This window comes from Rattus norvegicus, chromosome 5 (genome assembly GCF_021556685.1).
Source record: "Rattus norvegicus strain SHRSP/BbbUtx chromosome 5, alternate assembly SHRSP_T2T, whole genome shotgun sequence".
In the NCBI taxonomy this organism is placed as follows: Eukaryota; Metazoa; Chordata; class Mammalia; order Rodentia; family Muridae; genus Rattus; species Rattus norvegicus.
This window is the reverse complement of record NC_141538.1, coordinates 36450328-37027043: the sequence shown is the minus strand read 5'-3', so window position 1 is coordinate 37027043 and position 576716 is coordinate 36450328. Positions and strand designations below refer to the sequence as shown.

General features: G+C 36.8%; 2 protein-coding genes across 2 annotated transcripts; one reads left to right on the top strand and one right to left on the bottom strand.

The window, feature by feature from the left end:
- Nucleotides 1–208522: 208522 nt before the first annotated feature.
- Nucleotides 208523–209284, top strand: LOC148005694 (igE-binding protein-like). Its single transcript, XM_087551786.1, has one exon. The coding sequence runs from the start codon at nt 208523–208525 to the stop codon at nt 209282–209284; it is 762 nt and encodes a 253-aa protein (XP_087407912.1).
- Nucleotides 209285–247433: 38149 nt separating this feature from the next.
- Mmp16 (matrix metallopeptidase 16) lies at nt 247434–492383 on the bottom strand. Its single transcript, NM_080776.4, is given in 10 exon segments — nt 247434–256930; nt 260998–261113; nt 263013–263163; nt 285421–285559; nt 324777–324988; nt 327504–327665; nt 363585–363889; nt 375401–375523; nt 384576–384724; nt 491823–492383. Coding segments are annotated over 10 exon segments (1824 nt in total). The 5' UTR covers nt 491955–492383; the 3' UTR covers nt 247434–256595.
- Between the last annotated feature and the right edge of the window lie 84333 nt (nt 492384–576716).

Below are 576716 nucleotides of genomic sequence, written 5' to 3'. Positions count from 1 at the left end.
ACCACAGATGAAGGAGGGTAAGATAAGCTCACTTTGCAACCTCATGCTTTGGACTGTATCAAACTCTCAGAATTGCTTTAGGAACTGAAGGACAAATATAAAATGGGATTGATTGCAATTTTACAGTTAAATGTAATATTTCATATTTACCTTTAATATCATTTAGGAACCCATGAACTTAGTATCAATTTATATTCTCATCATTTGACATAACATACGGAATGACAACTCTACATGAACAATGTAAACCTGGCTCAGAAATACAGTCTCCAAAATTGTGATTTTGTATCTATATTTTCATTTCTTTGGATTGATTTGTAATTTGGGTGCTATCCCACCAGTAATAAACTTTTACAGTGTCACAATGGTATTCAGAACAAAATAGTATTTTAAGATTATAAAACAAAGCAAAAATACAATTACCTAGTATATAAATTAAAAAAAATCATCCACATCTTTAAAGCTATAAACAGAGAATGAAGTGAGCTCAGTGAGCTACTACTAATGTTTTAACAACTGTTTTAATATCTTTAGCAAAGATGTTTTAATGTCTCTGAAATGCTGAATCAGTAAGAGGAGAGACTTGAAAGTCATCCATGTGACCACCTTACTGAATGAAAGTTTGAATTGTTCGAAAGACTGTTTTGGGTGATAAGGATTGATAATATTTTATCGTGCAAAAAAATCTCAATACCTAAAGATATATCGTGTGTTTTAGTGTATTTAGGAACCTCTTTGTAATGGACTTGTTTTCACTTTTGTCATTGTTGTCAGGTAAGACACTCTGAATCTAGAGATTTATATATAGACCAAATGTTAAATAACAGTAAAAATGAAATATTTCTTTGTATGTTTCACTGCTTTTAAACATCTACCTACTATCTATCTATCTATCTATCTATCTATCTATCTATCTATCATCTATCTATCTATCTATCTGTCTGTCTGTCTATCTATCTATCTATCTATCAGTCTACCTTTATTCCACATGTATGTGAGTGCCCATAAAAGCCAGAAGAGGCCATTGGATCCTATGAAGCTGGAGGCTATGAGCTCATGGATGTGGGTGCTGAGAACCAAATTCAGTTCTACTGGAAAACCAGTAAGGGTATTAAATTACTGAGCGTTCTCTAGACCTGTATGCAGGATTTTAAAGAGAATTTTCTAGAAAATTAGCATATCATTATGGTATCCAAATTGTTGGTAGATTAACCAGCCCTTTCTCCATTTTAGTATTTATAAGTACATAAAAAGGCAATTAAAAGGTATACTATCAATTAGAAAGTCAATTGAAAAATATTTACTATATACAAGAAATTAATATAGGTAAAGCAAATGCTATACACATGTGCATGTACATAAAAAGAAAACATATCTAATACAACTATTATGTAAAGACAATGCAACATTTCTGTCAAAAATACCAGTGTCAAAAGAATAGACACAGGAGTAACTGACATTTGGAACAGAAGTGTTTTGCTAATGAAGAAATGCAATTTTGTGATCTTCAAGGAGATGGTACATAATTCAACCTGAGGGAGATATAGAAAGTTCATGGGAAGGAATTTTGAGGTTTTCACAGACTGGGGTTTTCACAGGCATAGATGATAAAAAGGAACATCGCATGTGGAGGATAAAAGATGAACCAGGAACAAAAATAGGAAAGCTCTGGGCATTTTCATAGAATATGAATTATCCAGTGTGCAGCTGAATCTCAAAGCTTAGCAGATAGAAAGTTAAAAGAATTAAAATTCATTTATGGAGATGTCTACTAGATGTTTGCCATATATGCACATATCAGGCAGTACATTGAAAACTCTGAGGAGGCCTACACTAGAGGAACACTAGTTAAAGAATATAATTGTTACAACGGCCGTCACATTGAATATCTTTGTGTGCATTACTTAACGCTTTTGAGTTTATCAAAGATAATACTGAATTTTTAATCATAACAAATCTAGTAGTTGAGACTAAGATCCTTTAGCCTACATCAAATCATACATTGATGAACGACACAATTACTGAGATTTCCTTCCAATAGAAGTGCATAAAATTACTAAGGGAAACATGAAGTGAAACCTCAAGTCAATTATAAATAATAATTGTTGAGCCTCATTAAAAGATTAACAGTGATCTCCGTGTTCAATATTGTTAATGAGAAATTAGTGACACCTACTGTAAAATATGCCTTTTTCTGAAAAGCATATTTTCTCAACAACACTTTCATAAATTGAAACTTTATATACTCTAACATACATAACATGAAAGTCCAATGTGCTCACATGAAAGGACTGTCTGTCAAGATAAATGTCTCCAACTTTAGAAAAAGAACCAGTCTACTAGCTACAAATATCTAAACTTAAGTTTTGTCAAGCTTGCTGATGATAAAATGTGAATAGAAAATGTGTTTGGGGATTTCCAGGAAATGGTAATAATATACAAATCAGGGCTGCTAGGGTAATAAACTTTGCTCATTCAGTGGATGCTTTCTTCTCACCAGAAATCATCTTATTTTACATTCTAAAACTTACAAGTGTGGCTTTTTAAAATCTGAAATTGAAATCCACCCCAAGATAGCTAAAATTGTCTGCATAGATGCTCTGCCTTTCAAAATGCCACCAGCTGGAAAAGTCAAGGCTACTTCTTTCCTTTTGCATGGGCTCACAGTACAGGATTTGATGCAATATTGATTTCATGTATAGCCTAATTGTCTATGTGTATATAAACTTGAAAGTTAAAAAACATCTACTAACAAACCTAGGGTGAGTACGCAATCCTTATTAAAAAAAAGGAGGGGCAGATGAAAGGATAGAAGAAAGAAGGTGAGGAGAAAATGATTCATTTATATTTTAATTTTTCAAAAGGACTTGTCCATATTAATACCTAAAGTATATTTGTAAACATGCACTCATATTGTTAATTTCACCTAATATTTCAATTGTATCTGTTGTCCTAAGTTGCCTGTTTTTTCTCAATGTCATTCATTAAAATAGAAGGCAAGGTTACTGAATGCCAATTAATTTTTCAAAATATAGAATACCATTTAAAAGGAAAACAAACAACTTCTTTAAGTTACATTAGAATAAATAAAATTTTAAAACACATTTCAAACAAATGAAAATAATTGTCAATTTCCACAATTCACAGTTTTTATATTTTACATTTATAATATGGAATTAAGAAAATTCACAATTATATAAAATTTATGTAATTCTCCAGAATCAAAAAAACATGAGAATGTATTTATTCATAAGATTCCTGATGTTTCTGTTTGTTTCTAGAGTTAGAAATGCACAGGGGAGTTCAGGTACTGGTTTTCACAGCTTATATATATATTATATACGTATATATATTATATACGTATATTATATATATTATGTATAATATATACATAATTATCCCAGGTTATAATGTGTACTGCTCCTTTAATACATAAATTTGGTTCCCAGATACCATGTTACTGGTAGCAACTGTCTTAACTTTGGATCCAACAGATTTAATGCCTTCACCTTGATGCTTCAAGTACCTGACCTCACATATATACATAAACATAAAATAAATCCTTATTTTTAAAAAGTGAAGAACTAGCAAGACATCTCTACGTTTAAGAGTCCTTGGTGTTCTTCCAGAAGTTTTAAGTTTGAATCCAAGCACCCATGTCACAGGCTCACAAACACCTGCATCTTGAGCTCCAGAGGGAGATATGATGTCCTTTTCTGTTCTCGGTGTAAACCAACACTAGTGTGTATCTACCCAGAAACACACATGAATGCACAAATGTAAAATAATAATTTTTTAAAAATTATTAAAGTACATTTGGGTCATTAAATATTGCCAAATGTTAACAACCAAATTTTAATTGTTAAACAATAGAAACAGTTATATGAGCCTCTTTACTCCAAAGGTCAGTGGCAGACCTCCTGGGGTAAATTTGACCAAATGACTGAGTCTAGGTTTCTTATAAATATCAATCCTTGTTTACATTACTTTTTAAAAAAATCTAATATTCAAACTATAGAAGTTTGTTTAAACCAGTCTCTGAACTAAATTATACAATTATCTCCTCTAAAAAGATTTCCTTTTTGTTTAGAAATTTTCTTTCCTATATGTATATCAAAATTGGAGATATATAGATAAGGGAAGTTAGTGACTGTGTTATTTGAATAAAGATAATTTATGTTAAAACAGTCCTGCTGATTTTCATTAGGCTATCCTGAAAGGGTGTGACTATAATTTTCTGACCTCTTTTGGGCCACAGTCATGTTCTGATAGACAGTTGACACTACCAAGCACTACTAGCATGTTGTTTATGTGTTAAGATGCTACCTTAGCATCTGAAAATGGTGTCTTCCCACACCATCTCATGCATCAAGGGGTACCTTCTCAGTTTGTAACCAGTGCTACTCTATCGACATTTTCACTATAGAATCACAATCTCTTCCTACATCTTTCTTTCATTTTTGCAAATGCTATCTTTTAAAGTTTTACTGTCTACGATTTATGTCTATTTGCTTCATATCATTTTTTGTGTACAAGTGGATTTCTTCTTACTTTAAATTCCGTTTTATTTTCTTACAATAATAATTTAGATGAAAAATATTAAGATATTTTACTTTATTTAGAGGAAGTTTTGGAATTATTTGTTATGTTTGTGTATGTGTGTATGTGAGAGAGAGAGAGAGAGAGAGAGAGAGAGAGAGAGAGAGAGAGAGAGAGAGAGGGAGGGAGAGAAATTGAGAGATTAAGAGATTAAGGCTAAAATCATGTGTTTACTTTAGACTTCCTAGTGGCATCCTAGGAGATATCTTAATTGAAGTTTACTGTAATTATTTCCATTTATTATAAAAGAAAGTATCACTGAAGGAAAATTGTGTTCTAGAAACCTCAGTTTAAAAGAACAAGATAGAAGAGGAGGTTACTAGCATATAGTTTTACCGTGAACCTGCTGCACCAACTATAATAATGAAGGCTTAATGTAAACTTGAATTATTAGAATTCTAAGGAATTCTAATAAAAGTTTTATAAATAATTCAGAACCTGTTTATAATGTGAAATTTTCTAGTAGGAAGTCTAATGCATTTTTCTGGTATCTCATAGTATCAGGCTCACACTAATTTCTATTTACTTGGATTTGATATCTGAGTCCAAATTGTGATATATATATATATATATATATATATATATGTATATATATATTTACTTTATAAATATAAAATAAAATATATATATTTTAAAGATGACACCAGGTTAGTCCACATGAGAAATTTAGTTTCTATTCTGTGCTTTTATCCACTCAGCTGAAAATCAGGTTATCTATCTGAAAGGAAGCAAACAACAAAGAAACAAACAAATAAACAAACCAAAACAAGAATAGCTCTCCCAGCCAGCCTACAGATTCCTGGTACACAGAGAACAACAAAACATGAGGTTCATCAGCATTATGAATAAAGCAATTCTTTCAAATATTCTAAGATGCTCATGTTAATAAGACAGTTTAATAGTATTTCTACAGAGCAATGTTTTATCACAAAAGCCTTGCACATGGTTCAACTCATATGTTATTGAAAATATAATATGTCTTTGGTGATAGAAGGAAGTAATGGATTTTTTCAGTCATCTTTGCTGCACAGAATATGGCCCCACTGAACAACTTGAGATAACAGCTTTTATTGTTTCTGATACTAGGAAAATTTTGTGCTTACCTGGCAAGTTCTGCTATATGAAGTGGTGGCTGAATTTGTCTCATCTGGGCACTCAACTGTGGTGATGAGACAAGGTGGCTCATTTAAATATATGGAAATTAATACAAGCTTCCAGCAAGTAACTCAGTAAGGATGGTCAACAAGAGACCTGTAGTGCACCCCAGAAGCTTCTCTGAGCATTTGGGCTTCTGACAGACTAGTGGGTAGAAAACTCCAAGTCTAGTCTCCTTAAGGCCTTCATGTAGAACTCATCTCTACCACATTCTTTTGGTGCCAGGAAGTCTCTAGATCATCTCAGATTTATAATAAGATGGACAATAAGAAAAGTTGGAGAGACAATTTGTGCTCTTGTAAAGTAAGCACAGCTATGTTCATTTAAGGAAGAGAAAGTTTATTAGAAGATATTTAGAGACAAGCTGCTGCTAATGTTCAATATGTTAAATAATACAAATACCACATTAAAATAAACCATTTGCTAATAAAACTAAACAGATTTCACAAAAAATGTATCCAATTTATATCATCTACACAATGAGGAACTAGCTCTCTATCAAAGGTGTTAGTTTTAAATCAAAAATAAAATTATGGACTGGTGCATTTTGTCTGTATTAATTATGCATTTATTTGGTGTTTTTCTTGGTCCAAATTTACAACACACATTCAACTTATATAATCATGACTGTGTTTCATTTCAAGGGTGGCCTTCATCTACATATGTGAAATAGACTTCACAACCATGTTAAAGCAAAACATAGCACACATCTTTAAAACCATTTTATGTGTATACATGTACACATATGCATGTTTGTATGTATTTGAAGATGCCAAATTAACCTTGGGTGTCCTCCACAACTGCTTTCTAATTTATTCATTTATGCCAGGTCTCTTATATGTCAATTCAGAGTATGACAATTTGGCTAGCAAATCCTCTAGGATTTGCCCATATATGTTGGCTTGGGTGATTAGAACTCTGAGCCTCATGCTTGCACAACAAGCACTCTGTCCAGAGAGCCATCTCCTTAGCACTGCCTAAGTTTGTGAACAAAGATAGCTCTTTATGAAACTGTGCAAAGAAGGAGGACTCATCCATTTCTAGTGTCATCTAGGATTCAGAAGTAAAGTATATGAGTTTGGCTCTCTTGAATTTAACTTGTAGAACTAAAAAAGCAATGATGAATGTGAAAAGAAAGGTAGTTCAGACTAAGTCTTGTATACACGAGTGAAAATCTATCATACAAGTTTCTGAGTAATTATAAGATCCTAATTAGCTATACTATTTGAGCTAATTTTAAGATCCTAATTAGCTATACTAATTATTAGCAAAAGATGTAATAAATAGATAGGTGGTAATTTTTTTACTTAAAATATCTTATAAATACAAATTCATAAAAGTAACCTCAAATTAAAATGCTATACCATCCTAGGAAATATGAACAAATAGTTTCCCATTTGTTTTTTTCCAGAGACAATTTATTTTAAAGAAACAAATCTATTTCTGCAGATGTAAAAATCTTTGAGTCTACACATCTGTTTTTAATCTTAAAGTGTTTTTAAATGTATAGATAATTATAGGAATGAAAATAATACATTAATCAAAATATTCAGCCACCTGCACTGAGTGCTATGGAAGAAATTATTATTCAATCTGAGGGAAAATTTTTCAAAAAATGACAAATATACTATTTTATAAAAAAATAAAACTTATTCTTATGTAGTACTTTTATAGCTCACATGAGGATTTTAAATCTTGATAAAGATTCCAGCCAATGTGAAATGACATGACAATGGGGGAAATCAGACACTTAGTTGCAAGTCCAGGGAAATGTCAATTGCCAATTTCAACAAAATGTATCTATGTTTCATATGGGTGGGAAGGGAATAATATTAATTAATTTGTTTGTTAAGGCATTGCTCTTTTATTTACAGCTCTGTTCTCAGGCCTCACTATTAGAAATAACAAGACAAATACGCAGCACTTCCATTAAAAGCAGTTTTCCAGACCGGATGCTTTTTCAAGTTTCATTTTACTGTAATAGATTTTCTCTTTCAGTGTAGGAGATGAGTCCAAGTTATCCTTTTGAGTTGTTACATGTGAATAACACATTTCTATTTATGTTACTAAGCTTTTCCATTTTCCAGTTTTCCAGGGATCAAGTTCCTGTGACCATGTGAGGCTGATTCACACGAAAGTAGGAACTGGATCACCTAGCTCATTTCTATTCCCATATCCTATGCAAAGGCCCCACGCCTCATCACCACTTCACTTCTTCACTTTTTTGATTTTTCTCTCAAGACAGATACAGTTGATCCTTTCTTTAGCAATACAGTTCTGTCTTTTTTATACCAAACTGTAATATTCCTATATATTTTAAATCGAAACATCGTACCCTGTATGTGGGAAAGAAATTCATTAGATTCACGAAGCTAAAGATATTGAGAAGGCTTACAAATCTTACAAAATGAACACGATTCTTGAAACTCACAAAACTATAAGGTTCTTAAGGCTTCTCTCCAAGGTTCTGAAGCAATAAACAATTACCAGGGAAAGGGAGAGCTTCTAGCTATACTGTAAAGATGTTACACATGGAGTTCCATGGAGGTAGCTTTTCTGAGTAGTTGAGTAATTGCCTAGGCTCTGACAAACTTTCTGGGAACAATACTGCTTTTGAGGTAGCTGCACTTCTCTAAGTGACACCAAATAAACATTCACCAATCTAGGTTTTGGTGTAACAGTTTGGTCAGCAGCCCATGTCCAATTTGGGGTAAACAGGTGTTAGTTTATACCTTCTTCTGAAAAGTCACACAACCTAGAATTTACTCAGGCACATCAATTTTTACAAATTATATCACGTCTCAAGCAAATTAACTATCAATTGTTCATCATCAGATCTAATGTAAAACACTGTGACTTCCACTTTTTAGATACCAGATTTTCCATGAAAACTCACAAAGGATAAATCCACTAAGAGATATGGGCTTTTGGAGTTGTACTGTTCACATCTCATTTTTCTTCTAAAAGCAAATTCATTGAATGCCTATGCCTCGATTATTTTCTGTGAAAATTCTGAATATCTAGTCCCTACTGTTGCTGTGAAGGTTAAATGAGAACTCAGATTTTAGAACTGAGGCTATCCTACCACACCTAAATAGCAGCAACTAATTGTTTTTCATGAAAAAACAAAACCTACTATTATATATTCAATTTCATCTCCATTTACCTAATACATGTCTTCATTTTAAAGTAGTTCTAGTAAAATGGACATTGCCAACACGGTCTGTCTTATAATCACTTATTATTGTTAATGACTTGCTTGATTTCTGACTCCACCTTTAATGCTCATACTACTCCCTTATCACTAACCTAGAAGATAAAACAATAAAAATTTACTAGTTTATAATAGTAAATATCATGGCAGAAGATGCTTCTGATTCCTTGAAAACTGACATGTAAATGGTATTGCCTTCTAGGAATTCGTAAGGAGACTCATTTTCTGTTTTATTCATATTTTATAAGCTTCCTACATTCCTTGGCTCAAGGTTCCCTTCCATTACAAAAGCGAGCCTGTCTACTCAAGTCTTATGTACAATGATATATCTTTCAATTAAATATTAGGCTACTCTATTCAATAATTTTTAAAATGTGGACAGATAAACCAAGGCATTCTCTCTCTGTCTTGACTTCACTTTATAAACAACACTAAATTTTCCTTGATGTATAATACGGCATCTATAACATCTATGCATTTGAAAGTGGATGCGCTTGCTACTCAATATTAGTTTAATTTTATTCTTTCTCATCGTTCATGTTGTTTTAACACATTAATATATCTATGACTATTTAACTCAGAAGGATGAGCTCTTTGAAAATTAAATTGTACAATTATATTGCCAACTGAAATATATAGATTTCATAGCTTTCTTCTTTCTTTAATGTTTTTCCTTTTCTGTTTCAACTATTTAAATTGTATAAGCAATGGTGATAATGGTAGTTGGTAAATGATAAATACATAAAGCATAAGTCTCACTTTATTTGAAGGTTAATATTGCTCATTAACTTGACAGTTTCTAGAATCACCTAAAAGAGAAGCTTCTCAGTACACATATAATGAATGTTTGAGATGAAGCTTCTCAGGACACATATGATGAATGTTTGAGATGAAGTTACATCCAAGGAAGAAATTTGGGAATGTTGGGAGGTTTTATAGGTTATTTTGGGAATTCACATGGAGAGATTGACACTAATAATAGATAATACCATTCTGAAGACTTAGGTTCTATATTGAATATAAGAGAAAGGTAAACTGAGCACTGGTATTCACAGCTGAGTCTGCTTTTACTAAAATCACAACATGACTAAGGCTACCTAAGACTCCTGTTAGCATGGCTGTCATCTCAAACATGCCCTATCTTTACATAACTTTTTTCCTTTTGGACATGCTGTCACAACAACAGGACAAATCATTGATATAGTGTGTATGTTTAGAATTCTCCCTCCTTATTACATATATTCCTTAAGATTTAACACATTCAACTTTCAAATGCAGGTATTTGCCATTGATGGGTGTCGACATAAACCTCTGAGACTACAACATATACTGAAAAGACTTTCTCAATTGTATCATAAGAACTCTTGAGAAAGCAGTAAAGATGTGTTTTGTGGCTGAAAGCAGCTGATAAATACAGCAGGAAGTATGGTTGGGGGGCTATCCAAGAGCAAAATTTAGACTAACTTTTTTAATATTGTAACTGTTTCAGTGGCATCCTCAAATTGTCAATGAGAAAAAGTCATTTGTTATGAAAACTCAGTGTTTATATGGTAAAGAGTAACATTATTTGTTATTAACCAATATGTATAATTGAATATGTGCACTAAAGCAACAGACAACTCCTAAGAAGTCTTCTTCATTCTTTCCTAACTTCTTCATTCTTCTTCATTCTTTGCTAACTGGAAATAGATGTAATAGAAACATAAGAAGTAAATTAGTTCTTCCAAAAGTAAAGACCTTCTTGCCCTGGAAAACAAGCAAACAAGGAAGCAAATGAAGAAAAACAGAAAAGAACAGAATAGTATTTTGATGGGATTGTCCTCTGACCTTGACTTGAGTCCTATGACATATGTCTGCACTCAAATACACATAAATATGCACACAAAATAGTTTTTTTCAAAATATTCTTACTATAAGAAGAATGTACTTAAAAGTAAAGATACCAAAACATAACTAAAATAAGTATTTATAATTATAAACTAAGCTGTCCTTTTTATGCCTTTTACCTGTCTTTGTGCAAGATGGCAGTCATTGCTGATAAACAGAATTACCTCTAGCATTTTAAAAATATGTTTCTTTGTGTGTATTTATATGCATATTTCTGCAGATGTCAAGTATTTTGTAATATATTTACACAAACTTAGGCATTGAAATACAACCTCAAGATTCATCTTTGTATATGTTGCATTACAGCTAACCCACTTACCTCCTTTGAGATGTGGTCTTGTTGTTCTGAAGCTCACAAATTAGGCTGTATTGGTTGGCCAATTAGCCCTAGGGAGCCTTTTGTTTTCATTCCCCCATAATTGGCGTTTTAAGTGTGCATCATGCATATCATTTTTAGATGGGTTTTGGAATCAAATGTCTAAAGCAAGCCATTTCTTTCTGAAATATCCCTCAATCCCAGGGCCAGCAGGCCTTGTAGTATATTTTATGATAGTTTCTTTCATATATTATCACAATGCTTTAATCCATACAACAATCCTATGAACTACAAGATTCAACTTATAAATGAAAAATTCATGATTCCTAGACAATCTATTTGGGTCATTTTATTGGAGTTAGTTATCAGAAAAATGTCAGCAACATTAAGGTTATTATGCATGTTTCTGTTTAAATTGAGAGATGGTATTTATACTGGAAAATTTCCCATAAATATGAAATAGTGAATATTCTATGTTTATAGCTGTCAAGAAAAATATTGGCATATTTACAGGACTCAGTCAAGTTGAAAGGCTAGTCTACTAACTTTTTACTTACTGACTTACTTATTTTAATTTATGTTAAGGCATAGGTAACTGTCATCTGGCTAGCCTGCCAGTAGAGAGAAGCTTTCTCATATGTTTCTGGAGTTACTAGGAAGCTTTCTAATGCCAAGTTGATTATATATTCTGTTATGTTTTGTGTCCGTGGAAACCAATTCAACTACTGAACAGTACCTTCTTTAGCTGTGTATAAGCTTTTATGATATTTGCCTTTATAAGCTGCTTCTGGGATGTACCCCAATATAAGAGAGATATCTGCATCTATTTAAAGAAAACTTCAGGGTTTTTTTTTTCAGATTTTTCTTTGGGATTTTTTAAATTTACATTTTAAATGTTATCTCCTTTCTTGGTTTCTCCTCCAGAAACTCACTATCCCATCTCTCCTTTTACGAGGGTGCTCCCTCAGTCACCCACCCACTCCTTCCCACCTCCGCAGTCTGACATTCCCCTAAACTAGGGCATTAAGCCTTGACAGGACCAAGGGCCCTCCTCCCATTGTTGCCTGACAAGGCCATCCTCTGCTACATACACAGGGAGGTTATCCCTGTGTTCTCATACACAGGAATGGTCATTTCCCTGGGAAATCTGGGGGTCTGGGACGGGGAGTCTTGTTGGTGGATATTGTTGTTCTTCTTATGGGTTTGAAAACTCTTTGAGTAGTGGTCCAGTACAGTTTAAGTTCCCAAAGCCTCCCAGGGAACTGATATCCTACATGGCAGAAAGAGACATGTACATAGGTAACTGACATCCTGGTTGGCAAGTTAATATATGAATGTTAGACAAGACAAGTCCCATCCTGGTACAGAAGTTAAGACATGAATATTAAACAATCAAGTGCCCTGTCAGAGTTGAATGCCCCCAAAGAGTGGAATCAGGATAAATAAAAAATAAAGACATGTTCCTAAGGAAATCCCCCATCCCTAAATCCTGATTACTGGAATAACTTGGCACAGATGTTTATAAATCTGAGACTTAAACAGCCCTGTAGAACCTTCAATCAGGGTCATAGTTCAGCTCCCGAGCCTGAATCATGTCCCGAATTAATCAGTATTGGGTTGTGGCATTCAATAAACCATCCCTGTTTGACTGAGATCGACATCTGAGTGGTTTGTGATTCAATTTCCTGATTTCCTACACTTTATGCCTGGTTGACAGGAAGATTTGCAAACTGCAGCTAGTCATTAGTTTCTTAAAATTATTGGAAGGAACAAAAATTGGGGCTTGTTGAGATTTGTATTGACCTGTGACTATGAGGCTAGTTTACTAGTTAATTCTTACTGTTCTGTCAACCCCCACAGCAGCTCCCAATTGTACATAAGTCCAATTATAGGTGCTCTGACACCATTTTCCAGCTTTTGTGAGCACAAGACACAGAAGTGATGCAGTGACAGACATGCAAGCAAACATCCATTCACATATAGAAATAAAATGGAAAAATACTGTAGACTGAATGGTGTGTGAGCAAAAGAATTTTATTTCTCGTGTTTTGAGAGACCAAAACTCTGCTCAATCAGCCAATTAGTTCAGTATCTGGAGAGGTTGAATTCTAGTTTCTAAACAAAAGTATCCTTGAGAGGTCTTCATTACTGCTCTTCCTGATGATCTAATCGCCTGCTTCTTACTAATCTTTATGGGTTGGAAAGTAGATATTCCTCTCTTATACAATATATCCAAACCACAGTTCTCTCCAGAACACCCCACCTCCCCTCTATACCAGATCTATTCCCTGTACATTTCCCTTAAGAAAAGAGCACACCTTTTAGTGACAGCAACCAAACATGACAAAGCAAAATCAAATATGAAAGGAAAAAGCCCTAATATCAAGACTGGACAAGGCAACTCACCAGGAGAAAAAGAAAGTTCCAAGAACAAGTAAAAGAGACAGAGACATACCTGCTCCCACTTTTAGGATTCTCAGGGAAACATCAAGCTAACAGGAATCACCCCTATAGAGAGGACTTGGTATAAATCCATGATGCACATCCCATACTTGCTGATTCAGTCTCTGTGAATCCATATGGTCCCTGCTTAGTTGAATCAATAGGCTTTGATTTCCTGGTTACTTCCATCTCCTTTGTCTCTTACAATTATTCTTTCTCATCTTCTTCAAGATTCCCCAAGCTCAGAGGAGAAAGACTAGAATGAAGCTCCAACTTAGACTGACCATATTCTGTTTGGCTATAGATCTCTTCCTCCTTCCATCTGTATCTAGAGTAAACCTCTCTGACAATGACTGGACAAGGCCTCACTCTACAAGTATAAAAGAATATCCTTCAGAAGCATTTAAATCATTTATTTGCCAGTACTGTTTAGTTCTACCTTAGGTCTGTAGGCTATCTAGTCTTTGACTTCTGGCCATCCAGGCAGAATTGGAGATGGTCTCCTTCTACCTCCTTTTTCTATTGTGGGCCTCAAATTAATTCAGGCATAGGTTGATCACTTTTACAAGGGCTGTGCTACTATTGTACCAGCACATCTTGCGGGCAGGACAGACTATAAGTCAGAGGCTTTGTTGTTTGACTGATGTCCAGGTAGTATTTTGAAACTTCGATTTTTTAAGGAACATAAATATTCAGATCATACAATTCTCATTTCAATTTCATAAAAAATATGATTAATTCTGAAGAAAAATTAATTTTAGCTGTGAACTTGTTAAAGCAAATATATTATATGCTTCTAAATGATAGCTGTATTGTGAGCATAGGTTGGTTATGCCCATTAAAACAGGGATATCTATGAAACAAGAAAGGAATCACAAATTAGAAGCAGATACCAAGTCTATGAGAAAATGCAATGAAACAAACAAACTAACAAAAAAAACTATTATAAACTTACCAATAAATCTTCTTTGGTTTGATTTTCCATGTTGTATACTTACTGAGAAAGAGATCTTATCTTCCAGGTCCATCAAGGAAACTGTTCTGCTTTGAGGCTTTACTTTGTAAGTATTGAACTTCCATGATCTTTGTGGGCTGGAGTATGCATCTAGGCTAGAGTCACGTGCCAGTGGCCCTACTGGTTTGGGAAGGCCAGAGTGACCTCAGATTCATGATGACTATATCACTTGTGGCAACTTCAAGAAATGGAAATGCTCAATTTTAAAATCTAGGTGGAAGCAACTGTGGTCTGGGGCTCCTGCACTCTGAATTCTGGTTGGTATGATGCTATATGATCTTTGCCAAATTGTTTTATCTATGCCTTTCAGAGGGATATTCACCTCAGCTTGAGTCATAACAAGACTTCTTGTAATAGAATGATCATAAAACATAGCTGTGTTACAATTAATGAACATAACTTAAAATTTGTCCAGGAACACCAACATGTTTCTAGCATTGGGTCCCCTTAATTACATTTAAACCTCTATCTATTAAGTCCTTTCAGTTTACAATGAGTGTACAGAGTCAGTAGCTCAAGTAATACATGAATTTTCTGTAGATTCTCCATTTTGGGGGGGATTTGTTGAACCAATATGTGTTTAAATTGTTGATTCCTTCAATACAGCATAATCCTTTGAACATACCCAACGTTTTATGCTATAAGCATGATTGCCTATTGTTTCCATTATGGATAGAGTAAGAACTTTATGGAATTGAGTTCCTTTTTCTTGAAATATTTTGTCACTATGTACTTAATCAAAGTATAACTATACAGAGAGACATGAGGAAATAGAAATTTGATATTTGTTGCCTTAATCATTAAGACTTCCCATTAGCTGCTAGTTGGGAAAGTAAGTAATACTAAAGACCTAAGTAGTATAGAAGTTGATGGAACATACTTGGTCAGAGTTGCGGGGTTTACAAGAAGAATCAATAACATTTCAGGGCAGAAGATGTAGCATGTAATTATTAAAAAAATAATCCGTGCTAATGTCACCTCAGCAATAGTGGGTCTCAACCTGTTCCCAGCCTTGTACATTTCCTGAGACTTAGCCAAGTGTTTCTCCTTGCCAATGTCTCTCCCATAAACAGCGGTTCTGTTTCTCCAGAACTCCAAAATGGCTCTCTCAGTCCCAGTGGCCAGCTGCTTCCAAACCACTCCCTTCCTGTTCCAAAGCCTGGACAAATTCGACCTAGCTAAATTCTTTCCATTATGCTCACCTGAGTCCTCACAAATATAAAAGAACAGTGTTAGTTAAGAATCAACAGCAAATGATGCTGGTTCAACTGGAGGTCAGCATACAGAAGAATGCAGATCGATCCATGCTTATCACCCTGTACAAAGCATAAGTTCAAGTGGATCAAGGACCTCCACATCAAACCAGATACACTCAAACTAATATAAGAAAAAGTGGGGAAGCATCTGGAACACATGGGCACTGGAGAAAATTTCCTGAACAAAACACCAATGTCTTATTTATGCTCTAAGATCAAGAATCGACAAATGGGATCTCATAAAATGGCAAAGATCCTGTAAGGCAAAGGACACTGTTGTTAGGCAACCAACAGATTGGGAAAAGATCTTTACAAATCCTACAACTGATAGAGGGCTTATATCCAAAACATATAAAGAACTCAAGAAGTTAGATTGCAGGGAGACAAATAACCCTATTAAAAATGGGATTCAGAACTAAACAAAGAATTTACAGCTGAGGAATGCCGAATGGCTGAGAAACACCTAAAGAAATGTACAACATCTTTAGTCATAAGGGAAATGCAAATCAAAACAACCCTGAGATTTCACCTCACACCAGTGAGAATGGCTGAGATCAAAAACTCAGGTGACAGCAGATGCTGGCGAGGATGCGGAGAAAGAGGAACACTCCTCCATTGTTGGTGGGATTGCAGACTGGTACAACCATTCTGGAAATCAGTCTGGAGGTTCCTCAGAAAATTGGACATTGAACTGCCTGAGGATCCAGCTATACCTCTCTTGGGCATATACCCACAAGATGCCCCAACATATAACAAAGACACGTGCTCCACTATGTTCATAGCAACCTTATTTATAATAGCCAGAAGCTGGAAAGAACCTAGATGTCATTCAACAGAGGAATGGATACAGAAAATGTGGAATATTACTCAGCTATCCAAAACAATGACTTTATGAAATTCATAGGCAAATGGTTGGAACTGGAAAATATCATCCTAAGTAAGGTAACCCAATCACAAAAAAAAAAAACACACATGGTATACACTCATTGATAAGTGGCTATTAACCCAAATGCTTAAATTACCCAAGATGCATAGAACACATGAAACTCAAGACGGATGATCAAAATGTGAATTCTTCACTCCTTCTTTAAAAGGGGAACAAGAATACACTTGGGAGGGAATAGGGAGGCAAAGTTTAGAACATCCAGAGCCTGCCCCACATGTGGCCCATACATATACAGCCACCAAACTAGATAAGATGGATGAAGCAAAGAAGTGCAGGACGACAGGAACCGGATGTAGATCTCTCCTGAGAGACACAGCCAGAATATAGCAAATACATAGGCAAATCACATCATTAAACCACTGAACTGAGAACAGGACCCCCATTGAAGAAGGAATCTTAGAGTGGACTAAAAGACCTTGAAGGGGCTTGAGACCCCATATGAACAACAATGCCATCCAACCAGAGCTTCCAGGGACTAAGCCACTACCCAAAGACTATACATGGAATGACCCTGGATTCTAACCTCATAGATAGCAATGAATAGCCTAGTAAGAGCACCAGTGGAAGGGGAAGCCCTTGGTCCTGCCAAGACTGAATCCCCAGTGAACATGATTGTTGAGGGGGAGGGCGGTAATGGGGGGAGGATGGGGAGGGGAACACCCATAGAGAAGGGGAGGAGGGGAGATGATGTTCTGGAAACCGGGAAGTGGAATAACAATTAAATGTAAATAAGAAAAACTCAAGTTAATAAAGATGGAAAAAAATCTTCCTACAAACAAACAAACAAAGAATCAACAGATGACAGGACCTCTGGACATGGCATCTATCATCCTAAACCAACAAGTATTCTGTTAGAAATCTTCCAGTGGCAAAATGTGCCAACACATCCCCATACTTTGCCTGCTTTTGCTTCTGCCTCACAGTACAAAAAGGCTGTTCCTTCCTCCTGCATTCCCTTTTCCTCTTTTGGAAGAGAAGGCCTGCCTCCTCCTCACCCAGGGATTAGCTTCTTGTCATCGTTTACTCCAATCAATTAATTAGGGAAAATGCTGCTATTTCTCACTTTTTATTTTTTAATAATTACATGCTACAGAAGATGTGAATCTCTACTCATAATGATGAGAATAAGTTTTGACTTACTCAATCATGTTTTACTCTTCAAGATGCCACTGTATTAAATGGCACCCATGAACATGAAAGAAAATGAATTTTCTTAGCTTTTTGATTCAAATGTTAATATCTTCAATAAGCATCCTCACCAACACATTTCAAATATATTCCTCCTGTGATCTTTGACATAATTTTGCATAGTAATACGGACATGTACAATTATTTATTAAATATCTCTAAGTGATACTAGAAGAGATTTAATTTTATTAGATAAACCCTGTAATTAGAGTGTTCACCCAACCTTTTTTAAAATGTAATGTATCACATTATGGCCACATGTCGCAAGATTCTAGAAGTACCAACCAGTTAGGAAACACAAAGACATCACAGTCTTCCAAGAACCACTTAAGACCAAAGAAATCAAGGAACAAAGCATCTATCCAACAAAGACAAGTCCAAACAGCAACATTTAGAATTGCAGTCATCCCAAAGTCAGGTGCTATGCACCATCATAAAAACACAAGAGTTCAATTACCATAGAACAGAAGGCAGGGATAATTGCAACATTGCTGAAACACAAGATACTTCAAAATATGATAAAGGTTCTTAAAAATTGATTGGATTAATATTTTTAAGTTCTCTATGAACGTACACACACACACACACACACACACACACACACACACAAAGAAGCAAGCCTCAACAGCAGAATATAACAGATGAAAGAGAGAGGCATTGAGGACATGAAAGAAGGAATGGATTCCTCAGTCAAAGAAAATGTATCTTTTTTTTAAAAAGAAAAATATAGCTCAAGTCTAAACATCCAAGAAATCTGGGACATTCTGAAAAGACCAAATCTAAGTATAATAAGAATAGAGGAAAGGTAGAAACAGAGGTCAAAGTTACAGAAAATATTTTCAACAAAATCATAGAAGAAAATTGCCTTAACCTAAAGACAGAGATGCCTATCAAGGTAAAAGGGTCACACAGAACACCAAATAGTGTGGTTCAGAAATATTATTCCCCTCAAAACCTAATAATCAAACTACTAAATGTAAACAACAAGGGAAGAATGTTAAAAGCTACAAGAAAAAAGGACCCAGGAACACATAAAAACAGGCCTATCAGAATAAAACCTAACAAAATCTTAGCTAGAGCAATAAAACAACTTAAGGATATGAAGATGATCCAAATTGAAAAGGAAGAAGCCAAGGTATTATTACTTTCAGAGGAAATATCAATATACACAAGGGACCCCAAATATTCTACTGAGAAACTCATACATATGATAAACACTTTCATCAAAGTAGCTAGCAAAAAATTAATACATAGCATCAATAGCTTTTCTATATTCAAATGACGGGTGGGCTAAGTAAGAAATTGGAAAACAACACTTTTCACAATCACCTGAAAAATATAAAATATTTTTGTGGAGACTCTAAAAAATCAATGAAAGACTTTTATAATAAAAACTTTAAGACATTAAACAAATAAGTTGAGGGGCTGGAGAGATGGTTCAGCAGTTAAGAGCCCTGACTACTCTTCCCTAAGTTTTGATTTCAATTCTGAGCAACCACATGGTAGCTCACAACCACCTGTAATGTGCACTCAATGCCCTCTTCTAGTGTATATGAAGTTAGAGACAGTGTACCCACATATATGAAATAAATAAATAAACCTTTAAAAAAGAAAAAGAATAGGTTTTAAACAAATAATTTGAAGAAGATATCAGAAGATAAAAGAAAAATGTTCATTGATCATTAGAATTAATGTAATAAAAATGGCCAACCTATTCAAAGCAATTGGCAGATTCAATGAATCTCTATCAAAGCAAAATAAAACAAGACAAAACTAGCAAACAAAAAACCCTCACAGATCTTGAAAAGACAATTTCTAGGTTCATGTGACAGACAGACAGACAGACAGACAGACACACACACACACACACACACGCAGAGGATATACTCAGGAGAGCTAAATCAAGCTTAATTATTGAAGAAAATGCTGATAAAGTTATACTACAGAGCTACAAGATTTAATAGTTTGTGGTGGTATAAAAATTAAACAAGAAAAATAGATATATTGGTCATTGCAATTACATTGAAGACCAAGATATACATTCATACACTTATGAACACCTGATTTGTATAAAGAAGGCAGAAATACACAATGGAAAGAAAGACAGCATCAAAAGGAGCTGGTCAAACTTAATGAATGCATGTACAACAAACCAAACTGATCAATACTTATCATTCCACACGAAACTCTGATCCAAATAATGAAAAAACTTAGCATAAGACCAGAAACATTGAGTATGAATTGAGTAGAAGAAAAAGTTAGAAATAAACGAGTTCACTGGCATAGGAGAAGGCTTTCTGAACAGAACACCATTAGCACAGGATCTAAGAACAATAATTAAGAAATGGGATCTCATGAAAATGAAAACTTCGTGCATGGCAAAAGACACTGTCATTCAGACAAAGTGATAGTTTACAGAATGGGAAAATATTTTTAGTAACTACATATCTAATAGATATTTAATATTCAAAAATGCAAGAACCCAAAAAACTAGATATCAAAGATATGAGTAAACAAAATAAATACGGAGTACAGATCTAAATAAAGAATTCTCAGTAAAGAAAACTCCAATGTTTGAGAAACATCCAAGGAAATGTTCAACATCATTAGTCACCACTGAAACTCAATAAAACTACACTGATATTTCATCTCTCATCCATCAGAATTATTTAAAGTCAATACAACAAGTAACTGCTTATACTGGTAAGGATTTGAAATAAGGAGAACACCCATCCATTGCTGGCAGCTATGTAAACTTGCACAGTATATCAATTCCTCAGAAAAATGAGAATTAATCTACTTTAAGAGCCAGCTTATGACTCCCAGGGATATACTCAAAGCATATGTCAACCTTACATAGAGATGATTGATCAACTATGTTCATTGCCCTCCAAAATATGAATCCATAAAGGAAACATGTTACAGTTACATAATAGAATAGTACTTAGCCAGTAACATACATGAAATAAAAAATTAACAGGCAAATGGATGGAACTAGAAAAAAATATGATGGAGGTAATCCGGGATCTGGAAGACAAAGATTATATCTATTCACTTATATGTGGATACTAGTGATTAGCCGATGGCAAACAAGCTAAAATCCACAGAAAAATAGAGGGTAGATACTGAGTGACTAGGGGAACAAATATATCTCCATAAGACATGTAGAGTAGATAGTTACAGATGCTTACCAAAGGCTAGATTGGGAGGATTGATTGGGAAATGAAGGAATGATGGGTACAAGACAGGTAATAAAGGGAGACACAGCTGTAACAAAGGGTCAATTGAGGAGCAGTATGGGAATATAATATAATGGTAGACTCCTAAAATATATACTGAATAAAGGTGAGTAAGTGAAACTGGCAAGCGATTGTAGTGACAGAGTTCTGACTGAACATATCTTGTCACCAAATGAAACTTACAGTTGCAGATATGAGTTACATCTAATTGATTTATTGACTAAAGGGGTCCCATGGGACTCTGCAAACACCACAGGCTACTTCCAGGGCTATAGGTTACTCTCCACCAACTGAAGGCAAGATTACATTGCTGAAGACAACAGCCACATAAATTACAGAACATAGAGAAGTTGAAGTGGTGTTCACGTACAGCCTTCACCTGTATGTTCCAGCATCTTTAGTACAGAAAGGTTCTCAGCATGCTACCACTAAAAAAACATATATCACCAATGCAGTTACCAACGCATTGATCTAGAGTGATGTTCTGCCTCTAACAAATGCTAATGCAATGTAATGGTTGTCCAATGCTTGTGGGAGTAAATATCCAATATCTGATTTGAGCTAATGCCCACTCCACCTGATAGAATTCATATCTGACATTCATTGGGTGATCCAAAACCAGAGTCTAGATAGCTCAGCAACATGGGATAAAACCAAATACTACCATTGTACTAAAAGTTGGTAGCAATAAAATGACAGTCTGCTATGCTTAGAAATCAGTGCACTCCTTGGTCATCATTAAAAAAGCTTCCTTCTTTGGCAGGCAAATACCCACAACTGGACATTAAACAGTAGACAACTTGGGAAACTGGTCCCTAAACCACATATGTCCCTCAAATCCTTCTTCCTCACCCTCAGGGCTAAGCTCAGCCTGTGGCAGAAGAAGTGGGAAGAGTGTAAGAGCCAGATGTCATGAAAAATACCAAGCGAACAAGTCCTTCTACATAAATAGGATAGAACCACATAGGAACTCAATCAGACTGAGGCTGTAATACAGGACCTGCATGGGTCTTTTGTGTACATATATTATGGCTTCCATTTTAGTTTTTTGATGAGATTCCTGCATATACAAATGATTAATTATCTAAATCTTTATCATTTTCTTGTACATATTCTTGAGCTCTTTTCCCTCTGTTTGTTTTGTCCTATTCTGATGTGTTAATTTTTACTTTATTGGATTTTACTTAATTTAATTTAATTTGTTATTATCACTTAAAACCCTATTTTTTAATGAGTGACAAAGAAGGGTAGATATGAATTAGAAGGAATATAGGAAGGACCTCTGATGAGTAAAGGGATAAAACCTAATTAGGATCTATTATGTGAGGGAAAATATCTATTTTCAATAAAAGGAAAAAAAATGAAAGAAACAGAAACTTAATGCACAGAATTAATTCTTACATTAAGACAAGAGATATAAACTAAGACTTCTGTAGAAGCCATTTTTTTTCACTGTTGTAGCAAAAATACTTTATAAAGGCAACTACTGAAAAAATGGTTTTATTTCAGCTCTTAGTTCCAAGGAAGCAGTCCATTGTCAGGACAAGGGGCGGCTGGTTACATTGCTCTCACAATAAGTATGAATAGAGTTTGGAGAGCTAACTTTCTCATTATTAATCAGCACAGGACTCCAGTCCATGGATGGCGCTGTCCATATTTCAGGGTTGTTTCCCAACATCAATTAGTACATTCTAGCTAATCTCTCATAGACATGAACAAAGATTTGTATAAATGGTGATTTTAAATCCCCTCAAGTTGGCTCTCAAATTTAACCACCACTACTTCCCAGAGCATATCTGAGCATACAGTTATTCATGAGCAAATGGTGTGGTCTCTGTGGATGAAAAGTAGCTTGTAGTTTATATCCATAGTCATCATAGAATCAAAGAGTCACTGACTAAATGTCCAGTCCCTATAAAGAAATAAGTTAGTAAGAGGACAAATTTCTATTCATTATTATAGGAAAACAATCGTGACCATGATTTGATTGACTCTTTTCAGTTACTGATAGAAATAATATGACTTAAAATAAATCCATACTGCTCCTAAAATGTTGAGACAGAACAGAAACAATTTATTCCATAAATGGACAAGATTGGACTTAAATTGAATACTTGTATGATAAAAAGTGATTATGAAGCATTAATTGATTTCAAAAGTCAATATGGGGAATCTTCCAGAAATAAAAGCAAAATAAAACCCATGACACAGGAAAATAGAATAGTAAAGACAACGCTTGGTATTCCTGGGAGGACAATTCAAGGTAGTCAGTTGTGTACTACAGTGTATGTCTGAGGGCTCCAACATAGGTCAATAGCTCTACCATCTCACAAACCCAGCATATTTTTAAAGAGAAAGAAGTTTTAAATTCATGGCATAACATAAGGTTTTGCCTTTCTTTCATATGTCCATATTTCAGGAACTGCATTAATTAGTGATAAAAAATAGGCACAGTTTTTATGTGACTGAATGAATGAATACCAGAAAGCAGTGATTAATGACTCTTCGTCATATTATGAAGCTTTGAGTGTGGAAGAGTGCTTAGTCACTGATCCAGTCATAATCCATACTGGTGTGCATGACTTGGATGAATAAAAATGTGCATTGGATGAACAAAAAAGTGAATTGCTGAGGTCATTAGGGAATCAAACTTCAAAAAGATATTGACATGTTGAAAAGTTATTCAAATCTAAGCATATAGTAAAATTAAATGAGAATATGTGCAAAATTCTACCTTTTACTACAAAATAATTTAGTATATATCACATGGCAGCATAAAGGTTTCTACTAGACAAGAAAAGTAATATGTGACATATATGTGTTGTTCAAAAGTTGTAAAAAATAAAATGCTGTCTTTTATCCTCCACTAGGTCTGGGACCACAGTGCCCCAAGATATCTGGTAGATATCTTGCCAGAAGCACATTTCCCAACTCCTCAGTGGCCCAGTTTCTCTAGCCACCACACACTTTCTTATAATTAAATCTCTACATGAAAGAACACACAACGCAATAACCTTTGATCCAATTGATTTGTCAGGCCTTGGTGTTTCCCCATGAGGTAAATCACCAGTTAGGCTGGTCACTGGATTGCCTTTCCCTCAGTCTCTTCTACATTTTTGTCCCTGCAGTTCTTTTAGACAGGAACACTGCTTTGTCAGAAATTTTGACTAGAGTTTGGTAACACCATCTCTCCTTTTGAGGACCTGTCTATCTACTGGATATATCTTGAATATCTTATATATTTACATTTAAGTGGAATCCCCTTTTGCCCCTGTCCCATATCCCCTGCACCTTCTACCTCCTTCTATGAAGATGCTCCCATTCCCACCCAACCACTCCAACCTCAACTACCTGGCATTACCCTACATAGGGGAAAGGAGCCTTCTCAGGACCAAAGGCTTTTTCTCCTATTGATGCTGGACAGTGCCATCCTTTGTTACATATGTGGCTTGAGTCATGGGTCTGTCCATGTATACACATTGGTTAGTAGTTTAGTCCCTGAGAGTTCTGGTAGCATCTGGTTGGTTGATATTATGATTCTTCCTTTGATATTGCAAACCCCTTCAGTTCCTTCAGTCTTTTCTTTAACTCCTCCATTGGGCTCCCCTTGTTCAGTTCAATGATTAGCTGCATGCATCCACATCTGTATCTGTATCTGCTCTGGCAGAGCCTCTCAGGAGACAACCATATCTAGCTTCTGTCAGCAAGTACTTCTTGCCATCAGCAATAGTGACTGGGTTTGGTGGCAGCATATTGGATGGATCCCCCAGTGGGTCAGTCTCTGGATGACCTTTTCTTAAGTACTTGTTCCAGTCCTTATCCTTGTATTTCCTTCCATCAGTATTTTGTTCTACCTTCTAAGAAGAAATTAAGCATCCACATTTTGGACTTCCTTCTTCTTGTGTGTCACATGATCTGTGAATTTTTTCTTAGGTATTCAAAGCTTTTGGATTAATACCATTTTTCAGTGAGTGCATGCCATGTGTGTTCTTTTGTTATTGGGTTACCTCACTCAGGATGATATTTTCTAGTGTCATCCATGTCCCTAAGAATTTCATGAAGTCTTTGTTTTTGATAGCTGAGTAGTACTCTATTGTGTAAATGTACCATGTTTTCTGTATCCATTCCTCTGTTGAAGGACATCTGGGTTATGTCTAGCTGCTGCCTATTATAAATAAGGGTTCAATGAACATAATGGAACATGTGCCCTTGTTATATCTTGGATCATCTTTGGGTGGATGCCCAGGAGTGGTATAGCTGGGTCCTCATGTAGTACATGTACAGATTTCTGAGGAACTGCCAGACTGACTTCTTGACTAGTTGTACCAGCTTCCAATCCCATCAACAATGGAATACTGTTCCTCTTTTCCCACATCCTCGCCAGCATCAGCTGTCATCTGAGTTTTTGATCTTAGCCATTCTGACTGGTGTTAGGTGGCATCTCAGAGATGTTTTGATTTGCATTTTTCTGATGACTAAGAATAGTGAACATTTCTTTAGGTGCTTCTCAGTCATTCAGTATTCCTCACTTGCGAATTCTTTGTTTAGCTCTGTAGCACATTTTTAATAGGATTATTTGATTCTTTGTAGTATAACTTCTTGAGTTCTTTGTATATATTAGATATTAGCCCTCTATCGGATGAAGGACTGGTAAAGACTTTTCCCAATATGTTGGTTGCCATTTTGTCCTTTTGACAATGTCTTTTGCCTTACAGAAGCTTTGCAATTTTGTGAGGTCCCATTTGTCAATTCTTGATCTTAGAACATAAGCTTTTGGTGTTCTGTTCAGAAAAGTTTCCCGTATGCCTATGTGTTCAAGGCTCATCCCCAATTTCTCTTCTATTAGCTTCAACTTATCAGGATTTCTTTCGAGGTTTTAGATCCACTTGGACTTGAGCTTTCTACAAGGATATAAGAATGGGTTAGTTAGCATTCATCTACATGCTAACCTCCTGTTGAACCAGCACCATTTGTTGAAAATGCTATCTTTTTTCCATTGAATAGTTTTAACTTCTTTGTCAAAGATCAAAGGTCCATAGGTATGTGAGTTCATTTTTGGGTCTTCAATTATATTCCATTAATCTACCTGCCCATCTCTGTACCAATACCATGCAGTTTTAATGATTGTTCTGTAATACAACTTGAGGTGGTAGAGGATTCTTCCCCCTGAAGTTCTTTTATTGTTGAGAATAGTTTCACTATGCTGGGTTTTTTTTTTTGTTTGTTTTGTTTTTGTTTTTGTTTTTGTTTTTTGCACTTCAAAATGAGTTTGCAAATTGCTCTTTCTAATTCTATGAAGAACTGAGTTGGTATTTTGAATAGGATTGCAATGAATCTGTAGATTGGTTTCAGCAAGATGGCCATCTTTGCTATGTTAATCCTGTCAATAAATGAGAATGGGTGACTATTCTGTCTTCTGAGATCTTTTTTGATTTCTTCCATCAAAGGCTTGAAGTTCTTTTCATACAGATCTTTCACTTGCTCAGTTAGAGTCAACCCAAGGTATTTTATATTATTTTTGGCTACTTAGAAGGGTGTCATTTCCCTAATTTCTTTCTCAGAATGTTTATCCTTTGAGTAGAGGATGGTACTGATTTGTATGAGTTAATTTTATATCCTGCCTCTTTGATGAAGTTGTTTATCAGTTGTAGGAGTTCTCTGGTAGAATTTTTGGGTTGTTTAAGCATACTATCTTATTGTCTGCAAAAAAAATGATATTTTAACTTATTCTTTTCCAATTTGTATCCCTTTGGCCTCTTTTTGGTTGTCTAATTGCTCTATCTAGGACTCCAAATACTATATTGAATAGATAGTGACAGAGTAGGCAGACTTGTCTAGTACCTGATTAAGTGGGATTGCTTCAAGTTTAGTTTAGTTTAGTTTAGTTTAATATTGGCTACTGGTTTGCTGTATATTTAGTTATGCTGTATATTTGCTGTATGTTTAGATATGGGCAGTGAATTCATGATTTTTCCAAGACTTTTATCATGAAGGTGTGTTGAATTTTGTCAAATGATTTCTGTGCATCTAATGAAATGATCATATGGCTTTTATTTCCTTGAGTTTATTTATATAATGAATTACATTGATGGATTTCCATGTATTGAACCATTCTTTCACTCCTTGGATGAAGTCTACTTGATCATTTTGAGAGTTTATGGATTCAATTTACCAGAATTGTATTGAGCATTTTTGCATCAATATTCCTTAGAGAAACTGGTTGGAAGTTCTCTTTCTTTGTAGGGTCTTTATGTGGTTTAAGAACAAGGGCAACTGTGGCAAATTGGGTAGTGTTCCTCCTCTTCTATATTGTGAAATTGTTTGAAGAGTATTGGTATTAGGTTTTCTATGAAGTTCTGATAAAATTTTGCACTAAACCCATCTGGTCCTGGGCTTTACTAGTTGGGAAACTTTTAATAAATGCTTCTATTTCTTCAGGAGTTATGGGACTGTTTAGATGGTTTATATGATCCTGATGTAACATTTTTACCTGATATCTGTCTAGAAAATTGTCCATTTCCTCCTGATTTTCCAGTTTTGTTGTATATAGACTTTCATAATAGGATCTGATAATTTTTTTAATTTCCCCAGATTCTGTTGTTTTCTGATTTTTTTAATTTGGACTTCCTCTATGCCCCCTGGATAGTTTGGAAAGGGGTTTATCTCTCTTGTTGATTTTCTCAAAGACCCAGCTCCTAGTTGTACTGATTCTTTTTATAATTCTTTTCCTTTCTAATTGGTTGATTTCAGCCCTTAGTTTAATTCCTCTTGGGTGCATTTACTTCTTTTTGTTCTAGAACTTTTAGGTGTGCTGTCAGGTTGCTAGTGTATGTTCTCTCCAGTTTCTTTCAGGAGGCACTCAGAGCTCTCAATTTTCTTCTTAACACAGCTATCATTGTGTACCTTAATTTGGGTATGTTTTGCCTTTATTTTCATTAAATTCTAAAAAGTCTTTAATTTTTTCTTGATATATTTCTTGACCAAGTTATCATTGAGGAGAGTGTTGTTCAGCTTCCATGTGTGTGTGGGCTTTCTATTGTTCTGGTTGTTATTGAAGATCAGCCTTAGTCCATGGTGATCTGACAGGATGCATGGGATTATTTCCATCTTCTTGTATCTGTTGAGGCTTGTTTTGTGACTGATTATATGGTCAGTTTTTGAGAAGGTATCATGAGGTCCTGAGAAGAAAGTATATTTCTTTTTAGGATGGGATGTTTTATAGATCTCTGTTGGATCCATTGGTTCTTTTTTTTTTTTTTTGGTTCTTTTTTTCGGAGCTGGGGACCGAACCCAGGGCCTTGCGCTTCCTAGGCAAGCACTCTACCACTGAGCTAAATCCCCAACCCCGGATCCATTGGTTCTTAACTTCTGTTAGTTTCACTGTGACTCTGTTTAGTTTCAGTTTTCATGATCTGTCCACTGATAAGAGTGGTGTGTTGAAGTTTTCTACTATTATTTTGTGGAGTTCAATGTATGTTTTGAATTTTAGTAAGGTTTCTTTTACAAATGTATGTGCCCTTGCATTTGGAGCACAGATGTTCAGAATTGAGAGATTATCTTGGTAGATTTTTTCTATTGATGAGTATGAAGTGTCCTTCCTTACCTTTTTGATAATATTTTATCAAAGTCAATTTTCTTTGATACTAGAATGGCTACTCAAGCTTGTTTCTTGCGAGCACTTGCTTGGAAAAATTTTCCAAACCTTTTATTCTTAGATAATATCTGTCTTTGTCACTCAGGTATGTTTTCTATATGCAGCAAAATGCTATGTCTTCTTTACATATCCAGTCTGTTATTCTATGTCTTTTTGTTTGGGAATTGAGTCCATTGATGTTAAGCAATTTTAAAGAATAGTGATTGTTTCCTTTTTTTTTTTTATTAACTTGAGTATTTCTTATTTACATTTCCCTTTCCCGGTTTCCGGGCAAACATCTCCCTAATCCCTCCCCCTCCCCTTCTTTATGGGTGTTCCCCACCCCATCCTCCCCCCATTGCTGCCCTCCCCCCAACAATCTAGTTCACTGGGGGTTCAGTCTTAGCAGGACCCAGGGCTTCCCCTTCCACCCTGTTATTTTTGTTGTTGGATGTGAAATTATATCTGTGTGGCTATCTTCTTTTGGGGTTGATGCAAGGAGATTACTTTCTTTCTTTTTCTAGGGTGTAGTTTCCTTCCTTGTGTTGGACTTTTCCATCTATTACCCTTTGTAGGGCTGGATTTGTAGAAAGATATTGTGTACATTTGGTTTTGTTATGGAATATCCTGGTTTTTCCATCCATGGTAGTTGAGAGTTTTGGTAGATATAGTATCGTGGGCTGGCATTTGTGTCTCTTGGGGTCTCTATGACATCTGTCCAGGATCTTTCAGCTGTCATAGTCTCTGTTGAGAAGTCTGGTATAATTCTGAAAGGTCTCTTTCATATTTTACTTGACTTTTTTACTGCTTTTAATATTCTTTCTTTGGTTTCTGTATTGGGTGTTTTGACTATTATGTGATAGGAATTTCTTTTCGGGTCCAAACTCTTTGAAGTTCTGTAGGTTTCTTGTATGTTCGTGAGCATCTCTTTCTTTAGGTTAGGGATAATTCCTTCTATAATTTTGTTGAAGATATTTACTGGTTCTTTAAGTTGGGAATCTTCTCTCTCTTCTATACCTGTTATTCTTAAGTTTGGTCTCCTCATTGTGTTCTGGATTTCCTGGAAGTTTAGGGTTAGAGCTTCTTGCTTTTTGCATTTTCTTTGACTGTTGTGTCAATGCTTTCTATGGTATCTTCTGCCCCTTAGATTCTCTTTAATCTCTTGAATTCTGTTGGTGATTCTTGTGTCTATGACTCCTGATCTCTTTCCCAAGTTTTCTATTTCTAGGGTTGTCTTCCTTTTTTTATTTCTTTATTGTTTCTATTTCCATTTTTAGATCATGGATGGTTTTGTTCAACTCCTTCACCTGTTTGGTTGTTTTTTCCTGTAATTCTTTGAGGGATTTTTGTGTTTCCTCTTTAAGAGCTTCTACTTGTTATCCTGTATTTCTTTAATGAGTTACTTATTTCTTAGAGTCCTCTATCTTCATCATGAGATAGGATTTTAAATCTAAATCTTGCCTTTCTGTTTTGTTTGGATATCCAATATTTGCTTTGGTGGGAGAACTGGGCTCTGAAGATGTCAAGTAGTCTTGTTTTCTGTTGCTTAGTTACCTGTGCTTGCCTTTTTCCATCAAGTTGTCTCTGGTGTTAGCTTGTCTTGCTGTCTTTGACAATGGATTGACCCTCATGTAAGCTTGTGGAACAGAACTTCTATAGACTTGTATTCTTTTAGCCAGATCTGGATACAGAGATCTGTGGGACCAGGTCAGCTCAAGGCACAGGCACAAACTGGAAGTGTCCTCTCCCAAACTGCTCCTAGGTTTTTGTGTCCTGAGGCCACCTTGCAGGTAGCTTGAAGCAGAAGAGTTGGTCTTACCTCTGCTTCTCAGGTTTGTCAACATTCCTGGTGACTGGCTTTCAACTCTTGGTGAGAGCAGAAACCAGAAGGGTCCTACCTCTGACTGCTCCTAGGTTCCAGTGCCCAAAGGGCACAGAGGGCACTAGGCATATTCCTCTTGGGTCTGGAATGTGAGCAGAAATAGTTGTCTCCTTTCAGCTTTCAGAATTGTCTGCACATCTGAAAGTCCATCTCTCTCCCCCAGGGATTTGGGTACAGAGAACTGTGGGACTGGTTCAGCTATCAGTCCTAGCAGAAACTAGAAGACAATCTTTCTTTCTTTCTTTCTTTCTTTCTTTCTTTCTTTCTTTCGCTGGCATTGATAACATGCATCCTAAATTTTATTTTTATTCCATATTTTATTTATTTACATGTTAAATGTTATCCCATTTCCATGTTTTTCCTCTGGAAACCCCCTATCCTATCCCCACTCCCCATGTTTCTATGAGGGTGCTTCCTCACCCACCAAACCACTACTGCATTACTGCCCTGGCATTCCCTTACATTGGGCCATTGAGCCTTCAATGGACCAAAGTCTTCTCATATTGATGCCCAACAATAACATCCTCTGCTTCACATGCAGCTGCATCGATGGGTCATTCCCTGTGTACTCCGAGGATGGAGGTTTAGTTCCTGGGAGTTCTGGGGGTTCTGGAAGGTTAATATTGCTGCTCTTTCTATGGGGTTGCAAGTGTGTTCAGCTACTGCTGTCCTTCTTCTATCTCCTCCTTTGAGGAACAGTTGCTCAGTCTAATGGTTAGCTGCAAACATCAGTCTTTGTAATTGTCAGGGTTTGGCAAAGTCTCTCAGTAGACAGCTATACAACAGTCCTGTCAGCAAGCACTTCTTAGCATCCACAGTAGTGTCTAGATTTGGTATATTGAATGGATCCCCAGGTGCAGCAGTCTCTCGAAGGCCTTTCCTCCAGTCTCTTCTCCATACTTTGTCTCCAAATTTCTTTAACTAGGAGCAATTCTTGGTTAAAAATTTGGAAATGAGTGGATGGCCCAATTCCTCCAACCAGGGACCTAGCTTAACCTCTGGATATAGTTTGTACAGTTTCTCCCTCCCCTTTGTTGGGCATTTCAGCTAATATCATGGATTGGCAAGATTAATATAGTAAAAATGACAGTCTTTTTGAAAGCAATTTACAGGCCATCTTCTCAAAAGCAATTTACAGATTCAATGAAATCCCCATCAAATTTCCAACTTAATTCTTCATAGAGCTAGAAAGAGCAATTTTCAAATTCATTTGGAATAACAAAAGAACCCAGGATACCATAAACTATTCTCAATAATAAAAAAACTTCTGGTGGAATCATAATGCCTGACTTCAAGCTATATTACAGAGCAACAGTAATAAAAAAACTGCATGATATCAGTTAAGAGACTGGGAGGCACATCAATGGAATGGAATTGAAGATACAGAAATGAAACCACACTCCTATGGTCACTTGATCTTTGACAATGGAGCTAAAACAATCCAATGGAAAAACCATAGTCTTTTCAACAAATGATGCTGGTTCAACTGGCAGTTACCATGAAGAAGAATGCAAATAGATCCATTCTTATTGTCCTATGCAAACCTCAAGTGCAAATGGATCAAGGACCTCCACATAAAACCAGATACACTGAAACTAACAGAAGAGAAAGTGCAGAAGTATTGAACACGTGGGCAGAAAGGGAAATTTCCTGATCAAAACACCAATGGCTTATGCTCTAAGATCAAGAATTGAAAAATGGGACCTCATAAACCTACAAAGATTTGGTAAGGCAAAGACACAATAGTACAAAATGGCAATTTAGAGATTGGGAAAAATCTTTACCAACCCTAAATCAGATAGAGTGCTAATATCTAATATATACAAAGAATTTAAAAAGTTAGGCTTCAGAAAATCAAATAATCTTATTAAAAATGGGGTACAGAGGTAAACAAAGAATTTTCAACTGAGGAATATCAAGTGGCCAAGAAGCACCTAAATAAGTGTTCAACATCCTTAGTCATCTGGGAAATAAAAATCAAACCAACCCTGAGATTCCACTGCAAACCAGTCAGAATGGCTAAGATAAAAACTCCCCTATTTCTATCAGGGTAATATTCTCCACCTACCTACACACTTCTGCCTCATAGCCCTAACAACTTGATCAAGTTGGCTTATAATGGCTTGCCTCCTCCTGTATTTTAAATTGGACAAGAATCTGGAGAGCTTATGTTTAATTATTATTGTTGTTGTTTTATTATTCAATACTATAACACAGGTGTACAGGTGATAATTTTTGTGCATTAATGTCATAATTACAAGTTAAAATTATTGTAACACTCTAAAATACTAGATATTGCTCCCTTAGATAATATCTGATAACATAATCTTTTTCCTTAAAAAGTAATCTTGTCCAGATTGCAACTGTTACTACCTTTTGGGATCATTTTTATTTTAATTTCTAGTTTAGTAATATAATTAATTTTTACTCATAGCACTCCAAGGAATGTTTTAATATAAACATATTGTGTTTAGACATTTTAAATTCTTATGAAATATACTTAAGAGACCTCAGAATACCATTTTTATAGATCCAAGAAGTTTATAGTGCCTAGCTTTATAAGAGAGTGAGTACTTATTGGATCTTTTAACACATAATTAAGTCTAAGTTTTATTTATAAAAAAATTGACATTATGCTTTTGCTTCAATCTTTGTTGTAAACTCTTTTCCATTTTAAATGCCACAATAAAAATTTCATTTTAGTCACAGTTTCTAGAACTAACATTTGAAAGCATCACATGCAAACCATCCATAAAAAAATTAAGATGAAACTTGATCTTTTGGTTAACTTTTTATTTAAACCTTAGATAAAGTCAGTCCTTAACCTGTTCTAAATTTAGAGCCAAGTTACATTTCTGCGTGACATTTTTTTCAGAGGAGTGGAAAAATAAAAAGGAGGCAAAATCTTCTACAAATTAATAAAACACTAAAACTGCCTCTCAGACATGCGCACACACACACACACACACACACACACACACACACACACACATTTATGTGAAGGCACACACATTAAATTGGGTATGCTAAAAAATAATAATTTTCACATGAAATAAAAAATGTAACAATGAAATGGCCACATAGTTGACAAAATTTTCCATGTAAAATGAGTTTTATAGCATGAATTGTATATACAGGATGAGAGGTAAACAAGTGAACAGTTATGAGCACAAGTGATACACTTATATTAAATCAGAGTGTATTTGGTAAAAACTGAGTTGTTTTGTTTTGTTTTGTTTTGTTTTTTAGCTCTAGTTAACTTTAGAAGGAACAAGGTTAATTCTCAGGTGGTTGGAAAAGCCACCATTTTGCGTTTCTGTTTGTCAGCCTACTGCTCTCAGTTTCTTGATCTCTACAAAGTAGGCTCATATGCAGGGCAAGACTTTAGTTTCAACTTTTTTCTTGTAGTCAACATCACTGTTAATCCACCTTAATTGAGGCTGGAGAGTATTAGAGTAAAACATTAGCTCCATATTTTTGGTATCCCAGGAAATAACTACTTCAACCCTGATAATGTGTTATGTAGAGATCTGTATCTACTAAGGATGAAAGAAGTATTGATAAATAGAAAATATGTCCTTCACTCACCCACAGCAAATCCCAAGGCTGACATCTGCTGAGTTAGAGAATACTCTTCTCTCTTATGGTACCAGGCATCTCAGCTGGTTCAGAGCATGGTCACATGAGTGTTAGAACCATGTCTTTGAGATCCCAGCCCGGATTTAATCCACCACCAGACATTGCCATCTTTGATAGCATCATCATCAGAATTCCATCCACACGGACATCACCATCTTTGTTTCTCCTTTAATCACTGTCAGCTTTGACCAACATTCTATCTGCAGCTGTCATAAAAACACCAAATGTGAGTAGGTATGTTAGTGCAAGTTAGATGCAGCTGAGCTCTCATCAATCTGATTTTATAAAATTAGTGGGATACAGTCATAGACTCCATTCCTTCCTATCTATGTGGAACTTGATTGATAGCCATGGGAATTATATATGTATTTCTCTTGCATTGTATCATTAAATTATATATTAGGAATGACTGTTATTGCACTTTGTACATCAATTCAGTCTATTCCAGATTATCTACTGAGCTTCTGCATATATTTTAATTATCAACATACAAATTTACAGATGATGAAGCCAAAACTGAGGCAATTTTTGTAAATCATCTCTAATTGAGCTTCTAGATAATTAATGGCCAAACAAGTTAAAACCTATTCACATAATGCCTCTTCAGTACTGTTCTATATTAAAAGAGATTTGAATAAATTTGTCCACTGAGATAATGATCTTGCCATTGCATACCTATAATCCAAGAAATAAAAAGGAAAATTCCAGGAGCTTACTGGCCATTTAGCATAGTCAAAATTGTTGGCTTAAGATGCAGTGAGGAATTTTTTAAAACAATAAGGCAGAGTGACAACAAAATAGAACCAATGTCTTTCTCTGACCTATACATTTGTCAGCATTTTGACACGCACACCAACACACCAAAATGTACACATAACACACATTCCCAAGGAGTGATAGAGGTAAATAAAATGGGGAGAAGCAAGTTGAAAAGGAGAAAGAAGGAACAGAAAGAAAAAAAATTGAAAACAGGGAAGAAAATTGAAGCATTTGAATATTTTTCTAGTAAAGTGAATTTTTGAAGAGTAAAAGATCAATGAAATAGTATTTACAGGCTTGATATGTGGAGAAGAGAAATTACCTTCCTAAGACACAAACTATATGCCTGCATCCATGCAAAGCTGAATATAATCTGTTGTAATTCCATTTGCCCCACAGCTTTTTGCTTTTAGAAACTATCTGTATTTAAGGTATCTGAAATAATATTAGCAAAATAAATTTACACTCTAAGATTAAAAAGTACAATAAACTCTCATCTGAAAAGCCTTGTTAAATCAATACTTCAAGATAATGCTTGACTGCTGCAATTAGGTTGCCATCGAGCATAACTGTCTTCTAGTTGAGTCTCACACCTAATAAGTACTTTAATATTCTTGTCCTTAGATGAGGATTGTGCTGAAGATCCTAGTAAAAGTCTATAGGCTGTATACCCTGATCAACCTTTTCTCCTCCTCAACTACTTCCCGATTTCTAGACATGAACAACAGATGCTATTGTAGTTGTGTTCATCACGTTAAGCAATTCCAATGTTAGTTGTTAACACTTGCAAATAATTTTCTCTTCTACAATGATAAACATTATTTTTTGCTTTTTAGCATTTGGGATTTGGCAAGATTGCAGGATGTACACACACATTATTACCAATGTTGCAATGACCAATTTAATTACCTTTTAGTAGTACAGATCACACATAAAACTATGTTAAAATATTTTAGTTAGGAAAGTTGTTTTCTCCATCAACAAGTAGAACTTTTAATGTAGATACTTTGACTGATGTTTGGTCTTTACATTTTTTTCCTTTCAACTTACATTTGTACTTATTGATTCTTACTACTTTAGATCTGACAAGTAGCAAAAAGAATGAATGTAACCAAGTCTTATTTTCCCCAAAGAAGGAAGAAACTACAAAGGAGGCATGACTCAGGCCTATATCTTGATGATAGCAGTAAAATCTTGTGTGGTGAGTTCCTTCGAATTTCATAATTCCATTCTCCACATTCTAAATTTTATTTTGCCTGGTGTTTAGTTAAAGAATAACCTTCTACAGCATTCAGTACTACCTTCAAAATCAACATTTTTTATGCAAAAAAGAAACATTGTACTGATTCATATCTCTGAGGGGTCCTTAACTCTAAATGTATATGTCTGAAGTTGGCTGTACTTTAGGAGTCTAGTATCAGAGTAAACTCCAGGGACCATATGACATGCAAAGTAACCAATGCGTTAAATTGAAGTCAGTTCTAGATAGATTTGAAACAGATAGGATACACATATGTGATCTCAGTTATAGATCTACAACTGAGCATTATCTGTAGGTAATGTTGGCAGCTTTTCTTGGGGAATACATTGCAGTAGTAATATAAAGCAACATATGTAGCCCACAAGGTCACATTCTCACATAACCCAACAATTTTGTGTCTCTGTGGTAGCAAGCTGTACATGCCCTGTTTTCAATTTAATTGCCACACGTTGTGCCATTTTATGAGACATAAGTTCATTAGGCCTTCTGTTCAAGTACCTTAAGGCCACAATTTATTCCAACTCTGCAATTATCATTGACAACTTTTATATGAAGCCAAATTTTTCAATCTCTCTGGGAGCATTTGCATAATTTGTGGCTTTTTTCTCCCCAATGATAATCTCATGTCTGACAAAAAGAAATACAATGGTGGATTTTGCAAAACATCAAGGCTGAGTATGCCATTTGACTTCTTCAAGAGCAAGTAGGAATATGGAGAAACTGAAAATATTTGCACATCTGTATTTTTATAAGCAGTTTGCATTGGCTTGTGATAAATTAAAAACTTGGGAGAAGGGGCTCATTTTCTTATTGATTGTATAGTGCAAAACACTTTTTCACAGTTCTGAAAACTGTTTGGTGGAAGTTATAATTAAAGTTTATAGTCCCTTTGAGGTAAATATTGAGAACAACTAAGCTAGATTTCAGCTCATGAGTTACCATAATAGAATTTGCTTGATAGAAATTTAATTTATTTTTGTCAAAAATCTTATAGTGACTGTATACCAAGCCTAACAGTGAACAGAACTTCTGATTTAAAGACAAATAAGACAAATTCATTCTGAGGGATTCCAATAGTTTGATGTGTGATCATGGTACACACTGGGTTAAATAATGCTTTAAAAGATATTTTATGCATGTAAGCAAATATGAAATCATGGCAACTCTCCATCATTTTTGAAAATTAAAATCTTAAAGTAACTGTTTTTAATGCCAATGCTCAAGAGATAATATTTTTGCCAAGAAATTTTCTTGCTACTTGTTTAGTGTAGATCAGCTTGATATTAGAAAACAAAAGCTTGAAAATATATGACTATAAGTTGCAATATCAAAGCAATTCTGGGAAAAAATCAGAAGGAGGAGAGAGAGAAAGACACAGAGAGAGAGAGAGAGAGAGAGAGAGAGAGAGAGAGAGAGAGAGAGAGAGATGTAGATTGCTGTTGTAAGATTGCTGAGGATAGGTGAAAGACAAGACACTAGAGCCTGTGATTGACCAGTAGAAAAGGAGGGCGGGCTGATAGTTTTTTGAGAGGTGGGAGAGCTAGGAGAGGAGAGACAAAGAAGGAAAATGGAGGAAGAGAAGGATGGCTCAGATTCGTGTTGTTTTAAATAGCCATGGGTAACTATGAATATCTTATAAGAAATGGAGAATTATAGCATAATTTGTCTTATCTTGGTGGACAGTTTATATCAATATTAATCATCTGAGTTTATTGTGTGGATGTTCTATCAAGTGAGAATATACTGATATATATCTAGTTGATAAATTATAAGTCTTTAGAGTTTGATTTTACCAGGTTATGGGGAATTGTGACGATAACCCCAGGCATCAGATGGCTGGGAATGTGAGCAGAGTCCCCAGCAAGAGAGCCTCAAGATTGACCATCTCTGCATGGGGCAAGCCATGGAGGTAGCAAGATCACTGGGGCCAGAGAATAGCCAGTGTTAGTGTGGGATAGTGTATTCATTTTTTTCCCACAAGAAGGAAGGAGGAGGAGAAAAGCACAAGAGGGGAGGAGGAAAAAGAGATGGAGGAAGGGAGGGAGAGCACGAAAAGGAGAAAAAGACAAGACAGGCAGTATATCTTTCATCCTGGAGGATAAATCATATATGAATAGTCTACAATTTTTTGTTCTACATTACTGTTAACTCAGATATAAGTGGAATGCATTAATACTGCGAAAATTTTATATTTTCATCTTTACTGTCTAATAACAGCAGTCCAACAGGAAGCTATTGCTATTATGCATACTAGTGACCCAGCTTCCAATCTCTTCAAATCTAGTAATGAGATAAGAAATTTAAAATGTATAGCTTTGTCTTTGTGACTTCAGTACTACGCAATAATATCAATTTTCAAACATTGTGACAATGTTTAAACAATGTAAGCATTTGACTGTTCAAACTATGTAGTAAACATCGTATGTATACACACATATTTCTTACCTATTATGATCTAAAGATTATTCAGTGGAGAAATAACTCTGGTACACACTTCCATAACATTATGCTCACTAAGAAAAATAAAAAGGAAAATGTCCTCATACATATTCCTAGCACATAACCACTATTACTTTTCTCAGAACTAGTCAATTTCTTATTTAAATACTGGTTATTATTGTGAATTTCTGGAAATGACTTCATGAGAAAGTGATCACTTCCATAGCAGGACAACTTAAGATCTATTTAACACTTTGTTTCCCTTTTCTGTGAATACTGTAGGAGAGGTAAGTCCTTTCTTAAGTTGGAAAACAATATCCCCCCACAACTTTCCACATACTAGTTTGTATGTTTTAGTTTCATAAATCTATTCTTGCTAAACTTAGCAAGATAGTTCTGCAAACCATTAATGAATACTTTAGCCCTCCATTCCTTGGCATTCTGATCTCCAGGCATGCTCCAAACATTTCATTTTGTATTTTAAACAGTTCCTCAAGAACAGACAACTTATGGAAAGAGTGCAAAGTGAGAAAAATATGTTCATATATGTATGTTCCAAATATTATAATAGTACTTAATAAAGGAGTTACAAAATATCCAGTTATTTTATATTTAAATTGTATAATTCTCTCTAAACTGAATGAAACCATTCATTTAACACTCTAAACACTATTTCGTTTTCTTAAAAAAAGAATGGCAGTGATCATGTCACTTGGCTGTTGAGAGAGTGAGTTGCTTAGCAACAAGAATCAAGGTACAGGATTATGGCAATAATGATCAGATGAATCAAATATATCAGAAGAGCATTCTTATATGCCAGATCCTAACTCATGTCAAAACATACCTTTCTTCTATTTAATCATGCAATACTTTCTTTAATACTATTTTCAATTTAAAGACAAATATCAGTTGAATTTATAAAACCTAAGTTATGATAAATTCAATTGCACAGAACTTCAATTCTATGGATTCTTTACAATGTTTCTATTCACTCTGACATAGATCTGCTTCTTCTGCACTTATATTACAAGAAAGCATTGACAAAAGGTGACTCTAAGTCTTTCTGTTGCTTTTATGTAAGTTTATTTTTATCTTCATCTAGGAAGATCAACTCTAAGTTTAGATAAACAGGCACTTCTCCAAGTGTGAGGTAAATGAATTCGAACATTTCTAGGAAAGAGTGATTTGAGGATGTCCAGGATTTAAGAAAGTTTGAATTAACAGACTTCTTTGGGGCTAGATGGAAGAGATGGTTTAGGTAATTCAGTTTTGTACATGGAACAGATTTTAATTTCCCAAATTATGCCAAATTATACATTATTGTCCACTAGCAGTTCTGTTTCATCATTTCTTTAAATAAAACAAATTAAATGCCTTTTTCTGAATATTTCTTGCCTTTTGTCTCTTGCCCACTGATTTACTCATATAGTTGATGCCAAGGCAAGCAGCATTGTAGACATCTTGCAACTTATCTCACTTTGGGAGGAAAGCAAACATTGAACAAAGTCATACTGGCTTAAAAACAGGAACAGGAGACGCATTTAAGTTTTTGCTGATGTTTTACCTGAAGCTGAGTTTGCTGTGGAGGTACATATGAGTTTGGAAGAGTAGTTTCTTTCCAAGGCAGAAAAGAAAGACTCCTCCACTCCTAAAGAAGATCAAGTTACTGTAGGTTAGCCTCACTCGGGTTTTTCCAAAATGAAATCTGAATAGAGATTTGAGAGCAAAAATGCATCCTATTTAGTATATTCAGGAGATGGATTCTACGACCAAGAGTGGCACTTTCACAAACTGGCTGAAGAAAATATCTGTCTGTCTTTAAATCACCTCTTGTTCCCCAGCTCCACATATTTACTTCAAACAAGAGATAAAGAAGAGGAGGAGGAAGAGGAGGAGGAAGAGGAGAAGGAGAAGGAGGAGTGAGGAGGAGGAGGAGGAGGAGGAGGAGGAGAAGGAATCAAGGTCAATCAGACCTTGAACTGGATTAAATTCATTAGGTTTCATTATTTTGTTGAGGGGTCTAGAGTAAATGTTAGAGCATTTTGTTTTGATTTGGTTTGTTTTGCTTTATTTTTTTGTTAATACTCAAACCTGACTTAGTATGGGGTTTCTCAAATAAAAAAGTTGCATTAATCCTAATAGAGAGGGTACTGGGAAATGTCATGTTGATGTGGCTTGTTTCTTTTCTTCCAATGTGGATTAGACTTCCAAAGATGTGTAACTTTTTAATTTTCTTTAAGGAAAATGAAACACAGTGAACTATTTCTTTTTTTTTTATCTTTATTAAATTGGGTAATTCTCATTTACATTTCGATTGTTATTCCCTTTCCCGGTTTCCGGGTCAAAATCCCCCTAAACCCTCCTCCTCCCCTTCTTCATGGGTGTTCCCCTCCCCATCCTCCCATTACCGCCCTCCTCCCAACAATCACATTCACTGGGGGTTCAGTCTTGGCAGGACCAAGGGCTTCCCCTTCCACTGGTGCTCTTACTAGCTTATTCATTGCTATCTATGAGGTTGGAGCCCAGGGTCAGTCCATGTATAGTCTTTGGGTAGTGGCTTAGTCCCTTGGCATTGTTCTTCATATGGGGTCTCAAGCCCCTTCAAGCTCTTCCAGTCCTTTCTCTGATTCCTTCAACGGGGGTCCCGTTCGCAGTTCAGTGGTTTAATGATGGCATTCGCCTATGTATTTGCTATATTCTGGCTGTGTCTCTATTTCATATGACCCTGGGAAGTAAACAAGATCAGACCATAATTGGTCACATACTTACCCAGTTCTGCCTTAGTCAGTCAGCTGTTGTGCTGGAAACAGTCATCACATACATAGCCTATTCTTGTGTCAGAGAACTTTTGTGTGTTCTTTTCATGTCTTGTAAATACTTATAACGGAAAGATAGTTTGCATCTCTTCTTTCCTAATATCATGACTCATCTTAAACTATTCCTGTAAGCTAAAACTTGGGTCAAATTTAAGGACAGGTTATTTCTTTGCCTGCCGTGTTTCCAACAAATTTACTATATAAAGGAGAGTGCTAGAATTAACAGTCCCCAAATCTCCAAAAACCCTTTAAATAAAGCTACCTGAAAATAATTGATTTTCCTATGATTTAACAATACTATTTTGAAGGTGGAAAACATACCAAAAGATAACTGACTTTATACTGTTTGGTTTTAAAATTAGAATCTCAAAGTAAATCTTAAAAAAGTTATGTTGTCCTTAATGATATGTATCTCCAGATGTTGAGTGTCTTTCTAATTTAGCTAACAGTATTCTAGATGAGAACATATGTTTTAGATGTTGTACATTGAAGTTACCTTCTGTGATAATTTAAAACATCAAAAGATATATTTAATTAGTTAATGATCATGGCTCTTGAAGGTCATAAAACTTGAAAGAAACACATATACACAAAAAAACACACATCTATCTATCTATCTATCTATCTATCTATCTTCTATGTATCAATATATATATATATATATATATATATATATATATATATATATATATATATACTATCTCTGTGAGTGATGGTCCGGCACAAACACTAAAAATAAAGGGTGTGAACATTTTGGATACAGCTTTGAGTCAAAAGAAACACGCAAACAACCAATAGATAAAAACGGCAAGCTGTGTTTTCTATACATGCCTGTAGCTATGTGTACTAAGACGAGTTAAGCGTAAACTATCCAACTGATTAATTCCTAATGCACTGTCCAAAATGTGATTTTATCTGATAATTCATTTTCTCTTTCAAAAAAGTACTTGTTTAAGAAACTGACCCAGTCAGCTAACTCTAATATGCTCTAGATGCAGACTCATTTTTGAAAGACTTGAGTTATAATGATTAAGCTATTAAGATAATCAAAAACCTTTCACAAATCTTTACAAAATCAAATACTATAAGAGAAGCTAATTACTCTTCACTTCAAATACACTTCAAATCTGCAATTGTTTTATCTCAATTCTGTACAAAGTTTGAAATAAGTAAAATGCCTTAAATTGTCATAGGTTTGAGCACAGGCCTCCTGTTGAATTTCCAACAATAAAGACTCCTGTGAAAAATGTGCTCTCTTTTCAAATATATCAATGTTCAAGTTTGTGTGCTATAGCAATATAAGTTATTTTGTTCATCTACAGGAACTTAAGATGAAATGTTCTTTGGGAAAAAAAAGCCAGCAGGACTTAAAATTGGATGTCAAGGTCTAAGTTTTATGTGAATGAAACAAAGTTGTTTGAAAGAATGCCTTGAGGAACACAGGCAGCAGTGAAAAGTCTCTGTAGAAAAAGTGGCCCATTCGTTATCTGAATTTCAAGGTCATTGTGCACTTCTATATGGCAAATGAAAAACTAATTATCTGAATTTCAGATTTAACAACACATAGATACAAAGTGAGATCTTCCAGGACTACATAGAAAGACTCTGCCAAAGAAAAGAAAGTTATTTGGAACTTTAATCTCTCATGCTGATTTTCTCACTAAATTGGTGTTTTTCATACCTTTTTTATGTCTTGTACTGCAAATAGTTTTTAAAGCAATAAAATGGGAGCTATACTGTCTAGTATCTTGAACAAAAGATACTAGATCGAAATTTTTGATCTAAAGAGATTAAAAACATCCAAATGAGCCCAAAGAGTATATAATCCTCAAACAAATAACCAAAATTAACCTAAGAATATAATATCAAAACAACATATTTGGAATTAATAAACATTCAGTAATACTTCTCATGATTTCAGTCTTTATTCTCTACTAAAAAGAGACAGACTAAAAGATTCAACTAAAAACCAGGATTAATCTTCTTGTTACCCCAAAAACACACTTCCCCATCACCAATAGGCACCACTTACGAACATAAAATTGAATCCTAAGCAAGTGGAACAATGAACAAGTAGGCACAGCTATTGCAATTTATGACAAAATAGACTTTGAACTAAAACTAAGAAAACAGGTAAAGAAAGTCTCAGCAAGTTTAGGGAAATTGAAATGATATCCCAAGTACGTCCTGAACACAAAGAAGTACAGATAGATATCAACAATGATAGAAGTGAAAGAAAGCACACAAAAGAAAACTGGATAAAAATTGAGTTCAGTAAGATGTCAAGAAGAAAAAGTTTTTAGTTCTAACAATTAAATTTAAGTAAAAATGCAACTTGTCAAAACTCCATGGGATCTGCTTCAGGAAGTTCTGAGAGGAGGGCTAACAGTACTAAGTGCTTAAAGGACCTACATTAAAAGCAAACAAACAATAAGGAAACTCGCATTAATATTAATAACTTTGCGCTTCATTTGAAGGCCATGGTAAATCAAAAGCAAAAGAGTTTATAGGAATAGATAAATAAAGGTCAGAGGTTAAAGTAAAGACATGGAAATAAAAAATATACAAAGAAACAATGGAATGAGAAGTTGAATCTTTGATGATATCAACAGGATTGAAAAGCACTTTGAGCAACTATCCTAATGAGGGGGATCACTCAACCTAGTAAAAACAGATATAAATACGAAAACATTACAAGTACTGAGGAAGTTCTAAGTATCATAAGCATATACTTTAAAATCTATAAATCACTAACCTAGAAAATATAAAAATAGAAGCTTCAATTTCTAGATCTATATGAACTCCAAAACTAAGTCAAGGCAAAGTGAAAAACTTAAAAATACCTACAGAAACTAGCAAGAGAGAAGCAGTAATAAAAAATAACTCAACAGCAACCTTCCCAGGAACAATTAGGTACAATTCATGGGACTACCAGACCTTAAAATCTAACAGAATTTCTCCAATTACTCAATAAATAAAAAAATAAACTTTTAACTTCTTTGATGCCAGGATGTTACCACAGCCAAAAATGCAACAAGAATTATTTATCAGCCAATCTCCCTAAGGAGCATAATAGCAAATTTTCTCAGTAAAATGAATTTAAGAACATATCAGAAATATGATCCTTCATGATCAAGTTGGTTTTATTTCAGAGATGTAGATGTAGTGTACCACATATCAATTAATAAATGTGATCCACCACACAAAACATTTTAGGACAACATCACATAATCATGTCATTAGATATAGAAAAAGTCATCAACAAATAAAATACAGCATCCATTCATAATGAATCTCAAGAATCTAGAAACACAGGCAATATATCTAGAATAATATAGGAAATATAACACAAAACAGCAATCAACATCATGTCAACTGATAAAAAAAATTCAAAGAATTTCAAATAAATAAGAAACAAGACAGTGGGTATAGCTGCCCATTTCTCTTTAATATAGTGCTTGAAAGATTAACAAGATAAAGTAAGATATGATGAAGTAAAAATACATTTAGGGAAAGTAGTCAAATTGTTCTTATTTGCAGATGATTTGGGACTACTCATGGAGTACTCTAAATATTATGCCAAAAAAACTCTTACCACAGCAATGTAGCAGGATGCAAAAACAAACAAACAAACAAACAAACAAAAAAAACAAATAAAAAAGCAACAAACAACAATAACCAAAAAAGTCACTAGAATGAGAGAACAATAACAAAATAACAATTTCAATCTTAATAGCCTAATGAATATTTTGGAATTAATGCAGCGGAGAAAATGAAAGGCTTGTATAAAATATCTTTTATTAAAAAATATTAAAACATAAACTGAAGAAAATTTAAGATCCTCTGGACTCACAGATTTGTAGAATTAATATTGTGAATATAACTCTTTTACACAAAGCAATTCATAAATATGAATGCTCACCAAAACTTCAACACAATACTACAAAGAAATTGAAAAATATAATTCTAAATTTCATTTGGAAACATACACATGAGCATACTTACAATACAGAGTTATCACTACTCTTGACTTTTTTCAAATATTATCCTTTTAAAAAATTCAATAGATAATTGTTTCTACTTACTTTACATTCCAATCCCTGCCTCCCTCCTCCCCCCCCCCACATAGTTACTCACCTATGGCCCCCTTCCCTTCACACCTGAGAAGATTCAGGAGTTCCTTGTGTATCCCCTTACTCTGGCACATCAATTCTCTGCAGGGCTAAGGCAGCCTGTTTAAGGTAACATTCCATGGACAAGCAACAGCTTTATTGGGGGACCAAATGAAGACAAAGCTGTATATCTGCTATGTATGTGCTAGTAACATAGGTCCAGTCCATGTACACTCTTTAGTTGGTGGTTCAGTCTTGAGATCCTCAAAGGGTCCAGGATTGTTGATTCTATTGGCCTTTCTATGCAGTTTCCATCCCTTTGGAGTCCTTAATACTTCCCCAAACTCTCCATAAGACTCCCTGACCTCCATCCAATGTTTGGCTGTGGATCTCTTCATCTGTTACAGTCAGCTGTTGGGGGGAGTGTCTCAGAGAATAGTCATGCTAGGCTCCTGTCTATAAGCATAACAGAGTATTATTATTAGTGTCTAGGATTGGTATATTTCCGTGGGATGAATTTTTACTTTGGCCAGTCATTTGCTGGACCATTCCCTCAGTCTTTGATCCATCTCTTTCCATGAATTTTTGTTCAGGATGTTGTCTCCTGTATCTGCCAAGGTCTATCTAGCTTCAGCGTTCTCAGGGTCCTGAGGACTTGGTGTTTGGGATCTGTGAAAGAAATTAGTCAAAGCTAAATGATGGGGTATAAGTTGATAGCAGTTCTTTTCTAGATCTTCTTCTAGAAAGAACTGAACTACCTGGAGATCTATGTAGAGGAGACAACTCTTTTATAAAATTTAAACAGATACCCAGAGAAAATTGTTTGGAGAATGGACACAGATCTTTTAGGCCATTTTTTCTAGAACATTCAAAAAAATTATAGCAGCATTTCTGACTTTGATTAGAAAACTTCATAAACTATCCAGTGAGCCTTCAGAGTTGTTTATCTGATAAGAGAGAGCTTTCTCTAATAGAGAGTTGTCTCAAGCAGAGAGTTGATTCAAGCAGACTACAGACCAAAGGACTATATAGAGCTCTGTCCCAGGTTGACATTGATCTTGGGAATCTGTCTGCCTTTATAGGCACAAACAATAAAATTAACTGGGTAGAATCTTACCCACTGTTTACTACTTTCAAAATCTCTTTATCTCCTTCTTTAATATCTTTCTCAAAACTGGTCACATAATGCAAATTTCTCTTTTCTTCTAGTTCCATGAAGCTCCTATATAATTTTTGTTATATCCTTTTATTTTGGTACAGGAACAGACAAGTTGATTAACAGAATAGAATTGAATACCCTAAAAGAAACCCACACAACTATGGACACTTGATTTTTGACAAAGAAACCAGAACCATGTCACTTCTGCTTCTGATCTGCAGAAAAGAGTGACAACACAGCATTCTTTTCAAAGCAGTTTATTCAGGAACCTTACAGCATGCAAGCAGGAATATTTCTTTTCTTTTTTTCTCCTCCCTACTCAGCCCCTGAACACACTCCCTTATCCTCCCTCAACTCCGCCTCATCAGTCCAGTCTGCATAATCTCAGTTCATAGGTCCATGTCACATGGCCTGATCTTCCGTCATGGTGCACCTGTGCAGCTCTCACAATGGATGTGGCTAGTTTCGTGTGTGTGAGGAAGTCAGGTGCTAGTCATAAGACTTAGCTGGAGTCCCAGGCGCCATCTTGGGACTGCCACCACACCTGCTCCCCATATCTCCTCCTTCTTTATGTTTTTGTCAGACAGAATGCCTGTCTTAGGTTGCCCCCATAGCAATGCCCCTTACCCGTCATCGGGAGACAAACAGCTTATGTTTGATCCCTGTCTTAGGTTGCTGACACTCCCAGGGAGTCTTACCCATCATTGACTACTTCTCTAGCATGCCAAGCCATACTTGAGGAGACTGTCCCATCTCCACCGCTACAAAACCCTGTATCATTAAGGCTTGAGTTCTGCGCTGACGAAACTGTATACGGCACATGCACCAAAAGGCCAGGATGCTAATAAGAAGCAGGCATAGGGCAAATCCAGCAAGTCCAGCCCATTCTTTCAGCCTTGAGGCAGCAGCGGCGATCAAATCGGCCAGTCCTCCAGCTAAGGACACATCCAGTCGGGTGGAGTTGATATGGACAATGGATTGTCTCAATTCCCAAACTAGTCCAATAAATGTTGAGACCAATTTCCTGTAAATATACTGAGATATATTACGGGATAACTGAGCAGCACGAATGACATTCACAAATCGTATGGAGGTGACACACAGTCCTGAATATTTCCACTCACAACCCAATTGCATTAACTTCATCATAATATCTGCTTGTTCCTGGAGCAAATCGACCCTTTGATACAGCAGCAAAATTCCCGCTTTCAACTGACTATTAATATTACCCTGAACATCCAAAGCTTCTGCAACACCTGCAGATAAATTATTTACAGCTACCGCAGTCTGAACTACGGAGGTAAGGGAAAAGCCGCATCAAATCATTTATAGGCGCTATATCCCCAACCCAGGGTAGGAAGGTTAGCTTTAGCAAAGCATTAGAGGAAAAAAAATGGGGGAACACTTGTGCCACTATAAATCTCCCTTTTCCTAACAACATATCTTGATCCCAAGCAGGCTGCCCATTACAAGCGTTGAGCACTGCCTGCTCTGCAGCAAACTCAATATAATATACCTTCCCGTCCAAGTACTGGCCTGATGTCAGACAGGCACGAGCCAGATTTTGCCAGTCCCTAGGAGTCATGCAAAAGCGGTGTAAGGATTCTAGCTGCGCCACTACATAAGCGGTGCTAACCCCATATGCACGAACTCCCTCAGACAGCCTTTGGAAGATCTTCCAGTCCAGCAGCTCATGTGCATGATTGCCCTGAGCATCCTGAAATACAGGGAAGCATTGGGCTTGCAGTTCTCTCCAGGTTTCCGGGTATAAACTAAGTCCCTCTGCCCTGCCCGGAGCATACAGAGGTGGATGAAGTGGCCCCTGAGCCAATGGTTCTACCTTTAGTTTCACTTTCTCTAAGCTGTCAGAGATGCTTTCCAGATCGTCTTCCGATATTTCCCCCTCGCTAGAATTTCCTTCGGTCTCTGATTTTTGAGAACGTTCCTCCCTAACCTGATTTAGTGCCTCATTTCCTTTTTAGAGCTCCACGCCACACCTTTCCTCATCCCCTCTGCAATTTTTCACTAATTTCCACACTGACAGCACTCCTTTTGGTAAAACCCCCTGCTCCTCGGCAAACCTCAAATCTTTACCTAATTTCTCCCAACTGGGCATTGTAAGATGTCCTGTCACCAGGAAACCATAGAGCAACCTGGTCCACTGCTTTTAAAAAATTCTCTACTGTTTCTTTCTTTACCCAGATTCCTTTCACTTTTAACAAATGCTTGAGGGCTTGGCGAACTGTCTGAGCTGATGTTGAGTTCCCCATTGTGCTTGGTGCGACTTGTCCCAAAACCAGGAACCTTATAGTCTCAATCTGAGAGCTTTTCTCATCCCACTTACCTGAGAACTTACCAGCTAGCTGCCCTGACTGCTATGAGTTCTGAACAAAGGAGGAGGGTCCCCGTATGGGTAACCACTTGTCACTTCTGTTTCTGACCCGCAGAAAAGAGCGATGATACAGCGTTCTTCTCAAAGCAGTTTATTCAGGAACCTTACAGCATGCGAGCAAGAATCTTTCTCTTCTTTTCTTCTCCTCCCTACTCAGCCCCTGAACACACTCCCTTATCCTCCCTCAACTCCTCCTCATCAGTCCAGTCTGCATAATCTCAGTTCATAGGTCCACGTCACATGGCCTGATCTTGCATCATGGTACGCCTGCACAGCTCTCACAATGGACGTGGCTAGTTTCGTGTGTGTGAGGAAGTCAGGTGCTAGTCATAAGACTTAGCTGGAGTCCCGGGCACCATTTTGGGACTGCCGCCACACCCACTCCCCACAGAACCATACTACAGGGAAAAAACTATTTTAAGAAATGTGTGCATATAGAAGAATACAAATGGCTATAATTTTTTTTACCCTGCACAAAACTCAAATCTATGTGGAACGTGCACAGATATTATGTTGATAATTATGCTTTCTTAAACTCATATTTTCAGACTTCTTTCCCATAGCCTTGGAGCTGTCAAAAGGTTACAGTGTTTGGCATTTTTGGCAAAGACATAGACATACCCTGGACTTCTAGACTGGTGATACTTATTACCATGAAATCATTAATGTTGGTAAGAAAGAATATTCCTAGTTTCCTTTGAATATTTTCTAGTAACTTTGACAGGGAGAATATTTCCCAAAGGAGGAACATGTTATATATATATATATATATATATATATATATATATATATATATATACACACACACACACATCCCAGGAATATTCAGGAAGCTCATGCCCAGCTGGCTCTATTCCTGGGCCAGCAGTTATGTTACACTGTCTCTTCCATGATCATGCAAGGACTCAGCATGTAGAAATGCATGTAGGGCTATTTTTTACTTTCTCTTCTATTATATTTAGTGCATCCAGTTTTTTTTTAAGAGATTGATACACTTGAACTTGAGTTTTGTGCATGGCAAAAATATAGATCTATTTGTATTCTTTTATATACAGACATATAGTTAGATCAGGACCATTTTTCAAGATGCTTTCTTTTTTCCATTACATGATATGGGGCTTCTTTGTCAAATTCAAGTGTCCATAGGTGTGTAGGTTAATTTCATGGTCTTCAATTCTATTCCATTGATCACCCTGTCTGTTCCTGTACCAATACCATGTAGTTTTATTGCTATTGCTCTGTAGTACAGCTTGAGATCAAGGATGGTAATACCTCATGTAGTTCTTTAATTTTTCAGGATTCTTTTAGTTATATTGGGTTTTTAGTGTTCTATATGAAGTTGAAAAGTACTCTTTCAAGGTCTGTGAAGAATTGTTTTGGAATTTTGGTGGGGATTGCATTGAATTTGTAGATTGCTTTGGTAACATAGCCATTTTTACTATATTAATGTTACAAATCCTTGACCATGAGATATCTTTCCATCTTCTGATATGTTCTTCAATTTCTTTCTTCAGTAACTTGAAGTTCTTGTAATAGAGGTCTTTCACTTCCCTGGTAAGAGTTATACCAAGGTATTTTCTATTATTTGTGGTTATTATGAATTGTTTTGTTTTCTTAGTTTGTGCATATTACTTGTATGGAGGAGGTCTACCTATTTTTTGAGTTAATTTTGTATCCACCCATGTTGCTAAATTTGTTTATCAGCTATATGAATTCTCTGGTTGAATTATTGGGGTCACTTATGTACACTGTCATGCCATCCATGCATAGTGATACTTTGATGTCTTTCTTTCCAATATGTATCCCCTTGATCTCCTTAAGTTAACTTATTGCTCCAGCTAGAACTTCAAATTCTAAGGTAAATAGATATTAAGAGGGGACAGCTTGTCATATACCTGATTTTAGTGGAATTGCTCCACATTTCTCTCCATTTAATTTAATTGTGGCTATTGGCTTCCTGTTTATTACTTTTTTGTGTTTATATATGCTCCTTGTAGTCCTCATCTCTTCAAGCCTTTTTACATGAAGAGGTTTTGGGTTTTGTCAAAGCTTTTTTCAGAGTCTAATGAGATAACAATGTGATTCTTTTTTGGTTTGTTTATATGGTGTATTACAATGAAGGATTTTCATATATTAGAATATCCATGTATTTTTTGGACGAAGCCTACTTGTTCAAAGTGGATATTGTTTTTGACGTTTTTATAAATCATTTTGCAAGTATTTTATTAAGTATTTTTACATCAGTGTTCATGACAAAATTTGGTTTGATATTTTCTTTCTTTGTTTTCTCTTTCTGTGGTTTAGCTCTCAAGGTGACAATAGTCTCATAAAATGAGTTTGGCAGTGTTCATTCTGTTCCTACTTTGTAGAATAGTCTGAGGAGTATTGACATTAACTTTTTGAAAGCACGGTAGAATTCTCCACTATATTTATCTGACCCTGTGCTTTTTTTGATTGGGAGATTTTAATGACTACTTCTACTTCTTTAGAGGCTACAGGGATGTTTAAATACTTTTTCTGATCTTAATTTAACTTTGGTCACTGGCACCTGTCTAGAAAATCATCCATTTCATTAAAATTTTCTAACTTTGTGGAGTATGTGCTATTGAAACAAGACGACTTTGAATTTCCTTGTTCTCTGTTGTTATGTCTCTCTTTTCATTTTTTATTTAAACACTGGTGTCTCTCTGTATTTTAGTTAGTTTTATCTATCATGTTTATTCCCTATCGAACCATCTCCAGTTTTATTTATTCTTTATATTATTTTCTTTGTTTCTGGTTGACTGATTACATCCTTGATTTTGATATTTTCTTCCCTACTTATCCTCTATGGTGTGTTTGCTACTTCTGGATATTTTCCCCTAGGGCTTTTAGACATTTTCAATTGATGGTATGAAAAATTTCTAATTGCTGTATGGAGACACTTAGTGCTATGACGTTTCCTAATGCATATTTTCATTGTGCCCCATGTATTTGGGTATGTTGTGCATTCATTTTCATTGAATTCAAGAAGGTCTTTAATTTCTTACCCAAGCAAATCTTTCCTGACTCTTGAGTAGAGATTTGTTCAGTTTTCATGAGTGTGTAGGGTTTCTGATATATTTGTTGTGGAGGTTCAGATTTAATCCATGGTGGTGTATTAGGATGTTATCTCAAGGTTTTCTTGTTTTGATGAGTTTTTGATTTATAGTTGAAGTAGTCAGTTTTAGAGAAGGATCCACAGGTGCTGTTTTGTGTTTGGGTGAAATTTTCTCTCTATGCTTCTTCCACCTCTTTGGTTCATAACATCAGTTAGTTTCATTATTATTTTCTGTCTGGGTGATCTGTCGATTGGTAAGAGTGAAGTAGCAATGTCTCCCATTATTAGTATGTGAGATTTGATGTGTAATTACAGCTTCAGCATTGTGTCTTTCACAAATGTGAGAATGCTGTTAGAGGGACCTAGATGTTCAAGATCGAAATATTTTCTTGATAGATTTTCCTTTGATCAGTATAAAGTATCTTTCCCTATCCCAGAAAGATGGATTCTGTTTTTTAATCCATTCTCTCGGTCTGTGTCTTTTTATCTGATGTTGTGGGACATTAATGAACAGTGATTACTAATTCTTATTATTTGGATTTTGGTGGTTTTAGTGTGTGTGTGTGTATGTGTGTGTGTGTGTGTGTGTGTGTGTGTGTGTGCATGTGTGTGTGTTTCCCTTGATTTTTATGGTATGAAATTAATTATTTCCTGTGGGTTTTTTTGTATGTAGTTATCTCCCTTGGGTTGGAGTTTTCATTCTAGTATTTTCTTTAGGGCAGGATTTGTGTATAGGTATTGTTTAAAGTTTAATTTGTCTTGAAATACCTTGTTTTGTCGACGTATGGTGATTGAGATTTTTTTCTAAATATAGCAGTTCCAGTTGGCAGGTGTGGTTTTTAAGAGGTTACAATATTTCTATCCAAGCCCTTCTAGCTTCTAGAGTCTCTGTTGAGAAGTTGGGTGTAATTCTGATAGGTAAGTCTTTATATGTTACCTGGCCTTTTCCCCTTGCACCTTTTATTATCTTTTCTTTATTCTGTAGATTTGGTGTTTTAATTATTATAAAGCAGGAACATTTTCTTTTCCGATCCATTCTAATGTTTGTTCTGTAAGCTTCTTGTATGTTTATAGGCATTTCTTTCTTTAGTTTGAGAAATTTTTCTTCTATGATTTTGTTGAAAACATTTTCTGGGCCTTGGAGCTAGGACTCTTCATCTCCCTCTATTCATATTATTCTTACGTTATGTCTTTTCAGGGTGTCCCAGATATCCTGGACGTTTTGTACTAGAAAAAAATTGAGATTTAAAAGATTGGTTTTTTGATTGACATACCAATTCTTCTAGAGCACCATCTATACCTGAGATAGAAATTCCATCTTTTATATTCTGCTGTTCCTGTTCTCTTCCATGGGTTTTTCATCTCCAGGATTCCCTCAGTTTGTGTTTTCTTCATTAGTTCTATTTCCATTTTCAGGGCTTGAACAGTTTTATTTATTTCCTTTACTTGTTTAATTGTACCTTCCTGTATTTCTTTAAGGAATTTATTTGTTTTCTTTTTAAAGACATCTACATGATGATTGTATTTTCTTGTATTTTTCAGAGATGTATTAATTTCCACTATCATCTTTATAAGGCCACTATTATCTTTATAAGATTGGATTTATGGTCATTTATTTGTGCTTCAGTTGTGCTTGCATATCCGGACATTGCTCAAGTAGGATAGCTGTGTTCTGAAGGTGTTTTTTTCTGGCTTTTTTATTGTGTTCTTTAGAGGGTCTTTATCCCCTGGATGGCTTTAGTCTCTGAATGTTCGGTTGTAGCAGGTGTTAGAAGGGAACCTAACCTCAATGGTACAGGTGTCCAGGGGTTCTTCAGTTCTATAGTTCTGAATCAGCAGGTCTGATGTAGGTGGGCTGAGAGGTGGCCTGACAGTGGAGGTCCCAAAGGGACAGTAAGAAAAAATGGATTTAGGAAGGTAATCTAACCTATATGGTTCTGGATCAGCAAGTCTGACAATGTTGGGCAGAGAGATAGTGGGACAATCCACTCTTGATTTTAGGCATACTTATGGCCTGTATTAATAACATCTTTCTGGCCGTGTCATTAAAATGGAATAGAATGAAGAATCAAGTATTAGTCCCTATACCAGAAGTTATCTGAATTTAAAAAAGAAGAAAAAAATTATACACTTGAAAAAAATATCTTCACAAATGATGCTGATAAAACTACACATCTACCTGTAGAGTAATGAAATTAAGTCATTACCTTTTACCTAGCAAAATGCACAACTTCAAATTTCAAGAATTTCAACATAACATCTGATACCATGAAGCTAATGCAAGAGAAATGAGACAATATTACTGAACATATAGATAAGGAAAGACTTTCTTAATAGGATCCTGGTAGCAACATCATTAGAATCAACAATTGACACACCAGAACACGTGACACACACAAAAAAACTTCTATACAGCAAAGAAAATCTTGATGAGTTAAGAGGCAATCAACTGAATGGGGAAAAAACATTTACTAGCTATACTATATTTTTAATTTTAATCACTTTTTTATATTTCAGATTTTGTCTCCCTTCCAGTTCACCCCTGACTGTTCTACATTCCATACTTCCTTCTCCCCACCCCACCCCTGTCTCCACAAAGATGTCCTCACGACTCCCTACCCAACCAGACCTAAGTATCCAAAATTTAGAAAGCAATCAAAATACTAAACTTTAAGAAAATAACAACCCTTATGACTAAAGATGTTGAACATTTCTTTAGGTGTTTCTCAGCCATTCGGCATTCCTCAGCTGTAAATCCTTTGTTTAGCTCTGAACCCCAACTTTTCATAGGGTTATTTGTCTCCCTGTGGTCTAACTTCTTGAGATCTTTGTATATTTTGGATATAAGCCCTCTATCTGTTGTAGGATTGGTAAAGAACTTGTCTCAGTCTGTGGGTTGCTGTTTTGTCCTAACAACAGTGTCCTTTGCCTTACAGAAGCTTTGTAGTTTTATGAGATCCCATTTGTCGATTCTTGATCTTAGAGCATAAGCCATTGGTGTTTTGTTCAGGAAATTTTCTCCAGTGCCCATGTGTTCGAGATGCTTCCCCACTTTTTCTTCTATTAGTTTGAGTGTATCTGGTTTGATGTGGAGGTCCTTGATCCACTTGGGCATAAGCTTTGTTCAGGGTGATAAGCATGGATCGATCTGCATTCTTCTACATGTTGACTTCCAGTTGAACCAGCAAGATTTGCTGAAAATGCTCTTTTTTCCATTGGATGGTTTTGGCTCCTTTGTCAAAAATCAAGTGGCCATAGGTGTGTGGGTTCATTTCTGGGTCTTCAATTCTATTCCATTGGTCTATCTGTCTGTCTCTGTACCAATACCATGCAGTTTTTATCACTATTGCTCTGTAATACTTCTTGAGTTCAGGGATAGTGATTCCCCCAGAAGTCCTTTTATTGTTGAGGATAGTTTGAGAAATGTTCAACATCTTTAGTCATAAGGGAAATGCAAATCAAAATAACCCTGAGATTTCACCTCACACCACTGAGAATGGCTAAGATCAAAAACTCAGGTGACAGCAAATGCTGGCGAGGATGTGGAGAAAGAGGAGCACTCCTCCATTGTTGGTGGGAAATCAGTCTGGAGTTTCCTCAGAAAATTGAACACTGAACTACCTGAGGACCCAGCTATTCCTCTCTTGGGCATATACCCAAAGGATGCCCCAACATATAACAAAGACACATGCTCTATTATGTTTACAGCAGCCTTATTTATAATAGCCAGAAGCTGGAAAGAACCCAGATGCCCTTCAACAGAGGAATGGATACAGAAAATGTGGTATATTTACACAATAGAATATTACTCAGCTATAAAAACAATGACTTTATGAAATTCATAGGCAAATGGATAGAACTGGAAATTATCATCCTGAGTGAGGCAACCCAATCACAGAAAAACACACATGGTATGCGCTCATTGATAAGTGGCTATTAGCCCAAATGCTTGAATTACCCTAGATGCACAGAACACTTGAAACTCAAGAAAGATGACCAAAATGTGAATTCTTCACTCCTTCTTTAAAAGAGGAACAAGAATACCCTTGGGTGGGTATAGGGAGGCAAAGTTTAGAACAGAGGCAGAAAGAACACCCATTCAGAGCCTGCCCCAGATGTGGCCCATACATATACAGCCACCCAATTAGACAAGATGGATGAAGCAAAGTAGTATAGGCTGACAGGAACCGGATGTAGATCTCTCCTGAGAGACGCAGCCAGAATACAGCAAATACATAGGTGAATGCCGGCACCAAACCACTGAACTGAGAATGGGACCCCCGTTGAAGGAATCAGAGAAAGGACTGGAAGAGCTTGAAGGGGCTTGAGACCCCATATGACCAACAATGCCAAGCTACCAGAGCTTCCAGGGACTAAGCCACTACCCAAAGACTATACATGGACTGACCCTGGGCTCCAACCTCATAGGTAGCAATGAATAGCCTAGTAAGAGCACCAGTGGAAGGGGAAGCCCTTGGTCCTGCCAAGACTGAACACCTAGTGAACCTGATTGTTGGGGGGAGGGTGGTAATGGGGGGAGGATGGGGAGGGGAACACTCATATACAAGGGGAGGGGGAGGGGGAGGGGGATGTTGGCCAGGAAACCAGGAAGGGGAATAACAATTGAAATGTAAATAAGAAATACTCAAGTTAATAAAGATTAAAAAGAAAAAGAAAATAACAACCCATTTAAAATTGAAACATGTAAATAATCAAAGAGCTCTTAGAGGGTCAATTGTTTGGCAGAGAATGTAGGAAAAGAAACAGAGTCGAGTTTACATGAGGGGAGGGGAAAGACTGTGAAGGAGAGAATAGAAATCAATGCGGACAGCTTTTGGGTATGGAAAACTCCTGAGAATGTGTCAGATAGAGGGTGACTAGCTGAAATTCCTAAAAACAGTGAATATGGAGACTAATGAGGTCACCTCCTATAGTCAGGCAGGACTTCCAGTGGAGGGAGGGGGACAGCAACTAACTCATAAAACCTTCAGTGATCTTCCTCTCAGCTACCTTCAAGAGTGAACAAGAAAGGACAGCCTGAGCTGACCCTTACCAGGTCCAAAATTTGTTCTGCCTGTAAGAAGTAGAGGGGGAAAGATAGAACAGAAACTGAAGGAATACCCAAGAAATGACTGACAGAACTTGAGAACCATCGCATGGGAAAGAGCCAACCCCTGACACTATGCTTCTATATCCTAACAGTATTCTGAGAGTATTCACCCAGCAGCTGGCAAAAAACAAATGAGATATCCAGAGCCAAAGAATCTGCAAACCTCAGGAAGTCTTACAGAAGAATGGAGGGAAGGAAAGATGAAGCTGGAGTAATCAAGGGCATCATAAGAAGACCTACAACATAAAATAACCTGAGGGAATGGAGTTTCACACAGTCTAAATACCAACCAAACATATGCATGGGCTGAATCTAGGCTCCTTACTCATATGTAGCAGATATGCAGCTTGTTCTTCATGTGGGTCCTCTAGCAATTTGAGTAGAGGATGTATCATCCTCTTGTACATCCTTTTTCCCATTGCTGGGCTGCATTCTCTGGCCTTGGTGGAAGAAAATATGCTTAGTCTTTATGACCTGAGGTACCAGCACAGATGAGAGAGAAAGCCAAGATGTCTGCAAGCAGTTGAATGCAATGTGAAAATGTGTTCTAGACAAAAGAGGATATTGTACACCTCCTATGAAAAATGAAATTGAGAAATTACAACTAATTGGATAAAACTAGGATTTATTATTCACAGTGAGATAATCTGGAAACAGACATGTATGGTGTGTTTTGTTTCATTTGTGTATATTAACTTTAAACATGCAGATATGTATTTTCTAATCAGAAAACCCAGAGAAGACAGAAAATTACTAAGCAGATTTTGTGGCTCCATTTGTTACAACTATTCATTTCTTTCATTGGGGTGTGAGATCTAAGGTTATATGTGATATAAGGCTACATGTTTAGATTGCAGTTAAAAAAGTATATGGTTTAAGAGAGGGATAGTTATAGATTCTCTCAGAAGATAAATGGCTTCTGCAGTGCTGAGTAATTAGATAAGTTTCCAGGATCAGGCATGATTTCACTCCTGTTGAGGAGAACTTGAATTCAGAGAGTTTGTTAGTAATTGTGAATTATGCATGAAACTATAGCACCTTTATGGATATAATGCCATGCTTGTCATTGTAGTTCATATGTGTCATAGCTACATAGGAATGTTTGTTTCTGCCTTCTGTTAGAAGCTTGTATGAGGAACCTCCTTTGGAGATATTGGTCATAATTGTCCTTTCAGTACTTTGTTTTGCTAGTTTCTACAAAGTGTTGTCTTCAGCTTTTTGCACGTTCTGATATGAAGTAGGTTAAGGTTATTCACTTTCATCTAGACATATGTTCTCCTTTTATGTAATACTATATGTATTATTGTCTCGTCCCAGTTTTGTTTTTCAAATTTGCTTTTGAAAAGTTTGGTTATGTGTCCTAGGGTTTGTTCAGTATTTTCTAAATGTGAATTTATGTCTTTCTATGTAATTATATTTCCAAACATGACTTATTTTGATATATATCTCTGCCATTTTCTATTTCATTTTTGTCTTTGACTTTATTGTACATATGACAGACACATACATTCATGAAGATGTATTAACTTTCCCCAAAGTTTTCATTCTCCGGATTGGATATTCTTCTTTGTAACTGTCTTCTAATTGAATGGCCGCCTTTTACAGCCTCCATACTGTATTCAAAACTACACAGTAATAGATTTCCTTCAAAGTTTTGCAAGATTTTTCAGTTCTAGAAAATTGAGAAGATCTTATCTTATACTTTATATATAACTCATAATATTTAATATAATTTATAGAGAAGTTGCATTAAAATTACTAGCTACTAACCACAGTTATGTATTCTCTTGGTCCTCTCTTATGTTTTCTTGATAAAAGTTAGTGTTTTCTCATTTTTTAGAATACCAGTTCATTTAGAGTACCAATTCATTTAGAATTGTACCTTGAATAATGTAGATAAATTTTCTGCAAACTATTTGAAGTTAAGCATGCATTTATGATGATTTTACTTACAAGCAGAATCCATATTAACTTATACATACTTTTGTAAGTTAACAAATTAAAAGAAAAATGATTGACATTTCTCATATTACTCTGCTCTAAATTGGATTATAAAAATATCTTTCTCCTTTTCAATGTAATCATATTAGGAATCATCTGAGAGTGTCTTAGCTCTCCGTCATGTGATATGTGATAAGCATGTGGAACTCATAAGTAAAACCAATAGTCTTGTAGAATCCTGATGGGAGGTGAATGTGCCAGTGGTAAGATGATTGCTCTGGTATGAATAACTAAAAACTTCCATTACGTTCTTCAGTCATTGAATATTGAAATGTATATTAGTATCAAAATATTATGGCTAACTCTGATTTATCTGATCCTATTGGTAACTATTTGGATGATTCAAGGATTATAATGCATGTAGTAGTTAAACTAGAATTCAGTAGATGAATTTCCACTAAGGTCATAACATTTCCAAGGCAATATTTAAATAAATTTTGATCAGAATTTTGTTACTAGAAAACATAGAGAATTTACAATTTTAGAATTTGCATATTCCCCTAATATGATACTGTACTCAGAAAATGAACTATAGAGTAATGAATACAGAGGGATATATTTTGCTGATTATATATTTTACCAATAAAATATATTGTAATATTTGAATAGAAATGCTTAATCTTATATTTATTACCAACCATCTTATTTTGCAAATGAAGTACATATTGGTTGCAACAAGATTCAGTAACATTTTCTAATGATAACTAAATAAAAAACTTATTTGTTAGTATACAGTAAAGTGAGTTCTTTATAAGATATAGAATAAATGTGAGATACATGATTTCATTATCATAAAATACTTAAGAGCCTCTTTTATTTCAGAAAAGTTTGAGTGAAAAAAGACATTTTTTTTTACAATTTTGATTAGGCTATAATAGCAATTATTCTCATCCTTCCAAATATGTTTCCGACAGAGGATTACACTAAAATAAAGGATTCAATGATGTGGTTGTATTTGACAGCATGATGCATGAACAAAAAACTATTCTGTCTTTTGTTCAACTGAAAACTTTAATAAACACTTTTGAGTAAAGAAGAAATACCCTTAAGAGAGACAATAAAATGCTGTATTTATTGGAACCAGCTATAATTCTATATGCTGATAAAGAGACAAATTCAAGGCACTTTTTGCCAAACCACCAGGTAAGTGGGACACAGTAAGAATCTATTGTTCTCACTGTTGTAATTCTGCACTGAAGCCACAAACTGCCCACAGACAGCGCCTGAGCCTGACTCGATGCAGTATTTAAGTAGGCCAAGGAAGTAAGGGAAATGACTTCTCCAGTTGGGTAAAAGGGGTAGAACTAAATTTTGGAAGATGTCTATGCAATTTTGTTGGCAAGGAAATGTATCTGAAATGTCTGCAAAAAGCATTTAGAAAAAACCTTCTAGCTTTAAATAATGGAGCTATCCAATAACTGGAATGATTCTGAGGCAAGTATAATTTAAAGCTTAAACGTATTTGAGGAAGTAAGTTCCTAATCTTCCAGTCTCCCATTTCTGTTTTTATTATTGGGGGTGATGGAAACCATAACACAGTAAATTTTCAAAAAAAAAGTCCTGATTTCTTACTCCTTTTTGGCTAACAGATACAATTGGGAAGCATAAATACAAAGTCATACACTACAATTATTATGCTGGGAAAGTGGCTTAACACTGGAATTTAGAGTTTACTTAAATACAAATGACTAATAAGTGAAGAAAACTAAGATTATGTAAACATCAACCATTGTAAAGTGAAGAATGCATACACCTTTTAGTAGGCTCTCACTCAGAACAAAAAGTATGGTATTCATTCATTAATAAGTGTATATTAGCCCAAAAGCTCGAATTACCCAAGGTGCAATCCATAGACCATAGGAAGCTCAAGAAGAAGGATGACCAAAATGCAGATGCTCCCACCCCTTCTTAAAAGGGGGAACAAAAGTATCTCATAGGAGGAGATATAGAGGCAAAGTTTCAAGCAGAGACTGAAGGAATGGCCATTCAGACCCTGCCCTACATGTGGCCCATATATATCCAGCCACCAAAACTAGATAAGATTGATGAAGCTAAAAAGTGGATGCTGAAAGGGACCAGATATAGATCTCTCCTGAGAGAAACATCCAGAGCATGTCCAATACAGAGATCAGTGCTAGCAGCAAACCACCGAACTGAGAACAGGACCCCCTTTCGGACAATTAGAGGAAGAATTGAAAGAGCTGAAGGGGCTTGCAACCCCATAAGAGAAGCAACCAACCAGAGCTTCCAGGGACCAAACCACCAGCCAAAGACTATACGTGGACTGACCCAGAGCTTCAACTGCATATGTAGCAGAGAATAGACTTGTTTGGGTGCCAGTGGAACAGGAAGTCCTTGGTCCTGCTGAGGTTAGACCCCCAATGCAGGCAAATGTCCAGGGAGAGGGTAAGGGTGGTGGATGTGGGGGAACACCCATATGGGGGAGGGGAGCAGTTGGGGGCTTATGGACAGGAAACCGGGAAAGGAAATAACATTTGAAATGTAAATAAAGAAATATATCCAATAAAGCAAATAAAATTTCAAAAAAAATTGCAAATGGTCATAAAATCCTACTCTTACCAAAAAAGAAATTTAAAGTTTATAGCTGCTAAAAGAGACCTAGGACGAGTCACATACTTAGGAATAGTTAGTTGGACAGCACCAAATAGGCTACAGGCATTCTTGGTTTTTTTTTGTTTGTTTGTTTGTTTTGTGTTTTCTTTAGCTTGGTTTTGTTTTGATTAGTTTTAAGAAAAAAGAGTAAGACATAACGGAAAACCATCAACGTGATCCATTATATAAACAAACTGAAAGAACAAAACCACATGATCATTTCATTAGATGCTGAGAAAGCATTTGACAAAATTCAACACCCCTTCAAGATAAAAGTCATGGAAAGAATAGGAATTCAAGGCCCATACCTAAACATAGTAAAAGACATATACAGCAAACCAGTTGCTAACATTAAACTAAATGGAGAGAAACTTGAAGCAATCCCACTAAAATCAGGGACTAGACAAGGCTGCCCACTCTCTCCCTACTTATTCAATATAGTTCTTGAAGTTTTAGCCAGAGCAATCAGACAACAAAAGGAGGTCTAGGGGATACAGATCGGAAAAGAAGAAGTCAAAATATCACTATTTGCAGATGATATGATAGTATATTTAAATGATCCCAAAAGTTCCACCAGAGAAATACTAAAGCTGATAAACAACTTCAGCAAAGTGGCTGGGTATAAAATTAACTCAAATAAATCAGTAGCCTTCCTCTACACAAAAGAGAAACAAGCCGAGAAAGAAATTAGGGAAACGACACCCTTCATAATAGACCCAAATAATATAAAGTACCTCGGTGTGACTTTAACGAAGCAAGTAAAATTGGGTTGAAATGAAAGTAGAATCTTTGAGAAATTAGGCAAAGGAAAAGAATATAACCAAAATGTGTTCTATATTTTTCTTAAACGCATGGGAGTAGTCATATTGGTTATTACAAAATAAATTTAATTCTCTGATTTGCTTAGTTTCATAGTTGTACAGCATATAAAAAGTTACTACTAACGTGCATGACTATTAACTCTCAGGTGATTGGAATACCTATCGACTAGATAATTCTGAAAACTTATGCCACTGATATTTGAAAGTTTATATATGGATTGAAATAACATTGAACCAAATATGTACTTAGAAAACACACATAAGCTTATCACCACCAAGAGAACTATACATCTACTCAAATCACTATGTTATTAACTTAGTAGAAGGACCTTTAAGGAAATGAATAAATTATGTTCTAATCCAATGACTTTCCCCAAAGTCCCTGAAAGTTAAATTGTAGCAATTTTATTAACAACATTCTGAACAGTTTTATGTTTAAGTATTGAATCATGAAATCTCTAAGGTATCCAGTAACTCTGAGAGTCATTGCTTATAAGAAAACATTAATATTAATTATCCTTTTACTGAAAACATATTTTACTGCTTAATTTGTGCTACTTTTCTTCATCCTGTGAAAGTTGACTTTTACCCAATAAAGACAATGAGTCTGTTCTCTTCACAGTTTCCAAAGATTTTGTTTAATAGTTAGATGTAATTTCTCTACTCTTTCTTCCTTGGTCTGCCTGCTGTGTTTGCTACTGTGAATAGCTCACTCTTTAAACCCATATCTTTTGACAGTCGCATTAATATGCCCCAGCATTTGCCTTCTATCCCCAACAGTTTCCTCCAACTTCCTTTCATCTCTTTTTCTCCTTACATAGCACTCATCAGTGGGCTACACTTTTATTACATTCATTCTCTCAATTATACAGCTTCTCTTATGTAGTTGAATTCCAAACCTTAGCACCTGAAACTGCTCATTGTGTGATATTGACCATTCAACTCCAGCTTCTTACTATAAAGAAATTATATCATGTTCAGATTTCCAGTTTTCCTTCTTCCAATGAAGCATATCTCTCTTGTTAATTCCCTTAATTAACTGTAGGAATATTTAGCCTTTTAAATATGTCCCCTCCTCATTGCTTACCTTCTTTATTTTATGATGTTTATAAAAGCAACTTAAGGAAGACAAACTTTATTTTGGATCAGTCTTTAAAATTTAATCCATTATGGTGGAGGAAATCAAGGCTGAGGGAGGTTAAGGTTACTGGCCATGTTTTATTCACAATCAGAGAGCAGTGAATGAGCGTATGCATAACTCTTAGCTCCTTTTCTAAACTTATGTAATCTAGAGTCCCAGCCAGAGAATTTTGCTACCTGGATTCACTTCAACCAATAAAATCAAGATAGTTTTTCAAAGACACATGACCCATCTGCCAATTATTGTACATATTATCAGGATAATGTGTGAGACTAACCATCATATCCTTTCTCCTATCATAAGCACACTTAGCCACCTGCTGTTTAGTAAGTTCTCTTGCTCTATTCTCCTTACTCTTGAGGGGGCTCATTTCACTCTACATTTCATTTTAGTTTCTGGTTCTGCCTTACTGACTTACAATATTTACTTCATCTCCATTTTCTCTAAGCATCAATGTAACTTTGAATATTTGACTCTAACATAGAAAAATTCTAAAACAACTGATTTTAAGATTTCAATATGCAAAATAGGGTTATATTCCACTAGACAGAATTCATACATGTAAGTACATTTTATTTTTTGGTAAATTTGTAGAAATAAGATTTTTTTTCTTTTCATTAAAAATCAATTTCCCACCACATATAACATTCAGGGGAAACAAAAAGATATAATAAGGTAAGGCAAAATCAATATATTGGAATAGGAAAATAATAAGGAAAAGAGACCAAGAAAAGTCACAACAAACATATATAGATGTATAGACCAACACTATGAAATCTAATGAACACACTAAACTGTAAGCCATCTGTATTTAAAGCACCTCAGAATACACTGTTGAGTCTGTTTTCTCTTGGCCACCCACTGCTGAGCATGCATCCTGGACTGAAGAGTAGTTTGTATTCTCAGTGAGGCTCACTTGAAGAAAACTAAGTTTCCATTTGCAAGTAGCTATCCATTAAAGATAGATCACTTCTGGGTTAGGGATGGGACATGTCACTACTATCTCTCCCTTTAGCTCCAGGAACCTCTATGGTATAGACTCATGAAGTTACAGTGCATGCTGCATATGTTTCTCATAGTTCATATGAGCCTTACACATGTGCATTTAGAAGGCCTTGTTCTCCTGTTGTGCTCCATCTCCTCTGGCTCTTAAAAGTCTTCCCACATCCCCTTCCACAGAGTCTTCTGAGCCCTGAGCACAGGGATTTGATAGAGGACATCCCACCTAGGGCTAAGTATTTCAAGTTCTATTACTCTTCACATATTTTCTTAGTGTGGATCTATGTATCCATATCTGCTCCTATCTGCTGCAGGGGCAAGTTTCTCTGATGAAAGCTAAGCAAGTCATTGATCTAAGAGAATATTTTTGAATTACTATTATAATTTTTAGAACAGTAGTATTTAGTTTCCATAGGTCCCTGGGCTATCTAGTCTTAGGTTCTTGGTCACCCAAGTAGTATCAGGTATGGCTTCCATCTTGTGGAGTGGTCCTTAAATAAAATCAGAAGTTGACTAGTTACTCCCACAAGTTTTGTGCCATCCATTACACTAGAATTCTTACAAGCAAGATCCCACTGTAGATCAGGGGTTTTGTAGCTGGGTTGGTGCTAAGTACATGGCTACACTAAAGACAATAGAACAAAAGGATAAAGTCTCTCTAGGCACCAGATCAATTTCCCTATGTTCAAAGAGTTGAACGGGTCTTTTCAGCAATGGGTCCATAATGTTAGTTTGTGGAGGACAACACATTGTCATGAAAACAGCCTAGGTTGTTTGGGAGTTCCCAAGAGCTCTTTCTGACCAACAGTTCAACTATAGTTTATCCAATCCCAGAACCTCTAGCTTTATTTGGTGACAAGAAATGTCTTGTTTGGGCTTTATCTCCCCAATTAATTAGTAATTTCACCTGTGTTACCTTCAAATCCAAATAATTTTAGGAAGTTTCAATTGTTTTAGGTTGCCATGCTATCCATGAAATGGCCTTTAATTTTAGTTGTCTCTGCCTGTATTTCCTGCCTTATATACTTTTTCCTTTAATCTCTCCTTGGCTCTGCCATTCTATCACACATAGAATGTGCAAATGTATCACATTTTTCTTTACCCATTCATCTGTTGAGGGGAATCTAGGTTCTTTCCAATTTCTGGTTATTATGAATAGAGAGAATCAATAAACATGTCTGAGCATGTGTCTCTGTGGAAGATGAAGCATCCATTGGGTATATGCCTAAGAGTGGTGCAACTACAACTTGAGGTAGATTGATTTCAATCTTCCAAAGGAACTACCACACTGATTTCCATAACTTTGCAGTTCCTTCAAAATGGATGAGGATACGCCATATCATCTCCAAAATAAGCTATTTCTTCATTAATCACCTTCATTTTGATAGTCGTAAGAAAAATCTTAGTGTAATTTCCATATGCATTTCTCTTATTATTCAAGATGCTAGGATTTCTTTTCAGTGTTTCTCAAAGATTTGAAATTCCTTTTTGGAGAATTCACTATTTAGTTCTTTGCTTTTTTAATTAGGTTATTTGTTTGCTTGATATCTACTTTTTTGATTTATTTATATATTTTAGATATTAGCCATTTGTGAAATGTATAATTAGTAAAAAAAAAAATCTTTTTCCATTTTGTAATCTGCTTCTTTGTCCCAATGATAGTGACCTTGGCTGATCATAATATTCCCAGTTTCATGAGATGACATTTATTAATTGTTGATCTCAGCGTTTGTGCTAGCAGTTTTCTGTTTAGAAAATCATCTCCTTTACCAATGAATTCTAGACTATTTCTCACTCTCCCTTCCTTTGTTTTCAGTTTTTCTTGTTTGATATTGGTGGCTCTGATTAATTTGATATTAAGTTTGTACAGTGTGATAATTATTGATCAAATTGGATCCATCCAGATTGACAAGCATAATTTATTGGAAACTCTCTCTTTTTATTCAGTGTGAATTTTTGGCTTCTTTATCAAGAAAAAAAAACCAGGTGTCCATAGGAGTGTAGAAATATGTATGGTTCTTCAATTAGAATACTATATCTGTTTTGCACCGGTAATTGGTTGTTTTTACTACTATAGCCCTATAGTACAATTTGAAGTTAGAAATGGTAATACCTCTATCAATTTGTTGATCATTCAGATTTGTTTTAGCTATCTTGGTAGTTTTTGTGTTTCCATATGAAGCTGAAAATTTACCTTTTGAATTTTGTAAAGAATTGTGTTGAAATTTTGATGAGGATTTCATAGTATGTATGTGTTGTTATTTGTAAGACAGTAATTTTTTATAATATTAACTATAGAGATACAGTGCAGTGTCTTTCCATTTGTGATATGTTCTTATATTTCTTTAGTTAATGTTTTAATGTTTTATCATATAAATTTTAACCTGTTTTACTTGAGTTACCCCAAGATATTTTACATTATTCAAGGGTATTATAAAGAGTGTTATTTCTCTGGTTTCTTTTTTGTCCATTAATTATTTGTATATAGAAAGGGTATTAATTTCTTTGAGTTAATTTTTTAGCCAACTACCTGTCTGAAAGTGTTAGTCAGCTTCTGAGTTTTCTGGTGAAATTTTAGGCCTACTTATGCATACTAACATATCATCTACAAATAGCAATATTTTGATATGTTTCTTTACAATGTCTACATCTCGATCTCCTTCAGTCATCTTAATGCTCTAGCTAAATTTTAAAGTATAATATTTTATCGATATTCAGACAGTAGACAGCCTTGTCTTTTTCCTGATTTTAATAGAGTTGCTTTGAGTTTCTTTCCATTTAATTTTATGTTGGCTATAGGCTCACCATAAAATGCCTCTTTTCTATCTAGATATGTTCATTGTATATTTAATTTCTAAGAGTTTTTATTTAAAACGGTGAGTTGGATTTGATTAAAGATGCTTCTGCATATAATAATATTATAATGTGTTTTTTCTTTCAGTTTGTTTATATAATGAATTTAATTTACTGTTCTTTTTTTATGTTAAACTATCCCTGCATCTCTGGGAGAAAGCCAAACTTGATCATGTGTATGACCTTATTGGTGTATTTTCTTAGTCTCTGTAAGTATTTTATTGATTATTTTTCCATCTATATTCATTAAAGAAAATGGTCTGGAATTCTTTCTTTGATGGTTCAATGTGTGGTTTAGGTGTCAGGTAATGGTGTCCTCACAAAATGAATTTGGGCAATGTTCACTGTGTTTCTACTTTGTGGAATAGTTATGAGATTATTAAAATAACTTCTGCTTTGAACAGGTACTGAAGTCTCTTACTATCAGGGTGAGAGGGTCAATGCGGGCTTTATTACATATAATAAAAATCATAATACCTTTTGATGGGATTTTTATAATACCTTTGATGAATATATAGTGCTACTTCTATCTTCTGGGTTTTGTGATCTACTTATTTGTTGATTGACATCTAGCTCAGTTCAAGTTCCTTACTATTGTGAATAGGCATGGATGTACAAGTATCTTTGGTGAAAATAGGTCATTAGAAATTTGCTATGTAAAGAGCACATCCCCAAAGCCTACAGAAACTTTTGTTAATCTCTGTCAAAGGACCTCTAAGTACTAACTTAGGATTTGATAAATTCTTTAAACAGGGCTTTAAAGTCATAGTTTTATCGTCATCTGTGACCTGCATAGAGGGCACATTTTTCTGACAGAACTAGGCATTTTATCTTTCCCCTAAGACTTATTATACTTTTTCCAATCGAGAAGTTTTGCTTATGAATTTTATTTTCAAAATAAAAAGGTCTTAGAACTTTAAATATTTTATAATTTCTGTGAAAATTGAATATTTTATTTCTCAGTTTATCTTTATCTGTCTATAATGAATTATATACAACTAAAGTCAACTAGTTAATATTTTCTATATTCTGCCTTTCCTTATTTATCTTAATCAATTTATTAAATGTTTGTTTTCCACATTATGTCAGTAATAATATTACTAAGTTCTGCACCTCCATTACATGCCACAAAGTTTCCCAACCTCCAATTTCCAGTGATATTTCACTTGTACTTGAATCACCTAGTAGACTGTCCACATCCATTTTTTCATTTTCTTACCTCCCTCCAGAGCTCCTCATGCTTAGTTTGAAACCTAGTACTGTTTTCTTTAAAGTTTTGTTAAAGACATTGCCACTAAACTTGTTACGTGATTATGTTTCTATAGGAAAGTCCACATCTGCCTTTGTGTTGAGGTTTGTTTGTCAGATGGCTAAATTTCAGCTAAGCCACAACTTTTCAAAGAAAAGTATAGCCTAGTAAGAGCACCAGTGGAAGGGGAAACTCTTGGTCCTGCCAAGACTGAACCCCCAGTGAACGTGATAGTTGGGGGAAGGGCAGTAATGGGGGGAGGATGGGCAAGGGAACACCCATGTAGAAGGGGAGGGGGAGGGGCTAGGTGATTGTTGGCCTGGAAACCAGGAAAGGGAATAACAATCGAAATGTAAATAAGAAATACCCAAGTTAATAAAGATGAAAAAAAAAAAGAAAAATATAGACAAAATGGAGAGAGAAATGAGAAACCAAAAGAGAGAAGTGAGGAGAAACTAAAACTACTTTTAACCTTAGTGATACAGATAAACAGAAGCTGTTGCCATCTATGCTGAGATACAAGGTACACAGAACCTACACGCAGGAAAACCGAGGTATATCAAGCATGAGATGACTGAGCTACAACCACCCCCTCCCTACATGGCAAGCTGGCACATCAATGCTAATACATTAATACATCTTTGTCAGTAGGTTTGTCCTTATCTTATGATTAATTGGCCAAGTGTTTTGTTTCTGTGTTTTAAATCTCACTCACATTTTCTTTTTCTTAATGCTGTCTTAGGATGATGTGGGGAAAGGTATTGTCGAAATCATCCAGCCCACTTAACTAGATAGAATGCAAAATACACTAAAGACTTCATGGTAGCATGACACCTGAAACAGAACTTCAAAGACTCAGTATTTGGGAGCTTTTCATAGTAGAGTGCTTTTATAACATGCAAAGTACTTAGTTGAATTTCTGGCATAAGAAGAAACGGAAGGTGGCTGTGGTGAGGTGAGATAAAAGCAAGACAAAGGACAGAACATGGGACAGGAAAAGCAATGTGGATTTGGTAAAGCCAAAGAGACTATAATAACTAGTTACAGATTTAAGGAACAAAGGAATCATGAGAAACAAAGGATTAAACAGAACCATAGAAAGGCTCCATTAACCTCCAAAACCTAAGACTTAAGCAGTGTTTACTCATTTCCCCATAATTCTTAAGTATTTTTAGCATAATACATGACATAGAAAAAGAGAGAGAGACATCAAAGTGATCAATGTGACTTCATCATGTAATCTCCTATATAGCTTTATAAAAGAGAAGGCACAGAGTGACATAATAAAGGGGTGTGCTGAGATGTCCTGAGACAGCATGGTAAGAAAGACAAAGGAAAGCTTTGGAAAGCTTTGGAAGTAAGAACTAATGATTTTTTTTGAAGTTCCTCAGTTTCTGAGTTATATGTTCCTTTTCATTTCTGACTTCTTAGGTATTGTCTCTCTGTCTTTCAGTTAGTTTGGCTAAGAGATTTTGTTGATCTTCTCAAAGAACTAGCTCTTGGTTTTGTTGATTTCTTTGTTTTGTTCTCTTTGTTTATAATTGATTGATTTTATTCATGAGGCTATTTCCTCTTGTCTACTCTTCTTGGGTATGTTTACTCCTTTTGCTCTAGAGCTTTAAGTTGAGCTGTTTAGTTGTTAGTATGAGATCTCTCAATTGTTTATGAAGTCACTTAGTGCTCTGAACTTTTCTATTAGCACTGCTTGCATTGTGTCCCATAAATTTGGATATGTTGTGTCTTCATTTTCATTGAATTCTAGAAAGTATTTAATTTCTGTCTTCATTTCCTCTCTGACCAAGTGTTCATTGAGTAGAGTGTTGTTCAATTTCAATGAGTTTGTAGGCTTTCGCTCTGTTGTTATTGTTCTTTTCAAAGTCCAGCCTTAGTCCATGGTCATCTGATAAAATGCAAGGTGTTATTTCAATCTTCATATATCTGTTGAGGCTTGTTTTATACCCAATTATATGGTCAATTTTGGAGAAGGTTCTTTGAGATGATGAGAACAGGGTATATTCTTTTCTTTTAGCATGAACGTTTCTGTAAATATCTCTTATATCCGTTTGGTTTGTAACAGCTGTTAGTTTCATTGTTTCTCTGAGCTGTCCAATAGGCATGGGTTTGAAGTCCCCCACAAATAACACTTATGAATGGTGAAACAAGATCAGGTAAACTAAACAGTTCCATAACCCTTGAGGAAAACGAATCTATTCAATATAGTACTTGAAGTTCCAGTTCAAGCAATAAAACATCAAAAGAATATCAAGGGATATAAATTGGGAAGGAAAAAGTCAAAGTATCATTATTCATGAATGATATGATAAGCAATGCTCAAAATTTTATAATGAATCTCCTACAGCTGAAAAACAACTTCAGCAAAGTGGCTGGATACAAATTAACTCAAAGAACTCTGTATCATGATGAACGAGCTGAGAAAGAAACTAGGCAAACAAAATGATTTGCAATAACCTCAAACTGAAATAAAATTATCTTGGTGTATAACCAAGCAAGTAAGACAATTGTATGATAAGAACTTCAAGCATTGATGAACAAAATTGGATAAGATGATGTCAGAAGATGGAAAGATCTCTCATACTCAGGGATTGCGAGGATTCACATAATGAAAAATGGTCTTCTTACAAAAGACATTGAGAAGGCAACACTCAACTTCATTTGGAAAAATAAACAGGATAGCGAAAATAATCCCAGACAATAAAAGAACATTTGAAAGAATGCACATTCCTGATTTCAAGCTGTACCACAGAGCTATAGTGATTAAAAAACTTGCATTGGTAAAAAAACAGACAGGTTGTTCAATGGAATAGAATCAAACATGGAGAAATAAACCCACGTAGCTGTGGACACTTGGTTTTTGAAAAGAAAGTCAAAATCATACAGGGGAAAAGTAAACAAAACATCTTTAACAAATGATGTTGATCTAACTGGATGCATACATGTAGAAGAATGCAAATAGGTCCCTATTTATCAGACTGCATAAAACTCAAGTCTAAGTGGATCAAATACCTCAACATAAAACTGGAAATACTAAACCTAATAGAAGAGAAAGTGTGAAATACCCTTCAATACATTGGTAGAGGAAATAATTTCCTGAAAAAACACCAAGAGCTCAAGCACTAAGGTGAACAATAGATACATAAAACCCCAGGAAAACGAACAACTTCTGTGAGGCAAAGGACACTAACATTAAGACAAAATGGCAAATAACATAATAGAAGGGGATCTTCATCAACCCCACATCTGACAGTGGGCTAATATCCAAAATATATAAAGAACCCATAAGGTTAGGCTCCAACAAACGAACCAATCCAACTTTAAAATGGGAAACATAGCTAAGCAAAGATTTCTCAACAGAGGAATTTTGAATGGCCGAGAACCACTTAAAGAAATATGCAATGAACTTAGTCATCAGGTAAATGCAAATCAAAATGATCCTGAGATTTTTACACCAATCAGAATGGCTAAGACAAAAATTTCTTTTTATTTTCTTTTTTAGGATTTAATTGTTTTATTTTATTGGATATTTTATGTATTTATATTTCAAATGTTATCTCCTTTTCCCCCCTCTCCCATTCCCCTTCCCCCTTCCCCTGTTTCCATGATGATACTCCCACTCCTACCTACTTCTACCTCAATGCCCTGGAAATCCCCTACACTGGGGAAATGAGCCTTGGCATGACCAAAGGATGACAATGCCATCCTCTGCTCCATATGCAGCTAGAGCCACGGGTCCCCTGATGTGTACTCTTTGGTTGGTGGTTTAGTCCCTGGGAGCTTTGGGGGTGTCTGGTCGGTTGATATTGTTGTTCTTCCTATGGGGTTACAAACCTCTTCAGCAACTTTATTCCTTTCTCTAACTCCTCCATTGTGGTCCCTATGCTCAGTCAGATGGTTAGCTGCAAGCATCCTCATCTGTATCAGTAAGGCTCTGGCTAAGCCTCTCAGGAGACATCTATATCAGGCTCCTATCAACAAACACTTCTTGGCATCAGCAATAGTGGCTGGGTTAGATGGCTGCATATGGGATGTATCCCCAGGTGGGGTAGTCTAGGTTAGGCTCACAACCAAAAATATAAGATAAAAATTTCTATCCACAGCACATGCTCTCAAGGATGAGGAGAAAGGTGAACAGTTCTTCACTGCTGGGCTGGATTGCACACCTGTGTAACTACTCTGGCAATCAGTCTTTCAGTTTCTTAGAAAATTAGAAATTATTATAACTAAAAATGCAGCTATACTACTCCTGGGTGTATCCCCGAAATATGCTCTACCATACCACAAGGAAAAATGCTTCACTAAGTTCATAGCTGCTTTGTCTGTGATAGCCAGAAACTGAAACGGAGATGTCCCTTAACTGAAAAATGAATATAGAAAATGTGGTTCTTTAACATAGTAGAATGCTATTCTGCTACTAAAAACAAGGATTTCATTAATTTTGCAAGCAAATGGATGGAACTAGAAAATATCTTGTGTGAGGCAACCCAGACTGAAAAGGACATACATGGTATGTACCAACTGATAAGTGCAAATTAGCCAAAAAGCACAGAATACCTATGGTGTACTCCACAGACCCAAAGAAAGTAAATAAGACAGAATGCCTAAGCTAGGATGCTTGAATCTCACTTCATATAGTCATAGGATGCAGAGGGAAAGAGGGAACTTGCAGGGAGGGATGATGGGGCAGGAAATGGGGGGCAGGATCATTTGTGGGATGAGACAGTAGAGAGGATTAGAAGGCCTGGAGAATGAATGGAAATCTGTTGGTGCCGTGGTTGGGAGTATGGAAGAAATCTCTAGAAAATGTCAGAGATCTGGCATAAGGGAGGCAGGAGTCAATGTGGGTGACCTTAGCCAAAATGTATAACAGTGGGTGTATGGAATCTGAAGAGGCCACTTCCTGTAGCCAAGGAGGACACACAATGAAGAGATAAGGACATCACTCCACCCACAAATCTTCAACCCAAAATGTCCTGTTTAAAAGAAATGCAGGGATAAAGATTGTGCAGAGCATGAAGAAATGGCCCACTTACACCTGGTCCAACTTGAGACCTTTTCCATGGGCAAGTGCCCATCCCTGACACTATTAATGATTCTCAGTTATGCTTACAGACAATAGCCTAGCATAACTATCCTCTGAGAGGCTCCTCACTGCAGCCAAGTGAAACAAATGCAGATACAGAAAAACACTGAAGGGAGATCAGAGACTCTTATGAAAGACTTGCTGGAAGGACTGAAGGCCCTGAAGGGGATAGGAACTCCACAAGAAGACCCAAAATGCCAACTAACCTTTCCATTTGGAAGCAGATACTGAGCTACCAACCAAAAAACATACACAGGCTAGAGTGAAAACTCTAGCACATATGTCGCAAATGTAAACCCCAGTTTCCATGTGGGTTCCCCAAAAACTTAAGCAGGGGCTGCCCCTAAAGCTGCTGCCTGTCCTTGGAATCTGTTCCCCTTGCTGACTGTCTTGTCTGGCCTAAGTAGGAGAGGATGGACCTAACCCTACAGAGACTTGATGTGCCAGGATGGGAGGCTAGAGGGCTGCGCCACCATGTCAGAGAAGAAAGGGAGAGGGAGGGGAAAGTCTGTGAAGGGGAGACCGGAGGGCAGAAATCAGGATGTAAAAAAATAGATAATTGTTAAAATGTAAGAAATTAAGGAAGGAAGAAAGGCAGACTGACAGATAGGGCAGATCTAAGAGGGAAGTGAAACTATAAGACAATATTTTTTCATCAGGCCACACACATACATATACACAGAAAAGCATAGCGGAGGTACAGTATGATATGGATTATATGATATTGATAACATGTTCCTAAATAGTTTTAACAGAGAAAGTTTTCTAGTGAATTTCCAAATACATCTTATTACATGTAGTGGAAAAATTCACTTAACACTATTTAGTAGAGTATGTCAAAGTCTACCTTTATAAAACTTTTGTCAAGGAGTAAGTACAAAAAGAGATGCATTCCTATCCTCTGTATTGGGGAAGAGACTCTGGTAAATACTGGAAGGTAAGATTATTGCTAGTTATATTTTATATATCATTAGTGACTTTTTACAAAACCTGGGATCTCACTGAAGTTTTCCTGATATAAGAGCACTGAGAGATCTTTGCAGTACTGGTCTAAGTGGTATTATTTACAAGGAACAATATATTAACTTTTCTTAGAGCTTCTCTTTTTTTCTCCAAGTGGTCTATGTAAATTAACTTCCATTTTCTTTTCCTTGATTTCCTTCCTTCCTTCTTTCTTCCTTCCTTTTGTTTTCTTCATAATGAATACATTATTACTCAAAGAGATGATTGGCTTTATGGAATTTTCATGCATATAAATCATTATATGTTGCTTTCAGCCATTATCTCTCCTACATCCCTCTTCTTCTCCCTCTCCCTTACGCCCTTTGTCTCGATATTTTCTGTCTTCCAGAAAGCCATTCTTTTTGCCAGGAACACAATATTAATGTAATACTAGACTTCAAATCTTTAATGAATTAACATGCCTTTATCTGTAGATTTGTCCTTAGCTTGTAAATAAATCACATTTGCTTTTTCTGATTGTCTTCAAACTGTCAGCAAGAATTAACATCTCCATGAATCTTAAATTCATCAGTTACTTTCACTTTCCTAATAAAACCAACCGTTTGATTTTTTTTTCTGTGCAGCCTTCTAATATACGTTAAGATGTGTTAGTATTTCTTCTATCTCTACACATTGATACTACTATTCTGTGATCATAAAACTCATTTATTTATGGCTTGTAAGGAATAGAAAATGCTGTTTATACAATTATGCATATACTCACCATTACCTGAACTGCTTTTAAAAAATTAAACCTATTTAAAAACTGATATAACTACCAATTTTTATTATTCAAACATGTAGAGCATATAAAGTATTTCCCTCATTTTTGTATCCTGCTACAATATGAATATGGCTTGAGTGAATCTTCAGTGATCCATGAGTTGAATTCATTGTTTTGTGTAACATCACCAAGAGGTAGATCCTAGTGAGAAAGCATTAAATCCATGAAGAAATTAAGGTAGTTCTTGTGGAACCCTCAGGTCTCTCAGTCTAGAGTTCTTAAAAAAAGCATGATGCTGACCCTAAAATTTCCATGTGAATGGTGTCATCCCCTTACATGTCCTCCACCACAATGACACCATGATGCTCTTATCAGAAAAAACAAGACGTCATCATCGAGTTCCTTAAATTCTGGAACTATTATCTGAATAAATCTCTCAGTCTCTCTCCACCTCTCTCTCTTTCTCTCTCTCTCTCTCTCTCTCTCTCTCTCTCTCTCTCTCTCTCTCTCTCCCCTCTCTCCTCTCTCTCTCTCTGTCTCTCTCTCTCTCTCTGTCTCTCTCTCTCTCTCTCTGTCTCTCTCTCTCTTTCATGTTTACCATACATAAGGCATCTCATTATAGGAACAGCATGGGACTAATAGAAAACTTACAGATTTTTCTATCAATTCTGATGAATAATTTCACAAAATACAAATCTTGGAAACAAAAAAGATACCTCAGTAACCTTTCTGAATCACTTGTGTTTTGAGAATCCAAGTCTGAGAGGCAAAATTACTTAAAAACATTGTATCAGAGATATCTTTTTGAGCTTTGTTTGTATTTGCTTTGTTCCTAGAGACTTCCTTCCATACACACATAATGTGCTTTGATCACATCTGCCCCATAACTGCCACTTAATTTCCTACGCTATCAGCTTCATGGGCTCCTGTCAGAAATACTCATTGAGTCTCTTTAGTTCTGCCTGTGTCTTCATGGATGTAGGCCCATATAAATGAGTATAAGTAGTCTTTGAGGGGCAAGGGCAAATACATAAGTTAACTGGCTCTAACTTCCCTAGTAGCTTTTTATTACAATAGATCCTCAACTAGAGGTGGGACACTCATAATCACCATTTGCTTTCCCTAAGTGCCAGTGCTTAATTACTGGGCCAGTGTAACATGATATGTGGCTGATGAGGCATTAATCTTAACCAGACATAGGTTGAGAGGTCACAGAAAAAATGAGGCTGTGACAAGTTTATTGCAAGTGATAAGACTTTTTATCCCCTTATTAGAAACAGAGCACACTGGTGATTGCCAGGATCAATACAATTTTACTTGCCAGGTTACAATAGCTCTTTGCAAGCTATACAGGCTATATAAGTTTAATTTCGAAGATCAATTGTCCTGTCAAACTTCTGTATATTTTGGTGAAGTCTAGGAACACGGAAACACAAGATGGCTTAAATGCTTCATTGCCTGAGGCACACAGTTCCCTAGAGGACCCAGACTCTAACCTGAATAACCTAAAACACATGCTTCTCAAGTCAACTAGATCAGGCCGATTTCCCATACCTATCCATGCTGGAATTTTGTCTGATTTGATCTAATGAAGATCTTGCTCATAGAACTAGTCACTTGAGTCCATGTATATAACCAGATTGCCATGCTCCTACATTCTATTTTGTGGTGGATGCCTATTTCTAGCTCTGTAGTCTTTCTTTGCCTGTCCCACGTTGGTCCCTGAGACTTATATAGAAGGGATATGATACAGCACAGATGACCAATTTAGAGCTGAACACTCCACAGTCTCAATTTCTGCACATTGATCAGTTGGGTATCTCTCTATTAATCAGCATCTACTCTAAAAATAAACTCTAGTGAGAACTGAAAGAAGCAGTAATCTATGAGTATATAGGTAAGAACTTAGAAGACAATATGTTGCCATGCTAGTTTATCAGAAAATACGAATAGGTTCTGTCCTGGGCTCAACACCTGGCTTGTCATAGATGCTTGACCTAGCTAACACTAACATAGGCCTTAAACAAACCCAGAATGTTACTTGCTACTCCCACAGTATCCATGCCTCTCTTGCCCCAGAGCACATATCTTACCAGGTATAGATTTGTTGCTGTTGTGTTGTTGTTGTTGTTGTTGTTGTTGTTGTTGTTGTTGTTGTTGTTAGCTGGCTGGTTGGCTTTGGTTTGGCTGGCTGGTTTGTTTAGGTTTTTTTGATTTTTTTATTGGACATACTTTCATTTACACTTCAAATGTTATGCCCTTTTCTAGTTTCCTGTCCATAAACCTCCATTCCATCCCCATCTCCCTGCTTCTATGAGGGTGTTCCCCCACTCAATGACTGGCCCCTTCCCACCTCCCTGCCCTGACATTCCCATATACCTGGGCATCGAGCCTTGGCAGAACCAAGGGCTTCTCTTCTCATTTATGTCCATCAAGCCCATCCTCTGCTACATATGCACCTGGAGCCATGGGTGTGTCCATGTGTACTCTTTGAATAGTGGTTTAGTCCCTGGGAGCTCTGGTTGGTTGGTATTGTTGTTCTTTTGGAGATGCAAACCCCTTCAGCTTCTTCAATCGTTTCTTTAACTCCTCTACTGGGAACCCCATTCTCAGTTAACTGGTTGGCTTTGAGCATCGCCTCTTGTTTTGTCATGTTCTCACAGAGCCTCTCAGGAGACAGGCCCTGTCACTATGCACTTCTTGGCATCAGCAATATTGTCTGAGTTTGGTGGTTGTATAGGGGCTGGATCCCCAGGTAGGGGAGGCTTGGGATGGCCTTTCCTTCAGGCTCTGCTCCAAACATTGTCTGCATATATCCTATGATTATTTTTGTTCCCACTTCTAAGAAAGACTAAATTGTCTGTACTTTGGTCTTCCTTCTTCTTGAGCTTCATGTGGTTGGTTGATTGTATCTTGGGTAATCCGAGTTTCTGGGCTAATATCCACTTATCAGTGAATACATACCATGTATGGTTTTTATTTTTATTTTATTTTATTTTATTTTATTTTGTGATTAGGTTACCTCACTCGGGATGATGCTTTCTAGTTCCATCCGTTTGCCTATGAATTTCATGAAGTCATTGTTTTTAATAGCTGAGTAGTACTCCATTGTGTAAATGTACCACATTTTCTGTATATATTACTCTTTTGAAGGACATCTGGGTTCTTTCAGCTTACAGCTATTATAAAGAAGGCTGCTATGAACATAGTGGTGCATATATCATTGCTATATATTGGAACATCATTTAGTTATATGACCAGGAGTGGTATAGCTGGGTCCTAGGGTAGGTATCTTGGGATCTAGGTACTATGTCCAATTTTTTGAGGAAATTCAAGACTGATTTCCAGAATGGTTGTACCAGCTTGCAATCCCACCAGCAATGGAGGAGTGTTCCTCTTTCTCCACATTCTTGCCAGCATCTGTTGTCACCTGAGTTTTTATCTTCCCCTTCCTATTCTACCCTCTAACTGTTCCACATCCCTTTCTTCCTTACCAATCTCCATAAGGATATCCTTACCTTTCAAACCCACCCCACCAGACCTCCCCACTTCCTGGGGCCTGCAGTCTTTTAAGGGTTAGGTGCATCTTCTTTGAGTCTAAGCCCGGATTCTACTGCTGGAGGCCTCATATCAGTTGGTATATGAAATCTGTTTGGTGGCTCAGTGTCTGAGAGAACTTGAGGCTTCACGTTAGTTGAAACTGCTAGTCCTCATACAGGGTTGAGGGTTGAGGGCTGCTACTCATCTTCTTCCTGCATTTCTGCAATTCAATCACAGGGGTCTGCAGCCTCTGCCCGTTGATTGGGTGTAAATATCTGCATCTGACTCTTTTACCTGCCGTTGGGTCTTTATGGTAGACCACTTTCTGTGAGTACACTGTAGTGTACTCAGACATTGGGGCATCCACTTGAGCTGAATCCCAGTAATTGACAAATGGGGTCTCATGAAACTCAAAAGCTGCTGTGGGACAAAGGACATAGTCAATAAGACAAATAGGAAACCTACAGATTGGGAAAAAAAATCCTCACTAACCCCACATCCAATTAAGGCAAATATCCAAATACATATAAAGAACACAAGAAGCTAACCACCAAAAAAACCAAACAGCTCAATCAAAAAGTGGGGTATGGTATTAAACAGAGAATTCACAAGAGAGGAATCTTGAATGGATGAGAAGCACTTAAAGAAATGTTCGAAGTCCTTAGTGATCAGGAAATGCAAATCAAAACGACCCTGAGATTCTACCTTACAACAATTAGAATGGCTAAGATCAAAATTTCAGGTGACAGCAAATAATGATGAGAATGTGAAGAAAGAGGAACACTCTTCCATTGGTTGAGGGTTTGTAAGCTGGTACAATCACTCCAGAAATCAATCTGGAGATTTCTCAGAAAATTGGGAATAGATTTACCTGAAGATCTAGCTGTACTACTCTTGGGCATAAACCCACATGATTTCCCACCATGACAGAGGGGCCTGTGTTCCAGTATGTTCATAGCAGCCTTGTTTGTGGTAGCCAGAAGCTGGAGCAACCCAGATGCCCCACAACAGAAGAATGGGTACAGAAAATGTGGTTCATTTACACAATGGAATACTAATCAGCTATTAAGAATGAGTACATAATGAATTTTGCAGACAAATAGATAGAACTAGAAAATATCATTCTGAGTTAGGTAACTCAGACGCAAAAGTACATACATGGTATGTACTCACCAGTAACTGTATATTAGTCAAAAAAGGACAGAATGCCCATTATATAATTCAAAGAACTCAAAAAGGTTAACAATAAGAAGAGCCTAAGTAGGATGTCTCAATCCTACTTGGGAGAGAGAAGAAAGCAATGGTGGGGGGTAAGAAATGGCCCTGAGTGGGAAAGGGAAGGGAATAGGAGGAAATGATTGGGTATTTAGTAGAGGTAATAGGGCTGAAGTCCTGGGGGCCAACAGGAAGAATGGAAACAAGCAACTTCAGGAAGTAGGAGGTGGGGGACCCTCTAGAATGTACAAGAGACCTGGAAGGTCCAAACTTTCAGAACTCAAAGGAAGGGAGTGTTGCATGTAATAATTAAACAATCTAAACTATTGTTCTCTATGCTCTAGCAATACGGTTTCTCTGCACCCATGGTCCCCATCAGGCTCAACTTGCAGCAGTTGACTTGCTGTGGAACCGCTCTTATTCCTAGTCATCCGCCCCGTGTAGCTAGCTACCACAAATCCCTGTAACCCAGTAAGTCAAAACTCTAGAGGCTTGTGATTTAGCAGCTAGATTCATATCAGTAAATTCTCAACCTACAAAATGCCCACACAATGAACTCAGAGCCAATTGATATTGAAATAAGCTGCCCAACTAGACAGGACAAATTGTTCTGTATTATTCCAACCCTTCTATGATATCCATACCTGTGTGTGGCTATTTAAAGCTACATGGATTGGGTTTGTTCATTTCTTCCTCCATTTTCTCTCCTTCTGTCCTCTCTGTACTCTCTGTTCCATCTCTAAAACTCTTAACCTGCCTTCTGTTTTCACTGCCCAATCACAGACTCCAGTACTCTACTATACCTGCCTTCACTTGCATATCAACAGTAATCTACACTTCACCCTTTTATCTAATTAAAATGCTCTTTCCTCTCAAATGTATATTCAACCCAACTATTACCATAGTTTAAGTTATAAATTATAAGATACACCTAACACCCAGTTCACCATTTTTGTCAATTAAATAAAGCACTGATAGCTATCTTTCCTAACTTAAAAAGGCTTATTATTCCATATCTGTTATGATCTGGTTTAGCTTATATTTCTATCTGAAACCATCGTTTGAAATTTAGTTTCTTAATTCTAAGTAGCCTGAGTTGGCAATGAGACTATGGTAAGTCTTCAATCTTCCCATAATTCCTGAGAATGACATACAATTACCTGAAAACATAGGAAGCCAAACACAGTGTCCAGAACTGAGACAAATTGTAGAGACAACTGCCTTTCTATACAGTCCCCTGTATCTCAACAAGTTGGAGCATCAAATGTTGCTGTTTGGCCAAGGATCATCTGACAGATCTTTGTAATGCAGAATTATGAAGGATTGATTACCCTCTTTGGCAAGGAAAATCACTCAATTCTTCCACATAGTGTGTCCTTTTTCCAGACAGTAATTAGTCTGTAGATGAAAAGCAATTTTTATCCAGTGGCTACCTTGCCACAATGTTCAATATCACCTTGAGGTTAAGATGATCAGTTTCTTCTTTGAATCCAAGAATAGGGTGTCAGGAACAGATATTTTTCAACAATTGATTAAATAACATTAAAGTCACATTCTGTGGATTTCTGACACTTCGAACACTATATATTTAAAATAACCTGGACTTTTAACTACTTTCAGCTATTTCTAATTAAAATATCTTATAAACGCCATAACAATTAATTCAGAACCGTGAATTTGCTATCTTGCCCTTAATTCATATGCTTAATTATCTAACATCTGTTTGTGATGGCAGTTAAAAAAGGACTGGTTCTAAGTTTTATATTCTTAAAATTTTTGTGTCAGTAGAAGGAATTTTTACCAATGAAAACCTTAATTCTGTATCAAACTAAATTCTGAAGCAATGTAACAAATAATAACTTCAACTTGGTAACAAGTACTCCAATTTCTACCAAATGTGATTATGGCTATATGATCAATTCCAGCTATATTCTTTCTGTTAAATTCTGACCATTTCTAAATTCCTTCAGAAAGACATCCTTAGAAAACTACTTCCTGACCCCCAAGCCCAGGGAACCAGGATGACAACTCTTCATAACTTCTTCCTGCTGAATATGGGCATTAAGATATCTTGACTGGGGTGGAAGATAGGGAAATTTGGTACTTGGTTAGGCCTTAAAAAGACCACATCAACAACTGTTATCAGTCTCTGATGTCTGCACTCTAGCTGGATCCAGGACATCAGGAGTTCAAGCAGGTTAGCTCCTTATCTTTGACGATGAATCTCACCAAATCTTTGCATCTGCAATATACAAATCTCAAAACAAAATTTAAGTATCATCAAGATATCTATAAGGATTGTCTTGGTCTGTGTGGGGTGTACGGATTAGTTAGGTTGAAATTCTGCTTTTTGAGCATGTGGAAGACATTCTTTTTATGTGCCAATTTTAACAATAACCAATTATATGTCTTCATTCATGCCATGTGAGGGATGACACAAAGAACTTTTACCTTTTTTGTTTGATTCTTTTCAATCTAGCTCTTCAGGGCATCCGCCTCTATCAAATCTGATCCAAAAAACACTGGAAGGTATGCAAAGTCTCATCACCTTTTCAAAAACCAAAAAGACAAAGCCTTACTCCCAATTCAGCATGTCCCTTTACCAGCAACCAGGAGAACTTTTGGCTTGACCTCTCTCCCAGAGGAACAATAAAACAACCACAAAACTCAATATCACACCGATTTTGATAAATAAAACAATTCAAAGCAAATGAAGTAAACTAAACAAATACTGGATGTGCTGATTTTTAGACCTTTTCTAATTTGTCATGCCAGGATACTAACCCAAAATACCCATGGAGCCCATGTTTAGAAAGTATGAGTATCCTGCATTCTGTATTATACCATCTTTTTTTGTGATTTTATTTATTTATTTATTTATTTATTTATTTATTTATTTATTTATTAACTTGAGTATTTCTTATATACATTTCAAGTGTTATTCCCTTTCCCAGTTTCCGGGCAAACATCCCCCTCCCCCCTCCCCTTCCTTATGGGTGTTCCCCTCCCAACCCTCCCCCCATTGCCGCCCTCCCCCCAACAGTCTAGTTCACTGGGGACTCAGTCTTAGCAGGACCCAGGGCTTCCCCTTCCACTGGTGCTCTTACTAGGATATTCATTGCTACCTATGAGGTCAGAGTCCAGGGTCAGTCCATGTATAGTCTTTAGGTATTGGCTTAGTCCCTGGAAGCTCTGGTTGCTTGACATTGTTGTACATATGGGGTCTCGAGCCCCTTCAAGCTCTTCGAGTTCTTTCTCTGATTCCGTCAACGGGGGTCCTATTCTCAGTTCAGTGGTTGCTGCTGGCATTCGCCTCTGTATTTGCTGTATTCTGGCTGTGTCTCTCAGGAGCAATCTACATCCAGCTCCTGTCGTTCTGCACTTCTTTGCTTCATCCATCTTGTCTAATTGGGTGGCTGTATATGTATGAGCCACATGTGGGGCAGGCTCTGAATGGCTGTTCCTTCAGTCTCTGTTTTAATCATTGCCTCTCTCTTCCCTGCCAAGGGTATTCTTGTTCCCCTTTTAAAGAAGGCGTGAAGCATTCACATTTTGCTCATCCGTCTTGAGTTTCATTTGTTCTAGGCATCTAGGGTAATTCAAGCATTTGGGCTAATAGCCACTTATCAATGAGTGCATACCATGTATGTCTTTCTGTGATTGGGTTAGCTCACTCAGGATGATATTTTCCAGTCCCAACCATTTGCCTACGAATTTCATAAAGTTGTTGTTTTTGATAGCTGAGTAATATTCCATTGTGTAGATGTACCACATTTTCTGTATCCATTCCTCTGTTGAAGGGCATCTGGGTTCTTTCCAGCTTCTGGCTATTATAAATAAGGCTGCGATGAACATAGTGGAGCACGTGTCTTTTTTATATGTTGGGGCATCTTGTGGGTATATGCCCAAGAGAGGTATAGCTGGATCCTCAGGCAGTTCAATGTCCAATTTTCTGAGGAACCTCCAGACTGATTTCCAGAATGGTTGTACCAATCTGCAATCCCACCAACAATGGAGGAGTGTTTCTCTTTCTCCGCATCCTTGCCAGCATCTGCTGTCACCTGAGTTTTTGATCTTAGCCATTCTCACTGGTGTGAGGTGAAATCTCAGGGTTGTTTTGATTTGCATTTCCCTTCTGACTAAAGATGTTGAACATTTCTTTAGGTGTTTCTCAGCCATTCGGCATTCCTCAGCTGTGAATTCTTTGTTTAGCTCTGAACCCCATTTTTTAATAGGGTTATTTGTCTCCCTGCAGTCTAACTTCTTGAGTTCTTCGTACATTTTGGATATAAGGCCTCTATCTGTTGTAGGATTGGTAAAGATCTTTTCCCAATCTGTTGGTTGCCGTTTTGTCCTAACCACAGTGTCCTTTGCCTTACAGAAGCTTTGCAGTTTTATGAGATCCCATTTGTCGATTCTTGATCTTAGAGCATAAGCCATTGGTGGTTTTGTTCAGGAAATTTTTTCCAGTGCCCATGTGTTCCAGATGCTTCCCTAGTTTTTCTTATATTAGTTTGAGTGTGTCTGGTTTGATGTGGAGGTCCTTGATCCACTTGGACTTAAGCTTTGTACTGGGTGATAAGCATGGATCAATCTGCATTCTTCTACATATTGACCGCCAGTTGAACCAGCACTATTTGCTGAAAATGCTATCTTTTTTCCATTGGATGGTTTTGGCTCCTTTGTCAAAAATCAAGTGACCATAGGTATGTGGGTTCATTTCTGGGTCTTCAATTCTATTCCATTGGTCTATCTGTCTGTCTCTGTACCAATACCAGGCAGTTTTTATCACTATTGCTCTGTAATACTGCTTGAGTTCAGGGATAGTGATTCCCCCTGAAGTCCTTTTATTGTTGAGGATAGTTTTGGCTATCCTGGGTTTTTTGTTATTCAAGATGAATTTGCAAATTGTTCTGTCTAACTCTTTGAAGAATTGGATTGGTATTTTGATGAGGATTGAATTGAATCTGTAGATCGCTTTTGGTAAAATGGCCATTTTTACTATATTAATCCTGCCAATCCATGAGCATGGGAGATCTTTCCATCTTCTGAGGTCTTCTTCAATTTCTTTCTTCAATGTCCTGAAGTTCTTATTGTACACATCTTTTACTTGCTTGTTTAAAGTCACATCGAGGTACTTTATATTATTTGGGTCTATTATGAAGGGTGTCGTTTCCCTAATTTCTTTCTCGGCTGGTTTCTCTTTTGTGTAGAGGAAGGCTACTGATTTATTTGAGTTAATTTTATACCCAGTCACTTGGCTGAAGTTGTTTATCAGCTTTAGTAGTTCTCTGGTGGAACTTTTGGGATCACTTAAATATACTATCATATCATCTGCAAATAGTGATATTTTGACTTCTTCTTTTCCGATCTGTATCCCCTTGACCTCCTTTTGTTGTCTGATTGCTCTGGCTAGAACTTCAAGAACTATATTGAATAAGTAGGGACACAATGGGCAGCCTTGTCTAGTCACTGATTTTAGTGGGATTGCTTCAAGTTTCTCTCCTTTTAGTTTAATGTTAGCAACTGGTTTGCTGTATATGGATTTTATTATGTTTAGGTATGGGCCTTGAATTCCTATTCTTTCCAGGACTTTATCATGAAGGGGTGTTGAATTTTGTCAAATGCTTTCTCAGCATCTAATGAAATGATCATGTGGTTTTGCTCTTTCAGTTTGTTTATATAATGGATCACGTTGGCGGTTTTCCATATATTAAACCATCTCTGAATGCCTGGGATGAAGCCTACGTGATCATGGTGGATGATTGTTTTGATGTGCTCTTGGATTCGGTTTCCCAGAATTTTATTGAGTATTTTTGCGTCGATATTCATAAGGGAAATTGGTCTGAAGTTTTCTTTCTTTGTTGTGTCTTTGTGTGGTTTAGATATAAGAGTAATTGTGGCTTCGTAGAAGGTATTCGATAGTGATCCATCTGTTTCAATTTTGTGGAATAGTTTAGATAATATTGGTATGAGGTCTTCTATGAAGGTTTCATAGAATTCTGCACTAAACCCGTCTGGACCTGGGCTCTTTTTGGTTGGGAGACCTTTAATTACTGCTTCTATTTCCTTAGGAGTTATGGAGTTGTTTAACTGGTTTATCTGTTCCTGATTTAACTTCGGTACCTGGTATCTGTCTAGGAAATTGTCCATTTCCTGCAGATTTTCAAGTTTTGTTGAATATAGGCTTTTATAGTAAGATCTGATGATTTTTTGAATTTCCTCTGAGTCTGTAGTTATGTCTCCCTTTTCATTTCTGATTTTGTTAATTTGGACACACTCTCTGTGTCCTCTCTTTAGTCTGGCTAAGGGTTTATCTATCTTGTTGATTTTCTCAAAGAACCAACTTTTGGTTCTGTTGATTCTTTCTATGGTCCTTTTTGTTTCTACTTAGTTGATTTCAGCTCTGAGTTTGATTATTTCCTGCCTTCTACTCCTCCTGGGTACATTTGCTTCTTTTTGTTCTAGAGCTTTTAGGTGTGCTGTCAAGCTGCTGACATATGCTCTTTCCTGTTTCTTTCTGCAGGCAATCAGCGCTATGAATTTTCCTCTTAGCACAGCTTTCATTGTGTCCCATAAGTTTGGGTATGTTGTACCTTCATTTTCATTAAATTCTAAAAAGTCTTTAATTTCTTTCTTTATTTCTTTCTTGACCAGGTTATCATTGAGTAGAGCATTGTTCAATTTCCACGTATATGTGGGCCTTCTTCCCTTAATGTTATTGAAGACCAGTTTTAGGCCGTGGTGGTCCGATAGCACGCATGGGATTATATCTATCTTTCTGTACCTGTTGAGGCCCGTTTTTTGACCAATTATATGGTCAATTTTGGAGAAAGTACCATGAGGAGCTGAGAAGAAGGTATATCCTTTTGCTTTAGGATAGAATGTTCTATAAATATCTGTTAAGTCCATTTGGCTCATGACTTCTATTAGTCTGTCCACGTCTCTGTTTACTTTCTGTTTCCATGATCTGTCCATTGATGAGAGTGGGGTGTTGAATCCTACTATTATTGTGTGAGGTGCAATGTGTGTTTTGAGCTTTAGTAAGGTTTCTTTTACGTATGTAGGTGCCCTTGTATTTGGGGCATAGTTATTTAGGATTGAGAGTTCATCTTGGTGAATTTTTCCTTTGATGAATATGAATTTTCCTTACTTATCTTTTTTGATGACTTTTAGTTGAAAATTGATTTTATTTGATATTAGAATGGCTACTCCAGCTTGCTTCTTCAGACCATTTGCTTGGAAAGTTGTTTTCCAGCCTTTCACTCTGAGATAGTGTCTGTCTTTGTCTCTGAGGTGTGTTTCCTGTAGGCAGCAGAATGCAGGGTCCTCGTTGCGTATCCAGTTTGTTAATCTATGTCTTTTTATTGGGGAGTTGAGGCCATTTATGTTGAGAGATATTAAGGAATAGTGATTATTGCTTCCCGTTATATTCATATTTGGATGTGAGGTTATGTTTGTGTGCTTTTCTTCTCTTTGTTTTGTTGCCAAGACGATTAGTTTCTTGCTTCTTCTAAGGTATAGCTTGCCTCCTTATGTTGGGCTTTACCATTTATTATCCTTTGTAGTGCTGGATTTGTAGAAAGATATTGTGTAAATTTGGCTTTGTCATGGAATATCTTGGTTTCTCCATCTATGTTAATTGAGAGTTTTGCAGGATACAGTAACCTGGCCTGGCATTTGTGTTCTCTTATGGTCTGTATGACATCAGTCCAAGAATCTTCTGGCCTTCATATTTTCTGGCGAAAAGTCTGGTGTGATTCTGATAGGTCTGCCTTTATATGTTACTTGACCTTTTTCCCTTACTGCTTTTAATATTCTTTCTTTATTTTGTGGGTTTGGTGTTTTGACTATTATGTGACGGGAGGTGTTTCTTTTCTGGTCCAATCTATTTGGAGTTCTGTAAGCTTCTTGTATGCCTATGGGTATCTCTTTTTTTAGGTTAGGGAAGTTTTCTTCTATGATTTTGTTGAAGATATTTACTGGTCCTTTGAGCTGGGAGTCTTCACTCTCTTCTATACCTATTATCCTTAGGTTTGATCTTCTCATTGAATCCTGGATTTCCTGAATGTTTTGGACCAGTAGCTTTTTCTGCTTTACATTATCTTTGACAGTTGAGTCAATGATTTCTATGGAATCTTCTGCTCCTGAGATTCTCTCTTCCATCTCTTGTATTCTGTTGGTGAAGCTTGTATCTACAGCTCCTTGTCTCTTCTTTTGGTTTTCTATATCCAGGGTTGTTTCCATGTGTTCTTTCTTGATTGCTTCTATTTCCATTTTTAATTCCTTCAACTGTTTGATTGTGTTTTCCTGGAATTCTTTCAGCGATTTTTGTGACTCCTCTCTATGGGCTTTTACTTGTTTATTTATGTTTTCCTGGAATTCTTTCAGGCATTTTTGCGATTCTTCTCTGTAGGGTTCTACTTGTTTATTAATGTTTACCTGTGTTTCTCTAAGGGAGTTCTTCACGTCTTTCTTGAAGTCCTCCAGCATCATGATGATATATGATTTTGAAGGTAGGTCTTGCTTTTCTGGTGTGTTTGGATATTCCATGTTTGTTTTGATGGGAGAATTGGGCTCCGATGGTGCCATGTAGTCTTGGTTTCTGTTGCTTGGGTTCCTGCAATTGCCTCTCGCCATCAGATTATCTCTAGTGTTACTTTGTTCTGCTATTTCTGACAGTGGCTAGACTGCCCTATAAGCCTGTGTGTCAGGAGTGCTGTAGACCTGTTTTCCTGTTTTCTTTCAGCCTGTTATGGGGACAGAGTGTTCTGCTTTGGGCGTGTAGTTTTTCCTCTCTACAGGTCTTCAGCTTTTCCTGTGGGCCTGTGTCTTGAGTTCACCAGGCAGGTCTCTTGCAGCGGAAATGTTGGTCTTACCTGTGGTCCTGAGGCTCAAGTTCGCTCGCGGTGTGCTGCCCACTAGCTCTCAGCGGTGGCAGCAACCAGGAAGATCTGCGCAGCCGTTTCCGGGAGCTTCAGTGCACCAGGGTTCCAGATGGCTTTTGGTGTTTTCCTCTGGCATCCGAGATGTGTGTGCAGAGTGCAGTCTCTTCTGGTTTCCCAGGTGTGTCTGCCTCTCTGAAGGTTTAGCTCTCCCTCCCATGGGATTTGGGTGCAGAGAACTGTTTATCCGGTCTGTTTCCTTCAGGTTCTGGTGGTCTTATACCATCTTTAAATCAAACTTCTATTACTATCTGCCTATAAGAAGCAGGCAGGTTCTATCTGTTATACTCTCTGCTTGGATCTTCAGACTTTTATTAAAACCTGCTTATAGCAGGCAATTATCACTGCTCTCTGCTTGGAGCCAGTGAGTATATTTTTCCCTCTGCTAGTTCCGAAATTTCCTGTATGACTCAGGCAAAGTCTGTATACTTATCTACCATTAAAAGCAAATAAACCAAACTTCTATTAAATTAAATCACACTTCTATTAATATCTGCCTATAGGAAGCAAACACATTTTGCTCTCTGGTTTTCTGTCTCAGAGCACTCATAATGTCTCTTCTCACAGCAGGGACCTGATAGACTGTGAGCTGAATCTCCCCCTTTGTTTCTTTGTTTTAAGGTTCCCTTACTTGAGCCACCGCACATGACTCATCTCAGCTCTGCTCACTAAGGTTAAATGTCTAAGTCACAGGCAAAGAATCTTAAATTTCTAATGGATTATTGTGTTGTTACCTATTGCTTTTAATAATTCAAAAACAATCCTCACTATAACTGGCTATTTTCTAGTGATACAGTTTCCCTGCCCCCATAGTCTCCATGTGACTTCTGCCCAACTCTCAGTGGTTCTATCTGCCCTGTATGGCTAGCTGTCATAAAACTTCTCTCTTTCTGTCCTTTCTGGCCTCTCTAAAACTAGCAGCCTGCCTTCCTTTTTCACTGCCCAATCACAGTCTCCAGTCTTATATTACACCTCCCTTCACCTGCATATTGACATCAATCTAAAAGGGACCTAAAATGAAAATGCCTTACAATGAGGAAAGGGAACTTGTAGAGTCCACCTTCAGTAGAAAGACAGGATGAATCAAGTGAAGGCTGGAGTTGCCATCCCACGGTCAAAAAATTTAACCCAGAATTGTTCCTGTCTGAAAGAATGGCAGGGACTTAAATGAAGAAGAGACAGAGAGAATGGTATGGATATTTAAATAGATACCCTCTATAAGTCGTGGGGATTTGAATATCTGGATCCCAGTTAGAATTGTTTCAGAAGGGTGTAGGATTGGTAAAGTTCTTTTCCCAATCTGTTGGTGACTGTTTTGTCCTAATGGCAGGGTCCTTTGTCTTATAGAACAATTGCAACTTTATGAATTCCCATTTGTGAATTCTTGATCTTACAGCATAAGCCATTGGTGTTTTGTTTAGGAAATTTTCCCCAGTGCCCATGTTTTCAAACCTCTTCTCCACTTTTTCTTCTATTAGTTTGAGTTTGTCTGGTTTTATGTGGATGTCCTTGATCCACTTGGACTGAAGTTTGTACAGGGAAATAAGAATCGGTCGATTTGAATTCTTCTATATGCTGACCTCCAGTTGAACCAGCACCATTTGTTGAAAATGCTATTTTTTCCACTAGATGGTTTTAGCTCCTTTGTCAAAGATCAAGTGACCATAGGTATGTAGGTTCATTTCTGGGTCTTCAGTTCTATTTCAGTGATCTACCTGCCTATCTCTGTACCAATAACATACAGTTTTTTTAATCACGATTGCTCTGTAATACACCATGAGGTCAGGCATGGTAGTTCCTCCCAAAAGTTCTTTTTTTTTGTTGAGAATAGTTTTCAGTATACTGGGTTTTTTGTTACTCCATATGAATCCATGAATTGCTCTTTCTAACTCTATGAAGAATTGGGTTGGAATTTTGATGGGGATTGCATTGAATCTCTAGATTGCTTTTGGCAAAATGGCCATTTTTACTATATTAACCCTGCCAATCCATGAACATGGGAGATCTTTCCATCTTCTGAGACCTTCTTTAATTTCTCTCTTCTAAGACTTGAAGTCCTTTTCATACAGATCTTTCACAAGCTTGATTAGAGTCACACCAAAGTATTTTATGTTATTTGTGACTATTGTGAAGGGTGACATTTACCTAATTTCTTTATCACCCTGTTTTTCTTTTGAGTAGAGGAAGGTTACTGATTTATTTGAGTTAATTTTATACCCTGACACTTTGCTGAAGTTATTTATTAGGGTTAGTAGCTGTCTGGTGGAACCTTTGGGGTTACTTAAGTATACTATCATATCATTTGCAAATTGTGATATTTTCACTTCTTCTTTTCCCATTGTATCACTTTGACCTCTTTTGTTGTCTGATTGCTCTGCCTAGGACTTTGAATACTATATTGCATAAGAAGGAAGAGAGTGGGCAGCCATTTCAAGTCCCTGATTTTAGAGGGAATGCTTCAACTTTCTCTCCATTTAGTTTGATGTTGGCTACTGGTTTGCTGTATATTGCTTTTATTATGTTTAGGTATGGGCTGTAAATTCCTGATCTTTCCAAGACTTTTAACCTAAAGGGGTGTTAAATTTTGTCAAATGCTTTCTCAGCATTTAATGAGATGATTATGTGTTTTTTTTTTCTTTGACTTAATTTACATAGTGGATTACATTGATGGATTTCCGTATATTGAACCATCCCTGCTTCTATTAGATAAAGCCAACTTTATCATGATGGATGATTGTTTCGATGTGTTTTTGGATTTGGTTTGTGAGAATATATTGAGTATCTTTGTGTCGATATTCATAAGGGAAATGGGACTGAGAAGTACCTAAAGAAATGTTCAGCATCCTTAGTCATCAGGAACATGCAAATCTAAACAACCCTGAGATTCCACCTCAAAACTCACAGAATGACTAAGACCAAAAACTCAGGTAACAACAGATGCTGACAAGGATGCGGAGAAAGTGGCACACTCCTTCATTGTTAGTGGGATTGCAAACTAGTACAATCACTCTAGAAATCAGTGTAGAGGTTCCTCAGAAAATTGGACATTACACTACCTGTGGATCCAACTATACCACTCCTGGGCATATATCCAAATGGTGCTCTAGCATACAACAAAGACACATGCTCCACTAGGTTCATAGCAGTCTTATTTATAATAGCCAGAAGCTGGAAAGAACCCAGATGTCCCTCAACAGAAGAATGGATACAAAAAAATGTAGTATATTTACACAAGAGTACTGCTCCCCTACTGAAAACAATGACTTCATGAAATTCTTAGGCAAATAGATGGAACTTGTAAATATCATCCTGAGTAATGTAGCCGAATCACAAAAAAAAAAAAAAAACATGGTATGCATTCAAAGATATGTGGATATTAGCCCAAAAGCTAGAATTACTCAAGATAAAATCCACAGACCACATGAAGCTCAAGAAGAAAGATGACCAAAGAGCAGATGCTTCAGTCCTCATTAAAAGGGGGAACATAAATACTTAGTTGAGGGGATATGGAGACAAAGTTTGGAGCAGAAACTGAAGGCATAACCGTTCGAAGTCTGCCCCACCTGTGGATTTATCCCATATATGTACATAGCCACCAATACTAGACTATATTGATGAAGCCAAGAAGTGCATGCTGACAAGAGCCTGATATAGCAGTCTCCTGAGAGGCTCTGCCAGGGCATGACAAATACAGAGGCAGATGCTTGCAGCCAACCATTGAACTGAGAATGGGGTCTCCATTGGAGGACTTAGAGAAAGAATTGAGGGAGTTGAAGGGGTTTGCAACCCCATAAGAACAACAATACCAACTAACCAGAGTTCCCAGGGACTAATCCACCACCCAAATAGTATATATGGACACACCCATAGCTCCAGCTGTATATGTGGCATAGGTTGGCCTTGTTGGGCACCAATGGTAGGAGAAGCCTTTTGTCCTGCCAAGGCTGGACCCTCCAGTGTAGGGGAATGTAAATGTTGGGAAGCAGAAAGGGGTAGGTGGTTGGGCAAGGGGCAAAATACAGAAGAAGAGGGGGAGGATGGGATAGGGTGCTTATGAATGGGAAATTGGGAAATGGAATAACATTTGATAGCATTTGAAATGTAAATAAAAACATCGCCCAAAAAGAATTGTTACAGAAGGATTCAGATATGTAGCCTTGTTACAGGAGGAGAGCTTAAGGTTTGAAAATACCCTGCCAACTATATGCCTTCTCTGCTCCCGATTTTTCATCAAGATTGAACACTCAGCTGCTTTCACTACCTGCTACCTCTCATCTCTGTTCCACCTAAGTGGACTGTAGCCCTGTGGAACTCTTTCTTCTAAAGTTGTCTTGGCATGGCACTTTATCTCAGCAGTCAAGAAGTAAACCACATACCAAGCTAGTTTTTACTATAGCTCACAGAATAAAGCTATGGATGACCTTTCTTTGCCAGAAACATATTTAGAGGTTTCCAGTATTATGAAAACTACTCAGTAGGATTAAAATTGCCCCTCCTTTACTTCTCTTTTTTCTATGACTTGGATTCTTTGGCAATAGGGTTTTGAAATCAAAATCCTGGGGGAAAAGAAGAGCAATGGGAACAACCTGTAATGTTTGGACTTGCTCTTATGGGAGCCCACTTAATAACAACTCTAAAAGCTGTAATCCATTTCATGTATCAGTTTGATATGTGATAGCTCTGTTGGCTGGGAAGGATTTTGCCAATCTTCCCATTAAAAGGTAGCTCCATTCTTATACTTGAATATAGTTTAGGCAATGTATAAAGTCATAGGTTACTGTATGGTATTTTTCAAAAAAGGGTTGTGTGTGTGTGTGTGTGTGTGTGTGTGTGTGTGTGTGTGTGAGTGTGTGTGTGTATATGTGTGTCTGTGTGTGTGTGAGTGTGTGTGTGTATGTGTGTGTTTGTGTGTGTGTGAGTGTGTGTATGTGTGTGTATGTGTGTGTTTGTGTGTGGTGTATGTTGGTTGTTCCGCCTCATATTTTGTCCTCAACTTACCCTCCTATCTCCTACTCCATTTATCCACTTATGTTCTCTTACAGTCTTTTCCATCTTCACATCTCCCAGTTCTTCTCTTAAAATCCTGCCATAAGCCTTATTAACTTCCTGATTTCGATGGGCATTTCAATTTAATCTGCACATGTAAAGTTCAAAGGAGTTTCAGCTTATGAAAGGGAATATGTGTCATTTTCTTTCCAGGTTTCAGCTATATCTCAAGGTGGTTATTTCAGGCTTCACCTGTTTGTGTGTGAATTTCATAATTTCACTGCTGTTGAGTGATATCCCACTGTATTTCCACGCCCTAGTGAGTTCTATGATTATGCATTATGTCCTGTTGAAGTACACAACCACCATTATCCCCTAAACATCGGGAGATATATCTGATCATTTCTGCCATTCCTCCATTTTCAACCCCACACTAACAGATATATGGAGCATGTGGAATAGAGTCACATTCACCTAGGGAATCCTAATTCTAAAAACAACAGAATAGAAACACAGGTATGCCTAGATAATAATGCATTCATCTTATGAGATACTTTTTCTTAAAATATATTGTTTACTATTGTATTATTGCATAGAATCTGAATAGAAAATTAGGAGAAGTAGAAAATTGTTTTGTCACCAGTAAAAACTTAGAGATATTTGTTATTTATGTCAGGGCAGGGAGGTGGGAAGAGGTGGGTAGTTGGGAAAGGGGAACACTCTCACACAAGAAGGGGAAGCAGGATGGAATAGGGGTCTTATGGACTGGAAACTGGGAAAGGGAATAACATTTGGAATGTAAATAAAAAATATCCAATAAAAAAGTAAAAAAGAAAAGTTATTTAAATGAATATTACCAAGTACATTCTCAGTTTTTTTTTATATTTTGGATTGGTTTACATGTCTACCAATTACATTATGCAAGAGTTAAATTTTTCGAAATATAATGATGACTTTATCTAGTTTGAAAAGTACATATAAATCATAGGACCCTGGTCCACATTAAAACCAGGAGCTAATTCAGGAAGGACATTGAAAACGCATTCTCACATTCTATTTAACTGTCTCTTAGTTTTGCTAAACAATTAGTTTGGTTTCTGAGGAGAAATATGAGCTGCATTGGGAAGAAAGAAGGAACTTGGATCATTTATTTTTATAGTTAAAAAATACTTTCCTAGTTTAATTTGGAGCATGAAGAGAACATGGATTATTGTCTCTGTAGACAAAAATCTTAAAAATAATCTTCCTCCAAAATGGAGTGCTTTCCTAAGGATAATCTGAACTGTGTCATTTGCTGTAAGTGTGAAAATTAAAGAAGAGGTTATGGTCAGAAATCATATTTGAAAAATATTTTTAAATAATTCCATACATAGCAAGAATTTTATGCAGTAATCTAGTGCCAATTCCTGTTTATCTTTTTAAAAATATTTACAACTTGCTGATCATTTTTGAAAAATGGTCTTTTTCTGCTTTAGCTAAAATAGAGTTCTCATTGGTCACTTTATTTTTTGCCCCTTCTTTCATTTTCAACAGGTTCTGTTTTTAAAATATACGGATACATGTTGTCACAAAATATCCACTAAAAAATTACTTTAAATATATTCACAACATTTACTCCTTGAATTTTTATGTTTCCTATTCAATGTTAACCTCCAATTGTAATTCAAATATAAGAATGTAAAAACATGAGAATTTCAAGTTCATGTGGGTGACCTATGGAGACCCTTTCCAAACATACATGAACACACACACACACACACACACACACAACACACACACACACACACACACACACACACACAGGTGCATGTTCAATTACCCGGGTATCTTTAAATCTAGGAGAGTGATCATTTGGAACCAGGATTGGGGTTTTCTATATTAGCTAGTAAATTTTATTGACTGTAGATGCACCCAATTTCATCTAAAAGGAATGCAAAGAAAAATTCAACAATTGAAAGTACATGATCACTATTTGTTAGGTACAGATAATTTGGATAGGAATTATAGGAGAGCAAAATTTATTATCCGAAATTAAATCATTGGTAAATTTATCTCACTCTCAGTTATACAAGACAAATTTACATTCTATAGACTGTCAGAGGTCACAAGGCAGAAGTTAGGAATGGAAAATTGCCATCAGGTAACTAGGCAGAATTTTCCGTGAACTGAAGTGCAGGAAAAGGCCTTGTGCAGTGGAAAGGAAGGGTGAAGTTCACCACATGAAAAAGGCTAAGAAACCTGACCTCTGAGTCCTCTCCCAGTAGAAAAGTTTACTCTTCTTGCTTTTTAAACTATCAAGTTCCTTTCCTGTTTATTTGATTAGATGAGATAAGATATGCTCTTTGGAAATCCAGTATATCCATCAGTGAATCCTGTTAGGAAGATATTGCTATCATTTCTATTTAATGAGAGAACCCTAGACAGAATAGGACCTGATGATTATATGCCAGCCATACCAACCAAGGTTTAGTAATTGATTTTTTTTTTTGTGCTACTTAGAGTCTGTATCACAAACTTGTTCTCACTTTCTCCAATTTTCAGTGTAAACAAATTGTTTTTGTATGTTTATTTGTATGTTCATTTAATTGAACAAGACTTTCCACTACTATAGAGTAGATCAAATTTTGAAAGACTGTTAGAAGTCAATTTTTACAATAAAGAGAATATTAATATTTCATGTTATCTTTTTATACTTTTCAATGTATACCAGTGTTCTACAAAGATAAAATATATTTTTACATGAAAACATGCTTTCAATTAACAATAAGGTAGAGAGATTATCTTTGAACATTCCACTAAATTTTCTCAGCTTTTAAGTAAAAACTTTACTTTGAGCAAAGGCAATGGGTTACATAAGATCTTGGCCCCTTATCAGAATAAGGACTTTGGCAATCAAAATGCAAAGGAAGCATATGGATCTCTGAAACTCTAAAACTCTAATGCTTATGTTGGACTAACTTATAAAATATCTTCAATATGTCAAAAGATATTTGTATCTCATACAGAGGGTGTTTGTGGACTCTTAGTGAAGAAATAGGACTACATGAACACATTTCACTGAACTAGGCTAAAACAGGGAATTGGACACATACGCTGATCACCTTCTGAAGCCTTGTATGCAGTAGAAATTATTAACAAATTTGGAAGGATAAATCATACATAGATACAGAAAAAACTAGAAAGGTAAAAGGATAGTGGTTATGGGCAATGAACTAGAACTGACCTCAGTTGGTCACTGGGACAAAGATGAAAGTTCACATTCAAGGCCAAGCATGCTGCTATGGATTTGCAGATATCTAGTGTTACCTCCCACGTCGTGATGTTTTCTTCCCTGTAATAGGAAGAAGCATTGACTTCACATCTATAAAGACTTTTTTCTTACCTAATTAATGACTACGGGACAATGAGGGTGAACATTTTTGTTGAACTTAAGTTTTCAAATTCCTAAAGCAACTCAAAGGGTATTTTTTGGAAAGTTTATATGAACATGGCATGTGAATGACAAGATGAAAAGTAGGCACTTATCAGTCACTTAATTAAAATCCTATCATGACTTAACAACACAATTTGACCTATGATCACTGCAAAAACTTAATAGTTTTATACAGGATTCTTGTATGTGTGCTATAAAATATGCTCACTGATGCTTTAAAATACAAAACATTAATCACAAGTGAAATGTATTGGTTAGCTCCAAACTCCAGAAATATAAATTGAAAACTGTGTCACTTCGAGAAAGGTAGATTTATTTATCTATTTTATGTATTGAAATGGAGATGGGCTTCAAACCACAGACTTCAGACAAGATAAGTATGATTCTTCCTTAATATTAGATGGGGGCAATTCCCTCACTATTGTTAATAAATATATATAACTTGAGTGGAATTTATCACATAGAAATAATTGTTTTAAGATTTGATATAAGTTAACTGAATTTTCTAAATCATATTAAGCTACTCGGGAGTATGACCAACAGCTCTGGTGCAGCATGACGATCTCAGTGAGGTTCCACTCCAGTTTGGAAAACTTCCATCCTGTCTCTACATAAAATAGTAGAAGAGGTTCTGGGGATGTGGCACAGTGGTAGAGCACTGTTCTAGCATGAGAAAGATCTTGAGCTCAATACCAAGTACTGGCAAAGCAAATAAGCAAATACAAATGTTAGTGTAGTTTTGGAAGTCCCAGAGACCTGTGAGGTGAGATGTTCCAAGGAGTCAACGTAAGTGATCTTAGGTGAGATACCTAACAGTGGAGGCATGGAACATGAAAAGTCAACCTTCTCTAGCTGGGCAGGACCCCCAGTGGAGGTATATAGACACCAACCTACCCATGAAACTTTCCACCCAGAATCTGTCCTGTCTAAAAGGAAGCAGGGGCAAAGATGGAGCAGAGACTTAAGGAATAGCCAAGCAATAACAAGCCAAGATTCGGACCCATCCTATAGGCAAGCATCGATCCCTGACACTATTAATGAAACTCAGTTTTTGCTTGTATACAGGAGCCTTTCCTCTGAGAGGCTTTACTCAGCAGCTGGCTGAAACATATGCAGACACCCACAGCCAAATATTGAGCATAGATCAGGAACCCTTATGGTAGAGTTGGGGAAAGGATTGAAGACCATGATGGGGATAGGAACCTCTTAGCAAGACCAACAGTGTCACCTAACCTAGACCTCTGGAACCTCTCAGAGACTGAGCCACCAACCAATGAGTATGCATGGGTACAGGTACTTATGTAGCAGAGGACTGCCATGTTTGCTCAGTGGGAGAGGATGTGCCTAATCCTGCAGAAACTACATGCACCAGGGTGTGGGGGGAATACCTTCTCAAAAGTGAAGGTGAGTAGGGCTGGAGAAGGTGAGGGGGAGATTGAGGAGGCAGCCTTTGGGCTGTAAATTAATTTATTAATTAAGAAACAAGAATGGTTTTGATAAAGTTTTGAGTAACTTTTTGAAGTGAACTACTTGTATGAATGGCTCCCATAGCAACGTTATTAGGGCACTAATGCAGTGTATGTTCTGAGGCTGCATCTCATTGGATGGAGTTTATGCTGCCAATAAATAAAAAAGAGATTATATGGTACAGTTCATAGTAGACTGAATTATATAGAGAAAATCCTTTCACTGTTACTTTATTCTCTTTGAAATAATGCCTAGCAATGAGATTGCTGGACAGCATATTGGTTCTGTTTTCAAATCTCCTCATTTAGAACTGTCATCTACAACAGTTATAATACATTGAATTCCTATCAGCTATCTGGAAGAGTTCCCTTTCCCCACATCCTCACTGATAATTTTTATGATATTTTGTTTTTGTCAGTAACAGTTCTCACTTGACCATCATGGTGCCCCATAGCACTTTTCTTTTGCTTTCCCAGTGATTAATGATAATGAACATCTTTTATCTCACTTTTGGCCATAGGTTTTTCCTTTTTGAGAGAATGTCTATTCATACTTTTACCCTATTTTTCCCTGTGTATCATTTCCAAGACTTAAGTTATTTAATTTGCTTATATACTCTGGAATTAACATTTTAGATGTACTTTACAAATAATTCTTTCAAAATTCTGTATGCTTGATGCATGTTCAGTTGCTTTCTAGCTGAATAGAAACCTTTTATTTCAGCAAAGATGTGGGATAAAATTAAATGTGTATCAATTAACAAATATATAAAGAAAATGTGGAATACGTTCATAACAGAATGTTATCTGAAGATTAGAAAACATAATGGAATCATGTTATTTCTGACAGCATGGTCCCAGAATACAAGGTGATATGAATTAAGACAGACACAGAAAGACAAATACCACATGAATTTCTTCTAAGTGGAACCTAAAAGAATGTATTTTATAAAAATTGAAACCATAGTAACAACTGCCAGAGTATGAGGTCTCTGGAAAGAAGAGGAGCCAGGGATAGGCTCATATATTGCTACTATGAGTGTTCGATGGCACAGTGGGATGAATGTAATTATATATTGCAGAATAGAGGGGGAAAGATTGAATACACTTGTCATAATAAATGATAGGTTTCCAGATGATGAATAAGTTAATTCATCACTATCCAAAGTAGGAAGAATTCAAAATACCACATTTTACCTCATAAATACATTCAAGTATAATTTATCAACAAAAGTACACTTTAAAAATATTAGTTGGTATTCTAAAATTTTATTGGCAGAAAATTTAGTTCTCATATTCTATTTTGTCTCAGACATTTTATATTTTCATAAAAATATTATCTCTCAAAACACAGATTGCATTTATATAAAATAATACTAAAATCTAGATAACTGGTAAATTTCCTATACCAAGGATGCCTACTTTTCCCCTTGTTTTAATTTTAATAAACAGAAAATATTCTGATAATACAAATGTTTTCCAATGACCTGCATGGCCCTCGGAAAGTAAACCCATTACTAATTTTTGTACTTTTCCCTTAAGCACTATTTAAAAACAAAATACAGGGTTTTTTTCTGTTTTGTTTTGTTTTGTTTCACTTTCTAAAGACATACCTTGCATAGTTGATTTCTCTGAGTAATTCTTCCACAAATTTAAGTCAACAAAAATTTCTACTAACAGAAGCTCACTCTGGAAGATATCCCCATGTTTCATGTTCATGATTCTCTATTCAGTCCATGCACCATATAGTTAACGTTACCTACAAGATATAGTCTTCTGTAGGGATACACAAGCGAGACAAGATATGACAGAAACATATTAAAGCATAAGACAAACAGTTTGACCTTGACATGGGTCTGCTTTTCCACACTACCATTCCAAGCAGTGATGATTTACAGTGACAGAAAACTCATTACTTTGCTTTGATAAGCCATCTTGAACATAACCAATTTTTTATTTCAGATTTTACAGAATTCTTTCTTATTTATTCTTGTCTTTTCACTTTTAATTACTTCTACCGTTATTAACTCAGCACCATCTATTCTTCTACCATGGTATAGTTGCATGTGATCATTGAACAGTGGGCTCAACTAGCCAGATCAAGAACATATAAAAGCCTAAGCTACTCAGTTTCTTACAACCAACAATCAGTATCTGCATAAGAAGGGGATTCAATCTACCTCAAGGTCCAATGCTTGAGCATATACCCAAAAGGCTCCTCATTCTATCAGACAATTGCTCGACAATGCTCATTGCTAGTCTATTCATAAAATCAGAATTGGAAACAACATAGAAATCTCTCAACAGAAGAATGGATCAAGAAAATTGGTGCATTTGTGTAATGGAGTATTACTCAGCTGTTTAAAAAGTGGACATCAGGAGAAGTGCAGAAAATCCTGACAGCTCGGGGGAAACCACCACTTCTGCTCACATTCGTGGCCCAAGAAGAACCTGTCTAGTGTCCTCTGGATACAGGAACATAGGAGCAGTCAGCGGCAAGAACTTTCTGGTTTCTGACTGCGCCCGGAATTGAACCAGTCCCACAGCTCTCTGTACCCAAATCATCTGGCAGATAGAGCTAGACTCTTACAAGTGCAGAAATCCTGAAAGCTCAGAGGAAACGTGTGCTCACATCCCTGGTCCAAAAGGAGCCTGTGGATACAGGAACCTCAGAGAGGTCAGGGGCAGGACCCTTCTGATTTCTGCCTAAGCAGAAGCTGAAAGCCAGTCTCCAGGTATAGTGACACACCTGAAAGCAGAAATTCAGGTGAAAGAAAAACAGATCTACAAGAGTAGTGATAAACAGGCTTACAGAAGGGTCAAGCCAGTCAGCGACATCATGGCAAGTTAACACCAGAGACAACCTAATGACAAGAGGCAAGCACAAGAATCTAAGCACCAAAAATCAAGACTGTGTTGATAGTCTCATCAGCAAGACTCATCAGAGCCCCGTTCTCCCACCTAAGCAAATACTGAATATCCAAATATACATGAAAAGCAAGATTTAAATTTAAATTAACATCCATGATAGAAGACGTTAAGAAGGACGTAAATAATTCTCTTAAAGAAATACAGGATAACACAGGTAAGTAAGTCGAAACCCTTGTAGAGAAAACATGAAAATTCCTTAAAGAATTACAGGAAAACATAGCCAAACAACTGAAGAAATTGAAAAAACCATCCAGGACTTAAAAAAAGAAAGAGAAACAATAAAGAAAGCACAAAGAGAGACAACCCTGGAGATAAAAACAAACAAACAAACAAAAAAAAAAAAAACGAGGAAAGAGAATAGTTGTCATAGACGCAAGCATAGCAAACAGAATACAAGATATAGAAGAGAGAATCTCAGGAGCAGAAGATACCATAAAACATATTGATATAACCCTCAAAGAAAATGTAAAATGCTAAAAGCTCCTAGCCCAAAATATCCAGGAAATTCAGGACACAAATAGAAGATCAAACCTAAGATAATAGGTATAGAAGAAAGGAAAGACTCCCAATTTAAAGGGTTAGTAAATATCTTCAACAAAATTATAGGAGAAAGCTTCCCTAACCTAAAGAAAGAGATGCCCATACATACAAGAAGCCTACAGGACTCCAAATAGATTGGACTGAAAAGAAATTCCTTCCACAACATAATAGTTAAAACACCAAACACACAAAACAAAAAAGAATGTTAAAAGAAGTAAGGGGGAAAAGTCAAGAAATATATAAAGCAGACCTATCAGAATTATACCAAACTTCTCACCAGACTATGAAAGACAGAATATCCTGGGCAGATATCATAGAGACCCAAAGAGAATACAAATGCCAGCCCAGGTTACTATATAAAGCAAAACTCTCAATTAACATGGATGGAGAAACAAAGACATTCCACGACAAAAACCAAATTTGCACAATATACTTCCACAAATCCAGCACTAATAAGGATAATAAATGGAGGGAAACTACACTGTAGAAAAAGCAAGAAAGTAATCTTCTTTCAACAAAACCAAAAGAAGAGAGACATGCAAATATAATTCCACCTCTAACAACAAAGTAGCAGAAAAAAAACAACCACTATTTCTTAATATATCTTAATATCAATGGACTCAATTCCCAAATAAAAAGACAGAGACTAGCAGACTGGATATGTAAAGAGGATCTAGCATTTTGTGAATACAGAAAAGAAACCTCAATGACAAAGATAGATATTACCTCAGAGTGAAAGGCTGGAAAACAATTTTCCAAGCAAGTTGTCCCAAGAAACAAGCTGGAGTAGTCATTCTAATATAGAATAAAATAGATTTTCAACCAAAAGTTATCACAACAGATAAGGAAGAACACTTCATATTCATCAAAGGAAAAAATCCCCCCAAAATGAATTCCCAATCCTGAAGATATATGCTCCAAATGCAGGGGTACTTGCATTCATAAAAGAAACCTTAATAAAGTTCAAAGTACACATTGCACCTCACACCATAATAGGGGGAAATTTCAATGCTGGCGTATTGAATCTCATCAATGGACAGATCATGGAAACAGAAACTAAACAGGGACATAGAAAAAACTAATAAAATTTATGAACCAAATGGATTTAACAGATATTTGTAGAATATTTCATTCTAAAATAAAAGAATATACCTTCTTCTCAGCATCTCATGGTACATTTTCAAAAACTGAATATACAATAGGTCACAAAACAACTCTCAACAGATACAAGAAAATTGAAATAATCCCATCCACCCTTTCAGATCACCATGAACTAAGGTTGGTCTTCAATAAAAACAAAAAGGACAGAAAGCCCACATATACATGGAAGTTGATCAACACTCTACTCAATGATAACTTGGTCAAGGAAGAAATAAAGAAAGATATTAAACACTTTATACACTTTGATAACAAGGAAAGTATAACACTCAATCTTATGGAACACAATGAAAGCAGTGCTAAGAGGAAAACACAGATCTGAGTACTTCCGAAAAGAAACTGGAAAAAGCAGACATTAGAAGCTTGACAGCACACATAAAAGCTCTAGAACAAAAAGAAGCAAACACACCAAAGAGGAGTTGACAGCAGGAAATAATCACACTTATGGCTGAAATCAACCAAGTAGAAACTAAAAGAATTATACAAAAAATCAAGAAAAGCAGGAGCTGGCTCTTTAAGAAAATCAACAGGATAGGTAAACCCTTAGCCAGACTAAGCAGAGGGCACAGAGAGTTTATCGAAATTAACAAAATCAGAAATGAAAAGGGAGACATAACAACAGAATCTGAGGAAATTAAAAAAATATATCAGATCCTACTACAAAAGCCTATATTCAACAAAACTGGAAATACTGGAGGAAGTGAAAAATTTTCTAGACAAATACCAGATACCACAGATAATTCAGGATCAGTAAACTATTTCAACAGTCCCCAATCTCCTTAAGAAATAGAATCTGTTATTAAAATTTCCCAAACAAAAAAAAAAAAAAAGACCAGGATCAAATAGGTTTAGTTTAGAATTCTATCATAACTTCATAGAAGACCTAATACCAATATTATCCAAACTATTACACAAAACAGAAACAGAAGGAACACTAACCAATTCCTTCCATGAAGCCAAAATTATGCTTATACCTAAACCACACAATAACCAAAGAAAGAAGAACTTCAGAACAATTTCACTCTTTAATATTGAAGCAAAAATACTCAATAAAGTTCTGGGAAGCTGAATACAAGAACACATCCAAATGATCAGCTATCATGATAAAGTAGGCTTCATCCTAGTGATGCAGGGATTGTTTAATATAAGGAAATCCACGAATGATATAATGCTCTATGTAAACAAACTCAAAGGAAAAAAAAAATACTTGATCATCTCATTAGATGCTGAGAAAGCATTTGACAAAATTTACCACCACTTCATGTTAAAAGGCTTGCAAACAGCAGGCATTCAATGTCCATACCAAAACATACTAAAAGTAATATACGTCAAACCAGTAGTCATCATCAAATTAAATGGAGAGAAACTTGAAGCAATACCACTAAAATCAGGGACTAGACAAGGCTTCCCACTCTCTCCCTACTTATTCAATATAGTACTCAAATCCTAGCAAGAGCAAACAGAGAGAAAAAGGGATACACACTGAAAAGGAAGAAGTCAATACACCACTATTTGCAGATAATATGATAGTATACTTAACTGACCCCAAAAGTTCCACCAGACAACTGCTAAGCCTGAAAAATAACTTCAACAAAGTGGTTGGGTATAATAAATCAAACAAATCAGTAGCCTTCTTCTACTCAAAGGATAAACAGTCTGAGAAAGAAATTAGGAAAATGACACCCTTCACAATAGTCCCAAATACAGAAAATGCCTTGGTGTGATTCTAAACAAGCATGTGAAAGATCTGTATGACAAGAACTTCAAGTCTCTGAAGAAAGAAGTTGAGGAAGATCTCAGAAGATTGTAAGATCTCCCATAATCATGGATTGACAGTATTAATATAGTGAAAGTGTCCATTTTGCCAAAAGTAATCTACAGGTTCAATGCAATCCCCATCAAAATTCCAACTCAATTCTTCATAGAGTTAGAAAGAGCAATTTGCAAATTCATTTCAAATAACAAAAAATTCAGGGTAGCAGAAACTATCTTAAACAATAAAGAACTTCTGGGAAAATCACCATGCCTGACCTCAAGCTGCAATGCAGAGCAATAGTGACAAAAACTGTATGGTATTGGTACAGAGACAGGCAGGTAGATCAAGGGAATAGAACTGAAGACCCAGAAATGAACCTATACACCTATGGTCACTTGATGTTTGACAATGGAGCTAAAACCATCCAATGGAAAAAAAGACAGAATTTTCACCAAATGCTCATGGTTTAACTGGAGGTCAACATGTAGACCTCTTTTTTTCCTATATAAAGCTCAAGTCCAAGTGGATCAAGGGCCTCCACCTAAAATCAGATACAGTCAAACTAATAGAAAAAGTCAGGAAGAGCCTCAAACATATGAACCTGAACAGAAAACAAAGTCTTACGCTCTAAGATCAAGAATCAATGAATGGAACCTCATAAAATTGCAATGGTTCTGTAAGGCAAAGAACACAGTCATTAGGACAAAACAGCATCTAAACAAATTGGGAAAAGATCTTTACCAATAGAAAAGATCTAATATAAAGGGCTAATATCCAATATATAAAAAGAACTCAAGAAGTTAGACTCCAGAGAACCAAATAACCCTATTATCAATGGAATGAAGAGCTAAACAAAGAATTCTCAGCTAAGGAATATTAAATGGCTTAGAAACACCTAAGGAAATGTTCAACATCCTTAGTCATCAGGGAAATACAAATCTAAACAACCCTGAGATTCCACCTCACACCAGTCCATATGGCAAAGATCAAAAATTCAGATGACAACAGATGCTGGCCAGGATGTGGAGAAAGAGGAACACTCCTCCATTTTTGGTGGGATGGGAAGCTGGTACAACCACTCTGGAAATCAGTATCGAGGTTCCTCAGAAAATTAGACATTGTAGTACCTGAGAACCCAGCCATACCACTCCTGGGCATATACCCAAAAGATGCTCCAACATACAACAAAGACACTTGCTTTACTATGTTCAGATCAGCCTTATTTATAATAGCCAGTGTCTGGAAAGGACCCAAATGTCCTTCAACAGAGGAATGGATACAGAAAATGTGGTACATCTACACAATAGAGTACTACTCAGCTATCAAAAAGAATGACTTCATGAAATTCGAAGGTAAATAGATGGAAAAAGAAAATATCATCCTGAGTGTGGTAACCCAATCACACACACACACACACACACACACACACACACACACACACACACACACACACACACAAAAAATAAAACCACACATGGTATTCACTCACTGATAAGTGGATATTAGCCCAAAAGCTTGAAATACCCGATAGAATCCTACATGAAGCTTAAATAGAAGGATGACCAAAGTGAAGATACTTAAGTCTTTCTTAAAAAGGGGGACAAAAATATTCATAGGAGGAGAGATGGATAAATAGCTTAGAGAAGAAACTGAAAGAATGGTCATTCAGAGCCTACCGCACCTGGGGATCTGGCCCATATATATGTACAGTCACCAATACTAGACAATATTGATGAAGACAAGAAGTGCATGCTGAAGGGAGCCTGATATAGCTGTCTCCTGAGAGGCTCAGCTGGAGCATGACTAACACAGAGGTGAATGCGAACAGCAAACCATTGAACTGAGAACAGAGTCCCTGTTGGAGGAGTTAGAGAAAGGATTGAAGGAACTTGAAGGGGCTTGCAACCCCATAAGAACAACAATGCCAACCAACCAGAGCTCTCAGGGACTAAACCACTACCTAAAGAGTATACAAGGACAGACCAATGGCTCCAGCTGCATATGTAGCAGAGAATGACCTTGTTGGGCCAATAGGAAGACAAAACCTTGGTCCTGCCAAGCCTGGACCTCCAGTGTAGTGGAATGTCAGGACAGGAAAATGAGAAGAGTGGGTGTTTGGTCAGTGGGAACACCATTATAGAAGAAGGGGAAGGGGGAGGGTGTAGTGGGCTTATGGATGGGAAACCAGGAAAGGGAATAACATTTGAAATGTAAATAAAAAGTATCTAATAAATAAATCACACCCTTCTCTGATAATTATAATGTTGATATTTTTCTTTCTTTACTATTTTGAGGTTTTTGTAAGCCATTTCTATCAAGTTGGATATTGTCACCATTTCACAATAAATATAATTTATTTTACAAGATTGGTGAGGATGAGATAGGAATATGTTAGAGCAGAGACCTCAAATATTCTTGCTTTTACTTCAAATTTTAAAAATATCTTTGATTGTGCTTTGTCCAGAGGTAAAGGATTCCAGAAGGTTTCTTGAATTTTCTTTATCATGCTTCGCTAAATGCACAGCATTGCCTAAGTTATATACTTGAGGTTGTGACCCAAATTGGGAAGAAATGCTAGACACTGTGTGGTTTTGTTAAATATAGTGACTAGTTTAAGCCCCCTTTTTTCTGCCTCAACAATTTCTTCCATAAGTTCTATAAAAGCCACCACAGTGGCTGTTTTGTGGCATCCCATTTCTTAGGATCCATTCATACATAAATCCTACCTTTAAGCTCTCCCTTAGGCCTCTATAATGAAAATTCTTTCTGACTTCTTCTTACTTTCTGTGAATTTTATATCATAGAAACAACTGACTCAGTGGATGATGTGTATGAATAGGTCTAGCATTCTAACACATGAGTTAAAGCCCATTTAAGCAAGGACCTCATCCCTAACCAATTCTAAGATACCTCAAATTTTGCATATCAATAGAATTTCACTACACATAACACAAAAAATTCACTACATTTTTATATATAATGCTAACAATTATTTGAATTTAAATATTCATATACTAATTTTCATGAAAATCTTATGCATTGTTTTAATATCTAGATTATTATGTTTTATGATATTCATTTATAATTACTTTATCGATTATAAGTTGTTCTTGGGGTTGGGGATTTAGCTCAGTGGTAGAGCGCTTGCCTAGCAAGCGCAAGGCCCTGGGTTTGGTCCCCAGCTCCGAAAAAAAGAAAAGAAAAAAAAAAGTTGTTCTTTACTTTCATAAGCACAATTATTTCCATGTTTAACTTTTTAATGAAAACCAACTAGTGTCTCTTTTCATAAAATATACTTCATGAAATTTTGTATGCTATAAAGAGGGTAGAAAATTATTTTGATCACAAAATTTAACTTTGTATTCTTAAAGATAGCCTTGATTCCATCTTGGCAGTATCACAAACACACACACACACACACACACACACACACACACGCACAGACATACATTATACATATATATGTAAATATATATTTGAAATTGTTAATCAACAGTTTTATGAGAAATTTACCAACATTATTTGCAGATCCAGAGTGCATGGTACAGTTACATGTTCTTCATCACTCTTTGGGGTAGTTAGTATAGGACTCACTTGAAAAACATTTCCTAAAAGTCTTAAAACTCCAGGTTATTAAAATTAATATTAATTTCTATATGCCATTCTGAAATAAACAAAACCACTAGAGAAACATCTTTAATACGATACGTTTTTTTTTAAATCATTTGCCTGGACCTAGAGCATACAGAAATGTCTCACTTTTGAGTAAACATTCTATTATATCAGCACAAGCAATAGCGTGCATTAATACTCAAGTAAATAGTTATCACAACATTAATTTGGTTTCAGAAATTTATGAGGAAAATGAAGTATTTATTAGAATATTTGCTTTTTCATTATCTAACTTCTTTGTCTCTCTTCCCTTTATGTAACAAATTCCACTTAAAATAAAAAAAAATTTAAAACTGGGAGAAACTTACAGTAAGACTTGAAGTAAACAAGTAAGACTGAGCATGAAAGAGTAGAAGCATAAGTAATTGGAAACCAATCTCTTCTAAAGTCTTGGTAGTCTATTGTTTCCTACAGAACACTATTTGTAAAACATAGAACAATGAAAGTGGTTACTTGAACTATATTATTTGTAGCCCAAACAGGTGATTATATAGTTATCAATTATATTATTTGTAGTTTCAAAATTATTTGAGTTTAACAATATCTCATCTCTAAATATTTGTTTTTATATTAAATTATTATGGTACATGACATACCATTAGTAATTTCTAGTTAAATTTTATTTGATATATAACATATAATTAAAAATTATATATGCGTATTATACATATCATATGCACTATGTCAATATGATTTAATTCATATACATACCTTCAATTGAAATCATATATGCAGAAACAAATTCATCATATACATCAGACCAAATTAAATCTTCTATCCCTAAGTAGAGTTAAGATTCCATCATTTTTATCCTTAAGTTTTTCTCAGTCTCCAGTGCTTTGTACATAAACTTATGGGAAACTTACTTGGTCATTTATTTGAAAGATATAAGCAATGAATGCACCAAATGAAAACTACTTGACGATCTGTGACTTTTTTTCCTAAAGCAACACTCAGACTTGATTTCCTGTTAGGTCGGCTTCTCTAGCTCGAGTCCAGTATCAATGGCTATACTTACAGAGCTGAATAACCAGATGTAGAAAAAATGGTTCATTATGTGGTACTTTAGAAGTCACACTTTGCAAAGTACCTTCCTATTGACTACCTCCTCTCAAAAGCAAGACATTCATGAGCTCTCTCAGTGCCTCGGCCTCCAGTTATTGTGAGGCAGAGGGTGAACTGCACTGGGCCGTAAAGTTCTATCCTTTAGAAGATGAAAGAAATCTCAGAGTCACAACTCAAACAGTGCTATACTATGCAGGCTGTGAAAACACTTTATGTCCTGCGGTAACAGAATCAAACTCCCCCTTTGAGGCCACGGGATGCAATTATAGAGGACTACAATGTCTCTTTCCATGGGATGTACACTATTTCGTCAGTCTTCAGTGCTCACAGGCAGCTAGCTGTGAAAATGTAAACCCTCCGGTTCTGAACAGATCCAAAGCACAGATATCTTCATCACTGAGTCCTTCAATTCTATTTATAACTAATTTGAGTAAAAATAACCAAATATGCTCTCTTACTTAAGAGATTCAGTTAGATATTTAGTAATTACATATGCTATAGTGTGCAAGTAAAGGATATTTTAGCTGTGTCAATCTTCTAGTCATATTTTCTTCCTATTTTCATAGAATGTACCATCCACCTAAGATCTGTTTATCCTCTTTTTCCCTGGCATTCTCTTCATCACACTTAAACTAGTTGTCACCTGCTTTAATACATCCACACTAATCAAGTTCCCCTCTAATGCCATTATTGGTTTTTAATAAACTTCAAATTTTATAGCAGTTTTTGGGTCAAAGCAAAATTGAGCTCATGGTACGCAGAGGTCATGTACACTCCCTACCCTTTCTGTCACATGAAGCAGTAGGTGAACCTGTAATCTCAATTATATTGCTAAAATTACCTTGCTATATGATTATCATCAAGACTGTGGTTTATACTTTAATTCAGTCTTGCTGCTGAGAATATTATTGATTTGAAAAAATTCACACTATATCTTGTATTGTATTCCATAAAAAAGAGATCCTCTTCTCTAACATTCATACACATTCTATTTATTATTCTGTTATCAATGTTAATACCTGCAATATTTGATCAAGATCCATTCCGAGAACTTTTTAACTCCAGAATGGATGAAGTCAAATATTGCATGATATTAGTATGAGTATTAAGAAGATAATAATTATAAAACCATAAATATAGGTCAAATGGCCAGGGACAGTGAGGCTTCTGATTCTAGTTCCAATGAAGCTGATGCAATAGAATTCATGACCAAAAGGAAATCTTGGCAATATGGTCAGAGCCATCTAAAAATATTATATGTGTGTGTGTATATATATATATATATATATATATATATATATATATATATATATATATATATATATCTTGGCATCTTGACATCAGCAATGGTGTCAGGGACTTGGTGTCTTCAAATGGGATGAATCCTTAAGTGGGGCATCTCTGGATGACCTTTCTTCAGTTTCTGTTCCAATTTTTGTCCCTGTCTTTTCTTTGGACAGGAACATTTCTCCGTTAATGATTTGTGTGGGTATCCCAATCCCTCAACAGGGGGTCGTGCCTGTCTACTGGAAGTGGTCTCTACAGGTTCTATTTCCCCTTTGTAGGATATTTTGGCTAAAGTGATGCATATTGGGAGCCTCTTGTTTCTCTAGTGTCTGGGACTTTATCATGGCTACCCCAGTTACCAATTCCTGACTACTACAGATTTCTATTCTATTTCCTGACCTTTTAAATTCCTCTCCTGTCCCTATTACCTGATCCCATCCCCCTTTGTCTCCCCACCTCCTCTCTCCCTCCCAGGTCTCTCCCTCTCACCCTCTAGTTCCTGTGATTATTTTATTCCCCATTTTATGTAGGATTGAAGCATCCACTCTTTGGTTTCCTTGAATGGCTTGGAAGCACTAAAGAAATATTTAACATCCTTAGTCATCAAGGAAATGCAAATTAAAATGACCCTGAGATTCCATCTCACACCAATCAGAATAGCTAAGATAAATAACTCATGTGACAACAGATGCTGGCTAGGATGTGGAGAAAGAGGAACACTCCTCCATTGCTGGTGGGAGAGCAAGCTGGTAAAACCAATTTGGAAATCATTCTGGCAGTTCCTCAGAAAATTTGAAATAGTTCTACCTGAGGACCCAGCTATACCACTACTGGGCAAATACCCAAAAGATGCTCCAACATAAAACATATACACATGCACCACTATGTTCATAGCATCCTTATTTATAATAGTCAGAAGCTGAAAATACTCAGATTTCCTCTAGAAAAGAATGGTTACAGAAAATGTCATACATTTACACAATGAAGTACTAGTCAGGTATTAAAACTAAAGACTTCATGAAATTCCCAGGCAAATGGATGGAGCTAGAAAATATCATTCCAAGTGAGGTAACTCAGACACGAAAGAACACACATGGTATGTACTCACTGATAAGCAGATATTAGACCAAAAGTACCACCATAATAATCCACAAACCATATGGAGCTTATGAAGAAGGAAAACATAAAATTTCAAACACAAGGTGTATACCAGTATTACAAATATTGCAAAAGATTGAATAATGAAAATATGGAAAATTATTTTATTCAAATTTACAATTAAAAGTCAATTGGTAAGCTTACGAATGATGAGTAAACATGCCAACACATAGAAAGGCAAGCCACAGTAAGCTAAGGAATGAAAGGAAAAGGAGAAAGAAAGCAGTGGGAAGGTAAATTTTTCTGAACTTATAAAAATGCTTACAGAAGCAGAAGAAGCACAAATTTAACAAATGTTTTCCACTGTTTCTGTAGGTTAGAAACCATTCCAGTTATTTTTAATCTAATAAGTTATTTATCGGCATAACAACATGTCAGAGGCATTTAATTATCTTCAATGTAAATGAGAAAGAAAAAATCAGGCAAAGGGAACAAAGTGATTTGCCCCAGAGTGCACAGTCACTACCTATTGAAGTCAAGATTCAACTCAGGCAGCAGGTTCTATACCTGACCATTTATTATACTGCTGCCTCTTGGCTCACAGCATTAAGCTCCCATAGGAAAACTGCCTGTAACCTAATGGACACAAGTAATTAGAACATAGATTTGAACACTACCTTCCATGATAATTTAATTCTATTTTTCTGTTATTTTTCACCATTTTTAAGTAATTGTTTTTGCTATGCTCTGACAATCCTGCAAGAATGCTGTAAAACTTAATTATGCTTATTTTAAACACTTTGTCTACATTGAATACATAAAAGAAAACATTATGATATTTGTGATATCATAATACCAGAGATAACTTCGATATTTCTAAAATTATCACACAATAAGATCCATTTGATAAGTATTAAATAAGTATTTCCTCTATGCAATCTACGTGACCCTATTATATAGTGGATCTTTGTGGGACATACATAATTTCGGGCCCAGTTTGGCAATGAGCACCTGTAGAAGTTGGGAAATGTAGACCAGAGATCATGAGACAATCTGTACATATTATTACATAATATATGTGTATATATAAATAAAATATTAATTCAATCAAATTTATACTTCTCAAACATGATGCTGCATTGTGGGATGCTCCCAAGCCTTTGAGTTGAGCAACTTAAACCATGCCTGACTGTATCCAATCTGAAGACTGATTTATCTTCCTTTTTAAAGATCTCATGAATACTTCATGTTGAGTCATAAATATTAAATATATAAGTCTTTAAGAACAGGACTTGAAGTACTCCATTTATGGTAAATGGATTTATATTAAGTGGAAACAAGTAAATGTGTCTTACCTTTGCTTTCTGTAGAGATTCTGTATGGACATTATCCAAAACTCAACAATAGAGCAGTGGAATTCAACAGTAGAGAGCTGCATTTTGCAGCTAAAGATCAGAACATGTAAGAAACTTGCTATAGTTTGGATGCTTGTGAATCTAGACTTCTGGGAAGTCACTCTCAGTAACTCTTGCATAATAGTTCTGAACAATATAGAAGAAGATTCAATTGCATTGAAGATCACTAAAAAAAGTAAAACAAAAAAATCAACGAATTCGTTTTCCTCTTTCTATAGTTGTGTGTGTATGTGATGGGGGTGTTTCAGTATTCAAAACATTTACTCATCCACTTACATAAAACAGCATTAATTTCATTTAAGAATTTAAGTTAATATTTCCAACTGCATTTACTTGCCCTATATGAAAATTCATTTTTAAAGATCTTAATAATTCAAACATATTTTTGAAGTTACATTTCTCTAAATTGTATTTATAAATTATATTTTAGGAGAAAAGTCTTCTAAGAGTTCTAACATTTGAAAACTATTTATAAGTCACTAGGATGCATCAAAACTTCCATGTCTTTTGCAATGAGTATTAAAACAGCCTTGAATGGACTTTGAATTTCTTGAACCATAACTGTGTTTATCTTCATTTGAAAAGTCACAATGAGTTTTCTTCATTAGATTTAAAGCCCATTACTAGCCACTGAAAAAAAATGTGCTATTTAATAAAGGAGAAATCTATTTTTAAATATTGTTTATTCATTTCATGAGACTCAGCAATGTCTTCTTATTTGGTAATATGTTTTGTGTATTTCTCCTGAAGGAATGGTCTTTCAATTCAAGAGAAGGGAAATTTCACAGACGTGAAGATAGTAAATATCAAACTTGCCACAGGCAAATGCTACTCAAGGGCTTATGATTATATCACCAATGCATTACGTGCAGGTTTGACTCTCAGAAAACAATCTAGATGTTGGTGTTTATTGATCATTTTATTCTTATACATTTCAATTGATATTCCCCTTCCCAATTACACCAGCTCAAACCCCCAATCCTATTCCCCCTCTTCTCCTCCATTTTTCTCTCTATGAGGGTGCTTCTTAGCCCACTCACTCCTGCCTCATCACTCTAGCATCTCCCTTCACTGTTTCATCAAGTCTCCACAGGACCATGGACCGCCCCTTGAATTGATGTCAGATAAGGCCATCCTCTGCTACATACATATCTGGAGCAATAGATCCCTCCACGTATACTCTTTGGTTAGTAGTTTTGTCTCCTAGAGCACTAGGTGGTCCAGTTAGTTGATATTGTTCTTCCTATGGGGTTTCAATCCTTTTCAGCAACTTCAGTCCTTCCCCTAGCTCTTCTATTGGGGTCCCTTGGCTCAGTCCAATGGTAGTATCTGCTGCATCTGCATCTTATTGGTCAGGAACTGGTAGAATCTCTCAGGGAAGAACCATACTAGGCTCCTACTAGCAAGCAAGTTATAAGTGGCATCAGCGTTAGTGTCAGGGCACCCATATTTGTAAAAGAAATGTTACTGAAGATCAAATCACACATCAAATCTCACACATTAATAGTAGGAGACTTCAGCACCCCACTCTCACCAATGGACAGGTTGGAAACAGACACTAAACAAAGACACAGTGAAACTAACGGAAGTTATGAACCAAATGTATTTGACAGATATCTACAACATTTCATCCAAAACCAAAAGAATATACCTTCTTCTCAGCACCTCATGGTACCTTTTCCAAAATTGACCACATGATTAGACACAAAACAATGTACAAGCACATTGAATTAATCTCGGGTATTCTATCAGATCACCACAGATTAAGGATGGTCTTCAATAACAACAAAACAACAACAAAATGAACAACTCTCTACTCAAGGACAACATGGTCAGGGAAAAAATAAAAAAAATAAAGACTTTTTGAATTTAATGCAAATGAAGGCACAACTTATCCAAACTTATAGGACACAATGAAAGCAGTACTAAGAGGAAATCTCATAGATCTGAGTGCCTGCATAAAGAAACTGGGCAGGCAATATTCTAGCAGTTTAATAGCACATCTGACAACTTTTGAACAAAAAGAAGCAAATACAACCAAAAGGATTATATGGCATGAAATAATCAATCTCCGTGCTGAAATTAACCAAGTAGAAAGAAAGAGAACAATTCAAAGAATGAACAAAACTAGAACATGGTTCTATGAGAAAATCAAGATAGATTAAACTTTTAGCCTAACTAACTAGAGTGTATAGAGACACTATCCAAATTAACAAACTTAGAAATGAAAATGGAGACATAACAACAGAAACTTAAGAAAAATTAAATTTCCTCACATCTTACTACAAAAGGTTTTACTCAGCAAAACTGAAAAATGTAGATTAAACAGAGGATTTTTGAGACAGATAGCTGGAACTAAAATTAAACCACAATCAGATAAACCCTATAAACACTCCCATAACTCATAAGGAAATTGAAGCAGTCATTAAAAGTCTCCCAAGCCAAAAAAGCCCAGGACCTGACGGATTTAGTGCAGAATTCTATCAGATATTCAAAGAAGACTTAATACCAATATGTATCAAACTATTCCACAAAATAGAAACAGAAGGAACAGTACCCAATTCATTCTTTGAAGCCACAGTTAAAATAACACTTAAATCACACATTTAACAAAAAGAACTTTTAGACTCATTTCCCTATGAATATCAATTCAAAAGTATGAAATAAAATTCTCTCAAACAAATCCAAGTATACCTAAAGCGATCATTCATCATGACCAAGTAGGCTTCATCCTAGGGATGCAGGGTTAGTTCAATATACAAAATTCCATTAACATAATCCACTATGTAAAAAAGTCAAATATAAAAAAACCACATGATCATCTCATTAAATGCTAAAAATGCCTTTGACAAACCCCTTAAGGTTAAATTTTGGAGAGATCAGCAATTCAGGGTCCACATATAAACATAATAAAAGTAAAATACAGCAAACCAAATACATCAAACTAAATGAAGAAAAAGTTAAAGCAAACTCAGTAAAGGGCAAGACAATGCTGCCTACTCTTCCCTGATCTCTTCAGTATAGTACTCAAATAATAAAAGGAGATGAAAGGGATAAAATAGAGGAGGAGGAAGTCAAGATATCACTATTTGCAGATGATAGGATAGTGTACTTAAGCAACCCCAAAAATTCTACCTGAGAACTCTTAGAGCTGATAAACAACTTCAACAAATTGGCTGACTGTAAAATTAACTCAAACAAATCAATAGCCTTCCTCCACTCCAAGGATAAATGGGCTGAGGAAAAAACATTAGGGAAATGACACACTTTACAGTAGTCAGAAATAATATAAAATATTTTGGTGTGACTCTAACTAAGCAAGTGAAAGATTTTTATGACAAGAATGTCAAATCTCTGAAGAAAGAAATTAAAGACCAGTAAAGGTTGCAAGATCTCCCATGCTCATGGATCAGCTGGATTCACATAGTAAAAATAGTCATCTTACTACAAGCATTCTATACACTCAATGCAATCTCCATCAAAATTGTAACTCAATTCTTCACAGAGATAGAGCATTTCTCCAATTCAACAGGAATAACAAAAACTCAGGATACTGAAAAACTATTCTCAAAAGAACTTCTGGAGGAATCACCATCCCTGACCTCAAGCTATACTACAAAGCAGTGGTGATAAAAAATTGCATGGCACTGGTACAGACACAGGAAAACCTTCAATGGAATAGAACTGAAAACCTGGAAATAAACTCACACACCTATGGTTACTTGATCTTAGACAAAGAAGTCAAAACCATCCAGTGGAAAAAAGACAAAATTTTCAACAAATGGTGCTGGTTCAACTGGAGGTCAGCATGTAGAAGAAGAAAAAAATGATCCATTCTTATCTCCTTGTACAAAGCTCAAGTCCAAGTGACTCAAGAACCTCCACATAAAGCCACATCAGATGAATCTAATAGAAGAAAAAGTGGGGAAGAGCCTTGAACACATGTGCACAGGAAAAAATCCTGAACAGAAAACCAATGGCTAATGCTCTAAGATCAACCCAAGTCATTAACAATCAACACTACATAAGTAAAACCAGTTACTCATTCATTTTATTTCTGGTATCAGTAAATATTTTGCTCCACTGTCTAGAAATTTTATGTTAAAAGGGGTTTTTCTTTTAAATGTTATTATCTGACTATCTTAGTTTGTCGAAATCACATTTCTCCTACTTCTGTATGCTGTACTTTCTAACAGCTTTCTCAGTCCCTGTAGGTACAGTGTTGAAACAGACACTTTCTTTCTTTCTTTGTTTTTTTTCCATGTGGAGAGGTTTAATGAGAGAAGAGTAGAAGAGTGGAAAGGAGGCCAGCCATGGGCACGTGGGGTGTGGGGGATAGGGGGCAAGAGCAGCAAAGAACAAAGAGCAAGAGGGGGTAAGAGAGCAGACACTTTCCTACCCGTAGTTTGCAAGCAATATTTTTTTTGTTTTTCTGACATAAATGTGTTTCTTATTTTTCTCATGATTTTAGAGAATAAGTTCATTTTTTATCTTTTAACCAAGAAGTTATTGACCACATAGTGCACACTTAATCTTCAAAATTTCTGCTTGATGAATACGAATGATTGCCATTAATCTGCCAACTTTAACACTGAGAACTGGGCCATGACAGCAACACATATTTTTACACTCAAGCGCATTCTGCATCATGGAAAGAATCATTACTAGACTTATAAAACTAGAAACAGATACCGCAAGAAGAGAGGGTGAATATATATTTTTTATCTTATAAACTTTTTAATATTACTTTTATCATATCATGTACTTCAATACCAGTCATCTTCTCATCCCTTTCCATCTGCCTTCTCCCCTTGCAGTCTCTTCCCAAAAAAGGGGGAAAAAAAAATCTCATCATGGAAGCTATAGTGTGTCGCAGTTTATCCAAGAGTATGTTCTTTGTATATACATCTTTACTTCCAAATATTCATTGCAATGGATGGTTGTTCTGGCTTGCGACCTCTGGCTTCTGGTATAGTATCAATACCAGATCCTCACCCAGACTTCTCTCACATACCTTGTTTTTACTTATCATCATGGAGATCTTATGGCTTTGGATCTGCAGAACTGGCTCTTTCATGTGTTTGAGCAGTTCATTGATGATGTACATTTTGTGGGCCAACTCAAAGCCTTGAATCTGGATGGTAGCTAAGTTGGTCAGCTCATCAGCTCTCCTGGACCACATGACAAGGGTGAGTTTTCTAGCACTGCCCAGGCTAACTCATACAATGCTTTTGCCACAGGGCCACCCCCTCTTACCAATCCTCATGACGTTGTGGTAGGTTCACTTGAATCCATGCTACCAGAGCCAGCTAAAACTGTCTAATCAAGGTGTGTGTGTGTGTGTGTGTGTGTGTGTGTGTGTGTGTGTGTGTGTATGTCAGTGAGAAGGGATTTCCTGAGTGCTGTAGCCAGAATGTGGCTCTCTCATTCTCAGGTCTCATGTCCTGGGGATCAGTTCACCCTTGCCTTTGGCATCAGGGCCAACAGTACTATGGTGCTAGGTGAGGCACAGGTCCTGCTCTCCTAAATCCCACAGCTGGTAAAGAGGGACATGCTCTAACACTCTCACCATCCACGGGTCAGCTCTCCTGCCTGCTGAAGGTAGTAAGAGGGTTATCTCTCCCTCACCCATGCCACTACAAATGCACAGCATGGCTGGCTATCCAGCACGGTCTTTGGGGCCTACTCAGGCATACCCCTTTCACCAGGGTCAACTCTTCTCTGCTGCCCAGGTGAAGTAAAGGGCTTGATCTCCCAAGTGCCTCATCCAGCTCCGCACAGCCCTGGGGCATCAACATGGTCCCAGGCAGAAGTTGCACCTAGACCCGGGCATCCACATAGTCTTCAGTGGTAATATGAGCAGTGAACGTGGACAGAGACCTACATTGCTGAATGCCTATGGACCCAGATATGTTCCTCGACTGCAGTAAGGGTTAGGAATTCACCATGACATCCAGTGGAAAGACAAGCTACATATATCAGACTATTCCTCTCCATCCTCAAGTCCCCAGTTCTTCCTTTCTTCATAATACTCAAAGCATACTGCTTCTCTTTCTCTCCCATCTCTCCATCCCATACTTGGACACTGTAGTGGATACTGATGTAGGCCACCCGTGCAGCTAATGATCATCTCAGTGTCTTCCCCAGACCATATCACATGTGGTAGCATCAAGAGGACTTCTGAGTGTCTACAGCCCACCACGCTGCATCATATAAGGATATATAAAGTGTAGAAAAGTAATAGTATCTTGAAAGTGAGAGAATTAATTTTTAAATATATCTTGTGAATGTATGACCTGTGAAAGAATAAAAACTAAAATACAGATCTCTTGAACCCTCAGTCAGATAAATACCTTTTTTACAATGATCAACCTGTATTATAGAATGTCAGAAAGATAAACAAATACATTTGTGTCTTTCCTCAGTCAAAATATGTTAATAACAATAAATTCCCAGCAAAAAGTGGTTTTCATAGAAGCAGTTTCTTTCTCTGTTTCTTTGGAAACGGTTTGCCAAATATACCTACTTTACTTAGTAGCCAGAAAGGGTTCTTCCTTTCATTTTCCATTACTAATATTAGCTCTCACATCACATATTTACACATCACACAGTCAGTAACTTTATCTACCTGTAGGTTACAGGATGGTTTCAGAGTGTTAAAGAGGTTAAAGAGTTCAAAGGGTTTCAAAGAGCTAACAGACAATAGCAGGAATCTGATAGAAATCTAAGAGTCTGGATGATGAGGAAAGATTCTGAGAAAGCAATTGCTGGAAATCTGCCAGACACATTGCTATTGAATCAGGGTGATGCAGGGTTATAGGTTTGAGTGGAGCTACCAGACTTAGATAAGGCTCAGAAATAAAGTGAAGTACTAAAAGCTGTAGCTGAGAAAAGTCATTCCTTGATTCTAGGTGAAAAAATATTTGAAGATAAATTTGTGGCAATTGTGTCTGTGTGTGCATGTATAGACTATGTCCATGTGTGCCACAGTGTGTGTGTGTGTGTGTGTGTGTGTGTGTGTGTGTGTGTGTGTGTATTGTCTACATGTTCATAGGTATGAAAGCAACTTTGAAAGGGCTTTTTATTTCTCTACTTTGAAATTGAATTCCGGTTACGGGGCTTGAAAGACAAGACCATTAACCTGTTGACCTATCTTACTCTCTTCCCCATTCCTTTTGGAAGCAGGTTTTCTTGTTTCTTGCTGACTCTGTAACACATCAATCTGACTAGTCTAACTAACTAATGAGTTTCAGGCATCTGCCTGTCTCAACCATATATAGTTAATTATAAATATTTGCTCCTTAACCAGGCTTTTGATGTAGATGTTGGAGTTCCAAATTAAGTCCATAATGCTTATTTCACAGACACTTCTCCTACCGAGCCTTCTGTCTAGAATCCAGTAAAATATTTTTAATTGATAAATATTATGTTATTTTTTCACAGAAAGATATAAACATTTTTAGGTAGGAAATAATGCCATACAAAGTCCATCAAAGTCCAGTTCTGAGATAGGATGAATTGACTGGGCTGACAGATCATGGATAAATGGACATTTACAGGAGTGTGTGTAAACCAACACAGTTACATCCTTATAATGTTCTGTACCATTGTATATGAGGTCCTCTTGAATCATAAAAATTCCACATTCCAATAACTATGTACTTCCTTCAAAATATTTCCAAAAAACATTTGAACTTAGAGTGGGGAGTAGAGAAGAGAAATAATGTTCTAAACTTTGCTTCCATATCCACTCCTATGAATATTTTTCCCCTTTTAAGAAGGAGTAGGGGTACTGAAGCGGCAGGTACCCTGCGGTCCAGACAACACCAGGATCTGAAGGGACCCGATCAAAAGCTCCCTGCACCCAAATCCCGTGGGAGGGGTAGCTAAACCTTCAGAGGGGCAGACATGCCTGGGAAACCAAAAGAGACTACACTGCCCACATTTTTCACTACAGAGTAAAACACCTAACTCCATCTGGGACCCTGGTGCACAGGGGCCCCAGGAAAAGGCAGCGGAGGCCCTCCTGGTTGCCGCCCTCACAGAGAGCTCAAAAACAACCCCCCAAGACCCACTTCAGCCACGGGACCACAAGTATGACCAACTTTTCTGCTCCAAGGGACCTGCCTGGTGGACTCAGGACACACAGAGGCAAAATTCCTCTGGGACTGGACACGTCCAGTTTTTACCTGGAGGCTGAACCTCACTGATCCCAGCCCACGTTCCCTGCTCCCAAACCCCTTGGGAGAGAAAGCTCAACACCTGGACAGGTGGGCATTCCTGACACTTCAGAGCAGGAGAGACCACCAATACTGCCCACCCATGCCCACAACCCTGGCCCAAGAGGAAACTGTATAGGGCTTCTGGGAACCAGAAGATAGGGGCACTCAAGCAGAAGGTCCCCTGCAGTCCAGACTCCACCAGATCTGAAGGGACTCAATCAAAAGCTCCCTCAGCAAAATCCTGTGGGAGGGAGAGCTAAACCTTCAGAAGGGCAGACACGCCAGGGAAGCCAGAAGAGATTACCCTCTGCCCATATTTCTGACTGAGGAAAACACCTAATGCCATCAGGGACCCTGGTGCATGAAGGCCCCAGGAGAAGGCAGCACAGGCCCTCCTGGTAACTTCCCTCACAGAGAGCTCAAAAGCAGACCTCCAAGAGCCACTTCAGTCACAGGACTACAGGTCAGACCAACTTTTCTGCTCCAAGTGGCCTGCCTCATGGACGCAGGACACAGGCCCACAGGAACAGCTGACGACCAGTAGACAGGAAAGACTACACGCCTGAAAGGAGAACACTCTGTTCACATAACTGGCTGAAAGAAAACAGGAAAACATGTCTACAGCACTCCTGACAAACAGGCCTATAGGATGGTCTAGCCACTGTCAGAAATAGCAGAACAAGGTAACACCAGAGACAACCTGATGGCGAGAGGCAAGCATAGGAACCCAAGCAACAGAAACCAAGACTACATGGCATCATGGGAGCCCAATTCTCCCACCAAAGCAAACACTGAATATACAAACACACCAGAAAAGCAAGATCTAGATTTAAAATCACATTTGATCATGATGATGGAGGACTTCAAGAAAGACATAAAGAACTCCCATAGAGAAACGCAGGAAAACATAAATAAACAAGTAGAAACCTATAGAGAGGAATCACAAAAATCCATGAAAGAATTCCAGGAAAACACAATCAAACAGGTGAAGGAATTAAAAATGGAAATAGAAGCAATAAAGAAAGCACAAAGGGAGACAACCCTGTATATAGAAAACCAAAGGAGGAGACATGGAGCCATAGATACAAGCATCACCAACAGAAGACAAGAGATAGAAGAGAGAATATCAGGAACAGAAGATTCCATAGAAATCATCGACACAGCTGTCAAAGATAATGGAAAATGGAAAAAGCTACTGGTCCAAAATATGCAAGAAATCCAAGACTCAGTGAAAAGATCAAACCTAAGGATAATAGGTATAGAAGAGAGTGAAGACTCCTAGCTCAAAGGACCAGTAAATATGTTCAACAAAATCATAGAAAAAAACTTCCCTAAACTAAAGAAAGAGATGCCCATAAACCAAGAAGCCTACAAAATTCCAAATAGATTGGACCAGGAAAGAAACTCCCCCTGTCACATAATAGTTAAAACACCAAATGCACAAAATAAAGAAAGAATATTAAAAGCACTAAGGGAAAAAGGTCAAGTAACACATAAAGGCGAACATATCAGAATCACACTGGATTCTCACCAGAGACTATGAAAGCCAGAAGATCCTGAACAGATGTCATACAGACCCTAAGAACACACAAATGCCAGCCCAGGTTACTGTATCCAGCAAAACTCTCAGTTAACATAGATGGAGAAACCAAAATATTCCATGACAAAACCAAATTTACACAATATTTTTCTACAAATCCAGTGCTACAAAGGATAATAAATATCAAAGCCCAACATAAGGAGGCAAGCTATACCCTAGAAAAAGCAAGAAACTAAACATCTTGGGAACAAAACAAAGAGAAGAAATCCACACAAACATAATCTCACATCCAAATATGAATATAGCAGGAAGCAACAATCACTATTCATTAATATCTGTCAACATCAATGGACTTGACTCCCCAATAAAAAGACATACATTAACAAACTGGATATGCAATGAGGTCCCTGCATTCTGCTGCCTACAGGAAACATACCTCAGAGACAAAGACAGACACTACCTCAGAGTGAAAGGCTGGAAAACAACTTTCCAAGCAAATGGTCGGAAGAAGCAAGCTGGAGTAGTATCGAATAAAATCAATTTTCAACCAAAGGTCATCAAAAAAGATAAGGACGGACACTTCATATTCATCAAAGGAAAAATCCACCAAGATGAACTCTCAATCCTAATATCTATGCTCTAAATACAAGGGCACCTACATACATAAAAGAAACCTTACTAAAGCTCAAAGCACACATTGCACCTCACACAATAATAGTAGAAGATTTCAACACCCCACTCTAATCAATGGACAGACCATGGAAACAGAAATTAAACAGAGACATAGACAGACTAAGAGAAGTAATGAACCAAATGGACGTAACAGATATTTACAGAACATTCTATCCTAAAACAAAAGGATATACCTTCTTCTCACCACCTCATGGTACTTTCTCCAAAATTGATCATATACTTGGTCATAAAACAGCCCTCAATAGATACAGAAAGAGAAATAATCCCATGCGTCCTATCAGACCACCACGTGCTAGACCTGGTCTTCAACAACAATAAGGGAAGAACGCCCACATATACATGGAAGTTAAACAATGCTCTACTCAATGAAAACTGGGTCAAGGAAGAAATAAAGAAAGAAATTAAAAACTTCTTAGAATTTAATGAAAATTAACATACCCAAACTTATGGGACACAATGAAAGTCGTGCTAAGAGGAAAACGCATAGCTCTGAGTGCCTGCAGAAAGAAACAGGAGAGAGCATATATCAGCAGATTGACAGCACACCTAAAAGCTCTAGAACAAAAAGAAGCAAATACACCCAGGAGTAGGAGAATGCAGGAAATAATCAAACTCAGAGCTGAAATCAACTAAGTAGAAACAAAAAATACTATACAAAGAATCAACAGAACAAAAAGTTGGTTCTTTGAGAAAGTCAACAAGATAGATAAACCCTTAGCCAGACCAAGGAGAGGACACAGAGAGTCTGTCCAAATTAACAAAATCAAAAATGAGAAGGGAGACATAACTACAGAATCAGAGGAAACTCAAAAAAATCATCAGATCCTACTACAAAAGCCTATATTCAAGAAAACTTGAAAATCTGCAGGAAATGGATAATTTCCTAGACAGATACCAAATACAAAAGTTTCATCAGGAACAGATAAATCATTTAAACAACCACAAAACTCCTAATGAAATAGAAACAGTCATTAAAGGTCTCCCAACCGAAAGAACTCAGGTCCAGATGGATTCAGTGCAGAATTCTATCAGACTATCATAGAACACCCCATACCAATACTATCCAAACTATTCCACAAAATTGAAAGAGATGGACCGCTACCGAATGAAGCCACAATTACTCTTATAACTAAACCACACAAAGACCCAATAAAGAAACAGTACTTCAGACCAATTTCCCTTATGAATATCGATGCAAAAATACTCAATAAAATTCTGGCAAACCGAATCCAAGAGCACATCAAAACAATCATCCACCATGATCAAGTAGGCTTCATCCCAGGCATGCAGGGATGGTTTAATATACGGAAAACCATCAATGTAATCCATTATATAAACAAACTGAAAGATAAAAACAAGATGATCATTTCATAAGATACTGAGAAAACATTTGACAAAATTCAGCAGCCCTTCATGATAAAAGTCCTGGGAAGAATAGGAATTCATGGCCCAACCTAAACATAGTAAAAGTCATATACAGCAAACCAGTAGCTAACATTAAAATAATGGAGAGAAATTTTAAGCAATCCCACTAAAATCAGGGACCAGATAAGGCTGCCTACTCTCTCCCTACTTGTTCAATATAGTTCTTGCAGTTCTAGACAGAGCAATCAGACAACAAAAGGAGATTAAGGGGATTCAGTTTGGAAAAGAAGAAGTCAAAATATCACTATTTGCAGATGATATGATAGTATATTTAAGTGATCCCAAAAGGTCCAGCAGAGAACTACTAAAGCTGATAAACACCTTCAGCAAAGTGGCTGGGTATAAAATTAACTCAAATAAATCAGTATCCTTCTTCTACACAAAACAGAAACAGGACGAGAAAGAAATTAGGGAAATGACACCCTTCATAATAGTCCCAAATAATATAAAATACCTTGGTGCATCTTTAACCAAGCAAGTAAAAGATCTGTATCATAAAAACTTCAGGACTCTGAAGAAAGAAATTGAAGAAGATCTCAGAAGATGGAAAGATTTCCCATGCTCATTGATTGGCATGATTAATATAGTAAAAATGGCTATTTTACCAAAAGCCATCAACAGATTCAATGCAATCCCCATCAAAATACCAATCCAGTTCTTCAGAGAGTTAGAGAGAACAATGTCAAAATTCATCTTGAATAATAAAAACCCACGATAGCTAAAACTATCCTCAACAATAAAAAGACTTCCGGGGGTATAACTATCCCTGAACTCAAGCAGTATTACAGAGCAATAGTGATAAAAACTGCATGGTATCAGTACAGAGACTGACACATAGACCAGTGGAATAGAATTGAAGACCCAGAAAGGAATGCACACATCTATGGTCACTTGATTTTTGACAAAGGAGCCAAAACCATCCAATGGAAAAAAGATAGCATTTTCAGCAAATGGTGCTGGTTCAACTGGAGGTCAGCATGTAGAAGAATGCAGATTGATCCATGCTTATCACCCTGTACAAAGCTTAAGTCCAAGTGGATCAAGGACCTCCACATCAAACCAGATACACTCAAACTAATAGAAGAAAAACTTGGGAAGCATCTTGAACACATGGACACTGGAGAAAATTTCCTGAATAAAACAGCAATGGCTTATGCTCTAAGATCAAGAATCAACAAATGGGATCTCAAAAAACTGCAAAGCTGTAAGGCAAAGGACACTTTGTTAGGACAAAGTGACAACCAACAGATTGGGAAAAAATCTTTACCAATTCTACAAATGATAGAGGGCTTATATCTAAAATATACAAAGAACTCAAGTTAGACTGCAGGGAGACAAATAATCCTATTAAAAAATGGAGTTCAGGGGGTTGGGGATTTAACTCAGTGGTAGAGCGCTTGCCTAGGAAGTGCAAGGCCCTGGGTTTAGTCCCCAGCTCCGAAAAAAAGAACCAAAAAAAAAAAAAAAAGGAGTTCAGAGCTAAACTGAGAATTCACAGCTGAGAAATGCCGAATGGCTGAGAAACACCTAAAGAAATGTTCAACATAGTCATAAGGAAAATGCACATCAAAACAACCCTGAGATTTCACCTCACACCAGTGAGAATGACTAAGATCAAAAACTCAGGTGACAGCAATTGCTGGCAAGGATGTGGAGAAAGAGGAACACTTCTCCATTGTTGGTGGTATTGCAGACTGGTACAACCATTCTGGAAATCAGTCTGGAGGTTCCTCAGAAAATTGGACATTGAACTACCTGAGGACCCAGCTATACCTCTCTTGTGCATATACCCAAAAGATGCCCCAAAATATAACAAAGACACATGCTCCACTATGTTCATAGCAGCCTTATTTTTAATAGCCAGAAGCTGGAAAGAACCCAGATGCCCTTCAACAGAGGAATGGATACAGAAAATGTGGTACATCTACACAATGGAATACTACTCAGCTATCAAAAACAATGACACTATGAGATTCATAGGCAAATTGATGGACATGGAAAATATCATCCTGAGTGAGGTAACCCAATCACAGAAAAACACACATGGTATCCACTCATTGATAAGTGGATATTAGCTCAAATGCTTAAATTACCCAAGACACACAGAACACATGAAACTCAAATGGATGACCAAAATGCAAATGCTTCATTCATTCTTTAAACAGGGAACAACAATACCCTTGGGAGGGAATAGGGATGCAAAGTTTAGAACAGAAGTCGAAGGAACACCCATTCAGAGCCTGCCCCACATGTGGCCCATACATATACAGCCACCAAACTAGATAAGATGGATGAAGCAGAGAAGTGCAGGCCGACAGGAACCGGATGTAGATCTCTCCTGAGAGACACAGCCAGAATACAGCAAATACACAGGCGAATGCCAGCAGCAAAACACTGACCTGAGAATGGGATCCCTGTTGAAGGAATCTTAGAAAGGGTATAAAGAGCTTGAAGGGGCTTGAGACCCCATATGAACAACAATACCATCCAACCAGAGCTTCCAGGGACTAAGCCACTACCCAAAGACTATACATGGACTGACCTGGACTCCAACTGCATATGTAGCAATGAATAGCCTAGTAAGAGCACCATTGGAAGGGGAAGGCCTTGGTCCTGCCAAGACTGAACCCCTAGTGAATGTGATTGTTGGGGGGAGCATGGAAATGGGGGGAGGATGGGGAGGGGAACACCCATAGAGAAGGGGAGGTGTATGGGTTAGGGGGATGTTTGCCTGGAAACCGGGAAATGGAATAACAATTGAAATGTAAATAAGAAATAGTCAAGTTAATAAAGATGAAAAAAAAAAAGGAGGAGTTGGAGCATCTGCATTTTGGTCATTCTTCTTCAGCTTCCTGTAGTCTGTGGATTGCATCTTGGGTAATTCAAGCTTTTTTGGCTAATATCCAGTTATCAGTGAGTGTATAACAAGTGTGTTTTTCTGAGATTGAGTGATCTCTCTCAGGATGATATTTTCTAGTTCATTCCATTTGCCTATGAATTTCATGAAGTCATTGTTTTTGATAGCTGAGTAGTATTCCATTGTGTAGATGTACCACATTTTTTTAATCCTTTCTTCTGTTGCTAAAAAATTCATGCTGAAAGGGACTGGATATAGATCTCTCCTGAGAGACACATCCAGAGTATGTCCAATAGAGTGGTCAGTGCTAGCAGCAAACCACCGAACTGAGAACAGGAGTCCCTTGGGGGGAATTAGAGGAAGTACTGAAAGAGCTGAAGGAGCTTGCAACCCCATAGAATCAACAATGTCAACCAACCAGAGCTTCCAGGGACTAAACCACATGGAGTGACCCAGGGCTCCAACTCCATATGTCGCAGAGAATAGCCTTGTTGGGGCACCAGTGGAAGGGGAAGCCCTTGGTCCTGTCAAGGTTGGACACCCAGTGCAGGGGAATATGGTGGGGGGCAGTAAGGGGAATGGATGGGGGAAATATACATATGGGGGAGGAGGGGAGGGGACAGGGGCTTATGGACAGGAAACCGGGAAGGGGAATAACATTTGAAATGTAAGTAAAGAAATATATCTAATAAAAATTTTTTTAAAAAGAAGAGAAATATTGGATAGAGATCCATATAATGGTTCCGGGATCCTAACTTCCTCTCTTTTATTATGTAGCATTAACAACTAACTATATTACCATTGACCTACCTCTGTGTTATTCAATTTATCCCATTTTCATGGTTACTGGAACAAAGTTATTTTTCTCTAAAACAATGAGATGAAATGCCCAGATTTTAAAAACCCATAGAAATAAATAATGTTTAAGAGGCTTTTAAATAAAATGGTAAACCATATACATAGGCATATTGGGTGGAAAGAAAAAAAATATCTACCAGAAAAGATGTCTGCTCCTGCCAGAACCAAACTCTAAAATGCTTTCTGCTTCTCAAAGTAAGTAGTGGTCACATCGATGTCTCTCTACACCTTCAGTTTTCGTAAACTGATCTGTGCACCAAGTTGCCCTGCAGATCACTTGTGCATAAGCAATAGTTTCAGCAGAGTTTTAAAGAAAACTATAAACCAGGTGCCAATTCTGTGTTTGTTTGCGAAGTAGGGAATTACATATCAAGAGGTCCTGCTCTATACAAAAGCTGTGCTCCCAATATTGTATGAAACATTGAAATGGGTTACATATTATGAAACACACTCATTGCTTGGCATCTCTGTGTCCATAGAGAGTATCTAATTTCTACATCAGCTGAACACTTAATTATGCATTTCTGGCTTCTGGAAAAATTTATTGATGTTTCTACTACACCACTTTGGTGCATTTACATTTTTCAGAATGGAATTGCTTGAAAGAAGAAACTTAGCATCTTTAATATGAAAACCCATCAGCAGTGATAATTCATGAGTTTTCTAAAATATACAAAAATTAAAATTGATGCTATGAACATGTGCACAGTGTATGTTTTATGGCAATCCATACTTAGATTATTAAATTGAGTTTGGATGTGAATCTCAGATAAAAGGGAAAATGCCCTGATTGAATATGGCTTAATAGTACCTTCTTTAATACATTTTTCCCTGTAGAGCCACTATGACCAATAAATTGTTGAGGCCTCATGAATTTGCTCAGCCATCTAATCCAAAAATATTAAATTGAGGGGAAAATCCTCTCTCTCTCGATCTCTCTCTCTCTCTCTCTCTCTCTCTCTCTCTCTCTCTCTCTCTCTCTCTCTGCAAAACAGACTAGCATTTTGAACTGCTTTATAAAGGTGGATAGATTACAGCCATTTGTTTAAATTTATAGGATCCATATACTTATTAATGACAACTCCAAAGCACTCGGTGCTCACAGTGTCTATCCAGTCAGCTTCACACACTCAGCAACACACACAAGCAGACTTCAAAATGGAGCACTGAACTACAGAAGCTTTATGAGAGCCTAAGAGCCTCTGCTATCCACGTGTACTTCCTCTTCTTGGATTTCACAGTGGATATTTTGTACCCAGGATACTGACACCTGCTTACTGCCATTTAGGACAAGATTAACACAGTGAGCTGACAGCTTTTCTGAGAGCTACATCATACTTCGCTCACAACACAGGGAAATTGGGTGTCATTTTGTTGTCTTCATGCAGCATTTTGACTGAAAACTACACAGCTCCTGAGCAGTCTATCACTGTGGAGCTGTATACATCAGTAAATTATGGAGACACAGAACCAGGAAAGAATTTAAAAATGACATGGTGACATTATCCCCAAACCCAGAAGCCTATTTTTTTCCTAGTGACAAGTATTCATTGTACCTTATCATTCTAAAAAAAGATTTTCAGTTTGGTAGAACTGTATTTATTAAAAGATAATGCATTTTATTATGTAATTTTAACACATGGAGACTAAAAGTGAAATGTTATAGGCAATGCAAACAGTTTGTTGGTGCTACTATGTAGGAGAAACTTTTATTTGCCAGATATAATTGTTATCTCAGAGGCTAACTGCTGAATAAGCTCATCCTTTCCAGTTTTTTCTGAACTCTGGCTAGCTGGTTTAATTCAGCTGTTCTGATGCAAACTCCCTCTCTAAACTACTGGTACAACCTGGCTTCTCTCTGCTCTTCACTTAATTGCTCTGTTTAGGAAAACCACAACTGATTTCCATGAACTGAACTGCACTGACTGGAATAATGAAACTGAACACATGGAAGTAAGCAGAACTGCAGGAACTCAACAGAAGTTAACTGCATTCAAGAAAATGCCATAAAACTCCATGGAAATGAATGAAATTGAACTCCAGTTCCTTTCCTAAACTGCCCTCATTGAATTGCTCTCCCTTTCTTGTCTGTTCTGAGAGTTGGACATATCCTATCTCTGACTCATTCTGTCAAATCTTTCTCTGAGACATTACTTTTTCTGCCACACAATTAAACACAACTTTCAAACATGACTGGTACCTTCTACAAACGATCATTACCTACATTGTTTAATAGTAAAGGTATATACTAAAGGTGTGTGTGTGTGTGTGTGTGTGTGTGTGTGTGTGTGTGTGTGTGTGTGTGTGTTACAGCCAGAGGATATAAATGTGTGCCATTACAAATGGATCATGTAGACCTAGGTCTTTTGATCTGATGCCTTCCAGAACTGTCATGTTGCTAGATTAAAATTCCTCCATATTACTAGAATTATTTACAATTGTTTGTAGGACTATATTGATTGTGTGCAGTTCTGTTAGTTTACAAAAAATTTTCTCAAGCAGTGGAAATATCTCCCCATAAAAACATGAATAAATTTATCAATTCTCTTAAGAAAGGTATTATAAATCAAGTACAAGGCTAAAATATAATCAAATATATAATCAAATTTTAGCAGTAAAAAAAGACCAAATGTCTTAGTAGTTTAGCCCTCAATTTAAAAAAGAAAGAAAGGAAGGAAGGAAGGAAGGAAGGAAGGAAGAAAGAAAGAAAGAAAGAAAGAAAGAAAGAAAGAAAGGAGGAAGGGAGGGAGGGAAGGAAGGAGGGAATAAAGGAAGGAAGGAAGGAAGGAAGGAAGGAAGGAAGAAAGAAAGAAAGAAAGGAGGAAGGGAGGGAGGGAGGGAGGGAAGGAAGGAGGGAATAAAGGAAGGAAGGAAGAAAGAAAGAAAGAAAGAAAGAAAGAAAGAAAGAAAGGTAGGAAGGAAGGAAGGAAGAAAGAAAGAAAGAAAGAAAGAAAGAAAGAAAGAAAGAAAGAAAGAAAGAAAGGTAGGAAGGAAGGAAGGAAGGAAGGAAGGAAGGAAGGAAGGAAGGAAGGCAGGAAGGAAGAAAAAGCATGTCACCCAGTAATAATTCATGGGTCATTTGTGATTGATTAATAGGCAGCTCAGAAATCATGTAGAAAGCAGATTCACTAACAAGTAACAAGTAATGTCTCTATCTACTCCCAAGGAAAAGCAGTGATAACAAACTCCTAATCCACAGATTTCTGCCTTTCATATCAAATTTACATAATTTTTTTCTTTTCACAGGACCCAAGTATATCAATCATCAAATTGCTCTTGAAGATGTTTCCATAATTGAGACATGAAGTCTAATCTTGTAACAAGGACTAGAAGACTACTGGTGATTGTTTGATGAAGCCTTTCAGTCATTATATACATATATCCTATGTATATAATTTAACTTTGAAATATTCGTGATAGATATGTCTTAAAAGAATAGTGCAGGCAATATTTAAGAATTTTCTAAAATATTACCATAGAGCATGCTTCTTAAGTTGGTACATAGAGGTACAAAGTACTCTTCAGAATTCACTGCCAAGAAATTTATTTCAAAAATCTTTCAAATAAAATAGCAGATTTCTCTTGTCAATGTGTAAACCAAAACCAGAAATGAATGCAAGTTGTATTATTCCAGGAAATTGCTTTCTCATCCCTGCTATCTCCCCTTAGGTAAAAAGCTTTGAGTGCATTATGCTCCCGAAATACAGGCTTCTACTGCTGTATATTTGGCCGAATTGCTATTTGGGACACTAGATGTTCAATTCTTTTCTTCATGGTTAATGTCTACAAATTTAATGTATAAAACATATTTCCATATATCATTTCAAATATTTGCCATTGGATAAAACTATTCTATAAATGAATATATTCAAAGTTGTACAGTTACTTTTTTAAGTGTTATTTGTATTTTTCTGTATACATATTTGTATATACTGCTAATATTTTAAATTTAATTTTACTATTATTTATTGTCTTAGTTGGGATTGCCATTGTTGTGAAGAGACACCATTACTAAGGCAGCTCTTGTAAGAGACAATATTTAATTGTGGCTGGCTTACAGTTTCACAGGTTCAATCCATTATCATCAGGGTAAGAAGAATGTCAGCATCCAGGCAGACATAGTGCTGGAGAAGGAGTCAATAATCTTAATCTGAAGGCAATGAGTTGAGACTTTGTTTTGTGCACTGGATGAAGCTTGATTTTAGGAGTCTGGAAGCCAAATCTCACAGTGACACACTTCCTCTAACAAGGCTACAATTCTTTTAATAATACCACATCTCCTAACAGTGTCACTTGGCCAAGCATATTGAAACCACCACATTACTCTCCCTGACACCCATATGCTTATTCAAACACATGAGTATGGGGCCCATTCTTATCCATGGTATAATGAAAAATAGATTTAGCCCAACTTCAAAAGTCCCATAGTTTGTAGAAGTCTCAAAAAACATTAGAAGTACAAATTTCAAAGTCTCTTATGAGATTCATCTTATGATTTAACTGTAACCACCAAGAAAATCAAATCAAAAGGGAGGTTATATACCACAGATATCCATTACCATTCCAAAGGATCATAGTGAGAATTTTTTTGATATTTTGTGTGTTTACATTTCAAATGTTATCCCCTTTCCGCCTCTCTTCCTTGCCTCCTCTCCCTGTTTCTATTAAGATGCTCCTTGGAAACCCACCCACTTCCACCTCAAAAACCCTGGCATTTACCTACAATGGGGAAGCAGCCTTCAGAGGACCAAGGGTTTCTCTTCATATTGATGCCAGGCAATGCCATCCTCTGTTATAAATGTAGCTAGAGCCATGAGTCCCTCTATGTATACTTTTTAGTTGGTGGTTTAGTCCCTAGGTGCTCTGGGGGGTGGGGGCATGTCTGGTTGGTTGATATTGCTGTTTTTCCTATGGGGTTGAAAACCCTTCAGCTTTTGCAGTCCTTTCCCTAACTCCTCCATTAGGTCCCCATGCTCAGTCTGATGTTTAGCTGTGGGTATCCTCATCTGTATCAATAACTCTCTGGCAAAGCCTTTCAGGAGACGTCCATATCAGACTCTTGGAAGCACGTACTTCTTGGAATTAACAATAGTGTCTGGGTTTAGTAACTGCATATGGGATGGATGCTCTGGTGGGGCAGTCTCTGGAAGGCTTTTCCTTCAGTCTCTGCTGCACTATTTGTTCCTGTATCACCACCCCCCATGAATATTTTGCTCTACCTTTTAAGGACTGAAGCATGCACATTTTGGTCTTCCTTCATCTTGAGTTTCATATGGTCTTGAATTATATCTTGGGTATTCCAAGCTTTTGGGCTAATATCCACTTATCAGTGTGTACATACCATATGTATTCTTTTGAGACCAGGTTACCTCACTCAGGATGGTATTTTCTAGTTTCATCCATTTGCCTAAGAATTTCATGAAGTCATTGTTTTTAATGACTAAATAGTACTCTGTTGTGTAAATATACCACATTTTCTGTGTTCATCCTCTGTTGAAGAACATCTGTGTTTTTTTTCTAGCTGTTGGCTATTATAAATAAGACTGGTATGAACATAGTGGAGCATGTGTCCTTGTTATATGTTGGAGCATCATTTGGGTATATGTCCAGGAGTGGTATAGCTGGGTTCTCATGTAGAACAATGTTCAATTTTCTGAGGAACCTCTAGACTGATTTCCAGAGTGGTTGTACCAGTTTACAATCCCACCAAGAATAGAGGAATAGAAGTTATTGATGATCAAAATAAGACTAAAAACTAGAACTCCAAATTCTGCATCTTCATGTCTGATGTTAAAATATTTTTTCTGATCTGCAACTCCTTTCATCATTCTAGACTTCAACAAACTTCATTCTCTTTAGTTGTTTCCACTCCCTGTTAGCAGCTTTGTGCCCCAGGTGTTCCACAGCTCTGGCATCTTCCATATCATTGAGTTTTCAAGGTGACTTCAGCTTTACGGTTTCTTGTTCCAATGTCTGGTTATCCATGCACAGTCTTCTGGCTTCCCAAAAGGGGTTGGGTTACTTCTCCAGCTCTGCCCTCTGTAGGTTCACAGTGACTCCATGGCACTGTTCCTGCTGTTCTTGGTGGTTGTATCATAGTACTGAATATCCAATATTCTGGAGTCTTCTGCTTCAACTGGGCTTCATCACTAGCCTCTCATAGGTTCCCTTCATGATGCTAAGCTTCACTATATTTGCATGGCCCCTTTAGACCTGGACCATCTACTGCAACTGAAACTGTACCTTCACCATTGGCCATCCCTTGCCTCTCACAAATCTCAGCCTTTCTTCACAACCCTTTCATACCTTCAAAACTAGTGACTCTTACACATTACCAAGTATTACTGAAACATGGGGTACAACCATGGCTATCTCTGAAACGAAGTTTCTTTGTGATCTCAGAAAATGCTTAAGAGAAGTTTTCGTTAATGTTGGTCTCTTCTGAATCACAGTTAAATTTATAGCTTCAACTAATAAGCATCAGTTGTTCCAATGATCTTTACAACTCTTGACTCTAATGACAGAATCATGTGATGTAAGCTGCTGAATTCAGCTGCTTGTTGGGGCTGGAATATGCCCACCCATGTTATATTACATTTTTACCAGGTTTCTGTTTTCTAACTTCTTTACTGCCTTTGATTGTCTGTCCTGGAACTTCCTCTGTAGACTGACACTGAAATCAAAGATCTGCATTCATTTGACTCGTGAGTGCTGGGAATAAAGATGTGTTCCACCCAATGCAAAGACCTAAGCTTTTCCCTACTTGGAACTTTCTGTGTAGAAGGCTGGCTTAGAACTTGGAGATAAGCTTCTTTCTGTCTCCTGGGATTAAAGGTGGTTACTACCATGTTTGAACCTCAGGTTTTCATGGACGCTATTTATATCAATACCTGTATCCAAAGCCTATATATTCCAGCCTTAAGATATGAATCACAGATACACCTTCTATTTCTGGATTGTAGTTCATTTCAAATTAAAAGTCTAAGTGAAAGCAAAACCTGATAATAATCATACCTAACATAACTAAAGCTTGTTCAACTTAAAATATATAAGCAATAAACTTAGCTAGATGGGATCTTGCACTAGCACAAGGCTTCCTTGTGGAGTCAGTACATCCTTAATTCTATATAATGGCCTTGAACACAGGATTTAGGATTTAGCTCCATTGAACTTCCTGGTGTGAATTGCTGTCTATATGCAGCTGAGGGTAGGCACAAGGTAAGGTGCAAGCCTATGTCTGCACAGTGGAAAAGGAAGGTAGGTTGAGAATTTTAGAGATGAGTACAGAGACAGAGGAGACAAGATGACCTGTAGGAGAGGAATAAGAGCCAGAACCACACAGTCCTAGAAATGATACATATTTGGGATTTCTTAGATAGATGATTAAATAATAAGTACGGTGCGTTTGTCCCATCTAGGTGTGTAGCTTGTGTTTACATCAATTGAGTTTTTAATTCATTGTGTGGGTGTTTTGTGGGTTGAGAATTTACTAGTATAAATAAGACTGATAAATTATAATCCTTTAGAGTTTTGATTTTAACTGGTTACTTGGATTTTGACAGCTAACCACAGGGAGTGGATGACTGGAAATGAGAGCAGAATTCATAGCAAGAAATCTATGAGATGGACTTGCATTGGGCTAGCCATGGACGCAGTGAGACCACCTAGGCCAGAGAATAGCCAGTGTTAGCATGAGATGGTGCCTTTTTATATATTTCATGTAAGACCTGGTGCTTGTTTAATACTTGAACCATATATTTTGTATTTTTTCTTTCTATGCTTCCTACACCTGATCAAAATATTCTTCATAGGTGTAAACCTGAGGACAAAGTCCATGTTGGGCTTTTCTGAGAAGAAATTAATCTGAATCTTTTTACCTTTAGCCTCATGCAGACTCTTCAGACAAAGACAAAAATGAGCATCATTCTTCACAAAAACATTGTAAGAAAAATCTCCAGGCAACATAATAAAAATCCTCTCCTCTGAAACCTCTAGAGGAGGGGCTACGCACCTCAAATCATCCCCAGTACCAAAGTCTTTCATATTCCTACTAGAATGGCTCATTAAGCCCTACTAAAAGCATTCCACTACTTTTCAAAAATCCCAAAATAGACCTTCCACTAAACAAAAGCATTGTCAGGCCTATCACAGCAATATCCAAGTTCCTGGTACCAAATTCTCTCTTAGATAGGGTTTTAATTGCTGTAAAGAGACACCAGGACCAAGCCAACTCTTGTGAGGGACAACATTTAATTGAGTTTCAGAGGTTCAGTCCATTATCATTGTGGCAGGAAGCATGACAGCAACCAGGCAGGTAAGATGCTAGAGAAGACTCAAGAGTCTTAATCCAAAGACAACCAAGAGAAACTGCATCTTCTGCATTGGGAAGATCATAGCATAGCAGCCTCAACAGCCACCCTCACAGTGACACACTTTTTCTAATAGGGTAACACTTCCTCGAATAATGCCAGGGCAGACATGCTGATAGTGCCACTTCTCATCAGCCAAGCATATTCCAACCACCTTATCTATCTATCTATCTATCTATCTATCTATCTATCTATCTATCTATTTTTACTTCTCCATCATTTATTAATTTTATTGGATTTTTTAATTTACATTTCAAATGTTACCCCCTTTCCCAGTTTCCCAGACATAAACTTCCCTATCCCATCCTCCATCCCCCTTCTTCTATGAGGGTGTTCCCCCACCCACCTACCCAACTCTTTCTGCCTCCCTGCCGTGACATTCCCCTACACTGGGAGATCCAGCCTTGGCAGGACCAAGGGCTTTTCCTCCCACTGGTGCCCAAAAAGGCTATCCTCTGCTCCATATGCAGCTGGAGTCATAGGTCTGTCCATATGTACTCTTTGGATGATGGTTTAATCCCTGGGAGCTCTGGTTGGTTGGTATTATTGTTCTTATGGGGTTTCAAACCCTTCAGCTCCCTCAATCCTCTCTCTAACTCCTCTAGTAGGAACCCTGTTCTCAGTTAAACGCTTATTTTTAAATTAACAAGCTAAAACTCTTTAGGGCATTTTAATTTTTAGTTTCTAATTTAGTTTCATTTAGTGTGTGTGTGTGTGTGTGTGTGTGTGTGTGTGCGTGTGTGTGTGTGTGTAGGTGTGTGTGTGTGTAAGTATGGAGTCATGAATGTTGGTGTGCACATATGAATTAAAAATTATTTAGGGGAATTTAGTTCTGTCCTTCCACTATAGTATAGGAGATGTGAATTCAGATCACCATGCACATGAATAAAATATGTTTTACCCAGGGAGCATTCTCAGAATCCTTGCCATAGAAAAATAATTTTGTGGATTTCTTTAATTTCCAAACATCTTCCCATTCATCCTTTTCTTCTATTTAAACTTCAACACTACCATTCGCTTTCATATCAACTGTTCACTTAACCTTCACATACACATCATTGAAATCTTTAGTTATCTCATCTCTAGGCCTCATACTAGATTCTCAGCTTCCACCCAACTTTACAATATAAAATGATTAAAAAATAGGGTTCACATATGGAAAGAAAACTTGCCACATTTGTCTTTCTGACCTATGTCACTTAATGTAATTGTTTCCAGTTGTATCAATTTTCCTACAAATTTTATTTTTCTTTATAGCTGCATAATTTTACCACATTAATTTTTAGATCAACATATCCATTATATGTTAGCTCAAAATACTTTTAGGGATAATACTGCTATCAGTGATACAGAAACGTTTTTGACTTTGAAAAGTTACATTAAAGGGGTAGGAACAAATAATGAGCTAACTACCAAAAATGAGCAAAACCAAACAGGCATAATCAGAGACAATTTTGTCACTTTCTTTATTGAAATACCAAGTGCTATATTAATATGAACAATTTTTTTCTTTTCAGTATTAATAAGAGTAGATCATAGTGATAGTACTCTTCTTACTAATTGCTATTGTTTGATTTAAAGTTATGCATTATTTCTTGTAGCTCTAAAAAGTTGTTCAACATATTTGTGCTTTTCCTCCTGAAAGCAAAGAACTTCATTAAAACTTTTATAAATCATTGATTCCCCGAAAAACATTAGGTAGATTTTGTTGATCATACATTTCAACAATGCTATATGTACATTTCTATGAATTAGTGTTCCACATTGTGAGAAATTTCCCCATAAAAATATCTTGATGGTGCTTGAACCTTGCTAAACCCGGCCCACAGCTCCCTGCTCCCAAACTCCGTGGGAGAGAGAGCTGATCATCCAGAAGTGTGGGAATTTCTGAGACTGCAGGGCAGGAGAGACTGCCACTTCTGCCCACCTTTGATCACATCCCTGGCCCAAGAGGAAACTGCATAGTGCCTCTGGATACTGGAATATAGGAGCAATCAAGCTTCAGGAACCCCAAGGTCCAGACTGCACCTAGATCTGAACTGAACTGGTCAAACAGCTCCCTGCACACAAATACTGAGGAGGTGGGGAGAGCTCTAACTTTAGTGGGGCAGACACTCCTGGGAAACCAGGGGAGAATACTCTCTGCCCACATTCCTGACTCTAGAGCAAAATGCCTTGTGCCATCTGGGCCGACTTTGCACAGGGATCTAGGAGCACTAGGGGCAGGACCCTTCTGGTCATTGCCTGCAGGGAGAGCTGAAAGCCAGAGGAATGGAATGACTACACGACTGAGAGCAGAACACTCTGTTTCCGTAACTAGCTGAAAGAAGACAGGAAAACAGGTCTACAGCAGTCCTGACACACAAGCCTACAGGACAGTCAAGCCACTGTCAGAAACAGCAAGACAAGCTAACACCAGAGACAACCTGATGGCAAGAGGCAAGGACAGGAAGGCAAGCAACAGAAACCGAGACTACTTGCCATCATCAGAGCCCAATTCTCCAACCAAAGCAATCACTGGATATCCAAACACACCAGAAAAGCAATATCTATAATTAAAATCACATTTTATCAGGATGATGGAGGACTTTAAGAAGGTCATAAATAACTCCCTTAAGGAAATACAGGACAACACAAGGCACAAGTAAACAACTAGAAGCCCTTAAAGAGAAAAGACAAAAATTCCTTAAAGAACTACTAGCAAAAAATAAAAAAAAAAAAAAACAGGAGAAGGAAATGAACAAAACCATCCAGGCGTTAAAAAATGGAAATAGAAACAATAAACAAAGCACAAAGGGAGACAACCCTGGAGATAGAAACCCTAGGGAAGAGATCAGGAGTCATAGATGTGAGTATAACAAACAGAATACAAGAGATAGAAGAGAAAATCCCAGAAGCAGAAAATTCCATAGAAAACATTGACACAACTGTCAAAGATAATGTAAACCAAAAAAAGCTCGTAGCCCAAAATATACTGGAAATCCAGGACATGATGAGAAGATCAAATCTAAGGATAATAGGTATAGAAGAGAGTGAAGACTCCCAACTTAAAGGGCCAATAAATATCTTCAACAAAATCATAGAAGAAAACTTTCCTAACCTAAAGAAAGAGATGCCTACAAGAAGCCTACAGAACCCCAACTAGTTTAGACCAGAAAAGAAACTCCTCCTGTCACATAATAGTCAAAACACCAAATGCACAAAACAAAGAAAGAATATTAAACACAATAAGGGAAAACGGTCAAGTAACATATAAAGGCAGACCTATCAGAATTACGCCAGACTTCATACCAGAGACTATGAAAGCCAGAAGATCCTGGACAGATGTCATACAGACCCTAAGAGAACACAAATGCCAGCCCAGGTTACTGTATCCAGCAAAACCCTCAATTAACATAGATGGAGAAACCAAGATATTCCATGACAAAACCAAATTTACACAATATCTTTCTACATATCCAGCCCTACAAAGGACAATAAATGGCAAAGACCAACACAAGGAGGCAAGCTACTCCCTAGAAAAAGCAAGAAACCAATCGTTTTGCAACAAAACAAAGAGAAGACAAGCACACAAACATAATCACAACTCCAAATATGAAAATAACATGAAGCAACAATCACTATTCCTTAACATCTCTCAACATCAATAAACTCAATTCCCCAATAAAAAGACACAGATTAACAAACTGGATTCATAATGAGGACCCAGCATATTGCTGCCTACAGGAAACACACCTCAGAAACAACGACAGACACTACCTCAGAGTAAAAGAATGGAAAACCATTTTCCAATCAAATGGTCTGAAGAAGCAAGCTGGAGTAACCATTGTAGTATCAAATAGCCATCTTTCCATTGTTCCCTGGTCCTGCTCTGCACTCATTGCAGCCACCTTCGCCACCCACCGCCTCCTCCAATGCGGACTCTGGCAGAGAATGGAAGAGAAGCACCTGCCAATGGAAACGCTCAAAATGAGAAAAATGGGGAGCAGAAGGCTGACAATGAGGTAGATGAAGAAGAGGAAGAAGGAGGGGAGGAAAAGGAGAAGGAGGAGGAGGAGGAAGGTGATAGTGAGGAAGAGGGTGGAGATGAAGATGAGGAAGCTGAGGCTCCTACGGGCAAGCATGTAGCTGAGGATGATGAGGATGATGATCTTGACACCAAGAAGCAGAAGACTGATGAGGATTACTAGACAGCAAAAGGAAAAGCTAACCTTAAGCACTATTACCTATTTACCCTCGACTTCCTGTCTCAGAATTTAAATGTGGTCACCTTTGAGTAGAGAAGCAGGCCCTGCCTGTCCACTGCGGGCAGTGCCAATCACAGATGACATGCTCTCTCCACCACTCCACCAAAACCACATCATGAATTGGCCACATGAGAGGAGAAAAGAACCAGAACTATCCAGGCCCTGCTTTTTTCCTTAAAAATAATTTAAAAGAAAAACTTGTTTGTAATTTTTATTTACATGTTATATTTTTAACGTATTTTAGGGGTTAGCTATTTATAATGATAACGGGTGACCAAACCAGCCTTCAGAGCGTTTTCTGTCCTACTTCAGACTTTACTTGTGATGACAATGTTCATTATACTCTAAAAGGAGAAAAAACCTTGTTTAAAAAAAACAACAACAAAAATCTTATTCCGAGCACTCCAGTAACATTTTTTTTTGGGGGGAAGGGTATATACATAGATGTACTATAAGTAGTTGGTTTGTATGAGATGGTTAAAAAGGCGAAAGAAAAAAATATTTTTCTTTTTTTTTGTCTATGAAGTTGCTGTTTATTTATTTAATTTTTTGCCCTGTTTGATGCATGTGTGAAATAATGACCAACAATAAAGCAGAATTTCATTTTGCTGAGTTGTTTTAACAACAACAATAAGAACAACGAAAAATTGACTTTCAACCAAAAGTCATCAAAAAAGATAAGGAAGGACACTTCATATTCATCAAAGGAAAAATCCACCAAGATGAACTCTCGATCCTAAATATATATAAATATATATGCTCCAAGTACAAGGGCACCTACATACATAAAAGAAACCTTACTAAAGTTCAAAGCACACATTGCACCTCAAAAAATAATAGTAGGAGATTTCAATACCCCACTCTCATCACTGGACAGACCATGGAAAGAGAAATTAAAGAGAGACATAGACAGACTAACAAAAGTTAAGAACCAAATGGACTTAACAGATATTTATAGAACATTTTATGCTAAAACAAAAGTATATACCTTCTTCTCACCACCTCATGGTACTTTCTCTAAAATTGACCATAAAATCAGTCACAAAACAGGCTTTACACATACGGGAAGAAAGAAATAATCCCATGCATCCTATCAGACCACCACGGGCTAAGGCTGGACTTCAATAACATTAAGGAAAGAATGCCCACATATACATGGAAGTTGAACAATGATCTACTCAATGATAATCTGGTTAAGGAAGAAATAAAGAAAGAAATTAAAGACTTCTTAAAATTTAATGAAATGAAAATGATGGTACAACCTTATGGGACACAATGAAAGCTGTGCTAAAAGGAAAACTCATAGATCTGAGTGCCTGCAGAAAGAAACAGGAGAGAGAATATATCAGCAGCTTGATAGCATACCTAAAAGCTCTAGAACAAAAAGAAATAAAGGAGTTTAATAAAGCAGGAAATAATCAAACTCAGGGCTGAAATCAACCAAGTAGAAACAAAAAAGGACTATATAAAGAATCAATAGAACAAAAAGCTGGTTCCATGAGAAAATCATCAATATAGATAAGCCCTTAGCTAGACTAACCAGAGGGCACAGAGTGTGTGTCCAAATTAACAAAATCAGAAATGAAAAGGGGGACATAATAACAGAATCAGAGGAAATTCAACAAATCATCAGCTAGTACTACAAAAGCCTATGTTCAACAAACTCAAAAATCTGGAGGAAATGGGCAGTTTTCTAGACAAATATCAGGTATCAAAGTCAAATCAAGAACACGTAAACCATTTAAACAACCCCATATCACCTAAAGAAATAAAAGCAGACATTAAAAGTCTCCCAACCAAAAGAGCCCAGGACCAGATGGGATTAGTGCAGAACTGGATTCATAGAAGACCTCATACCAATACTATCCAAACTATTCCACAAAATTGAAACAGATGGATCACTACCAAATTCCTTCTATGAAGCCACAATTACTCTTATACCTAAACCACACAAAGACCCAACAAAGAAAGAGAACTTCAGACCAATTTGCCTTAAGAATATTGACCCAAAAATACTCAATAAAATTCTTGTACCAAATCCAAGAACAAATCAAACTGTTCATTCATCATGATCAATTAGGCTTCATCCCGGGTATGCAGGGATGGTTCAATATATGGAAATCCATCAACGTAATCTGCTATGTAAACAAACACAAAGAAAAAAAAACACATGATCATTTCATTAGATGCTGAGAAAGCATTTGAAAAATTCAACACACCTTCAAGATAAAAGTCCTGGAAAGAACATGAATTCAAGGCCCATACCTAAATATAGTAAAAGACATATACAACAAACCAGTAGCTAACATTAAACTAAATGGAGAGAAACTTGAAGCAATCTCATTAAAATCAGGAATAAAAAAGGCTGCCCACTATCTCCCTATTTATTCAATATAGTTCTTGAAGTCCTGGCCAGAGCAATCAGACAACAAATGGATGTCAATAGGATACAAATTGGAAAGGAAGAAGTCAAAATATTAGTGTTTGCAGATGATACGATAGTATACTTAAGTGACCGCAAAAATTCCACCAGAGAACTACTGAGCCTGATAAACAGCTTCAACAATGACTGGGTATAAAATTAACTCAAACAAATCAGTAGCCTTCCTCTACCCAAAAGATAAGGAGGCTAAGAAAGAGATTAGGGTAATTACACCCCTCATAATAGTCCCAAATAATATAAAATACCTCAGTGTGACTTTAACCAAGGAAGTTAAAGATCTGTATGATAAGAACTTCAAGTCCGTGAAGAAATTGAAGAATATCTCAGAAGAAGGAAAGATTTCCCATGCTCACCAATTGGCAGGATTAATATAGTAAAAATGGATATTTTACCAAAGTGATCTAGAGATTCAATGCAATCCCCATCAAAATACCAATCCAATTCTTCAGAGAGTTAGACAGAACAATTTGCAAATAAAAAACCCAGGATAGCTAAAACTATCCTCAAAAAAACAAAGTACTGGGGGAATCACCATCCCTGAACTCAAGCAGTATTACAGAGCAATAGTGATAAAAACTGTATTTTTTGGTACAAAGATAGGCAAATAGATCAGTGGAATAGAATTGAAGACCCAGAAATGAACTGAAATACCCATGTTCACCTGATTTTTGACAAAGGAGCCAAAACCATCCAATGGAAAAAAATAGCATTTCCAGCAAATGATGCTGGTTCAACTAGAGATCAACATGTGGAAGAATGCAGATCGATCCATTCTTATCACCCTGTACAAAGTTTAAGTCCAAGTGGATCAAGGACCTCCACATCAAACCAAGCTAATAGAAAAAATGGGGAAGAATCTCGAACACATGGGCACTGGAGAAAATTTTCCAAACAATATACCAATGTCTTAGGCTCTAAGATCAAGAATTGAGAAATGGGATTTCATAAAACTGCAAAGCTTCTGTAAGACAAAGGACACAATTGTTAGGACAAAATGGCAATCAACAGATTGGGAAAAGATCTTTACCAATCCTACAACTGATAGAGGGCTTATATCCAAAATATACAAAGAACTCAAGAAGTTAGACTGCAGGGAGACAAATTACCCTGTTAAAAATGGGGTTCAGAGCTAAACAAAGTATTCACAGCTAGGGAATATCGAATCACTGAGAAGCACCTAAAGAAATGTTCAACATCTTTAGGCACAAGGGAAATGCAAATCAAAAGAACCCTGAGATTCCACCTCACACCAGTCAGAATAGCTAAGATCAAAATCTCTGGGGACAGCAGGTGCTGGCGAGGACGCGGAGAAAGAGGAACACTCCTCCATTGTTGGTGGAATTGCAGACTGTTGGAACCATTTTGGAAATCTGTATGGAGGTTCTTCAGAAAATTGTACATTGTAGTACCTTAGGAACCAGCTATACCTCTCTTGGGCATATACCCAAAAGATGCCCCAACATATAACAAAGACACATGCTCCAGTATGTTCATAGCAACCTTATTTGTAATAGCCAGAAGTTTGAAAAATCTCAGATGACCTTCAACAGAGGAATGAATACAGAAAATGTGGTACATCTACACAATGGAGTACTATTCAGCTATCAAAACAATGACTTCATGAAATTCATAGACAAATGGAAGGAACGAGAAAATATCATCCTGAGTGAGGTAACCCAATCACAGAAAAACACACATTATATGCACTCTTTGGTAAGTGGATATTAGCCCAAATGCTCGATTTACCCAATATGCACAGACCATATGAAACTCAAGAAGGATGACCAAAAAATGGATATTTCACTCTTTCTTTAAAAGGGGAATAACAATACCCATAGGAGGGGATAGATAGGCAAAGTTTAGAACAGAGACTGAAAGAATGGCCATTCAGAGCCTGCCCCACATGTGGTCCATACGTATACAGCCACCAAACTAGATAAGGAACTAGGATTTAGATCTGTCCTGAGAGACACAGTCAGAATATGGCAAATACATAGGCGAATGCCAGCAGCAAACCACTGAACTGAGAATGGGACCCCCGTTGTAGGAATCAGAGAAAGGACTGAAAGAACTGAAGGGGCTTGAGACCCCATATGAACAACAATGCCAAGCAACCAGAGCTTCCAGGGACTAAGCCACTACCCAAAGACTATACGTGGACTGACCCTGGACTCCAAATTAATAGGTAGCAATGAATAGCCTACTAAGAGCACCAGTGGAAGGGGAAGCCCTTGGTCCTGCCAAGGCTGGACCCCCAGTGAATGTGATTGTTGGGGGGAGGGCGGTAATGGGGGGAGGATGGGGAGGGGAACACCCATACAAAAGGGGAGGGGGAGGGGTTAGAGGGATGTTGGCCTGGAAACCGGGAAAGGAAATAACATTTGGAACGTAAACAAGAAATAACCAATTTAATAAAGATGGAAAAAAGTTTAAATATTAGTATAGTCTATGAAGGCTAAAGAGCTACACAAACTTGAGATTTCAATTATTCCAACAGAACTTTTCATTTTTCCATGTTTCAATTATAATAAGTCAATTAAAATCCATAATGGAAAAAGAAAAATATCTTAAATAAGGAAGAATTGCTTTTGACTAATAGCTTCAGGGGGAACAGTTGGTCATGGGAGGAATGCATGGTTGAACTTAGCAGTTCTATCAATGTTGGGCAGGAAACAGAGAGATTGCTGCTATTCTTATGGATTTCTCCTGCTTCCCACTTTGTTCAGTTTTTAGCACAGCTCATGAGTTGACAGCAGTCCTGGTCCAAGGTGTTGTCACCTCTCAGATGATTCCTTCTGAAGCGCACTCGTATTTCTCAGATACATATAGTTTATGTAATTCTGAACCCTTCATTCATGTAGACAAAGAATAGTATGTGTCACATCATCAACACTTTTCACTCAGTATAACTGTCTTCATTTAAAATATACTTTTTGTAAATACACTACTCAATTCAAAAACTTTCTATTTTTCATTTTTATTTAATTGTGTGTGTGCACGTGTACATGCTTGTGGGTATATTCATACAGCTGCAAGAACTAGAGACGACAGAGACTTTGGAGTGTGTGAGACTGAAGTAAAGGAAGTTAGTTGTGTCTTATTCAATGTGATGGTGGAAATACAACCCTTTTTTTTCTTTTTTCCAGAAGATCAGTCTGCGCTCTGAACTGCTAAACCATTTTTTCTGCCCATTTTACTTCATGTTTATCATGCACAAGCTTCAGTGTGTGCTTCTGCATCATGTGCATGCAGGTTCCCATTCACCCCAAGAGTGGTATCAGATATCTGTGATAGAGTTACAGGTACTTGGGAACTACCTGACAAGAGGGCTGGGAACCAAGCTCAGGTCTTCTTCAGGAGCAGAAAGTGCTCTTAATCACTTAATCATCTTTACAGCCACGAAAATCTAGAATTTATCTATAGGAAATACATTGTTTCCATGCAAAATCCTATAAAAAATAGAAAGTAATGCTCTGGACCACAGAGTCATGAACACTGGGTAAGAATACCGTGAACATAAGGATAAGGATGTTCTCAGCACGCCTCATGGACCTTGAAAGTTTTCCTGGGTGGGTATGATGGACACGTTATCAGGGAAGGGCATTGAAGAAAATAGCTACTGAAAAATAAGAATGGCTGTGTGAAAAACAGTTCTTCCTGTTCCTGACCTCAAACAAAACACAGAAAGTCAAATTTTGGACGGGCAACCAAACATAGGGAATAGTAGAAAGAAGTGTGGTTTCAGAAGGCAGCCTCAAATCTTGCCTATGTTATAGACTACATCAGAATCTGGATTGGAATTTGTTCTAAGTATAATAGATGGCCTTGGAAATATTTGAAGCAAATAAGTGAAATGGAATTATTACATTTACAAAAGTTAATATATTTTGTGTAACTTGCACATGAAATTTAAAAAGGAGAAACTAGCAATTACTTAAAGTCTTGGCAGATTTTCTTGTCCGGCAAAATGAAGACTGGAATTTGGGTAAGACACAGGCAACAGAGATGGAAACAAAGATTTGAACTACATTTTCACACAGTTTGGACATAGAATTGAAAGAGAAAATACATGAGTGCAATTTAGGCATTTTTCTCGAACAATTTTTGTATTTACAGAATGGAGCAGATACAAGCCTTAAACATTGCAGCATTTTCTTTATGCATTCCTTATTAGTGACACAAATCAAGTTAAATCATCATATATTTTATAACTTGTATGAAACACAAGTAAATTGCTAGCTATTTGTTTTTATCTAAGACAAAGATAAAAGCCTATTGGAAGAGCTACAATAAAAGACTTTTTACAAAGAGAAGACAGATGCACCTTGGTAGGGGCTGACAGTTTTTAGAATAGCTTTCTGATTCTATTTTGCAAAATATAACTTAATATACCACAAAGGATCATTCATATTCTACTTTCAACTTGGGCAAGTTGGAGGAAATAGCTCTTTTTTCTCATAGTAATGAGGTTCTCAAACAAAGATACAGTTGTCTTCAAATGGTTTTACTTTCAACCACAAAAGAAAGTACTAATTATTTAGCAAGTCTACTCTGGGTAGAGTGAGACACACCTAATCCTTGCCCTGGAGGATAAAAAGATGGGTGGAGGATACATGTTGGGCCAGCTTTGTGTGTATGTGTGTGTGTGTGTGTGTGTGTGTGTGTGTGTGTGTGTGTGTGTGCGTGTGTGTGTGTTATGTCTATGTGTTTTGATATTCTTGTTATTATGTAAATATATATTATTAAATTAGATTTAGAAATGAATTTGTAATCTGCCATGAGTTTGAAAGACAACTAGAAATTTTATAATATTTTCAGAAAACAGTGAATATTTTTTCCAAGTACTTCTTATCTAAAATGGCTAATTCTGTTACTGCGATGACTCACTTTCCTTCTGTGACTTGTTTTATTATTTTTAATTAAATCACTACAGAATTGTTTTAAGGAATAATAAGGATGTGAGCTCAGACTATTAAGATGGATGCCCATGTTAAAGAGTAGACAACAAATGACAGCTTGAAATTTAGTCAAACTCCTTTCCCAAGCAGAGTCTATTGTTTTAGCTGGAAGGTGATTTGATACTGCAATAAACTCAGAATAGTTAACAGAATACACCTAGATTCCTGATGCCTTCATATGTTTTGCTTAAAAAAACATTGCTGGAAATTGTAGATATTGGACATAAATCAAGGAAGAATGTAGTTATTTGAAGGCCGTAGCTATTAGCATCCAATCTATCTCTTCAGGGTGAGTTCATTGGAATGTATGTCACAAGGATTCATGATAGCAGAGAAGACTGGTTTCTATTTGCTTTTACTATCAACTTGACACATCTTAGGGTCACCTGAGAAAACAGTCTCAGTTGCGCGATTGCCCAGATGAGATGGCATATGGGCATCTCTTTGTAGTATTATTTTGATATTAATTGATATAAGAAAGTCTAGATCACCATAGGCAGCACCATTCCCTGGAAAGTTGACCCTGAACTGTATAAAAACTCTAGCTTTTGTGGCTTTATGAGTAAACTAGCAAGCAAGAAGTTTTTGTTTGAAGCTCCTGCTTACACTCATGCCCTAACTTCCATCACTGATGGATTATAATCTGTAAATTGAGATAATTCATTTCCTCTGCTAAACTGTTTTTGGTCAGAGTGTTTAATCACAGCAGCCCAGATGAAACTAGTACATGCTCACTCATATCGCTTGTGTCACCTAATTTCTGTGTTGCATTTCCTGCTGTTTAGATGTGCTTCAAATAGAAGTTCCTAAAATATGGGACTCAAAGAACTAGGTAAGTAGCTCCTGATGTTTCTAAAGCCATACTGTTCATACAGTTAATAATTGCCATCTCCACCACAACAAAAACATTTCAGAAGTTTGAAACTATCCACAGTTTCCAGCTGCTTCAGGCTCTACCTAGCTACTCCAAGAGGAAAAAAAATCCATAAGTTGGTACATTAGCAATCCATTTGCGGCACACCAGTATTTTGTGGTATGTTGCCAAATTAAAATAAATTAAACCAAATAGCAGCTTATTTCCCTTAAGAGACATAATGGTTATTCAGGCTTGTATGCCAGCCAGGAACTTCAGCCAGTTTTAGTTTATATTTTCAGGTTTCATGAACAATTTATTTTCCAGATGTTCTAATGTGACTCATAACAGTAAGCTTCTTGTTTTAGAATATAAGATAAAAGGGTTGGAGAATAAAGACCTACCCTTAGTTTTAAATCCATAAAGGAACAGTAATGCAAATCCTATTGCCAAACAGCAATATGATCTCTTGCCAAATGAACAGTAGTTCTCTCTCACTGTGGGTAGGTCATGACCCCACAGGGGTCATATATGAGACATCCTGCATATCATGTGTTTACATTATTATTCACATAAGAAGAACAAGTACAGTTATAAAGTAGTAACAAGATACTTTTGTGAATAGGGGTCACCACACCATGAGAAACTATTAAAAGGTTTCAGCATTAGAAAAGTTGAAAACTAATGCAAAAGGGCATGAGAATATAGTTTGACACACAATGAAGTGATAGACATGGGTCTTCTCATAACGTAGAGAAAATCTCTTGTGTACTTTATAGATGCCTTGCCAGTTAATGAAAAGCTAATTGGCCAATGAGCTGAGGCAGAAACTAGGAGATGGGAGTTCCAATAACTGGAAAAGTACTCTGGGATGTAGTCAGGTGCCACAAGAGATTCATCCGTAACCCTGATGACGGGTAAATGAACCTGAGGAGAAATAACTAACCATGTCGAATGACTTAGACTAGTTTAAATGGGATAACTGAGTTACAAGCTAATGGAAACAAGCCAAAGCTGTTGGCCTAGGCATTTGTTCGTATATAAGACACCTTAGTGTTATTATTTTGAGGAACAAAAAGGTTGGGTGGAAAAGCCAATGGTCATGCCATGCTCTTTCCCTTTAAGTACCTAAATATCATTACATGCATTTTGAGTAAGAAATTTGACTCCATGCAACACCTTTGTGAAAGACATAATACCATATTTCTGTTATGTTATTGAACTCAATTAAACAAAAAGATACTGATGATACAGAACTACATTGAAAAAGTCAAATAACCTATTAGATCAGATCCTCAGATCGTCAAATAAGTAACTCAGAACCTTACTTGCTCCATGACCAAAACAATGTTGCATATACCTTTTGAGTCTCAAACAAATTTTTGCAGATAACTTGCAAAAAGACAATACCAGGAAAACAGGGGATTAGAAACACATAGTTGTCTCATAAAAAATGATCAGATTCCACAGGGACAAATTCGAAGAAATTTATCATCTGTTGCTTCTCTAAGCCCCTCTACACAATCCTCCCAATGTTCCTGTGTTTTTTCTGAGAGATACTTGTGTTCTTCTTCAGGGTACCTGAGGTTTGCTATTAAAAGTTTCTGACACCGCCGCCGGAACCTGAAAGAAACAGACCGGATAAACAGTTCTCTGCACCCAAATCCCGTGGGAGGGAGAGCTAAACCTTCAGAGAGGCAGACAAGCCTGGGAAACCAGAAGAGACTGCTCCCTGCACACACATCTCGGACGCCAGAGGAAAAAGCCAAAGACCATCTGGAACCCTGGTGCACTGAAGCTCCCGGAAACGGCGGCACAGGTCTCCCTGGCTGCTGCCGCTGCAGAGAGCCCCTGGGCAGCACCCCACGAGCGAACCTGAGCCTCGGGACCACAGGTAAGACCAAACTTTCTGCTGCAAGAAAGCTGCCTGGTGAGCTTGGGACACGGAAGCAGAATTTCTCTAGGAGGCACGGTCTGTGTTTACCAGAAGTCCCACACCCGCGGATCCCGGCCCGCAGCAGCTCTCTGCTCCCAGACCCGGTGAGAGAGAGACCCAACCGCCTGGTCAGGTGGGCACTCCTGAGGCTGCAGAGCGGAAGAGACGACCAACTCTGCTCATCCCTGCCCACATCCCTGGCCCAAGAGGAAACTGTATAAGGCCTCTGGGCTCCCGTGGGGGAGGGCCCAGGAGCGGCAGGACTTCTGCGCCTGAGACACAGCCGCCGGAACCTGAAAGAAACAGACCGGATAAACAGTTCTCTGCACCCAAATCCCGTGGGAGGGAGAGCTAAACCTTCAGAGAGGCAGACAAGCCTGGGAAACCAGAAGAGACTGCTCCCTGCACACACATCTCGGACGCCAGAGGAAAAAGCCAAAGACCATCTGGAACCCTGGTGCACTGAAGCTCCCGGAAGGGGCGGCACAGGTCTTCCTGGTTGCTGCCGATGCAGAGAGCCCCTGGGCAGCAACCCACGAGCGAACCTGAGCCTCGGGACCACAGGTAAGACCAAATTTTCTGCTGCAAGAAAGCTGCCTGGTGAACTCAAGACACAGGCCCACAAGAACAGCTGAAGACCTGTAGAGAGGAAAAACTACACGCCGGAAAGCAGAACACACTGTCCCCATAACTGACTGAAAGAGAGGAAAACAGGTCTACAGCACTCCTGACACACAGGCTTATAGGTCAGTCTAGCCACTGTCAGAAATAGCAGAACAAAGTAACACTAGAGATAATCTGATGGCGAGAGGCAAGCGCAGGAACCCAAGCAACAGAAACCAAGACTGCATGCCATCATCGGAGCCCAATTCTCCCGCCAAAACAAACATGGAATATCCAAACACACCAGAAAAGCAAGATCTTGTTTCAAAATCATATTTGATCATGATGCTGGAGGACTTCAAGAAAGACATGAACACACTTAGGGAAACACAGGAAATCATTAATAAACAAGTAGAGGCCTACAGAGAGGAATGGCAAAAATCCCTGAAAGAATTCCAGGAAAACACAATCAAACAGATGAAGGAATTAAAAATGGAAATAGAAGCAATCAAGAAAGAACACATGGAAACAACCCTGGATATAGAAAACCAAAAGAAGAGACAAGGAGCTGTAGATACAAGCTTCACCAACAGAATACAAGAGATGGAAGAGAGAATCTCAGGAGCGGAAGATTCCATAGAAATCATTGACTCAACTGTCAAAGATAATGTAAAGCGGAAAAAGCTACTGGTCCAAAACATACAGGAAATCCAGGACTCAATGAGAAGATCAAACCTAAGGATAATAGGTATAGAAGAGAGTGAAGACTCCCAGCTCAAAGGACCAGTAAATATCTTCAACAAAATCATAGAAGAAAACTTCCCTAACCTAAAAAAAGAGATACCCATAGGCATACAAGAAGCCTACAGAACTCCAAATAGATTGGACCAGAAAAGAAACACCTCCCGTCACATAATTGTCAAAACACCAAACGCACAAAATAAAGAAAGAATATTAAAAGCAGTAAGGGAAAAAGGTCAAGTAACATATAAAGGGAGACCTATCAGAATCACACCAGACTTCTCGCCAGAAACTATGAAGGCCAGAAGATCCTGGACTGATGTCATACAGACCCTAAGAGAACACAAATGCCAGCCCAGGTTACTGTATCCAGCAAAACTCTCAATTAACATTGATGGAGAAACCAAGATATTCCATGACAAAACCAAATTTACACAATATCTTTCTACAAATCCAGCACTACAAAGGATAATAAATGGTAAAGCCCACCATAAGGAGGCAAGCTATACCCTAGAAGAAGCAAGAAACTAATCGTCTTGGCAACAAAACAAAGAGAATGAAAGCACACAAACATAACCTCACATCCAAATATGAATATAAAGGGAAACAATAATCACTATTCCTTAATATCTCTCAATATCAATGGCCTCAACTCCCCAATAAAAAGACATAGATTAACAAACTGGATACGCAACGAGGACCCTGCATTCTGCTGCCTACAGGAAACACACCTCAGAGACAAAGACAGACACTACCTCAGAGTGAAAGGCTGGAAAACAACTTTCCAAGCAAATGGTCAGAAGAAGCAAGCTGGAGTAGCCATTCTAATATCAAATAAAATCAATTTCCAACTAAAAGTCATCAAAAAAGATAAGGAAGGACACTTCATATTCATCAAAGGAAAAATCCACCAAGATGAACTCTCAATCCTAAATATCTATGCCCCAAATACAAGGGCACCTACATACGTAAAAGAAACCTTACTAAAGCTCAAAACACACATTGCACCTCACACAATAATAGTGGGAGATTTCAACACCCCACTCTCATCAATGGACAGATCATGGAAACAGAAATTAAACAGTGATGTCGACAGACTAAGAGAAGTCATGAGCCAAATGGACTTAACGGACATTTATAGAACATTCTATCCTAAAGCAAAAGGATATACCTTCTTCTCAGCTCCTCATGGTACTTTCTCCAAAATTGACCATATAATTGGTCAAAAAACGGGCCTCAACAGGTACAGAAAGATAGAAATAATCCCATGCGTGCTATCGTACCACCACGGCCTAAAACTGGTCTTCAATAACAATAAGGGAAGAATGCCCACATATACGTGGAAATTGAACAATGCTCTACTCAATGATAACCTGGTCAAGGAAGAAATAAAGAAAGAAATTAAAAACTTCTTAGAATTTAATGAAAATGAAGATACAACATACTCAAACTTATGGGACACAATGAAAGCTGTGCTAAGAGGAAAACTCATAGCGCTGAGTGCCTGCAGAAAGAAACAGGAAAGAGCATATGTCAGCAGCTTGACAGCACACCTAAAAGCTCTAGAACAAAAAGAAGCAAATACACCCAGGAGGAGTAGAAGGCAGGAAATAATCAAACTCAGAGCTGAAATCAACCAAGTAGAAACAAAAAGGACCATAGAAAGAATCAACAGGACCAAAAGTTGGTTCTTTGAGAAAATCAACAAGATAGATAAACCCTTAGCCAGACTAACGAGAGGACACAGAGAGTGCGTCCAAATTAACAAAATCAGAAATGAAAAGGGAGACATAACTACAGATTCAGAGGAAATTCAAAAAATCATCAGATCTTACTATAAAAACCTATATTCAACAAAATTTGAAAATCTTCAGGAAATGGACAATTTCCTAGACAGATACCAGGTATCAAAGTTAAATCAGGAACAGATAAACCAGTTAAACAACCCCATAACTCCTAAGGAAATAGAAGCAGTCATTAAAGGTCTCCCAACCAAAAAGAGCCCAGGTCCAGATGGGTTTAGTGCAGAATTCTATCAAACCTTCATAGAAGACCTCATACCAATATTATCCAAACTATTCCACAAAATTGAAACAGATGGAGCCCTACCGAATTCCTTCTACGAATCTACAATTACTCTTATACCTAAACCACACAAAGACACAACAAAGAAAGAGAACTTCAGACCAATTTCCCTTATGAATATCGACGCAAAAATACTCAATAAAATTCTGGCAAACCGAATTCAAGAGCACATCAAAACAATCATCCACCATGATCAAGTAGGCTTCATCCCAGGCATGCAGGGATGGTTTAATATACGGAAAACCATCAACGTGATCCGTCATATAAACAAACTGAAAGAAGAGAACCACATGATCATTTCATTAGATGCTGAGAAAGCATTTGACAAAATTCAACACCCCTTCATGATAAAAGTCCTGGAAAGAATAGGAATTCAAGGCCCATACCTAAACATAGTAAAAGCCATATACAGCAAACCAGTTGCTAACATTAAACTAAATGGAGAGAAACTTGAAGCAATCCCACTAAAATCAGGGACTAGACAAGGCTGCCCACTCTCTCCCTACTTATTCAATATAGTTCTTGAAGTTCTAGCCAGAGCAATCAGACAACAAAAGGAGATCAAAGGGATACAGATCAGAAAAGAAGAGGTCAAAATATCACTATTTGCAGATGATATGATAGTATATTTAAGTGATCCCAAAAGTTCCACCAGAGAACTACTAAAGCTGATAAACAACTTCAGCAAAGTGGCTGGGTATAAAATTAACTCAAATAAATCAGTTGCCTTCCTCTATACAAAAGAGAAACAAGCCGAGAAAGAAATTAGGGAAACGACACCCTTCATAATAGACCCAAATAATATAAAGTACCTCGGTGTGACTTTAACCAAGCAAGTAAAAGATCTGTACAATAAGAACTTCAAGTCACTGAAGAAAGAAATTGAAGAAGACCTCAGAAGATGGAAAGATCTCCCATGCTCATGGATTGGCAGGATTAATATAGTAAAAATGGCCATTTTACCAAAAGCAATCTACAGATTCAATGCAATCCCCATCAAAATACCAATCCAATTCTTCAAAGAGTTAGACAGAACAATTTGCAAATTCATCTGGAATAACAAAAAACCCAGGATAGCTAAAGCTATCCTCAACAATAAAAGGACTTCAGGGGGAATCACTATCCCTGAACTCAAGCAGTATTACAGAGCAATAGTGATAAAAACTGCATGGTATTGGTACAGAGACAGACAGATAGACCAATGGAATAGAATTGAAGACCCAGAAATGAACCCACACACCTATGGTCACTTGATTTTTGACAAAGGAGCCAAAACCATCCAATGGAAAAAAGATAGCATTTTCAGCAAATGGTGCTGGTTCAACTGGAGGGCAACATGTAGAAGAATGCAGATCGATCCATGCTTATCACCCTGTACAAAGCTTAAGTCGAAGTGGATCAAGGACCTCCACATCAAACCAGACACACTCAAACTAATAGAAGAAAAACTAGGGAAGCATCTGGAACACATGGGCACTGGAAAAAATTTCCTGAACAAAACACCAATGGCTTATGCTCTAAGATCAAGAATTGACAAATGGGATCTCATAAAACTGCAAAGCTTCTGTAAGGCAAAGGACACTGTGGTTAGGACAAAACGGCAACCAACAGATTGGGAAAAGATCTTTACCAACCCTACAACAGATAGAGGCCTTATATCCAAAATATACAAAGAACTCAAGAAGTTAGACCGCAGGGAAACAAATAACCCTATTAAAAAATGGGGTTCAGAGCTAAACAAAGAATTCACAGCTGAGGAATGCCGAATGGCTGAGAAACACCTAAAGAAATGTTCAACATCTTTAGTCATAAGGGAAATGCAAATCAAAACAACCCTGAGATTTCACCTCACACCAGTGCGATTGGCTAAGATCAAAAACTCAGGTGACAGCAGATGCTGGCGAGGTTGTGGAGAAAGAGGAACACTCCTCCATTGTTGGTGGGATTGCAGACTGGTAAAACCGTTCTGGAAATCAGTCTGGAGGTTCCTCAGAAAATTGGACATTGAACTGCCTGAGGATCCAGCTATACCTCTCTTGGGCATATACCCAAAAGATGCCTCAACATATAAAAGAGAAACGTGCTCCACTATGTTCATCGCAGCCTTATTTATAATAGCCAGAAAATGGAAAGAACCCAGATGCCCTTCAACAGAGGAATGGATACAGAAAATGTGGTACATCTACACAATGGAATACTACTCAGCTATCAAAAACAACGAGTTTATGAAATTCGTAGGCAAATGGTTGGAACTGGAAAATATCATCCTGAGTGAACTAACCCAATCACAGAAAGACATACATGGTATGCACTCATTGATAAGTGGCTATTAGCCCAAATGCTTGAATTACCCTAGATCCCTTGAACAAACGAAACTCAAGACGGATGATCAAAATGTGAATGCTTCACTCCTTCTTTAAATGAGGAAAAAGAATACCCTTGGCAGGGAAGGGAGAGGCAAAGATTAAAACAGAGACTGAAGGAACACCCATTCAGAGCCTGTCCCACATTTGGCCCATACATATACAGCCACCCAATTGGACTAGATGGATGAAGCAAAGAAGTGCAGACCAACAGGAGCCGGATGTAGATACAGCCAGAATACAGCAAATACAGAGGCGAATGCCAGCAGCAAACCACTGAACCGAGAATAGGTCCCCTATTGAAGGAATCAGAGAAAGAACTGGAAGAGCTTAAAGGGGCTCGAGACCCCAAAAGTACTACAATGCCAAGCAACCAGAGCTTCCAGGGACTAAGCCACTACCTAAAGACTATACATGGACTGACCCTGGACTCTGACCCCATAGGTAGCAATGAATATCCTAGTAAGAGCACCAGTGGAAGGGGAAGCCCTGGGTCCTGCTAAGACTGAACCCCCAGTGAACTAGTCTATGGGGGGAGGGCGGCAATGGTGGGAGGGTTGGGAGGGGAACACCCATAAGGAAGGGGAGGGGGGAGGGGGATGTTTGCCCGGAAACCGGGAAAGGGAATAACACTCGAAATGTATATAAGAAATACTCAAGTTAATAAAAAAAAAAAAAAAAAGTTTCTGCTCCTTTGCAAGAGAAGAGCTACTGTTGCAGCCTTGTTGCTGCTGTTATCTGGCCAGCACAGGCATTGCTTAAAATTAGAAAATATCTTCCTGAGTGAGGTAACCCAATCACAGAAAAACACACATGGTATGCACTCACTGATAAGTGGATATTAGCCCCAAATCTCGAATTATCCAAGATAAAATCCACAGACCACATGAATCTCAAGAAGAAAGATGACCAAAATGCAGATGAGTCACTCCGTCTTAAAAGGGGGAACAAATATATTCATAGGAGGGGAAATGGAGGCAAAGTTTGGAGCAGAAACTGAAGGAATGGCCATTCGGAGCCTGTCCCATGTTTGCCCATATATATACAGCCAGCAAAACTAGATAAGATTGTTGAAGCTAAGAAGTTCATGCTAGCAGGAACTGAATATAGATGTCTCCTGAAAGAAACAGCCAGAACATGTCAAATACAGAGGCAGATGCTAGCAGCAAACCATTGAACTGAGAAGAGGACTCATATTGGAGGAATTAGAGAAAAGATTGAAAGAGGTGAAGGGGCTTGCAACCCCATAAGAACAACAATGACAACCAACCAGAGCTTTCAGGGACTAAACCACTACCCAAAGAATATAAATAGACTGACCCATAGCTCCAGCTGCATATGTAGCAGAGGATGGCCTTGTTGGACACCAAAGGAAAGAGAAACCCTTGGTCCTGCCAAAGTTGGACCACCAGAGTAAGGGAATGTCAATGGGGGGGGCAGGAAGGAGGGTAGATATGGAGGGGAACATCCTTATAGAAGAAGGGAAAGGGGATGGGATAGGAGGCTTATGGATAGGAAACTATAAAAGGGAATAACATTTGAAATGTAAATAAAAATATCTGATAAAAAATTCTATATCCTCTGATATTCAACTATACTCAATATGGTTCTCTAGACATTTATAGGACATATTGTTTTTGCGTCCAACATGTTCATGTGCTTATTATCATCACTTAAACTTTGTACAGTACATTTGTGCATGTGTGTTTGTGTGTATATGTGTGATGAGTGTGTGTGTGTGTGTGTGTGTTTGTGTGTCTGTGTGTGTGTGTGTGCATGCATGCATTTTGATTCCCTGAGCGGAGCATGCCTTAAAGATACATTGATAGTAAGTTTGGGATTCAATAAATGCAATTTTCCTATAGCATTTCACCCTTGGGGGTAGCTTCCTTTCTCTAGCTTAACAATCTTAAACTCTAAGGCTTTAAAAATTACTAACTTTTGAGCTATGTTATATATAAACACTTTAACTTAAGGTATAAACCAGTGTTTGTTTACTAGCTTAAATCATCTAGCTGCCGTTGCCTCAACAAACTTAGATTACCCTTTGCATATAAGACTGGACCTTATTTTAGTTACGAATATCTGATGATTTAATATTATATTTTCAATTTGGTTCTCCATAGTTTTAGTTTATGTTTTTATTGCAGAATGTGTTGAACATATGACTATAAGAAAATCATAATTTCATTGGGGAATGTATATACATACATATACACACTTACATATATATATACATATACATATGTATATATATGTGTGTATATATATTTATCGAGAGAGAGAGAGAGAGAGAGAGAGAGAGAGAGAGAGATGAAAGAGAGAGATGAGAGTGAGGCGGAGGGGAGAGGGAGGGAGAGAGAGATTCCTAGTGCTAGTAGCATCTGATCTTGTGTCCAAGCTCCTAAGGGCAACAATTACATAATACTTTGTAACAGCATTCCTGCTTTGGGTAAGGCATATCTATTTCTTTGTATCTCACCTTCTGTTAGCTTGAATAATGAGTATTATGTCTTTGTAGAGTTGTTATGTGAAGACATAATGTTCAAAGGCCATATTTTATTTTAGTTAAGATATATTTCAGATTGGCAAAATTCAAGTTTACTCCCTATCTCTGTAAACTCTGGAGCTTCCAGAATATGTTGTTATGCCTCTCACTCCATTCCTTTCTTAGTGAGTATTAGAATATGGACTGTTCAGGAAAGACTACTTTATAGGAATACTGATGGTCATCCGGTTTAGAATCCTGCTTTATCATTCCTTTAGGGTTCTCCTCCTTATTGTATAAACTACCTCACCATTCTGTATAGATCAGAGAACAGAATGTAGAATTTAAAAAAAAAAGGAAAGCAAACTTTTTTTAAGGTCATTACCTAGGACTGGCCCATATTTGATTATTGCATAAATATCACTGGCCAACAGTAAGTAACAAGGCATTAGCTATCTGGAAGGGATGCCAGGAAATGTAAACATCAGTAAAAAAACAGCCATGTAATTTTTTACAATTCTATTACTAAAGAAAAAATACTCTAGTACAGTCTGTATCCTTTTCCCTGTGAATCTTCTTGAAGAACCACTTATGATTCATGAATTAACATTTAATTTTCTAGTACTTAAAGAATTCACAATACAGATTGTTTTGAAACAGAAACATAAAATTCATAATATATTGTAATTTTTAGCTCAATAATTCTTAATAGATACTAGTAAGAAACAAAAGTTTATCTGAATCATTCTATGAAAATATCCTTAATTCTTTAAATATTTATAAAATTTTAATTCTTACTACCAAATATTTATTTGGCTTAGCTTAATGGATATTATGGATTTGATATCTTTATAGGAAATAATAAATGTTCCCTTTTTTTCGTAGAGTCTCTTAAAAATTACTCAGAATTTTTATTGCTAGAACTAGGCAAGGAAACGCACTCAGTAGAAACATGAATAATTCAATTAAAAATCAGACAATTAAAATGACATATATTCCCAAATTTTAAAAAAATTCAGTATTACTAATCACCAGGGAAATGCAGATATTAAATTACTACAGTGAGATACTAGCTCAAAAGATCTACCTTTAAAAATACTGTCTGAATATATACCTTTGATAACACTGAAAATAAAAGCCATGAATTTAAAAACAGTGCAGACTTTGTGGGAAGGTTTGGGTGGCAGAGGATTAAACAATGGAATTAAATAATAAACTTAATTTAAAAAATACTTTCAAAAAAAGAAAAGGAAAAAAGACTGTGTGATAGAGAATATGCTCACAGTGTACCAGAATAAGACTACAAATTAGAAACGCTAGCTGGATATAAAGAAAAGGTCCATCTTGCACACAGTTGTTGCAAACATATATTAAAGATGGGAAATGTGGGAAGCTGGGAGGAGTAGAGGGAGAAGAAACAGTGGCCAGGGTATATTGTACAATTGAAGACTATTTTCAAAAAAATAAATACATAGACATTTAAAATTAAGAATAATACTTGAGAATTTCAGGAAAAAAGGGAAAATATAATATGGAGGTTCATTTTTAAAAAGTATAAAATAAGATTTTCAGTATTCGTCTAACGCTCATTCCTCAATGCACATGCAATAACTATGGTGAAGAAGTACTGACATGTCCATATTTGTGTAGTGATATTTATAATAGCACAAAGCATAGTTGCCTTATCAATGAAGTGATTAGGAAACCGTAACTCATAAGCACAATATAACTTCTAATTTTGAAATCTGAAAAACATATTTATCATTTGGCACATAACAGGATTTTTAATTATAGGATATAAAATAATTCTTTTGTCCTGAGTTGTAAACTTATGTGTTCCAATGTGAGTATAGGCAAGGAATTACATAAATGGGAGAGGAGGCAAATTGTTAAAGGGGCAACTTAAAGCTTAGAAACAGTGATGTTTGTACCAGAAATCCTCAAACTCTTCAGGCAAAGCTGAACCAGAAGAGTAGATTGGGATCCCTAGCCCACTTCAAAGTTAGAGGATAAATTGAGGACAATAAAGAATATTAGCATTGTCTTCCTGACCCAAAGGCAAGGTTAAGTCCTGGTAATAAGTTTAGATAGCTACCTGCTATCTCAAATACTCATCTAAGACAGAGTACATATATTTCATTAATTATACATTTCAAAGCTAACAGTAGTAGAATATGATTAATGTTTCATATATAAAGATGGAGGACAAATTTCCCACTGAGACCTCATGTCTTTCTGGAACAATTGATGTTTTCACAATTACTTTGAAGGACTCGGTTGGTGGGTACAAAGATGGAAAGGTTCTCACAGGAGCTGGGAGAAGGGATAAAACCATAATCAAAATATATTGTGTGAAAAAGTTAAGTAGAAAAATTAAAGCATCAGAGGACAAAAGTCAGGACAAGGTTCGTTCTTGTCTAGTTGTCCCATCTTGCCTCACCCCACTGCATCCCCACCACTAAAATATTATTGATCTTGCTTTGATAACAGCTCCATTATCCTCTTCTCTGAACATCACTTCATTTGGTGGGAAAGATGCTTTAGAGGATGCACTTTAAATATTAAAATTTCCAAGGACGCTGGAAATTCTCCATTTCCCCGGTACTATTTCCATTGGTACAAATTTGTATATTGCTTACAGTGTTTAATCAGCAGGCTAATAACTTTAACACTGAATTATCCCCATAATAAAGGATATCTCTCACATCAGTTAGATCTTAGTGAGATCATATTATTTCTAGTACCTTTATTGAAATATTCATGACTTAATTTATAAAGTTAGAGACATGAGTTTAGATTACTGTTCCATAAATTTTTATTTACCATGTGAAAATTACTTATCAGTCATAAATTTTATACTCACATAAAAATTCAGATAATACACACACACACACACACACACACACACACACACACACAGTTCATGGGAGGGCAATTATCAATGTGCAACGGGTAAATCTTACCAAGTTCTTCTAGTAATCTAAAGAGTTTATTCATATTTTCACATTTTATTCTTGCTGCATCTGTGTATAGAAGCTCCCAAATTTAAATATAATAAAAGTGTGACATCAGAAGAATCAGAAAAGGTGAGCATGATTTGCCTTGCTCTAATGATGGTTAAAACATTCTGACTGCTACTTTTCAGCAAACCATTAAAACAGAGTTTTCATAGGGACCATAGTGAGTTCCAGGAAGCACAGTGAAAAAATCTAAGTAATTTTATGAATGTTAAAAATCACAAAAAAAGTAAGTATAGGTTTCTACCTTATGATTTCTCTAGGTTTTCTCTGGTAGAAATTTTTAGAATTCTATCTCCAAATATTCTTTTTTCTATATTTTATTTATATATATACAAATGCTGCCTGTTATGGTCTCCCCTTGAAGACTTCTTCCCCCATCCCTGTCACCTCTCAAATGGTGCCTCCCTCTAGGTTTCCCCCAACTCTGGGTCTTCAAGTCTCTAAGGATTAGGTGATTTTCTTCCTCTGAGTTCAGACAAGGCAGCCCTTTGTTATGTATGTACTTGGGGCTTGGGATGGGATGACAACCCAATAGGAAGCCCAATAGTATCAACTAACCTAGACCCCATGGGAGTTCCCAGAGACTGAAGCATCAACCAAAGAGCATATAAAGTATTATCCTAATAAATAAGATATGTGAAGAGAGCACCACATTGAAACTGACTGAAATCTGATGGAAGATAGAGCATATGCATGAAGATTATCAGGAACAGAATTCCTCTCCTCTCTAAAAGTCCAATTTTACCTGTAAACTCAGTTTATGCCTCTAACTGTGAGCAATATTTAAACACTGTACAAGGTGGAACAAACTAGGAAGAGACTACTTTAACCATTAATAAACATGGGAGTAGAATACACTTGTAAAGAAAGTCTTATTTATTTAGTTGTGAAAATATTTCTTTAGAGTCATAAGCTAACCTGTCTGATGTTGTCATTTACCCATAGAGAAAACAGGCATACTAAATGTGATAAACTTTAGCTGGCCCCATGAAATTGCTAAGGGGTATTGAAATAAAACACTAAGAGATATTTTCAACTATGAATTATTTATATCATGTGAGAAACTTTTCCCCCTCCCAGATACAAACACATCCTTGAGATAAAATAGCTGGCTGACTGAGAATGTTTTCTTTACCCCACATTTTAGCTATTCTAGCTTTGCAGATAGTATGTATAATGAATGACACCTTTTAGTTAATATACCCTATTGGGTTTCTTATACCAAATGTCGGGTATGCAGTTTTGTCTCCACAAGCTCATTGTCTACTAGAAATAAAGCACTGTGGTCATTTTCAGTTAAAGTATGCTTTTCCCCTACTGTTAATTAATCTTTCTTTGTAAATACACCAGCTTCAGCCACAACAATAGATGAATAAATCAGTTATATTAAATATTTTAGGAAAATTATCAAGATGCATATAGAATTCAGAGGCAGCAAATGAAGCAAAACTAACCTCTTGTCTAATAAAAGACCAAATTCAAAGGTTTGAAGAAAAACAGGAAACAATATCCTTCAGTGAAAATTTTACAATGTAATCTTCAACTTGAAGAAAGTTGTTGTTGTTGGTGGTGGTGGTGATGGTGGTGGTGGTGGGGTGGTGGTGGTGGTGGTGGTGGTGGTGGTGGTGGTGGTGGTGGTGGTGGTGTGTGTGTGTGTGTGTGTGTGTGTGTGTGTGTGTGTGTTTGTGTGTGTAACATATATGCCAGAGGCTGATTTCTGGAATCCTCTTCTTTTGCTCTCTACATTATTTTTTGAGACAAGTGTCTTTCTTTTTTTATTGAACAAATAATCATACAATATATATCAATCATACTTCTCCCATTCTCCCATCTCCCATTTCCTTCCATGATCTTCCCACCTCCTCACCCACTGAATTGTACACACTTTCTCTATCCCTCTCTTTAAAATAAAAAAGAAAACAAACACACATCCCTCCACACACACACAAACACAAGCATGCACTGAGTCTCAGTATCAGAAACGATATGAGACAAAAGTCTACATAAATACCATTGAATTCATTTTGTTCTGATCAACTTCTCCTGGGCCAAGAGCCTAATTTGAATTGTAGTTAATATACACAGTGACACTCCATTGGAGAAAACAAATTATTCCTTTCCCGGAGAGAATGAACTTCAGATAGGGTCTTGGTAAGGGACCCAACTTCCCATTCTTGGGACTGGAACTCTTTCTAGCTTAAACATGTGTAGGCCCTGTGTATGCTCCCATCTTCTCTGTGACTTCATGTGTGCTTCAGTCCTGTTGTGTTTTACAGACACTATCTTCTTGGACTTTTTTTTTTTTTTTTTGGACTTTTTTTGTGACCTCTGCCACTTACAGTCTTTCTCCTTTTCCTTATAGATATCTGAACTCTGAGGAAAGGCGTTTGTTGAAGAAATCCTATTTAGCACTGAATGTACAAAAGTCTCTCAATCCCTGAATATTGTCAAGTTTTGAGTCTGAATATTGTCAAGTTTTGTTTCCCATCTTCTACAAAAAGAAGGTTCTCTGATGATGGCTGCATAATACACTCATCCATGGGAATAATAGAATACCATTAGGAGACATTTTATTGTTATATTTGATTTTCTGATAGGCCCATAGTTTAGTTTCAAATCCTTGGGCCATCCAAACCGTACTGAGCATGAGCTCTATCTGGTAGCCTTGACCTTAAATACAGTCATAGAATGGTTGGTTTTTCCCACAACATTTGTACCACTACTATACCAGCATATTTCACAGGAAGGTCACTGTTTTAGTTCACAGAGTTTGTACCTGTGTGTTGGTATTTACCTTTCTTCTCTGGTAGGATGCCAATTATCTTCTAGCACCATGAGTGCTAGTTAATAATGGTGACTGCTCTAGGTAGGCACCAGCTGGCTCTGTCTTTGATAGGACATGCAAGGATTGTTCTTATTGTTTGCAGCAATAGGGAAGTGTCATCCCTTTGTGGAGAGGAGCTAAGTTTCTTCAGTGAACTTGGAATTTACTTTTTTTCCTTTCTTTTATTGGATATTTTCTTTATTTGCATTCCAAATGTTATCCTCTATCCAGGTTTCCCCTCCAGAAACACCATATCCCTTCACCCACTTCTATGTGGGTGCTCCCACACACACACCCACTTCCTCCTGACTCCCCATCCTGATATTCCATTACACTGGAAAAATAAGCCTTCACAGGACCAAGGAGCTTTCCTCCCATTGATGCCTGTCAAGATCATTCTCTGCTACATATGTGGCTGGAGTCATGGGTCTGTCCATGTGTACTCTTTGGTTGGTGGTTTAGTCTCTGGGAGCTCTGGGGGGTCTGGTTGGTATATATTGTTGTTTTTCCTATGGGATTTTAAACCCCTTCAACTCCTTTAGTCTTTTTGTTCTCAGTTCAATGGTTGGATGTGAGAACCCACCTCTATTTGTCAGGTTCTGGATCAGTCTCTCAGGAGACAGTTATATCAGGATCCTGTGAGTGCATGCTTCTTAGCATCAGCAATAGTGGCTGGGATTGGTGACTTTAAATGGGATGAATTCCCAGGTGGGGCAGTCTCTGGATGACCTTTCCTTCAGTCTCTGCTTCAAACATTGTGTCCATATCTCCTCTTGTGAGTATTCTGTTCTCCCTTCTAAGAAGGACTGAAGCAACTACCCCTTTGTCTCCCTTCTTCTTGAACTTCATGCCATCTGTAAATTGTATCTTGAGTATTCCAACATTTTGGGCTAATAACCACTTGTCAGTGAGCACATACCATGTATGTTCTTTTGTGATTGGTTTACCTCACTCAGGATGGTATTTTCTTTTCTTTACCTTTTTTCAAAAATTGTATAGTTTATGAATTTACATTTCAAATGTTTTCCCCTTTCCTGGATCCCTCCTTTCCTATACTCCATTCCCTTGATTTTATGAGGATGTTTCTCCTCCTGCCAACTTACTCCCACCTCAACACGCTGGCATTCTCCTATCCTGGGGAAAGGAGCCTTCACAGGACCAAGGGCTTCTCCTTTTATTGACACCAGGAATTCCATCCTCTTCTACATATGGGGCTGGAGTCATGTGCCCCTCATGAGTACACGTTGGTTGCTGGTTTATTTCCTGGGGGCTCGGTAAATCTGGTTGATTGATATTGTTGTTCTTCCTAAGGGGTCATAAAACTCTTGACCTTCTTCAGTCTTTTCTCTAAATCCTCCATAGGGGTCCCTGTGCTCAGTCTGGTGGTTAGCTATAAGCATCCGCTCTGTATTTGTCAGACTGCGGCAGAGCCTCTCAAGAGACACCCATATCAAGCTACCATCAAGCAATGCAAGCACTTCTTGGCATCAGCAATAGTGACTGGTTTGATGGCTGCATATGAAATGGATCCCCAGGTGTCTTTGGAACTTCAGTCTCAGATCCACTCTTTGTCCCTGTATTTCTTCCAGTAAATATTTTGTTCCATGTTCTAAGAGGACTGATGCATCCACATTTTGGTTTCTCTTCTTCTTGAGCTTCATATAGTCTGCGAATTGTATACTGGGAATTCGAGCTTTTGGGCTATTATTCACTTTTCAGTGTGTACATATCATGTCTGTACTTTTGTGACTGTGTTACCTCGCTCAGGATAATATTTTCTAGTTCTATCCATTTGTCTAAGAATTTCACTAAGTTGTTGTTTTAATAGCTGAGTAGTATTCCAGTGTGTAAATGTATCACATTTTTTGTATCCATTCCTCTGCTGAAGGACATCTGGGTTATTTCCACCTTCTGGCTATTATAACTAACAGGAGTATGTGTCCTTGGTATATATTGGAACATGTTTGGGTGTATACCCAGAAGGGGAATAGCTGGGTCATCAGTTAGCACTATGTCCAATTGTCTGAGGAACCACCAGACTGATTTCCAGAGTGGTTGTGCCAGATTGCAATTCCACCAACAATGGAGGAGTGTTCCTTTTTCTACACATCCTCACTACCATCTTCTGTCACCTGAGATTTTGATCTTAGCCATATTGACTGGTGTGAGGTGATATCACAGGGTTGTTTTGATTTGCATTCCTTTGTTGAATAAGGATGCTGAACATTTCTTCAGGTGCTTCTCAGCCATTCTGTCTTCCTCAGTTGAGAATTCTTTGTTCAGCTCTGTACTCCATTTTTTAACAGGATTATTTGGTTCTCTGTAGTCCATCTTCTTGAGTTCTTTGTATATATTGGATATTAACCCTCTATCAGATGTAGGATTGGTAAAGATCTTTTGCCAATATGGTGGTTGCCATTTTGTCCTATTTACATTGTCCTTTGCCTTACAGAAGCGTTGCAACTTTATGAGGTGCCATTTGTGAATTCTTGATCTTAGAGCTTTGTGTTCTGTTCAGGAAATTTTCCCCTGTGCCCATGTCTTTGAGGTTCTTCCCCACTTTCTCGTCAATTAGTTTCAGTTTATCTTGTTTTATGTGGAGGTCTTTGAATTACTTGCACTTGAGATTTGTACAAGGAGCTAAGAATGAGTCAATTTGCATTCTTCTACATGCTGACCTCCAGTTGAACGAGCACCATTTGTTGAAAATACTATCTTTTTTCCATTGCATGTTTTTAGCTCCGTTGTCAAAGATCAAGTAACCATAGATGTGTGGGTTCATTTCTGGGTCTTCAGTTCTATTCCATTGATCTACCTGCCTTGCATTGTTGCCTTGCTTGTATTTAACACTGCCCTGTGCCCTCTGCCTGCTTAGACAGGTGGACAGGGCATGGTAAATGCTAGGGAGGAGAGGGAACCCCAGCCAAACCACTGGTCATTATCAAGTCAGTACCAGGCTAGGTGGAAGACTGCTATAGCTGTATGGTTTCTCTGTGTGCTTAGGAAGGGGGAAAGGGACCATGGCAGCATGTGGCTCCATAGTCATGGAAAGTATGGCACCAGATTGGAGAATACATACCCACACAAAACAAGAGTGGACAGCAAAGACACTCTCATTTGTTTCAGTCTCCTGGAAGTTCTTTGGTTATAAAGAACAATGCCTACATCCTTTTCTATAAAGAGTGATTTAGAATCTCATTCTTACATAATATAAAATATGCTTTTCATCTGCTCATGTCAAATCAGTCATTGGGGTCACTTTGTAACAAAGTCCAGCACCTTGCGATTTTCCACAAATTGTCTATCTGCCTTTTAGTGTTCAGATATGTCTCTGAGCAGACATAACATAGATACACAATTAATATACATAATAGATACTGTTTATAAAAAAGAGATCAGAGCACTGACTCCAAAGTCTACAGGAAGAACTGATTAAAAATACAAGAATAAAGTTTGAATTTGTGGAGGTCTTTGCACAGTAGAACATGTACGAAGTGCTAAAGAAAATACTGCCACATAGATAAACTGAGAATTTCATTCTCTTCATCTTTGGAAAGAGCAGGGTCATGATTCGACATGGGAGAAAGTGCTGCTTCTCCCACTGGGGAGGGGAAGTGCAGGGCTCCCCCATGCTGGTTTGAGGTCAAGCTGGGTAACAGCTGTCTGAAGAGCCTGTACTGTCCCAAGTTGGGACCTGCAGAGCTGTGTCCTGGAGAGCATTGCTGTCCCTAATGGAATGGCCATGGATTCCTGGTTGTCTTTCTCTATCTTGGAATGCAGTTGGCCAACATCTGGGGGGCCTTCTGGGATACCTTTATCATCTGTTTCATTTGTTAGATCCTTCCTACTGGAGGGCTCTCCTAAGGAACAATCTGCCAAACCATCAAAGTTTTTGCCATCAGACACACCCATGAACTCTGTGAAGGAATAGTCCTCCAAAATGTTTGTAGTATGTTCAATTGTCATCTCTCCTGGGCAGAATTCTCTGGCTTGGTGGGGCCGACATCTAGTTCTGAACAGGAAGCAGTCCTGCACAGCATTCTGAAATTTTCCTCAGGGATGCTCTGGATGATGGGCTCTCCTTGGGCAACGCACTGTTCTCCATAAGTGGCACGGTGATTTTCTTATCCTTCCCCAAGCCTCTTTCTACTTCTGTAAGCTCTTGATTGGAAGCTGGTCTGAAGTCATGTGCAAGTGATGGTGCTTAGTGCTTCCATCACTCGGCCGGCCTCCTTTGTGGAGATGGCTAGCTGGTCTGAGCTGTCTCTGGAAGGGACTGCCGTGTCAGACAGAGTGGCATTGGAAGCACTGTGGGATAAGTAGTCACTGGTGAGGCTGCTGGTGGTAGGGCTACGAGACACTGCTTTCCTTAAGGCTCTTGAGTCTGTCATGTCCACTTTAGAAGATGACTACTCCCTGTTCTCCAAGCTGGCATTATAAACACTTTGATTTCTTTCTTCAAAGACTTGAAGTTCTCCTCATACAAATGATATTCACTTGCTTGGTTAGAGTTACACCAAGGTAATTTATATATTTTATGACTATTGTGAAGGGTGTTGTCTCCCAATTTCTTTTTCAGTCTGTTTATCCTTACATCCAGCCACTTTGCTAAAGTTGTTTATCAGGTTTAGGAGTTTTCTGGTGAAATTATTGGGGTCACTTAAATCAACTATTGTATCATCTGCAAATAGTGATACTTTGACTTCTTCCTTTCTAATTTATATCCCTTTGACCTCTTTTTGTTGTCTAATCCTCTGGCTAGGACTTAGAGTACAATATTGAATAGGTAGGAGAAAGAGTGGGCAGCCCTATCTAGTCAATGAATTTAGTGGGATTGCTTCAAGTTTCTCTACATTTAGTTTGATGTTAGCTACTGGCTTGCTATATATTGCTTTTGCTGTGTTTAGGTATGGGCCTTAAATTCCCGATTTTTCCAAGATCTTATCATGGAGCAGTGTTGAATTTTGTCAAATGCTTTCTCAGCATCTAATGAAATGATCTTGTGTTTTGTTTCTTTGAGTTTGTTTATATAGTAGATTATGTTGATGGATTTCTGTATTTTGAACCATCCCTGAATCCCTGGGATGAAGCCTACTTGATTCAGTTTGCAGTAGTTTCATTGAGTATTTTTACATCAATATTCATGAGGGAATTTGGTCTGATATTTTCTTTTTTGTAGCCTCTTTGTGTGGTTTAGGTATAAGCATAATTGTAGCTTCATAGAATGAGTTGGGTAGTAATCCTGTTTCCATTTTGTGGAATAGTTTGAAGAATATTGGTATTAGGTCTTCTTTAGAGGTCTGATAGAATTCTGCACTAAACCCTTCTGAACATGGGCTTTTTGGATTGGGAGACTTTTAATGACTTCTATTTCTTTATGGCTTATGGGACTATTTAGATGTTTTTTCTGATCCTGATTTAACTTTGGTACCTGCAATCTGTCTAGAAAATTGTCCATTTCATCCAGATTTTCTAGGTTTTTTTTTGAGAATAGGCTTTTTAGTAGGATTTGATGATTTTTTGAATTTCCTCAGTTTCTTTTGCTATGTCTCTCTTTTCATTTCTTACTTCATTAATTTGGATACTGTTTCTGTGCCCTGTTGTTAGTCTGGCTAAGGGTTTATCTATCTTGTTGATTTTCTTAAAGAACCAGCTCCTGGTTTCCTTGACTCTTTGTATAGTTCTTTTTGTTTCTTCTTGGTTGATTTCAGTTCTGAGTTTGATTATTTCCTGCTGTCTCCTACTCTTGGATGTATTTGCATCTTTTTGTTCTAGATTTTTCAGGTGTGCTGTCAAGCTGTTAGTGTATATGAACCTCGAGTTTATATTTCAACTAAAAACAAAGGTCTTAGTGATTATACAATAAACCCTTTATTTCCCAGAAAATTTCCCAAACTTTGAGAATTGACTTTTTAATTCTGAATTCTTTTTTTTTTAATATCTTTAAGGATTCGTTTATTTTCTTTTCTTTTTTTTTTTTATTAACTTGAGTATTTCTTATATACATTTCGAGTGTTATTCCCTTTCCCGGTTTCCGGGCAAACATCCCCCTCCCCCCTCCCCTTCCTTATGGGTGTTCCCCTCCCAACCCTCCCCCCATTGCCGCCCTCCCCCCATAGACTAGTTCACTGGGGGTTCAGTCTTAGCAGGACCCAGGGCTTCCCCTTCCACTGGTGCTCTTACTAGGATATTCATTGCTACCTATGGGGTCAGAGTCCAGGGTCAGTCCATGTATAGTCTTTAGGTAGTGGCTTAGTCCCTGGAAGCTCTGGTTGCTTGGCATTGTTGTACTTTTGGGGTCTCGAGCCCCTTCAAGCTCTTCCAGTTCTTTCTCTGATTCCTTCAATAGGGGACCTATTCTCAGTTCAGTGGTTTGCTGCTGGCATTCGCCTCTATATTTGCTGTATTCTGGCTGTGTCTCTCAGGAGCGATCTACATCCGGCTCCTGTCGGTCTGCACTTCTTTGCTTCATCCATCTTGTCTAATTGGGTGGCTGTATATGTATGGGCCACATGTGGGGCAGGCTCTGAATGGGTGTTCCTTCAGTCTCTGTTTTAATCTTTGCCTCTCCCTTCCCTGCCAAGGGTATTCTTTTTCCTCATTTAAAGAAGGAGTGAAGCATTCACATTTTGATCATCAGTCTTGAGTTTCGTTTGTTCTAGGGATCTAGGGTAATTCAAGCATTTGGGCTAATAGCCACTTATCAATGAGTGCATACCATGTATGTCTGTCTGTGATTGGGTTAGCTCACTCAGGATGATATTTTCCAGTTCCAACCATTTGCCTACGAATTTCATAAACTCGTTGTTTTTGATAGCTGAGTAATATTCCATTGTGTAGATGTACCACATTTTCTGTATCCATTCCTCTGTTGAAGGGCATCTGGGTTCTTTCCAGCTTCTGGCTATTATAAATAAGGCTGCGATGAACATAGTGGAGCACGTGTCTCTTTTATATGTTCAGGCATCTTTTGGGTATATGCCCAAGAGAGGTATAGCTGGATCCTCAGGCAGTTCAATGTCCAATTTTCTGAGGAACCTCCAGACTGATTTCCAGAATGGTTTTAACAGTCTGCAATCCCACCAACAATGGAGGAGTGTTCCTCTTTCTCCACATCCTCGCCAGCATCTGCTGTCACCTGAGTTTTTGATCTTAGCCAATCGCACTGGTGTGAGGTGAAATCTCAGGGTTGTTTTGATTTGCATTTCCCTTATGACTAAAGATGTTGAACATTTCTTTAGGTGTTTCTCAGCCATTCGGCATTCCTCAGCTGTGAATTCTTTGTTTAGCTCTGAACCCCATTTTTTAATAGGGTTATTTGTCTCCCTGCAGTCTAACTTCTTGAGTTCTTTGTATATTTTGGAAATAAGGCCTCTATCTGTTGTAGGATTGGTAAAGATATTTTCCCAATCTGTTGGTTGCCGTTTTGTCCTAACCACAGTGTCCTTTGCCTTACAGAAGCTTTGCAGTTTTATGAGATCCCATTTGTCGATTCTTGATCTTAGAGCATAAGCCATTGGTGTTTTGTTCAGGAAATTTTTTCCAGTGCCCATGTGTTCCAGATGCTTCCCTAGTTTTTCTTCTATTAGTTTGAGTGTGTCTGGTTTGATGTGGAGGTCCTTGATCCACTTGGACTTAAGCTTTGTACAGGGTGATAAGGATGGATCGATCTGCATTCTTCTACATGTTGCCCTCCAGTTGAACCAGCACCATTTGCTGAAAATACTATCTTTTTTCCATTGGATGGTTTTGGCTCCTTTGTCAAAAATCAAGTGACCATAGGTGTGTGGGTTCATTTCTGGGTCTTCAATTCTATTCCATTGGTCTATCTGTCTGTCTCTGTACCAATACCATGCAGTTTTTATCACTATTGCTCTGTAATACTGCTTGAGTTCAGGGATAGTGATTCCCCCTGAAGTCCTTTTATTGTTGAGGATAGCTTTAGCTATCCTAGGTTTTTTGTTATTCCAGATGAATTTGCAAATTGTTCTGTCTAACTCTTTGAAGAATTGGATTGGTATTTTGATGGGGATTGCATTGAATCTGTAGATTGCTTTTGGTAAAATGGCCATTTTTAACATATTAATCCTGCCAATCCATGAGCATGGGAGATCTTTCCATCTTCTGAGGTCTTCTTCAATTTCTTTCTTCAGTGTCTTGAAGTTCTTATTGTACAGATCTTTTACTTGCTTGGTTAAAGTCACACCGAGGTACTTTATATTATTTGGGTCTATTATGAAGGGTGTCGTTTCCCTAATTTCTTTCTCGGCTTGTTTCTCTTTTGTATAGAGGAAGGCAACTGATTTATTTGAGTTAATTTTATACCCAGCCACTTTGCTGAAGTTGTTTATCAGGTTTAGTAGTTCTCTGGTGGAACTTTTGGGATCACTTAAATATACTATCATGTCATCTGCAAATAGTGATATTTTGACCTCTTCTTTTCCGATCTGTATCCCTTTGATCTCCTTTTGTTGTCTGATTGCTCTGGCTAGAACTTCAAGAACTATATTGAATAAGTAGGGAGAGAGTGGGCAGCCTTGTCTAGTCCCTGATTTTAGTGGGATTGCTTCAAGTTTCTCTCCATTTAGTTTAATGATAGCAACTGGTTTGCTGTATATGGCTTTTACTATGTTTAGGTATGGGCCTTGAATTCCTATTCTTTCCAGGACTTTTATCATGAAGGGGTGTTGAATTTTGTCAAATGCTTTCTCAGCATCTAATGAAATGATCATGTGGTTCTGTTCTTTCAGTTTGTTTATATAATGGATCACGTTGATGGTTTTCCGTATATTAAACCATCCCTGCATGCCTGGGATGAAGCCTACTTGATCATGGTGGATGATTGTTTTGATGTGCTCTTGGATTCGGTTTGCCAGAATTTTATTGAGTATTTTTGCGTCGATATTCATAAGGGAAATTGGTCTGAAGTTCTCTTTCTTTGTTGTGTCTTTGTGTGGTTTAGGTATAAGAGTAATTGTGGCTTCATAGAAGGAATTCGGTAGGGCTCCATCTGTTTCAATTTTGTGGAATAGTTTGGATAATATTGGTATGAGGTCTTCTATGAAGGTTTGATAGAATTCTGCACTAAACCCGTCTGGACCTGGGCTCTTTTTGGTTGGGAGACCTTTAATGACTGCTTCTATTTCCTTAGGAGTTATGGGGTTGTTTAACTGGTTTATCTGTTCCTGATTTAACTTCGATACCTGGTATCTGTCTAGGAAATTGTCCATTTCCTGAAGATTTTCAAATTTTGTTGAATATAGGTTTTTATAGTAAGATCTGATGATTTTTTGAATTTCCTCCGAATCTGTAGTTATGTCTCCCTTTTCATTTCTGATTTTGTTAATTTGGACGCACTCTCTGTGTCCTCTCGTTAGTCTGGCTAAGGGTTTATCTATCTTGTTGATTTTCTCAAAGAACCAACTTTTGGTTCTGTTGATTCTTTCTATGGTCCTTTTTGTTTCTACTTGGTTGATTTCAGCTCTGAGTTTGATTATTTCCTGCCTTCTACTCCTCCTGGGTGTATTTGCTTCTTTTTGTTCTAGAGCTTTTAGGTGTGCTGTCAAGCTGCTGACATATGCTCTTTCCTGTTTCTTTCTGCAGGCACTCAGCGCTATGAGTTTTCCTCTTAGCACAGCTTTCATTGTGTCCCATAAGTTTGAGTATGTTGTATCTTCATTTTCATTAAATTCTAAAAAGTTTTTAATTTCTTTCTTTATTTCTTCCTTGACCAGGTTATCATTGAGTAGAGCATTGTTCAATTTCCACGTATATGTGGGCATTCTTCCCTTATTGTTATTGAAGACCAGTTTTAGGCCGTGGTGGTCCGATAGCACGCATGGGATTATTTCTATCTTTCTGTACCTGTTGAGGACCGTTTTTTGACCAATTATATGGTCAATTTTGGAGAAAGTACCATGAGGAGCTGAGAAGAAGGTATATCCTTTTGCTTTAGGATAGAATGTTCTATAAATATCCGTTAAGTCCATTTGGCTCATGACTTCTCTTAGTCTGTCTACATCACTGTTTAATTTCTGTTTCCATGATCTGTCCATTGATGAGAGTGGGGTGTTGAAATCTCCCACTATTATTGTGTGAGGTGCAATGTGTGTTTTGAGCTTTAGTAAGGTTTCTTTTACGTATGTAGGTGCCCTTGTATTTGGGGCATAGATATTTAGGATTGAGAGTTCATCTTGGTTGATTTTTCCTTTGATGAATATGAAGTGTCCTTCCTTATCTTTTTTGATGACTTTTAGTTGGAAATTGATTTTATTTGATATTAGAATGGCTACTCCAGCTTGCTTCTTCTGACCATTTGCTTGGAAAGTTGTTTTCCAGCCTTTCACTCTGAGGTAGTGTCTGTCTTTGTCTCTGAGGTGTGTTTCCTGTAGGCAGCAGAATGCAGGGTCCTCGTTGCGTATCCAGTTTGTTAATCTATGTCTTTTTATTGGGGAGTTGAGGCCATTGATATTGAGAGATATTAAGGAATAGTGATTATTGCTTCCCGTTATATTCATATTTGATGTGAGGTTATGTTTGTGTGCTTTCATTCTCTTTGTTTTGTTGCCAAGACGATTAGTTTCTTGCTTCTTCTAGGGTATAGCTTGCCTCCTTATGTTGGGCTTTACCATTTATTATCCTTTGTAGTGCTGGATTTGTAGAAAGATATTGTGTAAATTTGGTTTTGTCATGGAATATCTTGGTTTCTCCATCAATGTTAATTGAGAGTTTTGCTGGATACAGTAATCTGGGCTGGCATTTGTGTTCTCTTAGGGTCTGTATAACATCAGTCCAGGATCTTCTGGCCTTCATAGTTTCTGGCGAGAAGTCTGGTGTGATTCTGATAGGTCTCCCTTTATATGTTACTTGACCTTTTTCCCTTACTGCTTTTAATATTCTTTCTTTATTTTGTGCGTTTGGTGTTTTGACAATTATGTGACGGGAGGTGTTTCTTTTCTGGTCCAATCTATTTGGAGTTCTGTAGGCTTCCTGTATGTCTATGGGTATCTCTTTTTTTAGGTTAGGGAAGTTTTCTTCTATGATTTTGTTGAAGATATTTACTGGTCCTTTGAGCTGGGAGTCTTCACTCTCTTCTATACCTATTATCCTTAGGTTTGATCTTCTCATTGAGTCCTGGATTTCCTGTATGTTTTGGACCAGTAGCTTTTTCCGCTTTACATTATCTTTGACAGTTGAGTCAATGATTTCTATGGAATCTTCTGCTCCTGAGATTCTCTCTTCCATCTCTTGTATTCTGTTGGTGAAGCTTGTATCTACAGCTCCTTGTCTCTTCTTTTGGTTTTCTATATCCAGGGTTGTTTCCATGTGTTCTTTCTTGATTGCTTCTATTTCCATTTTTAATTCCTTCAACTGTTTGATTGTGTTTTCCTGGAATTCTTTCAGGGATTTTTGCGATTCCTCTCTGTAGGCTTTTACTTGTTTATTAATGTTTTCCTGTGCTTCCCTAAGTGTGTTCAGGTCTTTCCTGAAGTCCTCCAGCATCATGATCAAATATGATTTTGAAACTAGATCTTGCTTTTCTGGTGTGTTTGGATATTCCATGTTTGTTTTGGTGGGAGAATTGGGCTCCGATGATGGCATGTAGTCTTGGTTTCTGTTGCTTGGGTTCCTGCGCTTGCCTCTCGCCATCAGATTATCTCTAGTGTTACTTTGTTCTGCTATTTCTGACAGTGGCTAGACTGTCCTATAAGCCTGTGTGTCAGGAGTGCTGTAGACCTGTTTTCCTCTCTTTCAGTCAGTTATGGGGACAGAGTGTTCTGCTTTCGGGCGTGTAGTTTTTCCTCTCTACAGGTCTTCAGCTGTTCCTGTGGGCCTGTGTCTTGAGTTCACCAGGCAGCTTTCTTGCAGCAGAAAATTTGGTCTTACCTGTGGTCCCGAGGCTCAGGTTTGCTCGTGGGGTGCTGTCCAGGGGCTCTCTGCAGCGGCAGCAACCAGGAAGACCTGTGCCGCCGTTTCCGGGAGCTTCAGTGCACCAGGGTTCCAGATGGTCTTTGGCTTTTTCCTCTGGCGTCCGAGATGTGTGTGTAGAGAGCAGTCTCTTCTGGTTTCCCAGGCTTGTCTGCCTCTCTGAAGGTTCAGCTCTCCCTCCCACGGGATTTGGGTGCAGAGAACTGTTTATCCGGTCTGTTTCCTTCTGGTTCTGGTGGTGTCTTAGGCACAGGGGTCCTGCCGCTCCTGGGCCCTCCCCCACGGGAGCCCAGAGGCCTTATACAGTTTCCTCTTGGGCCAGGGATGTGGGCAGGGGTGAGCAGTGTTGGTGGTCTCTTCCGCTCTGCAGCCTCAGGAGTGCCCACCTGACCAGGCGGTTGGGTCTCTCTCTCACCGGGTCTGGGGGCAGAGAGCTGCTGCGGGCCGGGATCCGCGGGTGTGGGACTTCCGGTAAACACAGAACGTGCCCAGTTCTAGAGAAATTCTGCTTCCGTGTGTCCCAAGCTCACCAGGCAGCTTTCTTGCAGCAGAAAATTTGGTCTTACCTGTGGTCTCGAGGCTCAAGTTCGCTCGTGGGGTGCTGCCCAGGGGCTCTCTGCAGCGGCAGCAACCAGGAAGACCTGTGCCGCCCCTTCCGGGAGCTTCAGTGCACCAGGGTTCCAGATGGTCTTTGGCTTTTTCCTCTGGCGTCCGAGATGTGTGTGCAGGGAGCAGTCTCTTCTGGTTTCCCAGGCCTGTCTGCCTCTCTGAAGGTTTAGCTCTCCCTCCCACGGGATTTGGGTGCAGAGAACTGTTTATCCGGTCTGTTTCCTTCAGGGTCCGGCGGTGTCTGTGGCAGGGGTCCTGCCGCTCCTGGGCCCTCCCCCACGGGAGCCCAGAGGCCTTATACAGTTTCCTCTTGGGCCAGGGATGTGGGCAGGGGTGAGCAGTGTTGGTGGTCTCTTCCGCTCTGCAGCCTCAGGAGTGCCCACCTGACCAGGCGGTTGGGTCTCTCTCTCACCGGGTCTGGGAGCAGAGAGCTGCTGCGGGCCAGGATCCGCGGGTCTTAATTCTGAATTCTTTCACCTGTTTCTCTGTCCTAATAAAATGCTTAGGAGAAGGAACAATCATTATTCAAAGCAGTTTTGAAATTTCAAATTTTTCAGTTACTTTCTATTTAATATATATTTGCTTAGCAGTATGATTAGAACATTATATACTAAAGTTTTTTCATAGTAGAAATATTTGCATAGTAGAAAATTAAGTTATCAAGTTAATAGGAACTATAGGGGCATTTGTGGACTATATTTATGTTGTCTTAAACAGATTCTATATAGTTAAAATATTGAAAAGTGAAAATCATTTTTAATGTAACTAAACATTAAAATGAATTGCATTTTGTGCTGGGAAAGCAGAATACATCCTATTTCACTGTGCTTTAAAAAATATACTCATACGAATAATATATAACACTAACCAATAATGTGTTGGGCTCTTTACCCACTTGTTCTCGCTGAACCCAGTGGTAACAGCCAAAAATGATCTCCAGGAATCAGCCCTTTTTGCCAACAAGAAAACCGAAACTGAAAACTTAATTGTCTGAAGTCTGGGAAGCCAGGGTGAAAGCACTGTGGATGGAAATTCAGTCTTTCCCAAGTCCAAGAAGCTGCATATCTGTGCACACAAACTGCCTTCTACCAAGTGCATGGCAGATAGAACTAATCAATTTCAATACTCTTTTGCTCAAAGCTTCGGCAGAATCCCAGAATCCTTTTCTACCCAGCATTTGAAGATGCCATTACCAATCAATTGGAATCAGTGTACAACTTAAAAGCTGTTTTCCTTTTCTGGCCCTGGCTTTTTCCACTGGAGTGGGCTGCCTCTTGAGAAATGATTAAAGAGTGGCTACTTCCCAGGTGCACTGCTCATCATGTAGCCGACGCATGATGACAGGACCTTGTGAGGTGAATTTTAAATAGATTCTGTTCAGCACTCCTACTGTTCTCTCTATGCACATTGCCCTCTTTAAAATGATGCTCGTTAATATGACACGATAAAGTAGTAATTTTGCAAACTAAAGAGTTCTCTAGCATATTTAAGTGCTCTGAAATAATGCAGACTCTTACAGTTCTCTCCAGGAGCTCATTGCACATGCATCAGGACATAGCTCTGAAAAACAGAATGAGAGCCATATTGGAGTTCAAGCATCACACTTAGTTTAAGGCTTCAAGCAGACTGAGATCAGGAAATGAGCGACTCCTAACAAAAGCCCTTTACATGAGTGTGGCTGTAAAGGCAGGTGAAGCCCTGATAACATTCTGCATATGGCAAGGTGGTACATCACTAATTTTGCAGGAAGTCAGGGAGGCAACAGTGATAAAGATATGGGAGACCAGATTCTAGTTTTTGATTTCTTAATTTCAACAAAATAATTTCAAAGGACTTTCATTATGAGGTTCAGATTTGGTGAGAAATAATAAAGTATAATATACAAATATATATATGTATATATATGTATGTATGTATATATATATGCCTATACTTATTGTGTATGGTACTAGTTTTCAGATTCTAAGCAAGTAAAGAGTGTACCATGCGCATGTTCCTATCTCCATGATTCTTTCCACTCACCTATATCCTCCACCTCCTTTTGTTAGTTACCTTAATTTCCCTGAAAAATTTCGTTTCTACCTTCAAGTCATATATGCATGCATAATTTTATATATCTATATAAAATTAATAACCCACAAAGAGGAGGAAATGAATAATAATTACACTCTTTGAACTGACTTAACCCAACACGTTTCCATATGCAAATATTTTGCCGTGACTGTCAAAACTTATCCTTTGTGTGTACTTAAAACTTTTCCTTTGTAATGGAAAGACATTTCATTGTAAACATCTCTATCACATATTCTGTATCCATGCCTCTGTTGGGAGACTCTGAGACCATTTCCCTAAGAGCTATTGTGAGCAATATTGCAACAAACATTGGTGTGCAAGTTATCTCTGTGACATATTGACAAAGTCATTCAAATAAATACCTAGTTGTGGAATAGCTAATGTTGTATAGCGGTGTGGTAGATATCTGGGGGGGGGGGCTCCAAATTGATTTTTAGAGTGTTTCAACTAGTTTAAAGTTTCACTAGCAGTGTATAATGGTTTAGTGTCTCCACATCCTCATCATACTTTTTTTGATGACGACCATTCTGTATAAATGGATGTGTAATTTTACTTTGTATTTTGTCTTACAAAACTGAACAGCTTTTCATGTTTATTAACCATTTGCACTTCATCTTTAAAAGTTGATTATTTCATTAGGTCTTCAATTTTTCTGACTTAAGTTTTCTCTTGTGTTGGTTATTTTACTTATTTACATTTCCAGTGTTAGTCCCCTTCCCAGTTCCCCCTTCACAAATCCCCACCCCCTTCCTCCTCTCCCTACCTCTATGAGGGTACTCCTTTACTTGTTTGACTTCTTCGTAGCTTTTTGAGTTCAGATATTAGCAAATTGTAGATATTGATCCTCTGTCATATCTGCAGGTAGCAAAGATTTTGTCTCATTTAAATAAAACTACCTCTTCACTTAATTTCTTATTTTGCTATGTAGAAGGGTTTAATTGTATGAAATCCCATTTTTCAATTGTTGTTATCATTTCCTGAGTGATTAGAGTATTTTTCAAGAAGTTTTGCCTATGCCTTTATCTTAAAGTGCTTTTCCTGCTGTACCCTCTAATGGTCCTTTTATATTAAGATCTTTGATTCATTTGATATTAGTTTTATATATATTTAGTTTTGATCTTCTAGATGTGTATAACCAACTTTCCTAGCAACATTAATAGAATCTGTTTTTACCACCATGACTATTTTGACAATCTTTATCAAAAGTCATAACTGTAAAACTTACATGTAGTTCCTCTGGTTTTTTTTTTGTTTTGTTTTGTTTGCTTGTTTGGTTGGTTGGTTGTTTTTTTTTCTGTTCTTTCCTTCCCTTCCCTGTTCTGTCCTGTTTTATCCTTTCCTATTGGTCTGTGTGGTACTTTGAATATGCTTGGCCCAGGGTGTGGCAGAGGTGTAGCCTTGTTGGAAAAGTTATGGCCTTGTCACAGGAAGTATGTTACTGTGGCGGTGGACTTTGAAGATCTGCCCAGTGCAGAAGAGTTAGTCTTCTCCTAGCAGCCTTCAGATGAAGATGTAGAACTCTCAGCTCCTCTCATGCCGTTCCTGCTGTGCTTCTGCCTTACTCATAATGAACTGAGCCTCTGAACCTGTAAGCCAGCCTTAATTAAATGTTGTCATTATAAGAGTTGCCTTGGTCCTAGTGTCTATTAAAAGCAGTAAAACACTAAGGCAGTCTAAATGTCTTCTTTTGTGTCAATACCATGGTGTTTTTGGTACCATGCCTGATATATAACTTGAAGTCAGATCTATAAACCTTTAGCATTGTTCTCCTTGCTCATGATTGCTTTTGCAATCTTGGTCATTTATGCTTCTGTGTTTAAAATTGCATTTTCTACACTTGTGAAGAATGGTACTAGAATTTTGACAGGCTTGTACTAACCCTTAATATGTTTTACCATAGTACAGTCATGCTTAAATTTGCCAATACATAGGTAAAAAATATTTTTAACATCTTATAGTGTCTTAATTTCTTCATTTGATATTTTAAAATTTTTATTAATGATTACTTTCACTTCCTTAGGTACATTCTAATGCTGTATTTCTGTTTCTGTTCTATCCTGTTTTGCTTTATGAAACAATTATGAATGGAGTCGTTTGCTTGATTTCCTCCTCAGCATGTTTGTTATTTTTACACAGAAAGACTTCATAGAAATAGAGACATTTTGCCAGCTCTAAACATGTATAAAAACAGCACTAAATGGACTCACTAGTGTACTGTGTGCGAGTGTGTGTGTGTGTAAAACTAAAGACTCTTTCCAGATTTCATACAGGGAAGCAAATCACTTAAAGAGATAAGAACAAAAACCTGGTATAAGACAAGGACAGCCGCATGGCTTCAGATGGCAGCATAGCCTATAGTCATCCATGTAAAAGTATCTTTTATTTGCCAGATGTAATTGTCATCGCAGAGGCTTACTCTAAATAAGCTCACCCTTTCTAGTTTCGTTTGTTTGTTTGTTTGTTTGTTTGATTGATTAGTTTTGAATTCCAGTTGGCTGGTTCAACTCAGCCATTTTGACTCAAACTTCTCACCAAACTGACTTATTCAATCTCATTTCTCTCAGCTTCTCACTCAATTTCTCTGCATTGTCCCAAATAACTATGGCAATTTGTCATAATTTTCTTGCTCCTTCTTATTTTATGGCTTCAGCTGCCATTGTTGACCTGTAGTGAACTGGGTGAGCTCACAAACACATTCAAGCCTATCACATTGCTTTAACTCCCTGCTGACTGACTCTCCATTGACTGAGTTTAAAGAGCTTCTCTTTCCTCTTGAGAGTGAGGTGTAGCCTATCACTGACTCAATTTTGTCAAACCTTTCTCTGATTGGCACACTCACTAAAAGTCACTTTCAAACATAGCTGCTTCCTTCTACACACTAATTTTACCTTAAATGTGTATACTAAGAGTATATCTGTATTCCAACTCACAGGATTAAAAGTGTGTGGTGTGTCACTCAGACTGATGCATTTGGATATGATCTCTTGTCAGGTCAGCCATGTTGCTGGTTTAAAATTCTCCAGCACATTCATATGGCCTTTGGTGCTGCCAATGTCCATGGGCCATGCTAGAGCCAGAGGCCATGAGGATGTTCATGATCCATGTTCCCTCAGGAAGCTATATTGATGTCCTTTGTGCAGGATTCCGTCAAAGACCACTTAAATGTCCCTGGTCTATGCTGTTACATGAAATCATATTGAAGTCCAAAATCATATTGTCAGTGAAGGCCATGTTGATGTTGATAAACAGGACATGCACTGACACAGGAAAGCATGATGAGGTCTGTACAAATTCAGGAGGCCATTGAAGGATCCAGTCTAGCTAATTCTGTGTTCAGACTCCACCATGTGCCCAGCTTATTCTTAGTTTGAACTTGGTAACTGGAAAAACCACAGCTTGCTTTAGAAACCAAGACACCCCGTAAACAACAGCCACTCCACCCCTTGGTAACATGGAATGCCCAGTGTTAATCACACTAGATCAAATTTAATGCAAATTATCCTTTCTGAAATGTCCATCAATCATGTAATTGCCAAGTTACAAAGCCCATTACTGAGCTTAAACTGTATAAAAGGCAAGGCTGACATCAGCTCAGCACCTTCCACAACCATTCACTATATTGGAGAGGGTGAAGAGGTCTGAGCTTGAACTTGAATGAAGACTCTTTTGTTTTGGATATGAGTTGGACTCCTAGTGATCTGTGAGGACACAGAGGTTAGGGAAAAATAGCTATGTGGATGCCCATGGTCCATGCCTTCAATTATTTCTGCCTTCAGAAATTATGTAGAAAACCAAGATCCTTGCTGTTGGGGTTGACTGTAAATGGAAGCTTCCTTTGAAGCAGTATTGATGACTGCAGACTTACAAGTAAGAATAAGAAATATAAACATAAAAAGATTCTGTGACAACCTCTCAATTTCATCTTACCTCATTTCCACCAAAGTGAAACAGTCTAGACAGAAACAATTGAAGAAAACTGGTAAAAATTGTAATAAGGATCCAGAATTGTTGCTTTTCACAGTGGACAGTTTGCAATGAAGTAGGGATTGGGGAGGACTGGGTTTTCTTTAAGGAGCTGTCCACCAGGAGTTTGACCACACTCTAGTGAGTACATAGGTAACACAAATTGGACTTAAAATTGTGTGATTTTTTTAAACTTATTTTATTTTATTTTTCCTCTTTTATTTGGGGTATGTCACAATGTGGGGTGTACCTAAGAAGACTGGAAAGTGAATGTGATCATGGTTCATTACGGGAAACTCTTAATCAATCAATAAAACCATTGTGTTAGAAAAATCAAAAAAAAAAAAGAGAGAGAGAGAGAAAAGGAAAGGAAAGAAAAGAGAAGAAAAAGAAAAACTTAACTGATTGACTTTGTGGATGTTTATCATACTTCAGGGAGTCTAATGTCAGGTGGCTGGTTCATTTTCAGCACAATTAAAGTTCAGTACAAACTGGGAAATAGTTTTCATGCAACGAAACAGTCAATCAAATTCCTGGAGCACAATAAATCTTGAAGAATGAATATATAGAAACTCCTTTATATGGTACATGTGACCAAGAAGGTGGATCCTATAGCTAAAAGGTATAGAATCTAGAATTGTTCCTGATGTACATTTGACATTTCCCCTCAACATGGTTAACAGACTAGGGAAGGGAAAGTCTGGAATGATCATCGTGGGGAATTTGGGTGATGTTTGCCTAGCAAAAGGTGGGTGAGTTCTGCCCTCACAGCAAAAAGATCACCAGGTCATTAACAAAATCCACTCTCAACTTTCTAGATGAAAGGTAGGTATTTGGTGTTTATATCTTCCATTATGAACGCATCTTGTGTGATTAACATTCCTGCTTCTTACATTACTTTGCTGTGAATAAATGGACCTCTCTGCCCTCACCATAAAATAATATACAGTTAAAAAGAGGATAGAATTTGAAAAGGGGGACTCAGGAAAAGTTATAGGGAGAAGATTACATTTCTCAAGGCCTGAATGGGAATTACTAGTCATACTGTGGTGTACTGAGTCTAAGGTAAATTGACCTACTTAAAGCAGGTCTTGGAAACACAAACTCATCTTCAAATAGCTCCATTAACTTTAGGATTTTTTTTTCACAAAGTCCCTGAAAAGAATGTAGGTTGTGACTTCCCCAGAAACCATACTTAAAAGTGGGAACAGTACTGCAGATTTTGGAGAAAACTATAGAAATTATTCTGAAGACCAAAAAACAGACTTGATGTCTAACTTACACTTAGGAAGCCAGAAACTTCAGGAGGTGTGACTTCCTAATGAAAGAAAGTTTGTTCATATCTAGCATATCCCAGAAGGGTTTATGTCTGAGTTTTTAAAACAAAATACTTTGAAATGTAAAACAATGAGGTTTTTGTTGAGGTTTCAGAAAACATGCTCTCTGTTTACTAATTATCTCTTACAGTTTTAGAGTTTGCTAAATTATTGTTCATTAAGAACAATATGTTTGTAGTAAGTATCCAATACCAAAATATCAAAGACATTCATGTTGAGTAAAAGATTAATTAATCATTATACTAATATTTACCTTGTAAATGAGAAAATCACATCTAAGCAGAAAAGGTCTATGTGAGATCATAGAATTCAGCATATCATTACATGACCTTCTGGCTTCATTGTCTTTGCCTGTGGCATGAAAGCATAATATAGACAAAGCTCATGGCAAATGATATTTGTCATGCCTTGATAATTGAGAATTAAAGAAGGAAAACTTGAGCCATGACTCTCATAGCCCCTTGGGGATATGTTATCAATGAAGTAACTTCCTGTCATTAAGCCACACTTCCCAAAGGTTCGTTAGCCTCGCATTCTGTAGTGTCACAAGCCAAAGACCAAGTGCTTACCACGTGTGCCTTTTGAAGCCTTTTAAGATTTGAACTATAGCATAGCATGCTAATTAAAAAGAGGAAACAAGAAACATCTTGACCATGAATGAAAATAACTCAGAAGCAGAAAATCAAGTAACTCATTTTAGATGCTATTTCACAAGAGGGTAGGCAGTAGATTTTAATGTCAAGAATTACAGATTTTCAACTTCTCAGAACTGACATTGAAACACTCTATTTCTGAACTACTATGACTATAAAAGACTATTTGAACTTTTCTTGAGCATAAGTAACATGCATTGGACATTGACCGTAGGTTAACAATGTACTGGTTTTCTCATCAAATGTTCTTAATAAATCCTCACAAATTTTCCAAAGATTTGTTATTATCACTCTCTATAAAAGAAGAAGGGATGTTTGGGAAGTTATTAAATTTGAGTAAGTTCTTTGGTACATCCCATTGTTATAACCCCAATTGTGACAGTGCATGTTGTCTTGTCCTCGACTTTTTCTTAAACGTTCTGAGTCTCTTTTTCCCAACTGTTGTAATGGACAACAGGGATTTTGATTTGATAATAAAATAAACAGATATGTGAAAGTGCTGATACATGCAGAGCCTAAATGCTCAGTATCTAAAAATAGCATTTTCATATCCAACTTAGTGATAGCATTTTTCCTGGTTTTATTAGCATTCAATATTTGACCTTTGTTTACTTCATGATAAATAGTATATAGGGTAATTTTTATTTATTGAAAAATTTTATTTGTTGAAAATAGATTGCTTCAGAAATCAACATCACTTTCTTAGAACACATAGTTTTCAATATTTGTATGCATAAAATATATATAATGTAAATAATTTAGAACTGTGCATAAGGCTAAGTAGAAAAGATCATTTGCTCTGAAAAATGAATACCTTAGTTCAAATCCTCATCATCCGTGCATGCAAAGAGCCCAGAATTCAGTGGAAGATCGCTGGGACTCTCTGGTCAGTCATTATAGTTCAACTTATGAACTTCTTGTTCTATGAGAGATCCTGACTCAAAGGAAGAAAGTGGAAGAAGATACAGATGCTCTCCTGTGGCATATACATGCACATTTGTGCACTCAACCACACATTCACATGTATGCTTCACATGACATATCACATTATAACACACATACACACACACACACACACACACACACACACACAAAATGAGGTAACTAAGAATCTTTAGACAAAAAAATCTGTTTTTATAAATTAAAGCCCTATAGACTAAACAATTTAAAATTCCAATAACCAAATGCAAACGAACGTTTTTATATCTATATTGCCTTTCTTTCTATCTCATGCCATACCTTTGAGTTTTCAGTAGGAATCCTCTAACTGATAAATGACAGCAAATGGAAGCATTTGAAGGTGGCTTATAGTAAATGATTAGAACCCAAAACCATATTGCATAGTAGATAATCAGAAGTAGCTGTACCTCTCTGTCTCTTATGAATGGTTCACCAGATGAATTATTAGTGATTGGTAAGAGTCAAATCCACAAAGTGAGCTTGGCACAGGCAGGATCTGCAGGGAGCAAACACCATTCACCAGAGTGTTTATAAAGTGGTGCATACAGGGCTTTTACCAGGTCACAGTGAGATAAAATATGGGAATGCTGTGTGCTCAGCTAAGAGGCATATGTATAATGCTAATTTAATTCTATTTTGTTTGCTCTAAAATGAAAAGGAAGATTGGGAAGCACTTCATAAACCTATATTGACTGATGAATGTATAATCATGAAGTAATGAATTCTGAATCTTTCATGTTCATTCTATGAATGCATTCAGCAAACATTTATTGAGTTCCTAAATGTTTTATAACCAGAATATATTCCACTAGCATGACAAATTAAACATTTCAAGGAGAAAAAAAATCTCTTGGTATATGCCCAGTCTTCTAACTCAAGAATTCTTGCTCTAACCATTCTGGCCCCATGCCTCAGTCCGCCCCTAGAATTCCCAGAAAGTGAAGAATGGGTGCTGCATACCCAGCCACATGCTGTGTCCTGCTTTCTGCTGCCAACTGCTTTTTGAAAAACCTATTTTTGATTTGTATTTTGAGCTGCAAGTCTAGGTAGAGTTGTGGAAATATATTTTTACAATTCCAATCTTGCAGTTTCAAATATAGCAAGTGTTTACATGAAGCAGATTTTCAAAGAAGTTAATGAATCCGTGTAGCTTATTCATTGATAAAAATTAGAAAATTAAAAATTATGAAGGCTGCATCATTTGAATATCATATCCAGCTTTCTATCACAATATAAATTTTAGCAGAGACTTGTATTTACTAAGCCATAAAAATTGCTCAAACTTTTAAGCTTAGCAGAGATCTCAGTTTCTTACATTCCTTCATTTAAAACTTCATTCTTTTTGTTGCCAGCTTTGTAAAGAATTGAAGTCTTGTTTAACCACTTTGAGTGGTTATTATTAGCACAGTCCACTAAAGCCTACTGTTTACCTTCTCAAAGAGACTAAAGCAACAGCATTAAAATGTTCCCTTGACTTGAATTGAAAGATTGTGAGGAAATTAGGACCCAGTGTGTTTAGTTGGAGTCTGAGGTATCTGTCTGCACATTCATTCTGTAGGATGTGGCCCACAAATGAAATGAAAACCATTTAGCAGTGATGCTTTTCTGGGGTCCATTACTAAAATTGTAACACTGATGTCAATTCATGAATATGGTTTTGAAATACAGGATAGAAGAATCTGTTTCCTGATTGGCGAGGATTCAGGAAAGGAAGAACACTGGCACATTCAGATCCATAAACTCTAAGTGCAACTGATGTGTCATTTAGATTTGTGTAGTCCAGGAAAGCCATGGTTCCTGACAATGAATTCATTAGAACTTCTCTTTCTACAGCCAATAGGCACAGGAAAAAAAGTGAAATGTTTCTGGCAGTTCTCAGTGTTGATGGAAGAATCAAAGTGGCCTTCAATGGGCTGGTGGTAAAAGGAGCACTTTGTTTTGGGTTTTAACAGCCTGAACACGATCATTTTGAAAATCAATATAGGTGTGTGTTCTAGGAAATCAGAGAAGTTGTTTGTTAATACATCAGCCTGGACAGAGGAAGCTGGGGAACTGTCACTGGGAAATTCATGATGCATGCAGGGACTTCCTGAGCATGTTCTCTAAGGACTCTGCATAAAAAGAAGTCTTTGTTGAGTCATAAAATTAGATGATCCTGTAAGCATCATAATTAGTTGTGAGTAGATTTACTCAAATTGACTTTTTCTCCTTCATTGAGGATGCCTTAATGGATCACATAATAGTTTGTTGAAAGAAAACTCTAAAAAAGAGACATGATATGTGTAACCAATATAATCATTAAAATATTTTCTTTATTGAACTTGACCAATATCTCTAGATTTGGAATAAGCTTCATGTTTTCCACTGCAGTCCCTATTTGCCCATGCTCCACTACATATTACAGAAAATATATTCCCAATACAACACCTGATATCTTCTGGCTTTGTATTATTTATTGAAAGAGATCATGATTAATCAATAAACTAAAGAAAGATAAAAAACCCACCATGATATAAATGCCTAAATTTGTTGAAAATAGGATTTCTCCTTAGAGTTATTACCCCCAACTTCATCATTTATAATAATTGAATGAAGACTACTTTAAATATTTTGCAAATTGTATCTCTCAATTGTTTCCTTATCAAAAATATTTCAGAGATCCCTCATCACTTCCCTCATATTTTTTATCACATATATGACTGAAAGTGAGTTTTTACTGATCAATTTGCTTTTATCTTGGGTTTGTCATCTTCAGAACATTGAACATTCATTTCCTGTATTCATATGGAAATCAATCTAGTATTTTAATAGCAACATAAACAGACTAAAACACATACCCTCCCTTTTACTCTGAGTTGGCTAAGACTCCACATCCATTCTAGTTTCTCCTTCAAAGTAATAACTAGCTCTCTTCCCTTATCATGTTATTATATTTAAAGGCAGTCTTTTAGTTCCTTTTCTTGTTGCTATAATAAATGACCTGAATAAATAAATTTAAGAAAGGAAAGGGCTTATTTATAATGAAGTAGATTTGTATACTAATAATAAATGTACTATTAAATTTTTATTGGTTATTTTATTTATTTACATTCAAATGTTATCCCCCTTCCCAGTTTCCCTTCCACAAGCTCCTTTTCCCCTCCACCCTCTCCCTGCCTCTATGAGGATGCTCCCCTACTTGCCTACCCACTCCTTCCTTAGCTGCCTAGCGTTCCCTTATTCTGGATCATCAAGCCTCCACAGAACCAAGGGGCTCCCTTCCCAGTGATGTCAGATAAGGCAGTCCTCTGCTACATATCCAGCTGGAGCCATGGGTATCCCCTATTTACTCTTTGTTTGGTGATTTAGTCCCCGGGGGTCTTGGGCATCTGGTTGGCTGACATTGTTGTTCTTCCCAGGAGGTTGCGAACCCCTTCAGCTCTTACAGTCCTTGCCCTCACTTACTCATTGAGGTCTCTGAGCTCAATACAATGCTTGACTGTGTACATCTACATCTGTATTGGTCCGTCTCTGGCAGAGCCTCTCAGGGGACAGCTATACCGGGCTCCTGTCAGTAAGCACTTCTTGGTATCAGAAATCCTGTCTGGGTTTGGTGTCAGCAGATGGGATGGATCCCTAGGTTGGGCACTCTCTGGACAGTCTTCAGTTTCTGCTCCACTATTCGTCCCTGCATTTTCTTCTGACAGGAAAAATTAATATTTTTGAGGTGGGTGGGTGGCCCCATCCTTCAACTAGGGGCCGTGACTATCCACTGTATATGGTCTCCACACGTTCTATCTCCTGTTTGTTGGGCATTTCAGCTAAAGTTCCCCTGTTGTGTCCTGGGAACCTCTTGGGATGCTGTCATCTGGGACTTTTTAGTGGCTAACCCCAGTTCCTCCTCCCCTACTGCTACACTTCTACTTTCCAATTCCTGACCCTCTGTACTTCTCCCTATCTCTTTTTATTGGTTATTTTTTTTATTCACATTTCAAATGTTATCCCCTTTCCTGGTTTCCCTTCCCCAAGCCCTCACCTCCTCCTTCTCCCTTTGCTTCTATGAAGATGCTCCCTCAACCACCCACCCACTCCTGCCTCACCACTCTAGTATTCTGCTCGGCTGGGCCATTGATCTTCCACAGAACCAAGGACCTGCCCTCCCACTGATCCTAGATAAGGTAATTCTGCTACTAGATAAGGTACTGTGCTGTTGGAGGCATGGGTCCCTCCATGTGTACACTTTGGTTCTTGGTTTAGACCCTGGGAGTTTTGGGGGTCTAATTGGTTGATTTTGTTGTTCTTCCTATGAGGTTGCAAACCCCTTCAGATCCTACAATTCTTCCCCTAATTTCTCCACTCGGATCCTTGTGCTCAATTTGATAGTTGGCTATGAGCATCCACATCTGTACTGCTCAGGCTATACTTTTTATATTTAATTTAATTTATTTACTTATTCATTTTATGTCCCACTCACAACCCCCTCCCAGTTAGCTGTACCAACAATGCTCCCTCCCTCCCAATCTTCTTTGAGAAAGCAGGGGGTCCCTGATTATGCCTTGTAAAAAGGGTGTTTTAGTTTGCTTTTTATTGCTGTGATAAAATATTGACCAAATCATCTTGAGAGGAAAATGTTTATTCGGCTTACAAGTTCTAATCCATCAGCAATGAATCCATGGTAGGACATCAAGGTAGGAACTTAAAGATAGGGACTGGAGCATAGGTCATGAAAGATGCTGCTTATTGGCTTTCTCTCCATTATCTTGCTTTATTTTATTTCTGATGCAACCAATGACCACTTGCCCTTAACAGGCAGGGTAACCAGGTCAATCATTAGTCAAGAAAATATTCTGCAGATTCATTTCTGGGCCAATCTGATGGAATCATTTTGTCAACTGAGTTTTGCTCTGAGCTTGTGCCAAGTTGAAAGAGAACACAACAAATATAAAGTGTATTTCCTAAAAGTAATAAATTGGGAGAGGAGATTTTGCCCAAAAATAGGCAGTACCTTTGCAGTGTACCCCAGAAAGAAGCAGGTCTGAGGAAAAACAAAGGATGTTTTTGTCTACCCTTTACTTTTGGTAGTGAGTGCACCTTACTGTGGTTGTTTTTCTTGCCATGTTTTGCTGATAACAGAATCTGGCTCCATTTTCTTTCCAATAATGGACTCTATAGTACTTGACTTGACATATTCTTCAGGTCTGTGGTAGCAACTTGGGACTGCTGAGTTGTCCAGTTTTGGAATAAGCAGGTACCAGATAATAACATTTTCCAGCATAGTTTTATTGAACCACATAACAGATTTTGTAAGCCACATTAATAAATTCTTTTGGAAGTATGTTTCCACCTGTTTGATCCTGTTCCTCTAGAGCACCTTTATACATGTCTACCATAATTTTTCTATCTTATAAATAAAATGTTTATTATATAAATGCCATGCTCTAGGCAGCATTGTATGTTTAATGGATAAAGTTAGCAAAATAATCAAACATGTTCTTCCCATGGAGTGTACATGCTCATAAGAAACTACCCTTTTCCACAACCGTTTTTACATTGTGATCAACTGCATAGGCATGTTTCAATAATTGCTTTTGCATCAGTTGTTTTATCTCAGAAAGAAAGAACAGTAATAGCAGGGAGTTGAGCTTGTTCATCATTTGCCTTTGCATGTTACAATATTGTAAACACTAAATGCACATTTCTTGAATGCAAAAGTGAATTGACAGATGCAAGTTTACAGTGGTTCTTAAAATTCAGGGTTGAAAACAGACTCATCAAAGTGAATCATAATATGCACACACTTAGAGACTGTGAAGAAATCTACTACTATCAACTTATCTGCATAACTAAATGCTTTAGAACAATGATAATAAATCCCATCCAAATGATGGCAAGAAATGATCAGGCTGAAAGTAGTAAAATAGGAAAAAGAAAACAAATATATCAAGCAAGAATCAATGAAACAGAGACTTCAGTCTTTCAAGCTGTACTGCAGGCCAATAGTGATTCAAAATCTGCATAGTATTTGTGAAGAAATAAACAAGTTGACCAACGGAGTCAAACTGAAGATCCAAGAATAAACCTGCACACCTATGGATACTTGATTTTTGATGAAGAAGCTAAAGGAATACAATGGAAAAATACAGCATCTTCAAGAAATGGTGCTGGACTAAATGGATGGCTGCATGTAGAAGAATGAAAACAGATACATACTTAACAACCTGCAGAAAACTCAACTCCAAGTGGATCAAAAACATCATTGTAAAACCAGATATACTAATTATGGAAGAGAATGTGGGAAATGCCATTGAACACATTGGTACAGAAGACAATTTCCTGAACAGAACACCAATGACTCAAGCTCTAAGGTCAACAATTGATAAACAGGACCTTATGAAATTGCAAATGACACTGTCAGGAGGACAAATCAGCAACTTACAGATTTGGAAAGGATCTTCACCAACCCTGCATCTTATAAATAACTAATATAAAACTTTACATATAATTCAAGAAACTAGATACCAAAAGTACAAATAACCCAATTAAAAAATGGGGTACCAAATTAAACAAGGAATTCTCATCAAAGGAATCTCCGATGGTCGAAAAGCACTTACAGAAATGTGCAATGTCCTTAGTCATCAGGGAAATGTAAATCAAAACAACTCTTAAGTTTCCATTTTATACCCATCAGAATGGCTAACCTCAAAACCTCAAGATATAGCATATGCTGGCAATGATGTGGAACAAGAGGAATACTTCTTTATTGCTGTTGGGAGTGCAAACTTGTAAAACTTTGGAAATCAAGGTGGCAGTTTCACAGAACACTGGGAATAGTTCTACCTCAAGAACCAGCTATTCTACTCCTGGGCATATACCCAAAAGATATTCCAACATCCCACAGAGACTGTTGGTCAACTATGTTCACAGCAGCTTTATTCTTAACAGCCAAAACCAGGAAACAACTCATAGTCCTCAAATAAAATAAATAAAATGTGATTCACCTACACAATGGAATACTATTCCACTATTAAAAACAAAGACATCATGAATATTTCAGGCAAATAGATGGAACCTGAGAATATCATTCTGAATGAGGTACCTGAGTCCCAAAAGAAAATGCACGGAACATAGTCATTTATAAGTGATTACTGGCCATAAAATACAGGAACCATGTTCAATCCACAGACCCAAAGAAGCTAAACAAAAAGGAAGGCTCAGCACAAGGAAGCTTGAAGTTCACTTAGAAGGAGGAATAAAATAGTCTTAATAGATGGAGGATGGGAGCTTGGAAGGAAGGGGATGGAGAGGAAAGACATGTTTCAATAATTGCTTTTGCATCCGTTGTTTTATCTCAGAAAGAAAGAACAGCAATAGCAGGGAGTTGAGTTTGTTCATCATTTGCCTTTGCATGCTACAATATTGTAAACACTAAATGTACATTTCTTGAATGCAAAAACAAGTGAATGGACAGACACAAGTTTACAGAAAGAAAATGCACGGAACATAGTCATTTATAAGTGGTTACTGGCCATAAAATACAGGAACCATGTTCAATCCACAGACCCCAAGAAGCTAAACAAAAAGGAAGGCTCAGCACAAGGAAGCTTGAAGTTCACTTAGAAGGAGGAATAAAATAATCTTAATAGATGGAGGATGGGAGCTTGGAGGGAAGGGTATGGAGAGGAAAATGCAGTTTCAAGATCAGGCATGGGGAATGATAGGAGAGATGGCTAGAAGGCCATGAAAATGAATGGAAATCTGCAACTGATAAGGGTGAGGAGGTAGGGGTTATTCTCCTCCTGTATCTGATGAGAAAAGGCCTGGGATAAGGAAGGTACCCAAGAATCAATGGGAGTTTCCTTAGGTGTGACTCACTGTATTGGTGAATATGGAACCTGAATAGGTTACCTCCTGAATCTATACAGCAACCCCAGTGGAATGATGTGGACAACAGCCCACCCACAAAACTTTCAACCAAAACTTACCCTATCTTTAAGTAATGCAGGCATGGGGGAGGGAAAAGAGACTAAGGAAATGGACAACCAATAAGTAGACTAACTTGAGACCCATCCCATTGGCAAGCACCAATGCCTAACAATATTAATGATATTCTTTTATGTTTGCATACAGGGGTATGTTGTCTTCTGAGAGGCTCAACCCATCAACTAACCGGGACAGATACAAATACCTACAGCCAACCAATAGATGAATGGAGCTTGAGGACTCTTGTGGAAGAATAAGAGGAAGGATTATAGGTCCCAAAAGGGGTAAGAACTCCACAGGAAGACCAACAGAGTCAAGTATCCTGGACCCTTGGGGCTGTCAGAGTATGATCAGAGTATGATGCAGAACATACTTAGGCTTCCCCACACATATGTAGCAGAGGTGCAGCTTGGTCTTCCTGTAGGTACCGAACTACTGGTGCATGGACTATCCTGAAAGCAATCACCTATATATAGGTTATATTCTTTTTTTTTTTTTTTAGGCTTTGATTTTTTTTTTTAATTAAGTTGAGTATTTCTTATATACATTTCAAGTGTTATTCCCTTTCCCGGTTTCCGGGCAAAATCCCCCTCCCCCCTCCCCTTCCTTATGGGTGTTCCCCTCCCAACCCTCCCCCCATTGCCGCCCTCCCCCCATAGTCTAGTTCACTGGGGGTTCAGTCTTAGCAGGACCCAGGGCTTCCCCTTCCACTGGTGCTCTTACTAGGATATTCATTGCTACCTATGGAGTCAGAGTCCAGGGTCAGTCCATGTATAGTCTTTAGGTAGTGGCTTAGTCCCTGGAAGCTCTGGTTGCTTGACATTGTTGTACTTTTGGGGTCTCGAGCCCCTTCAAGCTCTTCCAGTTCTTTCTCTGATTCCTTCAACGGGGGACCTATTCTCAGTTCAGTGGTTTGCTGCTGGCATTCGCCTCTGTATTTGCTGTATTCTGGCTGTGTCTCTCAGGAGCGATCTACATCCGGCTCCTGTCGGTCTGCATTTCTTTGCTTCATCCATCTTGTCTAATTGGGTGGCTGTATATGTATGGGCCACATGTGGGGCAGGCTCTGAATGGGTGTTCCTTCAGTCTCTGTTTTAATCTTTGCCTCTCCCTTCCCTGCCAAGGGTATTCTTTTTCCTCATTTAAAGAAGGAGTGAGGCATTCACATTTTGATCATCCGTCTTGAGTTTCGTTTGTTCTAGGGATCTAGGGTAATTCAAGCATTTGGGCTAATAGCCACTTATCAATGAGTGCATACCATGTATGTCTGTCTGTGATTGGGTTAGCTCACTCAGGATGATATTTTCCAGTTCCAACCATTTGCCTACGAATTTCATAAACTCGTTGTTTTTGATAGCTGAGTAATATTCCATTGTGTAGATGTACCACATTTTCTGTATCCATTCCTCTGTTGAAGGGCATCTGGGTTCTTTCCAGCTTCTGGCTATTATAAATAAGGCTGCGATGAACATAGTGGAGCACGTGTCTCTTTTATATGTTCAGGCATCTTTTGGGTATATGCCCAAGAGAGGTATAGCTGGATCCTCAGGCAGTTCAATGTCCAATTTTCTGAGGAACCTCCAGACTGATTTCCAGAATGGTTTTACCAGTCTGCAATCCCACCAACAATGGAGGAGTGTTCCTCTTTCTCCACATCCTCGCCAGCATCTGCTGTTGACTGAGTTTTTGATCTTAGCCATTCTCACTGGTGTGAGGTGAAATCTCAGGGTTGTTTTGATTTGCATTTCCCTTCTGACTAAAGATGTTGAACATTTCTTTAGGTGTTTCTCAGCCATTCGGCATTCCTCAGCTGTGAATTCTTTGTTTAGCTCTGAACCCCATTTTTTAATAGGGTTATTTGTTTCCCTGCGGTCTAACTTCTTGAGTTCTTTGTATATTTTGGATATAAGGCCTCTATCTGTTGTAGGATTGGTAAAGATATTTTCGCAATCTGTTGGTTGCCGTTTTGTCCTAACCACCGTGTCCTTTGCCTTATAGAAGCTTTGCAGTTTTATGAGATCCCATTTGTCGATTCTTGATCTTAGAGCATAAGCCATTGGTGTTTTGTTCAGGAAATTTTTTCCAGTGCCCATGTGTTCCAGGTGCTTCCCTAGTTTTTCTTCTTTTAGTTTGAGTGTGTCTGGTTTGATGTGGAGGTCCTTGATCCACTTGGACTTAAGCTTTGTACAGGGTGATAAGCATGGATCGATCTGCATTCTTCTACATGTTGCCCTCCAGTTGAACCAGCTGGGCTGCTTTTTCAGCCTCAGTGGGAGAGGATATGATTACCCCTGAAGTGACTTGAAGTGATTGTGTGGGGTATAACTAGGGGCCACATATACTCAGAAGAGAAAGGGAGGCAGGATAGGGGAAATAATTGTGGGAGTGGAACTGGGAAAAAGGCAGAGTGTGGGATGTAAAGTTAATAAGTAAGAAAAAAATAATAATAACAACAATAATAATAATGATAAAATTAAAAATTTGGATCTTTGAGAAAATCAAGAGTGAAGAGCTCCTTTCACAAATTAATTAAAGTTAGAGAAAAAAATACAAATTTATAGGGACATGTTTAGAATTCTTGAATTTTGATTTTTTTGAAAAAAACAGAAACATTGTAAGAATGTGCTTTTGTTTTAATCTCAGATGTAGGCATATTGAGCTGCTTCACACTGTCTGCAGCAAGCTAACCATGGTTTGCCTCATGCTGTAACAGAAGCATGACTTTTACCAGCTACAGACAATTTCTAATGTTGTAAGGTTTAGAATTGGGGGAACTTTTCTGAGGGTACATAAATGCTAGGGTGCCAAAGAGGCAGGGTAGATGGTTTTTGGTCACTTAGGGAAGTTGGTTGGTTTTTATTAGTAGCCATGATCAAAGAAGTAAGAGAAAAAAATAAACTAGATTCCTCTCTCTCTCTCTCTCTCTCTCTCTCTCTCTCTCTCTCTCTCTCTTCTTTATCACAGTTTCTCACCTACCTTGTGTTAGGCAGTAAAACCAGGGGAATAAAGGGTGAAAAAAAGATGAACCTTCAAAGTAGCAAAGACCAGCTATACAATAGGCCAAAAGATCTTCCATGCTTTCCCATCAAAATTACAACACAATTCTTCATAAATAATGAAAGGCTAATTTTCACCTTAGCATGAAAAAAAAGTCCAGTTTAGTTGAAAGAAACCTCCAGAGGTATCACCATCTATGATTTCAAATTTTACTAAAGAGATATAGCAACAAAACCTGCATGGTATTGGCATTAAAAACAGACAGGTTAATAGATGAAACTGAAGGCTCAGACATAAATTCACATACCGATGAACTTCTGATTTTTGATAATAGAGCCAGAAATAAACACTAAAAAAAAGACAGCATCTTGTACAAATGATATTGATTTAAGTAGATGTCTGGGTGTAGAAGAATGCAAATAGATACATTCTTAGCACCTTTTATAGAACTCAAGTTCAAGTAGATCAGAGGTCTCCTGGAATGCATTTTCACAGATGAACAGAGCACTGACACAACAGACATTAAGATCAACAATTAATAACTGGGACCTGATGAAACTGAGAAATTATGTAAAGCAAAGGATGCCATCATTTAGACAAATGGCAGTCTACAGAATGAAAGAAAGTTTTTACCAACTCTACATGCCTTAGAGGATTAATATACAAAATATGAAAAGAACTCAAGAATTTGAAATCAAAACCAGAAATATTCCAATTAGAAATGGGATATAAATATAAACAGAAAATTATCAATATATGAAATATGGAAAGCTAAGAAATAATTAAAGAAATATTCAAATTCTTATTCATCAGGGAAAGCCAAATGAAATTTCTTTGAGATTTCATCTTAAATCTGTTAGTATGGCTGAGTTTAACAAAACAAGTGATAGATCGTGTGGTGAGGATATGGGAAAAATGGGTACACTTGTAATTCCCTGATGCATGTGCAAATTTTACAGCTACTATGGGAATTAATATGACAGTGTTACAGAGTTAGGAATAGATCAACCTCAACATCCTGGTATACTACTCTTTAACATACCCGAATGATGATTCAACCTACCATAAGACTCTTTCTCAACCAGATTTATTGGAGCTTTATTCATAAAAGCTAAAACCTAGGACCATGTCTCACAAGAGAAGAATGGATACAGAAAATATGGTACATTAATACAATAGGTTATTACTCAGATGCTAAAGAAATAATGACATCATAAAATTTGCAGGCAAATAGATGGAGTTACAAAAAGTTATACTGAGTGACACAATGTTTTCGTCAATATTAAGATGGTTATCCCATAAGTTTATTTCATTTAGTAATGTCATGTCATTCTTACTTTCTGGAAGTATACTCTATGTTGTACTCATATCAAAATCCACCAACACAGTTATCAGAAACTATCCTATCATTAAAAGCATACCATCATGTGCAGGTGTTGCTGTGCATCTACATAACAAAATTGGCTTGGTGGTTTGTCCACTTATAAAAACTTAGTATCACATTGTAAGCTGGTGATCCAGAGCCACAAAAATAATTTTTAGTTATTTTATATGTGAGTATTAGTCATTAAAAATTAACAAGCAATCTAAAATAGAGTCAGAGTGAAATAAAAAAGAAGGGTCTAAGGGATACACCTGAATCTCTCTGAAAGGATGAAATAGAATGGATTTTACGTGAAGAGTTAGAATATAAAGGTACAAAAACAAAAAAATAAAGTTTGGAGAGAGAGGGCAGATAGTCTTGAGGTTATAAATGTTGTGAGAGTAAACTGGAATTTGGTCCAGTTTGAAACTCCCTAAAATATATGAAGGTGATCCTGATGATGTCTACTAAAAATGGTATATATGGAGTACCAACTGGCCATTTCTTTCTTTTTTTAATCATCAAAGGTTTCAAGTAGTGGGACTGGGTCGCTTTCCACTGAATTGTTTAAATTGCTTTTCAAGGAAATCCCCAAACTTCCTAGGCTGGGGATTTATTCTCATGTATTTTTCTCTGCAAATTGACAGTGGGGCTCCATTCCTAAGAACAATGCCTCCACAAGTCTGAACACTGAGAAGTCAAGCCTGTGCCAATATGGAGACTTTACCCCTATGTTCTAGATTCTTTGCTGGGGTAAGCTACTCATCAGGCTGCTATAAGAGAAACATGGACACCAACACAGCCATAAAACCTTTGATCTACATTTTATCCTGCTTGCAAAATATGCTATAGCAATGATGTCATATTGTGAGAGTAGCCAAGAAATGTCAGATTTTACTTAAGGCCCACTCTATAAGAGAGAGCCCTTATGTATACCACTGCTTTGGTGACCACAAATTAAAGACTGGATAACCCAGAAACCTATGGTAAAACCAAACACTACTGGTTTAAAATCAAAAGTATCAGTGAAATGACTCCTCATGATATTCTGTTCTACTGATAAATTAGTGCCTTGTTCACTCACCATCAGAAAACCTTCCTTAGTAATCAGATGGAAACAAATGCAGACATTCATAGACATTATGCAGAGAAGAGGCTAAATGAGATGTGTCCATCAAACTTCTCCCCTTGCATATAAGAGGGGAGACAAAAAGAGTGCTAGATTCAGAGGATATGGAGGGTAGCAGAAAATGACACACACTGAATCCACTAAACAAGACTCATATGAAATCACAGAAACAGAAGCAGCAAGCATGGGAACTACATGGGTCTGCACCAGGTCTTCTACATATATTTTAGTTTTTAGCTTAGTGTGTTTGTAGAACTTCTGAGTGTATCTCTGTTTCTTTTTTTTCTCCATCTTTATTAAATTGGGTATTTCTAATTTACATTACAATTGTTATTCTATTACCGGTTTCCAGGACAACATCCCCCCAGCCTCTCCCTCTCCCCTTCTATATGGTTGTTCCCCTCACCATCCTCCCCCCATTACCACCCTGCCCCCAACAGTACCATTCACTGGGGGTCCAGCCTTGGCAGGACCAAGGGCTTCCCCTTCCACTGGTGATCTTATTAGGCTATTCACTGCTACCTATGAGGTTGGAGCCCAGGGTCAGTCCATATATACTCTTTGGATAGTGGCTTAGTCCCTGGAAGCTCTGATTGGTTGGCATTGTTGTTCATAAGGGGTCTTGAGCCCCTTCTAGCTCTTCCAGTCCTTTCTAAGATTCCTTCAACAGGGGTCCTGTTCTCAGGTCAGTGGTTTGCTGCTGGCATTCACCTATGTATTTGCTGTATTCTGGCTGTGTCTCTCAGGAGAGATCTACATCCAGTTCCTGTCAGCCTGAGCTTCTTTGCTTCATCCGTCTTATCTAGTTTGGTGGCTGTATATGTATGGGCCACATGTGGGGCAGGCTCTGAATGGGCGTTCCTTCAGTCTCTGTTCTAAACTTTGCCTCCTTATCCCCTCCCAAGGGTATTCTTGTTCCCCTTTTAAAGAAGGAGTGAAGCAACCACATTTTGGTTATCCTTCTTGAGTTTCATGTGTTCTGTGCATTTAGGGTAATTCGAGAATTTAGGCTAATATCCACTTATCAATGAGTGCATACCATCTGTTTCTTGTTCCTCCTCTTGGGACTCTTCCATTTGGTGAACTGCCTTTTCCAGCTTTGGTGTGATGGTTCTTTATCTTTTCAAATATATTCTGTTATGTTTGGTTGTTCTCTCTTAGAAGGCTTTTTTTTTCCTAATGAGAGACAGAAGTGAGTAGATAAAGATGTGAAGCAAGTGGAGAGAAGCTGGGAGATGTAGAGGAAAGGGAACCCATATCAAGATATATTATATGAGAAAAGAATCTATTTTCAATAAAAGAAAACAATGAAGGAAGGAAGGAATGAAAATCTAGCCAAAGATGAAGTGGCTCGTAACTGGCCTTTCACTTATACCTGCTGGGAAAGAGAAAATCAGATCTTTCCTCATTTCTTCAATGTAATGACAGTGAGTATATCAACAATGCCCAGGCAAGCCTCATGTTCAGGAGGTAAGGAACATATAAAGGACTCTACAGTTCTTTGTGGGCTTTTTCTTTGGTTATAGTTTGATGAGTTGTTTTGTTCCTTCTATTTTGGTTGGTTTTTAATGGCTTTGGTACGTTTTTATGTTTTGAGGTTTTTTTTTTGTTTGTGTTTCTGAAATAGAATTTAAAGGAAGTATAAGGGGGTAACTGGAAGAACATTGAGTGATGAAATAATATGAGCAAAATATATATAAATTGTTTTAAATAATGAAAAGCATAATTAAAAATAGAAGTAAGCTTTATCTTTCAATTTGCTTTCTATGCAATAGTATATGTTTTGGGGAACATTTGAATTCACAAGATATTTTTCAGTGAATTCAGTTTACCTATAAGATCTTATAAATCTGAAGAATAAAAATACTGTAAATTAATAAAATTATCATATATATTTGAGTAGTAATATAAAATAGGTAGAACATTGAAAATTGACATATACGCAGTATAATGAGTAAATCAATTGATTTGAGACTGTAGGCAATTAAATGTAATTTTAAATATGTTTTTTGACAAATGTAGTACAACTATCCTAAATAAATTATGATAGTGGTTAACATATTATGTAAAATTTCTATCATTATCATTTAAATGGTGAAATTTTCAAAGTAGCATGGTGGCATCTGATTTTCTGTGGGGGATAATTATTTCAGAGTGTACACCAATGCTAGAGAATAGAAATGACTCCACACAAGTTTACCTTGGTCATCCAATGCGCCAAATGCTGTTTACCTACAAGATAATGAACAACTTAGTAGGAGCTACATAACTGAGGAAAATGCCTTCCCATTCCATCAATAACTTCTTTTATATGGGTCCTCATGGAGATTGAGAACATACTTCCCCATTATTAAATATGAATGGGCCCAGTATTTTGAAGGCCTTCTGTGGAATACCACAATTGTAAAAGTTCAAGAGGTAATGACCATGTATGTCATGCACAAATAGCACCATTTGATCATACGCTGCATCTTCTTCATGTTCTTATATTCTTTCTTCCATCTCTTTTGTGATGTTTCCTGATCCTTATTTAAAACTGACCCCTCAAAAATCAATTATTCTAAGCCCTTCAACCAGGTTTGAGTTTCCAGACTATTGTCCACTATAAAGCTGTAAACTTTAGCTTCCTCAGCCAACACTGGCAGCAGTAATAATCTATGAGTATAAAATTAAGTATTGGGTGAGGACATCTAGATTATTCAAACTTCTGGTGGTGCATTTAACCATGGACTATTACTCAACTGCTAAAGACTATAGTCAAGACATTCAGAGAAAAATGGGTAGAGTTGGAAAAACCATCCTGAGTGATATGTCTCCAATTCAGAAAAACAAATACGATATGTATTGACTTACATGTGAATATCACAGGTTAGACCAATTGTAACCAACCAACAAATTCTAAACAGTAAATAAGTCCCAAAAGCTGTGAGTAAGGGACAGTTGGTGTGTAGCAAGATCTTGTTAGCAAAGTAAGGTAGAATAGATAATTATGAATAGATGGAAGGACATGGAACAGAAGAATCAAGGTGGAGGGAGAGGAGTTCAAATGAAGGAATACAGGGACAGACAACTAAATTTAAGGGCCATTTAAAGAGTAATATGGATACCTAATTCAGTAAAAATATCCATATGTAGAAAATGAATTATTTGCCAAATGAAGAATATTGCCAAATAATGAGGAAAACAGTGCCCAACTGGCTAACTTTTGTCACTGGTGAAGGTTCTAGTACCAGGACTAGGTTACACATAATTGAGTAGTTGGCCAAAGGTACCCCATAGGAATCCCTAAACAAGTCAATTTATTATTAAGACTATATAGGTTGCAATGTATAAACTGAAACCAAGGACCTCTGCTGAAGATAAGACCTGTATAACTCATGGAACATGAAGAAGTAGAGCTGGTTTCTACATAGAACATTTACCCCAATGTTCAAATGTTGGTACAGGAAGACACTTAACAGGCTACCAAAATAGAAATGTAATCACAAAGCAAGTCAGAAATCCTTTGATGTAAAATGGTTTCCTGCCTGATTGATATGGTGGTAGGAGCTTGTAGGAGAAAAGAAAAATCTTGGGTGATCAAGAATCTGAAACTAAAAAAAAAAGAATCTGAAACTAGATATCCTTTTAGACTTTAGACTTTTTGGAATACACTGCCTTACAGCAGATTTCTTCATCAAAATACCTCCCCTCCAGTCTTAGCAAACCCTATTCTTATCTCATAGAAGAGGAGGCAGAAAGAGTATAAAATCCAAAGAGCAGGGAGGAAATGGTCCTCTAAACAAGGTCCTCTAAATCAACATAATCAAATTCATTTATATTCAAAGAGACTGAAAAAGCTTGTGTGGACCCTGCAAGAGTCTGCACAGGATTCTCTGTGCATATATTACAGTTTCCAGTTCAGTGTTTTTATGGGATTAATGAGTGTGTAGACTAGTGAGTGGATGTTGATTCTTGTGCTTTCTTTTGTGCTCTTTACCTTCTATTTTTCCTCTCCTGATGTGTTAGTTTTGCTTCATTATATTAATTGTAGTATATTATAGTACATATTATTATTCTTTAGAAGCTTGTTTGTTTTTTAATGAGACAAAGAAATATGCAGATCTTCATGGGAGGGGAGGAGTGGAGGAACCAGGAAAAGTAGAGAAATAATATAATTTGGATCTATTGTGTTGGAAAAACTTTTTTCAATAAAAGGAAAAAGCATATTTATAAAAAAAGTTTGCAGGTCAATTTCATAAGTACACTGAACTTACTAAATCAGTAGCAATAGTTTCCAAATAGGGCCTATATTCTCTCCAGCCACAGGCTTTTTAGTAGATTGAGTTTCTGGCAGGAATTCTATCTCTGTGGATAGACCTAAAATCAAACTAGCAAGTATTCATAGCAACTATGTCACTATGCTACTATTGCCTTAGACATATTGATATTAAATAAGGTCTATAGTAAAAAAAGACTTTTGGCAACAATTGTCCGTCATTACCCAGCACTTCCCAGAAGTATGGAAGTTGGCCAATCAGAAGAAGGTTTCCAGTTCAACTTCAGTTTGAGTTTTCCATATCCATCTGCAAAGAAGATTGTGTCTTCAGCAGTATGGTCTTTACATCTAGCTCTGGTGTGCACACAACACCAATAAAATTCAGCCATAGTGTTAAAAGGGGGGGGTAGCCCAGGCATTGACATTTGATTTTTGCTTAGTAACCTTCTAGCTTCTGGGAGTATCTTTCTCCACCCACTGAGGGTAGATTTGCTCCACTTCTTTAATTTCTCTGTGTCAGTCATACTTCCATCTAGATATGAATATGCTGTAGAATGGCACATTATGCTCCTTTACTTGGAGAACACTGATTACCTATAAGAGACTATGACAATATTAGGTTACGATTTGATCCATCAGTGTTCTGAAAGTCACTGCCTCTTAAAGACAAGACTCTGAGCCAGCTCATATGTGCCTACCTAGCTACCAAGAAGTCAGGCTACAGATAGCCCATAGGCTTTTTATGAGGTAACCTGATAATACTCTTCAACATTGTTCTTAGGCTTCACAACAACACTTACGTTGTGAGATCACAGTACACTGCATAACTTTTTTATTAATCATTCCATTCGTTTACATCTCAAATGATATCCTACTTCCTGCTTATCCCCTACACCAACCACACATCCCATACTATCCCACTTCTGGGTTATCCCTCCGCCAACCCTCCATCCCACATCTGCCATCTTCTTTCTGTTTTGCTTGTATGAGAGTGCTCCCCTGTAGGGGGATGGTGCTGGTTTCCCCCTTCCACCCTCCCGATGGTGAGCGCTCCTTGTAGTAAACAAGTCCTTATTTGGCTATGCCTGCCTGGCCTGCTGGGGTCCGCATAGTGACAGCCTGTCTGCATGACCCACATGGCACAATGAGGTTGGTCAGCGTTGGGTATTTAAGCCGATGCAGGGTGTTCCCTGGGGAGAGAGAAGAAGCTTGTACAAGGTTCCTGAATAAACTGCCTAAAGAAGATCTCTGTTAGTCGTGTCTTCCTCAATGGTCGAGGTTGGGCACAACAACTGGTGGCCCATACAGGAAACATCGAATCCACCTTAAAGGAATCAACTCTCTCTGAGATCAGAACTTCTTGCAGTCAGGGTGGCGCCGATAAGTTCCCCAGGTAACTAGGGACACAATACAAGTCCGTGGCAATAAGTGGCTATAAGGTCTCTGGGTGCGGAGTGAGTGTAGTTAAGAGGAAGTTTAAGTTTATGGACCCCGCTCTAGTGGTGGTGTGTTAGTTGATAGCCAATGTCATTGTTTGGAGCATAGTGTTTTATCTGTGCTCGTGCTCACGGCCCGCACAGTAGAGGGGAAGCAAAACTAGCCTCCGAGCCGCCACAGCAAACATGGGGACTTCTCAGTCTCACCCAATTTTTCTGGCTCTTCAAAAGCTGTTCGAAAGAAAAAGGCTTAAGATGGAAAAAAGCACTATAGAGACATTTCTTAGTGAGTGTGATGCCATTGCACCTTGGTTCGCTGTCTCTGGGAATCTCATGGTGGGCAGCTGGGACAAGGTTGGGAAGGACCTAGATTTTGCTTGGGAACAAGGGACCTTGAAAGCAGGGGTCCAGCCAGTGTGGTGACTTGTGCGTAGCTGCTTGGAAGATCAGAAATGCTTTCAGCAAGTTATAGAAAAGGGACAGGCTGCGTTAGAAATTTTTACAGGAGGAACAATCTGAAAAGGCTGAGAGTGAGGCAGGTGAGGGCTATAAGGAAAACAGAAACAAGAACGGAATTTATCCATCCCTTAAAGAACAGTATCCGTTCCTCGATAAGAAAAGGAAAGATCGCAAAGGGGGCCCCAAAGAGTCCTCGGGGGGAGAGAGTAATAATGAGGAAGAATTACAAGAGCTTATAGATCAGCTTAAAAGACAGAGACTCAGAAGACAAAAGAGGAAGGAGTGAAAGAACAGGGTCAGAATAGGAATGAGGAAGGGGTGGAGCCAATGGCTCCCCCTCCCTATGAGCATATCACCCCAGGCCCAGGAAAACTGGGCATGACCTTCTGCCCGGAAGTATGGAGAGCAGTGAGGACTGAGTTACATCTGGCCTATCCTGTTTTTGTGGATGCCAATCAGCAGAGGTACCATGAGCCTCTTGATTTTAAAATAATCAAAACTTGGACCGAATCAGTGCGCATTTATGGTATCACAGCCTCCTTTACCATTGCTCAAGTTGAAGCCCTACACAACTTCTGCATGACTCCTGCTGATTGGACTAACCTAGCCAGAGCTTTTCTCAGTCCAGGACAGTATCTGGACTGGAGGGCGTTTCTTATAGAATATGCCAATGAACAGGCAGCAGCGATTTTAGCTGCAGGAGGAGGACAAGCTGCCTGGGACAGAGAGATGTTGTTAGGGCAAGGCCGTTTTGCTAACACACAGACAGGGTATCCAGGGCAAGTTTATAATCAGATTGATGAGATCGCTACTAAAGCATGGAAATCACTGCCTAATAAAGGAGAAGTGAGTGGCAACCTTACAAAGATATTACAGGGCCCCATGGAACCCTTCTCAGATTTTGTGGTTAGATTAGTTGAGGCCGCAGGAAGAGTTTTCGGCGACCCCGACACAGCTATGCCGTTAATAAAACAGTTGGCCTACGAACAATGCACTAAAGAGAGCAGAGAGGCAATCACACCTTATAAAAATAAAAGCATTGAGGCACGGATGAAAGTGTGCAGAGAAATAGGAACAATGCTGGATTAGCAGCTGCCATTATGCAGATGACACAGAAGAAAGACGGTAAATTAGGGGCCTGTTTCAGATGTGGTAAACAAGGACACTTAAAAAGGCAATGTCCAGAAAAGGGGGGCGTGGTTAGTGCCGGAAATGGCCAGCCCCCAAAGCAGCCAGGACTGTGCCCAAAATGCAAAAAGGGGAACCATTGGGCCAATGAGAACCACTCGGTAAAAGACATTAATGGTCAACCTCTTGGCCCTGAAAATGGTAGTGCTCATCCATAAAACGGACAGCAGGGCCCACGACCCCAGGGCCCACAAATATATGGGGCAGAAGAGAGTCAGGTGAAAGAACAGAGTCATGAGAGATGGCCGTCTCTTCACCATCCGAGGGACCGAGGAGAGCCACTAAGGGCTCCGCGGGACTGGACCCCCGCTACACCACCAGACTCATACTGACTCCCTGAATCGGGGTCCAATTAATAGAAACCAACTTTAAACAACCCCTGGAGCCTGGCACAGTAGGGTTACTCATAGGGAGATCATCTACAGCATTGAGAGGACTACATGTCCATCCAGAAGTTATTGACTCAGACTACACTGGGGTAGTCAAAATCATGGTAGAATCACCGAAAGGAATTACCGCTATTTTCCCTGGAGATAGAATAGCTCAGTTGTTGCTGTTGCCTAGCTTACATGAAAAATTTGCTGCTCAATCCAGAGAGGGGGGTGATAAAGGATTTGGGTCCACTCGTTCTGATTTTACATTTTTGGCTTTAGACCTCCCTCGATCTGCATCCAACCTTGGAATTGCAAATTGATGGGAAAAGGATTCTAGGACTATTAGATACCGGAGCTGACAGAAGCATAATGGCTAAGAGAGACTGGTCCTCTGGCTAGCCAGTACAAACATCTCAAATGTTACAAGGTCTTGGTTATGCAAGAGCTCCCAATATGAGTGCGAGACAATTAAGTTGGAAAGATCAGGAAGGGTATTTAGGAACCATACAACCCTATGTGCTGGACTTGCCCATTTCCCTATGGGAAGAGATTTATTAAAAGATACGGGCTTTAAGCTTACCAATGAATATTCTGAGACTTCACAAAAAATTATGAAGCATATGGGCAATTTCCCTGGTAGAGGAACAGGGAAATACTTACAAGGCAGGACTAGCCCTATAACTACCCAACAGAGAGAAAGAAATCAAGGCCTGGGTTTTTCCTAGGGGCCGTGGAGGAAGGCATTCCCATTACTTGGAAAACGGAGGAGCCAGTGTGGGTTCCTCAGTGGCCACTTTCCTCCGAGAAGCTTATCACAGCTAAAGCATTGGTAGATGAACAATTGGCTATGAATCACATAAAACCGTCAGTGTCTTCATGGAATACTCCTATATTTGTGATTAAAAAGAAATCTGGGAAATGGAGGCCCTTACATGATTTGAGAGCTATTAATCAGAAGACGCAGATCATGGGCCCAGTAGAACATGGGCTTTCTCTTCTATCTTCCCTGCCAGCCTGTTGGCCAGTTATAGTGATTGATATAAAAGACTGCTTTTTCTCTATACCCCTTTGTTCAAAGGATAGTGAAAGATTTGCCTTTACAATCCCATCATGCAATCATGAAAAACCTGATCAAAGATATGAATGGGTGGTTTTACCACAAGGGATGGCTAATAGTCCTACTATGTGTCAACTTTTTGTGGGCAACGCCATCGCCCTGTTAAGACAAAAGTTTCCCGCATTAAGATGCGTCCATTACATGGACAATATCCTTTTGACTGCAAAACATGAAGATATATTAAATCTGGCGTATGAAGACTTAGTTAAATTATTAAAGGGTAAGGGCTTGTTTATTGCCCCTGAGAAGGTACAAAAGAGCAGTCTAGTGACGTACTTAGGAACAAAGTTAAGCCCTTATACCATTATCCCCCAGAAGGTTGAATTGAGGAAAGATAATCTTAAGACTCTCAATGATTTTCAAAAATTATTGGGAGATATTAATTGGACTAGATGCTATTTAAAATTGCCAAATCATGATTTAAGACCACTATATAATATCTTGGTTGGGGATTCAGCCTTGGATTCTCCTAGACAATTGACTGAGGAGGCAAGAGAAGCATTAAGGAAAGTTGAAAAGGCTTACAGAATGCAAGTTTGCATTGATGGAAGGAGGGTACTGACATTATATTGTGCATTCTAGCCACTTACATGCAGCCCACAGGATTGTTGTGGCAGGATGGACCTCTGCTTTGGGTATACCCCAAGTCTTCTCCAGACAAATCAATAGAATATTATCCCTCAACTGTTGCTGAATTGGCCTTGACTGGAGTCCAGCAGAGCATCCAATTCTTAGGTGTGTCCCTGGCCTCTTTGATAGTGCCGTACACAAGTCAACAGATAAAAATTCTGTGTGGCACAGTGGATGATTGGGCTATATTATGATGTGGATTTCATGGAGAAATAGATAATCATTATCCAAAACACCCTTTGCTATCATTTTTTAAAGAGCATCCATGATTTTTCCTAAGGTTACCTCCAGTGTCCCCCTACAGGGGGCCCCAAACATTTTCACAGACGGATCCAAAACCGGTTGTGGAGCCTGTATGGTTGACCATCAAGAGTCAACTTTATGCCAATATCAACCCGGCTTTCCACAAGTAATTAAACTCAAGATTGTGCTAGAAGTGTTTAAAAATTGTCCTTTTGCCTTTAACCTGCTCTCTGATTCATCATATGTTGTTAATGCAGTCAAGATACTAGAAGTGGGTGGGTCCATTAAAACTAGCAGTACGGTATGCCAGTTATTGAGGGAACTTCAGGAGTTGATCTGGGGAAGAGATCAGAAGTTTTTTATCCAACATATCAGAGTTCATACTGGCCTACCTGGTCCTTTAAGCAAAGGAAATGATATTGTAGACCAATGGACAAGGACAGAATATATTTTCTTGAGCTCCTCTCTTGATTTGGCCAGACAGTTTCATCAACAATTTCATGTGCCTACAAAAACTTTACAACAAAATTTCATTTGTCTCGAGCTGATGGTAGACAAATAGTTTTAGACTGCCCACAATGTGTGACTTTCCATCATCTCTCTAGTGTGGGGGTTAATCCCAGGGGCTTACTACCTTTGAAGATCTGGCAAATGGACATAACTCACATATCTGGATTTGGGACTTTAAAATACATTCATATTTCTGTGGATACCTGTTCAGGTGTTATCTATACTACCCCTATGAGTGGGGAAATAGCACGCAGCATTATTGGACACTGCCTAGAAGCCTGGGCTGCTTGGGGAAAGCCCCAACATTTAAAGACTGATAATGGCCTGGCATACACTGCCCACTCTTTCAAATCCTTTTGCAAACAGATGAATGTGCAGTTGAGCCATGGCCTGCCTTATAATCCCCAAGGTCAAGGTATTGTTGAGCAAGCACATCGTACTTTGAAGGAATGCATAATTAAACAAAAAGGGGGAATAGGCCATGGCAGAATGCCCAAGGAACAGATATCCTTAGCCCTCTTTACTCTTAATTTTTTAATTTTGGATGATGATGGTCTTTCTGCCGCTGACTGACATCAGTGTCGGGCGGGCACGTTGAAAGTTTATGTGAAGTAGAAAGATGTGCTTACTAGCTTATGGCATGGGCTGGATCCTGTGCTTGCTTGGGCGAGAAGGTCTGTTTGTGTTTTTCCCCAGGACCAGCAAAATCTGCTGTGGGTCCCCGAGAGATTGATGAGGAAGTGCAACAAGAATGAAGACCCTGTTGTTGCTGACACTTCTTGGCGTGATCCAGGTGCTGGTCCAAACGGAGCCCCGATGGGGGATACTATTGGTGTTCCCGAGACCCATGCTGATACACCATGATGCCCAGTTGTTCCCTCTCCTTTTTGGCACCAATAAAACCTTTGATGTTCCCTATTTACATTTGGATAACGAAATAGCTAGTGTCAGGGAATATAGAAACATAACCTTAAATGGAACCTTGTGTTTCCAGATTATTAGAAACATTTCGGAAGGTGGTTCTTGCATTCTTTTGTATAATCAAACAGCAGCCTGGTTTGACCTCGCTACCTATGAGACCTCCACCTTCACGATGAAGGCCAACGGGACTTGGCTAAGTGGATGGTGGCAAGCCAGACAATCTAACTATCAGGGCCCCAGGCAGCCAAAATGGGCTCCTTATTGTCAGGGAATTACATTGGGAGAAAGCTGACCCTGGATAGGATGCCAATCATTATATGTGGACGAGGTCACTGAAGATGGACTATTTACCTTTTCTCCAGGGATGTGCACATATTTTAATAAAACTTATGTAGGAACCAATTTTACAAATCAAAACTTGTATCAAACTCGTAATTCTATCCCCTTTGACAATTGGATGCTGCGTAGTATTAACAGCAGTTGTATGAACCTTGAGCCTATGGCTACGATTGCGGGAGGTAGTCATGGAGTCAGTGAATTTAAGGACAACTCCTCCGGATTTATTCTACTCAAATATTTTAAGAATATTACCTTTAAGCCCACTCCTGTATGTGTTTACTGTCCTTTTGTGTTTATTGTCAGCAATAAAAGTCAGGAGTCTCAGGAGATTTTGTGGTGCTCTAATAGTATCTGTTTTTATACATAATGCTGGGATGCATAAAATTTTGCTATTGCTGTGGTTGCTCGCATGCCCAGATGGGTTCCAGTTTCTGTGGACGCCCCCCATGCCATGACTTTGTTTAGACAAAAAAGAGATTTTGGCACCACTGCATCCATTTTTACCGCCATTTCTCTTGCAGCTGTGGGAGCTACAACTGTTGCCATTGCCATGAGTCACTCTGTGCAAATAGCACACACCTTAAATAATTTATCATCTAATGTGGCTCATGCTCCTGATTTACAAGCGGGGATCAACGCTCAGTTAAAGGGCGGTCTTATGGTAGTCAATCAAAGGATCGATCTGATACAGGAACAGATTGACACCCTATGGCAGCTTGCACATTTGGGCTATCAATGGAAGTTTGCAGCCTTGTGGGTGACCAGTATCCAATATGAAAATTTTACCCGTGCAGCCAACCTCTCTAAATGATTATCTAGCTATCTTTTAGGTAATTGGATGGGAGAATTCGATTCCTTGATGGATCAGCTGAGAGTTGCCATCGTGACTGTGAATTCCACTAGAGTGGATGCTGGCCTGGCCACCGGACTGCCGCCATGAATCACCTGAAGGAGTGGGAGGGTATGGGAGCCCTTGCAGGATTGTTGATCTTGGTCTCCCTAATGAGCCTGTGATATCTCTGTAAGATGAGGTTTGTTCAGAAGCGGCACGCAGCTATGGTGGTACAGGCATTTGCAGCCATTGAAGCAGGACAATCCCCTCAAGCCTGGCTTTCGGTAATTCAGAAGACCTAGTTGCACCTCGCCCCTGAGTATGTGTGAATGACCCTACCCAGTGACGGGCAACTTCCCTTCTACCTAAGGCATAGAACCTTGTGGGCAACGAAGTGTCCTAAGACGGGTTTAATGAAGGGATGATCCTAAGACAGGAGGGGTCGCCACGCTCAGTGGTGCCTTTGCCTGTCTAATCAACTAAACAAAAAGGGGAACTGTAGGGAGCTGCGACATGCCACGCCTCAAAGATGGCGCTGGTTTCTGCCTTCCACCCTCCCGACGGTGAGCGCTCCTTGTAGTAAACAAGTCCTTACTTGGCTATGCCTGCCTGGCCTGCTGGGTACCGCATAGTGACAGCCTGTCTGCATGATCCACGTGGCACATCGAGGTTGGTCAGCTTTGGGTATTTAAGCTGATGCAGGGCATTCCCCAGGGAGAGAGAAGCAGCTTGTACAAGGTTCATGAATAAACTGCCTGAAGAAGATCTCTGCAAGTCGTGTCTTCCTCACTGGTCAAGGTTGGGCGCGACACTCCCCCACCCACCCACACCCACCAATCCAGCATCTCCCTACACTGGGGCATCAAGCCTCCCCTGGACCAAGGGCCTTCCCTCCCATTACTTTCAGATAAGACCATGCTCAGCTACATTATGCATCTGGAGCCATGGATACCTCCAGGTGTACTCCTAGACTCTGGGAGAACTGGATGGTTAGGCCAGCCTAAGCTGTTCTTCCACTGGGGTTGCAATCCCCCTCTGCTCCTTCAGTCCTTCCACCAGCTCTCCCATCAGGTTTCCTGAGCTCAGCATGATAGTTGGCTCCATGCATCACATCTGCATTGGTCAGCTGCTGGCCAGACTTCCTCAGGAACCACCACACTAGGTTCCTGCTAGCAAGCACCTCTTGATCAGGCCAACAGTGTTGGATTTGGTGTCTGCTCACATGATGGATCACCAGGTGCCCAGGTTGGGCAGTCCATGATTAGCCCTTGCTTCATTCTCTGTTCCACTTTTTGTCTTTGTTTTACCTTTGGACAGGAACATATCTGAGTTAAAACAATTTTGAGATGGATGGGTGTCCCCATCCCTTGACTGGGGGCCATGCCTATATGCTGGAGGAAGTCTCTACAGGTTATATCTCCCCCTTCTCTGTGCATTTCAGCTAAAGTAATTTAGTAAGACACCTTACCCTGGTGTCTGGGACCGTCCAGTGCTGTCTCCAGTTCCTCATTCCCCCTGCAAAACTTTTATTGTGGGTGGAACAATTTGCTTTTTAATGAACCAGAAACTTTTAATATTTGCTTCGCCACAGAACTGAAATCATGGACTAGTTCCCAAAGAAGGTATTCTAGAATTAAATGAATGTGCTACCTTAAGCAATATTATTCACCCTACGTGCAACTGGCTAAAATTGTACGTATAGGTGCAAAGAACCTTCAAAATTTTAATTCCCTAATCAAAGTTGGCTATTTTGTCCCATCTGTGTATATTTATCTAGATACCCACAGTGAAAAAGGTAGGGAGCGACAGCACAATCCTGTCCTTTTATTTTGTTTTGAGTTTTCCATTGTTGCTACTTTACATGCCTTTGCTGCAGAGTTATGCTGACGGAATCAGTTTTTTTTTTATTTTTGTTTATATTCTGGCAAAGCTGTGTAAGCAGAGACTACTCTTCAGATTTCATCCGGGCAACTTTTATCAGCCCTTCTTTACATCTTTTGCTTTTCAACATTACTGACAAATTTTGTTTCATCAAAACTAAAAAAAAAAAAAAATTATGCTGTTCAGCATCTGGGTCTCTTGTCTGTGCTCCGTATCTGAAAGAAATTTTAAACCAAGTAACAGAAAATAGTATTGAAGGATCAGAGGCCAGCTGTCAGGCTACACTTTGAACATCCTGGTGATGAAATGTGAATTTTAAGAATTTAACCTGCAAACCAAGAGCATCTGGAGCTAGGGAGGCTTTGTTTGTAATAAAGATAAAATCCTATTATAAACAACTCCAGAGATCACCTGAGTTGTTCCATGTCACTGAAATTTCACTAGAAGTAATAATACAGGTCCATAAATCACATTGTAGTCAGCACTAATAGAATTGGATGCCAGCCCTGTGTGGTGTTCTCCACAGTGAATTTACACAAGGGTCTTAAGCAAAACCCTTAAGAGGAAGAACATTCAGTACAGACATCCTGCACCCTTGTCCTGCCCAACCTTTTCCTTCATGAAAGGGATTATTCAGTTTTAACAACTGTTTGGAGCTGAGGTTAGTGTAACATGTTGGGAGGAGATAGGTGGATTTTGAAGAGAAAATTAAGATAAAATGGCTAAATACAAAACTTCTCTATCCAGTTCTTGTTGAATCATATACTACTGAATGAAGACATTCTGGACTGTAGATAGAAATGCTGTCTATCACTTAGAAAGGAAATTATATCCTAGACTATTTCTTTAAAGGAAACAATGTAATTTGTTTGAAAAAAAACCATAGTTGATTTCATAGGCTAGAGACCAAGTCTATTTTGGATACATAAAAAGGATTCTGCCAGGCTATTATGTGACAGGATTTTCACCTGTACTTTTTCTAGTCTTGCCTGAACAAAAAAGAAAAGGAAAAAAGACCACTTTTTTATCTTCCAGAGTTCTTAACAACAAAAGATGCTCCTTGTTCATTCCTCTATTTTCCTTCATAATTTTCAAGGATGTCACATTCGCTTGCACTATGCCATTGCAGTATGTTGGTAGGTGAGGATGAAGGAGAGCCCCATGCTTTCATCCTCTGGTACACTTTTAAGTATGGCAATTATTCAAAATCTTTTAATTAGTATGTGACCAGGATTTTTAGTTTGTTCATTTTTGTAAAAGATGTTTCAGGAAGTTACAGGTACAGGATATCTAGGTAAGAATTCTTCTAGAAACAGAGGATTGTTGAGCAAAATACCCAGTCCCTGGAGTGCAATACTTGTGCAGGTGGTATGTATACCATGAGCTATGGTATTTCCCCGAGGCAAGATGTACTCACTGGCAGAGTAGTGGCACAGGTATTATGGATACAACCAACTGCTGTCTGATTGGACTTGAAGCATTCTCTGAAGGAGGGAATACATGTCTGGTACTATAAAAATGATTTTCAAAAACTTGTGACTGTAAGATTATAGGACCTAGGATGGATGATGGTCCTAAATTGACATGACACAAAACTGTGTTCTAAACGTCTTCATTTATACCCACAGACAAATGCTTCCTTTAGCCTTAAACAGAGATATTTCTCTCAACAGTAAAAGTCATGGAATACAGAGATGCTTGAATGTTCAAGGTACTGAGGGGAAAAAAGGCAGATAGAATTCTCTACAGTAAGCAAGACATTTATAACTTCTTCTCTAGGTCTCAGAGAGTACCTTCTAAGAAGGAAATAGAAGGGTTTAATAGAAAGAAAGGCAGCAAAATATTAGCTGTGGTCATGACAGTTATTGTCATTATTGAATTCACAGCACTCATGGTCGCCTGCCTCAGCCTGAATAAATCAAGATGTATCAAAAGTCAGTTGTGGAAAGAAGAGGTGTTCAAGGGGTCCTGCTGAATTGATAGCTACTGACAGATTCTGGGGGAGAGAGGGAGTATCATTATTTTCAGTCATCACAACAGGGTTCTCTGGGCAACAATGTATCTATGGTTATACAAAAACTGCTTGGTGATGAAAAAAACATAAAGACACAAGAAGAGTTGTAAGGAAGAGAAAGATGTTGATAAGGGTGAGAAAGAGATAAAAAGGTAAGACAGAATAATTAGAATGTATCACATATACATGTGAACTTGCCCAAAATTAATGAATAAAAAGATCATATCTGAAGAATTGATGTAAAATGGTGGCTTTTTCTTGTTTTGCATTGACTTGATGTCTCAACCATCATCTACTGTGCTCACCATGAAAACTCAGATTTCAATCTATTCTATTCCCTTACCATTTTTTGCACTGAGTGCTACATCTCACTGCTTCCCCAGTTTCCCATTCTGATTGAGAATTTGCCTTGGAATGTGCTTTTCATATCAGTATCGTGCTGCCATAGGTTGAGTCCCTAAGGACTCAAGCTTTAAGTATTTTTTTTGTAAGGTGTCAGAGTTGGGTACTCTGTAGACATTTTAGGAGTTGGGATCTAGATGAAAATGAGTCCACTAGTTCAAATCTGAGCCTGAATGTAGAACCATCATGAATTCTACCATCCCTTCACTTCCACGAGGGGTTGAATCAGTGAGGCAAATAATTATTCTTTGCTTGAGTTATTCATACCAAGTATTTTCATCACAGTGAGGTGAAAATGCTAACAAACACAAATTGAAAACCAAACCAAGAAGATTGTTTTCAGTTGGCTTCCCCCTGTATGTCCTGAATTATCATAATACCCTAATGACAGTCACTCAATCATGTCTGAATCTGTCCATGAGCTGTCTCTTTAGGGGACTTAAAACCTCTAGAGAACAAGAGATTATTTCAGATTATAGAATGATGTCATCGTGCAGCAAGGCATGTCCAGGAAAAGGAAACACCTATATCATTGGATGGGAAGGAAAGTTAGGAGGGGGAAAAGCCTCAGAAGGAAAGAGTAGGAAAAGTGAAGGAATCAAGATAGAGATGACAGAGCAGGATGATCCAGATCCAGGTGGACTAGGTCAGTTTTATCTTGTCTAGGTGGGTGGTTTATATCTTTATTAATTGGCAGTGAATTTTTTGTGTGCATATATTGTGGATTGAGAATTTAATATGTAAATCTGATTATTTCGTTACAGTTTGTTGAGTCTTGATTTTACCAGGTAGTTGGGAGTTTATACTTTAACACCAGGGAGTGGTTGCTAAAAATGTGGGCAAAGTCCATGTCAGGGAGCTGCGATAGGCCAGTCGCTTTTGGACTTCTAGAACCATGTTTACCAGGTAGCTGGAAGTTCAACGTTCCCAGCTAGTAGATAGCCACTGGGAAAAATACTAACCTGAGATAAATTAGTGCAAGTTCCTTTGCCTGCTGGAGCCAGAACTAGTGGAAAAGAATGCAACCGCCAGAGCATGTGCAGTAACCACTCCGCCGAATTTTATTTTTACTGCAACACTGGATTATTCAAGTAGTTTAGGCATTCACTGTGATCTTTACAGTAAGAGGCAGAGATTTAGAGGGAGTGGGAGATAAATACCCATGTTAGGATCTAAGCTTGGGGATGCAGGTGCTCAAGAATTCAGGTCTTCTCTAAGAGCCATAAAAAGAGAAAGGCTTCTTACTTTCTTTATGCTTCTATCACAAAACACATGATATAAATGATTTGCAACGGACAGACATGATCCAGGCACAAACATCTAGTGAAGGCCTTCTTGCTACATTCCTCCATGGCAGAAAACAGAACGATGAGAGGGCCAAATACTATACCCTCAAAGATACAAGAACAGCAGAGAAAACAGGCAGTCATATATCAAGTAAAACCCCTTTCCTCCACCATAGGGAAAGGACTTCAGACCCAACCATCTCTTCAAGATTCTATTTCTTGCATCTATCACATGAGAAATCTGATGTATTTTAGAGAGATTTCCATCATTGCAAATATATTTTGTCTTAGACACTTCTGAAGGAATCAGTCCTATTGACATTTGAATTTGGGCTTCTTTTTTTGTTTGTTTGTTTTTATTGGATTTTTTAAAATTTACATTTCAAATGTTATTCCCATTCCAAGTTTCTCAGACATAAGCCCCTATCTCATCACCCTCCACTTCTTCTATAAGGGTGTTCCTCTCCCCATTCACCCCCCTTCCTGCCATTTGGCTTCTAACCTGCAGAACCAAAGAAAGTAAAATTCTGTTAAACATAGTTTATGGGGTTTGACAGATGACTCAGGGAGCAATCTTACCTGTGGTGTAAATCAGGACAAGATTCAAATCCCCAACACATAAAATGCTGCATAAGCCAAGCAAGGTGTGAGTTGAGACAGAAGGACTGGCCAGGTCTGAAGGCTGCAAGTGTACATCTAAGATAGTGAGACCCTATCTAATGGGAATCAAGTAATAAGTCATAGAGTATGGGCATTCAGCATCCTCTCCTGGCCCCCTATGTTCATGTACATACATGTGTAACCATACCTGAATGTGTGCAATCAGCACCCACATACATACACACACACGCGCACGCATACACACACACGTGCACACACACAGAGAGAGAAAGAGAGGGGGAGTGGGGAAGAGGGAGAGAAAGTCAGAGACGGAGACAGAGACAGAAAGACAAACAGAAAAGACAGAGAGACAAACACAGACAGAAAGATATTTATCTTATTTCAGTATCAATAGGCAAGCACGTGATCACTGCTAAACAAGATTTCTTATCTACTCTGAAAAGTTGGAACCTTGCCAATGCACCATATGATCATAAGTATTTAGTGACCTGAACCATTAGAGATGCTTCCAGGACCAAAGCAGAAGTTAAGAAGTGAGACTCTTCACTTGTCTTGTTACTGCATTTGATACTGTGATGTTTTTCAACTTATCTCTCTATAAAGAATAAAGCAGCAGGATGATGTATCTTATACAATGGCCATCTAGTTTCATTTGTTAAAGCTTGTAAAATGCTGTAGAGATAATAAATGCTAATCTTTATTTAATCAACTAGGCAAGAAGACAATTAACAGAAAGACCAGGGGTTTGCCTTGTAGCTCAGTGTCTGATGAAGTTCTTATAGCAAAACCCAGCAGAGACCTATATTTAAAGTACAATTTCCATAATCTTGTGTATCAAGTCATAAATTGAGGCTTACAGCTTCCAATTCCTTGTTTATCTCCATTGCTTAAATTCAATTGCTTTAATTAAAATTGCATTGAGAATGCATTTTCCAATTTAGACATCCAAAGGCCATTGGGGTTTATTCCATTACACCCTTTTCATGTTGTAACATTTAAAGAATTATCACTTAATTTTCTCAGCAATAAAGGGAAGATTTTCTCCTTAAATTAATAGTTATTGTCCAACTAACAAGCCACAAAAACACCTCATAGTTTTTAGTGCTAAGTTAGTGTTAGCGAGAATCTTCAACCATTCACCCTTCAAATTTTGCTTTAATTTTGTTCTTAGGCATGAGTAGAAGGGGAAATTGTTGGAACATGTCAGTAATCTTATACATTAGGGAAAATGAAATGGGATCACAAGTCCAAGACCAGTTAGGGTGCGCAGTATGTTCAAGGCTGAACTGATTAATGTAGCTTGACACTGTTTCAAAACCAAAGTTAAGGGAAAAAATTGGATCCAACTCAGAAATAAATAGCTTGTCTGGCAGGCAAATGGGTTTAATCTTCAGTAAGGAAAAAGAAAAATATAGAAGAAGAGAGACTTAGTTTGCAATAAAAAGTCTCATATCAATCACTGGAGAGTAGTGATAATGATAAGGTTATACTGAATATCTAGATCAGCTCATCATGTATTAAATTATGTAAGAAGAATCTCTTAGGTATTGTACTTATAGTGTCAGAATGCCAAAAATGGGAGAACTGAAGGAACAACCATTCTTACAAGAATAACACTGGATCAGAGTTTCAGCCAGCCAGCCTTCACATCCACAGACACTCCAAGGTTTAAGCCACAAAAAATATTCTGCTTCAGAGCAAAGGTCAACTTTCCTCTCTCTACTTTTTATTTACTACTTTTTATTTACTTCTTTGTAACTCAGTATAATCTTTACATAAGAAACAGCCCATAAACTATATGAGAAATTTGTTTATATTCTTACATAAGACTCAAACATAGTATGCTGTCTTGTTTGCATATTTTTTAAAATCCTCTTCCAGTTTCCCTCTGGATCATTTGAGAGTTCAATGGAAGCTTTGTACAATTATGCTATCACACTTATTATTCTTTAATTTCTATTTTCTAAATAAAAGTAAATTCTCTTCCATGTTTTCTCTCACAAATTATCAGGATGGAAATAAAATAAAAAGTCACTGGGGCAAAATTGTGGTTCATTTTCAAATTTTGCCAAACATTTTAATAAAAGAAATGTAGGTACTATTTCAGAGGTCCAGAGTCAGTCTTCATAAATAGATGCCATGCTGAAAAGGGCTTCTGAACTTTAGATTTGTTGACTGCCATGTTACTAAACAGTTATTAAACATTTATTGCCAAAGACTCTTTAATTAGTAATTTTCAGATTGTATCAACATTGTTTTACTATGGAATACACGAGGTAAGTAAATTAAAAAAAAAAAGTTTGCCTACCTCATAATTTGGATTAAAGACCCAGTATTTAAATTGTGAAAGACGTAGAAGAGGTAAGATCATATTTTAAAATGAGCAGCCATGTATATTCAGAAAAGAAATGGAGTCTGAATACAGTCAAGACTTCTGATAAGTTTCGCATAAGAACTACAAAAGAATATAAAACTGTCATAAGAGGTCGCCCCTCCAATTACTTAACAAACCCCTAAATGAGGTACCGCACCACTATGAAAACCAAGTCACTCACCTACAGTACTGGTGTTCTTCATGCTTAGGCTCAGGTTCCAGTTGCCAGGAGTACTAATATTTTTCATTCTTAGTACATCTTATGAAAAACTATACATCACACTTTTTGAAGTGTTGATTTTATCATTCTGTTACTTTGGTATTAACCAAAGTGGATGCTGCTTCCCAGTTGTTGTCAATAATGTTTGGTGGAAGTGATGACACGAGACCATATAAACCATCAGCACCTGACAGAATTATAACCCCCCCCCCATCTTCTGCACTCACTGGTGGTTTGCTGGCTCTCTGTGTCTTCCCACACCTACTAACCTGTACCTCACTGTGACTGATGCTGTGATCCACTGTTATCTTTCCTTCTGTAATGTTTCAGAACTCTTCAAGGTGATTCATGTGTCCTTTTTAAATGGCCTTCTGCTCTTGAAACTCTTTTTTAAATTCTGGACCACAAAACTAATAGTTTTCTCTTATCCTTTCATGTCCCAGTGATGAAATAAGTTCTCTCTTATACCTATAATTGATAATAGATAGATGGCATAAGAATTGAGTGTGCCATATTTACTCAGAGTTTTCAATAAGATTTAGATCACAGTTCAGTTCCTTTTACTCAACACAGCATACATGCATACCTATGTCCAAATATATATATATATTTACTATATATATAATATCAATTATATATATACATATATATTAAGGTTTACCAAGTCTTATTTACCATTAATTTATTCCTTATAGCACATCATTCTTCTTTGTCCAAATTTGATCTGTTATTAAGTGAAATTGATTAAACATGATCCTCAAATTATCTGATATATAAAAGTTCACATGCAAAAGTTAATTTTTCTTCCAAAGCCCTTAGAGATATATCTTCTGCCCCTTACTGGCATCTAAAATATGCTTAAATCCTTCTATTATCAGAACTCATTCTTCCAGGAGAATGTATAAAAAAGTTTATATGCTCCTATTTGAGAAATGATTAAAATTTATATTATTTTCTAACTTATTTTTAATCATGTGTGCATGCAACTAAGAATTGGTATATGAGTGAATTCAAAGCTGGCAGAGGTACAGAATTACATGGAGGTGGACTTACAAATAAATTTTAGCTGGATTGGGTGCTAAGAACCTAATGTGTCTTCTGTAAAATCAGATGTGTTCTTAACCACTGAGACATCTCTCCAGCCACAAGATATTCTAAGTCTAAGAATTGAATTACAATTTTAAAATGTAGTTGTTAATGCCAATGATAAGCAAGCACATTCATAGTCCATAGTCAGTTTCATTAATTGATTTTACTTTCCAGGAGCTTTCCATTGACTATAAAGACCTAGAACAAAATCTTTCCACATCTATTAATTTAAAAATTTACCTTCCCTTTATATAGGCTATGTCTTCTCTCTGAAAAAATGACATATGTAACTTCAAGAACTGTATATTACAATATTTCCTCTGACTTTATCTAGAGCACAGAAGATTATTTAATCATATATTTCCACAGAAATCCTAAAGATTAAGCACAGAAGAATCAGACGTGTGTCTATAAATTTAAGCATTTGTTTTTTTAAGAGCTGCTGTGTTCATCAGTTTTCTATCCTTGTAGTGAATAAGCAAAATAATCACCTTCTAAAGAGGAAAAGATTTATTTTGACACACCTTTTCATAGGCTCTGGTCTATGACTCTTTACACCTCAAGTCCTCTGATAAAGTTCTAGTTGGCACATATTGTATTGTGCAGAGCTAATAAATTACTCACTCTCCAAGAATTAAAGAAAATGGAATGAGAATTGAAGCGCATGTTATCTTTTGATTGTCTAACCCCATTGACCTAAATGTATCCTCATAAATCCCCACTTCTGAGATGTTCTACCACTTCTCACAAGTTTCACTTTGAAGTCCAACCTTATGACTCAACTACTTATGAAGGTTATTCAAGATGTAAAAGACAGTACAAGTATATTGCTTTTAGGACTTTGAGGACCTAAGTAAACCATCCTCTACTGTGTGTCTCTAATAATCAATACAACTCAATAGTTACATGGAGTTTAATAAGATTTTCTTAATCATGGTATTCATTTGTCAAGAGACTATTACAAACATGTCCTGAATTTGTTTCTAACACATCCTTCTTAGGAAAACTCATGAGGGAAAAATGGCAAATGTAGAAAACTTGAGCTACACCTGAAGTATATACCATGAACTGTAACACTGTTTTGCAATAGAAAAAGTATCTGAAGAATTTAAGTTTCACTCATCACTACAAGTATAAAAGTAAACTGTCATACTTACCACCTACTTCTGTCAACTTCAATGTGATCAATATTCTCAAATTCTCTTTAATGAATTTGTTTTTCAAAATAAAGTTTCTGACAGTGTAAAAGATGAATACAAGCCATGTAAAATACTAGACATGCTCTATAGCTTTTGGAATTTACTAAACAATTTTGTCAAAAGTCCTATTTTCCCCCTGATAAGTTGATGGGGTTTCTTCATTAACAGTGGATTATTTGTGGAAGGGACAGGAAATTAGTGTAGAAGGGACAGCTGTCTGGCAGGTGAAGAAACATCCGATAAGTTTATGTATTGCCAGAAGTCATAGAAGCAAGCATCACCAACATACTACAAGAGATAGAAGAAAGAATCTCAGGTGTGGAAGCTAGAATAGAAAATATTGAAACAATGAAGAAAATGAAAAATACAAAAAGCTCCTAACACAAAACATCCAGAAAATACAGGACACAATGAGAAGACCAAACCTTAGGATAATAGGTATAAAAGAGAGCAAAGACTCCCAACTCAAAGGAAAAGTAAATATCTTCAACAAAATTGTAGAAGAAAAACTTCCCTAACCTAAAGAAAGAGATGCCCATAAACATCAAAGAAGCCCACAGAACTCCAAATAGATTGGATCAGAAAAGAAATTCCTCCTGTCACATAATAGTCAAAACACTAAATGCAAAAAACAAAGAACATTAAAAGCACTAAGAGAAAAAGGTCAAGTAACATATAAAGGCAGACCTAACAGAATTATGCCAGACTTTTCACCAGAGACACTAAAAGCCAGATAATAGTGGGCAGATGTCATACAGACCCAAAGACAACACAAATGCCAGCCCAGGCAACTATATAAACATAACTTTCAATTGCCATAGATGGAGAAACCAAGATATTCTATGACACAACCAAATTTACAAAATATCTTTCCATAAATTCAGCTCTACAAAGGATAATAGATGGAAAACTCCAACACAAGGAGGCAAACTACACCCTAGAAACAGCAAGAAATCAATCATCTTTCAACAAACCCAAAAGAAGATAGACACACAAACATAATTTCACTTCTTACAACAAAAATAACAGGAAGCGACAGTCACTTTTCCTTAATATATGTATATATGTGTGTGTATATATACATATTTATCATCAATGTAATCACCAATTCCCTAATAAAAGACATAGACCAACTTACTGTACACATAAACAGGACTCAGAATTTTGCTGCATGCAGAAAACATATCTTAGTGCAAAACACAAACACTACATTAGAGTAAACAACTAGAAAAAAATTTTACAAGCAAATGATCCCAAGAAACAAGCTAGAATAGCCATTCAAATTTTGAATAAATTTGACTTACATCTAAACGCTATCAAAAAGGTAAAGAACGACACTTTATATTCATCAAAGGCAAAATCTACCAAGATGAACTCTCAATTCTGAACATCTACAATCCAAATTCAAGGGCTTCCACAGTCATAAAAGAACTTTACTAAAGCTCTAAGCACATATTGTACCTCATAAATAATATTGGGAGATTTCAACACAAAAATCTCTTCAATAGAAAGATCATGGAAACAAAAACTAAAAAGAGATACAGTGAAAGTAAGAGAAGGCCCACATACACATGGAAGTTGAACATGTTTTACGCAATGACAACTTGGTTAAGGAAGAAATAAAGACATTAAAGACTTCTTAGAATTTAATGAAAATGACAGACAACATACTAAAACTTATGGGATACACTAAAAAATATGCTAAGAGGAAAATTCATAACTCTGAGTGCCTCCAAGAAGAAACTGGAGAAAGCATACACTAGCAGTTTGACAACACACCTTAGAGTTCTAAAACAGAAAGAAGCAGATACACCCAAGAGAAATAGATGGCAGGAAATAATCAAATTCAAAGCTGAAATCTACCAAACAGAAACAAAAAGAACTATACTACGAATCAACGAACCAGGAAATAGTTCTTTCAGAAAATCAACAAGATAGATAAATCCTTAGCCAGACTAACCAGAGGGCCAGAGTCAGTATCCAAATTAACAAAATTAGAAATGAAAAGGGAGACATAACAACAGAAACTGAGGAAATAAAAAAAAATCTTCAGATCCTACTACAAAACCCTATACTCAACAAAACTGGAAAGTCTTGGTTAAATGAACAATTTTCTAGACAGATTCTTGATACCAAATTTAAATCAGAAGCAGAAAAAATGATCTAAAAAATCCTATAAACCCTAAAGAAATAGGAGCAGTCATTAAAAGTCTCCCAGGCAAATAAAGCCGAGAACCAGATGAGTTTAGTGCAGAATTCTATCAAACCTTCAAAGAAGAACTAATACCAATACTCTTCAAATGATTCCACAAAACAGAAACAGAAAGATCCCTACCCAATTCGTTCTATGAAGCCACAATTGCACTTATGCCTTAACCACACAAAGACCTTACAAAGAAAGAGAACTTGAGACCAATTTCCCTTATGAATATCTACACAATAATACTTAATAAAATCCTCACAAAGTGAATCCAAGAACACATCAAAATGATCATCCATCATATTCAAGTAGGTTTCAACTCAGGGATTCAGGGATGGTTCAATATACAGAAATCCATCAATGTAATCCACTATATTAACACACTCAAAACAAAGCAAAAAAAAAAAACACACATGATCCTCTCAATAGATGCTAAGAAAGCGTTTGACAAAATTCAACACCTCTTCATAGATGTTAAAAGACTTGGAAAGATCAGGAATCCAATGCCCATACCTAAACATTGCAAAAATAATATACAGTAACCAGTAGCTAACAAAAAGCTAAATGGAGAGAAATTTGAAGCAATCCCACTAAAATTAGGGACTAGACAAGGCTTCCCACTCTCTTCCTACCTATTAAAGATAGTACTCAAAGCCCTAGCCAAAGCAATTAGACAATGAAAGGTCAAAGGGATACAAATTATAAAGGAAGAGGTCAAAATATCACTATTTGCAGATGATATGATAGTATATTTAAATGACCCCAAAAATTTCACCAGAGAACTCTGACAATTGATAAACAACTTTAGCAAAGTTGCTACATAAAAAATTAACTCAAACAAATGAGTAGCCTTCCTTTTCTAAAGGATAAACAGGCTGAGAAAGAAATTAGGGAAATGACGCCCTTCACAATAGCCACAAATAATATATAATACCTTGTTTTGACTCTATCCAAGCAAGTGAAAAGATCTGTATGACTAGAACTTCAAGTCTCTAAAGAAAGAAACTGAAGAAGATCTCAGAAGATAGAAAGATCTTTCATGCTCATGGATTGGTAGGATTAATATAGTAAAAAATGGCAGTCTTGCCAAAAGCAATCTACAGATTCAGTGCAATCCCCTTTAGTGCAATTTTACATTCATCTGGAATAACAAAAAACCCAGTACATTGAAAACTATTCTCAACAAAAAAAATCTTTTGGGAGGCTTACCATGTGTGACCTCATGCTGCAGAGCAATCGTGATAAAAACTGCTTGGTATTGGTACAGGAACAGGCAGGTAGATCAATGGAATAGAACTGAAGACCCAGAAATGAAACCACACACCTATGGTCACTTGATCTTTGATAAAGAGGTAAAACCATCCAATAGAAAAAATAGATATTCAACAAATGTTGATGGTTCAACTGTAGGTCGCAATGTAGAGGAAAGTAAGTTGATCTATTCTTATCCCTTTATACAAAGCTCTAATACAAGTAGATCAAGGACCTCCACATAAAACCCGATATAATAAAGCTAATAGAAGATAAAGTAGGGAAGAACCTTGAACACATTGGCAGAGAGTAAAATTTCCTGAACAGAACACCAATGGCTTATTCTCTAAGATAAACAATAGATATATAGGACCTCATAAAATTGCACACTTCTGAAAGACAAAGGACACTGTTATCAGGACAACATGGAAGCTAGAAGATTGGGAAAAGATCTTTACCAATCCTCTCTCTGATAGAGAGCTTAGATCCAATATATACAAAGAACCTCAGGAATGAGACTTCAAAGAACCAAGTAACTCTATTAAAAATGAGGTACAGAGCTAAACCAAGAATTCTCAAGTGAGGAATATCAAATGGCCGTGAAGCACCTGAAGCATCCTTAGTCATCAGGGAATGCAAATCAAGACAACCCAGAGATTCTACCTCACACAAATAAGAATGGCTACGATCAAATACCCAAGTGTCAGCAGAGTCAGGCAAGGATGTGGAAAAAGAGGAACACTCCTCCATTGTTGGTAGTTTTGCAAGTTGGTACAACCACTTTGTAAATCAGTTTGTCAGTTCCTCAAAAAATTAGACATAGTACTACCTGTGGATCCAGCAAAACCACTCCTGTTTATCCACCCAAAAGATGGTCCAACATATAACAAGGACACCTGCTCCACTATGTTCATAACAGCCTTATTTATAATAGCCAGAAGCCGTAAAAACCCGGGTGTTCCTCAACAGAGGAATGAATACAGAAGGTGTGGTACATCTACACAAAGTAATACTACTCAGCTATTAAGAAAAACGAGTTCATGAAATTCTTAGGGAAATGGATGGAACTAAAACATATCATCCTGAGTGAGGTAACCCAATCACAAAACACTACACATGGTATGCACTTAGTGATAAGTAGATATTAGAGCAAAAGCTGGGAACAGCAAAACACTGTTCACAGCCACAAGTTCAAGTAGCAGGAAGTCCCAACTGTGGATGCTTTGGTCCTTCTTAGAAGGGGGAACAAAATACTCCAGGGAGGAAATAAGTAGACGGGTGTGGAGCAGAGACTGAAGGAAATGCCATCCAGAGAGTGCCTTACGTGGGGATCCATCACATATACAGACACCAAACCCAGACAGTATTGTGGATGCCTAGGAGTGCTTCCTATCAGGAGCCTGATACAACAGTCTCCTGAGAGGCTCTGCCAGAGTCTTACAAATACAGAGGAGGATGCTTGCAGCTAACCATTGGACTGAGCATGGGGGCCCCAGTGGAGGAATTAGAGATATGACTGATGGAGCTGTAGGAGTTTGCAACCCTATAGGAAGAACAGCGATATCAACCAACCAGACTCCCCAGAACTCCCATGGACTAAACCACCAACCATAGAGTACACATGGAATATCCCATAGCTCCAGCTGCATATATAGCAAAGGAGGGCCTTGCCAGATATCATTGGGAGGAGATGCCCCAGTGTAGGAGAATGCCCAGTTGGGGTGGCAGGAGTTGGTGGATAGGTGTTAGAGCACTCTCATAAAATCTGGAGAAGTGGGGAATGGGATACAAAACTTCTGAAGGGGAAGCCAGGAATGGGGATAACATTTGAAATGTAAAATAAATAAAATATCCAATAAAAAATAGAAAAGAAAAAGAAAAAGAAAAAGAAAGAGAACATGCAGGCCTAGTGTTTTCAGAAATTTCCAGAGATATGTTGGGTGCTCCTGGGCCAAGAGATTGAGACACCACAGCTAAAGTTGAGGTCCTCAGTACAGTGTCAGCATAGGGTCCATAGGACCTGTATGTAAGGTGCAGTTAAGACAAGTACCAGTTTTAAGTCATATAACATGTATTTTCATCAGTGGTTTAGATTTCAAGCAGGATCAAGGATGCTAAGGTTATCATACCTCCTATGTCACTTCAGGGTACTGTTTAAAGATAGAAGACCACCAAAATATCTAAGACGTATAATCAATGCTGTGATTAATAGTTGTAATTGCACACAAACATCTGTGCAATTAAACATGCTCTTCAGGAAGTGGTTTTGCCTTGTGACTAGTGAAGGAATGAATGGATTTCAAATCAAACATCACTGCCAGTATATTAAATAATGCACACCTAAAATGAATTTAAATGGGAATATTGCCAGCTACCAGAGCCATACAAACTCTGTTATTTATAAAAGAATATAACCTGTGTCAGATCCTCCTTCTGCAATTCTTGTTCATTAAAGAAAAGGCATATTGATGAGGATAGCACACATATACCATGTATGAAACAAAAAGTCCTTGCTCAGGCTTTGGCTGTCGATCATATGAAGTAACAGGACTGTGCCAAAAGGACTCTGCTCCCAGAAAACTTACAATTTTTCTGGCTAAGTAAAAAGTGTTCTCAGAAAAAATTAAGGATCAAAGGTTTGTTTACAACCCATGACCAGTGATTTATCTATTTGAAGTGCTTGTTAAATTTAATTCAACGGTTTGGTGAAATGTCTATGAGACATCCTTAATTATATTTTCAAAAATATGTTGAAACAGATTTTAAGGAAATATAGTTTAGACTCAGTATCTAAAATGTGACACAAGATGATGTCTTACCTCAAAACAGTCTTCAAATGAGCTGGACGGATACTTTGTGCAACACAGTTATAACCACATATTGTATAAGTTTTTATCCTTTATTAAGCCTTACCACCTGGGTAATCATTTCAGCACAGTCATCTGTGCATTTCTTGAACATTAAAGGATGAAAAAAATAGTCATATATATTGGAAACTGCACTAAAGGGATGACTTGTTTTGTTCTAAAGTAAACGAAGGAATGAATTAATGAGGAAATAGATACATAAATGAATAAACAAATTCCTTCAGCGCTGGGTATCTAACTCAGGGTCATGGACATGTTAAATAAGCAACCTACCACTGAATCACATTATTATCTCGCCATAAAATTTAACTAGTGATTTGCTATGGTTCCTTAGCCAGATCAACTTCTATACTAATTGCTCCTCTCAGCCCAGTCAGGCTCCAAAAGATAGACTATTTTGACGATGCTATGAGATGAAGTATTTGGATATCTACTAGCAAGCCCAACAACAATGCAATGCCTTATACAAAATGTTCTTAGGGCTAACATCTCTTAATATTTTAAGCCCAGAAAACTCAAGACATGAGTAATGCCACCAGTTTAGTTGATATTGATTTTAGTTATGGGAAAGCATTGCTATGGAAAGTAACTACTCCATTTCTAAAACCTGAGACAGTAAAGAATGTCCACTGGAAAATTAGTTACTGTGATTTTGATCTTGTCCTTTTCAACTCCAAGATTATCTAGTCAAATGATTATACCCAGTCTATTCATCAGTGTAGACACTTAATTCAGACTATCTCAGATTCCAGGCAAGGTGAAGATTTATCACTTGAATTTATTTTCCACCGTGCCCTTTAGAGCCATTCTTAAGTTGAACTACTGCACTACAACAGGCTTTTTCAACTAGTGACAGCAAATATTTCAAATAACTTAGTGCACTGGATGAAAATGTTTGCATTTCAGGCAACAGCCATATCTTCAGAAACAAACAGAGGTATATTGGAAATTTGCTACTATTTTGTATGATCCATACACATCCATGACCCCCTTGAATCTTATCCACTACTTATGTACTTGGAATAAAAAGGAATTGAGAGATGGCTCAGAGGTTAAGAGCACTGACAGTTCTTCCAGAAGTCCTGATTTCAATTCCCAGCAATCACATGGTGAGTCATAACCATCTGTAATGGGACCTAATGCCCTCTTCTGGTGTGTCTGAAGACAGCTACAATGTACTCATATAAGCAAAGTAAATAAATATATCTTATTAAAAAAAGGAATTGCTACTGGCTTGTCAAAAGATAATGCAATGGTTAAAATCCTAGGACTTGATCTCCTGAAATCATTCGCAAGTAGAGAGTGATAATACAGGGTGGTGTACAGTGAAATGGCTGCTTCTTCACAGTGGAGTCAAGGTAAAGTAGAGATTTGTTGAGAAAAAAAGAGCATGAGTGTGTGAGAATGTATAGGTTTTTGTGCCTAAGCAATATTACAATATTAATTACCTATCATCTTTTAACAGAAAATTAATTTTGTGAAGTTTGTGGCAGGCATAGTGGTATTCACCCATAAGTCAAACACTTTGGAAGCTAAATAAGGTAATATTTTAAAGGCTGACTGGATTACATAATAGGTTCAAGACAAGCTATGGCTACACAGTGAGATTGTCCTGAATACCAAGCAAATAAGCTAGTACACAAACAGAAAACCAGATCAGAATTAGAGAAAAGCCACCAAAAAGAGTCCAAGAAAAGACTGGACATTTATTTTCCTTTTAACATGGTCATCTGATGAGATCTGAGGGATGGTTTAGCCCCTTTCAGAAAGGTTTAGGAGAAAGAGACATTATCATAACTTGAAATGATCAACTTTTTTGCCTCCCAAGTAATGAGATGTTTCTCTTTAATCAGTGCATAATCATGAAAGTCCTGTCTCTCTATTAAAAATATCTTTATCACTCACATAAGTGAGGTAGGTCATTAGGGAAATTTTTTGGTTCGATCTTGGGAAATGTAAAGACAAATTAGTAACTTCGGAATATTTACTAATAAACATACTTCTATATCTCTGATGTTCACTTACTGTAGTTTGTGCACTCTAACCCTTGTGGTCCATCCTCCTCATTAAACACCTAAGCCAATTTCATTAATGATAAATTTCCCTATTATATGTGTTTAGCAGGTGACAACCTCTAAAGGATGTTTTTTTCTAGGAAACTGGATGATGGCTCAGTTGCTTGTAGCACAATAATGAGGACTTGAGGTCAGACTTCAACAACTCAGTAAAATATTGAGCACGGTGGTGTTCATTGAAACTCCCAGAACTGGGATATGGAAACAGGAAGACCCATCTCTGCAGCTTGCTGGCTAGCCAATCTAGCCAAATCAGTAAGCTACAGGTTTAAAGTGGAATCCTCTCTCAAAAAAATAAAGTGTAAGTGATTCAGGAAGTTAGCCCAGGTCAACTTCCGGCCTCTACACATACATGCTTAGGTGTCCTCTTTTGTGTATGTAGCATACACAAAAACTACATAGCATAAAACTACAAGCATACATAGAAACTACACAGACTACACACCAATCACACACGCAAATCACAAGCACACACCATACTTTTTTTTTAATCTTTATTAACTTGAGTGTTTCTTATTTACATTTCGATTGTTATTCCCTTTCCCGGTTTCCGGGCCAACATCCCCCTTACCCCTACCCCTCCCCTTCTATATGGGTGTTCCCCTCCCCATCCTCCGCCCCTTACCGCCCTCCCACCATTACTGCCCTCCCCCCAAAAATCACATTCACTGGGAGTTCAGTCTTGGTAGGACCAAGGGTGTCCCCTTCCACTGGTGCTCTTACTAGGCTATTCATTGCTACCTATGAGGTTGGAGCCCAGGGTGAGTCCATGTATAGTATTTGGGTAGTGGCTTAGTCCCTGGAAGCTCTGGTTGCTTGCACACCATACTTTTACATACACATTTCATCCTCATCTTCAAATACCCTTGATTTCATGATGCTTCATTTAGCTGATTTGTTACAGAATTTCTAGTAGTTAAATCTGTATTGATAAATTTAGCCAATTAAAATTTTTTCCAATCTAGTACCTTTAAAATCCATACCTAAACATGTTCTGTATAATGTTGATAATATGAAGTAGTAATTAAATGGTATAAAATTTGATTTTTTTTATTGCTTGACACTGTCATTAACTCCTCTTTAGGGTATGCTGGATTGTGTCTCCAATCTTATCAATGCATGTCTGAAATGTGTTAAAATTAGGGCACAACATTTTAGATTTTTTTCTTTTATGGGAACTATTAGAGAAGTTATTATTTAGACTTTAAACAAGACAAAACAACTTCTCATATTGGAAAAATGAGACAATTGTATTCAAAATGGGCTCTGAAACTTGATCAAGTATGAACCTGTAAATTGTTCCTCATGTACCCACTGCAGTGACCAGAGTCCTTTACTTTCTGATCTATAACCTAATATTATATAGCTTCTGTTGAGACTAGGAATTGATAGACATTGAAATCTGGCAACATACTAGGTCAAGTGAGGGGTCTGTTTCTAGTCTTTTCATAACTGTGCCTATAAACATTCAGAAATCACAAAAGTCTTTAGTTTCTACTACAAGCCTGAACCAAGAAAATATGAATTTAGCTTATCATAGTCTGTTAAAAATTATTTGTCATGCTATTCGATATAGGGCTTCAAACTCATTGTCTAAAGGTATTGCTAACCAATACCTTTATATAACCTCAGGGAACCAGATATAGCACCCTCTAAAGCCTTGTCCTACTCTTCCTCTAACTCCAGAACATAGAAGCTGGCTTGTAGCATTACCTGTATTGCTCCTGCATGTTTTCAGTTCTCAAATACAGAAAATTTCACAGATCAAGTCTTTGAATTAAATGTATAAACAAGTTCTGATCTTTAGCTACTGTTTAGGAAAGCCAGCTCAGGCAGGGCCCTTTATTGCATGACAGGAAATCAACCTTCCCCAACTCCAAATTAGATATACTTTCATTATTGTTCCACTTAAAAGGTGATATATATATGCCCAATAAATTTTAAGGCTCTTCAAAGAGAACTGACATTTTCAGTAAAATGAGTGAATCTGGAAAGAATGATTTTAGCATATAACATGGCTGCAGAATGACAAGTATCCCATGCTTTTTCATAAACAGAACCTAGAATTTAATATGCATATGTGGGTGTGAAAGTGAGTATATTTAATAACATTAGAAAGATAGCCACAAGAAGCCAGAGGAAGTGACACTCAGGAGGTAAAGGTAGTATGAGACACATAAGCAGAAAAGAAGCTAGTGAAAGGGAGCAGGATTGGGAAGGAGAGAAGAGAATCAGCAAAAACAAACCATTTGAAAGCACCACAATGAACTTGGATGCTAATGAATACATATGGTAAAAAACAAATAATGAATGTATTTAAAGGGGTCACAATTACCTTATAAAATCACCAGTTGCGCTAAAACATGAAAATTAAGACCCAGGCCTCTAATCCCTTTATTATTTAACATTCACCTGCATTGCTATTTTTATTGTACCCTTCACAACTGGCCTTAATACAGATGTGTTCCCCTTTCTGATCAGTTTTCTTCTCCACATGTTCACACACTCTACACGTGTTCATCTGAAATGCTAACTTTACTTCTTTTCACCAATTCCTACTTGTCCTTTCCTGATTTGCCTACGTTATAAGTATTCCCACCATCAAAAGAGTACACATGGACAGACCCATGGCTCCAGCTGCATATGGAGCAGAGGATGGCCTTGTTGGGCACCAATAGGATTAGAAGCCCTTGGTCTTGACAAGACTGGACCCCAAGTGTAGGGTAATGTCAGGGCTGGGAGGTGAGAATGGATGAGTGGGTGGGGAAACACCCTCATAGAAGCAGGGGGAGGGGATGGCATGGGGTTTTATGGACAGGAAAATGGGAAAGGGGATAACATTTGAAGTGTAAATAAAAAATATCCAATTAAAAAAAGAATTCCAAGCAAAGCTTGTGTATGAAGACCCGAATCAACTATTGATAGTTTTCCTACTCTGCATATCAATCATATTTTCTGTTACACCTAGCTGTATATCTTTCATTATATAATAGAGTAGTTATGGGGTATAATCATTTTAGAAAATGTGATTTACCTATTTGAATTTCATCTCTGATTGATTGTTGCAGTAATATTTGTTAAAAGTTTGAAACTAATAATTACTGAAAAACAATTACTTTTGGAAACAATAATACAAATTACACTGTAAAAGTATTATACCGACAGCATGTTAGAGTTACAAATATTTCTGTAAACACAATTTTCTCAGTAATGACCTTGTCCTTTTATAATTAATTAATTAATTAGTTAATTAATTAACTAATTTGGTAAGTGTGGACCTCAGTACACACATTGTTGTCAGACGACAACTTGAAGGAGCTGATTCTCTCTTTCATCCATGTGGCTCCCAGGAATGAGCTTCCAGGTACCGGACTAGGCTGGTCATGTTAATACTTACTGAATCATCTCTCCGGCTGGTGTTAATCTTACTCCTTTCTTTAGTGTACTTACATTCTGGTAGGCATGTATAACCTATAATCTGTGGAAATTCTCCTGTAATTTAATTTTGAACCAAGCACTACTCCTTTGAAGAGTATTTTTGCATTCATTCCTGAATCTTGACATTCAAGATCATTTGGCCAACTATCACCCCAAGGTTTTGTTTTTTAACTCGCACCTGCATTGTACCTTTCACAGTCAACCCCAATACAGTGTTCCCCTTTTAGAATAGTTTTATTCCCAAATGACAGTACATTCTCAAACACCTGTGAGCCTTTCTACACGGTTTACTTGTCTGAAAGGCTACCTTATTTCCTAATTTCTTTTTATAATTATCGCTTTATGATTGGCTTACTATGTAACTATTGCCTGAGAGTCCTAAGCAAAGCCTAAGGAGAAAATTTTCAAAACATTTGAGTGAGAGTTGTTGTGATTGTCTTGGCTTCCTTTGTCTTTCCTAATGGGAGACCACAACGAAATAGCAAGTTGGTTAGTGAGAAGCAAAGCAGTGATTAACTGAGGATGAGGAATGTCTAAGGAAGAGGTTGACCATCAGGAGGCATGGGAGAGGACATAACTATGAGAATTCTCAATATGTTGACCATAGCTGGTCTCTATGCTTAAATTTAAACTTTTAATTATTGGATTGATAGAGTTACAGTTGCATCATTAAATATTTTGCTTAATGGTTAAATGATCTTTTTGATTACTAGGCTTGATGTCCTTTTCATGTGTGTGTTTGGTTTGATTTAGTTTTTTAGTTTAGGATATTGGGTCCTTTATTTTTTTGATCATATGTGCTCCTATTCTGAATTTATTTTCTCTTTGGCTGTAACACATCCTGCAGTAGCATCAGGCCTAAAGAAACTAATAGAGCATTGAACTCATGTACATGGAGATCATCAGTAGCTCTCCCTGATTACGTTGCTCGAATCTGAACTGATTGTCATTTGCTTGTTTATCTTGGATGACAGTCATGCAAAGTATAAGGTTTCAGTATGATACTTTCAAACAAAATTTGCTTGCCCCAACTCCTCCTATCTTTCTACTCGCTGGAGCCCCCTTGCTACTTTCATGTCACATAGGTTTTTCATCATTATCTATTCCTCAAAACCTGTTATTCAAGTGCCCCCATTTCTCGTTCCATTATTTTGTTTACAAAACACACACACACACACACACACACACACACACACACACACACGGTCACAATTAGCATAGGAAAGAGAACATTCCTCTGAATCTGATTCCCCATTAAATATAAGAATATCTAGATCCATCCAGTGCCTTGCAAATTTAATTTTAACATTACTTTAGTAGAAAAGTGTATATATATATATATATATATATATATATACACACACACACACATATTTGTAGCACTTCTTTACATAGTAATTTGTTGATGTAATGAATAAGACACCTAGGCATATTCTAACTATTCCAATTTATGAATTAAAGCTATAGCAATAAATAAGGATGTTTAAGAAATTCTGCGGTATGGTGTAGAACACTTTGGGAGTATACGTAGGTAGTGTGTTTCTGTTTAATTTTTTTAGTCATGTCTTGTTGTCGTGTCTTGTAACTCTGCATAGGTTATACTCTTAGGAATATTGTTTGCTATATGGTTGAGTGATCTCTGTTTTCTTCTTACTGAAATTAATCTCCATTTCTTTGAGCCCTCAAGTAGTCTAATACAAGTTCTGGATGAGAAATAGATCATAAAAGGGAATTTTCATTTTATACTGTACATGTCATACATATTTGTGTAAAGATGTCTAAGATGAAAATATATTGCCATGGAGTTTTAAAAAATTACTGTATTGCCTTATGCTTCTAGACTTGATTTTGAAAACTCCGAGGCCATTGTTTTTAATAGCTGCCAGAGCCTAACCAATACAGATGTGGATGATTGTGGTCAACCATCTGACTAAGCAGAGGGACCCAATAGAAGACTGAAGGAGATGAAGGGGTTTTCAACCCCATAGGAAGAGCAACAATATCAACCAACCAGACCTCCACAAGCTCACAAGGACTAAACCACCAACCAAAGAGAACACATGGAGGGACCCATGGCTCCAACTGCATATGTAGCAGAGCATCTGACATCAATGGGAGGGGAGGCCCTTGGTCCTTTGAAGACTCGATGACCCAGCAAAGGGGAATGCTAGGATGGTGTGGCAGGAATGGGTGGGTAGGTGGGGTAATACCCTCATAGAAGAGGGAGGATGGGATAATGGGTATGCAGAGGGCAAACTGGGAAAGGGGATAACATTTGAAATGTAAATAAATAAAATAAACGATAAAAGAAAACACTGTAAACCCTTAGCCAGACTAACGAGAGGACACAGAGAGTGTGTCCAAATTAACAAAATCAGAAATGAAAAGGGAGACATAACTACAGATTCAGAGGAAATCCAAAAAATCATCAGATCCTACTACAAAAGCCATATTCAACAAAACTTGAATATCTGCAGGAAATGGACAATTTCCTAGACAGATACCAGGTACCGAAGTTAAATCAGGAACAGATAAACCAGTTAAACAACCCCATAACTCCTAAGGAAATAGGAGCAGTCATTAAAGGTCTCCCAACCAAAAAGAGCCCAGGTCCAGATGGGTTTAGTGCAGAATTCTATCAGACCTTCATAGAAACCTCATACCAATATTATCCAAACTATTCCACAAAATTGAAACAGATGGAGCACTATCGAATTCCGTCTATGAAGCTACAATTACTCTTATACCCAAACCACACAAAGACCCAACAAAGAAAGAGAACTTCAGACCAATTTCCCTTATGAATATCGACGCAAAAATACTCAATAAAATTTTGGCAAACCGAATCCAAGAGCATATCAAAACAATCATCCACCATGATCAAGTAGGCTTCATTCCAGGCATGCAGGGATGGTTTAATATATGGAAAACCATCAACGTAAAAAAATCTCCCATGCTCATGGATTGGCAGGATTAATATAATAAATGTCCATTTTAGCAAAAGCGATCTACAGATTCAATGCAATCCCCACCAAAATACCAATCCAATTCTTCAAAGAGCTAGAGAGAACAATGTGCAAATTCATCTGGAATAACAAAAAACCCAGAATAGCTAAAACTATCCTCAACAATAAAAGGACTTCAGGGGGAATCTCTATCCCTGAACTCAAGCAGTATTACAGAGCAATAGTGATAAAAACTGCATGGTATTGGTACAGAGACAGACAGATAGACCAATGGAACAGAATTGAAGACCCAGAAATGAACCCACACACCTATGGGCACTTGATTTTTGACAAAGGAGCCAAAACCATCCAATGGAAAAAAGATAGCATTTTCAGCAAATGGTGCTGGTTCAACTGGAGGTCAACGTGTAGAAGAATGTAGATCGATCCATGCTTATCACCCTGTACAAAGCTTAAGTCCAAGTGGATTAAGGACCTCCACATACAGATACACTCAAAATAATAGAAGAAAAACTAGGGCAGCATCTAGAACACATGGGCACTGGAAAAAATTTCCTGAACAAAACACCAATGGCTTATGCTCTAAGATCAAGAATCGACAAATGGGATCTCATAAAACTGCAAAGCTTCTATAAGGCAAAAGGACACTGTGGTTAGGACAAAACTGCAACCAACAGATTGGGAAAAGATCTTTACCAATCCTACAACAGATAGAGGCCTTATATCTAAAATATACAAAGAACTCAAGAAGTTAGACCGCAGAGACACAAAGAACCCTATTAAAAAATGGGGTTCAGAGCTAAACAAAGAATTCACAGCTGAGGAATGCCGAATGGCTGAGAAACACCTAAAGAAATATTCAACATCGTTAGTCATAAGGCAAATGCAAATCAAAACAACCCTGAGATTTCACCTCACACCAGTGAGAATGGCTAAGATCAAAAACTCAGGCAACAGCAGATGCTGGCGAGGATGTGGAGAAAGAGGAACACTCCTGCATTGTTGGTGGGATTGCAGACTGGTACAACCATTCTGCAAATCAGTCTGGAGGTTCCTCAGAAAATTGGACATTGAACTACCTGAGGACCCAGCTATACCTCCCTTGGGCATATACCCAAAAGATGCCCCAACATATAAAAAAGACACGTGTTCCACTATGGTCATAGCAGCCTTATTTATAAAAGCCAGATGCCCTTCATCAGAGGAATGGATACAGAAAATGTGGTACATCTATACAATGGAATATTACTCAGCTATCAAAAACAGTGACTTTATGAAATTCATAAGCAAATGGAGGGATCTGGAAAATATCATCCTGAGTGAGGTAACCCAATCACAGAGAAACACACATGGTATGCACTCATTGATAAGTGGCTATTAGCCCAAATGCTTGAATTGCCCTAGATGCACAGAACACATGAAACTCAAGAAGCATGATCAAAATGCGAATGCCTCACTCCTTCTTTAAAAGGGTAACAGGAATACCCTTGGCAGAGAATAGGGAGGCAAAGATTAAAACAGAGGCAGAGGGAACACCCATTCAGAGCCTGCCCCACATGTGGCCCATACATATACAGCCACCCAATTAGACAAGATGGATGAAGCAAAGAAGTACAGGCCGACAGGAGCCAGATGTAGATCTCTCCTGAGAGACATACCCAGAATACAGCAAATACATAGGCGAATGCCAGCAGCAAACCACTGAACTGAGAAAAGGACCCCCATTGAAGGAATCAGAGAAAGAACTGGAAGAGCTTGAAGGGACTCGAGACCCCATATGTACAACAATGCCAAGCAACCAGAGCTTCCAGGGACTAAGCCACTACCTAAAGACTATACATGGACTGACCCTGGACTCTGACCTCATAGGTAGCAATGAATATTCTAGTAAGATCACCAGTGGAAGGGGAAGCCCTTGTTCCTGCCAAGACTGAACCCCCAGTGAATGAGATTGTTGTGGGGAGGGCGGTAATGGGGGGAGGATGGGGAGGGAACACCCATATAGAAGGTGAGGGAGAAGTGTTAGGGGGATGTTGGCCTGGAAACTGGGAAAGGGAATAACATTCGAAATGTAAATAAGAAATACTCAAGTTAATAAAGATAAAAAGGAAAATAAAACACTCTAATACTTTTCATTTTCAACTTAGATTCTATCTTCTCTCTCGAAATTTGTAGTGTTCTTCATGTCTGTTACAATCTGATTTGTAGAATATATTCTTGATTCTGAGTCTATTTTCATTCATTATACTTACATAGCAAAACTTCTTTGATCTTGAAAGTCATGTCTCTACATTATGGAAATTTTAGTAATTTATATACTTACCTTCTCTTGCATTTTCTCCAAGAATTTTTATTATTACAATATCAAAACTTTTAGCACTATAGATCTGTCCTCTAATTTATAATATATTATTCTAAATTTTATTATTTGTTTTATTTTTTATAGATTGAATTTTATTTGCATGTTAGTTATATTTAGTTTTTCATTGTTTTGTTACGATTTAATTTCTGAGAAATCGTTTTGGGGTTTTTAATTTTGTAGGGATTAATAAACTTCTAAATTTGGTCTATTTCATTATTTAACTTTGTTGTTATTTGTTCCGTATTTTAAATTTGTACCTTCCCACAAATATCTTTTATTTATTTGATCCTCTTTAACAGGTAAAAACATTTCCTGCACTTATATGGAAATATCAGCATGATCTTCACTAAAGATTTGTCTGGTGGGACACTTAATGGTGTAACATTGGATATAAATTTTACTAAGGCTGCTTCTTGGCTTGTCAGAAAAGAGTGCTCCATTCTCTTGTTTTGGTAAATATCAACAAAATGTAAATCCTTTTTGCTGATCTTCCTGTGATAATGTAAAGAAAAAGATTCATTTTGCTCTTTGTCTTGGTACAAAACTCTGGCATTCTTCAATTCAGAATTCCACCTTTGCCATGGGGGGAAAATCAGACTTTTCACTGCAAGTAGTAGTCCTCTGGAAGCAGGGAGCCCTTCTTCATGTCTGAATTTAGTCCATTGCCTCTACCTACCTCCAGTGTTCTTGGGAGAAAAATCTCACTCAATTTTCTTGGGTCTATTAATCTGGTTTCTATACTTGCACATCTTTCTCAATCCCCAAATTCTATTGTCCTTTCTTTGTACTTCCATTTCCTATACCTTGTTGGGGGAGAGAAAATATTCAATTTTTACCATTTAACCTGAAAACATCACACACAGTTTAGATGTATGTCCCACACCAATTAAAATCAATAAAGTCTCAGAGCACAGTGATCATAAGCATAGTAGCTTAATTGTTTCAATTAACAAATAATTTTTAAAACAATTTTGTTTCTTGCTTTTGAACTGTTTATCTGTTTTATTTTATTCCTGAGTTGCTTTCTTTTTTTTATTTCTGATCATCTTTCTCAATAATATCCTGGTTTCTTTCACATCAAACATTGCATTTGATATCCTGTTCCATTACCTTGATATAATTTAAAAGTATTTACACTGAATACACAAATGGCCCCAAAGTTTTCTCCTAGTTGCTCATTGTAGGAGGAACTATTCTTCCATATCATATTAAACAAAGTAGTAACCACATCTTTGATATCTATGCCTAGATTTAAGGGAGAGCTTTCACTAGTCTTTATATTGTTTGTATATTTTCCCTGTCTATGATTATCTCCAAAACCCAGGTCTTCTAATTGCACCAGAATATGATAGCTAAAAAATGTTTTCATCTTTTAATAAAGACAAATAGAAGTAAAAGATGCACATAAATTAGCTTATATTTCAGGTTTAACTTACAGTATGATATAATAACCATTTTAAAAACTTTGAGAAATAAAGTTTCAGAGAGAAACAAAGTCAACTGCTTAAGTATTGATGTTAAAAAGTTATTTTTATACTTTTATTCATAAAATTCTGAAACGAATTAAGGGATATACAAGTGATTATATTAAAAATATTATTTGATTTAGTGCAGCACATGTTTCTGAAGCTCTTTATTTTAAACAGCTACTGCAGTAGATAATGCAGCAGGATGACTCCCGAAATCAAATCACCACGGTGAGCAAAGTACAGTTTCCAAAAAGTAGATGTTAACCAGGAACAATAAAAATATGATCCCAACCAAAAGAAGCCCTATTCAAAATTTGCCTAAGACTATGGTCATAGAATTGATTATGGCACCAAGAAACCTTTGAAATGGGAAGGATACAATATTATCCATCCGTGATTTCATTTGTGGAATACGAGTTCTGAAAATAATGTTGCTGATGTTTGAATTGAAATTGGATGTAAATGCACGACCAAAACAATGTACAGGAAATGGCAAAGACCAAGTAGGTTTTAAGTACAAGTTTTACTGGTAAAAAATTCTCAAAAGGCAAGTAGAAAATAGATTTTGGAGTATACATATATAAAATCTTTGTTCTTTAGGCTGGAGAGAAGGTTGGATGGATAAGTAATTCTGCTGCAAACAGTGGACGACTGGCCCCTAGATCTCCAGCGCCCAAGTCAAAATATGGTCAGGGATGCACAGAGGCTAGGGAAGTCACTGGGGACAGTTTGATTGCTAACATAACAACTGGTTCAATGACAGACCTCATCTCAATGGAGGAAAATGGAAAATGATAGACAAGAATCCCTTTGGCCTTTACATTCATGCATACCTTGTCACATACCAAACACTGTTTGATATTTTAAAGGTTATCTATTTTCGATAGTGCTGTTCTATGACTTTCAGTCCAGTGAGAGAAAATACTAATGCCAGGAATCAAGATGAATTGGGAAAGACTGAGGTAGCCAACAATATGTAGAATAATGACAAGGAGAACTGAAATACAGTGCAAGCCTCTGAGTGCTGGTGAGTGTTTATGGGAACAGGTGTGACCGTGCGGAAGGAAGACAGAGATCAAACAAGACTTGATGGAAAAGAAATGGAATATGGATTTCATCGAACATTATAGACATACAGCCCAAGAGATAGTGCAAAACGAAGACTAAGAACATTTGAAAAGTCTTGAATAAACTCATGTATATAGTTTCAAACATTATCTGAAGTGGGAAGACTTTGAGCTCTGATGTAGAGAATCCAACAGGTTGATGATGACCCAGGTACCACTGTGGGTGGGAGAGATTATAAGTAGGCCTTCACCAATATAGAAGAGGTATTAAGAAAAAGTACTAGAGGCAACATCATTCTTTGTTTGAAATACTGTGACCAAGCCAAGTGGGCCAGGAAAAAAGAAGTAGCTCGTTTAATAAAAAAAAAGTCACAAACTTTCTAAGAAATGAGCTTGATGGAGAACTTAAGAAGACAAAAAGATTACAAGAAAGAAATTATTAAATGTAGTTTTTAAGTGAGGAATGAGAAGAGTGTGGAAGTGAAAGATTAGTAGAGGAGGAGGAGAGTACTGTGACGCACTGTTGGACACTAGCCTAACTAAGGTGTTAATGTTGCAGAGAATATCAAAATGAATTGAAGCATACAATTCAGAGTCTTTAAAAAGAGATTTAAAATATAAAGAAATATAAATCACCTTAATCAACACATTCTTACAATGTGCTAGGCTTGCTACTAAAATATTTTATAGCATTATCTGGATTTTCCTTTTTCAAGAACAATTGAAATTCCAAATTGTAACGTAGATTGTGGTGAAAATCATACAGGTATGTGTACCAAAATCTATATCTGCCACAAAATATACTAGATATTACATTGATGTATACATCAATGGAAATAAGAAAAATATATTTGCTAGCGGGTCAGACAGTTCTACCTTTCTCTTGTCTGATAACAATAACAATACAAGTTCCCTTTTGGGTCCCGTCTCTTATTGATGGCTTAACAGTTTCAATTACTGTATTTTTAAAAATTGTGTTCTTTTAAAACACTATCTACAAATATAATGTGTTACACTAAACCTTGCACATCCTTTGGCGTGCTTACAAATCCCAGCAGCTCTTTTTCTTACTGCCGCTGCATGGAGCAAAGTTAGAGTTTATTGAGAAGAGTCTTTAGCATAGATTTAACCAGGAGTATTAAGGGAAAGGGGGACCTTAGGAAAGGAAAGAGTACACATTCCAAACAGGTACTGGGCACACAAGTAGAAATAGTATTACAGTATTGAATGGATGCAGATACAATTATATCTGCAGGTCTTGTACTTAAACTTTTGACATCTCTCTATACTCTCTGAGATATATTCTCTATATTTGTGTTAGAATACAGGTTCATCAACATAACAGAAACAGCTGTCTATCATAACATTTTCATCTTATTAGGCAATACATCTCCCATGACCATGTTAGTTCACTTGTCTCTGGGACCCTCATTTACATGTGGATTAAAACGAGAAGATTAGGCTGGTCATGTTGGGAAATGACTACAAGTTCAATAACAGGAGGTGAAGGACTGAGAGGGCAAAACCAATCTTTGGATCTCATCTCTCTCTGCCTCTTTCTTACTTTTATGTCTGGTGTGTATTTGTATGTATATGTATGATTAATTCATTGACATATAAGTAGACAGATTTTTGGATGGGAGAATATAATATTTTTACTTTGCTCCCAGTAACAGTTGGTATTCTTTGTAAAATTCAGATGGCCTTTGGAATCTGGGTACTACTGATACATGTAGAACTGGTTTACAGAAAATGCTTAGTTCTTTTTTATTTGTGTGATATTTTATATGCAACTACTGATATTTTCAGTGAAGGAGTGTTCTGCAAATAAAATTCTACCAGACATGGTATAAAACATAATTCCTTTAATTGAACTTAACTAATCGGGATTGGCATATGACTTTAAATATCAGATCATGCTTTCTTCTCCAAAAAGTTATTTTCATACTTTTATCATTAAAAAGCCATGTCACTGCTCATGAAAACTTGCCGAAAGTTTTCTGCCCACATTTACTGCAGGAGTATTTTTGAATCCTCTCTTTGATCACAATTGTTTGCATATAGTTCGGTGTTAAGCAGTCTTCCAATTGATAGAGCTAGATAAAGACAGTTGCTAATTTGGGAAAACACACAAGAAATATTTCTTTAAATTACCCAAGCACCTAAACATTTTCCTTGGCTGTTTCTTCATTGTTGGTTTGCTTTTCTTATCTAGGAAGACAAAGACAATAACGACTAATGTTATTGATGATACTCTAGGTGCTGGTCATAAATGAAAGCAAATCATGACTAGAATCACAATATCTATGAACCAGTTTTTGGTTTTCTTATTTATTGACATTTTTTAATTACAACACAATGAACTGATGGTAAATACAGAAGATGCAACAGTATAAAAAGCCATTTAACCTTTCCCTAGGTTAAGACACTTACAGCAGACAAACAGTGCCCCACCCTAACCCATTCTTGAATGGAAATGAAATAAATATATATTAATAAATACAACACAAATAACTGCACAGCCCTTAACTCTTTGATTGCCATGGCACACACCATGCTGATGATTCTAGATTGTGACATTTGTATGGTTAAGGTTGCCGCAGCAGTCAAAGGGTTATAGCATTGTAAACATAAGTACCATGTGAGAAATGTTCAGTCATGTTACTGATCTATAGAATGAGATTAATAGCATGACCCTTGACCTTTAATGAGGAATCATTATAAGGAGTCAAGGAGAAAATAGCCTGGTGAGCTATTACATAATCTAGGCAACCTCTTTGTTAACAATGTGCTATGAAGCTTTAATTTTACTAATAAAACACAGTTTGTGAATAAACACTGTTCAACACACTGGTCAATAAAATCAATGAGAAATTAATTGAAGCACCACAAAATTTTGCCTGATTATATCTGACAGTCATAATACACTTTAGCACCATTTATTTAGCCTTTTATTTGCACACAAACAAGCTTTGTGTTTGTCAGTAGAAGCAATCAGGAAAAATATATATGCCAAATTTAATATGGAGTAAAAGTAATCTTGTGTGGGCAAACCCATAACATTCAACCCATAAAATCCACTAAGAAAAATAAATGGATCATTTCATGCCTTGCACATGGAAAACTACACGTAATGAAAGTCTTCATGAGAAAATGTAGAGTACAAAGTAAACAACTCAAAAACTCAAGGTTACATATTCATACTCTCTAATTGAAACCATGGGTAAAATGTCCTATATCTTAATTTCCTGGCCTTTCTCTCTGCTTCAGTCTATTGTAATTTTATAAATCTCAGTTTACTTTTAGTGTTTTCATTCCAAATATCCACACTATATAAACAAAAGATGGTTTTCATAGGAAGATGTAAAAGGGTTTTGTTTACCCAGGGGACAACTTTCCTCTGCAATTGCTTGTATCTCATTTGAACGGTGAAAGTTAAATGTTTGTGCAATTCTTAAAAAAATATATGGTATTTATTTGATAATTGACAGGAGCTTCATTCCCTTAATGATTATATATATATATATATATATATATATATATATATATATATATATATATATAATCACATATACTATATAGTCCCAAATATATGTTAGCAGATAGCTTATATAGATATCATGTATCTATATTTTTTGTCAGTCATAGTGATCCACTGATTCTCTTGTTGGAGTAAAGATAACAACATGCATCCAAGTCTTAAAACATCTTGAAGATAAGTACCACACTGATCAAACTAGCAAATTTCTCAATGTCAACAATATTTGACTCATTTAAAAAATTAGACTATGAACTAATTATATTTTATATTTTTATTATAAATCAAGGTTATTAAAAGTTTATATTAGCACAAAATTAAACTAGCAAATTCCATCCATTTACTTTCCATAATATAAAACCAAAATATATTTGTTTAAAATTAGATAACATGTAAGGAAAAAAGAGTCGTTCAAGACTTTTACACTTGAAACAATTTTTTATGACCAAGTCTCTAAAGCCCCTGAAAATAGAGGTCCACAAGAGAAATGCTGATGGCGACATAGCCAGTGCAGGAGAAGCCACTGCTGTAATAAACCCCAATCTTCTACTCTATCTCTTTCTTACACATGTAATATACCCCAGAAGGGAAATATTCCAAAGAGTCAAGGCTTTAGACATTCATGTTCTCCTGATGTACTTAAACCCTATATTGTAATATTTATCATACTGTATATTTATATTAGATAGATTTTCCCAAAATAAATTTTCGTAGCTGTCTTATCAACAAACAACAGCAATTATACTTAGTATTCTATTTTTCTAAGGGGAAGAGCTCTATAAAAATATAAGTCAATGTCAGAGTTTGGGATGTGATAAAAACTATAATTTCCATGTAATTTATGATGGAAAATATTGAGAAACAAAGACATTTCTCCAGGTTTCCAACTAGACTGTACAGTGCTACCAAATTCTGTTTTTCAAAAGAGAAAGAAAATATGACTTATTAAACATTAGCAGAATTATGGGTGGAAATTGGTGATTGAAAGTAATCAAAAATTATCTAAAAAAGGAGGCAGAAAATTCTGATAATCCCTTACTCTCAATTAGTACCCATGTTTATTTGACTGTAAAAATTAGTATTTATGAGTATAGAAAGGAATAATGGATTCCATACCATATATAAAAAGGGAAATGACTATCATAACTAAAATCATAATTTTACATAAGCAGTGGAATACATAAGGAGCAAGAAATGAAGAGACAGTAGCCTCTTATATCTCAGTGTAGTAAAAGAAAGGAAAACATTAACATTAAGTATTCCTCGTATTAATAACAAAACCATTCATTTAAAGTATGTCTTATACTAACCAGTAGGCTGTGGGTATATAGAAAGGGAATGAGCTACAATTGATATCACATGACAGGAAACAAAACATGCATTCTAGTGACTTCAAATAGATAGTGCACACAAGGCTTTATTCATCAGTATACTGGCAAGACAGGCCAACAAAGCAACGGACATTCATATAAAAGATGCCAAATACAAGCAGCACCAGAGCCAATCCTAGGGAAAAGCATCCTTCCTTGTCACACCTCACCAAACTTCATACTATTTGAGGCAAATCCAAAAATGCCCATGTTAAAAGTACTATGATATTATTCCTGGGACCCAATCTAGCTACCTATCAACTGCTACAAAGAAGTCCATATGCAATCTTCTTCTAATAAGCAAAACAGGTGAAAGAAACTAGAAATGTCTTTGTTGGCCAAAACGTTTTTGTGTTTTTTTTTTCTTTTATTTTTTCTCACCATTCAATCTTTCCATTTCCTCAGTGGGGGGAAAATGCTTGTGATATCTTACTTTGAAGCCAAGTGGCCTAATGAGAAAGAGTTATATTTATACTTCATATTTTCTTCCCTTTTTTAAAGGCATACAAATCTAGCTCTGTAACAGAGCACGTGGGCACGTCACGTGAATCAGCCCAACACTCTAGCTTGTGATGTGTTTTCCTGAAGGGCCCAGTGTGCCTTTCCATAAAAGGACACATAGACCTCATATTTGAAGAAAATTCCTTCCATGTTTGTATAAGAAAAATTCTTATATCATAAAAGACATACTTCTTTTTTAGTTGAAAGACATAGAACCTCAGATCTGTCCATATACAAATGTCCTTCATATTTATGCTTATGATGTACTGATCACAAGTTATCGATTTTGCCCCATTTCCCTTACAAAGCATTCATTACAAATGTCTGTGATGCTTTTGTTACATCAGTAAACTTCTCATACACTTCTATCATGACTTAGTACAAATACTAGTTTATTTTAAAGAAATGATGCATGCCATGTTCTGTTACCAGTCAATGGCTGTACTTAAACAATGAAAGCTGCTACTTCTGGATCCTACCAAATAATTGAAGGGAATTATGAAATACCACCAGAGATTTCTTTTTCTGAATTTCGGTGACTATGTCAAGTTCATATTCATTCTAGGCTTTCTATACTGTTGGATCATATTTCAGAGTAGACATGTTGAAGAAGATATCGATAATTAGATGTTCTTGATATGACCAGAAATATTTCAAAATTAAGTCAAACTTACAGCAAAAGTAAGACACGAGAAACAATGTGAGTGGTACATTATGGACAGATTCTACTATTAGATCAGACTAGAACACTAAGGCAACTTCAGCTACTATGCCAAGTGTTTTGTCTTATATGATTATTGAGGTAAATTTCTATCCTAGGGAAATGGCTTTTTCTCACAGGGTTCTAACACCTTTCAGACTGAGGTTACTGAATGAAAACTTTTAACTTTTAATATTTTGGGTCTATGAGTCAATGAATGATCATCATATGTGTTTACACAGGTGACATCTAATGGGCACTGACTAAGTATATACATTGATAAATTATGTACTCATTCCTGGCATGAGGAGCTTGAAGTTACAATTTCTCTATTATATTCATTCTCGCTGAAGAAAACTTTCAGTTGTAATATTACAGAGTGCTAGAGTTTGACTTTATATTTTACAGAAGATTTATTTTAGCCTTCTCCACTGCCCGCTCTACTTATAAAATGTAGCTTTCATATCAATAGTGTGTTATTCTCCTTGAATGTTAGTGTCTTTATTATACTATGTTCAACCATTAGAAGTGACTCATTTAAACTTCTCAGGCAACAGAAAAACTGTCATTTAGACTTCCAGCCCCTGGCACTTGTTTGATGTGCTTCTTATAAATCAGTATTGTAGAGGTAACTGCCATTTAAAGGAATAGTCAGATTATACCAGTAAGTTACTTGATGTTTTCATTGGTATCATAGAGTAGTGGAGACAATATATATAGTTCTTTGTGATAGTTCATCAGAATGTCACACTTGTGTTTTAAATGGTATGTTGTGTCTTTGATAGCTTGGAATATGTTCTTATGATATCAAAAATTAAACACTTGGCTGTGATTACTGTAAACATTTTTTCACCATCCCCAGGCTTATTTAATTATATACTATAATCTCACAGATTCAAAACTATCAGCAAATCACTGCCTTTATTTGTTTTGGGAAATAAATACCAAGTACCTAAAAAAGGAAAATGATTATTTTCATGACTTTTGTTTATCTATTCAAGTAATAACATCTATTCTATTCCTCTTCAGATAGCACATTGAGTTACTCAATTGTAAGATCCACATGACAGGAGTCTGAATTTGTGCTGTATTAGAATAGAAACACAACATGGAGAACTTGAGAATATTACATTACACTTCCTAGAATCCAGTATATACACCCTCATTCCGATATTACACTGAGCAGGAGACCTGGGCAATGTTCTTAGCAATTACACTGCATTCTAATTGATTAACTCACAGAAATGAAATAAAATTAAATGTACTGTCTTTGAAGAGCCAAATTATGTGTGGATGAAAGAGACTTTAGGCAGCTTGAGTACTAACGATAAGGTTTTCCTATTTCAGGAAACTTCTCTCTACTTTTTTATTACTTAGCAATTGCCTCTTGGCATTCATTACTAAGTAACTTATTATATGTGATTTAGAAAAGCTCTGGTAACTGGTTAGTAACAGAAGCTGTATTTGTCAGGAGCATCTATTGTTTTCTGATTGAGCCCTGTAAACCTGCCATGGCAAAGGACATCTGTCTTCACCTGCTGTGAGAGCCATCTCTGCAGAAAACTTTGTTCTCAGATGAGTTAACAATTACCTAAAATCACAACTATCTCTACAGATCTGATATGGAACAACTGCTCTATAGAATTCGAACTGATCATCTCTCTTAGTACTTAGCCTGATTAAAAATATACAGACAAAGAGTATTTACCTGAAGTTGTAAACATGAAAATCACTTTATGTAAAAATCATTACCTTGTTTACAGTTGTCTTCATATTCGTTAAAGTAATAAACCTAATGAAACATCTGAATTGTTTTATGAACACAAATATGTTTTCATTTCAGTTTTGGAAACAGTAGGACAGAGCTTTGTATGTTTCTCATTTAGAGGTTACAGAAAACATTTGATTGGTTGACCGTTTTCACTGATACTGAGCTGACATTATGATCTTGATCCAGATAACTTCTTTTTCAAAAATTTAATTGCTATTTTTTTTCAAGTGCTAGGTTAACTCATCATTGTCATGATTTCTATAGCGTTGCCTCATCTTTTAATACAAATCCCAAGCTTATGAAGAATCAGCCATCATGTGAATGAAGTGCCTGACATACAGTGAACAAAGGAAGCCCAATGCTTTTGATCACACTGTACTTAGGTCATATCACTTATGACCTTATAGGGGCCACAGTCAAGATAGTAGACACAGAAGCCATATTTAGTACACAGACTTCTCACAGTGAAGGCAACAAAACCCAAATCATATCCATGATATTTACCAGAATCGAAGCACAATAAAGACTCCTCCCTTTCCATTGCTATGGTGATTTTCTAGCCCTTAGGTACTTACAGTTTTGCGATGAATCAGGGTATTGTGATGGATGAGTAAAGAGGCAATAAATTGCTTATTGATTTTAGAGAGAAAAAAGTTCAATGCATGTCGATGGAGTTCCTTGATGACTTGCACATGTCCCAAAAAGGTTACAGTTACTTACTTCTATTATTAGAAAAAGAAAACGTTTCCAGTCATTTTTTTTATTTTTTTTCTTGACATCAAGGTCCTGAAAGGATTAAACCCTCTAACAAGCAAACACTGTATAAACAGGCTTATGTATACAGTCCTCCATGCTCTGTCGTAACTAACTCTAATATTCGCATCATCTAGAAAGGAAGTACTGAAGCACAGCTATAGGGCTGATCCTTGCCCTCCCTGTGTTATTGACCCTCACATTCAAAATCTTGGATGTTCTGTTGATGTACAATATGCATTGCATAACGTGGTATTACGAAGCCATTTCTCTTTCCTGTTTCTTTTTCTTAGTTTTACAAAATATGCTCAGATTGTAGGAAACACCATTCTGCCAGGCTTTTCAGCATGCCACCCATAATTAAAAATGTTTTCCCCAACCAAATCATAAACATGTAGTTTAACCAAAGGCATTCTAACTTTCATGCTATGTTGAGTATAAATATAAATTCAAGGCAGCCAAACTATCCATTTCCAAATAAGAATGTATACCTACACTCATTAAAAATCATCTGGAAATGTGTATTATTAGCAAATGAGTAAGAAATTTTCACTAGTATAAAATTCCTGCTTTATATAAAAGCCATACTGGCCATTCAAGTATTGGAGGTTTTTTTTTTCCTATTTTTTATAATTTTTACTAAAATGATGAAAATAAGCTTGAAAGTAAAGAAAAAATTAAAAAAAAATACCTCTACCTAGGGCATATTCAGAGTGTGCATGTAGAGAGCAAAGCGCCATCTGCAGATCCACTACCGAAACTCTCTCTCCACTCTAAGGAAACAGCTCTTGTTTACTAGGTTTTGGAGAATAACAATAATCCAGTGGAGAAGTGACACCAGATTTCCTTCAGTTTGTGCCAGTTTGCAAGTTAAAGGTCAAAGGGCAAATACACAGAACAGGGCTCTTCCAGGAAAAAATTTCACAGAAGACAATGTTTAAGTTGTTGTTAATGACAGTCAACAGATCAATAGCATGTTCAAGGCAAGCTGTTCATTGTTTCAAAAGCTAATCCCCTCAAAAGCTGGCTTTCACACAAAGCCAATTGTCTGACTCATGGGGTGCTTTCCTTCTGACCATCTCTAATAAGTTCACAGCCCAGTGGCTGTCAAGCCATTCACTTCAAGAAGCAGCTTCTAACATCAATAAAGAGGTCTGTCAGTTTCTGACTTTTCTCTAGGAAAAAATATTGATAGGATCCTGCTCTGCAGGTCACATGAAGATGACAATCCTGCTGTTAGGACAGATTACACTCAACAATGGGATGCTTTGGTGTCTCTTGGCTCTGTCAGTGATCAAATAGATGGCTAAGCGCCAGAAGCCACACCAACCCTTTGAGAACTATGGCTGACATGCAATAGGAAATGCATTCGATGATATTCATGCAACTCAGAGTCATCGTTTTAATTCAGTTTTAACCAAGCAATGCGAACAGCATATTTTATGGCAAACTGAGTTTTCATGCAATGGATTTTAAATTAAAAAAAAAAGATCAATGTGTCTGAAGAAGAAAAAGCTTAGACTGTCCTAACCGATTATTCGAATAAAATTTCACTCTCATGAGATATTGTTAACAAAATATCTTTTTTATTTGCCAGAAAAGTTTTGGCAAGTCACACCACTGTTGTTTGTTATAAAAGCATTTATGCAGTACTGTCAGTCATTAAAGAATTACATGGGATTGTAAGGTATGCTTTACAAGTCTGAACTTCTCGAACATGTGATGGCTTTCCCTTTTGGCCACTTCTACAAATGACCAGATTGCAAGACTGATCATCCTGACTCTGTAAGCTGGTCTGATAGTTCTCAAAGGGTTACACCGATGTATTAAAGAGGAACATATCTTTATAATATGACCATCACTTTCTTTACTTCAGAGACACAATGCTTCTCGCTCTGCTTTGCGCTGAGTATTGCTGACAGACCAATGGACGGCCTGGGACAAAGGCCTAACACAACTGGGAAGAATGTCACAATGATGCTGTGTCAGGAGGCAAGAGGGGGTTCAGAAACATTTCAAAACAACCAAAAGGTCCTGTTTGAATACAGCTATGAGTATGGAGGTGATGATACATTGTGGACATAGTTGAGAACAGCTGTAGAAAATGAAAATGCATGTATTATTAAGGCTGTTACTATATTGCAGATATTTTGGCCCCTTGTTTGTTGGAAAATGGCTGTCCCAACAGTCTAGCGTCCTGCATGTATGTTCCAGATCTCCCACCTGACAAGACAATGCGCAGGAAACTATCCATAGTGGTCACAGAGCTATCTTCTTTGGAGACAAAGCTGTTTTGGATCTTCACACTTTTCTGAAAGTTCAGTTGTGGATTTTGTTGTTTTTAAACTCTTCTTTTGCTTTAAAGCAAAAACCTATGGGTTTTCTGATTTGCTTTCTCTCTCTCTCTCTCTCTCTCTCTCTCTCTCTCTCTCTCTCTCTCTTTCTTTCTTTCTCTTTCCCAGAAATGGGCTCAGATTTCAGAAGGAAAAGTATTTTAAAAAAAAAAATAAGAAGAAACTTTTCTTCTATATTTCCTCTTCTTCAGTTAATCCTGAAATTTTACTGGGCATTGAGCGTGCAGAGGAAAGGCCTAGAACTGAATGACAAAGAAAGACAGAGGACTGAAGAACGGCAGATACTGTGCATCATGGAAGCTTCTCCATGAATATATTTCCACTCATGTGCAGGACCAGCAACCATCTAGGTTTGGAAGGTCAGCCTCGATCAGCTGCCACAAGCCTGCTCCTAGCTAGGAAACAGCATAACAGCTCTTGTCTTGAATCTCAAGTTACCACAAACTCCCGGAAAAGAAAGAAAAAAGAAATCCCTACATCACACCCACTCTTGCATAGAGCGTTTACAGTACAGTATGTGGCGGGGTGTTCCTTTCCGCTTGAACTGGAACACAGTGTAAACCAATACAAGGAGGCATAAGGCCAAGATGCAGGGAATGACAATAGCTATGGCTTTCACAGTGCTGGCTGTGTTGTCCAGTTTGATGACAATGTCTACATCATCTGGTGGGCTGAGACCTTCTTTATCTCGGTCTGTTGGTCCATCACAGCCCATAAAGTCCTTGAGGATGGATCTTGGATACCCAGGTTCTACTTTGAGTATCTGGTTGTTGAATTTCCAATACTCCTTTCCTTTGTAGAAATAGGTAAAGCCTGGAGAGAAAACATACACACAGAGGTACCACTCATTGGTGACCAGGTATATGCATACAGATGATAATGAAATAGGCAACTTCTCAAAACATGTAGCTTAATATCTTAAGTCCTTTCAATTTCCAAGGAAAAAAAGTCACCGGTTCAACTGACTTACAAAGGCTCTTCATGAACCTTCCAGGGATTGACTTTTTTCTCTTCCTTCCTTCTTTCCTTCCTTCCTTCCTTCCTTCCTTCCTTCCTTCCTCCCTCCCTCCCTCCCTTCCTCTATCCCTCCCTCTCTCCCTCCCTTCTTTCCTTCCTCCATGCACCTTTTCTTTTCTGAAGCTGTCCTAGAATTCTCTAAAGAGTGCAGATGGGCCTCAAACCCAGGACAATTAACTTTTTGGTCTCAGTTTGCCAAACGTTTGGGCTGCTGATGTATGGCAGCAAACTGCCTCATATGTTCTGATGTTAAACAAACAAACAAAACAATGAATAAAATGTATGTTACCTATAGACAACTTCGGGTGGTGATAAGTTAATTATTGCTATTGTAAACTGTAAAGGGGGTCACATTCTTTATCTGACTTATGGGAGTACTATCATATAATTCACACTAGAATCATGACCTTTATCAGAGTATGCAGTTTGTTTGAAAAATTGGATTATTAGTTTATCCTTAAGGTGACCCTGAGGAGGTTGTTCAATGCACGATTAAAATGTTTCTCATGTATTCAAATCTTGAGCATTTGCTCAACATCTTACTAAATAAGAAGTTCCCCTTTAGCTTTGAATAAGAAATCTTGACAAGTGGATGGTATGTGGGAATTTTAACAAGCAAATGTGTTTATAACCTGTTGTGTAGTAATCTTGTTTCTAGCTATATGTTATGCCTACTTTGTCTTTTCGCCATTAATTGGTTTTGTGTGTGTGTGTGTGTGTGTGTGTGTGTGTGTGTGTGTGTGTGAGAGAGAGAGAGAGAGAGAGAGAGAGAGAGAGAGATATGCTGATAAATTTTATTCTAAAATTGTACCACATATACCTTATAGAATTTTAAAAATTACTATTAAATGTTTTAGGAATAGAGAAAAGTATTATAATTCTAGGCTTAATATTCAAATACTTTTATTTAATTGATGAGGAATTGATAGAAGTTTCAAATTCCTCAGTGGTCTGTGATCCAACATAATAGATGTGTTAAGTTCTTAACATACATAAACTTGTTGATTTTCTTAGAAAGATTTCCAACATCTTAAGACACATACCCAAGTCTGTGATTACGTTCCATGGATTTGATTCTTGCTTTATGTCAAACAGAATCAACAATAAAATAGAAAAAAATGCTATAGGAGTTTAAAGATATATTTTGAAGGTTGTCTATTTTGAATGGTGTGCTACAACCCAAGGATTCAAATGATGATTGGTAATGCATGCTATTATTACGGGAGAGTTAAATTGAGAAAAGCACTGTTTTATAACATTTATAATTCTTCCACTATTTAGAAGAATTACTTTTGTTATATTTTTTGAGAGCTGTTAAGAGGCAAACACAGACAGACTTATGCAACAGTTCATAGCAGGAAGTGAAACATATGACTTTGCTTCTTAAATGCCACTGCACAGATAGATGACACTCATTGGATAAAGAATTCCGCAATCTCAAGAACATCAGATAGGCCAGATAGGTCATTATTGGTAATGTTATATTGGAAATTATTTTGTTTAGTTTTGTAAAAGTCTGCTTTGGCTTTTAATTTTGAAGAAGACTTAGTTATTCAGGCGTAGAAACGTGTCAAATGAAAGGAGATTCAAACTCTTTTGCGGGAGAACTAGTGTTTGATCAGTCTAGTGAGACACGGTGTACTTATCCAGCAAGTTTGGATGAGAAATCCAGACCACCCATAAAATCACAGACTATGAGATGATCAGAGATGAACAATATCATTGTTTATAATTAGATAGTCAAACTAGGTGAGAGTACTGCTAATGGTTATAAAGGACAAACTCATGTCTATAAGTGTCCTTATCTCTAACTTTTAGCGCTAATTACTATAAGGTAATGGACAAAAAGGCAAAGTTCAGAAGAAGCCCCATCCATACTAACACATCTACAGTTCAAACATTACAGCAGGAGACCCTAAGCATGGAAACAGAATTTACACTTACCAACTATACTTGTTAGAATAAAAGCTGGTCAGTAGGTGTAAAAGAGGAAGTCTGAAATCTTTGCAAGACATTTGTCAAATTTTGATTCTGCACTAATCGACTGTAAAAATTTAGGTTTATCATCTTTACTTCTTAAATATCAGTTGATGACTTCCTCAGCTGTTCACTCGCTAAAAAATACCTGTGCTCTTCGATTCCTGTGTTATGCTTCTTATGAGGAAACTTTTAAGAGAGAAATCAATGGCAGTGCAATGTACTTTATATTGTTTTCATTAGTTCAGACCTTATGAGATCATTTTTTTTTATCGTTTTGGCCTCACAAAGTAATGAGGCAGTCTACCTCAGTGGTACATTATTGCCATAGGCACTGTATCTATTTTCTGTTCTTTTATTTTTTCTTAGGTAAAATTAATTTGTACCCAATAAATACTAATGAATATACTGATTTGTGTAAAATACGTGTGTGAGTTGTATTTGGAGATTTTAACAGGGCATAGTGAGGTGGATAATTAATCAACAGAACCGAAAAACAGAATTATTTTAACAGGTAAACACAGGGCTGCACACTGAACCACAAACGTGAAAAATAGTTTGGATATAGGTAAACTAAAACTGGAAACATAAATAAAATATTTGATTTGTATAGAATGTAGGAATAACTTTTAAGGAGAATTTAATTTTCTGCGATAGTTTTAGGAGTGTTAAAAATCTTCCAAGCTTTTTGAAATAGAGTTGAAGAATAATGGCTAAGAAGAAATCACACAATTTAGTTGGTCTGAGCGAATAGAATTTTGATTACTATAGTTACTTAGGGCAGGATAAAAGTGAAGAGGAAAAGAGGCAATAACAATAACAACAGCAACAACAAAAAGGAAACAGAAATATTACAATTACTAGAGTCTCACTTAATAACACAGCTCTTTAAGAAGCTATATTTAGCATTTCCTCAGTTTGGAACAAGTGAGAAATTAGAAATATACAACAGGTCACTGATCATGTCAATGTAATGTGGAAAATTTGTTAACGTTTTTGTTTTGTTTTGTTTTAGAGAGTGTATTAGAGCACATTTAAGAGTGGTTAAATGGTTTGGAATCAAGTTTTAGAAATATGTCTAAATTATGTTCAGCAGTAAGCTATTTAGCACAGATGAGTACTGATTAAAGAAGCCAGACAATTAAATAAATTTGTGTATAATAGTTGGCACATAGTAAGCATTCATATGACATCAGGAAGACATTTCATGGGTGAAAAGAAAAAAATAAATTTTATATTTAGATAATAGAAATGAGATATTTCACCTAATTGAGAATAACAATAAAACCTGTAATTTAGTTTTAAATATATTAATTAACATATACTCACTATTAGGAGATTTCTAACAGTAAATTTTGATAGTAATGAAAGAGTGAATGAGAGAAAACATTTTATTGTCCTGTCTTCTTTGCTGTATGATTATAAACATAGTGTATAAGCCTTCTATGTTGTTTCTTATGATGATATCAATATACTCGGTCTACCTATTGTGTTGAGGAGAGTCTTCTGTTACACATGATTACCAGAAAGTGCTATTGTAATTGGCTAAACTTAGGACAGTGTCTTTGGGAAGAAATCCTGTTCCACATACATTTGTTATTATGGTATTTTTAGGAATTTTAATCGGTAAGTAGTATATCAGGTTACTAAAATGTATTTAATCTTCAATAGTAAACTACTTTTTATGTTTCCTTCCAATGAATTGAAATAATAAAAATCAAATTTAAAACCATTCAGGGTGTGAATTAAATGTAAATTCCCAAGGAGAACAAAACTAAATGTAAATAGCTATCACTAGCATGGCACTTTCAAATTACTTGTTTTAACATTAAATGGTGATATTAAAACAGAAAACATAGCAGTTGAGTAGTGTGTGCACTGTGTACCATTTTCCTTGTGGACGAAAGCTCCCTGAGGTGATTCAGGGATTCCTTTCCAGATGGTGATGGGCTTGGGATAGCCAGGGTCCATGGTTTTCATTTCTTCACTATATCTCCAATACCTAAGATTGGACAATCACAACAATACCTGCGTGAAAAAGTCACTCATGCATGCATTTGTATTTTCATTAAATGATGGTAACTTCCTGTGCACCTGTTACTAACTTTTAAATAAATTACTGATTGTAATCATTGGAAGAACAACTGACCTAAACATTATTCTCTGTCTTCTTCAATGTATTATTCTCCATATCCATCAGATGGTAAAATGACTATTCAATATGATAAAGTTAATAATCATGCTAAGTGCTTAAACTATATAATAGACTAACAGTTCATAAGGATGTCACCCAAAATGATATACATATCTATACATAAATGTAAATATGGTCCTGAGGTATAACCCTGAATAAAACACACAAGCTCTAGGTTTAATTAACATTGAATTTTTAGATATGTGACAATATAATCAACAAACCAGTTCATCAATGAAGATGTACAATGAAGAGTTAGTAACAGCTATGAAGAGAACACCACATAAAACTTTTATAAATCTGTATATTATAGCATTTGAAAGTAAATCCTTTGTGAAAAATTAATATTTCAGGTTAGAGATTAGAGGAACAGCAAAAATGAGAGGGTAGCATTGGGAAAAGCTATGAGAGCAGCAACGAGAGCAGTGAGAGAGTAGTGAGAACAACACTGAGTGCGGCAGTGGGAGAGGCAGACAGAGCAGCAGTGAGAGAGCAGTGAGAGCAGCAGTGAGGGCAGTGAGGGCAGTGAGAAGAGCAGTGAGAGAGCAGTGAGAGCAGCAGTGAGGGCAGTGATGGCAGTGAGAGCAGCAGTGAGAACAGCAGGGAGAGCAACAGGGAGAGAGCAGTGAGAGTAGCAGTGAGAGCAACAGGGAGAGAGCAGTGAGAGCAGCAGTGAGGGCAGTGAAAGGAGCAGTGAGAGAGCAGTGAGGGCAGTGAGGGCAGTGAAAGCAGCAGTGAGAACAGCAGTGAGAGCAACAGGGAGAGAGCAGTGAGAGCAGCAGTGAGGGCAGTGAGAGGAGCAGTGAGAGAGCAGTGAGGGCAGTGAGGGCAGTGAGAGCAGCAGTGAGAACAGCAGTGAGAGCAACAGGGAGAGAGCAGTGAGAGCAGCAGTGAGGGCAGTGAGGGCAGAGTGAGAGCAGCAGTGAGAACAGCAGTGAGAGCAACAGGGAGAGAGCAGTGAGAGCAGCAGTGAGAACAGCAGTGAGAGGAGCAGTGAGAGCAGCAGTGAGGGCAGTGAGGGCAGTGAGGGCAGTGAGAGGAGCAGTGAGAGAGCAGTGAGAGCAGCAGTGAGGGCAGTGAGGGCAGTGAGGGCAGTGAGAGCAGCAGTGAGAACAGCAGTGAGAGCAACAGGGAGAGAGCAGTGAGAGTAGCAGTGAGAGCAACAGGGAGAGAGCAGTGAGAGCAGCAGTGAGGGCAGTGAGGGCAGTGAGGGCAGTGAGAAGAGCAGTGAGAGAGCAGTGAGAGCAGCAGTGAGGGCAGTGGGGGCAGTGAGAGCAGCAGTGAGAAGAGCAGTGAGAGCAACACGGAGAGAGCAGTGAGAGCAGCAGTGAGGGCAGTGAAAGGAGCAGTGAGAGAGCAGTGAGGGCAGTGAGGGCAGTGAGAGAAGCAGTGAGAACAGCAGTGAGAGCAACAGTGAGAGAGCAGTGAGAGCAGCAGTGAGGGCAGTGAAGACAGTGAGAACAGCAGTTATATTATTAAATGTAGTAATTAAATTAACTGTAAATATGTTATATAAAATACACTGTGACAATATTTCTGCCACACTAACTCTTTTGTTTATATATATATATGTATATATATATATATATATATATATATATATATATATATATACATGTCATCATTCACTATGAATGTCTATCTCTGAATAGGAACCCTGATTTTCCAGTCATTAGTTTACGGCTAACATGCCACCTACATACTGACCGGTCGCCTTTGAAGAAATAGGTTTTGCCAACATCTTCCCACCATATGGCAGAATCAATACCATGAGGGGGGATTCCATTTCCAAGGGTAATCAAGTCATGAGGGTATCCAGGTTGAAGAGTTGTGTCTTTGAACACCCAGTATTTGTTACCTGTATAACATAAGTGTAGATATAGAATGAATTAGTAAAACATCAATCACAAGATACCTGTCAGCTTAGTGCATGGATATGACTATGCAAGAGCTCCTGGAAATAAATCAGTCATTTTTACACCTAGAATATTGATATTCTGGCTCAAACAATAATGGGGTTTTTCAAAGACAGATATAGTGAATAAGTACCTAAGTAGTCTAAATATAACAGTTAATCTAAACATAAACGAAAACTACTTCTTAATAGTATGGTATAAATATGTGTGTTAAATTAAAAACTAAATTTATAGCTTAGATATAAGGAAACCATTTTATGTCAAAGATTCTTTTCCTGGTTTATCAAAGATCCCACATCTATAAATTGCTAGCATTTTTCTGTGCTTTTTATATATTGTACCTATTTGATTTTGTGATGATAACATCTACTCTATTAGAGCATTCCCAGTGGGTTGATAAATTCCTTTTATTATGTAGGCATTTCCAAGTAGCTTTTGTCAAACAAAGCTCTCCTCTTTTGACTCTGCACTTATTAGAATTATAAAACTTATGGATTAAACAAAGAACAAAGAAAATTTAACCCTAAACTGTTCAAAATTGCAGAGTAGAATATAAAAACAGCAGGTAGACTTTAGTCAATTATGCTGATATTTGTAAATTGTCTAAAGAAAACATACCTCTCACACATCACTCTTTTGGCATACTGCATCCATAACCAATTTAGTAAGATAAATCAATTGTTTCAGAGATAGGGAATATTTATTATTTTAGAGTTAAGGGCATTTTTAGGGGTACCAGTACAAAGGGCTGATTGGTTATAATACAGCACTGATTATTAGGTGGGTGGAAAGCCAGAGTGGTGGGACCTGTCTGCTAAGTTATGGAGGCTTGCAGAGAGCTCTAAACAAGGTGATTTTTCAGACAAGGCCAGACAAGGCCAGGCATCCATATTCAGGGACATTCTCCAGTCAAAGACAGGCAGAGACAGGGAGGCACCACTGAGAAAAGGTGTTCCCCAATTTATGCAGAACTCAAAAAGCAATCTGATCAGGGGAGATGGCTACCTTAATAGCAAGGTTCTCCAACAGCAACCATTTCTTACATCACTGAAAGTTAATTTTAACTTGACATTTAACTGAGACTTTCACTTTTAGGATCATCAGTACTTCAACTAAATGATCCTTCACTGTGATGTTTTTAATGAAAATCACCACCATAGACTTATATATTTGCAAGTACAGTTCTCAGGTAGTGAACTCTTTGAGAAATATCAGAACAATTAGGAGGTTTGGCCCCATTGGAGTAGTTGTGGCCTTCTTGGAGGTGTGTCTCTGAGGGTTACTTTGGGGTTCAAAATACCTATGTCAGGCCCAGTGACTCTTGACATTTTGTCTGAGGATCAGGATGTAAAACCTTCCCCAGTGTAAGGGATTGTTGGGGGGGGTGGGTAATGGGGGATGGATGGGGAGGGGAACAACCATATAGAAGCAGGGAGGGGTTAGGGGGCTGACAGACAGGAGACTGGGAAAGGGAATAACATTTGAAATGTAGATGTTTATAGAACATTCCATCCTAAAATAAAAAGATATAACTTCTTCTTAGAACATCATGGAACCTTTTCCAAAATTGACCATATAATCAGTCACAAAACAGGCCTCAACAGATACAGGAAGATAGAAATAATCCCATGAATCATATCAGATCCCATGGAGTAAGACTGGTCTTCAATAAAAACAATAATGGCAGAAAGCCATATTTTGATTTCTTCCCTTCCAATTTGTATCCCTTTGACCTCTTTTCGCTGTCTGATTGCTCTGACTAGGACTTCGAGTTCTATATTGAATAAGTACGTAGAGACTGGGCAGCCTTGTCTAGTCCCTGATTTTTGTGGGATTGCTTCAAGTTTCTCTCCATTTAGTTTGATGTTAGCTACTGGTTTGCTGTATATTGGTTTTACTTTGTTAGATATGGGCCTTGAATTTCTGATCTTTCCAGGACTTTTATCATGAAAGGATGTTGAACTTTTTCAAATGCTTTCTCAGCCTCTAATGAAATGACCATGTGGTTTTTATCTTTCAGTTTGTTTATATAGTGGATTACATTGATGGATTTCCGTATATTAAACCATCCCTGCATCCCCAGGATGAAGCCTACTTGATCATGATGGATGATTGTTTTGATGTGTTCTTGGATTCTTTTTGCAAGAATTTTATTGAGTATTTTTGTATCAATATTCATAGGGGAAATTGGTCTGACGTTCTCTTTCTTTGTTGCGTCTTTGTGTGGTTTTGGTATAAGAGTAATTGCGGCTCCATAGGATGAATTTGGTAGTGCTCTATCTGTTTCAATTTTGTGGAACAGTTTAGACAGTATTGGTATGAGGCCTTCTGTGAAGGTCTGATAGAATTTTGCACTGAACCCAGCTGGGCGTGGGCTCTTTTTGGTTGGGAGACTTTTAATAAATTGCTTCTATTTCTTTAGGAGTTATGGGGTTATTTAGATGATTTATTTGTTCCTGATTTAACTGTGGTACTTGATATCTGTCTAGAAAATTGGAATAGGAATGGATTAAAAAATGTAGTGCATCTACACAATGGAGTACTACTAATCTTCAAAAGCAATGACTTACATGAAATTCATAGGCAAATGGATGGAACCAGAAAATATCATCCTGAGTGAGGTTACTCAATCACAGAAAATCACATTTGGTATCCACACATTGATAAGTGGATATTAGTCAAAAAGCTCAAATTACCCAAGATGCAATCTACAGCCACAGGAAGCTCCAGAGAAGGATGACCAAAATGCAGATGCTCCCACTCCTTCTTAAAAGGGGAAAAAATATTCACAGGAGGGGATATGGAAGCAAAGTTTAGAGCAGTGATTCAAGGAATGGCCATTCAGAGCCTGACCCACATGTAGTCCATTTATATACAGCCACCAGAACTAGATAAGATTGATGAAGCTAAAAATTGCATGGAAAGGGACTGGATACAGATCTCTCCTGAGAGACACTTCCAGAGTATGTCCAATACAGAGGTCAGTGCTAGCAGCAAACCACCGAACTGAGAACAGGACCCCCTTGGGGGGAATTAGAGGAAGTATTGAAAGAGTTGAAGGAGCTTGCAACCCCATAAAAACAACAATGCCAACCACCCAGAGCTTCAGGGACTAAACCACTACTGAAAGACTAAACATGGACTGACCCAGGGCTCCAACTGCATATGTAGCAGAGAATAGCCTTGTTGGGGCACCAATGGAAGGGAAAGCCCTTGGTCTTGCCAAGGTTGGAACCCCAGTGCAGGGGAATATGGGGGAGGGAAGTAAGGGGGATGTATAGGGGGAATGCCCATATGGGGGATGGGGAGGGGAGGGAATGGGGGCTTATGGACAGAAAACTGGGAAGGGAAATAACCTTTGAAATGTACATAAAGAAATATATGATAAAAAATCTAAAAATAAATGTAAATAAGAAATAACCAATTTAATAAAAAAAAATCCTTCAGCTATTTTCCTAGCTCCATATTTTCCTGCATGCTACCATGCTTCTTGCCATGATGATAATGGACTAAGGCCCTCAACCTGCACACTCAAAATTAAATCCTTTCCTCTATCAGAGTTGTATTTGTCATAATGTCTCTTCACAGCATTAGAATACAGCTAGTATATTCAATCTTCTTTGTAGATTAAATTGACCAATTAAAGTAGTTACTTTTTTGAGCAACTAGGAAGACATGTTATATTGTTCCTTTGCCCTGTAGAGTTTGTTTTTGATCTTGATTTCTTGTGTCTTCAACAACACATTAATATTTATATTTGTTTCTCGTTTCTTAGTATAAATATTGATTGTGCTTTTCACCATGGGTTCTTATCTTGTTATCTGAAGGTTTTGGTACCTTTGGAGGATAGGGACTGGTCAGTTGCCATAGTTCCCTAGAGGCAGGCCCGCTCTGCTCTGCTGCCTGCCCACTAAGGTATGAATAGCACTGGCACACAGTTCTTCTATCTGTTCTGCCTTTCCTTCACTCTAGGAGGGACTGGAATCCCATTGAAACCACAAGTCAAAATCACATTTCTTCCTATAAGTTATCTGTCAGGATTTCTGTCACAGAGAAAAGGAAAGTGGCTACTAAAAATCACAAAAGCAAGTCTGTAAGAGCCAGATTAAGAATTCCTGTAGTGGGGTTGGGGATTTAGCTCAGTGGTAGAGCACTTCCTTAGGAAGCACAAGGCCCTGGGTTCAGTCCCCAGCCCCGAAAAAAAAAAAAAAAGAATGCCTGTACTGTAGACTTACAGTATTACCAAGATACATCCTTTCCCTCAAAGAATTACCCCCCTCCTTTCTGCTGAACAGCTTTTTGATCAGCCATCCCCTTTGGGATTGAGATTTATAAATTAGTGTGATTATGTCATTGCCAACAAATGTTATGATTTACTTCTTTTTATAAAATTTCAATCTCCCCCTCAGACAAGCATTATAATACATTAGAATATCCATGCTACATGTCTAGATTCCTGTGCAGAGAACACCATGAAGAGCCCTTTCAGCAAGAGGAATTGGGTATATCAGTGAACTGAAAGATCACTGGAGTACAATGAGCAAGGAAATAACACTAAGAGCCCAGCATTTGCAGTGCATTGGTAAAGCCTTCAAGGTAGTCACATCAGGGAAGGAACATGATGAATTTTAATTTTCAAAAAACTTGTTTGGGGTCTTTTCACAAGTGTTCTTGACAGAAAAATATAAACAAAAAACCAATCTCTTGTAAGAATAAATTAACTAAATGAGTCCATCAGATAACTAACTTTCCCTGTCCTCTGATGTGTGCACTAGAGGCACAGGAGTAAACAAGGCTGGCAACATTTCCTGTGTCATAAGGCTCACCATCTAGTGAGGGGATGAGGAGTAGGGGAAACTAACTTAAATCAAACAAAATAACAAATAAAACAATTTTGAAGAGAGAAAAATGATCATGTTGAATAAAAGGACATTACTATGATGGAGAAATATTAGGGGCAATTTTGCACTGAATGCAGTTAAGATCAGCATTCATTCTTTCGTAGGTATGAATGTAGAGGTGTCTGAAGGGGTATCATTTGCCACTTGTGTTTGCACATGCATGTGCACATGGAGGCCAGAGGTCAACAGCATCTGTCATTTTTTATGGACTGTCCACCTTGTCTTATGAAAGTCAGTCTCTCATTGGTCTGGGGATTAGTGAAGTAGGCTAAGCTGACTGGCTAGTGGTCACTCCAGAAATACGTGTCTTCACCTTCCCAATGTTGGGAGTATATTTCATAACAATCTCTAATCAATATTGATGTATATATAAATTCAAAGATAATAGATTAGTGAAGGCTGTTTTACATGACTGAAATGTTGAAAGCCAATGGTACAATGGGACAAAGTTTACTGTATGGTTAAGCAAAAAGCAGGTGCAACTGAGATGGTAAGGTACAAGTGAGGACAGGGACTTCCACAGGAGTTTGGATTTTATTTTATTTTATTTTTTTATGTTCAAAGAGGTAGAAAGTAACTGACAATTATATAAAATGGTTTAGTCAGTTTGACCAAAAATGCAAAAGAGTGAAGAGGAAAGGAGAAATGCACTCATGTTGTATTTTGAAGTTGGAATTAATGGGATGACTTGGTTACGGGATGAAACAGAGATATCATAGATTATTCTCAAGCCATGCTTTATGCAGATAGACAAGAAAATATGAGTATTATTGAATAAGAAAATAAGACTGTGGATAGGTGAGAGCTCCAAATTCAAATTAAGAGTATGAGATATTAGGGATATACATCTATAAACAAGCAAGAAGACATAGTTGTATTTGTCATTATAATTATAATAACCTGTAGGCTATAAGCCTAAAGTGGCATTTGACAATTTAGGACCACATGAGAATTATATAGCAATTACAGAGAAACAACAGCTCGACTTCTAAAAAGAAATGTGTTTTACAAAGGGACCACTTGTAGGAATAGGAAAAAGTGGTCAAAAAGAGGAAGAAGATACAAAGCTGAGGGTTGAAATAATAGAAATTTCAGAAATGGAGAGACAGAGATATGGAAAGAAAGAACACAGGTGAACAAACTGGGTCTCCCTAGTGCCAATGTCAGTGGCTCTGGAAACCAAATAGTATATACTATGGAGGATTTTCAGCAGTTAACTTATAACTGAAAGGCTGACATCTACCTATGACCTCTATCCGAGTTTCACTTGGTCACAATCTGATATCCTGACAAAAAGGTAACTCATGGGAGAAATGGTTTATTTCAGCCCACAACTCCAGATTTCCATCCTGGGGAAACTAGGAACATGAAATAACTGGTCATGGCTCTCAATCTTTCCTCTTGTCCTTTCCCCCTTTCTCCTCATTCCCTATCCCCTCTCCACATGCTTATGACTGGTCTCTACTTCTCTACTCCTTTATCTCTCTTTCTCTCTTCTCCCTCGCCTTGCCTTCTCCCCCTCTGCCTTTCTCTGTCTCTACTACCTTCTCAACTCCCCTCCCAATACCCCTATATAAGCTCTCTCTCTCTCTATATATATATATATAGAGAGAGAGAGAGCTAGAGTCAAGAGCAGTCAAGAGCAGAAAGTGAAGTGAGCACATTCATGCTCACTGTATTCAGGCCACTCTTTACACTTAACAGTTCAAACTCCAAGCCCAGGAAATGATGCTGCCCATAGAGGGTTTGTGTTTTCACATTTATTACCAAGTGATCTAGACATCTCCGCACACACATGCCTTTAGGGAAATTTATGAAACACACAGCCCCTCACTGAATCTCTTTACCCAGGGGATTCCAAGTTGTCAACTTGGCAATTAAAACCATCACCACCCAACTTTGTATTAATTTTATTCAGGCAGGGTAAATAAAACTTATTCCATTGATCAGATAATAAATCTTGTTTCTTTCTCTAGTAATTGTTCCTTGAAGGCCAGTTCTTTTGTCAGTAATAACAACGTTTTTCCGTTTTGTCTTTTATAAGCAATTACTTTATGCCTCATTTTCCATTTTCACTCGCAACTCTAAAACAAGGGTGAGGAGGAGGGATTGACTGAGTAAGGAAGCTGGACTGAAAGAGAGTAGGGCAAAGGAAGGACTGAGCTATGAATGGATGAGAAACAGTCAGGGAAGTATGTGCAGTTCCTGTGCTGTGGGTTATCAAGTCTTTGTTCCCTCGAGCTCAATTAACACATTTCAGCTTTTCTTCTAACTGAATGAGACAGCTTCTTTATGAACTTGGAGCATCCGAATTCTATACAAAGTATAACACCTACATGAACCTCCAAGCTTTTGAATCAGCATCCTGGCTTTTAGCCAATGAACTATGCTGTCTTCTAGACATTCTCCTTAGGGATTTAATGACAATTCTGTTGCTTGTATTACTGCAAATCTCCTTTCTCGCTAGCTTGCCTCTAGGTTGTCCCTTTCATTTATTTTTCTCAAGGTAATTAGAAAATTCTTCTAAAGTTTATTTTAATCACACACCAAGAAAAATTCCAGTACATATATATATTTATTGAAAGGCTCCTGTCAACGTGGCTTGCTTACGTCATCCTCACACCATGCACCAGCTACTTAACAAAAAGATGATCCCTTCAATATTTATTTTGATCTTTTCTGTGGGAGCACCCTGCCTGAATAATGTGATTCTACTGTATTGCCAAAGTTTCCTAGCCTTTGTCTTTATCATATTACTTAGTTAACAGTTTACAAGCTGACAGTCACTCTAAGCTATGAGAAATCACAAGAAACAAAATATTGACATGTCATATACAGCATCTGAAAACAATTTGAAGTGTTGACTAAATGGCTATTAGTGCAAAGCTCCATGCTTAAAGTGCAAGAGATATCATACACAGGACCACATATCTAGCAAAACAACAATGAAGACTATGTAAACAATGTGGACCGTATCAATTTTGAATCTTGAGAGCAAAGCTAGAAAATTATTATTACAATGAATAGCCCACCTGAGCCAACAGACACAGCACAGTACTGTGTTGAGAAGCCACGCAGATGTTATATTTAACTATGTTTTTGGAAAATGCCATAATAAGATACACATTTTCTCCAGGATCGATCATTTTAAATCAAAAAACTTTAAAGTAAGTGCCTCACCTAATGTCTTAATTTTTGACAAATTATGAAGAAAGGAAAGACAAAAAATGGCTTCACAGCACACGTTCTCCTTTTTCTTCTACCCTATACGGTCGCCATTAAAACAGGAGATCTTCAAACAATAGAAGGGATCTTATAAAGGGGCCACTCAACTGACTATGCTCAGACTTCCCGCATCCTTCCTTCCCTTTCATCTCATGTCTAATTAGGAAAGAAACTGTGGTTGCAATGCCCCCATGTCAGCTACTGAGAGTAAGCCTTTCCTCAGCTCAGCTCAACCATGGCTCTCCAGCAGGGGCATTCTGTACTTCACAATATGTGCATTAGTAGTTTTAACTTACGAGAAAACATTGTTGACGTTTTAAATTGAAAATCTCATTATTCTGTTAACCTTTTTTTTCTATTCAGTCTACACATATGATGTGTATATTTGCATGTACATTAGGATGCTTGTGCACACATTTGGGTATGTTTGCTCACATGTTTGATGGCAGGGTTTACATGCAATGGCTTTTTTGGCTAGGTCATGAAATAACCTCAGATGTTGCTTTCCTATTTTACCTTGAGACAAAGTCTCTTTTTGCCTCTGTGTAAGCTCAGCTAGCTCACCTGCAAGCTTCCACGGTTTTCCTGATCTCTTCTATCATCTCATTATGGGAGCATTCAGAATACAAGTCTCTGGGAATAGTATCAAGCTTTGTATGGATTCCGAGAATGAAAACTCAGGTCATCACATCTGTGATCTTTGGAGGCTAGGGAGATATCTCAGAATACTGTTTCTTTCCTTCTTTTTTTTTAGGAGTTATAACGTGTTTATTCATTGCACACATGAAACAAGTGACATATACCTATATCTCCTGTTCTCTACAACAAGTTTATGAAGAACAGTATAAAATAGTTATCACTTAAAATACATGCCGATTAGATAGGAAGCCAGGACAACTAGATCTCCACACAGCTGTGCTGTAAGAACATAGGTGGTTTAAACTTGTGTTTTGTTTATGAAAGCAATTTAGCTCATCTTACAGGAAACAAAAAGCAGGTGCTGAATTGTGAAAGTCCCAATCAGCTATTTTCAGCATGCCTCTTAATTTTTCTGTCCCTTGATTTCTTGTCTTCTGTGCCTAAGTCTTGAACAGGTAACCACTTCAGGGGATCAGAATACTGTTTCTTAAAAGCTATATGATGTAAATGTTTTACTATTGGTTCAATGTTTTCCATCTATTTAAATGAATAATCAGGTTTTTTTTTTTTGTTTTAAATGAACAAGACTTTATACAGTAGACCATGACTACTATTTTCCTGTTAGGAATAAACACTACTGAATATAATTTGAAATGTATTTAAATGTCCTTGAAAATAATAAAGCAAAATAAAACAAAAACCTTAGAAGCATTTGCTGTTGGTTTATAGGATGAAATGTTAAAGACCAAAAACATTATGGGAAACCATGGCCTTGCCTCTGGGTATTGTGGTCAAAATTCAAGGGAATATAAATTGAATAAGTGTCAGTGCTTACAATTCTGTGTGTTTATTAAGGACAGCAACATAATTCCTTCTGCATCTTAATGAGTTAGAAATTTCACATGACAAAACTGAGGTGACATGTTTATTCTTTAGTTTGTATTTGAGTGATTTATATTCAACTCACTTTATTTTTATGTAAGAGGTAGCTTTCGGCTTACATTGTAATCAACATGCCTGACTCCCATAGATATTATTGATCTGTGATGCAGAATAAAGATTTTGACTGTATCTAAAATGACATTGGCATGTTCTGGTCGAAGGGGAAAAGATTGACCTCATTGACACTGTATTGGAAGAGGCAAATGCAGTATCATCAAGTCAGAATTAACTGAAATACCCAAGAAAGGGGAGAGAAAACCTGTAGAGAACATATCCAGTGGTTAGGCATGGCCCTTGATTGAGGGATGAGACCACACACTCATCACAAAAATATTAACCCAGAATTGTTCCTGTCTAAAGGAAGTGCAGGGACAAAGAATGGAAGAGACCGAAGGAAAGGCCATTCAGAGACTGCGCCACCTAAAGATCTATCCCATCTGCAGAGACCAAACCTAGACACTATTGCTGATGCAAAAAGCACTTGCTGAAAGGAGCCTGGTATGGCTGTCTCTTGATAGGCTTTACCAGAGCTTGACCAATAGTTGCAGTCAACCATTGGACTGAGCACAGAGTCCCCACTGGAGGAGTTAGGGGAAGGACTGAAGGAGCTGAAGGGGTTTGCAATACCATAGGAAGAACAAGAAAATCGATCAACCAACCCCCACCCCCACCCCCGAGCCTTTAGGAACTAGGCCACCAACAAAAAGTAACACATGGAGGGACCCATGACTGTAGATGCATATGTAGCAGAGGATTGCCTTTTTGGCATCTATGGGTGGTGAGGCCCGAGACCCGTAGGCCTGTGAAGACTTGATGCCCCAGCATAGGGGAATTCTAGGGTGATGAGTCAGGAGTGGATGGGTGGGGGAGTTCCTTCATAGAAGCACTAGGGAAGGGGGATGGGATAGGAGGTTTGCAGAGGGGAAACTGGGAAGGGGTAACATTTAAAATGGAAATAAATAAAATAACCAATAAAATATATATTACATTTTTAAAAGAAATTATCAAAGATAGTTTTTAATTACATTTAAATAACAGATCAAAATAAGTATTATATTATAAATTTATTCATACAGTTAAAAATTCAATATCTGCTATTCAATGAAAACTTTTATAGTTTGTTTTTAAAAGTTATCAGCTTGAGAGTAATAAGAAGCATGGGATAGGTTAGAGGGAAGGACGTTGGGAGAAGCTGGAGAGATTAAAAGGATAGGGAATAATAAAAATTTATCTTACTTGAAGACGTATTTTAAAATAAGATATTTCAAACAAACAAAAATGATCGTAAGTTCCAAGAAAAGCTAAGAACGGAAGAGATAAGAACACAAATTGAGGAATGTGTGATTTTCATCGCATAAAACCTAAGAGGCAAACACGGTTACATACGCCTTAATTGCAGCACCCAGGAGACAGAGACAGGTGGATTTCTGTCAGTTTGTGGGCAGTCTGTTCTTCCAAGTGAGTTTTAGGACAGCTAAAGGTTATTTGGTGAGATTCTATTTTTTAAGACAAATTCAGCCCAATACCCCCCAAAATCACAACATAATTCTTTACACATCTTTAAAGAAAAATATTAAATTTCTGATGGCAATTTCCCTAGCACTAAGGGAAACAGATACACAGACTCACAACCAAACATTAGGTGGAACTTAGGTAGTCCTGTGGAAGAGGCAGAGGAAGGATTATAAAGTCAGAGCAGTCAAGAACACCACAAGAAAACCTACAGGATTAACTAGGGATCACAGAGACTGAACTGCCAACCAGAGAACATTCAGATAACTGACTTAGGCCCTTTGAAGATAAGTAACAGTTGTGCAGCTTGGTCTTCAAGTGGGACTCCTAACAGCAGGGGCAGGGGTTGTCTCTGACCCTACTGCCTGCTGTTGGCTCTCTTTCCCCTAAGTGGGCTGCCTTATGTAGTGCAAATAGAAGATGTGGCTAGTCTTACTGCAACTTGATATGCATAGACTAGTTGATATCCATGGGAAGCCTCCTCTTTTCTGAAGAGAAAGGAAGGAAGAGTGGATGGGGAGAGGAAAGAGGGAAAATGCTGCCAGGATATAAAGTAAATTAATGAATTAGTAAAAATAATTAAAATACTGCACATTTGTGCAAAACTTAGCACACAATATTTACTGGCTGAATTTTTGATCAATATCTATATATTCGTCAAGAAACTCTCAAAGGATTAAAATATTGTCAAAAAGACTTTCTCTTTTGGTTAGGTTGTTGTAGGCTTGTTAGTGGAATATTTAACAGCTTTGAAGTTAAGTAGGAGTGGAGGGCAACAAGTCTACCAAACACAAACTCTGAGATCGTGGGTAGGTCAGTATGTGGAGGATTTCCTAGCTTTGTTTAATGTAAACTGTCACTACTCAGTCAGAGTTGTTGAAATTATCAGGTTTAAAATGCATATATAGTGTCTTAGTTAGGCTTTTTACTGAACCACCCAGGGTGTTTTTCAGACACCAGGACGAAGGTAACTCTTATAAGCACAGCATTTAATTGGGGCTGGCTTACAGGTTTAGGATTCAGTCCATTATCGTCAAGGTAGAGCATGGCAGTGTCTATACAGGCAGCATGGTGCAGGAGTTGCTGAGAGTTCTACATCTTCATCTGAAAGTAGCTAGGATGAGGCTGTTAAAGCCCATGCCCACTGTGACACACCTACTCTGACAAAGCTACACTTCCTAATAGTACTACTCTGTGGGCCAAGCATATACGAACCATTCCATACAGTGATGTCAAATTTACCTACCACTTACTCTCTGTACTTACAGACCTCTCTCGATCAACATTAAATCAACATATTTCCCCTTATCGTTTAGGATATGGTTTCGTTTCTTTTGTCTATATGTCACAAGTTCATAAATAAACACCTAAATTCATAAAGTCACTAAGGATCTTCGAAGATTTGCTTTTGCAGAGTCTCTAGTATTACCCAGTAAGTAAAGAAATTTGATTTCTAGGCCGATGTGGTCACTGGAATGTGAATCTCAGATTTCCCTTCAAAAGAATATTTCCTATCAGATAAGTATCTTCCTTTGAGAAGTTAACAGACTTTCTGACAAACTTTATGACTGCCTAACCTGTGTCTGTCACTTGTCAGCAGTGTAAATAAAAGGATGTTGTGAAAGTTTTTGAAAATGGAAAATTTTTAGATATTCAAAAATATAGATGCTAAATGTCAGATTTAATTATAACTAAAAGAAAAATAATTTAAAAATTATAGAATTTTGAATATTTACAAGGTTAAATACAGGATATTAATGAAAAGTTTTAGCTATCAACTATTAAATTTTATTGTATAATTGAATGCTCCTTAGTAAGACCAATAAAACAAAGAGAATTAAGGCATTAGTATGGTATGTGTCATTAAATTTTATTAATTAATATAGTAATATATTAATATATTATATAGCTAAACATATATAAATGACTTTAATTAATTCATGTAAATTAGCACTTTAGGTTAAAATCAGATAGTTGTTGATATGTATTCTTATTAAAGTCTTCCATTTAAATGAAATTTTCTTGACAAAATTTTAAAAAGCTAGAATTCAATTAATATTTATCATTTAAGTAACATGACTCCCATGTTCTGTAGTTATTCTTTGCCTGCAGTTAGAATCCTGAACATCTATTGTAACCTTTATTTTTCATTACCACTCAGAGTCAAATATTGGTGACCATTCTCAGGTACTTATCGTAGATTTCTTTTAACTACTGCACTGTCAAAGAAACAAGCTACTTTGATCTTAAATTTGCTAGGCCGGGCACAAACTTCCAGAAGTAATGGTTTGTGAGTAGCATAAATAACCGCTGGTTCATTTGAAAAGAAATAAAATGCAAGGAGCAGAAACCATTCGGAAATAAGCAACTTTTTGCAATGTCGGCTCTGGTCTATTTTTAGAAGATTTTCATTCTCCTTATTTGCTTCTTATTTTGTATTTAATACTTTTCTACTCAAATTTATGAGCCTTTCTGTCTTCAGATACATATGTTAAGTGCCATTTTGTAAGTAATATTTTTTGTTGAAATAAAACTGTCAAGAATGATAAGAAAGACTGCTAAAGTTACTAAATGATGGAAAAGTAGGAATTTGAGACAGATTTAAAAATACTTGATTCGACAGTGGTTTTCATTTTTTAAAGTTTAGATTCTTCATGAAGGAAATTTTACAAATTCTATTTTCTACACAGATTATTTTTGATATTATTATCTCATAAGCATTCACTCAGCATGCCTTATAATTTAATGTAAACATCTGCCATCATTATGTTCCCAAATGTGATTTTATGATATCAGCTGTCCCAGAGGAATATGAGGCAGCTTGCCACAATCGTGTGTGCAGTAGATTTCCCTGCTTCTCTCTCTGACAGGCAAACAGACTGCATACTTGATGGCATAATTGATTTCTTGTTCTTTGATAATGAAGTAGCTACCTTAAGAGCTCCCATAAAGGGAAAGCACCCAGTGTTAGCTGCAAAATGTATGGACGAGGAATAAGGGGAAAAAATTGATCTAGACATGATAAGAATAAATGTAACCCAACCATTATATATTCAACAAATACATGCTGTGAATGATCTCTGTTACATATACAATCATACCCAGTTTCACGCTTGCATGTACAGACTTGCTCTGCAGAGCATCTCAGAAAGTTAAACGAGACATTATGTAATGAGTGCATTTTAAGCACTTTTACTTAAGTGTATTAATGTCTGTGGTACTATGAATGTCAATACCACAGAAGTTATTGGATAAGAGGCAAGCTGTGAGCTATCTGACATGGTCCCTAGAAACTAATTTCCAAGAAATTAATCTCCAATAAGCCATCTCTCCACACTCTAGAATAATGATTTCTTCTTCTTCTTCTTCTTCTTCTTCTTCTTCTTCTTCTTCTTCTTCTTCTTCTTCTTCTTCTTCTTCTTCTTCTTCTTCTTCTTCTTTTCTTTTTCTCCTCCCCCTCCTCCCCCTCTTCCCTCTCCCCCTCTTCCTCTACTTCCTTTTCCTCCTCTTCCTTCTTGTTTGGAAAGAACTGTACATCTAAACCATTTATTCAGTTTTAAAATAATCTTTAAAAATGTTTGTAAATTCCTGACTTTCTTCATGTAACAAGATCTCAAAGGCATTTTTTGAAGAACATATAAATTAATAGCAAAACGTTAAAAATAAGCAAAACTAATACTTGGAAAATCAGTAAAAATAGAACAGCAATAAAAATTAAATATAACATGGTAAGATTATGCAAAACTGTTTTGCTGACATATTTCATATTCATTACCAGCACAGATTCTTATTAGAGAATGGATTAAAAATCACTTCAAGACAGTAGGATATAACATTAAATTAAGATTATACATTGTCCTTAATATAGCTTCAGTCACTGGTTATCTCTCCATTAATACTTACTTCCTCATTCTACTATATGTCCTAATAGAATTTAGGCCAATACAGGAAGTTGCTAGGAATGTGGAAGCTGTGCTGTTAGGTGCTCCACTGTATTATTATTCTACCTCCACATCCAGGACTGAGTTATCTTGAGAAATGTATTATGTGGGCTTTTATATTTAACATGTAATGGAGGAATAAAGGAATTATTTCTAATACCCATGATCCAGATTATTCGAATTTGTGGAATAAATAAATTGATATGTTTCTCTTTACAGGATAGATTTGTTTTGGTATAAATATCACAGGAGAGTAAATAATGTATTTAAGTACAAAGTGAAAAGTACATGTTATGGTACCTATCAAAATGTCTAATGACTAAAATAATGGACAATTTTTTCCTTGAGGATTTCTACAGACTTGCCTGTGTTCCTTTCCATTTCCCCCAACTCTCATCGATCATCCATATATTGATCCTGATGGAATTTTTATCCATTTATATTTATTTTTCTTGAGCTTTATAAAATTAAATGCTTGGAATTCCATTTATCTTCTGGGGACACAGCACTAAATCCTGGTTTCTCCTCAACTTTAAAGTATCTTAAAGAAGAAAGTGAATCAGAAGATTGCTTTTGGTAAGATGGCCAATTTTACAATATTAATCCTGTCGATCCCAGAGCATGGGAGACCTTTCCATCTCCTGAGATTTTCTTCAATTTCTTTCTTCAGAGACTTGGAGTTCTTGTCATACAGATCTTTTACTTGCTTGGTTAGAGTCACACCGAGGAATTTTATACTATTAGTGACTATCGTGAAGGGTATTGTTTCCCTATTTTTTTTCTCAGCCTGTTTATCCTTTGAGTACAGTGAATCCTCATCAAAATTCCAACTCAATTCTTCATAAAGTTAGAAAGAGGAATATATGAATTCATTTGGAATAACAAAATACCTAGGATCACTAATACTATTCTCAACTATCTCAAGAACTTCTGGGGTAATCACCATCCCTGACCTTAGATCAATGGAGTAGAATTGAAGACCCAGAAACGAAACAACACACCTATGGTCACTTGATCTTTGACAAAGGAGCTAAAACCATCCAATGGCAAAAAAGAGAGCATTTTCAAGAAATGGTGCTGGTTCAACTAGAGGTCAGCATGTAAAAGAATGCAAATCGATCCATTCTAATCACCCAGTGCAAAGATCAAGCCCCAGTGGAACATGGACTTCCGCATAAAACCAGATACACTCAAACTAATAGAAGAAAAAGTGGGGAAGAGCCTCGAGCACATGGGCACTGGGGAAAATATTCTGAAAATAATACCAATGGCTTATACTCTAAAATCAAGAATAGACAAATGGGATTTCGTAAAATTGCAAAGCTTCTGTAAAGCGAAGGACACTGTTATTAGGACGAAACAGCAACCAACAGATTGGGAAAAGATCTTTATCAATCCTATATCCGATAAAGTGTTAATATCCAATATATACAAAGAACTCAAGAAGGTAGATTTCAGAGAATCAAATAACCTTATTTAAAAATTGGGTACAGAGCTAAACAAAGAATTCATAGCTGAGGAATATTGAATGGCCTAAATCAATGTTCGACATCCTTAGTCAAAAGGGAAATGCAAAACAAAACAATCCTAAGATTCTACCTCAGCCTAGTCAGAATGGATAAGATAAAAAATTTAGGTGACAACAATGCTGGGGAAGATGTGGAGAAAGAGGAACACTCTTCCATTCTTGGTGGAACTTCAAGTTGGTACAACCACTCTGGAAATCAGTCTGGAGATTTTTCAGAAAATTGGCCATAGTACTACCTGAAAATCCAGCTATACCACTTCTGGGCATATACCCAAAAGATGCTCCAAATGTAACAAGGACAGATGATCTACTATGTTCGTAGCAGCCTTATTTATACTAGCCAGAAGCTGGAAAGAACCCAGATGTCCCTCAACAGGAATGGATACAGAAAATGTGGTATATTTACACAATGGAATACTACTCAGCCATTAAAAAGAATGATTTCATGAAATTCATAGGCAAATGGATGTAACTAGGAAATATCATCCCGAACAAGGTAACCCAATCACAAACACACATGCACACACGCATACGCACACACACACACACACACACACACACACACACACACACACACACACAAAACACATAGCATGCACTCACTGATAAGTGGATATTAGCCCCAAAGTTTGGAATACCCAATATACAATCCATAGAACATATGAAGCTCAAGAAGAAAGAACACCAAAATGTGGATGCTTCATTTGTTTTTAGAAGTGGGAACAAAATTCTCCCAGGAGAAAATATAGGGATAAAGAGTGGAGCAGAGCCTGAAGGAAAGGCCATCCAGAGACTGCCCCAACTTGGAATCCAGACCATATCCATACAACCACTAAACCCAGACAATATTGCTGATGCCAAGAAGTACATGCTGACAAGGAGCTTGATATAGCTGTCTCCTGAGAGGTTCTGCCAGAACATGACAAATATAGAGTGGATGTTCACAGACAACCATAAAAGGAGAAAGGGGTCCCCGCTGGAGGAATTAGAGAAAGGATTGAAGGAATTGAAGGGATTTACAACCGCATAAGAATAACAATACCAATTAACCAAAGCTCACAGGTACTAAACCTTCATCCAAGAGTACACATGGGCAGACCCATGGCTCCACGTGCATATGTAGCAGAAGATAGCCTTGTTGGGCACCAACAGATGGAGAAACCCTTGTTCTTACCAAGGCTCGACTACCCAGTATAAGGAAATGTCAGGGCGAAGAGGTGTGAAGGGGTGGGTGGATAGGTAGCAAACCCTCATAGAAAAAGGGGGAGGGAGGGATAGGATAATAGGGTGTTTATGGACAGGAAATCAGAAAAGGGAATGACATTTGAAATACAAATAAAAAATATCTAACAAAAAAAGAAAAAAGTGAAATTCTTTATGGTTTGCGATTTTTCCTTCTAATTTTTAAACCAAAGTCACAGAAGTCTCCAATATTTTTCTAGTACATTCAGAAACCTCAACTGTCTTCAGAAGCAGCATGTGAATAATGTGAATTCATTTTAAAATACAGAATTTTTCAATTTTAAAATACATTTTAAAAGACAAGATACTTGTCTGAGTTTAACTGTTCTGTGCATAGACAGACAGTGGTTTAGGCAGGTTTGGTGAAAGGTCCTTAATTTTCCCCTACTGAAAATTTTCTCTGTGTCACATAAATTTCCGCAGAAAGCTTTTAGATGTGTGTTTGGACTCGTTTCTATTTCACTGGTATCTAATTTTCTCTCTTCTTGCCAATGACTTACTGTCTTCAACATTAATTTTAAAGTAAGACTCATATTGTCATGATAATCTCAACAACTCCTTTTGCCTATTGAGTCTGTTGTGTACAGATTTTAGAGTTAGCTCAAACATTACTAGATGGACTACAATGGAACCTGCAAAAGTTTAGAGTGGAGCAGCAATCGCTCTCCAGTTAAATGTCATTAGACTTTACATTGCATTAGTAGGGAGGGCTTCACTCATGAACAGCATGTACTTAAGATTTCTTCACTTTGGACGAGTGAAGTTTTGTGACATATAAGAGGTACATATTGTTTTGAAGCTGAATCTGGAAATACTTAAACTTTTAAATGATGTAGCTTTTAAATTTATTTATGTTTGCTAATTTAGTAGTGGAAAACAATACCAAGAGGTCTCTTATTTTTTTTCCAAACTAATCATTGCCCGTCTTTTTTGCTGAACGTATTTGCAAAGACATTTGCCCACTAGAGCCTCTTGGATCATAGTGCAGTAAGTCTTCAATTTACTAATGTGTATACACTGCTCAGTATAATATAGAAAATGTTTCTCTCCTGAAAGCAGTTTCAGTAGGCTTCCTTTTCATTAAGTTTGCTGTGAAACTGATTATATGAAGAATAGTCGTCCAGCTCGCTTCATATTGTAGTGTGGGAATTGGCCTGCAGGGTACTGAGAGTTTGCTTAAGTCTCTTATTTTTACTGAAGATTTTCCCGCCTTTTCCTGTATACCATGAAAGTTAATACAGGCTAGGTTGTCAGTTTCAAATATCAAGGAGTCTCAGTCCCCTCCTAATTCTTTTAGATCTATAAACACAATGGCTGTTTCTACGATCATGCAATCATATATTCACTTTCGGGTCTGGGAAATGTTTGGTTGATTGCATCTTGTTCCACTTATGCACAAACTAGTCTCTTAAAAGTGGTTTTATGTTTCCATGTGGGTTTTCCTAAATGGATGCTTCTTATGTGTAATTCTTGCCCTTTACAACATATATAGTCTTCAAGCATTTGATAAACAGTATGTGAATACTGTGTCTTACTATGTTTTATAGTATATTTTATGTGCCATATTTTTGTACCGGGGAATATTCATGAATTTTGTTTCAGACTGATTTTACGGTAATAATTTGAGTATTTCAGGTCTTACCTTGAATATTTGACAGGACCAGGACTGTGATTATTTTGGGGTAATTTTTCCTCCTACCCATACTCACCAGGTAAATTGCTGGCTTAATTCTTGAGTATAAATATCTAGCTGGAAGCAGAAGGCACTGCCAGCTTCTGTGATTGCCACCCATCCTTGAATTCCTACTGACATCTAATTAGCACTTAAAGGCGTTATTTTATGAAAATGTCTATTACACTGTGACTATTCAACCTGTACTGTTTTCTGAAGTGAAAACACAGGGGTGATAGCAAAATATAAACAAAATCCACCCTGGTGAATTTTACATTAGAAAGTTTTAGGGTTTCTAAGTAGTTTAAAATTTGTTGCAAGTGCAACATGTTATACAAAAGGTATATTTAAATACAGTGGCGGGAAGAATATTCTGGGGGTGAGCTGACTGTACAAGTTGTCGATAACCTAGAGAAAAAGGGTGAATCCATCCCTGTGAAAATGAAGGAATGCATCATGAAACAGCCTGGAGATGGCCAAGGGCAGACAATGCCAAAGTAAACTGCAAGACGAAACAATTTCTTTCGAGGTACTAGGCCTCCATTAGTCAACCTTCAGGTACTGTTACTCTGGTCTTCAAGGCCCCTGAGGCTTTCAACCCCAGCTATGATAGCACTAAATGAACATTATTAACTTTGCCACTTCATAGGTTTGGAAAAGGACAAACCTGGAGGGAGAGCTATGAGAAAGTGTGCTGTGGGAACACCGCCTGACACAGTCCCTTGCAGATATTTCAGACAAAACTGTGCTTGTCTGCTTTGATAAATTCCCTGTTTTTTCTGAGTTACACACAAATATCTCTCTTTCCCTTTACAAACATCTCCCTTTCTTTTGGATATGTTTTCTCCAACACTCTGGACTTTCTTAATAATTTTGTCTAAAACTTCCCTAAGCATTCTATACTGTGCCCATTTCCCTGACATGTGGCTACTTGCTGTCCTCCAGTGCTGTGCTTGTCTCTGAAGGTCTAATAAAATATGCTTAAATTCCTTTGTAGTCTCTTTCTAAGTTATTTTATTAACAAGAATTGAAGCCAATTAGGAACCCCGATTTGCCTGGTAACAGTGGTATTTCTACTTAGTTCACAGTGGTATAATACAGGTATATTCCAGTGATAACTAATACAAAATAGCAGGAAGGCAATAATATCCATAATAATCATACAGCCTGCAGCTATAGCTAGACTTCACTGAAGTGCCAAGGACTTTATATGTGGTAACACTTTAGTAGTGCAAGTTATCCAGAGATTGGGAATAGTATGAATCAGAATAAAGTAAACTGAGACAAGGAATGTTGCCCAGTTCCTGTGGTTAATGGTCGTTTATAAAGCTAACATAATCACAGAACCTCTGTGGCTGTAGAGTTGACACATTACTATTTTTATTTGCAAGAAGAGATGATCCACAAAAGAAAAGAAGCTGAAGCATGCACTCATTTTATATATGATGAAACAAACATATTGCCGTTACGTTGTTTGCACTACACTCAGCCATAACAAGAAAATCTAATTCAATCCTGAGAATATGTAATCGTTTTTCTCTCAAGATTCTCACTTTCTTTCAAACTTTATCCTTTGTTTAGTTTACTTGCAGACTTCAAAGACCCATGGTTCACAGATTAATAATATTCCAACTCTAGTTCAGATGAGTCCTCACAATTCCCTCAATTCTCCACCACAGTCTGCCTTACCTCTGTGCCTCCTAACCTCAGTTAAAGTTACCAATGTTCATGTTTTGAGGTCAGAGGAACAATTGACTTTGCAAGGCCATTTCCTTTGCAAGTTAGGTACTGGTAAACAGTCATAAGACAAACACATCTCTGATAAATAATTAATAACTAGGTCAATGCCGTAATGCTGATCATTGGATGAATTTCCTAATTACGACCTTCTCTAAAAATTAGAGTTAACATCTTAGTTTGTTAGAAGTTATTTACGTAAACTGATAAACACAATAAAACTTCAAAGCTTAAATGGTTTAAAGACAAATTTCATCACAAACAAGAGTAAACACCTCCAAATAATACAGAAACTAACCAACACGCTGATGAGAAAACTTACTTATTTCATTCTTTCTACTGTTTTTCCTTCCTTTTTTCTTCCTTTCCACCCTTCCTTCCTCCTCTCTTTCTGTCCTATTTTCCTTTCTTCTTTCTTTCCTCCCTCGCTTTCTTGCTTTCTTTCCTTCTTTCTATTGCTCTCCTCCATCCCACATTTCCTTTCTTCATTCCTGCCATCATTTCTTCCTCCTTTCCTTTCTTACAAAGGTCTCACTATGATTCTCAGGCTATACAAGTCTCAAACTAGTAGGTTCTAGCCATTCTTCTGCCACTGCTCAGCAGGCTAAGCAGCTGTAGTGGAAAGCATATACTGATCCTAATTTGCCTGTTGCTTTTAGTTTGTGTTATATCTAATCTCAAACTTAATGTTCATAGAGCAGGATGTCACCAAATTTTGGCTTACACATAAGGTTACTGCAAATGAAAGTGTAAATTACAAAATTAAACATTATACCTAGCATTCGATTTCCCTGTACTTTTTAGGGTCTTGAACAGAATGATAAATATACAACAGAACCGTCCTGAGAAAACATGCTTACCTTTAAAGAAGACAAAATTTCCATCACTGTTTTCATAAACTGCATCAATACTGGGAGGAAGGCCCCGCCAGAAGTAAGTAATTTGCATGGGGTATCCATCCATCACCCTGTTGTTTCTCACTCGCCAAAACCACTGGTCCTGCAAAGCAAGCAGAAGCATTGCTCAACATCCTCCAGGCCTCAGCAGCATTGGCAGGGCCATCATGCATTGCACAGCTTTAAAGCTAATCAAGTATTCTTCTATTCTTCCACCAACATAACCTGAGAGAGCACTAATACTTCATAATAAACTAACAAGAAAAACCTTCAACCTGCAAACCAAAGTGTGTAAATAAAAATAGTGTCAAAATACTTTAGGCAATAATTTATCATTCTCTTAAGATTTTCAAGATGGAAAATCAGAAGCACGATGTCCTGCCTAGTGCTGGGAAGGGTTATCTGTGATCACAACAATGACATGTGTACCTAATAGGCATTGGGGTAGTTTTGTACACGGACAGTATCTTCTTGCTCCAGCTGCTGAGGAATGAACAGAAGTGTCATATTTCTCCAAATGCCCATATTATACCCATTGTCAGTGTAATGAGAGATCATCAAATATGTCTGGGATTGGGAAGTACTTGCACAGGCAAATACATTTTGAAAATAAACACCACTGCTGCACATTTAACTGAATTTGCAATATACTTTACTCCCCTCAACTTTAGAACATGGCACATATCTATTCTTAGTCAAGTGAATAACATGGTTTGGCTCATTATAGCAGTTTATGAAACTAAGTAGCTATCAATTAGAATGAACATGTATGTATTTTGACATAAGTCTGTACTACTAGACAGAAAAATGCTAAATGTAACAAATCTATAAATAAAATTTCCGAACAGAACACCAATGGCTCAGGCTCTAAGATCAGCAAGTGACAAATCGGACCTCATGAAACTGAAAATTCTTCTTCAAGGCAAAGGATACTCTCAATAGTATAAAACAGCAGCCTACAGATTAGGAAATGAACTTTACCAACCCTATACCTGACAGAGGGCTAATATCCAATATATACAGAAAACCAAATAAGCCTATTAAAATGAGATACAGAGCTAAACAAATAATTCTCAACTGAGAAACTTCAAATGGTTGAGAAGCACCTAAAGAAAAGTTCAACATCCTTAGTTATCAGGGAAATGCAGGGCAAAGCTATCCCAAGATTCCGCCTTATGTCAATCAGAATGGCTAATATCAAAGACTTAGGCAGTAGCAGATGCTGATGAGGATTTGGAGAAAAGGGAACATTCCCCTTTTGCTGGTGGGATTACAAACTGATAAACCACTTTGGAAAGCAATCTGGAGGTTCCTCAGAAGGTTGGAAATAGTTCTACCTGAAAACCCAGCTATAGCAGTACTGGGCATACACCCAAAAGATGTGCCATGGACACCCACTCTACTATGTTAATAGCTGCCTTATTTGTAATAGATAGAAGTTGGAACAACCCAGATGTTCCCCAGCGGAAGAATGGATATGGGAAATGTAGTACATTTACACAATGGAATACTACACAGCTATTAAAAATGATGACTTTACAAATCCTGTACATAAATGAATGGAAGTTGAAAATGTCATCGTGAGGTAACCCAGACCCAAAAGGACTCACATGGTATGTACTCACTGATAACTGGATATTATCGCAAAAGCTCACAATATGCATGATACAACTCACAGAACATATGAAGCTTAACAAGAAGGAAGGCCAATATGTAAAGGCTTCAATCCCACTTAGAATTGGAACAAAATAATCCCTGGACAGAGGGAGGGAAGAACCTGGATGAGAGAGGGAAAGGGGAGGGAAAATAGAAAGCAGGATTAGGTATGAAAAAAGACCAGAGAGAAGTCCAGAGGGCTAGGAGAAAGAGTAGATATATGTACCAGTGGGGGCATATACTGTGGAATGGGTGGGTGGGTAACCACTAGAAAGTTCCAGATGCCAGGGAAGTGAGAGGTGCCCAGGACCCAATGGGGATGACACTAGATAAAATTTGCAACAGCAGGGGAGATAGAACCTGAAGAAACTCCCTCTAATAGTTAGACATGGCCCTTAGGTGAGGGATTGGGCCACTCACCTATGATAAAATCTTTAGCCCAGAATTGTTAATGTCTAAAGAAAATGCAGGGACAAGAAAAAAGTGAGGCAGAGACTGAAGGACAGGTCATCCAGAGATCGCCCCACCTTGTGATCCATCCCATCTACAGACACCAAACCCTGACACTATTGCTGATGCCAAGACAGGAGCCTGGTATAGCTGTCCTCTGAGAGGCTCCACCAGCACCTGAATAAGATAGACACTCACGGCCAAATATTGAACTAATCCCTGGGACCCCAATGGAAGAACTGGGGAAAGGACTGAAGAAGCTGGAGGGAATTGCAATCCCATAGGAAGAACAGTATCAACCAACCAGATCTTTCAGAGCTCCCAAGAACTAAGCCACCAACCAAAGAGTATGCATGAGTAGGTGCATGGGTCCTGTTACATATGTAGCAGTGGATTGCCTTATCTGGCATCAATGGAACTAGAGGAACTTAGTCCTTTGGAGACTTGTTTCTCCAGTAAATGGGCATGCTAAATGGGTGTGGCAGGAGTCAGTGAGTCTATGTGAGGACACCCTCTTAGAGGCAAAGTGGAGGGGTAAGGAGTGGGGGTTTGCGGAGGGAAGACCAAGTGGGAGGATATTTGAAATGTAAATCAATAAAATGATTAATAAAACAAACCAAACCAAATAAAAACCAACAGAATGGCCCATTGTGCTTCCTAGGATTTACTCAGGTATTCAAATACAGAACACCTAGAACTTCTTCATGTCATGTAAGACGGAAATATGATACCTGTCCCACTGCATTTTGTATTTTATCTAGCTATTATGGATTGTACTCTCTGCAAATGCAAATATTTAGAAAAAACAGTAATATTATTACTGTCTCTGAATTCACATCATACTCTTGTCCTGTTTCTTAATAACCTTGTCATCTTTGTCAAGACTCTTGTCTTTGATTTAATTACCATCTAATATTTAAATCACAATGTGATTACTATACTAACTACAGAGGAATGTCATAGGCATGGGGACATGCTGACTCTCATATTTATGGTTCAAGTTATTAATATTCCCTACAAATCAAAACTTTTACTCATGATGAGAAAAGGGAGGCTCTTCAGTTGGAAAGAGTTCTGCCCCTCTTTTAAGATTATTATTAGGAAACACTTTCTGGGGAAGAGGAAACTCTTCAGCAGAGCTGCCTGCAAACTGTGTGGGAGGGAGCTCTGGGTAGTAACTTTTGTAAGAAGTTTTCACTCACACTTATGTGGTAATGTATTGAAGGGCCTACCCTCCTGTAATTAGTTCACTATGGTAGAATTAGGTTTGCTTTTAATCTGCCATTGGTATTTTTTGGAATGAACAAATATTTCTGTGTGGTAGAAAAAGTTATACACAACCTAAAATTATGAAAGAGGCCCATGTATATTTAACAGGGAAACCTCTCCCTCCCCCCTCTCTCTCCCTCCCTCCCTCCCTCTCTCTCTCATCCTCTCCTCTCTCTCTCTTTTACCAAATCACCATTGTGTATGTGTGTGTGTGTATGTATATGTATATATATATATGTCATCTATAACTATGCATGTATGATTTTTGAAAACAAGGGATCTATTTAATTTGTCGGCCAAGCTGACCTACTATCATGGCATTGTAAACAAAAGGACTCATTCCCTTTAAAGATACTAGAAAAATATATTTGTAAATACAGATTTCTGTTGTTCTCAGGGGCTTAAGTTACGTAGTCTGTGAAACTGGATGTTTCATAGGTGACAAAATTACAACTACTTCCAAAATGGGCAAATTTAAGATTTTATTATAAAATTCTGCAATCAATACTCTAAACAATAGAAGTAAAAGGGACCAACCATGTAAATTTAAAAATCTGGGGACACAAAATAATTTAAAAATACTGTTTTATACACACATATACACAAAATGAAGCTAACAATTGAAAATATAGTTTTGTTTTCAAGTAATATGGTTATTAAAAGAATTTTTCAAGAACAGAAAATATCTTTGGCAAAATAATAGTTTAAGATAAAGGGATAGTTGTCTACAACTAGATCATAATGGATTAATTTTATAGCAGAATCTATTTGAGAAATAAAATCTAAAAAAAAAGCCAGAAAAAAAACAAGAAAAAAATAAGATTCGTGAATATTATGCAAAAGAGGGAATAAAAGATAAACTGAAGAAAGAAGTAAATTATGACTGAATGAAATAAGAGAAGGAAGAAAAAAAGAAAGAAAGAAAGAGAGAGAGAAGGAAAGAAAGAAAATTAGGTTTGTGAACATAGGAAGGGAGATGCAAAGTGGCTTTCATCCTGTGAAGTGGAAATAGAAACTCTTCTGTAATAGAACCATTTTTATCAGATAAGCTTTAATATTATGCTTTGTAGAAATAGCATCTGTCACATATTCCTGATTGGAGAACAGTATGGTACGCCATTTGTAAATAGCAACATATTTTAACATTATATATGTATTGTTTCTTTTCCAATTCCTTTGTCTACAGGACATCAATACAGGGCAATATAATACAATAAAGTCATGCAATAAAATTCTCTTTTTTAGGATCTCCTTTTGAATGTAACCTGTGATATGGAAATATGCTATCATATGAAGGGTGATAAATTTTTTTCCATGAGTATGAATCCAGTTACACAGAATTTCATGTACACACAAACACACACAGAATGTAGAAGTCATTACATATGCTGCATTTACATACCAAATACATATGAGAAAAATAGACACTAACTGGTGAAATGTAGATTCTTTGGTGTTTATGTTCATTGTATTTTGGGGAAATGTTCATAGACCCATCTAAAAAACAAGTATTCATTATAAAATCCTGAAACCCACAGGCAATACACAGGCCATGGACAGACCTATATCGTATGATGGATATGTTACAATTCTAATGAGTCAACAGAAGTTTATCGAACCTCCATTAACTTGATGTTGAAATGAGCTGTGATAAATAATGCCACAGCCAATATCTTTGTTTAAAATACATACCCAAAGAATACATTTCAATTGTGGGAGGAACTTTTGATAGTTTCTCAATATGTAACCATAGGTATTTAGAATTCAGTATATAGACCACGCTGGCCTCACACTTATGAAGAGCCCCTGTATGTAGACAAATATATTTAATACTATATTTTTAAATTAATAGGTTCTCTGTTTGATTATAATAATTGTATGCTAGAACAAATAATCAAACATGGTGATATCATACAAGTAGCATCACTAGATTTATTATGAAACTGTAGTGTTTAGGTTAGATTTATGAGAGATGTTATCAAGGCTTTAATGTATATCAAGAAAGAGGTGCAATACATGCATATTTATTAGATATATTACTCTTCAATTTTGGGAAAGAAAAATTATGAAGATAACTTGACGAAGAAAAACTAAACTTTAAGGGAAGCATAATTAGATGTGACTTGCAAGAGTAATGTGTTTCTGGGAAGCTGGTAGTTCCTTGCTTCAGTAGCTGACACAGCTGACATGAGGTTTTTTTTTTGGTTTTTTTTTTTGTTTTTTTTTTTTTTTCTGTATCTGAACACTAGGGTTCAGACTGTTTAAGGCAACCATCAGGAGGATAGGCTTCTTTCTAAGACAGTCATGAATGTGTGCAATGATTTTGCTATTAAGAATTTCACAGCTCATTGATGAAAGATCTACCAAAGGGAATGCTGGGAATAAAAATGCAGTAGCCCGTCTGTATTGGACAAACACTTTGCAGTGTCCACATTTTTGAAAAGTGATCAAAACATAGGCCCACTGTAGTAGTAGAAGGAAATAACATATTACCAAGTTGCTTCCCAAAACCTTTTAGGACTTAATCATTTTAGAAATATCTTTTACAGTTGACATTTGAATTTAGAAAGGCAAATTTGTAAGTAAAAAAAAATGAATGTAGGTGTTTGGAAGTAAAGGAGCTAACATTTCAGAATAGTTTGCTTACTATTGTTCCAAATTGATATAGTAGCTTGTGTACTTTGGAAGTCATTCTAAAACTCCTTTAGTTTTAGTATAATTTATTTAAAAAAAACCAGAAGATTAAATGATGTAGTTGATGTGGGTCATTCTCTTATTAATAGTATTAATTAAATCATCATATAAGGCGTACTATTTTTAAGGATTGAATGTTGATAAACATTGAAACATTATTTAATGATGGACATGCAATAACATGGACACATATTTATCTGATTTCCACACAAATTAATGTCCAATAACAAAGTGTTGCTTAATTCTCTTCAACATTGAATGACCTTAAGAGGAAGAAGGAGACAGACTGCTGCCTCTTCTCCCTAATTGGTCCTGCTGCCTTTACCCAAGGTTCTTGAATATATGTTTGTTTGGAATGTGCATAGTAATAGATATAAGAGAAGGAATTTAATAAAAAGATGCATCATTCAATATATTTCATTTGGTGGCTTTGTACCATCAAACTCCACACACATTCCACAACACAGTAGCATTAATATTTAATATCGTCCACTTGTAGGATTGGAATGGCAGAAATATTGGCACGGTGGTGGAATTCCAGTTCAGATATCTAGAATTAGGTGGTGCTAAAAGCCACACAGCATCCCATTCAGTTCATTGGATTTGAAGATAATGAAAAATCCTCTTTAAATTGTCAATTCAATGTGACAGACCAAAGATGATCACAAAATGTATTGTAGTTGCCTCTATAAAAATGGGAGCTACATATCACTGAATGTAATGTGCTACAAAAGAGCTTTCATTGAAACATAATTATCTTTCATTTTTTTTACCTGAGAAAATTTTTGTTTAACATAAAAATTGTTCAACATAGCTGTATTTTTTTTCTTCAAGATATGCAACACAGCGGGTTTGGTGTAGAGCCTTTGAGGCATTCTTTATAGTCCTGCTTAGTTTTGAATTTGCTGTATAGATCAGGCTGGTTTTTAATGTGAAGGTTATTATCCTGCCTCAACTTACTGTGTGAATTAAACTTTTGGCACCAATTCAAAGTTTCCCTTAAATAAAGTTCCATGAGGTGCTGAGAAGAAGGTATATTCTTTTGTGTTTGGGTGAAATATTCTGTAAATATATGATAGATAAATTTTGTACATAACATCAGTTAAGTCCAGTATTTGTGATTAGTTTTTTGTTTGGTTATTTTTACTGGATTTTTTTATTTACATTTCAAATGTTATTTTTTTCCCACACCCAAACAGACTCCTTCCCGATACCCTGCCCTGACATTCCTATACACTGGGAGTCCAACCTTGGCAGGATCAAAGACTTCTCCTCCCTTTGGTGCCCAACAAGACCATCCTCTGCTACATATGTAGCTGGAGCCAGGGGTCTGTCCATGTGTACCCCTTTGGATGATGGTTTAGTCCCTGGGAGTTGTCATTTGTTGGTATTGTTCTTATGGGGTTGAAAACCCCTTCAACTTCTTCAATCCTTTTCCTAACTTCTCCAATGGGGACCCCATTCTCAGTTCAAAGGTTGAATGCGAGCATATCACCTCTGGATTTGTCATGCTGTGGCAGAGCCTCTCAGGAGACAGCTATATCAGTCTCCTGTCAGCATGAAATTCTTGGCATCAGAAATATTGTCTGGGTTTGGTAGCTGTATGTATATGGCCTGGATTGCCAGGTGGGGCAGGCTCTGAATGGCCATTTCTTTAGTCTCTGCTCCAAACTTTGTCTCCATATCTCCTCCTATGAATATTTTTGCTCCCCCATTTTAATTAGGACTGAAGCTTCCATACTTTGTTTGTCATTCTTCTTGAGCTTCATGTGGTTTGTGAGTTGTATCTTGGGTAATTCAAGCTCTTGGGCTAATATCCGCTTATTAGTGAGTGCATACCATGTCTGTTTTTTTTTTTGTGATTGGGTTATCTCAATCAGGATGATATTTTCTAGTTCCATCCATTTACCTATGAATTTCATGGAGTCATTGTTTTTAATAGCCGAATAGTACTCCATTGTGTAGATGTACCACATTTTCTGTATTCATTCCTCTGTTAAAGGGCATCTGGGTTCTTTCCAGCTTCTGGCTATTATAAATAAGGCTGCTATGAACATAGTGGAACATGTGTCTTTGCTGTATGTTGGAGCATCTTTTGAGTATATGCCCACCTTTTCATCAGACTTTTGCTCTCTAAATATCTATTCCTTGTTCAGGTTTGGTATAACTTCACTTGTCTACTAAAGTACTACAATCTCTCAGCCTGTGTGCATTCAAAGACAGAAAAGTCAAAATAAACCAAGAGACTTCCATTACGGCTTCCACTTTACAGGGATTGGTTATTCTACACTCTATGGAAATGGAAACTCTGGATGGTGCTTATTTTCTCTCATGCGCAAACATAACCCACTGTATGGACATTACCAATTAGGAGGTGTGGTTTCCTTTCTTCTATTTCTTACAGACACATATTGCCTTTGAGTCGGCACTCCTACTTATTGTCATTAGTATCTTCTGGCTCCTGGCATCGTGGGCAATGTGCCAAGACCTAGTTCTGCTGTGGGGTTGGGAGTGTATGAAAAGACTCATGATATTGCAGTGGAAGCATCAAAGGTTGAAGACTACACTAGAGAGTTTATTGCCATGTTTGTCATGAACCCGCCATATTCATTCCCTACAGACCTTACCATAACATAAGAAGAAATACACTGGGCTGGAAGTTGCAATGCGAGAAAGGAAGTCCCAAGGAGAGCAAATGTGTGCTTTTAGAACAATGTATCTTACAGAAATAAAGTCAAGTCTCCACTTAACTGAGTTACTTCAGAGGCAAAGGGGTGAGAACCTATTAGGAGGTGACCAAGCAGGAATGACTCAGGTAAATATTTTACATTTTCAGTGAAAGGAACACAAAGTTACTGGTTAACAAATGATGTGTTAAATGCCTATGTTGAATTAGAAATTTGTTCCTAAGGGACAAGGGCAGCTGGGGCAGAGAATTCCCAAGAAGAACAAGGCAAAGATTCCTAAGTGAGGTTGTTTCAGTGGTCACTGGCAGTTGTTGCCATAACAGCAGAGAATAACTCTCATTACCATTGCCTAATTGCTTTATGCTAATATGCTCTTGAGAACATTCCTTCTGCTCCCACTGTTCCACTCTGCTTTGTTTACTCAAAAACAGAGTTCAAAAGGTAATTGGCCTGTCTTACACTCCAAGTGAATCCTCAACAGAGTGATGGCAAAACCCTTTCTACCAAGATGCCTGAGGGAAATCAGATGACCTCAATGCTAGAAAATGGAAAGTCCCGAGATCTTGCTTCATGACTATCAGGGAAACAAATATGTAGGGGAACATAGGGCATCTTGTGTAACATTCAGTTAAGAAAATGAGCTTCCTAATCATGCTCTTCTGTAGTGGAGCTTTGGATGTTAAAGGAGGGACAGAGAACTCACTGTGTAATAACTAGGCTACCCAGGTATTCATTGTATAATAGTGGCCCAGGCTGCCTCACACTCATGGCCATCGTCGTGGTTCAGCCTTTAGGGCACATCTGTATGCTTTGGACTTTTGAAAGTTATTCTGAGAAACTAGTAATGTAAAGAATAAAAATGAGTGAAGAACAAAAAAGTTATACACAGTGACACGGATCATTTGGACATGAAAAGATACTTACTTAGCTAGGATATTTATAGACTAAGAGAAAGTTCAGCAGACAGGGATAATGAGGGAGGATGGTATTGGCTTAACTTTAACAGGTACATTTTTAAAATATACTTTTCAATATTTGAAGTTGTAATTATTATTTGTCCATTCTATTTCCTTCCTACAAAGCCTTCCTTGAATCTCCTTCCCCCTTGATTTCTTTCAAATTCTTGGCCTCCTTTTCTTCAATTATTGTTACATAAGTCTTTGTGTGTGTGTGTGTGTGTGTGTGTGTGTGTGTGTGTGTGTGAATGTGTGTGTGTGTGTGTGTGTCTGTGCATGCATGTGCATCTGTCTGTCTGTCTGTGTTTATTCCTAAACATATCTGAACACATAAAAATACAATCTTCTTAGTTTGTACGGTGCCATATATATATATCTCCAGGCCTGACCTTTTGGTATTAGATAACATTTGGTGTCCTCTTCCCCGAGGAAGACTATTTTCCCTACTCTCAGCAATACTAACTGTCTCAGTTATTTGTCTAAGGTTTAGGCCTGGATTCTACATTAGCACGGTTTCATTATTTTAAGGGTATTAGAGAACATAAGGTTGACAAACAATGTATACCACACAGACAGAGGCCAACAACAACAACAACAACAACAACAACAATGACTGTTAGAACGAGGCTGAACATACTTTTCCAGAAAATGGGACGTTATGACATGAAGGTTAGGTGGAATTCAAGTAAATACAGTAGGGTGTTGTGTGTTAGAGCAGGGCAAAGAGAAGGTAATGTAGAAATAACAACATGTAAATTGGAAATGGAACAGAAGGAAGGTACTTAATAGTACACAGGCAAAGGACAGGCTCAACCAAAGGAAGTAGCTAAGCAAACAAGGACTAAAGCAAGGGAGGAAAGAGAGGAAAAATAAAAAATCAGTAGAGACACATGTCGGTTAAGAATGAGGCAGTAGGTAGCACAGCGAGGTGCCTAAGTCTAAATGTGAAACTTGAAATCTCTAGAAAGTGTGTGAGGGAAGGAGGCTACTGCAAGCACTGAAGAAGAAAAATTATGACATGATAAGTTGTAAATGGTCAATAATGAAAGACATGTGTTCTAGAATGCTAGATCAAAGAATGCAGATAATAAAAAGTAAGTCAAATTAAGTTTCATTTGCTAAAATGGACATGAGTATTGTAGCATATTTATATAGGAAGCAAAAATCCTCTGTCCTTAATCATATACTGAATTTCAAGTGCCTAACTATGTGTGTTTACAACTTTTATATTTGAAGTTCTGGATGAATGTTTGGATGTAACTGTCATTATACTCCTGTATGATTTTTGTGAGGATTATAATTTTCACAGAAGTGTTAATATAATAAAAAATTTCTTATACAGTTTCTTCTTATATATGGATGGATGGGAAAAATTCAGTTTATCTGCGAGAGCAGCCAGTGTTCTTCAGGGCTTAATCATTCCTTTAGTCATGAAAATAATTACTTTAATTTTGTGAATATTCTTTGTATGCAAAATTAAATAAATCAATGTAAAAGCCATTTTCTATTCAGACAGTGGCTTTTCCCATTCACTATCTCTTGCTCAGGTTTCTTTAGCTTCAGGTTACAATTAGATCTTGACTTTTGGAAGCAAACTGAATCAATGAGGTTACTGATGCACAACTTGAGTGAATTAATGATTCATAATTTTCCTTTTAAACCTACCAACAGGTCTTCAAAAGTCATTAGTGATCTCTCTGTCTGTCTCTCTCTGGCTTTGTGTCTCTGCGTCTGTCACTGTCTGTGTCTCTGTCTCTCTTTCTCTGTTTCTCTCTGTCTGTCTCTCTGTCTCTGTGTGTGTGTATGTGTGTGTGTGTGTGCGTGTGTGCATGCACGCACGCATGCGCGGAGAAGAGAGAGAGAGAGAGAGAGAGAGAGAGAGAGAGAGAGAGAGAGAGAGAGAGAGAGAGAGAGAGAATTCCAGAGTGAGTTTGGATGCCAGAATAACATTAGTTGCAGATCCTTGCCTTGTTTGGGATACAGTTCTATCCCCTCCCCCTTCTGTGTACACTAAGCTAGCTGATCTATGAGGTGTTAGATATTTTCCTGTCTCCTCTTATCTCCAAGTAGAGACACTGTGTTTTTTGCTTTTATATGGGACTGGGAAATCAAAACTAACATCTTCATGCAAGAACAGCAATCAGTTTAAACATTGAATCACTCACTTAAAAACATATTTGCCAATTAAAAATTACTTTTTTGCACTGACTATAATTTAAAATGTAGTGTCCTCATCCTTACAGTCTTGTACAACTTTTGAAAATATGAATAATACTGTTTAAAAATCAAAGCTGAACATGACAAGTGAATGAATATGAAGAGGAGCCAAGGTAATATTGAAATAGCTACATGAGCTAAATAGTGAGCTAAACATTATCATATGGTTTAATCTTATTCAAAATTAACTCTTAAAAATATAATTCTTGTTACCATATGAATGTGTGTCTGAATTCAGTATCTAAAAGTAGTTAACAGAAGAAATCAATAGTCTATTCAGATGTCACAAATTGAAGTTTTTTCTCTTTCTAATTTACTTTTTAGAGTGTATTCTTTACTCCAGTATCTTCATTCAGCCTACAATAAACATTATTGCAAGGGATGTTTTCTTTTAAAATCTTTAATGCAAAAATATCAATAGCAAACAGCCACCAGACATAAAGACATGTTCCTGTGTTGTAGCACTCCAGAAGACAAGAGGATTACCAATTTGAGACCTGCCTGGTTAACATAGCAAATGTCATTTTTTAAAGGTCAAAATAATATGCAACATAATCTCATTTATATGACTACAAACTCTGCCTTAAAAAAAATTGGTGAAATAAGAATGTAAGACTATATGAAAACATTAAATTCAAGACTATATAAACACATTAAAAATGCATATCAGTTATTGCTTTGTAACACTTTCTGTTGTTTTTATTTTCACTGTATTTCTTCAATTTTCATAATTGAAGGCTTCAATGCTGTTAATAAAATAATATTACTTTGCTGCATCTTGACACAGTCTTTTCTTTTATCATATTCTATCACAATTATTTTCTCTTAGGAAGGGATGGAGCATATGTGACTGTGAACAGAAAACACAGCCGAGGCAGGGAGGGTATTTAATAGCTTTCCCTATAGTACTTGGCTACAATTGTACTCTGTTTACCATTACATTCTAGAGAGAACTCTCTCAGCTGATGATAAAGGTTATCCTAATCAAAATGATGGATATCTGAATTCTGACTTCAATACACAATCATGACCCTTGTCCTAACACATACCACACCACACACACACACGCACGCGCGCGCGCACACACACACACACACACACACACACACACACACACACACACACACACACACCACAGTCATACTCCATTTGCACGATATACACTCACACAATATTTAAGGTATTTTTTTACAATGTGTTGCCAAATAATTGATTTGAAACAAATAAGACTTTTATTGCATAAAAAACACCTCTCTTTTATTATTTAAAAACTATGAGGAATAAAGCAAATGGAAATTGTTACCAAAAACAGAACCTCTGCTAGTGTAGTCAGCTTAAATGATTATGATGTTAGTAGTCTCTACTATATGGGCAACACGATCTCAATGACAATAGATTTTTCTCCCCAGGACAGAAGCTAAATCTTAGAGGCCATACTCTGAATGGCTACCTGGAGTGTTGCTTTCTAGAAAGTTCGAAATATTCTTTTAACATGTGGTTTATAATATGCCACTTCTTTTCCATGATATACCTGAACTTAGACTAATCTTGTTCCAGATAAATATTTTCCAAGGTTAAATGATTCAGCCCCAGCTACTACTGATATTTGAAAAATATTAACGATGAAAATCAGTCTTTTGTCTTCATTAATGTGCTTTAGAAGTAAATATCTGGGCAGAATTCCTCCTTCTGTTTCCCTCTCCATCCACTATGGCTCTTAGCGATTGCATAAGGCTGCACAGCACTGCATAGTCATGGTGATACATTTCCAAAATTTTGAGGCAAAATATATTCTTTTCCTATTGCAAATTGGTCATGGTAGGTAATATAGCTATAGAGATAGAATGTAAGGTTGCAAGAATAAAGATTGCTTTTCGTGTGTTTGATTATCACAATTGTATTTATCCATGTTTATTTACTGTTTTTTCATTGAACAAACTTGATTTAGAAAAATTTTGTAGAGCACCCTATGATATTCCCATGCAATAAAAGGCTATCATGCAAAGGCAAGTAGCTTACGCATATTTACTGTAGAAATAAGTCAATGAATGCAGTGGGTAAGAAATAGAGATTAAAGCTATTTAAAGTTGAAATACGTGTTTTAAAGTCATTCAAAAGAAAAACTATGTTTTTAAAAATTACTAAGACATGCTAAGTTACAAACACAATTTCTTCAGGTTCTGAATATGATCTCTGCTCTTTATATTGACCTGACTTAAAGTCTGAAATGCAGTAAGAACAAAGTAACATGATACAAAACAAATTATACTTTAATAGAAGTTGAATGCAAGACTAGTCCATGATAGGGGAGATGGGTCTTCTATAACAATAACTCATGCAAGGATTGTGAAGTGTCTGTTGGTGAGAATGGGATTCATTTAGATCTACTCACATTTGAAAGTAATATTTTATCTTAGAAATTAATCTTCTAAATTTATTATTAATGAAGGTATTAAAATGGTCAATTTAGGTTTTGCATCCATTTTCAGATGTTTTCTTACCCTCATGTTTATTGTTTATGTTTTCCATGTTTGAGAAGATGTGGACCCAAGATCACAATAAATATACTTCAGCATTTTAGTAGATACAAAAATTGATGGTACAACGTGAAGAGTTGTATTATATATGAATCATTTTATTCTACAAAGCAGTGTATTTTAGTCTGCACAAATTACCTCAAAATAACCTACGTTATTTTTAAAAGCTATTTATTTTTATTTGTTAAACTTATTTTTAGGCCATTTTGCACATGACTGTATGCATAGTGACCCCTCTAGCATCCCATTCCTCTTCTTTCCACAAATACCTCTCCAGTGTTCATGCCTTAGCCTTTTGTTTTGAGATCTGGAATGCCTATGAGTCCATTCATTTGGTGCTATTTACAGGAGTCTAGTGCAAGGCCAGCAGTGGGTAAACAACTGATGACTATGATTTACTACCTTCAGGAAACTATCAATAGCTAAACGTTCAGAAATAAAGGATAGGGCCTCATGCTACCTCCCTCCTCGTCCATGAATTTCTGCTCTTGCGTGGACCAATACAAGAAACCAGTTATTAATGATTGCAATGGTTTTACTGTGTTCAGATAACATTATAGCTCCCTCAACTTATAACTCATCCACTATATCAGAATATTCTGGGAGCCATACAAGTTGTAGTAGGAACATCTTGTTTAAGTCTTAGCTGGCAACCAGGACTTACTCCCCGACACCTGAGCAGTTGTGAATCTGTGTTCACCCCTGTTCATTGCGAAGAGAGGCTTCTTTGAGTAAAAGTGAGAGCAGATTTAGTTTATGAGCATAACCATATAGAAATACAAAAGGGAGATTGAAAGAGTTATCTTTAATAACTAGATAGTGCTGATTCTAGTAGCAATGGATTAATGAAGATAGTTTTCAGTTCCAATTATGACATATCTTCCCATGTGTGGGTCAGAGAGGCTCCAAGGGCAACGCCTCTCCCCCTCGCCCCCCACCCCCGTCCCAAAGAGACACAGAACCAATAACAAAAGCTCTTGTCCTTCTTCTTGGTTGCTCACCAGAACTAGAGGATAAGACTATATTATGGAAGATAGCACACAATTTAACTTAGTTGTAGGATACAGACTAAGCTAAAATATCCAATCTCTGCTGGCTAGCTCTGAAACGACTGCATGGCGTTGAGTGGGCTGCTGTAAGGGAGAATGGACCATGTGTCTTGTCTAGCTGTAAACTTCATGAAGCAAAAGCCCTATCCATTGGAAAGATATGGCTGTCTGTGCAACACTGAGGTCCTTGGTACTCATGTTTACCTCTTAGTGTTTGTTTTATCTATTTGCTTCTGAGTATCACTAGGTCTTGGACACGCTAAACATGTACTCTGCTAATGACCCACATGCTTAGCCTTGTCTGAGCTAGGACTTGAGGCCCCAGAGAGTGGGGAGGCCTGGTGGAGTGGAGGGGTGGTGAAGAAATCTTTGAGTTGGGGGTGTGGTGAAGATGAATGGGATGAGGAACTGCCAGAAGGCAGAACAGGAGGGGGATAACGACTGGACTATAAAAAAATTAACGATAATTAAAAAAAATCTAATTTCTAGTAACTTATTATTCTTTAGTATCCATTTTGTCATTTTCCTTGTTTATATATTAAATTTAATGTAAAGATTTTTAAAAGCAATTAAATTTGAAATGGCATGTGACTGTTAAAGTAGCCCCAACTGAATATTTTAAGGAACAAATGATCAACTGAAGCCTTATTTAGAGAGGAAGTGTCACACTCCGGTGGGGTTATGCCTTTTTTTTAAGAGTGACTGGGTTAGAGCTGACCATAAAATACAAACATAAATGCATTTACATTTTTCCTTTTAAGTATATATTAGAAATTTCAATGAGACTACAAATGTTTCCTGTTTAAAATGTGTAAAGACTTTTACGAAAACATTCTTTACAAGTCACTGCCGACTTTCCCCCAAGTGACTCACATTAATATGAGGTGCTATAACACGTATTTAGTATAAAGCAGGCCTGTCTTGGTCTGAGACCAAAACAGAGCACATTACTGGCAATAACAGAAAGGATTCATTATTTCATAAATAAAATAGTCACATAGCGTGGGTTCTTGAGGGAACACCATGGAAGATTTTCATGTAGGATATTTATGTTCATTTCATCTTTCTCCAACCCATGTGAGTTCTGAAATAAGTACATTATAGTAGCATTATTTTCATATTACAACAGAGTCCTTTAAAATAGCAAAGAAATGCTAGATTATGACAGATCCACTGACAAATAGTGCTACTGAAGCAATAGATTAATTGCAAAAAGAAATATTATATTTGTGTTAATAATTTGTATATGAATTCACAAAATACTCAACTGTAATCATCCAAACTTACTGAAAGGAAGGAGAAGAGTGAAAAATCAGTAACCAAGGCTCCTGTTTATTCAACCTTTTCTTTAGGGTGAACATGATTTACAGCTTTATTTTCAAATACATTTAATGACTAGAATTGCAAACTATGAGATAAAGAAAAAAATACCGTACATTTTTCCCCCTCTTGCTAATTTCATGACAATATTTCATTTAAGTGGAACATGGATAATGGTGTCTTTATTTCTGTAGTTCATAAATAGCCTGAATATTTCTGGGCCTGTAATCTGCAGCTCTCAGAGAAATGAGAGGTAGATATTGATGATCAGCACATCTCAAAAAGCACCAAGGCTTTGTTTCCTTCAGCAAACACTTCACAAACAAAATTTCGAAATGACTGGTCAGCAATAGGGAAGTGTGCCCGCTGTTTTTCTAGTTCTCTTGAAAGTCCATTACAGTCCCTTATGCTGCTGTGGCTGTTAATCTGTTTTACATGCTGGCATAAGTAAGCCTAACTGGGTGCCAAGATGAAACAGGACTTGAAGAGAAGGTCAGCTGCTCCAGAACCTGCTTATCAAAGGATTTCAGTTTTCTCCCCTGGCCTTCATAACCACTTTTAAAGGTTTACTTTTCCTTCCTGGTAGTTCCAATATTTAGACTGCATCCAGCTTGTAATTGTAACTCGTGGTGGGTTGTGTGGCTACGAAGTTATAGACAGCGTTGATTAGGTACAAAAATAAAAAAGCGAACTCCTCCTCTTTTACAGTCCATTAATGTTTTACCACTGGCACTCAGTGGCGTGAAGGGAAAGAATGGTGCAATTTGCTAACGGACATTTTAAAACCTCTATTAACTTTGCTTTGAAAATAGACTAAAACTTTTCAGGTTTATTGTTATTATGACCATAGACAGACTGAGATATACAGACAGATTTCTTAAAATACCTGGTCCCTACTGCCAGTGTATCTTGAAGAGGCAAGGCAGGGGTCCCTCAGAGCCTTGAGGTGCCAGTTTTTATTTTAGGCTCTGGCTTTGGCCTTATATGACGAGGTTGCTTGGTTCTTCGCCTCTTAGGCCCTCATTGCCCATATATCAACTAGGGAAAGGGTATTTGAATGCTTCATTCATTATATTCATAAAATTAGAGTGAAGATGGGCATGTTATATTTAAAATGTTGCTTGCTCCTGTGGTACCTAGTAGTAAACCTTGTTGAGAAAGTTATGTCTGAGATGGAGAATTTAAGTGGGATAGATCAATTTCAAGGGACTGGGATGATATTTATAAGCGGGGGAGGGAAAAGGGGTGCAGTTCAGATATGGGAGAGGGGGCTGAAGTACAGAAGGCCAAGAATTTGAAAGTAGGTGTGTAGCAGTGGGGGAGGTGGGACTGGGGTTGACCATTAGAAAATCTCAGATGCCAAGGATCTAAGAGGTTCCCAGGACTCAATAGGAAGGACTTTATCCCAAATACCCAACAAAGGGGAGATAGAACCTGTAGAGACCATATTCAATGGATAGGTACGGTCCCCAGTTGAGGGATGGGGCCACACACCTACTTCATAAATATTAATCCAGAATTCCTCCTGTCAAAAGGAAATGCAGGGACAAAGAGTGAAACAGAAACTGAAGGAAAGGCCATCCAGAGACTGCCCGACCTAGGGATCCATCCCATCTGCTGACACCAAACTCAGACACTATTGCGATGCCAACAAGTGATTCCTGACAGGAGCCCTGAGAGGCTCTGCCACAGCCGGACCAGTACAGATTCAGATTTACACAGTCAAACATTGGACTGAGCATGGGAAACTCAGTGGGGACATTAGGGCAACAACTGTAGGGTTTGCAATCTTATTGGAAAAACAACAATATCAACCAACCAGAACTCCAAATCTCTCAGGGACTAAAACATCAACCAAAGAGTAAACAGGGGGTACCCATGGCTCCAGCTGGATACGTAGCAGAGGACTGCCTTATCTGGCACCACTGGAAGGGGAGCACCCTAGGTCCTGTGGAGGCTTGATCACAGAGGATAAGGGGACCCTAAACCACTGAGGCAGGTTTGGGTGGGTGGCTGGGGGAATACCCTCATAGAGGCAGGGGGACAGAGGAGGAGTTAGGGAACATGTGGAGGGAAAACTTCAAAGGGGGACTGCATTTGAAATGCAAATAAATAAAGAATAAAAAAACAAAATGAGAAATTCAATGAGAAAATATTAAATGAGAAAAAATGGTGCGTTTAGTCAAAATCCTTTGGTTCTCCCCTCTCTCTGAGGCCCATCTGCTTGTCCTATAACACCTTGTCAGAAGATGCTACCCTACCGTAACTGCAATAAATAAATCTATTTTCGTTAAACATTACTGTTCCATGTAGTCTTTAATGCTATCAAACACATACCAAGATGAGAATACCTATAGATTTTCCAAACTGATATGTCTAGAAAATTCATACATAACAAATAAATGTTATAGAACAACAGAAAATATGTCTTGACTAAATACTGACATTGTTTTCTAAGGTGACTTTGTCCTTTCGTAAATGGCATTCTCCTACTTCAACCATAGCTTTGCAACATGAATCTACGCCTGATTATCTAATGGTGTTACAACCATACGAAGGTGTCCCTGAGAGTATCTTCATGAATACCCTCATCAGAATCCTAGCTGAGTATTCAAAAGACTTCCAAACCAGTGATTTTTTAGAATGCAGTCATTAAATAATCACCTTATTTCTACTGCCAAAACCTGAATTGCATGATAGAAATAGGAACTAGGATGGAGGGCAAGCCAGTCACATGACAAAGCCATGTAGGATGGACTTAGACTTTCAGGTTGCCAACCCTGCTTTATTCTTGGCACTTTTAAATCAAAGCATATGCTTGCCTTGATGCACAATATTCATATAAGAGGTAATGACTCATGACTTACATTTCCTAAATAGAGTCCGTTTGAAAATGCAGTGCTGTTCCTTGAGTTCAGTGCAAACTTATTTAGACAAATGTATGTGAATTTATCTGTATAGTTTTATGTTTGAGTTTTGTGTTTGTGTATTTTTAATCACAATAAATGTATAGTCCCCTTAAGTGTTTTACTATATATCACACACAGAATATGTATTATGCTTTTATATCCTAAAATATGTTTTATATATTCCTGTGCTACGTTATATGTACTTATACAATGTTAATATATTACAAATATTTGTGAATTTTTATGAAAAGTTAGTAATGTGCCTGATTGTAGGTTGTTTCACTGGATTCAAGGCTAGGCTGGCAACATAGAATAAATTTTCAATGGACTGAATTTCCTTGCTGAATTTAAAAAACTAAACAAAACTGAATTCTAAAATAAAGCTTAATAAATAATTCTAAGTGGAATTGAAACATCCTCACTTGAACCTTTCTACTTGTTATACTTCTTATGGTCTGTGGGTTGAATTCTAGGTATTCTGTACTTTTTGGCTAATATCCACTAATCTGTGAGTACATAGCATGTCTATTATTTTGGGACTGAGTTACCTTACTCAGGATATTTTCTAGTTTCATTCATTTGCCTGCAAAATTCATGTCTTCATATTTAATTCCACTGTATAAATGAATCACATTTTCTTTATCCATTATTTGGTTGAGGAACATCTGGGTTGTTGTAAGCTTTAAGCTATTATGAATAAAGATGATATGAACACAGTGGGGCACATGTCCTTGGGATATGGTGGGGCATCTTCTGTGTATATGCTGAAAAGTGATCTAGTCTTCAGATAGAACTATTCTAATTTTCTGAGGAACCTCCAAATTGATCTTTAGAGTGGTTGTACCAGCTTGCAAACAGAAGCAATGGGGTTGTGTTTCTCCTTCTCCCCATAACCACCAGCATGTGCTGTCACTTGAGTTTTTGACCTTAATCATTCTGATTGGTGTGAGGTGGAATCTCAGGGTCATTTTGATTTGATTTTTCTGATGACTAAGGAATTTAAACAATTATTTAAATGTGTTTTGGCCATCTGAGATTCTTTTGTTGTGAATTCTAAGTTTTACTTTCTATCCCATTTTTTTAATTAGGTTATTTGGATTTTTGGAGTTTAACTTCTTGAGTTCTTTATATAATTTGGATATTAGCTCTCTTTCAGATGTATTGTTAGGGAAATTTTTTTCCAATCCATAGAAGAGTGCCTTGCTTCATTTTTATTGGGAAAATATATTCAAAATGCTCATTTCTTAAATAATATTTGTGAAATTCTAATGTCATAGTCACTAGGGGGCTTGTTAAAAATGCAGATTCTAGATGCTGAAATGCAGATTTTGAGATGCTGAATGAATCAGACAGCCTTAGAGTGAAGACTAGAAGACTTTATTTTTAATAAGTACTCATAGTGATTATTAATAGCACTGAAATTCAATGAGCCATAAACTAAAGGATCCACAAGTTACTTCAGTATTACTCAGTAGTACCTGTAAATGCAGTTGCTTAAAAATGATGAATTTTAAGGAACATCAGGATTATTTCAATGTGTGTCAGTGAGGCATGATTGATCAGCCCTGACATTAGCTCCTTTGGTCTTCAGACCAATGCTGTCAATGTTAGCTAATGATTTGAACAGTAACTGCTATGAGCAACTAGATATGACAGGTAGAGTCTGCAGGAGTGCAGTGTGTGTATGTGGGAGCTCAGGGATGAAGAGAGGAGTTGAAGCAGACAACAGCCACAATAGCTTCTATAACAATGCTTTCTCTTTACTGAGATGAATGAAGGTACAATTCAAATAAATTTTCAAATAAAATTACAATAAATTATAGTATTTCCACAGAGAAAGGAACGTAATACAATTTAATTTTACTGCAGTTCTGGTATTATAAAGACATAGCATTTCTCATCTCACTCTAGGTTAGATCATTGTGTCTCCTCCCTGAATCACCTTATTGATTCAGGTTCATGAATCACATAAAGACAGGACTAATAAAAAACTGAAGAGCGAGTGAGAAAGATTGTGTACCACCCATTCACGCTTACTCCCGGACTGCAGCTCTTAAGGTTGCTTCACTGCCCTGTTCCCACAGCCTTGTCCTGAATTTTCTTGTATTCAAGTGACTAAGAGTGTTGTTTCTGCTGGTCTTCCTCTATGGTGTCTATCCTCCTTAAACTTCTCCCAGCCTTTCCCTAATTCAACCACAGGAATCCCTGGCTTGTGTCCATTGGTTGGGTTTAAGTATCTGCATCTGACTGTTACACCTGCTTGTTGGGCTTCTCAGAGGGCAGCCATGCTGGTTGTTCTCCTATATCTAAGCACACCACAGCATCAGTAATGGTGTTAGCCTTTGGAGCCTTCCCTTGAGATGGGTCCCAATCTGAGATCTCTCAGACATTGAGCTACCAACTAGGTAGCATACACTTGCTGGCCTGAGGCCCTAGACACATATACAGCAGAGGACTGTCTGGTTTTGCCTCAGTGAGAGAAGAAGCACCTAACCCTTGAGAGACTTGAGACCCTAGGAAGTAGAGAGGTCTGGTGGGGTGTGGGGGATATAAGGGTGTGGGGACATTCTCTTGGAGATGGAGGAGGAAAACTGGGAAGAGGAACTGTTGGAATAAAGAATGGAGGGTGTAAGGACTGGACTGTACAAAGGATGATGATGATGATTATTATTATGGTGATGATGATGATGATAATAATAATAGTGCTGTTTCATTTGCTGTTCTAACGCTTCTTTCTCCATCCCTTCTTGTTTGCTCTATTTCTCTACTCCCACGTAACATTCTTAACATGTAGAATAAAGCCTTACATGGTATTTACATTTTCACATGGTATGTATGAGCATGTGTAAAAGCATCCTTTCCTGCATTTCTCAATTCTAGTGTTTTTGTTTCTATAACAATCCACACTGTCTTCTCAAAACCCTACCACATGACTTCCAGGCTTAGCTGATGTTAATTGTTCAAAGAGATAACAGTTTTATCATCTTTAAACTTGTTTCTTGATGCACATGCTTCTCTTGTACACTGTACCTTAGATATTGATGCACTGTCTGCTGAACTATTATCTAACCCAGGAAAGGATAGGATTTGACAAGGGTAAAGAGAGCAGGGCCAGGTCTCTAATGCTTATTTACCAGGTAGTGAAACTTTCATGAGGGAAAGAGTAACAACAAATCTACGAAAGTATATATTAATCATAAGCTTCAGAGAACTGAGTGAAGTTGAAAGAGAATCTTCGGCAGACTCTTTAACTATTATGCTTTACAATAAATGAGTGCTAGTAAGAATTAAAACACGGGTGCCACCATCGGTAGCTCCAGCAATGGTGGCAGTTGTTTCAACTGCTTGAGCATTAGCTGTGATGTACCAGGTAGGAACACTGCTTACAGTATGTCAGTATGTGAGGAGCTGACAGTGTGTGGGGAAGGCTACATGACAGCCCTTCTCAAATTGCATAATCAAGCAGTACTCTCAGGATATATTTCCAAGTATCTTGTCATTCTGCATGCCAGTAAAATGCTATGTAGTAAATAGAAAAGATTCTTGCCTTAGTGGTCAAAACCACAAGAAAACTGATTATATCAAAGTAGTTGGCTAGCTCGAGTCACAGAAAGCTATTCTTACTTGAGACTACATGCTGCTGAGTCCAGAATCGTACTTAATTGGAATTTTTTGGTAGTTGAACTAAAATTATATTATGGAAGTGCATCATCATGATTTTGATTTAAAAGTCATTTTAGTCACAGTTTGAAGGAAAAGGGCAGTGAGGAGAATAATGGCTTCTGCCTTTTGATATTATTTTGAAAAGTATATCTCTCTATCATGACTTAATATTTATGACTTTCATATGTATTAATCTGTTAAGATACTATCTGAAATAGTATAGGTGTAAAATCCAGTCACAATCCCATGGCATTGAGGTTTGCTTTTCTTTACCTCTAGTCTTTTGTATGCATTTCAAATAATGACACACATGATGAGTATCAGTTTATGGTTTACTATTTGTGTATATATTGTAAGTACATATCATTACTCATAACTTTTTGCAAATGACCTTCCTGCTAAGCCTATTATACAATCCTACCAGCTGATGGATTACAATTTCCTGTGCTGCTACTACAAAAATAGATTATTTGTGTTTCCTTGCAAAATTTATTTTATCGCAAAAGGATTAATCAATTGTATTATCCATTGTGGTATCTACTTTTGCTACTTTTCAGGTGAATTACTACATATTTTTGTTATTAATTTTGAAAAATAAACACATTCTTCTGCCTGAGGAGTATAAAACCAGACTATTCCTTAAACTATCCTATTAAAAACAATGATAAAATACTATATTTTTACCTGAGTAAGTGCTTGGGACAGAAAGCAATAAAAACCTTTTAAAAACCCACAACAAAATAATAAAATCCCCAAAGTAATTGTCATTTGTTTTTTGGCACTTAAGAATAGAGCCTTGATTCCTTCATGTTCTAGGGCAGCATGTTACTTCTGAGCACATTCTGAGCCTATATGTCTTCAATTTTGTAATTGTGAGATAACTATCCTCAGTTGGTGTTAACATGGTGGCACAGAACTTTATAGTCTTCGCTTATGGGATGGTCTTGCATATAGAACTGTACATATTTAAAAGTGTAAATATATATCACTAAAATATCATAGGTGTATTTATGACACTGATATATAAACACCTACACTACTAGGTTGAACTTTCATATCCATAAGGATCTATTGTTCCTCCCTAAATAGTCTATGATTAACCCTTCTTGTATTCATCTCCACTGTTTGCCTTCCTATATATGTGGATTAACTGTGCTGTGAACCTCAACATTTTGTTCTGAAATAGTACCCTTAAAATGCTCATATGTCTAATGCAGTATAATTTCAATATTTAAGTTTTATCACATTGAAATGTCTAAAACTAAATTCCTTATTGATGGTCATTTGATTATTTCCAGTATATCGTTTCTTCAAACAGTGCACAAACAAAATATATGTGTTTAGTCACTAAGTGCTCATGAGAGAAATGCAGCAACAACTTGGACTAATCTTTGTATTTATAATATTTTTTACAGAATAAACTCTAACTTGAATTCTTAGAAGGTCTGTACCTTTATGATAACAATTTATGTCTTGATGTTTTATGTTCTGCTACCATTAGCTGAACTCAAACCACACAACAAAAGACACATACCTAGAACTGATTAGATGGGACAGCGCTAATGGTTTTTGCTATTAAGTTGTCTAATGACCTGAGGTAGATCTTCTGGACCTCTATTGTGGAAGGAAAGAATTGAGTCCACACATTGTTGTTTGCCCTCTATACATACATTAAGACAGACACACATGTTCCAATGCACTCACATGCTCATGTGTGTTCTCTATCTCCGCTCCCTCAACACATGTCCATACACACAATACATTCAGTAAAAATTTAAACAATTCTAATTATATTTGCTGAGTACAAAACAAATTAGTCAGACTGAAAAGTTGTAAGCTCCCGGTAATTCTAGGGGTGAGGTTGGAATAGGTTAACCTTCTGATTCCTTTTGTTCTTATATAATGTGTGGCCTATGTTATGACAACACATTTAAAACACTGAAGTGCCTAGTAGCTCATGGATAGTAAATATATTATTACTTCATTGGGGGGGTGCATGATATTTTTATCAATACAAGGAACTAATAAAATCTATGAGAATAATGTGAGCTAAAAATAATATTTTCTTTTATTATTAATGAATTCTGTAAACTGTCTGATTGTAAATACCCAGGATTCAGGAACTTTGAAAGTCACAGACATTTAGAAAATGTTGTAGGAACTGCTTGTTATTGACTCAGTATCTAGTTCTTCTCTTTCCTGCTACTAATGTCTGACTCTTGTTTGCAAGAGCAATTTGCAGAATTTTCAAATCCTGCTTACCAGGCATCTCTATATATGTAGCAACATAACAGCTGTAGCCAGAGAAAGAAAGCTGAGCACTTGTGTTTTTCCCTTAATATGGTTGCTACATATTCATTTGACATTTTCTTATTCTGTATAAAACATGGATATCTGCAGGCAAAGCACTCATTCTGACACACTGAGAACTAAAATCCATCAATCATCGTATGTAGAAGACTGATGATGGATAGAGCTTGGATTGAAAGTGTGGGAGAAGACCTTCACGATATAAATTATCTTATCCACATATCAATTAAAATTTGAAGAATAAGGGCTTCCCTTCACTAATCCCATTAGAATTACAATTATTAGTTGTAGAATAATGTAAGAGAGTAATTATTTTCCAATATTGTCTTTCCACACTAGCACATTATAATCTTCCCATTACTTGATTCATTTGAATTTACATAATTAAAATTTTGTTATATCTCACATAATGATCTCATTTAAAAATAAAATATGATGTAATAATTTAAAAAAACTATTCTGAGCATTAGGTTAGAATATTGAATAAGACTCTTGAAACCCTCCTCATGGAATTCAAATTCAAGGAACAGAGTGATAAGCAAAGATACTATTCAGTAGGTAAGTATTTACTGTATGCCACAATTATACCAGGCATTTGTATTTAACCTGAATTATATGATTGGCTTAATTTTGCCAAGAAATTTATTTATTCAATCTACCTGGTTATTAGGACATTAAAACAACAATTATTCTTCTCTATGTCTTTCCAAAGTTTTATGTGTATAAATGTTTTTTGTTTTTTTGTTTTTTTTAAGTCATTAATTTTTATTTTATTTATTTATTATTTTTTTATTAACTTGAGTATTTTTTATTTACATTTCGAGTGTTATTCCCTTTCCCGGTTTCCGGGCACCATCCCCCTAATCCCTCTCCCTCCCCTTCTGTATGTGTGTTCCCCTCCCCATCCTCCCCCCATTGCCGCCTTCCCCCCAACAATCTAGTTCACTGGAGGTTCAGTCTTAGCAGGACCCAGGGCTTCCACTTCCACTGGTGCTCTTACGAGGATATTCATTGCTACCTATGAGGTCAGAGTCCAGGGTCAGTCCATGTATAGTCTTTAGGTAGTGGCTTAGTCCCTGGAAGCTCTGGTTGCTTGGCATTGTTGTTCACAGGGGGTATCGAGCCCCTTCGAGCTCTTCCAGTTCTTTCTCTGATTCCTTCAACGGGGGTCCTATTCTCAATTCAGTGGTTTGCTGCTGTCATTCGCCTCTGTATTTGCTGTATTCGCCTCTGTATTTGCTGTATTCTGGGTGTGTCTCTCAGGAGAGATCTATATCCGGCTCCTGTCGGCCTTTACTTCTTTGCTTCATCCATCTTGTCTAATTGGGTGGCTGTATATGTATGGGCCACATGTGGGGCAGGCTCTGAATGGGTGTTTCTTCTGTGTCTGTTTTAATCTTTGCCTCTCTATTCCCTGCCAAGGGTATTCTTGTTCCCCTTTTAAAGAAGGAGTGAAGCATTCACATTTTGATCATCTGTCTTAAGTTTCATTTGTTCTAGGCATCTAGGGTAATTCAAGCATTTGGGCTAATAGCCACTTATCAATGAGTACATACCATGTGTGTTTTTCTGTGAATGGGTTACCTCACTCAGGATGATATTTTCCAGTTCCAACCATTTGCCTACGAATTTCATAAAGTTATTGTTTTGGATAGCTGAGTAATATTCCATTGTGTAGATGTACCACATTTTCTGTATCCATTCCTCTGTTGAAGGGCATCTGGGTTCTTTCCAGCTTCTGGCTATTATAAATAAGGATGCTATGAACATAGTGGAGCATGTGTCTTTGTTATATGTTTGGGCATCTTTTCTATATATGCACAAGAGAGGTATAGCTGGATCCTCAGGCAGTTCAATGTCCAATTTTCTGAGGAACCTCCAGACTGATTTCCAGAATGGTTTTACCAGTCTGCAATCCCACCAACAATGGAGGAGTGTTCCTCTTTCTCCACATCCTCGCCAGCATCTGCTGTTGACTGAGTTTTTGATCTTAGCCATTCTCACTGGTGTGAGGTGAAATCTCAGGGTTGTTTTGATTTGCATTTCCCTTATGACTAAAGATGTTGAACATTTCTTTAGGTGTTTCTCAGCCATTCGGCATTCCTCAGCTTTGAATTCTTTGTTTAGCTCTGAACCCCATTTTTTAATAGGGTTATTTGTCTCCCTGCAGGCTAACTTCTTGAGTTCTTTGTATATTTTAGATATAAGGCCTCTATCTGTTGTAGGATTGGTAAAGATCTTTTCCCAATCTGTTGGTTGCCATTTTGTCCTAACCACAGTGTCCTTTGCCTTACAGAAGCTTTGCAGTTTTATGAGATCCCATTTGTCGATTCTTGATCTTAGAGCATAAGCCATTGGTGTTTTGTTCAGGAAATTTTTTCCAGTGCCCATGTGTTCAAGACGCTGCCCTAGTTTTTCTTCTATTATTTTGAGTGTATCTGGTTTGATGTGGAGGTCCTTGATCCACTTGGACTTAAGCTTTGTACAGGGTGATAAGCATGGATCGATCTACATTCTTCTACACATTGACCTCCAGTTGAACCAGCACCATTTGCTGAAAAGGCTATCTTTTTTCCATTGGATGGTTTTGGCTCCTTTGTCAAAAATCAAGTGCCCATAGGTGTGTGGGTTCATTTCTGGGTCTTCAATTCTGTTCCATTGGTCTATCTGTCTGTCTCTGTACCAATACCATGCAGTTTTTATCACTATTGCTCTGTAATACTGCTTGAGTTCAGGGATAGTGATTCCCCCTGAAGTCCTTTTATTGTTGAGGATAGTTTTAGCTATCCTGGTTTTTTGTTATTCCAGATGAATTTGCAAATTATTCTGTCTAGCTCTTTGAAGAATTGGATTGGTATTTTGATGGGGATTGCATTGAATCTCTAGATTGCTTTTGGTAAAATGGCCATTTTTACTATATTAATCCTGCCAATCCATGAGCATGGGAGATCTTTCCATCTTCTGAGCTCTTCTTCAATTTCTTTCTTCAGAGTCTTGAAATTCTTATTGTAGAGATCTTTTACTTGCTTGGTTAAAGTCACACCGAGGTACTTTATATTATTTGGGTCTATTATGAAGGGTGTCGTTTCCCTAATTTCTTTCCTGGCTTGTTTCTCTTTTGTGTAGAGGAAGGCTACTGATTTATTTGAGTTAATTTTATACCCAGCCACTTTGCTGAAGTTGTTTATCAGCTTTACTAGTTCGCTGGTAGAACTTTTGGGATCACTTAAATATACTATCATATCATCTGCGAATAGTGATATTTTGACTTCTTCTTTTCCGATCTGTATCTTCTTGACCTCCTTTTGCTGTCTGATTGCTCTGGCTAGAACTTCAAGAACTATATTGAATAAGTAGGGAGAGAGTGGGCAGCCTTGTCTAGTCCCTGATTTTAGTGGGATTGCTTCAAGTTTCTCTCCTTTTAGTTTAATGTTAGCAACTGGTTTGCTCTATATGGCTTTTATTATGTTTAGGTATGGGCCTTGAATTCCTATTCTTTCCAGGACTTTATCATGAAGGGGTGTTGAATTTTGTCAAATGCTTTCTCAGCATCTAATGAAATGATCATGTGGTTTTGCTCTTTCAGTTTGTTTATATAATGGATCACCTTGATGGTTTTCCATATATTAAACCATCCCTGCATGCCTGGGATGAAGCCTACTTGATCATGGTGGATGATTGTTTTGATGTGCTCTTGGATTCGGTTTGCCAGAATTTTATTGAGTATTTTTGTGTCGATATTCATAAGGGAAATTGGTCTGAAGTTCTCTTTCTTTGTTGTGTCTTTGTGTGGTTTAGGTAAAAGAGTAATTGTGGCTTCATAGAAGGAATTCGGTAGTGCTCCATCTGTTTCAATTTTGTGGAATAGTTTGGATAATATTGGTATGAGGTCTTCTATGAAGTTCTGATAGAATTCTGCACTAAACCCGTCTTAAATGAATATTATGCAACATTTTAGTAAGTCACATACTTTAGTGATGATTACAGTTATATTCATTGTGTATTCTAAGTATGCATACATATGAACATGAAGATAATTAAATGCTCTAACAAATTTGAAAGACTTGGGTGTAATTTTTAAGCCATTTTAAATAGCTAAAAAGTTGCAATGATGATCATAACACCGTATGTTTACAATTAAAGTGGTCATAGAAGCAGTAAAATTTAACTCCCTACAAACACAGGAGATATAGTGTTTCAAATGATTTGAAAATCACTGAGACAAATTACTGAACAGCAAAATGGGAAGAAAACTTTAAGAGCACAGTGTCACAGGTACATCCATGATGACTTTGCCACATGCATGAGAATAGCATCATGGTGAACATGTCAAGGAGTGAAGGGGTTGGAAGTTTCGTGATCAGGAAAGAGAAGAACATGTCTGAGCAAAGACATCCTCTCTCCTGGAAACCGACTATGCCGGATCCCCTCCAAAGGAGACTACAAATCTCTGGTTCTAGCCATGGATCACACTGCCAATTATGAACTAGCATCATCTCCTTCATCTCCAGTCATCTCCCCAAGCTGTCACTAAGCCGCAAGTCTAGAGGGGAACTTCAGATGTAAACTGTTAAGGGGAGAAAACTGAGAAACTCAGATATTTCAAATATTTAGAAAGAATGCTTTTGGAAAATTCTTTCATAAAAAATTATATTTTACATGTTTACTAAAAATCTTGAAGCTAAACTTATTATATATATTACATAAATGAATGTAAATTTTCAGGTCCATGAATTGAGAAAATGAGCATTTTCTTTGAAAATTTGTTTTATTGGATATTTTTTGTGTTTACATTTCAAATGTTATCTCCTTTGCCACATTTTCCTTCCAGAACCCCTCTATCACATCCCCCAACTTGCCCACTAGTACCTCACCGCCCTGGCATTCCCATCCACTGGGGAAATCAAGCCTTCACAGGACCAAAGGCCTGTCCTACTATTGATGCCAGACAATGCCATCCTCTGTTACATGTGTGGCCTGAGCCATGGGTCCCTCCATGTGTACTCTTTCGTTGCTGGTTTAGTCCCTGGGAGCTCTGGAGTGGTCTGGCTGTTTGACATTATTGTTCATAGGCTGTTCTTCCTATGGGGTTGCAAACCCCTTCAGCTCCTTCAATCCTTTCTCTAACTCCTTTAATGGGGACCCTATTCTCAGATCAATGGTTTCCTGCTAGCATTTGCCTCTGTATTTGTCAGGCTCTGGCAAAGCCTCTCAGGAGACAGCTTTATCATGCTCCTGTCAGCAAGCACTTCCTTGCATCAGCAATAGTGTCTGAGTTTGGTGTCTTTATATGGGATGGATCCCCAGGTGGGGCAGTGTCTGGATGGCCTTTTCTTTGCTCCACACTTTGTCCCTCTATTTCCTTTAGACAGGAGCCATGGTGGTCCCATCCTTCAACCAGGGGCCTTGCCTAACCTTTGGATATAGTCTCTACAGGTTCTCCCTTCGCTTTGTTGGGCATTTCAGCTAATCTCATTCCTGTTGTGTTCTGGGAGCCTCTTCAGGGCATCTGGGACTTGCTGCTGGCTACCCCCATTTCCCTATCCCCCATTGCTACACATCTCTGTTTAAATACTTGACCTTCTGTATATCATCCCTGTCTCCTCCCATACCTGATCCTGCCCCCTTTTCCTCTCCCCCTTTTTTCTTCCTCCCAAATCCCTCTCACCCTCTACTTCCAGTGAGCATTTTGTCCCCCTTCTAAGAAAGACTGAAGCCTCTGCATTTAGGTCATCCTTCTTCTTGAGCTTCATATGGTTTGTGAATTGTACCTTGGGTATTCTGAACTCTTGGGCTAATATCCACTTATTAGTGAGGGCATACTATTTGTATTCTTTTGTGATTGGGTTAACTCACTCAGGATGAAATTTTCTACTTCCATCCATTTGCATACGAATTTCATGAAGTCATTGTTTTTAATAGTTGTGTAGTATTCCATTGTGTAAATGTACCACATTTTCTGTATCCATTCCTCTGTTGAGGGACATCTGGGTTTCCTTCCAGCTTCTAGCTATTATAAACAAGACTGCAATGAACATAGTGGAGCATGTGTCCTTGTTATATGTTTGAGCATCTTTTGGGTATATGCCCTGGAGTGGTATAACTGGGTCCTCAGGTAGTACGATGTCCAATTTTCTGAGGAACCTCCAGACTGATCCCCAGTGTGGCTATTCCAGCTTGATAGATTATAAATTATATTTAATACATAGATCAGAAAAAGTTATATTTGACACTGAGTTTATATAAATTCTATGTAAATTTAGAACAGTGGAATTAACATGGCTACAGACTGAAAGGTTTACACATTGAACAATAATATTCTTTCAGAAAGTATTTTTGTGTAACTACATTGACTATGTACATAGATCTTGTCCTGTGTTGCTGTCCTCTGCACCAAGCAGATTTAGGTTGCCCTGGGCAAAGGATCTTCTGAGCTAGACTTCCGACTGCTCTATATCAATTGGCACCCTCATACATGGCCTGGGATAGAGACTAGAACTAGTGTATGTGTGTGTGTGTGTGTGTGTGTATGTGTGTGTGTGTGTGTGTGTGTGTGTGTGTTTGTGTAAGGTCTAGAGTGGGGATTCCCTTCATGCAGTTATGGTGAAACCCTCATTTCTGATACTAGGTAAAACATTCCAAATCTGGACAATGAAGAAAGGGGTGCCCATATCCTTGTAAGAACAATCCTAATTGTGCCAGAATTAACTTTTGTGGGATTGTGCTTGTCATTAGGCCCTAAGATAAGTAGATATTGCTTATGTCTCCTCATGAGAAGAAATTTTATATCAAAATAATGAATACTTGAAAAACCAACTTAATCTTAAAAAATTTATATAATAGTCCTATATTAACATATGCTTTACATAGGTAAGATTGTTTGAGTTTCTCTAAGGCAAGTATCCAAATATAAACAGCATTTTTTCATTTTCTAAAAGGAAATCATTGACTGAGAAAGAATTTGGAAAGTCAGGTGTACAAATCCTTCCTTCTGAAGAATATCCATGTACTTTCCTTTACAGATTAGACAGGGAACACCAGAAAGAAACCATGCAACAGAAAATTGTGAAGCAAGAATAAATAAACTGATCTTGAACATCAGTTAATAGTGATTAAAAGTGCAGCTTTCCACTAAATTCCAGTTGCATGTTTAAAGGCTTTTCAAAGATAGAATATTATGATTTTGTACCAGAAAGAAATTACAATTAATTTTCTGCATAGATTGTCCTAACTTTAGTTATGTATGAGCTGAGACATTATTTCAGTATCCTGATGCTACATGATAGGCAGTACCAAATTAATATTTGGATCAATGCAATCTGAGATTTACCCGTGCTACACCACTATTGAATACAATTTTGTGTGTTTTGACACTGCGTTAAACTAATCCTTCTCATCATTTAAGAATTTAACCTTGCCTATTATGTGATCTGCAGGACTGCCAGAAATCCATCCTGCACCATGCCCCAGGCTCAGCTGGATGTAATCTAAGTAGTAACACTGAGAATAAGAATTAAGAATGAGCACAGTATTCAGGGGATGAACACAGAGGAACAGAGAGCCACAAGTAGTTAATTCAGAAACTTGCAACCTGGTACACTAGAGGAATCACAGAATGGACAAAAAAATGGGATGAAGGACTGAGTGAAAGAGCAAAATAAAAGGAGAACAATCATAGGAGTTGGGTGGACTCTGGACTAAATCCTGGAGAGAAGAGAAAAATCTTAACTTTTTCTGTACTGGGGAGAAAGGTTTTCTCTTGAAGCAGTCCCTGAATGAGATACACATCCTTTAAATACCAATGACACACTGTATTAGAGATAAACAGTCAAGCCGGGAAAAGGCAAAGCAGAGAAAGAAGGAAAAACAGGAAAACACGGAAAATCAGGAAATTAGAGGATATTATATGTAAGGTGAAGTGTGAGGTAAGGTGTCAAGAATTGATATAGGATGGTAATAAAGAAAGAAAGTTTAATTTTCTTAGATCAACATGTTAAGAGGTTCACTATGGACTACTTGAAGGATTGAATCACATTACTATAAAATATGAAAATATATTGAGGCTGAGTTCTCATGTTTCAATATATTTCCTCCTCTATCTTCATCTCTTCTTTTCAGTAAGAACATGTCCACTTTAGGAAAATGACCAGATAAAATAAAAGCAATTTTTAAAAATGAAATTGGATTCCTCTTTGTACTTATTTGGAACTCCTCAATATATTTACATAGGTGACATCTATTAAGATAACCAGTTGTGAGCAAAATAAGATTGTGATGAATGATACAAATTGGGCAGAGCATTTACAATTCAAGAGTTAGAGAAGGATGAAGAGGAGAAGTGTTGGGAATGAAGCATATTGATACAGCATGGCTGGGGCTCTTATGAATTTACAGCAGCTATGGCTATCTGTACAAGGTCAAGACCGCTGAAAATTCCAGCATCGATAAGGTAGGTCTCTCCATGTCCCACCTCTTATTGGCGAGCCATTGACAAGGTTATTAAATAAGAAGATATACAGCTTCAGTAAGAGCTACTACTGGCATAGTTGGGAGTGGATGTTATCATACCTCATTGTACATATGGATGCAAATCTCAAGAATTAAAAAAAACCCACTTAAATGGACCCCAATGATATCTACTTTGGTTTGCTGTCCTGTACATTATGAGCTAGCTCCGGATCTAAGGCAATGAGTCTTCACTCTGCACTGACTATAGTTCACTCTTCATGTTGGCTTCATGTTAGAGCCGACAGACGTTTGCTTCTCATGCTTGACACAATGAAGTGATCAGTTAATAGAACCTGTCTTCTTATGTGAAGGAAATGATGTTTCTTTCTATTTTAAATCTCGTGATTTAAAAACTACAGCTACCATTGCACTCTTCCAAATGCAATTTAATTTTTTATAATTGAAACTTAATTCATATAACCTCATTCAAATTTGTTGGTAATTTCCTTCACCCTGAAATGAAGACAAACAATGTCAGCATGTTCCAGTTAAAAGACAAAGGCATATGTCATGTTCCCAACTATATCCGGCTACTGTGAGCTCAGCTCAGTGAATGCAAGTGACAGTCTTCAGGTACCAATGTATCTTAGGGTACTGTTATGTTTTGCCTGTTCTTTGACATGTTTCTTTGATCTTCATTGCTTGTCTTAGGTGGTTTTATGGTCCCCAAAGATTATGAAGCAGCAGGGTATAGTTTTCTGATTCATGTATCAATATGGAACACACGTGAGTGTTTACACACCTGCATACGCTCACACACACACACACACACACACACACACACACATCTTCCAGTTACAACCCTGTCCTAGAATAATTCTCTGTAAATGAGAAGATGATATTGAATCCTAGGAGAGAAAACTAGCAAACAAAATGATCTATAGTAAATTTCTTGTTGTAAAAAAGATTTATTTATTTATTATATGTAAGTACACTGTAGCTGTCTTCAGACATACCAGAAGAGGGCATCAGATCTCATTTCAGAGGGTTATGAGCCACCAGGTGGTTGCTGCGATTTGAAGTCAGGACCTCTGGAAGCCATCTCTATAGCCCAGGAAGAATTCTTTCTAATGAGGTAATAATCATGCTTTTTATTGCTTTTTGTATACATATAGATTTTGTTTGTTCGTGGTGGTGGTATTATTAAAAACATACATATAGAATTGAAGTCTATTAATGCTCATTAAAAATTTTAAATATAAGAAAAAGAAGACAAGGAATAGGGAGAAAAAAGTCCGAGTCACACCTGAGTTTTAACCCTTGGACTCTGACCTCCACACATACAATGCGATGAATGAAATACCAGTAAATAAGCAATTAAATAAATTTAGTGGGGTTTTCGAAAATAAAGTAGAAAACATTCATTATTTCATTTTTTCTCCTATGGTATATACTAACTTCTGTTGAATGAGTTGCCACATTTGAATTCCTGCTCACTAGGGGTGAATGCAAATGGACTAAGTGGGCATCATCTAGTCCAGAACATGCAACAAAGGCAATGATTAGAGAAACAAACCAACATGTTACACAGATTCACGGAACAGCCAGAAAAATAACCAGAACAACTTTGGCCAGAATAGGCACTCAGGATCTGAGTTTCCTGCAGGGATACTGACTTAAAGAATGGAATACCTGAGGCTTCATAAGAGAAGCCACTAGGCACTGAAATAAGGGAGACTTGGGTGTACAAAAGGAGACGTAATGGAATAATGAGGTCTCTGGTTTATAATAAAGCAAATACATAGAAAATCATGCATCATAAGAAAGAGTAATATTAAATAATACCATTCTTCATTATATTTGAAGGGCTCCTGAGATATGAAGGTATCAAGTAGGAAGGTTAGATACAGAGAGCATTGACACTGGTGTAATGGCTAAGGTCATATCATATAGGTTAAATATCTACAGCACAAAGGGAGAAATTAGCAGACTGCCTGTCAATCACAAAGCATCACTTTGGCTCCCATGTGTTTTCATAACACTCATACCGAGAGCCTACATGTGCAGTCCTCTCTGTTAGTTACTTTTTTATCACTATGGTAGACACCTGACAGAAGCAATTGAATGAGGAAGACTTATTCTAGCCAGGGGCCTCAGAGAGTACCTCATGGAGAGTGTAAATGCTATTGGCTCTCTCTCATTGGCAGCTGGGGATTTGCTGCAGGTGACAGAGGCTCATGCGCATTGTGGCTAACCAGGAAGAAATTATATGTTTCGAAGCAAAAATGAATGCCACCTGCCAGGTTCACCCATGTGGATACATTTGGCCAGCTAGGCCACAGATCTAATGTTTCCACATCCTCCCAAAATGATATCACCATCTGGAAACACAGTCAAACACAAAAGCCTGTAGTAGACATTTCATATCCAAACTGTTCACCTTGAAAATTTGAATGAAAACTCTAAGGAAGAAGACACTAACCTGTTTTATGTAGTACAACACTGTCAGCCCCTAAGAGATTGTACAGTGGGAGGACAATAAATATGTCTTCAGTATTTCCAACTTTAAAATAGAGGGTGAAGTAAAACTTTACTCTGGAACATTTTGTCATTTTCCAGGTAGTAGAAAACTGAGTTGGAAGCTCTGGATTCGAATAGATGTATATACCTCCTTATATAAGAAAGTAGAGTTCAATAACTCTTTACAGTTATTGAAGGATTACAAATGACTTGAATTATCTGAATTTATGTTTTCTGGTAGGACAAAGAATAGTATTGAATTTGTAGTGTGGCTGTGTTGTTCATGGCTAGTATTCAACCAGACACGTTGATTATCCAATCAGTTTAGGCTTTGATTAAGAACAGCTAAGCTTCCATTGTGCTTTCCACCTCAACCTCACACTATTTACATCCAATTTAGAGCCCAAAGATCTTTGGTTCAGAAGCTATCATGCCCACTCTTTTCAATGGAATAAAAGCTGTTACATATTCAATGTTCTTGAAAAAAGTCTGTTTGTTCTAAAAATTAATTCAAACTGCTAAGTCAGTAAAACTTCCAGTTGGATTAAATTCCTAAACTATCTCTTTGCAGGCATGTTATGACTTCTATGTTTGCATATTCATGGTATGTACATTGATGTCGACCTTTTCTTTCCAGTTATATGAACAGGACATAGATAGGAGAGCAGTTTGTACTCACACATTAATGTTGCTTAACAAAGCATCCTAAGCACGCGCGCGTGCGTGTGTGTGTGTGTGTGTGTGTGTGTGTGTGTGAGAGAGAGAGAGAGAGAGAGAGAGAGAGAGAGAGAAAGAGAGAGAGAGAAAGAGAGAGAGAAAGAGAGAGTGAGAGAGAGAACGATAAATATAGTAAATATAGAGGCTGTAAATGTCAGTACTATTAAGAAAGTTGTTAAAATGAAAGACTACACTCCTCTTCAGATGATGTTATTTCAGATTTATTTCATATTTATTTCAGGAACCCTTTTTCTTATGGAGTTTTTGTAAAGAATCTAAGGTGAGATAGACAATTAGGGAAGAAGTTTAAGTTATAACTTTTACGATATTGAGAGTAGTTATCATTGCCTTATATTAGAGACCCCAGTCTACTATTTTTTTCTTTTGCTTCTGATTCCAGGAAGCAGAGCCTATACAGGCCTTTCTTCATCACCTTAGTGCACGCCCTGAGTAGTACAGTGTGCAGGGGAATGATGAGGTGGATTTCATTTTGTTGATAGATATATAGATTAATGTAGATATAGCTCTTGGCTCAGAAGACCAGTTTGTTTAGACACACAGAAATAATAAAGAAAGAATGCAGACAGAAATAGCAAAGAAGAATGCATTATTTTTAGATAATGGTGACACTATGAAAATTTTATTTTATAAAGGTAAAAAAAGCTATACTGCACTGTGGGAATTTAGATAAGCAGTAAAACCAAAATCCTGGTAATATAGAATCAACAAATTGCTGTATTTTATTTCTTTTTTTCTTTTCAATAGTGTGTTGAAGCTTAACCACAACACAACTGGGAATAATGGTGAATTATGGTGAATTATGAAGACTGAATTTATCGTACATCGTGGTCACTATAAATTGTTAATATTACTGAATTTTATACAAATGTACGATAACATTATTTAAAAAAAAAGATGAGTGACTTTGGGAATCATCACAAGGAACAATGACAGAAACACATATAGAGATGTGTGCATACATGCATAATTAAAGTAGGATTTTCCTTTAGCAACTGTATCTAAGCTTATTAACATATTGAAATGAAATCAAGTACTTTATACATATTGGAATAATATTTTTGTTATATATTTAAAATTCAGTATTCCAGACTTTTTAAATTCTGATTTTATTTTTCTTGACGATTTTAGCATTTAAAACTGTGTAAAACAAATCAGCTAATTTTCATGTTAATGCATATACACCTATTTTCTCGTTTCATGTACGTCTCATTGTGTCGTTGATAATAAAAGAACTTGCTCAAGCACATTTTTCAAATGTAAAAATGTTATTTGATAGTTTGTAATCGCAAATACAAATTAAGTATCCTGCCTAGGGACAAACAAACAAACAAACAACCCAAGTTCTACAAATTGGAAGTGATGGACGACTAGAGATTTACCTAAAATGGACAGCAGGGAACCACAAACAAAACGACAAAAGGAAAACGACAACAACAACAATGACCGTGACAATGACAGACCCAACAATGACAGCTAAGCAATGCAGTAATTGTCAAGTGAAATTATAGAATCATTTTAAGGTTTATATAGTAATGCATCTGCGCAACAGGATGCTGGGAAGTAGCTAAACTGACGGGCAAATCGGCGCTATTAAATCCCATTCATGATTTAAATTCTGCTATTTTATCTCTTCATAACATGCAGTACTTTGAACTTCACATTTACAGTCATTTCAGCTCCTGCTGACAGAAGTGCATTCCCAAAATAGAATGTCATGCAATCTTCTGCTAGACACTGACGCCCATTTGTGCATGTGATTTTTAGGATTTTTTTTTTTTTTGACTCCTAACTGGGTGAGGGCCTGGAAGGTAGAGTTAGAATGAATGAGAACTTGTTTTCTAAAACGACACTTGATACTTTATCTTCTCTTAAAAAAATAAATCGCGGGGCCTCCTACCTTGAAAACAAACATCTCCCTTCGAAGAATAGCTAGAGTGTTGAAGTTCCCATCACAGATGTTGGGTTTGGCTCCTGGATAGGAAGGTCTGCCAGTGGGAGGTCGAGGAGGTTTGGGCCTGTCATTTTTCCTTGGGTCGGCCGGAGGGACAGATCGGTGAGGGGGCACTGTCGGTAGAGGTCTTGTAGGTGGAGGGATCTTGTCAGGTGGACCTTTTGAAAACATGAGGACAGTGCTTGGCTCACTTAAATCTGGAATAGTGCTGGAAAATATGCTACAGAGAACAAGCGCTTATCAGCAGAGAGCACAGACTAAGCAAAGCTAAGAGGTTGTTAAGATCGTATATTTTCTGAAAACACAACCCCTCAAACCCACCCAACCGTTACCAAGGTTGTCTCAGACAGTCCGTATGAAGATGGGGTGCAGCCCTAGTACTATGGTTTCTTTGTTAATTTTTTTTTAGTGACTTTCATTTTATAGCTTCAACACAGTCCCTTTTGGAAGAAGGCTGCTCTCAAAACCTGTTTGGAAGTAAGTTTTTCAAGAAAAAAAAAGATGGATGAGAATAAATGCTAGATTCATAACTGTGAGCTCCATTCAAGAAAAAACCTGGACTTTGATAGAGGCTGATTCCATGAAAATATTTTCCAAAGATAAATACTAACAAATCAAAGATTAATCTACCATATGTCTCCAACTATATTTTATAACCTTTTATTGATCTCGGTATTTTTTTAATAAAATGTCTTGATGAATAACTGGGTGTTTCACGTAAATACTGAATTTAAAATGTCCACTGATCATCATACCAGTGGTGAAATATTAATGTAAAGTATTTCTAAAACGAGTGTTCCAAGTTGAGCCAAAGTTTCCTCACACAATTTGAGACAGATGTTGGCCATCATTCCTCAAGGGATTGATGCTCTCACTCTCTAATAAATGCAGAGTTGTTCACACTTAAAATTTAGAAATGGAATGGATAATCTTTCACAGCCCTCAGTTTCGACAATAATTCATGAGGTCATGGGAAATCGACTTTTTTGAGCTAACCATTCAGGAGGAATTTCTGATGTCACACACAGGCAATGTATCTCTTAGCATCGAAGCTATTTGGATTTGTTTCTGTGACATGTATCATGTAACAGTCCATCCAATACATTTCAAACTTACTTTGACCCTATGAGAATGATTATGATTGTGCTGTTAAAATTGAAAAGACTAACGAGTACAAAACAAATTAGTTCACTTAAATCGCACTGATTAAAATGCAAATCTCATCTTCTGGATACTGATTATTGGCACACTGATAGCTCGCAATTATATGTAAAATTGAGAGCTTCATGTACTTAATATACTAAAGGATACCTGCTACAGGTAATCTGTGAATGTCAAAGTTTTAATGTGTGGACTAAATGTCCTCACTAAGATAGTTAGTTGTACTGAGGAGGTCATAGTCACAGTAAATATTCATGATAGTGTGTTCTCTTTCTCTTAATATGCATTTGCTGAATAAATCCTGCGAGCAAAAACAATATTACCACCAACAAAGTTAGTTTCTCATATTAGAGTCCATGGTATATGTTCATAAACATAGGTGTTTATGTCCATACCTTTTCTGTTTACTTTCTTTATAATTTAATAAATATGCCTTTGTGGTCAGTAAGTTTTTATATTGGATAACTTATTTCTTTACCTTTAAAAAGTTTTTCATAGAAGTAACAGATGCTGGGAAACCATGCTGCTAATTTCAAAGTCGGACAGTACCAAAAAGCCCTGAGCTTGGTGCATAATGATGAGTCCTTTTGTCTGTGGGGCTTTCTCTTGTCTACCTGTGGAATCCTGGATCCCCACTGTCTACCTGAGGACATTCATGTAGCTCTGTACCTGAGATTCCTGAAATGCCTCCCCATGCTAATGAGGTATCATACTTCCTTAGTCGTCAGCTTATGTTCTTTGCTTCCCATAGATATTTTTAGCCTATTCTCCCAAACTATATAATTTTTAGTTAACCCACAAAAATAGTGTATGTGTCCAAGCTCACCCTGAATAAAGAAATATGCACAAGCTAAGATCTGCTCAGAGAGTTGTTTCATTGAATCATCAGGAAAGGCTTTTGCCTCATAGATACTAGCATCACTAAGATGCTAGGAGAAGGCATTTTGCCAGCCAGTCCTTTCACCCCTGGCATTCATTCCCAGAAGGACGGCGATCCTGCAGAAGCCTGCCTGTTCTGGGCTCTGCTTCATTCTTTCAGTACAATGTCCAGTAAAGTCTTATACACCCTGAGAGCAAGAAGAGGATGCACAAGTACAGCTGGACCTCAAAACACATACCATAAACTGGAATTTTAGATACTAAGACCAGCTGTCAGTGGCTAAGAAAAGTCTCAACATATTATGTGAAAATTTGTACTTTTAACTATTTTTATGACTTTATGCATCTATTGTAATACAATATTACCTAAATTTTAAATTGCACATTATTAAATTTTTATGAGTGTATATTTCCATTAAATTGAGCAAGAAAGCTCCATCAGTGATTAAGTTCTTTTGGAAATCTATACATCAATTTTTTTGACAACTTGACTGATGATAGAATTTTGCAGGAGGACATTTTTTTGTTCATTTTTCTCTGTTTTATATACTTCAAGAATGTACCTCTAAGAAAATATGCACAAGATTTCTGGATGCCCTTTAGGTGTTGGGAAACAGGAGTAGTAGAACCTACCATATATCTTCTGGATGCCTTGCAAATCATCATTAGGAAGCTTGAAGTTGTCTGTTTCCATGTACTGGTAAAATGGTGCCATGATAGCTGTTGGGTCGTTGGAATGCTCCAGCCCTAGAGCATGTCCCAGCTCATGGACTGCTACAAGAAATAAATCATTTCCTGTCAAATGAGAAGAACAGAGGATAAGATTATTGTACATGACAGCCATGGAATTGGAAAATGCTACTTAGTGTTACGATATTTTTAACCCATGAAAACAGAAGAACACCCCTCTCTCCAGTGATCAGTATGGTTTTATGATTTGTTTTCCTACTGGAAAATATTTTCTGTAAAGGGTGACAGGATAGTCACAAATGTTTGGAAGAGTGAAAGAATAAAAGTTTTAAAAGACCAGCAACACGAAAAACCAGTATAACTGGTGTTTATGCATCTTTCCAATCATTAGTTAAACTACACAAGCTCTCATATTATACTCATTACCGTTAAGGTAATATTGCAGTAATAAAAAATGGCAACTATACAAGTTCTATAAGGCACAGAGTATCTGTCTGCTGAGAAAACCAGATTCTGCTTATACAGAGCTACACTTTGGGCTCATGCTATTCTGACTTCCAGATGTCTTCTAATATCTTATTAACCAAAAATACAGGAACACTGTAATTTAAATGATCTATTTATTAACTCATACTAATCACATCTCTATTGGTATTAGCTTGATAAATACCGATTCTAACCTTGAATAGGTTTTCTGAACAAGAAGTATTTACAGTGATCTCGCACTGTAAATTCTCACTTAAGTAAACTTATATAATGCTGTCTATATAACATAAATGCAAGAGAATCCTCGGGGTGGTATTCAGACCATTATTCTATGTTCTCCTAACTCTCCCCATTCTTTCATTTCTCTCCTATGTCCTTTTCAATTTCATCCATCTTTAAAATCCTTATTTTATGTTTAAAGACAGATCTCACTATGTTTCCCTAGGTTCACATTCAACTGGTCTTCCTGTCTTAATCTGTGAAGTGTTAGGATTCAGTTAAACTTCTTACTATTTTGTTTCTCAGGGAAATTATTAAAGCTATTGCAGAGGAACCATGGAGGTCTTGCTAGGAATGAAAATAATTTCAAGAAATATTATTTTCAGGAAAAGCCTTTACTAACTCTTTTATATACTATAATACAAAGTAGTGACTCTCTTCTGTGAATTATATATTTTTAGCACAAAGTCAGGAAAATAACCAGAAATATTTTCACACTAATGTAGTCTGCCACAGAAAAATGAAAGGGACCATGTGTCCAATTATCATGTGATATTGACACACTGAAAATGAAGAAGCAACTGAAGGATTTTCAACATAATTTTATTATTAAAGAATATTGATTAGAGTTTGGCAAAACAAAACAAAAATAACAAAAAACAAAATAAAGAGATTTAAAATAAGATATGATAAAGATCATTTTCAATTTAAGAAACATCTTTTCTTATAAAATTAACTAGTAATAAATATTAAGACAGAAAGAAAAATGCAACACATATATGTATCATCTGTAATGGAAAATATTGTATCTTTACGAAAAGCTTACTTAATTTTCTGTGGATGTTTCAAACATTTTAACCACAGTTCCTTATTTAATTTTTGCATTTTTTGTGAATTTATCACTTATAATTATTATTTTCATTTTAGTAAATCAGAAAAGGGATCAGAATCTTGTACAAAATTTCAGTGTCATACACTAAGGCAAAATAAGCATTCAGATGTCTCTCACTCCAAATGCAGAGTGCTTACTTTTAATCACAAAGGTAAAACAGTGCACACAATGATATTTGCTTAACTACGTTACACAATGTGGCTTCCACCTGTGAGGGAAGCTCATTCAGCTGAATTATTTCACCTTACAGGGAGTTTCATTAAAACTCACGAATTAAGCTGCTCAATAGCTTCAGGAAATCACTGAACAGATGCATTAGCCCTTTCTGTTCCTAATAGAGGATTGAGAAGAGATATTGTTGGACTAGGAGAGCAACCAAGAAGAGGCTCAGACCAGCTGAGAAACCTGACAAGACAGACCATCCAGGCACACCAACTGAGTGCCTGGAAGAGACACCCTTCAGGCTCTCAAGCTGCTTGCAAGTATGAAGTGACGTCTTGGTTTACTGCAGCTTTCAAGAGCCTTCATCTATCCTGGGATTGGCCCTTGCTGGTGCAGCACTTTAAAGTTATTTATGCTTTGCTTTTCTCCCAACTCATTATTCACCAAGCTGGACTTTGTTTATATTGTTGATGTGGTCGGTCACTGACTCCCTATCTTGGATGATTAGCTTTTTTGTTTCAGTCTCCCACGGTCCTATCATACAACAGAAAATAATTTGGAAGTGGAAATGGAAAGAAAAGAGAATGAAATACAGTACCATTCTAGTACTCATAGGTGGAGGAACATGGAGAACAAAACAGATATTGTGGTCAAAGAAATATAGTGAATAAAGCAGTTTTGAGGAATGCAAATGAAGGTATAGTCAAGAGAGAGTCTATTCTCTAGTGTAAAAAAGAACTCAAGGAGAATGGTGATTAGCAAGACAATAGTAGTGAGGATATACTTGTAACTTTTGTAGTATAAAAATTTCTGAGGGCAGGGTGCAAACTAAATGTGGATTCTCAAGTTACTCAGTGAGAAGATATGTTCGGAGAGTCTTGTGAGTTTAAGCATTAGAGCATTAGGTCAGGGGGTTAAGTAGGTAGACTCTAAATCCAATGTAGAATTTGCGATTAGCCTAAAGTAAGTTAAACTAAAACTGAAGAACTTGACTCACGGCAAAGGCAAAGAATTAATGGGGGATGAAGAGATGGAAATATGGATCACAGAGGAAATGATAGCATAAATATATGCTTCTGTTTAATAAATTCTCTATGATTTCCCTACTCTATCAGTATTTTGTATTCCTGGAAACAGAAACAACAAGGCCATTGACATACAAGTCCTTGTCCTGCCATTCTGAGAGGAAAACATTTCTTTCCCTTTTGTGACCTTTTAAAAGTTGGATAAATATAAGCTTGCATGGTTATTAGGGTCTCTGTCAAAATACCTTCTTTTTTTGAATTCCCTTTCCCCATAGGGTACTGGATGATCACCTCTTCAAATTACTATTACAAAATAACATTTCCTTCGCTATGAAGATTTTCTTCTAGGTCTGTTATCCCCTTCACACAGCCAAACCCCTATATAACACTCCATACACTTATGACATTTATAGCTTATTATCATTGTCTGTTCACATACTTTCTTGCATATTTTGAGTAATTCAGACAGAGCCTTAGACTATTTTATTTTTGAAATTTTGCAGGCGTTGGCTGCCTCAAAACAGATATTTAATATTTTAATGAGTTTGAATAAATAGAAAAATATAGCTGGAGAGTGGAAAGCTAATTTAAAACAGAAGAATATAAATAAATATGTAAATTCTACCTACATGTGGTTTGGCATGCTTCTCTAGATACCTTGTAAAGAACATGAAGGGAATGGCAACACTAGGACAAAGGCCAGAAAGGAAACTTAGGAAACTTTAGACAGTAGAACAAAAGGACTCACTACTTTCTGTTGCTCAAGGAATGACAGCAAAAGCTTGTATTTCCACATAATATACAGGGTTCATGGAGTAAAAGAAATCTATGTTATGAAGAATGAGTTTCATTTTTGTACAAGATTAATAGCCATTGCAGGGTACAAAGAATGAGAGACGAGTGTCTGCATGGTTAGGAGAGAAAGGTGGTTATAAAAATAGAAGTCATGTAAATAGTGGAGTATGTGTCATTTTTAGATATTGGAGCATCTTTTGGGTATATGTCCAAGAGTGGTATATTTGGGTCCTCAGGTAGTACTATGTCCAATTTTCTGAGGAAATGCCAGATTGGCTTCCAGAGTGGTTGTACCAGCTTGCAATCCGGCCAACAATGGAGGCGTGTACCTCATCAGCTTCTGCTGTCCCCTGAGTTTTAGATTTAGTGATTCTGACTGGTGCGAGGTGGAATTTCAGAGTTGTTTTGATTTGCATTTCCCTGATGACTAAGGATGTTGAACATTTCTTTAGGTGATTTTCAACCTTTTTTATAATACCCAGAAGCTGATGGCTTCGACAGAGGAATGGATATAGAAAATGTGGTACATTTACACAATGGAATACTACTCACCTATTAGAAACAACGACTTCATGAAATTCTTAGGCAAATGGATGGAATTAGAAAGATCTTGAGTGAGGTAACCCAATCACAAAAGAACACACATGGTATGCCTTCACTGATAAATGGATATTAGCCCAAAAGCTCAAAATATCCAAGATACAATTCACAAACCATATGAAGCTCATGAAGAAGGAAGACTGAAGTGTGAATGGTTCAGACCTTCTTAGAAGGGGGAACAAAAACATTCACAGGAGGAAATATGGAGACAAACTGCAGATCAGAGACTGAAGGAAAGGCCACCTAGAGACTTCTGCACCTGGGGATCCATCCCATGAACAGAAACAAAACCCAGAGAGTATTGTGGATGCCAAGAAGTGCATGCTGACAGGAACCTGATATAGCAGTCTCCTGAGAAGCTCTGCCAGAGACTGACAGATACAGAGGTGGATGCTTGCAGCCAGACATTGAACTGAGAATGGGGTCCCCAGTAGAGGAGTTAGGGAAAGGACTGTAGGAGCTGAAGGGGTTTGCAACCCCGTAAGAGTAACAATATCAACCAACCAAATTTTCCAGAGCTCCAAGGGGCTAAACCACCATCCTAAGAGTACACAGGGATGGATCTATGGGTCAATCCACATATGTAGCAGAGGATGGCCTTGTATGGGATCAATGGGAGAAGAGGCCCTTAGTTCTGTCAAGGCTCAATGATCCAGTGAAGGGGAATGTTGGGGGAAGGGAAGTTGGAAGTGAGTGGTTGAGGGATCACCCCATAGAAGCAGGTGGAGGGAGGATGGGATAATGGGTTTCTGGAGGGAAAATCGGGAAAGGGAATGACATTTAAAATGTAAATGAAAAAATATCCAATAAAAGAAAAAATAGAAGCTGTATAGAATTCAACTAGGACTTTGGGGGAGGGGTACTCTAAGTAGAGAAAAAGAAAGTAAAAGAAAAAGAAAGAGAGATACTTCTGAAGAGGTATGAGAGTATGTTTACAGGTATGCAATTTGGACAGACTCCTAACTTAAGCCAGCAGTAATTATTTACAGGTTAGTGTCAGGCTTCAAAGAAACAAAACAAGCAAAGAAACAACTAAAACCTCATCATTTTGGACAAAAAAAATCTAACTCCAATTGTAAACACCTTAATAGTTAAAATCCGCAAAATCTGAAAACAGTGAGTTTGTTTGTCCAAGCAATATTAAGCAGTTGTACCCAGTGGTAGGTGTAGTAAAGCAGCTTTCACACATGCACAGCCTGGCTATGTGGAGGAACTTCAGCTTGAACCCTAGCTAAGTCGTATGATATTTAAAGAAAACTCTTCACAAGAGGAAGAACATTTAACTAAATGAAGAAAAAAAATAAAGAGTAGCAAACAAAAGAAAATAAATTAAAATAAATAAAATAAAAGCCATCAATCCAAGAGCAGAAAACTCAAAACAGGTTCTAAATTTTATAGCAAACTCTCAGTTAAATGTGAGTTCAGCAGGGGGTCAGGGCTGCTTCTTATGATACTGGACTTTCCTTGTCTTCTTCCTGTGGCAAGACAGATATGTCATCTTAGCCAAAATCCCAATGTGGTTTCCCAAGAAGACTCTTGATTTTATACTTTAAAAGGAAAAATATTCAATCTTCACTGCTTTTCACCTTGTGTAGCAACTGGCCTTTACTTGCAAACCAAATACCAGGAGTCCAGTGCCTAAGTAAACTTGTTGGAACCAACCGTCCTGCACTTAGGCAGATAAATACTGCTTTCAGCCATCCCTCTAAGTTGTTGGCCAGTAGCCTAGCTAAATTATTAAAAGCACTTCAGATCTTACAGGAAAGGAGTCTCCTGGTCACTTTTTCCCTTGGCTTGCAAAAATAAATCACACAGACCAGCAACCAGGTCATAATGGCCAAAATCAATTCATTGCATGAATCGGTCATGAAATTATTCAAGTTTTTAACAATAATTATTTCCAATGGTGGAACTATCCCCTTGCAAAAGGAATATATAAGATTTTAGAAGAAAGTTAGCAGGATTAGGATATGAACTTATGACCTGTTGTAAAAGGATGCTGCCTTAATCAGAACCATTTGCCAAGGGTTCCAAATAATTACCATTCCTCAGATGATTGGCAATAATGTAATTAAACGTCACTCGCAGCCTCACAATAGTCTAGAAGGATAAGTTGTTAAATACAACACCACCCTGTGATTTGAATTCTACCAGGAACAAAAGTTGTTGGCACATAATGAGGTTTAGGTAATCAGAATGCAACCAGACCTCTTCCCTAATGCTGAAAATAGTAACTGCTTCTGCAGTGTCCCTTTCATTCATGCTATTTAGGCTTTTCAATTGTAATATGCCTGATCTTATCAACAAAGGAGAAATCAGTCTCTCGTTCTGAGTGCAGAAATAGCACTTGCTACTCTTGCAAAATTCTGAGTTTTGTGTGTGCCTTTCAATTGCGTCTCTAATCTCCTTTCTTTTGTGTATTCCAACACCCTATGGAATGCAGAACTGGATATTATGAGAGACAATGAATTGTTTGTAATTTCCCTGTCTTAATTATGTCTTTATTTTATCCAAAGTTATTGCACAACTCCATCCGTTTTTATAAGCTCTTTCCACTGATAACATGTCCTGAATACAAGTGAATGATTTTGAAGCACTTCCTACATATCAATTTGTAGAAAACACACATTTATAGACCTTCTTAAACATTGAAGTGCTGGCACCATTTGATCTATTCTCCTGTTTCATTCCATAAATTGGCACTGTGTAACCTTCAAATGTAAGTAAGTATTTACCAGAGGTTTACACTTCTCACCTTCTAGTGTCCAGATAACTAGTTAAATCATCCTGGTGCAGTTCATCAGATAATAGTGTCTTTGGTATTTGTATTCTCAGCTTGATTAATTCTGGACCCATAGTGAGTCTGAACTCTTGCCATTTCCTCGGACTCTTGCCAATTCAGTGGAGCCTCATGATTACTTCTGGATCAAGTCGATGCTATTGATTGGTGTTTGGTGCGTGCCAATTGGATTGGACTGCCACTAATGATTCCTGTTTGGTGTTTTCGACTGGACTGCTGATATCCTGACCAGGAATATCTGTATTGCCCCAAATAAATACTTCTAAACATGTCTACAACACTCTTTTCCTATTAGCTATCTTTATCCTCTACCTTAGATTGGTGGGCAAGAAGGGACAATGAAGCATTCTAGAACCCTAAGTAAAGTAGATGTAGAAAAAATCTAAGCCAACACAGAACACTGATGGAGGCATATAACAGAGGCTATTCACTTCATGCAAAAGAGGAGGAGGAAGAAGAGGAAGAGGAGGAGGAGATGAGGATAATGATGATATTGAGGGTGCTTTCCTAAGAAATTGCGGGCTGTCTGTGTGACATTTAGCCTGCTACAAGTATGTACAAATTAGGCAAAATCCAATATTGGTTATTAAAATATAGGCAAATAAATCACCATGTAATAAACTTACGAAAACCAGGAAATAGTTTCCAAACCTATATAAACTAATAATTATTTAGAATTCAATGTAAATAGACATGGTAAAGTAAATAAATACAATTAAAGCAACTAAGGTCTATGGTAAGCACCTAGTGGAAACTCTATAAAAACATTTGGATCTAAAGGCTATAAGTACGTTTATTATTATTTAGGTTATAGTTTGGTCATGAAGTCTGTAGTGACGGTTTTAGTATTTTATTTCAGAAAAGACTTAATAGGAAAAAATATAGTTAATTGCAGCACAATATTGAAAGAAATATGAGTTGTCATTTTCCTCTCTACTGAGTTCAGTTAAACTTCTAAAAAAACATTCTTGGTTAATGTGACATCTTATTTATTCACATGGAAGCTATTTGTGCTCTGTTTTCCCCAGGGTATCTTAGTCTGATTTGTAGATTAGTGAGGGCCATTACAAAGGATTATTCACCTCTCTGTGGCTACTACAAAGCAAATCAATATTCATGATTATTTAGACCACAGCAATCATAATAAATCATAGAGGCTGCTTTTCATGACTAAATCTGTATTATTTTGTATATCACAATTTGAATAATACCAATTATTATCTAAATAGCAATCCTGCTGCTATGTGCTACAATTTCCACACCAGTAGCCACAATACAACATCCCTTAAGAAACATGTTGGCAAGGATGTGGAGAAAGAGGAACACACCTCCATTGCTAGTGTTATTGCAAACTGGTACAACAACTCTGGAAATTAATCTGGAGGTCGTGCAGAAAGTTGGGAAGAGATCTACCTGAAGATCCAACTAGATAAATTACCGTTGGCCATATACACAAAAGATGCCCTACCATTCCCACCTGTGCTTCACTATGTTCATAGTGGCCTTATTTGTGATTGCCAGAAGCTGGAAACAGCCTAGATGTCTCACAATGGAAAAATGGACCCAGAAAATATAGCTTATTTATACAATGGATTGCCATTTGGCTATTAAGAATGAGGATATCATTTGCCTGGTCAGAGTCACACTGATGTATTTTATATTATCTGTGACTATTGTGAAGGGTGTCATTTTCCTAATTTCTTTCTCTGCCTGTCTATCCTTTGATATCACCTGAAGACTGCTACATGCCCTTGACAAGATGGTCATTTTTACAATATTAATTCTCCAAATCCATGAGCATGGGAGATCTTTCCATCTTCTGAAATCTTCAATTTCTTTCACAAGAGACTTAAAGTTCTTGTAATATAGATCTTTCAGTTGCTTTGTTAGAGTCACACCAAGGTATTTTATATTATTTGTGGCTACCTGATTGGGCTATGGGACTGTTTAGAAGAAGTGCAAGCTGGCAGGAGCCTGATATAGCTGTCTCCTGAGAAGCTCTGCCAGAGGTGGATAACTCGCAGGCAACCAGTAAACTGAGAACAGGGTCCCCATTGGAGAAGTTAGAGAAAGGAATAAAGGAGCTGAAGGGGATTTCAACCCCCTAAGAACAAGAGTACCAACCAAGCAAAACTCTCAGAGACTAAACCACCAACCAAAGAATACACATGGACTGACCCATGGCTCCAGCTGCACATGTAGCAGAGAATAGCCTTATTGGGCACCAATGGGAGGAGAAACCCTTAGTCCTGCCAAAGCTGGATCCCTCAATGTAGGGGAATGTCAGGGAGGTGAGAAGGAGTGGGGGTGGGGGAACACCTTCAAAGGAGCAGGGAAATGGGGGAATGAGAAAGAGGGTTTATGAACAGGAAACTGGGAAACGGGATAACATTTGAAATGTAAATAAGTAAAAAAATCCAACAAAAAATAGAGAGAGGACTAAAAGTAAAACACAAACAAATCAGAAAAAGAAAAGAAAGAAAAGAAAATGAGGTCATCATGAGTTTTGCAGGCAAATGAATGGAACTTGAAAATATGATAATGAGATAGTTTAGACACAAAAGAACATGCATGGTATGTACTCAATAATAAGTAGATATTAGCCAACAAAAAAGGACAGAACACACAGGTTACAATCCACAGAACTCAAGAAGGGTAAAAAGCCAAAGGGCCTAAGTGAAGATTCTTCAATCTCACTTGTGAGTGAGAAAAGAGCAATCAGGGAAGGCAGAGGGAGGGAGAGATCTAGGCAGAGAAAGAAGGGGGAAGGAAAAGAGAGAACATGATCAGGTATCATGTTGGGGAACAGGAGAGAAACCCTAAGGTTTACCAAAAAGAATGGAAATCTGCAACCTCAAGGGATGGGAGGTGGATTGGCCTTTTATAATGTTCTAGAGACCTGGGAAGTGGCAGACTCTTAGGATTCAAAGGGAGGGACTTGATAAAATGCCCAACAATGGAGAGAGGGACCTTGTAGAGAAACATCCAGTAGAAAGACAAGGTATCAAGTGGAGGAATGAAGTTGCCATTAGACAGTCAAAAACACTGACACAGAATTGTTCCTGTCCAAAAGAACTGCAGGGACAAAAATAGAGAAAAGTCTGAGGAAAAGGAGGTCCAGTGACAACCCAACTTGGGATCCATATCAAGGGGAGTCCCCAAGACCTGACATTATTGCTGATGCTATGTTGTGCTTACAGACAGGAGCCTAGCATGGCTGTCCTCTGAGAGGCCCAACAAGCAGGTGACTGAGACAAAAGCAGATACTTACACCCAACCAATGGACTGAAGTCTGGGACCCACCCTTGTGGTTGAATTAGGAAAAGGCTGGAAGAAGCTGAGGGGCAACCCCACAGGAAGACCAGCAGTCTTAATTAACCTGGGCTGCTGAGATCTCTCAGATACTGAGCCACCAACCAGGCAGTATATAATAGCTGGGCCAAGGACCCAGGCACATATACAAAAGAGGACTGCCTACTCTGGTCTCAGTGACAGAAAATGTGTCTAATCATGGAGAGACTTGAGACCCTAACGATTGGAGAGGCCTGGTTTGGGTGTGGGGTGTGTTTTAGGGATATCCTCTTGGAAGATGGATGGAGAAGGAACTGGATGTGGAACTGTGACAGGGCAGACAGAGAGATGGTAATGACCAGACTGTAGTAAAATAAAAGTAATAAAAATATAGTAAAATAAAATAAAACAAATGCCCCCACATTAAACCTATTAATTCCTAGCATATACAAGGAAATATTTATAGAATTAGCAAACTAAAAATAAACAATTTATCATAATACATAATCGATTTTTATACCTGTGCCAGAAAATCTGAGTATCACATACTCCAAAGATCATAAGAAGACATTTTTTTTACCCCTTTGTAGTTTGTTTCCTTTGACAGACTGGGTCTTGCTATGTTGTCCAATTGGACTTGAAGTCACACATTTCAAAGAGATTTCCTGTCCCTATCTTTATCCCTGTCCTTGTCGCTCTCCCTCTCTTTCTCTCTCTACCCCTTTCTCCCTCTTCCTGTCCCTCCACCTCCTCCTCCTCCTCTCAAGTATGTGTACATGTAATATTTTTATTCATTTACATTTGGTGTGTAACTTTCCATCATATGTTTCTACCTGTAGGAAAGTTCTCAATACTTCCCTGAACTTGTATGTAAAATGATTACCTAGATCTGGAAATCAACAGCTTAAGCAGCTTTGGAAAGCATTTTCCATGGTGAATTTCTCATTAAAGAATAATGATTTAAGCTAAAAATAAGATTCCAAAAATGAGTGAAAGTTTGAATATTAAATTATGCTTTATGCGATAATAAAAAAGTTGGAATTCAAGATCACAAAGTTGATAGTGTTTGAATACTCAGGGTCAATGGACATCAGATTGGATATTTATCAAAAGTATTTCAGTACAGTGATAGACTTTAAAATATAAATGCATGTAGAAAATATGCATAAAACCATAAGCTTTACCCAGCCTTGGTATTCACCAAGCAATTTTTACACACTATTTCAGGATCTTGGAATAGGATATGATGTCACTATGTGCCATACTTATCTGTCTTTAGAACATTGAAACTGAAACAGCAGGATAAAAATGGAAGTGAAAGATATTTCTTTTTATAAAATAATACATTTACTTTATCAGGTTGTGATTTATACAACATATTAGGTAAGTAACACTGCAAATAAAATAAGAAAATAACTTCTTCTCTTTCAAATAAACAATGATATTAAAAGCCAAAATTATAGCTTGAGATTTGGCAGAATATTCTGTTGGCAGCACAGTTAAGAATTTCAAATGTTCTGAATAATGTTTTCTTTCTAGGATTTATGAATTAGGAGGAAGGCACAGCTTAAATGTGTATTTATATAGACATATGTTGTCAATTTTTGGTGCTATTCATGTGCATTTTTAAGTAATGAATGATGCATCTATGTTTCACTATATTCGCAGAATATAAATTAAAATATCTCCTATAATAACTTTACTTTAGTCGTGGAAAATGTCTTCCACAACCAGGTAGATTAAGACCATATAGGAAAAAGTGTAGTAGTGATTCGGAAACGGAGGAGTCACAAAAATGTAGATTTTGGGTTTCTCTGCATGTTTTATGCTCCCTTAATTTTGAGGACCCTAATTACATTGGGTAATAGTTTTCTCATTTGCTAAAAGGAAATGAAAGTTAATATCCATGTATTACTCATTATGTTCCAGAAATGAATTCTCTTTAAAAATCTCTTCAGGTATATATAATTTCCCATATACAGTACCCAAAGAAACAAAAGTTTATAATAAATAACTCAAGGGGTTAAACAACACTGGCAGTTTATTTTTTAATGTAGGTTTCTTTGAAAGCAGTCTTTTCCTAATAGAAAACATGACTCGATTTATTATAAATAGTATACACAGAACAGAATTAAAAGTCACATCAACTCATTTCAAAGTCACTAATGCAACCACTATAAAGGAGGAAAACGTACTGATGCTAAATGCCATAGCACTTTCTTCAAGGCTTGCTGCTGGAACACTGGCTCCCAAGAGCACCCATAACAAAGTAGGAAAATCTATATTCTACAGTAGCCCTACCCAGTAACTTATGGTGGTTAGTGGACAGGGGTCTCTGGGTAACTGTCTGAATCACCCAAGGTGATATTTGCAACCCATTCTACAGCGGCAGCTCAACGAATCAGCGTACTCCTTATCACATTCATTCATTCAAAATCTTCCGACAGTATTTTGCCAGTTTTAAAAGGCCAGTAAAATTACAAATATTCTAGTCCAAACTCTGCCTTTCAAACAACTTTCTAGTATTTCCTATCTTGTAACTTACCTCTCAACACTGTTCCTACAAACTACATTAATATGTCAAGGTTTTTTTGTTTGTTTTACATTTTTATGTTTAGGCTTTATGTTTATACAATAATATATTAATCCTATAAAGCATGTAAATCTGTTTTAGTATCTTCCCTCTGATCAAATAAAATTTGCTCAGTCTGTTTTATAGAAGAAAAGTGAATTATATCTGATTGCCATTCTTTATGTAACACTGTGGAGGTTCCTTTGAGAGATCTGTGTTCTTCAGAAGCAGAATTTATCTCTGAAATTCCCTTCAATATCTGAAAACGCTCTCCTGGCCTTTGCCTATTCTGCTTCCAGAGTTGATAGCAAAACACTACATACTAGGATCTGTTAGCTATAGAGAAGCATGACTGGTTTGTGTGTGTCAGTAAATTATATAAACAGCCTGTTTTGTTTATATTTTGTTGTTTTTGTTTTAACGGGAAAAGTAACAGATCTTGGTTTGGGGTAGAAATTCAGTTTCAGTGCTGAAAAAATATTGGGAAATCATTCAGATATAAATTTTGAATCTTTCTTTGAAAACAGACAATAATGGTAAAGGGCTTATTTACCCATTTCTAAATATGAAATTACCAGGTTAGTGGAAATTCCATTTATTATTTTGCAATTTCCAGGGTCAAGAATGTAAGGACAGCTTAAAGTATATAGCTCAAGTTGATGGTCTACTGCTGTTCTAGTGAGATTTTAGGTCAGGGCTATCAAAATGTTTAAATAGGTACAATAATGGCATAAGCTCCAGTTAAGAGTCTGAGGAGACTTTCTTGAATCCTGCTTTCTGATAGAGGAGTAGTCCCTAGGCTTTTTATTTTCTTGTTCTGCAGGTGACCCTTTTATCATGACAGATGACTTCTTTCAAAGTGACTAATAAGTCAAAGGTTACCTGGGCTAGAAATAGTCATTTATAACTGCATCCTGAGAGTTATTTATCATAATTTTCCTTTCTCTCTCTCTCTCTCTCTCTCTCTCTCTCTCTCTCTCTCTCTCTCTCTCTGACCATATTGTCTTGCATACAGTGAGACAGGGGAAATTACCTGGGATACCACAAGTAAGGCTTGGATCACTGGTCAGAATCTTTGAAACTGACTAATTGTGCAGAAATAATAAGGACTTCTAGTTTGGAGTAGTTTCTATGCTTTATACATGCACTATCTAGTCACACTAACTTCAGTTATTATTTGACAGCTCCTCCTCCAACAACATACAATCTATAAGAAAGACAATATACAAGCCCAGGGGATTTGTCTAAGTTTCCAGTACCAAGCATGATTTCCCTCCTGCTGAGTGTGCCTTAAGTCCAACTGGAGAGCGGTTAAGACCAATAACTACTTGTGCAATTCAGAATTTTCATATATACACATAAAACAAAAATGGACACTTTAAGTTGTCTGTGTGTATGTGTGTGTATACATATACATACATATGTGTATACTAAACAATCAAAGAAAAAGAGGTAATAAACTTGAGGGTACGGAGATGTGGGGAGGATTACAAGGGTATTAATGGAGAGAGCAAAGGTAAGGGATAATGTGGTAAAGTTACATTTAAATATAAAACTTGATTTTAAAGAAAAAACTATAATACAACAAATATATTAAATAAGTAACAAGGAAACCTGTAAGAGACAAACCAATCCAAATGCTTCTTATTCTTCAAAATCACTGCTTCCTCCTCTTCTTCTGCACTTTGACTTTTAAAATGTTCAAAAATAACTATAAAAAAAATCTAAGCGGATTCCACAAATTTCTGGAGAATTCGCTTTGCTTTAGCACAGAGAGGAGCGTCTCACTGAGCTATCTCGCTGTTAAATTTAATGAATATTGTTCTAGAAAAATATTATAGTTTTCAGAATCTGACACTTTCCAGCATGACTTAGAGAAAAATTAGAGCACATCTGAGTTCCTAAATTCTGAAATAAAATATTTCTCCCCAGAGTTGCTCTCCCGAGAAAAGTGAAAAATAATGCAAATTAATTTGTCTGGTACATTGGGACTATGCAAGTGCCTTGCCCATTCCTGTTCTCTCCAGAAGATGCAGATGGGTGAAGAAATGCAGCCTCACTAATTAAGTTATTTCTTAAGCTTCTACATTCTATTCAATTCTGCCACATAATTCACGTGTTACAAATAAAAAGAATTGCAAAAATTTCCCTTACTATTGCTGATGAAGAAATTATATAGAAATTCTTTTAGATTAATGACTCTTCAGTCCAACAGCTAATTTTTAAAAGAAAAAAATTACAATATTAAATAGCATTACAAAATCAAAAATGACCCTTGAAAATTTAGTGATTTGACAGCAATCATTACAAAATCAATATATTTTTCATGTTCTCATAATTAGAAAAAATATACCATTATTCAGCATGTTATGTTAGTTTGTAAACATATACTTATGTTCTTCATGTAATATGATTATTAAGCAAGATCAATAAAAATTCTTTTTTTTTAAAAAAAGAGTAAACTTTAACTCTTTGTTAGTAAACCACACACAAGCAAAATTTATAGCACAAGAATAACAACAACAAAATGTTTTTAAAAATCTTTGTGGGAAGTGGCATATCATCAGATGGAGGGATTATAGAGGTGCTAACCAGGAAGCTGGATATCATTTGAGATGCAAATGAATGGAATGATTAATTTTTTAAAAGCTTGCATAAGAAAAAACAAAGGTATCTAACAGTTTGTAAAGGTGCTGAGATCTAAAAAGAGGATGTTTTACAAGTAGAAAGTCCTATAAAATGTTTTACAAAAGTCCAGATTTTACTATAGCGCTAATCTAGTAGGGGCATGGGACTTCTAGATTCTTAGAATCACATTAATCTCACTTACATACATCCACAGGATATTTTTAAATTCCTTGCACACACACACACAATCTAAGTTGTGCATATGAAACACATCTTCCCAAACAATCTATACGTGCTTCTACCTTTTCTGACAAGATGCTACCTATGAGATTGTTTCTTCTGCTTCTGTCTACTGAATACAGAATACTGGGAATATAAGTATGTAACATCTAATACACATTATTTCTAATCAAGGCGGTGTTTATATTTTACACGTACTAGCATTGGTTCATCCATCTTCCTTTTTATGACAAGGTGCATGCAGTCATTTTATTAATTTGCTACTATTAAACCGTTATTTGGCATACTCATGTATATTAGCACACATATTTGTGTTTATATAAATAGAGGTCAGAGGTCAACTCCTGTTATATCCCTCTGGATCCACAGACCCTTCTTACTTAAGTAGAGGTTCTCTTAGGTCTGTAACTTAACAACAATTCTGGGCTACCAAGAACTAGTGAATCTATCAGTCTCCACTGCCAAGCAGTCAAGCACCGAGATTACAAGTACACATGAGCAAGCCTTGTTATTTTAGGCAGATGCTGAAAACTAAACTCAGATTCTTATCTTCAGGTGGCCAGCACTTTCTCATCTAATTTCTATCCCCTCTGACCCAACTTGGTATAACACATCAATATTTGCCACTTTCATTTAAAAAAATGAAAAAAGAACTACTTTACCACATTTATATCATGCATTTGATTATTGTCACCATCCACATTTTTCTTTCTCCTACCTTTATCATACCGTAACCTCCTCATTATAAATGTCTCTCCACATTTATACATTTGTACAATAACTCACTGAGCGTAATGATGGTCTCTCTGCAGCCAGGGGTATCATTTTACCATAGGAGGTTTTCAGTGGGTACACAATTAAAGACAAAGAGTGTGTGTACTCCAGAATCCAGCAATGTGAAATAATTCAGCAGGACTGAATAGGACTGTATGTACTCCTTCCCTACATATGACTGACTATTGGTTAGACCAGTAATGTGTGCGCCAAGTTCAGCTAACTGTCACTTCATATTGGCTACTTTATACCATGAAAGTAATAATTTTAAAATTCCATATGCCTAGAACACAGAATGCCTAAGCAAAAGAAAAAAGTAGAAGAAGGAAGCAACCTGTATATTCAATGCCATCCCCATCAAGATTTCAACTCAATTCTTCATAGAGTTGGAAAGAACAATTTTCAAATTCATTTGGAATAAAAAAAAACAAAACAGGATAGCAAAAACTATTCCCAACAATCACCATCCCTGACCTCAAGCTGAATTACAATGAGGAAAAACTTCATGGTATTGATACAGAGACAGGTAGGTACATCAATGGAATAGAACTGAAGACCCAGAAATGAACCCACACACCTATGGTCACTTGATCTTTGACAAAGGAGCTAAAATCATCCAATGGAAAACAGACAACATTTTCAACAAATGGTGCTGGTTCAACTGGAGGTCAGCATGTAGAAGAATGCAGATCGATCCATGCTTATCACCCTATACAAAGCTTAAGTCCAAGTAGATCAAACACTTCTACATAAAACCAGATACAGTCAAAATAATAGAAGAGAAACTGGAAAAGAGCCTAAAACACATAGGCACAGGGGAAAATTTCCTGAACAGAACACCAATGGCTTATGCTCTAAGATCAAGAATTGACAAATGGGATCTCATAAAATTACAAATAATCTGTAAGGCAAAGGACACTGTCAATAGGACAAAATAGCAACCAACAGATTGGGGAAAGATCTTTACAAATCCTACATCTAATAGAGGGCTAATATCAAAGTATACAAAGAACTCAAAAAGTTAGACTCCAGAGAACTAAATAACCCTATTAAAAGTGGGGTACATAGCTAAACAGAGAATTCTCAACTGAAAAATCTCAAGTGGCCGAGAAGCGCCAAAAAATGTTCAACATCCTTAGTCATCAGGGAAATGCAAGTCAAAAGAACCCTAAGATACCACCTCACACTAGTTAGAATGGCTAAGATCAAAAAGTCAGGTGATACCAGAGGCTGGCGAGGATGTAGAGAAAGAGGAACACTTCTCCATTTTTGGTGGAATTGCAAGCTGGTACAACCACTCTGGAAATCAGTCTGGCGGTTCCTCAGAAAACTGGACATAGTACTATCTGAGGACCCAGCTATACCACTCCTGGGCATACACCCAAAATATGCTCCAACGTATAACAAAGAGACATGCTCCACTATGTTCATAGCAGCCTTATTAATAATAGCCAGAAGCTGTGAAGAACTCAGATGTCCTTCAACAGAGGAATGGATACAGAAAATATGGTACATTTCAAAATAAGAGTACTGCTTAGCCATTAAAAACAATGGCTACATGAAATTCTTAAGCAAATGTGTAGAATTAGAAAATATCCTGAATGAGGGAACAAGTCACAAAAGAACACACATGGTATGAACTCACTGATAAGTGGATATTAGCCTAAAAGCTTGGAAGACTGAAGAAACAATTCACAGACCATATGAAGTTCAAGAAGAAGGTAGACCAAAATGTGTATTCTTTAGTCCTTCTTAGAAGGGGGAGCAAAATACTCATGGGAGGAAATACAGGGACAAAAAGTAGAGCAAAAACTAAAGGAAAGGTCATCCAGAGACTGCCCGACCTGAGGATCAATTCCATATGCAACCACCAAACCTTGTCACTATTGCTAATGCCAAGAAGTGCTGTCTGACAGGAGCCTGATTTAGATATCTCCTGAGAGGCTCTGCCAGAGCCTTACTTAAACAGATGGGGATGCTTGCAGCTAGCCATGGGATTGAGCATGAGGACCCCAATGGAGGAGTTTAAAAAGGGACTGAAGTTTCTAAAGGAGTTTGCTACCACATAGGAAGAACAACAATAATCAACCAGAACCTGCAGAGCTCCCGAGGACTAAACCTACAATCAAAGAATACACATGGAGGAAACCATGCACCAGTCTCATTTGTTGCAGACAATGGCATTGTCTGGCATCAATAGGAGAATAAGTCCTTGGTCTTGTGAAATCTTATTTCCCCTGTGTTGGGGAATGCCAGGTTGTTGAGGTAGGAGTGGGTGGGTGGGAGTGAGAACTTCCTCATAGAAGCAGGGGTAGGGGAAGTTGGGATGGGAGAGGGAAAAAAGGGGACCACATTTGAAATGTAAACACATAAAATAACCAATAAAAATAAATTACAAAAAAGAAAAGAGTCAAAATACTTTCAAGACCATGAAAATCCATGCTATGATTCCTCAGTAGGATGAAAATTGACCTGCTTCATGATGCACCTATGCCATACCACTCCTGGGCATATAGACAATGAACAGTTTACCACAGAGACACTTCCTGAACCATGTTCATTTCACTGCTATTCCCAATAGCCCAACTTTGAAAATACTCTAAATATTCAACAGGAGAAAGACAATGCATACATGACTCATCTTTATAATGGAATATTACTTAGCCATTAAAAAAATGAAATCCTGAAATTTGCCAAATTAATAGATGGAGCTAGATAAAATAAACCTTAATTAGGCAAATCAGACCCAGAAACACAAATATAGTATGGATTTACTAGGAAGTCGACATTAGCTATTATTTAAATGACAATCATGCTACAACACATAAAGACACAGAGGTTAGGGAGAGAGTAAGAAACTGGAGTATGTGCTTTGCAGGGGCAAGGTACAATAAATTCCCTAGGAAAGGAGAATAGATAGTTTTGGATGGATGGGGTGTGGGGAAATGAAGGTATCAAGGGGCAGGCAGAGGAGAAGGGCACAATAGAAAGAATATTGGGGGTAAGATATAAAATTAAGAGAAATTTGACAGTTAATATGAAACTTAATATGGTGGATGCTTCCAAAAATACAGATGTATATGAAGCGAATCTAAAATAATCAACAAACAGTGGCTGAGACAGAGCCCATAACTGAGAGCCTTCGCTTGCCACTAAATAAAACTCCCACTACTGGGACTGGCTCAATTCTAAATGAGTTGTTGGACAAAGGCATTGTGCAGGAATTCCAAGCAACTCAGGCTGCCCCCAAGACTATACAGAATTCTACACAGTCTGGTGGCAAGGGTTTGTTGCTGAAGACTACACGTACCCATTGTATTGAATATGGAGAAGTCGGTTTGTTGCCTATCTAGAGTTTTTACCCCACAGAATGGTATCTTTGGTTCACGAAGGAACTCTGAAACCTACCAAAAAAATATAAACACCATTTCAGCCACCAAGTGTTTGATCTGCAATCTTGTCCTGACTGTAAGATATGCTATGTGTGTGAGTGTGTGCTTTTGCGTCTGTGTCTATGTATATAAGTATATTTTGTGTGCGTGTGTGTGTGTGTGTGTGTGTGTGTGTGTGTGTGTGTGTGTGTTACATACACTGTTGGTAATATAAACCAACCAATATCTGATTTGACTTAAGGTCCATTCCATGACACGGAACTAAAACCTGATTCTGCTGAGGGTGATTAGAACCAGAGACTATAGAGCTCACAGCCCTAAGGGAAAACCCAATTTATATATGTCAATAAAATGTGTCTTCTTAATATATTGGCATACTCACATGTCAGTACCTTGATGAGCTATCACATCAGAGAAACGTCTTCCTACAGCAGACGAGAACAAATGTAGAAGCACACAGCCAAGCATTATACAGGAAGTACAAGACCGTGGGATATTCCATTATTTCCATCAATTCCCCCCTCCTAATTCCCAGAGACCCCGTAATAGAGGTAGAAAAAGACTCTAAAAGCCAGAGGGTATGAAAGAGACCAGGGAAATGAGGACCTCTAAACCAACAAGATCAAGGAACATATGAATTCGCAGAGACTGGGACAGTATGCATGGGACAAGGCTATGCACCATATGGTGCCCTAGAGCTGAAGAAGTGGAAAGATGCCCCAATTACTAACACAGAAGCTATCACTAATTGAAAACCACTTGCAAATGAAAATTTAGTTTCCTCTAAGGAGAAACAAATAATGTTGGACTTTTTATTTAAAAATCACTTAAAATGTTAACACTTATAAACAAAGAGATTAATAATAAATGTAACACCTCATCTCTAACAAAATTCTCCCTGGAGTCAAATTTACAAGCATTCGGTTAATGTTCATTAGATCTTGTTTGGGAGGCTAAAAATTCAATTTCTACATTTACTGTTTTAGCAAACAATTGAAAGGAAAACTATTGACATTTTCCTGGTATGGATATAAAATGATTCTTTTTCTCAGATTACTATAATGGAAAGCATAAGGCATAAATATCCCCATTTTGGTAGTGATTATTGGAATTAAATAAATATTGAAGTAGTTCTCAGAATGTTGGCAAAGATAGGAGGGAAGTGGAACTCAGTCTGTGCTGGTAAGAGTGCAAACTGGTGAAGTGTCTATGGAAATCATTTGTTCTCCACAAACTGAGAAACACATTTATCATACAACATAGCTGTATCAGTCAGGAATATTCACAGAGGACTCTGCATTCTACTTTGGAGGTATTTGGCAATCTTTATTGTTGTTCTATTTATAATAGCTCACAAACTGGCAAATGGATAATGAAAATGTCCTACATATATAATCCAGGATTATTCAGTTGTAGTTAATGAAATTAGGAAATCCATAGGTAAAAAGATTGGGCTTGAATTCACCATTCTGAGTTTGGTAACCTAGACCCAGAAAGACAGATGTTGTATATTCTTTCTCTTGTAGGGATGATAGCTTTGAGTCTTTAGATAGTGTTGGTGAAAACAGACAAGCTGCAAAAGTCAGAAAACTATTGAAGCCTGTGACTATCTAAAAAACGATATAACTCATCTCCCCTATATTTGTTAAAGTACACTCCTAATAAATTCCAATTAGACATTGCTCCTTCTAGAGCCAATATTGTTATTTCTAAATAATATACTTTTAATATATTATTGGCAATCTCCCTTCTTTTCTTTCTAACAAAAACCTGGCTAAATATGCCATCTAAATGTGTGTATCACCCGTACTACAGACCTGCAGGTCTAACGCAGATACTACATGTAGGTTTATGCTGATGACTGCTCCTGTAATATAATAATATTGGTAGTTCTATTATATGTTATTTTTTTAGCCTTAGCCTGCTCCTGTCTGGGTGATTATATGAAAAGAATTTCCTCCAAATAAACTTTTCTATTATAAAAAAGAATTAAAGACTTTCCTTTTTCAACAATGAGCGTACAGCTTACCTCACTATGGTTTCACTGCCTCTAAAGAACTCTCTTCTTTTGTATCCTTGTAAAGTTCTTTTTATTAATCTTTTTTTGTCCCTTACAAGTTTCCAATCAAAGTTTATTTCAATCACACTGAATTCCACTACATGCATTTATTCATTAAGCAAAAGTCTATTGAGAGTCAGATTAAACACACAGCCTTGATTGTCAATGAGCTTACTCTGAGGCAGCAGAGTGATAAACAGAATAAAAAACCCAAAGTGCTAAATCAGAGATGCCAATCCTATCACCAGGAAGAGGTATAATGTCTTCTGTTAAGCTCCCAGGATCGGCCTACATTTCTCAGAACAAAAAGATACACAGTTAAGTTTTAAGATGGTTGCACTCTCTAAAACAAAAGTTTGAATAAGTCAGTGAGGTCTCAGATGTGGGACCCCCACACAATTTTAAAATGAACTTATAGTGAGAATGAGTCTTGTTTCAAATTAATATCATGTTAAGCAGGTATAATCTAAGAAAAATACCAATTAAAGAGAGAATAAGGCTGATCCACTGTGGAATAGCATAGGTGGTAAGTGGCGAACGTCACTGTAGATACAGAGGAATTTTTAGGTGAACTTGCTGCCAAGTACTAAGATAAGGGCTATGAAAATGTGCCAGTCACAAATAAATAGCTCAGGTAAAGATCCGATTTTTGCTCTGGAAATGAGAGTGATGGTGGTACATTTAAAAAATATATATAGAAAAGATGAAATCTATCTGGTATAATTACATGGTGAATTTACTTTAAAAATTATACCTTTTAAGAATCATATGGGGTTAGTGAAGTGGAAATTAAATTTGGAGTTCAAAAGAACAGGTGAAAAAAATACAGGTTTCAATAAATTCTTATTGTAGAAGCAACTTATGCCATATCAGTGGATGAAAAGATAACAAAAGAAGGAATTATAGAGAAGGGTATATGGGGAAAGGATAAATAAAATGAAAACCTCTCAAAAAAAGTCATATGAGAATCTCCAGTGACACAAATGGGTGGCTACTTTTCGAGTATTGGCAGGGAGATCCATAAAGTCCCCAACTATTACAGGCTATTATTAATGTTATTGGTTATTGTTGAGGACATAAAAATAAGGCCCTATTGCTAGAGATAGAACATATTAGAGTCACAAAACATAATTATTTTAAACTTGTACCGATATCCTGGGTAGCTTCAGTAGTAATGGAAGATACTAGACATGCTATTAGAAGAAGTTAATCATATGTACCCTTTGATCTACAATAATGAGTGCTCTAGCAAGACATGCTCATCGTGCTTCTGTGGCATGAACATTGTGAGAATAATTTTACAGATTCTGGTTCTGATTCTGGTTGTATTTAAGTCTATCTATACAAGATGAAATCCATCCTTGATATAATTACTGGGCCAAGAACTGTGGCTAACCAAGTCACATGCCAATATTCTAAATTGATATAATATTATAGATATAATACTAAGCTAAACTTAAATGACTTATACTCATAAATTAATGCATCTCTAAACATTCAAAAGAGAAGCTTCTTTTGTTGTAGGGGATGATTAGCACAGACTCATGACTAGCAATGAGAGAAATAGACAATGGGATGCTCAGTCCAAAATAGAACATATACATCATACCTCTCCCTTCTCAAGGTTCAGAGATTATTGTAGACTATGAATATTATATTACAAATATATTAGAAACATTATAAATTAGAATATGTAGTAGGAAGAGTGGAAAGTGGCATTGGCAATGGAAGACTACAAGGCAAGAATGTCCCCTAGAAACAATTAACAGCTGCACATTCAAACTAACAGTCGGCTTGAGAGTGTTCTAAAGAATGACGGAAACTCAACCCAGACAAAATCCCAGCTGGATGAGCTGAGGTCAGTACAGAGTTCCACCCTTTATCTAAGGCGCTATTGGAAACTCATAGCTGTTAGGAACGGCCTAGGCAGTTTTCTTTAAGATGACAAGTAAGTCAACTGTGCTTAAGCAAAAGGGTGCACAACCATGTTGTATATGGGAAACATAAATTGGAAACGATGGGTATCTAAAGAAGACATAACCATAGTAGGCAGTGTAGGGAGGTGGATTTCAAAGGAGTTGGGAGAGTGGGTGAATATGATCCAAATGCATGGTATAAAGCTGGCAAAAATATACTATGGAACCAAAACCAGAAAAATTAGACAAAAGTATAAAACAAAATAAATCTAGTCACTCAATATTTAGGGAAGTGTGGAAGATCTTTTTATTACTTTTCTATGACTGTGACAAAATACCTTGACATGTGCAACTTATAAAAGAAAGCATTTAGCTTGGTTTCATGGTTCCAAAGGGGAGTAGCATCCATTATCACAATGGTTGGGAACATGCATTACTCAGGCAGGCATGCGTCTACTAGAACAATGACTGAGACCTTACATGTTGAGACTAGGAAGAGAGCAAGGAAATGGGAATGGCATGCATTGTGAAATCTCAGACTCACTCCTGGTAGTCCATCGTCTCTAACAAACCTACACCTAATAAACCTTCCCAGAGAGTTATGCCAACCTTGCCAAGATTCATGCTTATGAGAGACATTCAAACATGCACATTAGGGAAAGAATTCATAAAAAGATATGTGTAGCAGTTGAAATAACATAACAAAGTATAAGTAGAGAGAACTTACAAGAACTACATATTTAACAACAGAAACTAAGAAAAACTGATATCACAAGAGAAATGACCTTAAAATGTTCTTGGGTTTAGCACCTGAGTGATAATCATGATTACTAACAAAGAAGAGAAAATTTTCATCTGAAGAAGTGAGAAAGGCAGAGATATACACATATGGGCTGTATTCATTTTGGACCCAGTTGGTTATAAAAAGAGAAGTTATAAAATTTGAAGACAATGGCAGATATGTTGGGCAGGGTAGGAGGAGGGTTAGAGTCCATGATAAACATGGCATAGATACACTGGACACACATACAAATTAATTAATAAATAATAATAATAAAAAAGATGGAGGAGAGCAGACAATTCTCTGTTACTACCATGCTCACTGCTCTCTTTCTATTACACTACATAAACATTTTTCTCTCTTTGTAGAAAGAATGGGAGAGAACTTTGGGAGAGTTCAACCATGGGGGATGGCTAGCTATTTTAAGCTACTACCATGTTCTTCAACTGAATTTCATGAATATATTTATGGAAACATCTAAGTAATGTAAAATATATGAGATAAAACTGTATAATTCTTGAAGACATATCACTGATGACCATTAAACAATGAAAATATATTTAATCTTATGCCCAGGTTAAAAATATAGTAAGTGGGCTGAAGAGGTGGCTCAACAGCTAGAAGTTACTGTTTTTCCAAAGGACCTGGGCTCGATTCCCAGCCCCACACTGCATCTAACAATGGTCTGTAACTTAAGTTGAATGGGTCCTAATGACTTCCTTTGCTTCCATTGGTACTGCATATATGTGGTGAACACACAAACAGGCACACTTTTAAATACAAATATATATATATATACATTCATACAATCATATAAGTGTACATAATATATAAACATAGGACAATGATAACAATAGAGCAATTTAATTCCTTTGTCATAACTGCCTTAGATAAAACTTTATCATATTACTATGATTGAACAGCAGTATTCTTTTGGTAATCATGAAACAGAAATCTATGTGCTCATTTCCTGAATACATTTAAGTAAGCATGTGACTGTACCTAGATTTTTTTGCAAAACTTATTCAATCTAAGGGTGGTCTATAATTATACTTATTTTATTTTTTATTTATTATTCTCTCAAATAATACATCCTGACCACAGCCTAATGGTAAGAAACTTTTTTGTTATTGAAATAAATTGGAGCCTTTCAAGAATGGGAAGAAGAATATTACTATATATACTGTATCTTTGTACCAATCAAGAACCAACACTGCATGCATGTGCGCTCACCCACACACACACACAAACACACAAACACACACACACACACAGACACACACAGACACACACACACAATACACACACACACACACACACACACACACACATACCACACAAGAAATACCTGATTATTGAATGATTATTGAATATGTCTGTATCCTGCTCAGAATGTTAGTATTCTTTTTTAATGAAACCCAGCTGGAGATTTTACTAAAAGGTATTTAAATAAATAAAAATTTAATTAGATTGTTAAGAGGCATAAAGAGTAATTCAGGAGAAAAAATGGTATCTCTCACAGTCAAAAATAGTGAAATACTTTATAAAATTTTGATACAATATATGCAGCAATGTGCACTTTGTCCAGAACAGTATTGGGCTTTGATCACTTCAAATTATTCTAGAGAATAATTACTATAGGCAATCATTTTATGTATATACCCCAGATGACTAATATTTAAAACTGTCTGATTATATATACACATCTTTTCCCTCATGTTTGTTTGTTTACATGGTTTTATATTGAGTTGCCTTTTCCCCACTTACACATTGAAAGGTATTTATATACTGGAAGGTTCATGAGGAATCAGAGCTCTTTTTGAAAAAAAAATCTATCTATCTATCTATCTATCTATCTATCTATCTATCTATCTATCTATCTATCTGCATCCCTTCCAGGTCCTCCTTCCCAGAGTTTCTCCCCCTATCCTCCCTCTACTTCTCCTCTGAGAGGATAGTCCCCTCCTATATTTCCTCCCCCTGGTTTATCAAGTCTCTCCAAGATTAGGCATCCTCTGCTACTGAGGTTAGACAAGGCAGTCCTTTGTTATACAAATGGAAGTGAGGGTGCCTCAGAGAAGCCTGTGCACTCTGTTTAGTGGCTCAGTCTCTGGGAGCTTCCAAGGGTGAGGTTGTCAACTAACCTGAACAGAGCAGTTTCTAATTGTGCTAGAGGTTAGCTTTCCATCATTCATGAGATCTTAAGACATAGGATACCTACATCTGAAACAGGACCTATTTATAGCTGAGCAAGTGTCATGGGTATCAGGACACTGGTTTGACTATGACTTAACTTCATTTCTGCTGAGGTTCATGAGTATGGTCTCAGCTACATAGTCACGATGTGCTGCATTAAAGAAACACTCTTTGTTAAGTATCTAAGAGTTCTCAAGGATAAAAACGGACATGATTTAACTGTTGTACAGGAAGGTGTTATACTCATTATGGAGGAGTAAGCAGAATAGCTCATTGTTTAGAGAGATATAGTACAGATATTTTCCAATGTTTCCTACACAAGATGGTAAACTCTGAAACAATTAAAACATCATAGATAGTATCTAATGTACAATATGTCAACAAATATGTTTTATGGTCAGCAATGATTGGACTTGGTAAGTTATAAAAATAGTAAACATATCAACACAAAGAGAAAGATCATGGGGTTAAATATTGGGAATAATCCACAGGGATATGGAGGGAGTAATGAGAGTGAATGATCATATTTCATTGTATACATGTATGAAATTCTAAACAAATAAGTTAGAAAATTAAAGGAGATACCTGAATATGGCCAAATATCTAATTGACACATATTTTTGAACTATCACTAAAGTTCAGTGTCTTAAACTCAAATTATAATTTAGTAAATTATGGTCATCTAGAACGTCAAATAAATCTGGCCTCTGCCTCTACTACAGATGTAATTTTTCTTAATTAATTTTTGAGATACTGAATATATAACTAAAATACTGAAAATATTTTAGTATCTATTACAAACTTCTTTACCTTATTAAGATTACTTCATAACAGTTTGATTAGGAATCATTGTTGCTACAAGAATTCAGGAATTGAACTATCTCACATCGTAGAATTTTAAGAAAGATAATAGATAAAATATAGTCTGTTAAACAAGCATCTGGATTTGAACAATTTAAGGATTTTGTTCTATATACTATAATAGGGAAAACTAAGGACTCTGACTTTTTAAGAGAATATATATTTGAAAAGTCACCAAAAAATAACGCGAATCAAAGCTGCATACCAGCTCCACCCAATTATTCTAAAATCATTAATGGTGCAGAGTAAAATGCACTGCAATGCTGAAGAGAATAACATATGAATGAAAATAGAGTTCCACGGAGAGTGGAGGATAACCCCCTAGTCTACTGGAAAGGAACATCCCCACTCTTCACCGTGAAAATCCATAGTCTGCCCTCTCTCTTTGCCTGCAAGTGACTCAGAGGAGAAGTAAGAGATTCACAGTTCATACTCATTTCTGTTTGATAATGTCCTTTAACCTAATAAAAATAATTTATTATTACTGCCCAACAGAAACAAAGAAAAAATTAGCTAATAAACATTAAAGAAAATACATATGTACGTGAATATTGCACATTAATGTTATCTTTTTCAGTACTAACAAAATATGGAATTAGGCAAAATTAGATTTATATTTAAACATGTCAGTCAAAGTAAAAACAGGAAAAAGTATTTTAATAAGCTGCTAGGTAGTTTTGAATGATTAAATTTCTGTTGTTTGCAGCCACATGGAGATAACAACAATCTCCCTAAGCCAGGAGCATTAAGTTCATTATGGTACCTAACTGCTCTTGGTATTCAGGGACACTGTTACTATGATGACTTCTTACACTTGCTATAACTCCATAGTTATTAATATCATCAAAGCAAATTAATCCCTACCCATATATAGTAGCGAAATGCAAACTGGTTGCAGAGTTTTTAAAACTTATCTAGCAATGTGTCAAGCTCTATTAAAATATTCACATTCATTAGACAAATAATTCTATGACTCTGTTTTAAATGAAGAGTGTCAAACAGAATTCTATTCATAGACAGGTTAACTTGCTATAATGACAAACAGTGAGCTGGCCATTAAACAATACTACACTATATTAGATAAAGAGGAAGAATAGTTTATACTATGCTTAAAGATGTTCTAATAATGAGCATGGTATTGGATCGTATAATTCTATCAGTTTGAAAGCTGAGTCAGAAAGGTAACAATATCAAAGCCAACTTGGATTAAACAATAAAGTACAAACAAGTTTGGACTGCATACAGACACCGTTGCTCAAAACAAATCCAGACAAACTAGAAAGAAAAACCGATAACTGTAGTCTTAAAAGACATAGGAAATGATGGGAAAGTCAGTGCTCTGAATTACTTGTACTAAATTATTCAAAATAAATAAAAGTCATTCAGGAGAAGGGAAGAACTTTTAAAACCATAAACATTATATTAAGGATAACATGTATACCCAGACTTATATAACTATTATGTTATTCAGTGTTTTGTTAACAGTACAGCTATTTAAGGTAATGAACTTATACAGAAAGTTTTGGATCACATTTTGGATCTGTCAGCTTGTGACTGATTAGCCTTTTTGTTTCCATACATCCAGGTGGAGTTTTTGAAAGAATAAAAACATCCACTCCAAGGCTATGAAACAAATGATCGAGCAGATGGCACTGTTTATTTAGGAAACCACCATGTCTCAGTTTATAGTGACTTACAGGACAATCAAAAGTGCCTACCTCTTCAACGTCCTATAATCTTCCATTGATTTTTATCTGGTGAGCAAGTTTTAAATATATTGACTTGAGGGATCCTTAAGTACCAAGATTCCAATGGTAGAAGATTCATATGTAATTAAGATATCTTCTGAAGATATTTAAATACATTGAATTGAGAACCAGATCCCCATTAGAGGAGTTAGAGAAATGTTTAAAGGAGCTGAAGGGGCTTGCAACCCCATAAGAACAACAATACCAGCCACAGCTCACAGGGACTAAAACACTACCCAAAGACTGACCCATATCTCCAGCTGCATATGTAACAGAAGATGGCCTTGTTGGGCACCAATGGGAGGAGAATCCCTTGGTTCTGCCAAGGTTGGACTCTCCCCTCCCCCAGTGTAGGGGAATGACAGGGCAGGAAGGGGTTGGTTGGGGAGGTTTACACCCTCATAGAAGAAGTGGGAAGAGGAATGGGATAGGGGCTTATGGATGATAAACCAGGAAAGGGAATAACATTTGAAATGTAAATTTAAAAAATCCAATAAAAAAGAGAATTAAAAAAAGAGAGAGCTTGCAGCATTAAGTTGACAGGTAATTTGATTCAAAGAAGAATATCCAAGTAGTTATACATACAAAAATTTATTTTTTCCCATTATCTTTTCCAACTTTTATAATAGTTTTAGGACAATAAGTACTCTCATATGAAAAGCAGGGGCAACTTCTGACTTAGTGAATGGTACTTTATTGTTGCTTTATTTATTTGTTTCATTCTAAATTAAACCTATCTTAAGGATTTTATTTTTAACACACAGTTTCTTTGGTTTCATGCTTCTGCCCTTCTATTTTGACAGCACTATGTGAGACTCAACCTGGTCTTTTTATCATAGTTTTTATTCTTGTCTTCATATCTCAGTGGATATTTTGGAAAGTACTGGCTAAGAACATCTGCATGATTGATTGAGGTTTATAATATTACCAGGTTAATAATTTCTGTTCCAAAGATAGATTTTATGGGGCACTCTGAAAATGATTTACTAAAACAGAAGTGTATAAAATTTATAATAGTGAAAAAGTAAAGGTTAAAAATAAGATAGAAGTCTGTTTGCATTTTTGATATTTTTGGCAGTGTTGGGGAACAAACCCAGAGCCTGGTTTTTTCTAGGCAAGCAAATTCAATGTAGCTCTACATCCAGTCTTGATTCTTAATCATTAAGAACATAAAACTGTTACATTATTGTCCCAAAGAAAATATTTTTGTGTTATTATTTTAGTCATCAGTCATGGCGAAATTGGAAAAATTTCTTTACTTTATTGACTATCACCTATACTTAAGGATAAAGACTCCATTTAAAGCCAAACATAAAGAAGTTTTCATAGGGCGTTTGATAGAAGCAAAGTCCTTGTTAAAATGACAGTATTTAAATGAAGATTTATTGTAATTAAGCAACTTAGCGAAAGATTCTGTGAATATCAGATTTAGTATTTAATATCAGATTCTAAACCTGTGAGCTTTCTGAAATGCTTCTGTAATGCGAATGATTTTGGATTTACATGTAGTTTGTGGTACTTGCACAGAAAAAAATTTTTTTTTGGTTCTTTTTTTCGGAGCTGGAGACCGAACCCAGGGCCTTGCGCTTTCTAGGTAAGCGCTCTACCACTGAGCTAAATCCCCAGCCCCTTGCACAGAAATATTAACTATGTCATTTATAGATCTGACATGTAAAGCTCTTCATGAAGACACATAGTTTTCACAAGAATTGTGTGAATATGGGCATCCAAGTCAACTTTGAAAAATACATTACTAGTGTTTGAGTCTTTCTTTGTTTTTGATGAAATATTTCGACAGAATACCTGCTTCTTATCTCACAAATGCAATGTAAGTATGTTTATAAGTATATTAATTGAGGTAGACATGATATAATAAATTTAATTCTAGCAATGAGGAAGAGACTTTTATAAACAAATAATGCCCTAAGAATTCCATGACGCCATTATTTTTAATAGCTGATTCCACTGTGTAGATGTACCACATTTTCTGTACCCATTCCTCTGTTGAAGAGCATCTGGGTTCTTCCCAGCTTTTGGTTATTATAAACAAGGCTGAGAAGCACCTTCGTAAATGAAAAACTTTTCATATTTTAGTAAACTATAGTTTAAAAATGTGTTCATATGTTAATTTTAGAATTTAACAGGTCAGTAAGTAGTCCCATGTTAAGGATGGTTTACGATCTTTTACCACATAGTTACAGAAACTGCTTTCCTTGTCCACGGAAATATAAGGACAGACAACGCTGGATAACATTCTCACAAACTGTAGACTGACTGACAAGCATCCTCATACATGCTCATTTGTCACATGACATTTTCTTCATCAACAGAGTCAAAAGCTTACAGTCTTCTGAGAAATGAAAAAATAGAAGTGGCAGTTCAGAAGTGAACACACAATTTGGGGGACAGCACAAAGAGATTTAAAGTCTTGGTTTGCTTCTGGTAAAGAACTTGTGTCTCTGTGTGGCCTGCAAAGCAATGTCTCATTGACCCCTGTGGTCAGTATAAAACCATACCATGGAGGCTGGAGAGATGGCTCAGTGGTTAAGAGCACTGTCACAACCATCTGGATTGGGATCAGATGCCCTCATCTGGTATGCCTGAAGACAGCTACAGTATACTCATAAAATCAACCAATCAAAAAACATATCAAATCATGAAGACACCCACGGAAGCAAATGCACAGAAGAAGGTAAAATCATCAGTGGGGAGGGTTAGAGGGAGAAATTACTCATTTTCTATCTAATAACAAAAGATTTAAGAGTTTTGATCTTCAATGAATTTTAATTATTACAATTATGCCTGCTCCATTTTTGTTGGTCAATGCTGATCATCATGATTACTCTTAAAATGGACACTGTGCTTATGAACAATAAATTGTTATTGTAACACACGCACACCCGCACACACACCCGCAAACACACTATGATGGATATCAAAGTCAAGCCTTTTTAATGCCAAACAAGTCTTCCTTCTTTGGCAGTTGCAATGTGCTTTCATGTTATCAGATTTGAATCTTTGTTCACAATGAAATCCTGCCTATCTCTAGACAATTTCCATAATGAGATTGTATATAATTTTACATGCATGATTAATTTCTCTTGAGAGTGATTGATTTGATATCTTCTTATTGGACTAGACAATTGGTTATTCAGAAGTGATTGGTATAGTGTTTGATTTTAGGTTGACTACTGTACCCAAATCTTTATTATTAACAATAGTTTCAAAAAGAGTAGGTTAATATTTTTTAAATAAATTTTAACTTTCGGCTAGAGTTAAATTTCCTGACATACTAGGCAATAAATAGATTTTAAAAATCCTATCTAGATAAATATTTTCTCCTTTAAATTAGTATGCCTCTGCTCAGCTTTTTCAGACGCACAATGTGAATTTGAAAATGACAACAAATTTTATTAAAAATGCATACACATGTGAATGTCCTTTTATGTTTTAATAAAATTATTGGGTAATACAATTAATGACCCGTGTATTTTAAAAGGCATCATGACTATAAACAAATTGGTAAGAAAGTAGGAGACAATGGTCTACAGTGACTGGAAGCCTGAGACAGTGTTTATCTCTTTCAGGTAGAAAGAATTCAAATTGCCTTCATTAGCCGAGCAGTATGCTGTGGAAAATGAGCAAGGCACTTATCAAACGGCTTCTTCATTTGCATATTTTCCCTGGCAAAACCAAGTAGCTGCTCAAGAGCTATGAATGAGTGAAAGAAAGCAACCCAGGCAAGGGAGCCAGGGCATTTAAGAAAAGACAGTTTATCAATAAAGATGTCAGAATTGTGCCTTGTGTTATCTGTGATACAACATGATGGTCTTATGGGCTGTTAGGAAGGAGGAGGCAAAACTGTATGAATTCTTCTCACGTCCACTGACACCACAGGTAAAGCTAAAGGCTGCTCTTATGATAAATGATCAATACGTTAGACTGACACCACCTAGCTTCTCTGCTCTTACGGCTTAAGATCCTGCATTTCAATTAAGCAGTAAATCATTATGGAATTTGATTTTCAACTGCCTATTAACATGTCCTTAATCTCTAGCAATTCTGAAACATTATTATTTTGCAGAGTTCTTCCCTCAGGCTTTTACAGAGCACAAAATTCTTACTTGACTGGCAAAGGTATTTGTCTCAAACTAAATGTACAAATATCAAATAATTATATTGTATAAGTTTGCAGTTGAATGGTTATGTCAAAACAATATTGTAATTATACTTTAAATTACCATACACATTATAAGTTAAGAAAATAAGTTGTATTCTTAAATAATTTTGTTCAAATATGTTCTGACCTAACAGGAAAGTGTTAGTTGATGCTATATTTCACATTTATTTTTTTGTTACACTGACAAGTTCCTTGGAAAACTTTTTAAATCAAATGAAACACATAAACATTTATAATACTGGGATCACTTCAATTACTGTAAACATGTTCCTTCCCCATATAATCAAAACCTCATTTGGAAATTTGAGTAAACATGTTTATTTTGAAATGTTCTGTTACCTAGGGCTGCAGAGACCTAAAATTTACTTGGGTTTTTATTGAGGATTTTAGCAATTTCAGAGAAAGTATAGACAGCTTGAAAGACATAATCTTTATGCAATATTTATATAATTTAAATTTATGGGACCACAAACTAAATAAATGCAACTGGCAACACTCGACTATGCCTGCCAATGTTTTAGTATTAGAAGTAGAGTGCTATAAATAAGTTAAACGTACTCTACACACAGCTTACACTGAAAAGACTTCTACTCCCAATGTTCACAATTACAACCTAAACTACAAAATAAAGATTAAAATGAACTTGTTGTAGGCCATTTGAGATTAGTTAACTAACATTTAAACACAAATCTGTTTGACTCTAAGGTTTGGGCTTTTCATTTCTCTCTATAAAAGTCTGGGACATAACCCCAACTGTCTTCAAACAAGTTACTAATAATGAAAGCTCAATTTAATACTATAAAATACAGAACTATTCACTTAGAAGTTTAAGCCAGTATAATATATTTTATTGTCAAAAACATGTAGATTATATTTGTCCTTTGAAATTGATGGTAAGTTTCATATTTCCCAAGTTTACATTATCCATGTCCTTTCTAACCTCTATATGCCCTCAAAAGAGAAAAATAAATTTAAAAATCCATCCAACTCAGCGTTATCATGAATTAACAAATCTTAATTCCATAGCTAAGATAAAGTCCAGGAAGTTGGCTTCTGAGGGAATGTAGACGACATCAAGACAAATGATCACATAACCCTGTCCTACTGCTCAGGAAATAGAGGAAAGACAAAAGACAAGGAGAAGAGTGTGTAAATAAGAAATTGATGCTGATAGTATGTCTGAATATAATAGAAAATATACAGTGCACCACAATATAAATGTCAAATAGTTATATTTCACATGGGAAAATGGCATACAGCATATACGGTGAATATCTCATGACTTTAATGTTAAATTATAAATCCTTTCAAGAAGTAATGATTTACAGAGAAATGGGCAATTTAGAGTTACACTTACATATAACCTTCTAAGAGCACATACATATCTACCCAATGTAATAATTTCATCAATTATTTTCCTAAAATATATTTTTCAAAGTGCTTTTATACAAGTAGAGAATGGGCTAGCCCTAAAGCTGTAGATTGTCTGTGGAAGCCCTTCCTCAACCCAGGGAGACCTAACCCTTTCAGAGGAGAAGGGGAAAGACTCCTACATGATGGAGAAGGATGTGGAGCAGCATTCGAACTATAAAATAAATAAATAAAAAGTGAATGCAAAAAAATTAATAAAAAGAGTAACTACTAAAAAAACAACAACAAAATAGACAAAAACCAAAGTGCTCTTCCTGGAAATAAACAATCATCAAAATACCTCATCCTGATTGTATAACTTGGTGTATCTGTATTTTAGCTCAGAGTACATAGAGTGCTAATACGCATGTACCCATCTGCTTACAGGCCCACCTGGAATGGTGGTGAACTTTCTTACTAGAGCACATGTCAGAAGGTCTCACAGTTTCACACTCATTCCCTTAAATATGTTAATATTTAACTGTCTGAATTAATTGTAAGCAGCAGCTTGTTTAATGGACAGAAATGTACTTCATTCATGAAACACCACAATTAACTTTCATGTTGTCGCCAGGAAAGCAAAGTGAGACAAATGGAACAGTCCCAAGTGTTCCTGAACCTGTAAGTTGCTCTGAATGCATATGGCCACTATCCATCACTGATCTTCATTTTCGTCCCCATCATGTGGTCCCAGGTTTCTGGCAATGCGATCCAGACACACTTGGCAAGCCCCAGGGCCAAGGAGGAACCAATCAGTACCTTTGCCTATGTTTCTAAGCATGTCTGCTCTCAGAGCATTATCTTTTCTCTTCATATCTGGGGCCATAGACACACAGTCGACTGAGAGGCAAACTCAGAGCATGGCCCCATTAAAATAAAACAATGATCCTTTTCCTAGAAACAATAATATATAATCTCTCCACCTTAAGTATACAAACTTGAGCATCCTAAAATGAAAGAGGGATCATTAATCTTGGAAAGAAATGATGGGACTTACCATCATGATTGGGATTTCCCAGTGTCCATGGCTCATCAGAATCAAAATGAGTATCGCCTCCAATTCCTGGCCCAGGGAAATAAGCATGGGCCAAAAATCCTCCCTCCCCATCAAAGGGGGAACTGTCTCCATGGAAACCAGAAGCAAAAATGATGGTTATATCCACATCACGTTTGCCATTTTCTAGTTCACTGTAGGGAACTTCTTCAAACGTTAGAGGTGTTACATTCTGCCACACATCAAAGGCACGGCGAATTGCTCTCCGGGTCTCAGGATCTCCAACCTTGGGAGTTACGTTCTTTATACTGAAAGTTGGAAAAGATGATAATCAGCGCAGCTTATCATATGCAATTCAAATTGCTGCAAACTTTTTTCATCAATTTGGTTTAGAATTATCAGAGAAAATGACAATCATATAGACAGAATTTATACACTTTCATTAAGTCTCTAGACACTGTTCATTACACCGGTTTATTTCATTATCATCAATGAGACACCCCTGTGCTAAGGCTTTTAGGGACAAGATCTGTGCAGAATGGTAAAAGGGAGACAGGACGATGGATCAATCAGTTTGCCTCCTGGACAAGAGCAGGATGGAGGATTTGCCAAGTGAACAAGCACATGCAGCAACTTTGAGCAAAGCTCAAAAAATTTCCTCTTTTCGGTCCATCATGGTAAAGCTCTGCCACTGTAATTATGCAATCAGGTAATAACATTTTTACTCACTTCTTGGTGAATTCTTACCAATTCAGGGAGAATGAAGCAAGCTGTATGTTTGTTTGTTTATTTCTTAAAACAAATCTCCCAGTTATGTTGGTCTTTGATATTGTTCTCTGCTTAAATAAGATTCTTCAGTTTAAAAAATGTAAAAAGGTAGCTACTTACTAAAAAATGCTAACACATTTCTGTGAATTTAAATCTAATGAGAAAGAGAATAAAAATGTAACCTGGAAATTATTATTACTTTTTTATTGGCAACTTTTTCTGATATTAATGCAAATTAATGAAGGCAAAGTACTACTGATTCACTTAACATTAATTAGTATATGAAATATATGCATTTCCTGATACATTCTTCAAAATACAACATATGCAAATCTAATATATCTAAGTTTATAGAGTGCAACACTATAAATTTTACATATTATTCATACTATATATTTTACAATTAACAGATGAATACTACAGGGTTCATAAGTTTCAAGAACATTCAATTGGTAATATTTCTTAAGATTACATTAACTAAAACCGTAATACAAAATATAATATGTGCTTCAAAATGCCTTGCTTTACAGCCATCAAAGAGAATGGGGAGAGCTACAAATTGTAATGACAGTGTTACAGATAAATTATGGTGTCTAACGGGCATAGCTCTCCTTTTATAGGACTACAATTTATTTTTCTTTAATATTTCTCAACATGAAAAACATCTGAAGATGTACTTTCCAGTAGAAAAGGTAACATTTGAAAAGTAACAATTTAACTATATATAACTGAGTTGTATATAATCATTACAAATGCTACTCTAAAGATAACATTATGTGAGCATCATGAGTGTGACAAACACTTAATATACCTTATTTAATCCCACAAGCAATAAATGGAAGTGAGAATTTATACCCACCTTAAAACTTTTACAATTTATAAAACCTCAAATGAAATGTATTTGTGGCAGAGATGGGAATGTTCTGACAAGCAATTTTTTTAATCATTCTGAAAATTCTTTGTTTTGGAATCCGTACAACTACATGAATGTAAAATTATGATTTCCATTCCTTTATACAAAGGAGTCCAGACATTGTTTACATTTTAATTTGTTGTTGACATTTTTTGTTATATATAAAAGGACTGTAGAGGTATTTTAATCAAGCATCATGGCTGCTTGGACAAGAGATCACGTCCTTTTAGATCTATGTGATTTGGTGGGAATGCATACATGCTCTTGATGACAAAAACTCTTGGAGTACACAGATGTAGTCCCAAACAATGTAGAAGAGATTAGGTTTTAGAAGGAAGCAATTACGTGTGAAACTGATGTCTAACTGAGGGAAGGGAGTTCTATTGAATTCACGCAATGGGTGGAGTTCATTTGCGTTCAGGTCATTGCAATTCCGTTCAGTTCTGTTGAATGCAGTTGAGTTCCTGCAGTTCTGTTCAGTTCATGGGGTCAGTGCAGTCAGTGCAATTCATGTCCTGCAATTCATCGTCAGTTTTTCCAAGAACAATTCAGTTAGAAGCCAAGAAAAGCGAGTTCAAATTAGTCAGCTTGGAAAGAAGCATACGCCCTAACTGCTGAGTGAACAGACATCCATAGTTCAGAAAGAACTAGACAGGGTGAGTCTATTCATGAGAAGCCATTGAGACAATTACATAATGGAATGAAAGTTACCTTTACGTAACAATAAGCAAAATAGGTGATGAATTTGACAAAAAAAAAGATCTAGGGCATAAAAAGCCTTTGAGTGGAGATGTACCAGCAGGTTCCAAGAGCCAAAAAATAGTGGATGCACAACAAGGAAGTTAGTGCCATAAGATATTTTGTTGTTCATGATGTTTTCATTTGCTTTTTGGTTTGTTTGTTTTGTTGTTGTTGTTGTTGTTGTTCTTCATATAATTTTTTTAATTTTCTTAATTCTCATGATGGAAGTGATTGTTGAATTTTTGGAACAAAATTTTGGACCCCCACTAAGAGTTGACAGAAACTATTTAATGTTACATTAAAATCATTTGTATGATTATTTTCCCCATCATTTTTAAACATTGTTTCATCAATGCCCTTCCCTTTACTTCTTTTATTTTGTTTTGAATATAGGAAGAACAACTGTAGTTTTAGAATGATTTTTGGCACTGGGTTTGTACAATAAATAATTTGAGCCACTGTAAGTAATGTATATTATATGGAGAAAACGCGGAAATGAAATAATTTAAAGACATGTGCAAAACCACACATGGAAGATGGTAGGACAGGAGATCAGGTGGTGCCAGCAGAAACATTCCACATTCTTGAGAATGCATATACTAAGCTTAACATCACTGAAAGCATGGATAGAAGACAGTAATTTCTGCCTGCTTACGGATGGTTGCTTACGGGTTTGTGTGAATCCTATTCTCGATTCAGCCTAGTGTCCTGTACTCTATTTTGAGAAAGAAAAAGCATCTCTTGGAGCCATCGAGATCTTTATAGCTTGTTAGAACTAAATTTTCCATCTCAAGCCAGAAGAGGCATGCCAACTGAAGGCACAATTCTGAATTTTGTGTAAATTAAATTACTAGGAGGCATTTATCCTCTTTATGCATTATGGGACTGCAAAAGTGCTAATAGCATGTTATTTGAAAAGACTTACTGCAAAAAGAGCACTAATCTAGATGTTAGACTATACACCAAAGGAACTTGTATGGTTTTGGAACAATGCATGGGAAATTAAAAGAACGAAACTAGTGGTATTCTCGGGAAACAATTGAGTGGGTGAGGCAGCAAGCTAAACAGATGGTAAATGTTGCTTCACTGGCAGGATAGACCATAGACACTTAAAACTGATTGTCTAGACAAAGTAACAGCCAGTACAGGCCAAACTAACTTTGTCCATTTAAAGAAGAGCTGAAGGGAAGTATAATAAAATCAACATTAAAGAGAAGGTCATAAAATGAAGTAGCTCTCTGAAAGTCAGATAAATTCTATAGAAGGAAGAGTCTGAAAAGGTGTAACCACAAAACCACTCTGATGTTACTTTCATTATAAATATGACTATATTATCATAAACAGATAGGAAGGAAAGAGTGGCAGTAAATACACTTTCATTAACTTACACAGAGGAGAGAGAGGGATCGGCTCACTGTCATGGTCCTGTAGACACAGGGAATATATTTTACTACACATTCTGAGAGAACTAGGAGTGGAGATTTGTGGTTTAACGTATAATGAGAATATCAATTTTATTTCAAGTCAAGAATAATCTTAAATGATGAAGCGAATGAAGTTATTGTAGAATGAGCTTTGGGTACATACATGGTGACTATGAATGATATAGAGCAGTAAAGACAATACAGACTAACACAGACAGTAAACTCCTTAAGCTTAACTGTGGCTCTCAGTTTCCCAAAGCCATACACCAAGGACTTTCTGATACATGCTTTCCTGTTCTATAGGAGATGCTATTTATGAATAAATATAATCCTCCAATGTGCAATTCAGAGCCAAGGTAAGAATTCAGTATAGACACACACACACACACACACACACACACACACACACACACACACACACGCCACATAAAAGTTGTACTACTTAATGCAGCCTTTGTATTAACTGATAAATGAGATAACAGAGGCACAAAGAGATCATAGGGTTATAAATGTACAATAAAGTGTTTAGCCTCAAAATTTCTAATGCGTAATGAAAAATAAATAATTGTTGGCCACAGCCACATATAAGGGTAGTGCAATTAAATGAAGACGACTCAAATATTTTGGCAACTGTAGTGAAGCTAATTTAATTGAAAATAATCACTTGTACCTTTCCAATTTGAAAAAAAAGTTCAAAGTTAGACCTCAATTTTGTTATCGGAGGTCAGAAAAAAGTAAGAGTCCTTAGAGTTTAATTAAAACATAGAGCCTTTGTAATACTCTTCTCTCAAGATCATGACAGGGTTAAATCAATTATGGCAAGGAAAAGACTTCCTAGACATAAATTAATTTCCATAATTTTGTAATATTTTTATCTATATTACTGGTCTATTTATCTCTGTGGTAATACTATACACTAACTTATTAATATTGATTTTGAGTAGGACCTTCTTGTGGGGCTGAGTGCTGGGGGCTCCCCACAGAGAACTCTGGCCCAGCTAGTGTGTGGGTTCAGACAAAGGGGGCAGAGCTGTGGCAGGGTGGAGGGACTGCTTCCACTGCCTCCACTCCTCCACTGCTGATGCAGGTCTTTCCTCCACTGCCACTTTGGTCAGTTGCTTGGTCTGGCTGAGACAGCGGGAGATTGACTCACCAGAGAGGGGTATAGGGGAGCTTCTGGCAGTGATTTCAGGATAGCAAATCTCTTCCCCAAGCAGTTGTGTTACAGCTCTTAAGACAGAAACTCTAAGACAATGGAATAATTCCTAAACACCTTTACACCATTCTTGAATACAGTTTTGGGTGGGTCCATGTCTGACAGCATGCTTTGGCCAGAGAGCTTGGGAAGAACTCATCTACATATTCGGGGGTGTGGTCCTGCTTCTATGACTGATCTGTCTTGAGCTTCCATGACATGTGGAGGGGGAGCTTGGGGAGTTGCCCTATGTGACTGATCTGTCTCAAACATTTCTACAGGAGTCTGTTGGGGATGAGAAGGCCCCCCGATCTCATAGGAGATTGGAAATGTGCATGGCATCACTTTTAGGGTCCCTGGGGATTCGAACTATCTGGACCTGAAATCAGGGTACCTTTCACAGAAGCTGCCCTACATCCTCTATCTAATAGGTTTCTTCCTTAGATAATATTGATTCATTTAAGAAAAAAACAACACTAAGAGGCATTTTTATTAAAATTACAATAACATTCTAGTAAGCGTAAAGTTTTATTACAGCAAGTTTAAACTAAGAGAAAAACACCCTCTGTATTAGGCTTGGTTTCTTATTATGAGTCTTCATTATTTTCTAGACTTATATATAACTTTTTGGCTATTTACTGAATATAGTAGATAGTCAAAAACTTCATCATTGCATGATCTCCATGCTAGAACATATAACATCAACTATGAAAGCCAGCCACAAGAGATCCAGAAACAGCTTAAAATACTGAATTATCAAACTGGGTGATTATATATATATATATATATATATATATATATATATATATATAGAGAGAGAGAGAGAGAGAGAGAGTCAGAAAGAGAGAAAAAGAGGAGACATTGAGAACAAAGTGGTAGAAACTGTAAGAAAAGAAGAAAAGGGCAGGGAACATATTAAATTCCACAGGAAACAAATGAATAACTCTGATTTTCCTTTTTTCTTTTTTCTTGGATATTTTTTATTTACATTTCAAATGTTATTTCCATTCCCAGCCTCCTGGCCATAAACCCCCTATCCCATCCCCCTCCCCTTCTATGAGGGTGTTTCCCCCTCCCCAACCACCCCCCATTCCTACCTTCCCTGGCATTCCCCTGCACTAGGGGATCCAACCTTATCAGGACCAAGGGCTTCTCCTCCCATTGGTGCCCAACAAGGCCATCTTCTATTACATATGCAGCTGGAGCCATGGATCTGTCCATGTGTAGTCTTGGGTACGATTTAGTACCTGAGAGCTCTGGTTGGCTGGCATTGTTCTTATGGGACTGCAGGCCCCTTTGGTTCCTTCAATCCTTTCTCTAATTACTCTAATGGGGACTCCGTTCTCAGTTCAATGGTTTGCTACTAGCATTCGCCTCTATCTTAACATGCTCTGTATGAGCCTCTCAGGAGACAGCTATATCAGGCTCTTGTCAGCATGCATTTCTTGTTTTCATCAATATTATCTAGTTTTGGTGGCTGTGTATAAATGGGCTGGATGGCTGGGGCAGACTCTGAATGGCCATTCCTTATTATAGTAAAGAAATAATATCAGTGACTGTTAAAACATTTCAGGAAGTACCTAAACTGCAAAGCACAGGAAAGAATGAAAACTATTATAGATAATCCAGGAATTATGGGGAAAAAGTTGTAAAGATTACCTCAAAGGAAGGATAGTGCATATAATCATGTGTGAAAACATTACAATATTAATGACAGAAACGAATCTACAGATTCATGAAACTCAGAATGCATGGAAGAGGACCCCAGCATGCCAAATTCATATCTGTAGAGGAACAAACAAAAATGATTGTAATTACAGTTATCTTTAAAAAGAACATGCAACAAGAGAGCACTACAGAATGAATGAAGTGTTCAGATGATAAGTAATAAAACCACCAAACTAGAAACCAGCATCCAGTGTAATTAGAATTCAAAAGTGAAGTATAAAAACTAATTTCTTCAAAGAAAAACTAAGGAACTCTTGTCAGGAGGCTCTCTTGACAAGAATTTTTAGGACTTTTTCAGAGATAAGATCAGAAATTCAGATCTACATAAAGAAAGGAAACAAAGGCACAACAGGAATACAGTTTTAAAAAATGGAGATCTTTTCAGCAATGGTGCCAGGAGAGAGCAAATTTCCACATAAATGAATACATGTTAAATTAATGTGGAAAGTTTTCCATATTATTTCAAGTTACTGAAATTGTATTTGGGAATGTAGCTCAATTGCTAGAGTGTTTAACTAGCATGCAGTGTGCCTGGTTTTGCTCACCACCACATTAACAGGCACAGTAGTACACATCTCTAATTCCAGCCCTAAAGAGGTGGAGAAGAAAGATTTGAATTTACTAAAACACCCATCACCCTCTCCCACAAATCTAGCTGTTTTTGATGGCATAGTTTTGGATACTATATATATTAACAAAGGCAGGAATGTGAGGCAGATATTGTTATTATTAATAAAACTACTGTAGGGGGTTGGGGATTTAGCTCAGTGGTAGAGCGCTTGCCTAGCAACCGCAAGGCCCTGGGTTCGGTCCCCAGCTCTGAAAAAAAGAACCAAAAATAAATAAATAAATAAATAAATAAATAAATAAATAAATAAATAAATAAATAAAACTACTGTAAAAAGATATCAAAAAGATAAGAAAAGTGTATGCCGCAAAACAAGAGAAAACACTTGAGGATATAACTGACAAAAGAGTGTTCAATATAATTTGTACACATCTTCCAGAAAATATGAGCAGACACCTCAGCAAAGAAAATACTCTTAGAACAACATGCGAAGACAATGCTAAACATTATGATTTACTAAATAATCCATCTAGATTTAATCCATTTGTATCTCCATGTACATATGAGAATTGTACCACTCTATTTTGGCTAGATTTAAGTCAACCTGAAACAAGCCAGAGGCATATGGTGAGAATGATTCTCTGAAGGAAAGGCTATCCAGAGACTGCACAACCTAGGGATTTATCCCACATGCAGCCACCAAACCCAGACACTATTGCTGATGCCAAGAAATGCTTATTGACAGGAGCCTGACACAGCTGTCTCCTGAAAGGACCTGTCAAAGTCTGACTAACACAGATGCAGATGCTTGCATCCAACCATTGGCCTGAGCACAGAGGATTTAGGTGAAGGACTCAAGGAGCTGAAGGTTTAGCAACACCATAGGAAGAACAATATCAACCTGCCAGACCCCTTACAGCTCCCAGGGACTAAACCACCAAAGATTACACATGGAGGGACCCAGGGCTCCAGATGCATATGTAGCAGAGGATGGCCTTTTCTGGCATCTATGGGAGGGGAGGCCCTTGGTTCTATGAAGGTTTGATGCCCCAGTGTAAGAGAATGCTTGGGCAGGGAGACAGGTGTGGGTATGTGGATGGTGGGGCACCCTCACAGAAGCAGGGAGGAGGGGGAAGAAGTAGGGGGTTCAAAGATGGGGAACTGGGAAGGGGGATAACATTTGAAATGTAAATAAATAAAATGATGAATAAAAAAATCAAATAAAAAAAAGGACTCTTAAATTCAAAAATGCCTCATACCAATCAAGATGTAAGGAAGCCTGTAATGCTTGTTCTTAATTAGCAATTTCTGTGAGAGGACTTAACCCATTGTCCTTGATGCCAATCCTGAGCTGTCGGTCATGAGTTCTGTAAGAAGGCAGACTGAGGACGCCATGAGGAGCAAGCCAGTATGTGGCCATCTTTCATGGCTTCTGCATAAGCTCCCACCTCCAGATTCAGATCAGATATGAGTTCCTGTTCTTTGATTCTGTCAATGGAATATCATTAAGTATATGTAAGCCAAATAAACTCCTTCATCCCCAAGTTATTGTTGGTTCTGGTGTTTCTTCCTAGTAATAATAATCCTGACTAAGACATGCTATTAAAAGCAGTTATAATTCCAAATACTTACATTGCTAAATGCTGAAGAGACGATAGGCAACATAGTTTTCAAGTTGCAGTAATGATCATTACAAATAGAACATCCAGCCACTTGGAAGGCTATATTGGCACTTTCATACAGAGCTCACCCAATTTCAATGTAGACTAAACAATTATTCTCCTTGATATTTATTCAAATAATCTAGAAATTTATATGCACATAGAACTGGCACAAAAATCTTTATAAAGCCATATCCATGAGAAAACATGAACACAGCTAGGATTTTTCAGTTGGTGGATAAATAAACTTTACAATGGAGTATTATTTAGTAATAAAAAATAAATGATTTCTCAAGTCACAAAAAGGTATGAAAAAAATCTTAGGTGACTCTCAGCAATCATTTGAGATGTAGAACCAGAGTGAACGGGAGTGTAAATGATAAGTCCCCGTCAGGTATCACTTATAATTCTGGATCATCAGAATTTACAAATGAGGTACACTGAAGAAAATATTCATAGGAGCAAAAACTGCACTGTACAGGATGCACTGGTGGAAAACAACAATGAATTCTCATATTATTTAAGATGGTCATATTTTTATTGCTTTATAATTGTGTAGAATCACTCTAGGCTTTATGAATGGAAATGTGTACTGAATAAATGATGGTACCTTTAATTTTTACAAACGCTTATATTTTCTAATATTTTGTTACATTTATAAATTTTGTATGTCACCTCACCAGGAAAAGAACTGCTATCAATCAATCTTTTTTCTTTATTTTTATTGGTTATTTATTTACATTTCTATGGTTATTCATGTTCCCAGTTTCCCCTCCACAAACCCCTATACCATCTCTCCTCCCCCTGTTTTTATGAGGGATCTCCACCACCTGGCCACCCACTCCTTCCCTGGGTCATTGAGCCTCCATAGGACCAATAGGTTCCCCTCCCATTGATACCATATAAGGCCATCATATGCACCTGGAGTCATGGGTTCCTCTTTGTGCACTCTTTTTTTTCCAAATTGGATGTTTTTTATTTACATTTCAAATGTTATTTTCTTTCCTGATTTGCTGTCCATAAGCTCCTTATCCTCTCCCCCTCCCCCTTCTTCTTTAAGGGTGTTCCCCCTCCACAACCACTCCTTCTTCCCGCCTCCCTGCCTTGATATTCCCCTACACTGGGGATCCAACCTTGGCAGGACCAAGGGCTTCTCTTGCCATTGGTGCCCAACAAGGCCATCCTCTGCTACATATGTAGCTGGAGCCATGGGTCTGTCCATATGTACTCTTAGGGTAGTGGTTTAGTCCCTGTGAGTTCTGGTTCATTGGCACTGTTGTTCTTAAGGGTTTGCAAGCCCCTTCAGCTCTCTTTGGTTGGTGGTTTAGTCCCTGAGAGCTCTGGGGCGTCTGGTTGGTTGATATTGTTCTACCTATGGGGTTGCAAACTCCTTCAGCTCTTTTAGTCCTTCCTCTACCTATCAATCAATCTTGCATAAAGTATACAAGTTCTTTTCAAAAAGTCTCTTATTTTGTCACTATGCACTATTTGATAACAAAGTTGACTGCAGAAAGAAGGCTCATTTGACATCAGGTGTTACTACTGCCCTCACTGGAATGGAAACAGCATTTCATACTAATTTCTTGGAGTAAAGTTTAACTTTCTTTTGAAAACGCAAATATTATAATTATTATGAAATATTTCTGAAGCTAAATGAATAACCCCACAAAAATGAAATTACTGTGAATATGAGCTTCATAGGAAAAACCAAGTTTATTCTGTCTTTAACTTATCTGAGTAGCAGTTGCCATAACTTGCATAAAACAATTATCTGGTGTCATTCTATCTGGGAGGATACTATGAGACTATAAGTTAAATAAGTACAAATGCCATATCCTACACATATAAAGAAAACCAAACGAAAGCACTTAAAGTTAGCTTTAAAGATTTCATTAATGCCTTTTTATGAAAATAGCAAGTATTATAAAATTCCTCTTCTAGTATTATAACTTGATTTAAGTATTTCTGGCACATCTTCTTCCTGAAGTAACTTCCATCTTCTATCTTGGCTTAGTAATTTCTTTCCAATGTCCTTACAGGTCTTGGCTACAAGGATCATCTCATTAACAACACTCACTGGTTTTCTAGAGTGGCCTAGGATATTCTGATTTACTTTTGTATGCAAGTCTTTTTCATTTCTGTTCATAAAGTTATTATATTTATATAACCGTTTAACCTTTACACTGTTATGTATTACCTGGGAATAGAATCCTGTGTTTTATTTGTTGTTATCTCACAGAAATGAACATTCTGTCTTATTCAGACTGCAACTCTTTAAGAGCTAGTACTTCAGTGGGTAAATAAGAAACCATAACATATCCCAATAAAGTAACTGTCACCCTAGGTTGGACATCAATTTGTGTCACTGAAGATAACACAGAAGGATGTCAACTTCAATAATTATCAAAGAAAAATAAGATCAAGTGGTTATAGTGCTTACCACAGTTACTAATCATTTCAAAGGCATTTCATTTAAAACAGAGATTTAGAGACTTTACCATTTGTTTATTTCTTAGGCTATAAATACTTGTCAAAGATTATATTGTATTAAAGCATGCATATCAAATCCCTCAGAACATTGTCAACCTTCAGAAGCTGTGAGGCACAAAAATCAAAGAGACCAATATTGTCAAAGAATGTCTGCAAATGTCCCTTAATGGCCATTTTATTCCCTTCTTAACTGCATTTGTCAATTAATTAGGACAATATAATACCACTGAATAGTCCATGTTGTTCTCATTCATAAAATAGCATATATCAAACACAATGTCAAAACCAATAGCAATGAAGGAAGGTGTGGGGGTGGGCTGCACGCGTGTACCTGTAAGTGATATGCTTGTGTTGCCACTTCTGCCCAGTTAATGCATAGCGCTTTCGTCGGATGTTGAATTTAGAGCTGCCTCTTGTTTGGTCTGGTACACCACATCGAGGCTTCTTCATCCAGCTTTTTGAAAACAAACAAACAAACAAACAAAAAACAGAAATTGAGTATTTTTCAGGAACTCTTATTAATGATTGCAAAACAAAGACAGACAGTAACCCATAAAGTGAACGGTCCATGTTCAATGCTGTTGCGATATAAATCTAAATAGATACCCTGCATTTCCAGAATGAGTTAAGATTACTATGCTACTACCAGAATCCTTTAGAACATTTACATTCTCTGATGTATTTTGAGATAACTGAAGAAAGAAGAAACTTGCAATTTCTATATGAAATATCCTGCTGAAGGCTGGAGATACGACTCAACAGTGAAGAGCACTGGCTCCTCTTCCCAAAGACCCAGGTTCAATTCCCAGAACACACCTGGAGCTCACACTGTTCTTTAACACTTGTTCCAGGGGATACAACACCCTCAAAGATACAGATATGTAATCAAAACACCAATGTGTATAAAACAAACAAAAAAGTAAAAAAAAAAAAATAAAAATATGTTAAAAAATAAATACGGGTGAAAAAGTGTGTAATATTGAGCAAATCTTCACTTCCTCACGCCATATATGAAATGACACTAAGGAATCATTTAGTGTTTTTTATATGAATTTCCATTATAACTTCTGATTATAATATTCCAATATAATAACTCATAATATTTTCCTATATATTTATATTTATAATATTTCATTATATCATATCATTATAATATGATTGATGAAAGCTGTTCTATGGTCTTAAGATTTGATTTTACATATTCAGCATATTATTGCATAGGATATGACATAACACTTTTTTAAATTACATTCTATCTATAAATGTATTACAAATGTAACTTATTTTTAAAATTTAAAATTTATAAATTTTATTTATGTATATGGCTGCTTTTTCTTCATATATGTCTATGTGCCGTCAGTGTGCTTGGTGTATACAAGGTTAGAATGGGGTGCTGGATGTTTTGGAACTAGACAGATGATTGTGAACCCATCATAAGGGTACCGGATATTGAATCAGGTACCCTGGAAGAGCAGCCTGTGCTGTAATCATTGCACCACCTGTCCAGTAGCTCCGCAGTCAGTCTTGCTCCTTCAAATGGCAGCATTTGCTAGGGCAAAGAAGCACTCATCTAGCCTTGAGGACAGTACATTGTTCGTTCACATGTTTTACAGTATTTTTCCAATTCTCTGTCACTTTTAATCATTATTTCTATTCTCAATGTTAATCAAATTCAATAATTATAAAATACTTTTCAACATGCTACATTAAAACAAGTTAAATCATACAAAGGATTTTTAAGAATAAGCAGTTCAGTATCACTAAATGAAGCTTGATATTGAAATGAGACACTGTTGTCTTTGTGGCAATTTTAATGTGTAGTCATATGTCATAGTCTAACTTGTTTTCCTGGTTATTATACTTGATCACTGTGATGTCTGTCCTTGAATCTTGTCTCAGCACAGAGTTGTTACAGATTTTCCATAGTTTACCTTAAACTATCTGTTTTTTTTGTTTGTTTTTGTTTTTGATTTGTTTTTCTCATCATACTCTTCTACTAAATAACAAAATAATCCTTGAACTTTGAGTGGCTACATGAATCAAAAAGCAAATGAAGATAATTTCATTTTTTTATGTTCATCATGAGTGTGATTTTTTTAAAAAGTCACTTAACATATATATTTCAAGTAGATTCGATTTTAAAAATGGCTGCCTATAAATATTGATTGTAAGAGTGGGTACTTTTATGTACACTAAAAAACATGGACCCTAGAGGGAAAGCTAAAGAGGTTTATGAGAACAAAAGCCTACGATCACAATCATTTTAGGTCAGACAAAGAAACACAATATTTGTTTGCAAATGTACTCATTCATTTATTTTTAGTATGCAATTCTATTGCTTTTACTGTCATTTTATTATAAAACTAATGCATTTCGAGTGGCCTCAAAATTAAAACAAACAAAAACCTGTTGATTTTGAAAGTGAGTTAACTTTTTAGGACTAACTTGATTAAGTCACCTATTCTTATACTGTAAGTATATGAAATAACAAAACACACCAAGGGAATTAGTTTTTTGCAAGAAAGAAAATACCTTCAAAGAAAACATTAACATTTTGTGCATTATTATTATTATTATTAGTAGTAGTAGTAGTAGTAGTAGTAGTAGTACTGGTGGTAGTAGTAGTAGTAGTAGTAGTAGTAGTAGCAGCAGCAGCAGCAGCAGCAGCAGCAGCAGCAATATACTTATAATAGTGTGGACAACACAATTATCAGCAGTTTTAAAATGTAACCAATCTCAGCCTCATCTAAATACCTTGGACATAAGGAGAGCCATTCCCTTTTCAAAGAAAATTAGATACATTCCAAAGTACTAACTTCTTGGAGGTGACACTATCCTTCAGAACTAAATCTAGTAGAAATGGAATGCTTTTTCAGCCAGTATGATGTCTGGTGTTATGTTCAGGAGTACATCTCATTCAACTCAGAGATATTTCTGGTTCTTGGTTAGCAAATATTACAACAGTGATTTGTTCTCAAATGTTTCATAAATAGTGACCCGCTCAGAAATATCACATTTGTACATGAATAGGTAATATATCTAAATCTCCACACACAGCAGTGTTCACTAAATTTAGCAAAATTTCATTTTAGAATTAGATCAGGTTGAGCATCCCAAACTGTGAACTTTTCAAATGTCTATGATTTTGGTTGTGCGCAGACATGTTCTGCTCAACACAGGTATGGTCCTTTGGTCTGGTGACACTGCACAGATTCTGTAAGAAGCAGCCCTGAACAGGGATGCCAGCAATCACAGGCGGAACTGAACGTCACATTGGTACTTAAAATGACTAAGAGAAAAATTGCTTCCAAAAACAGATATTGCAAGAGGCTAGACAGGCTTTCAACATTCGGACTTCCCAAATTTTATTGAAATGAAAGAGGTAAACATGTTACTTAGAGTTGTCCACAGATTTTTCTAGAGATGCTTAAAAATGTTTTTAATATCTTCAACCATTTACAGGCTTCATCTGTACAGGAACGACTAGGTCCACCAGGTATACAGACAGTTCTTAAAGGAAATTTACACATGGCTCAAACTTTGAGAGCATATTGCTTTTTATATCAGCCTACTAACTGCTTGCCTGGACATATGTGCAAGCCACAAGACAAAGGGCAAAGAGAAGAAGCTGAAGGGCAAGGGACAGAGAAGAGTGTTTTAGTCACCACAATCTTCAAAGGAAAATGTCAGATTTTGCTTGCTTTTATGATTGTGTTACCCTTCAGATGAGATCTAAGCCCCTTCTGCTTTAGCTACCAGCATCAGCAGCTACCAGAGTGAAGTCAGACACATTCTCTAATGGAAACTGTGTGAAAGACAGCACGATATTACCAGTAAAAACAAAATCAGTAGCTACCGAACGCAGCATTCTTTCTAAAGTGAAAACTGATTAGTATTAGTGCATTTATGTGACACATGGATAAAAGAAGAAAAATGCAGACTATTGATGAGTGCATAAAATATAATGGTTGGCAGAATATCTCATTAATCATCCCAATTAACAAGTTAGGATTTAAAACCATACTTCAATTTCCTAGTAAAGTTTTGGAAATAATAGTTAGATTTAAAACAGTTTAAATAAAAAAATATCAACATTTGTTGAATTGTGTGGCATTATGTAGACTATCCAAACTCCTCAAACATGCACACATATATATCAGTATGTGCATGCTTGTCATATATAGAAAATTGGAAAGAATTTCGAAGGAAATATTAACTACTCTCAGAAATAACACATTCCTCAAGCATTCTTCACGATACACTATTGTGGGCAAATTAAATAAGACCACTTCCAATTACATATAAAGTAGAAAGAAAACAAAACAAAACAACAACAACAACAACAACAAACAAACAAAAAACAAACAACCAAAAAGAAAGAACTACAAAACACCAGGCATGCCATAAGAATGAGCTTTCTATTTCTCAACTTGATGAATAATGTTTTTATACCTATTCTCTGTTCATTAAGGAATTTAAGATACCTTGCTTAATGAATTAGTTAACCAAATGATAATTTAAAAGAGGTTGGATGGCTGAGTTAAGAGAGAGCATGGTTCCTAACATGTGGGAGGCAGCCTGGAGTCTAAAGGAATGTGATTTCAAATGAGCAAGCAAACATGAATAAATAATAATGAAATGAATATGGCCACGATATATATGAATTAAAGAAATGACTATGAATAGTCTAAATTTAACCTCTATTGATTGCTGCTCAAAGAACTGAAAGGCAGTGTTTTAGTAAGGCTAGAATTGTAGGACATATTTTATTCTTTTGTTGTTTTGAGATAGGCTCTATTAAGCTTAGGATGGTTTCAAACACTTCTGTGGATGCTGAAGCTGATTTCGTATCATCATTATTTAGTATGGGGATATGGATGAGAATGGCCTCCACAGCTCATGTATTTGATGCCTGGTCTACATGGGGTGGAACAGGTTGTGAACTATGTGGAAAGGTAGCCTTTGTTGGGAAAGTTGTGTCCCTGGAGTTGGCAATCAAGGTTTCAAAAACCCAGGGCATTCCCAGTTTTCTCTGTGCCTCTTGGTTGTGTATAAAGATGCAAGGTCTCCCAGGAGTGGTATAGCTGGGTCCTCAGCTAGTACTATGTCAAATTTTCTGAGGAAACAGGAGACTGATTTCCAGAGTTCTACAGCTTGAGATCCAATGAAAAGTAGAGGAGTGATCCACGCCAGCATCTGCTGTTACCTGAGTTCTTGATCTTAGCCATTCTGGTGTGAGGTTGTTTTGTTTTGATTTGCATTTCCCTGATGAATAAGGACTCTTGGGCATATCCCCAAAATATGCTCCAACATATAACAAGGACACATGCATCCCTATGTTCATAGCAGCCTATTTATAATAGCCAGAAGCTGCAAAGGACCCAGATGTCCCTCAACAGAAGAATGGATACAGAAAATATGGTACATTTACACAATGGAGTACTACTCAGCTATTAAAAACAATGACTACAGGAAATTCTTAAGCAAATGAGTGGAACTAGAACCTATCATCCTGAGTAAGGTAACCCAGTAACAAAAGAACACAAATAAGTAGATGTTAGCCCAAAAGCTTAGAATACTTAAGAAAAAATTCACAGTTCCTATGAAGCCCAAGAAGAAGGAAGACCAAAATGTGGATTCTTCATTCCTGCTTAGAAGGGAGAACAAAATACTCATGGGAGGAAATACAGGGCAAAGAGTGGAGCAGGGACTGAAGAAACAGTCATCCAGAGACTGCTCACCTAAGAATCCATCCCATATGTTGCCACCAAACCCAGGCACTATAGCTGATGTCAAGAAGGGCTTGCTGAGAGAAGCCAGATATGGGTGTCTCCTGAGAGGCTCTGCCAAAGCCCTACTGATGCACATGAGGATGGTTGCAGCTAACCATTGGACTGAACAAGGGAACCCTAATGGAGGAGTTCAAGAAAAGACTGAAGGAGGTGAAGGGGTTTGCCACATCATTGGAAGAACAGAAATATCAACCAACCAAACCCCACCAGTGCTCCCAGGAACTAAACCACCAACCAATGTGTTCACATGAAGTAAGCCATGCCTCGAACCACATATGTGGCAGAGGATGGCATTTTCCAGCATCAGTAGGAGGAAAAGCAATTGGTCCTGTGAAAGCTTGTTTCCCAGTGTAGGGTGATGCCAGAGAGTTGAGGTTGGAATGTGTTGGTGGGAATGGGGACATCCTCATAGAAGCAGGGGGAGGAGGAAACGAGATAACATTTGAAATGTAAATACATAGAATATGCCATGAAAATAAAATTATTTTAAAAATACTAAAAAAATAAAGATGTAAGGTCTTAGATCCAGCCCCCAAGGAACTCTCCATGCCTGTTGACATGTTCTTTACTCTGACTGTCACAGACTGCCTGTCTGAAACTGTAGGCTCAGTCAACTCTTTCTTCTATAAGTTGCCTTAATCATGGGGCTTTGAAATTGAAAACAAACTAAGAGAGCAGCGTGCAATTCAAACCAGCCTATGATTTGAATTATTTGTTTGTTGTTTTTCTGTGACAATGTTTCACTTTCTCAGAGACTTGCAGGAAACTCACTGTGTATGCCAATCTGGCCTCAGACTTGTGTCAATGAGGTTTGCTTCTATGTCATAGGTGGTGCATTACAGGTGTGGACCACTGTGCCCATGGATTTCATGCTTTATAATTTATGTGAAAGTAGTAGATTGCTGTTTCAGTATGATTGTCACTATACATACATTTGAATTTTCAAAAGCACAGGACAGTGCTTTTCTTGCATGTTTGGAGACCTAATAATTAAAAATATTTGGTATAATGCACCTGAGCCATAACAGTTCAGTAGTAGCTATTTCATTATGAACACAGACAACAATAAAGATAAATGCCAAAGTCTCTAGCGCAGGTATATGTGGGGAGGTGTTGGAGGTTGGGAGGGGCTTCCTGAAAGAGAGGGAGGTTAAGAAACAATATACAGGGTAATGGTGCTACTGCAATTTCATCTGAAAATAAATAACTGCAAAGTTACCACTGCTAAAGGCAAAGGTGCATTGGTAATTTAAACAATAGAAACAAAAATAAATATATCATTAAAACTCAGTAAGAATAGAGTTGTTTAAAATAAGTCACAGATGCAAATAAGCAAACAAACTGAAGGCAAGCCGAAAGACTTGTTGATCTAAGCACTACCATGTAGCTATTCTTAATCTCTAGTTCCGTATCACAGAGAAAGTCTGAATAGCTCCTATGCACTGACTAGCTCATTTCACTTGGTGTGAAACCTTAAATAATTGAATACCTGTGTGACATTCGTATTCCTTTCTACACACCCATAATTTTTAGACCCTCCTGCCATACCAAAAAAAATCTCTTTTCACAAAACAGCTACAATCAAAGCCCATTGTGATAATCTCTCTTTCTCTAGTCACAGAAGGAAATTAAATCTATCCATTCATCTGCATCCTCTTAAAGACCAGTTCCTTACAGCTGGAAGAAGCAGATGAGGAGCTAATAGGACTCTACTATCTTAATCCTTTAAATGATAGACATTACTTTTTATTTACATGTGTGTGGCAGAGAGATAGAGAAGGGGGTGTTACACTAAGTATGTGTTTTCATAAAGAAATCTGATTCTCTGGAGCTGGTGTTACAGGTGGTTGTGAGCTTCCTGATGTGTAAGCTGGAAATTGAGTGCAGGTCTCCTACATCACAGTAAACACTCTCAACACTGAACTATCTGTCCAGGCCCTAAAACACTTGTTTTATCCTTCTTAACTTCCATATCTAGTGAGAAGTAGATACTTCTTTATTTTTCTCTAGCATTAGAATACTCAGAAATGTAATTTGTTTTCCAAATCCTCAATTTACTTGCACTTTAAAAATGTTGTGTTTGAAGTTCCAAGAAAAATGAAACAGAAACTAATGGTTTTGCATCAGGCAACCAGCAAAATGTCAAGAGCAGCACACTGTTCAGATGAAGAGTGGGGCTTCGGTGCAATAATATTGTTTAACAAGCAGAAACAAAGCACAAGACTAGGTTTTTTTTTTATTAACAAAGCCTATATTTATGAGGATGGATGCTTATAGTTAAGAAACGTCTAATGTCTCTCTCTATGAAAGGTAATGACAATGACCAGAGTTGCTCAGGTATGAGATGTTTTTGAAATTTTACCACCAATATTTATATAAGAATTATAATTGTTGCAGAATGCAGTTAATTTAATATTGACTTTTGTTTTCCAAGGTCCAGACAAGTAATTTCTTATACCTCTATTAGAATCACTAAGGGACTTAAGATCTTACTTTTAAAACCTAATTAGAAGTTTTATTTTAAAGGCTAAATCATGTGTGCTCCTGTCTTGGTGATATAGAGATACTATGACTAACAACCTTATGTCAGCATTAGAAAGGAACATAGAATTTCAGTATGCAACTCTGAACCTAATTTTAGGTGCAATTAACATGAGAAGTCAGAATTTTGTTGTGATATTTCATTCGTAAAAAGGAAAATGAATGCTATTTCTTGACCCATCCAGAAAGTTAACCTCCCCAAGCTTAATACCAAAAAGCCAGAGTTCAGAAACTCCCTTACACTTCATTTCGCCTTTGATATTCAAGGTTTTTTGTGTATGTGGTGGTGGGATGGAAAGGAATTTGTATTTCCATCTATTGTGAAGAGTAATGCATGATCAACAAATAACAGAGAAATATTGACTTTGTGAGCACCAAGGGTTCTAAGAACACACAAACACACACACACACACACACACACACACACACACACAATGATTTTTGCCTTCCTTCACAGGGGGAGGAAACAATTTGTCCTTTGTAGTCTAGAAACAATAGTAATTCTTCACTATATTGTTAAACCTACTAGGAGCTTGTGATAAAAATAATATGCTATTACATATTAATACATAAAGTTACATTGCTAGTCTTTCAGGAAGTATTACTTGAATCACTTGTTGAAGCTATTGTGAAGAATAATGGATAAAACAATAAATTAACAAATATTACAAGGAATAAATGAGCTCTTTGTCACTGAGAATTTTAAAATAGTCAACTTAGAAAACTGTCCCTATTGGGTATCTAGCAAATACTATACTTCTAAATCTTCCTATCCAGTACATTGCAAAACGTAATTTGTAGTATTTTCCACTTGCATGACATCCAATGTGAAGCTGCTAACATGATACCACTTTGCAGAGATGTGATAAGCAGACCATCACAAACTACACAAAGTAGTCATCAGTCACTGCCACTCCGTACAGCAACTTGAAAGGCGAAAGTGCTTTGATTTTTGATCATATTTTGTCTCTTGCTTCCAAACGTGTTCTTAAAACCATGACCTTGGATATAACATGGTCTGAGAAGCCTCAGAAGATGTTTGAAAGGATATATTCCAAAGAAAAGTTCATGAAGACCAATATCCCAATAATGGTTGTTGACATCTGTGTAGCTTTTCAGGTTTCACTGGACTCAAAGAACAATGGCAGAAGGAATTTCGAGAGCATTACTTACTCAATTGTGTTTCTGTCCACTTTTCCTGTCATGTTAATGCCATAGAACTGCTGCATGGCAGCTAAGGCTGACTGCATGGTCTCTGCAGAGCGCAGCACAGACATTCTGGGGTCAGTCGGTGGAAGGTAGCCGTATTTCTGTAACCAAACCTGGAATCACAAGTACAGCTCCTTTAGATCAACTTTGCAATTAAACATTAATGTTCTGGAAATTAATTTATACTCATAGTATGAATTTATTTTATATCTTTGTACCATATACTCTGACTTTTATTTATAATTTCAGTAGTGGTTATCATTATTTACACCATATTTATGAATGTGAATTAGTAAAAAGTGTGATTAATGACGACATAGAAGTTGATTATACATCATTTGTGTGCTTAATATAAATATTCAAGTAGGATTCCACATGTTCTCCAGGATCCCAGCTACAAAAATCATACTTTCCAGTGGTCTATGAAGACACCAGTGCTGGAAAGCATAAGAATTGTGCACAACATCAATCTACAGAGCTTTTCATCTGGCAGTTAGGCAGTGGCTCAACTGGGATGGAGACTGTTACAGAGGAGTCATGATGTACATTTTGTATATAGTCCTTATAGCATAGTATAGCATTCATGTAAACAATTTACCCAACTGTAACTGGATATTCTCAGGAGTGCGTAACATTTTCATATGAAATATAATTGTTGTTGTAAAAATATTAAAAAAAATGTAGGGTTGTCTTTTACCCCGCTAGATCCAGCACCTCAGTGCCCCAAGACATGTGCTAGATATCTTGGCGGAAACACATCCCAACTCTGTGGTGGCCCAGTGTCTCCTGCTGCCACACTCTTTCCTACACTCAAACCGTCACATAAAAGAAAACACAGCACAATAATCTTTGACCTAACTGATAAGATATAATTGCCCACTTAAACATACAAAGCCTGGTGCCATCCAATCCTTAAGAACATTAATAACAATCTGTAAATACACAGAGCGGAATCTTAACATCAGCCTCCATTGTTCTGCCACGGCTTCTCTCCTTCTCCCCCCTGTCTCCTCCTTCCTTTCCTGTCTCCTCCTCTTCCTTCAAACTTCTCTCCTGCCCATCCTTCCTTCTCCTCCAGTGATAGGCCTCCTTCTCTCCTGTACCTGCCCCTCACCTGTATTTTACAAATTCAATGGGGAGAAGTTTCTGGTGAAGTCACCTGATTCCTGAGCACATGACCAGGCAGCTGTCCTTTGGGCAGTGGAATTAGCGTCAAAACACAGATAACTCCAGGGCAAACCACAACATATAATCATTACTTAAGACAATTCATAAAACGAAGCAGATATATAATATTCAATTGTCTTATTATTTTTGTGTTTAGTTCTTGATTTAAAGGTCTCATGATTCTAATCTTCTCCCTAATGAAAAGACTTAGAAAGACAGTGATATAAGGCATTAGCCTTGATCAAATTTCTTCATTTTGGTTTGTGCAACAATTTAGAACCATTTGAAGTCACAGAAACAGAAAAAAAAAAGCCCCTCAGGGCATCTGTGAAAAGTAAGTGATCACCTCCCCCAGCCACAAACATACACACGTGTACGCATGCACACACGCTGCAGCCACCATCTACAAGCACTTTCACACTTCCCCACAGCCTCATTCATTCATTCCTTGTGTCCATCTGGATACAAACATTCTGCGGTTTGTTTTGTTTGGTTTTGTTTTGTTTTGTTTTTTGTAATCTTAGTCCTCCCAGAGGTTGCAAGTTTTCTTTACCATAAGTGAACTATTTGGCAAATTGCTCCGTCTTATATAATTGCATAAGTACTTAAAGGCATTCAGCTGTGAATGTTTGTCTCCCTAACTCGGTCTAGTTACACTGGAAGTGATGCCATGGAAAGGCAATTATTTCTGTAATGACTGCCATTGTGTATGCTAAAAACAAAGCCCAGGACATTCACATTCCAAATGAAGGTAACTGGCAAGTATGGAAATTTAATTTCATAAAAGATATACTAAATATGCCAGGCTTAAAATGTGAAAATCAAATTTTATGTGGACTCCCCAAAATTGACATTTGTAAAAGTACAGTGACCATCTTCAGCTTGATAAAAGCTATTGAAAGATGAGTGCCGCATTGCTGTCAAGGAGGTGACTGGGGAAAGCCAGTCTCTGTGAGCTGCCGCCTAAATGATAAAAGTGTGTCACGAAGCTCCTCACCTAATCTGTATGAACAGGCTACAGGGAGAACAATCCTATCACCTATTTGGTAGTGGTGCAAGCCGAGAAAGTTTCAGTATTTTCTGAATGGAGTAGGCAGCCAGTAAAATTACCTACTATGAAATTCAATGTTTTCATTCAATAGCTCAAAAATAAGCCCTTGATAATATACATGGGCAAAATTTTAAGTTCAGTAGTTTTCCCATAGTACAGCATGCGTGTCTTATGTGCTACGTGCTAGGAAGTAGATTGTTGCTAGGTTACTCCTGGTGCTAAGCTACTGGCAATTAGATTTATAACAACAGCAAAGAGAAGGTCATTAATATAAAAACCTATGATTTGTATAGAAATAGAAAAAATATTAAAAATAAATATAAAGTATGTAATAAAAAGTATCTATAAAATGCACATTTGACTTATGCCTTAGTCTTCCAAAAGAAGTGGAATTTTACATTATTTCAAATAATGTAAAAATGAAATTTTATTTTCCTCCAATTTTTCTCTTACATTTTGCTGTTTGGCATGAAGTGCTGCTTTGCCCATTGAGTGACAAGTGAGTAGTTCTTTTTAATTATTAAACATTTAAAGTTTATTGTGAGTGATGTCAGTATTATGCTTTGTCAACTGAGTGGGAAATGAAATTACGAAAAAAAGTTTTTAAAACATCAACACAGATATTTGAAGATCTAACTTATATCTTATTCTTAATAATATCCATGTCTAATAGAATAGTATCTGCTCTTATACCTTTTACACTAATCTTACATGTTTGTCTATAGATTAGTACACACACATACACACACACTCACACACACACAGAGTACACATTACATTTAACAGACTGTAACACAGACATCTGTCTTCATATGGTACTACTAGCAGTACACTCCTCTTTTTAATTTAGAGTTAATCTCCTACCAATCCTATACTACCAAGAACACCAAATTGTCTCCTGAGATACATTTTGTGCCTTGGAATCTTTTCAGTGCACATCCAGGGCCCTAATGCACGTTATGGGAACTTAGGGAATATGTTCAAGTGTGCACTTGAGGCCAACACGGGGCTGAAGTCAGAGTATATAAAGCTCGCAGTAAAATCTGTGTTCAGTAAGGCATATAATGTATGCCTCTTACTATTAAAATTGTGTCTGTTCAAGTTTACATTTGCCTTAAAATAGGATAAGAATGAAACCTAGAAGGATTTAAAGAGCCTTTGGAAGAATCACAAATGTTGGAAATTACCCATATTTAAAACAACTGGAATGTAAAATATTTGCAAAACTGGGCTTCGGTGACAGCTACTGTTATGTATCATTCATTTTATTTTACTGCTGTCAGTAGATAAAGTCAATTTCCGAGCATCAAAAATATTAAAAGTAGAAAGGTTGTTCAAGGAAAATTGACCTGCCTACTCCCAGTAATTCTAGTCATTGCCACTAGAACAACCATAGAATTGAAGAGAATCTATGTGACATCACCTTCAGTATATTAAATGTGTCATATTTTATCCATGTTTATTCCACCTTTCATATACAGCATACTTTATATAATTAGTGGTTTATATTATAAGAAGCACAACAAGAACAATGATTCTCTCTGCTGAATGGGATCTATCAAAAAATTCTTCTGCCCCTCTCTCCCTTCTTCCTTCCTCTTTCCCTCTCACATGCCTCAGATGAGAACTCCAGACTCTCCCAGATGTTTCTGCCTCTGGCTATGTTCTCCCCTTTATCCACAATAAACTTTCTCTTCACCATGCCTAGGAGCAGTCATATCCTTCCTTTCCTTTTTAATTCTTTTTCTTAATTCACTTATTGCTTAGTGTAGCAATATATTCTTATGAAATATGATTTCCTTTATTGTTGAAAGATAATGAATCTCTCAATGCCTCTGTGAAAAGCAAGACATGGCAAATTGCAGATGCCAGAATAATTAAAAACATTTCTTCTGGGTTGGGGATTTGGCTCAGTGGGCCCTGGGTTTGGTCCCCAGCTCTGAAAAAAAATTTTTCTTCTGATAGGTTATAATAATAAGTAATCAAATAGTGACAGTCCTGAATATTTGTAAGTTGCTCACACCTTCTTAATTATAAAGTAAAATGTGTATATAGGTTTACGAATTTTTGAGTTTATTAATGTTAAGAGCAATATGCGTAAGGAATTGGAAAAATCTTCAGAGGGTACATAAAAAGGAATGGGTTTAAGATTTTGCTAGCATCCAATTTGAGGATGACCTCATACTACCACTTAGGTTAAATAATAATAATTTCTATTCAGCATTCACCATTGCACGGCATTCTCCTCTTTTATTTCCTATAATCCAAATTACAGTACTACCCCATAAATGGGAAGGCCACTATTGAAAAACATACTTTATAGAGGTTTGGTAAAACTCTATTTCTATATAAATAGTTTTACTATTTTGAAAACTTATTTGTAAACATTTCTGAGTTGACATCAAACATCATCATACTAGTATAGATATTGCAATGTTGAAAGTATATTCTAATATAACTGCTCTTCTAAAAACAAAACTGATTTTTATCAGACAAGCTCCCAAAGTAATTGCCTTACCTTGTTTGAACATTCCACATAGATGCACTAAGGCAAGGTCTCATATAAGCTAAAATTAACATCTAGGTGATTAACTTTATAGTTTATGGTGTCATCAACAAAGTCACAGAAGCTGCAGAATGTTTCCCTGTGAAATTCCATTATTCATAAGGCATAAGCAATGGCAAAATTTAGTTTGTATTTTCTACCTTGAGAAGTGGCAATAAACATGAATTATAACTGACTAGTAATGAAAATATTAAAATGATGGATGTGTCTTCATTCAGAATTGGTCATGTTGAAAATTGGTAGAATAAGTTAATCAGGCAGAAATAGGTCTTGTTTTTCCTTCATTCAGAAATCTAAATGGTTTCCATAACACTATTCCACCATAAATGAATCATTAGATTTCACTTCAGATATAGAATTCACTTTTACTGATAATTCTACCATCTATATATACACATGTATATATACACTGTGTGTGTGTGTGTGTGTGTGTGTGTGTGTGTGTGTGTGTGTGTGTGTGTGTGTACATACACATCTATACATCTTACAAGATTGGAATAAAGGAAGAACTGGTTCTGGTTTGTTCTCAACTCGTCTCAAGCTATGAACACAGGTAAAATTGAGAAACTATCCCATCTCCGACTGACCTGTAAGTCTGAGGACATATTTTGTATGACTGATTGATGCAGATGGGCACAAGCAACTATAGGTTGGGCCACTCCTAAGCAGATGGTCCCAGGAGCTATGAGAAAGCACACTGAGCAAGAAGAGGAATTCAAGCTAGTAAGCAGTCGTACCTCACTGTCTATTTTTCAGTTTCTGCTTTCATGATTCTGCTTTGAGATATGACCTCTCTTCACAGACTGTAAACTGTCAGGTGAATTCAGAAAAACAGCTTATTAGTGTACATTGTAATGAAAATCAAGGCTATATACTTTATATCAACTTGAAACTCTCTCATCTATGATAGAACATAAAACTCAATACATTAATGTGAGAAGAGTTTTTCCTCTTTTACATAAGTGAGTTGTACTGTTTACTTGGCAGCCATGGGAGCAAAGCCCACCAATCAGTAATGTCTGATCTCCAGGGACAAAGCTTTTTAACTCCCTTAATTGGGATCCCATCATCTGGTAGATATTGTTAAGAGAATTAACAGAATTGTATTTCTATTTCTGAAATCTATTTATATTCCTTGATGACTGTTAGTGGGCATACTTCTATATTTACACACACACACACACACACACACACACACACACACACACACATTTGTCTCAAACTCAAACAAAACCACCATGACCAGAATGACCAGCATGACAAACATGAATCTGCAGCCATAACCCATGCTGACATTATTACACATTATACCGCAGTTGCTTCACAAATCCCAAGCAAGGAAATCCCCATGAGATTTTCTTTCTATAGACGAGGGAAGAGAAGTGCTAAACAATGTAGCATGCGAATTTTCTAGAAAGCATATGCATAGTGTGAGTCATGTGCATGAGGAACTCCGTTTCCATTCATGTTCAGGAAGCACAGTCACTTTCACCACCACCAGAAAAATGATATAATTGATCAATCTCCTTCAGGACCCATAAAGTAACCACTCTCTACAAAATTTCCCATTCAATGTAGGAGCACTTTTTTTACACAGTCATGTATGGTTATATAAGCATCCTGTACAAGACAAAATAAGAAAAAAGCAACTTTTAAATCATAGGTTGATCTGCCCTCACTGTGACTAGTCTTTACAGATGCATTGTCTGTGTTTCAATAGCTGTGTAAGAAAGGGCATGGAAGTCCACAGTATAGGGAGGTTGACATAAATGACATGATCATTATGAGGTGAAGTGGGCAAGAGAGAGGAATGGGTTAGGCTGAGATTGTTAAAAGTACATAGAAAGCATACAAGAACATTTAACAATAAAAAACGCTATTTTATACAGTTAATTCAAGAAGGAAATGAAGCAGAAACTACAGACAAATACTGCTTACTGGTTTGTTCCTGACCCATGGGCATCTACTGGGCTTATGTAGTCCAGACTCACGTGCATAGGAATGGTAATGTCGATAGGGTATGACTCATTTACTTTGGGTCTGATCTATCTTGAGGGACAACTGAAGAAGGTGGAAGGCCATTCTACAAACGGAAAACCATGTGTTGTTTAAGACCGTTTAATCAATGAAATAAATCCTCCACAGGCATGACCATAGACCAACTAGATTAGGGAACCCTCTAACTGAGATTCCTTCAGACAGTTCTGGGCTATGACAAGTTGATAGAAAAAGTTACATAAGAATGCCAGGGTATGTGGGTTTGTGGACTAAACTATTTCAATAGTAGTGTAGTAGCAGGAAAATGTAGCATTACCCCACCTTCCTCCACAAAAAAAAAAAATGTAACTCACAGCAAGGTCTTTATTCTACTTGAGCTAGCTTGGGACTTGACAATGTACTGTCCTCACATAGGATGATTTTGGTGGTTGGGGAGCCCTGAATATCAATCAGTGCAAGGCTTTATAGTAAGCAGCAAGCAGGGGTTGCTTAAGTGTGTAAGTATCTAATTGGAAAGCTACTGTGACCTTTAAGATAATCGTCTGCTCTTGTGAGTCACATCATAAACCTAATTTCTGTTCCCCTCTGTTTTGGTGGTCTTTAGGCAGGGGGTGGGTTTGTAACCTGGGAGTGTAGGTTGGTTGAAGAAATAATCTGTAGATGCTGTTCTTGTTCAGGGTATAACCTGGAGACTCAGGTCTTGTTGAGGATTAGGCTAGAGACTGGAAATAAGTTCATGTTATGTTGGGGTCAACTTGGAAACTAATATTAGATACCATCCTGTTAGTTTACCTAAGTTTAAACTTAGGTCAAGTCCTCTAAAATGGGGTCAGAACTTAAGATTTGGTTTCTCAGTATAAATTCCATATGGATGGTGGTTAAACAAAACCTGTTGCAAGTAATCTTTAAAAAAATCACGCTTGTTCTGGCTAGGCTCTGTGGAACAACATTACTCACCTGCCTTCTAGTCAGCCGCCATGTCTAGCTCACGCTTTCATGAGATCCTGACTATGCTCTGAGAGCAGCCTCCACCTGCATTTCTGAGAGTGCTGCCCATTCCTGTTCCTCTTTACATGATGCTGGACAGCCTTCTCGTCCAGCTCCCTTCATCCCCATGGAAGGAAAACACTAGAGACTTTTACATTTTAAAACTGATCAGATATCTCAAAGGCTGGGTGAAGAATATCCGACCCCATCCTTCCTAGCCTCCACAATCATCTGCAGAGGCTACAAACTATCAGTACCCCTGGAGACTGACATATCTGCAGCTTGCTATCTGCTCCACAGCCTGGTCCAACTCTCAGGCCTCTCTGTCACCTTCTCTTCCTGTCCAACCCAGAAATCCCACCTTATCCTTCTCCTAGCAATTAGCTTCTGCCATTATTATTGACCCAATTCAGAGGCAATTAGGGAACTAGATTTTGATGGTTGTTTTAGTTAGGGTTTTATTGCTATAAACAGATACTATGACCAAGACAAGCCATTTAATTGGGGCTGGCTTACTGGTTCAGATATTCAGCCCATTATCAGCAAGTTGAGATCACGGCAGCATCTAGGCAAGCATGTACAGGAGGAGCTGAGAGTTCTCTTATCTTCGTCTGAAAGCTGCTAGTAGAATACTGGCTCTAAGGCAGCTAGGATGAGTGTCTTAAAGCTCACAACTACAGTGACACACTTACTCCAACAGGGCCACAGTTTTAAATAATACCACTCCCTGGACTGGATATCTCATGGTAAAGAAAGTTTCATAACAAATGACACCATCCATTGCCACACATTGTTCCTATTGGATTAAATCAGACGCTCCAATATTTTGAAGATGTCTTTTGTTTTTTTTTTTTTCAAATTGCTACCATTTTTCTTGTTTCAAAACTAACATGAATTGGTCATTGCCTTAAATGTGGAAAAATGCATGTAACTCAAGTTTTACCAGGTTAATGGTTTTCAACATTACATTTCACTGTCATAGACACTGATGTACAGCCTACTCCAACATTCATCCCAGTTTTTCATTACCCCAAACCGATTCACTGCACTTATTAGACTATCATTTCCCCTTATCTCTGTTTCTAGCTATTTCTCTTCTGCTCTCTAGAGCAAATGTGATGATTCCCTGCACCTCATATAAATGGCATCATGCAATCAATACTCTTGCAACCAACTTATTCGTGTACAACTATATTTTAAAGGTTTATCTATTGGGCAGCATATAGCCACTTAACACTAAATATGCCCAATGCATGGCACTTTTACAATTTGCTTATTCAGTGATTCATTAATGCATGTTATGAACTAAATGACTATCTGTATCCCTGTAATTTGTAAATCTTGAAATCCTACTCCAATGAGATTGTATCATTAGAGCAGTTGGGTGAGTAGCATAATGAATAACAATGAAGATGGTTCTATGATCCTTCTTTCTACTCTCTGAGCACCTACACAAGGTTAGGAAGAAGAACCTTCATCTTCGAATCCGAATATTTCTGTCCCCAGAACTATCTGCAATACCATTTTTTAACAACCCACAATATAGTAGTTTCATATAATAGCTTGAGTTAACTAAGGCATTGTCTATTCTAATTCACTTTGGTATACAAAGTATAGAATATTTTAAATTCTTGCCAACTCTCATTTCTACTTAATCTTTTTTGGAACTGTGGATGTTTTAGTGGATATGACACATAAGTATATTAAAATGTATCAGCAGTTTCTCAACTTCTTAAAGGTAACTATTACGGTACATGGTGAGTGAGAGTCACTATAAAATTCTCAGCCTCTTCATATGGCTATTGATATTCCAAGTACAGATTCCTTTTATAGTTATTTCTGAAACAAGTTAAATCCCCCCTGCCCTGGGCATTTAATTTACTTTTCTACATAAAAGATACAAAACTTTCTTTCTCATCCTTTAAATAAAATTTAATTAGAGCACTTGAAAGAAGATTTTGTTGACTGCTAACATTACGTGGCATGTTTAATGCTGTAATGTTCTAATTGTGCCCTTTTGACATGGTTATTTTTAATATGTGAATTTTTTCATTATATGATTTATTGATAATGCTAATCTCAACATTGATAGAATATGTTGAAATTCTGAGCTTGGCATGTGGAATTATTTACACAAACCTATGTTCAAACATCTAGGCACCTCAAAAGAGGTTTATAACACATAGGCAAATATATTTGACATACACTCAGCACTGTGTTATAACAAAAATACATAAAATCATGACCATCCAATAAAATATAATATTAAATTACTTTAGGATTTCAGCATAAAATGTGCTTTAGTATTTGTAAATTACTTATGGAAATTTTTGAAACTCTGTGTGAATGATATGCTCAGCACTAACATTCATTAAGCAGTAATTTGCATATACATACATATATATGTATATATACATATATAATTATCACCATAAATCTGATAGTTTGTTATTACATATTCATCTTATACATGAACAAATAAGATAGGAAAGGGTAATCAACATGAACAGGCCCACAGAGCAAGTAGATTTTAAAGGAGTATAAAATGTCTGACTGAAATTAATCTACTCTAGGAAAACAGTAAATCTTTGGAAAACCTCACCTTTGTCATCAAATTTTCTATTATATCTGCTAAGGCCTTTTTAGGTCAAAATTTTATGTCTTAGTTTTTCTTGTCTGAATCTCATAAGTGGCAAGAGGACCATTTTGCTAAACAAACAAAATAAAAATAAAAAGCAACAATTAAAACAAAACAAAATGCATGGCAATGGTTACCTGTATGCTTAGCCAGCAACAAATTCTAACAATAAGCATTTAACAAGATAGAAATATGTCCTCAAAGTGTGAATATGTCTGTTCTCTAAAGCACTTGACTGTCCTTCACAAAAGTATGCTATTCTGAAGACACCAGAGAAATGCGCTGTGTCTAACTGTCCAATGGTCAATAAAAAATACTAAGGGTAATGCCCTTCATTATACATTGTTGCAATGGAACACTAAATTTTAAAGATAGTTTTGACATAAAGGAAGAGAATAATCATGACAAATTCTCCTGATGTGACTTCCAGACTAGCGTATTGTGTGTGTCCTTGGGAAGCCTATGTACCAGCCTTTGGGAAACTCAAGCATAGATAATTACGATCTCAATGAGCACTGGTGATATTACAAGCCTATGCACATGACAAACAAAATGTCACTGTCTGTATTTCTGTAAATTATTTCATTGCAATAGATAGGAGAAATAGCTTGAAATAATTCTGTATCTTTTAAAAAACTGAAAAAAAATTAAGTATATGGGATGAAGATGAAGAAGAAGGAGGAGGAGGAGGAGAAGGAGAAGGAGAAGAAGGAAGAAGAAGAAGAAGAAGAAGAAGAAGAAGAAGAAGAAGAAGAAGAAGAAGAAGAAGAAGAAGCATCAGCTCCTACATGGTTTACCCTTGTACAAATTTTATGAGTCATAATGACACAAAAGGAGAGTTCCTTACTCATTTGATGGTTTGATGCTCAGAGGTGCATTAGAAAAATACCATGCACCCCGGTCTGAGGGAAATGGATGGCAAACTATACAAAGGTAGGGTGTTGGGGATTGTTTCCAATGTTTTTGTCTTAATTTGACCACCAGAACTACACAGAAATCTGTGACTTCAGATACTAAAGATAGCCTGCTCCCAGTTGCTTCCAATTGGGAAATAAAGTTGCATTGGCCAGTGGTTGGGCAGAATGAAAGAGGCTGGACTTTTAGATGGTGTGGACTAGGAACCAGGAGAGGGAAAGAATCACCATGACTCAGAAGCAGAGGAATTAGTGATAAGAGCAACAGGAGAGAAAGAAACGAGCATTGTAAGACCTGATTGGGTCTGGGGTAGCAGAGATGGAATGTTGATTTAGCATCTAGACTCAGGAAAGTTGGATGGAAGAATGTATGCTAGCCACAGGGAGGATTAGAAATGCCCAACTATTGAGCTAGTCAAAGGCTATCAAAACTAGCTGGTGTGTGTGTGTGTGTGTGTGTGTGTGTGTGTGTGTGTGTGTGTGTGTGTGTGTGTGTGTGTGTGTTGTGTGCGCGCGCGCGCACATGTGCGATTCTTGTATCCAGAGAGTTCTTGGGTGGGTACAGCATGTGACCCACCAGAGCCAAAGTGGTTTAACTAATTCACCACTACCATGGTGAAAAAGAAAATCCTATTCCGATGATAGTTGAAGTGTTAGTTCAATTCATGAATCATTTTATAGGTAGTTAAGAGTAACAGTGTAAGCAACAAAATCATCACTGTGCTTATCCAAATTACATATTTGAGGCATAGAGTTTAGGGGACTAAGTAAATAGCAAGGTATATTGTTATTAACTTCACAGCACAACCTTCAGAAACAATGGAACATACAGCTTAAACAGGTGCTCTAGATGCAAAATAGCAGGGCCACCCACCCTACATAGGGCAGGTGTTTTGTCAGTGAGTGTGGTCGGAGAAGGACTGTTAAAAGCAACTGAAAACATATGTCAAATGTTAATATATAAGAAGTTTGAACAGTCGCCAATCTTCACATTTTCCAACTGACCTCTTACATTAAGCAGTCTTTTCCTGACACTTTATTATTGTGATATTTTTCTAAGTGCCTAATTAGCTGCCCTGGCTCTGGATTCTTTCAACCTTGATCTATTCTTAGTCTAGAAATAGAAAGTTTCCTAAAAGATTTTGTACTTTACTTAATATACCTGTTATTTGCATCACGATTACTGTCATCACTTATTAAAGTTGCTTTAAATACTTTATTCCTAGATGTAATAGACTCAAAAACTTTTACATGCCAAAATTTGCAAACTAACTTTTTTCTAAAAATTAAATTAACTAGAGAGTCTCTTGGCTGTCTCTGGACCACCTGTGTTCACTCTGGCTCACCTTGTCATTGCCTTGCATGTACTAACATGCCTTGGCTGACATGTCCTATTCTCCCTGAAGTCTTCATATATCTGTAATTTCTTCCCTAGTCTCTCATAGCTCTTAGTATATGGGTAGGTCTCAAAGTGCTTAACGAAGTTATAAGAGGTATAGATAATGGTATTTATGAATAGAGTACAAACTTACTGGTGTTAAGGACAATGCTCACTCGGCGATAATTGGATAGAAAACAATAATTGGATAAAGATAATGATCTTTATAACATAACACAGCCCAGAAAATCTCAACAATAGTGGTATGAAATATAAATCAGCATTTATATTGCTAGTACAATTGGCAAGTTTCGGTAATATATGTTAAGTTTCTAGACAAAATATCCATAGTTTCTATATTAAGATTTCAAACAGACAAATCATTTCTCTGCTACCACGTCATCTGAGAAGGCCATGCAGACATATTTGGGAGTGTATCTTTTCATGTATAAGTCCTTTGAATTGTACCTACTCCTCACCAGCCAATGAAAATGGACCAATATGAAAAGACACACATAAAACATTGTTGGTTGAATACATGTGCAAAAACTATTTATTATGTATTTGATGGTACATAAAAAAGTCTGTATGTTACTTGAGAAATTATTAAGTTCAGCTAACAAAAGGAAGTAGAGTTAAAGGGCAACAGAAAATCACTCTTTAGTATTAACTTTTATAGGCTTAAGACTTTGTTTACATTTGTTATATTTAATAAGAATATACCAGGATGTATAAACATATGTCAGGCACAATCTTGATTTTTGGCTCGCTGCAATGAAAAGGACCATGTCCTCAGTTGTACATTTAATCAAACATAGTACATCTCCCTGTGGGTCAAAGAGTACATAATAAATGAACGCAGTCAATATTTCTCACCATAAAGTCAATATGATGGAGGATGCTTGAATGAGTGAGATGCTTATGATGAGAAGTTTAGTCTTCTCAACTCTGAGTTCTGTGTGATAAGCTGGTGATAAATTCAATGATTAAATATTGTGCTTTTGTTTTTGAATGTCTTAGAAGCATTGCTGAAATTTTGTTCATGGAATTATGACTAGAAAGTTGGCTTAAAGTCAATATTTTATACAAATAGGATTTTCACAGAGATGTCAAAGACAGCTTAAAACAATGTGCTCTACAACCTACGGGACTGTTTATGTACTGATTAATCATGATGAGCTCTGTATTTTTACAGCAATGTCATCAGAGGCTAAGCCTCTCCACATGCACACTTACGTGTAGCTCATTAGTGATTAATTTCATATGACATATTTACTTAATAAAGCAAACTAAAATTTGAAATGGCTAATCTTTGTGATCTAAATATGTTGAGAATTAGAGAAAGTTCTCTTACTGTAATTTCAGGTGAACTCCCTCTCTAGGGCTCCAGAAATGTTTCTCATATTTTCCATCCACTATTTCCATTTACTTTGTGTCTCCTGGATACCTCACAGCAGCCAAAGTAGAAACTGAATTTCACTTCAATATTTTCTGGCTCTCAGTGAAGACAAATATCATCAGTATTAGTATAGTCATGTGAGAAAATCAAACCACCCCACTGCCGCAAATCAAAGCATAGAGGTATTAGAAATGTAGACTTTCCTCTTATTCTCATTCAAAAGTCAACACTTACAGCAGGCCAGATGATTGTTTCTCTAGACTCACCCTTTCCTTAGCATTAGAATAGGACCTGCAGCTTCCTTAACTTTTGAGAAACACTTTCTCGTGACTCATAACTTACTTCAAATAATGAATTTTAAAATGTATAAATACAGTTAGACTCTGTACTCTGAAGTTTTAGAATATTCTATACATTGTGAAATGGATAAGTCAATTTTATGAGTGTACATTTCTTTATATTTTTGGATTTCATTGAGTTGAAAATACTTTGATTAACTCTTACAAAAATGTTCAAGCATTCAGTCCTTAACTATCGTCATGGTGTAGCCATATGGCAATAGTACTCGAACTTACTGCTCAGGGAAAATTTGTAGCCCCTGAGTTTCAACATTTTAACAGAAAAGTAATAATGCTGTTCTTAGATGTCTTCTAGCCCCTGTTCCTCATTGACCTCACATACTATCACTATATTAGTCTCCCAAACACTTGAAAAAGAACTTAGACTAAGTTGTCAGGACTTATTCGCCCCATTTAGTCAGTGAACACTTATTCTATTCCGAACTTTCCAAAGAAATTCCCACAAATATCAGTTATGAAAAACCGCATGACACATAGAATATTTTAAGTAGACAGCAACTGAATTTGGCAATACTGTTTACGAAGGCTATGTCTTTCAGTTTCCCCTCATCGTTATCTTTGTGAGATATATTTACTTTACACTACTTTCTCAAGATTTTTGCCAGAAACCAATGACATCCACAGACTTCATCACCCACAGATTACATCACCAAGTCTTTTGTCACTTGACTTTTGGTTAGATCCTCCCCACCTCCCTATGCACCCAACTTCATACTCTCTTTTCAAAAGAAGACAGAGGAGGAGAAAGAAGAAGAAGAAGAAGAAGAAGAAGAAGAAGAAGAAGAAGAAGAAGAAGAAGAAGAAGAAGAAGAAGAAGAAGAAGAAGAAGAAGAAGAAGAAGAAGAAGAAACAAAGTTGAAATAAAATTAAAAGAAAATGCAACAATAAAAACCAAACCAAAAAAGTAAAAGATCAGCAAGGCAAAAATACCCAAACAAAGGAAATGTATATAGCAGGAAATGTCTACAGAAGTATCGTCGCATTCGTTTTGTGTTGGCATCTTTTCCTGGGAATGGTGTTTGCCCTAGAGAGTGGTTGATATTCCCAAGTCACACTTTACTGGTAGAAATTGATTTTCACTCTGCCAATGGGTATCAGGTGAAGGTAGCTTCTAGGTTAGGGGTGGATTTTATGTCAGAGTTTTATTCTTTGACAATTTAATTTTTAATATTAAAGTAACTCGGTTCAAGATTATGACTTGCCTGTTGAGTCTACCTTAATCAGCTTTGCCTAAAATAGCTCCCCAGAGTTTTCTTTATATTACGAACTTTGGCAACGAAGTAGAAGCTTGTTACTTTGGAGAATAACTTCTTTGACATTATCTCATAATTAGATTTTGCAGATGTCTCAAAAATAGGTGGTACATTATCAGGTTGTCCTATGTATGGTGAAGAGTCTTGGATCATTTGCTTAAAGTGGCATCTAAATAATCTTCTACATTAATATATCTATGCCTGAGAGGCACAAATCATCTTCTTTCTGGACAACTGGTATCTCTAGGAGTTACAATTCAGTAGCATTCTCTTTAACATAAACTCAGAAAGTAAAATGTAAGTCCTATTTATTATCATTTATGGATAGCAGAAAATACAGTTAAATTGCTTAACTAAGATTTGTTTATTTATCTATTTACCTGTCTGTTTGTTTATTGGTTTTTAGATAGGATTTTTCTGTGTAGCCCTGATGTCCTGGGATTTTCTATATAGACAAGATTAACCTCAAATTCATATTTGCTTGCCTCTGCCTCTTAAGTGCTGGGATTTCTGTGCACCACCACTAACTATAATCAAGCACACACACCTCCCCCCCCACACACATAAAGATTTGTATAATTGATCATGCTTGGGTTTAAAGAAATCACCTTCCTAGAGAAGTTAGAAGTTTTAAGGTATATTTTCTAAACAGCAGATAATGTCTTTTTCCTGGTTAATCAATGCTTTCATATCCCTCACTGCATCCTGTCTCTTACTTGCTGAATGCACATTGCAAGTTGTTAGGAATACAAAAAAAGACAAAAATAACAAACAGGAAGGACAGTTATTATGTCTTATTTTGTTTTATTTTATCTAAAGTCTGATATATTAAGAAAAAGTGACTAAACGATCCTGTGATACACACTTTATTACCTATTTCCAGTAAACTTAACAGCATCACTCTATCATATCCAGACATTTACAGGAATACAGTTTGTAATTCTGTGTGGTCTACCTATAAATTACTTAGAGAATAAATCTTTAGTATTCTCATTTCTCACAACATATGCTGCTACATGAGGTGGTGGACATAATGGCAGTTGATTCCCTAATTTTGTACTTGTAAAAAATCTCACACTACATGCACTAAATGTATACATTTAAAATTTCAATTATTGCTTACTAAAGATGGAAATAATAAAAAAACTTATAACTATGGCACCAATTGAAAATGCTCATGAAATCTACCAATACTTATTGTGCTCACAGAATAATCCTTTGTGGAAACTGTTGCACACCAATTAAACATGATAACAAGGTACTGACTTAAAACCTCTACAGTGACCATCATAAAATATACTTTAGTGCTTTTAAAAGAGAAAAAGTGTTTAAGCAACAATTTAACATGAGGCTTATAGGATTCATAGGATGATAACTTTTGCAAGGCACCCTTGCCTATCAGCAGACCATGAAAGAAAATAATTTTATGGCTATCTTCATAACAAGAAGTTAAGAAAAGTATAAATAAATAAACAAGCAAACAAAGGATATATAGATAAATATGCTTACTAAAACAAGTCAATATACAACTATATGATACAGCAAGAACTACAGAGATATATAAAGAAAGCAGGACAAGAAAAGCAAAAGACAAGGAGAAACACAGTTCACCTAAACAAAGACAGGAGGAAGAAGCATTGTGTATCTCTCCTTTTCTAGAATGTGACATTGCATCAAGATCAAAACAATAGTTCTATGCATAGTTTTCAGTTTCTGAGAGTTCATCAGTGCGCCAGGATTTTCGTGATGTTATGACATTATTTCTTTGGAGTCATCTCCCACCTTTGCCTTTACAGAATTGTTGTCTCTCCCTCTCCATGTACCTCGAGACTTAAGGGAAGAGATTTCATAAAGACATTCTATTTAGGCTGAGGGTTCCAAAGTCTCTCCGTGTCTGCATATTTTTCAACTGTGGGTCTCTGTGCTAATTACCATTAACTTATTGCAAGAAGGTATTTCTTTGATGAGGGTTCAATGCTGCTTTGATCAATGCATATTGCATTTGGTCAGGTTGTTAAAGGTCACTTCATTCCTCTGTTCATTTAGGAATATAATAGTAGTCTAGACAAAACTCCAGCACAAAAAAACAGAAAGTACACACAAAGACCCACACCTATCCAAGAAGTTGTTATTAATACCTACTGTGAAAGCTAAATTCCATTTTATACAGTGGAGTGTCTCTAATTATATTAATCACTTTCCTGGGCAGGACAACTGCCTAGAAGTATCTAACCAACACAAAAGCATTCAGTAATTGATGGGCTTTTTGTTGTTGTTAGTCTTTTGGCTTTCTGTTTCTTTAATTGTTTTATTTTATTTTATTATTTTATTTTACTTTTTTATTTTATTTATATGAGTACATGGTAGCTACCTTCAGATCACATTATAAATGACTGTGAGCCATGGTTGCTAGAAATTGAACTCACGACTTTGGGAAAAGCAGACAGTGCTCTTCTGATCCATCTCTCCTTTGTTTTGATTTCATGTTCTTTTTTATTTGTTGTTGGTGGTGGTGGGGAGGTAGTTTAAAATAGGAAGAGGATTAGAAAGAACACAGTTTGGTTGGGGCATGAAAAAGGTGGAGGACCTATAGGGAGTTGGGGAATAGGATAATGGAATCATAAATCACATGAATGGGAAGTACCTAGACTGTTTGGAATGACAATTTAAAAGAAGAGTAAAATATAAGCAAACAATTTGTTCAACAGAGACAAGAGCTGACTGAAGTGCTATGCAGGCTACTTTAAAGAACATAGAAAAAAAGGTTCTATGTAGAAACCGTCTATACAACTCAATATTCAATGAATTGCATAGGTGTTGTCTTTAGCAACAGAACTTGCTGTCAGTGCTTGGAGAGCAAACTATGATCTTGCCAACAACTTGGGTATTTGAGGATTCCCTTGGTGCTGCTTAAGGCAACAAATGCAATTACACATAGCCCAGTCCTGGGACTGCAAGCTTCTTTTGGTAAAACATAGTGGCCGGCTGGGACTCTGCCTTCCTCATTATTTGGCAATTTCATTTAGAATGCTTTCATATTTATACATTTTAGAAAGTTTCTATTGTATTAGGTTCCAGTTTTCTATATATTCTTTACCACAACCCTTAATATCCTCCACTTCCCACTATATGTATCGAACATTTCACCCAATATGAACACAAAAGAATATATCCTCATCTCAGCATTTCATGGAACCTTCTCGAGATTGTATGCATACATGGGAAAAAAAGTAAGTCGAGCAATTCTAAATAACACCCTGTTTCCTATCAGACCACCAGGGATTAATCTGAGTATCAACAGTGACAAAATAAACAGAGCTTACAAACTCATAGAAACTTACCCACTCTCTACTAAATGAAAAATATGTTAGGATGGTAATTAAGAAAGAAATGAAGGCTTTCTAGAATTGAATGAAAATGAATATGAAACATACCCAAACTGATAGGACACAATGAATGCTGTTCTAAGAAGCAAATTGTAGAACTAAGTTCTTATGTGAAAAGAAAAGTAGGAGAGCTCTCAAACTAATAATTTAATAGAACACTGGAAAGTTCTAGTACAAAAGAAGAAATCAGATGAAAAATGAGTAGATGGCAAAAAAATGGAACTGGTGGCTGAAATCAATAAAACAAATAATAAATCAAAAAAACAATACGAACGATCAATGAAACAATGAATCTGTTCTTTGAGAAAATCAGTAAGATACTCCAAAGTAACTAAAAGGCAGATGGAGATGAAAAGGACAATAGACAATGAAACTTATTGGGACAATGCAGCCTATCAACAGGAAAAAGGTTTTAGCAACTATACAAACAATGTAAGGCTGACATCCAAAATATATAAAGAACTTAAGAAACCAAGTACAAAGAAAAATGATTAACCCAATTAAAAATTGGGGCACAGACATAAACAGAAAATTCTCATTAAAAGTACTATAAGTTGGTAACAAATGTTCAGCATCCTTGGCCGTTGGAGAAATAAAAATCAAGTCTACACTTAGATCTCATCTTTTACATAGCAGAATGGCTAAAGTTCAATAAAACCAGTGACAGGTCATGCTGATTAGCACGGGGAGGAAGAGGACTACTTATACATTGCTGGTAGGGTTGTAAACTCACACCTCATAAATCAGTGTGGGGATTCCCAAGGAAGATGCGAATCAATCCACCTCTCCAATCACCTATACCATTATTGGTCATATAGGCAAATCATTCTTCATCATGCCACTGTAACTTTTGCTAAAACATGTTCATTGCTGCTGTATTTGTAATATGCAGAAATTGGAAACAACCTAGATTTCCCTCAAATTGTAGAACTAAGTTCTTATGTGAAAAGAAGAATAGAAAAAGAAAATATGCTACATTTTCACAATGGTGAATTATTCAGCTGCTAACAGAATGATCTCATGAAATTTGCAGGTAACTTGATGGAACAAAAAACAAATAAAGAAACAAAGTAACAAATGCATCCTGAGTGGGGTATCCCAGACCAAGAAAGACAAAATGTTATTATTTGATTATGGGATTATGTACATATCTTGTGTTAAATAAGTGATAGCCAAGCTACAATTCAAAGAAGCAAATTGGTTAGGTATAGAGTTTTAAGGGACTCTGTGAACCAATGGATTGCATTCAGAAAGTGAAATAGAATAATATAGATATGAATTGATTCAGAATTAGAATTGGAGGATGTTATTATTTTTAATTTAAAGAATTTTAAATTTTAAGTTGAATTTGTTAAATTCCCTATAAACAATCATCAATGAATACCAAATTCATGTCATGAATATAATCTCCTTCCTTACCTCTTCCCCTAATTAGACATGAGACAAATCTAAGTCAACACAAGAAGCCTACCATTTTACCAATATTACACATCAGTAACAATTTTTACAATACATAAAAATTTAAGTAATCACATTTTTACTATCCCTTCATTATACAATCAAATTCAACAATTACCTTATTTTTTAAAATGTATATAATATTTTGTCTCTGATCTACCCCTTGTCCCTGTATTTCCTCCTGTGAGGATTTTGTTCTCCCTTCTAAAGAAGGATTGAAGCATCCACATTTTGCTTCCATGTTTATATTTTATCTTGATAAATTAGTTAATAAAATCTCAAAACAATACTGCAACTTGCTATTCATACAGATTAGGTACAGCATCCATGTACGTGACTGTCTCCTTTCTACATTTGGGGTCTACACACTTCATGGAACACGAAGTATTGTGGAGAAAGCAAGCATGTAAATGTCATAAAATTTATTTTTATAGAGTTTACTCCAGATAATTATAAAAGACTCTCGAAAATTATGTATAGCATTGTGTATGAGAGAGACTACATGATTCTAAGATAATTGGAAAGTGGTATTGATCTGAAGAATGGAATAGGGACACACCTCCACTTTTATGTAAGCCATTAATACAACAGTTAGCCAAAGAGTAAATGATACCCAGCTATAAAGGAAGAAGTTATATTTCCACTAAGTGAACATGAACTGAGTTTATGCATACAACCTACTTGTGCAAGGCACAAGGTAGAAATTATCTAAGAAAGAAATGCAAAACACAAACTCCTATACATATCCATAAGAAAAAAAATCCTTACATATAAAAACAAAAACAAAAACAAAACAAAAAAAAGAAAAGGAAAGGGCTTGCAAGACGGCTAGGGAGGTAAAGGAGCATGGGGCCAATTACTGCTGGCATGCATTCAAACCTCAGGATGCAGATGATGGAGGAAGGGAACCGAGTCTGACCCACAAGCACAATGCAGCAATGCTTGTATCCTCTTAAGGAAAGAAAAAGGTGAAAGTAAAGAATATTTTTTCAAATATACTAAATTTGAAGAACACCAATGAAAACCATAAAGTTCGCATGAAGGAAATTGAAGGATATACAGAAACAGAAAGTATTTCTTGTTTATGATTAGTAGTTTAATGCTTTTCAACTATTACACATACTACAGCCCAATCTGCAGATTCAGTGCATCTTCACTAATATACCACTTACATGGTTTAAAAGAACTGCAAAAGACTGGTACAACCATTCTGGAAATCAGTCTGGAGGTTCCTCAGAAAATTGGACATTGCACTACCCAGCTATACCTTTCTTGGGCATATACTCAAAAGATGCTCCAACATACAACAAACACACATGCTCTACTATGTTCATAGCAGCCTTATTTATAATAGCCAGAAGCTAGAAAGAACCCAGATGCCCTTCAACAATGGAATGACTACAGAAAACGTGGTACATCTACACAATGGAATACTATTCTGCTATCAAAACAATGACTTTATAGGCAAACGGATGGAACTGGAAAGTATCATCCTGAGTGAGGTAACCTAATCACAGAAAAACACACATGGTATGCACTCATTGATAAGTGGATATTAGCCCAAATGCTTGAATTACCCTAAACGCACAGAACACATGAAACTCAAGAAGGATGACCAAAATGCAGATGCTTCACTCCTTCTTTAAAAGGGGAACAAGAATACCCTTGGCAGGGAATAGGGAGAGAGTTTAGAACAGAGGCTGAAGGAACGCCCATTCAGAGCCTGCCCCACATGTGGCCCATACATATACAGTCACCAAACTAGACAAGATGGATAAAGCAAAAAAGTGCAGTCTGACAGGAACTGGATGCAGATCTCTCCTGAGAGACACAGACAGAATATGCCAAATACATAGGCAAATTCCAGCAGCAATCCACTGAACTGAGAACGGGACCCCTGTTGAAGGAATCAGAGAAAGGAAACCCCATATGAACAGCAATGCCAACCAACCAGAGCTTCCAGGGACTAAGCCACTACCAAAAGACTATACATGGACTGACCCTGGACTCTGACCTCATAGGTAGCAGTGAATAGCCTAGTAAGAGCACCAGTGGAAGGGGAAGCCCTTGGTCCTGCCAAGACTGAACCCCCAGTGAACGGGATTGTTGGGGGTAGGGTGGTAATGGGGGGAGAATGGGGAGGGAACACCCATATAGAAGGGGAGGGGAAGGGGTTAGGGAGATGTTTGCCTGGAAACCGTGAAAGATAATAACAATCGAAATGTAAATAAGAAATACCCAATTTCATAAGATGGAGGGAAAAAAAAAAGAACTGCAAAGAACTATCCTAACATTGAATGAATTCACTAAAACACTAGTCAAAACTTTCTTAAACAAAAAGGGCATAGTCTTAAGCATTTAACAGACTGATATGAGAACATATCAAAAAGTTAGAGCAATAAAAGTAGCACAGTACCAACATTCAAACAGATGTACAAAGCACAGAAGAAGCACAGGGCCAAGAATTAAATTTGCATGTGAACAGAAACTGAAGGTTGTTGAGGTTATTTTGTTGTTGTTGTTTGTTTTGTTTTGTTGGTTTTTTTTTTCAATTTTTCAACTAAAATGGGCTTAAAGTCACAGAGATTTACCTGCTGACATTAAATACATGTACCAATCAACAGTCGAGTCTAAACAAAACAATTCCCAATATAATAACTCTCTCTCTCTCTCTCTCTCTCTCTCTCTCTCTCTCTCTCTCTCACACACACACACACATAATATTACACACACATATACATATACATATATATATATATATATATATACATATATATCATGTTCTGGAGGTACATAAACACAGTGAGATACTTTGTAGGCTTATAAATGAATGTAATCCAATCAGTTCCTTAGGCGAGGTTAATTAGAAGTTTCTACACAAAACGCATATGACTCCATTCATTGGTGGGACTGAAAAAATACTGATCTTATAAAAGTTGATAGTTACAAGAGGATGAGAAGAGAAAGAAAGAAAGAATGGAGAATCGTTCTTTGATGGTCACTAACATATTTAGAGGCAAAGAATTAATGCGCTTCAATGCATAACCAAATGGCCACACATAACAATAATGTTCTGTTCATATACTCCAAAACACTTAGCAAAGAAGTACAAACCAAGGAAAAAAAAGGTTAAATGTGAATCAAAGTATTTGCATCATGGGAAGTAGCTGGAATATGAATGGTGTCCGCTTAAGTGGACGTGTACAGTAACAACCAAAGGACTTAAAACATCTTCAAAGTGTAACCATGTTGAAGTTTAGTATGAACACCTGGTGAGAAGTTTGAATAGAAGAGGGCCTAACATTAGGGTATAAACACATTGAGGCTCATTAATACCTTTAGCGCCTCTTACAGAATTGAATGTGCTGCTCTGGACAGTGCATGACTTGAACCAGATGTCTGCTGACCAGATGCAGCATTGCATCTGCACAGCAATAAAATTGCAATTGATGCTTAGGGTTCATTTTCCCCCACAGTTACTTTTTCAAATATTCAGATTCATTATCCAAGAAGGAATATTTTAGCTGATTTATATAAATGATCATATATGTTATTTGTACATCTAATGCTTAAATATACACTAATGCACTCGTGTCAAACTACTATTGTCTACGTAATTTAAATTTTATCTCCATGACCATCGGAATCAATTGACCATGTAAGAACAGTGCAAACAAATATCAACTACTATGACCTGTAAAGAAATCTATTACTAAACTTAATTCACGGTACTAATGCGTTATACCTTAAGTTATAAAATTGCATTTTCATGACGTGTTAATCGGTGACTGCAGGAAAAAAACAAAAATCAGAAAAGGCTTCCATAGTCAAATATACATGGTGAATACTGAATTAAAAAAGTTAATGCTTTGGATTTTACCTGGAGAATTTAAAGATCAAGTGGAAATTGAAATTCAGTCAGAGTATAAAAGAGCATAGAATTTCACTATATTACATTTACTTCATATATTTTCCTTCTCGGAGTACCATTAATGTCTCCAAACTTGATCTGTTTAAGACTCTCTGTTCTAGAGGATTAGAATTACCTCTGGTCTTCCTTGCTACTTCCTAAGTAAGCTGTGAAGTAAATTCTAACACATCAAACCTTTATAAACATGTGACACCTGTTTAAATATATAAACTATTCTATTGTCAGACTAAAGCATGAAGGCTCTCCTTTAAACAAACTGAATTCTACCCCTGTGCTGTACAATCACAATGTGAGGTGGGAATGATGGCTCATACCTGTAATCCCAGCATTCGAAAATGAGCAGACAGGGGTACTGTGCTTTCAGGAGTAGCCTGTACTACAAAGCAAGACACTATTTCATTTAAAAATAATAATAATAGAGTAAATATTAATTAACTCACCATTTTATTTATTTATTTATTTATTTATTTATTTATTTATTTTACCTTGTTAAAATGCATAAAAATGCAGAGAAGAGAGAGAAGAGTAAAAGGTATATATTTCTTTATTATTATTGGATATATTTCATGTATTTTATAAACAGATTCATTGGGGAACCTGTAAAAGACTCTAAAGCCCACTCATGCAGTCTTACCACTGAAGGAAATGTAAAGTATATTTAGTCTTAACTTTACAACTTTTAATATTTTGTGGCCCACAAATGCTCCTAAACACTGATGTATAATCACAATCCTAAACATATTTAAACCAAAAATCTACCTTTTCCAAAAACCAGTCATGCTCACAAATATACATATCATCCCTTAAAAGTCTCATATCACACACACACTCACACACACACACACACACACACACACACACACACACACACACACACACACACGATACAGGGTAGTCAAAAGGGTCAATGATCTAAATAGCACATTTCACCTTATAATTTGCACTAGAAGGGGAAACCGCACCATGAGCTATGCAGGATTCTTCTCCATAACTTTAAAATTAATTAAGGCCTCTTGTACCAATGAACATTTAATTTGTTAAAAGTAAGTCATAATTTCAAAACCCCACTTTTAGCCGTTTTATGAAGAATTTTTATTTTTTTTCTTTTTTTGAAAGTTTGAAAAAATTCTGGAAGTGGCATAGCAGAATCAACTGAATAAAATTTTGAAATTCGAAAGCTCTTAGTCTCTCATCTGAAAAGTCACTACCCTCGTTTAGTTATGTGTGTGTTTGTATGGATGTATTTGTGTGTGAATGTATGTACGTATGAATATAGGCATGTATGTCTGTGTGTATGTATGTATGCAAGCACGAGTATGTATCTGCTGTGTCTATCTGTATGTATGCATATATGAATATATATCTAGCTGTATAAGTAAATATATGAATGTAGGCATTTATGGATATATGTCTATCTCTGTCAATAGGTATGTATGTATGAATATATGTAAATATATACATGTAGAAATACATGCCTATAATTCTATATGCATATATGTATTTATGAGTATGTATCTGTTTGTCTCTCTGTATATGAGGTATGTACACATGTATATATAAATATATGTATGAGTACATGTCTGTATGTATATCTGTATGTATGTATGCAGTATATAAACATGTACATTTATATTAGTGTGCTATCAAGGGCCAGAGAAGGATGTCAGGTGTCCTTTTTATCACTCTTTACCTTATTCCTTTGAGTATCTCTCAGTAAACCTAAAGGTAAGCAGGAGGCCATGAAATCACAGTAACTCCCCTGCCTCTGAATCACTCACTCCTTAATTTCAGAACTCCAATTGCAGGCTCACTTGTTCATGACCTGACTCTCATGTGGATGTTGGTATCTGAACTCAGTTTACTGTACATTAAATACGGTTACACACTGAGCCATCTCACGAACTCCGGTTTATCCCAGGATGTTTTACAAAGTCGTTTTATATAACAATGCTTCCTAATCTTTTTCCACGTCCTTTTAACTTAAACGTGTGTTTTTTGTTGTGCTGAAGACAACTGCCATGGTCTTGTCTGAAAGGGCCACACAATCTAATTATTCTTGACTTCTGCTGTATAGATTTACTTTGAAGTTTCCTAAAGTCTTGAGGCAGGGAAAATAGGTAATGTCCACCTCTGGAAGATTATTTGGATGTATCTATAACTTCCAGGCAAACGTGGACTAGATATTAGAACTCTTACTCATTTTTAATCATAAAAGATTCTTAACCAACTTTTAGGGTGTTCTTTAAGCCATTGTATCACGATGCATAATACATTGATTTATTTTTAAAAAAATAAAAAAAATGAGTCAGATTTCTGATTATTGCCTCAATGATTATTCATTTCACACTTGCTCTACCTGATTTTTTTGTCATAGCTTATAGTCTCTGTAAAGGTTCCTTGCCAATGGCCAAGGCCAGTTTTATGTCTTACTCTTTTCATAAAACCAAATTAAAAAGTCTACTCAGGGTCTGGCCAGGTATTTCTGCTGTCTGAAAACTCTTCATTTAAAAGAAGGTCAAAACCAGAAGCAATCACAGCCTTCTTTATACACCAGGTTGGAAGGATACACTGTGAATATGAACTCCAAGTACCTACTGTACATAAAGTTCTAATGAAACCAGTTTCAATGTGTAATCACAAAATAAATGAAAGCCAAACCAATGGAATCAAAGACCAACATGAAAAACAAAGTGATTAGTCATATCTGTGAAAGCATCGGACATAATAACCAGAATTTATGTTTGAAAATACTGGTACTATCTCTCACTCATTAAGAGCCACACATATCTCCCCCCATATTTTAGCTTTGATTTAGTTATATTTCTTTTTAATAATTATTTTTAATTATGTATTTTCTGGCCATTGTTTTCCCCTCCCAGTCCTTCCTCCTAGTTCTTTACCCCATTGCTCCTCCCCTTGCCTCTGAGCGGGTATTCCCACCTGACCAAGACTCCCCTTCCCGGGGGGCTCATGTTGGACTACAAAGTAATAGGGATAAAGATTGTATGGTATTGGACAGACAGATCAATCAATGAAAATAGAATCAAAGACATAGAAATAAACCAACCCACCTAGGGACACTTGTACTTTGTCAAAGAAGACAAAAACATACAATGGAAAAAGAAATGGTATGCACTCACTGAAAAGTGGATATTAGCCCAAAAGCATGAATTACCCAAGATACAATCCACAGATCACATGAAGCTCAAGAAGAAGGATGACCAAAGTGTGGATGCTTCATTCCTTCTAAAAAGAGGGAACAAAAATATTCATAGGAGGGGACATGGAGACAAAGTTTGGAGCAGAAACTGAAGGAAGAGCCATTCAGAGTCTGCCCCATATGTGGCCCATATGTATACACCCACCAAAACTAGATAAGATTGATGAAGCAAAGAAGTGCATGCTGACAGGAACTGGATATAGATGTCTCCTGTGAGACACAGCCAGAGCATGTCAAATACAGAGGTGAATTCTAGCAGCAAACCATTGAACTGAGAAGGGGACCCCTGTTGGAGGCATTTAGGAAAGGATTGAAAGAGCTGAGGGGGCTCAATCTCATAACAATGCCAACCCACCAGAGCTCCCAGGGATTAAACCACTACCCAAAGACTATACATGGACTGACCCATGGCTACAGCTGCATATGTAGCGGAGAATGGCTTTGTTTGGCACCAATTGAAGGAGAAGCCCTTGGTCCTGTCAAGGATGAACCCCAGTGTCAGGTAATGGGAGACATGGAAGTGGGGAACATGGGGAGGGAAACACCCTTACAGAGGAATGGGAGAGGGATGGGACAGGGGATTATGTCCAGGAAATTGGGAAAGGGAATAACATTTGAAATGTAAATAAAAATATCCAATAAAAAAAGAAATCATCTTCAATAAATGGTGCTAGTCTAACTGGTAGTCTGTGCATAAAGGGATAAAAGTAGATCCATATTTATCACCTTGCACAAACCTCAAGTTCAAGTGGATGAAGGACCTCAACATAAAAACAGGTTCACTGAATTTTATAGAAGAAAAAGTGGGAAAGAGTCTCAAACTCAACATTCCTAAACACATCTCCAATGGCTCACACACTAAGATCAAAAACTGATAAACGAGTACCTCATGAAACAGGAAAAAGCTTTGGTATGGCAAAAGACACCATCAATATGACAAATTGGCAACCTACATATTGGGAAAAAAATCTTCACTAACTCTACATTTGATAGAGGGCTAATTTCCAAAATATACAAGAACTCAATAAATTATTTTCCAGTAACATCCATTTGTCTATGAATTTCATAAAGCCGTTGTTTTTGATAGCTGAGTAATATTCCATTGTGTAGATGTACCACATTTTCTGTATCCATTCCTCTGTTGAAGGGCATCTGGGTTCTTTCCAGCTTCTGGCTATTATAAATAAGGCTGCTATGAACATAGTGTAGCACGTGTCTTTGTTATATGTTGGGGTATCTTTTGGATATATGCCCAAGAGAGGTATAGCTGGGTCCTCAGGTAGTTCAATGTCCAATTTTCTGAGGAGCCTCCAGACTGATTTCCAGAATGGTTGTACCAGTCTGCAATCCCACCAACAATGGAGGAGTGTTCCTCTTTCTCCACATCCTCGCCACTATTTGCTGTCACCTGAGGTTTTGGTCTTAGCCATTCTGTGTAACCCAATCACAGAAAAACACACATGGTATGTACTCATTGATAAGTGGCTATTAGCCCAAATGCTTGAATTACCCTAGATGCACAAAACACATGAAACTCAAGAAGGATGACCAAAATGTGAATGCTTCACTCCTTCTTTAAAAGGGGAACAAGAGGGGCTGGGGATTTAGTTCAGTGGTTAGAGTGCTTACCTAGGAAGCGCAAGGCCCTGGGTTCGGTCCCCAGCTCCGAAAAAAAGAACCAAAAAAAAAAGGGGGGGGAACAAGAAAACCCTTGGCAGGGAATAGGGAGGCAAAGTTTAGAACAGAGGCAGAAGGAACACCCATTCAGAGCCTACCCCACATGTGGCCCATAAATATACAGCCACCCAATTAGATAAGATTGATGAAGCAAAGAAGTGCAGGCTGACAGGAACCGGATGTAGACCTCTCCTGAGAGACACACCCAGAATATAGCAAATACATAGGCGTATGCCAGCAGCAATCCACTGAACTGAGATCGGGACCCCTGTTGTGGGAATCAGAGAAAGGACTGGAAGAGCTTGAAGGGGCTGGAGACCTCATATGAACAACAATGCCAACCAACCAGAGCTTCCAGGGACTAAGCCGGTACCCAAAGACTATACATGGACTGACCCTGGACTCCAACCTCATAGGAAGCAATGAATAGCCTAGTAAGGGCACCAGTGGAAGGGGAAGCCCTTGGTCCTGCCTAGATTGAACCCCCAGTGAACGTGATTGTTGGAGGGAGGATGGTAATGGGGGAAGGATGGGGAGGGGAAGCCCATAGGGAAGGGGAGGGGGAGGGGTTAGGGGAATGTTGGCAGAGAAACCGGGAAGGGGAATAATAATCGAAATGTAAATAAGAAATATTCAAGTTAATAAAGATGGAGGGAAAAAAAAGAAAAAAGAAACTAACCTCTGGAAAAAAAAACAACAACCCAAATAAAATTCGGGGACAGAGCTAAACAGAGAATTCGCAACAGAATAAACTTTTAATCAATATTGAAACTCCCAAAATTGAAGTTTAGTAAAAGTACAGGGGTATGGTACTTTCCATAAAGTAGTCGTTTTATGAACAGGAGTGAAAGAACCACCTGCTTATTTTTAGGTCTGTGCCAGATTCCATCCTCCCTTTTTGTAAGATATGGATACCCCTTCCCATGGTATGAATCACATAAATAGCTTCCCGGGATAATCCCAGTGCCAGCACTGCTCTACTACAATTTAACCAAACTCTCTACCCTCTGTTCTAACACACCACCTTAAAGTATATTCTGCTCCTGCTCAGAGAAATCTAAGGTCTGCAATCTAAAGTAAAACTTCATTTTTGTTCGACAGTTTATACACTGTCTCACCAACAGAGCTGCTTTGAAGCTGAAGTGAAGTACAACCAGTTGTTTATAACTGCAGAGGAAATTATCTAAACTAACCAGTAAGATAAAGTGTAATTATGACGTTATTTTTAAATATTATACTTAAATATTTTATATTTCATTACAAAATGTATAAAAGAATTAAAAGAAAGATGAAAATGGTATGATCACAAACTCAGAATCACAAATGATGGATAAAAAAACCTCAGAATTAGAAATGACTACTGAACATGAAAATGCTTAAGCAACACTAATAAAAGGAATCCAAATTAAATCAAAACGTGCTTCCCTTATAAACTATGCAAGCATAAGAACATTGCTTTCTTCAGCACTAAAAAGTATAACCTAGAAACAAGTCATTATCAGAATCTTTAATATTACAAACTGGTTTCCGTTATATAACCATGCTGGCATAGTGTTTTTATCAGCTTTCATTTCATTTGTATCCTTTGATCCATTTCTAGACTAGCATAAGAACATTATGAGAGAAGTAGAAAATAAACTCCTCCAATACTTCCATAAAGTTATTTGAATTGATAAATACTTATGGAAAACATCTAAATAGGTGGGATATCGATACTAATAAGTTATGTATATTATGTATTGTGCAGTATATACCTTTGTCTTGACAGACATTGGAGCTGGTTGCATTTCTTAGCAACTGTGACTAGTGCAGGAATAAACATAATTAAGGGTCTTTGTATACTCTTTGATCTCCTTTTGTTGTCTAATTGCTGTAGCTAGAACTTCAAGTACTATATTTAAGAGACAAAGAGAGAGTGGGCAGCCTTGTTTTGCTCTTGATTTTAGTGGGATTGCTTCAAGTTTCTTTCCATTTAACTGGATGTTGGCTGTTGGTCTGCTATATATTGCTTTTATTATGTTTAGGTATGTGACATGATCTTTATTTCAAATTATATAAAACATATAAACATGTTCTATAATAGATAAAACAGTGCAGAAATATAATTTTTAATGTAATATATGTTGAAAACTGACCCCATAGGTAGCAATGAATATCCTAGTAAGAGCACCAGTGGAAGGGGAAGCCCTGGGTCCTGCTAAGACTGAACCCCCAGTGAACTAGTCTATGGGGGGAGGGCGGCAATGGGGGGAGGGTTGGGAGGGGAACACCCATAAGGAAGGGGAGGGGGGAGGGGGATGTTTGCCCGGAAACCGGGAAAGGGAATAACACTCGAAATGTATATAAGAAATACTCAAGTTAATAAAAAAAAAAAAGAAAACTTTATATTTGGACTTTTCATCTTATCTCAAATTGATTAGAACATTAAAGATGCTAAGACAATTAAATTGGCACTGCCTAGAAAGCATATGTTAATATTCTGGCCTCATTTTGTTGCACAAACATAGAATTATCAAAAATGGAAGCAAAAGATGGGACCAAAACACTACCATGCCTGTACTTCAAAAAGGTTTTATCTATGAGAATAGACGTATCATGTAGTCAAGTAATAAAGTTGTGTCTATCACAATTCTACACCTGGATGGGTGTGCAATGCCAAGGAAAAATATCTCAAAGAGCTTTCTTTTTATATTCCCAAATGGCATCATGAGAAACTTGATTTACTCCCATATTAAATAATTTTCTATTGTTATGAATAAACACCATGACCGAGACATCTAATCATAAGAGTGGCCACAGAGAGGCAGGGTAACTGGAAAGGAAAGCTAAGAACAAACATGTTAAACCATAAGCAAGTAGGAAGCAGAGCTCCTAGTAGGCCATGACCTTATTCTTCTTTTGATGACACAAAAAGTCATCCCAAAACTTGACTGAAATCCATGCTAAATGGTGATGCATGCAGATAATAAGAATTTTAGTCACACTTGTCCCTAACATAGAAACTTCAAATGAGGCCAAGTCTATTCACCCTAAGCAAATATATAATGCACAACATTACTTGGGTCTCTGGTAGCTGTTGTTGTTGTTCTTATTGTGGTGGTGGTCGTGGTGGTGGTGGTGGTGGTGGTGGTGGTGGTGGTGGTGGTGGTAGTGGTGATGGTTATCATCATTGTTGTTGTAGTTAGAGTTATTTACTTGGTAAATCCCTATAGCCAGACATGTAATTACTTGGCATACATTGTCTACAACTTCCATAAGCTGGGACTAACATCTTGAAAATAATATGAACCATGTTACTATGTTCTCCACAGGAAAGCAGAAGCAAAACTGTTCACTTAACCAGATATGAATATAGAAATAGATTCACTTTATTTTATTTTTTGGATTCTGTCATCTTGTAGCCTCATTTTTACATAAAATAGAAGCTAGAATCTGAATATGCCACTAATTTAATATATGGCACTCCTATATTCTAGGGAAATGAATAGGAGTTAAAGAAACCAGGCTAGAATATGATGACTTATCAGTCAGGAAAACACATTGACTTTTCTGAGCCATAATTCCAGGAAGAGATGTGGCATGACGAATGATGAATCCAAGCTCTTCCTGCACAAGGACTCAGGGTGTCCAGTGTCTGCCCAGCAATTATTATTTTGAAATAATGGCTGCTTTCAATTTAATCACTTAACTAACTTTTCTGCCTTGACCCTTTTTAAGGACAGCAGACCTTTTGTTTCCTTCAAGTGATATGAGGACAGATATAGGAAATTCTGGGTTAGTCTCTAACCTTTCCTTACACACACAATTAGAGCTGGTCTTTTAACTACAGTCACTCAATAAAGAGACCAGCTGTAAAGAAGGACAGGAAATAAAGGTCAGAGTCTAATAGAAAAAGGGTGCTTAGGAGGCCTTTCCAAGTCCCAGAATATATGTTCCTGATTTTATAATTAATTTGTTGTTTAAATGTCTTTCTGAAAAAACTATAATAATAAATTTATACCATTATTGAAGCTATGCATTAGGAAATAAAGCTCAAACAATGAATCAGATGTGCTTAAACTATAACTCAAACAAGAATCTTAAGACATCTATCTCCCTTGTACCATGGGAAAATTCTTTTCCACATAATTCAAAATTCAAAAATCCCAAAATTCAAAAGCTTTTGCTCTTTGAAGGCTTATCAATCCTTCTAGAATATAAATATAAAGAATCATTTGGCACACAGAATAAAGAAAAATATACCAAATTGCAAATTAATTACTTCAAAATGAAAATATATGCATCTATAGTTTTTATCAATGTTAAGGAACCTTTTGTGAACATATCTTGAAATACCTGAGCATACTGTCCTTATTAAAACCATTTGACTTCTTCAGACAAATGAAATAGTTTTAGTAAATAGTTTTAAACTAAGCCAACAGCTTAGTGGAGACAAGGATTTTTGCAAAATAGAAACCATACATAGAGATGGAAACTGGAGGTGGTAATTATAAAAGAACAGACAGAGCAGAGGAAGCAGAACAGTATGCCTAGTAGGAAGTAAGGAAGAGGAGTTGAAAGGATATACTACAGAGTCCAAAAATGAGAAAGAGTGAGAATCTACCACTTACAACTTAGTTCTGTTGCCTTGGTGATCTAGAGGTATATATGTGTGTGCATAGGTATATGAATGGATGTGCACATGCACCTATGTGTACTTGTGTACGTTCATGCATTAGTCCATAAATGTGTATGTGTATACATCTGTGTATGTATTTGTGTGTGTATGTGTGTCTGTACCTGTGCCTGTGCCTGTGCCTGTGCCTGTGTCTGTGTTTGTGTCTGTGTCTGTGTGTGTCTCTGTCTGTGTGTGTCTGGGTATGGCTTGGTACCTGACACACATGGTGACTACTCATTAACCAATAAATGCTGAGGCCGTTAGCTTCTCATGAGAGAATTGTGATGGAGAAACATGTCACCTAAAATGACAATGAGCATATATGTGTGACACTGAAGCTCACTTATATGCTCACTGTGTACATTGTCCTTGAGTCAATGAGCACTTTTCTCAAAGGCATTTAAGTAGCCAGTGATGAAATGCCCAACAGTGGGTAGAGGAAGCTTGTAGAGCCCACCTCCAGTAGAAAGAAAGTGCATCAAGTGAAAGGATGGGGTTGCCATCCCACGGTCCAAAAATTCTGATCCAGAATTGTTCCTTTCTAAAAGAACTGCAGGTACAAAAAATAGAAAAGAGACTGAGGGGGAAAGGTCATGTGACTGACCCAACTTGGGATCCAGCTCAAAGGGAGGCCCCAAGGTCTGACACTGTCACTCATGCCACAGTGTGCTTACAAATAGGAACCTACCATGAGTGCCCTCCAAATGACTCAACAAGCAGCTGAGTCAGATGCAGATACATACATCCAACAATTGGATTGAAGTCGGGGACTCCTATGGTTGAATTAGAGAAGGGCTGGAAGAAGCTGAGGAGGATGGTGACCTCGGAGGAAGACCAGCAGTGTCAACTAACCCGGACCACGGAGATTTCTTAAACACTGAACCACCTGCTAAACAGCATATAAGAGCTGCTCCTAGACCCCTGACAAATAAAAAGCAGAGGACTGCCTGATCTGACCTCAGTGGGAGAAGACCACCTAATCCTTTTTATACCTCACTTTTTACAGATGGACCAAGACAAAGGCATCATGCTATTTTTCTCAGGATCACACAAGTAGTAAAATGATGCAAATTCATAGGTATACATTTAGCTTTCCTAAATTGAACCCAAGGCTCTGAGCCAGCAAATTGTTAGCTGAAGAGTTTGAGGCTGCTAATGCCTATGTGTTTGTTCTAAAAGGAAAAAAAAACCTGAAATGAACACTTTGGAACTCTGGTCTACATTTATGACCGTCCTGTATCTTGGGATTAATTTGTATACTTAAGGAACTTATTAATTACTATCAGTAACGTAGCACATGAAAGACTATATCCATCTTCTCTCAATAAAAACAGAAGCATCAATCACCCTAAAATCAGCAGGACAAACTTCAAAGTAACATATACTTCCTCCAACCTTGCAGACAGAAGTTAATTAAAATGTGATGAATTGTTCCAGAAAGCCAACTCATTATGTTCAACAAAGCCAGGTGGAATATGGCACAGTCATTGTAAGAAGTCGCTCTGCCCTCTTTCTATCATAACCTGTATACTTGAGAATCAATGGTCTAAACCACGATGCACCAAATACGGGCCCACATAGAAGTGATCATGCAAGATGCCTTGAACTTTCATTTCTGTCAGTCATTTTATTCCCTATGCATGAAGGATTTATGTGACAATTTTAGATGCTTAAGATGCTAATGTTAGTGACACTGAGTGAGACAATAAAATAGAAATATGACAATAAGTTAAAATAATTTTTTTAATTTTTGAATATTCTACTCTTTTAAGTGGTCAGCATAAAATTTAAAAAATCGTTCATCACTGCAGTGTATTTCTAGCAAAGTAAATATAAATTCTGTTTACTCTGCATCCCTGAAATGTCTTCTCCATGTTTTCTGAAAATGGCAAAAGATTATAAGAAAAAGGAAACGAATCAAAACAAGTAAAACATGGTCCTTATGATGTGAATGGCATGTTAAATGATAAAATTGGTCAAGTTTTTAATTAAAAAATATTTAAACTTTAGTAATTTGAATAGCAGTGACAGCACATTTTTCATTTGTTGAGATAAAAATTTAAATATCAAAATAACACTAAGTAGAGGAATTATTTCCTTTTACCCCCAAAATAAGTATAAATAACAACTAAAAGTTTATAATTCCATGTCTTTCTTCGAAAATAGATTAAAATATCTGAGTTTTATTTATAAGTGCCTTGTTTGATAAAACTTGATTCAGATACTAACTGTTCTGCATTCTCTACAAAACACCAAATGATTCTGCTGTCACAAGACTTTTAAGAAGCTTCCTATCATCACAAGTGTCCCAGAAACCTTAGAATCTCAGCCTCTAAACTAAATGTTCATGGTCAAAAGTATGGGAAAATACATCACTGCATCACGTTGCCAGAAGAAAACAAAAAAATATAAAAGCTGAAAAATGTTTTAAAATATTAAATTGAATTATCAAAAAGCAAGCTGCCAGAGATGGATAATTTGTATAGCAATAGAAACACTAGAGCTCAAATAGGAAGGGGACGGAAAAAAAACATAGGGCAGTTGATATGCTATGAACAACTTCTACATTGCTGTGGTTTTCTTCTTTCAAATACTATAGAGTTAGAAGTAAGGGTTGAATGTTTACTATTTTCTAAAATCACTCCATTACAAGACATAATTAAAGTTTTTCTCCTACATATGATTTGCCTTGAGCTCTAGCAGAAGTGTGATTTTACCAGATGCAAAAGTTTGGAATTCTGGGAACTTTTCAGAGTGTAAGTACTAGGCCCTCAAGAGGCAGGGTAGGTAGGTGCTAGTCATTATCTCCCCATCTCTCTCTCTCTCTCTCTCTCTCTCTCTCTCTCTCTCTCTCTCTCTCTCTCTCTCTCTCTCTATCCCCTTCCCTCTCTCCCCTCTATCTTCCCTTCTCTCCTATTTAGTGATACAGGTGAAAATGGAGGGATAAAGGAGGCTTGGGAATAAGGAGAACCATCACAGTAGCAAAGAGTAGCTACATAGACTAGCTCTTCATTGCTTCAGGCACATCATTGGTAACACAGAGTAACTTTACTCAGGTACTTACACTTAATTCATATGATATCATATTTAACACTTCTTTTGTCCTAACTCTGGAACAATAACTGTGCATTATGTGCAACAACATCACACAGTTTATTGACTAACTTAATATATTTTTGAGATGTGCTTCCTCATTTCACTTGTTTTATGAAACTGTGATCTATGAGAAAACCAATTTTAAAAAGTAACTCACAACATTTAATATGTATGTCAAATCTTTCCTAAAATATTGAGTGCTACAAAATTCACATGAGTTGTATCTATTTTAAATTCTTTATTTTTCACATATATTGTAATTATATATATATTTAATTTTTAAATTATAATTTAATTGCAACATTTCTCCCATCCCTCACTCTATACCCTTCACAAAACACCTGATCCTGACCCCTCTACTCATGGACTCTTTTTTCACTAATTGTTATTACATGAACATGCTTGTGTGTGTGTGTGTGTGTGTGTGTGTATGTATTCTAAATAGTCTTTCAGCCTATATAATGTAACTCATATGAAAATACTGATCCTTTAAATTGACCACTTGGAAAAGGTAATATTTTGAATACAAGAAGAGGCAGATGACTGAAAAAATGGAATAGAGGAAATTGATGTGTACTTTTCTGCCCTAAGAAAGCACTGAGAATCTTCAAACAATATTTCTTCTAATTAATAATTTCTTAATATACTGCTTAAAGTCACCAGGTATTTCTAATGGTTAAACACCTCTTAGGCAATGAAGGCACATGGACTGCATATATATATATATATATATATATATATATATATATATATATATCAATAAGTGTCCCTTCGCACATTTTAGAAATACAAATCAAGTAGTGAAAAATAACCGACTTCATAAACAGTCACTTGTAGGAGAGAGATGAGAGAGAGAGAGAGAGAGAGAGAGAAATAGATGATAGATAGATAGATAGATAGATAGATAGATAGATAGATAGATAGAAGATAGATAGATAGATAGATAGATAGATAGATAGATAGATAGATAGATAGAGATAGAGATAATTATTCGGTGACACTGCTCCCTTTTTATTTCTCATATACTAGATCATAGTACAAATCATTCGATGTTCATAAAATGTTTTCCTTTACTGTATAATAATGTTTTAATATACTTCTTTCATGATCATTGTGAGCAATAAACAGCAACAATTAATGCTAATGACTCAAAGAGAAACTGAAATTCAATGTACATTTTACTGAAGTAAGAGCAAACATGAACATTTCAAACTAAATGCCATTAGAAACTGCATTGTGTTAATTTAGTCCATGAGACTATATATGTAATGTTTTTATGTTCATATAGTAGAAAGATATACCAATTAGTTCATAAGGCTTTGAAATGAAGACATACAGTATATTTTTTAATATCTTTCTAATGAACAGTGATCAAAGAATAGATAATTGTATGCACCTATATTTAGAAATAAAAATCTATATCATTCTAAATCAAACTTAAAATATTAGATTAAATCTATTACCAATGAATTTAAATATTATTTCTTAACCGTGATAATTTAATTTAGCGAGAGAATCCTAGACAACTTTTCTAAATTGGTTATCAAAGTGTTATCAACACTATCCTTTGTAGATATTTTAAGAAAATTGATATTCACCACAAAGTTGTGCATGCTTGTGTGGACAGAGTAACACTAGTAACTATGGTTCAGCTCACTGGTCAGAGAAATTTAAAACAAGGAGTCATAAATTGCTGACAAGACCAAGCCACAGAAGTACACTATTATTATATAGTCCATGTCACTTCCCCGCAGTCCCTAAGACTTTTCATTTGTGCCTCACGGAAGCACAATCTGATGGTTTGAGTCCACTCTAAACTAAAGTAGTACCTAGAGTTTAAGTGTACAACTGCGTCTTATACATTGACTATTCCCGTAATATCAAAGTACAAAAATTTTAGGAATATGACTGAAAAACTTAACTGTAGCTTGCCCCAAGTTATCATGTAGGGAATAGTTAATCCTAACAAGAATAAATGAGAGAACATCGAACAAGCTGTAAATGACTACTGTTTGTTTCCATCATTGGTAATCTTATTGATCGTAGCTTTGCTTTGACTACATAAGCATCTATAATAGCAAAACTACATATGTTAAGTCCACTAAAAAAGCATTGGTTCTTTGATCTAAAAAGTCTAGATTCAGTGAACCAATACACATGACTTTAAGTTGCTACATTCTGGAGAATGAGAGCACATGATGCTTTCAACAAGTCATTTGTCTGACCCTCACCCTTGACATTAAGTTTATAGAAAATGACACAAAATGAATATTTCCATGTTGATAAATTATGTCTAGAAAGATGAAATATCCCCAAGGTCATAAATGCTTGTTGAGAATTTCAGTTATATTAAATGTAATAGGAACCAGCTTGACTCAGGGAAGCACTCTATGGGATAGATGTGTTTGACTGAGACCTCCACTCTTATAAGTGGAAGCTAAAAGCTGAATCTTTTCGAAAAATTGTGGCTGCACCGGGCTAACAGAAATACCTACCAATGCCTCATTTCACCTCTCCATGGCTCTATTAGCAATTATTATGATAGAAGTCCTGGCCACTCATAATGCTGAAGACACAGTTCATGTTATATATTTTATCCTAATTTTTTCCAGTCAGCCCGACTCTTGGAAAAGACAGCGTTAGAATAGGTGAAGGAAACAAAATGACATAGCAAAAGCATAAAATTATATTTGGGTCAAGAATCCTCATATCTGTTATGGAGACGCATTAAATACTTTCTTGCTCTTTGCTGATGCAGGATTTTTATTTAATATTTGGAAGAAGGCCTGAATGCTTCAGCAGAGTGCAGAATCCCTTAATAAACAGGAACGTGTGTGTGTGTGTGTGTGTGTGTGTGTGTGTGTGTGTGTGTGTTGCTTATTAAAGTAATGCATGATATCTTTGATTTGGATAACTTCTTAAAAGAGATGAAAAATGAACTGCTTTCTGAATAGCAATCATACATGTTGAAAATAAAGTGGAACAAAATATCTTGGATTGCTAGATTTCCCTTCTTATAATTATTTATTTGAGTCAATGTTACCTGAAGGGAAACCATAAATGCATGAGACAGCTACAATTTATTGTTTCATGAAAATAAATAAATCACCAATGTTCTTTTATTAACACGAAAAATAGTATGTTTTAACTTTCTAAAAAGTCCTAGTAAAGATCTTTCAGCATTGCCTAAATTATGTTCCTTTAACTCACAAGAGCAAGTGATTGCCACTTAACCACAACTCATTCTTTCTATTCTGAAGCTAGAATGAATGAAATATCAACTACAGAAGTATACTTCTAAGCAGCTTAGTCTCCCTTCTGAGAGGAACACCTCCCACCCTTCCTCCAGTGAATTTTACGATAGAAAAACATACAAATGTAATATTGCCATAGTATATAAAATTTTAAAATAAAGGTAATTCAATTTAGTTTTTTTAAATTAAGAGGCAATAAAAGGATAACACCCTTTTATAAAACAAGGGTAAAGAAGAGCCTGGACTTTCATTGCCTAAAATTGGAAAAATTAGGCTAGGTGAAAATCCCAATTTCAACATTGTGAAGTCTTAGTTGTGACTGGAATGCAGATATCTCAATTTATACATCACATCCAACTCTGGAGGCTTATGGCCAAAGCTCATTTGGAAGATGTATAATTAGTGCCAAATGGAAACCACAGATGCCGGTCTCCTTGTGCCAGAGTAACCATTTCTTTTTCTTCAATAGAAGTAAATGAAGACAGAGCTATTCTACCAAATGCTTTAATAATCTCTTATCTGTTTTTTTGTTTGTTTACTAGCTAACTTCTCTGGAACAATTTTTAGTAAATCATGTACTATTTTAAGACGTTTATATTTCCTCACTGACTTGGATCCAACCAAAGCCCTAAACAGTCAAATATTTTAAAAAGAAGACAGAGTAGGTGATCAACTTGTCAAAAGGCAATATGGACTCACTGCTTTGGCATAAAGTTCTTTTTATACTTATTTTAACCTTTATAGGTTTCATAAATATGGACAAAATTATAGAAGAGGAGGCGTTGGAACAAACATCAATATTCTTAATCATTGTTTTTCCAAGCTTTCGTAGGTATTATTTGGTTATGTCCTCAATACATAATAAATAAAACACTCATGGACACTAATAATGTATTTATCTTCAGATTCAATGAGATGACATTTAACTCTGTGTTTGTTTTTACATTAGTTTTTTTTTTTTAACCAAACAGGACTGTTCTCATAGGAAGACCTACAGCTGTATAGGGTATTACTCATTTTTAATATAGTGTGGATATTCAAGGTCATAAAATCATAACCTCAGAGTTATTGATGTATGAGATACCATGTGTAGAAGTATGGATGCACTATGTAATGTGCACATAAATAACTGCACTACGGGGCTTTGATAGATGAGCTTGCCTTTCTCAGGCAGCCTGTTCCATAAGGGCAGAGAGAAAAGCTTTACTATTGGGACTGCTTCACGGGACGACAGAAAAGCAAGAATAGGTTCTGCTTTATCAAGATCACTTACAACAGGTGAAGTATGAGAAACTATGTAAAATGAAGGATAATTTGAAATACTCTCGGCAAAATCAACCAACGTACTTCTCTTACTGGCTCCTCTGGACGGTTGTATACACATCATTGTTAGCATGAGTGGCTGCAAATATGTTGTGTTCAGCAGAAGTGGTATTCAGTGATGTCAAATGGTGGGGACTGAAAGATGGGGGCAGCATTGTACTAAGAAGGTGTCACTTTGGAAGTGATGCTGCACATTGCCAAAGTACACCAGTGAAGACCACAGTAGGAAGAAAATCAAATTTACCAAATAAATCCCAAAAGTTAGCCTTATTAAACCTTCCATACCAAGTTTCACATAACCTATTAAGGATTACTAATGAGTTTAATTTCAACACCATTTTTCTTTTCTAATTGAAGCAGAAAGAGAAAAGAAGGGAACAATTTGTTAGCATATCCCTTTATAAACCAAGGCTGAACATCGGTGCAGGCTGTTACTGTACAAAGGAAAACAGGCTAGGCTAAAAATTCCAAAACACCATCTTGTGTCTGCTAATTCAAAGATGAATAAGAGAAAAAAAACGCAGTAGTTTCACTTCAAGTCATGCTACAGTGGTAACAGGAATTGTGAGGGCTCCAGGCCTGGTTAGATACAAGGTTGACCACTTGAGTTCATGTGATGGTATGAAGACTTTCATTCTTTCCTAGGTCATATATTGGAAGCTAATCATTACTATGATGATGCTAGAAGACGTGGACTTGGGTGATTTGAGTCAGAGACCTGTGAATGGGTTTGATATCCTAAAAGATGTACGCAAGCTACACTAGCTCCTTCTATCATGCAGCAAAGAGCAGTGAAGTGTAGCATTTATCAATGAGGAAAAGGCATTTCACCAGAGTCTGAGAGTGCTGGAAGCTTCCTTGATCTTGCACTTTCAAAGCCTTTAAAACTTAGATAAATAATTCACTGAATTTTTTCTAATATTTTCACATGTATGAAAATAAATGTCTGTGCATTCTCAGGAAAATATGTGATTAATGTGGCCTAAAGTACTTTATGCCATTACTTTCAATGTCCTCTGTCTATTACTGCCCCACCCTGAAGACACTACAGGCAGAAATAGTGTTTATATGTGATGTGTTATTACGGTAATCAGGAATTGTAAGATAGGACAATAAATAAAGGATCCTACTTTACAGTCCTCGTATTCGCTCTTTGACCTCAGAATTTAAATGGTAGAGAGCAGAATCAAATACTTCCAGTTATCTCTCACTTCAACCTATATATTCCGGTACAAACAAAAATCCATTAACACACACACACACACACACACACACATACACACACACACACACGCATGCATGCACGCACCCATCACTTAGAGCCACCTCCAGACAAGTACTTTTTTAAAAAGTTTGAATGATTAGAGAATAGAAAGTCCATGCTTAGTTATATATAAAGTGTAAGGATTTTGTATATAATGGTATATCTTTCTTTACTCTTACGTGATCATAATACTTAGTTGCAAAATACCACATTCAAATTCGTGAATAAGATTTCATTTAAAAAATAGCCATAGATCACAGCAAGTTTACAGAAAGTTTTAAAGTACAATGAACTATTCTAATCAAATTATGTGGGAAGTGTTCTGTTGTATTACACGATAGTAGAATGCTAGTAAAGCACTTGCAGATGAGAAAGTCATATGGATATATAGATTATTAGAATGCTTTTCTAGTTTTCTCACCTTTTTTGTTATGAAAAAAATGACCAAAATCAATTTGGGAAGGAATGGGTTTATCATATCTAACAGATTACTGTCTATCATAAAGGGAAGCCAAGGCAGGACACAAAGTCCAGAACATGGGAGCAGGAATAAAAGCAGAGACAATGGAGAACACCACTGACTGGCTGGCTCTCTGTGACTTGTTCAATTTACTGCTGTACATTGCCCATACACGGTAGTGTTTACGGTATGATGGGTATCCCATATATCAACTAAAAATTTAAAAGATGCCCCAAAGGCTACTCTGATAGAGGTGCTCACATAAATCAGGTTCTCCTTTCCAGGATTCTCAGACTGACATCTAAGTTTAGCTAACACAGATATCATATGGGAAATAATATGTTTGGGTTTTCTCATATAATTAATTCATTAAGATGAATTGTCAATTTAACAACCAACTTTTATTTCTGCTATGGGCATGTTAATGAAACATTTTGTGTGTTTGTGTGTCTGGGGGAGTTCCTATAATGCATAAGTTTTATTTTGTTAAGCCACTGAGTCTAATGGAAAAATTGAATCCATCATATATGTTGCTTGAATTAAGTTTATGTATTTACAACTTTTAGAGGGGTTACATTTTTAATTCATTTTAAGAATAGAAATACATAAAAGTGTACTCTATTTTAAATTATATAACATTAACAAATACTCAAATATAATTGTGTGAATTTCTAGAATAAGTTGAGTATCACTTCTCAAAACTGTTTTGGGCCAAAAGCGTTAAAGATTGTTCTCCAAGACTTTGGAATATTTGTATACATAACAAATATTATATTCTTATGAATTAAACATAAATCTAAAACCAAAATTCATTCATGTTTTATACAATATCCACAAATCTATATAAGGAGGAAAGGTGGTTTTATGTTTCATCTTGAACATGATTTTACTAATAAAATGTGTTTGTTTACAATTTGTAATATGGGCATGAATCAGTTTTGAGTACTTTTATTAGTACCCTCCATATCTGTTCCAACCTGTGAATCCCTGCCCTTCCCATGAGGCTTTTTTCCCAAGTTTGTTTCCTTTATTTAGTTTTGTGAGCTACTAAATTTAACTCAGAATATCCAGTGATCACGGATGTAAAATTGTTCACTGGAGGACACTACAAACTTAAATAGAATATTCTGTTACCTCTGTTTGCCAAGGAAAATGATGGGCAGACTCAGTTCCACTCCAGTAATTGTGGAAACACACTGATAAAAGCCACTTAAAGAACAATGACTCATTTTTTAACTCAAGGTCAAACCTTAGGTTCTATATGGCAAGGCAGCCATGTTGCAGGAGCTTGAGCAATCTAATCTCATTGTATACTCAAATGAAAACTGGAAAATTAAACGTTTGGTTTCATCTTACATTCTTCCCCCTACATCATGCTACGGCACAATGCCACAGTTGACAGTGGCCTGGTTTTCTTACTTCAGTTAGCATAATCAGTGTAATTCCCCTATAGGCATGAGCAGAGAACTACTTCTCAGATTTCATCAAGTTGATAAGTGAGGTTAACCAACACCACAGAGTAGCCAATCTGGTTGGTTAAAAGGCTCCTCATCAAAATCTCAAAGCCACTAGTAAAATGGTTTAAAACAAAGTTATTAGTTTAGTTGGACACTATTTTGCATAAAAAGAATTCCTGCAAAAGTCTACTGAAGAGATATACTGCCTAGACCAGCTTTAAGATTGATAAATAATAAAAGTTATAGAAAGTTTTATGAACCTATAATAATATCTTTCAATGAGTTAAGCATGTATTACAAATTAAAAACAGAGGTCTGCTTTTCATAGTAATGAAGAACTTATGTCCTTTGTTAGTCAGGAAAAATATTCTCTTAAGAGACACCTGATAAAGCTTAATCAGAGTAGCATTTTTCTTACTCAGAAGTCATCTAAATCCAGAAAATTCTACAGTTAAGTTCCATTTAAAATATTAACATGCAAACTATTTCTTCTTGGAAACTATAAAAAAATCAAATTCATTGAATTTTGTTTACCAAATTAAGTCTCAGTCTGAGTGTGTTTTCTTCTTTAAAAGTGCCTCTGTTATTGAAACTATCCAAGTATCAAATAGAGAATCAAAGGAGGCCGCTTTTCTGCTCAAAAAGAATAGCAATAATCAACTAATGGGAAAGAAAAATGTTCAAGAGCTCCAAGAAGCCCAAAGCCATACTGAGATAGTTTAATTCAGGGAGCAATCAGTCATTTTCATCGTACTGCCTTGCGTCTCTGAAAGTTCTACAAAATAGATGCAGAACGCTGTGCTTAATTCAGTGGGAAAAACTTGTAACACATTGTAAGATTCTTTAATAGAATTTTATAGTGATAATTGAAGAATGAATATTACACAGGGATGTTCTATACTGTCAGGCACTTATATTCATGTGATTTGAAGAATTCCTTCCTTGTTTAAATAACATCAATTGTCATTATATGAATTTCAGAAACATGAGATAAGGCACTTAGTGAAAGTCTCAGTTATCGGACACCATGACTCACAAGCTGGTCTTGGATATTCTCTTATTCTCTATAGAACTACCGCAACAAATGAGAAAATGGATGGGAACACCAGTTAACTGGATAGAAAATAAAGAATCGTGGGTTCTCGTGAGACTATTTCCCAGCTTCAATAGGTAGAACATAAAAACAGCCAGAGACTGATAACAAAAGAGGAGTCCATATACCAAAATATAGGTGGAACAGTCTAAAGGGACTAGTTCAAGACACCTGAATATATACGACAAAGTTTACATTAGTAGTCTCTTCTCTGGGTAGATACGTATCAATCTTCCTGTAATAATCAATTATGGAAAGATGTAAGAATGAAATGGATGTAGTTTTTTCTTAAAACTATGCTTCCTCCTCCCACATTGTGTAAAAATCCAAAACTCTCAAAAACAAATATGTATTGAAATTAGCAAATTAACTTGGAAAATGACTGGTGTCTTACACAAGGTCTGAATTAAAATTGTTACTAGAGGTGTACATGTGCAATACACAAGTTACTGAGGCACAGGAACTCTATAAAGGTCTTATATTGTAACTGCAACAACACCAAGCCACTAATCTGGATTTGCTGATCACACACAGACAGACACACACACACACACACACACACACAAACACACACAGACCCACACACACACAAAGACACATACATACAAACACACACACACACACTCACACACACACACACACACACACACACACACACACACATAGTGACAAAGGCAAAGCACTACAGAAACAGAGAAACACACAGAAAAAGAGAGGGGGGAAGAGGAAGAGAAGTGGAGAAAGGTAGGAGGTGGAAGTGAAATGACCAGGATGCTTCACAAGTGAAGATTGAGGCTATATTAATAGAAAACCATAACAGGTCCATCCATCTATAAAACCTCTATAAAAATCATGAGTTAATAAATCACCTAAACTATATGATACAAAGATAATGAGCCTAAGAACAGATAAATAAATTAATTATTTTAAACACTAAACATAGTAATATAGAAATATTTTATAAATTATGAATATACATAAATTATATATATATATTTGACATATCAATCACATGCATGGAAACAAGGATTACATTAGCCTTTAATTTTTTTTTGAGAGATAGTGACTCCTAACCCAGGATGGACTTAAATCTGCTAGAGAGCAGGGAATAACATGAACTCCTGCTCCTTGCGCATCCACCACCCAAGTGTACAGATTAAAAACATGTGTGTCAGGATGCATGGAAGAATGTTAGAAATAAAAAATGGTTAAACTCCAGAGAATCAAATAACACTATTTAAAATGGGGTACAGAGCTAATAATTCTCAACCGAGGAATCTCGAATGGCTGAGAAACATCTAAAGAAATGTTCAACTTCCTTAGTAAACAGGGAAATGCAAATCATAACATCCCTGAGATTCCACCTCACATCAGTAAGAATGTCTAAGATTAAAAAAGCAAACAATCAAACCAAAAATAACAACAAAAAAACAAAAATTCAAGTGGCAACTGATACTGGCAAGGATGTGGAGAAATAGTAGCACTCCTCCATTGTCGGTGGGATTGCAAGTTGGTACAACCACACTGACAATCGGTCTCGAGGTTCCTCAATAAATTGGACATAGTACTATCTGAGGAACCCGTTGTACCACTCCTGGACATATACCCAAAAGATGCTCCAACATATAACAAGGATACATGCTCCCCTATCTTCATAGCAGCCTTATTTGTACTAGCCAGAAGCTGGAAAGAACCCAGATGCCCCTCAACAGAGGAATGGATACAGAAACTGTGGTATATTTACATAAGGGAGCACTACTCAGGTATTAAAAACAATGACTTCATAAAATTCATAGAAAATAGATGGAACTAGAAAATATCATCCTGAGTGAAGTAAACACACATACACAAAACACACATGGTATGCACCCACTGATAAGTGGACATTAGCCTAAAAGTTCAAATTACCCAAGATACAATCCAAAGACTATGTGGATCTCAAAAGAAGGACCACCAAATTGTGGATGCCTCAGTGAAAGGGAAACAAAAATATTCATAGCAGGAATGCAGAGACAAAAAGTTGTGAGCAGAGACTAAAGGAAAGGCCATCCAGAGACTGTCCCACCTGGGGATCCAGCCCACACACAGCCACTAAACAGCAGTTGCCTCTGGGAGGCTGACAGAGTCTGACAAATACAGAGGCAGATGCTCCCTCAGTCAACCACTGAACAGAGTCCCCAATGGAGGAGTTAGAGAAAGGACTGAAGGAGCTGAAAGGGCTTGCAACCCCCTAAGAATAACAATACAAACCAACAATAGCTCCCAGTAACTAAACCACCATCCAAATAGTATACATGGACAGACCCATGACTCCAGCTGCATATGTAGCCGAAGATGGCCATGTTGGGCATCAGTGGGAGGAAATGCCCTCTGACAAAGTTCAATGCCTCAGTGTAGGTAAATGTCTGGGCAGGGAGGCCAGAAGGGATGAGTGTGTGGGTGGGGGACCACTCTCATAGAAACAGGTAGAGGGGGATATGATCGGGGGTTTATGGATGGGAAACTGAAAGACGATAACATTTTAAATGTAAATAAAAATAATATCCAATAAAATATAATAAACATACAAATCTGAAATAAGAAATGGACAGATGAAAAAGCATACTAGTTTGTAACTTGAGAATCAACAATGTGAATTAATTTGAATTAACTGAAGTATTTGAATATTGTGTGCATTAGGAAACAGAAACATTCTCTGGGTAAAGAAACTGATATGATATTGTTGTTAGAATGGTAGTATGATGGGCAGAGTTAAACTTCGCCATGTTTTGCACCACCAAGGCAGTTTAAAATACTATGGAAAATATAAACATCTTCAAGTATTAATTCTGGCTAATTATTCAGCAGCCCTTTTCTCTCTCTCACTAAACATCTATTTATCTGGAGTAAAATTAATCATTAAAGAAAAAAAGGATCTGTACTAATACAACTATTTAAATTGACCAGTTACTCATGTATCGAAATTTAATTTATGAAGAAACATGACCGAGGTTGAAAAGAATCATCAAAGGACAAAAGTGTATTAAACCAGCAGATGCAAAAGAAAGGTGCAGTGAGTGTAAATAAGGCATTCAGTCGTCTCACTGCTCTGACACTTCTGCACCTTTAAGAACTTGGACACATTCCTGATATCACAGCTTTAGATAGCCGGTTTTCAGTGTTCTGAATTCGGGTCCCTAGTAACTAAATGGACTATTTGTATATCTAAATTCATGAACGGTATGAGACATTTGGGTGGCCCCTGTGATGTAACTTGTGCTTCCCAGCAGGCACATGAACTTGACTGGCAGAGCATCAGACCACTTCATAGCCATCTGTTTGAGCAACGGTCAAGGTGCTTTGGCTGCTGATAACATGTTTTCCAAGTCTCGTTGGTAGAGTAGAACATTGGTTATTTTTATGCCATTTCCATATTAAGAATAAAAGTAAACTCAGCAACAACAACAACAAAAATGTCATTCAGTACGCCTGCTCAGCAGGGGAAGTAAGAATGAGCAGAAAGGAATCTTAATTGACAGATCCTGCAAGGCCTAAGGAAATGTTTTAAAGACCAAGGCCAGAGAGGCAAGCATGCCTCTAATAGATTTGGTTTCTCTCAAAAAGCTCTTCCCTGGGATGCTGAATAATTGCCTATAATATTAGCTGTTCTGTATAGCTATTCAGCTCTTGGCCCAAAAGCTCCATGAAAGTTAAATAAAGAAGAGGAGGGCAGGTGTAAGGCCGAAAACTATGAGTATCTGAGTGGCAGCAAGGATACATTCAATCCCCAAGCCCACAGAACTGATGAATCTTCTAATCTTTAAATGTGTTATTCTTTCTGACTCCTGGGATAATATCATTTCAGCATTCTTCATTAGGAAGAATTTCCATCTGGAAGAATACAGTAACAGAATCCACATTTAATGGATGAAAGGTAAGAGAGGCCTTCTCCTTGGCTAAGCAAGGAAGTTTTGGATTTACCGTGTCTTTCCAGGCTAACACTTTTTCTAATAAGTGGCTCTGGGAAGTGGGCAAGCAGAAAGCAACACCATGAAGTCAAGGTTGCTCACAATAGCAAGCTCCCTGAGAAAACAGCGAGTGGAAAGGAGTTGACAGAAGGGTGGGGCTATATGGATCCTGTCTAAGAGTTACAAGATAGCTCAGGTAGAAAATCAATTTACAGTTTTACTTGTGAAGCAATTTTGCCTTCCCAGCATGTATTTTATATAATGGCTCCATTTTTTTTAATTTTATATTGGAAATATTGAAAAACTAACAGTAAAACTGAATAGGCCAAAAACCTCTCTGGAGTCATACGGTCTGTGTGTGTACCACTACCTCTGATATTTTCCCACCATTCGAATATGTTCTAGCTGCTGAAAATGTCCCCATAAGGTCCAAATGGAACTGAGTCTTAGCATGTGCCTTATATGTATAGTCTAAATGTCTACTACATTTTTTGACTTACAAAGTTCTATTCCAATTCCAGCATCCAACTCCCAACTCCCAGAAATAATCAAAACTTAGTAGCTCTCTAACCAAAAACTGTAAGAACTCTATGCAGCTTGAACAATCATGCTAGATTATAATCATTTTCTAAACTTGACTGGACGTAAGTATCATGTCTTTCATTTCAATTCTAAGTACTTGACACTATAAATCTCTCCACACTTGAAGTATTAATATTAAGAAAATTAGACATTCTAGAATGATCAGACCTTTTAATAAATCAGGGTAATATGTGAATGTGAAACCATTATTAATTTCCATTTTGGAAAACATACTGAAATATGAAAAGGAAAAAAGTATTCCAACTTCTAAGTCAATGGCTTTATAATCACCAATAATTATTCTACATAAAATATGAAAAAATCCTATTGATAAATTCTAAAGTATTTCTTCTCAATATTTGTAGTAAACACAATTAAGAGAAGCAGGCCTCAGCGATTGGAATTCTTGGACAATTTTCATATTCTTCTTATTCTTGTTACTCTCTTTTGAATTGTAAGTTTAAGCAGTAAACAGCTCATCTGTTTTTTTTCTACTAATCCCTCTTCCACGCTCACAGTCTCTAGCTCATGATGCCCACTATCTGAGTAAACAATAAAAGCTCTCCACCTGATTTCTAAATCCCTACAGTTAATCATCAGACTATCACCCATAGCTCCCAACTTCCAAATACAATGCATATTTTACTTATTATTGTAACTTTATAAAAAGTTCTATGCCAATCATAAATATATATATATATATTATATATATACATAATGCATTTCCAAAACAAAATTAAGATTCAGATAAAAGTTTAGCTAACATTTATAATAAAATATCTCCCCCAAATCTATTTCTGTCTAACAGCATATTAAACACAGAACTGAAGTTTATCAGAACAAAGAGATTTCAGATGGCATTCATAAAAAAAGAAAACTATAATCAATGAAATGATTTTCAATTATATTCTGCTATACTCGGAGATCGGCGTGTAGCTGAATTGTCATCAGAGAGTGTGCTTTTGCAGCTGGTGGGAGCAGAGAACTATAGGCAAATGTTAGGCGGAGTTCAGAGAATTCCACGGAAGAAGAGGAAGGACTAGAAGCCAGAAGGGTCCAATATACCAGGAGAACAAGGCCCACAGAATCTCCTAATAAGGATTCGTATGGGCTCACAGAAACTGAACCAGCAATCCCAGAGCTGATATAGGTCTGTTCTTGGTCCTCTCACATATGCTGTGGTTGGTTAGCTAGCGGTTTTTTTGTCAGATCCTAAGAGTAGGAGTGGAAGTGTCTCTGACTCTTTTGCCTGCTCTTGGAATCCTTCCCATCCTCCTGGGCTGTTTCTTCCAACCTTGATATGAGGGGTTGTGTCAAGCTTTATCGCATCTCATCATGCCCTGTTCAGTTGGTTTCCCTGGGAGGCCTGAGCTTTTCTGAAGGGAATTGGAGGCACAGTGGACCTAGGGGAGAGGAAAAATGAGGGATGGGAAAGAGAGGGAGTTGAGGGATGGGAGGTTGTGATCTAGATGTAGAAGAGGATAGATGAAAAAGAAAATGAAAACAATCATAAAAATGCTGTAAATTTTTTGACTGATACTTCCAATATAGTTAAGTGCATAATAAAAATGCATTATAAAAATTGAACGAACTTAGAATTGTCTTGATAATGCCTCACCTTTATACTTCAGCTATAACTCAGTACCAATGGGGTAAGAACAGAATGAAACTGCAATGCAAATTACATAACGTGACTTATTTGACTCATTCAAACTAGATTTTAAAAAAGAACTGGTAACAAGGGAGCATGTAGATTTGAACAATCAGTGAGCCTGTGAATTAATTAAGAGGCACGGGGAAGCAGTGGGAAAGACAATTCTGATAGGGCTATTCTCTAGGGAAATTGCTTTTCCTTTCATTAAAATTCCATTTCATTCACCTCATCTACTCCTTCAAATTTATGAAATAGTTGTCAGATATTTTTGAAGAGCTCTTGATTAAACAGAATTCCCAGAATGCACATATTACTATTATTAGCATGGACCATATTTATACATCACTATATCAAGTATTTCTTATGCATGAAATATGCATAAGCCCACAACCTCATAAAAACAGGTCTAGTTCTGTAGGCAGCCTATAACTTACTATATTTTTAATTTGTTTGTGTACAGTGACTTTCATCCAAAGATTATGATATAGTAGGAAAGGAAAAAGAAGGTAATCTTATATGGAGAGACCTGATAGGCGACATCCCTGAGTTAGCCCTTGTTCAAGGTAAACACCACCATGTTAACTCAGGATAACAGAACATGCATCTGATGTGATGGGATGGGCTTCTTTTTTCTCCTTCCTCACTATTACTACAAAAACACATAACCTTGGTCTAACTAGAAAAAGAAAGTCATAAACCCCCTAATGACAGATCTCTTAGAAAACATGACCAATAAGCTTCGAGCTTGCCAAGATGTTAAAACACATGTAAGACTTAAGAAAGCATCATTGCCTCGAAGAGGTGCTCAAGTAGACCTAACAAATATACTTAATGCTGTAAGCAGGAACAGATCCTAGATAAAAAAATGAAATTAAATAAAAATTAATGATAGCTAAAGGTAGTATAGAACTAACAATACTGAATCAATTTGAGTATTTTATTTCTGTGTTTTTCATATATGTACATGCTCCTGTATTTCTCAATTTGTGTGTAGAAGAGTGCCCATTCAAGTATGTACATGGACATGTGGTTGACTGGGGGCGGGGGGTGAAGATCAGGTAAGAAAGGCTTCTCACTAAACCCAGATCTCATTGATGAACTCAACTGCTGAAAGACTGCTGCAGGCATTCACTTGTCTGTGACTTCCTACTTCCTACCCAGGCACTGAGTTACAAATGACTGTCACCAGGCGAGGATTTTACACAACCTGAACAGGTAGAGACTTGATTCTAGGAGCACAGATTTCTTCCAAGATGGTGGATGTTTCTGTATATCTCATAGTCAGATTTCAGTAGTAAATACGATTGGATACATGTATAGGCATTGAAAGAGTCGAAGTTTTGCTCTGAGAATGACAGAGAAGTCTTGATTGTTAGATTTTTCTAGGTGCGAAAAAATAAACCAGAATTCCATAGTCATTAAACACCGGTAAGCAGTAAAAGTCTAACATTTGGAAATAAAAACCCAATTCCTCCTGTTTGGCAAGCATTGAACATCTGACTGGGACATCTCTTTACTTGGATTGATTGTACCTAAAATAAAATATTGAATTAAGAAACAGGAGTTGTCTGCATACACGAATATGCATTATCACACTTTTAGGTGAAAATGGACTTTTGTTTTTTTTTTTCACATGAATGATCTGTTCAGATAACAAAGAGAGGAAAAAGTCTGAACAGTTACAGAACTTTTGATTCTAAGAGCACAGCTTTCTTCCAAGATGATTGAGTACGCTCTATATTTGATAGTCATATGTAAGTACTAAATGCAGTCTTCATACATGTATCAGCAAGAAAACACTCTAAGGTTTACTTTTAGACTGGCAGAAAGAGATGTCTTAATTGTTAGAATTTTCTAAGTGAAGGAAAAAAGAAAACAGAACTTCACAGTCATTAAACTGTAAAAGTCTAATTTTTCCAACAGTAAAGCAAGTAGCTGGATGTGTCCTTGTCTGACGGGGTGGAATCCAATCATTTAGATCTCAGTTTCTGCAGTTATGGCTGCAGGGATCCTTGCTGAAGATGCTGGATTCATTTCCTCCTGCTCTATCTTTTCATTTATCCAGAGGTCATTCTTATCGCTCCTCTTTGTTGAACCTCAAGGTTGTCCCAGCTTATCTCCTGAATGTCTCTGCACCTGCTGTGCCTGATCTCATTAAAACAGCCCACCCCCTCCCAACTTCTGGTTTCAGCTCCTGGTCTGTGTTTCTAGGCTGCACTCTTCTTCTTTTCTTATTTTATTTATTTATTTTTACACTCCAGATTCAGATTTCATTCCCCTGCACATCCCATAGCTCCTCCCCACCTCCCCCAACCCCCATCTCACTGAGGATGTCCCCACATCTATCTAGGCAGCACTCTTAAGTTCTTTAATTTCACTTCAATACCTCTGCCATGCATAGTAGATCACATTCTAAATCCAGTATATACTCTGTATGGTTGAGGCATTTTTAAAGATTTATTTCTATTATTGTTAAGATTGTATGTGTTTGGCACACACATGAATACATGAATGTATGTGCCCAAAGAGGGTAGATGCATTAATTCCCCTGGAGACGAATTTATTGCTGGAAATGTAGCAATAAGGCTTCTTAACTGCTGAGCCATCTCCCCTGCTCCTCAAAATACATTTAACAAATACATAAAGAATTTTCCATTATTTTATTCATCAAAACTAAGATTAATAAAAATATGCTTGCATCTGTTAAACATATTTCTAATTCATTTCTTGTCTAATCAGAAGCTATTTCTTTTAGTGCTGTAGAGTTCAAAATTGAATGAAAAGAATAAAATTTAGATGCAATCTTCAATGTCAAATGATCTAAATTTGTGGTTTTGTAACCAAATATTTTATTTGATTTTTAAAATTAGATCTTGCCTTGTGTGAGAACCTGATGTCTTGGTCTCAAGACATTTAGAATTCAAAAATTGTTTTTACCCCACCCCACCTTTAATGGACCCATAGAAGACTCTCACTTACAGCAACTGTACTGTGAGGGATTGAGACAATGCCGCCAACATTCAGTTGGGCAGTGAAAAATAATGTTGTTAGCTAAGGCTAAAGGCTCTTCAAGTGTAGCAGCATCTGATTATCCTACTGGAAAGATATCAAGACCTTCCCAGTCCCTGAGTAGCTCTTAAAGCATGTATAGAACTTAAGAGAACAAAGGTTTGCATGATGATTGGTTCCTCCTCTGGGGTCATGCCTATGATGGTGAGAAGCCAGAAATGCTACTGTATTGAAATTCTCTCCCATCTCTCCCACCTCCCTGTATCCATAGCCGTGCCTCTGGGTGCAAGCTCGGGTTAAGCATCTTTTATTCTTAAAGCAGAACAGTTCTTTGACAAGTAGAAGGATGTTTCTAGAAAGTGAATGAATTATTGAGGCCCCTCTAACCTCCCTCTAGGAAGATCACTCTAGGAAGTAAGTGTATAACATACTTACATTATTGAGAGTTTCATTTTTTAATTGTTGCTCAGAAAGTATAAATCCCCAGTGAGAGTCAAGAGTGAAAAACAAAAATTAAAAATTAAACAGTGACATGAAGCTAGCAGTTTCCCAAATACACTTTTATTTCCCTTGAATATTGTTAGACTGTTTAAAGGTTATAAAAATCTAAACTATTCAAAACTCCTGAGGCGAGGTAGGGAACTAGCTCAATGACAAGGTGATTGCCCAGCATGTTTGAGACCTGAGCTCAATAGCTACAACTACAAAACATTGATTAATTCACAATAAAAACAAACACCTACAAAGAGGAAACATCCAATGTTTTAAATTCAACTATAAATAATAGTGTTTGAAATAAAGCTGATTCTTGGTAACAGCCATATTTAACTCAAATTATTTTAGCTCCATTATTAGAGCACTGTATGAAATCGGATACATAAACAGACCTCTCGCATTGTGTACCCAAGTTCAAGCTCACATCCCATCTGATGTCAAGCCTGTTTGTAAAGTCACAGACATGCAGAAAATGGTTTCTTTTAATTAATACCCTTCCCAAGAATGAAAGCAAGACAGAGACATGGGAACCATATGCAATGAGACTCCTGTATTTTGACTCAATATAAGCTTCCTTGTCTTGCTGCACTCTAACATCCCTGCTGTGTCCCTGATAACAAAGATTCCTGAAGACACACTGTCTGGATGCAATCACAGAGATCCACGTACGCCCTACAAAACGTAGGAAGAGGTGTGGGATTCATTTATCAGAGACGAGCATAATTGTGACACAGCATAAAATTCCTTTTGAACTATGCAGTGAATTAGTTTAGCATACCTAGGTCACAGAAATTAGATAATTCTATCTGTTCAGTCAGACTTTTATTGTCATAGATTTTTTTTGCACAAATTCTTAACAATAATAGTTGATGTTTATTCTATATTCTTTTTAAATTAGGATTTTTTTAAATAGTGTGGTTCTGTATGTTTAATTTGCATGTGTGTCTGTGTACCCTAAGTACCTGGTGTCTGGAAGGCAGAAGAGGGTACCTGATCCTCTGAAACTAGCGAAGTCATAGACTGCATTCCTCTGTTAGAATCTGAACTCAGGTCCTCTTGAAGAGCAGCCAACACTCCTAACCGCTGAGTCACTTCTCTAGGCTTATTGAATATTCTTAAAAGAATTACTTGTGGTCAGTATAAAAATTAGTATTTAAAAGCTGACTGTACAAGTTCAAAAGATCTTGTTTTACAGCTGATGGCACTAGGTTCTACAGAGTCTCATCAATCCATCCACAATATCATAAAATAAAGAATTCAAGATGCAAATGTGAGTGGAGCTTGGTTGCAAAACAAGTGTGATGTTTACCATGATATTTTATGCCAATCATATTTTATGTGTAGAGAAAATTATAAAGAAGGTGGAACTTGGGGGCTGGGGATTTAGCTCAGTGGTAGAGCGCTTACCTAGGAAGCGCAAGGCCCTGGGTTCGGTCCCCAGCTCCGAAAAAAAGAACCAAAAAAAAAAAAAAAAAAAAAAAGAAGGTGGAACTTGGAAGTGTATTTCATTTTATTTCCTAGATAAAGGAATCTCAAAATAACTGAGAATAATTGTTATCAATTTGGTTTTTAAAATATATTTAAGGAACTTGGCAAATCATCCCAAATTTAACAGTGATTGATCCACAGAAAATTTTCCTAGCACAGAAATTGTTTTCCTCAGATACATGTTTAACTCCCAGGTGTGAATGATTGCTGATAACTTCAAGAGTGACTGACACAGAGGTATTATTGGTAATTGTACATTCCTATTTGTGTATGTGCTTATGTGTGGGTACATGAGTATATACAGGAGACAAAAGTCAACTTTGGTTGTCTTCTCCAGCACTCTCCACCTTAACTTTTTGGACAGCATCTCATCATTTAGGCCTCACTGAATGCCCAGTGAGCTCCGAGGATCTGCCTGCCCTTACCTGTACAGTTGAGGTTATAGGCCTCTGTACCTGGATTTTTATGTGGGTGATGGTGGTCTGAACTCATGCTTGCAGCCCTTACCATTAAGAAATTTCTCCCGTCCTGCCAGAAATATTTTGAACATTTATTTTCTGTCAAATATATGGAAAGAACTACATTTTAACTAAGAAAAATCCATATTATTTAAATTTTTATGAAATACGACAAGTGAGAACATATTTAGATGAATACTAAGAGTTTGAATATATGCTCCAATCAAGAGCTGAAATGTACATCTGTTTCCCATTTTATTATTGGAGATTTATCAACGTAATGAGGCCTCGAACACTTTCTTACTTCTCATGTATCATGAAGAAAATCAAATCCAGGGAAAAATCAGACCTGTGGCCAGGGTTTCACATTGGACAATCATGGCAAACTTACAGACTCCATCTACTCTTCGCCCCTACCTATAATGTATCTGAGTGTTTTGACTACAACAAAGCACCAAGTTACCCTTAGAAAAGCAACACTGAAAGTATCTTAGAAGCCTGAGATAGCTGTCTCCTGAGAGGCCCTGCCAGAGCCTGACAAATACAGGGGCAGATGCTCACAGTCAACCATTGGCCTGAGAACAGGTACCACAATGGAGAAGTTAGAGAAAAGACTGAAGTAGCTGAAGGGGTTTGCAACTCCATAGGAAGAAAAACAATATCAACCTGCCAGACCCCACCAGAGCTCTGAGGGACTAAACCACCAACCAAAGAATACACATGGAACGACTCATGGCTCCAGCTGCATATGTAGCAGAGGATAGCCTTGTTGGACATCAATGGGAAGAGAGGCCCTTGATCCTGTGAAGTTTTGAGAGCCCAGTGTAGAGGAATGCCAGGGTGCTGTCCATATTTGCATATTCCATGTACTTCCTAAATACCATTGCTTTCTAGATAGACTGGTACCTTTGAAGGAATCTAACACTTACAGGCTTAATTTAAACAGTTAATATTATTCTAATTCAATTTGTAGCCAACTGTTACAATTTTACTACTAATGCAGAAGCTCTTTCCACTCATGATGCATGTGAGGCTTTCAGTAAGTGTGGAAATTGTGCATGGAATATTTGTTAATCTACGTAAAAAAGACAAGCTCTCTCTCAGGTCATCTATGCCATCATAATCACAATGGATCTTTCTATTCTAGAAAAGGTGATTGAAAGTAAGTAATGGCTAGGGGCTGGAACACAGGCAGTAAGGGGATGCTATCATGTTCATATTGCCTGGGTTACAGACACTGAGATTATTTAAAGTAACCGTCCAATAATCTCAAGCAATTAAAAAATAATCAGAATGTATATAAAGGCAGTTTCTATTTAAATAGTAGCACAATTTGGTTCTGAGTATTTACTTCCTAACTCCAAAAGCAAATGTTTCATACAAACAAATGTTGGACTGCTAGCGATCAGTGTAGTGATGGAAAGACCACTTCCTGGCCTGCTGGTTTGCAATTTCAGGACTGCTTTCCCAAGAAGACCCGCTACAAAACTCTGATTCCAAATGCTCTGTCTAGGCTTTCTTTTTTTTTTTTTTTTTTTGACCATATATTCTTTTCTTGTACAATACATCCCAACCACTGTCTAGGCTTTCTAAGCTACTAACTCTCCTGGGTTAATAAATTGCCCTTTGTCACCTGTTTGCAAGAATGGGGTGATTAAAATGCACCACTTACTCAGAGGCTAAAAGGAGTTTTGAATTTCAGAAACTATGAATAGGTAACCTAAGCTATCCAATGCAACAGAGGAGGCACACTAATTCCTGTCAAAGAGCCTCAGGTCTCTTCCTCATTTGAAAAATCACTCTGAGCCTAGTCTCTCATTCTCCTCCCTATATGCTAGCATTGTTCCTCTTACCATTGTTCTAAAACACAGGAAATTAGTAAGAGTAAAAAATAAATGAGACTGTGGATGAATGATGCAGGATTCGCAAATTTATAGGCACACAGGAAGTTTTAATGAGAACAAAGAGAATGTATCATTATAAAGTGATTCTTTTCTCCTTTCCTCCCCTTTGCACCCATCAACTCTATATTACAGGTGACAGTGAAGCCTCTGTTCAGCTCTTTGCATAAAGGTTGAACTGCCTGTGGAATCCATCAGTATCTTTGGGGAGTTATAAATCATTTCTATCTATTTAAAGTGTAAATTAAGTGATCTGGATATTTTATTCAATTTTCTGAACAGATTGAATCTAGGAAATTGCATAAGTTCTCAATGGAAATGCAAAAGTTCTCAGCGTTAAAGTTAGAAGAAAATCTCGTAAGTGTATTAAAATACCATAGAAAAATGAGGGTGATAATGTGTATTTATTGGTGGAAATTAGATGTAGGTATTTTTGTATTATTTTATCTTACTGTGCACTGACAAAAGAACAATAGCACTTTTTAAAATCAATGTCATTCAAAAGAAGGCAAGAATGAAGAAATAAAAGAAAGAAGGGTAGAAGGAATGGAGGGAGGAGAGATAAGAGGAAAGATGGAAAGAAGAAATGGGAGAAGGTTAAGGGAGAGGGAAGAAATTTGCTAAATTTTACAGCTATAACAATGCTAACAATAGAAAAATAATACCTTTAAATGCTACATAGACATAAGCCCTTATACTAAAAATTATTTTGCGGAGGAGTAAAAATGATTGTAGTAAATGTTGACACAGTCTTTTGACCCAGTCTTTCAGTCACAGGTTCTTTGAAGACATCATCTTACTCTTTAGTGCTCTGTGAGAACAGAAACCATTTGACTTGAGAATTCTTTAATGGTTCATTTATTGTGTAAAACGAGGATGAAAAGCATATTCCAACAAACAGGATTAGATATTGTTTACTTATCTTCTTTCCAGTCACCATAGCATTACTGTAAAGGTAGAAGCATCAACATATCCAGTTAAACCAGCCATAGTGAAAACTATACATGCACGAAATATATACAATAAGGGAAGCAAGAAACATGACCACAATGATATCCATGGAGACACACAGTTCAGGAGATACTTGAAGTGAAAAAAAAAAGAGTGATGCTCTCTCTTCATTTCATTTTCTATGTTTCTATACTGTAGTGTTTTTATTTAGCAAGGAAGTACATTGAATATCCATATGGATACCTGCAAATTACTGCCCTCACTAAATATATATATAGCTAAGAAATCCATTCACATTTTCGAATACCTTACAAAATAATCAATGCAAAGCACTGCTTTCCTTGCCACTTAGAACACTTCATCTTCTTTTCTCACATAAATGCATATTTATCTTCAGATTCTATGGTCAATTTTTGAAAATCTCTTAGTAGGCTATTAAACTAAGTATCTATTGATTTGTTTCTACTTTGGAGAAACCTGACCAACTGAGCATTAATGTTGCCAGTCAAAAGAGGAAATCATCTCTTTACAGATCAGATGCAAGACTTAAATCAGTTCATAATGAAATCCAAAGGAAAGTGCCCTTCAATGTCTACCAAGGAAGAAAGTCAACACTAGATGAAAACTATGAAAAAAAAAGTCAATAATTTAGAAAGAGGTGGAATTTACCAACTACAGTGCAGATTAAAGATTAGAAAAAATGTACAGGAACATACTACAAACACAGTTACAAGAAGAAAAACTCTTCATATTATATTAATGAATTCTGTTCTGCTTCTCAAGTGGCAGACCTTTTAAATACTGTCCAGCAGAATACTTATTGCTAAGAACCTCAAAGATAGCTTGTTGTTCTCAATTAGCAGGCATTGTCATTTTAAGTCCTATATTCTTCAGATATACAAATTAGCTCATTCTTACATTATAGAATTTCAGAAAAAAATGCACTCCAAAAGATATCTTTTATTTGATTTGTTTTTATTTTGTTGAGGTGGGACTACCAGGAATAGATATGAAATGATTCATTATACTTGTCTCGTTAAGGCAAGAGAATATACTACATTCAAGAATAATTGAAAATTTTTCATAAATATTTTATTGGAAATATGCTTCAAATAGTGTATGCAGTTCTCACTATGTTGATTAAACATACTAATTTCAATGTAAACCTTCCTTTTGACCTTAGAAGTATCATTAAAATAACTTTTTATATTTTTACATTCCTTTATTTATTCATTGTATATCCTGATGGCAACCCCAACTCCCAATACATCCCTCAGGCCACTCCTACACCCGTCTCCCTCCCTTTTCTTGAGTAGGGGGAGCTCTCCCCCAGGCTCAACCCACCCTGGCACATGAAGTCACTGTAGGAATAGGTGCATCCTCTCCCACTGAGGCCACACAAAGAAGGATCCTCAACTCCATCTAATATTTGGCTCTGGGTCACTGGATCTGTTTCAGTCAGAGACTGCATGGAACCTCTCAGAGGTCAGTTTTGCTAGGATCCTGTCTGCAAGCCTAACAGAGTATCATTAATAGCATCAGAGAGCGTTTTTGCCCATGGGATGGACCTCAAGCTGGGCCACTCACTTGTTGGCTGTTCCCTCAATCTTTGTTCCATCTTTGTCCCTGTGATTCCTGTAAGCAGGACACATTCTGGGTCAAAGGTTTTGTGGGTTGTTTGTTGTCCTTATCCCTCCACTGGGAGTCCTTTCAGGCTCCATATCCACCACTGATAGGAATCTTAGCTAGAGTCACCCTCACAGACTCTCTGGAACTAATCCATCCCATGTCTCTGGTACATCCTAGAGATGCCAGCCACACCACTGCCCATAAATAACTTTTGCCAGGATCAAGTATACATAGTTACAATGTACAATGTTTTGGATGAGTAATGATTTGTTTTCTTTATTCCACTAAAAATACATTTAGTATAATGAAAGATTTACCATTATTTCACAGTCAAATATTATCTCATGAACAGAAAATATCTAGGCCAAAAATCTTGTTACTGTCTATATAGCCCTCTCAACACATAAAGGACAAAAACTTAAATTTGTAATACCATTAAATACAGTTCTAAAATACAGTTCCATAACACTCAAGTCATATGGTTCATATTCATTTTTCTTACTACCATATTTAATAAATAATCAGTATTTTTCTTCTTTTCAACTTATCACATTTTCTACTTTGTCCTTTAGATAAAGCTCTTTCCCTCAGTCAAATTATGATAAGCCAATGGGCAAAAAGCATAATATGTACCCAACATTGGATCTAATATTAGACTAGTAATTCAAAGCACGTTTAATTCTATATGTTTTATGGACACACATGCACAAACATGCATAAACACAAACATACACACAAACAAGCACACACATGAATATGCACAAACACACACACAGACACAAGTTACATAGTAATGAAAGATTATTATTATTAAAATTAATTATTATTATCACATACAATTATTATATACAATTATTATTAATATAATGCAGTGAGCTTTGTATTAGCAATATATATACATATATACATATATGTATATATATATGCCTGTATAAAATCTATTTACCAGAGCAATCACTGTGAAGTTACAGAGTTATTGTCATTAAAACATAAGCTTTAATACAATGGATGCAAAAATTCTTATATATAACTGTCACTTTTATTACATATGTCTTCCTATTATAAAATTTAATCATAGTTAGGCACATTGAAAAAAGACTTTCACTAAAACTAAACTAGAACAATCCACTAAGACATCGCAAATTCATTGGAATATGGCTCTGGTAAAGATGTGACATGATGTGACACCTACATGGTAAGTTTAAATGAAGTCGCATAGCATGACATGAATAGAGCTCACGAAATACCAGGTGGCTGAGGTGGTTCAGATGATCTGGTTGGATGTCAGGAGCAGCCAGTCTGATAACTGACAATTCTTGAAGAACTTCATTTATTTCCTGCCCAGTATTTTTGGATAAACATTGTAATCAGAAGTTTCTCTGCATTTCCCTATAACACACCAACGTGCTCTTATAACTCTTCTGTGGCCACTATATGAGTTAAGGGTCCTCATTTCATCTGTGAAACTTTATTAAGACAGATTTCTATTAAACTTAACATATTTGAGACAATCAATGCAAACAGAAAGCTGTCACATCATGGCTCAAACGTTTATAGATTTCAGCTCATTATCATGTGAGCATTTTGTTGGGGCCTGAAGCAGCACAGTATATGTCACTAAGAGCATGTAGCAGACAGGATGGTCGGTCCTGAATGCCAGAGAAGAAATAGAGAAAAAGAAAAAGACAGGTTTGGAAATTAGTTTTCAAGAATACACTCCAATGAGCTACTATGTACCACATCACAAATGTTCGACCATCTTCCAACAGTGTGTAAGGCTATAGACTGAGTGTTCAATGCATGAATATTCAATGAACTCACAGTCTATGGGATCACTTGAGGATCAGATGCTTTAATATTGATGCAATTTGAAAAACCCTGACAAGTTTTTGTGATGTTCATGCTGTGAGATCCAGTTGAGTTTCTTCTTTTCATCTTCCACTCTTTTTTTTCCAGAAGACCCAACAGGATTCCAATTACTCCTTCTTCTTTTCTCAATACCTTTACGTATGCTCTGGCACTTGTCCATAAACCATGCTAGAAGCCCTTTTTCACCAACTTGTCTTTTTGTCTGAATGAATTTCCTACCCTTTCTATCCATCTGCAGAATTTCCTGAAAATCACTGAGAACATCATATCAGAGTTACGGTATAAAGTTACAGAGCCTGGTCTTCATTCACCCATTGCAGTTTTGGTTTCTACCATTCCAGACTGAAGTCTACATCAACTGCCGAACAAAGGACATCAGGTATGACTCAAAGGTGTGTGTGGCCTCTCCACACTGAGTAAATTTGGTCAAGAAGCTGAGTCAATGTGTTTTGATTAACCAATGGATATAATATCAACAGAATAACCAGAAACGCTGTATATTATGAACAAAAAGGTACTCAGTTTCTCCGTCTTCTAAGTTTGTCTTCCTTTCTGGGAAGAAGCATTGATTAGACTATTGCATAAACAATATGGCTGTCACCAACTCTTTCTGAGAACGGAGAAGAGAACTGTGGATTTGTTCACATACCTTTTAGCACTAACACATAGCAATACTACTTTCTGGTTTTAAAAGTTGCTGCAATTCCAAACACATTTTTAAATTCATGTTTCCCGCCCATAAATAATGCCTTATCCAACCTACCGATGTTCTTTGACCATACGATTTATGGTGGGAGATGTGACTAGTAAATACTCTTTCTTCCTCCACACAGTTTTGGGATAAAGATGTGTTTTCATTGTTGACTCAGCTACATGTCTTTACCCCTTTTTGTTATTTGTATTCTTTCTTCCTGTTGGCTTCTGGTTGTCCCATTTGAACTGCAAACATAACCACTTTGCTGTGTTGCCATTAGTAAGTAAAATAAAGGTTCTTGAGTCACAAATAAGCACTACTGGATCAGGAGGACTAATAAGCCAGGGGACTACTAAGGGGCAAAGTGGCCAGCAGCATATGGAAAGCAGATACACTAGAAAAAGGGATAATTAATTATGAGCATAAGAGAATGCCATAAACTTTTATGCTAGTTAAAATATACATATTGTTTTAAAAAATGAACTATTAATTTATGAAATTTTCTTAAGTTCTGACTGTTGCTAACTTGGTTAGATAAAACTTCAGAAAGCAAAATCACATACATGGACATACCACCAGACAGTAGTCTGGCAAAGACTTATTTCTGCATATGTAAGGAAAATATGAAAATTATTCTGAACTCACTAAAAAATATAGGCCAGCCATGTCTCGCTGGTAATGTTTCAGAGTCTAACATAGCTTTAAAAGGAGTTTTAATAGCTTGAAATAAAGCTATATTTGAACCTCAGTCAATCCAATCCAAAGCCCAATTCTAATCCAGTAAAAAAAATTTAAAATACATTCAGTATTTGTGGGTGACTGTAAGACATACTGTACTGAAGAAAATGTAGACATAAATATGCTATATGCTTTTTTTAAAGTTTTCTATCTAGTTATTAGAAAAAGAAGTGCTACTTGAATTTAAGTATTCTCATCCTTCCATGGATGGAGGCATTTTACAGGGCTTACCAGGGAAACATATGGCTATATTTTATAAAAGAAGGAAAGACAAGCTTCTTTCTTGCAAATCATGTTTGTATTTGATTCTCAGAGCTCTCTAAGAATTCACATGAAAAAATGACTTGTCAGCCAACAATATTTTTCATTAAACACTAAAGCATCTTTTAAAACTTCAGCATGTAAAGTGAATACATTGCTCCCTTTTGCATTCATTAAGCAGAAAGGGCACACCTGGAGGCTCCATGCAGGAAGAATCTTTGCACAGCAGAATCTGCATGAATGAGCTAGTGTGTTAGCTCTGATCAACACAGTTGCAGTTACAAACCTCGGCTATATGCATTTTAAGTTTAAGTTCCTTTGAAGTGTTCAGGCATTATAAATACTTCATTTAAAATGTCTTTTCAGCTAATTGGTAACTTTGAAGTCATTTAAGACTTGAACAGGAACGCTGAAATGTGGCTACCTTCATACATCCACATAACGGATAACTCGAGGAAATGTATTGTGAGAAGCGATACTCTGCTCGGCAAAATATTATACTGTCATTTGCCACTGTCCCCGTGAATAATATTCTAAAACAAGTACAACATGAAAGATGCAATACTCTTTGAAAAAAATCAATTTTTAGTTCTGCTTTTTACATCTAGTTACCCTGACCTCAATTTTCAGTCACATTTATCTTCTCCAGTGTAATAGTATATAGAAGAATGATTCTGACAATCTACTTAAAGCACGGTTGAGATTATAGGCAATCCCTAGCAGAGAAGGGAATTTAGAAATCTCTACCAACCCAGTGTAGGAGAATGCCAGGGCAGTGAGGTGGGAGGGGGAGCACCCTCATAGAAGCAGGGGGAGGGGAGAGAGGAGAGGTGGTTCTGGAGGGGAAACCAGGAAAAGGAATAATATTTGAAATGTAAATACATAAAATATCTAATAAAAAGAGACATTCCACTTAGGGCAGAGTATTTCAAAGTCTCCCACACTCTGCACACTGTCAAGTTATGGGTCACTGTGTTAAATTACCATCTATTAAAAGAAGCTTCTAAGACGAGAGGTGATGAGTGCTCTCATCTATGTGTATGTAGGAATATGCTGTTCCCACATTGCTTCAGCAGAAAGATGATGATAGGTTTCATCCTAAGGCTCAGAACATATTTAATCTCTGGTTCTTGGCTACTTCAGCAGGTTCAGGTATGGGTTCCATCTGACTGAATAATTCTTAATTCTAATATTTAAAAACGACTGACTACCTTCATAACATCTGTGCCAACATTTTGTCAGTATATCTTGAAGACAGGTCACTGTTACAGGTCCCAGGATTTGTAAATCTGTGATAATGGTGATTACTTTCCAGTCCGGTACCATGCAGAGTACCAACCAGAACAATGAATGGTAGTATGTAGGTATGAAGATTCTAGTAGTGCGCCAGTTGATTTCTCAATGTTCAAGGAAGTAAGTTGTGCCTTTCACAACAGTGCCAGGCTATCATGTTGTAGGGCACAATAAGTAGTCTTATCAATAGGTTGTGTTATTTGGGTGTATCTATGGGACTCTTGGTCAATGACTCAAAAAAATGTAAACCATTTCTGAAATTGGTAGCAAAAGATGTACAGTTGGAGCATTGCCCCCATTCATTATATGGTGATTCAATTTAAATCCCATACACACACACACCCCACACGTGCACACACACACGTACACACACGCACACACACGCACACACACGCACACACACAGACACACACACGCACACACACACTTTAGGAAGCTTCTGGTGTAGCCCATTTTCAGATGGCCTTTCAAAACCCTTTCATGTCAGTTATCCTTCCCTAGATTCACCCTTCACCCTGCTCTTGCATATCTCCTATCTTTTATCCTTCTCTTTGTTTCTCAAAAATCTCCTTATAACACTATTCTCTTCTTCCCTTTTCCATGGAAATTTCCCTTCTTCTCCCTTGTGTTTTACTAGCTCCCTGATCTCGGTGGTTACTGAGATAAATATACACATACAGACAGCTTAAAAGACAAAATACACAGATAAATCTTGCAATACTTTTCTTTTGAAGTCTGAGCTTCGCTCAGTGTTGAAAAAATAAAAGACCTGCAATTTGAGATTTCATGCCTTCACAAATATCAATGTCATAAATAGTTTTTAAATGATCTAATATAAATTTACAAACTATACTTCAACAACATGGCAACATGGAAATTGTTGGATAATCACAGAAGATTCAGCCTTGAAAGAGTAGGTAAGGCTCTCTTCATGCCATTGAACTTTCACCTGTTGGACACTCCCATTCAGGTATCCTAAGAACTATGGGAAAATGTCCTTACTGGTACCCTTTTGCATAGGGTTTACTTCATTTATTTAGTAGCTGTAGTGAAGCAGGAAGAGAAATATGCCTGCCAAAGGTGAACAGCTGTTTCGTTTTCCTAATGGAAGCTCGCAACTCAAGAAAAAGTGAGCATATTGCCATTTTAAAAACAGTTTTATCATTCACATCTCAATTGTGCTGAATCACTAGCAATTATCTGCGAAGAGCTATTTCAGAACTCCTGACAACCGTCACATTTTAGATTTTTTATAGTAACTGATTATATGATTTGAAAACTTATACAGTCATCCTTAAACATTCCAAATATCAGGCAACCTCTGAAAACAAGTTAGCATACACTAGGGAAATACGTAGGGAGGCTAGTTTATAAGACACGTCTGAACAACTGGATAAGAGTTATCTCCCATTCCCATACTTTATACATGACACTTGATTATGAATATTATCAACCATTTACCCAAGAAGTCTTATAGACAGTGCTATCTACCCCTAGTAGAATCACATGACTGAATAGAAACACCAGCATTTGATTGTTATAATATTTGAGGGATAAGTATTGCTATTATACATCTCACGAAAAAAAATGGAGTTCAAAAACAGGTTAGTAACTTTAGTAACTTGCCCCTCATGCTTCTACTGGTACTGTGCAAGACTTAGGCATATTCTTTTCTCCTTTGCTGTGATTTTGCTGTTACCACATAGTATGCTGGAGGCTCTTAACTTCACTTTCCTACAGGTACAATTATACCACCTTCTCTGAGCACACTGAGATTTGTTGAATAGTCTAAGATACTCATCTAAAATATCTAAAATACTTAAAATATCTAATGCTGAAAACAACATCATGTTAATAGGGAACACATAATAAATGCTTGTTGAAATCATTAAAATGAATACTATTAAGGCCAGCAAACTCTGTGAGAAAAGGTTTTTGCTACCAGGCTTCATGAATTCAATCCCTAAAGGAATGCATGATAGAAGGAAAAGATCAACCCTTACAAGCTGTATTCTAATCTTGTAGTAGTGAATCAGTTAAACCACTTTGACTCCCATCACCGCTCTCGCGCGCGTGCGCGCACAGACACAAACACACACACACACACACACACACACACACACACACACACACACACACGACAGCTAATTTTGATATGCTTTGACTATCTCAATGGCTGAGCATTTCTAATCACTCCCCTCCCAGCTCCACACTAGCATACATTCTCCCCTTCAACTTTCCTGACTTAACTTAATAAATCAATATTTCATCTCTGCTACCCCAGACCCAATCAGGGGAGTAGCTCCAGGGCCACTTTACAAAATTCTTACATGGCTGGTTGCTTTTTTTCCTTAGGTCTAATCCCTGTGCTTCTTTCCAGCTCTTCACTTGATTCCTTGCCCAGGCAATCTAAAAGCAATAAAAATCTCTTTCATCCTGCCCAGGCATTGGCCCCTGAGAACTTTATTTTCCAATCACAGTCAACTAAGGGCTGGCTTTCTTTAGATTCTAGACACACAAATTCCCATCTGATTCTGGAACCCAGATTAAGACAAAGCATTAGAACCAATCACAAACATAATCTATATACAAAAAGAAGACATTTCAATAATTAAACCTTTTAAGAAAAATATTTATCAGATGGTGAAGAAGAAGAAGAAGAAGAAGAAGAAGAAGAAGAAGAAGAAGAAGAAGAAGAAGAAGAAGAACTACTACTACTACTACTACTACTACTACTACTACTACTACTACTACTACTACCACCACCACAAGATTAAGAATATTACCTAAAGGTTATTTGTATATTTTCTTCCTTATATAAGGAAATAAAGGCAAGTAGAATTATAAAATATTGGACCCAGTGAGATCTCTTCCCCTAAGTACTGAAACAAGCATTGTGAAATGAGTTACCATTAATATATTCAGATATTCCCAAGTCATAATTTATTAATAAATATATACAAGTTGAAAATAAACTCAGGAAGAATGAGACATTTCTGCAAATAATCCTAAAACACACACCACACTAATAACTACTTAAGCTTATATGCATATTGACCTGAGATAACACAAAAATGAAGTCAGGTGAGTTTTTCAAGCTAGATTTAAACAAGGGTCTACAAGAACAAAATACAATTCATGTCAAGTATACTAGGATTTCCAAAGAACAACATGATCTACAACAAAATTTTAGACATGGCTTAAAGAAACATGACTATTATTTGTCAAGCACAGATATATAGGAAGGTACCTTGATGACCATATAGTATGAGAATTTTATATAATTTGCCACAGAATTCTGTGTTACTCCTGTAACAAAATTATAACCAGAACTCAAGCAGATAAAATGGGTAACATGGGGGATATTCAGAGTGGGCAACATTTCAACTTCCTTTGCACCTTAGAAATCAATTACTATCCACAAGTCACTTATAACACAATTGATATGGTCAGCCCTGTAACCATTTTAGATTTTATATTATATTCTAACATGTGAAATTGAGGAACATGAAATTTTATGTTCACCTTCTTGTCAATATGTCTTATCAAAATTTTCCCTCCTTTATTATTCGTTTCTCAGTATCATTCACTATTCTTATATTTTGTGTCCTAGCAAGACAAAACTTCTCAGACAGCAGCAACTGCCACGTAACTAAGGCTTATAGGTGAGCTCTTTTCAAAGGGACCTTAGAGTGTAGGAACTAACTACTGGCACTGAGAGGCTGCACTCAAGACTGATGCCTTCATTTAGTGTATCAAGCAGTCACTAATCACTTTAATACAATTTTATACACACTGAAACTCACATAGTATATTAAACCTGATTAAAAGCCTAGCGATATTAATGATTTGAAAACCAATGTGTAATTTGCAAAACTTTCATACATAGATCCTTGAATATTTAAAATACCTATTTACATTTGTAGAAATAAAAGGTGAGTGTTAGCAATGTCTCTTCAAACAAATGAGACACAGAGATAATGTTGGTATCGAATTAATAAATTCTTCTTCTAAGCCTATGCAGAATGCTTGACATACAATGAATACCCAATATCAAATCTTCCATTATATTTTATTCCTAGAGCACGAAAACTAGGAAAAATAATCACTGTTTTGGTTCCTGTGATGTTTTATGGTTTCTCTCCTAACACTCATCCTATTCAACAATTTCTAAATAATTAATCATGTTTGTGCCAGCAGTTCCAGGCATTCCAATAACAATTTGAAACCTTAGCCAGTAAGTTGATCTATTTGGTTACCTCTATGTGTCCACAGAATCTAGTGGAGACTCTAGAGTGCGTTTGCTGTGGAAAAAATACATGAATAAGACAGAAGCAAAATGGGCATAGTAGGATTTAAGCTGTCGTTACAATTTCAAGCTAGGTAAATATAATGTAAAATAAATGAGAAAAAGTAATATTCTTTCAAAGACTATGATGCTTTATAATGAGATAAATGATAGGTAAGAATGTAGGGTTTCCAACACTTGCAGAAAATAGATACTACTTAAGAGAAACATCATGTCTGCTGGTGAGGATGAAATAAACTTTACTAAACAATATTGGGGGATTCACATGGTATTCATGTTTGTCTCTTAACTTCTAGAAACAAATGTAGGAAATTCTCCAAGTCTCACTCTAAATAAGGCAAATGGGTAGCTTCGTGAAATGTTTAGAAGAGAACTCTTACAGAATTATTTTGTGTGTGATCTAATGAGATCTGGGGAGATGGTTCTATCTGTAAAACACTGTCTTGCAACTCTGAGAACTTATGTTTGATATACAGAACATGTGAAAAACTATGAGTAATGAAACATTCTGGTAGCGGAAATAAGGAAGGTAGAACTAGGTAGACTCCTGGAAGTCGTTCAAGTATACACGCAAGCACTCACATTCACACACACATACACACAGAGAGGAAGGAGGAGGGAAGGAAGGCAGAGGAGAGGTAGGGAGGGATGGAGGGAGGGAGGGAAAGCGAGAGATGAGCTACTGAGACATAGATACATCAAACAAACACTGTCATGCATAGATTGGGTTTTATAAAAAGTTGATCCTCACGATTGAAATTAAATACTTCATATGATCTTGTAACCCTTATTGATAATATCAGAATAATGGGAAAAGTTGTCCCCTAAAAGTACATTAGGAGGCTACAAGATTGCTCAGGGGGCAAAGCAACTAACTTTCTGGCATACCTGATAACTTGAGTTAGAGCCCACAGCATATGCCCGTAAGTTATCATCTAATATCCACACACAATGTTGCACATGCATTCATTCAAAGGCAAGTGCAAATACACCACACACACACACACACACACACACACACACACACACACACTCACTCACTCAATAAATAAATACATAAAAATAGACACAGCTACAAAGACACGATATTTTCTAGATAGTATAGAATTTTATTTTTGTTTTATTGTGGCTGCAATTCAGCATTAATGACTTCATTTGATACTTACTTACGCAGTATCTGACCAGCTAAGTCCTTACTGTGTACTCAGTGAGAATTTGTAGCAATTAAAGGAGATAGTATAAATAGCATATTTCACAACACATATCAAAAGCTATTACTGAGGGAGGGAGACCTCTCTCTCTCTCTCTCTCTCTCTCTCTCTCTCTCTCTCTCTCTCTCTCTCTCTCTCTTTGTGTGTGTGTGTTTGTGTGTGTGTGTGTGTGTGTGTGTGTGTGTGTGTGTGTTTTATATGGACAAGTTCAATGCAGTTGATGTTACATCAATTGCCTCACTGTTACAGTCATTCTCCTAAGGACTAATGTAGTGCCATACTATAATATATATGTCTTATAACTAATACTAGATATTCCTCACTACCATCACCACTGTTAACCACAGCAATCTGCACTTGCGACCCTTCCCACCAATAAAACCAAGAACATTTTAGTTATGTTAGAATACAAAAGACAGCAAACAGGGATGTGGGTGAGTAAGGATATAAAGATCACAACCACTAGAATACTGTTGTTTTAATCTTTCCCCAGAAAAGTCATTATAAACAGTGAAGTTGCTAAAATGAACATTAAGACACAGGGGAGAATGTGACATAGAAAAGTCAAGTCTAGATATTTACTTCAATTTTCCTCAAATCCAGACAAAACAGTCCCAGGCAAAATGAAATAATTCGCAAAGAAATGTTTGCACAGTCATGGTGGGTAATATTTGTGTTGTCAGAAGGAACAAGAAAATAGCACAAATGCTGATGTACTAAAAATCTGAACCCTATATTAAAAGGGTGACAGGAAATAAATTACAAAACTCCAAAGTGATGAACAGTGATTGATGGTGAAACTCTAGCAGAAATCCTTTGTAAGCACATGGCAAAGCAAACTTGGTCACCCAAAGTGAGTGTGTTGGTGATAGGGAAAGGATGCTCACATTGACCTCAAAATTTCTTCCCCAGAGACTGAGAATGAAACAACAAACCATGATTCTATAACTTCAGACAAATGAAAGGAAGAAGCACTGTAAAGCACCCCCAAAGATGACTCTTCAATGCATGGCTTCAAAGAAGTCTTTGTAGGTGCAAACACACTGATTTGGGTATTACATAGTAAACATTCTGCAAAGAGAGGCTGATTATGGGCTCAATTGAGGAACACATAGTTTCTTTCTGGATTTGTCTTTCCCAGAGTGATGCATAATATATTCAAAAATACGGTAATATTGTCTCTATTTTATATACAAACTAAATCGAAAAATAATTCTCAAACTGTGAGGTGCTGAGGACAGGATTCATAGCCTTGTAATTCCACACCAGCACTCTGCCGCCTGGCTGTGCTAACGGCTTTACATTAGCTGGATGAAATAATATCCAATGGCATATTTACAAAGATTCACCTCCTAAAAAAGTGCTTAAAATTTGTCAGGTTTTTCAGATTTAATAAGGTATTTTTTGAAATACTGTTTTTTTCTGAAACAAATATTTCAAAATCCATACAAAATATTTTCTAGTCACTTAAAAATATTAGAGATAGGTGACATCCATCTTCAAATACAAATCTGAACTTTACTCAACAGACTCCCAATATGATGCCTCTATTCAGAAGTTTTCCCTTTTGAAATGCTAACCAAATCCTCAATTAAATTATTTATTTATGAGTTGCTTTGGTCATGGTTCTCTTAACAGCAATAGAACAGTAAATATGACATTTCCTAAGCTGTGATACCCTCATGATTTATCTTTATAAAACCAATAAATTATCATTAATCATTGGACATACTAAGATTCTAAAACAGTGATGATATTTCTGTCTCTGCTCTACATTTCAAGTTATGGTTCTATTAGATCCATTCCTAAGATATTTTATGCCAAATAAATCAGATTTTTTTATTACTTGACAGTAAACAATTAACAAAATCAAAATTAAAAGAAAATCAATTTTAAGACTTGTAGACAGGCATGTGAAAGACCAACTTATAAACAAAATCTAAAACACAGGGAGTGCTGAGGTATCCATTCTCAGCTAACAATATACAACTAAGTGTTTTCTTATTTCCCTGTAAAAGATTGGGAGAAAGGTGTACATGTGGGTGTAGTAAAAACAGATTAGAACAGTCTGCCAATATTCTGTGGTCGGCTGCATCTTTGGTTTCAAGTATTACTCATTTCCCTCAGGGATAATTCTATAGTCTCTACAGAAGCTTAAATAAGATATAAAAGTAATTCTCTGCTTCCTGCTTTCAAATGTATCAAATATATTGCTTTATATTTATGCAAATGACAAGCTCCCTTTCTTAGAAAATTCCAGGAAAAAAAAACATAACAGAAGAACTGTTGATCATTACAATACTGGAATAGCCAGAGTTAGCAAACAATGTTTACAACATAAACCAAAGTGCATAAATTAATCTATCAATTTACATCTATATACATCCTAAACTATGTGGTATTGGTAATTACCTGCCAGGAAGAGACATTCGTCCTTGCCGTCTCTGAATTATAAAGAATATAATTTCTCAACAATTTGTTAGTCAGTCTTAAAAGGTTAAGTTAACTAAATGCTTATAGGTCAAGTTTTGTTCTTTTTCTATCCATTATTACCAAAAATCCATATAAAATAACAATTTGGGGGATGTAAAAACTAAACAAACCAATCTTTTTGACTGTAGAAGGAGCATTCCTTTGCTTTGTAAGATTTTTCCATACATTTTTTGTCTTAAATGAAATATTATCAAAATTAAACATTACAACTCTATTGCATACTTTGCAAGGATAATAAAAGTATAATATATGCACACATTACTTTTAAATCACAACGCAGCAAAGAAAATGATCAGTTTTTACAATTTAATTTTTAGTCTCATTTTGAGTCTCATTTCTGAATAGAATAGGAAGCAACTAAAAGCCCAGTAGCTTAATGCTAGTTATTTGGATGTATCTCCCCTTTGTATTTAATTTGTCACTATAATTATGGGTATTTTCTTCAAATCCCTTTAATAATGAATGTTCAACTCTAGCTATTCAGATAGAATCCCAAAGGCTCTGTCGATAGACATCTACACCCAGGTGTGCTGTTAGACAAAAACACAGCTAAACTGCAGGGAAGTGATTATCAAGAAAACCATAGATGAGGCTAGAGAGATGGCTCTGTGGTTAAGCGCACTGTCTGACCTTCCAAAGCAACTGTGTGCAGTTTCCAGCATCTGCATGGCAGCTTACAAATGCTTGTCTGACACAATCAGTCAAACATGAAGGCAAAACATCAACACAAATACAATAAAATTAAATAAATCATTTTTAAAAGATTAAAATATAGACAGAATCACAGATGTTTCCGAGAGAAAGATGTAAAAGAAAACATATCCTCTTGCTTTTCCTCATCACTAGAGCTGATATTGTACTCTACATACACATCTACAATGGTTTTTAGGAATAATAACGCTGATCCAGAATTTTCAATCAGACATGTAAACACTTTTATTGCCCTTAAGGGTAATGATGTACACTTAAGTATTGCAGAAAAATAGGGTATACAGTTCGACTCTCTAAATGTTTCAGGACAGGAATTAAGATTATTAACACAAAGACCTGGCTCCTACTAACTTAGTGTTCACCTACAATACTACTTATGCCAATAGGGCTCATGTACAATCAGAATGATATTTGCTTTGATTTGATTCTCAGGTACTAAATAAGATCACTAGGTCTGCATTTCCATGGTTGTAAAGGTTTTATGTATTGATAGTTCATAGGATGGTATTGAAACTGCTTTCCAGTACCACTAGCTACGTTGATGTCCTGAAAACATAGGGAGTGATGTCAATCATTAATATTAATAATTTCAGCCAATTAGTGCTAAAATTAAGAAATACAGCACGCAAAACAAAGATATAACAGGAAATATCTCAAACACAAATAAAAAATTGTCTCCACAATTCCTATATTTCTACTTTATCCACTAGTATCTGAAAAATGAAGATATTTTTCTTCAGCCATCTCTACTTAAATAGAAATCCAAAATCCCCGTTATGACTATTCTGAGATCATTATTGATTCTGATTTCTCAGGTCACATGAAGCCTCAAAATAAAAGTGTGAAATACAGGATTTGTCATGGCTCATGAACACATATTGTGATGGTTGATACCATCAACTTCTACTTGTTTAAATATCTGGACATGCCTGTGAAACATTGTCTACTTTAGGTAGGAAGATTGGACATAGAGATGTCAGGATCCTACCTTGTGCTTATGTTTGGGACGAATAAAAAGAAGAGAGTAACTTGAACGTGATCAATCACTACTCTTTGCTTCCTGGCTTTAGACACAGTATGACCAGATTCCAAGCTCAGCACTTCTTTTCATACCTTTGAACTGTGAAAAAGTAAATCCTTCCTTACTTAAGCTGCTTCTGTCAGCCCAGGCCTTTTGTCAAGGCTATGATAAACATAACTAACTTTCAGGTCCTCTGATTAAGAAATGTTACAACATAGTGCTTGGGTTACAATAAAGTGCTACACCTGATGAGATTAGTCCCAAGAGTTGGCTCAATTGTATACTCAAGTTACAATATCTTCATGTGAGTTCCTAATATTCTATTATTATGAAACTATAGAAATATAAGAGGTATAGGATTCAGGAAACCAAACTTCTAGATGATATATATTCATATATGCATATATAAGAAAAATATCATAAATCGATGCAAAGGATAAAATATGCATTAGTTCAGCTATATTATCCCTGGGTATATACAGAGAGGATTCTATATCTTACTGGAGATTAACTTACATACTTGTTCATATGTTTTATTTACCAAGGAAATGGCATCAACCTACATATTCGTCAACAGAAGAATATCATAAATCGATGCAAAGGATAAAATATGTATTAGTTCAGCTATATTATCCCTGGGTATATACAGAGAGGATTCTACATCTTACTGGAGATTAACTTACATACTTGCTCATATGTTTAATTTACCAAGGAAATGGTATCAACCTACATATTCATCAACAGAAGAATAGCTGAAGAAAATGTAACATACCTACACAATAAAATTCTGTTCGTCCATAAATAAACATAAAATTATGACATTCAGGAAAATGAATAGAAGTGTAAAATATATTAAATAATCCAGGCCCAGGAAGATAAACATTACACATTTTTCTCATACATGGATCTTAGCTTCTAAATGTTATATTTGTTTGATAAGATGAGTTTATACAGATGGAAGAGAACCAAAAAAGATAAAAGAAAAGTGTGAAAAGAAGCTGATGGGTATAGAGAGAAATAGAAGACATGGGCTATGGAAGTGGAAAAGGAAGGCATGGGAGTATAAGGGTTAAAGCAGACCTCAAAGCAGGAAGATGCACTGGGAGGAAAGGTCAACCAAAACTATATGTCTAGGATACCATTAGGTAACCTGAGACTTGCAAGCTAACGCAATTTTAAAGTTTATTTTCAGAGCATTATTAATAAAACTATAATATCACTTTCCCTTTCCCCTGGCACTCTCCTTCCAACACCATCCCTGCCACACATCCTCAAATTGAAGAATAAGCCACCTTATCCATTATCCAATATGAAATGGTCAGTCTGGAAAAATATACACACAATAATGAACTCAGGAGACTCTATTATGTATTTGTGCATTCTTATACATCTATGGATATAAAAATCATATTAAAAGAAAATAAACTTTTAAAAGAAGAAAAGCTCTGTGAAACCTAATACATTTCTAAATGCCTGCATGCTGATAAGAGCACTGCTTGGTTCAGTTTCTTCTGCTAACACAGACATCTCTCACATATGCTGCTCACTGATGGAAAGAAATCACTATGTCCAAGGACTGTCCGCAGGTAACAAAGCAAATCACACTGCTTTTCAAACCTTGTAATGGTACTAACAGTGTTTCACTTGAGCCCTGGAAAAAAATGTTCAAACAAATTAGTGACAGTTGTTAACAATAAATCTGTGGCCTTTTAAAAGAGAAATGTAATGCATCAAATCACCATCATCTTTTGTTCACAAATAGGATAACTTTAGTAAAATTACCTGATGGCACTTTTAAGTTAATACTATCATTAACTGTGTTAGTGAAAAATCACTTAGAATGGCAGTTAGTGGTGTAGTATCCCCTCTGGGAAAGCATAGAGCTATTCCTCCTAGAAGGCAAGATATGTCATAACATCACACCAATGCCTAGTTTCTGCCGTTTACTTTACGGAGACCTGTAACCAACCAGAGGACACAGCTTTAAAACATGCTCTACTTCTTGATGCTTATGTCTTGCCCACTGAGTACAGTATGACTTTAGGATTCCTGTGATGACAATTTAACCAGTGTGTGGTTGCAAAGGATCTGAAAGATGAACTCACTCAGTTCCCTTCACGTACAGTGACATTCTTGACTTTACAAAAGATGTTAAATGAAAAGCCCTGTAGGCAGAGCACTGTAATAAACTGCAGGTCTCCTGATGCCTAGTTCACCGCTTCTTTGAATATGTACTGCTGTCTCTTGTGAATAGCAAGAGTGTAGTGCAACTACACCAAGCACTGCTCAGAAGCAGACGACAATGACCATGGCCAAAGAATGTGTTGGAAGTCAGGCTCCTCACTGCTTGCACATTTGGTGTATCTAGAGCTCAATATTCTATATAAGTGATTCCGAACTTGCATCCATTGAACCTGACTTAGAGCTGCTTGAATTTCCTTCCAGAATGCTCCAGGCTCTCCTCAAATCAAGGTTAGTTATCTTTCGGTGGTTTCTAGTTTCTGATGTGTGGTTCTGTGTCACAAATAACGTTCCCAACTCCTTGTCAAGCTAATCCCTACTCATCTATAAGGTTAAAGTGTAAATATAAATTCTTTGAGGTAAACTTCTCTGGTTCCTGCCATTCGCTAATGTGTGGATCTTTTAATGTACTCCTAGAATTGTTTTAATTTTCCCACAATACCAGTTAGCATTTACACTTGCAGTATCTAAAGTATTTATCTGTCTCCCCAACAGACTATAAATTTTAGTAGTGGCTGGGTTTATATCTCTCCTAGCATTTTACCTTATACCCAAGGAATTTTAGATAGTCACAACTCAGAGAGACTAGCTCATGAAAAGACTTTTAATTCCATAGCACCACGTTATTATCATACTATGTAAACAAGCCGTGAGATATATTTTTTTCTTCCTAAAGAAATCATTCTGTGAGATAAAAATCCTCTTCTTCCTTTACTGTAGCTATGTAGAAATTATTTTTGATGACTTTGTCCTTGTTATATACACACATATGTGTGTGTGTCCATGCATGTATGTATCTATGGTATATATGTGTGTGTTAGTGCATATATTACATGCATACATTATTATGTGTACATGTGTACATATAGTATGTACATATTGCCATAAGTGGATACTTCCATTGGCTTTGTTTTATAAATATATTTATTAAAAGATAATGCATTATATTTTCACCATTCTTTAAATATGCAATTAAGAGTCATCAAGTATACCACTTGACAAATACTGACTGTTTCTTAACTCATCCAGTGATACCTTTTTAAAATTCTCCCCAAAGTCAAATTCATGTCCCTATAATAATGCCTTTGATAACCAGCTCCTTCCTAAAGTTTATGACTGGTCTATTTTTGCTAACTCACTCTTCTTCCTGAAAAGCTGTATGATTTTTTGAACACTCTCAGAATGTCTTTACTTTTTATGATGATCCATTCAAGAATCTCTTGTCAGTTTTCAGCAGCATGATGAACTATTCGTCTTTCTTCCTTCACTAAAACCAATAGCTTTTACCTGGTCAGGGATGATTGTTCACCGGGGTTTCCTCCATGTGATTCCTTCGGGTGCCTTATGCATGGACGCTAGTCTTGGTTTACACAAAGACATTAAATCAAAAAAAGCTGCTGAATATTCTACTAAACGTTTCTTCCAGTAATCATAGTATATGTTTCCTTAACCTAGTAATTGTCAAGCCTGTTTTCATCTGGCTTTGTCAACTGTTATACTGCTATGTATACGTTACAGTGCAGCTAAAATATTTCTTGAGCTTAAATTATTATTGAATGTGACTTCTTTAAATTTCACTGTAATAGCTCAAATCCATATATTCCAAATCAGATATCTCTTCTCCAAATTCTGTTCCCTTCCAGTGTTCAGTACTTCAGCAAAGTACTTCAGTGTTTCATCTAAGCAAGGCAGAAACCTGGAACCTAATGCCAGCCCCCTTCTTCAATATCTAGTATATATCATCCATAAATAACGATTTTGCCCATGTCTTTCTTCTTTAGTCATTTTCTTCTTCAGCACCGTCCTCAGATTTATTTCCACAATCACTATACTCAGAACACATCCTCACTTAGGATGCTATATTCAATACCTTTACATCCACCATGACTTCAAGCCAATAAGTTACTCTTAAATACATCCAACAACACAATATCTTTACCTACTAAGGGCTATTAAAGAGATCGTCCTTAATACTTTGCCCTTACATACTCGTCCACTCCATCCATCATGCAGTCAGGAGCATCTTTTTTAAAATCTAGCCTGTCCAAACACCATTCAGCCCTTCATTCTCAGCACAGTAATTACAAGTCCTTTCTGTTACTCTTAACTACTTGAAAAGATGTTGTGTAGCAGTTTACTTTGTGATTAAAATCATCTATTTTGGAGGGAAGTTCTTTAAGACACAGGTGTTATCAAGAGAGGTGAAACATTCTATCACTTAGAAAAGTTTTTTAAGCTCAGAAAATAAACAATTCAAAAACATTCAGGAAGATCCTAAAACTGACCTGATTCTCAGTAATATGTAAGTTCTGAAGACTGGTAAGCGATGCTTGCAAACAAGCTGAGCTATCTAGAAGAGTCTTAGACCAGCTGAGAAGCTTGAAAGATGCTGAGGATAGTCTTAGAAAAAAAGATATCAGCAGAGACAATAGAAAGAGTCAGGCCCTATGAGCTGACTGAGACTTTTCAATCTATGGAGTTATCTATGTAATGAACTTTAGTTTTCAGTATTTCAGCCATGTTCCTCACTGCTGATGATGCATCCATCTTTCTCTCATTATGGCTCATAAAACTTCTTACCCGTATTCCTAAAAGTAAGCTCAATAAAACATATTGGTTCACCAAGGTAGAATATGAGGATAGAGATACTTTGGTCTGAAACTCTAATCCTATTCTCTCCCTTTCATTCTCTATCAAGAAAATGAGTTAGCTTCTTCCATTGTGACACTCTTATCATGATATTCCACCACTACAGAGTCCTATATAGGGCCCAACAAGGCCACTAGACTAAAAATTGTAGACTAAAAAATAAATCTTTGGATATATTCAAGTATAATGACTGGGACTAGAGAGCTTACTGGAAAGCTGAGGCACACAAGGGAAAAGGCCTGGACCAGCTGACACAGTTCTGATCACTTCTCCAAGCATGCCCAAGAGGACATGTGCCAAGTGACACAGTTATTATCACTTCTACAACCACAATCAAGATCAGGGAGAGACCATGGTATTTATTGATAGCAAGTGGACAAATTTCAAATGTGAAATTTGCCAAGAATAGACAGAAATGCTTATAGTAAGGATCCGTTAATCATATCCTCTGATACCACACAGAGAGAACCATTACTATATAGCTTGATTATTTATAGATAAGTTCTTATGACAAAAAATCTGTGACCTCCTCAAATTGAAATTCATCCTCTAAAAGAATTATGGAAGCACGGCTCTGTAACTCCAATGTTTGAGAGATTTAGGAAGAGCTTAATGATGTAATAAGATGTACAAGAAAAGGGTAAAAATAAGTTAGTGAAAAGATATTTGCAACATCTTTGCATCAATGTTATTCTTTAGGGAACAATGAGTTAAAAAATTGAAAAAAGATAGAAAAAAGACATTTCAATCTTCAAAAATTTTAAATGTATAATTGCCATATTTTGAGGATTCAGTGCTTATAAAACATAGTGTAAATATTCTTTAATTTTCATAATAGTATTACATGGTAAGAATTGGTTAGCACATTAGTTTTCCTGATGATGAGATACAGATATGACCACACTAATTTTCTTCTGCAAAGTTTTACATAACTGTTATTTTGAGGTCTTTAACTTAGATGTGTTTGCATCTCAATACCACAGCACAATCACAACACATGAAAACCAGTAGTGTGGAAAAAAATAGTTGACGACTATTAGGAAAGAATAATTCTCAAAGTACTTTGATGAAGAGATTAGTGTTCAATAAGAAATTGCATTTGTAAATTGAAGTCAGAAAAATGCTTTGAACTTCTTTCAGTTCAATTTTCATTTATTTAAATTAGTTCGCAGCATCAGTAGTGTTAGTTCTTATTTGATGGGAGATTATGGACCCCTTTGCGAAAAATAGCTCCAGAAGAGTTCAGTTGTCATGAATCCCACTTGCAAGATGGATAAAAGGTTTTCTTTTAAAAACATCAAATGTTAAGAGTGTGTACACAATCGAAATCATAAGACAGAAAAAAATTGTAAGAGGCAAACATTCATTTTTAAGACATCAATAAAATAGTCCATTTCTATTGCTCCTTTTTCCAGTACAATTAAAATCTAAACCTGGCAACTATGTACCTTCCATTTTGCTTTAGTATTACTTAGATAAAAATCCCTAAATATGGAAACATACATTATGATTTTAATTCAATTATGGAATACACATGGAGTCGTGGCTGAAAAATAAAAAAGTTAGATTCTCACAGCTAACCATTGGACTGAGCACAGGGACCCCAATGGAGAAGTTAGAGGAAGGACTGAATGAGCTGAAGGGGTTTGCAACCCCATAGGAAGAATAACAATATCAACCAACCAGATCCCATCAGAGTTCCAAGGGACTAAACAACCAAACAAAGAGTACACATGGAGGGACCATGGCTCCAGCTGCATATATAGCAGAGGATGGCCTTATCTGGCATCAGTGGGAGGAGAGACCCTTGGTTCTGTGAAGGCTTGATGCTCCAGTGTAGGGAAATGCCATGACAGGGAGGTGGGTGCAGGTGGGTGGGTTGGGGAGCACCCTCATAGAAACATGGGGAGGGTAGACAGCATAGGGGTTTTCCAAATGGAAAAACAGTAAATGGGATAACATTTGAAACATAAATAAATAAAATATCCAGTAAAAAAAAAGTTAAAACATCCATCTGGCATGTGAAAGGCCCTGAGTTAAAGGCACGCGCACACACACACACACACACACACAGTTGTACTACCTAATATTGGTATAACATTTTATACAACATATAAAAACTCAAACCCGGGGTTGAGGATTTAGGTCAGTGGTAGAGCGCTTGCCTAGCAAGCGCAAGGCCCTGGGTTCGGTTCTCAGCTCCGGGAGGGAAAAAAAAAAAAACCTCAAACCCACTATTCCTCCTCATAACTTATATAGCTGACAGCAATCTAAGTTGTTTTCCCTCCAAAATAAACTCCTGCTTTTACATTAGAGAAAAATTAAATGCTGGTGACTGATAGAAAAGCATCTTTGATCAGACTAGTGAGCCTCATCTGATCAAATTAATCAACCATTAAAATGTTTGTGAAAGTGCACACTCCAATTTAGTCAACTATTGTTTATTTTTAAAAACAAGGTTACAATTTAGATAAATATTAAACTTGTTCTAAAAATATATTAATTTCTTGCTTTGAATACATTTCTTGAACTTAAGGGGGTTCATATTCTATTTCTTAAACATAAAAATAGTGAAAATGTGCTTTTAAGCTTAACTATTCAAATTAAGAATATCCTACACATTTAAACTTTTTAATGAATAATACTTTTCTTTAGAGAAAAAAGAGGATTGAAGAATACTGAAACAAATTATTCACAATTGCATAGTTTGAGTAAAGTCAGGAAAATTCATAATAGGAAAGGCCCCTTCTCTCCCAGCTTGAATTATTTCTATATCTTATAAATCCTATTAGCCAATGTTTTGTAACATAAGTTTTTACATAATATGTAGTTAATAAGAAGAAAAAGAATACATAAAGAATAATGGGAAGATGATGCCAAACTATGATGCTAAAAAGATGATGTAAGAACGAGAGCAGACACTATTCAAACTCCTTGAGAGTCAATTGGTAGCACAAATTCAAAGTTTCCAAAACTCCACATATAAAGAGTCTTGCATTTCAGTTGACTGGCTATAAGGAAGTTGTAAAGATTTCAATATTCTATTAAGTAAAAAATAACTCAAAGGCATAACTCTCTATATTTGGGATTGCCCACAAAATAAGCTTTCAGATAGGCAATATGGGCTTGGATTACCTATGATGTAGACTAAGGCAACATCTAGAATTAAAATTCAAACTGTCTATAAGCTCTAAAAATGTATTATGGAATCCTGAGTGCATGTGTATAATATGCATGTGATTTCATTTATTTCTTATTGACGAATTTCGTATTTTACTCATGTAAAAAAGCAAGAAAGGCGTATTCATTTGATTTGTAACCTCTACTTACAATAGTGTTACATGATCTCTACATCCTAAAAGTAGAGTTCATACTTCAAAACACAACCTAAAGAATGAATCCTCTTACTGCTATGTTCCCTCTTAGATTTAAAATTATTCTCCTCCTTTTCAAAAGATTTTACAAGAAATACTATTTTCAATATATGATGAATATTTACCTAATTATTCAGCATGATGTGGGCTTTTCAAGGACTTGGAGAAAAAACAATAGAATAAATGAAGAAACCCAACAGTTTCAGATAAAATTTCTATAAGTAATTGCAACCAGTTTTAGAAGGTAAAATGGAAAGGAAAAAGAAAAAGAAAATCAGAGAGTAACAGAATGTATGGGTCAATGTATGGAAGCATTAGTCCCAGACAGTTTTATTTAAAATGTTATACTACAGAGGACATATCATGAAATGGTATTTTTCAAATGCTTTCAGAAATATAAGGATTTGGCTGGTAACCTTTGTGTTTCTATGGAACAAAGTCTGAATGAAAGATATTTTTCTAATGTTCCTTTTTTTAACATTAATGCTTACCTCAAACAAACACAGCAGTTTCTGAGAAAAATTCACAAATGCTTTCCAAACCTTAATCTCCTTTCATGAAATGCATGTAGGTTGAAGAGGACATTAACCCTGGAAATTTTGTAGTAATTTTCTGGAGATGAATGGAGCACAGATGGTGTAATATCACTTGTCTGGGGTGCATCTGTACGTGCAGAAGGATATTCTCATGAACTCTGCACCATACTATTTTTCTCCACCAACCCATAAAACAGCACATAATATATGCATATCAATTGAATCTTGTCATAAAGACTCTCCTACACAATATAATACATGGCTGTTTGCTCTTTGGAACGTCACAAAGATAGAGAAGTTGCTGAAGACACCTTATACTTTAGATACAGGACTCACAGGATCAAAGCTTGATCTTCTCTGAAAGTTTCAATTTGCTAGACAATTGGCCAACAAGAAATAATAATAATCAATAGCCCTGGGGTTGGGGATTTAGCTCAGTGGTAGATCGTTTGCCTAGCAAGCGCAAGGCCCTGGGTTCGATCCCCAGCTCCGAAAAAAAAAATCAATAGCCCTACAAAAGTAGCCCTGACTCAGAACAATCAGGAACGTGGCAAAATAGGCTTACATGTGAAATAGAGGAACTTATAACTTGGCAGTAACCAACAGCTTTCTAAGGGATGGAAGTCCTGCTCAGTGGTAGGGAAACCATGCCCAGACAACTTCCAGGACTACTGAGGTCATGAAATGGACTCCCACTATTATTCCTATGCTCATTCCAATGTGTATCCTTATACCCACACATAAGTGTGACCCTCACCAAAAAAACAAAAAAAAAATTACACTTTGCAACAGATGCAAAGAATGTGTTCACAGGGTACCTAGACTTAGTTTGTCTGTGTGTGTGTGTGTGCGTGTGTGTGTGTGCGTGCGTGCGTGCGTATGTGTGTCACAATTCCTGTACCTCAAGCTCAGTGAACATTGGAAAAGAGAGCAGAAAGACTGTAAACCAGAGAATTATATTAAGATGCTCTGAGATTGTATCTCCAAGAAATGTCTCACTTAAACATCTGCATAAGCAAGATCTAAATATTGACAACAGCAGAAGACACACCAACATTAAAGGGGGAGATCTCATGGGCCCCACACCATTACCAGTAAGGACTGCAGAGAGACAGAGAAAAAGTCCTTCGTAAAGATAAGCTCCTTGGGGGTTGGGGATTTAGCTCAGTGGTAGAGCGCTTGCCTAGCAAGCGCAAGGCCCTGGGTTCGGTCCCCAGCTCTGAAAAAAAAAACAAAAAAAAAAAAAAAAAAAAAAAAAAGAAGATAAGCTCCTTGGCTGGTTGTGCAGTGTTACATGGAGAGTTTTGAAATCATATACAAACAGGCAGCATTCTAAGACTTAGCAGGTTGTATTTATATATTTGTGGTGTGTGTGTGTGTGTGTGTGTGTGTGTGTGTGTGTGTGTGTGTGTGTGTGTAGCAATGAAAACTGAAGAGAAAGACTATATAAATTTAAGAAGGAGTGGACTTGGTGGGATATGAGAGAGAGGAAAGGAGGTGACCAAGTGATGAAATTGTAATTTAAAATGCTAAGTCACCATTGGGAAAACAGAAGTGTTTCTTGAAATTTTAAGTTGACTCAGTAAATTTTATGTCACATTCTCTCAGAATACCCCATGTTAGGAATGGACGGCAGACTGGGTGGGAGAGAATATAATGTTTGTAGTTGCCAAATTTATGTATGGAACAAAAGATGAACCAAAGAATTATAGGCCAATAAACCTGAATTCAATTTAGAGAATGAAATGGAAAACATATGCAACTGGTCAGATAACAACCTTTGAGGAAATTCTATAGCTGTATTTCCCAAAGCAAGATCAATGATTCAGCCAGATTAAATCACATGGGAGGAAGGAAGGTAATTTTTTAAAAGTATTTGCTATTTTTTAAAAAAAAAGTATTTCTTTTTTTTTTTATTAACTTGAGTATTTCTTATATACATTTCGAGTGTTATTCCCTTTCCCGGTTTCCAGGCAAACATCCTCCTCCCCCCTCCCCTTCCTTATGGGTGTTCCCCTCCCAACCCTCCCCCCATTGCCGCCCTCCCCCCATAGACTAGTTCACTGGGGGTTCAGTCTTAGCAGGACCCAGGGCTTCCCCTTCCACTGGTGCTCTTACTAGGATATTCATTGCTACCTATGGGGTCAGAGTCCAGGGTCAGTCCATGTATAGTCTTTAGGTAGTGGCTTAGTCCCTGGAAGCTCTGATTGCTTGGCATTGTTGTACTTTTGGGGTCTCGAGCCCCTTCAAGCTCTTCCAGTTCTTTCTCTGATTCCTTCAATAGGGGACCTATTCTCAGTTCAGTGGTTTGCTGCTGGCATTCGCCTCTGTATTTGCTGTATTCTGGCTGTGTCTCTCAGGAGCGATCTACATCCGGCTCCTGTCGGTCTGCACTTCTTTGCTTCATCCATCTTGTCTAATTGGGTGGTTGTATATGTATGGGCCACATGTGGGGCAGGCTCTGAATGGGTGTTCCTTCAGTCTCTGTTTTAATCTTTGCCTCTCCCTTCCCTGCCAAGGGTATTCTTTTTCCTCATTTAAAGAAGGAGTGAAGCATTCACATTTTGATCATCCGTCTTGAGTTTCGTTTGTTCTAGGGATCTAGGGTAATTCAAGCATTTGGGCTAATAGCCACTTATCAATGAGTGCATACCATGTATGTCTTTCTGTGATTGGGTTAGCTCACTCAGGATGATATGTTCCAGTTCCAACCATTTGCCTACGAATTTCATAAACTCGTTGTTTTTGATAGCTGAGTAATATTCCATTGTGTAGATGTACCACATTTTCTGTATCCATTCCTCTGTTGAAGGGCATCTGGGTTCTTTCCAGTTTCTGGCTATTATAAATAAGGCTGCGATGAACACAGTGGAGCACGTGTCTCTTTTATATGTTGAGGCATCTTTTGGGTATATGCCCAAGAGAGGTATAGCTGGATCCTCAGGCAGTTCTAACTCAGTCATACTTAGGTGAGGAGTGCTCTCTCAGCTAACCCCAGGAGATCCATCTGCACTGTGAAGTTTGAGGCACACAGTGACATAAGCTTACAGGAGAGTTGACGGGGAGATGGATGAACAGAAGATTAAATACCACTGCATGTTGTCAATTTAGTGCCACTTATTTTGTGACACTGTGCTTGTGACATATAATAATTAGTAGAAAGATTTTTCCTTTTAGACTTAATCTACGGTGATTACACGATGGGGAGAATAAAGAACAATGCCTTCCACAGCAAACATTACAATGGTTGGAGGAACTTTATTTTATCTACAGTTTGAAAGTGTATTTGGATCTGTTAATAATTTGAGAAAACTGTAATGCAAATAGATTAGTTCATTTTTAATGGATGATTGTTCTTTACATTAAGTCAGTGTATAGAATTTTCCTGCTTTTGTTTTTTGTTTTTAAACTGGATTACATATAATTAAAATGAAAAACAAAAAAAGTGTTCCAAACATCAAACCTTCCAATTAATCTTCTCATAGTATCTCTAGATCGTCCACCCTAGAGCCTACTTGGAGGAAAGGAGCTGCAAAAAAAAAAAAAAAAAAAAAAAACTCATGGAGATCAAAAATCTTTTTCCTTTTCCTACTTCCTCTTCTCCCTCAAACTATAGTTCGGGATAAATCACACCGTAAGCATGTCTGCCATACAAAACAGAAAATCTGCTTCTGATTCTAAGTACACCCAGAGTTCTGTGGAAGCCTGCTGCCACAGAAGAACTTTAGGTTCCAGTAATATTGTCAACAGAGCCAGCTTAATATGATTGATTACGATGTCAGTAAGCTGTTCGTATGGCAATGCTGTCATAAGACTTGGAGCAGTAGATGGAGAAAAACCATTAAGTGAATCGCAGAAAAGAGACAAGACTCTTCTCCAGAAAGTCATTCCTCTTTAATCTCTGCAAAATTAATCTAAAAAGGAGTCAATAAATCTCGGTTCATATAACTAACATCATAACATACTCACTTATTTCGTCTATATCAATTTCATACAAACATTCTTAAGAACAACCAAGCCTGAAAATCTAATATCTGCGTGCCTTGGGCAAGAGACACAATCTAGAATATATATTTATATTGCTTATGTTTCCAGTACTTCCTGTTAAATTAAACATGGATATCCGCCATGGAGAACAATGCCATGAGGCATGAACAGTGCAATAGTGGAAGAAACGTGAACGCATGCAAGTTATACCTCAACAAAACAGAGTCTAGTTTATGTATGTATTCAACTACCATAACTGTAATAAAAAATTTAGAAAAATTGTTATATCCTTTCTATCCAAGGAGACTGTATGAGAATTGCCTTGAACTCTACGTTTCTGTTTGATAAATGTAAAATTTAAACCTTTTGTATGTGAAGGCTCAATGCCCTGTAGAGGGGAATGCTAGGGTGATAAGGTAGGAGTAGGTGGATGGGTCAGGGAGTACCCTAGTAGAAGCAGGGGGAGGGAAATGGGTCAGGGGGTTTGCAGAAGAGAAACTGGGGAAGGAGAAAACATATGAAATGCAAATAAATAAAATACCTAATAAAACGAAAAATCTCCTGTATTATAACATTAAGCAATAATTATTAAACATAAATTCTATATTCATACCTCTAAGCCTTGATTTTCATAAAAAGATACAAATTGGTGTAGGGTAATAAAGGGAAAATAAGACATTGAAGAATAACTCCATGAAACTGGAGTAAAAATTTAGAAAATATTAAAATCAAATAGATCAAAATCATAGCAATAATTTCTAATTGATGATAATTGAATACGAAGGAGAGAAATTATGAGCTTCATTATTTTCTATGTGATTAAGGAAGAGAAATGGGAAGAATGAAGAGTAATGTTACATGTAGTACATAACCTTTATTAGAATAACATCTATTCATAATTTCATTGAAATACATTAATTATTTGCTGTACCTTACATAAACCACCATTACCCTTAATGTAAACTTTGTTGACATTCATTTGTTTATAGTGTGCAAGCATGTGGAAGGATGGATGCCTCATAGCACTGGTATGGAGTCAAAAGACAGTTTGTCTTTTGCCTCCTTCCAACATGTGGGAATTAAACTGAGATTAATAGACTTAATGGCAAGTACTCTTACCCTTACCATCTCCCTAGCCCCTCATCCTTGATTTAAAATCTACCTCAAAGAAACCGGGCAATCTCTCATTAGAGTGCTATGTAATAATTTGAAACAAAAGATAGTCCTTTCAAGGATAGACTGAAAAGGAAGGGGTACTCCTTTCCCAAGATGCTTTTATTCTCTGTGTGCAGTTTTTTTTATCCCCCCTCTGTCTGATCAATAACTGTAGTAAGTCTTACAAGCAGCAATTCAGAACAAAGAGTGCCTAGAGTGTAACAGTCTAATTGTCTTCTTCATTCTGTCCAGGAAACAGTCAAACATTTCTTTCATTTCAATATCTCTGTTACTTATTTGCAACAAATTTTAAAAATACGATAAAAATACTGAGACAGGTATAAAACGTTGACTGATGTTTCAAAAGCTCTCTTTGAATTACACATGAATATGCATGCTGTACTCTAAATCTTTCCCTTATGAAAAGTAAGATGTATAAACAGATATGACATAATGTGTACATAGTTAGGAATCTGTTTAGTTGTAACATTGCATATAAATTTAAACAAAGATGAAAGAAAGGCAGTCTTGTTTAAAGTGCCTAAGGCTGCGATGAGAGACCTATTCCTACAAGTCAACTTACCTCTGCTACTGCGAAAAAGAATATATTCCAAATAAAACTATTTGAAGCAAAATGAATTTGTCAGTGTTTGAAATCAGAAAATATTTATAAATATACTTTCACTCTTGATCCTTTTGTTTGACCAAATTTGGTCTGTAAGAACACACTAATACAGTTACATACACGTGATTATTGAAACAGATAAAACTTTACTCTTTCACACTGCATTTTGTCAAAGCAGACAACAGCCCAAAAAATACAAGACCCTCCCTCATCCCTAGCTTACCCTAATGACTTCTGACATCTAACTAAGGATTCACCTCCCTTGCATGTTCATAAAGGTCACACGAACACTGTTGTCGAAAGTTCTAAAGCTTCATGTATTACCCCTCTTCTTTTGAGCAAGTGGCTTTTATCAATTTTATTAATATTTCAGATATTTAATGAACTGTGTGGTTAATCATAGAAACAATCAGATCTATGATCCCCTCACTTAAAAAAACTTTGGGGCCAGGAAGATTCCTCAGTCAGTAAAATGATTTGTTGGAAGAGGAGAACAAAACGATTATCTATTTCTCCATGTCTCCAACTTGAGGAAAACTAATAGCAAAACGCCAAATTACAGCTCAAGACCAACCTTGAGCATCTGGGTATGTTCTCCTCATGCTATAAGCTACACTTAGTCTATATTCTGTCTTTGTTATGTAATCTGTGCATAAATGATGACTTCATTGCCCTTTTCCACACTGACTTTCACTCTGCATGTGTGATAGCTTTCGGCTGACAGTCACAGCTTTGATGTACAGGCGCTCTGCCATCCAAATGTACCCAGAGGTGACAAGGAAAATGACAGACAAAAGAGACGCTAGAAAGAAAGTAGGAAAGGAATTGAGCAAATGTTAGTAGGCTAGTTGAAGATATAGAAAGGAAGAAAGACGGATGAGAAGAACTCGAACAAATTGCAAGAATAAGCCACTTCGCCCACCTTAGGCATCTACTGCAGATGACCTGCAGAATATATGTATTCGGTTTCTGGGAAAACCACCTTTCTCTGCTGCTCCTGGCTCCAGGACCTGCTATTTATGGACTTCAAACATTCTTTGAAGTTCAAAGGGAATAAATGCCCTAATGTTGACTAATCTTGGGGCTTTTCTTGGGTTTTGGACAGCAAACTTGGATGTAAGCACGTACTGGTAAAGAAAGGCATTTTCTTCCACCTAGACTGTAAAGGAAAAGGATGGCAATGAGTAAGGGGCCCGCATGGCACAGAGACTGTAACAAGGAGTGGAGGCAGACAGAAAGTGAGGGCAGAATTAAGGTTACATGAGAGGGCTTTGTACAGACCAGAGATTTAAAAACTGTGAAGAAATGTAGGTAGTGGAGAAGTTGGGAGAGGGATATGAACAAGACGCTGTGTATGAAATCCTCAGAGAACTAATAAAAATGATGAAAAAATGAGTCCCCTGCTTGCTTGGTCCACCTAGTCAACAGTCTGAATGACATTCATATTTTATGATCACCATTCTCTACTGCTAGCATTCGATCATATGGATTCTTGTACTATCATAATACCAAGAGTCTTAAATAAAAGTGTTGAGTAAAAAGTCCCAACTCCAAATGAGGATAATGGTGATGATGATGGCTAAGATGATCGATTGTTTTTCTTTCTTTTTCTTCAAAAACAAATTCAACCTCCCACCAATAGAACAGTCATGGTAACACAGAAATAACTACTTCAAAGTTTCAAACTTTAAAGACATTGCAAAGAAAAGTTAAAAAAATAAATATGAAATAAAAGAAATATGAAAAAAGAAACAAATACTGAAAGCTACAGAAGTGGGTAATATAATACTAAATTTCAGCTTTTTGTGATATATTAACTTTCACCATCAATTTACCACTAATAATCTCTTAGCCGTGGTGTAAATTTAAAGACAATAAGGAATATATTTAGAGTTATCTTGTATAAAATAAGCGTTTTAATTCTTTATAACATTAATGATTAACAATTGAAAATAAAAAAAAGAAAATAAGTAGATATTCATTGGGCCCAATGAGTTAAGAAACAAAGAGAAATGGATAAAAATATATTACTAACCACTGATACCTTTGAATCTAGGTAATATAACCCATTTGTTCCCTGAGTATAGAGACAGTAACCTCTTTAGTTTTAGCAAACCAATCTCCAGTTCATTGAACACAATGGTGACCAAACAAATACACTGTCTCCTAGTTAGCTGCACTTTACTATGGGAAACAGAAAGGATCTATTGTATAACACCTGGGCAGTAGATTATTTGCAAGGCACTTAATTGGCTCTGATAGTCTAAATTTACCCATATGCTCTCAGCAAAAGGGAGAAAAATTCTTTTAGTCCCTTTAAATTTCTCTCCATGCATTTGGCCTAGAGGGTTCAAGTGAGAGGAATATCACAGCTCAAAGTCACACAGAAGCAGAGTGAATTGGAATTTTGCTATTAAACACCTATAGGCCAAGCCTTAACGTTTAGTGAACAGCTCAATGGATTTTTAACAGTGATGTTTAAAATCTGTTTAGTGTAGCTTGTGTGTGTGTGTGTGTGTGTGTGTGTGTGTGTGTGTGTGTGCCAAAATGTCATAAGAATCTCAGTCCCTTCTAGATTAAATGCCTTTCATAAGTTGCTATGAAATCTGCCTCTTTTCTCTCATTTACTTGGAAGTGCCTCTTGAGCTCACTAGCGGCTATGTATAATATTTTGTAATATTGCCTATGTAAACGCAAAAGTGTGAAGAAGAGTTTAGCTATTTTTTTCATCTAGCTACAACAGGTATTTAAGTAAATGTAAACAAATGCTCCTTTTTAAAAGTTTTGTACTATTTAATTTTCATAAAGTATTTTTTTATAAGACAAATATATCGGCGCCATCCTTAGTGGATTTTTAGATAAATATTTTAAGGTTTATTAAGTCTTTCTAATAATCTACCACAGATATGAAACACATGTTAGAGTTATTTGTGTTTTCATTTCCTTTTAGATGAGCAGAGACCATCCCTCTGATATATCACAGGATGCAGACATTGAATGTTTATCTTTGAGGCTAGAGAGAAAAGTGGACTTTGACAGTGAGATGTCTTGCGGAAAAACCAAGGAATAATACAGCCTGGGAATACTGGTGCTAGTAAGACCCCAAAATTAGGCTATTTAAGAGAGGTGAAGACTGGAGATCGATTTAAATACATGGCATGAAGCAAACGGTCTGAAGTTGTGACTGAGTACCAGGGAGCAGGAAGATTGGGTGTGTAGCCTTGAGGCTTGCACCCATGTGGTCAGGCAGGAGCAGTGATGTAGTTGAAAACACAAGTGAGAGAAAATGTAAAGAGATGAGATCCATCTCTTGCTCATGAGGAGCACAGATGAGAACAGAGGTGCAACTGAGAAGAAAGATGCAAACGGGAGACAAAAAAAAAAAGGCACTGGTATTCCTTTAATGTTTTAGCAGTAGGAACGCACTATTCAGCTAAGGCCAAATGATAAACACCAGCATAGTCTACACGTAAGCACTTTAACATTTCAATTCATTTGTTCTTGCGTCAATTTGTGGGACACAGTATATGAAATTATCACCTACTTGTAGAGGAATTTAATCCAACATTACCTTGATTACAGTGTCAATTTTTGAGTATAAATCATAGTTATAATTACTCAACATTCTTATTTTCTAAGATTAATGTCTATGTCATGTTTGGGTTTCACTTACGTACACTGAGTTCTCTCTGAATTCAGAACTGTTCTCTTGTACTTCTTTCCACATGCCTGAATTATATGCTGTAGAGGAAACTATCTGTGTGTGTTACATGTGTGTGGAGGTCACAGAACATCACATACCTTCCTTATCCACTCTCCACCTTAATTTTAGAGATAGATTCTCTATCAAGAATTCGCTTCTTCAGATAGACATATTGGCCAATAAACCCCAAGGATGCTGCTGTCTCCAACTCTGGCATTCAGCTCTATGTTCCCACAACCTCCTTTATTTCTCTTTTACATTATTGGTTATTTTATTTATTTATATTTCAAATGCAATCCCCCTCCCAGTTAAACCTCGTATCCCTTCCTTCATCCCCCTGCTTCTATGAGGATGGTCCCACACCCACCCTCCTGTCTCAGCACCCACACAATCTACTTTTATTTTATTTTATTTTTTCTTTCTTTTTCTTTCTTTTTTATTGGATATTTCTTTATTTATATTTCAAATGCTATCCCCTTTCCCAGTTTCCTGTCCATAAGCCCCATATCCCTTCCCCCTCCACTTCTTCTACGAGGCTGCCCCCCTGCAGCCACACCCCCTTACCACACCGCCCCCCAAAATCCCCTTGCACTGAGGTCCAACCTTGGCAAGAGCAAGGGCTTCTCCTACCATTGGTGCCCAACAAGGCCATCCTCTGCTACATATGCAGTTGGAGGCCTGGGTCAGTCCATGTTTAGTCTTTGGCTAGTGGTTTAGTCCCTGGCCTCAGGTTTTCCTGATTATGTGGACATTTATCTGTCTGATCTATCACTGCCTCACTTACCATCTCCATGCTTAGTACGTTTTTATTTGATGACAAAAACAATGAGTTTTACCATTGGGGGTATGACATATTTAATCCAATCAATACTGTGGAGCGTCATTGCTAAGTCACTTAGAGATGTTTCAAATCTTCAGACTTCACGAGTGGTTAAGCAGAAACACATATTTTCCTGCATTTTGGGATAGTTATTTCCCACTTACCATGGCAGGATAATTTTGAGTACTCTGCAAATACACCATGAAAATGCGGTTTTCCTGTCTGCCTGGAATGGTGAGCAGGCTAACGCTATTGCCATTGTTTGCTAAGTACCAGTTATTAATCCTCTAATCTATTCGATCGCTTCCCCTATCCCTCCTTAGTGACTTCACAGGAAGGCACCTGCAAGGAAAGAATCATCTACAGGTCACTCGTTCTGTCCTTCTTTGTATTGTTTCTCTCCAGCATGTTGACTGGTGGTTTCCACATGCATGGCCCGTAGGGAGTGGTACTATTAGGAAGTGTGGCCTTGTTAGAGGAAGAGGGTCACTGTGGGCATGAACTTTGGAGGCCCTCCCCATTGCACAAGAGATCTTCCTTCAAGCTGCCTAAGGATCCCAGTATTCTGGATACCTGGGGAACAAGACGTAGAACGCTCAGCTCTTCCAGTACCATGACTCCCTGGATGCTGCCCTGTTTGCTGCCATGATGATAATGCACTGAACCTCGGAACCGCTAAGCCAGCCCCAATTAAATGTTTGCCTTTATAGAGCCGCACTGGTTATACACATTTGAAAACTATTATAGAAAAAGATAATCTCATTCTCTACTAAACATTAAGTTACTAGGAATCATGGTTTTGTGCATTTTGAGAGTTATTTTAGGATGGAGGGACTAAATAAAAAACTATGTTTTTATGTATATAGGCAACACTTATTATGAAAATGTTATTTCATCATCGTTGAATATCTGTCCTGAGGTGTTTAATCTTACAGCAAACTTGATCATTATCTTCCATGTTTTACATATGAGTAACGGGGAAAATGAGTCAGTAACTCCACCCACACAAGTTTATAGTGCGTAAGGGACACGGTACTTAAATCTCTCACACACATTGTAATGCACTGCTCAAGGGGATGCAAAAAAAGTTATGGGATAAGTATCTCACACTAACAACCTCACAAAACAACCTAGAGTTTTCCCTAGTAAGCTGGTTTAGACACAAATCTCCTTTAAAAGATGAATGAATATATTATGAGTCATGGAAGTTACACACTGTAACGATCATAAGACCTAAAGATGTTATTTAATATATCTGCATCAGTAACCAACTCGTAATCTGTATAAATATGGCATGGACTGGATATGAGGCCTTATGAAAATATGTGGAGATTTACTCAATTATTTTCAAAGCATCTTCTCTCCCCTCCCTCCCTCTCTCCCTCTCTCCCTCCCTCCCTCTCCCTCTCTCCCTCTCTCCCTCTCTCCCTCTCTCTCTCTCTCTCTCTTACTCTCTCTGTTTCACTCTATTAAGAAATTTCTTTTACATTACAAATTAATACTTTGAATAGTTTATCTGTTATCTTGAACTTTCTATACAACTGGTGATAAAAATATAAACACAGAAATGACCAAAAGCCATATAATACACCAGGCTGTAGACATACACAAGCCCACAGTCTTTCACACAAACCTGCTTTCCTGCAGGGCACCATAATGCTAACTGCTGACATTTTGTTTCTACAATGGTCAATATATTTCATCATGAAATGTTTATGACCTCTGAACATCATATTCAATAGTAACCTACATTGTTACAAATTGTTGAGAAATAAGATTACAATTTATGTAATATAATATGTAATGTCAGATTAGGTCTTAGATAGGTTATAAATTTCTAATGCTTAAAAATCACAACAGACATTTAACACAAAAACTTTACTGGTCTCCAGATAATCATTGTTGAGCAGTCAACGCTAGGCACTGTATTCAGTTTTACTCCAGGTTAAGACTCTGCTTAGAACAGCCCCCTTGAATTCATTATGTATATTAAATATTTAGTTTTAGATTGGAGTATGAAAGATGTCATAATTGGAAGTGGATCCAAAATTTCTTCCCGAGAGCCTGGAAATCACTTTTCGCCTAAAATGACTTAGGAGCCTGCATTCCAGACACAGTCTTCCTCTTTTAATTCTAGGCTTATCCTCCAAACACTTCAATGGAATATGGCTCTGGCAAAATACTCACTCCCTCCTCTGTAAAGGAGGAAGAGTTCTGCTAACTCCCAACACTGTAGTGATAATGATATGTGCTAAAACAGGATAGCTAAACACTTTTAAGGTCTGAGCATTCAATTGTTACTTAAAGTTGTTTGTGTGGCTAAATTGAAACCTCTGAATAAGTCTTAGGTTGCTCCATTGAACTAATTTTCCAGATGTTTTTCTAATTAGTATACAATGGCAAAAAAAACTATTTCTGCACTTCTAGTCATGAGAGAGACTACAGGAAGTAAACCTCCCCCTACTCGCAGTATCAAGGATGAGTGACTGCTTATATGGGTTCAGTGCAGTCATTAAAGACTTATGCATTCCACAAACAATGAAGATGGTATTCCTGTTGGAAGCAAATAATGCCCCCTAATTCTGAATTGCCCATGGAGTAAAGAATTATCCTTAATCCCATACAGATGTAAAGTAGTCAGTAACATATGAAAAGTTGCTGCATACTAAGAAAACTCAATCTGCACAGAAGGTTTTACCTTTAACTGCCAGTGCTCCAGACTGAGCTTGTTCTCAACGTCATACAAGCAACTGGGCACTCGTTACCTCCTGAAACCTATTTGCCCTACTGGCATCTCTTTCATTTAACTCATGATGAAGATAAGGAGGGGTAAATATTGTGGCTTCTCACAACGTTTTACAACTTGGAAAGCAGACTTGGAAATATCTTGAAAATATTAGGTGCCTCAAGACACTAGAAGATATAAGTAGGCTCATGAGAAGAAATGGACAAGCAAATGCTTAAAGAAAGAATGAACACACAAAAGATAGATACCTAAAACCAAGACAAGCATCAATCGTTAAAAACAATCATCGCATGACACTGATTCCACTCTGAAAAGTTCCCATGGAAAAATTTTTCTGGTGATATCCACTGAGATTAATTATGTCAGACATGTGCTGAGGTGCACAACTCAGGCCACATCAAGTGCACACAATTTGGAGACATGGAATGCCATCAATGACAGTATTCAGCTTCCTTGAGAAGATTTTCTCTGCCTTCTCTTGTTTACAGCTAAACCAAATAGATGAAATTTTCATTCCACTAAATAATTTACATATTCTAATAATTATCCCTCCTGAGAACATAGCTTATTTTATTTTTCCATATCTTACTCAACTGACTAGACTAAAACACATTTCTAAAGCCTGATTATATCTGTGAATAGGTTATACCTTAATTACATCTTGATACTCTTTAATGTGCTAGTCAATGTCTTCTTATTCATATACTTCTCCCATTTAATATTCATTCATGTGAGTTATAAATTTTTCAAATAGAAAGACTGCTGAAACTCCTGTTTGGGAAGAACTTCTTACTCATTTTTAAAACAATAGGCATAAACGGTATTTCAAAACCTGTCTTCAGTGGAAAAATAGTCACTGAATATGATTCTAACAAAATGTTAGGAAAATAATACAAGTAGATGTGAAAGGATTAATTAACCATTCTGTACATTTAACATTTGATGTTTGCGACCTACAGTAGAGTAGGCGTTACCAAACAAAACTTACCCATCTCCTTTCTAAGTGCATGAGTCATTTTGGCCATACCAAAGCCAGTGCAGTCATTGAAAACATAGATTATGACCTTTCCAACAAGTAAGAAAAGTATATGAAGCAAGTGGTGCTACCACATCACATTTTATAGCATACTGTCAAGCTCAGGACATCATTTTCCCCCCAAAGAAACATTAATTTGAATCTGAGTTGAGGAAATATGTAATTCTTTGTTCCAAGTGACCACCATGCAAGCCAGGTAATATCTTAAATCATGATCTATGTGCTCGCTGATTTCATTAAAAATATTTGATTGTGTATGAGTCTTTTGGTGACATCTGATTCTACCTACTTTCATTTCGTTTCTTTTCTTTTTTCTAATGATTTTTTTATGTACGTTTCAAATGTTATCCCTTTTCCCGGTTTCCCGTCCATAAACCCCCATCCCATCCCCCGACACCTTTTTCTATGAGAATGTTCACCCACCCAACCTGTCTCCGCATCCATATATTACCCTACACTGGGGTGCCCAGTCTTGGCAGGACTTAGGGCTTCTCCTCCCACTGATGTCCAACAAGGCCATCCTCTGCTACATATGCAGCTGGAGCCATGGGTCTGTCCATGTGTACTCCCTGGATGGTGGTTTAGTCCCTGAGAGCTCTGGTTGGTTGGTATTGTTGTTCTTATGGAGATGCAAACCCCTTCAGCTCCTTCAATCCTTTCTCTAACTCCTCCACTGGGGAGTTCAATGGGTGGTTGCAAGCGTCCACCTCTGTATTTGCAGTACTCTGGCAGAGCCTCTTAGGAGAAAGCTGTATCAGGCTTAGGTCAGCAGGCACTTCTGGGCATCAGCAATATTGTCTGGATTTGGCGTGGTAGTATTTAGTAGACAGCTCAACTGCGCCCTCTAGCCACTTTTCATATACTGCACTCAGAGGTCACATTTAATCAACCAAGCTGCTTATAAATTCAAACTTTATAAATCGGTGTATGAGTGGTGTAGGGGTTGAAACACCACGGACTCAGTGCCACATGGCAAGAAGAATCAATCAAAGATGGTTTCAAAAGTCATGTCAAAATTCTACAAATAACTTTCCTAAGAAAAAGTAATGCAAGAGAACTTTTGTTTCTTAGCCATTACTTAAGTAATTACTTAGCACTTAGCATTTTGCATGGAATTTCTCGTCGGTTATATTAGCTGCATGTTTCATGAAATAAATATTTCTCAGGGTCAAGAATTAAATATGTGATGAGAAATGTAAACTAGCACTCTGATGATGTGTCAAAATTATCTCCCACAATAAGCAGATAAACACGCATAATACATAGACAGATAGGCGATAGCATTACAACAAACATGAGATGCACATATGATAGATTATAACAAGGTAGGTAAATATATACATATGTATATATACATAATACATGTATAATAGATAGTATGGGTAGATATTTAAATAGATGGATGGATAGATAGATAGAAGATAGATAATCAATTTTGAGATACACTCTCAAGAAACTCAGACAACATATTCCAACTTCCTTTTTCCTTAAAAAGTACTACTTGTGAGTGACGGACACATGTTTGTGGAATAACATGTTCTTGTTTCTAGTATTTAATGTTTAAAGTGTGCTACCTTGGTAAAAAGCTAATTTTAACCTTACTGTCATCTGATGCCAGCATTTTTATTAGTAACAAGACTACGTTGATACTTGAGAATGAAGCTCACTTTGCTGCTAGACATAGTAATGTGATTATGTGTAATTAATAACCAAAGGCACACAATTTAGAGAAAGCTTGAAATATTTACCTCTGAACCCTAAATTGTTCTCAAATTGTGTGGTATGTATGTCCCACACCTGACATTGCATGGCTGTATATATAACATATAATGAAACGGACACTAACTACTGTAAATTTGAAAATGGCCTTTTGTATTAATGTGAAGGAGGGTGTTTCTTTGTTTTGTTTTGTTGTCTCTCATTGCTGTGGTAAAATGCTAGAGCAACTTAAGGGACAAATTTATTTGGGTTCACAGCTTGACAGTATAGTTCCTTGTGGAAGAAATGGTAGAGCTTTTGCGAACAGGGGCTCCCAGCATCTCCCACCCTAATTAGGCAATCTAGAAACATCTCTCCCAGACAGACCCAGAGGTTTGTCTCCAAGGTGATTCTGGACGTTGTCAAGTTAGCAGTCAATACAAACCAACACGGCATTATTGACAGTTTATTTTAATACTTGCTTCTTTAGAAAATGTCAATGGAAAAGTGGCCATGTTCAAAGCGGTTACTGAAAAGCACCAGACTGATGCCGCCTTCATGCTCCATGCTCTGTGTCTTCATGGACAATGTTTTTTCCTGATATTCTTGGAACTTGACATTCAAATTTTGATTACGATTGGTCTACAAAGCACCTGGCCCCTAACTGAATGAAAATGGACATGTTATTTGAATTATAAAGAAATATTTTTGATGGTATTATTTAAACTATGAACAGATTTGAGAGAACTCTGCCTTGTAATAGAAGGTGTAAGCTGTACTTGACATTCTATGGTAGTAACAGATGACATGACAAAATGTGAAAATCACGTTCTTAAGCCAAACTGTCTAAGAAAAAAAAACACAGGAAGAAAATGTTCTGATGTTCGCATGATAGATTTCAAGACATTATAATACAAAAATAGAAAAGATATTTAAATGAAGTCTTCCAGACTGGCTGACTGTGATAGACTATTATGTAATTGGTTGGTATCCTGTCAATGTCCTCTGTATCAACATTGATTTACATCTATCCAGAGTGATTTCTAAAAACAACAACAAAAAAAAAGAATTGAATTTAACCATGTGAAGAAGTTATTCCTATAAGATATATATATATGTATATATATATATATATATATATATATATATATATATACAGGCTATACAATATTCATTCAAACCTCAAAACAAGCTCAAAGCAAATACTATCATCTCTCAAATATGCAAACTGTAACTTTCAGAGACTGATAAGCACTCCAACAGAAGCAATGAGATTAGATAGAAGCCAGGAAATCTAGTGTCAGGATTTGTGTTCTTTGTCAGTATATTCCTGAAAAACTTCTAATTAGTCATTTATAAATACCTTCTGAAAAGTTACATGGTGAATAGCTGCAGAGGGTCTCAAAATGAAATAAATCGACACATAATAACATTAGTTCAACATTAGAAAAATAAAGAAGATTTCCTATTTAGTAACTACATATCCTTAATAAGAAGTAGAAACTTCATATACAGCACTTTTAAATTTACTTTACTGAAGAATATAACTTGATCCTTATTTTCTAGAAGAGTCTGGAAAGTATCCAGCTGGACAGACAGAGATGCAACTTCAAATCTCAGTGGACTTTTCAAGGGGCTATCAGAACAAATGTGCCTCCCCAGCCTGTGTACCTTCAGAAGCACTTCCGAAAGAACTCTAGATTTAGGCAGAGCCTGTCCGGACAACTTCCAAAGAGAAAAACAGAGCCAAAGTGAAACAAAAGGAGAAGATGGAGAGTCCAGAACTGTTAACTCCTGGTCCCCTGGTTATAGATCCTGTCCCTATGAAACATGTCAAATGTCCAGCACATGTGGACTGCTCATTCTGCCTACAACCTCGTAGCAGATACACACACTTATGAATTAGTCACCGGGCCCCTGCTCCAGATTGGTTATAGATACTACGACAGACGTATGAGATGCTCTAGGTAAAGGTTAGAGCCAGACATAATTTTATGAGCTAATTAAATAATGAATATGGAACATTAAAAGAAATAGAAAACAAGACGTAGGAAATAGAAGTGTGTCAACATACAGCAATTTTAAATCTATAAAACATAGGTATTTTTTATCTCTTAACATATCTCGTAACCAATCCTTGGCAATTTCAAATGCAGTACACAGCTATCCAAGTGAAACTTTGAACTTTTAGACAGATGAGACAACTGATGAACAGATCCCAACCAGTTATATAAAACAAATGTAAAAAAACTTAAAAAATAATTACAGTCACAATTTATAACACTTTTAGTAAATGATCAATATGCACATAGAATCTTCTTCTATTTAAGAAAATCAAATTTTGCCTTCTCAAGACTTTCCCCCATCATTGTCGATACTGCTCTATGTACAATTCAGTTTTACATGCTTTGTTTTCAGCATAGACCTGGCTTACAATGTCTCTACTCCTAACAAGCAGGTATTATTGTTCAAAATCAATCTACAACTGCTAATATATGTGGCATGCTATCCCAGTCAATAGCTATTGCCATCATAAACTATAATATAGTCCAAGTTTCATAACAATGTATGCACCCAGGAAATAAGCTCCAGAGTCATGGAATCTCTAATTTGCAGTAATGACATTAAGAATAAACTGACTCCAAGAGTATAGGATCTAAATCACAATTTCTTGTTAATAATTTAGCTGCTTCTGATCAATGACTAGCTCAGCTTTTTGACCAATGAATACCTGATCCTTACAGTGTCACCCAATGACAGCGGTTTTTGACTTTCACAGCTTTCTGACCAATGACTACCTGAGCCTTAGACTGATATCCAATGACAGCAGCTTTTGATTTTCAGTTAATATTAGTCATGCTGCTTCCCTGTAATGTGCTGGTGTTCACTGTTACCATTTCCAGGATGCAGACAGACCTCAGTGATGAATATTCACTGAAGACTTCAGGAGCAGTGGAGAAATACAGGCAATCCATTCACAGTACTGCCTTTGACAGTGTCTGTTTCTTAATTTGATGAATACTCTATATTTGCTTTTTTAAAACCACACAAAAATACCATTAGCACTGACTTTCACAAGAATTTCAAATTTTTCTACCATCCTTTCTAAAAGTAGAACATCCTAAATGTTTATTTTCTTAAAAAAATCAGACAGGAAAGAATTAACATAAATACCTTTGCTCAATCCCTTTCGCAGGGAGAAAAAAATACAGGCATTTTTTTTTTACCTTAAATCATACAAATAAAAAGTATGGGGGATCACAAATTAAGTTCTTCAATGAATAAAACATTGTAATCTTAGTTGTCAGCATGAACGGAATCTCTCCAAAGCTCTGGTCCAACTTAATAACTTAGTGTGTATACTAGGAGAAAAAAAACAAAAAAACAAAAAAACAGGACCTTAGGAGCCTCAAGCATGATTGATACTACTGCTGGGCTTTGTGGGGTTTGGTTTGTTTGTTTTGGACAATGAATGGAATAAAACATTCTTACTGTGTCTATTCTACAACCAAGACTAGAAAGAATGATACAAGTGCCTCTCCTGGAAAAGTAATGCAATATCTTTCCCATTAGCATTTTCTATTAGAAAGAGATATCTAGTAAATATTCATCAGGCATAAACACAAGTTAGAAAACGTTCTATTATCTTAGATTTGTATGCTATTTTGATACATATTTTTACTATCAGCTACTTGATAGTTAATATACATAGTATCATATATTTTATATATATGTATATATATAAATATATGTATATATATTAGTGTGTGTGTGTTTGTATGTATGTGTGCATGTGCGCGCGTGTGTGTGAAAATGCCTAGACATCCAACCAAAGAAGTGCTGAAGAGCTTACAAAGCTATTTGGAAATGATACAAACTCTGAGACACAATCTCCTATAAATCATTAGAAAATTCCCTTTGTGTTAAGTAAGCTTACTAAGGTCTCAGGGGGCACATGACTCTTTTCATCTGTCGGTTAAATGTTTGCATCGTGCAATAAGCATGGCTGGAATAACTCAGATGCCCCAAAAAGGGGAAAGTGGCTCTGCTAACTACTCTCCATAAACCTTGAGAGGCAGGAAGAGATATTTGAAATTCAATATGAGATCATTTTAATAAAAGGATCTCAACCTCATTCAGGTAACAATATCCGCTGGTTGAACTGACTGAGAGGTTCCAATATAAAGTAATACAATCTAACCTATATTTAGCCTCACAAAACAAACCTAATAATCATCAAAACATTGATGTCATTCAACCCTGCAAAGGTAAGTTAAGAGTTCTCCCTAACAGGTAGTTCCTACCCAGGCTGAGATTCCCATAGGAAGCAAGATACTAACCAGGACCTACTCCAGCCCCCTCTGCCTCACCCCACAACAGTCTCCTCCACCAACAAGCAACAGCCTGCTCTGTATACAGCATGCTAACAACAGCTTGTCACTTCCATTCCTTCAGCTTATGAACTTGCCATGCCTTTAACTCAATTAAATTATCTCCTGACTTAAATGTTAGGACAAAACCCATAGTGACATCTAATTTCAAAAGTTCAACTTGTCCATCAAGAAATGTCTGGACCTTCAGCTTCTTTTCATTGCTGTTTATAAGTAAAATAAATCAATTGTGCGCTTCAAACGGTGAACCTATTCTGGTTTTCAAATGGTGGTTTCTTTGAAACATATTCCTACTTAGCATTTGCAAACTTTCTTAATTACTGTGATGATGGGTCTTACTTTTTCAAATACATTTCTTCTGCCCCCATTATATGGAGTCCAAAAGACAGTCTCTGCCTCCACACCTGGCACTTATTATGAACACTTTGCTTATAAATCGGTTCCATGAAGCATGTTCAACCCTGTGCAACAGGTCCAGCTATTGTGTAAACACAAGCTCCTAACACCACAATGGGGACAAGAACCAGTTCATTACGACAGAGAAGAACGGCACCAATCCCCACAGATTCAACTGTAATTCTTTTGAGATATAGGAGGCCGTGATAACTAAGAGAAGTTTGTGCTACCCAGACCCTCCCACAGCCTTCTCCTTAAATGTAATGTTAGTGTAAAGAACTGTGCAACAAAAAGCCCAGGTGTGCATGGCTTTTCTCGACTCACTGCACATGACCAGCTTTAGAGCTCACTGGATGACAGGAAGAGCACTTTCGCGAAGGTCTGACAAGTCCTTTTACTTAAGTTGCCCATTGCTGCTGCTGTCTGTTCCCAAAGCCATCACATTAAACAAATGGCAACCAAAAATGTCTCGGCTTTGTCATGTCAGTGTGAAATCAAATTTAAAACACACCTCTAAACTATTCGAAGGGGCCGGGTTTATTTCCAGTCCCTTGGGAGGGGAGAGAGTAGGCTCTTAGAGGAGGAGATAGATTTCATGTGTTCTGTACAGTTAGATCTAGTTACAGTGTATTAAGTTATGCCTAATAGAAAGATACTGTTTGCTTGAGTGTTTTATCACAAAGTGATGTTATTAGCATATCAAGTATTCCCATACTCTCCTTGAATTCTTTGATTTTTACCTTCCTTTGTTAGGCACAGACCACAAGGAGAAATATTGCAGGAACAATACCCAGGCACATGATACCAACCATCAATGTGGTTTCCCTAGCCGTGTATGCAGCAGAAACTCAAGCTTTCTTATAAAGCTACACATTTGCTCTCCATAGAGCTCTGCCTCTTCTCAGGCTAAGCAGCACCAGCACGCTACAATGTGTTTCTGAGCGAGCAAGCATGGTGCTTTGTGCATCTGGGGATAACGGATTGTGGGTCTCCAGGCATCCATCACTTAGAACACTGGCAAACTCAACGAGGGTTTTCGTTGCTGACTGGCAAGAGAAACAATGTGCTCTGAGCTACAAGGATCCAAGAAGTGAAGGAAAGGTTCCAGGGAAGCAGCCGAGCGAGGGGAGAGGAAGGAAGCACTGTACTCTTACCTCCACATTGAAATACTGCTCCGTTCCGCAGACTGTAGCACATAAAATCCAAAGCAAGGTTTGGAAGAAAAACACCCCCGAACGATGCACGAAATCCAACCTTCTTCCAGAGCTGAATGCGAGTAAGATCATAGTGAACTCTGCCTCAACGGATGGACGAGCTCCCCTGCGTTTTCTCCCTCTTTCCGAATGCCCACTCCCTGTTTCCTTTTAAAAGAAAAAATAGTCCTGGGGTGGGTAGAAGCTTGCAGGTTCACCCACCCGTCCAGGGGTGGGGATGGGCGCCAGGCTCGGCAGCCGCGAGGAACAGAGGAAAGGCAGGGTCAGCGGCTGCAAGTGTTCACCATCCTCACCCGGCCGTCGCCCGGAACGTGGCGCCCAAGTTCACCCGCGGTTCCGATTCCCAGCGCCGCCGAGTCGCAGCCGCCGCCTCCAGCCCGTGCGTCCTCCGCCTTCTCCACCTCCTACGCCGCCGGTGCCCCCAGTTTCTGCGGGAAGGGCCTCAGCCGCTCCCAGCTCACTGCCTCCGCTGCTCCTTCCCTCCTCTCTGCTCCCCTCCAGAATGTTCATCGGTAATCTACATAACTCCTCCTTCCCGGGGTCTGCGGGGATCTTGGGGGCCCCGCGCGCACACACACTCCAACCACACGCGCGCGCGCACGCGCTCGGTCCTACACACACTCACACACGCACACACACGCGCACACACACACACACACACACACACACACACACACACACACACACATACACGCGGGCACCCTCACATGAAACACACGCAGGCGCGCTTCTTAAAGGAGACGACTCATAAAGGATGCCTTTTAGATACTGGCGCACTGTATTGGGTACCGGGCCCTCTCGAAAGGCCCTAGTTCATGATGAACTCTCTTTTCCTTATTACCTGTCCCTCATCCAGAGGTCTGATACCTAAGAATCGGGAGAATCCATGCTTACTTAAACCTCTCTAGCTCCTTGCCCAGACATCTAAAAACAAGTGCGCCCCTCCCCAACCAGAACTTGGGTGGGGCTTGGGCTGTGGACCCGGGTGGAAGCAAGGAGCAGCCCTGGCCTGGTCTTGAAGGATATTCAGCATCTTAGTTAAAGAGGTTCAAAGAGATCCCTAGTGCTGGAAATCAGAAGAACCACCAGGTTCCTGTGTGTTGCTTGGTAGTCTGGGTCAGTTACCAGGACTCACCAAGTTTGTAGGAGGGACATGGTAAATTCCTGCCATCAAAAACTTTGTTAGTGTCCCTTAACCCTGTGCCCTGCTGTCTCCCAGGATCATTGCAGGAGCCTTATAGGCTCAGAGAATAGGAACAGGTTTTTGGTTTGCGACAAGTAAAAGCCAGACTCAGCATGGAACTACCGTCATCAAATGAGTGGCAAACACTTATCAAAATGCTGGGATTCCAAAGATGTGGTTTTTAATACATCTGAGAAAAGAGGTGGTGCCACTGAGGAGAAGGCAGTTGTAGAGCCAGGATAGAAGCTGGGGAAACAGAGAGCACTCACCACTCCAAGGGGGGTGGTGGTGGGGTTGTGAATATGAACATCGGACAAGGGCAGGAGGAAGATGCTGGGAGCAAATCAGAGAGAGATGGGGTCTGGAGGGAGCCAGGAGAATTGCAGGAGCTGGGGGTAGACTGCTGTCATGCCAGGCTCACAAACAGAGCCAGAGAACTTCAGAAGAGGATGCAAAACTGGAGCTGAACAGAGGCAGTGAGAGGAGGTGGACAGGGGAGGCAGCAAATACCAGCCCTTGGCAGGTGACTTTTGGCTGGGGAGAATGGGGGAAGGGAGCAAGGCTGGCATCTGTCTGGGGGCAAGGCCAATAAATGTGCTTCTCCTTGGCAGCCAGTAGAGGGGAAGAGGAGCCCACAGGAGGGAAAAGCAGCCAAAGCAAAGGCCAGCATTGTTCCAGGTACATGACAGCTGCCTAGGCAAAAAGGAAGAGAGAACTGACAAGATGTATTTCATGGTCAGTCAGTAAAGCAAGAAACTGAACACAAGAGGTCAAATTTAGTAAACAGATGGAAAGTGTTGGAAAATAGAGCCTTCCAAGCATTGCATTGGACAGTAATAATTTGTATATGAAACTTGGAAGGTGGATGAGGGGCTGAAAACTCCATGTTTCTTGTTGCTGCTTTGTTAAAACCCGTGGAACATAAATCCAATCTTTCCAGTTGAGATTCATTTAGATCGTTTGTTGTGTAGGTGTTTGTGTGTTTGTGTGTGTGTGTGTGTGTGTGTGTGTGTGTGTGTGTGTGCGTTTGTGTGATGAAGACATATTAAGAAGCTACCCCACATACTGGAATAAGTTAAAATTTGCAGAATGTTTCTCATCATAGTATTTCACTGAAATTTCACAACATCCTTGATCTCGTATGTATTGCTAGAACTTGCTGGCCCCTGGCCAAGCAGAAAATCCTAGAACTGTAAGTTCATGAGAGACCCTCTCATAAAGAAGGGTGCTTGATATATTCTCCTTTGCCATTTGAATGCCATGATTGACATGACATGTGCACATGCATATGCACAGACACACATAAACATTTTTATGTGCCACTACATCTAACAAGATGCAAAATTAGAGCAAAGATGATGGAAATAAAAGTTTTAAAGCATTTCTTAGTCATCTAGATGCTGTGGAAACGCTGAAACAAATTTCCAAAAGAACTATTTGAGGAAAGAGCTCTAAATTGTGAAGGATTTACTAAATGAGCTAGAATGGTAGAAGACAGTTATCAAGAAAGTGGAAGAGAGAGCAGGGCCTGAGGAAAAGGAGGCATTTCTATAAGAAAATTTGAAAAAAGAAAGAGGGGCATTTATGTGTAGAAGTATGTAAAGGGGCTATCATATATTAAGGTAAAATATCAAATAAACAAACAAGATAAAAATAAATACATATCAAGAGAAAGACATCTATAAAATTATTTGTGAGATTTTTCCATAGGAACAAACTTGTTATAAAGAGATTATAGGGCTAGAGTGATGGCTCAGCAGTAAGAGCACTGACTTCCCTTCCACGGGTTCTGAGTTCAATTCCCAGCAACCACATGGTGTCTCACAACCGTCTATAATGAGATCTGATGCCCTCTTCTCGTGTGTCTGAAAAGAGAACAGTGTGAATACATAAAATAAATAAATAAATAAGAAAAAGAGATTATAGTACAGAATTAGAAAGGCTGAACATATGAAATGAACTCAAAATCCTATGCCTTCAAATAATGATCATGAGGAAAAAATGAATTTTTAAAACAGGAATTGATAAATTTATAAACAGTAAAAATAGTATGCTATGAAATTACTTACAAACATTTATTAATCTCAATAATGAACATTCACCAGTGAACAATGAATGAAAAAGCACTTGAAATTCTAGATGCAGTTAACAAAGAAGATACAATATCCTTTCAATAATGACATTGGGGATGCATAGTTTGTTGAGAAAGCTATTAATTATTACAGCATTGTAAGAATACAGGTTGTTATATATGAAATATGCCTGACATGACATTGGGATAAGCAACTGATTTTCCAGTTTGGAGATAAAGTCACAGAGTAAGTAATTCTCATAGCATCTTGGAAATTACGAAGAAAGAAAAGGAAAGACATTTGAGACCTGTTGTGCAGTGAAGCAATGAATATTCAAGCAGGCATCTGTAGAAGTACAGACATTGTGTAAAGGGTAAAGGCTGGAGCATGTTTAACAGCCAAGGTTAGAGGTCACTGGGATGAGGAACAAGAACAATGCATGCTAGATTCAGCCTTATGCTTCAGCCTGAAAATATTCTTAGAAAGAGGTCATTGAGTTTGTCCTGCCTTCAGGTAGTTTGTGAACTACGGAAACTTATCTTCTCAAACTTCTTGTGACTTGTGTCTTCTAAAATACCTTTGTAGACATTTTGTCATACATCCCTGATAAGCTTGGTATATTAATACCTGATATGCATTCAGCTGAAAACCCGAGGATAGGTACTGATTTTATTGTCAGGGATTTGTCATTCCATTTCTACCCTATTGGCTGTTTCCTCTTAAGATCCAGGGATATAGGAAATCCCCTGTGTTCATCTACTAATATGTGACTTTAGTTAGTGCCCTTCTCAGAGAGGTTTATAACCTATCTATGGTAAATTAAAATATTATCATCTTTCCCTTTAGGATATTAATGAAATCTTTCTTCTCAATTCCTGTCTTTTGCTGTGTGTCCTTTCCACCATGTGTCTTCTCTCTTATAGGAATTTCAGAGAACTAGTAATCCCATAATTGCCTGTGACTAAAGAAAACAGAGGAGAGAAAACTAATAAGAGAACTAAGAAGAAAGTGTAATTGCCCCTGGCAAAGGCCAATAGCAATTCAATAAAATGTCATGTGGGAGTTATGGAGACTGAAAAAGCAAATAACACCTATATCCTTCCTGAGAATAATGGCAGCTAGTTAAACGTGAGCAATCCCATGACTTGACATCATACGAGGATGATTATAATTGTCTACAAAAATATAGAGGTAAATTAGAATCTTTATAAACACCATTGAACCAGATTTCTTAAATTATAACCTTAAAAATGATTTCTGTAATGTGGGAAGTTACATCAACTAGTCTACTGCACCAGTGTGTGAACATCGTTCCTTATGTGCATCAGTTAAAGCTATGAACCTTTTTAAATAATAAAAAAAATCCAATGCATACCAAATTAGTGTCAAGCTACTGGCATACCATTACTACAGGGGGCATGCATATGCAGATCAGACCTTGTTATTTAAATTTGCTGTCAGGACTAAACTTTAAGGCTTGGGAAATTGTCAGAAACATATACTTGTGAGTACACCAGCTCTGGTGACTCACCATCATAAACAATCTAGATGCCCAGTTCCAGAGTTTGCCCACAGTGGAAGTCCTTGCACTGAATCCATATCCATAATATTTGGAACATCATACTTTGAGTAAAGTTGCTGGCTGACTCTGTAACAGCTATGATACTGAAGTGAAATGAAACTCATTTCCTCAGAAATATAACCATATGGGCTGAAGTTACATGACTGATTACTTTGGGTAGCATGGTATTCCTTGACAACACATCTTGGGTAAAAATGCTTTTTAACATGATAATTAAGAAAAAGTGTAAGAAGAGTTCAGCAGACAAGATGTTTGCTGTACAAACAAGAGGACTCGATACTGGATACCCTGTGCCCACCTAAATGCCAGACATAGTTGGTAATCCCAGAAACCGAAATGGAGAAAAGTGGATCTCTGTGACTCACTACTCAAATGATATAGATGAAAGGGTGAGCCCCCAGATTCAGGGAGATCCTGTTTCCAAAAATGAGGTAGAGAAAGAACTGAGGAAGACATTGTGGTGCTAATGTTTTGCATCCACGTGCATGGGGGAACACACCAAAACACATAAGTACACACAAGCATACACACATACATACATACAAACACACACGCACACACACACACACACACACACACACACACACACACACACACACTGAAAGGGAAATGACAAAAGTCTTCTCGTTTCATTCTGGTGAAATAGCTTGATTTTACCCTGTTTCCTTGATTTAATCTCTACTTTCTTGTTCACAATTGTGTGTTTTCCAAACTTTTGGTCATTTGTTCCTTTGTCAACTTTTTCCTCCATTAAACACTCATTAATATCCATAAAATACCAACTACTAAAGATACGAGACGATACATGTGAGATGAATTAAGGTAAACTAATTCAGACTGGCTAGGTTCTTAAGATGCATGAGCAGAAATTCTTGAACGTTAATGTTGTTTTCATTTGAAATTACTGTTGAAATAAAAATCTGAGAGTAAAAACAAAAAAGAAAGAAAGTAAAAACAAATGAACAAACAAACAAAGGGGGAGAGAAAGAGTTCAGAAAATATAATCTTAGACCTGTGTGAAAGCTTGCATGTTGGGGAAGGAAAGTAATTATGGACTTTATGTTACAAGGTCACTGGGGGAATTTTGGTGCTTGTTCTTATTGTGTCATCAAGGCCAGGCCATTTCTCCAACCACACACTAACACCTTTCCCAGAGGCAATAGTTTAAGAGCAGCACATACAAGCAGTTGTGGATGCTTGAATTCAACCTTGTTCTCCTCTCACCATGTTACTAGAAAAGGTTCTTAGCTGTAAGACTTCCTCTTGTAGTTCCATTCTGATTTTCAGACGCTTCCTCACACATAAATCCAGTTCTTTGATTGTAAATTCATATCATCACTTTCACTTAAGACTCAGCATATCCGTAAACAAGCTCACCACTTTTTCTTTTTTTTTTATATTTTTTTTATATTTTTTTTATTAACTTGAGTATTTCTTATATACATTTCAAGTGTTATTCCCTTTCCCGGTTTCCGGGCAAACATCCCCCTCCCCCCTCCCTTTCCTTATTCACCACTTTTTCTTTATACTGGTTTTGTTTTGTTTGTTTGTTTGTTTCCAATAAACCTGCATGTCAAAACCACTGGGACCTCTCCTTAAATAACCTTAGAACAGCTCTGCATTCTAAAATTGGAAGAATATTTTTTAACGTACTTTTCCTAAATTCCTTAATAAACATGAAAGGACAGGAAATGGAGGGTCTCCCAACAAGAAGTCATCCATGTACATAAGGGGAATAAGTGTGTAGTATGATTTGCATTGTAAAGACTTTAGAAATGTAAGTACCATGAAAAATAACAACTCATATTAAGAGATAGTTTTGTTATTGGTTTATCAATGCTATGTCAATAGTTATGATAGTCTAAAGTTCAAGGATGTTCTTGATTACTAATTATGTCATGGTTTCATAGTGATCGATCTGATGAGAAATGACAATCATAATGCAGTTGGTTGGTCCAATAGGAGAACTGAGAATCCCTTTAAATATTCAGATAGCATGGGAAAGATATTCTTTCTTACCTTACTGTCTTTATACTATGGGATCCCATGTACATAAAGTAGTTTGAGAATTAAATGTGATATTTCTTTGCAGAATATCCAGGAAATATGTAAATATAGTACATCAGAGGTAAGTCCAGCCTGTGTCTATCACATAATACACATAGAGCATGTGAGCAGAAAGGAGTAACTCTGTCTGATTATTGTTTTGAGTGAAGAAATTTTGGGTAAAATTCAGCTACTTAGCTATTAATTGGCATAACTAGAAATAATAAAACACAATAAAGCTTATTATCCTTCAGCAAAAGAAAAAGAACCTTAGAGTATCAGGTTTTAATATTTTTGTGGAAATAAAAATTAGCTCCCTTTAAACTATTACACACTGCATTAAGTGTATGTTTTATTAGTTCACAGACAAAGAGAAAAAGAGAGAAAACAGAGTAGAAATTAGATTGACTTTCACTAAAAGTCATAATATGACAATGAAAATTTATAAGGAAAAACAGTTTTTCATTACAGTAGGAGTATTGGATTGAAATCTAAACTTGTGGAGTTCATGAAACCTCTTATGAGCTAATTTTCAACAATAATGAAAAACAAGCATCCAAGTGACACATCCTTTATTATATCTTTTGGATCAAAAATAAAAGTAAATTAATCCACATCAGCACACATAACATTCAAGCAAGGATCTAATAAAAAGAGCAAATAGCAGATATTCTTAGTTCTAGTGTGTTTGTATTTTGATTTTACATTTTATCATTCTGAAACTGTTTAATCTCCATTATCTTTAAATTCTTCTGTACTAGAATAGGCAAAATTACTCTGTTCTGATTTCTCACTATTAAGAAACTCAAGATGGTAATGATGGTAGTGTCTTCTCCATGTTTTCTGATTACTGTTTCCCCATGTGATGAAGAGTGATGATTTTAAAGTCTTATGTGTAGTGTAGGTGGACCATGCCACCAGACAGAACTGGTAAGGTTGAGTGAATCCAAACAACATCAGTGTCAGAACTGAGAATGGTAGGGATGGGATGAGCCACTTTCTGTCTGCCTCTATCTGCTCTGGAACAGATCCATGACATCACAGTGAGAGGACCACGACATCAGTCAATCACATAGCATAAAAGAACTGATGTTCTTTATGCTAATGAAGTATCTACTAGGTAGAATGCAAGTGTTCTGTCAATGATCTTCCCTTACTGGGCTTTCCTTCCCACAAAGCATACTTTAATCCCTGGTTCACCCTTTTTAAGATGTATGCACTCTCATCTACCATCAAATTAAGAGTTTGACCATCTCTTCATGAAGGATGGGGGTTGCATCATTATAAAGAGCCATCCCTAAATCTCTTGGAGAGGGCCTTCTCTCTTCCAGCCCCTCTGTACTCTTGCCACTTACTCTGCTTTCCTCTTCCTACCTGGCCCAATGGACACCTGAGAGTTAGGACAGACTGGGGATTCCATTCCCAACTTCCAGCCTTGTGCCAGCATGCCAGTAGCAGTACACAGGAGACTGAGAACCTCAGCAGTCATCTTAGGGATCTCTGTTTCCCACAAGGGCGAACAAGGACTGTGTTCTGCCTCTGTTGGAGCTCTGGTTACCCCAGTGGGGAGGGAGACAGGCAGCCCAGCACTTAGAGTCTAACAAAGAGTCACTCTTCACATTCATTTTTAACATCCCTCCAAGACAACCTCCTTATAGAACACACTAAGTTTCTGCTGTTCTTTTACTAGGGTTTTTTTTAAGGCACCCACCTCCACTTATATTAAAGTTATGCTTTTCCATTATTTCCAATTTTAAAAATTAGTAACTTGTTCATTTTAAATTATACAAGTATCAATGTCCACAACTCTAGAGGCATACATTTTTTTTACAAAGTAGTAATAGTTAACTAGATAACTTTGTACAGCCTGGGTAGGAGTGAAGACCTGGTTCTAGAAATCACAGAACGTACAGACATGGTGCACATGCTGGTAATCTTGGTCATTGCTCAGGGCAGGAGAAGATGAGCAAATCCTTGGTGGGAGTTCCCCTGAAAGCTAATCTACTTAGAGAACTGCCCGGTCAATCAGAAATCCTGTCTTGAACAAAAGGAGGAAGTGGCTTTAAAAACAATACCCAAACTTGCCCTCTGTCCCCCAACACAAATGCACACACTTATATGAAAGTATCCATGCACACATACATAAAGCAACAGACATTTAAAATGAGCCAAGACTTGAAATAATATTTTTACATAATTATAAATAATGCAATTTTAATACAAGAACATAATTGGTATCAGTAATTTGTGCACTAATAATACAATTATTTATCTAATTTTGATGAAATATTTAACTGTTCTCAGAAATATGAAAACATATTAACTTGAAGCTGGGCATGTCTTTCAGTTCTCAAAGTTCTTGCTCTGTATACACAAAGCCTTCGTGTTCAGTGCCTATCATTGTGTCAGTTGTGCTGGAAAATCAAAATCCAAGGCAAAGAACATGAAAACTCTTAGGCCTGCATGGTGGAAATAGGGAACTGACTACAGAAATTTGTATTCTCATCTCCATATGTGATAGGGCACATACATAGTCACTCCTAAATGTGTGTATACATACAATAACTAAATAAAATGTACTGAAATTTTTGAAATAATGTTAAAGTTAACCTAGGTCATATAGCACATCTAATCTCAGCCTGGGATATATGTCAAAAATGACACCATTTTAAAAACGAAATAAAATATAATAAAAATAGAGTCCACCAGTAATCTAAATAAAACTTAAAGTGTGTTTTAAAGTGTTGCAAAAATACCTGCCTAAATTTCGGTACTTTAGCAATTTTTTCAACTGAAATATCATTATATATTTCAAAAATGTTATTTTCACACTAATCAAAGAAATCATCAGAAGTTAACCTTCTTGCTTTAGGATCTTACACTTTTCATCAGACAGTGGAAAGTACAATCATTCAACATGCAAATTAGTTTTTAATACTGTCACAATTTAAAGTCAGTAAATAAATTATATGGACTTCACAATGGAACTTTAATATATCTATAATAAAATGCATCTGTGTTTACCATATTTTAACACTTGTCATATTTTTAAGTTGTTTTTCTATTTATGCTAAATACATCCTATTTCCCACTTTTGCAGAATCTTGTTCAGATGTATGTATGCCCTTTCAGCTTGAAAATTGACAATAAAATGAGCTAGATATTATGTCTATGAAAATTTGCCTGGCTTCTAAATTTTCTATTAACTTGAATGAAGCCTAAACCTTATTTGGCTGGAGACTCAACTGTTCACACAGAAAGTGTAGAACTATTCACCTGGAGAGTAGAAAGGCTACAGGTGTTTCATTTTGTGCTCATACTCAGTGTAAGGAAAAACTCATTTCAAGTTTGAGCTGTTACAATAAAAATACTATAGACTGGGTCACTGAAACATTAAACACTTATTTTATAGTCTGGTGGTTGTAAAGTTCAAGATTAAGAAACTAGCAGATGTAGTATCTGGTCAGGACTTACTGCTTACCTACAGACAACCTTCTCTGTACCTTTATACAGAGATCCAAATACAAACCATTTATGCTGAATGTCATCTCATAATGGTGCTAATCTCATCCACAAAGGCTCAATTCTGATAACCTAGTTATTTCATGAGCCCTCCTACACATATCACACGAGATTTTGACTTTAATATTGAAACAGAAAGACGCACTACAACTTCTGGAGAACACTTACAACTTCCAAAGGTAAAATACTCTGGCTCACATCCACCTGAAAATTATCTGTGAGATTTGTGATAATTTCTTTGCATTGAAATTGGGCTGTTTTGCTTTACATATATCACAGTTGAGAAATATAATTTTTTGATTACATTTGTTGTCTTATAGTACGTTTTTTTTTCACTTTTAGGGGATAAACACTAGCTCTACAATTCATCTACTTCGATTTTTAGAAACTAAAGAAATGCTTCAGCATTTAAGATGACTTGCTCTTCAGGATGATCCCAGCTTAGTTCTCCACCTCCAGGCCATCTCATGCCCTACTCTGACTTTCAAGAATGACTACCACATATATATTACACACACACACACACACGCACACACATACACACACACAAACTACATAAAATGAAATTTAAAAAATTATTTGTTACAATAAGTTCTTAATATTCATAGTACAAGAAAAAGTTAGATTTAATTTAACATAATATATGCTTATAAATATATTTATAATAAGTACAAAGATTTAAATAAATATACGTACATATCAGTAAAAGGCATACCTGATGTCAATTATCATCATAAAGTACATTACCAAATCATTGTTACACATAGTGCCACCATAGAACTTTTAATTTTTGTTTTTAATCTATAGAGCATTTACAAATGAAACAGAAAACATTTATTAAAAAATCATCTCAACGTCCTCTTTATGACCTCCACATTCCTCATAGTTAAGTTTTTTAAGTGGTCAGTTCCTTAGAATTCTAAAATTAAATTTCTCTTCTACACTGTGGACTTTAAGTCACAAAGATCCACCTGACTTTGCCTACAGAGGACCGATATTAAATGTGTGGACTACTGCAGGGTGGTAGACTATGAGAGGAAGCCTGGGAAGGTCAAGTTAAAGGCTAAAAGCCCCATAGACCCTGAAGGGATGGCAGGAGCTTCGCTTGCTCCGGGCACCAGACCCCAGTCATGTAGACACAGCCCACTCCCAAAAGATTTTTGGCCATCAGTCACATAAGGGTAATGCCCCAAGCCCTTCCAAATGTAGATGATACATCGCTAGTATCGCAGACCAATACAATAGAAAAAGAGACATGACCACTGTCAAGTAGGCTCAAGACAGAGATCTCCATGCTAATGAGGTACCTAGAGGTCTGGGGGGTGCTGCCAATAAGCCTTCCTTCCCAGACATTCCTTCCTGCCAAAGGTATTTAATCTCAGGCCCACCCTGAGGAGTGCGGTAATGTTTTACTCATTCACTTTGTGCCACAATAATAAACTGTTTAGAATCACAGACTATCTCTTTTCACCAATATCCCCTGTGGGGAGCCATGAAGAGAGCCTTTGCCTACAGAGCCATAGCCTAATCTCCCTTAGAAGGCCTCTCTACACTCACAGCCACAACCACCAGCAAACCTGTCACCATCAAACCAAGGATAATCTTCCTCAGTGTGACAAGCTGGAGCTTCCTTCACCCTCATTGCCTCTGCTCTGGGCTAGGCAATGTCCCTGAGTCCATTCTCTACTCTTCCGCAACTCTCAGGAGCCCCAGGAGCCCAGCCTTGTAGGGGATCAGGGACCCCTCAACCAGCTCTGGCTTTCTCACATCAGACTGCTCTTTTCTACTCTTGGAGCAGTGTAAGAGGCAGAGTGGGGTGAGTGCAGTCAAACTTCCCATGGCCATGTCCAGTGGCTAAGCAGATGAGGGCCCACTACTAAGAGTAGATAGAAGCTGGAAATACTAAGAACAATTTCTCTTGCCAGGAACATTTAGCTCATAATCCTACAGTTGCTCATAAATGACATATGGATATTTAAAAACTTTTAAGAAGCCAAATATTTATTATATGTTTCAAACCTTCCTACAGTGTCTTAATTTTTCTTAGTTTTAAAATCACTTCATTATAGTATATTTATTTATGTGTTAGTGAGTTTAGACAAAAATTCCATAGTGTAACTATATGTAATTATTCAATGTGAATTATATCTTACGTTTTCAATGTGTTAATAACATTATTATTAGGTCCTTGTTATTATAATCTACTAAGCCAAGATAATTAAGCTCTGTTTAAAACTTTTCAAAATTGGTTTTTTATTGATAGATGCACCTTGTTGGGCCTTAACATTAATTATAATTTAGTATGCTACATGTTGCTTTTTAAATTGTGATTGCATTTCATAGAAATTACTCAAGAATGGTACTGCAGACTTTCCCTAGAAGTATTATCTATCTCAGTGTTTACCTTGTTGTAAAGAGCATAACTTTTCTATAAGAAGATATTGGAGATGCTGGAGATCCCACTGAAGTGTTAACTGGAGAAGGATTCTTACTTCAGATTCTGTGAGTTAATGATCGACTTAAAGAGTGAATAAAGAAATTGGAATTGTATCAATCATGGAGTATTTGAAATTTTTAAATTTATCTGTATGCATAAATTGATGGTAACCATAAACAATCCAATTCTTTCTTTCTAAACTATGGAATTTAAGATGTTGGACTGAATGTAAAAGACATAACGACTGGACTTAAAGCCCAAAAGACCCATCTCCAATCCAGTCTACTCCTTCCATGTACCCCTGATGTACATTCTGCTTTACTTTTTCATTGAAATTCAAGTGTCCTCCCTTTGGCCGTGCTTGCTACTTAAATTCTGTGTGTCTGTATATTTTATCATGCTACTCTGTATTTTGTGGGCAATACCCACTCATATGGATATTACCTGCATATTTCATGATTTTTAATAGCTATGTAATACTCCATTTTATGAATATACTACCTACATTTATTAATTCTTCAGTTGAGGTACATCTATTTTTTTTCCTACTTTCTGGCTATTATGCTGCTATGAACATAGTTGACCAAGTGTCTTTGTGGTAAGGTAGAATACCTTTTTGTATATGACCAGTAGTGCTGTAGCTGGATCTTGGGGTAGAATTACTCCCAATTTCCTGAAAAATCATATTAGTGATTTTCAAAATGTTTGTACAAATGTGCATTCCTACCAGCAATAGAAAAGTGTTCCCTTTGCTCCACATCCTTGCAAGAGTGAGTTATTACTTAAGTTTTTTTAATGTTTTATTATATATTTCTTTACTTACATTTTAAAGGTTATTCCCCTTCCCGGTTTCCTGTCCATAAGCCTCCATTCCTTCCCTTCCCTCTCCCCCATATGGATATTCCCCCTAAACATCCCCCTTATTGCCCTCCCCCATATCCCCCTGCACTGGAGGTGCAACCTTGGCAAGACCAAAGGTGTTCCCTTCCACTGGTGCCCGAACAAGGCTATTCTCTGCTACCTATGCAGTTGGAGCCCCGGGTCAGTCCATGTATAGTCTTTCGGGAGTGGTTTAGCCCCTGGAATCTCAGCCATTTTGAAGGGTATAAGATGGAATTCGAGTTGTTTTGATTTGCATTTCCTTGGCTAAGGAGGTTGAAATTTTTTAAAATACTTCTCAGCTACCTATTAGAGATTCCTCTGTTGAGAATTCTCTATTTAGATCTGTATCTTGTTTTTTTAATTTGGTTATTTGGTTTGATTATTTGATGTCTAGTTTATTGAGTTCTTTATACATTTCAGATATCTGCCAGATGTGAGGTTGGTGAAGATCTTGTCTCATTCTGTGCGCTGCTGTTCTGTTCTTTTGATTGTGTCCTTATCCTTACAGAAGCCTTTCTGTTTCATGAGGTCCCATTTGTTAAGTGTTGATCTTAGTACATACACAATTGTTCAGGAAGTTGTCTCCTGTGCCGATGCATTCCTTATTCTTCCACACTTTCTCTTCTCTCAGGTTTAGTATCTGGTTTATGTTGAGGTCTTTGATCTACTTGTACTTGAGTTTGTGCAGGAAAATGGACGTAATTGTAGTTTTCTACATTCCAGCATCCAGTTGGACCACTTTCTTTTTACATCGCTTAATTTTGCCGTCCTTGTCAAAATTTTTCTTCCCCTGTGATGGTTATCCTTCCAGAATATCTTTTATTGTACAGTTTTGTTTTAGCTATCATTGACTGTTTTATATGAAGCTTAATATCATTCTTGCAAGGTCTATGAAGAATTGTGTTGGAGTTTTCATGGGAATTGCATTAAATCTGTTGATTGCTTTTGGTGAGCTTGCTAGTTTTACTACGCTAATTCTGTTGATCGAGGAGCATAGAAAATCTTTCCATCTTCATATATCTTCCTCAATTTCTTCAAAGACTTGAAGATTTTGTCATACAGGTCTGTCACTTACTTGGTTAAAGTCACTAAGATATTTTATGTTTCCGCAGACGTTGTTGCATGTAGTTTTTGCACTACCCTGGCTAAGCTCCAGGACAGGCCACTCTACCAGCCTCCACCCAGCCTCCCTTGAATCCATGTATAAAAGACATACAAACGGTTGTTCCTTATCAACTTGCCTTCTTTCCAAATTGCTGGGTGCTACTATCTCCAACCTGGAAAAGCATACCTTTACCAATTTCTCATCCTAAGCTTTAGATGCTAAACTCCCATGACCATCTTTGAGACCTCACATTGCTGCTTGGTTTTTCTCTCTCCAAAGTGTAGCAAACTCCCTTCTCTGCCTTTGCATGTCTCTGCTTGCCTCCAATAATCTGAAGTCCAGCCTATCCCTTGTGCCCAGCAATTGGTCCATGACTTTATTTACTGACAGATCAAGAACCAATTGGGGAAAATGACCTAGGCAACAGAACTGACCATACATATTATGAAGGCTGTTGTGTCCCTGATTTCTTTCTCATCCTATTTTGTGTGTGTATATAGAAGGGCTACTGGCTTTTTTTTTAAATATGGAGCTGCTCATGGACAGTTTTTCTAAACTATAGTAGTTTCTTGGTGGAATTTTTGGAGTTAGTTCAGTATACTATCAAATCATCACCATATAGCTATACTTGGACTTCTATTTCAATTTGTGTCCCCTTGATCTCCTTTATTTTAGCTATAGCAAAAAGGTAGATTCTTTATAGTAATATTTGACTTTTGTTTAAAAGTTACTGTGTATTTATATTTATATCTGTGCCTATAATATGTAGCACAGTTGCTTTCCTCCCCCACAAATGGTTATCAGGATGTGTCAAACTACGGGGAAGAAAATTTTTAACATTTTCTTTTTTACTTCTGGAACGGTATAGTAGCATATAATAACATTGTTTTTCATGGATTACATAGCAAAATGGAACTTATGTGATGAGGATCAAACATATGTAGCATGTAACATATCAATATATAATATACATTTATATACATAAAATTATTTTAGAAAAGATTCATTTTATAAGATAATTTAACTCCTGATTCACTGAAAACTTCATAGTTTTTTGATTCGATATCATCCATTATTTGAAGAATCAGTAAAATGTTCAACCAATTCAGTATATTGGCTGGACATATAGTGATTCCTATACATTTTTAAACACATGTTTATGCAAAATGCATTATAAGTCACATCTACAAATAATGCAAATAATACTAAACTGCCAATAGTTGTAGAAACAAGTAATTTTGTGGTAGCAAATGTAACACACAACAGCTAAACATTTTGGTCACATTAAATTGATAAAATTCTAATAACAGTAAATGCTGTCCACAATCTCCTTAATGAATCAGAGTTTCAAAAGTGTTTAACATTTGTGTCTGTGCATTATAACATGAATATCTTTACTTTATAGCTAATGTCTAATTTTAAATGAGTATACACCGTGTTCGTCTTTCTTTTTTTGGTTAACTCACTCAGGATGATATTTTGTAGTTCCATCCACTTGACTACAAATTTCATGATGCCCTTATTTTTAATAGCTCAGTAGTATTCCCTTGTGTAGAAACTCCAACTCTTCCTCATCCGTTCTTCAGTTTAGGAACATCTAGGCTGTTTCTAGTTTCTAGCTCTTATGAATAAAATGGCTGTGAGCGTTATTGAGCAAATGCCCTTGTGGTACAGTGGAACACCCTTCGGTTATATTACTAGGAGTGGAATAGCTAGGTCTGAGGTACAATTATTTCCAATTTTCTAAGAAACTGTGAAATTCATTTCCAAAGTGGTTTCACTAGTTTGGACTCCCACCAGCAATGGAGGAATATTCTTCTTCCTCTACATCCTTTGTCAGCATGTGCTGTCACTTGAATTTTTGATCTTGGCCACTCTGACCAGTAGAAAATGGAACCTCAAAATCATTCTGATTGGTATTTTAGTGACGGCTAAGGATGGCGAACATTTTCTAAGTACTTATTGGCTGTTAGAGATGCACTGCTGAGAATTCTCTGTTTAGGCCTGTACCCCATTTTACAATTGTGGTATTTGTCTCTTGGTGTCTAATTTCTTGAATATATATAGGCAATTAGACCTCTTTCAGGTGTAGTGTTGGTGAAGATTGTTTTCCCATTCTGTAGGCTGCTGTTTTGTTCTATTGATGGTGTCCTTAGTGTTGCAAAAGTGTTTACATTTCATAAGTTCTCATAGTACTGCTCTGTAGTGCTTCCTGACAGAAGCCTAGCATAACTGCCTCCTGAGAGGCTTTATCCATCAGTGGTGGGAAGCACATTCAGAGACATACAGCCAAATATTAGGCAGTGATAGGGGAGTAGTGTGGAAGAGTTAGATATAGAATTGATTTAACTAGATGGGTCAAGGACACCACCAGCAGACCTACAGAGTCAACTAACCGGTGCACATGGACGTTTACAGATGCTGAACCATGAACTAAAGAGCATGCAGGGGCTAGATCTAACTCCTCCTACACATTTGTAGCAGATGTGCAGATTGGTCTTCATGTAGGTCCTCTAAGAATTGGAGTAGAGGGTGTCTCTGAGTCCATTGCCAGCCATTGAATCGTCTTCTAACTGGACTGCCTGGCTGGGCCTCAGTGACAGAGGGTAAGTGTAGTTCAACTGTACCTGGATGTCCCAGGGTAGGATAACACCCAAGATGATGGAGCTTCTCCTTTAAAGAAAGGGAATGGGTAGTGGGGGGAAAGATTTGTAAGGGTGGGACTGAATGTCAAACTTCAGTGGGTGTTTTCTGTATACTGTATTATATAGGTATGTGTAATAGTTCAAGTTTTTTGGAAGAGTAAAATGATTAGATATAAATGTTATACACATGTGTTGTCATTTGTCTTATGTGAGTCAAGTGTAAGTTTTTAAAGCTGAAGAATTTGGTTTAATGAGAATTACAGAAAAGGGAGGAGGGATGGATGTAAATAGGGAAGAAAATGAGAGAAGAAAATGACATATGGCTGTGGCTCCATTAAACTGACTTCTGAACAGATGACAACTAAAATAAACCCAACACTGGGAGGACTTCGCGTGATATTGATTTTCTGAAATTGGTCTACTTTCCACCCATTTAAAAGCAACAGAGAAACAGGAAGCAATTATAGAAAACCTGAGAAATCAACTGGACACAGACTGGAATGAGTCAAATTAACAAGAACTAAATTATGAGGAAGATAAAACAGTTTAAAAGAGCCAATGTAATCACAATAAGACTGTATGTTTCAACATATGCACACAAGAGTATGTGCACATACATGGTACAATTCCAGGGTCTTTAATCAGTGTTTGAACAGCTGAAGAAGTACAATGGAATAGGCCAATTCTTTTTTTTTCTTTTATTGGATATTTTTTATTTACATTTCAAATGTTATCCCCTTTCCTGGTTTCCCATCCAGAAACCCCAATCACATCCCCTTCTCCCTGCTTCTATGAGGGTGTTCCCCCACCCATCCTCCCGTCCCTTCCTGCCTCCTCACCCTGACATTCCCATACACTGAGGGGTCCAGTTTTGGCAGGACCAGGGTCTTCTCCTCCCATTGGTGCCCAACAAGGCCATTCTCTGCTACATATGCAACTGAAGTCGTGGGTCTGTCCATGTGCACTCTTTGGATGGTAGTTTAGTCCCAGGGAGCTCTTGTTTGGTGGTATTCTTGTTCTTATGGGGTTGCAAACCCCTTCTGCTCCTTCATTCCTTCCTCTAACTCCTCCACTGGGGACTCCCAATTCTAATCCTTTAGAACTATCAAGAGTATTATGGCACAAATTTAAAAACCATTATTACTGGGCAATCTGTACGCCCAGCAACATATTGGATGGTTGTGGCTAACCCATTATTAGTTCTAATACCAAAGCATTTTTACTTATCAAGAGTAGAAATCAACACTACCAAACACCTGAATATTTAATTGATTTGAGAAAATATATATATTAACACACCAAAATGATAAAGATGAATTAAAACACAAAGTCTTATAGGTAGGTCACTTACATAGAACTCTATTCAATATAGAGGAGAACAAGAGAATTATTTCATTACAAACTATATTATGATTCTTTATTCTAGTGGGAAAGACAAAAATCTTTTTTTTTGTAATGAATGTATTCAATGAGTCAGAACAAAAAAAGAGGAAAGCTTTGGTGATATGGAAAACAAAAAGAGCTCTAACCTAAGTAATTGTTGAAAATCTAGGTAGCTGAGAACCAAGAATTCCAACATAGTAAATCATCACCAGTCTTGAAGGCTGTTGTCACAGAGTTGACATTTTCATTTTAAAGTGACATTTCATGTTAAAATAGCAGTGAACTAAGCTCAAAACTTAAAAGTTTATGCTATTGGGAAGGGTCACTTCATCATCCTGGGCATCTACTAGGAATCTCAGAGCAGAGGAGACTATGAATTTTGTTTTTAGTGAACATAGCCTAACTTTCTTCATGCTTGAGTTTTATCTATCTTTTGAATCCTTTATGAAATACCTTATCATCTGAGATTCCTTAGTCGATACTTTGAGGATGATAATGTCAAATCACACCTGAGGGGCTGAAGAGGTAGCTTAGCTGTTGAAAATCTTTAGGGATCTTCCAGAATACGTATTTTAGGTCTCTGCACCCGCAAGATGGCTTTTCACTACCTGTAGCCTCTAGTTCTTGGGGCTCAAAGACCCACTTCTGCCCTTCAGAGGTTCCAATATATATATTATACATAAATTTATCCAGGCAAATGAACAAACATATAAACAAAATGAATGAATGTATGATAAATCTTAAAAACACATGAAACCATGACACGTGGCGCTTATAAATACAATGAAATGGAAGGATTCTTAATTCTATAATATTTTGAGTTAGTATTAAATTTGTCAAACTGTTTTTCATTCTTAATATTTTGATACTTGTAAATTGTTATTTAATTTTGAATTTTTATTGAAATATGGTGATTGTCTATGTCCTTCATGTGTAGATCTGTGCTTGATTTTAAAGATTTGGGGCTACTATTACTTCAATGAATTTTCTTCCATTTGAGTTTTGAATGCTTTTATATGCTTGTTTTCCTGTTTTTCTCTGAAACATGTGTGTAATGAATTGCCTCTATCCTCTGCCTGTCTGACCTTTCTCTTAGATGTTCCAAACAGATCGGTCTTTTATTTTCACTAAAATAATTTTCAGTCCTTATTTCCTTAGTCATGAAATCTTACACACTTTTAATTGTGTGTCTAACATGGTATTTGCTGGTAATATAGTCACTTGCAAGTTTTATTAAATCAATAGTTAAGTAAAAGGAACATACTCCTATTGTTTCTCAGAAAACCACATAGGTTTTACATTAAAAGGAAAAAATTGTTTCCCATGCTCCTAAAACAAGTTATAGTTTCTCAATATTCTGGGTAAGTTGTCAAGTTTAAAACTAATGAAAATGGTAAGTTTCTATTGCAACGAAACACACATCAAAGAGGAAAAACTGTTACACTTGTCCATACAATTTTTTTGTATTGCTTCTAAGTTCCATGCAAAATGTATTTAATGAGCACTTAATGTGCAACTTGTATACTCAGCTCCAGAGATTATATAAAAAATAAGACTTTTATCCCCAAGAACTGACAGAGTCTATTCAAATGGAAAGAGGCACCTGATTCTATTTCACTGAAATTTTTTTAAGTTAATGTACAAAATAGTTGTGCGTCCAATAAATAGCATCTTCTTTATTTTCATACATATACTAAGGTCTTTTCCTACAAAGCTGTGCTATTACATTCTTTTCTAAAAACAAAACAGAAGAAATAAATGAGAAAAATTAAGGGGTACTTAAAGTGAGTAAGAGAAAAAGTAAGGATGGTGTTACTGAGGAATAGAGAGGTAAGGGAAATAAAAATGTTAAAGATATTTGAAAATTCATAAGAAAAATTATTTTACAAACTTTCTTAAACATACATATGTATGTATGATATATATGCATGTGTAAGTTTACATACACATATACATATATACATACACCCATGCATATATACCCACATATGCTATACACATACACACACATATATGCACATATATACACACACACTCACAAATCTATACATATATATATACACAAAAATATATATGCATATACACATATAAACACACACACACACACACACACACACACTATAACACTCACCTCCAAGGAAATAAATTTTTGTTTTTTGCTAAACATGCATTTTGTTAATTTTTAGAGCTTGTTTACTCTGTTTGCCTGAATGTGTGTGTATGGTGATTGTGTGTACTTTCATGTGATTGTATGTGCAGAAGGACATGTGGGAAGGTGAGAGAACAAATTGCAGAAGTAAGTTCTTTCTTTCCGTGGTGGAGGTCTAGGAATTGAGCTCACGTGGTCAGGCTTGGGGATAGGAACCTTTACTCACCAATTTATTCATATGGCTATTCACATGTACCGATTTCATTCAGATTATAGAATAAAATTCTTCAAACAATTTATTTTATTTTCTTAATGGCACAAGTATGTACTTAATATGGGTTTTCAAATCCAATGACACTGCCAAGCTTGCATACGTTTCCCCAAGATTTGTTTCTATTGCTTTTTACTTTAAAATATTCTAGAACCATTTCTAAGAATACATATTGAGTATTGGTTATATGTTATTAATACCAATTCAGACCAAATCTATATATAACCAGAACAAATTTACATGGGGAATATCTTTTCATTAAAAAATAAATTCTAATACAATTCTCCAAAATAATCTGAGTAATTGAAGAAAATAAAAATGATTCAGGGCCAACAATAGTGCTAGTTGCAGAGTGGTTTTTGAACACCCACAAAAAAGCCTTAGTTAAATCCCTAACAGCATACAAACTGTCATGACAGTGGCATAGCAGTATATGTCTGTAATCCCAGCTCAACAGAGCAGAGTCTAGGGGACCAGGAATTTAAGGCCCAGGGAGTTTGAGACCAGCCAGGAAAACATATGAAGTTATTTAAAAACAAGAACAACCAAAAATCTAAGTATTCTTTTTAATGATAATATCATATAGCTGGTTTTATTGAGAAAACACTCAGAGGGTTTCTGATGTGTTTGCATGTCTGTGTATGATGTATTGGCTGACCTTTGTTCTGAACCCTCTAAGATTATTTGCATAAAGACCAGACATGCAGGATATAGTGTCTCACTCTGAAGTAAAGAGTAAATTTGCTTGCTCCTCAGCTTAATAATGTAATGATTGCACGAGAGTCGAGGACAGACTTGCTTACCTTCTCTTATGAAATATTCAAGTTCCCAATGCTTAGCATTCCTTGTCTGAAATCCACATTATTTTTTATGGATCACCTGGGCATTTCCACATCTCTATGGGAACTAAGTCATTAAACCATGCAAAAATTCAAATATTCTGAGTTGTATGGTATTGAATCTTATACTAACCCAAAACTATGTCAGAATAACATTATTTTGTTAGTTACTGGAAAAAATCACATTTGTGATTTTTGAAAGATATTTTTGGCCATAAAGATATAAGATTAGAGCAACTATGAGAGTCACACAGGCTGTAATGTAATTTAATGGGAATCCCGTGGTCACACAGTGCACCCATTGTTTAATCAGGAAGTTCTACTTTATACACTGTTGTCTACTAAGTAGAAATCAAAGAAGTGATTGTGTGCTGACAGTTGGAAAATAGACTCAGAGGCAACTGGCTGAGAGTGCCCTATTGTATCTGTCTCTCTCTGGTAGGCAAGAGGCAGAAGGAGAAAAGAGGGAAGGGGAGAGGTTCTCAACAATATGGAAGTTATATGTCCAAAAATGTAAAAGGAAAAATAAACAATACTATCTTTATGTAAAATAAATAGAGAAAATGGGATCTATCATTGGGGTTAAATTTTAACACCTTTCAAGATATTCTAAAGCAATCTGGTACTTTGGATAAGTTGCAACTTGATGGTGTTTACTTGACTTATTTCTCTATTGGAGTTCATGGCTTTAGCAGCAGCTACATAGAACTTAAACTTCCCAGATTATCCTTAAGCCTATACTCCTATATACAAATATATACAGTAAATAATGGGATGAATCAGGCTAGACATGGAAAATCAAGTTAACATGAGGATGAAACAAAATCCCTGTCACACCTCTAGATTTGGTTTATGTCTCTCACTGCCTCACTGAGTTTGAGAAATATATTCATATTACATATATATATATACATATATACATGTATACAATACATATATGCTTATATATATATACACATATATATATATATGTGTGTGTGTGTTGTGTGTGTGTTCTTGTAAATATCATACGACTACACAATGTATCTTGATCATATCCACTCCTCAGTTCATCCCTGCTATTATCCTAATATCTTCACCAACACATTTACTTCTTAATGTTCCATCTCCTTTTTTAAAAAAACCTATATGAACCTAGGTGTGGTTTGTGGATTTATTACTCGGACACGGACAAATGAACAACGGTTTTGTTCCAAAGAAAGGTGACTTTCCCACCCCCAGCAGCTAACAATTGCAAAAATGTAAAAATGGTCCCTCAGGAGCCTCCCCCTCCTCCTGGAATTTTAAACTCATGCACATCTTCATCAAGTAGTCACAGCTACTTGGGCCACGCCATGACATTTCCAGAGGACAGCACTTCACAGCCTCATCCTCTGGCTGTGACACTCATTCTGCTCCTCTTCTCATACACTGAGGAACAGTGGGGGTATTGATGTAGTGTTTCTTCTACTCTGTTACTTATTTTCTGCACACTGAACAGTGCTGAGTCTCAGGATTACTGAGTGGTTAGGGCAGTAAGAAGCTCATTTGACCAAAGTTTAGAGGAGCACAGAGAATAAATGTGAGTAAAAGGTAGTTTGACAGGATACCACCAATGGTCCAGCATTAGGTAAGATTATTAATGTCTTTTCCTTCAGTAGTAACCTCTGTCTCACCTTCTAGCACTGTGAAAACTTGCCAGCAGGAAGAGACTTTTCTGGACAGTTCCAGCCTGATTTCTCTATGGTTCGCAAACAGACCTGTGCTTTATTCAACAATAAAAACTTACCACATATTTATAGCTGGAAACCAATAACAATAGCCTCTGTTATTGTTTTATATGACATTGGGGCCTTCCTAATCAATCCCTTAGACCCAGACATCCCACACCTAGCACAACTTACATATATTTTACTTTTCAAACAATTGTTTTAAAACAGCTAAAGGATGGTTGCTAAGGTAAAAATCATGCCTGAAACCCTTGGACCCTTGATTTTCTTACTTTATCAACATGCTTTTTAAAAATAAACTTGAACAATATTCTTCATAGATCACTGTTGAATCTCATTTCAACAGAAAATTCTTTTAAACAAGATAAAAATATAAGCAAGCTCATTTTCCACTTAGTCTTTAACTTTACCTTTATTTTCAAAGTTTAATTACTATTTAAACCCAGCCATAGAGCTATAGATGATGTCTTTAGGATAATTCAATTTTGAAAATAAATATACCTACTCTTAAGACGCTTATGAAAATATTTTTTTAAATGTTTAATTTCAAACTTCATTGAGAATACATTAAAAAAAATACAGCCCAGCAGTTCAGTTTAGCAAGAACTCTTCCTAAACTTTTTTGCTGAAGAATAACTCAAGATGCTGCAAACACCTGGATCCAAGATTTGGAGAACTCCTCAGGCTGGCAACTGGTAACATAGTATTAAGTTCCTTATGTCCAGTGGCAGTGTGAAAATATGCAAGACAATGTATTGTCTGTAAAAAACCACATTTCAACATGGACTAAATAAAGTACATTTGCAAGAGTTTATGACATATAGAAAACTCTTCATACAACAAAGGCACAGTGGACATCAGTGATTCTGGTAAAATCAGTAATCTAAGCCATTGTGCTGAAAATCAGAGCCATTTGATTAGCAAGCTCCATGTTAATCAGAACTCCAGTGGGTTTAGCTCAGTCAATTTCACCTTATTGCTGAGACAAACCTCCTTTATTCCAAGTATGGTACCCTTTAATCAATGTGGAATTCTAAATGACTTATTGGCAAACTTACTGATGTCCCACTTATTGATGTGGGAGTCAAGGATTCTAATTTTTGCCCTTTCTAGGTAGTCCTTTCTCTGGTTTCTTAAAATATCAACGTTGTCTAGCCATTCCCTCAATTTCTGTTCCATATTTATCCTTGCACTCTGCACACATTTTAGGTAGAAGGTTTTGTGGGTGGGTTGTTGCCCTCTCCCACGGGAAGTCCCACGGGGCTACAGGAGGTGGCCACTTCAGTCTCAGAATCTTCCACTGCTAGAAATCTCAGCCAGGTTCACCCCCATACACTCCCAGGAGTCTCCCTTGTTCCAGATCTCTGGTTCATCTCAGAGATGTGCCCAGACTATTTCCATTCTCCTTCCCAGACCTCCTATCCCCCTCTCCCCATATCTAGTCCTTACCCAGTTGCCAATTCATCTCCCCAAGCCCTCTTCTATCCCCACCTCCATCTACTTCTATGTCTATTTTATTTTCCTTTCTGAGTGGGATTCAGGCATCCGCTCTTGTGCCCTCCTTGTTACTTACCTTCTTTGGATCTGTGGGTTATGGTAGCATGATTATCCTATGCTTTATGGCTAATGTCCATTTGTAAGTTAGTATATGGAACACATGTCTTTTGGGTTTAGATTCCTTCACTCAAGATAAAATTTTGTAGTTCCATCCGTTTGCCTGTAAATTTCATGATGTCCTAGTTTTTAATATTCCATTGTAGTATTCCATTGTGTCAATGGAATGTAACACATTTTCTTTATCTATTCTTCAGTTGAGGAACATCTAGGCTTTTTTACAGTGTCAGGATATTGCAAACAAAGTTGCTATTAATGTAGTTGAGCAAGTGTCCTTGAAGTATTGCGGATCATCTTTTGGGTATATGCCCAGTAGTGGTATAGCAGGGTCTCAAGGTAGAGATATTCCTAATTTTCTGAAACTGACTGGCCCAACTTGAGACCAACTCCATGGGAGAGAGCCAATCCCTAACACTATTAACAATATACTGCTATGCCTCTAGACAAGAACCTAGCATAACTGTCTTCTGAGAGGCATGATCCAGCAGGCGCCAGAAACTGGTGCAGAGACCCACAACCAAACAATAGGTAGAGCTTGAGGAGTCTTGTGCAAGAGTAGCAGGAAGAATTGAGGGAGCTGGAAAGGTCAAGGATACCACAAGTAGACCAGCAGAATAAAGTAACCTGGGTCCATGGGGTTTCGCAGAGACTGAACTATCATCCAAAGAGCATACATAGTTTGCACAAGTCCTCTGCACAGATGTAGCTGATATGCAGCACACTCTCAGTGTGAGTCCTCTGATACTTGAAACATAGGGTGACTCTGACTCTGATGCTTCCCTTTGGATCCCTTTTGTCTACCCTCAGTGAGCTAAGATGCATTTACTTCTGATGAGACTTGATATGGCCAGGTGGATTTGTACCCATTGGGGGGCCTACTCTTTTCTGATGGGGATAGGTGCATGGGGGTGTGAAGGTGTGATTGAAAGGAGAGAAGCGAAGGGGTGGTAAAGTGAATAAATAAATTAATGAAAAATGTTTTTAAACACATGTTCTAAGAATACTGAGCTAAGGAATGAAGGAAACACACTGTGTAGGTTTGTAATTTCTTCTTTTTGCATACCTAACTACCATATGCAGATTCTTGTCACTTTTGTTTCTTCAAACTCACAGATTATGTCCATCAATTAGAAAATTTACCAGTTTCAGCCATGAACCATGGCTTTATGGTACAACCTGAAAGTTCAGTATAAGCCATAAATTTATAGCAGGATTCCCCCTTTTAATCTTGATTTAGAAAAACAGAACATCAACAACGAAAGGGCAAATAGCACAAACAAAAAATAAACCCCAGAGATGGACAGTTTGTGTGCCTCAATAGAAAAATAACATAAAATATAAAAACAGATTTGTTTTTAATATAGGTGATGCTGTGAAGGGTCTCAAGCTGTCTGTGTCTTCCTGTAGCAAATTAAGCATTCATAGAAAACTTATAAGGAAACCCAGGGCATATGCACATGTAGTTTCAGTGGTGGATCCCAGGACATGGATCTGGAAAGTCAGACAGGAAAGGTACTGGCTACTGTGCCTCTAGGACTGTAGTTCCTGTGGAATGCAGCTGTCTCAGTTCTTGCTCTCACATTTGTATGTCTATGGTTGGAAATACAAGCTATTTAAACATTCCTACATTGAAGGAGACTGTTTATAATTCACTGTAAACACAGGCCACATCTTTCCTTTCTCCTCCTCACAGGTCTGGAGTTTTCTGAAATCCAATATGACAAAAAGGAATGGTTTATTGTCTCCTTCCTTTCTTTCTCCTTCCCTCTCTCCCTTCCTTCCTTCCTTCCTTCCTTCCTTCCTTCCTTCCTTCCTTCCTTCCTTCCTGCCTTCCTTCCCGCCTTCCTTCCTGCCTTCCTTCTTTTCTTTCTTCCTTTTTTAAATTTAGTGAATTCAGGCCTTAAAGTGTGTGAGTGATTAGAATTCTTTTGATAATGTAGCTAGTATATATATTTGTTGATGGGGGAAGTATGTGTATGTTTTGGAATCTAGTCCCAAAGAATACATCTACAAAACACTCCCTCACTTAGAGCAAAGGAAAATTATGTAAGAGGAGGCAGAAAGATTGTAAAACCCCGAGAGAGTTCTCTGAGATTGCTTTTTTATTTTTAATTGTAGTAGAAATCACAGTAAATCTTGTATCCATCTTTTCTTTGATCTAGTATCATATGTCTTTCACATTGCTTATATCTATGATTTTAAGCTATTTCTCACAAAGCTTAATCTCATAGACTCTACTTGGGGAGTAGCTCTCAGGCAAACTTACAATCCTTTTGGCTTTTGCTTTTCATTCTCCTTGTTAGTGGTGACTCCTGATCAGCAAAGAGAAGGAAGACATCTTTTTATTTAATAATTTTTGAGCCTACAGTTTGTAAATGGTCATCTGTGTGTGTGTGTGTGTGTGTGTGTGTGTGTGTGTGTGTGTTTGTGCATTTGCCTGCTTAACTGTCTGTCTTTCCCTTTGATTTACTATTGCTACAAGGAAACTCCATGATCAAACAACTTGGAGAGGAAAAGGCTTACTTAGTCAGCTTAAGCCTCCACTTCATAGTGCATCATCAAGTGAAGTCAGAATAGGAATAAAGCATGGTGGGGTCCTAAGGGCAGGAACTGCTGCAGGAGCTACAGAGGAATGCTGATGGCTGGCTTGCTTCCTGTTGCCCTGAGCATCTTCAGCAGTGTCCACATTGTCCTCATGTGGATGCAGTCATCCACATTCAGCAAAATTCCAACAAGGCTACGTTTGTCTTCTATATAGGTAGATAATGAATTCAGATGGTAAAATTCATGTCTGTGTGTCTACATGAAATTTTGGCTCTATTCTAGATGGTATAAGTATTTATTTAAAATTATAAACTTGTGACAAGATTACAAGTGATGTTGTGCTGAACTTCATCCCTACATTAATCTGATAAGACTTTCTATTTTGGTGGTACTTGTGCTTTTGTGCAAAACAATTCTACATTCACTCAGAGGTTTCACTTCTCTTCACAGGACATGGTAGGCTTGCAGGGTTTTTAAATTATCCCACTACATAGGTCATATATGACACTATTGTTTATATGAGTACACTGCAGCTGTCTTCAGACACACCAAAGAGGGCATCAGATCCCATTACAGAGGGTTGTGGGCCACCGTGTGGTTGCTGGGAATTGAACTCAGCACCTCTGGAAGAACAGTCAGTGCTTTCAACCGCTGAGCCATCTCACCAGCCGACACTATTGTTATATCCCATTAGAATCTCTAATTATCAATTCCTAGATTTAAGTAACTGCTGAAATTTTAGCACGAGCCTCATATATGAGTGTAATAAAATGTAATAATTTGGTGGCTGAAGAGAAAGCTCAACAGTTATGAGCACATATTTGGTCTTGCAGAGAATGCAGGTTTGGTTCCCAGAAAAAATATATATGTGTGTGTGTGTGTGTGTGTGTGTGTGTGTGTGTGTGTGTGTGCAAGTGTGTGTACAAAACATCATAAACATAAAAGAAATTCTCATAACCTTTTCTGTAGATTTCTTTGATCTCCATCAGTTACTATTTTACAATTAGCATAGGTATGGTATATTGCATAAAAACTCACAATCATATTTTCTTATTTTTTTTGCTGTTGTTCTGGCTACAATATATAAATTATTGCAATAGCAGCAGGATAAGGGACATGCTGGACTTGCCCCTGATAAAAAAATGCATAGGAGATGCATTTAATCTTTATTATTATAATGTTCCTGCTAGAATTTTTAAAGTGGCATTCCCTATTTCTTTTTATTCCCACTGTGATGGAAGATTTTTATTATGACTATATGTTGCATTAAAAATGTTCCCTCTTTCATCTATTACGTCATCATTGACTCTACTGGCTGAATCATGCAGATGAATGCAAACTAATCAATAGTGTTAGTCACAGAAGAGATGCTACTGAGGATGTTTTGATTATTATAGTAGCTGATATTTGATACTTCTCTTTATTTACTTATGTGTTTCCCATTTAAGTTTTCATAAAAATTGCACGCAGTTGTGGGGTGCCATATGGTAGTTTACTACAGGCAAATGTACGATGCACTGGTTTAGATAGCGTATGTATTAAATATTTATCATTTAACTCTTTTTCTCACTTTTAAAATGATATATTAAATTCTCACTGTTGTCACTTGAATATTAATCATGTCCCAGAGGCTTATATGTTTAAATACTTGATCCCCAGTTGATGGTACTGTTTGGGAAGGCTGTAGAAATTACTTGATTGATTCTAAAGCAGTACAAATCCTTTATGGGTGAAAGCTTGAAGGCTTTAGAGTCTTGGCCCACTCTCTGCTTCCAGAGTAGCAATTCAAAGGCTCCTGTAAGCCTGCCTTCTCTGCCTCTCGTCATCTTTTCCTTTGTGATGGATCTGTTCCTCTGGAACTGTCAGTCAAAAGAAATATTCTCCTCCACTTGGCCTTTCAGGGTATTTCATCACAACAACAAAGAGAAGTTGGGATAATCTCCGTTGCTACTTTACTATGCCACAGGAAGCAGAATGGCTTAATTCCCCGTTCTATAGCATTTCATGGGAGCCTTTAGGACTCTACATCCTTATAGAGTTTCAGAACATTTTCTTATCGTTTTAATGTGTAGATAGCAAGCTGCTGTGGCGATTTCTATGACACTAGTAGTTTGTGTTCCTCTGTGTCTATGGTCACAACAATCGTAAACTGTCGCTTTAGTTCATGGAAGTGAAATTTGCCTGCACAGCTGAAAAGAATGTGTACTTTGACTTTGCTAGATAAAATGGTCAGTGAAAGACATCTTGGACCAGTTAGTAATATTTAAGGATTCTGTGTCTCTGCTGGAAATTTTTCTACTTGTGTAAAATCACTTGAAGACTATTTTGCTACCAATTGTAATTTTCATTTAATCATTTCTCCTTAAAAGCCCATGAGTTTATGTTTAATGAACTTAAACACTGGTTCTAGTTATTAACACATTGAAACATTTCTCCATCAGTTTATCACAATGAATGATACATAATGTCTGACACTAAGCCTTAGGAATTTGTTTCTATTGCCTGAACACAACTCCTTCACCTTTCTTATGATTATTGCTACTGCGATGTATCTTTTATCATGACTCCATTTTGACCTAGCTATGTCTTTTAATTTTACATTGATTTCTTACAGATAGTATACAATTGTGTTTTGCATCCTCATTCATCTGAAATCTTTACTTTGTAGTCGGGATGCATAGTCCATTTATATTTTTGTAATTATTAGTACGCTTGGCTTTAATTAAACCCATCATTTAAAATTTTAATTTAACTTACCTGTTCAGTTTTTGTATGTTTGTGGAATAGTTTTATTGGGATATGATTCCCACAACTCAAATTTTGTGATATGACAATCCATCACTTCAAAGACATAATTCAAATAATGGCTTTTAGTACATTTATAGAACAGTCTACTAATTATCACTATTAATTTAAAAATAATTGTATTGCCCTCAAAGAAATGTTATTTTCCACATCAAGTCTCTCCACATCAGCCTAGACAAACAGAAGTCTACACTCTTTCCCTAGAGATTTCCTTATTCTCAATAACATATAAATGGAAGCAAGTGTACAATGTGGAGCCCTTCCAAGATAGCTCATTTTTCTTTGCATAATGTTTCAGTGTGAGTTCATATTGAAATGTTTCAGGACTTCAATTATAACTATTGGTTACCAATATTGCAATGTTTACTCATTTATTTTAGTTATCAGTTGACAAACATTTTTGTTACTACTACACTTATCCTGCATGAATATTGCTACAGTGACTTCTATAAATACTGTGCAAAAGTTCCTTTGTCCATATATATTTTCATTTTTCTTGGGTATACTTAGGAAAAGAAGTGGTGAATCCCAAAAGTTTAGCTAAAAAGGCAACCACTCTGTTTCTCAAATCAGTTTCTGCATTTTATATTCTTACTAGTAGCAGCCTTCTCTCCATCCTCACCAACCGTTGCCACCATGAAAAATCGCCATCCTAGAGACACAAGAGTTTCATTTCACTTTTGATTATTTAATGATTAATGATGCTAATCAGTGATTGATGTGTTTATATATATATATGTATGCCTTTGCATTTGAAGAAATGACTCTAGAATTTCTGTTTCATATGAAGTCATGTATTATTCACTATCTTTCAAATATTCTGTCATTGTGTTATTAAATAAATTGGAGATTCTTTATTGAACCCACTTATCACAACTATTGCTCCATTTTACTTATCACTGTCTACCACCAAATACTTCCTATGTATCACAGAAGATGCCAAAGTCTTATATTTCTTTCTATATGGATGCTTGACCATCACGTGTGTGTCTGGCTCTGACCATGCACAGAAGGCATCAGATCCCTCTGAAACTGTAGTTAGACTGCTGTTAGCTACTCTGTTCAGCTTGAAGAAAGCTCTTCTTGAAGGTAAGACAGTACTCTTAACTGTCGAGCCTCCCAAACCTTACACTTTTAATATCTTTTTCCTTTGTATTTATTGTTTTGTCATGCATCTTATTATACATATATATAATATATATCACAATCCTAAAATATATTATGCTAACATACTATTATATTACACACTATGTTTATTGAATATTTAATGTATATTTTGTTTTAGCCTCTTATCATTCTCAGTCTTCTTGGAGCTCTGTCTAATATAAATGAGCTTAAAATTTGTATTCTCTCAGAATTTTTTAATCCAGAAAAGGATGTGCATAATTGTGTGGACTATATATTTTCAAGGTCCTTGTCAGTGTAATTCTAATGCCTTCTTTTTACATAGTTGTTTTGCAAACTTCTTTCATTCTTATCTGTCTTTATAGGCTATGCGGTTTCTACTATTTGCACTGGATTCCTGATTAGCCTCATAGAATTTAGTTTTAGTGTTATTATCTTAGATCTTTGGTTGTTTTCATTACTGTTGTTTGATCTGTTAGTTCTTGTCTATTGCTGTGACAAAATAACTTGACTAAGAAAGCATATTGAAAAATAAATGGAACAAAGCAAAACAACAGGAGCAGCAATAGTTTAATCGAGCGTATTATTTCAGAGAGCGAGATGGCAGAGAAAAGGGACAGAGTGCATCAGAGGTATCTAAACTCTCACATCTTGATTTGAGAGCACACTGGGATGTCACTGTTTTGAAACAGAAAGCCTGCCCCTAGTTGAACATCTCCTCCAACAAGACCATACCTTCTCATATTTCCCAGTAGTAATACCAACTGGTGATCAAGTATTCAAAGATGATTCTATGCAGGGCATTCTCATTCAATTACCTCATTCCATTAATCGAATGAACTTTGTTTTGTTTATGCTTTCAATAAAATATACTTCTTATATCTGTCATTCACAGTTTCAATAAATTTGTGATACTGTAGAAATCCAGACAGTTGTCCCACTTTCCACCTTCTATTCTTGCATCTCTAATTATGCGTGTTAAAATATTTTTCCTTTTTACATTTATTTTTCCACATTTATTGAGAATGGATTATTTTTCTCATAAAATATATCCTAATTACACTTTCTTCACCCTCTCCTCCTTCTCCTTCTAAACATCCTGCCCCTCTGGATCCACTCACTTTCTCTCCTCCTTAGGAAAGAACAGGATTTTTAAGAAATAATCAACAAACATAAAAAAATAAAATAAGATAAAACAAACACCATGACATCAATGTTGGATAAAGGTACCGGAATCAAAGGCCCACTCATTCCAACACTCAGACATCTCATAAAAGTACTAAATTTAGAGGTATAATATATACACAGAGGACCTGGCACAGACCTATACAGTTCCTGTTTGCTGCTTCAGTTTCTAACTTCTTATGAGCTTTGCTCTGTTCATATAGAAGCCCTTGTTTTCCTTGTGTCCTCCATTTCCCCTGGCTCTTACACTTTTTCTTCTTCCTCTTCCATGATCTTCTGTGACCTCCAGGGAGAAGAATTTAATGAGAAGATACTACTTAACGCTATATGTTTCTCCCTCTCTCTGCAGTTTCTAGCTGTGACTCTGTATTCGCTCCTATTGTCTACAGGCGGAAACTTCTTTTTTTTTTCTTTTCTCCATCTTTATTATTCTTATTTACATTTCGGTTGTTATACCCTTTCCCGGTTTCCGGGCCAACATCCCCCCTAGCCCCTCCCATTCCCCTCCTATATGGGTGTTCCCCTCCCCATCCTCCCCCCATTACCTCCCCCAACAATCACATTCACAGGGGTTCAGACTTGGCAAGAACAAGGGCTTCCCCTTCCACTGGTGCTCTTACAAGGCTATTCATTGCTACCTATGCGGTTGGAGCCCAGGGTCAGTCCATGAGGAGGAAACTTCTTTGATGATGGCTGAATAAAGCACTGATCTGAATATAGGAGAATATCACTAGGAGTCATTTATCACTTCCTTTTTTTTTTTTCCCCGGAGCTGGGGACTGAACCCAGGGCCTTGCGCTTCCTAGGCAAGCGCTCTACCACTGAGCTAAATCCCCAACCCCTATCACTTCCTTTTTTAAAAGATCAGTAGAATTTGGTTTTACCCTAGGTCTCTGGGGTTCCTAGGCCCTGATAATTAGTCATGCAAGCAGTGTTGGGTATGAGTTCCATCCCATCGTGTAGACCTTAAGTCAAATCAGATATTGGGTGGTTACTCCCACAAGCTTTGTGTCACCGTTACCCTAGCATATTTTAGAGGCAGGACAGCACTGGTCAAAGGTTTTGTGGCTTGGTTGGTGTTAAGTTTTCTCCATTTAGGTAACATGCAGAAAACATTCCTATACCGCAACCATTCGAACATACTGATGAAGATTCTATTTTGGTATCAGCTTGATGCTTCCATGTTCAGAGATTTGTATGAGTGTTGTCTTCAGGAATAGAGGCTGACACTCACTCTGTGAAGAACAACCTATTGCCTTGGCAACATTGTGAGCTGTTTGGGATTTCCATGGGATCCTTAGGGCTATCAACTCAATTGAGCATAACCTAGTCTCAGTACTGAGAGCTTTGTTTAGTGACATGACATTGTCAAGTGGGATGCACTTCCCCCATTATTTGCAAACTTCATTAGCATGGGTTTCATATACATTAGGAGGCTTCCACTCTACTAGGTTTCTTTTTGCTCTTCAAATATCCCTCAGTTATAACTCTCTCTTTCTTCATTCCATTCATCAACTCAATTTCTCTTCCATTCTCCTCCAGCTTTTTACATCCCCATCTCCCAACTCTGTCCACAGTCTACCCATAAAATCAATTATGTTTCTCCCTCCCAGCGAGCTCCATGTTTCTCTCCTAGTCCCTTCTTCTATGCCTAACCTCTCAATCTGCAGATTAAATTTGGATGTCATTTACTTAATAGCTAATATTCAGCTATGAGGAATACAAACCATATCAATCCTTCTGGGACTGGATAACCTCACTCACAATGATTTCTTCTAGTTCCATTAACTGCCTGGAAATTTTATTATGTCATTTTTGTAAGAACTGAGTAATACTCTTTTACATAAATGTACCACAACTTCTTTATATATACTTCAGGTAACGGTAACCGAAGTTGTTTCCAGTTTCTAGCTGTTTGGAATAGAGCAAGCCAAAAAAAAAAAAAAAAAAAAAAAAAAAAAAAAAAAGAATAGAGCAGCATACTGAGAAACTATTCTTGTTACAGGATGAAGTATCCTTTCAGTATATGTCCTAGCATGGGATAGCTAGATCTTGAAGTAGATCAAATGCCAGCTTTCTGAGGAATTGTCTCATTGATTTCCATAGTGACTGTACAAATGTGCACTTCTGGAAGCAATGGATGATTGTTCTCCTTATTCCACATCCTCATCCATACTTGTATTACATGTATGAGATGGAATCTCAGAGTTGTTTTTTCATTTGCATTTTTTGATGGCTTAGGATATTGAACATTCAATTGTTTTTCAGGCACCCGAGTTTCCTTGATTGAGAATTCTGTGTTTTGTTCTGTACCCTATTCTTAATTGGATAATGTAATATTTTCTGATTGTCTTTCTTGAATTCTTTTCATATTTTGGATATTAGTCCTCTGTCAGATAAGAAGCTGGTAAATATCTTTTCCAATTCTATAAGCTGCTGTTTGTCTTATTCCTTTGCCTTACAGAAGATTTGTTTCATTGGGTTCCTTTTATTAATTAATGATCTCAGAACCTGTGCTAATGGTATTATGTTTAGAAAGTGTTCAGAAAGAGCTTGAGGATAATCTTAATTTTTCTTTTCTACTAGGTTCAGTGTATAAGCTATTTATGTCGAGCTCTTTTGTAGTTGAATTTTGTTTAGAGTACCCATGGGTTTATAGATTTATGTTTGGTTTTTCAATTTGAATCTATTGACGAACATTTCTATTTTTATGTCACAACCGTGCTGTTTTTATTACTACAGCTTTGTAGTATTGCTTAAGGTCTGGAATGGGGATATCTCGCACAGTTCTTTCATTGTTCAGGACTGTTTTAGCTATCCTAAGATTTTTGTGTTCCTGTATGAAGCTTAGAATTGTACTTTCAATATCTGTGAAGAAATATCTTGGAATTACGATATGGATTGAACCTGTAGATTGCTTTTGGTAGATGATCATTTTGACTATGTTAGTTCTACCAATCCATGAGCATGGAAAACCTTTTCATCTCTTGATATCTTCTTTAATTTCCTTATTTAAAGACAAAGTCATTTATTTGTTGGATTTACTCAAGAATGTTTTATAATATATGAAGCTATTGAGAAAGGTGTTGTTTACCTGGTTTTTCTCGGTTTACTTATCACTCTTATATAGGAGGGCTACTGATTTTTTATGAGTTAACTTTATGTTCATCTACATTGCTGTTTATCAGATTTAGGAGTTCCAGGTAGAATGATGTTGCTGTTGTTGTTGTTGTTGTTGTTGTTGTTGTTGTTGTTGCTGCTGTTGTTGTTTGTTGTACTTTATTCACTTCAATTCCTGATATCAGCTGCCCATTCCTCCCAGTATACCCTCATCCAGATCCTCTTCCTATTCCCTGTGCCTTTATCCTCTGAGACAGGAGAACCACTTCTACGTATCAGCCACACAACACCCCATCACACTGCCGCACCCTCTCAAACCTACACCAATATGGTCCCCACCCCCTAGTACATCAAATCACTGAAGGACTAGGACCATCCTCTCCAACTTTAGCCAAATAAAGCAGACCAGTTACTAGGACAGGATCCAGGACAGGGAACAGATTCAGGGACTGCCCCACCTCCAGTTTTTGTGTGACTCACATGAAGACTAAGCTACACTTCTTCTACATCTGTGTGGCATGTCTGGGTCCAACCTGTGGTTGCTCTTTGGTTGGTGACTCAGTCCCTAGGAGCTGCCAAGTATCCATGAAAGTTGACACTCACTGCTAGTCTTCTGTAGAGTCCCTGTCCTCTTTGGGTACCTCAATCCTTCCTTTAATTCTCCCACATGATTCCCCAAGCCCCATCTAATATTTGGCAAAGAATCCCTTCATTTGTTTCCATTGTCTACTTGGTGGAGCATCTCAGAAGACAGTTATGTTAGGTTCCTGTTTGCAAGCATAACAGAATATCTTTAATAGTGTCAGACATTGGTTGTTGCCAATCAATGACTCTGAATTGGGCCAGTCATTGGTTGGTCATCCCTGTGTCTCTATCCTTTGTTTGTCCCTGCACTTTTTGTAGGAAGACACATTTTAAGTCAAAGGTTTTATGGCTGTGTTGCTGCCCTTAGCTCTCTATTGTGAGTCCTGCCTGGCTACAAGAAGTGGCCACTTCCAGATCCATAGCTGCTAAAGCCTCAGCTGGAGTTGCCATCATAGACAGTTGACCCCTCCCTAATCCCAGTTCCCAAGTGGAATTTTTAGTGCCACTTAGGTTTACTGTCATATTATCTGTGAATAACAAAAACAAATAAACAAAACATTTTACTTATTCCTTTTGAATTTGTATTCCCTTGATGTTTGTCATTTGTTCAATTGTTTTAGTCAAGACCTGAGTACGAGTGAAAAGAGTAGGTAACCTCATGTTGTTAAACTTTTATTTCCCATCTTTTACTACTGTGAGTCACTTTAAAAATTTGTATTGCTGTCAATAGTCAATGATTTTGATTATTCTTAAATGATCAGTCTGTAATTTGTCTCTTCCTATACATGCATGATTCAATCCACATACTTTAAATAAATAAAAGATTCATTTGAAATTTTACTATAACATTTTAATTATGTTTATTTTCTCCTCTTTCACATTTGACATATAGCCCTTGAGGGAGTTAGAACTTGATTATCTCAGTTCAATTCCCAGACACTGCATGATAGAAGGAGAGATTGTTCTTCCTAGAATTTCCCACTCGACTTCATGTACATGATGTCCTAGACACATACCCTGTACACAGAGACACATAGACACACACAACAGCCACACAGAGACACCACTCCTCCACAGACACACACAGATACACAGAGACACAGACACACACACACACACACACACACACACACACACACACACACACGATTGTTTCTGCAACAGCCTTTATTTTAAAACATTTAAGCCCAGTACTAATACTTGACCCTTACTGTTACATTAGCTTGTGCTCTCTAACATGAGTCACTCCAATCTAATTTATAAAACATAAAATATAAGCACACTTATGTTCTTTGTAATTACAAAGGATTGTTTGACTATGTATTGTCAGTAGTTCTTAGTGGAGTCAAAGTTGGGATGGTATGTCTTTTCTTGTAATCAAACAATTATCTTTACTCAGTATTTAAGCAAATTCGTGGAAGTTCTTGCTTGTAACCTCTGTTTCACTGTCACTCCAACTTCTCTTTAATTTGGTGAAAGAATTATATTCTGTTCATCCTCTGAAACTCCAGTATTTGTTTTCCTAGTTCAACTAGAACTCGTGACTCTTTTATTAATCTCTCTGTATGTGTTGTGTATAGAAGTGTTATACTTGTCTCTTAACTTTTTCTCTTAGAGTGATGACTATCCAGAACTTACTGCATGTAATGTCCCCAAATAGTTATTTTACAGTTTTCATTCTTGACAATTGAAATAACAAAACAATTGCAGCTTGTCTTTCAGAACACATTTATCAGTATTCAGCCAATGTATCCCTAAGGCCTCTGCTCATCTTTGTGTGCCCACTGCCATTTTCCTTGGTTGTACCTCCAGAGTATCCACCTAAACTGGACAGGAAATTCTAGGAATTATTTTGATGGAATTTCCATCCTCATTCTATGTTGATTACTCCTACCACTCCTGTCTTTTAGAATAAAAACATAAATATTAAATTTCTCTCTATTATTTGTCAGTAGTTCTTTCTGAATAACTATTTATATCTGTCAATAAGTGTAATAGGAGATCTACTCTCATGGAAAGACATAATTATAGATACTCAACATTGACCATATAATTTCTATACAGTTTTCTTTTTTTTCCATCTTTATTAAATTGGGTATTTCTTATTTACATTCAAATGTTATTCCCTTTCCCGGTTTCCAGGCCAACATACCACTAACCCCTCCCCATCGCCTTCTATATGGGTATTCCATTCCACATCTTCCCCCCCATAACCCCCCAAACCCCAACAATCACTGGGGGTTCAACCTTGGCAGGACCAAGGGCCTCCCCTTCCACTGGTGCCCTTACTAGGCTTTTCATTGCTACCTATGCAGTAGGAGCCCAGGGTCAGTCCATGTGTAGTCTTTGGGTAGTGGCTTAGTCCCTCGAAGCTCTGGTTGCTTGGCATTGTTGTACATATGGGGTCTCGAGCCCCTTCAAGCTCTTCCAGTCCTTTCTCTGATTCCTTCAATGGGGTTCCCTTTCTCAGTTCAGTGGTTTGCTGCTGGTATTCGCCTATGTATTTGCTGTATTCTGGCTGTTTCTCTCAGGATAGATCTACATCTGGTTCCTAATTGGAGCTTCAGTATTGTAGAGATAGTTAGAATGTTGCTGATCTACTCCCAAATTTTCTGGAGTTACAGTGAGTTGCCGTAATAATCCCAGTTATCCCAGTTCTAGATTTAATTTTCAAAGATTTAATTTTTGACACACTGAAACACAGCTTCATCCTCATGAAGACATCCAGAATTGCTAGGACTAAGAAGATGTCTGGAAATCTCAGAGGTTCTCTGTCAACAGGAGCCTCTTTTTATGAGCACTGTCTTTTTAGGAGCACAGGAACACACAGACTCTACTTCTCTCTCACACAGTGGATATTTGTAAATTTTTATCTTTCCATTTCCTTTGGATTTGTATATTTATTCTATCTTGGTGTTTCTCAAGAGCCATTCTTTCCACCTGACTCAAGTAACCTAAAGTGCCTTTTCAAAATGCAAATTGTGAGAACACTTGATCAGAATTGCTGGGAACAGGTCCAGATATGTATGCACTTCTAACTCATACCTATTGTGATTGTTACAGGCATTTGAGTTCTAAAATTGAATGCTGTTCTTTGGAAGATTCAGAAGAGCCATTAGCAACAGAAGCAGCATCTACCCCATTGTGAGTCACCAGTGATCTAGGAAATAGCTATAATAACAAGAAAAGGGGCAAACACAATTTCACATATTGGAATTGGCTCAGAGAATTACTGCATAAAGTAGCAAGGTCAAGATGTGGGTTTCAATGTAACAGGACTGTCTTCTTACTGTCTTTGATCCTGTCCCCGGGATGAAGTAAGAAATCAACCAAAGAGAGACATTTCTTTTTCTTCACTGTGAGAGAGACAGTGTTGATTTAACAACAAAAATGGTTTTAGTGTAAATTCTATTTGTTGTGGAATTTCTGAAAGGTCGCTGAATTTTTTATGACTTTATAGATGATGAAGGAAACATGGGAACACAGACTGTATCCTTTGCCTAAAGTGATTACTAAAAAAAGGAACACAGAAGCAGAGGTTAAAATGAAAAGATGGAAGGAGAAAAAGGAAGCAGGCTGCAGGACACAAAGCAGGTGGGGATTTCAGGACAAAATAAAAGTAATTTGTTTCTGTTCAGATCTTTTGCAATTAAATGGCCTTTAATAGAGGAACTTAAAACCACCTCTACTACTTAACATGGATTACTTACGAGTTCTAAGAAGCTGCTTTTCCTTTTTCATTTCATTTCTGTCTCTGGTTCCTGCTTGCCTCCGCATAGTCATACCAAAGTCTCTGAGCAACCTCAATGAGAGCAGTTGTCAGTGAGAACAAGGACTCATCTCAAGAAAGCAGTATTCTGTCTATTAAGAACAAATTGATTGGATATTAGCCCTCTATCAAATGTAGGATTGTTAAAGATCTGTTCCCAATATGTTGGTTGCCGTCTTGTCCTAATGAAAGTGTTCTTTGCCTTACAGAAACTTTGTAATTTTAGGAGGTTTAATTTATAGATTCTGGATCTTAGAGCATAAGCCATTGGAATTCTGTTCAGGATATTTTCCCTAGTGCCCAAGTGTTCGAGGCTCTTTTCCACTTTTGGTTCTATTAGTTTGAGTGTACCTAGTTTTATGTGGAGGTACATGATCCACTTGGACATGAGCTTTGTTCAGGGCAATAAAAATGGATCAATTTGCATTCTTCTACATGCTGACCTCAAGTTGAACCAGCACCATTTGTTGAAAATGCTGTGTTTTTCCATTGGATGGTTTTAGCTCCACTGTCAAAGATCAAGTGACCAATGTATGTGGGTTCATTCTGGGTCTTCAATTCTACTGCACTTGATCTACCTGTCTGTCTCTGTACCAAGACCATATAGTTTTTTGACTATTGCTCTGTAACACAGCTTGAGGTCAGGGATGGTGATTCTCCCAGAAGTTCTTATATTGTTGAGGATAGGTTTCACTATCCTGGGTTTTTGTTATTCCAATTGAATTTTCAAATTGCTTTTTCTAACTCTATGAAGAATTGAGTTGGAATTTTGATGGGGATTGCATTGAATCTGTTGATTGCTTTTGGAAAAACGGCCAATTTTACAGTAGTATTCCTGTCAATCCATGAGCATGGGAAATCTTTCCACCTTCTGAGATCTTCATCAGTTTCTTTCTTCAGAGTTGAAGTTCTTGTCCTACAGATCTTTCACTTGCTTTGTTAGAATAAAACTGAGATATTTTATATTCTTTGTGACTATTGTGAAGGATGTGGTTTCCCTCATTTCTTTCTCAGTCTGTTTATCCTCAAGAAGTTAGACTCCAGAGGATCAAATAACCCTATTAAAAGTGGGATACAGAGCTAAACAAAGAATTCTCAACTGAGAAATATTGAATGTCTGAGAAGTACCTAAAGAAATGTTCAATACCCTTAGTTATCTGGAAAATGCAAATCAAAACAACCCTGAGATTCTACCTCACAGCAGTCAGAATGGCTAAGATCAAAAACTCAGGTGACAACAGATGCTGGCAAGGATGTGGAGAAAGAAGACAAATCTTCCAATGTTGGTGTGATTGCAAGCTTGTACAACCACTCTGGAAACCAGTCTCGAGGTTCCTTAGAAAATTGGACATAGTACTACCTGAGTACCCAGATGTAACACTCCTGGGTTATAACCGAAAGATGCTTCAACATATAACAAGGACACATACTCCACTATGTTCATAGAAGTCTTATTTATAGTAGCCAGAAGCTGGAAAGAACCCAGATGTCCCTCAACAGAGGAATGGATACAGAAAATGTGGCACATTTATACAATGAAGCACTAGTCAGCTAATAAAAACAATGACTTCAGGAAATCATAGGCAAATGGATGGAACTAGAAAATATCATCTTGAGTGAGAAAACCCAAACACACACACACACACACACACACACACACACACACACACACACACAAAACACATTTAATGCAGTCACTGATAAGTAGATATTAGCCCAAAAGCTCAGATTACCCAAAATACAATCTACAGACCAGATAAAGCTCAAGAAGAAGGACAGCCAAAAGGTGAGTGCTTCAGTCCTTCTTAGAAGGGCCAACAAAAATATTTACAGGAGGAAATACGGAGACAAAGTTTAGATCAGAGACTGAAGGAAAGGCCATTCATAGACTGCCCCACATGGGGCTCAAACCCGTATACAGCAACCAAACCCAGACAATATTACAGATGCCAAGAAATGCAAGTTGACAGGAGCATGATACAGCTGTCTCCTGAGAGGCTCTGCCAGAGTGTGACAAATGCAGAGGTGGATGCTTGCAGCCACACCCATTGATCTGAGAATGCTGTCCCCAATGGAGGAGTTAGAAAAAGGATTGAAGGAGCTGAAAAGGTTTGCAACCACATAAGAACATCAATTCCAGCTAACCAGAACTCCCAGGGACTAAACCACTATCCAAAGAGTACTCATTGACAGACTCATGACTCCAGCTGCATATGTATCAGAGGATGTCCTTGTTAGGCATCAATAGGAGGAGGAGCCCTTGGATTTGCCAAGTCTAGATGCCCCAGTGTAGGGGAATGTTGGGGTGGGGAGGTGGGAAGAAATGGGTGGAGGTATCAGGGAACATCCTCATGGAAGCTAGGGGAGGGGGAATGGAGTAGGGAATTTATAGATAGGAAACCTGGAAAGGGGATAGATAACATTTAAAATGTAAATAAAAATACTCAATAAAAGAAAAAAATTAATTTATTACTTTAAGTAATGGGGGAATTTCTGGACCACCTTAAACATTCTTAGCTCAGACAATAAAACCAATGATTACTGACAGTATTATACCTTGATTATGTGACTTTTATGTGAATACCCCTTACTCTTTCCTATGTCCTTCCTATGATTAAATGTATACCTCCTGTCAGTCATCTAAAACAAGATTTTGGAGTCATTGCACCATACTATGTTGTTCTTCATGTGACTAAAATGAGCAAATCTCCTCTCTGCTTTTCGGCATCATGGCTTAAGAATTAATTGTGGCTGGGGATGCATAGTCTAGCTTGTTGAAGCTTCCTGCACCTAGGCCTTTTCTCCACACCACTGGCTATGGTGTTTCTTTAAATGATAGGGTCTTTCTTTCCACCTACCCAGGAAGAAGGGAAGTCCACCTATTGACACACTCTGGCAAGAACTGTTGGCAAGTGTCTGACCCTTTGTTTCCATCACTAAGTCAGCAGCTGAGAGATGGTGGGATTTCTTGTGTATGTATTCACTAGTTGTTAATGTTTCAAAGACACATAAAATCAAACCAAACAGCAACAACAATGGTTATTGGTCATTTATTTTGGAGAATTCCCAGTTTTTGTAACAGGACACTTTCTCCATCTAACAATCTCAAATAACACAGAGCCATTTGGATTCTCCAAATCATAAAATGATACTTGGCAGAAAATGGTTGTAACCCTTTGCATCCTAATGGGTTGGCCCCAGAGCTAAACTATTGCAAAACTTGTAAAACCAAGCTAATTTGGTAATGGTGAGAGCAAAGATGAATACTTAAATTGAACCCAACAACAGCATGTAGAACCCGAGTATATTTTCTTTACTTGTTTATCCATTGAAGAATACCTAGGTTGAAATATAGTTATATTAATATATTACAAATAATGCTGTTGTGTACATGAGGCAACATACCTCTTTAATGTACAGATTTAAATATTTTGAGTAATTATCTCAAGATGGGATAACTGTATCATGTGGTCACCTTAATATTTCTTTGAGGATGCTCTGCTGTTTCTCTACTTAGGTTTCTTGATATGACTTACAAGTATTACAGTTTTATAGTTTTAAAATCATCAAAAGCATATAAAGTGGTGACATCTTAACAGTTGGTACACCTCTCCATCCCTTTGACCTTCATATTTTAAACTTCTTCTCAGACATCTTATAAATATTTTAAGAAAAGAAAGAAGAAAAAGTATGACACATCTTTTAACTCACCACATTGAAAATGACCATCACATCCCCAACATTTATTCAGTCTTTGCTATTTGTCACTGTCCTACCAAATTTTACAAATAGAATGAAAATAGCTGTTAGATTTTCATTACTATAACAAAATGCCTGACATAAACACCCTAAGACATGAATGATTTATTTTCAATAATTGTTTCTGAGGCCTTTGGCTGTGGTTCCTAGGCCTTGTTTGCTTTAGATTTGAGGTCAGGCAGAACATTGTGATTTAATTGAACAAATATTAGAAGAAATTAAAAATTGAACCAGGAATGATGGAAGTTCCGATACTTCAAATATTTAACTATAAAACTGATTGCTTCACAAAACTGATATTGAAGTGGGAAAGACTATGAAAGAAAGAATTGAAATTTTTAATTTTGGACTCACTCAGCCAAATATAACGTTAAAGTAGGTTGTAAGCATGGTGGTTGAGCTTTCATTTTACTAAGATATTAGCAGAAAAGCCATGTGACTGGATCACATGACCTATTTAAAAAGAACAGAGCTAAGAAAAAAGATATGGTGGCCTATTTTCTCAGATCACAGGGGGGCAGTAAAGGAGAGGCACAATCTGTTCAGGGGAGTGAGCTCAAATATTCTGCATTCTGGAAGTCAAGAGAGAGCTCAATGCAGGGAGGTTTTAAATTAGAGGCAGGGAGTTATGCATTGAATTTTATAATAGAAAGCTCATTCTGACTGACAGTAGCAATTTCAGGAAAGTCAGAAGGCAAGTCAGAATGAAGTATTTTTACAGTGATATGGGAGTTTGGAAAAGTGTTTTTACAAGTGTGGTTAAAATTATTCTGAGCATTTCAATTTCTAATTAGACCCGAAATGATAGATCGAGCACATAGGATAAAGGAGGGGTTTCATTTGCTTACTCGTTTGATTATAAGATAAAATACCTCACAGGCAAGATCAATTTGTGAGCTCTGGGCTGCACAAGTCTCAGAATAGCTATGGATATAGCACAACACACATTTAGATGACAGAGCCATAGCACAATGTTGACAAGTTGGAGGTGCCAAAGCTTCCTACATCAGTGCTTAGGGGCAGATGTTGTGCCTTAGTGCTCTAGACAGGCAGAGACAAAGGATGACAGTTGCTTTAGTCCTTGAACAATCCCATTGCTCTTCCTTAATATGACTTACAAGTATTGCAGTTTTCTATTCTTGAGACAATGTAAAGCATGTCAAACAGTGACTTCTGTAATATAGAATTTACCCAGGAGAAAAATTAATGGTAGAGGAAGAAAATAAATATACAAGGAGGCAGAATAATCAGAAGGCAGCATATATGAAATGATTCATCTACCAAGAGAAAGTAATACTCATGGCCCCATTTCAATTAAAGAGAAAGAAGGGAGGAAAGGAAAAGGAGAAAGATGAGGAAGAGGAGAAAGAGGAGAAAAGAAGCTTCTATCTGATACATGGTTGTGGCTTTGGTCATAAATGACAGTTGATGTCTGTGAAGGACATCATTTCATTGTCTACGTTACAAGATGGGAAAGGAAGGAGAAAGAGATAAGGTACATTAGATTAAATAGAAATAAACAACAGTTACTTCAAATAAAACAATGGTGTCAAGTAAAAATGCTGCTTGCATATAATCTGCGGTATTCTTACTGGATTATGCAAAGCAAAGGAGATGTGACATTTTAAAGCATAGATTCAGAACTTTTGTTGTGTTCTTAGCATGTAAAGTCATGGAAAACAGGAAGTTCGTCTTCCCCAGGGCTTGATCACTGATACCATATGCCAAAGTATCTTACACTATGTATTTGTTGAATGACTAAGTAACTGAGGAAATAACGAATGATCAAAAATGCAGAATGTTAAAGTTTGGGCCTCTTGTTGGACAAAGAGTTTGTTCAATAAATTCTTAGAAGAGAATTATCTTATAGTTATTTATTATATACTTCATCTTTTTTCTTTTCTATTCTTAGCCAAATAGAATATACCCATTTTAATCCAAATGCTTTTAAAAATATTACTTCATAATGTAAAAGTTGATTGTCAGCCAAAATGTCTATAACTGTTTTAATTAAACAATTATTAAAACAAATTAAAAATTGTACCATATATCTTCCAAGTAAGAATACTCTTTCTAGCATGGTATTTCTATTTCAGATGGTGTTTTCACCAAAAAATAATAGAGTCAGCTCTTTTATATGAATCCCATTCTATAAAATTTAAGCCATAGGCACAGTTTGACTCTCCACTTTCTTTTCAAGAAAACCTGTTGCCCACGTTGGCATATTTATTGCTGCCCTTGCAGATGTATAAGCTATCTCAAGCATAGAATGGTCACAGATGGTCGAAGGCTCTCTTTAATCAATCTCTTGCTGTGCTCCTGGAACTGCCACTGCAGCCAGTGCCCAGATGCTACAGATTGGTAGTATGAAGCACTAATTTATTTAATTTGAACAGAGCACAATGTAGCATCTTCATCTTGCAGTATTCACAATTGTAAATATTTATTACTCTCTCTCTCTATTTCGAGGATGGTTGCTTTGTCTGAGTTAAGGGATTTTAATATATTTGACTTTTCTCTTTTTAATGCAGTAGTCCAATGACATGGAATGTGTTGATCCTCCTCCACTGACTTTATAGTCATCTCATGAAGTATTTTGTGCCCTGATACTAATGGAAAAAGTTGAGAGTGTGTTGTATTACCCAAACAGTTACTATTGTTATCTCCTTCAGAGGATACCAGTTTCAGACATGTTGGCCAAAAATCAAGCAGAAACTCTGTGTGCTTGCCTAGTTCATGTTTTAGTGGAGGGCAGTCTTTCCTATTCACAGTGCTAGCACCTGCTTGTGAAATTGAACTGCAGTGTTGGAAGAGCTTTTATTTCATCCATTAGCCACAGTGTAATTGCAGCATTTTTAGCTGCCCCTAGCACACTGGTTGGATTTAGGCAAGTAAAGGAAAAATAAAACAGGGCAATGGGAGTGATCTTATTAGATTGAATCTTCCTTTTATACCCATTGGCTAACTACATAGTTCAGATTAAAAGGAGCAGGGGCAATTCAGAATGGCATTGTTGTTCTGTTATCTCAACATTCAGGAATGAAGACAAAAAGAGTATATAGTCATCTTGGAATATATTGAGATGTCTCTCAAACAAATAAACAAACAAAAAAGAGCAAACAAAAGATTGTTTTTAATTGTTGTACAAACCTAAAATAGTGAGAAAGTGAGGTACATTGCAGGTAAGGACAAAGAGCTCTGTACAAACACATAGGTTCATCTTTTTCTGCCTCATTTTCTTCATATTAATGAAAAAAATCTGAGGTGTGACTTTGCAAATATTAAATTAACTTTTAAAAGAGTTTATGTTCGTTCCTGCTACTCAAAAATCTGATCTGTTCCAAAAATTCCTATGTGGATTTAACAATGGCCAAATTCATATTTCTTTTTATCTAACTAATTTTAATTTATTATTTTTAGTGATTTCTGTCAATTGGTCATATCAAAGTAACATCTGAAAGAGATCAAACAACTTAAGAATAAGAATACATTTTCCCTTCTTAGGTGGCATCTATCCTTATGAAAATCAATATAAAAACAAGGGTTAGAAATACAAGGGAAGAAAGCCTTCTGGACACCACAAAAGCCACTTCATTGTGTGACAAATAGTACAATTATATTAAAGTTTGTTTGTGAGGCTGGAGCACGGGGGTGTGATGCTTGGGTATGATCCTATGTTACATTCCCTAGCATGAGAAGAAAAAGAAAAAAAAAACAAAAAACAAAAAACAAAACAAAAATGACTGGAAACAGAGAAGTAATGCAAATCTTAAATTATGATAAGAATTTAAAAGTTGATAATTTTACATAGAAAGCTATTGCAATACTTGATATTTTGACATTCCTATAAGGAATAATGCAAAGTGTACTAATCATTAAAATGTTGGAAAATAAATTTAATTCAATGTAATTATGTATAATTATACTTAAAATGTGAAATTTTGTTACCATGGATCTATTTTTAGTCTGAACACTTTACATGTCACTAAAACACTGCAAAGGTAGAATTTTAAGATACTAAAAGAAGAACATATGCTTGGTGTTTGCTTTTCTATAACATAAAACCATATTAAGTCATAACATATCTTAAAATATTGAGTACTTTATCATTGTATGTTAAAATACCAGCAAATTCAAATTTACATGATTCTGAGCCTCCCATGTCTTTCTTCATGCTGTAAGGCTGAGAAATACCACTTCATTAGTTTTTGGTTACACAACACAAAACGTTCTTCAAAATATTAAGTTTATAATTAATAACTGTGGAGAAAATCTCTCTTAGGAGTATTCATTTTGAAAATAAGTTTGAATGCATAGTACAGTGCTTTGCTAGGATTTCTATTGTTCCATGAAACACCATGACCAAAGTCATCTTGGATGGAAAGGGTTTGTTTGACTTACATACTCTGAAACATATGTAATCACAGTTGGAAGCCAAGGCAGTAATTCAAACTACTTAGAAGGGAGGTAGGAGCTGTAGCAGGAAGGCTACTTGCTAACTTTGTTCTCATGGCTTCCTCAGCCTGCTTTCTTATAGAATTCAGACCCACTGTCTCAGGGCTACTCCCACTCACAAGGACTCTGTGCCTGTTCCCCTAAAATCTTTGAGGAACACATGCCAACAGGCTTGGTGACCTGTACATCAATCTTTTGGATGCAATTTCTCAATTGGGATTTCCTCCTTCAGATGACTCTATCTAGTGTCATGTTGACACAAAGCTTTCCAGTACATACTGAATTTTTCATGCTTCCTGAATCTTTCTTGCTGTAAGATATACTACACTCATAAACCAATCGTTGTGTGCTAGTTAAGCTCATTGAAAGTAGACTCTAGGACTCTGGCCCTCCTGTACATCAGACTTTAGTTCATTTATATCAAGTGTCCTCCAAAATCTCTTGTTCTATGTCAGCGTGTCCTCCTCAATCTATAAGAGGGATAGAAAAAAAATCAGAAAACAGCTGAGTCTTTGAGAATAGCTAGAAGGTTTCCAATAGAAGCCTTTTGTTATTGTTTGTTCTATGGTATAAACTGCTGGTTATGGAAACATAAAGTTAGAAACACATTTGTGGACAGAATACTCTGTCAGGAGCTCTAGCAGGTTGCTTCAATGGGGTTACCCCAGTAAATGCTGACAAATGTTATAAAAACTTGATTTGATGGTGTTATCCTTGTCTCTTCTTTCAAGGAGGGTCCTCAGTCATCTCTGTCACATGTTGTCAGTACCTGATTTGAGATGTTTTGCTCTCTTCTGCTTCTATTTGTTCTTTAATATTTGTTCTTTAACATTTGCTAGCTTCATGCTTACCAAATCTATCTGCTATTGTAGAATATTTCCTTGACTGTACAGGATGTTTGTGTTTTCCCCTTCCTAAAGAAATTCCTTTAAATTTGGATGTTCATTTCTGAGTTGTTACATTAAGGATAACTCCCATAACTCCTCAAACAAACACTGCCACACCTTTCCAGGCCGTAGATTACACAGGATTTCTCTAGCTATTGAGAATGATTTCTAAACATATAAAAGGCTTAATTCATACAAGAGAAGATACATATCAGGTTTGTTTGTACTCATTAAAAATGCATTTTGCTATTGTTTGGACATTTTGGTGTGAATGTACATTGGAAGATCATTTAACATAGTCTATCAAAAAAAATCCAAAAGACAGAACATAGAACAAGAAGTTATGACTTTAGCTAATTTTAAAGGCGGCCCTTCTTTCTTCTAATTGCATGACCCAACACATTTCCTTAGAATTCGATCTGGTTGTTACTAGTAGAAGAAAGGATCTCGACGTGTATGACAGGGTTATTTTTCTGATTTGTTTATCTCAATTTTGCATAAACGATGTCAAATATGTTGCATTTAGTTTTCTAATTCACTGAACAACAAATAGTATGGAAGATTGAATTTTGTTGTTTATTTTTTAAATTACAAATATTGACTGTGTGCATGTCATTGTGTGAAGAAAGGCTTGCATCTGCCATGGCACACATGGAGAGATCAGAGTATAACATTCAGGAGCCAGTACTCTCCTCCCATGTATAATCCAGCAATCAAAACTCAGATCATCAGGCTTGGCATCAAATTCTAACTCAGCTGTCCATAAGTTGAGTTTCAAAGAATCAAGCCTCACACAAATATGAAGTGTTAGATACAAGAATTGACTCAAAATCTTAATTTGAAATGTGACAAGGTATTTCATATCACAATCAAGCAGCTATTTCCATATCAGCGTCTTATAGAAATTTAACTCAATTGTAGATTATGAAAAGTATAATGTGTAAATTCTGTGTTGTCTCTATTATTTATGTCTGACATGAAGAAAGCATTTTTAAATACATATTTTTAAATTTTATTTTGTATTATTCATTATTAGTTTTTTTAACTTATTCACTCTATATCCTGCTCATTCCCCCCTTCTCCTCAATCCTGCCCACAATTCTCCCATCTTCTTCCCTTTCTCTTTTTAGTAGATGCCCTCCTCCCTTGAATATTCTCCCATGCTGGAGAGTGGGCACGCCCTCTCTCACTGAGGCCAGACAAGGCACCCAAGTTAGATCAACATATCCTATGTACAGGTAACAGTTTTGGGATAGCCCCTGCTGCAGTCATTTTTGACCTACTTGAAGACCAAGCTGCACATCTGCTATATGTGTGGAGAGGTATATTTCCATCCCATATATGTTCTTTAGTTGGTGTTTCAGTCTCAGAGATCAATAAGGGTCCAGATTAGTTGGTTCTCTAATTCTTCCTATGGCATTCCTATCCCCTTGGAGACTTTCTCCTATTCTTGTACAAGAGTCCCCAAGCTTTATCCAATGTTTGACTGTAGGTGTCTTTATTTGTCTCAGTCAGCTGCTAGGTGGAGTCTTTCAGAAGACAGCCATGCTAGACTCCTGTCTTCAAGCAACACAGAGTATCATTAATAGTTTCAGGGATTGGTGCTTGCGTGGGATGTGTCTCAAGTTGGGGTGGTTATTGGATGACCATTTTTTCAGTCTTGGCTCCTTCCCTCTGGTCCTTTATTCTTGTAGACAGAACAAATTTTGGGTTGAAAGTTTTGTGGGTGGGTTGGGGTTAATATCATTAGGGTTCCTGCCTGGCTACACGAGATGGCTTCTTCCAGTTTCTAAACGAGCAGTGCTGGATATCACACATAGAAACACCGCCATTGCCTCTTGGGTACCTCCCTTATCCCAGTTCTCTGTCTCTTCTTGGAGACACCCTATCAGTTGCAGGTTTTAATTCATTGCCCTGTCCATCCCCACAGCCTCTTCCTGAGCTCCCCCATTCACCTCTTCATCCTGTCTCCTGTCCATCACGCTTCTATCTGCATCTTACTACTATTCTGTTTTCACTTCTCCACTGGATTCGAGTATCTTCATTTCTGCCTTTCTTCACGTTTAGCTTCTTTGAGTCTGATGAGAGTAGCATGCATATCCTGTATTTTATGACAAATATCCACTAAAGAAGTGATTATATACCAAGCATTTCTTTTTGGACCTGGGTTACATTACTCAGGATGATATTCTCAAAATCCATCCATTTGCCTGCCAAATTCATTATGCCCTCATTTTTTCCCTCCATCTTTATTAACTTGGGTATTTCTTATTTACATTTCAATTGTTATTCCCTTTCCTGGTTTCCTGGCCAACCTAACCTCTTCCCCTCCCTTTCTCTATGGGTGTTCCCCTCCCCATCCTCCCCCGATTACTGCCCTCACCCGAACAATCACGTTCACTGGGGGTTCAGTCTTGGCAGGACCAAGGGCTTCCCCTTCCACTGATGCTCTTACTAGGCTATTCATTGCTACCTATGAGGTTGGAGCCCAGGGTCAGTCCATGTATAGTCTTTGTGTAGTGGCTTAGTCCCTGGAAGCTCTGGTTGGCATTGTTGTGCATATGGGTTATCAGGCTCCTTCAAACTCTTTCAGTCCTTTCTCTGAATCCTTCACCAGAAGTCCTATTCTCAGTTCAGTGGTTTAATGATGGCATTCACCTATGTATTTGCTGTATTCTGGCTGTGTCTCTCAGGAGCGATCTACATCCGGCTCCTGTCCACCTGCGCTTCTTTGCTTCATCCATCTTATCTAGTTTGGTGGCTGTATATGTATTGGCCACATGTGGGGCAGGCTCTGAGTGTGTGTTCCTTCTCCCTCTGTTCTAAACTTTGCCTCGCTATTCCCTCCCAAGGGTATTCTTTTTCCCCTTTTAAAGAAGGAATGAAGAATTCGCATTTTGGTCATCCTTTTTGAGTTTCATGTGTTCTGTGCATCTAGGGTAATTCGAGCATTTGGGCTAATAGCCACTTATTAATGAGTGCATACCATGTCTGTTTTTCTGTCATTGGTTTGCCTCACTCAGGATGATATTTTCCAGTTCCAACCATTTGCCTATGAATTTCATAAAATCATTGTTTTTGATAGCTGAGTAGTATTCCATTGTGTAGATGTACTACATTTTCTGTATCCATTCCTCTGTTGAAGGGCATCTGGGTTCTTTCCAGCTTCTGGCTATTATAAATAAGGCTGCGATGAACATAGTAGAGCACATGTCTTTGTTATATGTTGGGGCATCTTTTGGGTATATGCCCAACAGAGGTATAGCTGGATCCTCAGGTAATTCAATGTAGAATTTTCTGAGGAACCTCCAGATTGATTTCCAGAATGGTTGTACCAGTCTACAATCCCACCAACAGTGGAGGAGTGTTCCTCTTTCTCCACATTCTCTCCAGCATATGCTGTTACCTAAGTTTTTGATCTTAGCCATTCTGACTGGTGTGAGGTGAAATATCAGGGTTGTTTTTATTTACATTTCCGTTATGACTAAAGATGTTGAACATTTCTTTAGGTGCTTTGCAGCCATTTGACATTCCTCACCTGTGAATACCTTATTTAGCTCTGAACCCCATTTTTTAATAGGGTTATTTGCCTCACTGCAGTCTACCTTCATGTGTTCTTTGTATATTTTGGATATAAGCCCTCTATCAGTTATAGGATTGGTAAAGATGTTTTGCCAATCTGTTGGTTGCTGTTTTGTCCTAACGACAGTGTCCTTTGCCTTACAGAATTTTGCAATTTTATGAGATCCCATTTGTCGATTCCAGATCTTAAAGCATAAGCCATTGGTGTTTTTTTTTTTTTTTTCAGGAAATTTTCTCCAGTGCCCATGTGTTCAAGATTCTTCCCCACTTTTTTTCTATTAGTTTGAGTGTTTCTGGTTTGATGTGGAAGTCCTTGATCCACTTGGACTTAAGCTTTGTACAGGGTGATAAGCATGGATCGATTTGCATTCTTCTACATGCTGACCTCCAGTTGAACGAGCACCATTTGCTGAAATGATGTCTTTTTTCCATTGGATGGTTTTGTCTCCTTTGTCAAAAATCAAGTGCCCATAGGTGTGTGGGTTCATTTCTGGGTCTTCAATTCTGTTCCATTGGTCTATCTGTCTGTCTCTGTACCAATACCATGCAGTTTTTATCACTATTGCTCTGTAATACTGCTTGAGTTCAGGGATAGTGATTCTCCCGGAAGCCCTTTTATTGTTGAGGATAGCTTTAGCTATCCTGGGTTTTTTGTTATTCCAGATGAATTTGTAAATTCGTACCACATTTTCTATATCTATTCTTCAGTTGAGGGTCATTTAATTTGTTTGCAGTGACTGGTTATTACAAAAATAGTTGGTATGAACATAGTTGAGCAAGTATCTTTGTGGATTAGTGGAGCAAATTTTTGATATATGCCCAAGAGTTTTATTCCTAGGTCTTGAGGTAGAACTAGTCTCCATTTTCTGAAAAACTGCCAAATTGATTTCCCAATTGTTTTGAGTTTGCACTCCGACCAGCAGGGAAAGACTCTTCCTTTTGCTCTACCTCCTTGCCTGCCTTTGCTACCTCTTGAGGTTTTGATCTTAGCCACTCTGATGGGTACAAGATGGATCTTCAAAGTTGTTTTGTTTTGCATTCCTCTAATGACTAAGGACTTTGAACAGTTCTTTATGTGATTCGTGGACATTTGATACTCCTCTGTAGAGAATTTTCTGTTTCCGTGTCCCATTTTTTTAACTGGGTTATTGGAGTTATTGGAGTTTAACTTCTCAACTCTTTATAAAATTTGAATATTTGTCCTAAATCAGATGTAGGGACATAATGTCTTCAATTTCTTCCTTAAGGGATTTGATGTTGTAGTCATATAGATCTTTTACATATTTAGTTAGATTTGTCGCAAGATACTTTATGTTATTCATAGTTATTGTAAAGTGGGTTGTTTCCCTAAGTGTTTTCTCAGCCAGTTTATCATTCATATAAAGAATGACTAGTAATCGCTTCTTGACCTTTTGGCTAAGATCAAGTGTAAGGATGACTAGTGAGTTCTGTGAGTTAATTTGTATCCAATCACATTGTGGATGGTGCTTATCTGATAGTAGAATTTTTGGGTGATAAGTACACTATCATAGTATCAGCACGTATCCATAGTCTCTTAATGTCAATGTATTCTGATACTAAATATCAGATGAGTTCTATTAACTTAAACTTTACCTCTCAAATGAATTTCTTTTGACAAAGGCAAGTCAGTGGTATCATATTATAAGCTCCTCAATAGTGTCCTGTATTTCATTCCTTTTTATATTTTTCAAAATGTTACAATTCTGTTTTCTTTATGATATATTAAAATACTTTCTTTCATATCCCAACTGTTAAGAAATGAACTTTCACATGACTATAGTTGAGGTATAAGTCATCTTAAAATCTCATGTGATTTTAATCTTTATAAACTTGATTGGAAATGGAATTAACTTAGGTAGAGAAACACAATTTCGGCATGTTTATGATAGGCTTTTAGAGAGAATAACAGACAGGGAAAGACTGCTCTGAGTTTGGGAGAGCCATCTGTGGTCTGTTTGGTCTGGTGGAGGAAAAAATCAGAAAGCCAATAGGGTACCAATACATTCTTTGTCTTTATGTTTGAACTCACTTATGATGTCATCAAGTTTGTCCCATGCTTTCTAGGCCTGATCAACTGAACTCTGATAGCATCCACCAAAGAAACATTCTCTGTGCGCTGACTGCACATGCAATGATAAAGGAAACTAACATCCCTCATATTCCTTCAGTAACTGCCTAGTTTTTCTCTGTTTCAATCAAAATTGGAATAAAAGTTCTTTGTTTTTATTTTTTGTAACTTCTGACTTTCTGTTTATCTTAATCCCATGAGATTTTTTTCCCATAAGACTCAAATTAAAAAGTGACTTTCAAGATCAAAGTTTAGTGCTGAAATCTCAATTCTGTGTTACTTTACTCCTTTGTAGAATCTGATATAGACTAGACTCTCCCCAAAATGCTAACTTCCACTGCTCTTTTCTTACGTTGACTTACACTGACATGCTGATTTTCCTCATACCTTATTATTTACAAAGTCTACTTCACTAACTCCACTTTTACAGAACCTGTGTGCTCTAGCACTCTGCATTTTCCTTTTCTAAGCCTACTTACAAATTATGTAACCTATTGTGTCATGACTCAAATTACAACTTACATTTGGAGAACTCTTTTCATTTCCTAAGAATTCATTAGCAACCCCTTATTTTTAGATTTAAATAATCAAACTACCTTCTAAATCTTCCTCCTAGCATTTAGTCTTCTATTGCACTGAGCCATTTTTTTTTCAATTCCTCAATTCTGGAATAGCCATTGATGTCTCACTTCCCCTTAAAAGAAGAACATTATTTCTTAACAGATATGTCAGAGTGGCAAAATTTAAACAGATTATCTCAAGGTCTTTCATCAAAAAGTATTTAAAGTAGGATCCATAGGTCTTTGAATTCAATAATACTACAAAAGTTCCATTGTAGGAAAAGATATTCAATTGTCTGTATACATATGCTAGCCTAATAACTTAAATGTAATAGGCATTTAATAATATTAATCAAGAAATTATTTGGACAAATAGCATCTATCAATATATAACATTGCTTAAATTAAAAACATGCAGACTTATCCTTATTACCTGCTATTGCCTATTACATATCACCTGTCAATAATGTTTCATACATTATCAGGAAATTTGAAATCCACCTTTCAAGCATTTTACTAATTTCTTAAATTCTCTTGTCTTCTTTAAAATGAGATCTGATAAAGCACATAACCCCATTCTTGACTGTTTGACTCAGTAACTCAGTGCTAGTCTCTTCTCATGTCATCTTCAAAATAAGATCACAATGCCATTTTGATGCTCTTCAAATCGAGTACTAGAAATGATGATATAGATCTCTAAGTAGAGCTTAGATTTTAAATTTACAATATAATAAGTTTTGGTTGCATACATGCTGTTACATTTTAAATGTTTTAAAAAATATGTGTACAACAAATTTTGATCATATTTTCCTCCTCCAAGTCCTCCCAAATTCTCGCCACCTCTCAGCACACTCAACTTCAAGATGGCATTCTCTTAAAAAGAAAAAGGTTTATAAATTTTATGGTCATTTTGGCTGATATTTAAGAACACTCGACATTAAAAATGTAGGATTTGCAAAAAGTATAGTCTGACTAATTGGTGTTAATTGCTGTGTGTATAGGCTAGAAAAATAAAGTCTAGTCTGGATAATTTATGAGCAAAATCATAAAATATGCTCCCTAATATGAAGCAAAATACATCACATTCTAAATTGTATTTTAGAATTATACTTGAAACCAGCGCCAACTTTGAGGTGCGGCATGTCGCAGCTCTCTACACAGCATGACTATGAAAGTTTTGAATTTTGCCGATAATGTCTTTGAGATTTTATATAGTTAAAAAGATATTTTTTCTTTTTTTTTTTTTACATTTTTGCTTGAACAAACCTCTGAACTTTTTTCTAATGAATAAATTAGGAAAGATACCTGGCATTTTGGTGGGAGTTAAAAAAATGGCAGTTCACTTGAAAACAAGATGCCTAAAAAAGGGGCCAAGAGCTTTATCTATATGATGAAAAGACTCAAAAGGATTCATTTATTCTACCCCTAAAGTAGGTTAAAGAGGTAAAACATTTCTTTCCTAACAGTTCAAATAATTTTAAAATGTAAAATAAAATTGACTGTTAATTCTAAATGCTCTGCCTACCCCAAGAAGAAAAATATTCAAGTGAACTCTTTCTTTTTTTCTGAAAAGTATTTGTAAATCTGACGGCCCTTGCCTTTGTTTTATTCTATTCACAATAGGAACTAGCCTATGGCAATATTATGAAGATATACATTTATGCCAGAGAACTGTGCTGGGAGAAACATCTAGAATAGCAAATGAACTTGAAAGGAAAAACAAAAGAAAACTTTGAGAGATTTACTTGTTGAGATACTAAATTTTATATCCCATTAAGAAAAAAATCAGTGATTTTCTTAGATTGTAAAGACATGCCTAAACATGGTGATTCCTAAAATGACCTATGAACAATTTTTAAAATAGAATTTCTAATGGGATAAGGGGACAGCTTCGTGAATAAAGTTGTCTAACAAGAATAAGAATCTAAGATAAATATCTATGAACCATATAAAAATGCTAGGTGTGGTTATATGCATCCACAACTATTTTCAACATGAAGTTATGACTCAATACAAATGTGCTAAAGGGTACAAAGACAAATGTCACCGGAGAGATTAAAATCATATGATAGATTAAAAAGATAATTTAAAAGCGATATGATAAACAAGAAGAAAACAGACTTTACAAATATGAAGAAATTGAGCCATATAAATCAGAGAAATAATTATGGATATAATTTGGTGAAATTAAAAACAACATTTCCTTAGCCATTTTTGAACTGTTATAAAATAGTAAAAACCACCAATACAATACAAATATATAGTATTAGACCTAAATGTATTTTGGTTTCATTTATAAACCTGTAATGAAAACAAATGTGAAGTAAATATAATTATTATGTTCATAATTATTAAATACTCCCTTATGTATTTGATCATATGATACCTATCTATCCTTCATATGATAGATTTATGTGTATTTATTGAAACTCAGATTTGATGGTGGAAGTAGAATCTAAGAATCACTTTGATTATCTCTGTGCTACAAGGTAAATATGGAACAAAATTCTACAACACCCTGACATGACAAAGATATGCTTTTTGTATCATCTGAGCACTCAGTCTCTGTCTCAGACAAAGTAAAGGTTTTGTTTATTTGTTTTTATTTTGTTTTGTGTTTTTTGTTTTTGTTTTTGTTTTGTTTTTAACAGGGTTTCCCTGTGAATTTCTCTAAATTCTTCCTGGTTGTTAGAGTAAGGCCAACACCTAATTTCCTGAAAAGCTGTCCATGAAAAACTAAGCATTAATAAACCAACAAAGAGCTGAAACAACAACCAAAAAAAAAAGAAAGACAAACAAAAACAAACAAAAAAGACAGAAAAACCAAACCCTTACATGATTCTAATTATTTTGTTTTTAGCAAAATATCTGTAAACAATTCTTTATCTCGTGTGGCACAGAGAGTCAGAGTTTAGCTATCCATTACTCTGTGATTAACTATTCTTTCTTTAATAGAGAAAGAAACCTCACAATCTACCTAAAAATGTTTTGTTCCTCCACTTGTCATCCCAAGCTTCAGTAGACGTGTCCTTTGGTCTTTTCTAATCTCATCAAGGTCTGCAGTGTGTGCTGCCAATAAAGTTGTATCCCAGAAAGCCAGACTTTAACCCCAGACAGTTAAGCTGGGGGTAATCTGGCTCAGAGCTTGCATTATTTGTCAATTTCCTTGGCTCTTTTGAAGTGTGTAAAATTTTTAATACGGTTTCCTCAGAGACACGTGAACACCATGTATTTGGTCTGTTTTAGGTGGACATTTTTTTTCATCTTGTACCAGTGATAAATGAATACTTAACCAAAGAAGTTTGATTTCCCTATTGTGGTGTATTAAATGATCCTTGTATTGAGATCTATCAATAAACACAGCTGAAAAGTATATTTGTTAGTATAATTTACAATATCTTTCCACATTTATATTTATGTAACGTAAGCTTTGTAAAAGCTGAGAGATTTGGATTTAGAGGAGTAACTCAATGGTTAAAAGCAGTTGATGTTCTTGAAGAGGACAAAACTTAGATTGCCAGTAACATTATGAGTGCTGACACATCTGTCAGTCCAGTTCCTGGGATATTACATCCTTTTATGGCCTGTGTGGGCACCAGGTGTGTGTGGCAGATGTGCAAACATTAATGCAGGAAAAACTCAAATAAAAAAAACTAAAAATAAGTAAAATATTAAACTGCTAAAATATTTAGCAATGACCCTGTAATTGATGGTTGGTCATCAGATAAAATTGTAGGCATGTCCAAGGTCTATCTTGCAAGGACACAGGTACTCTAGGAGAGCTATGAAAACACAAAAGCTCATAAACTTACTGGGCTGTTTGTTTGCTTTGTTTTTGTTTTTGAAATTTCCTTATCTCGGAAATCTTCTTATGCTTACAGGATTATGTGTTTTTTCCAGCATGAAGTATTTAAATGAAACTATTGTGATAAGCTATCATATTTTCTTCCCCTAATAATTCTCATGCCACTAAGGGTCATCTAACATCACACAAAAAGAAGTTCATCACTACCAAGTTCATTTTTATAGGTTTTAGCCGTGCCAAGAAGCCACATGCTGTTGTTTAAGCGTGGGTTTGGTATATCTTGTAACGATTCTTTTGTCAAATTTGATGTCTATTGTGATGACTCAGAGTGTGACGCTACTATCAGTACAGAGTAGAAGTGGATTTAGGGAGCAGCTTATTAGATGACATGGTAGAGCTCTCTGGCTATTGTGTTTTGTGATGGATAGTTTTAATTGTTAAATTGACACAATCTAAAATTGTGTAGGAAAGTTTCAGTAAGGGTTTATCTAAATCATGTTGCCTGGCAGTTTCTTTGGAGAATTAGCTTGATTAAATTCATTGAAGTTGGAAAATCTATCTACCGTGGGTGGTACTATTCCATAGATAAGGGAACATGTATGCCTCCAATATTTCTGATTATTACTGTGTATAGGACTAGCTCTTTCAAGTCCCTGTTACTTCCATTTCTTCCAAATAATTAACTGTAACTTGGAATTGCAATCTAAAATAACCCCTTTCACCCTGCTACATTTTTTTAGGTTCCATTATCATAGCAACAGACAAAAAGGTAAGAGGGGACGTAGTGCCTCACACTGACTTATGACTTTGTCAGCAAGAACATCATCACCTCAGGAAGGCCCTTAGCTTTGTGTCTATACAGGAAAAAAACTATGCTTCTTTTCTTGAAAATGTATAAAAAGGCAAAGAAAAATGAGAGAATAGCCTCTTTCACTTTGAGGAATTACCCATCTCTGCTTCTCTTGTAGTCTGTATATAACCTGTCTTCATAAAAACAGAAAATAAGCTTGATTAATATCTTGAAATCTACACTTTACTTCTTAAAGTAAAAGTGTATTAGAGATTTTGTGTATTTGAAGTTTACATGTCTACAACTTCTTATGGCAGTAAAAAAAAACTTTTTATTCAACTTCATGGAAATGTAAAATGATATTGGTAATGTAAAGAAACATTAGCTAGCCATCTTAAAAAAGAGTGAATGTGATTGTTGAGGGGAGGACAGCAATGGGGGGAGGATGGGGGGGAACACCCATAAAGAAGGGGAGGGGGGATTAGGGGATGTTTGCCCGGAAACCGGGAAAGGGAACAACATTCGAAATGTAAATAAGAAATACTCAAGTTAATTAAAAAAAAAGACACATTTTAATCCAAACTGTAAATTGCATTGACATTTGTTTCTTTTCCAGTGATTTCGGTTGCCTATCAGGCATCAGCACCAGATAGAGTTACTTGTAGGGAAAAAAAGAAGAAGAGCTTTGGATTTTGCAGTGAATTAAAAGAATGTTCAGAGCAATAGTAAGAAACACTTTGTCCATGAAACAGCATCACTGATGAAGAGGGACAACTCCTTAAGTAGCATTTGTCAGTCCTCTCATTTTCCAAAGTGATTACAGCTCTGTGTTGTGAGAAGCAATCAACCACTGCTACTTAACTTTTGTCTGTTTGTTCATACAAACACAATAGGAAAAGGTAAGAAGAATTTCCTAGAATGGTGGATACATTCCCTGTATTAATCCATGTATTCTAATGGAGTCAGAAAAAAATGTTAGGTTTTTATTGGAAAACCTACTTGTCGCCCATAAGACACATTTTCTTTATTTTTTGATAAATATTTTGACATAATGGCAGCATAGCAGTGCATTCCTGAAAAAGAACTTGCTTTTGGAAATAACAGGCATTAGACAAACTTAGGACAAAATAGTATTGCACAGTTATTCACATTTATATGAATGTGAGCCCAACAAACAAATGCAAAGAACTGTATTGCTTTAACAAAATTACACAGGTCAAACTACAGGATAGATTTCTAACATAACAAAAGTATGCAACATCAGCATCACAGAGTAAGAGTAAGAGTAAGTTATTAGAAATGAACTTGCTTGGTGCAAGGGATGTATTGAATATAGACAGTTTGGGGTTATATACATCAAAGCTACTTATTTTCCACTTTTGACCACTTGTAGTTCTTTGTAATGGTCTTCATTTTCTGCATTTTTTTCATTTTATGTGGGAATAAGGGTAATTGCTTGGAATGCAGTTAAATATACTGTTGTGAGAAGGCTGCGGGGGTAGAGTCTTCTCTATGTTCCATAACTTCACCAGCCATAGTAGTTGGCTATGTTTATAGAACCAAGTATATAAGTTGTCTCTAGTGGGAAGGCCTAAGTTCAATTAGACAACTGTTGGTACTGCTAGAATATAACTGTCAGTAAATCATTTTTCTTTAGTATGTCTTGTGATTTTAGTCATTAATGTGGTTCCTGGGTACCACAACTGGTAGGATCATTAATTACTTTTCCCTCATGGCAGCTTCTATTACCACCTTATAGTACTATGCATGCTAGCCTTTGAGGAAGAGGCTTCAGGGTCAGTTCCCGCTTGATTCTGCCATCTTCTGTGTCAAAACTACCTAGTAACAATATGGACTTAACTTCAAATTTTGGCTCTGGCTATACCCCATGTTGTTTTACATGCCTCTTAGTGATTTCTTTAAGTTCATGAATTTTTTTTAAAGCAAATGTCTTGATTTTGTAATTAATGATTCTTGGAGAGGTTGTTGTACAGATAAGTTACAACTTTTTATTTTTAGTACTTCCATTTGTGTTTTCTGAAAGTGTTTGATACATACTGGTTTGTAATTATGGGTGGGCAAGGAAAGGAAAAAAACAACTAGACTATTTTTGTCTCTTATACCTACTCTTTTCTCTCTCACTTTTTTGCTTAATCTCTTACTTGCTCCCCTTCTCTCTCCTCTCTACTTTTCATGTTAGACTTTTGTTTTTATTTTTAGAATAAAAACATTCCTTTTATTGGGTATTTTATAATATTTACACTTGAAATGTCATTCCGTTTGTTCCCTCTCCCATACCATTCCCATATCCCCCTCCACCTGCTTCTATGAAGATGCTCTCACTCCCACCTCAACATACTGGCATTCCTCTACACTTCAGAAACGAGCCTTCATAGGACAAAGAGCTTCTCACATTGATGCCAGACAATGCCATATTCTGCTACATTGTGGCTCAGGCCATGGGTCCGTCTGTGTGTACTCATTGGTTGTTAGTTTATTCCCTGGGAGTTCTGGGGGTTCTGGTTAGTTGATATTTTTGTTCTTTCAATGGAGTATGCAAACCCCTTTGACTCTTTCAGTCTTTTCTTTAACTCCTCCATTTGTGTCCCCATGCTTAGTCCAATTGTTAGCTGCAAGCATCCTGATCTGTATCAGTAAGGCTCTGGAAGAGCCTCTTGAGAGAAATCCATAACAGGCTCCGGTCAGCAAGCAATTGTCGGCATCAGCAATAGTGACTGGGTTTGGTGCTTACATATGAAATGGATCCCCAGGTAGGTCAGTCTCTGGATGACCCTTTCTCCAGTCCCTGATCCACACTTTGTCTCCATATTTCTTCCTGTGATTATTTTGTTCTCTTTTGTAAGAAGTACTAAAGCACCTACATTTCGGTATTCCTTCTTCTTGAGCTTTATATGATCTGTGAATTGTTTCTTGGGTATTCCGAGCATTTTAGACATTCTAATCTAAACAGATTTACACAATTTATCTGAACTTATATTCATTCCCTCTCATTCCTAACTAAATTGTACCCCAATCCATATTTGTGAGAAGTCTTCTGTTAAACAGTATTTATTATTCTAGTACTAGAAGATGACATAGCCCATGTTTGCCCCAAATTCACACAATGGTTCAGAGAAGTGTCTTTCCCCAAGGGACAATATAGATCTGGATGTCTCATCCCTAGTTGTTCTTTGATGAGAAATTGCAGTTTTCTGCCCATTTATGGTCAGAGTCACTATGAATGGACCAATTCCAGGTTTTTATGTAACATCTCGGATCAGTTTATTCACCAGGATGTGTCAAAAGTCAGACACAGCCTATAAAATATCATTAATATTGGACAGAAACAAAGCCTATTGCTATAGTCTGTCTGTTGTTGAGGTGAGCTCATGATCCAAGATGGTAGTAGTCAGATATAAGAGCTGTAAGCCTGAATGGGAAGCTGATAAACTGAGACTATCTTTATGTCTTCCCCTAGAGCTAGAGTTGTTCTAGTTCTGTCCACAGGCAGGCCTAGATATAGTAGCCACAAAGATTGGACCAGCGTTGGACATCAGCAATCTTATGATAAGATACAGAACAAAGATTTGTAGTCATTACTCTGCCTTCCCTCTTGTGAGTGTGATCTTAAACTATGTGATGCTAACTGAGGTTTGAAAAATCTTGATGAAATCAGGTCATAGCTACCTGTACTGAGTCTCGTGTGAAGGTAGTTTGTTTGGTGCTTGGGTAGGTATTCAAATTGGTTTCTATGGAGAAATATCTCCATAGCGTCTTGTCAGCTGTTGGTTCTGCCAAGTAACACTTAGTTTTTCAGTAAGTTGGAAAAACATATTGAATATCTCTTGACATAAATATGATCAGTATTATTTTAAATACAAATTGCAGAGATTATAGAGAACATATATTAAACATTTATATTCAAAGAAAAACCAAACAAAAATCCGCAGTTGTATACTGTGTACTTCATTTCCTTTATGGTATACAAACAATAAATGAAGGATGATCATCTGGAGCCTATAATATGAAAGAAAGCAAAGCAAAGCAACAGCAACACAGTGCTTATCTTTTAAAGGGTATCATTGGAAAATTTAACATTTAGACAAATCAGTTTGGCATATTAAACATAGTCTTTATTGAACTGCATGACACTATTGTATAGTAAATTAAATGTGAAGAATTTTCTACAATTTGAATTAAAATGACATTGTAAAATTACTAATGATTTCAACAAATTTGTCAAACTACCATTGTCTACACCATTAGCCACTAAAATTCATACACTGAACATATTGAGTAAATAAACTCCTCTTTCTTTTCACTATAAATACCGGAGCAGAGGAACAAATGGAAAATCTTGAGTCTTAGAAAAGGACACCAGAAATTAATTAAACTTCCAAGCTTTAATTCATGTCAATGTGCCTTATATATTATAATTATTGAGTTAAAAATTGAGTTCTTCATTATCTTTGAAGTAGTATGTAGAAATGGGGAACTACTTATGTGAATCCTTAAGATGAAGACATTATTCATAGTACTTCCGAATACAGTTTGACTTCCCATAAAAGAAAAACAAACTTGCATAAGGATGCATTTCAACAGATTTTATACTCCAAATTCACACAGACCTTATGAACTACACATTTAAAATCATGCCTGCTACTAAAAAGCAGGCTTTCTAATTCATTAACGGTCTCACTTGGATTAATGTCCTATCTTCGCGTCCTCACTCCTCATTTTGGAAAATCATTTTCTGTACTCCAGAACTGTTCTTCCAGTGATTATTACCAAGTTCAATTACATAGTCTGAAGCTCTGTGTAAACAGCCCACACCATTTCTTATGAAGTCGACTCAAAGAACTTTCTGATGTGTGGACGTACTATTTGAATTAGCCTCAGAACTTGACTGGCTTTGCGCTGTATCCCTCATGCTTTCAGTATCAGAGAGAATATTTCTTGTCAGTTTTAAGGGGAAATAGAGTTTCAGAATGAAAGAGTGAGGAAAAAAGAACCCGTGGCATTCAGGATTCGAGGCTGTCTTATACGTGGGCTGCCTCAGACATTCATAGAAGTTGAAGGAGAAATTGGCCTTTCACACTCCAAACTGTCTGTTTCCTATTAAGTTTCTGCTTCTTCATCTCCTTTTCTGTTGTTTATGCCTCTGAAGTTTCTTCTTGGAAGCCACTGATGTGGTGGTAAGGGTAGAAACTTGCTTTAAGCACTCATCATACAAATTAAATTTTAAGTAAAAGCAATTGGTACGACTGCTGAGTAAGTCCTTCCTGTAGATTGCTCAGACACTGCAAAATTGCCTGCTGACTTACTCCATGGGCCAGAGATGCCAGTGGCCTGATAGCCAATAGTATCTATCATAGGTGACATTTATAGTAGAGAATTCTGTGCAGTGGTGCCAAAAGCACACATCAACCTCAAATAGGCTATTCAGGATGAGATGATATATTAAATTGCATGCTGTAGTTTCAATTGAAAAACGAGCGTCTTGGGGAAAATAAAACATCCCCGAAAATCCAGATTCAGGGGAAAGAAAATTGGGAAAGTAACAAAGTGTTTTTTATTTTGATGAAATAAGTATGTGGAAAATGCATAAAGATGACATGTGTCGACTCCTGAAATATAAAGCGTAGCAACTTTTGAATTCTTTCTTAGACACAAGGTATCTATGGTATCGTCTCTATTTTATAAGTGAGGAAACAGAGGCTTAGAGAACATCAAGGATAAAAACAGCCATTAAAAGGGTTCACTCACACACAGAACATGCATTAGTTCAGAACTGGAAATGCATTTCTTTTATGATTTTATACACTTAAAGAATGATGTTTAGACGTCAAATTTCTCACTTTTGAATAATGCCTTCTAGGAGAAAAGAACTAAATACACAATACGATTTACAGGCTCTCAGGGAGTATTCTAATGCCACACAGCTCCCTTTTCTCCAGTGTCTGTACCTATCGGCAATGTGGAAATGACCTGCAGTAGACTTAGTAGAGCATATGCGTTGACAAAATTATGAACTATTGAAACTGCAAGTGCTCTGATAATTTTTCCAGCCTTACTCCATCCCTTCACCTAAAATGGTTCCAGAGTCAATCCATCTTATTATATAACACACTTAAAACTTCAGTTTTGGGCTTAAAGATAGAAATCCAGTTTCCAATTTTTAATTTAATTTACTTTTTTTTTTTTTTTACTTATTCACTTTGCATCACACTCACTGCCCCATCACCCCCTCCCACAATCCTTCCCTCTCTCCCTCCCATTCTCATCTGAGCAGGTGGTGCCCTCTGGCTAAAGTTTGACACATGTACATGTCATAATTTCAAAACAACTTTTTAAGTTTTAATTTAATTTTATGATTTTTTACTTATTCACTTTACATAAGCTCACTGCCTCCCATTCCGTATCACACCCTCCTCTTCTCTGAGCAGGTGGGAATCCCCCATCCTTGGAACTTCCAGTCTCTATGAGGCTAGGTGCTTGTTGTCCCAATAAGCCCAGCTGGAAGAACATATCTCACAGGAAACAGCTCTTGAGATAGCTCCCATTCCAACTGTTGGGGACATGAAGACCAAACATATATCTGCTATATATGTGCGGGAGGCCTGTGTCCAGGCCATGTATGTTTTATGGTTGGTGGTCCAGACTTTGAGAGCCTGGGGGGCCAGGTTAATTGATACTGTTGCTCTTCCTGTGGAATTCCTATCCTCTTTTGGGCCTGCAATCCTTCCTCCGATTCTTCTATAATAGTTTCCAAGCTCCATCCATGGTTTTGCTGTGGGTGTCTGTATCTGTCTAAGGCAGCTGCTTGGTAGCAGATGTTAGTCATAAAATGAAGTACCATACTACATTCCACAGATCCAAAGAAGCTAAACGAGAAGGAAGTCACAAGTGAGGATGTTTAAATCTCACATAGAATGGGGAATAAAATAGTTATAAGAAGTTATAAGAAGTAAATGTAGGAAGGGAACTGGGAGGGAGGGGGAGAGGAATAGACAGGGTTTCAGGATCATGGGTGGGGAAGGACAGGAGAGATGGGTAGAGGGCCATGAGAAAGAGTGGAAATTTACAACTGATGAAGGTGAGGAAGTGAGAGACATCTCCACAGTGCATCCGAGACATGGAATAAGGGAGGTGTCTAAGAATCAGTGGGGATGTCCTTAGCTATGACTCACTACATTGGGGAGACGGAACTTGAAGAGGGCAAACCCCCTAGCCAGATAGAATCTTAGTGGAGGAATAGAGACACCAACCTGCCTACAAAACTTTCAACCGAACATTTATCCTGACTACAAGAAATGCAGGCACATAGATGGAACAGTGACTCAGGGAATGGTAAACCACAAAAAACCCAAATTGCGATCCATTCCATAGGCAAGCACCAATCCCTGACAAGCATGTTTTCCTTTGAAATACTCCACTGAGCAGCTGATTCAGAGACAGTTTTCGTTTTTTTAAATGATTTTATTTTTGGATATTTTATATATTTATATTTCAAATATATCTCCCTTCCCCCTCTCCCATATGCCCGTTCCCTTTACCTCCCCCTGCTTCCATGAGGATGCTCCCATTCCTACTCTCCCACTCCAACCTCTACATTGGGGAAACAAGCCTTCACAGGACCAAGGATTTTCCTCCCATTGATGCTGGACAGTCCTGTCCCCTACCACATATGTGACTAGTGTCATGGGTCATTCCATGTGTACTCATTGGTTGGTGGTTTAGTCCCTGAAAACTCTGGTGGGGTTTGGTTGGTTGATATTGTTGCAAACCCCTCCATTCATTCTCACTTTTATTTATTTTGTAGAGGAGCACACTGTTGCTGTCTTCAGACACACCAGAAGAGGTCATTCTCACTTTTACCTTTGATTTATAATATTTGCCTTTCTTATCAGATATTTAGAATTTATTGTCTTAGGCCAATAGATGAATATTTTAGCAAATGTATTAATGTTGTGAAAACATTACAGTTCTGATCAGGAAGTGTCCAGAAATAGTTACTATGAGAGATGTATTGATGTGACCTTAGTAACACGTAATATAAGGTAGCTGCAAAAAAAAATCATTTAATGTCATATCTGCATTACAGGGAACCTGAGTATGTTTTAGCTGTGGTTTCACTGTATCTAGGTTATAAGTAATAAAATCAGAACCAGAGAGTGACTCCTAATCTTTATTATTAGAAAGAACTACTCAAGTACATTTTGAAGTAGATTTCTTCACATCACACCTCAAATACACCTAAACTTCCGGAGCTGTACACTAGAGTTGAATATTTCCAAATTGCCTGGACTGTTACGTATCTGTTTCTGTTTAAACATTCAAACTAAAGGATGCTATAGAAATTCCAAATTGTGGGCATCTGAAAATGCATTCAAATGTATTTCAGGGAATTCAGTGATGAGTAAATATACATATGAACATTTAGGATCTCAATGAGCTTAATGAAACTAGAAGAAAAAAATACTCTGGAAAAGGAAATATAATTTCCATGTTTTCTAGTGTAGAAGAGTTTCACTTTCTGCCATTGCAAGTAATAGGTAGGAAGGGCTTAAAAAATATCACCATCATATTACATAGAAATGTGGAGATACAATACTAAATGACAAACCAAAATCAAAACAGTAGCAGCAAAATAAAAGTAAGGCCTGGATCCTGCTGATATATGATCTAACAAGGTTCATGTTAACCTTACATGAGCTGAGGGAAGCATTCTTATTTAGAAATAAAGCCTTTGTAATTGATGCCATATATTACAGTAGAGCTTTGGAAATCCTGTTTCATTTTATGTTATATGATTGATTAAATGGCTAAGATGGCTTCTAAATTTCATTTTGGTGTATTGTTTTATGAATATCTTATAACAGGCTCATGTAAAGTAGAAATGCAATTATTTCACTGAAGAGATGCCTTAGTGCTTTGTTGAGGATATGAATTTGCTTGCCCCTATCTGTGTTTGGCAGTTTACAAATACCTATTTACCTATTACCTTCAGCTCCATAGGATTTGCTGCCCTCTTCTGTTCTCCAAGATCAATCTCACAATTCTGTATAAACACACACACACACACACACACACACACACACACACACACACACACACACACACGCACACACAAGCAAGCACATATGGACGCACATATGCAAGAGAGAGGGAGGGGGGAAGCGAGAGGGAGGGGGAAGGGAGAGGGAGTGACGGAGAGGGAGGAGGGGTGGAATAGGGATCAGAAAAGACAGAGAAATATTAAGACATATTTAAAAAAACAATTTACCTCCATTTTAACAGGAATATATCAAATGATTTCAGTTTTGCAAGATCTGTCAATACTGAGTGATAAAACTTAATCATGTCTACATTAACTGTGTAAGACCAGAGATTTTGGATGTTTTCAGAGCGTAAAATTGATATGTGATTCTAAGAAAATCATTGATTTAAGATTTCAGTTCCTAAATTTAAATTAAAAGCTTCCTTTGCATCTTAATTGGCCAACGTCTCATCTTAGCCTGGTTGGAAATCAAAACAGAAAATTAAAACTTGGGTGGGCTCTGTTTGGAACTTGACTACTAGAGTTAGCTTTGGCCTAGAATAGGAAAAATATAGCATGGATGTTTGAAGATAAAGCAGGAGATGAAGTCACATTCCATCCAAGCTTGTCTACACTATTGAGACAAGAACATTCTGAAGTCCTCACTCAGACTGACTGATTTAAAGCCTGGAAGGTAGGAAACCCTGTGCTTGACAGACCCCAGTCAAATAAGTGACGAGAGCCCGCTCTGACCTCCAAACATCCAGGATAGAGAGAAAAATTATAAGCAAAACAATTTTAAGCTATAAAATACAGTGCTTAAAACATTGTACAAAATTTATGCCAAGAAGAAACAAAAATGAAGGTCTTTATCTATTTAATATTTGAAACCACATTACTTCTTCCACAAGAAACGTAGGTCATAATATCTCAATATTTTTTTTTTTTTGGAGCTGGGGACCGAACCCAGGGCCTTGCGCTTCCTAGGCAAGCGCTCTACCACTGATAGCCCTCAATATTTTTTTAATAATGAACTGGAGGTAGAGGGGCAATCTGGGCATGCCTTTAGGTTGTGTTAACTTTGGTGAACAGACAGAAAGTATGAACAAGAATCATAACTTTGTTTCGAGATCAGTGTATTTTACATAGAAAATTTGCTTTACTTATAGTTTCTCACTAAAATTGTATTTTGTAATTTCTTCTAAAACCTCTTCTAATTTTTATAATATAAAAAAATGTGAGGTTACTTTAATATGACTGTTCAGAGGCAATTGCCCTTGGTGACTTATGCAAAGTACTTCTCATGACATTCTTCCTGTGACTTGAGACAATTCCTTGCACTGGGATTCATTTAAAATAAAGAAAGTGAACTAAGCACATATATGCATTAATCCCTTCTTTTGGCCACATGTTATGGATATGATGTGACCAGATTGCCCAAACTCCAACCACTGTGACTTCCTCTCTATGATGGGCCTGTTATTATTGGTTGATAAAACAAACTCTTTTTCATTTATTTGAATTATGTAAATAACAACAACAGAAAAAGGAAAGAAAATCACAACTTTAATCTTTCATGGCTTATTAGAAATCTACAACCTGAATGGTCTTACATTTTCATGAACACTACAAAGTTAATTTACCTAATGCATGACTCACATATTCTCTGCAAAAGCATTTATTTTAAAGTCAAGTAAACAAAATTCCACAAAAAACTTTGAGATTCATTTTCTGCATATCCTTTTAAATTGTCAGAGGTTGAGGTGTTAAATACAGTTTTTTCTGTTGTCTTCCATTCATCCTTTAAAGATGTTTTCCACACATCTGCTGGCACTGAGTTTCAGTCAGTAGACAACACAATGAGGAATTTATTTACTAGCTCTTTAGGATTTGTTCAGATTAATCTTCTGATCTGTAAGGTTTTCCTAATACAAATGGGCTATATGCCTTTAGTGCATAAGAAGAATCATCTTTTAAAAAATTGCTTTATTGAATATTTTATACAGTATGCTTTATGTTTCCCAGTTTGACACCTATTCCCAGATCTTCCTTTTGTCCTTACCCATTAAATTCCTCTCTCCTCCCTATCTATCACTCTTCATATTCTTTTCTCTTTTCTGTCCCTCTCTCCCCCTCTCTCAAAACAAAACAACTGTAAAAAAATAACAACAAAAAGGGAACTTCAAAATAAACAAAAAAAAGATGAAAAATGCTAAGGCAAAGAAACAAAAGGCAACAAAAACAAACGAACAAACAAAAAGGATTTTATTTTTGTTGGTCAGCTCGTGTTGGTCCTGGGCATCAGGTCTATCCTTGAGTGTGATTGACATATCCAGTACAGGTCTATTGGGGAAACTGATTTTAACTCTCCCTGCAGGTATCAAATTGTAGATAGACTCTTCATTAAAGGTGGAATTTTGTGTCTAGTCCTCTTTTCTGTGCTGATTTTGTCTAGTTTTATCCTGTGTAGACATTTTGCCTGCTGCCATAGATCTCTGTGAGTTCATATATGCATCAGTCCTGTTGACCATCAATCATTTAGTTTACAGTGAGTATAGTGACTTTTTTGTTCTCTCCTTTTAAATGTTTTTTTTAAACCCTAGAGGTCTCTAGTACAATAGAAGTTTTGGAAGGTATATTTTGAGCAGGGTCAAATCTCCTTGTACTATACAGAGTACATAATACAGTCTGGTATTTTTGCTACATGTTAGCTGTGGTATATATTTCTGCAATGGCTACATCTGATACCATGAGGAGAGCATTCCTTGGTCACTATATCTCAGCTTTAAAGACAATGGATGGTACATGTGCATTTCTATATTTGTTAGCATTCTATTTATTTCTTAGTGGCTAATTCTATGCTAGTCAAATTCCCATTTGGAGTTAATTATTCTTAATGTTAAACCTCATTTAAAGTACTCTATTCTTAAGGGGCTTAGATTGTTTCAGTCAATAAAACTGAGAATGGAGGAATACAGTGCAGCGATTGCATACAATGTACTCTAATGAGCATTAATGTGAGCAAAGCACTGCTACAAAGGAACAAAGACACATGCACACACATACTATTGAAAAGAATCAAGACCAAGATACAAAAGAATCAGGCTATTTTACTCTGCTTTTCTGATTTCTAATGCATCTCAATATTAGTTATTGCTATAGTAGTAAAAATAATTTTTGTGGGCACAAGGACACAGGGAATTTCTGAATGGTAAGAGTACTCTTAAACAATATCTCAGTGACAGCCATTCACTGATGTCCAGATTCTGCAGAATACATCAGTTCTATTTGATAGCAGCTTTCCTAAGAGGTGGAGGTGAGAAGAAAAACACTGGGTTCAGTAACAAAGAAAGGATGGAAACTGACGAAGCAGAGGAGAAAGAGAGGAAGTGCTGAGTTCATTCTTGATGACCCAACTCTAAGTGTGTAATGAACACAGCTGTATAGGGCTATACACAGAGCTGAAAATAGAGCTTTGCAATATATCACTGTAATTATAGTATCAAGGAAATTAATGAATGTGGTAGATGGTAGAAGAGGGGATGGAGAGAAGGAGGGAAGAAGAAGAAAAAGAAGGGGAAAGAGAGATAGAGGCAGAGGCAGAGAGCTCTGTGGCTATGTGTTATTGTAGTTTTGTAAATGTTTAATATTAATAGTGGGATTCTATCCCATCTTAAATAATTCAATTCCAGATAAAAAACAAAAACCTTTTATATCATAATAAGCCTTAATTAGCACTAGAGTTGGGCAGATATCTACCCTTCATGCTATTATGTCTACTTGCTATTGGTTATTTGGACTATGCTATTGACTACTGCTAATAACCCCTTGATATGGCTTGCCATTTTTTTTCCTGGGCTGTGCTTAAAGTAACAGACCTCTATGGCCAGTTCTCAGGATCTTCTCTATACTTTGTCTCTCCTTCCTCTTGGTCCTAACTCCAACTCCAAATCCTAGAAACTACGTACCTTCCTTCTGCCCAGCTATATCCTATAGGCATCTTTATTCAACCAATAGTTTTAAATTAAGGAGAAATATCGTATAGCATCACATCGTATAAGTGAAAAATTCCTAGTCACTGGGGCAAATAGACCATGGTGATGGCAGTATTGAGATTACAGTATGTAGCAACAGATCAAACCTTCATAGGTAGAAGGGAGAAGACTGAAGAAGAGCATGGAAGGGAGAGAGGGAGAGAGAAAGCAAGAAGGAAAGAGAGAAGGAAAAGGGGAGAGGGAAAGAGGGAGAAAGAAAGGGAGCTAGTTTGTTCTTTATCTATGTTGTGCTGTACTTGTACTAGCAGGAGGAAATAAAAGTCAGTAGAGGATGCATCACTGAACTGATCAGTAGAATATCCAGACAGGATTGTTGGGATCTGTAGTCCATTCAGATGCCATGAAATTCTCTTCTTTCCACTGGACTAGAGCAGGTGTAAGAAATCATTAAAAATAGGCACATGCTAAAGACAGTACAAATGGTTCACAGTTATAAATCTATCATTTATGGAAAGAGAGGAACAAGGACCAGGCAGCCTCAGTTATGTGGGGAGTGATAAACCAGGCAATTGGAATACATAAGAGCATAGTGGGTCACTAAAAGCAATGGCCTCCTACAGCTCTAACTTTGGGATACCAGGAGAGAATGCCAGAAATTGCTCTGCAGGATGACTGTGGCCAAGGAAGAGAATCTTTGAATTAGAACTCATTTTCATCCTCAGTGGGAGGATGGGGGGTCGGGAGACAAGTAGATGCCCTATCCTCTGTTTAGGGACAGAAGTTCGGGCACATCACACTTGGGTTGTGGAGCACAGAAAGTTCAACCTTGATGAGCAGATACCCATCTAAAAATCCAGAAGCAAAAGCAAGGTAATACTGATTTTACCCAGCTGTCGCTCATTTGTCTCTTTTTATACTTTTATTTAATATTCAATTTTAGCTTATGGCTTTTGTCCGACTTGATTTGTTTCCTTTTCTTATCTTTATTTTTTTTTGTGTGTGTGTGTGGGGGGGGAGAATCTCCTAAAGAACTCAGAACACAAGTTGAACTGGCAACTGGAATTCTCACTGTCTAAGGATGTCGGAAGAGTTTCAGGTTTTCAATTTTAATTTACTTAAAATAAAAAAGTGGTTATTATCAAAATTAGGAACAATGTAGTGGGATTAGTTATTATATTTTATAAACTGTTTTGCTGATGCACATCCCTGATACTCCTCTTGATTCTTCTCTTGTAGGGAGTGGTTAAAGATGGCTCCGACATCCAGTGGTCGTTAGTGATAAACACCTGCAATGTGCATGTGTTGGCATTTCTCTGGCAGTTATCAGACTGGAGTGATATTCATGCTAATAAGGTATTTCATACTCCACCAATCCCCAGAGGACAAGTTTACAGCCACAGCCTGCCTTGTATATAAGGTAAGTGCCTTTGTTCCCCGGGGTCCCTGTATCAAGAATGAGGTATTCCTGCAATAAAGGCTGTTGAGAAGAATCCAACGGTGTTGCGTCTTCCTTGCTGGTCAATGTGGGCGCTTCATTCTCTCAATTTTATTTAGCCAGAAAAAGGAATGAAATTTTAACATTTCCTAGAAAATAGATTGAACAAGAGGTCACTCTCCTCTTTATACCTCACTTTTGCTTCTGGATTTTGAGGCAGACATCCTCTTATGTTGGCTGAATATTAAGATGATGTCACTTTCTGAAATGCTAAATGAAATAACTTATATCAAAAGGCAAATGTCATATAATTCTTTTCACCTGTTGGTGCTTAGAAGGGAATGAATGGGAGGACGTGGTGGTTCATTTGACCAAAATATATAAGAGACCTGAAAGAAAATATATTTTTTAAGCCCATTACCTTGTTCAATGGGTATACACCAATTCAAATTTACTAAACATAATTTTAGCCTTACAGGGATGGTAATTGTGATAGGAAGACATATATTTGTGAAATGCTTCACATTAAACCTTTCTTAATGTATATGCTCATTTTGATAAAAAACAGAATATGGGAGAAATCTATAGACAATAATATGATGCCTCGAAACTATTACTAAAAATTAATACCAAAAAACAATTTCCATGGACTATTACTGAATATCCAAATAATTTAAAGGAAATTATAATTTATAGTCACATAATTTAAAGAGAAAAATCAGATAAAATCCAATACCTCTGTTATGAACACCATACACATCAATAAGAATTTTTCAGTGCCAATTACCTAAATTAAACCAACTTTATTCAAGGTAGATATGCATGCTGTTCATTGATGCAGACTTTCTCTCAACTGTTATATGGACTCAGAGAAATTTTAAAATAAAATCAAGAGGGTTTTTGTGAAATTTGATGTGCAAATTTGACTTTCTAGTATTGGCCATTACACTATTTCTATTCCCACATTACAGTCAGAACTTTCTGCTTTCTTATCAGGTTGAAATGTTTATGTCTTCCATTAATATCTGGCCAAAACTGTCTCTGCCTAGTAACTCAGCAGAGCCTACTCATGGAACTCTATGAAAATTGATGTTTACTACTTCTGAAACTGAATAAGCAAAACAGTGGCTGCCTGGACTTCTCTTTCTCCACTTCTCTTTCTTCTTTCATTTTTAAAGATTTATTCAATGTGTACATTGTAGATTCCAGAAGAGGACATCAGATCCCATTACAGATGGTTGTGAGCTATTATGTGGTTGCTGGGAATTGAACCTAAGAACTTTGGAAAAACAGTCAGTGCCCTTAACAGCTGAGCAATCTCTCCAGCCCCTTCTCTTCCTCTTTACTCTGCTCTTTCTCAGAACTGTTTCTGGAGTAAAGCTAATTAAAAGTGAGCAAAATAATTACATGTATAGATCATAATTTTTATTTATAACTTGTATCGTTTATTCTGGTGATGCATTATAATGAAAATCTGACTCTCTATGTTTTATACAGTTTCTTTTGATACATATATGAAATTTATATATAGATTAATACATATTAATTTTATAAATATATGCAAATTAGATACATCTTGTATATATATATATGTGTATATATATATGTGTATATATATATATATATATATATATATATATATATATATATATATATATCAATTGACTGGTGTGCCCTCGTGGAGGGTTTTTTTTTAACAGTATATTATCTTGGTTTTGTATCTTTTCAAAACCAAGTATTCCCTAGTTTTCTATTTCTAACTTTCATTATATTGCTAACCCCCTCTTCCTTCATTTTCTTTCTTTATACTATAATTATGAATGAAACTGCCCCAACCAAGAAATTAAACCATGGAATACCTGTATTATCTCAGATGTGCTCCAAATAACGTTTCCTATATTTTTGTTAAATTTTAAAAATGACTAATCATACTCAAGTCTGCCCTGGCCCTGGTTGAGACAAGAGCTCTGCCTCAATCTTTTCTTTCCTTTATTTTTCCTAACTGAACTTCATTTTGAAGACCCTACATTAGCAGCCCATCAACTTACAAATTGTTCTACCTACAACATGTGTTAGGGTTGTAGTGGCACAGAACTTGTAGGAGTGACCAACCTATGACTGGGTCAACTGGAGACTATACTAGTAGAAAGAGTCCTTGCCTGACGCTACCTGGAAAGCCAAGAATCAGAGGCAGGCTAGTTCAGTGGCCTAAGATAAAGTCAATGAATTCATCCCTAATGGTATTTCGCTGTACTTGTAGAATGGAGCTTAACATAATCGTAATCAGAAAGGCTCCCCTCAGCAGCTAATGGAAGCAGATGCAGAGACCCACAGCCCAACATTAGGTAGGGAGCTCGAGGACTTCTGCGGAAGATGGAGATGAAAAAGTAGGAGCTAGAAGTGTTAAGGATATCATAAGCAAAGCCATGGAATCAACTAGCCAAGCATCATAGGGACTCACAGTGACTGAGCCAAATATTGGGGAGCCACCATGCGCCTGATCTAAGTTCTCAGCATATATGTTGTAGTTGGGTAGCTTGGTGTTCTTGTGAGATACCTAAGAGTGGGAGTGAGGACTGTTTATGATACTCTAGCCTGCTTTTAGGACCTATTTCTTCTTTCTATGTTGCCCTGTCCAGTCTTAGTATGAGGAAATGTGCCTAGTTTTATTGCTGCAAGTTTTGTTCGTGTCCCCGGGAAGCCTGCTTTTTCTGAAGAGAAATGGGGGAGGAGTGGATCTGGAGGAGTGCAGAGCTTGATGGGGAGGATGGACTGGGAAAAGAGGATGGACAGGAAACTGCAGTCTGGAGGTGATATTCAAAAGAGGACTAAATAAAAGCAAATGTGAAAAATACATTATTTTTTTTAAATCCTACATTAATTTTCATTCTTGCTCTTCATCACATATTGATTATATTCTATTCTAGCATTACAGCAACATTATTATCATCAAGGTCAGTAAAGACAATGAATTATTTTTCTAGTTTAGCACATTTAATTTTCAGTTATTTACAACGCATCTAGATACTTTTCTTTGAAATACCATTTAGGCTAATGGCTAAATTTTAGCAGTATACTGCTTGCCTGGGTTCAATCTAAGAATTAAAAGTAAATAAGTAAATCCATTCACAAATAAACCTTTTCTTCAGAAAGAATAAGACAATGAAGTTTTTGGTTTTTGTCAGCCCCACGGTGACTTGGATGAAGTGATCTCTCAATATTCTTCTCTCCTTTCTTCTATAAAAATCACTAAATACTAAACCATCTGGTGTCATTTTCTTCACATTTTTTTCAGACTTATTTGCCTTAGTAGTTATTTATGTTTCCATGGAAGTATCGATTCCTTGGCCAATTTACATGAGAATATATGGTATATTGCACTCAAAATTTAACTCAGGGTTCAAATACTAAAAATGTTATTATCTGACACAGATATGATATTAAATGTTCTTACTATGGTATGCCAGATTAAAATACAATAGCTAAGGAACGTTTGTTAGTCAAAACTGATTTATGACAATCAGTCATGTGAAAAATGGTTAGGCCTATCATCAGCAAATATTAATCTCAATTTAAATAGCCAGTAAATGATAATACATCAATCATAATTGTTAAAACAAAATGTATTTCTTTTCTATGGGTTACAAGCTACTCATTTAATATCTGTAGTAGTAACTAAATTCTATTTATGAAAAGACTATTATCCAATTGTATAACCCAGAATTATACATTATGTGTGTTCAATTTATATTATCTAAAATGTTTATATCTCATCTTGAGAGCTGTGTATTCCTTGGTCCCTATATCACATTTCTAAGGACAGTAGCTACTTTTTGTTATGCACACTTCTATTTTTGTGAGCATTTCACGTATTTCTTAGTAGCTAATTCTTTGCTAGCCTAATTCCAATCCAGAGTTAATTATCTATATGGTGAACTACAAATGAGATTAGTTCACATATACATATAGTTATGATGACACCATTCCAAGTTTATTACTAATGAATTGAACTCTTACAACAGTTCCATAAGGAAGATGTTATTAATGTGATGATCCTTTCTTTTGATATTTTTATTCCTATGGTAGAGTCTCTTCAGTAGAAACTTCCAATGACCTTTCACTGTTTGCCATAATTTGCTCCATTGAAAAATCTCTTAAGCTGGCAAGATTTGTTCCCCATCATAAATCCCTATTTGGAATGTACAGAAATGCTTGACATTTGCATTCTCTGAACTGTAAGAATAAACTTAAAATGGAATGCACTGTGAAATAAATAGTTCATACTTCACAACTCATAAACAAAATGGCATGTAAGTAGATAAGGACAGATATGATATGGGGTCCAGGCAAATAGCTTATATGTTTTGTTTTAGCAAAGAAGAAAAATAGAGGGTTTGCTTTCTATTGTTCCGTAACTTTCACCAGTTATTTTGTGCATGCAGAAGTCAGGTTACTACTTAAAAGAATCATGAAGTAAAAGAGATCAAAGCTAGACTATATTGAAAAAATTAAGTTTCAGGCAAAAGGTAACTGGAACATACTGCCCCATAGAGAGAGAGAATTCTGGATCCAATTCTTCAGAAGAAAAATGTTAAATTTTTTCCTATTTTTCCAATATTATATATTCAATATACTTTGAGAAGATGGAGAATTTTTATATAAGCAACTATATATATATATAGATATAGATATAGATATGTGTGTACACATACACACATTTTAAATATATGCATGTATGTGTATGTATGTAGCAATTAGACAATGATAAGTAATAAAACTGGAAGATCAATATTAGCAACATACAGATTTACATAAAAGTTCTGAAAATTGTCAATAGTCTGGTATACCCTACTACTCAACTCCCTTTTGTTATTGGGAGTTATTGGTTAATATCAATATATTATTGGTTGAATTAAGGTCCTTAGTCATATTCACTTGTGTTTTCCTAATGTCTTTTCCTTTCTATTTGAGGATCCCAGGAAGTATGTTATTTTATGTTCATCATCATTCCTTAGCAGACTCTGACAGCATCCCAGAGTATAGATGACTTTGGTGAAATCAAAGTTTTGATGAGTTTGGTTGAATATTCTTTAGACTAGCTATCACTATGAGTTTCTATGATACTTATCTCCAGAGGGTTAATGGGTTCCTAGAAAAACACCACAGATGGAAATTTCTCATATAATACCAAGGCTATAGCGTCAAGATATCAGCACCATTGATGCTTACTGTGATACCCTGCTTGCAGTAGAAGGCTTTAGGCCCCTCCACTATAAAGGTGTATTCTTGCCCTTTTTATATTGTACAATTCAAAATTAATTAATCTTTGAATACTATACATGAACTTTCCCACTTCTTTTCCATTTTTGGGAGTTTATGTAAAACATTTGCAATTTTTGCATGTAATATCTTTGTTATTCATTTATGTAGGTATTTTCATGAATTTAGAGTCATTTGGAAACATTGTCATGCCATGACTATCATGATTTGAGTGAACCAGGACAACTGTTGGTAAGAATTATCCATCATTTATTGTCAGGATTAGCTTTGGCATCTAGTCCCTGTAATTCCTTATCTCTTTCCCAGGTTATCATGTTTATTATAATAATGAATTCAGGCGAATGGACAAATTTGGGCCATAGTAATTAATCTTTATTTTTTACATGTTGATTAAAAAATATTTGATGCACACCTGTCAGTGTATCTGGGACACAATGATCAAGGTCGAATAGGGCATTTGCATTTTCATTTGGTAAATGGTTTAACTCCATTTTGAATAAATTTTTAAGAAGTGGTAAAATGTTAGTTTGGGCCTGCTTTTAAAAAGTATGTGACTCAGGGAAAGTCTTTGGAAAGTGGAAGCAGAAAGATCCCAGGTTCAAGATTATTTTCAGTTGCATACCATACTGAAATTTAACCTGGTACACAAGGGAAAAACAAAACAAAACAAAAAATGTTAAAAAAACAAACAAACAAATCAATAACAACAATGACAACAAAAACCCAGAAGAATTTAGGATTATTGTGAGGCCTAAAAGAAGTACATCAAATTCTTCCCATTGAGCAGAGTAATTTGTCTTCAGCTAAACATAGTGGTACCGAAGACAGCAGTGTCTTCCTTAGTTGAAACATCAATGAGCTGTGATTTTGCCTCAGATTAGAATTAAAAATAATCTTTCCTCACAGTAATATTTCAAATCAGTTTGCACAGGATACATACAGCAAGATAATGATGGTTTTCAACATGTTCTAGTTGGAGACTGTGTCTGAAAGGTAATCACTTTACCCATGTCTTCATTGGAAATAATCACCTAATGAAAACCTTCCTCTCCCTATAACAGGACTTTCATGTAAAGCATCTTCTATAGACAGGATTTGGACATCTCCACTGAACCTCAAAGATGTAGAGTATTATATAACTCTGACACACAATCTGCTGTTTATTTTAACTACAAGAATCAACTAAGTACTCTTTATTTTCCAATATATCCACAATAAAAAATAAGTCAACTGAAAAAGTATTATTATTATTTTAATTCAAAATGCTTCCTATAGGTAAAATTTTGGACAAAATCCAAGTACACAATGTTAGTGACAAATCTATGTAAATTAAGAACAAATTTGATAACCTTTTTCTACATGCTTGAAGCCATGCAAATTAAAACACTGTATATCATTTGAGTATACTATAACAAATAATACACTTCAGTTCTTCTAAATTGTTGAGGGATGGAAGAGGGAGCATTTGGAAAGCACTCTATTTAACTAGGAATGACTTGTACCCCTGAATTTTTAATTTGGCATGGGGTTGAAGACATAGTCTCAATCTTCTAAATTTTCTCCTCCTGAAATACAAACTCTGCTTCTTGAGCAAGGAAAAATAATGTTAACTCCAGAATGATTATTCTTGGTTTTTAAGTTCTTCTTCACAAGTAGACCTCAGTGTCAGAATGGGTTTTCCAAACACTTATCGTTTGTATTTACCTGGAATGTATCTTTTTCTACATGGAATGTGAATGATGAGAAATGCTAGATGCTTGTCCTACACAGACACCAGGGCTCTGGACTGGAAGCTGAACCAAGCTTCTTTCTTGCCCATACCCATTTTCTTACTTACATTCCCCAGGTTTCCTTGAATCAGCAAATCTTTTCGTTTCTTCATTAACTGTGTTAGCCTGCCCTCCTCCTCTGAACCAGTGACCTGAGCAGACATTGGGAGCTGGCTCTGCACCCAATCCTGCAACACTCAGAAGAAGCTGATCTCAAGAAGTTAGACTGCAGGGAGACAACTAACCCTATTAAAAGTGGGGTTCAGAGCTTAACAAAGAATTCACAGCTAAGGAATGCCAAATGGCTGAGAAACACCTAAAGAAATGTTAAAACATCTTTAGTCATAAGGGAAATGCAAATCAAAACAACCCTGAGATTTCACCTCATACCAGTGAGAATGGCTAAAATCAAAAACTCAGGTTAAAGCAAATGCTGGCGAGGATGTGGAGAAAGAGGAACACTCCTCCATTGTTGGTGGGACTGCAGACTGGTACAACCATTCTGGAAATCAGTCTGGAGGTTCCTCAGAAAATTAGATATTGAACTACCTGAGGACCCAGCTATACCGCTCTTGGGCATATACCCAAAAGATGCCCCAACATATAACAAAGACACATGCTCCACTATGTTCATAGCAGCCTTATTTATAATATCCAGAAACTGGAAAGAACCCAGATGCCCTTCAACAGAGGAATGGATTCAGAAAATGTGGTACATCTACACAATGGAATATTACTCAGCTATCAAAAACAATGACTTTATGAAATTCATAGGCAAATGGATGGAACTGGAAAATATCATCCTGAGTGAGGCAACCCAATCACAGAAAAACACACATGGTATACACTCATTGATAAGTGGCTATTAGCCCAAATGCTTGAATTACCGTAGATGCATAGAACACATGTAATTCAGGAAGGATGAACAAAATGTGAATGCTTCATTCCTTCTTTAAAAGGGGAACAAGAATACCCTTGGCAGGGAATAGGGAGGCAAAGTTTAGAACAGAGGCAGAAGGAACACCCATTCAGTGCCTGCCCCACATGTGGCCCATACTTATACAGTCACTCAATTAGATAAGATGGATGAAGCAAAGGTGTGAAGGCCGACAGGAACCGGATGTAGATCTCTCCTGAGAGACACAGCCAGAATACTGCAAATAGATAGGCAAATGCCAGCAGCAAACCACTGAACTGAGAATGGGACCCCCGTTGAAGAAATCTTAGAAAGGATTGAGAGAGTTTGAAGGGGCTTCAGACCCCTTATGAACAACAATGCCAACCAACCATAGCTTCCAGGACTAAACCACTACCCAAAAAGTATACATGGACTGACCCTGGACTCTGACCTCATAGGTAGCAATGAATATCCTAGTAAGATCACCAGTGGAAGGGGAAGCCCTTGGTCCTGCTAAGACTGAACCCCCAGTGAACTAGACTGTTGGGGGGAGGGCGGCAATGGGAGGAGGATGGGGAGGGGAACACCCATAAAGAAGGGAGGGGGAGGGATTAGGGGGATGTTTGCCCTGAAACCGGGAAAGGGAATAACATTCAAAATGTAAATAAGAAATAGTCAAATTAATAAAAAAATTTAAGAAACATTGCACAAAAATTCTTGCTTTTTGTGGATGGATGAAGAATAAGTCACAGTCCACTCATCACAGGGGAAGCAGTTGTAAGTGAAGATAAGCACAATTGTGGAGGCTCCTAGTTAGAAGCCGACTGTTTGATAGAGAACACGTAGTGTGGCAGAATAACACAGTCCTACAGAGGCAATTCAAGTAGTTACTCAGGTCAAGGGGGCAGACTATAATTCACAGATTAAGCATGGCATGCCAACTGACTCTTCATGGGTTTGAAGTAATAGTTTTTATATTTTAAGTTCTCAGAAAAAAGAATAGTACTTCATGAAATAGGCAAGTTTCACATATTTCAAATTTGAGTGTTTATTACAGTTTTACTAGAGAATGCTTATTGTTCGTTTATGGATTTTTTGTTATGTTGTGACTTATCTGTAACACTTTACTGAACGACCTAAATTGTTAACTATTCCTCTTTTTAAAGGGAAGCCTTCCTACCCTCAATTTAGCAAATTCATGTCACTAAGGAGAATGAATTTGAATTAAATGAATTATGTTTATTTTAAATTATATGTATGTATTTCTGTCTCTCTCTGTCTCTCTGTCTCTGTCTGTCTCTGTCTGTCTCTCTCTTTCTCTCTCTCTCTCTCTCTCTCTCTCTGTGTGTGTGTGTGTGTGTGTGTGTGTGTGTGTGTCACAACATGTGTTTGGATGCCTGTGAAAAGCAGGAGAAGCTATCAGTTCCAGGAGGCTCAAGCTACCTAACATGGTTGCAGGAACGGCCAGGAAGCTCCTTTAGCCGTGAAGCCATCTTTCAAATCTCTGCATTGGTTTTAAATTCAGTGAGAAATTTCTATGTATATTTAAGCAGGTGAGTGTCTAATTTTTCCATGTAGAATTCAACTGTAAGAGGTCAATAAAGCAAATGTAGAGATTAATTAGAGGTCAAATGTGATAATGGTGTAATAAAACTAAGACATAGCACTGATTTATAAGAGTGTAGAACATAGTTGAGAAACATGAGAAGCCAAACCTGGGAGGTTTGGAAAACTGAACTCATGAGCACTCAAGTGGATCTATCCACCAAGGTATAAGAATTATAAATAATGAATACTTCTTGATTTGGGTGGAATAGTCAGAGAACTGTTGTTGAATATATTCATAACTGATAGATGGGTGAGACATTTTATTTAGGACATATGAGAAGTAGAAAATTTCAATTAGGACACATATGAA

Bases quoted from the DNA above. Each gene is read 5' to 3' on its own strand.
- LOC148005694 (XM_087551786.1), top strand. From the start codon at position 208,523: ATGGCTCCCCCTCCCTATGAGCATATCACCCCAGGCCCAGGAAAACTG.